Raw genomic sequence first — 551,819 nt, forward strand, 5'->3', positions numbered from 1 at the left:
TTGCACATACATCGAGTTTTATACATTCTCGAAAATGGCATTTCTACGATAATTCGACTTTACAACAAATATTTCATATTCAATAGCATATACTTAATCTATTTGTCCTCCTTATCGTAATAGTTAATCTCACAACATAGTCATATTATTATATCTAACATAGAACATTGCTCGTCCCTCAATTCAAACGTTTCATAATTCAAAACAAATATCTAACTGGAAACAGTACCACCATGTTCTTCACAAAACGCGCGAATTCAAAACTCGATAGTATAAACAGCATACGCATATACGTAAACAGTTCGTATGCAAGGTTAGTTCGTACCGTATCAAGAATATAAAGCAGTACCTGTATACATGTATTCAGGCGATTCTTCTGCGTTGCCGGGCACATCGCAGTTATTCGTCTCTTTTGACTGAACTATCCCTTTTTACCGTGAAGTAAAACAAATACATATATGCGGGAGCATCGAGGAGAGATCGTAGCACGTCGCGTCGTTCACCCCTGACACGACCACGTGACCCGAATGGCGTCGACAGCGAGTGCGACGGCCCTGAATGCCGAGCGAGACGGTGGTGCACGAAACATGCCGATGCCGGCCGACTACGCACGAGGGCGTCGCGAAGGCAACCACGTTTTCTACCCTCGGTTTCAGTCTGTCGTGGTGTGTCCTGTCGACCGGCTGGTGCGGTAGTACACGCGCCCTTCTCTCGCTCTCTCCCTCCTCCGTTCGTCACTCTTTCTCTGATCGGTGTTTTCTATCGGTTATATACACTCGCGTGATTTTAATCTGCGCGCGCCAAATTGTCGTTGCTCCCGTGCAACGTTCGCGGCGAGGAGGGAGGTTATTCGATGGAGGCACGGGGTCCAGTGGAAAGCCGGCGAACAGTGTTGTGAGTTCATTTTCATGTGAGCGCGAAGCGTTTACGGTTTCGGCTCGATTTTACCGCGTGCTCCAATCGAGGACCGGATTGACAACGGAAGGATTAGTGACATCGAGAGGACCGTCCAACGGCGCGGATTTCATCGTCTCGTGACCACCGCAACGGACATGCATCCGGAGAAACGCCGTACCACGGACCGATAAACGTGGCTGGCAGTTGACTCGATGCAGAGGGACGCTAAGGTAAGAGTTCAATGTACGACAACGGCACCGTTGGCACGCGAGAAACTTCGCCTCGGAAAAATAAACCTCGTCGGATCAGGTTCGAAATGTATTTCGTTCACTATGATCGGTTGGTACACCATGCCCGCCTATTCTGTCAACCGTTCCCCCTCCCCCTTCACGCGAATCGTCTCGCGCACACTTCGACCGTCGATCCTTCGTGTTTTATACGTGGACGCCGCCTCGTGACACGTACGTAGCGCGTTACTTTCAACGAAGATTAATTTCCGCGGTATACCACGAGTGTGTTTCTAGATGTCCCCGTTGCTATGCAATTTCGATGCGTTCAATGACACCACATCACGTTCCTATTGTTTTAATTGGCTAAACTGATCGATCGAAACTTTTATAGCTATATGTGTATACGATTCTTTCGTTAGGCGACGAGAGCAAATGCGTCTTATTTGAAATGTCTCGTTTTCAATTAAGTTTCGGGGTAACCTTTAGATAGAAATTATGAAAACATGTAGCTATTAGTAGTGTAACGATCGTCGACGTCGTGTAATATCGTTCGTATACGTTTACGAGGCGAGCCGTAAATATAAACAGAAGTTGAGAATTTCAAAATACGCTTAGATCATTTATTTAATCGTTTCACGCTACACGTGTATCGTAAATTATTTGACAGATATATGTGCATTGCAAGTATAGGCGTATATGCAGCTTCTTAATTCGATTTGTAAACAGTTTCATTTAGTTACAGGCGAAAATGATAAGAAATACGTAGTAAAAACAAAATGCGATATCCATTACGATAATCTGCTTGAATGTTATATATGATAATATTTGTTTTCATGTGACATTGTGTTTGGTTTATGTATGTTTTAACTTTCATGTAGGCAATCAAAATGCAACGATTATCCAATATAAGTCATCAGTATCAATCCGGTACAAGTTTCAAGCTTTAATATTCAATATTTAAATCTTTTTTAATTCTTTTCAATGTATGATCTTTCTATTAGAAAACAAAAAGTTCTTAAAAGAAATATAGAGATGATAAAATATGTCCCACTGCAATTACAATAAAAATGAATAATCAGACTTCAATTTGAAATTTAATACTGTCGTTGTAAGCTGCACATCGGACTAGAAATGTATGTTAGTTGAATAAATTAAACCATTCTTTATACATGATCACTTTGAATATAATCACAACCAGTGGTTAATTTCAGTGGTTAATTAAATATCATCAAATTGGGAGTAATGTATTATGACTATGTTAACGCATTTTCGGATTAACCCGTTTTAACAGCAGCTCTTTATAATAAAAATTGTATTTAATATTCCCATATGCCAGTAAAATATGTACTTAAGTAGAATAAACTGAACCATCCTGTATACGTGAACATATCCAATGTAAACACGTGTGTTGTAGTTAATTAGGAATCATTAAATTGAGGGCAATTTATCGTTACTATCTAATTTCCGGGTTGACATGCTTTAACAGGCCCGAAAAAAGGGTGGTGTTTATTAATTGGAGCCACGAATAGATAAAAAATGTGTGTGCTACGTATTTAACGAGGCGCTGCGTGTCTTTCTTCGCGCTGGCGTTGAAAAGGGCAAAAATAGCGCTGGAAGCGTGTAATTTATTTGCCTGTATGTACATAGCGATATGGCAAAGAAAACGCAAAGAAAAAACGATGAAAGCGAAGAGCGTAGTCAATGTATCATTGAACAGAGTAAAGAAGAAATTAAAATTTCGCCATAGGAACTTCTCAATATATATAACTTTCTGTGAAATACGCGGAAAGTTTGAGATCGTTCTTTATTTTCGTGCGAAGATTTCATGATCATTTTTTGTGTAAAAAGTATAAAGGTAAATGAAACTCGTGTTTTATTTTGTTTTCTTTATGCGGTAAGGTGAGAGGCTCGAAAAACATTGTTATTATATAGCGCGAACAGACGGGGTGTAAAACAGTGTAGGGATGGATTGTAATAATACAGGGGGATAGATTAAACGGTTCTAGAAGTGGTTTGGTGAAAGTAACACACCAGCATTACTGGGCAAAGAAGGAACGATATAATGGAAGACGAAACGTAATTCAACACGAAGTAACTTTTATGGGATCGTAACGGGCCGAAGAAGAAGATATATTGATAAGTGAAACGAATGAACTTTTTATTCGTCGGATTACGGACCCCTAAAGGAGGGACGTGATAACGATAAAGTGAATGGAATACATTTTTTCAAGAGGTAGTAAGATGTAGTAGGTTGTAGCAGGGTTCTCTCTGACACCTTAAGAAAACTCATTCTCGGGGTGGAAGATATATCTCTGTATGAAGAGGCAAGTTGTTAAATAACAAAACGGAGAGAGAATTTGTCAAACAGTGAATTATGATTCGTACCAACGGAGTAATAACGTCCAATTCGAATATAATCGTCATACTTTGCGGTTGAAACAAAGGGGAACTTAAAACGTATCTAAATGAAGTTACTCTCATTGTGGTACTTTGCATAAAGCACGAGTAGGCAAGCTTTGAACGAAATTTTCGCATAAATTGTTTTCCAAGGGTTGGTCCGCGCCTGCATAAAGCAGTCTAATTACGTACACTGATAAAATTTAGCGAAGGATGGTCGGGAGATAATAAAGTTGCTTCTGTATCGTGGAAATTTGAAAATCTCATTTGTACCAGCAAAGAACGTTCGATCCTTCGTTGTCCGTTTTATTCACTGTTCTTCCTTGTGACTTGCTTTTTCATCGCCACCCGTTTTGCAAAAGGTCCCCTAAGCATTGATCAAACTTTCAAAGGTTCTGTTCATCCGTTTCTCAAGTTTGTGCTCGCATAGGAGGTCGCTCGTATCAGGGACTGCAGAGAGATTCGTAGGTTAATATGTTCTTTCACGACAAGGTTCGCGTTGAAACAATAAATGCACGAAACGCCGCAATAACAAACTGTCCTTGATGGGGAAATTTAAATATTCCATTTAAAAGAAGTTAATCTCCTTGCAAGAATATTTCCTCGTGGCTCGACTTTGATCACATTCTTGTCCACTTCGTCGACTGCTTCTATTTTTGCACTGAAATATCGTTATTACTCATCCACTGCTCTTCTTTTTTTTCTACAAGCTCGTATTGGGAGTTCTCAAAATTGAGCATAAGCGCTCTGTAAACATGCTTCGATGTTTTCATGTTTCGAACGCGGTCGCTGGCAGAACGATGATGCCGTTAACACGTTCTCCTCGAATGTTGAAAGCACTGTTTATATTCAGTAAAGGAAACAAAAGCACATTGTAACTGCGTCACGTTAATAGTAATACAGCTGTGATATTCTACTCGTTCTGATATATCGCTTATTCCAAAAATAGGATATTACAAGATAAATTTAAAAAATGTACACCCGCAGCGGATTGCTCGATATTAAATTGGTAAATATAGATAGATAAACAAAAATAAATTAAATACACCGTTCAAAGGAATGAAGGAGATAGGGCGAATATTAGTTTACCGATGCTTTGGATCTCTTGTTGCGGAATATTTGTGGGCTTGGTGTGATTTATCAATGAATCCACTACTTGCGCGAAAAAACTGTATTTTGTAATTCATTGCGCGATCCGTGAGAGCCGAAGAATTTATCGCAGACTGAGCTGGAAAATTTAAAGTACTTTTAAAAACTGTTATATATATGTCATACGAATGAAGAAAGGTATGTTGCTATTTAGATGATCAAAACTTAATGGTCAATATATAATGATTACGTCGTATGATTGAAGTATAGGTACATTTAATACAATGTAGATGAAAGACATTTCTTCTTACGCCGAAGAAATATTTATTAGGACGAAAGAAAAATTGAGCCGGGAAAGATAAAGGATTGTTACCCTACGCATTTTGTATTTCGGAAACGATGCTACAATTTGTCACGTGGGACGATCTTGAGTCTGCTGTGTGGTGTTCTCCATGCAACACAACAGACAAGAATTTATCGAATTCGAATCCGATGATTGATGAGGAACTCGCGTGTTGGAACTATGATCTCTTCTTATCTTGCGAGAAATGGTACAATATAAAGTAAGCGGAGACATAAGTAATCTATACGAAAACGAAGATTGCTTATTGCATGCTATATAAAATGTAAATCATCAATATAATTCTGGATTGCCGGAAGAAAATTTTATGCGGATGTAATCGAGTTTCTGATTGAAGAGCACACGGTGGAACAAAAAGCTGATAATAAGAAATACTTAATACATGCAAGCACGTGTATATACTTAAATTGAGTAGAGTTAAATTTATGAACGCGGCGACACATTTTCAGAAGAACAATTTCACGTAGATCCCATGGGAGAGGTGTAATCTTAGCAAAGATGATAGAAGCGAGAGCCCCGCTTTGGTCGTTCAAAAAGACACGAAGTAAAACAAGAATGTTACTTTTAATCATGTAATGTTGTTGATGTGTTACTGAATCATATATTCCTTCATCGATTAACAATTTATTCACAGGAGAATGTGATACACATTGAAGTGGCAAATGAAATAGATATCTATTAAATAATCATAGGTTATGAAATAAGTAAGTAAGGTTAAAATTTAAAATGTAAAATATCCAGTGGTTTTACGAAACTTTAACTAGAAAAAAATTGGTAAAAAATATATAGAAATGACAGCCTACACTAGATTAAAGGTTTGATTTTTAATTCCAAATTTAAAGTTCAAATTTAAAGGGCAAAGTGATGATTTTATTACTTGGAAGTCGCCGATAGAAAAAGAATGGGTCAATCGGATTGGTGGGCTGAGATTCCAACCCGAATCTTTCGCAAGTCTGTCCAGTGTTCTAATAATTGAGTTCTCTAAGCCACCGATCAATTCCTTTTTGTTACCTTTGATATTAAAGAATTGATCCTTCTGAGGTCATTCCGGGCGATGTTCAAAATTTAATGTTAAAAAGATTACATGGAACGAGTTGCAAATAACAAGTTATGTCATCTTTTCCTATAATTAATCGGGAGATCACGGAAAATGATAGCGGGACATATAAACTGACAAATACTTCAACGAGAACCGTAAATTTGAAGTGCGCGAGTTTTATACGTCAAATAGAGTTTGCGAGTGGTGATATTTTTTCGTGACGCGAAAGGGTAGAGATCGTGGCATGGAAACGCGCATAAGCGTGACAAGGCATAGATTCAAATTTAACCAAAAAGGACAAAAAAATACTTCCCCGGAGCAAACTACGTTTTGCATAACGAGAATCGAACGTTCCTTGTTTACCTATATCTGTTTCAAAACATACGCCTGGTCGAAGCAAATATTTTTAGTATCTGATATTTATGCATATTCACTAGCACTTTACATAATAATTTATACTTTTTATTGAAAAGATGTATTTCGTTATTTAATATTTCATTCTGCGGCGTTTTAAAATCGCAGTTAATTCGCTTCTCAGATTTGGATTTAGAATGAAATTGACAGATTTTATGCCAGAAATACTTTTACAGAAATTATTAAATGGTTATATTTTAAAGATTGTCGATGAAGACGAATCTTGAATGAAAGAGCGAAGGATGAGAGGGAAAAAAGAGCAGAAAGAAAGAAAAGGATGGAGAAAATGAGGGCGTATAATGTCTGCTTGATGCAAAAATTTTATATCCTACCACAGCAGTACTTAACTCTAAATGTTGTTTTACTATAATTCATTAAAGACCTCTACCACAGCTTTTACCATAAATATTCTTATTTCGCTTGAACTCTTTACAAATTTTTAACCATATATTTCCATAATGCTTAAAATTAAAATAATATCATCGAAAACGTTATATTAGAAAAATTCGAAAGGATTACTGCAGCGGAGTAAGCGATATTTGCGATTAGATTTTCCAGAAGGAACCCGATAGGACCGAGCGCTCTTTTACCTGCTCTTGCGTAAATGGGAGAGGCAAGATTTATAGAAATCTGTCGTTAGAGTTAACTTATTTATCGGACAAGAAATGCAATGAAAATCGTGACAGAGATACCACCATATTAGAGAATAAATTCGAATTTCACAAATTTAACGGTTTATAGAACCTCATCCGGAAAAGCTTCCACTTTCCAAATAAGATAAATAAGATTAGGAAGACACGAAACGGAAAGTTGGTAACGAAATGGACCGTGAGCATCAATAGCACCGGAGACCATTGGATAACTCAGTCTCTGGATCGAAAACTAAGATCAAAATATCGTCTTTTCGTCGAGAGAAGAATAGAGCTCGAATCCCATGGTATTTGATTGTTCACGGGAGGACTGACCCGAAGCGGAAGAAGTGGTATATTTCAGAGGCGAGCGTCGTGTCAGCTCGATTGCACCGTCGATTTTTGGCGTGAGATGGAAAATTGAAAAACCCCTGGCCCGCGTCGAACTATGCCATCCATTCAACCAATCGACTTTCAATCCTCTCTTCCTATCTTACGGATAAGAGAAGGAAAGAAGAAAAGAAGAGAAGAGAGCAACGCTTTTGTGAAGCGTCTTCTCCCTTCTCTCGAAACAAATTGAATTTTGCTAGAGTCCAAGAGAATGAGGAAAAATGGAGAAAGGGTTGAAGAGAGCGTGTGCTAGAGTGAAATAGAGTCACGATTTATTTTTACCTCGGACGCAGCACCGGAAGGTACTGTTTTTTTACTCGATGTAGAAGGTCTCGGGTATCGCTGAGAGCTTTCCAAGTACAGGAAAGAAACCAGAGGGAAAGGGAAAGGAAGACAGATCTTCGAAAAGATAGAAAGGAAAACTAGAGGCGCCGTGACTCCGGAAGAAAGTTCAAAGTGCACCTCCTCGTCTTATCCTCGAGATGCGTTACGCCGCTTTACCGCATCTAGGGTGTGCCCGTTGTTTTGTACGGAGCTTCTAAAAGTTACGTATGACGAGAGGTTGCCCCTTTGAGCTCGTCAAGCTTCGTGCTCATGAAAATTACAAGCTGCATCGTAACGAGCACGATCTTCAAATACGACTATGAAACTGCCTTTGATGTACGGAAACGTATGTACCGATGAATGCGCTATTTTTCTTTTCGAATTGGCGTTTCACTTTGGATTCTGCAAATCGGGACGACGTAGTTTCGTGTATTGTTCAGAAAGTTTTAATTATGTTCTTCAAAGAGACGCGTGTTTCTTTCGTTTCAGTTATCGATCATTGGTTTTTTAAGTGTATTTTGTTTCTTAAATTACATTTAATTTTAGTTAGTATAGATTTTTGTTTGACGTAGAATGGATCGAATTCTATTATCCCGTCAAGAAGTAAGAAAGAAAAAAGTAATTGGTTCTAATCATAATCGAGTTAGGGTCAAGCATTGTGAACAAGATTTCACAATTATCTGATTATGAGAAGATCTTGAGAGAGTTCTAACGAGGTACGAAATGATCAAATGCTTGCCGACCTGTAATTTTGTTACTCCCAGAGACTCGTTTGCGGTAGTTGAAGAGCTCTTCGACAAGAACGAGCTTTTTAAGTAATAAGTGACTTAATATATTTTGTCGACGTTGATTGTTTGTAATTTTTTATTATACACGAGGAAAGTGGAATTTTCAATGCTAGAAGGGAGCATTAATTATTTCGAACATCCAATTATCATTTAGTCAGTTCAGTTTACTATTGTATCATACGTTAATGTTAATTTAATTCAACGTAATAATGTAATATACGGAGATATGTTATATTAGCAATATCGAAATTAAATTAAATCTTGGTAATTAATGCTTATTTTACCAAAGGATGGTATGAAGCTTAACGCGTCGAATTTCATTATATTATTGTATTTGTGTTTGTTTTTAACGCTAGAGCTTTACGGAACCGTGCCCACCTCGAACGAAATACCGAAGAATCTTAATGAACTTGTGACGCGTTAATCGCGCGAATTGAAATTTACGATTGCAAACACGGTGGGTGATTAATCGCGAGTATTATCAGAGACGGTTCGCTGTGAAATATTAACGTAACACGATGTAGGCTTTACATTATGCTAACTGCAGCTTTACCTTCTAAAATATTCCCTGTATTATCCATATCGGGATATCTGTATCGTGAATCGTTTGTTTTGTCACGTATTTCGAGTCATATTCTATAGATTATTTGTTATGTTGTCCTCTGCTATGGTATTGCCAAATAAACCTAAAACCTAGAAAACCTAAATAAAAACCTAAAAAAACCGGATGGCGAACAGACTTATTATATAACCTAATATCTATCAATCTTTCTAAAATTACGTTTTCGTTACAAAGCAAAATTCCTGTGATTTTTTACTATATCATAGTTCATTTTTTTTTTCTTAGAAAATTGATTAAACTTTTGCGATTTTCAAAGACCCTATTGGATCTTTCGAACGAGCTTCAAAGAAAGAAACGTAATCGAAGATTGAATCGGAGGCAAAAAGAACGCTTTAAGCGAAACTGGATGACAATAAAATCACGGAGAAAGTTAGAAATTAAATCTCCGACTGAGTTCACGTAGTTGCGCATTTTTATGTATATTTGAATGTATAAAGTAAAGCGATCATAAAGTTTTGGATATTAATCTTTAGGATTCTTATTTTTCGTATCTCTTTCTAAAATAGGCAGATCCTTTTCTACAGTTCAGGTATACGGAAATAACCAAAAACGTTGGAAACAGACAGCATAATGTGCTCCTAGTTTAAAGCGGAACATGTAAATCAAGTGGAGCTTTCGTGCGGCGAGGACGATGTTCGTTGTAACGAATTTAATTTAATAAGTTTCTTTGGTCATGAAGTAAACGTGTAAATAAGTCGTGCGAGAATGGCTGGTTATTTGAATTATGTATAAACCTTCTGCTCCTCTTTCGTTTCCGTGTTACTCTATGCGCTCTGAAAGAGATGTAATATTTTATAATTAAAACACATGCAGAGAATAATTTATCATTATATTCAAAGTTTGAAGCAATTAGTGGATAAGTTCGTTGAATATTGAAGTAACCTGCAAAACCTTTAATCTCCGCGTTTTTCCGTTCAATTTTCTGCAGTGTAGCCACCCTGCTTCGTTTTGCAAGAGAAGAAAATCAAGAACACTTTACAAAATACATCCGACTTGCGACAGCGGAAGAAAATATAAAACGAGGAAAAGCATTACTCGCTTGTGTTAGAATGAGTATTTCACGGGCCGTTATGTTCGTTTACCGTTTTCATCTCGTAAATTATTTCTTGGCATCGATCGCTCTAATGGTCACGCTACACTGAAACCTATTAATTTGCAAATTAGATGCAAAATGAATTATTGATCGAGATTCCGTAGCTACGCTGGAAAGGAGATCGCCGTTGATGCGTTTCGCCCGCAACTCGTTAATTTGGTATGTGTAAAGCACGGATTTTCGAAAATCGCCAAGTTTATTATTACCGATGAATCATATATTACGAAACTATAAGTTAATAATTGCTTCAAGAGAAAACCTGTTCCATGTTGATATTGGATCATTCGATGAAGAGAACATTATGGTTCTCGTTTCAAGATGAAGACAGAAGATAAAATTTTAAAATTCATGTTATTTTAAGATATAATCGTCCTTGGTATTGATAACTAGTCGTTAGTCGTGGCTAATTTGTTTTAAAATATCTATCAGATATACGTATATCTCATAATCTTCATTTATGCAAATGTTATGCATATAGTATCTTCGCAATAATGTATCTCTTTCAGAAAATGTATTTGAAACAGAATGTATTATAGGTTATATATCATAGTCAGAGCAAAAATTGCATTCGATCAGTTTGTCTGTGTAAAATCCACGTAATATCCTGATATGTCATCGATGTATGAATTAATTATTAATACAAGGTAGAACATATAAATTTATAATTAGCGAGAAACAGATACTAGCGTTATTTATTTCGTTACTGATGATTAGCGTATTCTGGTATTGCGAACTTTTCTACCGCGATAGAATGTATTTTAAGAAGTGGCTATTTTTAAAAATAATACTTGCTTGAAAATTCATAATACGCGATGAAACCTAGTAAAAGATAATAGTCTAGCGGAACGTGTGAAACAGAACGAATATACCATAAAAAGGCATAATATTAAAAACGTAACTGCCAGAGTGGCTCTTTTATCCACTACTTTCCTTCCTTAAATCGCCATAGATCTGATGTTACTCTTCAATTACCTCGTTTTTCCACAACTTTTCTTCTTTACAAAACCTCTGAAACACCTGGCTTGTTCGTCGCCAAGCAACGTACGTTATTCTTTCCTCGCGCAATTCATCTTTCTTTTACATGCGAGATTCCACGGTATACGTCGAGCTGATAGACTTTTTTTAGTATTTAATAATAATAATAAACATAAGCAGGAATTTCCCCGAAGGCATTTAAAAATGTCCATTTAGGAATGTTTAACTCTCGGAGCTATCGATAAATTTGCATTTCAGAGCATCGAGATTCCAAGGAGACGATAGAGGCGGGGACACCGTAGAGCCATTGAGATATTTGGAGCATTAACAGGGCGGCGTATAATCATACGCAGCCTAAAATCACCCTATAACGGTTTAACGATCCTGTCCTGCCGCATTCTTTTTCTCGATTACGCGTTCGCATACATTTGCATAGTTACGCCTTGAAATATCGAAATTGCCTTTCACCGAATCTGACGTTTCCGTTCGACGCAACACGTAGACAAGGGTCACATGACACGTCGATTTGTGAAACAGGCGATTTACCTTTGTCAGGCTCTGCCCTTACAAGGGATTATGCTTTCGATATCGATAGTTCATCGATGGCTGCGTTAGAATATCAAGAAACGTAGAATAGAACAAGATCGTGTAATAAATTCGTCGACATTTCTTTAAAAGAGAGTGGAAGATTTTTATTTTTATATTATAAGATCTATTTTATCACTGATATATACATTGTTTTGTTCTATTATCCTTATTGTTATTAATTATTCAGTACATAAATGTGCAAAGTTGGGAAGATTGCACGGATTGTCGTGTGTTGAAACAGTATTGATGTTTTCGAGGTTGCATCGATAATGGTGCGGTTAGTAGCTCTTAGTTAATTCTACTTAGCAAGTAGAGTAGTTTAATGGTTCGTTGTTTGGAAGCATATCATGCGAGCTAAGTCAACGTTCATTTTAATATTCCGCGATATTGCGCTGTTAATAAATGCACAGCGTCAAAATTTGAATTAGATACAAACAACAACAATTTTCATTTAATTAAAATAACTACAAAAAATACTCACACACGATAAACCACAAAATATTCAAAATTCAAGATCGTGTTTGATTGACTGTCCTTCGAATTTCCCATTTTACGCTTTAGTTTTTGTCTTTTCAAAACGCTTCGATCTTCTATTATACATGAAACTTGCACACCACAGTCTTTATAAAATTAAATAGACATTCTCAGGACGAGTTTAGGCACAATTTATACTTTCAACTAAGAAAGCCTTGCAATCGTTGTCCGTTTAATTTATGTTATGATTCACCTATGAGGTTTCACGACATTAGGTGAGCACATAACGTATGGATTCGAGCGGCATTAAAATTGGGAAATGAAACGCAGAAATATGCAAGAGGGTGAGAACAGATCGAAATAGCATGTTATAATCGCGGGAGGAGAACGGCTCGCGACTGCAAAGGATTAAAGCAGAGAAAATATTGGCGAGCAGCGCACCAGTTCAACACTCGAGATGTTGCATTGAGAGTCGAGAAAATTATAAATAAACGAACGCTCGTACGGTCGCGGCAGGGGAGGCCTTGGAAGTATAAAAACGGATAAATCGATGTGCAAAAATTGTTCCACGGCGATTTGAAAAGCCATGGCCATGAGATCGTTTGGGTTCAAGATCAATCACACTTTCGATATCGGTCGCGATCGTTGTACAAATCGACGTCGCGATGCCAGTTTCCGCTGCTTTTACGATCGATGCACTAAACGCATCTGCGAGATGATTTGCAAACGAGCTCGTAAAATTTATCGTTTTCCTACTTTTTTGTGACGTTATAGGGAACGTACGAGGGAACTGCGCTCGTTTTCCGATCGTATAAATTATAATTTTGCAGCTTTACCGAATTATTATTTCCCTCTTGCGATTGCACCATGTGAATTGTAGGGAAATACATGTGTTGCACGCGCATTCTCCTGCAACACGTGCAAGTTCGAGTTACCGATCTGTTGATTTGGAAAATTGTAGCGATTTGAGAGTAGTTGATTTTATATATCTACTATTTAGAGTAAAGTGTTCTACCCTCTTCCAATTAAATTGATATTATTGATAATGTTTGAACATTTTCATTTATTTGTAATATGATTTATTATTCCATGAAAATTCTTTAAAATAGATAGCGGTGAGAATTAATAATAGATAATTGTGCGGTAATGTGGAGAAGATATTTCACCGTATTTGGAAATGAATTCATCACCTTTAATTATTATTTCACGTTTCTGTCAACGCTTTACTGCAGTGGCGCGTGTTTTAATAGCGTATCTGCTTTCGTGTTCGCAATTTAACCGCATTTCCTCTAAAAAGGAGAACTGTGTAACGTTCTTTGGTCTTGTTATACGTAATTCGACGATATTTTCATCGGGACCGAAAAACATTTGTCCTTCCGAAGGGAAACTTTGTTCTTTCGTATCTTACATTTAGTTGGTTTGCTGGATGAGCGAGACGTCTAAAAAATTACACATTAATAAAAAAAAAAGAACATTTCATATATTACAACCTAACAATTATTTAGTAATTTTCTATTTCAAAATTTCTACTTTAAACCAAATTTTAGGAGAATTTAATTCTCTTATTTGTCACTCTTTCAACAAACAGACAATATCCTTTTTCATTTATGTCCTCGCTAGAAACATAAAATATTTGGGAACAGCAATGCATTAGACAAAAAATGTGAAAAGTTGTTCTATAAGAGGGTCGATGTTTCTTACCCTTTCTCTTCGAGATATTCCGACATCTCCTTGTGGAATTCTGCTATTTGCCGTCAATCAGAATCACTCAAGTGTCAGATGAGTACACTTTGATCCTGACAGGAATACCTTTTCATGGTATTTCGTACGTCTATTATCGACATTTTCACAACGATTCTCCGTCGGAAAAGAACGTCTTTCTGGTCGAAAAGAAACGTTTTGAGAGAGAGTCTCAAGCACGCTTCTTCGCATTCCTTCTGACGAACGACCTTATTACCGGGCCTTAATAAGCCCTGTCAGCGAGGTCACGTTCACGTGCACACAGGGCCGAGATTTAAGATGTGAACCTTGGAATTTATGTGCAAACGATGCGGTCTGATGTTGAATTATTGGCGCGTTGCCTTCGACAGCTTTTGAGAGACCAAGAAATATGCACGGGCTCCAAGGAATCACCAGTTTCGATAGGTCTCCAGGTTAGATTAGAAAGCACAGATAAAGATAATGCAGTGGAGAAATAAAGGCTAAGATGTTGATGAAACTATAGACTATGAGGACAGATGGAAAGATTACCAAAATTACCACTAGGGGTTGCTTTATTTCTTACTGTCATTGCCATTCCGGAAACTTGCCAGTCTGCCTTCGTATTTCATCTCTCCAACGATCTTACTCAAGGCTCTGTCGTTTCTTATTCGTACCGTACTGTTAAAGATTTCACGCATAATATAAATACTTGCCACGTGCCATCAAATTCCCACATAGCACTATATATACATCTCAGTTTATTCTTGCATTCTTCGAATTCTTCCTCACTTATTCACATAAATTTTCATTCCAACATTATTTAGCGGTCGACACAAGTCTCCTCGCAGTTTCTTAATATTTTTTCGCTGTGCTCACGAAAGGTATAAATTTTCTTAAACATCTACAATCCACAGAGAAGTATTATTGAGAAAACAATATTTGTGGGATTTATTGGGCATATTTAAATGAGATCGTACATGCAACTGTATTTAATCGATGTTTTCAAAATATCAGCGTATAAATAAAGCTTGTACTACTGGTAAGAATGGAATAACATTCTTTAGAACGGCGAATCTTGAGTAAATAAATCTCGATTCCGTGCAGTATCGTTATAGGAAAGAGTTTCGAAACGAACGAAAGGGGACAAACAACGCAATTGAAAGGATTTCACGATATTAGATATTTCGTGAGCTTCGATGGTTTCGCTAGAATTTTATTTATTCTCTAGGGGGATGACAGCACTTTGAACGACAAAATATCAAACGAGTACGAGAGCCGCACAATAGCGAAACACAACGAGCATAAACTACGGATATTTCTGGTCTTTCTATGCCGCAGCGCGAGAAAAGAAAACGCTCCTCTTTAGAAATATGTAGATTTTTCACTTTTTTACGTTCCCTTTTTTTCGATTATGCAGCATAATGAGAATTTGTTTGTGTCTATCGTTCGCACGCGTGCCGGAGTTCTCTTGTCCACTTCTTCAACTATTTTCAAGTTCAAAGGAAAACCTTGGCAGCGAAACTGATTCGTAGATTTAAATTAAAGCGTACCGCGACAAAGATGTACTCGCGTTAAGATTCTGAATGACGTACAATTATTTTATCACGAGCTGCTTCATTTTATTCCTCCTTAAATATAATATCTAATGACTCATCAGAAATGTAATGAAATGTATATCTTGTTTAATGTGAACATTTCTATAGTATATTTTATTTCATATTATTATATTATACATTATGTTATTTTATATTATATCTTTGATTTTATACTGGAAAAATTTAATCTAATTCGTCACGAAATTCGTGCTTATAGACGCAATCGGGTTTATATAAAACGCTTAAATTCTGGAACATATGAAACATGCGATTTCACTGAGAAAATTTGTTTTCTCTCGTAGAAATTTATTAAATGGTCACCGACTACTCCACCGAGATTCAAGTAGAAGTATGAAATTTCAATCTTTAATGAGTAATCGGAATCGCGCCGGATAAAAACATCGTAAAATAGGTGATCTGATAAAAAAAAAAAAAGAAAAAAATAGTTAGAGGTCACGCGCATATGTAGGTCGACATTCGAAAGAAAAAGCGCGGCTATTTGTTTGCGTCTTGTTGCAAGTTGAACAGATTCTTTAGAAATAACTCTTAACGAACGCGTTAGTTAAGAATTCCCAAGGTTTGTGTAACGCGAGGTTTGTACGAAAATGGTATGGAAGTTAATTTGAACCGACAACGGTTGAAGAAACTACATTCCAAAAAGTTGCACGAATGCAATTTCTCTTTGCTAAACTCCTCTAAACGCGAGATCATTCAAACGTTAGACTTCACCGAGGTCTATTAACCGCTACGGAATTTCCACTTCGCTCTTAAGAAGCGACCTCCTAATGTGTCTTAAACGACTAGTATACCTTTGTTCGCAAAGGTGCGACGTGATGAAGTGGTCCGCCTGGCTTCCTAAGTGCTTCATCTTTGAATGCGAGAGATATTTCTTAGTAATGACAAATGGATAACGATTCTTTCAAAAATCATGGAAGCTCCTCGAAGCCATGTGACAATCATGGTTTTCTCTGCTCTATTATATATATAATATATATTGCTCTAGTTACTAAATAGTCGAATCGTGTTGAGTAAAAAAATGTTACTTTCATTCAAAAATTTGCATGGGAAATATTATTGACTTATGACTTTCAATCATCGAGTGATAGGAATTGCTACCATATTAACACTTTACTGACCGCTAGCGGTTCAACAGCACGTCCGACCGACAGCTCAGGCGCAGATTCTCCCTGGCGCCGGCTCTGTTTTGGTTTAGACTCTCCAATACCATCCTTTTTGTTCATCGCGAACGGTACGTTTTTCAAATTGGTATAAAACTGTGGGAACTTACAAAGCAACGCAATTGACGCAAATGAGCAAATACCTTAGTACCTCAGTACTAAATAACAAAGTGCAGTTCAAATAATGCGGAAGATTATCGGTCACAAAAAGCCGATTAATAGGCTATCAGTCAGTGAGCGTCGGCAACAAAAAACCGATTAATCGGCTATCGGTCGGTAAAGTATTAAAAATACTTTGTGGAGCAACTATGGGAAAATAACTGTGGAAAAGTGTAAAATAAATTTGTTTGTCAGGAAAATTAATATATCCGCGCAGAAAAGCAGTAATGTATTTTCTAGTTAACAAGCTGTACAGGTTTATATCAATTTGTAGCTGAGTTGTTTAGAGCGGAATACCATTCTAGCTGTTAAATAGACGAATTGTGTCCCGTAAGAAGATTATACCTTCATTGGGAGGTTTGGTCGAGGTTTGGGCGGTAATTACTGACTTCGGACGCCTCACTAATTAAATAATATATTTGATAAATAATATATTTGAACTAGATTTGTCGTTTAAAATTCACACGTGTGCTCTGTTTCAAACAGAATATTACCAACTTGTTTTCCCAGAATCATACCGAATATTAACATTGATACGGCAATTGATAGTTTCAATTAAATAAGTTTAATTCAGATAGATATTATATCATAAGAGATAGACACAGATAAAATTAGAGACAAGATCGAAATAAGGTTAATATTCAAGGATCTGGAGACTGTTCGACCAACCACTGACGCTCAAAATCTTAATTCTAAAGTTGCTGTCAATCAATGAAAGTTATTTACTTCGTGATGGATCGTTTCCAACTTGTCTATATCCACCCGGCTCATTGTACAACAGTACATGACATTTGCGGTCTTCCATTCTGCAAATGCGAGAAAAGTTTTCAAGTTTATCGGACACAGCATTCTTTCACTCGCTTAATTACGAAACAAAGTTCATTAACGACTTTGCGATCCAGAGAAAATTCGAATATCCAGGTTACTAAAGTAATAAACTCGATTTACTCGGACGGAGAATAATAGGTTTATAAGAGTAATTAAATTGAGTCCCATTGTCTGATATTGCAGATTCGATCAATGTCAGATAAGATTTATTGAGAAGAATCTTGTCGACTAGTCGCTTGGAAGAAATGTATCGCGCAACTTGTCTGTCTCCATTTAGAGATCATGCCCTCTGGTTATCGCGAATCTTATGCGGCTGGTTTATTTCTGGACTTAGCTCTGCATGTCTGAGGAAATTCCAATATGCTTTGACAGAGCGCAACAGCTTACTGAATACCTAACTGTGGTAAATAAACTGGACGATGTGTGTTAGTATCTGAAACTTTAGTGAAAGCAGAGCGTAGTCACTTGTAGTTACAGTAGTCCTCGTGGTACAGCGTGCTGTTAAATTAAAGCGTTAAATAGCGATACCGATTGGCACATTGATTGTCACGATGATATCGCGGCATCGAAAAATGTCTATGTTAAAGCAGACAGCACGCGCAATGATTATAGAATTCTAACAAAGCGAGGATAACAAAAAAAAAAAAAAAAAAGAAAAGATAGGAATGGAAAAGCAATATAAACACCAAAAAGGAATTTTATTAAAAGAAAATACAATACAAAGACCAAAGGAAAAAATGACAACTATAAAAAAAATGGCCCAAGGGCATCACGAGAAAATGTATGATAAAGCACAAGGAAGAAAGAAAAATGCAAAGCATAAAGAAGAGTGAAGTGAAGTATAACTTCTATAAATGAAAATACGATAAATAGAAAATCCCAGATCCTAGAAAATCTTGTAACGGGTGGAAAATCGTCGATGTGAAAAATTGACATGATATGCAATACGTGAACAACGAGTACCAACGCTTACATATGTAACATTGGAATCGATGCGTTCACTGTCTCGCAAAATTTCTATTTCTGTCTGGCCACTGAATGCTATTTATAGAGCTTCATTTCAAACGACTCAAATTTCGACGACTGTGTTTGAAATAAGCGTTCCAGCAACGCGAGATTTCCAAAACTTTCGAGTAGATAGAGCGAACGAGAAACGCCCGACAGCCCAAACACATTTAAATGATAAACGTGTCGACGATTAGGAAACACCAAACTATTCACTCGGTCGAATCATTGGTATTCAAATTATGTGGAATTTCCTCGAACGTAGATCCTTTATGTTGCAAACCGCTTTACATTCGCTCTTCGGGTAAAGCTTATTATTGCTGGGATGAGTGGCAGGTCCTATAGAATTGTGTAGAAACACGCAGACGAAACGCAAGTTTAACGTCAAAATCTAGACGTGTCATAGTTTGTAAACTAGCTACCCACCTCAAACTCTTAAAATATTTAAGCCAATGGTAGATAAACCGAAGAATCGTGGTAACGACCAAGCTTACAAACTCCGATATCGATGACACAGCCACGCTTCCGACCTGTTTACGTGTGGTGGCAACAATCGATACATTTCCTTTGGACTTTTTGCTGTTACCTCCTCGTTCGTTAGCCTCATTCGGCATGAACGCGATAGCTGCGCGAATCGTAAAAAATAGATTTGCAGAATTTTGATTGCTTATGAAGCTAACATTTTCGATTTTTCAACACGGTTGATTTATGAAAGATTAGTTTGTTTAAACAAAAGTTTCTAATCAGATACAACAAGTCTAGATACATCGATCGAATTTTGTGCATTTTAAAATCGATATCGTATGATCGTATATTCATATTTATACGAATCGTGAAAAATGGTTTTGCAGGATTTAAATTATTTATCAAGCTAACACGTTCGATTCATAGAAGAATGAAGCATTAATATTTCATAGACAATCATAAAAGTCTATAAACACTCATTAAATTTTGCTTATCTGACTTATCAAAAGAACGCGAGATATTAACATAATATTATCTATATTAAGTCTTTTGTACTGATCTTCGTACCTTTTGTATGATTTTCGAGATAACAAATGTATATAAATTTTGTGTACCCTTTGCCTCTGCTTAATAAGCATAATAATCTTTTATTTTTTTTTTTTTTTTTTTTAGTATGTGCCAACATTCAATTAATACGTAAAACATAATATATATACATAAAAAGCTACCACACCTAACGTACTTACGATAATATTTCAAATTTAGGAGAATTTATGCTTAGAGACTTTTATGACGGACTATGGTTGTCTCGGAATTTCTAAATTTATTTACGACCTCTTAAAATAATATCAAAGTAATATATCTACAAATGTTAAATTCGTGTTTTACTTTGTCCATATAATTTCCCACGACGTTTCACAAGACGAAGTTCGTGTCTTCAAAATTTACGTTTTACAGTCACGATTGATTTTTGCCAACGACTGTGGTATTCGCCCGTGAGTTCTTTGCTTGCCAAATCGTCGAACCATTCGTCGTTATATCCGAGGAGCTGTTGCTCTTTCGACGTTCGGTCCCTCGTCCAAGTTTGGGTCGTAGATAAATTCAACGAATATCGTTCAGTCGATATTTATGGTGCACTTGTCAGATTCCGTTTGGGTCGCGTGAGAAATACATGCATTCAAGTTCGAAAATACATCATGCTAAGCGTAGAACGTATCATAAACGTAAAATTTTACGCGCAATAAGGCCGTCGTTTATAGTTTCAGAATTGATCGGACCAAAATCGACGGGGTTGTCGAGCACGAACTTTCTATCGAGTATGAACTTACAACCCCGAATAAATATTGTTCGACTTATTTTTATGAATTTGTCAGACACATGGCAAGGAACTTTGGAAGTCAAGTTTCACCGTCGCTTCGCTCCAGAGATAAAATAGCGAAGTTGCTTTCCAAAGCAACTTGTACCTTTGCGAGATAAATTATCCTTGAAATATGAAAATTCTCATCAGTCTTTGAAGTTGTAGTTTCGTGACAAATTTAATATTACATCTAGGAAAAGCAACTATTTTATCTCATACCAAAACTGATGCAGCTATAGGTACTATTATATATTGTATATGGTAAGCATGTGAATTGATAGGTCGGCCCGAATCGAGAGTAGCAATTTGATTTTAAAACGTAGAGATTTTATTTCATAATAATTATTAAAATTACAAAACTACCCAAGTTTATGTACGTTACATCGAAATTATAATACTTCAGGTCTTTCAGCTTTCCGGATATGTTTTTAAGCTTCGATTACAAATTTTCAATGTCTGATAGGAAATTCATCGAATCGCTAGTTGCTAATAAAACAGCAGTGTTATTTTGTAATTCGACCAGGTTTTCTATCGAGTCTCGAGCACGTACTAAACTTTTCCCCGATGCATGCTTTAAAGCAGTTATTTCACGCACACACCCTTCAGTAACCAAGATGAGAATCGTGTTTACAGAATTACACGGAAACTATGGGATGAGGGAGAGGATAAACGCGTTAAAGCTGCGTCGACGACGACGCGGATGCAGACGCGGCTCGTCTGCTCGCGTTGTTTAACGTGCGACGAGGAAAACTCGATTTCTCTCCCCTGTTGTATCGTTCTTGCTCGATGTCGCGAAATTATATCGATGCAAACGGCTGCGCCACGATGTAAAGCGAGCCGAGACGGTTCTCCGACGACAAGTTAAATTGAAAATGAAATTAAAGCGACGGATCGAGGCTGGATAGAATTGTTGAAAATAATGTAGTCCAGTTAGTTACTAGGACGAATAACCACGGAAATTCTCGTCACAAACTTGAGATTTCCTGATTTCAGAACGATTTAAGTCGTATCTGAGAATCAAATTCCCGTAATGGGAACAGGAAGATTGCCAGGAAGCTTTTAAAGTCGAACCAGATGATTAGTGGATCCGTTTGTTTCCTTTATTCGATCACGAATCGATTTTCAATTATCCCGTATTTCATAACTTCTTGGTTTTTAAATAACATTATCTTGTGTAATGGGATTCGAATTCCTTTTTTCCGATATATAATTTGTACTTAACTCTCCGCCGACAATATAGTTTTTCACTAAGGCAGTGGACATTATGTCCCTAGTTTGATTTCTTATTTAGATTAAAAGAATGTGAAAAAATTCTGAGGTATTTATCGTAGTCCCTAATTCATTATACAAGTCATACTTTGGCCCAATTTTGAAAACTTTTTTGCAATAAAAATACAAATTTGACGAGAAGTTATGGAAAAATGGGGATTTGCCAGCAGAAACACAATTTTGTAACAAAAATATATCGAAAAATGTTGCCCTAACGTTTTATCCATGAGACTATGATCTTTCAAAAAAATATAAAGAAATTTGTCAGTCTTTATGTGGTCTATTTATTATTAAAAAATATGAGGCACACGTCGGGGAAGAAAGGCTCCGTATCTCATACTTACTAATGTATGAGAAACGTAGGAGTCATACGGGACACTGAAGCGGTCGCCATGAGATTACTATATGTACGAAAATAAAAAAGTTACGGATATAAGAAAATTCGCTTACTTCCTGAAAGTCTGACGTAGACGACAATGTGGGTCGCTGATGGCACAGTGCTCATTTTACCTTCGTGCTATTCAAAACTAAATTGGACGAAGTAAACAGTATTTGAACCGTTAAAGCGTTGTAAGTGCTATTTTTGTAGGTAAAGGTTTTTTAATTGTTGGAACCAGAATCTGTCACCTTCATTTCGGAGAAATTAAACAATGAAAATTTTGTCTGGAGCTCGACGACCCATATTGCCGGCAGAGGGTTAAATATATAAATAAACGTATGATATACTACACAGATATATGCAGAATGCGCTTATATGAAATTCAGTTTAATGCTGATGCGATTCTAGAATCTTTATATTTCAATCTTGCTCCCATTTTAGAAAACGAAAACAATTTTTAATGTTTTTTATGAAATATGTCATAATAAGATATGAAAGAAATTTTAACATCGTTTCCTCGTGAGTATATTTTTTCCTGATTAACGAAACGATGATTAATAATACGTTGAGAAAATTAGCCTGAATCGAACATTTTATCTAGTTACGTGGATCGCTCTAACGACCTTGAAGTTAGGTTTATGAGCGACTCGTAGAAGGAGGAGCAGCAGCAGAACGTGACTTCGTTATATGAAGAATCAATGAACCGTATCGACAGTGTTACATAGGAAAAACGAAAGCAAATTGGTGATCTGTGCGTTGATATAGTCACCCCTACTATTGTTCATCGAAACAGGTCGGATGTAAAATCCGTGCTGATCGCCTCTGTAAAAATTCTATTCAAAATGCAAAGTTTAATCCTTGAAAAGTCAAGCGACAAAAAATAAAGGAGCGAGAAAAGCTATCTTTTCGTTCAAAAACTGTAAGCTCGAAAGTACACTAAAATTGTATTTTTTCTTTGTTAATTGTCCTGTGCAAAATTTTCGTTAAAGAAAAATCAACATACAAATAGGACACAGCTGCATTATATTGGGTCGCCTGGAAAGTTTGTTCCGATTTTTAAGGAATTTGGTTGACATGAAAGATCTTATTGAAAAGTTTTTCGTCGAAAAACCTGAGAGGTTCTGGAAGAATGGAATATTGAAGTTGCGTGAAAGACGGAGAAAGATTGTGGGACAAAATGGCACCTATATAATTCCATAAATGCATATCGAAGCAAAATGTAAATCGGAACGAACTTTCCGGGCGATCCAATATTTATAAATCACGGAATTTGCTTAGTTGCTTTTTTACACGTAAGTTTCCAATCGATCTATGACACAACCGTTAAACGCGTACTTGGCCACCTGTTCATTAGCAAACCGATAAACGAAGCATATCGATTACAAGCAGCGTAAAAATCCGTGTAACGCGATCAACCATCGTAATGGCGGCTTCGTACACGTTATTATCGTGCCTTGTGTTCCTAGCTGATGTCGTGTCAATTCGAATTGTTCGACTCATGACATTCGTATCGTTCCACGTTTCCGACGCTAATTGTGTCTTGCTCGGCTCAACGTTATATCCCGTTATCCCTTCTCGCATGGTAATCCAGGCTTTCTAATGTTAGTGATATTTATTCTTCTTTCGTTTCGTTTGTCTTGTCCAATCTTACAAATTCTGCATGTTTGGTCTCGAAATTTTTTCGTTCTTCCAACATTCGAGCATTGCTTATTTTTGATAAGATGTATCTTGAAATGTATTATTGCTGTCTTTTAATAGATAATTTTTATTCGTACTCTGCTGATACCATAAAAGAAAAACAAAAAAAAAAAAAAAAAAATAGCAGGCGCTGTTCCTAATGACAAATTCATCATTGATTTGTACACTTTGGTAAAATTCAAATATTTTTACCACGATTCTAGTTATGAATGGTCTTTTGTTACTACACAATAATATAGCTTCGTACCACCACTTACACGTAGCTATTTTTTCTTTTACTATTTTCACATGTTTTTTTAGAGTTTACATTTACTCCGCTCCCTGACATTTTCCTTTTTATCTGCTACTTTCCACCCTGTCTATGTTCGAACCGGATCTCAGCCACCCCTCGATACTCCAAAACTTTTCTCTCGCCATTTTTCTGACATTTTCGTCCTCTCCTCGAGCTTGTATATTCGTCGCTATTTGTCTTCCTCTCAGCCTCTGACTCGCTGTCCATCCATCGATGCCCCTTCTCCCTTCGTCTTTGTGTTTTCCCGTCTCTCATCCGACCTGAGCTTTACCGCCTCTAACCCCATTTGTTATCAGCCCTCGTTAATCTCGGCTCCTCTTAGCAACGTCAATCCCGCGGCGCGTAACTTCGGAATGTCGATAGATTTATCGTGACATCGATTGCACGGAATCGCGTGGAAACTTGTCATTGTTGCGTGCTTTATTAAGCTTCTTCGAAGAAAATTCGTGTCGCGATACCTTGTTCGTCGATATTCCAACGGAATTTTGAGCGGTCGTTCGCGCTAACAAAGCGTGACGTCGTTTCGCTCAGCAACGCTTCTTCGTATCTATTCATCTTCTATCGAGAGACCACATTCGAGATAAGACGATTTAAAGCCGATGCTCGTGAGTTAAATCACGTTTACGAAGGAAATGGAACAGCTTTGAGAAAAATTTGAACCTGTAAATTCAATGGTTGAGAAATTTTCTGTCACCGTGGAAATTAATGATGGCACACAACATAAAGTCTAGACTTACGGAACATTATCGTTAGTCTCCCGTTTAAGTGGAAAATGAGGGACAATATTTGCGAACCATTTGTAGATATACACTCCGATTCGTAAGTATTAGGGCATTTGTTAGTTTTATACAAAACTCAGCAATTAATACAAATTTTCAAAGAAACAGTTAGTAAAATGGAATTGTGTATTTATGTAAATTTCGTTATATTTTCTTTTGAATTTGCAATCGAAAATAAAAATATGGTATCGAATTAATTACTTAAAGCAGCCGATAACGCGCAGTTCTGTAAAATTAGAACGACACGAAAACGTATAAATTCGCTAGGGATAAAATTTTGCATCGAACCCGGTCACTCAGCTTTGCATAACGAAATGAGCACACAATGAATTCTTTATTGAATCGTTATCTGTCTTTATGTCATTTTAGGATGACCATTACGATGGACGATACCATGAATATTTCACCCACCGAATCGTATTTTAGGAACATCGATTTTACGGATTAATCATGTAAATTAGTGGCAACTATGACATGCAGAAAAAGAAAAGCGCAAACGAACATTTCGTTTTCCTGTTGTTGTTTCAAGCGAAACAAAATTACTCTATAAATCACAATTACCGACTTACTTGTGTATCTGAACAAACAATTTCGCTGCTGCGAGGCGGTGTTTCTGTTATTCATCGTCGTAACGCAAATTACGATAACTGGTGTTAATTATGAAAGCCAATTTTGCCATTATCGCGTGTCGATGTTTCTTCGTGATAAGTCTCTTTGTTATCTAGTATATACTCTCCTTTATCGGCTACTTTTTCTTTCACAAATTATTTCGGACTACTAAATATAATTTGACCTTTTCACACAAACACAATTTTTTTTAAATTTTTTACCGCGTTTAATTTATACGGCAGGAAGGAGGCAACGAAGTTTTTTTATTAGCTTGACATTGACATATTCTTGTAATAAGTGTAATGTAATTTAATCATTTTTAACTCATTGTACCTTAATCAATTGTTTAACAAGTACGACAAACATATTGACTTGTCTTCGATAAAATTAGCTCTAAATTGCAGCGAGTTGTAAGTGTTTTACAAAATCAATTAATAAGATACAGTATATTAACATTTAGTAGAAAGATCATTTTCCTCACATGCTAATAGAAATTCGACCTTGAAAGGGATAGAAATTATCTTGAAATTTATGAGCAAAAGAAATCCGGCAAATTATATTTGCATATAATGAACAATAAGATTGACGCAAGATGGACACCAAAGCCCTTTACAAAGCCGGAAAACCAACCGCCTGGAGCGTTCGACGAGAATGCTCACTAGAATAGTTCTACAAATTCGAATCTGTGCCTTCGAGATCCGGCGTCGTGTGTTTGCCTCGCCACTGCAAATATTCCACCGTGTAAATCGTCAAACTCTTCCTTTTCCCTCTCTTTCTTTTCTCCTCTCGCCTCTTTTATTATTCATTACGCATCGTCGCGTCCGTATCTTTGAACAACGAAAAAAAAAAAAAAAAAAAAAAAATAAAAGGGGAAGCAAAAATAGGAATGAAGAGCGTCGGTGGCCGAAAGAATTACCGTCCATTCTATTGATTGACTCTTTTATCTGGTTTATCGCGCATTACCGACGCGTCCTTGCGCGATATTATGCGAACAAAGCGATTACCGAGTCGGCTTGTACTTATGTCGAGCTACGCTCGACGTAATTGTCTGCCACTAGAAATAGGAAAGTGAAGTTGTTCGTGCTTTCACGCGTTTTCGTCGCAAGATGAAACATGCATCAGGCAAATTATCCGCCAGTGAAATACATGGAACGAATGGCCACATGTCAACGTTTTCATTTCTTCGTTGTTGATGGATTGTGACGGATGATGATCTTCACCTCGACGTCAAGTTCTTGGGATTGGATTATGGTATGACGGTTCGCTGTTGATTCGAAAGGAATGCTGGAAAAAAAAAGAAGGAAATGGAATAAAGTCATTAAATAGTTTTGTATGGAAAAATAGAGTCAGAATGATCCACGTAGAAAGTATGTTAGATCACAGTTACTCGCAGCGCATATAATATATAGAAATTGTTTTGTAGTCTATAACTATGGTTGATCGTGTCAGTGTTGGTTGATCTGTTCAATGATTGATAAAAGGTGTGGTAATAAATAAGTTTTGGGAAGACAATTGCTAACGAGCTATATTTCCACCTGTTCAGTTTAATTTCTCATTTAGTAGATATAATAAGACAGATATTTTTAATACAGGATGTTAAACTGGAAGTTAGTAACATTTTTAGAGCTACTTAACACGATGGTTTATCTTTGCTATTTACTGTCTAATTAGTTTGTATTTATCAGGCGATTAAATTAATATAATATAATTTTACTTGAAAGTGGTTCCATCTTTCTATTTCAATTTATTTATTAACACTAACCTTACCAGATCCGATCAAATGATATTTCAATGTTTCATTTAAAATTGTACATTCATTGCTATTTCTTTTGCTTATCTAACTTTACTTAAATTCATATATTATCCGATTAATTAATTTCTTAATTTTTGTTAATATAAAAATTATATTTTAATGTTCTAGTAAGGTTAGTGTTAACATACGTATGTTTTCTTTCAATAAAAAAGTTAATATTCGCCTAGCATTCTGTAACACAAAATTTACGATGAAACTTTCGGCTTTATACTTTCGACCTTTGCAGTATCCAATCTTTGATTCCTTTTATACAATTTTTCACAAACATTCTTCATGTTTCCAACATAAGTCACTTTATAAAATAAACCACTTTTCATTCCAGAACTTTGGTCTCAGTTACACTATCACATCAATTGTTGGCCAAATTTTAATGAAGATAGTAACGATACCATCCAACGTATGCGCGTTTAACATGAAGGCTGTTCTATCGATACTAATACGGCACGTGGTTTAATTAGGGAAAGTGGTTTCATTAAAGGAACGACTTCAGGCGGCTCTTGTTTTTGTTTCTTTCAATTACATTTCGTTCCACGGCTCGTTCTATTTATTCCAATTTGTAATTCGTCCATTTTCCTCGCAAACGAGATCATCGTAGATTTCAATCCATCGTAGATTTTCGACGGTCAGTTCGATTAAAAAGTCACGTTTCCGACCGAATGATTTGCAACGTGATTCATGAAACATCACTGAACTACGCGATTTAGCCTAAATACGAACGAGCGACCTTTTCCCGTGTGGTATGGTTGCGATCATATGTCTCTCTTTGTTTTCATATGTGTCAGATTTTCAATTTCTACACCGAAAGTGTTTGAAAGGGATATATCAATTGGCACAACCAAATTATTCGAGAGACACGTAGAAACAAATGAAAGGAAATTTTATTCGAGATTATACGAATATTATAGAATGTATAAACTGTTTCGTTTATCCTGAATTCCTTAACTTTAAATTTGTATCTTTCAACCTCGATTTCATTTCAGTGAACTGTAGGTTTTAATGTTTTTAGAAAATCTTGATACAATATGTTTTACGAAATTAAAGTTAAAGTATCTTTTATGTCCATCGTTTTGAGGCTCAAGTATCCCACTACTATTTTATATGTTTTATACTTTTATCTATTTTATTTCAATTGCAAACGAAAGCACGTTTGAACAAGTCTTCCATAGCTTATACTTGAATTTACGAGGGGCATGGATATTTTTTCCTCTTTTTTTTTTTTTTAAATAACAGTAAGGCATCGTCGCATGATGAAGATATTGGACACAATAAAATTAGCTCGAAGGCGAAGAACAATTTTAGCATGAAACGAGCATACGCTGATCTATGATTAATTTTCTAATTTTAATTATTTTCGCGCAAAAATGATTTTCCTTGTATTTTGAAGTTCCTCTTACGAGTATTTTTTAGAAGATAGTTTTGTTGGCTGTTCCGTAGAAAATACAATGAAAACTAGTCTAAAGAAAGAAGTAACAAGCTATACACTTCTCCGCCCTTCCACCGGTCGATTACATAAATTAATACACTGATCAGTTGACGCTGTTTTTACCTTCGACGTTTTATGAGAGATGGAGTTGTCACCAATCGATACTTCCGCAACAATGCCACGGTTCGACTTTTGAACTTCGTGACTTTGAGATTTACGATAGAACAGACTCTCCTCTGCTTATAATAATCAAACCCAGTTTCTCGGTTTTAATTTCAGATACTAACGCTTACCTGAACATGCTTTGCATAAGAAAAGAAAAGATAGTATTTAGACTTGAATCGAATTCACATTCTTATAAACATAATTCAAGAAATGGAACATAGATAGAGATTCCTTACATTTATCCTTACAGTATCCTCAAGCCAACAGCTTCCTTTGTATATTTTGTACATTTTTCCTTTTAATTTCTTTAAAATGTATAAACTTCAGCAGTTTAATAATATTATATTATATTAACTGGTATTAATAGAATAAATTTTTAATTTCTGAGCACAAAATAGAATAGATAATCCAACCACGAGTTTAGGATAATCCCAATTCTCCGCTAGAAAAACCGACATATTCAGCTGGCGGTAATTTCGCGTAAAATCTGGCCAGATCTGTGGAGGAAGCTTTATCTTCCGGATGAATTTACGAGAAAATGTCGACTGGTTTAAAATTTCGTCGCCGGACGTCCGGCATTGTTCGCGACTCTCGCCGCTGGTTAACTCGTCATTGAACGTTTCGCGCAATTTGCCTCGCTGATAGTCGAGACTCGGCACATTTCACATCGCCGAGTTTGTAAGCTCCGCTTCCGCATTCACGACGTAAGAAGCGTAGGCGTGATGCCGTGAGTTTGGTGATTTCAACGCGACATTTGTTTCCGTTTTGCGTCGTTTGCCATTTTGGACAGCGGATGTTTTGCAATTCAGTTTTGTTCGCGTTTGACTCTTTCTATTTTGCTCTGACCATATCTTTTGCTTGATTTCACCGTCTAAGTATAGTAGACGGGTATTTGCCTTAAGTATAGCGTCTCTCTAGGTGCTACGACAAATCCAGAAGATTCTTTAACCTCTTACATATTAATGATCGATTCCAGTTTTTAATCTCAATAAATTCATCCTTAAGGAGGGTCAGTGGAAAAAATTGGTGAAAGAGAGCGGTTGAAACGAATAGCGAAAATTATTGAAAACTTTTGGGTTAAATGTAGGATTGCCTTTAAGTATAGAATATACAATTTAGTATGAGCAAGACTAGAGAACGGTCGACAGGTAGATATTGTGGTATATCAGTGTCAAAAGCAGAAGTTAGAAACTCTGGGTCTTTAGTCTGTTGGCCGAGGTCTGAAATTCGACGAAGTTTTACCTATTTGTCCTCTTTATTGAATAGATTTAATCGTTGATTTAAATTACGTAATCTAGGCAAATTGTTATGAGTAGAATTATGAAAATTTATGCATCGAAGAAGAATTTTCTTCCGTATGTTTTCGGCATCCTATGAAATTGATTAACTAGTGGAAAAAGTACTCGATCAACGTCGAACCACGTATAATTGGGTCAACCCAGGCAATGATTCTGAATTATTTATTCCGTTCAGAAAGTATAAGTCTCTTAGACGACGCGAAACGCTCGAGAAATTGCTTCAGTGTCGATTAATTATCGATCGATGATCGATCGATGTTTACATAAACGAAAACGCGGACTATACAAATAAAAAAAAAACTCAGTAGAAGTTATGCCAATTGATCGCTGTAGTTGAAATATCTTGACTCGGCTTGCGGAATTCCACGACGTTCGAGGAGCACGTTTTTCTACTCAACTTGTCGATCGTTTGTCTGTTTGTGAACTCAGGGAAAGCTGATTTACGACCGTTGAGATATTCATGCAAGTACCTGGTATTGTATGACATTGGGAATCAATAAGATATGTAGTTTGCCGAGATACGGCATTGTTTAAAACTGGACTAATACCTGCATATTTATCATTAGAATTATCGTTAACTTTGGTATAGGTATATATTTAGACTGTATAAATATAAAATATCGAAGAATTCAGAATAAGTGATTTAGAAGTTAGTTATGTATTTCTTTATCGTCGAGTTCTTTTTTTGCAATTTTCAAGGCTGAAAATTTGATTTGCTTTGAGTCTATTTATTTCATTTAGCCTTTAGATTAAATTGATACAAAACTAATCTACATATCTTCCCTCTTTTTCTTTTTTTTTTTTTTTTTTATAAAACGAATTTCTTTAGCGAAATAATTTTTATTTCATCGGAATAAAAAAAAAAGAATTAGCAATATTGGGATTTTATGATCAAATTTTGACGCGCGCACTACAATTGGATTTGACTATTAAGCAGCCATAAATCAATATCACGAACAAGCTGCCGCTCAAGATACCGCGAAATACAAACGACAGGCTTGACGCACTGTCATTTCTATCTGTTGCCCTATTCAATAACCGGCAAAAGATAATTCACTATTGACAAATCCGACATAAACAAATCGTTTATTCAGAAGTTTCGAATGAAACAGTCCAATCATCAGGTATTAGCTCTTTCGGGCTTATATCGAACGCAAAAGGAAGATAAACGTCAATGACGTGCAACATTGTTAGCCTTCGTGGTCGATAAAAATGAAATCTAAAAAGTGATTAGCAAACATCGTTGGGTAAACCATATGTTCACCGATTACGTTACACACATTTCTATCATTCCTATGATCTTATTTATTTTTTGCTAAATATATGAAATATTTTCTAATTCCTATATGCACATACATTTTTTACATGTTATACTTTTTCAGATTGATTTGAAATTTTTCCAATATTACAATTATTACAGTTCCAACGAACTTCCGAAATGTTTTATATAACACACAACATGTACATAAAAATCAAGTAAAACTGCTTTTATATGGCCCCTCTTATAAGAATGCGTATATTTTATTGTTTCGACTAATTATTTAGAATATTAATATTTGCCAGGACGTTCAGAATTATAGCCATAGTGTTGTCCCTTTCTCTTCCATCCTTCCATTACATTTATCTTCCACTTTTGTTCTCCATTTTTCCTTCTTCGTTTGCATAATTTATAAAAAAGGAGATTTCCTCGGCTTATCGTCGAAAGGGTAGGGAAGTTCGTTCGCTCTTGAGACGAGAGAACAAAATTATAGCGCCGAAGCGTTTAGAATCGATATCAGATCACGTGTTTACTTCCGAGACGAGATCAATTGGACCCAATTAAAAAAGAAGCTTCGATTAGCGATGTGCACTCGTCAGAGAACGACTTCCTCGGCTGACCTACATGAAGCGTCGCCCGATTAAAGTAGGGAATCACTTTTGCCGCAGCAGTTGGGGGAAACGTTGCTTATTAGCACTGTAAGAGACCCAAGAAAGAAGAGAGGAAAGATAGGAAAGAGAGAAAGCTGTTACATCTTTTCCCAGATTAACGCAACCCAATATTGTCGAACGAACTTTCCCCAAACGTACAGTTTGCGCGGTTAACTGAGGTGATTTCGATGTTTTGAACTCGCAATGACGGTTTTCAACGAGACATGCGGATTTTCCTGTTTATCAGACAGTTCCAGCTCCCCTTTAAACGTCCGCTTTTCTCTTCCACCATCGGTTTCACTTTGTTTCTATGATCGGTCACTCCCTGTTTTCGCGTTTGTGTCAGCGCTGTTTAAGCTTCTTTCGTCTCGCGAGGTGTCCGTTTGAAGGCCGAACAACTTGATTCGATGGCTTCCCCTTTGCATCGACGAGGGTTACGCGCTGATATACATATTTTCCTTTCGTCCCAGTTCCCTTTTAGATTCTTTACTTTGATTCACGATCGCTTCTGCCTTTCATTTTGCTTACTTTTGTTATGCGCTCGCAGGTTTTTAATTCAACGTGACTGTTCCGACCTGGATTCTTTTACATTTTCTCGCTATGAATTACTCGCGTGGGATACTTACGGTTCGAAAGCAACGTACAACAAGGACTTGGATAAGTTCGTGGAAATTTGCGAATGAAAGAAATCTTGAGCAAATATCCGGTGAAATTTTGCTTCTTGGGAGTTGATGCATCGAGGAATTACATTCCTGGATAGATTTTCCTTCCTACGAGTTCCGCACCGTGTTTCTTAATGTAATCACATCCTACTTTATGCGCTTTATGCACCTTTCCTGCGCGCACCTTCCTATGATAAGTTCGTAGTTTGTGTACGTTGTTATCTCAGAAAATTGGTGCAGTCAACCTTATAATTTCGAAATAACTAATTAGCGCATTAGTAAAATCGTTAAATTATAATTAAATAGTTTTTTTCAGTCACCAAAAAAATTTTGTACGGCTATAGAGAATTTGAATAATTTTCATACAGGTAAATTTATATGACAAATTTTACGTAGATAATTTTTGATATAGGAAACTTCCTATAGAAAGATACAATTATTCCGTTACAGATATCCCATGTCGCCAATTATCGATACCTGGCTCGCGAGTTTTGTATTTAAGGGAAATTTCAACTTGTAGATTGATACGATTAAAAATGGAAAACTGTTTTTCCACGAATACTTCCAATGTCGTATTTCTATTAATACATGAAGTACTAAATGTGGGTGTTTCAAATAGAAATAGTAGACTAGGATTATGTAAATTCTGTAATATTTCTTTCCTAGTTTGGTAAATTGTCCTTGGCATGATCGGAAAACCCCTGCAACAGACGGAATTCGGAAAATACGATCGTGATCGAAGCATATTTTCCGAATTATATATTAGGATCGCGTGTATAGAAAGTAGATTGACCGAGGCTCAAGTTATTTATTCTCGAACAAAGTATACATTTATATGTATATATGTACTATTACCTGGTCACGAAGTTGCACGTACTAGTTTTATCGACTTTCTGTTCACTTTGTTGCAAGATAGAAACGTCTAGTGTCCATTGTCGATGTTTTGTACCTTCAAATGATCACTGCAATATAAAAAGCTGCAATACGATATGAGCTTTTTAATGAAATTATATGTTGTTGTGTAAGTATCATTAGGATCATCTTGTACAATAATTTAGGTATTAAGAGCGTTAGTGAATCGACAAGTTACGAGTTACAGGTTACTGACTTTTCATAATTTTATAATTTTCCATTAGATAAGATAATCAAATATTTTGAAATTTTGAATACAATTCCTATTCCAATAATAGGATTTTTCACGTTATTTGCAAATGGGATTATAGAATGTTACAGTGTGTTTTCCTCTCGAGCAATTACTTTAATGGAAGTTAGGTATTTTTAAAACATGATTTATGATATTAGATTGAATAGCGATTTGAATATTTCAACAACGGTAAATAATTGATTGACGTTCGATAGGTAATTTGTGTAATACATTTTTAATAATAGCGGTGATTGATGATACACATGCATTGTATGTTTAAATATTAGCCGAATCATATTTTTCTACATTTTCTACAAATTTCCTCTAAAAATTCACGATGAAGTATCAATATATAACATTTCATATTTAAACAATTGAAAAGCTTTGCAAGTATTGAAAGAATATTTATTCTTGTTTCAATATTATTTGAAGAACTTGGCAGTAAAAGGTCAGAAGTTATTCGATACAGAAACTCTCTCCATATATTATAGTTTTATTAAAATAGGAACAGAACGATAGCATAAATCAATCAAGCGCTTCATAAAAAATCAATTGTTTCTCCAAATCCTTCAATTTAAAAAATTGGAACGTACAATTCTTTATGTGTATGAACAAACTCGCCTCCCGATTTTTAAAAATAATTCTTCGTAAATGCCATGCACTTTTTGATAACATTCAAATATCATTTCTATGTTCAATAAATTTCCAAAAAAGTACGTTAATCTCTCGAGCTTGCCCTTACTGATTTCCTATTTTAATGATAAACATCGTCATTAAAACGAAGCTTTAAAGAAAGAAGGTTTAAACAGTCAAAATTGATAAACTCACCAAACTGCGTAATTATCAAATTAGAATGAAAAGCTTTAAAGTTAGACGCATGCAATTTCTTTCCAACCAAATCCACGATATCTTCCATAATGTACTGTATCTTCTTCTTTAATTATTCTCTGGTTACCGGAATTGGATACCGACGTTCTTAATTCGTAGTTTCGTGACGCGATATGTGAAACATTCAGGGGCAGGATGGATTGCCGTGAACCGAGTCGTGTGGTTTTCCTTTTCAATGACCTCGTGTTCTCTTCTTACTTCGGTCCGTGTTATAAAAAATTTCGTTTCGACCGTACCGGCCCGGGCAAACGAGAATATAAATATTTCAGTCGACCTGGTGAAATTCCACGGTTACAAGGGCCGCCGGTCACCGTGAAAATGCGCTTCCGGCTGGCTTCTTAACGCGAATTTTCCTTGCGTTGGCTTAGCAAACCAACATCGGTCGCGACGCCTCAAAGCCTCGTGCTTTGTATACAAAACACGTGTAAGGGAAACTGCGAGGTGGCAGAAAGAGACGTGGAAATCGTAAGGGGTGGCTCGTTTCTTCTTATTCTCGCCACACGAAACGCCTTTGTTCATGCTCGCCGCTCCACGAAGGAGATTCTGTTGGAGTTAGGAATAAAAGTTCCTTGTCAATTCGTTATGCTAGTCGTTTCGTGGGAACCTTCTATGCAATTTTCCGTTCCTTTCTACCCTCTTTCCTTTTTGACGCAGTTCTACTACGGTAGTGTTTGTCCTTCTACTATACTGGAAGGGCAGCAAACAAATGAGGGTTGCTTACAATTATTTTCACGGTTCTACAGTTTCGCTCTAGCAAGTTTCTTAAGGGTAACGCGTATTTTGATCGGCTAACGAGTGTTGTTTTGTTTTATAAATGCGAGAGTGATTAAATCCTTACTCCTTTTACGAGTATAATTAGCTCAACTAGCTGTAGAGACGTTATTAGAACGATTTTTTATCTAGATTGATTTTTTATGTAAATCATTCCGCGCGACTTGTACCGCGGCCTTTGCTATGTTGTGGGATAAACAGTATGCGAAGTCAGACACATCGAATCACGCGTTTTTTTGTTTTCATTGTGTGCACCCTGTCATAGATAAAGAGTATGTGTGAGAGAGAAAGAGAAAGGAAGAAAGAGAGAGAGAGAGAAAGAGAGAGATGAAGGCTTGAGAACTGTTCCTGGTAGCGTTCTATTTTCTCCGCTGCTTCGACGAATCTATTGGAAAATGTATTTTCAGAAACCTTTGCGTGAATGATTTTGAATCAAGGTGCGATGAAAGGTTTAGTGGCTTTTATTATATTGTACAATAAACAGGGACGATCAAACCAACGCGAATAAAATAATATTTTATATGAGTAATCGAAAGTCTCTATGAAAACGCATTATTTTGATATACTCTCTGTGAAATTTTCTGAATGGCTACAATGATTTATTTCTACCTTTTGGTATTGCAATTGTGACGTTGAAATGGCATACGTATACACTGCGGATGTCTATGCAAATTCATATTTCACTGCGCACAGTTAAAAAAGTGGTAGATATCTAAGTTTGTCTTATTTTTTAAATATTACGAGAAGTATCTACTTCGTTTTTAACGTTTTCTATATTTTTGCATTTAAATTCGCCGTAAATATATGAACATCTGTCTGATAACGTAAATTTCAGAGATCGGAACGTTAAGTACGATAAACAGAGAATGTATCATGTATGTTTGTTAATTTCGATACTTATATTTACTTCATGCTACATTTATGCTGTAGTCGTAATTTTATTACGATTATTATAATTTTATCGTCCGTAATTTTAATGCCAAGAGCATGCAATTTTAGAGAAACTGCATTTCCATTCTACATTTTAAGATTCCATTGAAACGCATGCAAATTTCTCGTATAAATCACGTTCCAATTTTGAGAACTATCAATCGCAATGAGCGAACATCGATTCGCTAGGCGAAACACGTAAGTTACCGATTGAATTCGCATGCTTCGATGGCTGTTCCTTTCAATGGCTGGGATCTCCATGAAATTTTCAACTAGGTAATTTTCATCGATTTATCGATACATAACCGTCTAGTGTGTATTCTGGTGAAATTAATCGTTCAACGAATATTCTATGCCGCTTGCTTTGTTGACTATCGGACCACCTGCTTGCTACAATAAATTCTTCTCGCGAAAATTTATTATACTAATGCTATTAAGAAAATGGCACAGTGCATTGATCATAGTAGGTTCTTTAGCGAATTATTAATTTATTTCATGTTTTATTCAAACATGAACTAAAGCGGAGATTGCGTTATTGGCGTTAACGTGGAAAATTTTAATAAATATTGAAAGGGGCGAACTTAATTTAACGTTTTTGATAGTAACGAGACAATATGTTTCGAGATAACTCATATTATGTCCATACTGTGTATTTTCATAGCTCTAGATTTCTCATAAATGCATAAACATCTACATACAATCTAATAATCGTGATTTTATTTCAATAAAGATTGTCTGATTTCGGTAAAGAATTATGTGCGAGGATAATAATCTTTAAATCCATCTTTTCAGTTCGTGATGTTCGTCATGCTATTTATATTACTTTAAGTTTTAGCAATATAAATAACATGACGAGTATCACGAAATAAAAAAATGGGTCAGTAAATTGTATCGCGTTATCCACGCAAAATAGTTTGGTCTAGTTTTTCCTGACTGATAGTCGATCGCCACATTAAATTGTGAACATTTGTTTAATGGGACAGGAAAAATTTCGTAATGAAAACTTTGCATTAACTTGCCATCAGCTTGAAGCGTTTCGTCAAAGGAAACTAGATAGCTGGTTCTCATTTTTCCCTGTGAAATTATGACGATACGAAACGGTGTCCATCGAAGCTCGCGCGTTATCGTCAAAAGTAAAAGGTCTCTGCTACGGGAAAGGATTATAATTACATAGTGGATCGTGGTTACTTTGACGTTCGTACGAGCATCGAAGGACTCGAGTTCGGAAAGTTTAATTTACCCGACGTATTCTTTGAATCTTGCAATATTCGACAAAGTTCTGAATATCTTGTACTTCCATAAGTAAATTAACTAGTCCGTTCATTGTTAAAATCAGGAAATTTTTACAAAAACAATCATGAAGCTATCTGAACAATCATGAACAAATAGCAAGAAATTATCAAGAGAAACAATCCGTTACTCAGTAAAATAATCTGTTATTTAATGAAATTATAATCTTCCATTACATTACTTATTCGTCGTATTGAACAACGTAATATTTCATTATTTCTCATTGTTAGGCCTTTTAATGCAAATTTATATTTTTGAGAATATAATAAAAAAAAAAAAAAAAGAAAAAAATAGAATCTCTAGGAAACTGTTTTACCTACCACATACCACAGAAAGCTCTATATTCTGAATATTTTATATATTTTTCTATGAACATTCTGTGTAATTTTACATCTTAAAAAATTTCTTACAAATGCATAAAAATCCGTAGTCTACTTATTTCGATAACCAATCATTCACAAAATGATGAAACTCGTAATTACTTCCCAATCATTACCAACAATCGCTCAAATATCCACTTCGGCTCGCGTTTGACCATTCTGAATCGCGTTCTAAACGCCGATCATCGTTCCCTTCCGTTCTTCGTCCACCCTTGGAGAAGCTTTTTCCCGATTGACCGGCAAACAGAACGGTAGAGGGAGTGGTTTGATTGGATTTAGTTCTTGGCGATTGAACCGACTTGCATTAATCCCGTAGAATTCAATCCGACAAACCGGAGCAACTTCTTGAAAAGACTTATTGCCCAGTCCGTTCGAAAGGCGATCCCTCTATTTATCCGCAGACAGATCAAATACGCGCTGGTGTACACGTGCAAAGTGACTTGGCGTGACACGGAATGCTCGACCTCTGTTAACGTAAAAAGGCGATTTGGATAAACGGTTTCAACAAGGAGGAGGCATTTCAGCGTGATCTGATCTAACGTTTCGCTCTCCGCCGACTTTATACTTCGTGGGTTTCTCTGTAGTTTTATCGATGTTCTTTGTAAGGAATAACCGTGGAACTGGATAAGCAAAGTATGTTTGCTTGTAGATAAACGAGAGATTGTGCTATTACCTAGTTGGAAACATGGAATTACTCCACAAAAATGAGATTAATCTTTGAGATTGTATGGTTGGATTTAGCGTTAATTCTACTTATAAGTTGAATTAGAAGGTACATTCTGTTTCATGGGAAAATTGATCGAAGATCTGAACTATAAGGAATAATTATAAAAATTGGTTATTATATATAAGAAAAGAAAAGTTTACTTTATATTCGGTCTAAGAGAAAGGTCTATTTAGCAAAGTGATTTGTAGAAAAGAAATTCAGATAATTTATTCACGACCGGGGTTGATATATATTTTTCCCTGACGTTAATTCGACGACGAAGGCACAGCGAATAAATCAGCCTGTAGACATTTAAAGCAATCATAGATTTGAATTGTCGCCGTAAAAAATAAAAAAGAAACGCGACTACAGGCCTGCATTAAACATTTGGCATTATTCCATGGTCTTCTTGTAGCATTCACGCCTTCCGTTCTTCAATAATAATGCCCGAAGCACGATTCGATGCTTTCTTTGAATCGAAGCTCTCTCTCGTTTAAAGACGATTCTCGCCTCGTTCTGTTCGTAACACAAATGTTCGCACAAATGTTTTCTTCAGTGTAGCAGAAGAATAGAGATGCCAATGATCGAAGAAAATGGAAGCAAAGATAACCGATTTAATGGACCTCCAGGTAACGGAACTTTGGCGTCACTTTGGATCGCTATATAGGGTGCTCCCTAGTAACCATGGTATAATCGACAAGGAGCTGTTTTCTACGTGAAAATATACAAAGAGAAAATGAAATAAAACTTTTTCATGCTGCGCTTCGTTTCTGATAAAATTGAATTTAATATACGATTTGCCCAGAAACGAAATACCATACGAAAAAATGTTATTTTATATTTTCGATTTTTCTTTTCACTGTCAATTATACCATAACTGCTGGGGTACCCTGTATATCTGTTCACCAGCTGTCCGACACGTTTGAAAGAGCAACGGATGGATAGCTGGTTCGAAATCGTTAATTTGAGTACGATTGGATGGTGGCACGCGCTCGTTTTACCGTAAAAACGATCGTCTGGAAATGGTAACGGCGAAGCGGAGCACTATTTTATGTATGTAAATGTATCTTTCACAGACAGGAAACTTGTTTTTCGCTTAATGGACACGTTCAAAAAGAGATACGAATTTAAGTAAAAAGCGAAATTATTAATCTTTTAACAATCACAGCGTTTCAAACTGCGAGATAGTTGCACCTTTCTTCCACTTTACCGTTCTGTGTAATCTTTCTCCAGTCGAGGAGTATCTCACTGTTCTTAAATTATATATCGAGAGGTGATTGTTTTATTGTGTTGGGAAAAGAAGAAGAGAAAATTACGTGTTTCAGAGGATATCGTGACTTTATCTGAAATTATTGTGGTTCTGTGGTTATCGAATAACGTAAGATTGCATTACCGCGTTTCTTCGTTATTGGTGAAGGTGCGGCGAAAATCTATTCCAAAGGTGGAAACAAATGGTAACCTTTTTTTATTTTTACATTTGAGTAATATCCCGCTATTCTTGAATTTTAATCGCAAACGATAGCTTTATTACGTCAAAGGAATAAGGGAAAAAGATGACGCGTTTCAAAGGTAACTTCGCTTTGAATTGTTACGATTGTATGGTTATCGAATGGAATAGAAATTGCATTGCCATTTCTCCATATTAAGCGACGAATCTACCCCGAAAGTGGAAAGAGGGCGTGAGAATTCCAGCCACGTGGAAGGGAAATGCAATTGTAAGTTCGGGTAAAACGTTTATACGTAAGTTAGCATGTTTCCGAGCTGGGGTGGAAACTTTCCAGAAAATTTCATCGTGATGTTGAATATCAATTCTAAATTCAAAGTGGTCAACGAAAAGGCGACCGGAAGCTTGAATCGCTTGGACGATGACGCTATATATACTGCATCGCCGTGACAGGTAAACCGCTAAAATGCTACGAAGAAGGAAAACTTTGTCGACGTTCAAACTGTGAAACGATCGTCAATTTCCTCGCTCGTGAGCCAAACGAGCGACTTGTAACCGAGTAAACTTCAAACGGAAGTCACATATTTTACCTCGTCAAAAACTTATGCTACACTTTTATCGTTCTTAACTTAAACTTTTATATTTCTTTTTTCTTATCAACCCTTTGATAAAAATTACGCTGGGACATACATAACTTGACTGCGAACTTTTATATCCCAACTTCGCTCTTGTTTTAGGAAATAAGAACACTTTTAACGTTGTAAGAAAGTTTTAGCATAAAGCCGAGATAAAAATCACGTACATATGAACGGGCTTTTAAAATAGTAGGTAGTGAATAAGCGTTTTTGTTAAATGAGGCTGCATTTATTTGGAGAAAGAATGGTATAAATATTTTTCCATAATAATAGTGATAACTAATGTCCCTTTTGGTATTTATAATATTTTATAAATTTGTCAATTTCATTATACAGACATATTAATTCACATTCGATTCTCAAGAATCAAATAACTTGCTTCCGTCAGTTCCTATTTTTAATTTTATTATTTTATTATTTTTTTAAATCTACAAAGCATAAATTTTAATGTAACTTTAGAAACGTTCATATTCTTCATCCCTCTTCACTTTTCAATTTATGGGGTTGATCGGTGTGGTTGCTGAACACTTCATGCAGACTTTTCTTTACAACGTTATTTTCTTTACACACAGTTTTTTCGAATGGAATATTTCCACGTTTGTACTTTCCTTCCGAGTCCCTCACACGTTCCCGTTATACTGTCACACCTTTTTCCCAACTCAATCAATTTTTCAACGATGGGAAAACACGAATCGATTGGAAATAATCTAAAGAACGTAAATACACAAAACATAGACATGACATAACGTAAAACGTAAACATAAAAGAACGTAAATATAAAAAAATGTACAAAATTCAATGCCCTTGCAAAAAAATTAATAATTTTGAACAAAATTTCGCACAGGTATTATTTGAGCACAATATATCGAACAATAAATGCATCGGCCTATCTGAATCGAGACCTGGCTTCAATATAAAACATTCGAAAGTTTTTCATACAAGTTCGAAACATTTATGCCGCCCTATTTATCCCTTTAGGCTATGTAACAGGCATCCCACGCAATTCAAGGCACATAAAGCGAGGGTTGAAATTGTAAGTCACGTCGACGCTTCGATGTTCGAAGGATTATCTCGTTTTAATAGCACCCACGAGGGTCACACCAACCTATATACATATGTTTACTCAATCGATATTTAAAATTGTCCGAAAAAGTTGAAAAATATGGTCAATCATGTGGAAAAAGAAATGGAAGGGAAATAAAAGGACTTTCACCCAAAAGGCTCGAGGGTGAAAACCTCGTGGGAAGAAATGTAAAGTAGCATACTGGCCAGGGACAGAGAATTCCGGCAACGAGATGTCGCAAGAAGAATTAGAGTCCTGGACGCTTAAAACGTCCCTGGGCGATACCACGTTTCAACGTTGGAAACTCAACCATCGCAAACAAAGGAGAAATAAAAAGTAAGGGAAAAAAAATAAAAGAAATAAAAAATATTGAATGGAGGAAAGGAGACAAAAAAACGATGAGAGACAAAAACTGTAAACCCAGAAGACAGACAGAGAAGGAGAAGCTTGACCAATGGCTTGGTAATTCAGATTTCACCGAGCGACCTAGATTCACCCTCGAGACGTTCTTTGATCCATCCAAACCTCGATGAACGTCAACCATACCCTCTTGGGGTATATCGATGAGTCAACGAGATTTACCAGTGGTGCTAAACCGATGAGCGTCTTCGTGAAAAAATGTATGCAATCTCGGCTATACGAACAAGGTTATCGAGCTTTGACCAGCGGACCATCGTTGTTCGTTCAACACAGCTGAGTGCAAACTCGAAATTCGCTTGGTCCCAAGCGAAAGAGAAAATGCAGCGGATGATAAGTTTCGTTCAGAAGCGAACGCGCGTGGTCGTGCTTGAGGGGTCAAGCCATTAATAAAAATTACGCGGGTGAGATATTTGTCTCAAAGCGAATTTTCACGGTATTTATGGGCGAACAGCTCGTTTATAATCCACGTCGGTTTTTCGTACAGATGCCACGGACTCGCTGTCAAACCTGCTGGACATTTCACGAGGGATGAAGCCAACCCCGACTCGTCCTACCCGAGTTGACCTTTCGAGCGTCGACTCGCTCGACAACGAACTCTCCCATCGAGAAGCTTCTTTTGCATATTCTAATTTTAAGATTGAGGAACTGGTTCCCAGGGATATTTTTGCTAAGGATAATGGAAGTTAAAAATGATATAGTATAACTTCATGGTAATTGGAAGTTTGCCATATATTACTGTAATAATAGAAAATTATCCAATTCGTCGAAATAACAAATTTTAAACGGTTTGTTTTTGCTGATGATTTTGACAAATTTAATGTTGACTTTAATAAAAAGAGAATTATGATTCTATATACGGTGGCTGTTGGAAATTTCCGGTCAGAGCGTAATGCTATTTTAGTGTAAATTTTATGTATCAACAACATTTTTGGTAAAAACTTGTACGATATAGCATTTCATAAATACGTGTTACATTTGCGCGACAAATATTTATTCTAAAAAAGCTGTTTAAAAACTTCCATTTAGAAAGAGTATTTTATCTCGGCGATGTAAAATTACACTTTAGCTGTTATCTCAATAAAGTGAAAAAGAGAAATATTAAAGAAAATAAGGACACAAGATGGAACTTGACTTTCGTTTATCAGGAAAAGTTTTTCCTATCGTGCAAGTAGATTCGAAACGAGAGAAAACGACACCGGTGCAACGCGTATCGCACTCAGCCGCAGTTCCATTGGTAACAGCTACTCTTCTGCTGTGATACGTGTAGCGATTCAACGATGGTAATGCTATTACAGCGTATAAAAGCGCCACGCAGCCGAGAGATTGTCTATTTTTATACGTAAGCCCAGGATCCGGATGATAAAGTATTCTCAGAAATTTCATCCCTATCCCTATTTATAAGCCCAAGAGAAACGTTCAGGATCGTAAAATCAAATGTTCGCGAAAGCCTCCGCGAACCAATGGATATTGCATCGCGAACAGATACATGACGTAAACACCGTTACTTTATGGTGTCTTTCTACTTGACGAGTTGCCAGTGTAAGCGACTCTCAAGCTTAAACGATCCTTTAGAGAATTTGCTCCGCGTTCAATTGTAAATTATCGCTTTCAATTCCATTTTGAAGCATACGAATAATGAGTCTAACAGCGAGTCATAAAGTTAAAGGAGAGTGAAGTTGATCTTGAATGACGATTATAAAGCAAAGGAATTTGTATGCCTGTAGCGCTTATGGGATGGTAATTTCGGAGTCGAACCGCTTCTAAATCATCTTTCGTAGAATCCCAGGGTTTTCTCGTTTTGTTTGCGAACTCTACGCAATTGCATGTATTGGCACTTCGAATTTAATTGATCCTGTATCGCGCTGTTCAGAGTGAAACTTCGCCACTGAAAAACTTTGAATGCCTTTATTGCTATTAATATACGAGTCATTCCGATAAAATATTTTTTGAAAGCACTTGGTGTCTCAATAGCAACAAGTATATTAATATGTCGCAAATCTATCTTTCGTTTTTAATTTCAATGACTATAGACGATCCTTCGCATACATATAATAACATCTAATAATTACTATCTTTCGCAAAAATGCAGGGAGAAATTTTTTCCAAATTCCTTTGAAAAGAATGTTCATTTCTTCAATTTCATTACGTTACTTCTCTTGTTATACAAACCATGAAATAATGCGAGAATTGCGCTGAACGTGTAATTGCAACCGCTTTTCGGATAAGCTGTGACGAAACGTTACACACTATACAAGGGAATCTCATACATTAATTAGTCAATAAACTTGATGTAGAGATACGACGTGATGAGTTCTATTATCGATTTCTTCACGAAATACGTGCACGAGCATTAGCTACGCTCCGTTTGTGTAATTCTTCCTACCGATGTTTCTCCATTCGACGAATCGTTTCACAATGAAAAATTACAAAGTTCAAGAACCGCGATCATTTGCGTAGTAGAATCAATAAACCAATTGGATCGTCAGCGACGATACTCGATAAACTTTGAAAAATAACGAGATGAACGAGGTTGAACGCGAGCCAAAACGAACGAGAAAACACTTGATGAAACAATGTTGAGAAATTCGGAAGAATGAATGGACCGGTCGATGGAACACGGTCGTATAATGCCATTCGCGGTTTATAAATATTCGAAGAATGGAAACAATGGTTGAATGGCATCATTTTTGTAGATGACTACAGCATTATCTGAAAAAAAAAAAAAAACGAAATAGTACTATACTTTTATTTTACTTTTGTCAGGATAAGGACCTTTGAATACGAAGAAAAATGAAGACAGACAGAAAATTGATACAGTTTCCAAAATTTATTCATAAATCCTGTAAAGCTGATTCATGAGAAAGATATAACGCTTTAGAAGAATAAATAAAAATATAAATAGAATATATGTAAATACAAAAGAGAATAAAGCAGATTTGTATTTATTATTATTTTTCGGTTCCCAGAATTTATTCCTACATTTTATAATACAGTAGCTTAAAAATAAAAATACAATAAAAATATAAAAATAGAATGGAGATATACAAAAAGCGAAGGTAGACAGAAAATTCGTTCTTGTTATTATTTCTCAACTGTTAGAGTTAATTTCTAAACTCTACAAAATTGCCTGGTAAGAAATACGATAGTTAAGATACTTTACGCTTAGTTCAGAAGGAATAAGGGTAATTTTGTCTCGTCACGAACGATTCGAACTTCCTCCACGAGGTTGCAAAGAAACGTATCCCAAAGCTTAACACCTTTCGAATGTCTCGTTTCAACGTGAACGATGGAGGTTTTTAGAGAAAATGGACAAGCAAGCCGAGGCGATAACTTGTTGGAAATTAACCAACGGCTTGGAGGTCGACGGCTGTCGCGAAAATCGTTTCGTCACGTTTAGTTCCGCGGAACGTTTGCTAGTACGTAAACGCGCCACGTGTCATTACACGATGTCAGTTGACTTGCGTCATTTCACTCCGATTGTTATTTAAAGACTTCGCCACGGTACGTTCCCGAAATAACGGTGTATAAGTGACGTCGTGCGAAGAGAACAGAGATCCCCGTGATCCTAGAGTTAACGAATTCGATCATCGATAGCTGTTGATGAAAAGCACGAGGACAACAAGAATCATCTTAACGGATGTTCCCATCGCTTCTTGAAAATGCTTGTCTCGATATTTCAAATAAATTTCCTTCAAACGCTTGTTTTCGTGATTTTATTGTTGGTAAACGCTCGTTTTGATATTTCAAACAAATTGACTTCAAACGCTTGGGATAAGAAGGATAGAAACAAGAATGTAATTCATCTGTGTGTTTGCCTTATTGTACTGCAAACGTAGCATTGCAAACGGTCCTCGAGTTGTCCAATTAATTTTACGTCGTGTATAATGAGATTTCCTAGTGTTTCGGCTAGAGGATGTATTTCATCTTCCAAAGACGTCTGTAGGTTTGCTCGATTTGCATTAAATGCAACGTGCACGCCCGCCATCAGCACAATGTCTCTTACAGTAAAACGTAAATGAAAATTTGCAGATACATTGTAGGTCAACAGACCAAAGAATTGTATAAAATTACGAAAAGAAGGATTCTTGTAAAATTAGAAAATTGAAATTCCTATATTTCAAATATCGAATTGAGATATTATTCCTTGCTTATATTATCACTATTATTATCGTTATTATTATTCTCGAGTATATATGATATTTCATTTCGATATGCAGTTATGAAATAAAATATCAACGACCGATATTATAAAAATTTCTGTCGATTCAGCACGAATTGATTCTCTAATAGACATACCATCCTCTTCCACATTCAGCGATATAGCAGAGACGAAGAACAAAATTGCGCATATCTTTGGGATGGAATTTTTTATTTTCACCGATGCAAATTTAAAACGGAGTCATATAGCGTAAATTTTGGATAAAATCATTTCGAAATTACACGTGATGGCCCTGTGACATGGTCAGCAGTGTTTCCAGATTTCATGCAAGTAGATTGCTTTAGTGGAACGCGTTGAAAGGAGACGCTGAGCTTGTTAGCGGACAAATTAAGCATGCATTTCGTAATCCTGACACAGTATCGTGTTGTGCAGCTCTTTGAAACCTAATAGTATCGTGACAGGAATCCAAAAGCGAATCGCCACTCCAGATAACTCGCCCCCGAATGCTTGGAACTATTTGCTCGACATTTAAAACAGCACGCTTTAAATTCTATAGAAAAAAAAGAGAGAGGAGTGTACTTAACCTTGCTTTACCCTTGACGCCTTTATTCACCGATGTTCCCCGGTGAAATTCTAATGACCCTCTCGACCCGTTTCGACCCCCGTACACTTGATTTTTTTCAATCCAATATCCACTATCACCCCAGAAACTCAATATCCATTTCTAGATTAAAGTTACCTATATACCTTGGGAACAGCAAGCGAACTTAAAAACGATCTCGGTATACACCTGAGAGTGCATTAATTGCTTTCATTATTCGCTACTTAAGTGCTTAATATCTCTCCTCTCGAATATAATACTCTGTTGAACGAGATAATTTGTTTCTGTGACTGATACTCGATGTTATTTTTATCTGTTAAAAAGACTAGTTGGAAAATCCTACCGTATTTTTATATGGGAAAATTAAATTCGGATTATTTGAAATTGATTTGTCTACATTAGCTTTTAATTCCGTGGTTGTTGGATATTCTAGTTATCACGCGATTAATTCATTGGTAATCTGCATGCATCGATTGCACGTGATGCATATGTGATTATCAGCAATGACAATAATGAACATAGAAAATACTTTGGGGTTTAGATTTTGATACATTGCAGAAAAGAGAAAATTTTCGAAACTTGTTTATTGTCGTAGAAATATTCGTTTATAGTTCTATTAATCTGGAATGGTCGATTCGAAAATATTGAAAAAGCTCGACAAAGTTGTTCTATCGCAAATTCAGTAAAGCGATTTTTCAATAAACTCATTTCGTACCATCTGTCATGCTGTCTTTAATATTTCAAATAATTTATTTATATTTCTTCTCTCTTTTTCTCTCCGCGTGTCATTCCAAATCATCATATATATATACTACAAATATATACTAATTTTTACGAATACTTAAATAAATATACTTTAAATACATATATGTATACAAGGAAAAAGCTACAAACGAGTAGCATCACAAGAGGAATATTTAAAGATTCGTGTATTGTTTTATATTATACACGCACTATTTTTATAGTAAGTTCAAATACTTTCGTGAGTCGCTGTATGTACGTATATGGAAACTTTAATACAGACCTTGAAGACCTTCGTATTGGCGTGAACACAACCGTGACTAAAATTCAAATTATGCAAAGAGTTCAAACTTAAACGAAGAACGCCGCATGTCGGTATTTTAATTCACGACATTTTCAGTAATAGCGCCGGGACGGTACGTTTAAAGCGAGCTGCCAGATCGGAGACTGGACTTTAAAGCAGAACAACCACGATGCGCGTTTTCATTCGATGAAGTCTCAAACGAACAGTCTCGCCGTGTAAACGCACAATGAGATTATAGAAGCAAAAGAAGTTGCCAACTAATCTAGTTCGATTATTTCCAATTGTCTATCCGGCCTATTGTACGCTACCTGCTAACCAGTTCGTCAAAGATTACACTCGTTATAGATGGCTCGAGCATGTAGAAACGATTCAATTGGCCGACAATCGACAACAAACGGCTGCGATATCGATTCGAACGGCGACGATGCGATGGCGATGATTGTGAGAAAGCTACTGGTGAATATCGACGCCGGGGAAAACACTATTGTTTATCCGAGCTGTTTTATTTGCGATGGAATAATACACTTTCGGGACTGACCGGTGTTTCAGATGTGTACTTCTGAAAGCAATGCCAATCGTTGCGAGGAAGTTTGCGATGGAAGAGAAATGTTGATGGAAGAGTATTGAACGTTTGACGTGCATGCGTTGGTTGGAACGTGGACCTGTCGATTTAGTTTAATTGGAAGTAGTTCAGTTTATCGTGTTCTAATCGTAGGAGGTGTAAACCATACGTATGAACTTTGCAAGGTACTTGCGATTTAGGTTGAACTAAAGCGTTGGTGACTAATTTTTGGGTATTTAGTTCTTCGTGTCACACTTAACTTTTAAGTTGCATAGTGATATGCGATGATTTCTTAGAAGTCAGACTAATTAATTCCACTTCCTATCGTTTGAAAGAATTGATATTCGGTTCGAAAGAAACAATTTATTGATCATTCGCAAGAAAATGATACCGAGAATAGTAAATTTAAAGATCCGTGCTTTTTGTACTTTTCGATTTATGGACTTAGCCAATATGAAATTTCCGAAGTAGGAAATCCAAACCAGGTAAGTGCATTGACGTCGCCACAAAAAGATTTTAAGGGTTCGTTGGAACTCTGAGAAAAGTGGCTATTTTGCAGGCGACTTGGTCCTCGAGAAACTTCGACTCGCCAGCCAGCAGTGGCGTGTCGAAGGTTGAGGAGCGACGATCGCAGAGTCGTTTAAAGCCATTAACCTGAAGTCGAAGACTTCCTTCCACCATCGACCTCGACGTTGGAAAAGGGTCTGAAACAAGTTCGTGGAAACATTTCAAACCCAACGAAGAAAGTTGTACATGCTTTTTTAATCTACGAGCGTTTATTATGTTGTAAGTCACGCAGACGTCCTGTTGAACTTTCGCTTCTAGTACCTCGTTTATCTTACTTTCTATTCTTTTCAATTCTTCCTTGACACTCTGGACGAAAAGAAATGAAATTCCGCAACGCCCTGTGGTTACCCCGATCGATTATCAACAGAGGCAACGTGCTGCAAACACTTTATCGATCAGTAAACCACGCCGAGATAGTTTCCGTTCGTTTCTTCCTACTGTAAGAGACAATCGAAACAGAACAAAATTGTACGAGCAGAAGGGCGGTCGAGCGAATAAGTAAAGGAGCTGATCACGTGATTTCAGTTCTCCTGCAGTTTGGTAACACGAGGTGAACCTCAAGTATCAATAGAATGTTAAAATTTATACGCACTAAAGCTTCCATATCGGGGCAAACGAAATGGTAAAATAAAGAAAGAGGAAACACACGGACGTGAGGATATAGTTCTTGAATTTTCTTATGCCGTTTCATGTTCTTTGACGACTGTGTCATGTGAATATTTTCAGGCATTACGAGTAGAATATGCACTATTCCTTCGTTAAAAAGTTAATAGATCGCCCGATATTTACGTATGAGGAGATATCCTTGGCAGGATAATCGAATAGGAAAAATACTCCCCATGTTTCACGTAGCTAAATCCGGCATAATGAAAGATCCGGCTTTTTATCCAGGTTCAGCAATTCGATCAGTAGATCCTTTCTCCAAAATCCTAGTACGACCCTCAAATCTCGGTAAAGACATGAAATTTCTCTCTTTCTCACTCTCTCTCTCTCTTTTTTCTGGCATCAATTTAAGATCCTCTTCAATAATTTGAAACGAAGACATTCGTCTAAGTATTTACTTACAGTATGTTCTATGAATCTACGATAAATAAATAGAACTAGCGTTGCCATTATCGTTATCGTATTCTACACTTAACGATATGATTATGAAACTGAAAATTGTTGTCGGACCACGTCGAAATTGCTAGCCCGCAGAGAGGAATTCCTGGCTGGTCTCGACGGGAGTGGCACTCGTGTCTCGACCTTCTTTCGTCGTGGTCTCCTACTTGCACGATCTCTTCGCCTGTTCCCAGCTTTTTCCACTTGCCCTTTTTCACTCTCGACAGGGAGGCTGGCTACAGTCTTCTCGAGAAGTGCGGGTACACATTGTAACTGCTCGTGAGACGAGTGGCCACAGTCTGGCTAGGTTCGTAGCAGGCTTAGAAATCATGTCGGAAACCTCGTCTGAGAAATCGTTGTCTGGAAGGAGAATGAAAAGGAATATTTTAACGAGAATCGTGAAAGACGTTCGATAATTAATAATTCTTTAATGCTCTTTAAGAGAATGAGGTCTTTCGAACTAATTGAGGTGGGTGATTTGATCCAATTTGAAAGAAGAAAAAGATAAAGGTAAGTTGGTATTGGAAAGTGTGATATAGAAAATGAATTATTGGCGATTTAAGAAAGCTTTGGAATAATTTTAAATCCACTAAATATTTTGGTACCATTGATTTGAACTGTTGTTGAGACAGAAATATAATTATACATATAACTATCTATTTATTTAGGTCACATATTTTAATTTTATAATCATTTATATTATAATCAAATATTATAATCATTAATTATATATATATGTATGTATAATACATTTAAAAATAAAAAAATGAATATTTTTAATGAATAACCGCATTACACAAAATATCAATGTTTCGAGAACACACGTAACTTTTCATATCGATGAAGTACTCCCACGGCTATATTTTGCAATCCTGAACACTGCATACGTACGTCATCAAGCAGGGAAGGAGGTTGTAAGTTATATTCAGTACAACACGCATATACGAACAGGAAGCATTACACAAATTGAAAAAAGCACGGCACTCGAAAATCGTTGCCCCTTGGTACTTCCATTTGTAACAAGCCTTTCACATTTTTCCGCCCAATAATCTTAAAAGAGCCGTCGTACCGAACGCGAAAGATAAAATAAGTAAAACACATATCTGGCCACGAGACGTTTCCATCTCCGTTACAAAAGATGCTTCCGGAGTGCAACGCGTTACGGATGATCGATTCGAGGATCCTAGACTCGATTGGATATCTCGTCTCGATGAAAGCGGCCGAAGGACAAAGAGAAAATCCTGATCCTTTAGAGTTTCTCTTGTGTATAGTACCAGGCAAAGAAGTTTGAAAAACGATAATGAACGCTTCTTCGATGGAAACTTTGCTGGCTCGGGATTCATTGCTTGAAAAATAACAATATCGTTTGATGTCATATGACTGGATGGTTTTCGAGTCGATAGAGTAATACGATAGAAACTGTGATGTTTTACTTATACTAAAATTAAAACTATACCTGAGGAGCTTTCTAGGAAAAACCTGAAATTTTAGTTTTAACTTTTTAATGTTAGCTACGTTTGAATTGGTAATTATGACAAAGTGATCCTTAAATAAATTACGATTACAATTATAATATGTTAATTTTTTCGGGTTACAGTTTCTCCAGAAATAAATAAACGGAACTACAGTTCATAATAATAGGAGTTGAGAGGAAAACATGACAGACATATGTTAGTCCATAAAAATTGAATTGTAAGACGAATTTCCACATAAGACCATGTCTGACTATAACCTGGATCATATTGCCTGAATACGCTGCAAGGAAGTAGGTATAACCGTGAGGACCTTAACTTCCGAGCATTCTACACGATTCTACTTGGTCCGACCATAAATTTCATCTTCCATTTGCTCGTTCCTCGAAACTTGTATTGTCACGGTTCAGAAGCTACGTAGCATTTTCGCATCAGGGGAGGTTAAAACAAAAAAAAATGCATTTCCTATATTAGATTTTGCACGTGTATCGGGAGAATTCGTAACGGGTTTCGTGACCAAAATCCACTTATTTCAGCTTCTGATGCTGCAAATTCGAATCCTAGGAGAATTAACGTTATGATTAGAGTGGAAACTATTACGCTTTCGGTTATCGTCGAATATTACCGTTCTGCTACACGAACAGAATAGGTTTCCTTTTCGTTCTTTGTTCTTGTATTGTCCTCTAACAGAAAATAGGAAAATGTAAAGGGGAACGAAGAAAGAAAGAGACTATTCGCTTCGTTTTAAAAAGTTTTGTTAATAAAGGCTTTCGTAGAGCATTAGAAACGATAGAACGAAGCTCAAAGCAGACGGAAGCTACGTAATAGGAGAATGCCACGTTTAATTAAAGTCTCTTGGCTCAAAGAGACGATAGGAGGAGAATTGAAAGGAAAGAAAAAAGTATAATACCCGTAGCATAGGGGATAATTAAAATCGCGAACCACTGTGTGTGACCAGTATTTAAAAGAACTGGCGTCTTTTTTCCAAGAGAACTCGATTTCTTCGACGAAATCTACGCAAAATATTTCGGAACACGAGTGAACCGTGTACGCACTAATGACTGGCTACGTCAGGAGGATAAGCAAGAAATTTCCGGAATTCATGAATAATAACGACACCCTGGATGCAGCTTGGTCGAAATTCAACGTGAGACCAGCACGAGGACAGGGACATACGCTGTTCGTCAGTGTGTTACCGATTAATTGGAAGCACGTCGAGCTGGAGTCGAGCCGTCGAAAACGATCGAACACCAGAGCCAGGTCATTCGGTTCAACGTTGCATTATGCACGGTCGTTCCTCGCCAGACGATCCTCGATTACGCTTGACGGACGTTAATTCGATTAAGATCGTTCGCCGGATGTATTTTCGGCGACACCAGCGACGCTCGCCATCGACGTTCTGATTATTCAATGGAATCCCAAACGAGACTGTCCTTAATAGGAATGGACAGTGATGAAATAGTAGTCTACTCGGTTTTAAATAATTTACTCTTGGAAATGGGAAAATTGAACTGACAGGATGGCTCTAATATTAACGTTTTCGTTTCGTATTTTTAGAAACACAAGCCTTAAAGTCTTAAAAATTTACGAACATATCGAAATACATTGTCTTTGACGCTGGTAAATATGGATACAGCAAATAATCATAAAAATTTTATAGAATGCAAGTGCGAGCCTAAAGAGAAATTTATTGAGATCATGAAAGTGCGTTTCTGAAACCCCTAGGACAATTTTATTATTCCTAATTCGTCGCCTCATTTTAAGATGTAAGATATTTCTTCTAAGACGTAAGACTTTCGTGTCTTCTATTATAATAATCCAGAAATGCGAATAAACTCTCCTGTTTTAAAACACAATTTATCAGTCGCAAATGTCTCTAATTGTTTCGTTCCGCGATCTTAACTCTCCACAAAGAAGCAAGAACAAGTAATCAGGTGTGGCTGCGCTCCAGCAAGGGTGATTAACAGGCACAATTAGAAAAGGGAAATTTACAGGACCATTTCAGTGAATTATACGCGCTGCTGAGCTGCCGGCTGAAATCGTTCCTCCACCATTGCTATAAGCATCGATTAAACGAGGAAATTTGTAACAAAGTGGCTAGGACATCACGTTCGTTCACCACTTTTCAACTATTCGCAATTTCTTAGCCAACTTATCGATAACGAAGAATCGATGAACCTTTACGAGAGTCGCTGAATTATAGTGCAATCGGTTTTGGAGATTGAGGACACCGACAAGGCTATGTGGTCGGCTCTGCAAAGAAAGCACTAGTGAGAACAGCTTTTGTTCTCTTTCTTATATATCAGTTAATTAAGTTAATGAATATTGATTATAGACACAGGCCAAACCGAGCTCTGTTGACGAGTGCTAGTTTATCTTTATAGCTAGCTATCAATCGTTTCGTGCTTTCGAGATTCTACTTAATTTGAAATTCTCGTGACAAGTTTCTAAGCTCGTATTACGCCGGATTAGCAGAAAGCTCAAGTTCCTTTCCCTCAGTATGTCACTTAAATTTTGTTGCTTAACTAAGCGGCTAAAGGTTAATTAAAGTAGATAGTTGCGAGAAGTGACCATGTCGCAAGTTTGCTCTCGCGTGGTAGCATTTGCTCGTCCCGCTATGAGTTTGAATTGCTCGCTTCTGTTAACTGCCTACGTGCTCCTTTTCGTATACTATATCCACACGACAGAAGCATTCTGAAAATGTTGACGGCGCTGCTTGTTGCTGCGAGAATTTGTTTGTTGATCTGATTCATGGTAAACAAGGTTTAAGTTCCATTAGAATCTAATAATACGACTGTACAATTTAATTTACCATTAATTCATAAAAATAGAGCGAACGCATTCATCGTTCGTAGATGTAACCATCTTAGCGACAAGTATCCTAATTTGTCAGTGATTTGCGGTATAAGATCGTATTAATCAAGGCGCTCTTGATACAGATGCTCCTTAATCAGATCAAGTTCCAGCAGTCTATATATGCTCGCTAAGTTTGGACATTGGAGATTCCATGTGGTTATAGCGTCGCACAAAAATCGTAATTTGCATGTTACACTAATTATTTCGAGTAAAATTCTGTTCGTTTGTTATGGCCATTGTTACGGATAAATTAAATTTCCAGATAATTCCGATATCGGATACAGTTGAAACTTTTTACCTGCATTTAAACCATCGTCGAATATTCAATCGTCTATACAGACTCCAATCGTATTTGCTTCATTTTTTATACACGCGCAATGCTCGTAAATTGAAACCTCAACAAACGGCGGGACGTTTCTCTGCATAAAATGCTCGCTCACTCCGTTGAAAATTCGTGTCGAGGCGAGCTTAAACTCGCGGCAGTTTTCCACGTTTCCACACGCACGATCGTGCAACGCGGTTCCGGCGATCGATCGTACCCGTTGGAAAATAAAAAAGAGACAGAGCGAGGAGGAGGAGAATGGCCACGTGGAAGTAAGGTGCGAAAAAAGGAACACCTTTGGGAGAGGCGTGCATATAGCCAAGGTAGTCATGGCCTATGCAACTTCTACAATACTTCGAGAAAGCTGAAACTTTTGTTAAAACGTGACCTCGTCGTGAGTTCTCCGCCTGTTTCGACGTCCCTATATTTAATCTCGTACTTAACTTTTCGCCTATACCTATAATGCGTTTCAATCTTTTGCCATGCGCAAACGAACTTTTGCATATACTTTTTAAACTGTAATATAACACTGTATACTTGTAACTCGCATGACAATATAATCTGGTGTAATTAGAAGTTACTGTGGAACCTTCAAGTTAATAGGCAGTCAAAGTTTGTAATGACTTTATGCATGTACCTACCCAGTACCTAATTCAAGAAATGATGTTCAAATCTATGTATTTTGCGTAAACTTCAACAAAATCAGAATTATGAATCTTAAATTTTGTTCACAACCGCATCACGATATTTTCAACGCGGTTATTTCTTTTTTTTTTTTAGTTGTTTATTTTTAGTTATTTTTAGTTATTTATTATTAGTTTATTTTTCTTTTTAGTTGCCATAACACCTAGCAATGAGATCTTTTTGTAAAGATATAAATACCAAGAAACAAGGTGATATCTTATAGTCAATTATTACTGTTATCATTCATTTCATCTGTCATTTTCGCCTCAGCGTACTAATTATTGTTCTGAGTTACTATGGACGTGCCTCTATAGAGGAAAGTAAGCGTTGTATATTTCGTAGATATCTGTTCGATTTGCTTAATGAAAATTATTCAATCACTTAACAATAGAAACATTATTTCCTTAGAACATGTGGAACATTATCTCCATTAGAATTTACCATTACTCTGTCAAATTATCCACGTAGAAATCTACACAAAGAATACATATAAAAATAATACACACAAAACGTATATAAGAAATATGCAATTAAGATAACAAAGATTGTGCTGTAAAAAATAAATTGTATTTCACCCTGCTGTAAATAACAAACATCTCATTTCATCAACGAAAACTAAAAATAGTTCACATAGTCGGCTACTCCCATTGCCAATGCCCATTGCCATTTATCTCTGGACACAGGCTCTTGAACCTTGAAAAGCGGTGGTTTGCCATGCGGAAAGGTTATCGTTACCAAGCGGATATACAACGAACCAATGATTCTTGACTCATCATCGACGCTGCCCATCGAGCCGCTCTGTTTCGTCGCTCGACTCTCTTTCGAGTGGCCTCACATCTCTGTTCGAGATCCACTCGACGCGACGCGGCTGTATGCATACCCGTGCGTGTAAGACACGTTTCGAGGGATCATCGGTGAACGCAAGTGCAATATGTATTACGTAAACTAGAAATGGCAGCATATCGATCGCAGTCCGCACTATTAAATAGGCCTGTATAAGCATTTCGCGTGTTTCATCAGCGACATTCCGTGCCCCGTGAGGGAGATGCATTTATTCGTTCTAGGAATAGAGAGGTTTCACAGGGAGAAGGATACGTTGAACAATACTCTGGAGCACGGCAGTCAATAGTCGTATTGACTCTGCTGCGTTCTTTGTATCGTTTTAAATCCGATTCCGTTTCTTATCGGTAACAAATTTGTTAAAGGAAGATTTGAAAGAATTGTAGATGCGCATAATTCCTTGTCTTAGGTGCATGCAAATGGCTTTCTTGAAGTATCAACTATCATCTTGTTTAGTAAAACAAGAGTTAGATTAGAACATATACATGCGAAGATTACGGTAGTATTAAGAAGGATTAGGAAAAAGCAAATGTGTAATCGTGGAATTTTAAATTATATATATGCCAATTGTTGCTAGTTATATGATTTTGTTGAAGAATGATATTTGTATATGTAAATATAACAAATATGCTTTTCTATTTACTTTAAAGTACAACAGATATATTTTTCTATTGTTTATTATAGTGAAGAAAACAGGAATAAAACTTGTGGTAAAACATCACTTAGAAGAAGAGAAACTGTGAAACAGGATAGTATACACAGATGCTTATCATAACAAAACGAGAATCGCTGAACGCTACTAAATACGGGATAGAGGCAGCTTACGAAAACGCAAGCAAGAAGTGAAGATTTTAATTTCACCTCTGATATTGCCACGATTAGCAGAAATTTCAGGTTAAACCTGGCATGTGAAAATATTTGCTCGTCAACCTATCTTATTAGAGAGTTTGCTTTGGTAGAACGTACGATAGGAATGAGAACGGGGTGAAACGCGGTAGATAGATTGAAAAATATTGGAAGTGCGCTTCGATTTCAGCCGTTTCGTTGTTTGTGACAAATGCACGTGCGATCGCGTGTAGTGATTGGAATTTACGTTTGCCTGTAATTCGGTACCGCTATGTCTGTCCAAGTTTCTGGCCCAGAAACTCGAGAACATCCTATTTTATTATCTGTTCCAAAATTGAAAATCGTTGTTAGATCTACGATCGCCCATGAAGGTATTCCAATAGTTACGTAAAGAGAATTTTTATATGTATGTTGTATGTGTCATAAAAAAGATTTTGAAATCTCGTTGTGACGTTCGTAAGCGATTATAAATTCGACTCGTAAATCAAACTTGATCTCTGCTCGTCTATTACAAACTATGTATAAACTTCTGCTGCTAGCAGATTCAGTAGGTATTTTAGTGTTCAAAGTTTTGATATTTACGTATCTGGAACTTGTATCTCGAGAGTGCTTCGTCCCTTGTATAAATTCATCCGTGTGTAAGCTCTAGCAGGGGAACGATGTCAGTTAATTTGAACATGCTAATTGACAATTTGGTTTTTATTACAAATATGAGAAGGGGAAAGGATAATGTGGTATCCTAACTTTTTTACACACGTAACGTTTATCCTCGGAAGCTCATGAATTTTATCACTTCAATTTCGAATACCTAATTTTAAATAAATATGTCTTTCATTGTTTAATATCTACTAAGCATTGTTCGCAGCTCCATATTGTCTATTTAGAGTAGAAATAAATTTGTATATTTTATTGTTCGATACTTTATGTGACCATTTTCTGGTCCTGGTTCTTTCGCTAAAATACCCATGGGACTAGGTAAAAGGGCTGTAAATAGTTAGTTTTATCCTTCTTGTAACTTGACCTACTTCGAGGAGTAAACTGTTGTAACATCTTAGTAAACCTGTCCAAGCCAATACTACTTTCGACGAACCATTCCTAGAGATATTTGCAAGACTCTATCTTTAAAACTAAATAAATCCTTAAACGAAGTAACCTTCCATCCTTTACATCAAGTAAAATTTTCTCCCTTTTAAACGTTTAATAAATAGAAAATATACATAGCTGCTGTACTGGTCATGGACGATCTTTAACGTCTCTTTTTCACTCCGCAACTTAAAATTACAAATACACGCACGAAGCAAATCGAGTTTTCACACTGCAAGAGGTGAAAGAGAATTCGAAACGTTGCACTAAAATATTGATCTGGCGGTCGCTCGAGTTCACGAGGATTTATTCGTTAGATCCAAAGACGCTCGAATTTCTAAGCTGCATAACTATTTGGTTTCACCGCAAACTTTAATTAGAACCGTTCTAATTAATCCGCGGTGATCTCCTCGAAGAACAATCAATAAGCACCGACGGCCAAATATTTCGAACCATTCTGCCGGAAACGTCACTCGTCGCAGCTTAGAGCTCGTTAAACGCTCGGTCTGCCGCTTGTCACTCGCGTCACCGACTCATCGAACGTACAAACACGGACAACCGCGGCAAATTGCCACGTAACAACCCGACGAAACCTTAACCGGTACGCTTATGCATTTCCGGTTGCGGTGAACACGTGCTACTAGCATCTTCGACGAAATGTTTTCTCCATCTTCTTAGAATCTTCCCATTTGAAGCCTCGTTTGGAGTAAATTCGAATTTAAATACGTTTAGTTAAGAACTTGCTTAATACACGCGTACTTGATAAATTTTCAAATTTCATTAGAAGCTACGTGACATGAGCATGAAGTAGAAGTCATAATTGAAAATGTAATTGAAAATATATTTGAACACTCGATTCATTGTACTAATGATGAATAATAATTATTTATATTATACAACATATTGTAAATAATTAATTGTACTAATCAATATTTTACAGGACCGGCCTTACCACTAATTATACGTACGTTTAGGACAACTATTCATATCGCATACTAATTTCTCACGAAGTGTAGGTTTGCAACGAATATTTTGTAATTTCTATATACATTGTCATTTCAAATTTTACCAATATAATGACAACAGTCGTGTCCACTTACAGCGCTGACGAACGAACAAGTTTTTAGTTGTATCCACGTGTTGAGAAATGAGAAATAAGTTTGGGGATAATTGCCGCATCTCTAAAATGTGTGAATATCTAGATATGATCTCCTCGTCTCTACTCAACGTAGATCTTTCTTCAGTAGATTCTCAAGCTGGTAACGGCAGCCACGAGAATGTGGGCTACACGTACCAACATATTAATACTGGCAGGCTACGTTTAAACTTTCCATGCACCGATACACGTGAGCTGAAAATTTGCAATTTAATTCCGGGCTAATTTAAATTCAAAACGAACCGGGTAATCTCGAGCTCTCGCAAGAATTCCTCGACGAAAGTTTGGTCGAATATAAATCTGTCAGGTGAATCGTTTAACCAAGGGAATCGCTAGTTGTTCAGATTCGTTGGCGCAACGAATATTCAATGGTTCGTCAACCGTCTACTGCAAAACGTAACATTCTCTGTAGATGGGTTGATTCGATTTCGTTCGGAAGCAGAAGGTCACGCGGTATAATCGAGTTTCTTGAACGTATAGATTCCGCCGGTTACATAGTTTACGGCCTTGCGCATACTCCGATCGAATCTGAATAAACTATATGCTCACAATATCTTTCCGAAGTTACATTTATAGCCAAGCGTTTAATCCATTGAAGGGTATCGATTTGTCTGAAACCATGAGATTTGATCTAAATCCGTACTTTGTCATAAGTTCTGTACGTTGCTGCTACTTCGTTCTATCGTAGTGTAAAATACTGTGAGTTTCATAGGATACATAGTTTATAATATATATTATATACATACCAATGTTATATACGTGTAGTGCTTGAGATGATCATTCATATACTAATTTTTTATTGAGTATACGTGTGTAATAGATATCTTGTAATTTCTATATACATTTCTAGATTGGCTTGAAACTTTACCAATTAATTGTAATCATTGTGTCTCATTACGATACTAATAAAAAATTTCGAAACGTTTTATATAATACATACAGTATGGACATAAAATCTTTCTATGATGAACATTCAAATATTTTCATGAGCCAGTGTATGTTACCGTAACAAATATAAATCTTAACAGTTTCTACTTCTTGGACTGTTCGTACTATATAAAGAAGGAGTTAATCTTCGATATATTCTTTCTTCTTCTATCTATGTTTTTCTTCCAATCATTTTCTCACCAATCACAAGCGAGTAACGTTGCAGTGTTATCTAATGACACGGTCTAGGACTGTTTGATGCATTGCTTCAGATAGCAATGGCGAGCGAAACTTTCTGACGAAAACGACACCTATGGCATCACGGCAATTGCACGAAACACGCTATCGGCTGAAATTCCACCGCTTTTCCAGCCAATTCTTCATCTGAGGCTACTTTACGGTCGTGCCCACTGTTATCTACCCTTCTTCTATTGCAGTCACCTCCTGACGTGCTCGTTCTTCCCCTTTATTGGCAGCCGTGCGGCGCTGAGAGGATTTACTTTCGAAACTCCGGGATTTTCTCACCCTGCACGCTGATTTTCCCGTTTCTTGGCTTGTAACTGCCAAGTCTGACGTATCCCTGTGTTCCCCAGCGACCGGAAGTGATTCTAGCAAGTCAACGGAATTAAGTTCTCCGAGGGTGGAATCGACTGGGAAAATGGTCGTTAGAATATTTTAGAAAATCCAGTAAACTCGTTCGGTTTGTACTTGATCCCCAACCAATTCTACGGTTATTGAAATCGTTTAAAGGAATAAGTTGCATATTTATGCGGAACTGTTTGAATAGATCGAATAAAATGGCTGGGATTCGTCCAGAGAAACTGGAATCTTGTCGATTGCTTTGTATTTCTTTATACGGATACAAAGGGGATTCAGTGTTTCTTATTCATCAGGATTTTAGCTTTTATTGTTTGTTTTCAGAGCTTGTAAACGTTTACATTGTCACTATTTTTTCTATTATACTTATATATTTAGAGTATGTCTTCTCATGCAAATTCATATTTTTACAAGTGCAATTTCAAATTATCACGTAAATTTTTCTAGTTTGTTCTAATTTTACATTGCTTAAAAGGTACTTTTACTTTAATTTCGTTGAATTTACCGTATGAAAGGTAAGGAGAATAAACGCAAAAATATCGCTTTGCGTCGTTATCTAATAATTTTCCCGTTTAGCCCACGTGCTGTATCAGTCTTGTTGTAACGCGTGAACTCGTACAGGTAGTCTTCATCGTCAGCATACAAAGTTCCTGCGAAGTTTACTCAAGCCTGATAAGCTCGTCTTAATGTGCCCCAAGAATACCAGCCTCTCCTCGATTCTCATCCCTAACTTAATATGTATCGCTGGTCGAGATACGGTACATATGTCGAGTTATCGAAGCTTTATTCACCAGAGACGCAATACGTCTTTCCAATGATACCCAATTAGGAGCCTTAACGAGCTGCAACTCACTGAAACGTGCTCATTAGTGCTTGCATGATACGCCTGTGTACATCGATGTCAAATTTTTGCGAATTGGGGTCAAGGAATTTTCGAATTTTTGACGTTTCAAAACCCACTTTACTATTTGTTGACTGTTGTCAGATCGAATGTTTATTCATACGTTTTTCCCGATAAAAAAAGGAGAAAATAAAAAATTTCATTCAGGATGCAACCTATAACCATTCACTGCACACGACGCAGATTCCAGTTCACGTGCACTTTTAGATTACATGTATGATACCAACTTGACTTGAGACACATAAAACTAAAAGCAGAACTAAAAGTCAAAATTGTGGAAAGGTGTCATAATAATTCATATGCGAGTATGTAATGTAGAGCTTTGTAATCTGGAGTCAAATGTTGTATGAAAATTACGCATTTGTTAGCAAACAGCACCGTAGTAAATAGAAATCAGATCCGCAGTGTATGTATTCAGAGGGAATTTTTGTATGATAATTCTAAGAGCAACTTTTATAGATTGCTCTTGAGAAGACTACTGATAATATGCATCTAAATTCATTTCAATTCCATTCATTAGTTATTAAACAGTGTACAATTTTTTAAGCTCTTCGTGGTTATAAATATATAATTTAAGATACCAATAAAACCTTCAAAGTAGATTCTGCAGAACATCAAAAATGTCAAAATACTTTGCTAATAGTTGGCTACGTAAGATTCTCTAAACTTAACTAGAAATAAACATGGGACCGTGCAAACATCAAAAAAGGCTCGTCAAAGCGGATTGCAATGAGTAGGAAGTGATGATGGACGACGTCGATAAATCAGTTGCGATGAAGAAAGCCGCAGATCAACGTCTCTCGAAGATCCTCGAAACGAAGGTCGTCTTTTAGACTTTCGTCGCGACTCTAATTAATGAACAGAGGCGAGGCAGGCGAACGACGGCTTCAAACACGACATCCAAGTGCGCCGTTGTGCCTGTCCTTCGCGTTTACATGTCCTAATTCCATAATGCCGCGCAGAAGGACCATCCAAGAATACTTAGGCTTCAAGGCGAATTAAAGCGACCTGTTTCAGCGATTAATTTGTCACTCATCCGGCTCATAGGTCGTGAAACGCTCAACAAACGAAGCTACGAAGATTTGGTGGGACGATGCTGAATTCTTGTTACAAAAACAAAGGAAAATTTCAGCAATATCCAAGGAACGTAACGGCAGAGTCGAAGAAATGGGGGAAGAACGTCTGAAATGAGGCGGCTGCGTGCCGAGCGCATTCATTTCCTTCTAGCAAATCGCGTGGAGGCTTCTTCTTGAGTTACGAGGTGGTTTAAATTTATTACGTTCTGACGATCGCTCGTGAAGTCGAGCGCATAAAGAATGATGAAGCAAGAATTAATTGGAGGGTGAGATATTTCAAGTTTGTGGTTTGATTGATTAATGAAATTATTGTCGAAAAGGTTACGTTTCGAAATAAGTAATTAGAGATAGCTTAAGAATATTTGGCTCAAAAGAGTAGCTTGGCTACTAGTAATAATTAACACGAAAATTTCTGTTCGCAGCACGTTAATTATCTCGAATAGTATTTAAGCACGATATACCATTTCTCCACTTATCGGAATTTTTTCTTGACTGTGTATAAAGCAATACCGAACGCCAGCTATTCACAATCTTAATCAAAGAACTCGAAACCTTTGACCTTCGAACAGTACAAACTCGTTCTATTGAAAATGTGGAGGGATCAAATTAACCACTGGATGAATAACCAGCCGAATAGTTCGTCAAAGGCAACGTGGATGCGGTGGTGTTCCGCGAGCCATTTATCGAAATCCTGTTCGCAATTCGACAGAAAGGCTCGCGGCTAAACCCCGAACACTTGCGTAAATATACAGAAACCTATTTTCGTGAGGATGTCGTCTACTGGAAGGGAAACTAGAGAGAGAGAGAGAGAGAGAAAGAGAGGCAAACAAGCGACACGTTTTCGACGCGATGTCTCGTGCACATGGAATGCACGTTCCATTCCGTTTCTAATGCGTACGGCTTCGTCATGACAATATTATAAACAGTGGGACGTTCTCACGCGGAACTGTTTCCACACGGCTATACACTTCGAAGCCGTGCTCGACGATAAAAGGCGAAGAAATTGTCGTCGGTGAATGCGGGGCTTCTTGCATTCTTTTTTGCCAAGACGTCGCGTCGTATAGTGCAACGATAACAGAAGCACGGAAAAAACATAATGGTTTCGTAGGTGGAATTTCTTTTCCCTCTTCTCTCTTTTCTCTTTTATCTTGTTTTCTTCTTTCCCTCTCTTTTCTATAACGCGATTATTTTACAGTAATGTGCTTCCTGTGAAGATAGTATGGGGATGCCGATGAAAATCTAGAATCTTAGTTAATAATTCAGGAATTTATATCTCAATTGCGAAAAAATATGGAAAGTTAATATTTCGCGAAAAAATCATGCAAATCCCTGAATGTACTGGTGGGAATTTATAAAATTTCTGTAAAGGATTATGAATTTTTCGTTTCGACCATTCTTGTGGATTTCGTCCTGAATTCTTATATCTTTTTTAATACAGGATTTTTATTTACATGAATTTGATTATTTAATAAAAAACTGTTATTTTGTATATTTTCGACGGTCCTAGCGTTAAAGTATTAAACGACAGGTATGAAGATTCCATGTGACTCTTCTTTTCGACAACGAATATTTCATACAAAAGCAATTTTCGAGATGCACACGCGGCGCGTAATAATAGGCTTGTTGTTATGTAGGAAACACGAGCCGTCGTTGCGTGTTATGCAAATTTTTGATGAAAACGGGAATTTAAGGTGACGAAGTTTCTCCACGGAAGTTGAAAAGGCTTGGTGAAAAATTCAACGAATAGTTTCCATTAAAGCTCCAATTATATCTTTGTTAAATATGCAAAATCATTCACGTTGAATTTAGATAAAATTCAAACGTCTTTCAACAGAAACGATCGACCAATTTTATCCTGGCTTATCATAGTGGCTTTTTTTTAAAGGAAGTTTCAATTAGCTACAAAGCGAAATAAATACATTGCTTCACTATCGCGAAAGCTCGTTTCAAAGTTGTGGAAAAATCAGCTTTCTATTCGTACAGCTTTTATGCTTTCGTTGAAACAATGTTCCTTGCTTTCAGGCTCGATCTCGTACTCCTTCGTGTGTAAAGCACAGGTTTAGCGAGGAAGAAGTTCGAGTAGCTATCCTGTCGTTCGACGTGTCTATATCCTCCAGCTTTAAAGGGATCCATGCAGTTTTATAAAAGAACGCGCTTACATCTCCGTATATATCTGCGTGTACGTGCTCATACGGGTTAGATGGGAGTTCATATTTGGTTGGAAGTTAGTCGAGTGCAAACTATGTGACTGAAAAGTTGAAAACTGTCCTGTAGTCACGTCATACAAAAAAGAAAAGAGGTTGAGTTCTATTTTGCGTAGGTATTACGTTCTCGTTACTATACGTCTTATGTTTTCCAATTATTTCAATGTTCCTTCGTGTTCTTCGTGCTTCTTTAAACTTGCAAACGTTGCTGCTTCCGCGGTTTTATCGTCGTTCGTTGCTTTTATTAGATTTTAATTTATTATCCAAGAGGAAGGGGATCGTTACTTTAAAAATATCAACGTCGAGAACGGATCTCGCATCGTTTCGAAAACGTTTACTCGTCCGTCTTCGTCGCGTCTGCTTTCTCATCAAGAACGAAAATAACTTCCTTCGCCGGTGAAATGGAAATGCGTCGACTTGCCACGCGTCTGTCGGTGCACCGTGCAGCTGCATGTTTTCAGCGGTTCTTTCATTTTTCTTTTTTTTGTCGGGACGATCTTCCGTATAAATTTTTCGAAAAATATACCTGCACGGAATATCTTCCTTTTTTCCTTGTAACAGCGTAACTGCAGAACATCAAAACGTGTGAAAAGTTCGAAGGTGAAACGATTCTTGACATTTGCAAACATGATGAAACGATTCCTGACATTTCAGTGGTTGCAGACCCTTTTAATTATTAGCCTGGATGTGATATACGCGAGTATGGTCGATCTAGATCGGCACTAAATAAAACGCCCCTCCGGTCAAATATGTGAACGTATTCAGGTTCACCGAGGATTTCGCCGACCAAAGCGATGCTATCGTGCAGGTTTGAAATGGTGATGCATTTTCAGAACGCTCGATAAAACATAGAAAACGAACGAGCCGAATGTAAAACTTCGATTACTAGGATAATGCCAGGAAGTTTTAATATTCAAATTTGGGATAGATTTAGCAAACATAGGACAGTCAATCACGATTTACTGCAAAGACCAAAGAACAGGAAATGTTTATTTATTTGTATGATTGATAAAAAGAATGCTAATGCTACGAATATATAATTATTTCTGAAGGTGAAATACTATACACGAGTGAAATAGTACGGTGGAAGCAGTTAATGTAAATTAATTATGTCGCAAAAACAAAGGCGAACAAAGGATACATAGTAAATTCGTGACGTACGTCCGGTTCTATTGTACGATGGAATTATACATAGTGTTATTAGAGAAATTTTAGATGTTACTGCCTAATTGTCGGAGATAATAGATTTTCTTATGTAACAGCATCTTTGTTAATACAGTCAAAGTGAAATTCTACACGTGAACTTTGTTACAAGCTAACTGGTTGTCTTATTCAATATAAAATCGTAGAAGCTATTTATACAGTCTGTTACTTATAATTTGTAACTTTTCGATTCACTAATATTAAATATCAACCGGTAAATTACGATGTAAGAAGATTTTGATATTAGAACCTGTCCTGTAAGTATCCATCGCAGACTCTACAAGCGTCAGTAAAATATTATACGTCGTCGATCTAAAAGAATTCGTTAGAAAGGAGAAAAATGTAATTTTCATTAGTATTCACGGCAAAGAGGGAATAAAAAGAGGTCAAAGATCGTTCAAGTCCCATTTTCCTCGATTCTATCACGTTCGAATTTGCGTGCGGTCAGCAATCGGCATCCGTACAAATTGCACCAGCTTCGCATCTCTCGTCAGCCATTGCGAAATGGCTCGGAGTTTTTCAGGCTGGCAAACGAAAAAGACCGGCTAGCTGCTCTGTTCATCCATTATTCCTCATTTACGTCCGCGAATTGAAGGTAAGGGCGAATTTCATTTCCATGATTCACCCGGTGCACGATATACGTTGACGATCATATTTACTTTATCCTCATCGAGCCCGCCTCTTTCCTGCCTCTGGTATTTTGTATTTCGACTATGAAGCCAAGAATGATAGAAAAGCAAATATATTTGGAAATTACTCTACTATATTCTAAGACTGAAATGTCTTACGAATATATAGCGTTTTCATTGTTTCTGACCATATTGTAGGAACGTAATCAAGAAGTAAAAATAAGAAGAATATTATAAATTATATAAAGTTTTGTTGGTAACATTTTAGTATAAATTTATATAAACAATCAAAAGTTTAGAGATGTGTATGTATGTGTTGTTAATAGTAATATATTCTTCTTGCACGACAAAAGCAAATATATTAATAAAACAAGTGAACTTGAATAAGTAAATTTTTCAGATCACAAGTCAGTTAATTATTGCGTTGCATATGAAAACATGTGTAAGAAAAACAGTGCGGCTGTGATTGGAAATTTTTAGCTGGTAATACGTAGGCAAATATTGAACGCAGCTTGAAATAGGAGCGTAGCAACAGATTCTGTATTATAGGATACTAGAGATTGATCGTGTTTACTTTACCTATAATGCAACTAATCGCGATCGTGCAAAATAAGATCGCTTCGAATGCTTACATTCTCACTTCTGAATATGAAATGCTGATACAAGCTTGATATCTATGTACGTAATATGAAATTTATTATACCTACAAATTTATTGAGGATTTTACCGAATATTAGCAATTGCGTCATTAATCCTTTGCATTACTTCTCCACGCGGAGATAGTATCGATTGTATCGTGTTATCATGAAAATGAAAATAAAATATACACAGTTAATATTTAGTACTTTTATTTCAAGGAACGTTTAATATTTGTTCGTAATTTGGTCGAAATAAAAGCAAACGTCATATGACATTTTTTGTAGACTGCATTTTGGAATTTCCGAGAAGATCGAAAGTACTTCGGATATTTATCAGTAATAAAGCTTTCCCTATAACATTTTTTGCGGACTATATCTTGCAACCTAATAAAATACGAAAATTGAAAACGCTGGATATAAATAATAGAATTTTCGAAACGTGACTTGTTCGGCATCGTAATTCTGTTGGTCTGGTTTCTTTGGAGTTTGGAATTTAAATTGCCATATTTAAGGAGAAATCTCGTGGAAAATCGCGCTGAGCCTCGGTCAGGCTTGTGTATTTTAGTGGATACGTGAGGAAACTGCACGACGAAGGCATGACAGGCGGTAAATCTGCAAACGAGTAAACGAGGGAACGAAAACGATAAGTTTCGTGACGAGGCGGCAATCTGGTGGAGTCAAGGACCGTACGTTTGAAGCCAACGACACGTTCAATCGGTTGTCGATATTCGAAAGTTTAGAGCGTGTCTCTACACACGGGCATGTTAGAAGTCAATATTCACGCGTGCATCGGAAACTCAGTAACATTGATTCTTGGATTTCGTGGAATTACCGGGATTCGAGGAACATCGGGTTACGTTAGATCTGCAGACGGAAGTTGAACGAAGAAAAGTTCGCTTTTAACGGACAGCAAATCGATTGAAAGAAAGACGAACGAGCAATTGAATCAGCTCCATTATGTATCTGGCGTATGCAATATATGAATTCATCACGTAATTTCATTATTTTATCATCGATGAATCTTTCAAATCCTCAAAAACACATTGTCGTAAAAATTACTATGAAAAATTGTTATACGAGTCGATCGTTAACATTAGAAATACGAAACCAATAAAAATGACTGCTATCAAACCTTTTGTATTCGCAATTACTATGCACACATATCCATTCGTCTTCGTTATATCGCTTTAAAAATCAAGCAGTATATAGTCTAATTAAGTACGCGTAACATATTTATGTACATGTTATAGGTCGCTAGTTGTAGTATTAAAATTATATTTCACGCTTTTCCGAAATATTAGTTATTTTATTGTGAAAGTAACATTCCATGTTTATGTTGCAGGAAATGGCCACGTGACGCGACAGAAAAGAACCTGGCCGCAAGATGAACACGAACGGCAATGTCGGCTCTCAGGAGGGTGGGAACGGTACCGATTACGGCTCGAGCGAGGAGACGGCTGCCCTGCTTAGCAGGGCGCCACCCCCGCCGGTCGTTGTTGCCGCGGCGTCTCAGGGCAAGCCGGTGCTCACGCGACAGGATCGAGCAACCTTTCTGGTTGCCTCGCCACAGTTGTCCGTCTCGGGGCTCGGCGGCTCCGAGGAGAGCGGCACCACCGAGGATCCGGCTACGAGATCGGTACCGGACATCGAGCTGCACTGCAGGCTAGACGGCGAGACTCAGTCACAACTACAGCCGCCACAGCCTCAACCGCAAGTGCAGCAAACGATCATGCCTACCGGTTACAGGACCAGGCAATCTTCCCACCAACACAGGTGTCGCTGCGATCGTAGGGACTCGTTGGCTCCTTCGTCGGCGCTGCATCTGGCCAGAAGTGTGTCTAGGTAAGTCGTATTCTTTAGCATTTACACTGGATCACCATTTAACTGAACCTGTCAAGAGATACAGTGGCTACAGAAAGTATTTGCAAAGGTTAGTTTCTAATGAAATGTTTTTTTATCAAGTCCTACGTTTCACTTTGATCCAATTAATTAGTACGTTAATGTTTTAGGATACAATGGTGGATACAATAGCATTTTGTAGCCACAGTAAGCAGATTATACTCGTTTGTGAAAATATTCGAGCAGTTATCGTACAAAGTAACTGTTGATTATAACATAATTCTGTATGATTACGCAGAGATAATAACCGCTATGCTGTTTCTGTTGGTTATATCGGTTGATATATAATATATATAATTTATAGTATATATAAATTTTTAATAGGTAATATTTTAACCAATATAACATTTTCTATGTTTGGATAATCGAAGCACGCAAGCCAAATTGTTCGCTCCCCTATGTATTAACCATGATTAATTTCACACATTTTAGAACGATTCGCTTCTAATTAGTCACACGTTCCAACCCTCATCAGTTACCTCGCGTGCATCACCGAATCGACGATTACCACGTGAATCCTCAATTTAACGTAATTACGAAACAGAGGAACATTCGGGATATCGTCGCAAGAAAGTTTCAGTTTATATAACTAAGGAAGTTTAGAAGTTCCGCTTACAACTCGACGCACGTTGAAGAAGGGTTGCAATGGAACTAAAGATAATCCCTGGAACGTTATGGTCTGTAACGTTTTAGAACTTAACGCTTCTGATCATCTAGGTTACGAAATGAAACCTATTCTGTACCGTTTATCAGATCTCTCCATGACATTTCAGTTTCTAAGTTTACGTCGTACACCACTGAATTCATACGATTTATAACAAAGATCGGTATCAATGAGAGACGGTGCCATTTTGTTAGAAAATTTAGTTGGATGGCAGATCGTCCTCTTTTGTGTTCAACAGGGCAGTTGAACGCCATACTTCCAAAAAGGGTTTCGCTCACATAGGTTTCCGGTGCAAAGTGTTAAGCTCCGACCTCGTTTCGAAATCCGCCGTGATCTAGCAGCCCCTATTCCCGGTATGGTTTGCCATTTCCTATTTCCAAATTTGTGCCAACCCCTATTTCCTTATATGTACTTCGTAAGGCAACACCACGCTAGCACCCCGCAATACAGGAAGGAACTATATTTCAGGATATTGTGCGTGTAACCGGAGATATTACACGAGCTATATCGGGTGTTCTGGGAAATTTACGCTCGTAACTAACGGAGTCAGATTGTTTTTGTATAAACTGTAACTGTGATATGCCGTGTAGAGAAATTCTCGTATAACTTAGAGCTCGAATAGCGATTTTATAGACGGCAAAGGAAAATTCGACGAACGAACTATGTCATGCGCTGTGTTGAAGAAATGAAGCGACATATACAAAGATAGGATATGTTTCAACAAAGAAATCATTATATTCGTAAGATCGACAAATCGTGTGACGAATTAATTCTTCTTGGATGAATAAGTTAATTAACACATTTCGTATATTTTTCCAACGAACTTGGACACTGATTCTTTGATATGATCTAGATCTGAAACAATCGAAGAGATCCGATTTCTCCTCAACCTAATTGTCCCACTTATAATTAGAAGATTTCTCATCAAATTAACTATGTGCTTTATTTATCCGATATATCAACTATGATAACATTAGCATCTCAACTGTGACTAACGTTTCCCACACAATAGAAAGGATGCATAAAGCGTAGCTAAGATCGTAAAGTAACAGTCTGACCTAAGTGGTCAGTCTATTCGAAGAGCAGAGCGAGCTAACACCGTTTAATCACCAGATGATTTACGATCGGTGATAATCCTGTTCGTTGGCTGAGTCGTTCCAAGCCGATGTATCAGAACGGAGTCGTCGATGTACACGAAATACCCCGTTCTCTATTTCGAAGCAGATTCCTGTGATATACTCGTATTCTACGTAGGCCATCCTACGTATTCGATCGGCTCAAACTCTATTTACAACGTCGTATCTTTCGAATCCCTCTCATTCGTTCGCTCGTATTATTTTCCGCTTCTCTGTCAGAAAATTGCAATGTTTCCTTTTATCTTCGAACGATAAGAAAACATTCGAACACGCAGAGTTCGGGGAAACGATCCACCATACAGCATCGATACGATGCCATTTCGTTGATTTCTTGCACGAAATATTTCTTTGAGGATTTCTTGAGCGTAAAATTTGTCGGCAGCTCTTACATCTTTGTGATATAACGTGAGATAAAGTACGTGACATATTTGGAAAGGAAGAAATTGTAAAAAGATTTTGGGAGGAATCTCTAGGAAGAAGCATATCCTATTATAGAAATTTTAATAATTTCCGTATTTGATTTGCAGTACATCCGGATCAATGTAAGCTTCCGCCTGAAGATAGTAACGCTGTTATTATATTTGTTTCGAAATTAAGAGACGCCGAAAAGCATTAAGTTGGAAAATAATTGGGCAAACGGTATTCCTCTGCACGAACTGTCTTTATCATTTTAATGTCTAAAATCACATGTTATAATTACCGCTAATTTGTTAACACTCTGTATAGGATGCCACGATATTAAAAATTTGATTAAAAAATGTACATAATTCAAAGTTTATAATTCATTCATAATTGCAAAATATTACGGTTCGAATGTAAATTAAAGATGTCTTAATAACTTTTGTGTAAGATATAAAGAAAATTCAGATTCTTGAAATGTCATCACAGATACTTTGGCGTTTACCAAAACAACAATTTCCTGGCAGGCGTCTAAGAACATGGTCAATTCGAAGAATTTATCTGTTCCATCCCTGAGGAAAGTGCGAAAATTGGCCATCGTATGCTAGGCCAGCAATCAGGCTGAAATCGTGGGCACGATGAAAGCAGCCTAACCTTGGTAAAATGTTTCGTCTGTATTTTCTCATTCTTCACTATTAGCACTCACGCGGAAAACGGTCCACCATTTCTTTCCGTCTGCGACTAGAACATGTTGCGGACCAAATGACCCCGCGCGAACTTCCACTTCCGAAACCTTTCTTACGAGGTCAAAGATCGAATCCTAAAAGGTCAGAAGCCTGGATTCTTAGGAACAACGAACTTCTCCTATTTTAAGAGTCCAGAGAATAGGATTACATTTTTGGACTACCGAGAATCGTCACCGTCTCTTCAACGATGCTGTCATTCTTTGTACATCTATTAAAATTTCATGCTATTTGCGTTGTTGAAAGGATATAGAAAAGAGATTGATCCCTGTTTTCGAAGGGGAATTCTAAATACGATATCGCTATTCTGTCCTGATAGTCTGTATCCTGATGGGAACTGTTCCGGATGGGAGCTAGGAGCGGAATCAATTTTGACTGGGAAATGGATTCGTTTTCGAGACGAGAAATTGTAGAGTAACTTCCTTCGGCGAGGAAGTTGCGAACGCTGTCTCTTTTTGACGCACGTTTCAAATTCAAAGTACAGGAGATTATTCAGAAACCAGAAGGTTAAACTCGTTCGAATCATAATTCTTTTCGTTTTGATGGTTTTCATACAAAGATAAAGCGAAACAAAATATATTTTCTGTCGGAATCGAGGCGACAGGAACTTGAAACAGAGGAACTTTGACAAACAGCTTGACATTTCTTTAAAATGTGAAACTTCTTGCTGAAACATTTTGGCAACGGTTGACAAGTACTTTTTATATTCGTAACAAGTCACATTCTTCTTTTCTCGTACTTCGAAAGCAACATATTTTCGACACACAACCTCGAATTTCTCGAGCAATCCGATACTATGAAAAGACATTGGCTATCACTAATCTGTTATCTGGCGGTCTATTATGTATAATACTAATTTTCTTGTCCTCATCAATCTATCTACTGACGTGGCTGTATTCGGTCTAAATTAAGAGCTTCGCAATGTACATACTTTTCCAAAGGAATGAAACTTTGCACATGACACATGAAGCATGACACAACGGACGTCGATAAATTAATCCCATTTAATGGAGTCCCTAGATATTCAGGTGGTACACGGGCATTATTCCCAGCAATGCACGAAGTTGTAGGAAGGAATGGCATGCTAAAGATTTATGGGGAGAGTGTCTGGAAAGGGATCAGTCGAAACGCGGAAGACTAGGACGGGCATGGAATTTTCATTGAGATAACATATGGGCTCGAATATAATATCTAAATGGAGCTGGGCGAAGGCTTTGGAATAACGTTGGTTGGGCAGCGGATATACCTGGCTCTTCGTGGATCTCGTGAAATTCTTCGAACGATACTTTTCCTTAGACCGCCGAGACGTTGAAATAAATTGCTTCACACCTTTCTGTTTGTTGTATGATATTTTTAAAATGTCTAGATGAGATGAAAAGACACACGTTTAACTCGAAAACTACATAAAAAGGCAAGTGTAGTAACACGGAACTTACGAGGCGACAATGTACTGAATTTTAAAATCGTTTCCCTGTAAAAAGCAAGAAATGACAGTTATATCCTTCCTCTGTCGTTTCCAATTTGAATCGCGTGATTTCAGTTAATCGACGTTACTTCACGAGGAAAATTGGAATCAACGCGCGTCATAATGACAGGTTATTAGGTTCGAAGAATACAGAAGCAACGAAACCTCAGGCTTTCTCTCTAATTAGGGCTACTGTTAACGATATTTCAAGATGACGGTTTCTCTTAGCATCGACAACGTTCGAACTAGAGAACACTCACAATCAGCTCACAAAGACGATAGGATAGAGAGGGCTCCTCTGTCTTCACAATGCTCGAGAGCACATTCTGCGGGCAAAATCGAATTAGTTACTCCCGTCGAGAATCACCTTGGCTCCCTTTTCTTCGCTTTTATTACCTCGGCTCTTGTTATTACATGGCGCTTGTACGGTTTTGTTCCTTGTCAGAAAGAAATTGGGGTAACTTGATATGTTTTTAATTGCATATAAAAAGACTCTTCAAGTGAAGTTGTCACACTAACATCGTACATTTAAAAACCACGAGTAGTCTCCTTCTAAATTAGATTCTAGAAGGTTATTCTCCATGCAGATACAAACGAACGTCCATACTATAACATGGAAGAATTAATTCTAATTACCACAGTGCTACTGATTAGATAACTCTGGCTTAACAGCATTCGTGTTTGTTAATTTTCTTATTATATTAGTATTACTTACGAGATAATATTTACCGTGTACAGAGACAAATATTACATTCAATTAATTTGAAGCTATTCGGTTTGCTCGATATCTCGCGAAACATCCAACTTTTTGTATCATCCACTGAGAATAAACGATCCTCACAACGTTCACGAGTACCAACTAGTTAAAATGTATGAAATTTGATCTTTATCAAATTGGGGAATTATTGATCGAATGGACCGTGTTACGGATCATCGATGATGTTGAATGATTCGTACGTACACCCTCGTTCACGTGTAACTATCGGAATATATATCGTCGTACTATCTTCAAAATTTTTAAATTTTACCGCTCGCCATAATATTAAAATACGGAAAGTATCACGATATTACTTGCCTTGGTAGTTGTACCTTCGCTCTTTGGAAATTCGACAACTTAAAGGCAATATTTAAGATGCTTATAACTTTGGACTTAACGGGTTGTTTTCATTTTTGACTATGTCATGTTAAAGTAATATTTCAATACCTTATATTACCATAAGATAACATTAAAAATTAACAGAATGAAAAAATTAAGAAGAAAATAACAAAAATGAACTGATTATGTTTTTTCCCTCTAATCTTCGTATTCAGATCGATCGTGTCGAGGATTTTTAAACGTTCGTGTTTTATCTCGGTAAGCAATTTAGCTCTTAAAAGTAATAATTAATCCGACTGTATCATAAATCATGTAATCGAACTCCTTAACAGAATATGGTGCAATAATCACGTATAAGTTGTTCTCGATATAAACGTGGTATTGTGCCGATCCCAATGCTTCACATCGATACTGGACTACTGCGTGTTCTGCGTCTCTGTACCATTGCTCAAATTTGCACACATGCGTACATGCATGTATATAATATATTGTATATATGTGTATAATATATACCAAGCATTGCGAGCAATAGTTCTATTGACATTTGCGTGTTTACCAATTGCATAAGATAATTAACACCCAATACCAATTGACAACGTCGTCTCCTGTTCATCGAATGAAATTTCATTAATGCTCTTGTGTTTGAACGATCGACGTGTTTGCGATAATATTATAACGTTCCCAGGATGATTATACCGTAATATTATACTGGAATTCGTAATCAAAACAAAAGCAGTTTTATTGGTGTGTAAAAAGAACAAGTTATGGTGATTTTAAATGAGTGATGATAATGAGATACGCGTGTGCCTCCCATTTTATTAGAGAAAACTTTAGATCCGATTTCGAGTGATCTATATATTCCTTGATGGCTCCTGTTTGAATCATTTTTGCAGGTATTATTGTTACTTTTTTTTATCCAAGTATCTTAGTTGTTCTTATAGCATAAATATTTTGTTATATTTGATAAAAAATTACACAATGCACATAGTATGTAAAAATGTGAAAAATATTCAAATTCAAATAACAGATACAATATTTGCCAGGAGAAACAATTCTCTACCTAAATTGCATTTCTCTGGTTATGTTTGTGAAAATATAAATCTGCATACGCATTTGTATTCTAGTTATATCATTGGTTTCGGAGCTTAACATGAAACATAAATTAATTTTGAAGCGCCATAAATGTGTGATTCTAGTAGTGAACTCGTAAATAATTCGCTACTGGCAAATAAAATTTTAATTTTGCTAAAAGGACACCGAATTAATTTACATACATAATAGAACAAATCTAATTTAAGGAGGAGGTTAAATAAATTTTGAGATTTCGATTCGTGCGTTAAAGTGTCCGATTTATTATAGTGGCTAGAAACTGAGAGAGCTATCTGAGGAGAATTTTACAAAAAAATCATGTTTCTACCACTTTATCTTCATATTTCCCTGGGTAATATTAATAACGTTTCATTTTCTTTCACCGAGATATTCATCATCCTTTCTTCTCAATTTTCTCATTTCTATGCCACCGTTAATAGAGAACTATACCAAGAAATTCTCACAAAATTAGTAGTATTAGCTCATAAAGAACAAGATTGATCCACCGAGTCTTCGCTGTTGCATTGTCCACGATCTACGGCCCAAATAGAGTAAACTTCCAAACCCAACTTCAAACTTACAAACTCGATACCCCGTTGCTATCGGATTCCCAACAAATATCCATTTTTAATTAAGAGAAATCCAAATAAAACTTTCGAAAGTCTGTTAATTGTTGTGACATCTCGTTTAATTCGCAATGCAACTTCTTTATAGACATAACAGTTCTATGGATAAAATATTTCATGAATCTTTGCATTACGATGCGAGATATCTTGATATATAGGTAGACTGTATTTATTTTATACAGCAAAGTACAGTATCATACCAATATATACCAAACTATAATATCTTCGAGTAATCATAAAGTCAGGGTCTTGCGAATTTCACAGCTGGAATTATCATAATTAACACTGTTATATTTAGCATTGTTGTAGATAACATTGTCGCGTTCAAAACTATTTAAGGTTTACTGGTATAAGCCGTATCCAAGAGGAAAATGTTCTCCACGTTTTCTTAAGATTGCAGCTAGCTTCAACAGAGGACGAGATATCAGTGCATTCTTCCTGATGAAGCTGGCTTTAATCTTAGCGGAACGTTGGGAACTTCTTTCATTTGGACATGCCTTATATCCGGAAGCCTCGGTGTCGTACGTAACAGTATTGTCTGTATCAGTGCTAAGTGTAACAGTTTGTTTGTGATAATCCGAGTCATGGAAGCCTCAAGACTCTAGTCATAAAATGAAGCCGTCAATAAGCAATTTCTGTGTCTCGAACTCAATTCGAGTCTTAATATCTATCATGGATGTTAGCCGCGTTTCGAGAAATTTCCGTTTCATCTATCGACGATAGATTATTTATTTATAGAGTTAAACTCACCGTGTCAGTAACACCGATTTACCTGCATTTCAGAGAAAGCGTGAAAAGCGGGCATCACTGTTGCCCTTGCCAGGCGCCGCCACCTCCGGTTCTAGTCACAACGTCGCCGAGTGCACGCATAATACGACAAAGCTCGCAACCGGAAGCGTCCGCGTGTTGCTGTTCCGGATGTTGTTGTTCCCTACACACCGGCACGACACCGAGTGCTGCCTCCCTGCGGCAGTTGCGCGAGCCTGGCGATGGAATTGCCGGCATCGCAGCGGACTCGTTGCGGATCAATGGCGGTATTCGACAATTCCGACAGGTAAGCACCCCAACCTCCAGTCTACGGTTCAAACAAAAAGGTTCTGCAGTGCACCCACCTGCCATCATCCACCTACTTGCACGTAGACGCGCGTTCGCGCATACCACCCAAATGTGTTCACACATTGACCATCTCCTTGGATTGCTCAACACCCGTACCCCATTCACTTTTGTGTACGTTTATCATGCTTTCGCGTCGCGAGAGGGAAAACCTGGATGCCCATTTCTCTTGGGGATTGTTTTAAAGCAGAAAGTATTGTTGTCAGGATTTTCGCTTGGATCTGTTGAATCTGGATTATAGTCTTGGGCTTGGTTGTGAGAAAGGATGTGGATTTTGAAGATAGATTTGTAGAGGGTGGCTTTTAATACTCAAAATAATGAGGATCTTTCTTTTGTAATTTCCTGTTTTACAAATTTGCAATATCGAAACATGATTATATATTGTATATGTATATTATATCTTACGTCTTCTGTGTATTTTATTCTTCTGTATATTATTTTTATATCTTAGTATTATTTTCGTTGCGTCATTTTAATTATGATTATTCGTTTATAACTCGAAAGATTTGATTTGAAGGAACATAAATACGTATATTAATAGAAAATATAACGAAAAGGGATTCAAATCTGTTTTTAACAGATATTTGTTAGTTTCATAACAATGAAAATGAAATAGACGGCATACGGAACTCTTACGTTTTAAGATTTTGCCATGAGACACTCAACATGCCTCTCTGCATTATAATATCTTGTGTACTTTGCATAAGCAATACAAAAGGGAACGTTATAACGTTCCTTTTTATGGTAATTTCACCTATGAGAACCATAAAGTAAAATTCTCCACGTGGCATCCAGGTTCCTTTCTACGCGATCGTCCGTGATGTCGCGCGTCTTACGTGCGGCATATGTCAGGGGAGGAAAGCGAGAAACGTTCTGTTGTTAGGCGTCGCTGTGTCGTTGTCTATGCTGCTTGTATCGTTGATGATTCGTCCGATCGGTGTACCAAGACATATCCAGAGCACGTGTCGTATTTGCGTATGCCACTCAGCTCCGCGTGCACCTACTTTGGTTGTCGCTCTTGTTTTCTTCGCGTGTCTCGATATTTCCTATTCTATGGTCCTCAGGGAATCTTGGTTCCTGCTTCGCACACGTGATTAGTTACTCAAAGTATATACGTTTTCCTTGCCAGTATTTTCTTAACTCTTGCGTTTGAGCCTTCCCCACCCCCGCCCACCCTTAGACTTGTCGAAACTACAAGAAAGAATCACGAGAATTAATTGATTATTCTTTGAGATAGCATTAGGATCGATCTTTTAGAATTGATGGTATTGTATGGTATTTATTTATTTGGGCTAGGAGTTTAGAAAAATTCGTAGGAAAACCAGTAATTTTGTCGATAATTTATTTACTCGTCGTTTTTAAGGTATTTATGAAATGTTAAGAAGGAAATATAAACATTGTAATAGATTTGTACAAAAGGTAATTGCTTCATCTTATTTAATTTATGACTGACGGAGCCTGGGTCATTGTTATCACAAGCGCAAAATGTTTTATTTTTTAATGATAAAGCAAAGAACCAAACGAAAAGGACTTTTAGACTTGATATGATAATATGATTTATTTGAAATGAAAAATTTACTAATTTAAAAATAAAATAAAGTTTCAGAATATTCCAAACAAGCTAAGAAATTTAAACAAAATTGATCGTAAAATTTTATTCTCGAAAAACTACTCAGAAAGCTATTATCAAAATACCACAGACTTCTTGAAATATTTTTCAAACAAGAGCCACAAAATTATTTACGAATACATTCATCCGAAAGATAGAATACGTTGTGTTTAAATTTTCTTCCCTGAGAAATCCTCTTTATCGGTGAAACGGCTGTGCTGCCACCTACCAGAGGGTTGAAACATCTAATGTAGAGCACCCCTAAGCAACAAAAGCTCGATACCGACGGACATGGAAGGAACAGTGAGAGTCGACACGCGATAAGAAGCTTATCGGGGTGGCTAATGAAATGCCTGGTAACATTCCACATCGTAGATGGCACCGTGTACAAAGAATGGCATTCGCTTCCAAAAGGATAAACACCATGGAAACACACACATGAAAGTTCGCAAAGAAGCTCTGTGAATTCGGTAGAAAACTGCCTGTGTGATCGATCGGTTGGGAATACGTAGGGCAGTTGATAGGATATCCGGTGTATTATTAATGTCAATACGTTTTGAAGTAATCGATGAGATGCATAAATACATCATATTTTGTAATTCGATATGAGAATATTTTTACGACACGATATATTTATTTATTCCACTGATATAAAAAAGATTTATTGTGGCAATGGTAGAATTTTTATCGAATTTTATTAAATCAAGAATATTTGAATTAAAATAGTAGATGTGTATGCCAGGAATTTAGTCTAGAATTTGATGTTAGAGATACATATATAATGGGGGCGTTTAAATTCAGTGCTTGAGATTATGGTGTAAATCGAAATGATGTATGGCTACAGGAAGTTAACTAGATTAATGTACCTGAATGTGTTTATATCTGTATGGGAAATTACAAATAATTATTACAATTTTTCGGGCCTGTCATTATTATTATTAGATAACAATTCAAATATTATAACTATTATCTTCTTTCATTTTTATTGATAAAAATATTCGGTATAAAATAAATCATCATAATATAAATCATTTAGGAGGTGTATCTAAACCCTCAATATATACACTCAATATATACATCAGTTGAAAGCTAGAAGTTACATATGGAAGTGTTCCATAACATTTAATTTCAAAAAGTAGGCTCAGAACATTTTTGTCTTTCGGTACTTTCTAATCAAAATCTATCAAAATAGAAAAGATTACTATATCGAAGTATATACCCCTACATCGAAATAAAATATTCGCTGGTGTAAATAAAATAGTGCGTTTAGTATTAAAGCAGACAGAAATCTTCATGTAGCCAAGTAAGAAACCTACGACGTGGCAAAAACGTCATCTCTGTATCTACATCTCGCGGAAAGACGTACAATTCTGAAGAGCAGGCAATTTGCTTATTGCCGAGAGTCTAATTTTTGACAAGCACGAAACGAATCTCTCGTCGTCATTAAATGAGATCCAGTGCGCAAAAACTAAAAAAAAAAAAAAAACCGAAAAGAAAAAAGAAGCGTGGAGAAGAAGAGAGCAGCGGACAAGTGAGATCTCGACATTGTTAGTTTAATTATCTCTCTTCGATGCAACGAAACGTTTCGTATCGCACGGACACTTAGGGCAACCGGGTATAGTAGAAGCAGAAGAGCGGGCTTTGTATGCGATTTTGGCCGGAAGCCAGCGGATTATAATCATGCTCCTGCATGTCGTGCGCCAAGGTTCGCGACGTACAACCGTGACACGAGAGATAATTGAGACCCTTTTTTCCTGTCATGACTAACTCTTCGCATTTTCTATTTTTTTCTTCTTTCTCTCTCTCTCTCTCTCTCTCTCCTGCCACTTTTTCATTTTGTTGCTTTCTACATTTTTTTGATTGACGGTCGAAAAGGATTTTTCAAGAACAGTACGTTCGAGTTAATGAATCTGGACGAAGTACAGTTCGTTTTATTTTCGGGGAAAAATTGGCTGGGACTGTGGCGTGCATATAGAAGCGAAGCGTCCAGTTGATTGGGGGTGAACAAGATTTATGGCATTTCAGAGCTACATAGCATCCTATATTTGGCGCCCTTTCCTTGTAGAGGGTCGCGCTTATCGCGCTGATACTTAGTTTTCATTTTTGTAGACCGCGGAATTTGCTGACGCGATCGGGTCTGAATTATGGCCGACTTATTCTACTGCGCACGATGATTTTCCGTCGATCCTTAACTGTAATCGCATTTTCTTGTGAAACAGAATGCTAGATACATTGTCAATCATCGTTAATACCTTAATAACAATCTACACGTTTATAAAAACATTTATTAAATTACATAACGATATTGATTAATTTGATAAATGATACTTCTACGTTTAGATACTGTAAAAATGAAAACTTCCAAAAAATTGCCATTTTTTGTAGAAAATATCCCCGAACTCGTAAAACACGTGACATATTCGAACATTTGTTCGTAACGTATATGCACCAGAAATATGTCTAATGCTGTTATTATGTTCTTCTCATACGTGACAAAGTTATATTGTACATCAGTATGAAATCGTCAAAGTTTCGATGGAAGGGCAAAATCTGTGGAGTTTCATATCGCGCGGTGATAATGACAGCGGTAAAGTTGTAAATCTGAAACGGTACACGTGTTTCTTGTCGATCCAACTGCGTCCTGGGAAATGAAGGGGATGGAGTCCGGGACTTTAAAAGCAAGGACAGCAGTTTTTACGTTTTTATCGTGTGCAGACGATCTTAAGCACGCCTTGCTTCAGGGACTTCTTTTTCGTGTTCGCTCAAAATCTATCGGGATGCACTTAAGATGATTCCTGGCATCTCTAGTACAAATTTCGGAGAATGCGAAAATAAGAAAGAAAAAGCTGCGAATGTTCCAGTTACATTTAGAAAAATATTTCACGTAAGAGATCTTCATCGAACTGTACACGTTTTCAAATTTTGTCACGCTCTTCTTTTAAAATATCAAGAATGCTGCCATGAATATTTTAAAACATTAAGAAAGTTTCGCAACACGAAAGTTTGGTAAAAATGCCACGACATAGCCAAATCTTTTGACGAGGTCATACGACCAACTCCAATTTTCCACCCTCGTAAGTTGCTACTTTGATTTCCTGTACACCCTACCATAACGACCACTACTTACACACCTCGAGATACACTTCGTTAGTAGTTCTCGAGTTTTCAAGGAACTCGAACTTTGGAAAACTTTTGTAAAAACACATTTGCATCCCTTATTCTTCAACTGTGGTAATTGTGTTAACATCTCGATGTTTTCTACTTGTTCAACATTTGAATTTATATATTACACGTTACTTGTTAAGAATTTTTATATTTTTATTATTATGAGTGTACCCTTTAATTTGATTAATCAAATATCACATACTGTACAATACACCCCTTTTACACCTTTACAAGTAACCATTATTTAAGTAAAAAGATTTGAAAATAATAATATTTAATTTTATAATTAATTAACAATAATAGCAATATTTAAAAAGCTACTCGTTTAATTAACACCAGAAAGTAACACAAAAATTACAGGTACAGCATTTGCTTAAATTGACAAATTACATTCTTTCTGCAAAAATGAGTACATTCAAACAATTACAATTGCATCAGACTCAAACGAATTTCCGATTGGATTAGATTCGACGACCGACCGATTTGCTCACGCTTTCCACAGTAAATTTTCCTGAGTAACGCGACCGACTATATAACAAAAGTTCGTGGAGACAACTTCAATCAATTGCCGAGTCCTAATCGTGCACTTTGATCCATGGATCAAATAATCCGACTATTGTTTCGTTTGATGCCTCACCGAAGATACCGTGCTCCTTTTTCTGCTCTATTTCTTCAGATAATGATTATCAGAGAGATGAACGCGATGCGATTCGCACGTGCAGAATATGTGTACGGCAACGTACTCGTATGCATGCAAAACGGTCTGGCAATCGAAATTCACTGCGCCATTCTTCGGGAAAGTTGTCTATTGAACCTAATAATATGGCATCAAAACGATTTAACTTGAATTGATTTAAGAATTTAAATGCTCACTGGGAACAGTTGGGACTTGGAGAATTAGACCGTAAAAGACGGAATAATTACACTTAAACGAATATACAAAACCTTACCTAAGCAATATCCACTAATTGGTGTCGACAATATGAAACCAGATATACGAAACATACAAAAGAAACACTAAAAAATCCCTGTCTCATCATATCGTAAACGGTGGCAATGAAAATCAAACACTGTCATTTTCATAAAATTTCTCCAGATTACTTTTAATAAAAGTGCAAAGAAGAAATGGAATCCGATAGGAAAAGAACTCAATGTAAATTTTTTTCGTGACAATGTTCCCTCTCTCCGTGGAATGGAGGGAAACTGCGGCACATTTTAGTTTCTAGGTAACTGGTTTCTGTTCGAGCAGTTTACGTGATTGGAATGCGTCGCCGTACAAAGGAACAAAATTTTCGACGTGTTCCCGTTCGTGTAATTTGATAACAGAAAACCAGTGTTTCGTTCGTAATGGTTCGTAACTGAGAATAGTTTTTGTCACGCGTTTCGCAAGCCACGCGGTTTGGGGTGGCGGTTCTAGGACGTATGAGGGGCATGGGAAGAATCGGATTAAAATGAACACGAGGACTCGCTACCTCCGAACCACTTTATCACGGACTTAGTCTTTGATCGATATCTTCTTGTTACTTGCGGGATAGAAGTTTGTCTTTTTGTACTCTGTATCTCTATCGTCAGGAAGACGAATGAAATTCTCTGATACTTTCAATATCCTAAAATTTTTCTCTCGTTACTAGACAGATACTTATGCTGAGAAAACTATATTCTAAAAATCTTGTTAGTTGTCTTTAAAAACTTAATTTTAGAATTTTTATTTTCCTTGTTTCAGTTTGAAGCATTGCTTGGTATAATGATAATCGTCAAGAGTACTGTTCTTTCAGTTGCGTTTACAAAAATATAAATTTGTATAAATATCTGTGGTTCAACTATACGTATAATATGAATAATTAACAATAACCGACACCTAACACGTAAATTTCTGTTTATCAGGAGAGAATTAGAAACCCGAAAGTCAACAAAAATTACGCTCATTATATTTTTCCATCGTATTGCTTTGACATGAGTTTAAACGAACTGTTTGATGAAACTTTCTTCGAAGGAAAGTTCAAGTTCTTCGATAGTTACCAAACATCGACGAAAACGTTATCGGACTATAATTTTCAGTTCTATATGAATGAAAAAATATTAATTAAATTAAAATCGATGTATTTGCCAATTGAACAAAATCAATGATTCTGTTCGTAATTGAATTAATAGCGAGAAGAAGAGAACTCTCAGAACTCAGACTAATTGTCACGAAGCACTTGGTCGCCTATAAATTCACCGATTGCAACTGAATTACTATTCAGTCCAGTGAAATCAAAATATAATACGACATGTCTCGCGATGGCAGTGTCAATAATACGTTCGTCCGTGTAGCATCTCGCTTACGTGGACGACCGAGGAAATAATGAACGAGAATTGGCAATTTGCAGAGTCTCTTCGTCGAAGGTCGATATCAATTTCCCTTTCTTCTATTGAAAGCCTCTCATTAAAAGGGATCGGATGAAAACCGTTCCTGAATCAGTCGCCTACGTTCCTCTCTTTCTTCCCCTCTCTCTCTCTCTCTCTCTCTCTCTCCTCTATACCTTTTTTTTTTTACTTTTCCATTACGCGTAGTGAGAGGAAAAAAAGGGATCAAATAGGTCACTCTCGGCATTTAATCGTCGACAGGAAACACTTTAATGAAAGGAACGATCACTTTCACCTTCGTTGTTATAAAAACGAAGTGGAGGAGCTCGGAATGTTTTTGTTGAGCGTTTCCTTTTTATTGTCTCCTTTGATAGAGGTTTTGATTGCCAATGAATGGTATGCGACGTGTCACGGTTCTTTTATTGAGAGCAAGCTTGAGGTTTCAGTTGATCAGGCCTGTTTTCTCGATTCTCTGTGTTTCTGTGCTTTTTCTCTCGGAAAGATTTTTAGATGTTTAGTCGCTTTCGCAAGCATTGTTTAGAACGTTAGCTTCCCTCAGTCTAGTGGTTATGATTAATATATGTTTGAAATAGCGAAAAAAGGACATGAAAGTTTGTTTCGCTCCCTTATTATTAATTACAAGCTAGTAATATATTTGTTATCAAAATATATTAAAAACGAATAGTATTAGTTTTTGGTAAAGCTGAGAACGCGATATTAATTATTATCGTGCTTTACTTTCAGCTTTGATGTAGCGTGTTTAGTATATTTTATTACGAATATATCATCGTTTAATTTCCAAGGGTGACTTATTATAAGAATATTATTAGGTTGTATTAGCTTTTAGAAGACAAAATTAATAACGAGAGTAAATGAATAGTACTACCTAATCTTTCGGTAAAGATTATCGCGAAGAACAGATATTTTGTTTACTATGTAAAAACATTAAGACGTTTCACGAGCAAATGACGAGCGCCCTCGTACAAATTTCATTGCGGAAATCATCGACAAACATCCCGGTGCCACAGAACTTCCGGTTTCTCGTCGGTATATTGCACTTTCGGAAACAGACGAGCAGTTTCAGTTTCAAATATTTAGGATGCAGCGCCGTCAGACGACCCGGTTCCAATAGACGCGGTGGAACATTCTCTTGTGTCTGGAAACTATAGTACGAAAAGTTTGCCATGCATTTGCTAGATATAGCAAACACGTTGTACCATCGTACATTTATGTCTGTCCAGGTATAATACGTTTGAGCTTTCTAACTTGTAGAAATGTTTCAATTTTAATATTAAATTTCCTCAGGGGTTAAGATATACCAATAAGTCAGAAATCTTATTAGCGAAAGATTTAAGAATTAAATCAAACATGATTAAATTACTTAGTTTAATTGAAATGTACTGTACATCTTGCTATTTCAAGTCTCGTTGTCAGAAATGGAAACGATCAACTGTAGTTTCGGAAAATTGTATAATTTCGATATTAATGTACGGTTAAGATCTCATTCGTTGGAGATTGAATAATTAATATTGATGAAGCTGATAGATTCGTAATTGTACGATATTAGCGTGTGAGAAAGGTTAGACCAGAAATACAAAATCTAATAAACATGTACACCGAAGCAATAAAGCCAACAATGTTATACAAGTCACCCCAATTCTCGCCCAAGGAAATGGTCTTACTCGAAGGGAAGCAACCCTCGAATGGGGTTCTATGTTCGTAAAGACTACTTTTCGACTAGTCCTTAGTCATAAAGGCAATGTCACAGGCCGTTAACCTCGATTATCCTCGTAACCTCGATTATTCGGGGTTATAGGCAAAAAAGGTCAACTAATCGCGTCTGGAATATCGTTGGAGCATCCTCGATCGGTCGCGACTCGTCTGAGTGCCAACCACGAAAGAAAAAGTTAAATCGTTGCAACAGCATTGATTCGGTAACTTATGCGCTGTAAGTAGTTCACTGACACGAACTCTCTTAGACGATCCCCTTAGATTCTTTCGTTCCTCATCTTGAGGTCTCCATTCGCCAGAAGCTGCGATATTTATCTTTGAGTGCAGCGAGACATAATCGATTCTTGAGCAGGAAATTTTGAGTAGGTACTAGATTCGATTTATCTTTCACTTTTTGATATTTGTAAATTTTTCCGAGCAGTTTTTTATTCTGTACTAATTAGTCATTTTCTCGTAATTAATAGGTTGCTTAATACTTGGTGTTGGTAGACACCATCTCAAAGAGCTTCATACAAAACACATAACACATAAAAGGTTTCTACGAGTTTTCGAATATTTTCTTAAGCTGGTGTACAAATAACAAAATACATAAAAGAGTCGTACAGCTTGGATTAAAAATACAGATACTGCGGTTGGCACGCTTTTCTTCCAAAGATCTATTTCTCGTGATTCGAAACTTTCGCTACTCGTCAGTCTATCAACTCGTCTTTAATTAACGAAACCAAACGGGTTGGCACAAATCTCTTGCAGAAGTCCATTCCTCGCGAAACTTTCCCACCCCTCCATACGGAAACATCTCGATTCGATTACAACGTGGTGCCAGATCGAAGCAACCGCAAAGCCAATCTTTCACCCGATCAAGTCAACTCGATAATGGAGATCGGCGTCTAAAGTGACTCCAATACATTTGAATAGATTTCTCCGTAGAGCGGTAGCGTTCGAAGCAGTTCCACGGAGTCGCTCTCGTAACAGCCACTCCCAGCGAAGTCTGCAGTTTTGCGGATTTCAGCGAAGTAGCCGCGCTATTGGAGACCCGGATTCCCACGGAATCAGCGTAATCTTCGACCGAACTTCGTCGAACCTAATATTTTCCGCAAGTTTACGCGGTCCGGCCTTCTCCTTTCGTAATCACGTTTCCCGTTAACGGTGTAATTTACAGTCAACCGCCCAGCCATAATCTTGTGTCTCGCAAGGTACACGCTAAACTAGTTCCTCAGAAGTTCGATAATTATCTCGCTACAACGAGCCTCTCGATACAGCAGCGTCGCGTTAACTGGTCGAGATTTAATTTTTCCAATTGCCTTCGTAATTATGGACGAGGTATTCCGCGACACGATATCGTTCGTGCGACGTTATGTTTTACGATTCGAGATCCGTATCGTTAGGATTGTTAAGATACAAGATATTTCGTCTAAATGTTTCGAGCAAGAAATTACTTTGTGAGATATTTCATATTTTTGAGTTATTCCATAGAAATAATAAGCAGAAAATATATTTGCAAAATATTGAAGAAATTAATTTCTGAAATATTTCATCTGGAGATGAATAAAATATTTAACTATGACCAGTTAACGAAGGGCTGTTGTGTAACAAGCTTCTCCGTAAATCTTCCACCATGGCAACATCATTTATCCATCGCAGGATGAACGCAATAATTCATCGATCGAACACATTCGGTAAATCCCTAGCTGGCAAATAGTCGGAGCTTCGTAGTACGAATCGGTCATTAAGCTATCCGGAGACGTGGCTTCCAATCGGCTTAGCTTTCGGATCGAGTTTCGACGCCGGTAGGCTAACAACAAGCGGATGAGATTAGAGGAAACTCCTCAAATCCGTTTCCCTATGATCGGTCAATGAAATTTCACCAACGATACAAAATGTCCACGCGCGACACAGTAGCCCCCCTTCAGCAGCATCGTGCAGCATCTGATGTATTCTCTCTGGTTCGATGACCATCGAATTCTCTTCCATCCAGATGCTCCTCTTTCTCTCTGTAGTAGACTAATATGCGTTGTTCGCAAGTCATCGCCCACGTGAACGTAAAGTAGATAGCGAACGTAGTTGGCAGACCTTTAAGTAGAACGCGGTAAGAATAACATCATCAATTTTCCGGTGCACCATCTGCTCGCATCATCCATTAGCGTTCTTTTGCATCGCTAAGCCCCCGATTTTGGACCGGGTCACCCGTGGCGCTTGCACGCCCGGAAAAATAACTGCGATCCTGACGAGCTTCTCATTCGATTGTTCGCCAGTGTCCCCCACCAACGTCGCCAGCAACACCCAACCCCACCACCCATAGAGAGTACACCACCCCCATTCGCAGAGAGATCTGGTCCGGTAGAACTAGTTTCGAAACCGAAGTTCCTTTAGTCTAGCGGCAGTAGCGACCGAGTCTAGCGAAAAAAAAGTAGTGGTCAGCCTTCGTAGATGACGTAGAGGATCATTAAGTTTTGTCATTGCTTTTGTACTCGAGTCACATCGTTTCCATTAGCTGCTGCTCGCCCACCTATATCGAAACCTACCTTGCCAACCATTGATCGTGTTCAAAGAGTGAAGAAAGACAGGCCTAGAGAAGGATTGACGAGGGACGAGATGTAGAATCGAGATCAACGTGTTTCAAGATTGTACACTGTACACGCGTCTGCTTTTGTCTCTATGATCGTTTCTCCCACTCTGTCTCTGTCTCTGTCTCTGGCTTTCATACGATGCACCGGGTGATATTCAACCATCAGCCGCTCTGGTACGCCGCTCGTCGTGCGGGAATAAAGGAGCGAATGAATTACCAAGTTCCGGCTGCGAAACTTTATGAACCGAAGTATTTCTTCCGTTCTTCCTCCATAAACAGTTTCCACGAAAGTTTCACGGTTTACAAGCGTTGAACCGCGTAACTTTTGTTGGAACCATCTTGTAATTCTGGGAATGTCCGGAATGAAGTACTTCGCGTGATGAAGCTTGTTTCGACGATCTGTACATGTATTCTTCTCGCACGACAGACCGTTTACCAGTGGCTTGTCGTCAAGCTGAATGAATCACCCTGTACAAGAATGATTTAAAAGGAGAAATCGATGCTTAGTCGATGATAAGTCGATCACTGTAAGATAGACAGGTTCTAACAAACGTGTCTCTAATTTCAAATAATCATGTTGGCGAGAGTGTTTAGAATCTATAAAAAAATATTTACAAATTTAATTATTATTTATTAAATTTATTTATTAAACATTTTTATGTATACGTAAAAGATATACTTCTTGGAAATATAGAAAAATTTCTGTCTTTGTAGTTATTTTAAATTAAAGACACTTTTAGAAGAACGCTCTGTCTGTCTGACCAAAGCATAGATCATTCTCCTTAAGTCGTCTCGTATCAGAACACTTTGTCTCTTCTCGTGTGATCCATATAGAGCATAGCCTTGTCTATTGTCACTCGTCAACCACTGCACCTGTTTGCCACTCTCTCTACTGTGTCTAAGTATGCTATAAAAGTGCTGTCAGTGTGGAATAACAACGTGTTAAAAACACGCCCAGTTCCCCTGGTGGTGCAAATCGTCGTCGACGACAATGCCGACGACGCCTCCGCCACCCATTGCTGCGGTACCCGGCCCCGGTTCCGGTTCAGGCTCTGGTTCCGGTTCACAGGGTGCCCAGGGCGTCGTACTCTGTCCACGTACGCTGTCACAGGTCCGACGTTCACGGCTACGAAGGGCCCTCACCGAGGCGACCGCCGAGACCGTCAACTACGTCAAGACGGTGGGCACGATACTTCCGACTAAGCCGTAATGCCTGATCTATCTTAACCACCCGTATTATACACGATTATTTGCAATTTTGATTAGTTACAATTTTGCATCGTACACACGCACGGATCGAGAGTCGAGTCGATTTCGTTCTTTTGGAATGTTAGCTTTTACTTCACTTTTACTTCAATAGTACGTTGCTGCCACTAAGATGGGTTAAATGGGAATTTTGAAAAATTACTAGGGTTTAATACGAGCACTACTGGCAATTGAAGTATAGAATTTGCGTCAAAGGAGTTAAGTAAAATTTATGTAAAATGTGCTTAGGTTAAGTAGTACGTTCAAATTTGATGGTGATAGCTGGTAATCAATAAGAGATTGGAAGTACATGTAAAGACGAAGCTATTCGATTCCAAAAGAACTCGCTTACCGAAGTTAAAAACGATAACGCGTTTAATTTTCTCGGGATTTCCCTGCTCGGATGTTAAAAGACGTCGAAGAGCGGCACGTTACGCCCTTCCATTTTCGACGATAGGAGCAAAAGTTGGATTTGTCTCGGGGATAAAAGGATCATATCTGAACAATTCGATCCTGCGTCGTTAGCATCCTCGCGAGGGGAATCGTATTCCGGTATGTGAAATCGTTTCGATCTAACCTAACCTCGACGCTCGAGGATACGCGCGATATTAATGCAGCATGCATTTTATTGTGCGTACGTGCGATTATGTGTCCGAGCACCGTAGTTAGCGTCACTGACCTATAGAACATGCCTCTCACCCACTATTCACCGTCACGCTATGAAGTATTGCAACCAATTTACGAACCTAGACCTTAGATCTATCTCTCACCCAGCCATGACCTGCATTCTTCGAACCTGATGGCCGATATATCGGAAGAAACGCCAACGAAGAATCCAAAGTGCCGTTTCGTTCCCCCTTTATTAAACTTTCAACGGAAATGAACGAAAGATAAGACGGTTTAATAAGGAACTACATTTTTTCCCGTTATATAATTAAAATTTATTGAAACGTTTTCGAGGAATCAAGAGTTTCTTTCAATTAATCGAGATCGTAGCTATATAAATTCACTAGCGCGCATTTATGAAATAACTTTTATGTACTCGTCGCTGAGGTTACATTATGTACCAACTTCCGCCAGCATAGTTCGCAAACTCTGACTGTGCATCGATCGGAGTCGAGGATGTCTGCCGTTTCCTTGAAACAATATTAGTACGTGATTAATATACATCTACTTTTAACGAAATAATCGAAACATGGAATATTATTCTTTTTTTTTTTTCGAACAGCACGATGGGAATTTTATCGATTTTTTAATAATTTTCATAACAAGCGAATCAGGTTTTTTGAAAGAATTAAAAAATTAGGTATTTTTTAGTGTTAATGGTATATTATTTAACGAAACTAATCTCGAAGTTAATGAATAAGAGAGAAACGAAGAAGAGAAGGAAAAAAATAAGGAAAGCAGACGAGGCTGCGAAGTGATGGCAGAGAAGCAATAAAAGAAGAAAAAGTAAAGGAAAGGAAAGGAAAACAAATCTTTACGGAATTAAACAAGCAATTAAACCATTAGTTACCATCTCGAAACCGTCTTATCTTTACTTCCCCGCGAATTTCTTGCTTCCTGATCTTGCGTAGTACTCAGACTGCTATTTGCCCCCCATGATGTAGCAGCATGCCCTCTCTTTCTCCCTTTTGCCTAAAAGAAATCACAGAATCGCGTATCATGAATACAGTAGCACGAACAACGAAGTTTAATATCGTGCTTGGTGAAATACGTTTTCTTTATGCACTTCCCTTTTTCCGTGCATTCTTTATCGAACTAACTTAGCCCGCCGCATATGCCAGATTTATGATCGTGAATTTCTACTCTGTACACGGGCAGAGACATGTTATAAAGCTTCCAGGCATATAACGGAAAATTAGCGTCTCGCGTCTCACACAAACGTTAAGCCTGATTTCCCCGCCTCTTTCATCTTAGATGCCCTAGAATTGTTAGTGATTGATTCGCCTAGAAAATTAATTAGGAGATGTTACTTAAATTTTATTTTAATTTAAAAAAAATAACAGAAATTATTTTTCTAAGGGTCTTCTAAATCTCATTTAGCCCAAAACCAAAATATAAAGAAACTTACGCTGTATAAAGTTATAAAATATAAAAATACTATTTTCAATTCAATCGAAATTTTTCAATTTCGAACGAAAAAATGACCTGTCAGCACGAATTCATCCATCTACTATCGACAACGATCAAAATTCAGATGGACATTATTGCTTCGCGAACGACGACAATTTGGCTCGTTTGCTACGCGCTTTTCACCGGTTCACCGGTCGGAAACAGTGGCATGAACAAATGGCGCGCTTACGCTTTTGGAAACGGTCGAAACGCGCCTCTGGTAAATTACAACGTGCCTCTCTGAGCGCGAACGATTCCGGAAGGCCCGTTTCGATGTTAGTTTCGCTCGACGAGCGGACAGCCTTCCAGCGTTAAATTTATCTTGGAAAATTTATCCACGCCTCGACTCGCCTTTTACAGCTTCTGCGCGTAGATTAATTCCCGCGAGGGCTATGCTCATCGATTCTTGCAGAAAATTCGGAAATTTTACCTGATTTCGATCAAGAAAATATTTGAATTTAAAATAATAATTGTTAGCTAAAGATAAATTTAAGGATATTACTAATATTACATTTTTTCATACTTTCCTCAAATTTGAGAAATATTCTAACAATAAAATAATAACTAATAATAATAATAATAATAATTTATAATAATAAAAGAAATTGTGTAAAGGATGAAAATAATTCAAAGGATGCTTCCCACGTTCCACGACTATTTCTCAAAATGTAGAAATATTTTAAATACTCTATTTTGTGCATTTAAGATTCAACGTTTGAACAGTCTATATTTAAATTGCGCGTTCGAGACAGTTCGCATTCCATAAATTCTCAAGTATTTCAGTATCAATTTCTACAGCCAACTTAATTATACGTAACCCGAAGTTTTCGAAGCGTATCGAGATCAGCCGAAAGAGCTTTCACGATATTATCATACGAAGTAAAATGAAATTACTAATCGTGGCAGACTCCAGCCAGCTGTGTACCAGTGACACAATCTGCATCGTGATATCGTTACGATACGAGCCGAATACCGCGATCCACGTTGTTATTAAGCGAGTTCTGCTACTGGCATTTAAACGATGTCTTGGATAATTGAACAGGTTGTGAACGTGCTTCTACGATTGGAAGCCTATAGAAAATTCGACGAAACACTGCTGTATCCACAATATTAATAGCCGAACATGAACAGAACAATCGTTTTATTTATTAAACTCCGGAAGTACAACTATTAGATTGAAACATATAAACGAGTTTTACGAGTCACGCTTCACTGAATGGTAACAAATGTGCATTTAGATGCATGATAGTTGAAAAACTAAAAGTGATTTATGAGATATTTTACAAAGCAATAAAAATATTTGTTAAAAAAAAAACGTTTAAATAGTTGCCACAACGAAATTCTTCATGCAGCCCTATCTATGTAAATGTTTTTTTTCAAAGAGAACAATAGTAAAATAAAATCTATAAGAAAATATAGCTATGTCTCGCGAAAGTATTTGGACAGTTGTTATCACAGATGAAAAGAGTGATTTTGATTTAATAATTTCGATACCTATGCAAAATTATCAATGTAATTTCTTTCAAAGAGAACATTTATAGCAAAATAAAGTCTCTAAGAGTATAAAGCAATAGAAATTGCCAGCATAAATTCTGCTCAAACAGAGCAATTATAGTAAAAAGTAAAAGTCCTGACCTACTATATCGATAGATATACATAAATCAACGTAAACACAATTAACTCCCTTCTGCGTGCACACCAACATTTTCAGGGGCGGGAAATCACTTCGATGGATCGATGAATAAACGCGATGTAATTGCACGTGACGGTAGCGGTGTACAGAGCAAGTGTACAAGTCGTAGGGGATCAAATTATGTCGTAGACATTAAATCTTCGTAACTGATTGATTCATCGTATTAATTCGCATGTTTCCGCGTAATGATTGTAATTAATATTCACCCTTTCCCTCTCCCTACGTTCCGCTACGTTATCAGCAGTTTCTATCGGACCTCGTTCATGGATCGTTACGATTTTGCCTTCTAACGACGGAGTAGCCGTTAAACAGCGCCGCTTCTGGTCGTAAAATAAATCGCCAAGATCGCGTAATACGACGCATGAATGAGATAAAGGAATTATGATTGCCCTCTGGCAGAATGCCGTTCTAAAAACGAGTTTATCTAGCAATTAACACTTGGGCCAATACACAGGCCAGGAGCGTTGTAAGGTTTAATGGCGCGGTTAATTTTGACTGATCATCGTGCCACGAAATAGTGTTTCTCGTGTCGATATTACGCAATCTGTAGGTAAACATCGGAAAAACGCGTGTCGCTTGTAGGCTGGTTTCAGGTTTTATTGGATGTACGTATGTTGCAGCACTCTATTGTGCGGAAGATATGGAACATGGATGGCGAAACGAGACCGATAGATAAAAATCTCGTTTAAAATCTGTGACGTGTGCATAAGGGAAATTGGAATATGTAAAGGTATTTCAAAATTAGACTGATTATTCCTAGCGAAGAATGTAATATTAAGTTGATTATACTCTGTTAAGAATATAAAGGAGAAATTCGATATACAGATATATGCAATTGCGATCGATATGTGCAAATATTATTTTGTAATATTACATCGATTATGCTTTGATTGATTTCCTTACGAATACGAAGAAATAATTTTATTATCGAGATCGTATGCAGTTGATTGATGCAGATGAGATAAAGATTGTGCGAAGTCAAGTCAATGATGATCAATAAAAAAATTCCTATTAAAACCGTAGCATCTCATTAACAGGAATTGGTGAAAATACTTATAACTGGAGGTGTAATGCTAACCTAATTATATTTCCATTAATTTTGCTACGAACATGGAATAATTTGGTTATCCAGATCGGGCTTGATATAAGGGGAATTATGTAGAATATGTAAAATATGGCACATGAGAGAATTATAAAGCAAAGCTGATGGTTGTAGATAAAAACCTCTGTGAAACCCGCGACATTTATTTGAGAGAAATTGGAATGCGTGATACAGATTACAAAGCTCGACTGATTCGTAACGAGAGATGTAATATGCAGTCAATTATATTTTGATTTATACGGTCTCTGGTGTAAACCAACACTTCACCTTTACAGAGAGATAATAATTTACATACATTTTGTTAATTTAAAATATTCAAGAGATAATTTATGCGAATTCTAATTTAAAACAGAAGAAGAGAATACGAAATGTTATTTAACTGAATAATTGGGATCCAGTAGAATATTAATTTTTTCTATCATGCAGTAATGACCGCGTTTCACTAATAAATTAATTAAACAGCGCAGAATATGTACGAATAGAACGATGATCATCGATAGGATCATGAAATCGCCATTTAAACTACTCGCAAGCGCCATCCAATCGTAATTAATTGATTCGTTAATCGCTGTCTAGATAAGCAAATGTAATGAATTCCGCTGTTGATTAATCGCGATCGTGGAAATACGAAATTCCGGACAAGCTATACCTGCTAGCTTAATCGCGCTATATGAACTATAGGACAGTTGCAAAATAAATAGTCGTATAACGTTTTCTCTTTCTTTTCTTTTTTTCTTTTTCAATTCCGCTAATAAACCATAGAACGAGCCTCGTATTTTACTAAAAAATTTGTGGGAACGATTTACAATCTGTTGATTTATTCTATCCTCTCGGTTTTTATTTGGTTTAACGATTTATTTTCTTTCGAAACAAGTGTTTCTATCACGTATCGCCAACCTGGCTGTTTTATTAGTGTTACGTTGGACGTTTAAATCTACGCGGTTTGTGAAATTACGAGCTCACGTAAAGTGCGGATTCACACGGTCGTGGAAGACGAGCCGGGAATCACGACAAATGTTGAAATTCAGATGACACAACTGCAGCTGTTAATCGCGTGATTCGTGGCCGAGCTGTAACTCCCAAGTAAGTTTATACGGAACGTTCTACGACAATCTTCTAACTATCTCGTAACCTAAGGTTCTGTTAACTGGTGAAACGATGATCGCGACTAATGTAATCCCTTCACGCAATACTAATTAATGATATTAAAGTGTTCGCAAGGCTCTTTACTATACATATTTGCTAGTATTACCAGTAATTCGCGTTTCTACATTAAAATCGATCACCCTGTATACATAATCAGATTACAAATTTCTTCTACAACACAACAGTTTCGTTCAGATTTATGACATTTGAGATTATTAAAATATTAGTTATTTAAATATTTGGAACATTTTTTCAGAAGAAAAAGATATTACAGGAAGAAAGAGACATACAAACGAACCTATTATACAACTAAATATAAATTCGAAACTCTCAGCGATTCTGCAGAGCAAACCTTCGAATACTTAAAAGGGCAAAGATTACTAGGAATAATTACATCGACAAATCATGCAAGTCAAAGTTTACATTCGGAATTTATACTGCGAAAATTCACGATTCGCCATAATCTTCTACTTACTCAGCAACCGCGGTACTAGCCAAATTCGGGCTAAAGCCTCCCATGAATCACGAGTACGATAAAAATCTTCGATCTATTCGCAGATTCGCGAGTTTCTGTGCTTCTATCCATTCGTGTAATGCTGATCAAGAGCGTAAATCCGATGACTCTTTGGCAAACTGTATCTAGCGATTCACGTTCGATCTTCGCAAAATCCTCTAGTTCTCATCGCTTGAATGACCATGAATCACGACTAGAGTATCGAATATACATAGTACTACGTATTTTGAAGTAAATACTGTAATTAGGTGCTAGCGTTCCAAATTACTTCTCGATGGCATCAACGTAGCGGGTCTATTACCGAAATTGTGCGAAGCATGATTACCGCGCTTATTCAATAACTTCTATCATTTTTATATTTATAAATTAGATTATACATATAGATTATAATAAGAGTCATAGAATAAGAAACATTTAATTTGTACATGAAAGGGTATTATTGGCACAAATATCATAAAACTTATACGAAGTATTAATTACTAGTGCATTTTGGAATTCAAATTTGTACTTCTTTTTTCTTAGAATTAAATAATACATTTCGTTTTAAGTAACTGACCAGTCTCAAACACGAATTCATATTCAATGAACTACATTGGAAAATTGTCCACAATATGTATAAATATATACATATACATATCTATAACATCATTTTCTAATCAATAACATATCTACGTTAATAAATATTTCTACTATATTAAGTCGTATAAGAAAAAAATGAGTTCATTAAAATGTTAAAAAATTCAATGAAATCTAATAGAAGATACACAAGACGTTAAGATTATTTTTTCATTATCGCGTGAACAACAGTTCCTTTTGACGTTTAATTTTATTTGACACACATTTGGGAAATGCCTTGGGGTGGGTTCGCGCGAGGAGGAAGCCTGAAAGTACGGAAGAAAGATGAAACGAAGAGTCACGAGGAGGTGAATATAAAGCAATTTCCACCTTGGCTGAAAAATCCGGCTCTTCATGGTGGTTTAGGGAAGGAATAAAGAACTTTTCAGACACATCCGTGAGCGGATCGAAGTGACAAGAAGTAAAGCTTACGTCGTGGCAATTTAATAAGATTGTTATTCGAAAACGATGTTGGAAATCCACGAATACGCATTGGATGAATCGACTTTTCAATCGGTGTGTTTAAGAAAAAATTTCAACGTGTTCGAATTTCGATAAAAAGACAAGATAAATGGACTGACAGTCGAAGCATTTATGTGTATGTATATACGTATCCCCTGTCGTTATTTCTATTTATAATTTTTATAAAATTTTGCGTGCTTTGGTATCTTCGTTGATACCTGTGTTTTTATCGATTGATATTTGATCTTGATGAGACAGGGAAAAGGTGCGGGCGTGAAACGATGTACTACATTTCTTAAAAGAGGATTTCGTTCTAGAAGGAATCGATTTGAAGCATGCACGACGAACGACTGCACTTGACTGGCAATAAGTCTCGGCTTGGCGAATTCCATGTACATTCCCATCCACCGTGTCAAGGGAACATTGCTTGTACCTTATCTTTTTTTCATTCCTGCAATTTTAGCAACCACGAAATATTTTATTAGCCACGATATATTCATGAAGAATCTGGTTCTTCGAATTACATCATCTTTTATGAAATGGCCTTAGACAACGTTGTTACGTCCGCTACCGCAAAATAATGGACGCGAAATGATATGAAAAATTTAATGCAACTAAAAGCAAAGGAAGAGTTTCATTTTTAAAGATGTTCGCAAACCATTAACTGGATCGATATGTAATACTGTCAGTTAGTTATTCATTACATATCAGAAAAATAAATATATAATTATCTAAAGAAATCAAATCATACCAGATCCAGAACGTGTCGTTGCACCATAACTATCAATCCTCCAATGTAACTTTATTTGGCACGACGATCCACTGCTCGATTTTTCTCGTGCCTTTTCTCCTTATACGCTCTGTTATCCCGTCTTGGTCTCTCAGTCTCTTGCCCGCAAACGATCTTCATTTTTTTTCGTTGCGTCGCTGCAGTTCCCCGCCGCGATTATTATCTCGGAGAACGATGCCGCGACGACAAAAGATTTGTTGAAACGGTCTCTCGAGGCATCGCCCTGGCGGAACTCGAAGACTTTATCGAGGACAAAGCGACCGCCACGACTTCGAGTAGCCTATCCACAGAATAAATTCCTCTCCTTTCCCGTCGCTTTTTGGCTAGACGATCCTCCATTTCGGCGTTGAATTAATTGCCTCTTCGCTATCTTGCTGTTTCGCGAATTATTTCCTGATTGATCTTCCGAAAGAATTTGTTACAGCGTTCCTCTCTTCGTTTATCTACGAAAAAATTTTTCACAAAATATACTAAGACTCGTATATTAATTAGAAGGATGAAAAAATACGTGATGGATTAAATTGACCATGGTGTAACAACAAAGATAGTTTTTAATCATCTTCAGGATTTAATCATCTCTGTCAGAAAGACAGAGTAGCAACACGATGAATTCTGACTTGAAATTTTAATACGTCCCTTCCAAAGTATCATAGCCGGGCTTTGTAGTTAAAATCAAAGCGCCCGACGAAAATGAACCTCGAGAAACAACCACGACCTGTTGACATTTACAATTAAAGCATATAATAGATTTAGGAAAACTAATTTCACGTGTAAACGTCCGTAAACTCAAATTCTTGTTCAAACTTCGAAGTATTTATATTTCTGGAAATTCATTGTACTTCGTAATTTTCTAGCCTCTAGTCAGTCATAGATACATCTGCTCTATCAACTCATTAAAGATCGATTTTCCATTAAGGCAACGCCACATTTCCAATTTATTTTTTTCAGTCAATTTACATTGTTGACTTCCGTGTTGGAATGCGTAGAAAAAGTTTGTAGGAAAAGTAATAAATTATGAATTGCATTATTGATCTTGCTGTTAAATGTAAGATTAGATATAATAGAATATACTTTTGACGATAAGTGTATACTGTATATTCTGTTTATGATGCGAATGGGTTTATTAAATTTCATGCAACTTCGAAATGTAAACGGCAGAAGAAGACAGTTACAAGTGGCAGCGTGTCGTCGTTAAATGATGATGTTGGAGAAATTGTTAGCCAGTTCGTATAACCGATAGAAAGCCATGCCATGCGTGCGCGGTTGCAGCGCGTTATTATTGTTCCGTTGCTCGTGTCGTTGTTTCACTGATAGCACGAAGGTGCCTGAGTCTGACGCATCACCTGATATACTACTGGCTGACCGGAAAGCGTCGTATCTACTACACTATGCCGCGACACGACAGCGTGTTGCACAGCGCGCGTCGATCACAGCTCATGATCTAATCGTCACTGACTTATTTTACCATAACGTATCAATGAATGTATTTCATATTTGATACTTTGTTTGTATTAAACCGAAATTTTAAAAGATAAATTGGAATATGAAGCTACAGATTCAATTATATATAATCAAATAATAATAAATTAAATTAAATGATGATACAAATTATACAAAGTAATATATTAATTATGATAAATTCAAAATTGCGAAGTGGAATAGATAATGCAAATTTCTGAAATGGAGTTTCAACGCGTGAATCAAAAATTGAAGCTATAAATTGATAAACACGCTTTGCTCTTCAAGTTTCGAGGGTAAAACAAAAGTCCGAAGTGAAATAAATAACAAAAGATCATACTGCTTTAGTAGGTAGCTTGTGCAGCTGTTTTTGATAAAGATTAATTGCTATTTTCATTTGCTTAATAGCACGCATTGGGCCAACAATCAATAGGAATATTTACCGAGTAATGGCTAGTATTACAACAACAATGGCTAGTATTAGGTACGACCATTTCACAAATACTGTTTCAAGTAAACTTCCATTACAGACAAATATTGAAATGTCCATTGATTTGATTGAACTTTCGAATCTTGTGTTTTTTAACATATTCGTTGCTACTGATGCATATGTTGCATTAATCCTTATTGCATATTTGTAAGTTTGTATTCTGTATACATTTGTAAGTTTACGCTACGTTTTGACAGACATATTTAAAAGACGAAACAAAGCAATGGACAATATTATTTAAGACATGAATATTTCTTGATATCTTTGCTTAAAAAATGAGAAATATTTTAGTAGTAGAGAATTGAAAGAATATTTAAACTTGTTGTTGAAATTAGACCTAATCGCATCTCTGGAGACATTTATATTGCAGAATGGTACGAGATTAAAAATTGACGTGTTGGTCGCTGAACGATCAGGTTAAAATACACATAACGAGTTGCTGTTTGGTCAGCGAATAGTACGGTTATGGAGAGAGGACAGAGGAGCACGAATGCAGCGCCATGACTGCATCACGTTCCATTACATGCACGCTTGGAAATACTGGCCTAGCTGTATGTATGCGGCATTCCGAGGCGTACGTGACACTTGTAGTTAAAATACAGCAGGGCGTACTAATCGAATAAATTTTCTGTGTTTGCTGGACGAAGCATGCCCGGCTTTCCTATTTAATAGCGAATTTAACATTCTTACTTTACGATCGATGAGTACGGGCCAATAGAATGATGTTCATGATGCATATTTTAGATTTTTGAACGAGATCGTACTTTGTGAGGTATAGGAATTCTTGCTCGTTTTATACCACAACTGAATAACGTGAAATGAACGTAAAACGCGTTTAAAAGTTACAAAAAAAAAAAAAAAGAAAATGAAGATAAAAAGAAGTATTAGAAATAAATTATTATTTACAGCATAAACTATAAAGGGCTTTGTGTTAAATATATCATCTTCTTAAATTTACCTTGAAAGTCGCGATTATTTATGCCACCTTTTTGCGATGAATAAATTCATGGAAATAATTCCTTTATTTTTTGAGAAGTTGAACGTTATTCACTGATAAATTGATGAACATCGGTGAATAATAAAATTTAAAAAGTTTAGAGAAAGTAAAATTGGTTTGTTTAACTTCTTCGACTTTGACTCAATTTATTGTTTCGTCTCGAGGATGTTCGTCTTTTTCAGGAATCTCTGCGGACACCTTGTCACTGTCTGACTAAACATTGATTTACCTACTGACCATTGTATCTTCTTTTACTGATATTGAAAATTACACCTACATCCGTAACCTATCGCATTAAGGCGCAATGAAAATCTACGGCCACCGGTACATATACCTTAATATACAATGTACACTTACCAATCGCGTTCTATAATATCTATCAATCTCAAACAGCTGACCAACGACGATACAAGTCGCGTTGTCGAGAAATCTCTGTTTAGTTTGAATCATAAAGATTCCAAAGTTTACTGTTCACTGTGATGTCTTTCAAACAATCCGTAGTGGTACTTGCAACCAAAAATTTTACTTAGTCAAAAAGAGAAACATACTTCTTCATTTGTTCAATAAAAGGATTTTGGAACGATACATATTGACGTGTACAGTTGAAACTTGCTCGGTAAAATGATTGTTAAAAAATTAATGTATCTTGTAAACACTTTATAGCATGAACACAACAGGTTTTATTCATATTATTATCGAAGACAATAAAAATAGCATAGCAAGTGAGGAAAGTTTCTTTAGTTTCCAACATTCTTACCATTCAATTATATATTCTTCAAGAATTGTAATTCTTGAATTAATCAATAAAACTCGATATCTGCTGTGAAGTATCTTCTAATTCCTGAATAGGCATGGCCTTGTATGCCAAAAATTTTCCATTCTAACTATAGCAGTCGAGGTTAAAGCGTAAAAACGATCCATCGTGAATTATTAAATGGATGCTTCTTAAAATCGTGTTCAGTGTTTCCTCAACTCTGCGGAGGTCGGGGTTGATTTTTCAGATGTGTGTGAAACCTTTACATATATATATTTTAGTAAGCGCTTTGTTTAACAGAGAACATCGTATGAGCCTGAAGACAAATTTATATAGTGTATATTTCTGTATTTTTTGCATTACACCTATAATAACTTGCATAATTGTTTCATTAATTACTTATTATCCGTGTAATTATTTGTATTAGTTTAATTCATTAGCCGTTTTTATTTAACCGTACTAAATAGTATCTATTTTAAGAAAATTAAATATTTTTATATATTTGTACAATGTTTTACGTGGAACGCGGAACTGCAGCATAGATTACAATCATTGGTTAATCCAGGTAATTTCTCTTAGATAAGCCACGACCTACGTCGGAAGTTCTAGGTTAACAGGGTTAAATACCAACTAACAATAAGAAAGATGACCGATGAGAATTCAGCAAAGTTGCTAATATATCCCACGTAAAATATTCAATAAACGATAAAATAAACGAACGTAATGGAAATGTGACCATGACGCTGGAAATTATTCGGAATGATTGATTTCGATTTAATAATACCTTCGTGAAAATCTCCAATCGCATACGAAAACGCTGGATGATTACAATCGGAGAATCCAACGTTTCCTTGTTCTTAATAGAACACTTGGAATCTATATTCATCTGTATAGCCGATAATGAAAGTCCGTCTATCGATCTCTGAGCTGGAAAAGTCCTGCTTCTGATTATGTACATGGCAATGTTTTAGCGCTTTAATTATTGCTAGTATCAGTTTCATGAAAATTGGATATTTTTAAGTAGTTATTTTTCTAATAAATATATTGTAGTATCTCATCCCTCATCCATGGTACTACAATATTTTTAAATCTTTTATGACAGTAAATTTTGTTCAAAAATAGGTTATGGATGTATTTACGAAAACTCATATTTTCACAGATATCTGTCGATTGAGAAGTAAAACTCGAATGAAGGTATATTTTAATTTCTAAATGTGATAACATGCACATACTTTTAATACTTTATATATTTTTACATTTCTTGTACATTTTTCCATATTTATGCTTCTCATTAATATATGAATATCTGCAATCAATTCATAAAATTCATAAAATTTATCTAATATCGAAGATAACACCTCCGCGCACGTTAAAGTATTTCTGTTCAGGTATCGAGTTACGAATTCTAATACCATTTAGTTAAGCCTCCACGATAAAGCTCAATCACGTGATGCGATAAATTGCCACAAACTTCTGAAAACTTTTACAACTTTTCGTCATCATAGATAACATTAATCTTTTCAGAATGAAAGAGTGAACTTCCTTCGTGATAAAAATAAGATATTTTTATCAATAAATAAGAAATAGAACACGTTGGCGTGAAAAGGTCAAATTATATCAGGCCTAACTTTTGTATTTACTTTTTCGCGTTTAACCATAATTCGATCGAAAATTTTCCGCCAGAAGGAATGCGATTCGTTGGCATGGCGATATGTGTTAAACACTTAGCTGGGATGAAAGTTTCGAAACGTCTTCACGTGGCGTTATAATTTCCGACAATCTACTCGATTTGTCGAGCTGTATGGAACGAGTTCGGCAAAGTTACTCCATTAAAAAGTTTCTTCATTGTATGACCGACGAAGGTCGTAGCATCGTCTGGATGGCTCGCGGTTCTCAAGGAAACCAATTTCTTTTCCGTTGACTAAGTGATCTTATTGAGACGCGACAACTTATCGCTCGCTGCTGCGTTTCCGCGATAAAAGTTACCTCATTTCCGTAATTAATATTTGCATCCACGTTGAAAGCCTCTTCGAATCGATGCAGCCTGTCGTGGCAAAATATTTCAGTGTAGTTCGTGCGAGGTAAGTGGAGCTTGTATCAAAAGATTTCTGGCTTGCTTCGAAGGTTTGTCGGCTTTTAAAATTTCACCGATATCCGTAACTATACCTCTGGATGAAAACAGGTAATAAATAATTCAAGTTCTTCCTCGCTTCTACCTGATTTACTTCTTCGATGCTGCTTTGAGGGATATTTTATTTAAACACACTTTTCAATTTTACAATATCTTTCATATTGTAATTCAGAACGAAACATCACAGGAAAGAATACCCTTTGTTAACGTGTTTCGTTGTATTTGGAATATTGGATCGATTATATGTACTTGCTTCTATCAATTGTTGTAAATGAAATTCGGTTTTCCTCTCGCAGTTCATATTTTTATCCACTCAATTAAAGGGATGAAAATATAAGCACAGAGATTTTATTTTATACAGTAAGCATTGTAACGACTACCTATTGTACTGTTGCAACGTTATATACAGTATGTCCGAAAATCAGCAACACAAGGAAAATTTTAGAAATCAAAATAAAAGTAAAATTAAAAATAATAAAACTTTGCTTTTAACGTTACATAGTGTGATATACACGTGTAAAAATTACGGTGAAACATCTCATCTTACGTTGCAACAAATTTTCTGCTGTTAGATAACACAGTAACATTAATTCCTCGCGTATAAAAGAGAATTAAAAATGGTTTAATCAAACACTATAATTGCTAAAATTTTTTACACGAACTAGTCTTTCTCTCGAAGAATAAGCCAACCAGCGAAATTTTATCATCCTTAATATTCAGTTTTTAATTAAAAGAATATTTATTTTGCATATTACATGGACTCTTCAAATTTTCCGTAAATGCATAACCATCCACTATTTACTCGCGAGTAACAAGCTTCTATAGTTCAACACCTATAGTTAGTATCATAATTAATTTAATAAATTAAAAAGTAAAATCTGTATAAAATACTATGCATTAAATCTATTAAACTCGGTATTTGAAATCCTCAACACTCTTTGACAAAATATTACCAGTCGTTTCATCCGACGCCCCTGAAGTGTGATATACATGAAAACCAAAAGAAAGAAATAAACTAAGATACATTAGGGCATTCTATCGTGACCCAGTGCGAGATAGCTGTAGGAAGACGACGTGATGGTCATTAATTCTTTCAACGTGTGCTTCTACCGGTGCGGTGGCATCGGTGTGCAGAGCAAATGTAACAGCGCGGAATCGTTACATTGATGGGCGCTGTCACGCAACGGCCGATGATATATTGCACGAATGCATCATCGTTTCGTGTTGGAGATCCGCGTGCGTCTATCGACTACTGTGTCGGGCCGATCGATCGGTAACCGATGAACCACGCTGGTAAACCGAGCTCGCGCGCCGTCAAGAAAATAATTCGTCCCTCGACGCCGTGATCGAACTTATCCTCAAATCGGTTTCTTTTCCGCTATCAGAATCCCAACTTCGTTGTTTCCAACATGCCCCGTTTTGCTGTTTCCTTTTCTTTCCCCGGAAGTTTCGTGGCACAGGGAATTCAAGTTGAGCTTTTGTTTGCCCTTTTGGTTTTTTAAACCTTTTCTTTTCTCCTCGCCTTGTTTGAATTTCGCGTGTTTGATAAACATACAGTGGCTTGTGAAGGTATTCAAGTACCTTAACAGAGAAATGTTCCATAAATGTATTATGTGTGTCGTAAAAAAACCTTTTGAAAATTCATTGGAACTGTAATGAGACACGATAACCTGTTCGTTTATTATAGAAAGTCAAGCAACTTGGTTAACATAGATGAGATAATATAGAAACTTGGAAGAATATTTCGAACGATAAAGTGGTTTCAATCGTGGAATTCGATTTTACTTAATATAAAATAAGCGTAATATTCATAGCATAGAGACGAGTACACGTAGCATAAACATAAAGTTAGCTGGTTAAGATCCAAAAACAACAGGGATCATATGCTTGATAAACCACAAACAAAAAACTAGCACAAAAAATTAAAACTACAACGAAAATTCGTGTCAACCACTTTAAGCTCTTACTTCATTTGATTAAAAAAATATACGCGTCGCTTGCCAGTAGAGGCAGTGTGTTTTATGAGGGGACTAAAGAGCTCCCTTCATGGGGAAATTTAATTACGTGTTTCGCCGTGCACGCAAAACGACAAGCATTAATTTTCGGTTGAGTTTTGCCAGTGGAGAGACAGAGTCGCAGAGCTCGATTCGATATGAATCAATAATTCATGAACAAACCAATGTATCGGTGTTATTCGAAGGTGCATTCATATAAGCTGAACTGCAGTTGGTCCGGAATCCATATCGGGACGAGAGTCCACGGAGTATCCGTATTCGGTGTCGCGTTCATCGATTTGCATAAGGCGCAGATGACGGGTAGCGAATCGATAACGAATGGAAGACAGATGAAGATATTTTGTAGAAGCATCTTGTAAGACGTCTTTCAGATGGTGTCATCTTTGCTTGTTGACTCGAATAAAGGGAGGATTTTTTTAGTTTTTTAGATAAACGTAGAGTATTTTTAATATTTAATATAAAGGAGGAGAATGCGTTGAATGTGGCCATGGAAACTACTTGCATTAAATATTGCGGTATTTTGAAGAAATCTTTTGACTTCGAAGTTCTGTTTAAGTAAAATGTACTCCAACTCAATTGACGTAGTAAAGATATATGATTAAAATAAAAAAAAAAAGAAAAGAAATTTAATATCGCATATATTCTTTATACTTTCATCAATAAAAGACTAATAGCATCAAATTAAACCCCCTTCTGAATTGTACGGCTTCTATTTGAAGCTGTTAGTAATTTTATATGAAGTGACTCATTGAAGGGAAAAATATTTGAGTTACGTGAGAAAGGATAATACGTTGGAACTTTAAGAAAGTTGAAAACTTTCGAAGCATTCAACTAATACGTTCTACGTGCGCCTTTGTTAAATACAGAAAAGGATACTTTCGCCGTATATTATTGATATTTCATAAGCATTTCAAAGTTTGACAACCTAAGACCAACTATAAAGAATCCATTAGATAAAGCTGATAATAGAATTTCACTCACGATAAGTTTTTGCGAGTAAACTTTGGTAAATGAGATCGTATCATCCGATCAATATGGTAAGTGCCTTGATTTAACGTTCTCCGTTTCAACCGATGAATTTGTCGTAACGGCATTCCTATTAGTCACAGATAAATTAATTTTAACAGACCAATTGCAATTACGTGACAAATCCATATTCCTTGCGATTGTTCTATTTGTATACATGTGAGCCATCTGATATACATTGTGACGGAATTCAAATGGCCAGTTTATCAATACATAGTTTCCTGCGAAACTTCGACAGGTTATCATTCGCGTTAGAACAGTAATTTTCTTTAAAAAGATATTCCTATTTGAAGATTGGGCTTTTAAAGAAAAAATGATTAGATAATTAGAGATAGATCGCAGGTGTTTTATTTAAAACAAAGCAACGAATGAATTATACATTGACTCCTATGTAAGTAACAAATTTATAAAAAGTTAATAAAAAATCCTTGACAATTCCAAAAACTAGAATGTCTCCTTAAGCTCAAAATAGAAACAAGGTGAGATGCGATAGAACGATTATATTTCGAGGTCGCAAGAGGGTTCGTCACGTCGAAAAGCTGAGGAAGTTTTATGGCACCACGAAGAGCGATTCAGCAACGGTGTTTCCTTTTTTTTCCCCCGCCTTCTCTCAAGCTTGGTAGTAGGATTAAAAGGGGAGAGAATGGATCTGCTTTCGACTTTCCACCCCCTTCGGTCCTTCAGCTATCGTGCCGTTTGCCAGCCACCGATCGGAACGCTTTTTTGCACGCAATCCATGAGAGAAACGGGAAACTTTATGGAGTGAAGTTCCGCGTTTCAGTGCTGCAGACATCCGTCTCGTCCTTCTCCGTACGTTTCTTGTACAGTCCATCTTTCATCGTATTTTCTGTCGATACGTTCCCTGTGCTTTTGCTGAGTGATCGAGCGTCTGTTAGACGCGGATCGTTACTGTGAATAATTCTTATCTTTTCCGAGCGTGTTTTACAAATCGTCGTTCGTCTATCGTAGTGTTCGTTTTCCGTCTTGGAGTTGCATTCTTTTTTCCTGTTGATGTTTGAGATTTTCGCGAAATGAACGAATGAAATCGTTTAATTTTTTTTTTTTTAATTGTTTGATTTTTATCGAATAAGGTACTTCAATTAAGTAAAGTCTATGGGTTTCTCAAGTAATAATCAATTGATCCTACATGTTTTGATATATGCCAAATAATACTGCAACTGTAGTTGTACAAACCATACGTATGAAGCAATAGTAACATTAGCCATTGCCACACATTGATAATATAATAATAAAATTATTATTAATATACGATTAGTGATTGATTCAGAGACAATAAAGTCAGTTGCCAGCTTTGTTCGCTCGAAATCCTGGTATTTTCACGTCCGATGGCACCAACGTGTTGTCGAGTGCAGGCCAAATGTTAGTGTCCACACCAGGTTGGTGTCACGCGCAGGTCGATCCATTAGGTGAAGTTTACGAACTTGAAACTTTTTACAAAGTGTTTACAAAAAATACTGGTTACTTGTTAAAGTTATCAGTAAATTTATTCGAACCGCAAAGCGCTAATGCGACTGACTCCCACTCGTTCATTTATTTCTTCTCGTTCTCCAATTTTTCCACTTCGCTCAAGAACATTTCCGGTGTATGTACAAGCCAAGTTTTTATGCAAAAATGTTCGAGTGGCTGGGAAGAAGATAAACCGAACGGATTGACAAGGGACGAGAAACAAATTTGCGAATCTTGCTATAGGCAACGATCTCGTCAGAAGATAAATAAGTGAATTAACGGAGAAACAGCAGGTCAACGAGCGTCTCGATTGGGTACAATCGAGTTTTGGGTTTGTTACAACACGTCACGTAGCGGTAACGAACAAAACGCATTTAAACGGCGAACGAGGTTATCGAGAAACAGTGTAACTGCAATTCTCTAGCAAAACTCTCCATTGAGCAGCGATGAATACGGCCCCGACCGGCGTTTGTTACAAGTTTCGGTCAGATATTTCGTACTTCCGCCGGATTACAACGCGAATCAATGCGATACCCGTACGGGATACGCCTGCTGATAATGGCGTATCGCGTTTCGATATTCATCGAAACTGTTCTCCAACCTTATTTCGTTTCTTCGATTCGACACTGTTTTAAAATTCTAGCTGCAGAATAGTCTCGTTCAGATGCGACTGCCTCAGATTGTACGTTGCTGTTCGATAGGTTTAAAAGCGTGAAGACAATCTCTCTTCTCGTGTTTTCAAAGCTTGTTTTCTCTTTAAGAGAGCAATTTATAAAATGGAACAAATAGGCGTTACATTGAAAACGCATTACAGGAATAGTGTAACTAATTTTACAGAAAATCTAAAGATATTTAGAAGTACTTCAAGATTCTCCAATGTCTTGTAAACAGTATTTAAGGTACCTTCATCGAGATTATTTAATTCTCTGAGTCGACATCCAGGTATTCAATGATCATTGAAGATCATTCACGATCACGCGAAAGGCGTAAAAATTCATCTGAAGGCCATGTAATATTCAAGGCCAATTAACGCTATAACTATCACACCAATCAAATTGACTGGTTTTACAATCTTATTTTAATATTCCTATTCATGTTATATTTTTTCCACAATGATGTAATGATTTTCGTAACGATAACTAAAAGAATAGTATAATGAATTTTATTTTGTTTTTTATGTATTCAAACTTAAAATAATTTTGTATCAAGGCTATTTATACCAATACCAGTCAAAATGATCGGTACTTATCAAAGTGTAAAAGGGTCCTGCAATCTGTTTATCAAATCCCAATTAACCAGTTTCCATCGTTTTGTACAACTTCCCACACGTTTTTAAAATTTTTACCGCGTATCATTCGATATGGTGATATCAGTTATCAGGAAAATTCTGTATCGATCGCTAGATACTAACGCTAGAAATACCACACTAGTCAAAATGACTCGTTCTACAATTTTATAGATGTATCAACCCTCATTTAGGGATCATAGTCCCATGGATTAATAATATCAAAAATGTACTACATAACATGGAATTCCTTCTATAAGAAAGTAATAAAGCAATAAATATAAAAATATTCTATTATTGCGTATTTTTTAAAGACCAGTCATTTTGACTGGTTTTGGTAGAAATAGCTTCATCTTAATTATCGGTGGTTCTAGTGTTAAAGAACTCTCAATCTCATTTGGAAGATATTTAAAGTTATTTTAGGATCACTTGAAAATAACCAAGAAATAATGAAGAATAATCATGCTAGTAAAATATAGACCGCGATAAGCGCGCCGAAATCTGTTCTAATTATAAAACAAACAGAATAACGCCTCCTCCGCTTGTACAAACTAATTATCAAAGTACTTTTATAGGCACTTTTATAATTCAAGTTGCACATTATCTCGGACAAGCTTACTCACATCATCGGATGGAGGAATTCGTACGGGCGGATTCTCATTCTGACAAATTTGATTATTCTTCACTTCATGCCACTCTTACCGCACCGGTTTCCCCGAAAATCTCTTCGCTATAGCCACGCGTTCAACGTTAACACGTCGAGATGTTAATCTCGCCGACAAAGACATTTCAACCATTTCCCAACCACGACAGAAAGTCATACGGATTCGAATCACGACAGACGGGCGTATTAAACCCATGGGGACGGTCTGTAAGCGAGGAAACCGGCATAAATCCGAGACTGGATATGCTTGAAATTTGAAGATTGGTAGTCATAACTATCCAGCGGGACAAATTTCTCTGTAAAATTGAAAAACAGTGGAAGTTCGTGCGCACCGCACTTGCTTCATTCAATTAACTCTCGTCGAGTTTAGGAGCATCAAGCCAGATTGAGATGACTGCTTGAACTATAAGCTACGCATAAACAATATAACTACTGTTATTTTATTAAATTTCGATATTAAGTGATTCTTTACAAATAGGATACTGTACGTATCGATATGATCGAGCGAATGTTAAATATAAAGCAATATTCCTCAACCTTTCTAACTTGTGTTCGTTTTTATAGTAACCAAATAACCTGTGATGTCTCCCTTTGTATGTAAGAATAATTAATAAATTTATTTGTATTTAATATGACAACATAACCATATTGGAATAATTGGCATACGTAGAGCCATATATATAAATTTGATTACACTTGGTAAGAGTGTGTACCGTACAAAGCGATTCTAGCGATCTCTAACTATTCTATTCTATATCTTCTAGTGATATCTAGCGAATAGTTAATTAATTCCAAGGTAGTAATGCCAATCACTAGCTGACGATAACGTCATGCCGGTATATGTGTGATTTGTCATCAAAGGCCGATATCTCCGTATCTCTATTTCTGATAAGAGTTAATTATGTGACATATATATGCGGGTATGTGCACACTATGTAACGTATTAAATGCAAACGAGATTATGCGATATGTAGCCTGAGATCAATGACCCTATTTTTGTGTTGCCTAGCGAAGAGAGTCTTTATAGTCATCGTTGTTATCATCTTAATTATCGTTGTTACTATTTTATTTCTAGTTTATCCTTAAACATGGTTTTCTTAATTTTTGTACATTTTACGAGTGGAAATCTACTTCTAATTATTATATTATATTACTTATAACGTCATTGATACGATGCTTTACAGCCCACATTTGAGATTCTTGGTGCGAGTCAAGTTCTCTCAAATGTTCGCTTCCCCATAGGCTTATTTCGTAACGTCTTTAACAGGATGCAGAATATTCAAAGAATTTACGCCATGATACGGCTCCCTTTATGATAAACTTCCTTTACTGCGCGCTGCAAGATGTTGGACCCTAGGAAGAAAGAACATCGCTCTTGTTGAGATTGTTAATGTTTGACATAGCTCCTTGGAAATTTATGAAATTTACGGTTTCGTATTTATCTGCGAAATAGGAGGTCAATGTGGAATTTTCGGTTTGCTTAACGAGGAGCGAGGGTTATTCATTCATCTGGTCGAAGGAGACAAGAGAACAGTGGCTGCCGTGAGAATTGGTATTTACGAGATTAGGTGGACAGAATAAGATGTCGTATAAAAGCGACAGTATCCAAGCTTTTAGAGAACAGCGTTCTAGAGAAATATAAATCATTCTTGTACTATCGTAAATATATTATCGTTTTTGGGTTGAAAAAGTTGCGTTTAAGGTCTAAGATTACTTTTAATAACTTAATTTAACGTGTCATATCTTTCATTTATATGTTATACTTTATCACTTAATATAAGAAATTCTAAATATTGAATTCGATAAACCATTCGCAAGAAATACGATAAAATTCGTGCATCAGGATTTTATGTGAGGAAAGCAGAAAGTTTCGGGCATTTCCTAGGTTTCTGCTCGACGACTATTTCACAATGGTTCCACCGATGCCTAAATTCCTTTTGCGTCTGACAGTCGGACAGCTATTTATGACATAACCGGTTATGTTCTCCATGAGAACTTGCTTAAGTTTCCTCGAGACATTATTAAAGTTTCGGACATTCTCAAAGGAATATCCTTACCATTATCCGGTCTCCGCAATGTTACAGTGACGCATAGCCTGCTACTAAGAAATTGCAATTAAAATTCAGGGAATAGAAGTTCGACGTACTGTCCTCTGTCTGACATTGTGTGAAATATTTTTATACTCTGACTTCTTCAAGATTCTCCCATTGTTTCCTTTTAATTAAGAATAACACTAATTGGCCAAGGACTCGCCATTACGACTAATTAAGTCCAGAATGAATTTGTTAGCCTGTAGGTCAAGTGATATGCATTCTTGAAGGAGAAGCGTACAAATTTGCCACGTGCAACTGCAAACATTGATCCAAATATCGATACCATTTAATCAACGTTCCCCTACGAGGGTAAATGTTCCGAATTAAAAATTGATTTCCATTACATTTTCAGCAGAGGAAACACAGTAGTGATCTAATAGAACGTTGGATCGAAATTCAATCTGAAACTGTATCGGAGTTAGCAAAAATAAAAGAAACTTTCTCCTTGAAAATTGCATGAAAAATGCGCGGAATAATCCTCCGAATGGAAAGTTTTTATATCGTTGGGCGATTCAGCACGCGCGATTTAATTCTCTTTGAATCCGAATCCTTGCATTCCCTAAAACAATCTCCCGACGCAGCTTGAAACGTTAAAACTGTGGGATACGTATCGCAACTAGCAACTCCGCGGCTTTCCAAGTAGGTAATTCTATCGGCTCGCATAATTTTGTAGTTTCGGATATCCGACAAAATTAATTTCACCCAAAATCCCGGCTGATCTCTTTTCTTTTCTCGACGCGGTGAACAGACTGCGTTTTATTCCCCCAGAGCGTTGTAACCGGACAAGTGTTTTAACACAAGTGCGCGTATAATTCGCTGTTACACGACGTTATCGCACCGTTCTGCCTCCAAACTTCGGGAAATTATGGATTCTCCAAACACCTGCTGCATGCCAATTAGACTACAGAAAAAATTTTGTTTTGTTATCGAATTGAATTGAAAATCATTTGATTTTGTTTGAAACTATTTAAAAAATATACAAAATTCCGTAAAATATATATATTTGGATTTTCACCATCCACGAAATAATCGAAGAATCAAGTAATTAAGATTAAAGATTAACGATTTATACTTTTTTCTCATGAATAAAGCCTATAGTGGGGATTGTGGCAAGGAGAAAAGTTGAAAAAACAGAGAGACGATTCTCTCGAATTTTTCCGTGGTCGGAATCGATTATTAAGGCATGTCACGAGAGCAAATAGGCAATTATCTTAGCGAAACGTAACCGCACAAAATGTCGCGGTCTGTTCGTCAGAGACTAAAAGCACGGAAACACGACACTTCCCAATTTGTTTCACGAAATTGTAGCGCCACGGCCGCCAAATGTTTAAACGAGCCTTGACCCTCGATCACATGTATTGTGTTAGCCATACACGCCGGTCATCCTGCTTGTACCTCGGGCTGATAAAAATACTGATAGCATTTTTATGTTGTATGACGTTTTTAAAATTTCACACGACCCCCTTTCTCTCTCTTCAAACAAGTTTTTTTTCCATTTAATAAACACACAACATTTCACACTTTATTTTCTATATCCCCAGGTTCGTTAACAAAAAATTCAATCAACTTAATCAACTTAAAAGAATGGTTTGACATAACAAATTTTAAAAAATCTCTGATGCAATTCTATTCTAATATTTCTTATTTTAAAAATTCCTAATTATTCTTATTATATAATCAATCGTATAGATGAAGTAGTAGAAAAAGTATTATAATTCGTATCATTAATCTATATTAATCTGATTCGGTATAGTCACCGAATAATCCTAATATACTCTACTTTAATCCGATTAAATTCCATTATAACTTATGAAAATGAAAGTGATCATTTTAATTAATTTGCGAATCTTTTGACGTTTTGTGAACAAAAGGACTGTCATAAACACCATTTTCTGCGTTACTACCCGACTCTAGCAACTGAAATATTTCACGTCACGTAACAACTGATTTACATCGACGTTTCGCGGTCGCGATAGGCAAGTTGACAAACCTGTCAGTCCCTATGCCCATTAACATCGTTTCTCCGACTGTCTGTCGTACAAGCAGCCTCAATTACAATTTATCCCCGTCACGAAACCAACCGTCACCAGCCATAGCACATTGTCCCTGAGTTTTCTTATCAATCGGAGAACGACTACCGCTTATCGTTAACCTCGACAGCCGACCACGACATTCAAAGTTCCCGCGGAGATTTACAGATCGACCACAACCAACGAAATTTCCTTTGTTCCCTTTCGATGGGTCGTTTCGTAACCATTCTCGAGCAATTTCTTCGAATATCGAGGAGATGCGATGCGTTTCGCTTGCCATGCAGCGACTAGCCGCTCTCGATCCAATATTTGCGCGAGAAAACGGTGAATCGTCGATAAAGGAAGTAAAGGCGAAAGTGTGAATTGAGATAGCGAATCTGTGAAGAGCGAAAAGGGAGCAACCGCCGATGTTTATGGAGATGGAAATGAAATTTGAGCTTTTCGAGGAAAACAAGAAGAATTATTGGAAGTAGACTGCGGATGTTTCTGTAAATTTATATTTCTATGAATAGAACTATAGAAATGGAATTTACATAGAGATTCTTTTCGCTCTCCAGACATTGTATATAATGAATATTTTATTTCGAATATCTTAGTTGTTTTTACAAGTTATATGTGCTTCGTACATTTCTGCATAAAGTTTTAATTCCCCATAAACGTATCGAATATTCACAGCCAAATTATTATATTTTGTGATGGATTTTCTTTCGTTTTCGTTGCAAGTAATCTGATAGAATGGACTCGCGAATCGGAAAGAAACAACGCTTGTCAAGTGAAATTTTTCAATACTTTAGATGAAGATGCATTTTGAAAGTCAGAAGAGAAAATACGGTGGAGATATGTAGTATCATAAAAAATAATGTATGTTCTGATATATATATCGTCGAATGAAAATTATCTGATTCTACGGAAACTTTCGTCAAAGCTATTTTTCATCAAAAGGCACTTATTAAACGAGTATTACATATATTGAGAGAATCTGGTAATGTCATGTCTCAAAGCAAAGACCAACTTCATAATTTGATTGAATACTGTCCTTTGGCTATATCTTTGCGCATAACATTCGCAGTGATTATAGTATGATAAATATTTTATGCAATATCACACGTAATATAATATTATAAATTCTTTTTTTTTTTTTTTAATGATCAGAATCTATGGAACAAAAGTTACATATGCTAAAATATCTTTTTCTCTCTTGGAATAAAATCAATACGGGTCCAAGAGCAGAATTTTTTCTTTTAGGGATTCATTATGTGCAATCCAGTTCTTTTTACGAAAAGATAAATTGGTATCATTTGAATTTCGTAAACGAGATGGGAACAGAGGTGTCTTTGAGGATCAATGGAAAGTACCTATTTAATGAAATTATTAAAAAATGAGGATCGTTTTGGCGAACAATTAATTTTTATTTCTTCGGTTAATTGCCGCTGTCGAATTTTTCTGCAAAAAGTGGAGACGTGAGTTTCGAAATGCCAAAGGGTCGATTATTATATCGATAACGCGATTAATGTTTTACGTGAGTCAGGAAAGGTGGGGATGAAAACGTTAAAGCGATGCAATATAAAAATAGTAATTACATTTCGACCTTTTTTTTCCTTCTTTCTCCTACAGTTACGCCGTACAACATTTTCGAATTACATGTGAATTACTTTGTGCGACAAAATTTTCCGATTCTGTTGAACGCATCTGCTCGTTCCTAAAAGGTTCTATTTCCACGAATTATATTACAAAATTTCTAAATACATCGATACTGCAAAATAATACTAGATCTTTGATTATTTAAACTAATCTCGACATTCTATTCGAAATATTGTATAGTATAATTATAAAAATAATCGAAGAAATTAAATAAAATATCATACTTTATATATTGGCAATATTTTCTAATAATTGGATAACAATTAATTTTAAAAATAACAGAAATATTTGAAATGTCTAAATCTGTAAATAAATATGTTTGAACTATCTTTATTACGGAGAAAACCGTCCTCTGGAATATTGCACACGTTGATCCTCTTTACGACGAAGCATCATATGGTCAACATATGAGAGGTGGATTAGTCGATGGTCGTATTTTGTGCGATGAAAAAGGACATGATAAACGGTAAGGGTGAATAAACGAGAGCTTAGAATTTGTTGCGTGGAAAGTGGATACTGGGACCACGAATCAGCAATCCATCGTCAGGGATACTGTGGACGCTGCGCAAATACGTTACATTCATATAACCCATGAATTTCCTTTTGAAGAAACATAGTTTTGTGTACCGAACGAGAATTCTTGTTAAAATGAAACGAATAACTGGAATGTACAACGCAAATGAATAATGATTCGTTGACACGAATATTCTGACATAAAATCCTTCGAAACTCTTAACAGAATTTTATTCTTCTTCTATAAAATGGATGGCATAGAAATTATTTCGTGTTAGTTGAATTTTAAAGTAGATATTGTTAAAGGGAGAAATAAATGAGAGAAAATAGCGTTGAGATTGAACCTGAAACAAGGTAGTTAACCTTAAAAAATGTAACGTGTATTTTTTGATAACGGAATGATTTATGGTGGTTGATAAATCGGCCAACCAGGGACGAAGAAAGGGCAATCCCGCGGTGAAAGCTGTGATTTCAACCGGCGATCGCGAAATCTTTTTTCCGGTTTGCTCGCGTGACGTTACCTTAACCGTGAATTACCATTTCACGCGCGAGCCACGACAAGTCGGACTGGAAGATCGATGGAGGGGCAGTGGTAATCCGAAACTTCGCCAAGAACTCGAAATCTCTGACGGTTCGTTGCGTGACTATCTACCGCCCATAAATTGTCATTGTTTAACACCTTTTCCCCTCGTTTGATTAGCTGCCGAGATGCCGAAAAGCTCACGTTATTCCACTATTTAAGTTCCTTTATTTCGGTCAAACAAAATACGATTTTTTTTCTTTTTTTAGAAATGTACTATACATATAGAATATAAGTAAACGCGCGGATTAAATTCTTGTAGAATATAAGCAACTAGTAGAATTTAATTAAAAGTCTTCTCGTAAAAAAATCAGTTAAAAATGTCAAATACTTTCCTTGTTGTATTAAATATTTAAAACTTGAAACACCTCTGTTGAGGTTTATTTCAGGTTTTGTATTAGCAATGAGACATCCCACGGTAGCAACTTTTAGCAACTGTAAACCGTAATTACAACTTTTTCGTAAATTCTTTTACTACTTCTCCCAAAAGTACCCTTACGATAGTTCTACTCTTCAATAAAAATGAAGCGCCATCAGGACTCATGTACAATCGACTCCAACAAACAAACTGGATTAACACGCTTAGAATTCACCGCAAAGCGAACTGCAAATTGAAACATTTCCCTGATCGTACACATCCTATTCGCTATTTCCCGACTGTAATCTGCCCGACTTACCAATTTCCTTTTTCCTCCTCTCCCCTCCCCGAAGAGAAGATTCGCTATAATCATCAAAATAACAGAGACGCCAGACGCATTCGTCATCTCCATCATCGTCTTCCACTTTCTAATTTCATTCCGGCTGTAATTTCGTTGCAGCTTCCACTATTCTCGTCACTTATTTCCGCTCACGATCTTTCCACACACGTGTATACACACGCTCGCACGCGTGCGCGAGCAAGAAAAGGGATTGGTCACGGCGAAAACGTCGACAGAGCAAACATTGTCTCTCTATCGTAAAATTTTCGCCGAGAATAGGTGGCTATTACGATCATTGACGAAGCACCGGGATATCTATCTTCGACGCTGTTGTAAAATATCGCCGATGAAGTCCGCCTCGAACTCTTTTATCATTGCCGAGACGCTCCTTTTTCTCGAGAACGTGGTACACGTTCCGCCAGAAAATCGAGTCAAGTTCCACTATCGAAAGAAACTTCGTGACATCGGATCAGCGCACGTTACATCGTCGATTGTGTCGATGTCATTTATTTCCAACTTCTTCGAAATCGCTGCTTTGCGGCGTGCACTGTGCTTACCGACGCCCAGCAGCCACGTCGTCGCGAGCTTCCTCCCGGATTTCCTGGCAAAAGAATTTACCACTGATCTCTATGCAACGCAAGATATCGAGCTCAGATATCGAGTCTCTCAGTTTTCGAGAGTTTGCGATATCTTCGAAATAATTTTTAGTTGGGAAAAATCGAAAGAATAAAAAAATAGAGCGAATGGTATCTTTACGAGATGTAGTTACGATTTTTAAAAATTAATTTCACCGTGTCGTATATTCTGTCATGTACAAGTAGAATTGTAACGATTTTAAATTACGATGTCAATTTTGTAATTAAACACTGCATTTACATCGTTTCATATTAAAAATAGATAAGTTGTTAAATATATAGCTTCGAAATGGCTGTGTAAATTGTGAAACAAATCTTGTAGTCGAATTCTTCAACCGGAAAGAATACAAAAAAAACAAAAATGCAAAATCCACTTAGAAGTACCGTGTCGCCGAGTATCGTACGATTCCGTTTAAAAAAGTGATTGATCGATCGGTTACATAAAACACGCCTCGTTGTCGGAACGAAATCAATTCGACATCGTCGATGCGTTGCCTTAGCAAATTTCCATGATCCTCGATTGCCAACAATCTCTTGTAATATCGATCAGCTCTTACGACACAGACTCGCGTTATACCGATCGAATATACGATCTGTGAATCGTACCAATAAGTACAGTTACAGTTAACTTTTAGCGATCTTCGATAAGCAAGCTGCGAAATTGAGATACGTAATGGACATACAATCGAAGTGGTGTGCCGGAATTGTATCCAAGCAATCTTCGTGTTTGCAAGCTGAATCTTGTGTTTCGGAAGGCATTTTCGACAGTAAAGAACCCTCGAAGCAAAACCATCGAAAGGGATGGAGAACACGATAAGGAACGAGGAAGTTTAAACCCTAAGTATAGTTGGTGGAAGAGATATAGCGTGGTCGTGAAATCGATCAGATGGTAAAATTGATATATTTGGGGGGTTGAAACATGTGATTTGAACCATTTTTGGAGATGTAAGAATCTATAATCTGTTTCAGACCCGCATGATATCATATTCTTGTTATCTTCTTGTGATAAATAGATTTATAGCAATAAATTCTTTGCTTTTTGCTTTTTCCCTAAAAATATACTAATTATACAATATATCTAGATAATGAAACAGAGAATTTTATATTTATATTATTTCCTTGCGATAAAGAAATTTATAAAAAGTGAAGACAGATGTTTTTTTATAATTTTTTCTAGTCTCTCGCCTCTTACAAGTAACAATAAACAAATATTTTAACGTGAATAATAATCGTGCACCTGTACAATAAAATCAAGAAATTTATAAAAAGCGAAGTCGATCACGGTGGCTTCTGAGAAGTTCATATAAGGAAAACGAACGACGACGATATTTTAGACGTTTGAAGTAGTCACAGATATTTTGACGCTATCGATTGGCAAATATAATTACCAAGCGTTTTAATACGTCTCTTAGTCTGTGTGTCGTTAGGCAGGATTGGTCGAGAGTTAAATGGGAGGATGGAAGCTAACTGCTAGCAGAATGAAATAAAGAAAGTATCCTGATTAGAATGTTGATTCCGGCGACGATCGATGCTCCGCTTTTGTCAGTGAATTCCTTCGTGCCTCGGTTACGAGATCCAAGGAAAAGTTTTCAGCCAGGAGAATTTTCGTTTGTTAATTTATGGTGCTCGCGTTGAATCGAATGGAAGATGAGTTGCAAAGAAGGTAGAAAGAGTGACACCGATAAGTTCTCTCTTGAGAGGTTCTGAAGGATAAATGCCTGTCGGAGAGAACGTTGAATACAACGATATCGTAATTCGATCTTGCCTGTATGCATTGCAAAATTTTGTAAGAAATTTGGTTTATACAGCAAGAAGTGTCTTGAGATAATTAATTCGCTGTAGCATGGATGGTTGTTACACAAAGCAAGAAGCCGGAGAATGCTACGAGTTGAAGAAATTAAAACGAATAGTTACAGTCGATTAAAAAATTCTTTCAACAGGATTTAATATGCACACAGACAAGTTTACAAGTACGAGAATATTCGCTGATCTTATACAGAATGGTGCAGTTAGAACTTTGTATTTGCACAAGATAATAAGAATGTAAAATACATAGCAGTAGATTGTAGAAATTTGTTAAGCCTTAAAGGAAAATAACGAATTAAAAATTATATATTACGTTGGCTTTCTGTATACAATTTTTTGATCTAGATTTTGCTTGAAGATAAATAGCCTAAAATTAAAATTCAACATTATCTGCAATCTGCGATCTGCAATCGATTACAACATCCGATTGATTGACGATATATAAAACACAATAATAGAAAAATAGAATATCAAATATAAATATAATCTATGATCTAATAATACACTTGTAACATTAACTTCACTTTCTATTGATTTTCCAATCATCGTGAATTATTTCCTAATAATTTGTCGGTATTAGCCTATTTTTCTATAGACATCCTAAATTTATTAATAAGAGTGTACTCATAACACAAGAGTAAAGAAAATACATTTCCCAGGAAAGTACATAAAATCCACCCTTGCCGAATGAATCTCAAAATGAATATCCGAAGAGGATAAACACGAGTAGGAGGTGGTAGTGTAGCAACTTTCTCAATCTCCATCAAGCACAATCCATCGTCGAGCCCTACGGAAGAACATCGTGCAAATTTACACCGGTTATACACAAATTCGACGGTTTCCCTGAAGATCCCCAACCGACATACAATCCCAATCATCTGCAATCCCTTGAAGCACAGAAACAGCCCTCTGTATTTTCCAGGAAAGAGAGCAGCCGAAGGAAGCAGAACCGAAGGGGATCGTCTCATTAACGAAGTCAGAGTTTCCTCTCCCGTTCTTAATTCCAATATAATCGAGATACCCTGCGGCAGCAAACGTCAACTACGGCTGTAACGTCGAACTGGCACCACACCCTCTCTTCATTTCCTCTGGTTCGACGCGCTGGCTGCGAAAAGCATGAGCGTCGTGCGACATTAGAGCCAGACGACGCGACGGAGCTAAAAGAAAGCGTGGGCAATTTCAGGGGCATTTATTAGTCTATTAAAGTGGCGGTATTCAAGTTTTCACTAGCCACTTAAAGCGATAACCAAAATTAGCCGGCACGCAGATCTGTTTACACGCGGACGCTGTCTGACGAGTCGACGTGGAGGGAAAAAGAGAAAAGGAGAAAGGGGACGGAAAGCATACGATGAAAGGAGTAAGAAAAAGCGAGTGAAACGTGGAACGATGCTAGACGAGACAAAGTAGAGAAACATAGCAAAAGATGGTAAAGGATAGAGAAAGGGTGACGGAAGGAGAAGGAGGGTGGGGGTAAAAGCGTGTGCGTGGTATACAGAGGGCAGGAACACAAAGAGGGGTAAAGTCGACGAGGCCGCGCAAGGGGCAAAGCGGTTCACGGGGGTGGGTGTGCGAGGATGGTTGGCTCGGTAGGCGGTGGTGAGGATCGGGAGTGGAAGGGAAAGGAGGAATAAATGGGGACCGACGCAGTCCTGTCGGGAGCGTCACAGCGGGCAGACGCTCACCACCGACGCTTCTCTCGCTCGCCTCGCCTCGCCTCGCTCATTCTCTCTCCCTCCCTCCCCCTTCGCTCTCTTAACCACCATCTCGTCATCTCCATCCAGCAACAGCCGAGTCGCGAGACGGACCATCAGCCTCACCCTATCGGTTGCTCGGATACGCGTGTGGCCCTTGTATTTGCCTGCCGAAGGCGCAATCCCTTGCTCCGTTGTCTCGGTTTTTGCCGCCTCGTGTACGCGGCCGTGTATTGCCTTTGTTTCTTTTTTCTTTTTTAATTATACATTTGTCTGTCTTTCTCTTCTTCTCTCTATCCTTTCTCTTTTTCTCCGTTTCGTATTTCTGTTCCTCCTTTCAATTACGTTTCCTTGGAATCTATTCTTACCGTTGAAATCCACCTGTAAAATCCTGTTGTTTTATTACGTTTCTCGTCGTTGCGATTCTTACCTAAGTTGCCGTAATTCCGAACGAAGCAGCCGAAAATGCGCTCTCGAAACCGCTTTCGGCGGCCGCGTGATTCTCCACGGAGATTATCAGTGAACTTGTGATACCATGGACCAACAGTGTTTGAGAAAAGAGAAGATACCAACCGCTGCCTAATGAAGGGACGATCGCCGCGAGTCCTAGAACACTGGCTATCGACCAGTGATCAAGGCGAAGAGCAACTCGTATTCCCCCGTTGTGTTGTTCCCTCCGTCTCATCCACGACGCCGCTCGAACTGTCACGAATCAGACGCGCGGTTGTCCCATGGTGAATTTCCATTTACCTCGACGAACCGAGTGTACCCGCGATCCAGATATCGTCGATCACTGCCCTGGTGTACGAGGTAGATATAAAGGATCAGTGATCGATCAGTGGGAGAGTTTCGACAGATGGGTTCGAGGGATGGAATAGTGGAAAGGTCTCATAATACTTTGGGGAGTGTATACAGTTCCAAGCACGCGGAACTCGCTCCCCTTAAAACGTGACAACGGTGATCGAGTTTGGGGTAACAGTGTGACGATGTTTGATTCGACGCGTGTCGGGCGCGACCTCGATGAACATTTCTCGATATGCCTGTCATGTATTCGATGTGACACGGCAGGATGATCTCAACGTGACGTTAGGATTTCACGCTCGTTTGGAGTTGCTTGTTGCGATCGCGGACAAAGAAATTCCAAAGGTAATAATGGAATTCGTTATGGAATGGAGTTCGAAGTAGAAGGAAGTGATGATTTTACGCTCGTTATCGAGATTGTAGAAAATGGCTTAAAAGCGCTCGTTACCTTCCGTTATAATAAGATGAAAGTTGCAAAGAGACGAACAAAGATCCTTCGCGCCCGATGATGCTGAATATTGAACGGAATTTTCCGCTTGTTCTCATGGAGCATCAATTAATAAAATTCGAGGTTTTCGAGTTATTTTAGGGTTGAATTACCACGGGTCACGGTGAAGCTTTGCGATGATTAACAATTCAAACTTAACGGGCTATCTATTGTCGAGTGCAAACGATTTCAGTTGACAATTAAAAGCGCAACTGAAGAAATCGTTGGTTAGGGGTTGTATCAATTATTTCGCAAGGATATCAGTTTTCGATTCGTTTCGATTGGGACCTTGAAATGACACGCTGTCCGTCTGCGGAAATAAACCGGTCGAAAGAAGCTTTATTCTTAGAAGTGAGGAGGAAAGTTAAGATCAGTTCCATTCTATTGAATAATTTGTGCGGTTTCCCCACAATGAAATCGATGAATAAGTAATAGTCTTCAATTAGGTGGCATTTCATTGCCACCAGGAGTCGTTGAATAATACCAGCGATGAATAATGCTGTTCTTCGATTATTCATGTTTCCAATCCCTTCGAGAATTTTGTTCAACGTTTAATTGCCATTAAATAATCCGATCAATCTCGGCGTAGATTCCCGTTTTCTTTTAATTCGACGTTAATTCGTTGTCTTTCGATATTCTACCCTTAGATGATAGAACTCAGTTACTTATAATTTATTCGTTTAATGGGTGAGGCTTGAAGTTATTTTTACTGGACAAAGCGTCCTAATGTACCTTGATATCTTCTTTTAATTTAATTATAAAACAGCAGAAAACCCGTAAAAGGGTTGTTAAATGTGTCACAAATAGTATTCGATATATTAAACTTCTATCAAACATGTTGCTGATATACTTCGTGTATTTCCATGAATCTCTGCATATTTTATTTACATAAATATCATATGCTTTTTGTATATTTAAAAACACCCACAGTCTATTTAATAATTTAAAATTTAGAGTGCTCAATTTCCTTCCAAAAATTATCTGCAAGTTATTAAATAATCCTACATTTAACTAGTTTGATTCAAGCGTAATAAAGCTATATTTATGAACGTTCTGCTAAAAGCAATTTTTTTAGAAAGCAGTACACGGATGGAAATGTTTTCCCCGCTCCTTCGAGCAATATCGAATGTTTCGATGCTGTACAGCGTTTAAATAGTCGATCACAACTTTCTGAATATTTTCAATTCTATGAAAATAACCACCTTTAAGATGATTTTTAACCTTCGGGAATAAAAGGTTTGCGGCACTATTATCATTTTTTCGACTGTTAACAATTCGTTGACTGATAATGAAGTGACAACTATTAATGAAATAATCAAATAATGAAATATAGGTGCGTTCTTATGATGCAGCATTTCCATGACACGCGATCATTTATTTGGACCCTCTTGTACAATAATTTATCAGATAACAGTATTAGTAAATTGGAATGACCTTTCATGATTTTATAATTTTGTATCAAATAGCATACTGACATAACTTGTAATTTCATTTGTTTTTATTACCAAACTTGTTACTGTTAAGTAGATGATACAACTTTATTATTATTCAGCTTATTAATACTGGTAACTTGCAGCTTACGATTTGCAAAACTTCACTAATGATATTATTTCATGCAAAGCGGCATAATTGCTATGGTGTATTTTATATTATTCTGTACCAAGGAAACCAATTCAGATCAGTTCAGAATGTAACTTAAATATATATCCTAATAAAATATGCAGATCATAATAATTCGTTTGTCACTTGTGTTGATTACCAATCTGAGTTACAAAGAAAGGAATTTCGTACGTTTTGGTTCGGACCACGTACATACCAATTATCCACAAACGTTGGCTTCATCCTGCTGTCATAAGCAGTTCGTATAACACACTGACAATAAGACCGGTTTCAGGCGAGGATACGCGCATGATATTCATTGAGCATACACTCACAGCGTACTCCAATGGAAACGTTCACACGACGATTCTCGTGAGACGCAGTATCGCGATACTCATCTGGTGTATCTTGGCAACGATATATTTCGTATGAAGGTGACAGACAAAACATTAAAACAAACGGCGACATTCGCACGGTACGCTCGCGATGCACGTACCGCGATACGCGCATCTCTGTGTGAAACCGGCATAATACGCGTAGAAAACGACGCAGAGGTCGTTTACCAGGCAACCAATCGCGATATTATTACAGCGTGCTCGAAATTCCTATAAAAATGGAAGCAGTGCGGGCCGCTGTTCGCCGACATGGTTCAATTGATTTAAAGCGCAATCAAGGTCGGCCGGCCGTTTAAATTCAGCCTCTGGACGACATCCGCCACTCTAAATAAAGGCCTCGAATCGCGATTTACGGTAAATCAAGACGAGCCGCGTCATTGCATTACATAACTTAATTGCAGAACTGTAGTTGGCTTTCGGCGAAATTGCACACCGTCTACGTGCGTCTCTCTGACCGTGTATTAGTGTCCATATTAACAAGCACTGCATGTACGTGTGTGTATGTGTGTGTGTGTGTGTGTTTATCCAACGTCGCAACTGGAACGGGTTTTAGTAAAATTACCGTCATTGCTAATGGACCGCGGGACGACGTTGCTTTCCTTTTCCTCGACATATCGATGTATCGAGGGTACATTAACTTTAATGAATCTATGTAAGAGTAACGATTTAAGTTCCTTGTATCTTTGATCGCGTGTCGAGTGGCGATGTGCAATTTTCAAACGTTCTTCCATTCTTTTCTGTCTTCGTTTAACGCCCATAATGGAAAGTGGTCGAGCGGGATCGGGATTGAGTTGAGATTGAATCGTTGATCGCTTTTCCAAGCGGATTAATGTATTTCATTAAGGAGAGCGGCCACGGAAATTTGTCCGGGCCACGATATAATTGCTTACGTAGATCATACGCGCCTCTGGTTTAGGAGTGGTTTATGCTGGATTTCTCTTTGGTAATTGAATTATCTTGATCATGTGAACTACGTCTCCTTAACCATCCTTACGTTATCATACATGGAATACTAACATTCTGGTTTTTTTTTTAACGTTTAAGCGCGAGTTAAATTAAAACCACGGTAATTATATTCAGGATTTTCTCTGCAGATTTCTTTCTCCTGTTTGGGACATCGTACGAAATGAGAATTTCTATAGTTTATGTTCTACGAGAGAAAGTAATGTAATTAACTCCGGCGTGAATTTTTATGTCTCAATATCACCGTCATTTTAATAAAAAAAAGATTTTGAATATTTCATAAAATTAGCCTACGTATACGATAAGGATATTTCGATTGCTAAGAAAAAATCTAGGGAACAATAGGCAAATATTATTTTTATTATTTTCCATTCTTAGATCTTAAAGTTTCTCTTTAGTAGTTTCATATTCTTTTTCTCTTCGAATTATGCTACTTTCTAGATATAATCGTATCACGGTACAAATTTGTTCGACTTCGTAATAGTTATGCTACCTATACGCTAATGATTAACATTCACATGACTTAGTAGTTGGTTATCGTAAAATTAATAGGATACAGGTGGATTGAAGATAATGTACATAATCAAAAATTAGATATTCCAATGTTATAGTGAAGTTTAAGTAGATTAACATCTACCGCGAAATTATAAAAGTACACATCCTAATCAGTGTGACCTAATTTCTTAAAGACAGTCCCAGGATGTCTGGCACCCTCCATTAGTCGCGATGTTTCTATTAGAACAGTGGTTTTTCTTTCATTACTTAACTAGATTACTAGGAAGAAATATGGCTACTAGGCTTTTACCCAGAGTTGGAATACTTGATCGGCTTTTAAACCGTACAGAGAAGGTGTAAGGCAAACGATTTCGTCTTAACTAAGAAAATTCAAAAAACCAGATCCGAAAGCAGACTCTCGTTAGTTTAATAAGCGTCTTCGAGCTTCACTGGGACGATCAGTCTTCAAAACTTGATGTTTATTTTTCAAATTTTCATTTTTCGTGATATAAATCCTAATACAATAAAAATCATAATTTCCTTGTTTAATCCACATATGATGGAAATATTAAAATTCATATTTATTAGGAAACTAACCATTATTAAACACAATGTTTAAAGAAACGTGTAGTTTTAAGTGTTAGTGCGTGTTACAATGGTAAAGTTACCAAAATTAATATTTATTTACAAAAGCGCTTAACAAACGATTAAATTTCGTCAGTATAGAAAAAGTCCAATTTCCAATACAGTTTGGGAGTAATAATCCAGCATAGCGGTACAAAAGAAACATCGACACGTTCTAAAAATAATACAGGTTGCTGATACGACAATGATCCCTAAAGATCCTGAGGAAGAGCTAAAAGGGACACAAGAACTCTTTCCTCCCTTCGTTCCTTTGGGATAAAAACGAGTGACCGTATCTCGGAGTATCCCGTTGGCATCTTTTTCCTCGCAGCCTTCAACGTTTCACCTAATGAAACATTTGCTTCCAGATCTTATGTCGAACCCTTCTATCGATTTCTAACGTATTTATTATAAAAAGATGTATCGTTTTGATTCGTAAAAACGAATGTAATATTACAAGGGCACATGTTATCGTACTTTCTAGTTATCTGAAGTTCTCCCGTAGAGAAGTACAGTTTGAACAACATTGATGAAAAATCATTGACAAAATAACTGATGAAAGAAATCATCTCCCAGAATTCAAAAAACGAGGCCTTCAACGAGACAATGTTACTTTACATTCTTTACTTATTTTTGTACGTAGAGTAGTTTCTAGCTAATCGTCGTATACATATATACTTGACAAGCTTTTAACCGTTTGTGTCCCAGGGGTCTTTGAAACAACAGGGTCGAAAAATCCGAAATCTTAATCGATTGCGAAAAGAAACAAGCGACGTAATAGTGCTCGTCGTATTTGTTAATTTTATGAAATACATCTATATTATTATATATTCGAACTATTAGTTTATAAATATTTCAAGTTTTGTTCAATAAAGATTATTGAGAAGATAACAATGAAATACAAAACACCGTCAGTCGTCCGTAACGTTCAAATGTACTGGGATTTTTCGAGGCAAAATTTAAACAGCGCGATCGCGTTGCTTGGAACTCAAACGATTAAACTCGATTTTCTCAAAAAACGAAGCGCCATATGAATCAATTTTATCCCATATGTCCGATTTCTATTTTCACGTAGAATCACCTTGCAGCAAGTTGTACCGCCAGTTACCGGTTACTCTGCATAACGTGCCCGAGGAACAATTTAATTTAACCATCGGAAGGTAACGAAGTAGGCAAGCAGTAGACTATAGGTAGAAAAAATTCCCTCACGTCGTTGTATATACAGAGAAAGGGAAAGTGCACCGTCGTTGAACTCTGACTTTTCCAGCGAGCGCTTTTGTTTTGTTTCGTTGTTCGGCCATCAACTGGGAAGTTCATGCTTCTTAAATACCACGACGAATACGCTTAAAGAATGGGAGACCGGCTACACTAGGTATTCGTAATTCCCAGTTCCTCATCTACTCAGGGTTAAAAGCTTTTTTTAACGGTTCTTACACACCGCCACGCGAAATCGATAAACTCGTTATTGTCGCTTTATTTCCGAAGCTGGGATTACAGGCGCAGGTCTTGCTACCGTAGAAGAGAAAAGAGGAAGGTGAAAAGCGTGGTAGAACGGATTATGGATATCGCTTCGTCGACGCAAAACGAATTTACGAGCGACTCGTCTGCAGCGAAGCGATATCGGCGAGAATAGAGAAAGTTAGAGTGTAAAAAATTTGTATGGAGAATCAAAAATTCAGGCAGATACTCTTTGCAAGCAATCGTGATCGATATTAGTTACTAGCGATAGATACTATGTAGCATGGTTTTTCGAACGACGAGCGAAAAATTAATCGTGCCAGGTGTCATCCATTATTCCACGCCGTGATCTCGTCACGGTGATGAAATATTGTTTGCGGTGAAAAAAACGCCTGGGACAATTTAATCGGGCGACTACTTCTGCGCACAAAGAAACAATAAAGAGAGAATGAAAGAGATATATACCGTGCAAACACGTTGATCGATAGGCGATCGGCGGAGAAAAAGTTCGTCACTCTGTCTTTCCTCTCCTTTTTCTACTTTCCTTCCCTTCGTTGACATGTTCTCGGCGTGATTTATTGCTGGACGTACGGTGTTTGTTGGTGTAGGTACATATTTGATTGATTGACTTCGAAGATGTCGTTTTCCTAATTATGACTAAACCGCGGATGTTTATACACGTTCAGATTTTGATAAACGTAACTGAAGAAATGAAAGGAAAAAAGAGATGCATTTCACTTGCTAATTATTATGATAATTGCTTTCTGGATATTTCTGTACATCACGTACAATTTACATTTTTAATGGGTAGTAATTTCCAAAATTGTAGATATACAGGTAGACATACGAAATTTAATAACAGTACCTTTACACCGAACAGATTGAAATTACAAATAATCAATATTGCAGATAAATATAAATAAAACAAGGAATATCAGACATTTTTAACCACGATACGTAGCAAAAATTCTAGCCAGCCCGTTTCGTTACAGTTTACGACGAAGCAAAATCGAGCTCTTAGCTCCGGCACTCGTAAATTTTTTTTAAATCGCAGCTACAATTTTAAGGTCCTTGCTCCAACTTGTATTTACTTTTATTGCTCCTCGTCGCGTACAATCTTCAAGTTTCTTCAAACATCTGCATTTCTCCGCTTCATTAAACAAAAAGGAACATTCGCGAAGGAAAGTGTACTCAGACGGACAAGGAGATCAACGACAATAATTACACGTGTTGTTTCAAAATTTTATTACACTATTTATCGCATTGCATTTTTACGAAATTGTTCCTTTTTCAAGTTGAGCCACGTCAGAAGTTGCTCGTACGCCACGAGATCTTTTATTACTTTCCGAGTGAAAAAGCGACAAAAATGTCAGTTCGAGGGTTTTTGATTGAGTTACATTTGGAAGCGAACGCACGAAGTGGCGCCTGTCATCGAAAGATAATTTCTCGGACGTACAAATAACAATTTCAACGGTGTAAATTTTTCATCGTCCGTTGAACGCGCGACCACACATGTTAAAAACGATTCTTGTTAATCCGTGGGATCTTCTGAACCGGCCTGTACACAAAGCGAAACAGTTATATGAACGTGTATGCGATAGAAAACGCGCGTTCGACGCGACACGAAACAGAGGAAGAAACGGTGAAAGGCAATTTTTGTTCAAATCACGCAATTTTCCGTTTCACCATTACTACGATAAAAAATATCGGAGAGAAAACTGTTTTTATGTATCGAGAGGAAACAGCGTGGACATCGCGAAACGCAAATCGCTTCACGTTTTATCGATCTATCGCAACCTCTTCATTTTCGTTAAAAAAAACCATACTTTTGAAAATTTCTTTATAGTTTCATATATGTAATTAGTAGATAAATATTTTTCTTACTTCTTATAATGTTGCATCTTTTTCTATAAATTGCTTCACTGTAAAATAATAAGATTTACCAGTGTGCGAAATTTCATCTATCATATTAGGAATAGTTCAAAAATCTTGTACTCTCCCTGTTCGTATTTAATTCAAATTAAGAATTTTAAAAATAAAACGAAGAAAAGAAAAAATTAAGAAAATTAAAATGTCTACAAGACGCGATAATTTTCCTACAGGCAAAAAATGTCAACCAGTTGTAGCCACGGACTTCCTTTTGTCTCGGTTTCGTTTTCAAAGGGTTGTCGCGCTTTTTTCCCAAGTTCTTCGCTTATTTTGCACCGTTTCCGTACAGCATTCTACATGGCTAAAAAACAGCAGACCTCGACTATTCCACCGTTGCAAGTGTTCCACCAAAGACGCAATGTAAGCTCTTTAAACGGACTTCGAAATTAGTTAATTAACTCCATTAAATATTCCCGTGTTTTTCTTTCTTTCGTTGTTATTTTTTAAATGCGTGCCGGGGCTAGGAACACCAGCTGGATTATCAGATTTCATCACTCTAACTTCTAAGTATTCAATTAACTAATTGCTCGGCCACTCAGTCGGATTATTTTCAAGCCTAAACGCAGAATCATCTCTATAAAATCGTATCCTGTAACAATCGAAAGAAACAAAATAAAATTCAAAATGACCTGTAGTATCTTATTGATAGCGATATTAAATTCTTTATGACTTCACGTACAAAATAATGTCGATAGTGTACTGCCTAGAAGAGTGACTTACTTAAAGATATTTTGTTTGTGATAATTTTATTATACTATTTTAAGGATAATATTAGGAATTTAAAATAATACTATTTTAACCCTTTTCTTTAGTAATAAACAATATTTTATTAAACACCATCAAAATTCGAGGATTATTATACAAGAATTATAACAAATGAATTATTAAAATTGGATCATAAAAGAAAAAGATTCTTACATTATAAATTACGATATAAATTGTTCAGTAATTAATAGCTCTCTACTTCTTATCATCTCGATTCATTAAAGAGTAACCAGAGAAATTAACACGTGGAACAAAGCATTATTGAAACTAATCATTATTTTAACAAAATAGTCTCATCTTATTAGTAATTTCCATTTTGTCTTTATTCTTAATAAAGTAGTAAGCTTACTACTAAGCATTAGGGGTGGTTTAAACGGTTCACTTTAAACAAGACATCCTATACAAACGATGCTTAAAGTACGGTTCCTTAAACAGGACCGATAATCCTCTGAAACTTGCTAGCGACAATCGTGCGTCAAACATCGTCAAGTTCTAAACACGGTATTCCAAAGGTGCTTAAGAACAGCGTCGTCCTTCGATGCGCAACGGTCATGTCTTCGAGAAACTTCTGTCCCTATCCCTCGAGCCCCTAGAGAGCTCGCGAAATTTCCTGAAAATTTCGCCAAAGAAGGAAATAACTCGACCAGTTAACGCGTCGTAGCCTGCAGCCGTGCGTTCACGAGGGAATCACCAGTGACATTTCAGAGGGCGAACCATCCCGAAGACCGAGAAAACGAAGACGAGGAAAAGGACGGTGCCGCTCTGGGTTTCCCGCCGTCTCGTCAGGTGTGTGAAATCTCTGCGAGCGATCGCGAGGCGCGGACGCGCGCGTTATATCGTGCGGGTCGATAAAATTCTAAAATATTAACGAGTATCGGCGCGGTCGCGGGACACGTTCCACGCGAATCGAACAGTGGAATCGTGTGCACAGCTGGCATTGAGAGCCAGCGCGATAACGGAGAAGAAAAGAAGGAGAGGTGAACGCGGAGAACGGATCGATATCGTCCGGTGTCGAGAGCGATTCGCGATGCCGGACCGCAGTTAGGAAGCCGGATGAAAGTTGAAGCAGGACGAGACGATCGAAACGTACCACCATTGAGGAGGTAAAGAATCGCGTACTTGGAGCGGAAATCGAAGATTGCCGCTCTTCATCAACCGCGACAACCATCAAGTGATTCCAGCCCATTGGCCTAACATTACTGTGGAGTTGTAAAGAGGCGATAGATACATGATGAATAACGTGGTGAATATTCGCGCGCTTTTAAAGGGGACGTGAATAATCCGTAGTTCGTCTAAGATTCAAGAGGATAACGAAAGTTCCTTTGAGATTCGATGAACCAGCCGTCTTTCCAGCGTTCGTAATCGACGTGTCCCGTTCGATCGAGCGATGAACGGTGAAAACACAGCCTTAAACATGAGTGAAACAGTGAATCCTGCTGACAAACGATTACAAGCCGCGATGCAACCAACGAAACGCGGTACGTTTAGTGAAGTGCATCCTGGCAAACAAACAGAGTTACCGCGTTACAGTGCCAGCGACATCCCGGCCTCGGCGGACCTGACTTGAGGAGCCAGGCGAACAAACGTAGATGTCACTGAGAAGGTCAGTATTAGGACAGTCGAAGAATTTTTCATGAGGGGTTGCATGGATAATTATCCGTTTTATAGACAATGGGAATCGTTTTCTTTAGCAATTAAAGTCACACGCATGAACGATTTAAAAATATGTTTCCATTTCTGGAACGTACTGCTATACAAAGAAGATTATGTCTTATTAAGACTCGATTCAATTCTAATTGTAAATTAATATTTAACTAGCGCCACAAATGTTTCCAACTTATTTATTTATTTAACAAATCTACCTCATAGATTGAAAATGCGGATTCTAGAGTGTAGAACGATGTTCGCCACGTTTTTTCTCACATTTAGATGCAGGTTTACCCTCACAAATATGGCAGGTCGCTACAGATGTAAATGTTCCCGCGTGCAACTTGCACGTTTCGTTTATTAGTCGCAATTTGTCCTTTTTCCCTCAACGTTTACTGGAAGAATGTAGGTCAGGGAGGAAGAAAGTCCTAGAGAACAGACGCCAAGGGCTTGATTTGTGGCCTCTGTTTGTCGCCAGATTTTGAAACTGGGTGACGAAGGGAAGAATCTTGAAGATTCTGGAAACTGTATGGTACTTGTTCTTGCAACTTGATGTTTAGTTCGAATTGCGAACCAAAAAGCGAAGATCGCTTCAGTTTCACAGAGTTATATTATTCTCGTCCGTCCGTATCTTATACGGATATTAATCTCGTAGAACCAAATGAACTTTGTTTGTACCTTTCGTTGGTTTTCAGAAGTCGAAACGTAGGCGGATAGAATGGGGCAGATAAATAAACAAGACGAAGATAATAAATTCGTAATTGACAATGTTGTTTTCACTTCTGAGAATAGCTGACGCCTGCTTTGTCTTCATACCGAGATTTATTTTCCACGTAGGCGTTTTATATCGGATAATAGTACTTATGTAATAAGAATCTATGTAACAGGCAAATACGAAGGACTGATAAAATCTATCTGCACTCGATGTTATGAAAGATCCCATAAGTCAAATTTAGAACTAATTTATTTCAAATTCTTTTATTTTTATTTATATTAGAAAATTGTATAGGAGTTAACGTATTGTTGTTAATTCATTATTTTCCTCTGAAACTCTGGTAAAGTATTTCCACAATTCCTTCTGTGTATGTATTCGTCGGATCGTTACATCTACGAATGTATACTGCTAAACGAATTAATTATGCCTCTAGGAATCTAAATCAATTATCCGGATCTTGAGTTAACTAACCAAACCAGCAGACTTAATACTAACAGTCATTCAATTCTGGAATCCCTGCCTATCGTCTCACGGAATCTGTAAAAACAAAATTCTTGGTTTCTTCCATATCATTAATCTTCTATTGTCTCAAACTTTCTATTCGTTCTCCATTAACGACTCGACGTAATACCGGGATAATGTTGATTGCCGCGTGGCAAATATTTGTCCGCCCTTCGTGCTTAGCTTCTTAAGAATTCTGTGAAGGGAACGAATAATGAAACACATTCCAGAATTCGTCGAGTGAAAAATTAGAAACTGAAACGCGTCGGAAAATAAATGTTATGGAATTACATTGAGGGTTCCTGAAGTTAAGGATCGGGGTTCGGGTAATTAAATATTGGGGCGAATACTGAACAATTAACGAGATCCTTTTATATCAATTCGGAGGAGTAGGTAAAAGGTCGAAGTAATTAACCTGACGATAGTGTGATGCTGACGATTATGACACGCTTCAACCTTCTTAAAACTTCTACCTTCATTTTAAATGTACTTTCAACATCCTTAACGGATGTTTATTTTTGTAAAATTAGAATTATAAAAGCAATTTATGTTTAAATTTAATTCGGATGAAATGTATTTGGAAAGAATGAATAATAATGTTATTACGAAGTTTAAATTCTTTTATCGATGAAATTAAATTATTTATGAAACTTTATTCTTTCTTATTATTAATACAAGTAGCTTTATGTCTATTCCCATAGAAAACTTTCTGTTAAGTATTATTTAAAAGAAACCACCTTCACGATTTCATATTATATCAAAAAGTTATACCCAAGAATTTATTAAATTTTCCAAAAGATTGATTGGGATTTATGTGTTATAGCTACTGAGATCATGTTGAATTTTTTTTCAACACTCGGTTGTTGAATAAGAAACAAAAAGCCAGACACCAATATTCGTCGCTTGTATCTAATTCGATGGAAGGGAACAATTCTTAAAGAGTTATTCGCGCGACGCCAGGGAGAAATTGCAGCGAATCTCGGTTCCCCCGAGTTTTCATCTGTTTACAAAACTCAAAAAAGGTTTCATTAAAAAGGATCCAGTGTCCATGGGAGAAAGAAGCGACATTCGAAATTGCCAGTGCCTGTACATCTCTCCGTTTTCTCTGGGACGCTGTTTACCAAACTTTTCCACTTTTCATTTCAGCTGTCCCACCCCTTGTTTTTCCTAAAAAAAACTCGATGATTCCGAAACTCTTCGTTTCGGTGCACTCAGTAATTTTTCAAACTTCCTTATTAGGGAAATCTGACGAAGATAAAAATGAATAAATCTCAGAGGCAAAAATTTATGTAGAATGGTACGAAAGTTTGGGAATAAGAATAATGCAAATTTTCGTTGAAAACAGTTCGACAAGATTCGGAAGTCGAGCTACTCTATAAGAAATTTCGGTTTCCAGGAAGATCATTTTAAATTCCGTCGAGTACACGTGTACTCTAAATATTGATTTTGCAACGTGAACGGACCAACTGGCTTTTCTTATCTCTTACTTCTTTCGATAAGTAACTCCGATTATTAATTCGTTAATATCCATACATCGCTATTGCAAATCGACCAAAGTGTATCCAAATACTTCCAAACTTTAATATACAATTTCGTGAATCATCATCTACGCATGTCGACTAAACTTAGAGAATTCTCAATGAAATAACGAATCGAATGAAAACCAATTATCTTCCATAAAAAGAAATCATATGAATTAAATCAAACGAGTCGCAAAAATATAAGTAGCTTAGTTATTAATATAGTAATTTTAGTTAGAAATAATTCAAAATCAACATTTGTATATTGTTATTGTAACACAAATCACGTTTAACCAATACTATCCTTTCCCATTTATCATCTACATCTAACACATCTACAAATACATCAGTGAAATAACAAATCGAACGAAAGCCGATTATCATTCGGCTATCAAAAAAGTTACTCCCGCATCAATCAAATCGATTGAGTTATTTGGCGCGTTCGTCATATCTCTTTCTTTCTCTTTCTTTCTCTATTTTCGCTCATTGGTCCAAGCGACAATCAAGCAGATCATCCGGAATTTTCTCCACGTTCGGCTCAACTGCGGCCGAGTGTAGACGAATTGGCTCGCAAACAGAACGAAGAGCAATCGTTCGCGGTGCCAAAGGTTTTTGGTAATTTGCGTCGGCGTCCTACGAATGCGGCGTCCTAAGATCCCAAGTCTAGGCACGTCCGTAGCCTCGGTTAGGCTTCGCGAAACGAAGGAAGTTTCGCGCGAGCCAGTCGAGCGCAAGGCAACTGGGACGTTTTGTCATTTCGCTGCGACACCGGTGCTCAAGATGCGAAAGAGGTCGCGGAAACAATGACCGCGCTTATCAGCCAGCATTTCGCTGACGATAGTTAGGGAGAAGTTCGGTAGCTTCCTTTTCGCTCTTTCTTTCCTCTCTACGACCCTTCGCTGTAGGGAAAAGTCTCATCATCATCAAAAATTGTAATAAAGACGATCGAAGATTTTCGGATAGTCGATTCATGGCGAAAAGGGTAGGGAATTGATTGACGATGGAATTCGATTTGACATGGAGGTGAGTTTTATTTTGTATAAGAAAAAATTATTTGCTCGGTGAGGTTTTCGTTAATACACTTCTCATTCAAAAGTATTAGGACATTTATAAAATTCGAAAGCTTAAGTAAGTTCGAAAAATTATTGTTAAAATATTAAGAATAATTATTTCATTTGAAACGTTAGACTATGAACGACTCATGTATTTAATATTATGACAACTTTATTAATTTCATGTAATAAAATAAATTCTCTTCTTGCCTATGTATATCTGTTGCGTCTTTTGATCACTATCTTCATCGATTTTATTACTCATATTATGATTTTATTTCAGTTATTTGGCTTCATGCATGCTGTAGATCACCTTATAAAACTTTTTAGTTTTTGAAATGTTCTATCTGATTCATCTGCGATTCTCTTTATAGAATTTAGATTAAAGAAACTGTTAACGCATGCTTGAGTAAAAATTCTGATCTATTAATCGTTTCTTTGATACTGATGTTCTAATACTTATCAACAGGGTGTTTACAGTTATCCTAGATATTTATTTAGTATACGTTGAACCATAGTGATTTCATTAGTCTGCAGATTCTCATTTTATCGTGAGCCAAAGTTTAAGGAAATAAAGACTCTTGGAATCCCTGGATATTTCCACGACGTTAATATTGAGAATTTCTTCGTGTCTATATCGTACTCAAAGGTAATACTTCATCGAGCACTTCGAAGAATTAGAAAGGGGTTATCCTAAAACTTTCTTATGAGAAAACTTCCGACCGTGCAGTCGAGGCACGTAGGAGATCGCGTTACTCTCCTAGATGTTTGTCGACAACAATTAATACTCTTAAAAATTGGAAATCACATACAAATGAAAAGATTCTCAGCCCTAGTACGATATACAAAGATAAAAATATCCATCGGAGAAAGGGAAGATTTATAGAATCGCTACAAAATAATTGTATCTCAGTAAACTAACACAAACAAATAAATAAATATTATCTGTATAAGAAACTGATAACTATTGCCTTCAGTTATTAATTTTCTGCTACTTTGTCCCAAAAACTTATCTCTAAAATATCAACGTATCTGTCTTCTTTCAACTTGTTAATCTGGATAACGTCAAAGTAGCTTCGGGATTGCTCGGTCAACTCGAGAAACTATCCCCTTGAAACGGCATAGAACGAGCAAAACGAAGAGTGAGGGACGTAGAAAGTGCAATTAAGAGTGTGATCCTTTAGCCGGCGAGCAAGAGTCCGTGGCAAATCGAGGACATCTATGGAGCATAATTCGCCGGCGAACACGTGATGAGAGCCACTTGTCGGTGCAGCAACGGCTGCAGACATCGTTGGCCGTGATAGAAGCAACGAGCTGAAGAGAAAAGATAAAAAAGGGCGCGCACAGGCTTACGTTTATCTTCTTATTTACTTTTTTCGCGGGGCCGATTTGCTTTCAAGGCTAACGGATTTCATTCGTATGCAGATTAGAGGCCTCGCGCTGGTACTCGCACAATATCCGCGCACAATGGCTACGCTGGGACTGGTCTTTGCCGATTGTGCGGCACGCTACCTCGTCTGGAAAAAGTTGGCGCCGGAAAAACGGCCACAAATGGTAATTCCTATTCCCGTGCCGGTGTGTGCACACGCGAGAAAAGAGATTCGCATCCCCTGAAGCCAGAAAGCTCCGGGACAAGCCGCGGATTATTTCGCGCGCGTGCAACATTACCTTCTTTTCGCGTTTCGGAGTACGCGTTATCGTAATGCGTAATGTGTGGAGCAGAGTCTGTTATTGACAAAGAAAGGAAGGGTGTGAGGTAATTTTCAAGAAGATTTTTAGTGTTGGTGGTACATTGTGAGTGATACAGGAATTGTGAGCTGCAGACATAGTGGCGGACAAGAGAAAGTTTAAAGTTTGTGCTAGATATTAGTTACGTTATATTAATAATAACTTTGTTATACTAAACATTTTTCACCATGTTGATAACACATATATTATATCTATCTATAATTTGGTTGTTCTTATCGATTATAGTTCTGTCTTCTAAAATTGTGGCATTCTTTTGCACTCCTCATCCTTTAAATTTTCTTTTCTCTGCCTTTGTAGTGGCTCACGAAGATATTTAGACATTTAGCATACAACTCGTGTTTAAATATATCTATGTCAGGCGACTTGTAAAGAATTTAGATTAGATTAAAAAATGGAAAATCATTAGGTGATTATAAACAATCTTTAAGAATCATTATTTTGAAACAGCAGACTATAAAGAACACATATATTGAGCATTGTAAGAATAATCCTATTAATTTCATGCAACAAAGGATATTTTCTTCCTTATAACATCATACTATGATACGAATGAAAAGAGTCATTTCTAACACAAATGATTTGTTCCATTTACATACAGAGTTTCAGAATTTGTTTAATTCCCGCGATCTTGAACTATTCTCTTCATTTCTCTTTTCTATTATTTAAACATTCTTCATTTACATATCCTTGGTGCAAACACACTTGAATCGCTCAATAAAAATTCACCAGTCACTTCTACGATATAATATATTGGAGTTGAAATAAACAATAACTCATTAAAATAAGAGCGTTGCGGATGAAATTGACAATGAAATATCTCCGTTTTGTTCCGACCCCCAGTGTACTTCTTAAAAATAATAATTTATACGTATGCATATTTCGGTTTTAATTTAATTAATCGATACTCACACAGTGGGAGTAATTAAGGATTGTTAATATATACAAATTCTCTTTGTAAGCAGTTATTCATTTTACAAGAGCTAATTGTCAAGGGATAATGAATTTAATAGAGGCGTAACATGTTTTTAACACGATCTTATCCAGCTCTTTTGTCGTTGGTATTAAATTAATTCAAGGGGAACGATGAGTGTACGAATGGCTCTTTCTGTTTAATGAGAAGAAATGGTTGGAAGTTAATGGTAAGAAAGAAAAAATTAAGGAGTTAATAAGAAGAGAAAGTTCCCGTTAATCATAACGAAATAGCTCTCCTCTGCACGCAATTCTTTGTTTTTCTTCTTCGTTATGTGAAAGAATCTGATACCTGTACATGTGCAATAATATACCGCCATTATTCAAACCGATATTAAAAATTGGAAATGATGGCTGTCATTGTAACGTTGGAAACTGGATAATGTATGCTTGGCAAAATATTTATCACTGCAGTATCGTAAACTATATTATTAACTTTGCTGAATAATAAAAATAATGCTATGAAAAGAAGGAATAAACGAGATGATTCTATATAGTTTCTATAATAATCTTTCTGTGCGCAGTTTAGAAATAATGTCCAGACATTTTTCATTTTAATTATCGTAGAAGAAATAATAAAATAATTTTTAGTAATTTTGTAATTTCTTTAAGAGTCTTCTCGTTACAGTCATTGATTCAAAAGCTAATATTGAACAATTAGAATTGAAAGTTCCGGCGTAAGTTATTAATTTCTAAAAGGCACTTCGATCTTCCATAAAAAAGAAATTAAAGAACAAAGTGTAGCACAGTAGTTAGGAACGAAAATATTTCTATTTTTATTCTCGCGACTTCTCTTAGAAAAGTTTCCCCTTACTCGTGTCGTTAAGGTTCAGTTCTCACTGTAAGTTTCTTGCTTCCCGCTCGTTACACCACTCACGGGTGGGGCTATGAAATTTAATTAATGTAGAAACGACAGAGCACGCTTTGGAAAGTGTTATCTCGAAACAGGAAAACGAGGAGCGAACTCAGAATATGCCTGATAAAGTTTACTCCTGACGAAAGAGAGATTGCTCGTCTTATCAAGACTACAGTTGCAAACAATCGACTGGCACAGTCACAAGATTACTATACTAATTAAATTTCTTCCTTTGTAGCCGAGTTACGCGTACAAGGATTACCGGCGCACTTTTCTGCAGGAAGCAACTCGCGAAACTTCGAATCGAACCCCTTCGATGCTCCTCCCTTTAATTTCACAACGAACAAGGCAGTTTCACTTTGCTTTCGAAACAGAAACTTTCTTCTTGCCTTTATACATAATTATTTTTCCCGCTTGTTTCATCTTATTTCTAGCTTTCTTAACTTTGATTAATTATAATCCTCTGAACTATTTCCTTTACCTTTAATTATTTCATATTTTATTTAAGAAGTGGAATATTGGAAAAGTGTATAGACTGAAAGGATCGAAGACGAAGTGTCGTACGACAAAATTTTATTTTATGAGTTCGAATTATCGTTTCGTGTATACGTACATTGTCTTCTTGCTTGTATCATTAGTCACTGAATATTCTGTAAAAACATATAAATTATATTTGTTAACCTCTGGCATCTTTCCAAGAACAATGGTTTGTAAAGAAAAATTTCATTTTATATTTTGTTTGATATATACCACCAGTTATTAGATGTCCTATGGGAACCTATAATTATATACTTACGTTACGCTCTCCATATTATATTTAACGAGATTCTGCTCACAAGCAAACGAGACAGAAATACCAGTAAAAGTTTCAAGTTGCAAAATTCAGTCCCATATTTTAACGCAATCCGCGCTAGGGAATAATTCCTGGAACTTTATTTTCTGTAACTTTATCCAGAAACCCAGAGCCCAGAAAAAAATAACGCCATCAAATGGGCAAATTTCGAAGGTAAAATTCTTGAAGCTTTTTATTACGAACGATGTTACAATTATAGCAACAAATGAACAAAGACACCCGAATCCATCGTAGGTGAATCCGTCTTCGAGTTCTACGAGGTTCAGTATCTCACTCTACTTACTTTGAAAGTCGCAGAAGACAAAAGCCAGTCAAAAATCTACTCCAAGGGCTTAGGAGGAAAAGCAGTAGCCACTCCTTCACAAAGACGCCCTTTGTATTTTCCCACAGTCTTCTTTCTTGGACCCTTGTCCTCTATTTGAACGACAAACACTCGTAGTCCCACGTCTGTGGGATCTGACGAGAGGTCCGCGCTAGTTCTAATGAAACTTCATACGTTGACATAGAATTGGAAAAACTATTTTCATGCGTGTTGGACATAAAAATCACATTTTATATGGTGCTATATAAAATAACGACATGATAAAGAATCGGTAATAATGTTCTTCGCGCAATGAAATTGAGGATATAAAATTGAGATAAGAAAATGAATAAATAAAAGCAGTGAAAAATATTCGAATTTCTATGAAATAACACATTCTGTTCAGTTTCATTAAGTGCCATGATATTTTATGACTGGCAGTTTGCATATATAGTTTGCTAGTAGATTCTTCCAGTGAAGATTCCTAATATACCCATACCTTAAGCACGAGAACAGCAGATGTTAGATCAAAGTATCTCTGTCGTATCTATACGAGCGAGATCATCAGGCGAGAGCCTGTGGGAATTCTATATTAACGTGGTTCCGTGTGATGTCATATGTAGGATAACCGTCATACTTGGCAAGATGAATGTGCGAATGTATGTACGTAAAGTACCCTTAATCAAGCAATTCCTCTTAGGAAGTGTTCTATAGCTTTATCGAATGTTCCTTCTTTCCTATCATTGTTATTTGCTATGTTCTCAAAAACTTCTCTACAAATATTCTTTAATTAAATAAAAGATGGTACCTGTTCAGAAAATTTCTTTTGAAAACACTCGTGTTTGCTTTTTCAGTTTATGAAGTTCCATAACTCGTTTCAGTGAAAATAGAGTGTTAAGGCAAAAAATCGAATGCTCGATGTTTGATCATTTTGACGACCGCGGGGAACTCCAAGCAACAGCCTGACGAATCCCTCGGGCTATCTTGAGTTTAATTAGCCGCGGCTAGTTATTAAGACGATTTCCTGGTTTCGCGGATTACCTCGCCCCCGCAGCGCTGAATAAACTTAATTAACCAGCAGGCGGTTTGCTTGCCTATTCGAGAAGAACTGTCTGATCAAATAATCTTTTCCAAGCGCGGGATGGAAAAATCCCAAGGAAGGAACCGTCGATCTCGATGTATTTATAGGTTTGATAACATCTATCACGAGGTATTTGCAATTTTGCTAGAACTCTCTCATTCTTACACCTATGGTGTAAGTAAGCCGTACACTACAGAGAATTTTTCAATTCTTAAACTTTCAAAACAATGTGTACAATTGTGAAAAAATTACGTACGAGTAACATTGTGTTTGAGAGGACAACACTTCATGACGAAAGATTGGCTGATCACAAGGAATCTCTACTACTTACAATTATATTTTAAATCCTGCAGGAAATCTATTATAAGAGAAAGCTATACAGAAAACTTGTGCCCTAATATCGCTGATAATCGCTGAATAATCATTAATTAAATCTTTAACAAAATAGTTATTCACGTGGTAATTAACGATTAACGATAAGTGGAAATTTAATAAGCAGTATTAGTTGCTCAAGTTTATACTTCGTAAGAAGCGAAAATTTTCATATACACTAGCCTCATTAACCTGTCAACGAATAGAAAATATAATTATAGAAAGTACGATTAAACTACGAAGCGATGAAACAATTTTCTTGAAACAATAAGCAATAAACAGAATAATTTTCTCCGAATCAATCGTAATAAAGCATGAAAATTCTGCTCTTACTAAAGTAGTTACTTGTTAAATAATAAGTTATCAAGACTTTAGAGAGAGAATGAAGTTTACAGCAGCAGTTGAAGTGGCGCGATAAATCCAGTTACAGTAAAGCTGCATTTACTTAGAAAGCGAAAGCACTAAGATCGCAAAATGATCGTTGTGCTGAGCTATTGGCGTCCGTTATGTAATTTAAGAATGGGACAGTAGAAGGGTCGAGGAAATTGAATAAATTCGACAAGGATTGAGATAACCGAAGAAACATTCTCGGTCGGAGTTTCCGGTTGGAATTTCAATGGCGCCCGATACCGATCAGGCGAAAGTATTTCATGGAAATGGAGAGCAATGAGGAGTAAACGAAATATCGATAGGACAAACGCGATAGACGGTAAAATCTGTCTGGGTATTGTATCCAATTTTCTTTGCTGTTCGAATTCAAAGGAACGAGTTACGATATCCATCGCCTCCATCTCTTTTAATTGAGTTTTTAATTGACGGATTTTTTTTTCTCCTCTTCGAACATAAATGATCGTACGTACATCATAAATAATACATACAAATATATCTACGTATAACGTATTTAGCGGAAAATTGAATCGGTGGCATTTGGTAGAAAAAAAAAGAAAAACTCCGTCAACAATTTTTCAATATTAGAGAATGAATATTTACAATCTTCTTATCTATCAATGACTAATTGTTCGATAAAGCAGCTTAGATTTTACTGATAAAACGGATAAAAAATTGCTTTTCGACAAAATGAAAAAGTGAGGTAAGAAGTAAATGTTTTCTCTACTTTCGTCTTCATTTTTCATTTCATCTTATTTACAAGTATGTCGCCGTATTCTGTCCCGGTAGAGAAGAAGCTCCGGGATAAATTATTCAGCCGAGATTCTTATCGGCGACCACTTAAGAACGCATTATGCGACGTCATATCCAGTCAGGCCGAGGAAAAACGGACCATTAGGAGCGTGAATCACGCGAAATATCAAGCCTGGAGAACCACACCTCTATTCATCACTGCCTTTACCTTGCAATCGGTGGTGTAACAATAACGTTTCCGTGTTACTTGTTCGTCGGTCACGAACGCTCGGCTCCACCGAATATTTTCTCCTCTTGAAGCGACATAAGGCAATAACAGAACAGAACAAAAGCGAGTAAATAGGCGCGGACGAGCTCGGAAAATAAAAAGAAGTTATGCTGAAAATCAGCAGCACGTCCTCGATGAACGTTCGTTAATTCTTTTTTCGTTTTATTCTTTCATTTTATTCTCTTGTCCTTCATTCTTATTCTTCTTTCCCTTTTGTTTTTGTCAACAACAGTGTGAAGGATGGTTGGTCGAGTTGTTGTTTAAATGACGAGATTACCAGTTATTGAAACCGTCAAATGTATTTAAAAATAATTAATAAATACAGAGTCAACGGTAGATCGCTCGGTACTAACTGATTCGTTAAAGATCGCTCGAGTAACTGGACGCCTTACGATCGTGATTTATTTATATTGGTCGGGGGAGTACCGGAAAATTTAAATTCGTTTTAGTTTGACGGTTGCATGTAGCGATGACGTTGTTTTTCCCGGAGTTTATATTTTATTACAAACAAAACAGCATGATTCAAATTGTCCTCTAGTCCATGTGCCGCTGCAACAGTGAAATTTACGTATGGGAGATCGATCTCATAGATTAAGTTCATGTTGATTCGTCAGGTAAATCACGAACACTGAGAGTGAGATCGTAAAGCGATAGCCTTTGAACTGGCGCGTTTAATCGACTTCTGGCTTGTTTTCTCGTTTTGAACTTCTTATTGAGAAGTGGTGAGAAACGGTAAACGAAACGTTTAATCAATTCTCATTAATAAAGATATAAAGGTACAGAAATGCACAGAATACACCATAAACGCAGAAATGTATAAGATAATCAGGGTACAATACGCGTTATAATATTCGGTGAGTAAAACAAATTTCAAGTTACAGTAGCTGATTAGAATACTTGTAGAAACATTTATAAAAGTCGTCAGATAATGAGGATTGAATATCGTGATTGAAACAAATCTGAAAATGTATTTACGTAGAAGCTACGAGTGCAAGAGATTTCGCATAGAACACAACAATATTTATACAGCAAATTATCCATAATATTAATAAGCCTCGATATCCAATGGGATTTTTATTTTGACACTTATTACAAAATAATTATTGCTTCTAACAAGTGAAGTATCACTTCCAAAAGAAAGAAGAATAATGCATTAAATAAAAAGTAATAAATTGAATAAAAAGTACCTACTTACCCTAAAATAAATAAAGAAATGAGAGTTTTTGGACCAGAGGATTCACGTTCTAAAGCGTTTTGCAACCGCGACCAAAAGAAATATACAAAACGTGAGAGTAATTCGCGGTTGCGAGCTGGTATTCCACGAGAACCGCAACTTAGTCCGCGAAGAAAACAAAACCGAAACGCGACTCGTAAGAGTGCGATAGCTGGAAAAGCTGGCTCGATGATTGCATCGTACTGTTCTCGGTTCGTAAGCAATATCTCGCGTCTCCGTGCCGGTGACCTAAATTCTCGTAACGGGAGACAGGAAAAAGATGAAAGGATGGAAGATGGACAAAATGTTATACGGTTCGACGAACCGACCAATCTGGCGGCTGTAGGCGTTATTAAATTGTCATTGTTTTTTCACGATAACTCGAATTCAATGTCGACGGATTTTTCTTAGCTTTTTCCGAGTCCTGGTTCAACCACAAAGTCGAATATTTTTGTGTTTCTGAATGATCGTATTTTAGATTTTTATAAAATTAGAACAAAAGTTCTAAAGCCTCTTTAACGATGTTGGTCTTATGTTTGCGTCATTATTGTGAGAAAGAGAAACAGAAGAAGTATAAAAAGAGAGATGGAAATGAAGGGGAGAGAAAGCTGCTTTTTGTCCTGAATCTGAAACTAGACTTTATAAGTAAGCTTTCCTAAGGTCCATGGATTAGGCGCGGTAATAATGAAGGTCAGATGGTATACCTGTATGAAAAGAGTACTTTCGAGAATTTTATGTTGCCACTATAGTCGAATGTTAATCTTTTTAGAAAATTATGTATCATTTTAAAGTGAACATTAAAATCAAGGAGACTAAGAACGATCCATACTACTTACAGCAAGAGGCTAACTGCTGCAGTAAAGTAAATTTATTATGAAAGAGAACTATAGAGAATGTTTCATATAATATTGCTGGTATAATAATAATTATTATAAAATGTAATTATAACGATTAGTGAAGTTCCTAGCTAAATAATGTTTCACCGAGAAAAATAATTATTCAGGAAATGAGATTTCTTGTGAGAATCGGAATTACGGCGAAATATAAATAACATATAATTATTCGTATAATATCAGCCTTCTTTCGTATAATATTTCGGATAAATTCGCAATCATATCTTACGCGTTCGATATGAATATTACTTACACATTTTAAAAAATTGCATTTATGAGCGGATTGAATACGAGAAAAAAAATTTAATTTTTTATGAATTTATTATATCACTAATTGTACTATAATTAAATACATTTCACACTTCGATATTATTCGCGTTATACCTTACGTTTTGAGGAATATACTTTCCACCAAATTGGGGGGGGGGGGGCAAACAAAGCATTCTATTTGGTAGAGAAATATTTTGGATAATTGAGAGTAACTCAAACACCACGCAATTAATTGAGCGTAACAAAATGAAAATACAGACAGAAAATAACGAATCTTCCAATTACGAAATATATCATCGGTCAATTTCTCGATTACGAACGAATCGAACTCAAATTTCGGTGTAATCAAATTTAGTCGTTCCCCTAGTTCAATGATAAGTTATTTTCAGCATCAGCTGTTCGATTACTCGAAGATAATAATTAAAAACTAATAGCCCTTCCCGGTCGAATAAAGACTATAAATTTAATAAGCGGTAGAGGAGACAATATTCTGAAGCTTCGCTCTAAAAGGCTGTCAAAATTCAATGAACGGGAATGTTCGCGGCGTTAAAATGCAAAGAGGCCATCGGGTTATGGAATACATACATAAAATTAGATGGAGATCTCTTAATCCGCGAGAAGATATTCCGAACGTGAATCCCCGCCAGATCCTTTCGTTTATTGATGTCGACCAAACTTAAGAATTGAGCCAAAATTTCAATCGAAATCTTCAAACGCGAAATCTTCAGGAATTTTTAATTTTTTGTTATTAACGCAGTTTTAACCTCAGTAAGAAAATTATCCTGCAATTTTTTGCAATTTCTAACAAAATTAAAATTTTTCCCTGTACGAAGAAAACGAATATTTATATAATAATATTTTTATTATTATTATGCTTTATCGGATGATATTATTAATTTCCCACGCCATTAACATTTCGCAATGTTAAATTTTGAATAAAGTTAAATGTTGAGTTCGATATTAATCGTTTGGAAATATTAGATTCCATTTATCCGAACCTGATTATTATTATCAAAGTCTTTTGCAATCGATGATAGATGAAACTATATATCAAGATTTGTTTGACTTATTACCAGTAAAATATGTTAAAATTTTTATTATTTTAATGATAAATTATGTATTATCTTTTCAAATGTTATGAAATGTATTCCATATTTAATATTTTGTATGTATTCCATATTAATTATTTTAATAACAAGTTCTGCTGTAGAAAATCCTAAAGCTGAATTTTTAAAACTAAGAAGATATAAAACCGATTAAATATTCAATTATTATAGAATCAGTGCACCTGGCTTCTAATTATTTATTCCAGCAGAACGAAGCTTGACAGATGGCGTTATTAGTATTCTAATTAACAATAATTTAAAACAATAAATGTCGAACGTCAACAAGAGAGTAGCCTGTGGCACTGTATTCAGAAAATTCGACCCAAGAATCGCGATAATTCAAACGGAAAACGACTCGAGTATATCGTGCAATTGTCGCGCACGTATGTTTCAAAACTGTCAAGAATATTTTCCTTCGAACTTAAAAAGTCACGTCGATTGTGAAGAATTTCTTGAACGATCCGTCATCTACCATTTACATATTTCTACTTTTCTAGCCATTATTTTACTGTGGTTGCGTCAATATCTTCGTAAAACATCACGTTCTGCTTCCATTAGCGAGATTATCCTGTGTGAGGGTGGCAAGTTGATGGTCGAAAGGTAGAGCAAAGGAGAGAATCATTGACGCTTGTGTCTATGGGTTCATGGCTTGGAACGCCGGTGTTTCTACACCTTGTTTTATGGCTTTTTTAGTAGCTACTAAGGTGACTGTTAACTGTTTATTGCTGTAATATCGCTATAAGTATACACGCTGAATATAAATATAAAAAAGCAGAATTAAAATATGAATTTCATTAAATGCAAAATAAATATATTAAACACACCCTGCACATAAATACAATTCTACTGTAATGTTAGGAAATCTTAATGTAACTTATGTTACTTAATGTAATGTACTTAATGTAACTAATGTTACTGAAAGAAAATTTAGAATGTCAAATAGTAATACGTTCGGATAATATTTGATATTTGGAATTTTTTCATTAATACAGAGATGGACGGATAGTATTGAAATATTTTGACACAGGAAATATGATTAAATTGATTATAATTGTACATATGTACAGTACACATTTAGTACGTAATGTCTAATAATACATAGTTATGTGTGTAATGAGAAAGTGTTTCGAAATTGTCTTCGTATTTCAATTTAATTCTAGAAATGGGAATGGTAGCGATTATGAGCGACGAGGGGATTCCGACGAATTTATTGTTGATTCGCGTGGAATTCCAGACAATAGAAAGTGATAACCACCGTCTAAATCAGATTACTCTATATATGAAGCGTTGCAATTTGTCGAGACTGTACAGCATATTAAACTGGTAGAAATTTGATTTCAGTATTCCTTAAAATCCTTTGATAAATTCATTAATCCTAAAAAATAACTTTTTAGAACGAAATATCTTCGTATGACTATCCTCTTGGGCTTTCGATTTTTCCTGTGAATTCAAGTACGACTTCAAAAAATACAAAGAACACAGTTATATTCTAGCCATAATAACATCATCTTTGAAGAAGCTTTTAAATAAATATTCCATATTCCAAATATATTAAATCTTTTCATAAATATGTAATCTTCGCATTCAATGGCTGCCTATTTCGTACATAAAAACACAAAATATTTATCTCTTTCGTTTTTAATAAATCCATATGTGAATAAATTTTATAAACAAATGTTTCAGATAATATGAATTTAATTTTACCAAAGGATGTTGCTCGTACAATAAATATTATTGTTATTGTTATTAAAAAATTATTCTTTTCTTTCCGAATATATTTCATTCAATTATTGCGTGATTTATTTTGAAATTTGCCTTCTTGTGAATATCTCACATCTTTTACTATGCACACCAATAACATAACGCGATAAATTCTCCGCTGCAGTGGTCGCAACAGCGATACCATAAATTTCACTCAGCCCCTATTATCTTTTCCGTGTGAAGTTAAAAAGACGGCGGAAAATCTACGAGTGGAAGCTCGAACAATCGTGGGATGCTTTAATTCCGCTAAATAACGAATTAGATTAACGGTTCCTCGAAACAGATCGAAAACGGGTTTCTCTGGAAACCTGGAATGCGTTTCCGATTCGACCGCGAAACCACGTTTGGTTCATAGTGAAGTGCGTAATTAACGAAACTCAACGAACCGCGAAACGATTAAGCGAACGAGACTAGGTTCTCGGATCGTGTGTCATGAACCAGTAGAATGAAACCACGTTCGTCGACATTAACTTCAACTGTTTGTTATTTTTTATTGATTTTCATGACTGATAACTTGATCTGGATGGAAAATATGATTAGTGACTCATTTGGTAAGACTTAAGTGTTAAAAACTAAATTATCGAATTTCAATTGAAATCTTCAATTAAGACGAAGAAACATTTTTGAATGATTTATTATAAGGTATTGATATAAAATATCATTCGTATGAAGATAATGAAAGTAGTTAATCGTACATAAATGTATATTGTTAAACGATTATTAACGACACATAATGCAACAAATTAGTAATAAATCTGCTCACGAATTTTACTTTAGTCCCGTATATCTTTAATAATCTGAACTACATTCATGCTCAAAGGTATACCATTATGTGTCTCAAACAAAACTGGATAAATAACATTAACACAACCCTCAAATATTTCCAACCATCAAACGATATTACTTGTACCTGATCGTCGCTACAGGATTTAAGAAAGCAAATTGCAAAGCAATTCACGCAGTTCGAAAATCAATCATTAACAAAGTTCTGTTGATAACAAATCAAACCGCCAATAATTGCTGTTGCCGAAGAACAGAAACGAAATGGAGAATAGGCCGAATTTAATACGACTGACGATTTGACGACATTTCGATATTTGTTACTGAAGTAACAACGTTCCCCTGGACTTCGTCTTTTATTGCCTATGTACATCGAAAGTGGGACGGGAATTTCGGTCAGGGGAAGAAGTTGCGAATCTTCGCGACGAAAGTCGATAAATGACCAGCATATTTGTAGTCGCGATTGACTTAAATGTCGTTCTCGCGAAATTTACGACTTCCTTTTTGTTGGGGCAAGCATTATACGTTTGGTGACTCTTAAAAACACATAAAAGATGTTTAACTCGATCTGATAGGGTATGATGTATACCAATATTTTCAAAACTGATGTTTATTAGGGCCAAGGGGTTGATCAACTCGACTGGCCTCGAGCTAATTCTTCGTAGTTATTGCACAATTGAGTGTCGCCTACATTCGAAGGACCATCCAATTTAACTTAATATTGGGGACGTGATTGCTATAAGTTTCCTGATCGAGACTAACTGTAAATGTGACTCGAAATATCGACGATGATGTGAACTAGCTTATTTGGCTTATTACTTGGTTGACTAATTTTTCTTCTGACTTTGACTAGGAATTGTAGTATCTTGTTGCTCTCGCCCTTTCCTCTTCCGGGTGTCATTTTCTTGGTCGAAAATCCTCGAGGTTGCTAACTAGCTTATTTCTTTAAAATAACGACAAATCGGTACCTCCATCAGACCTCAATTCTCAAATCGATCGCGCAATCTTGTATGCCAAACATAGAAACGATTTAACGTTACATGATAGGCCATGAATGTCTCGTAAAAGTAACGAGGTAGGTAGCTATAACGATATCCAAGGATGGAGAAAGAATATGAAACTCAACCAGCGAGAAAGTACGTTCGAATGACATTTCACTGTCGTCATTGTCTCCTATGTGACACGAAAGAGGTTTGGGTTGCTTGAAGAAAGAAAACTGGCTCCATTGAGAGTCATACGGCGTGAAGCTCGCAAGGGTCAACGATAAAATATAAGGAAGGTGCTTTCGAGGGCCGCTCGAGACTTTTACTCGTCGGCGTAATTTTAAATGAATCCTTCTCGACGAACAAAGCGGTAGTCTTTCTCTGAAAAAAGATAGGGAAGAAAATATGGACGAAGTTACGACGGGAGATCGTTGGTAAAAATAAAATGTTTGTTAGGAATTTTTATGTCGGGATACGAAGCACTGCTCCGTCGAGTTGCACTGACGTGCCTTTCTTTTAGGAATTCTGCAGTAAATACTGTGCTGTTGCTTACGATCCTGTTATCAGAAGGTATCTTTGGTTTGGATTGGATTTGGTCACCCTTAGGAGTGTTATAGTGTGGAAGGGTTAGACCCTTGGCTAAGGTCTAGCCAAGGGTCTAACCCTTCCACACTATAACACTCCTAAGGCCTAGCCAAGGGTCTAACCCTTCCACACTATTCTAAACAACTACGCCCTTGATACCAGATAGCTGATACGGTGACTCACGAAAATATTCGATCACTTGCGGAAACCTTTCATGAATCCCTAGTGTACCTATTGTAGTTTGATTTCAGGATTTGCTTCAGGTTTTGATGTAAAAACTTCTTGAAAAATTGTATATCTAATTTGTTCAAGACTTTTTCTGTGACGTTCAGATTAGAGGATTGAGGACATGTAATTCTTGACTCATAATATTCTGTTTATGTCTTACAAGTAGCTTATAAAAAAATTCTTTGATTACTCATTTCCTTGACAATTTAGATCAGTTATTACATCTTGTACAAATCAATATATACGATAATACATGTGAACGTGGTATACGTGGTATACGCAGTCATGACGCTAGATTTCATAGCACGAATAGTTGCACGGACATTTTGCATCGATACACAACAAAGGCGGTTGCTGTGCGCTCGACTCAGCAATCTGAAAACGTCGATGTGGACGATCGGATCGATTCCCCTTCCGTACCCCGTATGGTCCCCGAACGCAGCAGCTTCCTTTATTCGCGTTTGAGTGCCGGCTATAGCTCTCCACGAGGATTCGATAACGGGGAGCTGCGATCGGGGAACCGCTCGATAAGCCCCGACAACCTCGAAATACTAATTACCGGACGCGACTTAAAATCAGCCGACGGCCCTCGCGACTGATCTCGTTGCCACGTTCGGCCACGTTCCAGCTGAAATTTAATTAAGCCATTGCATTGCGGCGAATAATCGCCAATCGATCTGAACACCCATGGAATCGTTCCCCTTCTATGCCTTGGCGATGTTTCGGACCGTGTACAGAGCGTAGTTATTTCAAATTACGTTTGTACAGTTACGTCTGATCGGTTTATTGGAACGATTAGGCGATTAATTGCAGTCCTATCGATCTACTCGTTGGAATATTTATGTTTTACGATTAAAACGAGTCACGTGAATTTTTCGTTGAAAGTTGGGATGTGTGCCGGTTGTATGGGAAGTTCGTAGGATGGAATGAAAAAGAAGGTTGTATTACCTTTTAAATGTTTTTATTTTTAATGTAATACAATTAGTATGCTCGGTGTATTAATAGACAATGGTTCCTATTATTAATACTATTACGCTTGCGAGTGAATGGAAGAGCTGGTCCGTAGCTGTTGCTTTGACCTGAATTTTCATTTAATGCAAATGTAATTTGCGGGTTCTATGGTAGTAGAATGAGCTTGATAATCTAGAATGAGACAGAAGGACCAAAATAGCCAAAACTCGTGACACTGCTACAACTTACAACCCTTAATTGTTCAATTCAAATTCCGTCTGAAATCAAAGTTAATACAATGTGGACGTTGTAATGCAGAACATCTTGGGAATATAAATTATACTCTTGGAAAATACTGTAATATTTTTTTTATGAAATTAGCTTCCTAGGGTGTTTCTCCAAGTAAAATCACTCGCAAAAGTATAGCGCGTGAAGGGATGGAAGGATACATATCAGTATATGCGAGAGAGAAAGTTTTTGGAGAAATTGAACGCGCCCGTTCCATTACGTAGACTCGTATGACAGCGTTATATCTGTGCACATAGTATAATACTATTAGCCCTCCTCATTTTTTAATATAAGATGTCTAAGACAGTTTTGCATCATGTATTAGCTTTGTGAAAAATTCATGAGACAATTTTCGCTGTAATAAATAAAAAGTCACCTTGACGAAGGCTTGATGTAGGGATTACGTGTTAAATATGAAAACTTCGAGGCTGAATATCTCGACCTCGGTACCACTAGGCTTCCTTAACTTAGCCACATGCACATTGTTTCCTTTTTAACACATAGTTAAAATTTGAAGAAATTCCAGAGAGACTCGTTTTCCCGTAGAAATACCTTAAGAAGAAAAAGCGAATATAAATATTTACTGCATCAAGACTTACGAGTGAATCGACCTAAATAAAGTGCATACAAAATTCATTTCACTTGAAAGTTGCATTGATTTACTGTGCTTACGAATATTACGTATGAATTGAAATTTCGATGTCACACAAAATTTTGCATAAAGTCTAATCGAATATCTATACTGTGCGAAAGAAACATGGAAATCATTCAGAGAATAATCAGAAATTCAATGTTCCTCAGAAACGGTTATCGTGAAAAATCATAGAAACAACCGGCAATCTAAAGTTGGTGAAAGAGCGGGCTTGATTTTCTCTGGAAAGTCATGAAAAAAGCTCGATATTTACTCGCATAACAGACCGACACATTGGCGAAACTTGGCGAACTAGAATGAAATCGCGTTTTCTTACGAAGTATGTAAGTTTTCAAAATTCCAGAAAATCCTGGCCTGGAATTCCCACAATGCCTCTTTTCAAGTCACGGAACGTTAAATAGCGTAACAAACTTCAACTCCATCGAGACCATGTTTTATCCGTTGATCGATAAGGTCTGGGTTACACAGCCGTCGAGCGAACCTCGCACGATTTTCACGAAGTCGCCGGTCGAAAATCGTAGAAATTGTGTTTTAAGGCGCGAACTTCCTCGGGAGGACAAGAGTTTAAGATTACCTTGGCCAATCAAGAGTTGGATTAAGGAAGATGTAGTCTCTCGGGGCGGTTTCCATGACTACCATCCCCATTTCTATATTCTCCTTTCTGTCCTTCCTCAATAACACGACCCATCTTACCTCCACCACTTCGTCTGGCACGAGGAAAGGTCACAGGGTCGGTCTGCCGCGAGATCGTTCGACTCGCATCTTGTAATCGCGAAGTAGAATCATCCGAATCTCGATAGCTGACCGTGCGTCACCTTGCTGCCCATTTTCTCGATGGATTGGCTATTTTACTGAACTCTAGTGCTCGTAGATTTCAAATAGAGAGAAAATGGAAGACACTTATTCCTTGAATGGATATCTCTAGTTGATTCGGCAAGGCAATTCAATTAGCGTGAGAATAACCCTATATAGTATAGCATTAGAGGAAATTACAGTGTTTCCTTCGAATTTTGAAACTCCGTTTCGAATATCAATGACCCAAGAAGAAGATCAGAATTGTGCATCTTTGGACTATATTTTTGCACACCGTGGCGATAAAACTGCATTTTGATCCAAAAAGAAAACGCGAATTCAGTCCACTCGTGGATCTTTGCATATCTTGACGATATATTTACATACATATGCCAAGGATATTCCTGGTGTAAGGTGCATGTCAGAAGCGATAAGCGTGATAAATAATATACTTCAAAAGTAAATGTGTTTCTATGTGGTGTATACATACGAAAATACGTGGGTCCTTACCATAAAAACCTTCTATACACATATCATGTGATATTTGAAATCAATGTAAAATGGTATATGAAAGATACAAAATATTTACTCTCAACTTATATTTCGTAAACAATTATATAAAATTATAGTACACCATATAATCATCTTAAGAATATAATAATTGTTACAATAATAATTCCATTGAATATGAAGACGTATTCGTACGATGGGTAACTGACTGCTTAAATACTATCGTGATCTTCGCAAAACGTACGTACATATGTTTGCCTCAAACATTCTGTAACTTTGTACGTTTCCAGATTTAGTTCCGAACTTTATCAATGAAATTTCTAAATGTCTCGTATAACACGCGTAATATACCTATTCGTTAAAGATGTATAGAAATGTTCGAATACTTCGGCGAACCAGTACATTTTCCGAGGTGCGACACGAAAGCAGTTGCAAAGAGCTCAAGTATCTCGGACGGGAAAACTCGAGGATTCAAGGAGTCGAAACGGTCGAATTTTGTATTTCTAGCAACGATAAATGTCGGAAGGAAAGGGGATTCAATCTCGTTCTGTACGCGTGATAAAATTGTCATATCGCCGCTGAGAAAAGAAACTTTTGATTTCCACGACGGAAGCTCCAGAAACACGAGCAATTTACTAAGGTATGCTTGATTTAATAACCGAAGGTAGCGCAACGGCTCTTGTTGCGCAAAATTATCTTAATTATGCCTATGAAATTCTGAAATTACTGGCCGATATGACTGCTGGCTTTGCAGTTTGCCTTTGTTGCTCCAGAACAAATTCGAAGAGAACGATGGGGTACCAATGGAAGATACGTTGTCTTCGTGAGTAAAAATTACGAACTGGAATTAGGCCTAACAATTCACTCGAGAGCTTTCACGTTCGTAGCATAATCGTTTGATTTCAATAAGTTTTAAGAATAAAGCGTAGTTGATTTCATATGTTCCCTTATGTCAATATGTTAAATTCTAGATTCTTTGATTAAAAACAAGCACCCTTATATACGAACCATTTTTCTGAATCTATTAGTTTCGGAGATAATCCATGAAACGTGTTTACGATCCCCAACTTTGGCGTTTGCCTTTTCAGCATGTCGACACGTGAAAAAAATATGCCACAACTATTTTTGCAAAAACTACAGCATACGTCAATTCCATTGAAATTGGAGATATACATTGTGAATGATCCCTTATTAATATAAACACAAATTGATATCGTAATTATGAAACGAAATTAATACCCGTTGGGCGTATACATGAGAAGTTAACTAAAACTAAAATGTACTACGTTTTGCAAATTTTATCATGTTCTAAATCGTCAAGTATTCCGAGACTTATGAACGAAAGTATAGGTATATCTTATCAGAAAGCTAAAGCTTTCCGTTTCTTAATTTTTCATAACTTTAACGTACCGTTATATTCCTGTCACACTACAATGTGTTTTATTTACGTCAATTGTCACCTCAAACAAAAGAGAAAGAAGGAAACGCGATAAAAAGTGCTACCAGGAAATTTTCCATCGACGCGCGTTAAATTCAGCAGCGGTAATGTCCACCGCATGGATATATGTAACTTCTCGCTGAAAACGTCGACGTTTATGGCAGCAAAAATGATTCCGATTTATCATCACAGCTAACTTGACTGTTGTCGAGTACGAGCGTAATTGAAACCGAGCGGAATTGAAAGAGACAGCTTGATATTCTTGAGATTAAATGAAGTTGCATCGCTGGCGGTAGGGTTGTTGCAGTTGCAGAACTGCATCTACCGTTCATTAGCGAAAAAGAGGCACAGGGGATGATGGACGTAGAAAACAGAGGGAGGGGAGTATTTAAGCGCTTCTGCTGGTTGTACCGCGCTGCTTTTGGAATGAAAATTCATCACCGCGAATTAAGTTTTTAGCTTCGCAAGCCGTACGCATAACTTGGATTACTCGCCTGACATAAGTGTACCATTGTGCGCATTCAAAATCAAAATTGTTGCAGGATTTTTTTATCCATTTATTCTTACGTTCCTATTTTTACCCATAATTTTCTTCCACCTTAACGTATCTCTTTTTAATTACGTCCTTAATGAATTTTCCTTCTCCACGTTTGCGAAATTTAATTCGTACGTGCAATGTTTTTCTTGATAACCCTGCAACATTTTACCAGCAGAACATCGTTTTTCATATCCTTCCTCGTGTTCTTTTTCTTTGTATTTTTCCTTTGTTCTTTTATCGTTATCATTGTATGTTACATTTCCCTTAACCAATCCAATAGTTCTCGCTTTCTTTCTGCACGTTCCTTATCTATGTATATATATTCCTCTATATCTCTTTATCTCTGTATCATTCCGAGAATATATTTGTCTTTTATATGGCATATTATATTCTCTTTTTATTCCCGCTTAATCCACTAGATCGTACGTGGCGGTGCATTTTTCTTTTATTTCCTTCCAGCTTGCCATGTACGTATATACGCTTCATCCATGAAGATCCCTCTTTCTCTCTGGACAATACTACATACGTCTTCCCTTCAGCATCCACCACCAGAGACTCGAAATACATTTTTTATCCACTGTATCTTATAAACCTAGCCGAGTACATGCCACACCACTTACTTTCCTCCCATTACTCCAATATTTATACATGCCTTACAGTAAACTTACCGGATCCGAAAATTCACAAAAAATGAGTATATGAGAGAAAACATTCGAATTATTTCGAACATATCTTTTTTTAAAGCCTCTTCAAAGTCTTGATAATTCTTGAACAGCCAACAAACTTGATAAGTTTGAAAATCTTGAAAGTTTCGATAGATTTTAACAGCTTCGTAAATATTCAATACCATACAAACGCATTTTCCATATGGATATTTTTGTCCATAACGTATGAATGACAGTCTGAAATGTTCGAGTATATTACAAATATTATACATTTGCAGTGATCCACGAAGTATCTGGAAGCTTATCATTGAAAACTTTTACGTATATATTGTATATGTTATACGAACAATTTTCCTGAGAATCGTAGATGGAGTTCAGGGAGTTTCAAGAGTTCTGAGCTTCAAAATCATATTTCAGATGATTTGAATCTCCAAATTCTTGAAAAACATCGAATTATTTCGGAGTTGAGCTTTGAACGCCTATCACAAGTCACAACTAAGACTCCAACTTTGTCAATGAACCCTAAGGTTGTCAGAGACAAGCATCCTACTCGTTATGCGAAGGAAACACCGAAAGCACCTGCTCTTCCTTCCTCTGATATACCTTCGGGGCACGTTTTCCAGTCACGTGTACTCTGCACGTAGCTGTACTTCATATTTACCGTGCATCTGCTACTCATGCTTTTAAATCCCATTATTCTCCGTTCGCCATTTATTTTCACGAAATACAATCCATCTCTTTTTTTCGTCGTACATTTCCCGCGCCGCGTTTCTATATCACACACCGTGCTTCGGTAGATGGTATTTCTATTTCCACCTCGCGTTTCTGCTTCCGCTCGCGGCGCAGTATCAACCAAATTTTTCCGCCTTGAGGCTTCTGTACCGTTGGTGGCATTCTCGGCTCCCTTTCGCGATAGGGAACGAAAAACGTGATAAAAAATCGATTCGGAAAAGGGTTGGACTTAAAGCTCATACGATTAATAATAAAATGATATTGGTTAATGGAGATTGACAACAATGTTTTCAATATCTTACACGATTACACGTGATGCAATATTAGTTACGATTTATCGTACGATGATTATACTCGTAGAGACACGATATATATATTTCTATTGATTTTCAGATTTTAAATATCACGCATAACAAAGTTTCTATAAGCGTTCAAATATTTTCATAGGCCACTGCATATATGCAGTGACCAATAGATTTCGAACTATATATCTTGTGCTATGCAAATTGGTCAAATTGATTATCCATTTATAGTAGAATATGAGGGATTCTTCATCTGATCGTATTTACATTAACTTTTGTGTATTCTTAACTATTTCCAAGAAACAGTAAGAGTATGGATAGATTTTCATTTTGACCCGAAATTTAATCCTTCAACACTAGAACTCGCCTACAATTTATGAATTGTATATTGTTCAGAAACAAATCCAACGTGGACGCGACATTAATATTACGAAGATTGTTTAATAAAATATTAAACTTCGACATTAAACAGCTAATAAATATTATTATCAACACCCTGGTACTATATATAATTAACGCTAATTCAAAGTATATGTATATGAAGGTTCGTCAATCTCCAACCGCGATACCAATTATCGTTTCAATGTTGATCGTACACGATCAGTAATGTTGTTAATATTTGTACGGCACGATCAATATCATTGATCAACAAGACATCTGTCGGTTAACAACATTATCGATCGTGTTTGATCTTACGGATCAGCAGGCATATATACAAAATGGAGAGTCACGTAATTTCGAAAGGATGAATGCATCCGCGCTATGGTTTCCGTACAGTGACACTCTTAACGTTCAAATATTCGTTGTTTCGCGCGCATCGGTATTCTTCGTGCGTGGAAATGCAATTTAGCGCACGAAGCAATCTTTGTTGGTCGATTTCGTTGTCTGGAACGGGGACGCGCGTTTCGGCCTACGTTATTGTTCTATGAAAGCGTCTTTGTGCGCACTGTCACGCGCTATTAAAAGCGCAACGATAACTTTCTCGACGCGCGGAATTTTCGTTCGTGTTTTGTCGTATCGTATGTCGGTCGGTGACAAAGGGACGGCTAAACGTCGCTGAATGTCTGGTACGTACGCTTTGTCGTTTCATGGTACAGACAATGGTTACGGAGACGGATGAAAAGGCGGCTAAAAACTCCAAGAAGAAGTTGATGTTTTTTTTGGTTACCTTTTTTAAGACGAGAACCGGATCTAGGGAAAAATTTTGCGAATATGTTGGAGCAGACGGGTTTATGAGATTAATTCGCGCGGACAGGTCATGAGACGGAAATGGAGAGGAATGCATTTCACGTCGAAGCTTGACTACTTTTTCTACATTGCTTCCGTAATATGACCTCCTTTGTAATTCGTTTTATGGAGGAAATAGGTTGAATTAATTCAAACGTTGCGCGGTCTAATTGCTAATTCTGTAACGCGACACTGTTCTAGTTTTATATAATTTACTATATTATAACATCTGTTGTACGCTTCGTATAATTAGAATTCTGTTGCGCGTGTGACGCGGTAATTAAGGCAAGGAAAGATTAAAGGATAGAGAGAAGGTTAGAATTTTCTACTGGGGTCAATGTAAACTAAACTTACTTCACTGTTTGAATAGACACACCTCATGCCTAAATAGAAGTAAATGCGATAATTTATATTATTTATACCTGCTTATATTCGTTCTATCAACTATATTTTCGAGGCTTGTGTTTTGCGACGTTCATCCCTCTGGGAGCAGGGATAGAATACTCTTCATATACAGAACCACTATGTTACGTTATTATGTAGAAAATCTTATTCAATTTTTCATAGGTTGAAAGTGCACTCTAGAAATAAAGCTATTTCCCGTTCGAAGTCGCTGCTTTCCGTTCTGAATACCACTTACCATTTACCAGCATGTACTAAACACGATCGATCTCCGCCAATCGAGATTCCAAGGTTCACGCGGGACGACGCCGATCGTCGTCGATGTCTCCTTGACCGGATTTTCACGCGTACCGAATCGTGCTACGCTCGTAAACGTAGCCTGTCGTCGCTCCGAATTCCAAGCTTTCCACATTCTCTTCCGTTTACTTTTACCGTGTTTATTTCATCAACCGTTTCAACCATGAACATCGCTCTCTTAAGCTTTAGCACCGCCGTTTTATTTCGCTTTTAAGTAAGAATTAACGTCCAGTATGAATCCACACGTAAAACGATTCACCATTATCTTCTTCTTGAACTTCTTGTTTCATACTCGTACTTCGTCCCCGCGTTCTTCCCGATTAGGTTTCATATTAAACGCAGAAACGAGAAACAACGACCGATTTATTCGACAACTTGCACGATTTTTATGACCATTTAATATTTTACACTTAACGGGACAAATTTTGTTTGCCGTTATAAAAGAGCAATAGAAAGGAGTTTGCTCGAATGGAGAAATATTTTATTGGATAATAAAGACAAGGCGAGAATCAAGGAACGACCAATGTTTCCTTCAAACTGATTAGATTACGTCTGTTAGTTTAATTTTTGAATTATAAGTTGGATCAAAGAGATTCTTTTGAATTGATAGGAAATTTGTCTATATTAATGCAAGCTGTGTTATTTAAATCATAAAAATCTGCATAGTAAGAATATGGTAAAAAGTATCATCCTAGTGTCTTATCGTTACAGTTTACGAATTTTATAGAAATAGAGTAAACGCTACTTCTAATTATTCCACAGTTGGATATTAAAATAGTAGACGTTAGTGTAAACGTAGTATAATCTAATTCCATTCTTCCGTGGGATTCGTCCTTTTGCGAGCCTTTATATCTTCGTTAACGGTGGATCATCTCCCTTCGACGTTTCGAACGTTTCTTGCAACGAGGTTTACACTGCAATAAGCATTTTGCCACCATATGTCCGCACATTTCTTCCGAACCATCACTGTTTTATTTCTTCGCTCAGGCAAGTGGCATTAACCTAGAAAAGCTCCGTTTGGTTTGACGGTCTCGAAACACTGGTGCGCTGCCTTTCAACTAGACTCCCGTTTCAGAAGCACATTATTTCCGACATTAAGTCGACGTGTTGAACCCTTTTCTTCCAACGATTCTGCTCCATTTGTCAGTTGACTTCAAAGAATTGTCTTTTGTAATAATTTCAGACAAAGGCTTATTATTTTATTCCTTTATATGATCTATTTTATATTCTTATCATACTGCGTTACGGGTTTATTTACAAGGTTAATGCTATACAATTTATGTAGAATTAAAGTAAAGTTAAAAAACACCAGTGAAAAAGTACATCAATAAAAGTCTTCAAATTAATTTGAATTCTAATTCAGAAATAAGTTCGTGGAATATTTTTTCTTTTGAATTAGGTATATTCTTCTAAACCTATAAATTTCCTATCGCATAAAAATCCTTGCAATTAGTTTCTAATTTCTATCAAACTCAATCTACGTATTATTCTATATTCTACTCTTCTTATCTTCTTCTATTCTAATTTTCATCACACAACGAAATCTATCCCACTATGTACACCAGTCCATAGCATCGCTATCCTTGATAAGAAGATTGTTAATGACATAGCACAGGGACAAGCCAATTACGTGCTATTCGCCATCGCACGTCATTACACTACACATGTAATCTTATTGTGATAATACGCGTGCTTATCTTAAAGATTGTATCGGATTTATCAGAAGTAATCAATCAGACCCGCATTCCTTTGCCCGGTCATATTCTAATTTCTGCATAATACTGTACAGTACATAGACAATACAACAGAGATAAGCACGCCTATTCACCACAAGCGTTATATATGTAAACATGACAGAATGACAAATATGGTCAGCGATAGAGAGCGGTACTTCTCGTATCTCCGTGCTGTCTTCTAATCACCTCCATTTAATACCTCTTCCTTCAATCAGCTCACTTGAAGCATCCTTATTAAACAGACTGCGGATGTTTATGCAAATTCATATTTTTATGAATATAAAATATGAAAAGTGGAATCCAAATAACTTAACTACTAAATATCACAAGAAATATCGTGCTTTAAACGTTTTATATATTTTTGCATGTTCAGCGTATTCTACGCATCTTTGTAGCTTCAGACCAGTAAATGCATAAAAACCTGTAGTCTATTAATAAACTTCCATTCCAACAACATCCTCTTCCACCATTTTTCCTCTTCTCAAAGAACAGCATAGTTCCATCGCCATGATCCAAGTGGTAGGTAGAATTCAGGCTGCTATATTATTGTTGTTAATAGAGAGCCCGTGGTTGTTTCAGTTACGGAAGCCAGTGTCGACACTCTCGATCCCGGGGGCGATGAAGAACAGCGGTGGCGTGGCCGGTGGGGGCGGCGTGGGGGGCGCCGGGGGTGGCGCCGGGGGTGCTGGTTGCGGTAGCGGGGGCGCTACCGGAACCGGCGAGGACGCCGGTATCGCCCTGGTCGGCGTCCACTCGGAGTACCCACGGTACGTGGACGACCGCGTGCTAGCCGGCGGTGGCCAGGTGAAAGGACCATCGGGCAGCATAGGACCGGGCTCAAAGCACAAACCGAACGTTGGCTACCGGCTCGGCAGAAGGAAGGCCCTGTTCGAGAAGCGGAAACGCATCAGCGACTACGCGCTCGTCATGGGCATGTTCGGCATTATCGTGATGGTCATCGAGAACGAACTGTCCAGCGCCGGAGTCTACACCAAGGTGAGTCGATGATCATTCTTCGTTTGCTTTGGTTATTGGGGCTCTTCCTGTTGGGTTTGGTGCAGAATGAAAGGTTGGTGTATTTTGAAAGGTCATTAACGTTTGGCCAGGTGTATCGCATTGTGGTAGATGATGTTTAATTATGTTGTAAGTTTTAACGATGATTAAATGGTTTACGGTTATCGAAGTAGACAGATGATGCCTAATTTTCTTGTGAATTTTAACGAAGATTGAATGGTTTACGATTAACAAAGTTGATGGATGGTGCTTGATTTTCTTGCGAGTTTTAATGATGCAATGCTGTTTCAATGGTGTGAAATTATCGAAATTGATAAACGATGCCTGAGCTTCTCCTAAATTTCATCGAAGATTAAATGCACTACGGTTATCAAAACTGATAAACGACATCGGATTTTTTAGCGAATTTTAATAAGTATTAAGTAGATCGTATCGAAATTGAGGCTTCTGGATGGAAATTGTGTCATAAAGTATCATGGTTTCATCAAGTACCGAATCATCAATCGACGAGTACGTGTTCCCTAGAAGTTATTTTGTAACCTAACTTCGTTTAAAAAGATGTAATCTCAATTAACCTGATGGAAGAAACGAAAATCAGATGCAACGATATTCTTAATCGAACTGTGATCATTTGCATAAGAGCCTGTACTTTATCAGCACCACGGAAACTTTAAAAGCGTTCAATTTTCTCGAATGCTTGCTATAATCCTACTATAAAAAACAGTCTGCTACGAACAGACCGTTTCCATTTCTGTACTCCAGATTTTTGCGAGTGCAAGAAGACGAGCTCAGGTATGGGTTTTCTTGCCAACTTCTTAATCGATTCAGCCGGCCAACTTCGCGATCAGTTTCTCTCGTTAGTTGAGCGTTGAAAGCTGACGCGTTCCTTATGTAAATCTGCACGAAACTTTTCAAAGTCACGATCTCGTTATGGAATTAACGACTACGGCCATTAAGCGTATAATAAGACGCGCTTACGACTCAATAGCTATATTTTGACGCGACTACTATCTTCATTCTTTAATTTTCCGGTATACGATAGTCTCAAATGTGTAATTCTTTGTTGCGAATATGCTTATTTCATCGCGTCATACACTGTTCAAAACATTGAGAATCGTTTGTTGTATCACATTGATATTCACATTTTGTATCTGCATATTTCACACTTATCTTTATTCGCTTCTTCTTATCTGTATATTCTTTAATCCTTGAAATTTTTCTTTATCCTACTATCGTACGAATAACATGTCAACGTATGAAGCACTGCATTGACATTGAAGTAATCTTATAACGTCACATTTTTGAAGTGACCTTCCTGCAATTTTTATATTTTGCTGCTATAATGCTTACTTTCGCGTACGAAAAACATTTAGTGTAGGAAAAACATTTAGTAAATGACGAGAGATAAGCTGAGAAAGCTTTTGTTTTCTCATTATGCGATTGTTAAATGCGCGTAACGATGAATTTTAATCTTACCTCTGAGTAGCTTATGTCTCAGGGGATGTATTAAACGTGTCTACCACTAACGTTTCTAGTCTCTAGAAATCCGATGATCACGTGTTTTCCTAGCGGAACAACATAAGTACCTGTTTCAAGTGCCAAGTCGCTAACTCTGAAGATGTTACTCCATTAAAAACGTAAATGAAGAAACTTCTTTTTGTGTTAAGAATTAATTTCATCTTTTTTTAAAGAAGTAAATCTCCTCCATTTAAATTTCGTATTACAATTCTATAGAAAGAATAACTGATTGAATATTCCTGGAAATGAAAGCGAGCGATTCGTTCGTTTTATGTCACCGACATTACTTTCCTTGGCAACGATGTAGCTTTTTCTTTTAATGGTCTCTTTTAAATGGTTCGATTCGAAGCTCGTCATTTGCCCGCTAATTCAAAGTTGCTCGCGTCTCGTTCAATTAACCTGCATTTTGCCCACCAACGGGCGCGGCGATTCGATAAACTGAATGTCTGCCACTTCGAAAGTGTTGCCAAAGCCGTTTAAGTCACCGTTCCCGCAATTAAATAACAATCTGATATGTTAATTAAATGTTACGAGTGAGCGTCGTTGCAGAGAAGTATTCCATTTATTTTGCTTTATTTCTTATTCAACTTCGCATTAACCGTAAAAATATTTCCTCGATTATGTTTCTTATGTATCGTATCTAAACGCATCGAACAATTTTCCTTAACAAATCAATTAATTACCTAGTAATATCCTATTAAAATCATAATTTCATAACTTGTTTATAAATTTTGCCATAAATTTTCTCAAGTAAAAATAAATCTCAACCTTTAGAAACTTGCGATATCTTAGGATCTTACCATATAGCCCATTGATTATTTCATTATTTCATTATTAGAAATCAATTTTTAAATATTAGAAAATCTGTATGATACATTTTCCCAACGACCAATAAAAAAATTCATACAAATGTTGAAGATTCCTTTTCGCATCCCAAACATTACAACCTTCCAAATAGTCCTTTATTTCGTCTGTATATTCAAAAATGAGATATACCTGGAACGCAATAAATCAGCTGTTCACAGCGACTGAATAAATAGGATAGCGCGAGTCAATCCAATTTGGCATGAGTTATTGTCTTGTTTATTTTCCGAATTCTTTCGATCGCTCGAATCCTTCAGCCGGTTCAACGGAAACGTCAACGATGTCGCTGTTTTTCCAACCACCTACTCCATCCTCTCGCTAATCATCGGCCGTCGGGTTGGTTAAATCTAGTGTGAGCAAAGGAACACGGTTGACGACTGAATTACGCTGTTGACCGTGGCAATCTCTCTAAACTGGCGCCAAGAAGCAACGAATAGATTAACAATATTGGTAATGGAGTGGGAAGCTTGACTACAAGTAGGAAGGAAATATTCTGCTCCGTGTGTGTGTCTATGTGTGTCGCAGCTAGCTTGGGAAAGAAGGCCAGGAGGGTGCATTCGATTGCTCCCTTTCTTTCTGGCCTCGAATATTCTGGCGGGATTCTGGGCCAAACCATACATTTTAGGGGAGCTCTGATCGACCGGAATCCCTTATATACGGTGTTCTATAAACTATGAAGCGGATTGCTGGTAGAAGCTTTTGATATCGTTTATATAGAAAACGTTTAGAGTATAGTAATTTTGAATGGATCGCAGGAATTAGATAAAGAAAAATGAAAATTAATTCTTTGTTTTACACATAGTAGAAGAATCTAAAAAAATTTTAATTTGTATTCTGAATTAATATTTCACATATATAAAAATTGATAAATTTGTACATTCGGAATTTATATTTTTCTCATATATAAATTTATAAATTTTGTTCGTGCAACATTGCTTCCGTGTAAAATTGTATTATTATAATTTTATTATTTTGCTGTATTCATAAAATCTCATAAATTTTCACGTCACGTTACGTTAGGTTACGTTACGTTCGATTGAATGAAAATTTAGTAACCGACAGTGAAATAGTATTCAATAGTTTAGTGAACAAATATTATCTGAAAGGTGTATTAATAATTCAGATCGATCTACGCGATAAAATTGATTTCGAGTAAACGAAGTCGGTAGACCTAAGACGGCTACATTCAATGTAAAGAACGTAAGGTATGCCAGCATTTATCTTTAGTACACCGATAACACACCCCGTATATGCGTTTCGCCTTTCAAGAAACTCACAGAGATATTTACGCTTGTTCGCCCTCGATTATCAGATTCATTTGAAAACGTGCGTAACGCTTGGAAGAGTTCGAAAACTTACAGTAGCACATACGTGCATCGACTTGCAAATACCGCGGATCATTGGAAATCCGCCGAAGAGGAAATTTCGAAAATCGAACAGCCGGCACGAACATTGAGTGTCTCATTTTTTATGCATTGCTCTTCTAGACACGATGGATTCGTGTGAGTATATATGCACATCATATTACTGCGTGTTTCATAAAATCTAAAAATTGAGAAAGACGTTGGATTAAAATTTCTGTTACTTTATAATAATTTCTACTAAAAAATGTATCGGAGTAAAGACAATTATTACAGATGTTTGTAGTATTAATTTCAAATAGATAATGAAATTAGCAGGAAGTTTTATTAGTTCGATATTCTTTTAAAGTGTCATTGCTAAGATATAGTTTCTTAACGTAGAACAAAAATATGAAAGTGTCATTGTTGACACGAGAAAGATAAGTGAAAGTGATGTAAGAAGATGTTTCACTTAGGAGAACCGTGAGTAAAACGAAACTGTAAAGAAATCCGTATTATCTTCAAACATTGAAATGTTAGACGTCTACACTATCATCAAAAAACCATCGTTACTAGAAGCTAACGCTGTAAATACATTTGAATTTTAACCAATGAATTCCGGTTAGTAAATCGCAATTCACGAGAAGACAAATAAATCGCTATGCGTCATCCTTTTTTCGAGAGGATCCCATGGGTTTGGCGTTCCGGAAATTCGGTTATGCGTCGTTGCTCGCCGATGTTCTGCTCTGGTTACGGCTTTTTCCTTAGTCGAACGTTGGAATCGTGACTGGTTGATTGTCTTCTACAAGTTTCTCGCGGCTGAGCACTGTCACAAAGAATAAATGGTGAACACGTGGCAGAATCCGGAAATGAATATCTAGCCCTTGAAAAGCAGACGAGGAATTGCATTACATATTTCTCTTGTACCGTGGTATTGCGTTGAAATCACGTGGATAATTTGATTTTCGTGAGTTGTGAAATTACTAAGTGAAAGATCTGATTTATTATCAAATCTATTACAGGCAAAGATATTTAATAATACGGATAATGTTACTGGTAATTTCTAATAATTGGCAATTAATGGCTAATGACTTTAAAAACGGATCGAATGGAGAGTTGCTCGTATCATATAATAGTTTCCATGGAATCTGATATTGGTTCAAAGGTACAGATTTATATAATCAAATTCTGGAATTCGATACAAATGTTTCCGATACTATGAAGAGCTCGATAAACCGATACTTACTACGCTAATCGAAAATGTCGATATTCAAATGTTGCGATAATACCTCTTCTTCATCCAAGTGGAATTTATGGTTTTCCAAGGAATACATCGAGCCATTAAACGTACCAATTGCACTCGTACTCGATTCGTGTTAAAGAAGGTATTGATTTTACGGGAAATTGCTTCTATTTCTAACAATACTAAAAAATGTATTATTCCATAAGATTTTGAATTTTAAAAAATTCGAAGATATTAGATAGATTTAATAACTGGTATTTATAGAGTAGACGTATAAGTTACATATTCGTCAGAAAATTTTACGTAGAGAACCTAAAGTTTCACTTGGAAGATAATTCTTCCCCATTATATCACATTCTTTAAACTAGTAGGTTCTGGCCCTTAATTCGTTTAAGACCGTCATAATTATGACAGGTGACTAACGTTATTACGAAGCAGTTGAGTCGTTCCAAAAGAAGTCTTACAAGATCGAATAGATTAGTTTATTTTAGCCTCGTCTGTCTCCAACTAGAGGAATGCATTCTGAGTTAGACAACGCAATTCGCTAAAACTAAACAACATACGACGAGGCTATGGGCCAATGAAATTTATTAAAGTTGGTCGTTAGTGGTTTCGTCTATATATTATTCTATATTATTTTTTAAAAAATTAAAGAATATCCTGAAATATCTCTAAAAAAATTAACCAACATAAAAAAATTAATTGTAAGCTTGCAAAAACTTCCTAATTCTACGTAATTATACCCTCGCAAACTGAAACGCGTCAAATCAGCACAAATCCCATCTCTTTCAACTCGCTGTGCTTAACATTAACTCTTTTTGCATCAAACTGTCGACTATCATTAACGAAAAACATAAGGACAGTAAGAAAAAGAATAAGACAAATGTGAAGAACGCTCCGAAAAGGCGAAAGTAATTAGCTAGTTGCTGCAGAATAATCCAACAATAATGAGTCTCTCGTGTGTTTCTTGCGAGCGGTTCGCGTGTGACAAACATGGAACAAAATGCTCACTAATTAACAAAGTCAAATAGCTTATACGTTTCATGAAACCTGAAGATTAATGCTTCAAACTGTTTAAACTCTCCTGAAATCCCTACGTTAGGACGAATTTACACTTTTACGCTTTGTGCGTCATGTTTAAGTTATTCACATTGGAAGATGTAAAGATTGCTTTCATTTGTGTTTTATCCAAAGTAAGATCAGTAAACTGCGGATGTTTATGTATTTATAAAAAATTTAAATATAAGCTCAGAAAACTATTTGAACATTTGTAGACATCTTTAATATATTTAACATTCGTTAACTTACGTATTGAGAAATTTTTGGTGGAAAATTGCACGCCACGCGTATAATACGAACATATGTATAAAATATCTAAACTAGAGTATTTATTATGATATTTGGTACATGAAATCTATATAAATTCCTTAATTTTGTTGGTAAAAATATAAAGGATCAGTATAAAAATCAAAAATCTAATTAATATATCTATCTATTAATATAATCTAATTAAAATGGCTATTCGTATATTATCTTATTCAGAAATCCAAAATAATAATTATTTTTAACATTTTTTAGAAAAAAGTCATCGAGAAAGAAAATAATTTTTATCCAAATGGAAGCTAGTTATCAATGAATCTCAAAGAAAATACTCAAAAACTGAAACGATTAGAGAATATTAACTTTTAATTGATCTGATTATGAATAACGATTATGAATGATTAAAATCTTCGTGTCTACGCGTAATCATCGACGACGAAAATTTAATTTTGGTTACCAATGATCAATATAAATGATCAGAATTTTTTTAGTCGTCATTTATAATGGTTATACGTAATCAAAATTTTCTAATTAAAGATATTAACTTTTATACCATAACTTTTACAATTCGTCTTATAAAGGCTATAATTTCTGATACTTTTACAACACCAAGTGTCTAAATTCGCTTTTATTCTCGTCACGGATACCAACTATTCCGGTGAAAAGAATGAGCGAATCCGGAAGATTCGAATCCAATAAGTCACGTTGTAGAGTCGAGTATCGAATTATGAGAACGCCTGTGTAAACGTTCGTGATACGCAGTTGCGTCGGAATGTTTGGTTTTCCTATCACGAGCTGCTTAGAGACGGCGCCCTATTTCTTGACAAACCGACTAGGACGAAATGAAGCGGAGTCAATATTCGTCAACGATAAATCCTAGCCGGTTGTTTATACGGTCCGTCGAACAGCATAGTGCTTTATGTACCGGGTATTATGAATCCGCGAGGCGTAGGTGTGCATATCTAACGATGAAACGGAGTGCAACTCGCTGCCGGGAATATTATACCGATAGGAAATGCTATTAACGCAGTTTGTGCATATCGAAAACTATACAAGGATGTACGATTATATTGGAGTACATGGTACGTTAAAGTGGATCGAATATCGATCGAGTCAATGGAATTTCCGAAATTATAGGGCTCTTCGATGTTCTTCCTTTAAAAAAGGATGTTTAATGTATAACACATTTACATTATTGTGTGTAAGTATCCGAGCACTTCCGTTGATTCGTAGAAATTTTATTATCCACACTGAATTTTCTTCTAAAAGTATAATTTGTTTCTATGGTATAGAAACCATAATCCGTGGCATAGACTCTATGCCGTCTGAAGTTATACGATATTATAAAACAAGAGATTGAAACGAACCTGTATAAATGTTTCATTTGTCGTTCAACTTATCAACACTCAGGCAACAATTTTCAAATAGTATCGTAAAACTCCCAACAAACTTAAAATGTAATATATTTAAACTAAAATATTCCAATATTCTCGAAATCATCGTGAAATTCCTTGCCCGCCATCTGTCTATGGTATGTCCGCGTAGTTGCAGGAAATTCAGCTCCAGAGCGGAAAGTTACCGTAACACATATTATTATATGAGATACCGGAGATAACCGCGGTAGATTGGTGGCAGCCACATGCAGCACGTATCATTGGCCAGTCGCCAATGACCAACGGGGTGGAGGTAAATTTAAGTATCTAGTTCATGTTCGTTGGCGTGCATCCCCCTTGAAATATCCCCTCTGGCGCCAAGACCGCACTCGCTGGCTCGCTCCACGTTTTTCTATTAATTTCTATCGTGTCTTACCGATTTTTTTATAAGGGGCCGTTGCAACCTTTACGACAACAGGACAACAATTCACCCTCGTGTCATTTGTCCCTGCGATAAAACTCGCTCCGTTGCTTGTTTGTCCCGCACGTCCGATAGTAATCTTCCTCCCTATCTGTAACTTCATACGGTTCCATCCTTTTTCTTGGTCCTTTCTCGAAAATGGTGAAAACGAATCCGATAAAATCGTTGACATTTTTAGTGTTGTTTGTGTGTTCCAAAATTTCACCATTTACTTTGTCATCTGGTTTACCGAACGATGACGTAATTACAGAGGAAACTGGTTTTAAAACCTTTCATTATGTATTTAACAATTTATTTCATAAATTAATGTTTATATCAAAAAGAACTGAAGACACACTGCCCTAAGATTTATTCATGTGAAAGCACGTGTTATTGAAATTTAATAAAATCTACTAAAATTATGTACATATATTATATATTTATAAAATGCAATTTAAAATGCAATATTTAACTTCGTAAAATTTTAATTTATATCTTAATAATTCAGCCTGTGAAATTCTTGCCGCAATACCGTATACAAGGTGGTCCAGTCAATTAAAGGACATATAAATCTTTATTCAGCGGATAGTGTCTGTAACAGTTTCAAAGACGTGTTCCGTTTCCTGTGTCGCGGCATGTTTCCATAAAATCCAATCAAAATCGCAAAGCGTGACTCGCGAAGTAACAGAATGCATTAGCTTTGATCCTGAATTCTGAGCCGATCCTGTTGAATCTCCCACTATGTTAAGCGCGCGAGCAAACAGCCATAATATGCTAATACTAAAACTTGACCAAGGAATTATTCACGCAGACCCTTGTAAACGTCTTCTGCACGAACAAGTGTGTTAATTTCAACGATTAGAGCTGTTAGTTTTCCATAACTCGTACGACACGGCTCTTTGTGATTTACGAAATCGATGTTAGTGTTCTAAAGTTACAGGCAATATGGTATATTCCACCATATATGGACATGGGAACTAAGCGTACGTCGCTATGCATATACCATGTGAATGCAGCGTTATGGACGTAGGTGCGCCGCATCCTGACTGGATCATTATAAACACTAATTGTGTACCTTACTGCTTATACATAGTATACGTATATACGTAGTTGATGAAAATGATTGTGATGGAAATAGGTTCGTAGCCCAGTTTTGCATCTTTAGATTTCTATCAACAGTTATTCAACATTAAAATCTATTTTTAAGTGAAAAAGAATGTTTCTCGTTTATTTATATCTATGTCTTCTTCGTGATATCTTTATCACACTCTATGAATATAAGGGGTCTCGGAAAAATTGTGGCATCTTATACTTCCGCTCGTTAAATAAGCTCTAAAAAGCTGGATAAAGTGTGAACCTGATAAAGAGGACGAATCCATCAAACCCAAAGTTTTCAGGTCAGTTATTTTTATGGCTGATGCTCACCATTAGATCCGTGAAATTTTTTATGCCGATCTTTTATTGTTCTACCATCCTCCAATCTGCAAATTCGTCCTCTCCGCTTAATATCGTATTAAACTTAATATTTTAATATCTTTGCATATTATGTGCAATCTAAACATTTCTGCACGTTTAAATTTCTCATAAAATATTTATCGAAAATCATTGGATTTCCAAGTGTATGTAATTTTAACATTACAATATCTTCTGAAGGAAATTCATCTAAAAAGTTTACAAAGCTTGTGTTTTTAATTGAGAGTTTACTCTTCGTTTTCTTACGGCTGATAATTAAACATTTCAACTATTCAATGTACAAAGAATTTTCGCTAGATAAAATCGCAAAAAGTCGATGATAAGGCGACACGATGCACCGGGTCTGTTCTCTAATCCCTATCAGAAAGCCAGGGTAAAAGCACCCGAATTTTTTTTCGACACCATTTGTATCTCACCACTGCCACCAACGCCACGAAATATAGCGATCCTAATCCTCGAATAACATGCAAACCCTGTAGAGCAGACTGTCGTCGAGAAAAGGACTCGTGGCATCCTGAGAGCCTGTATCGGTCGTGGAAATCGAGATATCTGACGCAAGAACGGAATAAGAATGTTGCTTGGTTTCCTTCGTTACGAATCGTATCCAATACCAATAGAAAGAGAGTTTTGTTTAAATATAATTGTCAGTAGCCTAAATTTTAAAACTATTTCCCTGTTAAAAAATAAACAATTCGACTTATCATGTTTTCTCCACTATGCTTTTTAAAGAAAAGAAAATTTAAACACGTTGCATACTGAAACAGAGAACATTTTCATCACTCAACAAGATAACAATTTAAAAAAAATATTTTCTACATTAATGTATCATTTAATAAAAAAAAAAAAGAAACTTCTGTACGAGGAATATAACAAACTTTATTTCGCAAATATTTCAGTCTTGTGACTAGAAGATCTCCAGAAATCAGTAACAAAGAATTTGCAAACAGAACCGTCATTAGTACGTTCTGTGTTTTACGAAACCTCCAATTTAAGAGGTACACGAGGGAAGAAAATGTGAAACTGTCGCAAAGTTGTAAAACAGACCCCTCTTTTCCAGGGATTGTAAAACTGAGCTGACTATTTCAACTGAATCGTTAGTAATTTATTACAGTGATCGATATAACTGTAAACCACTAATTAAAAAAGACAAGCTTTTTTAAGGTTAATTTTCAACATTCCGTATCTAAGAAAGTAATTTCGTTGTTTGATGAAATAATCTCGGACCGCAATTTAAAAATTTTGATTGGATATTGAGTTAATTTAAACATTAATTCTTCCATCAACGATAACACCGAACAACTAATCACCAAGTTTCGAGTTGAATCTAAGCGACCGAATTTCATTTGTTTTGTGTGTGATTCGTTTCACGCGATAGGATAGTTTTAACGAAATTAGAATTATCTAAATTGAAAGAAATTTTATTCGTCGGATTTGTAATATTCATAAAAGTTTAGGATCCCTGGCGCTTTTTGAAGAATGAAAGAAGGGGCTGAAAGTCGTATCAACTACTCGGCTCGTCTATTTCTTATCCTCACCGTCGCTATTTCAGACGAAAGAAAACAAAACTTGAGAATTACAACCGGTCGTTTTTGCATGTGAAACGACTTGCTCGAGGTTCGCCGAACTGCACGAAGATCGTTAACGTTTATTAATGAGGGTAATGAATAAACATAGGGACGAAGGTGTTCCCGAATTTCACGGCGCAAAAACGACCGCGTAACGCTTGCGAAGGGAGTAGAAAATTTCGACGGAACGAGGTTCTCAGTTCATTCCGCGCGATAACAAGAAACTTCGATGGAACTTGATATTCCGACAAGAAGATTAATTTGCTTTTAATCCTTCTAACTAGTGGTCCCTTTTGTTCGCTCTGCCTGTTTGCACCTCGCTGGAAGACAACTCAGAAAGCATGAACAAAGAAGTATTTATTGGGTTTGAAGCTGTGTAACTTGCTTAAACTTCTAATCATCCCACGAACGATTGCAAAGTACATTAAAATGTTATCTTCTTTGTAGTGTCAAATATAAAATATAAACTATTTTCGTCGAAAGTGCTGGCTTTACTTAAAAACAAATTTACTTTAACCGATTATTATGTTATAAAGATTAGTTCAAGTGAAGCGCTTTTCAGATTTGGTAAAACTTTTCCCTACCAAAAGCATTTTTAAATTAGGTTTCTCCTGAATCTGTTTACGTAAGAGCGTCAAATGTAAAATGCATTTTAATATTTTTACCAAAAATGCTCGTTTCATTCGAAAACAATTCATGTGATTGTTGATGTGTTATTTGTATAAATTGGTTAAATTTATATGCCTCTTATATTCGATGAAATTCGAACTAAATATGCGTATAGAACGCTGTAGAAGATCTAAGTTATGTTTAATCTATAAGGGAATCGGAAAAGGGCAGGAGAACGAAAAAAAGCTGGTTGTTTGAGTTCAAATCCCCTTCTGTCAAATGTGTTATCACCCCTTGGCTCAAAGCACGATTTCGAAGCGAGCTTTGCGAAAAGGTTCGACGCTTTTGTGTTCGTTTGCGATTACTTGGAGTTCTGTTTTGCAATTCAAAACGCGGCGGTCTGGAAGGGTTTGCAGGGCTATCGACAATTTACGATTTTGGATGTGGAGTCTGCTCCGTTTGGTATGGCACGAGGAGGAGGAAAAATAGCGGCGCGAAGGCTAGATAGGCTCCCGTGGTGAAAGTATATTGTCATTTGAGGAATTCAGAAAGCACCGAGCCTCGCTTCCCTTCCCATACAGTTCTGAGTCAAACCATTCGTAATTTAAAATAAGATTTCCATCGATCATTTCACGAATAGTATTTTCCTAGTAAGAATTGGTAGTAATTTGAAACAAAAATATAAGAATTTTATGTAATATAATTGATATTCTTTTATATAGTCTTTCGATATAAATTTTGAAAATATGAAATAATTTCGATATATTCCATATTTATTTATTCTATATAAATAGAAATACATATAAAAGGGATATTTTTACATAATCGTTAGAAAATGTGTTAATACCCAAATCCTATGTGCTAATGTTATATTTGTCAATTATTAAAAAATCATGTTAAACCCTTAATTTCTAAAACTGAAACTTTTTTTAAACTAAGTCTAAAACTTTTTTTTAGACGAAACTTTTAAATTCTCTCTATCTTAAATTAGTAAAACTAGATCCTTCTGAACTTAATCCTTTTTAACGTAAAAAGTTTTCCAAATCAAATTGTATGAAACAAAAAGTTCAGAACTTATCCTTCGACGTGTCACCGTATCATGATACTAAGTTTTCATGAGTTTCCACAAATCGCGATACAACCTTCTCACAAATCGTCTGTCTTCCTTTCGGGTAAACTGTGAAGCGTTAAAGCGATCTTCGAGGGAATCGGCCGGAAGCGCTTCCTTATCGCGCTCGCGAGTTTGACATGTTTTCCGGAGTGCCACTCATTTTAGAGGATTAAGTCTAACAGCTGATAAAACTTTCTACGGTAATAAATTTCAGCAGAAACTCCAGGTTGGCTACAGCATCAACGAAACAGCTCTTGCCACGATATTCGCTCGAAATGCACCGTCATTAGACCACTGGTTGATTTAACCATCTGTAATCTTTCCTCGTTTGCTGAGAAGAATAATCGTCCTACTTGTTCCATAACGTTTATTACGAGAATTCATTTTGAAATTAAACGAGTTCGTACAATTTTTGCACGTTATTTCACTGCTTACTGATTTTTAATGGATGAATGAGACATTAAAAAATTTTGTGACTTTCTACTAAAAACAAAAGAAATTCCCCAACACACATGGGTAGTTGTACATTTTGTATAATAAAATTTCTAAAGGAATTGGTATTTAAAACCCATCAAAGAATTATACCATCGCAGCTGGCTGTTATAAAAATAAATTATGGACAATAAATTAACCAAATGGAATTCAATTTCATTTGTTTCCCAATTCTTTTTGCGTAGCATTCCTTATTTCCGAGCGAACGAAATTTCTATCTGGAAATTCTTCATACGTTTCGCCTGGTAATCTCGCAGCCTACGTTCACCCTTTCTACGACGTCAAAGAAAGCAAACGAGCAACTGGGCTTCGCTCTTTTTTTCTTCTGCGTGTTTTTGTTTTGCATATATATCCTTTGAAGTATACTCATTCTCTTCCACCCTTTGATGCTTCGGGAATTGTTCCATATATTGTAACTATGAACAAATATCGAACCATTGCATTCCTTCCATAATGAATTAATTCTTCTGCTTTAACACACAAACACGTAATAAATAATTTATATAGATACTCCTCTCTGTCACAGAAAATCATCCTGGAACGTTTTGCTTAAATCCTTTGAATTTCGAATTACTTCATTATTGTTCCTTTACTGCAATTTGTATTCTACATACTTGAGAACTGTTCAAAAATGTATACGCTGGTATCGACAGATCGATCGAAATTATCATTAATCATTCATATTATACCGTAAAATCTGTATACGAAACCTTTTATCTTTGCCAAACAAAATTGACATGTTAGAGGAATTGAACTAGGTAGGGGAAGATAAAATATGATATGTCGCATTTGATTCGAATCGATGTCCCGTGGGAAATTATTTAAATATAACGAAGCCTCTCGCATTGGATGTATCCTCCCACGTCTTATCAGGCCACAATATCATCCCCGTCACGAACTATTTCCTTACAACAAACAACTAGCGAGCCGTTTCATTTGTCTTTCAGGATGTATACACATGTTTCCGATAATTAATTTCATGGCTGCTGCATACGAGCCTCAATTACATCTCTATCGCAGACCCTCTGAATATTTCCTGGATCAAAGAGAAGCTACTCTAACGCTGTTTCGAATTCCTGCTCGTTATTTCGTGTATTCAGGTTGTATAATAACATTGCTACACGGGATGAACATGATAAGTCACATTTTCTATCTCGTATAGGGAAACTGTTTCAGGATTTGAAAGTTGTCTTTATTATATTCAATTTTAGAACTAAATGTACATTTTTTTCATCCCTTTCAAAATTTCAAGAAATATTGCTTATCATTGGACTGCAGATTTTTATGCGTTTATGAGAAGTTTGTAGATGTAGAATACGCAGAATGCACATAATGTGAGAAATATATAGTGCTCTCTGTACTATGCAACAATTTGAAACTTGAACAAACTTATACTTTGTTTATATTTAATAATTTTATATAAGTTATAGTAAATTTATACAAGTTACACCTTTTTAATTATATCTGTGAAAATATGAATTTGCATAAATATCCGCAATATATCAAATATCATGATATTATCTCTTTAATAGGTTAATATTATAGGACTATTAAAATATTACCATACCCCTATAAAACGACGTCATAGGATACAACTGATATGCGGTCGATATTAAATAATAGCAACGTGTCCATTTCATGTTATTTCGCGAATCGTGTAGCGAGTATAAATCATCGATCGACAAAATCTCGAAATTCAGCAACCTCTGTCCTTCCTGGCGAGGTATTACGTTTCCGATGTAAAACTATTCGCAGCGTTTCCCTCCCGATCATATTTCATCCCATTCGTTTGCCACGACTCGAAAAGAGACTGCGAACGTGTCACCCTTCGCAGGCTTATTTTCCCCTAGCTATCACCCATACTAACGTTCTTGCATCGTGCGAGTTGCGAGAAATAATCTCGTCGAAATGTGAGAAATCGGTTTACCGCATTTTCCGAAATGGTCACTCGATACCGTGAAACGCGATGTAATAATTACTGTGGAAGTTTGATACGATGAAATGTACGGCCAGAAAGGTGCTCATAAATGGTGGATTTTATTATGGTCGATTGCTCGCTTGGCAGGTGTACTGCAACATTCGAGATCGTCGTTTCTTGAAAAAAAGTCGAGAGCAATGGAATATTGAAATGGTTCTGAGATAGAAGCAACGCCATTGTTGCATATATTTTATAAAGGGTTTCATACGTTTTCGCATGTTTTATTCGTATTTATGTTTCATTTTTATGTGTATTATAACGCAGGATTTTGAGGTTTATTGATAGAAATAATATATTAATAAAGGATTTAACGAAGCAGCTTTTCTAAAGAGAGAAGTATAGGTGAATTTACAAGGATCTATGGTTTCTGTCGCGACGATTAAAAAAAGCTTGTCTGGCTACCCATCGTCTGTTTCTACTCGCGCTCGCGTAGCTTCTCTCTGCAATATTTTGCTCCTCTTTCATATTTCAGCGAAACGTAACAGCTGAATTATATTATAAATCAGTATGTAATTTCTGATTCAGTTACTGGCCCGAAAGTATAACCAGCGAAAAATTTATTCAAATTAACGACAATTTCGATGTAACATGGTTCGAAGTAATTGTGCGGACGGATTAAAAAATGAGACGTATCGTGTAAACTTCCATTAAAAAATATCTTCAAGGAAACACACTTTCCATCCAACAAATTTCTGAGCCAGAGAGAAAATTGTTTCTTAAACAATCCATCGGAAATTGATGCCGTAACTCCAACAAAATAAATGATCCACTTAGCTCCATAAATTGGAAAATATGGAAAAGTAGTGTTACAAAAATTCTTCCTAAAACTTACCTTGAGATTTATAACTATTCGTTCTAGCTTTTTACGATAAATTTTATAGAAATGAGTCATTAATTTTCTTCGAAATCGCGCGCTGACCGTGTAATTGATTAATAAGATTGAGAAATATATTGGAGGTGGAGCTTTCAAGAGGTTCGATTGTTTCGTAGCTCGGTCGAATGATTTACGAATTATTTCGTAATCTCAGCGAATAATCCATATTGTTGTGCAGCTGAATGAAAAGCAGGCAGACCGATCGAATTAATTATCGCGCCGTTGTTTGTCAAGGCGGTCGCTTCTCATGAACCCTTAAATTAACGAGGAAGAATCGATTAATTATAGAGAGGAAGAGACTCGAGGCGAACGATGCAGCGTCGTGGCAAACAATCGAGATTCGAGGACGCTTGCAGACCGGTCCGATATGTCCAGGCATACGCGTATTCACGTTAATTTTCCAAGGGCGTAACCGAACCACACGGTTTCTCCTTTGGCTCACGGACGAAACCGACATGCGCACGAACGGATCATGTCGTCGCCATAGAAACGTTGTGAATCTTAAGGGTTGCAGCCTGCAGCCTATTAAATGCGTTTATTTATAACGTTCATGATACGTGCAATCCGTTATCGGGCCTGGCCAATCTATTTCCCGTGAATTGCAAATTGCTGCGACTTATGTTACCTATCGGATGTTCCGGACGAAGGTGGAGAACCCGTTCGTGATCTGAAAATTCTGTAACTTTCCTGTAGTACTCAGCTATGAAGAAAAGCAATATAACTGAAAATCTTAGAATAAAGTTTCTTCGTATCTTTGAATAATCGAAACATTGAAAGTAAATGTGGACTAATTGTAATTCATCCTTTCCGGATGTGAGTTTATAATATTATTTCGTTCCTCTAATAATAGCTCTATTAATCACTCAAAAGTGGAAAAACTTAGTTTGAAATTTTAAGCTTAAAGTGTGAATATCTATTGTGATAATATGTCAATGTCGATGTAGATTTAATTTCAAAATGTTTTGTATAAGATGTATAAAATAACAAGTATTCAGATAGTGTTCTATAAGTCACTACATGTACCTATATGTATAATATAGCTACTGTGTTTATTTCTTCGCTTTTTCTTTAATTCTTTAAGCGAATTTAAAGAATACAGATATTTTAGCTAAATACTTCAGGTTCTGTAATAGTTATTTCCTATAATAAAAATTCAGTTTCTCTAATACTGGCAAAGACAGGACAGCCTTTTCGGAGAATTTATTCAGTTTTGATATACGATCGCATGATCGAACCAATCTGGTTGTAACTTGCCTTTCCTCCTTTGGAAATCTTTCATTTACGATTGCTCTATACGTTTCCCTGTACATATTCAGCTTACGCATAAATTCTACGCAAGGACCATGAAAATCACGAATCATATAAATTACACGACTAGATGGAATTCCAATAACTCACTCTGCAAATAGCGCTAGCTCGAAATAAACAAGCTTACCGTAACATTCGGTCGAATCCATTGGACTCAAGAACAAATAAGGAATACACATCATTCTTCGAAGGTCGGTCGATTTAATCAGTGCTGCTTTTCTCTAATTCTCGTTTATTTATTATTCTTCCTTCCACTTTCTCAGTTTCAGAAAAACGTTTATAGAACGTTTTATACTTTTCAATCATTTTATATTTTTCCTCGATCCGAGGGAACTTACCAGTGAAAAACACAATTGATCATAACCGATACAAACAAGAAACGATACAGCTATAATAAAAAAAAAGCAATAACCAATACATCGAGATCCATTAAAATACTGAAAACCACGAGATTTCCGCCGCAATCCGACCTCGGAAAATCGGGCTGACTTCGAGATACGGTTTCACATTTCGCGTTAGAGTCACCGTAAAACGTGGCGGATTTCGCTATCAACGTTCCCTCCGCCGAATCACAACCGCCACTAGAATTCGATTTCGTCGATGGTATCGCATCGTACAATGGCCATGCCCGAAATCGATACGAGGCTACGCGTATTTCCATGGAACTTTTCTCGAGGCGCAAAGTGTTAAGCATGCTCGAGACTTTAATCTAAAATTTAGGATGCCAAAGGAGCGTGTAAACGTCCGGGTTCGCGCTCTCTCGACGGGTTTGCTGTAAACAGACCGCCTAACGCAGTAAACTTTGTCGAAATTAGGAAAGTTTCCGGGCTAAAACACAGGCAGATTTGGGTAGAAGAGAAAATTGACCGCGTTCGAATGAGAACCTGTCGACGAAGCGTCACTCTGTTGGTCGCCTGAATCCGCGATGCGACATATTGGCCAACCGATTATTTGGTTTCGCTCTACTAAACGGAGTAAACTATAAAACGAACAGTGTAGTCAGTTTGTTTGATTGCGATAATGGTGGCAGTTTGCTGGTACAATAGCAGCACCGGTGTTTAATGACGAAGCGGTGGGGTTGGATGTTGATAAATGAGTCGGCGATTTGCTGGAATAATTGTTTTGGGTCTTTGAAGGCTGTTGTGGATTTAGAAACATATTGGGCGTTAAACTTTAATTTTGGGTTAATTTTAGGTGAAATGTTTATTGTAAGCGGCGAAGAATGTTTGCGAAAATGTACAGGAAGATTGGGGTTTATGAAATGATACAGAGATCATTTTAATAATATCTTAGACATAATAATTTCCCTATTTAGAAGACAGTCGTAGAGTGGTTAAAATGAATGCAGAATATCTTGTTTATAGGAAGCTATCGAATATATTATCTTTTGTTTCAATTATTCGAGACCGTAAAGTTTTATTTACTCAAATCTATCTTAGTAGTCGTAAGAATTTTTATCATAAATTTTATGAGATCTGGGAAATTATCATAGAGAGGCAAACGAAGATTTAAGAGATGTCATTATTAGTGAAACGCTAGAATTACAAAACTCCAATATATCAATGGTAAAAAGAAGTCAAGTTTGAAATTCAACGACCTTTAACCTTGAATTTCATGTTAAAATCATTTCAATACAGGATTATTATTATTTTTTTTTAATTGCATCGAAATTAAATTTTCCATCAGAAGAGTAAAAAGTCCGCTAATTTAAAGCGTTGAAAGCGAGTAACAACGTTTCTAGAGTGATGTCACAATGATGCCGCGTGACTGCTCAGCAGTTCATTAAGAATATGCCACAGGCTATGTTAACGAGCAGGTAATTACGTGGAAACGGTTCAACTTCATTTCGACCGAAACCCTTCAGAACAGTTCCTCAACTCTGGCTTCTCTAATTTTTATTAAATTTCGACTTCGATGTTATGCATTTCGTCTGGGTGGCTGAGATTTCCCAATTAAATCGCCATGAAATATCCGTCATGTAAATATCGACGGGTGCACCGTGAATTTCCGGACGTCGAATTAGTCCAATATTTGCGTATCATTTCGCTCGTGGATCGAATAAAACTTTGCAAAATATTTCGCCCGATATTAAATATACGCCGTCAGATTTTCATAGCAAATACAAGGAATATTACGTTGTTCCCGGGTAGTTGAAAGTTTTTTTAAGTTTACGGATCCGTCTTAAATTCTGATATAATAAATCTACTTTCCGGTTTGTAATAACTTACAAACATCCTGAAGTTGGAACTCGTTCCTCGTTTTTATTCTGTCACGGTAGTCGGATTTTTATATCTCGATTTTGCTCTCGTTTTAACAGAGGAAACGATTTCTCGTAATTTTAGAAAAACTTGAGCACAGGATCGGGGCTAATGGTCCAAATTTCCAAAATTAGATAAATATAAGAAACGATATATGGAACCTGTACTTATTTAGCAAACGTTTTTCGATGATAATTACAATCAAGATTTCCATAGAAAGCCCAATATCCATCATAGTCGCGATTTCGCAGTGAGACTATTTGGACGAAACGATCGGCTCTATTAGAACGAGTATAATGATAAGCAACCAGTATACACGGTTCAATTAGCAAAATCCATGAATCATAGGCTATATCGGGTCAATGCAGAGAGAGAGAGAAAGAGAAAGAGAGAGATCGATCGAGGCTTGGAATATTGCGAGAAATTACATAGACGGTCGCGCTCTTTGTTGAAGCTCGCGTTTTTTTTATTTTCTCCATCGCTTGCAAATATCGACAGCTCGATGGAAAAAAGAAAAAAAGAGCAGAGTGGAGGGATTCAAGATAGAAAATACTTCGTTCGCCTTGGTACAAGGCGAATTTCTTCTCACGATTTCTTTGCTTTGCATGGTGACTACGGTAATGCAAAACATTTTTACGATATAACGTAACATTCTATGTTTGAATTCTTTAATCTTTGCTTTCGACATGAAAATTGACCGTAATCGCGTGCACGATTGAATCTATTAATGCGTCGCGTCCGTGTCGGTTGGCAATATGTTACCGATAATTACGTGATTATTATGTTAGAGTATTTCATTATTGGAGCGGACTATTAATAAAGCGAAATTCCACGTTTGTCAAGAGTACATAATGGAATAAACAAAGCGTGGAGCAATTATGCGTAATTACTGCTATTCATTAAATTTGACTCGTCACTTATCTGCATATTGATCCTTCGAAAACAAGATAGAAAAAGTTACTTAGAGAATATCTACCTATGTCGTCGTTATAAATTAGTCGGTAAGATCATCTTAGGATAAGGGAAATAATATTTCTCCGATTCTATAAGATTAAATGAATCACTGAATGAAGGAACCACTCGCGTTATTCTGTGATAGTCGTGGGATTTTAGAGTATTGAAATTTTACAGGTCATTAATAAAGTTGCAAGTTGCAGTAAGTCACTAATACATTTACAAGTTACTATATTAATAAATTCTCTTGCAGAACTGTAACAAGTTTCGTACCTATTCGCCTATAGCTATTTGATGTAAAACTCTTCAGAAACAATTCGCTAACTTTATTATTTAGTAATTAGTAAATAATAATTGTGTAAGACAATTATAATCGCGTATGAGCTTAAACTTCGTCCGAATTCTCCATACGTTGTGAATAGATCACGAAAGAATATATCCCTTTATTTTATAAAAATGCCAACTCTTCGTTTAAAATTCATTAACGAACGTTAATCAAAGCCGAGCAAGGGGAAAGCAATCAATAATTTCCTTTAGTTTGTCGAGCAATCGTCCGAGAGCTAATATTCCGGAACTAATAATAGCCTTTCGTCTCGCGATCGTTTAACAAACCTAATAACGGCTCAATCCGCGTCTGCTGCAAACAATACGTCCAGTTGAAACCATAACTAATCTCGATTCACAGATTCCGATAATTTAAAATCCATGGTAAATTAGTATCGCGTAGTTGCACACGCGGTAAGAAGCAAAGTATGTACCTATATAATAGTATAGTATAGTACGCGAAGCGGATAAACATGGAAAGAGGAAAGCAGCCTGCAACGCGTGCTCTCGAATGGTAGACGAGCAAGCAGCGTGAAGTGCGGGCTCGTGAATGTGCAGAGCATAAACGTTCCGCTGCGGGCGATCCCAGTATTAAAATCACTCTAAATTGCTGCTCGAGGCTCCCGGATGCAGGCCTCGTGTCCACTAGGCGTTTTATCCTAACGTTTTGCCAACGTTGCAGTTAATTTCCACGTAGGGTCGAGTGACATACTGATATTGTTGTGTATATTTGCTAGTTTAAAGTGGTTTGCAGCCCTACAGAGTGCCTTGGCGAGACATAGTCATTTTCATAAGTATCGAGATACATGCTAGTCTCCTATGAAATTTAATAATCCACTTACAGTGGCTAGAAAAAGTATCCTCATATATCCTTATTTTTCAATAAACCGTTTTTCTTATCAAACTCGTTTCATTTGCATAGTGTCGAATTTCTGTAATTGTATGAAGCTACTAAGTATAATATAATACTTGGTAACTAATTGATATGTAACTACTATAATAAATGCGATAGTGTGTCAGTACATTTTGTAGCAACTATAGGTTGCTAGGAAAATCGTTAGTTAATCAGACTTTTTGGATTCGTGTAAAATAACATAATATCGTTGTCAGAAACTATCTGCGAGTAGTAGAAAAAAAGTACTGCACCGTTTAGTTAAAATTTACCATCTACCATTTTATCATTTTTTAAGAAGTGTTTTTTACCTTACCATCTTTCAGACATCTACTTTCCTCTTCTACGTATGGTAATTTGTTGCGAGTGTTTATAGCGAAATACTGATTGTCGAATGTAAAATGTATAACAAAGAATATACTGGAGTACGAGAGAAGAATAAATTGTCTGAGCTAAGGTGTTAGGTGATCAAGGCGGTATGTATATAGCGCCGTTTTCACGCGCTTGTATGTCTTATGTGAGAACGTTGCGTAGGTTGTCTGAATTGAATACAAGTGGTTGTAAAATACAGAAAAACAGAACGTGTGGGTGTAAGTATATATTATGTAAGATCTATGCAAGAGACAGCAGTTGGTAGCAACGGGAGACGAGAGACTCTTTGTGCTGTTGAATCGTATTATAAAAGATTTTCATATATCTATATTTTTATTTCTGCATTAACTAGAAAAAAAATAGAATAACACGAGATTTTATACATTTGTGTAGAATCCACATGCAGTTTCATCGTGAACAGAAAATAGAATGTACGTGGCGTTGATGAAACGACTCGAAAGGGATGAAATCGTAGGGGGATTCAAATCCTATTATCGGTTGAACGAATGAAATTTAAGATTGATTTACACGAGGGATGCTGTGTCAGTATGATCGCCGTCCGATTAAGTATTGGTTGATTTTTACCGAATGATTTCGATGCCTTGCGACCGGTATCGCGATATGATTTTATCGATGCTGCGCGTTGTATCTGAGAGATTTTGATTAGTGTGTGTTTCGCGCAAAATTAGTCGTTTATCAAGGCTTTGATAGAAATTAGATACTGTATTTGGTGGTTAGCACGGATCATTTCAGGCGTCACTTCACATTTCATACGTAATTAAGTTCGCGATCGAAGTAAATCGAATTCTAGTTTAATATAAGCGTAGATATTATTTTCGTTCGAGAAACTAACTAAATGGCAAATAATGAAGAAAAATGAACTGTCAAGGAAGTTTCTAACTAATTTTTATACTTTTCAAATATTGTTCCTCCCTTTCGATATCTTATAACTGCTTCTTAGAATAAGTAGATCGAATATTCTTTCTGTTTCTCCGTTCACTCAGCAAATTTTCTTGGAAAGCTTAATTCCTTATAAAAGGCTTAGCCTCTTTTCTCTTATAACGACCAAATAATACAAATCCTGTTTTTACGATGGCCAAAAGATTTAACTCTTTTCCTTTTCCAATGTGCAGATAATACAAACCTCATACACTAAATATTTAGAGAGACCTCACATCTTTTACAAACAATGACCAAATCAAAATCACTTCGGTCAGCGAAAAATAATTTTCTCTTTGGCAATAATTTCTTATACCTTTAACAAACAATGACCAAACCAAAACCTTTTCAATTAGCGAAAAATAATTTCCTCTTCGGCAAGAATATAATGTGGCAAAACAAATTATAAAACGACAAAGGATTCGTCTCACCGGATCAATCGATAATCTGCCTTCGCGACAATCCACTACAGAAAAGTGCACCGTGACAGATTTCTGCACGTTCCGGATTACGTTTCTCGGCGTTATCGACAAACGAAACGAGCGGAAAGGCGAACGTTTGGTCGCCGTCCAAAAATCGCGGTTCTATTCGTTTTCGTGCAACATGACAACGTAATTCCTCGTTCGTGGATGAATGAGTAAATTTGCTTTAAGGTGAATTTCTATGAGAAACACCTGGAACATCGACAACAATCGTTCCTCGAATGGCAATTCGATGAACCGACTCTCTGATAAATTGGACTGTTAACAGGAGAATGCTGATCATGCGCATCAATCACCGAAACGCGATTCGCAGAAGTTGGTGACTCGATTTCCGATCAGTCGGTAATACTTTAGATTCTTGAACGCTTCTACTCGTTCATGAATGGCTCTAATGAACAGATGCACTTCCGGTCGAAAATCTTAGAGCAGATATTAATATTATATAAAAGCGAAATACAAGCGAATGGCGAAATAATAGCGGAAGCTACGTACAAAGCGAAAAATAGTTAAGGGTTAGTTAAAAAGTTAAAAAAAGTGAAGTCAAGAAAAGTTTAATACTGTATGCGATAAAGAAGCTAGTTGATGTGTTAACAATTTTATTAAAGTCTGTCTTTGTATTTTAAAGTTCTTAGACTACGTTAAATATTGAAATTTTATTAAAAATAAATGTGAAGAGTTTTTAACGGGAGTGCACTGCTTAATATAATGAAAATATTTATCTTTAGCTCTCTATAACTGGATTTTTCTTTGCTTATTGAGGAAGAAATTATGATTGATTATTACTAGAGACGTTATAGGAGAACTATGTATATGGCAAAGCAGAATATATAGATACAGCCGTTAAATCCATTTTAGTTTCGTTACAGTTGATTCACTGAGACGAACAGGGCCAAAGCGATTTGCCGTGGATGTCGATGATCCAATTGAGGGTTAGCACCTCTTAAAGACAACTGACCGTTCGCCCGATGTCGTGAACGATTTCGATCGATGACCAGAGTGATCGCGATAACAACTTCTGGCTCCATTGTCACCAGGAGAATTTATTGGACCGACCAGGTTCTCTAGTTTCCTAACGATATTAGCGAACCTGTTCGCAAGCGAAAACTGACATTCAATAAAATTTGTTCGACACAAACTTTTATTATTTATCAAATTTTCCTACGCTATTAGAGGCGTGACTTTCTTAGATTTAGTAAATTGCTTTCCTTTTAATGAAAGTACTAATAACTCGAAGAAATTGTTCGAAGGAAGATATTAATATGAACAAATTGTTCCATATGTTAAACATAGTATTCTAACAAAGAATTTCGACTACTATGAGAGATAAATAAAAATTTATCAAGTTAAAAAATCAGAAAATCATGAAACTTTAGTTGAAAATAGAATATTTTTACGAAAAGTAACGCACGTATTTTTAAGTATTTCCAAAAATAAAGAATTTGATACCTGTCATTTTGTAATCACATTTCGAAAAATTGTTTTAATTCTGAATATCACCAGTTTAAAGTATCAAAAGTTAATTTTAATATGAAAGAAAATACAGAACACCATGCAGCGGAGATGAAACTTGGCCCAGTCTTCCTCTCTGATTAAGTTTCATTCAGTGCATGTCAGTTTTCGTTAATTTCAATATCAATATCTTATCAAAGAGTGACGTCTGCATCATCGGACACGGCTAGCGGAAACGTATTTCCGCGCTGCGGCTAATTTATATTCCTCTTATGTGTAACTAACTAATTAACTGACTGCCTATTATTACAGGAGCCACAATATCGCTACCACGAAACCCGAATCTGGCTATTTAGGGCTTCGTGAACCAATTAAATTACATTATTATTGATGATCCTGCATTTTCGAATTATTACGGTTCAAAATTTTAACATTTGCTTATACGAGTCCGTTGATGATCGTTATTTATATCAAATTATTCCAAAATTTATATCCTGATGTTTGAAAGTATTAAAAAGTGTCGCTTTAATCAGGTCGTATTATGAGTTCTCATAAAATAATGAAATGAAAATAATGAAAAATAATGAAATTCGGACAAATACTGCTCTTAGCTGAATATTGGAGAGAATTAAATAGAAACATTCGAGATTCTTCAACAAAATGGGGTTCTTTTTTTTAATGAAGCAACGTTAAACCTCATATATCCAAGAAATGTTGAACCTTGGCTGAGATGTGTGCCTCTATCTATCTCATTCATTAAACGTAGTTAAGTAGCTTCTTTGTCATACAAAGCATCAAATTAACTGATATTTCTTCATATTTTTTTCTCATTTCTTAAGCAAATAGTAACTGTCCTAAGACGTTTGAGCGGCAGTGTAGTCATACTCTGTTAAACTTTACAAATCTTCTCCATTTGAACTCACAGTGAGTGATACAGAATGGCCCATTTGAAGCTCACGATTCACAGTAAAAATCGAAGGACGTGGAGGGTCCTAAAACGTAGGAACGACGCGGGTCGTAAGGTCTTGAATAAAGAGCTCTCGAGTCACTCGAAGCACTTCAAGCCAAGTATTCTCTCAGTAATTAAATCAAAAATGTAAAGTCGAACTGCGACTGATCTCTGTGGTCGCCGAAAAAATTAACGAGACGTAATTTTGCGTTAAGTAGAGCCACGTGGAACTGATAGAAACCAAATCACTTTTGTATCTTCAAATTTTCTATAAATCCATAAAAATTCGCGGTCTATTAATAAATAATCTGCTTGCTCCACCTTTAGCAAAAATTGGCCCGCTACATAATTACTTATAATTGATGCGATAGCGTAAGTACGTAAACATTGAAAATAAATTTTTGGATAATAAAAATATTCAATAATAAAATAACAATAATTAAATGCCAGTGAAATAAGATATAAAAATGGATAGAGCTTAAATTTTCTTCCAGATTTGTATAGATTTTTCGAGTTAATTAAATATATTCGTATTTTCATAAAGAAATCGCATCGTAAAGGCAATATAAACGAAATATAACTCTGATTTATGAGAAAATTGCTTATTAAATTATTGGAAATTTTCGTAAAACATATTCGAAATAATTGTTAAATCTAATTATTTATTTTGTAGGATCTTCCCTCTGTAACGATTACAGGATGAAAGTTCGAAGTTGAAACAAATAAAAGCTGGAAGCAATTGACCTTTGTGAAACATACTGAATCAGTTTCGCCAAGTAATCGAGAATGAAAGTGAACGAATATCTACGTACATATTTATGAGAATGAAACTTTGTATCCGCGTTACCTGCCAGTTGATTATAAAAATAACACGAGACAACGAATTTCACGATTTAAACAACGTAACGCGTACTGGGGATAATCGCATCTATGCAAATGCAATTTTATAAATAGAAGGCACAAATAGCATGCAAATGACACACACGAACTACAATATTATACCGCGGTACGTTGAATGATGTCACGCGTACGTGCTCGGTAACGTACGATAACTTCCTAAACGCGGAAATTTCGCTGAATAATATTCTGATTTATTATTGCGCTGAAATCGTAAAATATGAGATCCATCGGGGCTGTAAATGAAGAACAAAGATGTGTTGATCGTAAATACAGAAATTATACATAAACACTATAAAATATTTAATAGAAGGGCGTTCAATTTAAAACAAATAATTTTTTAAAATCACTGTTCTTAAAACGATACAACATACCAGAGACAATCTTCCTTAAAAAGAGAATCATATTTTCCCTTAATATGAGTTAGAAGTGGGAGATTCTGAGAGGAACAAATAGCAGGAGAAAAATATTATTCATGAAATTCCATGCTATGTTAGCATGTCCTTTTTCGTACTACTCGGAAGACGTTTCGGAAAAGATGAACCGGAAGGATGTAATTTTCTTTTTTCACCGTTTTTCTCTCTCTAAATGTCACATGCCTTGCAGTCGGAAGAGTTTAATGTCACCTTTAAAAAAAACGCAGTCCCTGTTTGACTTTTACGAGCAATAAGCAACTTTACGCAAACGCATAAATATTTCAGTATCCCGTGCTTGAGCGCGTGTTTTCTTTTTCCGGTCGTACGACGAACGTCGGAGCTGCAATTAATTCTTTTGCGAAGAATTTTCTCGTTCGACGTCCCAGGAAATACAGACGATGAGGATTGATCGAACCTGTTGAGATGGAAGTATGGTAATTGGATTGAACTTTACAAAAAATAATATATTTAAATACATTTTGTTTGACGATGTTTTATCTGAAATTAAAATATTTGACATTGACAGTTGTCTTACTTAGGGTCTAGAAATTATGATAATGTAAGTAAAACACCTTTGAGAGAGAAATAACCTAAAGTTGACATTCTACAGAAACTCACTTAAAAGCAATGATTAAAATATAAAATGTAAATAATAGAATAACAGAGTTAAAAAAATATATGTATAAAGGAATTATACTTCAAATTACATTTTTGTCTTCGAACTTTCTCTTTTATTTTATGATCCCTATTTGCAAAATTTATAGCAAACATCACGACACCCAGGAAGACACATACCACGTAGTAGCTATTTCTCTGATCGTCGTGTTATTGACAGCATGAATTTTTTCCAACGACCATTTCGCCTTTTTTCCCCTTTTATAATCGAATGAATCTGTGCTTGTACAAAATTTCTGCGAATTATTGGCGGAACATGCGCGCAATGTCAAATAGTCGCGTGTACCGTATCGTTCGCTGTAAAAATTGCATTAAAAATTAGTTTTCCTATAGTTTGGTACATGCCGAACTCGCTCGAAACTTTCCCAACAAAGCGCTTAACTGAACAAATCCAACTTCGTAGCGTATATTACCTTATCCAGTAACGCAGTAGCTAAAATAAATAATTCTTGTTTACGGTGAAGAAATAACGAAATTGAGTCTGTTACGCATAAAACTTGAATATTTATTAAATAAATATTTATTTCTTAAGAAAATATTTATTTATTATTTCTTTCTAAAGAAAATTCTCATATCAGATACTTTTTCAAAAAGAGAAAAGAAGAAAAATTGCTGTAAGAATTACAGTTAATAAAGAAATTAACGTATATGAACCCACGTTTGCAGATTTCCTACCGAATAATATCCTACTTTTATTAAAAAACATTTAGAGAGGAGGTAGTAGAATAAAGGCGATGTGTATGGTTTAAATGGCAGAACTGAGATTTACGAGGACGACGTTTTATGTTGCAGGCCTCGTTTTACTCGACAGCACTGAAAACCCTGATCTCTGTGTCTACTGTGATACTGATTGGCCTCATATTTGCTTACCATGCCTTAGAAGTTCAGGTGCGTATAAAAAATCCAATAGGCTCGATGTTACGTCCTTGTAGCGTGCATGTAAACAATCTATCCGTGGACGTTGCCTCCACCAAACGAACGTGGAAAAAGGCCATACGATATAAACCCGTGGCGTTTGCACACACCTGTGGGGTTTCATTTCAGAAAGCGGAACGCGTTGACTGTCTTTCAGAGCGGAAGAAATGTCTTGATCTCGTCTCGCTCTATATTCTAGCATTCTACCCTTTACTACACCTTTATCGACGTTTCCTGTGGCACGGATATATGTTTTATTTCTCAAACAAATTCCAAGAAGATCGTTTATTTACTGAAGAAATTATTGCACGTGAGAATTAATCTATTCGAGTAATTCTAATACTTTTGCTTGTCTATTTTCTCAATTAGTATTTAATGTTTAATAAAAGTAAATTTCACGAAAATTAACAGTTGAAAGTTCAAATCGACAATTTTATATTTTCTGCAAATTTTCTAGTAAGTCGTTTCATAAGTTCTGTTGTCTTTTTAGTTTGTCAGTTGTCTATTTTTTAAATTAATATTTCATCTCAAATCGATACAAAATTTCAAGAAGATTAACAGAATTGTCGAATGGAAAGTCACAATCAAGAACGTTTACGACACCCTATGCTTTATAAATTTAATGAAAAGAAGAAAATAAAGTAGCAGTGATGTCTGCCAGCTGAACGGACAAATTAATCGGCCTGGCTTTTCGAATGTAATCAAAGAAGTCACGCAGATGCGTGAAATCGACATGCCTGTTAAGCACGCGTCGTGCAGCAACCCCAAATTACGATTTAACGATGATTAATCGAGCAATTGATACAAAACTAATTTTCCGGTTTCCCGCCTACTTTCCTCCTCCTCCTCCTCTCTTGATTAAATCTGATTAATGACCGTGAAATTCCATCGACATAAAAGTGATACGAGGCGACGATACCACGGTAAAGTATGAATAGTTGATAGTGCGATAATTTGTCGAGTCGGTAAGTAAATGAAACTTCAATGACTGGATGTCGAACGAAATTGAGCTCTCCATCAACTTTCCGACCCTCGTGAAGCAACCCTGATTTTCTGCCTATCTAAATCACTGTCGACATACGGGAAAATTAACTACTTATAGTTCATGACACGTACAGGCATAATAGATATTATTATCGATCTGCTGCTAAACGGGTTGTTCGTTTTAACTACGAAGGATAGACATTGTGTTAACACAACACTTCGTTTATACATTTTTTCAATCTATTTATATCATCGAATTTTTTTTTCATTTAATACCTTGGTTATGAAAGAGAGAATTCCATAAGTGCGCTTAATATTTTTGTCCATTTAGATTCTATAGTTTAAAAAAATGTCAAATATCTGACGTATTTGTAACATTATAACGAACTATATATTGCTTGCAGCTAAATAGCTTGACCACTTAACCTTATGAATTTAAATTATGTTATACTAAAATACAGTGAATTACAAAATTATTCACAGAGTTCAGAATGTAACAAAAATTTAGACAGTTACTAATACCTTTTTTTATTATAGGTACGTAATTAGAGTTCTAAAGTAATTCCGTCGTATTATATCATATTAAATATAATGATTTACGTACAATATATTTATCAGATCGATAATTCCCATATCAAGAAGTTGAAACGAAGCTTAATTCTTACGAATCTTAATATTCTTTCGTTTTCTTCCAATATCATCGTGCTTGCGTATGCACATTTCACTCAGATGCGATGAAAATATTCCAACAACGAATGAATGGTCGGAAACATCTAAAATTTCGTGTATGAAGCAACGAATCGCGAATCAGCCCCAGTTACTCGATATAATTCGGACATAACTAAAATACGGAAGAACCGTGCGTTTATTGCAAATCCGTATGACAATGGGAGCGACTGGCTCGTTAAAATCGTCGATCGCGTTGACCGACATGAATTTTCATGAAGAACGACTTTATTTTCATCCGCCCCATACCACTCGACGAACCGGGCCAATAAGCCGCGATTTTATGGTTCTTCGAATCGCTAGGTGTCCGACAAATTTCACCGTTATTAACGCAGACCGTGATTATTTGAAACGGATTCTCTCTGTTTCTGTCTAGTCTATGCATATGGCAGCATTGGTGAGATAATATCCGTGGCAATGCCACCGCTTTTATACCGCAGTATTAAAGCAAATCGCTGTGTGCACCGCCATCCAACCCAAACACTGTCAACTCGATTGCGAATCGTCAAAATCGTTCCACGCCGTATCGACGTGGTTTAGTACTAAACCGGGCTAGAGTTACAGATTCCGCTTTATGTCTTAATACAACGAGGTCCAAACGCAACAGCATCATTTTAGAAGGTGCAATAACCATGGTTATACTGCTGGCTGGGTTGTACAGTTTGCTATTCTAGACATTATGGATCGATTCATTTTTTAATAAATATTCGAAGCATGAAGCTTCGTTGTAGGGAGAATTAGCGAAAGAAGTGATAAAAAGTGCAATAGTTTCCCAAAAATGAGTGAATTAATAGAGGGATCAATAACAAAATAAATGAATTTTAAAGGTTCGGTTTTGCTACGAACCCTTCGTTGGTGTTGTAATAGAATACGATTCTACGCCACAAATCTAACCCTAAATCTAATCTAAGGAATGTCGACGTATCCATAAGATCTATCGGATATACGTGAGTCTGTCAGGCGGAAAATTAAGCAGGAAAAAGGCTCGTGAATTTCATGGAACCGTTAATTTTACGTAATAATTGGTAACTTGGTCAGAAACTGGTTGCTATCGCGATTACGAATAGCGTAGTCATGATAACGGCTGCGTTTTACGTGCCTGAATTTCTATCGAGTTACAGGGAATCGCGCGGTTAACTCGATTGCCACTACGCTCGTGAGAAAATTGCAAATTGTTCACGATGACGAACGCATCGGGGCCGGTACTCTAATTGCGTTATCGTGCGCCGGTGCACGCTTTGCCGGCATAATACCGCGAAACGGCACGATTCCAGCGAAACTGCGTCTGTTACGCGGACTGATAAACGAGATCGAGGCCTCGTAAACCACTGCCGGTGAACCGATTCCGCTGATAGGGATGGATCTGCTGGAAAATTGACCGAGAGAAACTTATTGCAAAATGAAGAGAACGTTGAGATTTTTACAAAATATGATACAAGTATATTCCAGAGTAAATGACTAATACTAACCTGTGTAGTGGAAAACAGTGTTAGAGTAACATACAGTGACATACAATAAGCATACAGTGAATTAGCATATAAATTGCATACGAAAATGTCAGAAGGAATACATATCATAGAAAGGCCAAAGGAACGAGTAGATGAGCACTATCCTTGGTCAGACACGTATTTACTGAATAGTAGAAACTTGCATAGTAATATATAATATAGTAATATTATATAAACCAAATATTCTCTGCAAAACGATATTCGTTTTTATCCATCGTTATCAAATTCATTCTGAAAAATCACTTATTTCTACATAACTCTTCTATTCAACTTTTTATTCAAAATCCCACTACCTTCACACAAAACACACAAAGAAATTTCTGATGGATAACATTCCTTTAGAACAATATACAATTTCGAAGATTAAGTATCGCCTAATTTATATGCGTGTCGTAAGATTCCTCTGATTTCGAGTATCTGATTCGTCCACTCGAAGGCAGTTTGCTCCTCTTATCGTAAGCCTGATGAATCCTCACCTGTAATTGATGATAGACCGGTTATTACTGATCGCAGAATTCACCCGTAAGTGGTATAAGCCGTCATAAGTCAGACGCGTGGTACGTTGTTGGTCGCGATAACAGGTCGGGTTTCTTCGAATCCCTATCGGGCTAATCTCTCGATCGTATATCATGCAGAATGAATTGCATTACCGCACGAGCTCGTTTAACAGAGAGAGGGACTCGAATATCTCGGTCAACAATCCGTGGTCAAACGGTACCATTTGCGAAGACTTTCAGTGGAGATTCGTGATTTGATTGATCGATTCGGAAACCGTCGTGCGTGGGGAAATGTGAAACTGAGATACAGGGATAGCTTAACGTGTGGTAGAGTATAATGTATCAGGTGCATCACGTGGAAACGGAGTGAATAATTAATTTAACCCTACTCCTTCTTAATCTTACTCTCGTATTAACAAAGGAGAAATTCTTGGCATTTTTTTGAATTTAATTAAATTTTTTAAGATTTTAAAGAAAATAATACAACTTATGTGTCTTATCTTGCATATAAAACCAGATTATTTTATCCATAAGAAAATAAGTTAGCAGGCTCTATTCTCAACTTTCCAGAAGATACGATTTCCATTTTAAATTATATAACTCGAGGGTGTAAAATATAACACGATAAACGTAACTAACTCAAAATCTCCCATAGAGAATCTCATCTACACTGTGTTCGGTATAAGTATAGCGCTCTCCCTAATGCCTTAATACAGACTAGTTAAGAAGTTCATAACACTTAACTCGAAAGTTTATGGTATTTAATTATGTATACATCAGAGCATCTAAATCCTTCTCTATCTTCTACTCGATGAAAAAATTTCAACATTCATTCAACACTAATTGCACATCACACTTCTTAATTTTCAAACTCAATTCATTTCACGTTCAATCGCAAATTGTAATCATAAAATCACGCGATAAAGTCACGACACCGAATCGATATGGATTTATGGATTTAGTATGTTTGCATGTAACGTGATGCACAACCACCTCGGTAGTAAGACGAAGTTTGAAATTAAGAATGGTCTGTTAGCCTGTATAAACACGGTTTCGACAAAGGGTTGAGAAGCAAGTCAAACGATCCAGTCTAACATCTCTCCTTGCTGTCAATATTTATCATGGCTTTTAAATGTTCGAGCTGTGACTGGCCAAGTGACGTAACACGCACTGACATTGCGATGGCAATGGCGAAATTTTTAATTGTTCGTTTTGAAACTCTCGATTTAAAATTCGTACTATTACCGTGAAATATATGCAGTTGCTCAGAAAAATAAGTGGTTTCTAGTATAAATGATACTTAGTATTAATTTCTGAAGATATTAATATTGTTACATAAATAAATATAGAAATTTCATAAATGTAGAAATATTTATAATTTACATATGATATCTAATACTAATGTTCATTAATTGGATTTAAAAAACGAAAAATGGAAAAAGATGGTAATTAGATCAGAAAGAAACGAACACGTGCCACTGGCGTTTGCTTTACTGGTTCGATGAGTGGAATTGAAGCTGCCATGATGAATCACTCGACATTTTGGCAGATAGACAATCAGTTTAGCTGATAAAACAAAAAGGCCTGATCGGTTCACGGTTGTTTCCTCTTCACTGAAAACGCTGCTCTACTTGGGAATTATAATCGCGTTACAGCATATAAGCTATTTTAGTTATTGCTGCGAATTAATAGTAATTAACGGGCCAATGTGATTTTCTACTATAAACGATAAAACGAACTTTGTTTAACCAGCCAACAGAGCGTGTCCTTTAACTAGTTTAACTTTTTACTATAATAATATACCGCTGGGAATAACTTTGATAATTAAAATTTTAAATAATCTCGAGAGGTTCCTTAATTGGTGATTCGTTATAAGTAATATTCATACGTAACTATCGTAATTACTGTTTTGCCATTTTACAAGTTTCGATGACTCTATAAACAATATTTAATACACTGGTACAAATAATAATTAACGAACTTTAATATTGTTTTAAATTAAAACAATGTTGAATATCGAACGTTTCTCTCTATTAATATATAGCGTAAAATAAAAATTTCATCGATAATATCAAATCAAATTTGTAGACTTGTGAAACCTTCCTGTAATGATGCCAAACTATTTTCCGACTTCAATTTAATTGGTGATTCGTCAATTAATGTTCATGAAAGACCATTGCAATTACTTTCTTGCCGCTTCGTTAATATTAGCACAGTTGGCAGTTGTCTTAAACTTAAAAATATTCATCATCAAACATTTTTTCTTAATAAAAAGACATTCCTCCCAATGTTCGACAGTGGTACTTTATATCATGTGAAATGTAATAATGTCAAAAAGATGTCATGGTTTCTGAAGATAAGCAAACAAAGTGCCAGTGTTAGAATCATAGGGAACGACGAGGACAAAGAATCGATAAAACTTTTTGATATACTTCTCTATTCGTTCCTTGAAACACAGCAGATGTAATAACGCGCATGACAGCCACTCTCGACCAATCGACCATCTTCACGCCTGTCCATGCTTCGCGTTAAATCGACAAAGAGTGCATGCGAGTGATACGCAGCTCGAATCGACAGTGGTTTTCATCTTTCAACCTCTTTTACCTTTGGAATAAGGAAAAGACGAAGTTCCAGCAAACCTATATGTATATCAGAAAACTGTCAAAAGCATTTATTAGGTTGTAACAGAAAACGTCCGACTTTATTGAGCCAGTCTTCTAAATCCATCTTCTCTTTCAATGTTTATGTTTGTAAATGTATATCATTTAAAGATTGAGAATTTTCTCTTCTATATACATATGTGATTGCAATTTTGTTTACCTCCTAGAATTCAATGAAGTATGGAAAAACGCGTGAAAAATTGAATATTCCATATGTTATAACTAGACTGTATCTTTAATAAAAAATATTGTAATATCCAAAGGTGGATAAAATATCGAAAGTACAGTAGTCGTTATAATATTTATTAAGAGAGAGTAAGAAAGAAAGGAATAAAATGAAATAAAAGGAAATCATACAGGAATGAAATATACCACAACGACATAGAACCGCAATTTGAAACTATTAGAACGCACCACGGGGTGAATTCTCCTCTATAAGCATCCCTTAACCCTCTAGAGGTATCCTAGCAATAGCGTATTTTTCCGCAAACCGAGCAACTCTCCCTAAAAGCCTGGAATTCTTTTTCTTAAATCTATGCCGAGAACATTCAGGGTGTAGCAATGCATTATTAAAAATCTAAGAGAATTGGTAGCAATTCCTTCAAGAAGATTGCGTTCCTGTGTTGTTTCAGAAGAAGCCACGAGGAACGTTTTCCCGTTTCGTTTAATCGTGCCATTCGAAATTGCTTATTTTTAATCCTGGTAAAGCAGGTTCGTCCCACGGCGAACAGAGAATTTCATCGCAATCTCGAGAAGTAAGTTGATTTTCGCCGTGGTTCGGAAACGTTTCGCATAAATCCAGTCAGGAAGAAAACATACGTCAGTGCAAGAATTTGCAAAAAAGGTCCGCGAACAATGCAGGCGGAGAATTCATGCCGGAAAATACGATTTCCTTCGCCTTTAAAAAAATACAGAAGGAGAAGATTACATTTAATTCGGTGTGCCGGGCGTGACATCGAGAAAAAGTTACAGGAGTGCTAACATCGGTATTCAGAAGCTTAGCTCCATTAGGAAGTCCGTTTTTTTTTAGAACAAGTATCTCACAAATTCTTGTGCTCCCCTTCGCGGCAAATTGCTTCATGCAGCTAAGTGAAATTCGGTGTTTCAAGATTTTATGAGAGGAATTTAGAAACTTTCCGATGTAGATCTTTTTTCCAAGTAAGATATATTTAACATTTTACGGGATTGGTCAATATCTTTTTCAATATTACTAGAATTTCAAGGGTGTAACAATTCAATTATCGATAATCGAAATTTTAACAAAAAAAAGTTGTAAACCTGCTAGAGAAAATAGAATATTGCAAATTGTTTGATCGTGTAATAACACGTCACTTCTCACGATACTTTTTACCAATCAAAATTCAATGTACGTACTTGTTAAGCTTCGAATTTAAATTATAGTTTGAAATAAAAACGTTACAGTTTCGTAAATTTTGATTGATCAATATACGATTGACGAGGACATTTTCAATTCTCTGTAGCTAGAAGAATATTCTAATTAATGAAAAGCCATCGATCATCCGATGAATTTCAAAATATTAATTAAAAATGTGTTTCGAATCTTCTAATCGCGATTTTGTTGGCACAACGAAATAAAAGCGATTCGACAGTCAATTCGAGTTCAAACGTTTACAATAAACTGATCCTACAAAATAAATCTAAGATGGATATCAGTATACGGAGATAAACTATCGGTAACGTAACATTTATTACGGACCTTAATGGGTAGTTTCATTCAATTTGCTCGAGGATTACAAGAAACTTACCACCATAAGAAGAGTCGACAATTGCTACTATTAGAATATTCATGTCGAGTGACGGTGTGCCACCTCGGGACACGGAAAAGAATGTTTTCATCGACGTTTCAAAAGTCGTTCGTGTGAAGAGGAAGCGGAATTTTCTTTTTCCAATAAATTACTTTCGCGATATATCTTCTAGTGCTTTCGATTACATTTACTCACAACTACTTTACGAGTAATTAACGACCGTTTAATAAAAACAATTTTCTTATTCGCTTAGATTAAACTAAATAGACTTTTATACAAAATAGAAATTTTAGATTTAATTTATTCTTACGTAGTAAAAGACGGTATATATGAGATACGATATTGGAACGGAGGTTTTAAATAAATATTTAATAAGAGCATCTAAGATTCAAGCTTAAAGGGAATTCAATGGGATCCCCTTGTATTAAAAGGATATTTAAATCGCTTTACATTAAAGCTTTACGAGACGTTATGAAGGAAAATAGCGTATAAACTACCGCATAAAACCTACAGGGACAAAAGACAAATATTCTACACTGTGAAGAGATATTTTATAGTGTTTATACAGTACAATGTACTATTGTAGTTTACGCCTCATTTGTCCACTCGTTACAATTAGAGGATCGTTATGGGTAGCAATTAATTAATACAAAATTTCATAGCAAAATAATTATTCAGGAAATAATCACCATCTTTGTTATAGTAATTTGAAAAGAGAACATTCATGATCAGGGATTCAAGTTTTAAGTTTCCAATTTTAAGTTGACAGAGTGTAAGAATATTCGTGTCGATTAGTATTCATTAACGAGTGATTCGTTAGGTTTTCATTATCCCACTTCCCTGCGCGATCATGTAATCCGAGCAAGCTGTTGCGTAAGCAATGTACAAAATACAGTCAGTGACCGAAGTTGATCGTAAATGACGTTTATCGAACGATTCGATAAGTTAGCGGGAATGTTTTAACTATAGCGGAATCGTACCTTCATTTCGACCTATTTTTCCATAGATGAGGCTGCCATTAAATCCCAGCGTAATCGATGGAAATTTATCTTCTCAATTCATGCCTATTTGGCTCGCGATTTCTTTCTCGCCAGTAGAGCGTCAAGTGCACTCCTTAACTTTGTAATAACTACGTCGAAATGGGCCGAGCCACTTTTTCGCCACTCTACCAAACCACTTCGTAAATTGCCGGGCTGTTTTTGTGCTTTCGCTCATTAAGGGCCAAAGAGTAAAATAATATCTACAAGCTGGTTAACCATGATATTATTAAAAAGCATAAATAAAGTAATATGCATATTATTTTGTGCGGATAGAGAAATTGTATTAAAATTATTGAGATATGTATAATTTTATGTGCTAGACTAAGTTAGATGCGTAGTAGTAATACTTGTATGTGAATATAAGTGTGTGGAAGTATGTGTGTGAGCGGCGTCTCGAAAATAGATGAATGTAAATTGTTCAGTCAGTTAACAGTCGGATATGGAAGAAAGTGCTGAGACGCGTGCAAGTGTGTATCGATGAATATCTTTGAAATCGCTTATCAAATAAATATATAACTATTCTAATATGAATTCTAAGTGTAAATTTAGTGTTCTTATATCATTATTTCGGCTATTAAGATCCAAAATTCTCAACAAAAATATTTTATAGAAACTGCACAGACACCAACCAGGCATTGCGCGATTCACTCTCATGATTCAAACTGAAAGATATTTCATGAGAATGCTATAAATATTTCAAGCTTTCTAGACATCGTAAAATTAGGATGTAGGTTCTGAAAATAACTAGCATCCATTTTTATCTTCCTTCTTTTCTTTTCTCTAAAGATAATACATGATAAATCTTTTCGATGCATTGCTGAAAGCTTTGACTGAATTATCATTGTTTAAAAGTTTGATCAAAATCATACATTGAAATTATTGGTTCCTTAAATATATTAAAACAATTTGGGAGTATCGATTGCCACTTTGCTGACATAACTTGCTTGGTCTACTTACTTTGAGTAACTGACAATGTTATACCCTTGTAGGTATAATCGTCATCTCGTCGAGGACGACGGTGGTTTGTTACAAAATACGTGCAAAATTACTTATTAAAAATTCCAATATTACATTAAAATTAAGCGCACATTTAATACCAATCTATATTTCACTAAATTAATGAGAAAATAATTTAACATATTTTACAGGAGTTTAAAGTTGCTGTGTACTTCTTTGCATTTGATCCCTTTGTGCGCTTCGTGAATCCACATCAAAGGGAAGACATTCGAACAGCCCCTAGGCTACCATATTAAGATCCCAACTTCCGTTGAGAGACCGCTATTCAAAACCTCGCAATATATCTTCTTCTTCAGTCTTTATATCGCAGACCTATTTTCTTACTTAGACGGTCGCGCTCAATGAGTCACGTTACCGAAACTTTCATCTATATTCGACCGATGAAAAATATTTCACCAAGAAAGGAAACTCGATCGTGTCGTGAGATTCTCAGAAACTTTTTCTTCCAGGATGTTCGAATTTTTCTTTCAAATCAGTGAAGAAATTTAAGACAGCAAAGAGATCAAGAGAGACAGCAAAAGAGAAGATTCTATTATTGAGAGCGAGAGAGAAATATTGATTTTTCGTCCAACCCAACCGATAGAAAATTCCGCCAAGTCTGGACTTCATGAAAGCGATAAAGACTATCAGTGTAGATAGTGAAATTCCAGTAAAACTGGCGCAAACCCATTACACTTGCCGTGAAATGTTTGCAGAAACTTTGCATTCGCCATAAAATTAATTTCGTCGATTTCCTACGCGCGATCGACCCGGCCAACGCTGTTGACGAGAACCGACGCAAACATAAATTGTGTGTCGATATCGGATGCAACGATTTGGTACACTCTCTTCGGTGCAATTAAAATCACGTTTTCCAGCGAGCGATTTCGAAAACGTCGGTAATCAAAGAGCGTGAATACAGATCCTGTGAACCAATTTTTTGAAACGTCGATCTCAACACGAGAAAATCGTCGAACGTTACTGCGTACACACGGTCCATATAATTATTTGCTTTGCTAAACATCGCGTTGTTGATTTCCAGCAACGCTGTGATCGCTTTTTGAGTATCTGCCAACTGTATTTTAACGCTCTGTTAAAACGATACATTCCCACGAGGAGTGTGTCAACATTTTTCATAGCTGACTCTTTTACATGTCTATTACTCGTTATCAGATACTCATTTTTCGTCGTGACGAGGCAACTTATTCATTCCCCTTGGGAGCCATGTTCTCGGTTGAATAGGCGTATCCTGATGCGGTTTCCCGCGTTAACTCTTTGAACTTAGGAAACATTTTAACATGTCTTTCCATCAATTAAAAATAACTAGTAGTAATTAAAAAGCGAACAGGGAAAGGTTAGAATAATTCTGTTCATCTTTGCTATAATTAGGAAATAGTATTAATCATTTATATATTGGTGTATTAATCCTTTAATTTTTAATGTTGCGCTGTTAAAAGAATCGTGTAAATTTATTTACATGTTTTTCATCTTTAATCTCATAACTTGTATTTGTAAAAAGATTTTTGTTCATACGAAGTGTTACATTTATTATATTGAAATAAGGAAAACGCGAATGAAATAAATATTTCACGACATTTTATCAATATTCTGTCATTCTTCTGAGTAAATATGAAAAGAAGACGAAAATTTTGAATTATTTTATCTTCCCTCGTTTCCAGAAACGTATTTGCCTCGGAGATTCCTCCTCCGCCAACAATCTGTGAAAGGAAAACCAACTCGAGGGAAGTTCCATGTAGAACGAACGAATTCCTGACGATGTTTGATAACCTCAGCCATTTCCATGCGTTTCAAATCGAGCGTTTCACAGGTTTACATAAGGGCCAGTCGTAAACCGATTCGATTCTTGCTACGTAACCGGTTCACGAGCCCCGCCTGTAAGAGTAACTAACTAATCCGAGAGCAACGAGCGTTGTATACTGCAAACGATCCCCGTTATTGCAAATTTTAATGGGTACGCTGCACGCGATTCTTCGAGATCACGATAATCTCGTGGGACGGCTTAACCAAGATACTCCGTTGAAATTTGAATTTAATTCCTTGGATGTCCGAGCGTCACGCCTGGCGATCTCCACTTTCGCGAATGCTCACTCGATAAGAAGATAATCTATTTTTTCGATGCAATCACATAGGATTTATATCGAAATGTTCGTGTTCGTGTTCATGTTCGTGTTCGAAATGTTCGTTCGATGCATATATTGGAAATGAAGCGTTCGTATTACGAAGGATTCTCGTGAATTTTCGTCTTTTTTGTAATTACGCAGTTTAGTAACTTTTCCCAATTTTTCCCCAGTTTTTTATCCTAATAAAAATCGAAAAATTTAAGAGAGATTGCTTCTGTTAGAAATACTCTGATTAACATATTTGTTTTGAATAAGAAATTGTACCAAAGAATTTTGATAGAAATCATTCATGTGATATATACAGTTCTGGAAATTATCTCTTGTATAAATTTAAAATTTTACATAAATTTTAATGTTTGTATAATTATAAAGAAACGCGAAATTCAATTAGCGAAAGCCGATTTTTTCCGTTGCCTTTTTTTGAGCATTTGGGAATTTATTGTTTGTAAGTGTTTTATGGAATTGTGGTTTCACGGATTTAAATACTTTTTATCGAGGCTTCGTCGTTATCCACAGTTAGCGTTTTATCGAGAATGTAATATTCGAATTTTAAAAAACGGACATCAATTTCCCATGGAATGCACAATAGCGAAACCTTGTTTATGAAATATATGGTGGAAATACGCAACGTATCCGATTGAAAATCTTATCTATTGTATTCTGTATAATAGGGATTAGGATATGCATATTGTGTTGAATTTGATTAAAATCGAAGAAAATATCACTAAACCTGGCTGAAATCCAGGAAAATAAATAATAGTTGTAATTTTTTCATTTTGCACTGTATTTCTGTGCTCCGTTGATTATCAATTCACGGTAAGCAAAAAGCGGATTAACAGTTTTTATTTTTCAGGCTATTGAATTGTCTGAAATATTATACATGTGCCTGAAACTGTACTCTCTTTTACATTTGGATGCCCATGCATCAACTACATTGACGTATATCAATTAAAATTTGCAAAAAGATATAAATACAAGTTACCAGCATTGATAATATTACCTTGCATAATATTAACAAGTTTGATAATGAAACAAAAGAAATTATACTATTTAACGAAAGGTTATCTATTAATAATAATATACTTATTACACGTATGTAATTGTATAAAAGTATTTGTAATGTTTTTATTAAGCTTGTACGGTATGTTGTTTGTTCTAATCTACCAGAAGAAGACCATTTTATTTTCACGAGTCACGTGTCAGAACGGCTACCAGAGATAACCGTGCGTAGAGTCAATACGCAAATAAACCCTTCGATATTCCACAACAACGTAGAAACGTCAATCACACGTCCAGAGGAAAAACTCGTTCCAATTTTCAAGCGAAATCGACAGAAAAAAAGAGTTAAAAGGCAGTTCGAACGCATAGGCGTAAGCAGTTTCTAACTCATTCGTTTACAAATATAAGCGATTCGAAAACACATTTATTGAACAGTATTTTACGTCATAATTTCCATTTAATAAACCTTTCAATTCATACGTTTCCTGAACTCCCGTTAATTATACAGGGTTGAACTTGCCTATAATTTTATAACGAGTTTCTAGTAAAAGTAATATTTTAATATATTTCGTAATTTTACACGTGTAACTATTCAATAACCGTAGAAAAGCAACGATTAATATTTTTAATAATACCACTTTGAATCCACGTCTTTTCTTAATTTCCACAAAATCTGCCGCACTTAATAATCGACCTATTCAATATGAAATTTTTAGGAATTTCAGATTTGAATCTAAAAGTAAAACGTAGCAAAAGTAAACAACTGAAACGCATTGTCCAATAAAGAATCCAAAAATATTCCTACTTTCTTTCCGCTCTCTACTTTTCAGTTATTCTTATTAGTAATCAATCATAAAAAATCCACCCTTCTGTTCATCAGTTGACTGGAAATGATCGAGTTGTTCCAGCAATAAGCGCCACGATGTTAAATCATTCTGTTGACCCTAACAGTATCATGTTCAGGCGTTCATTGTTTAATTAAGCGTAATGCTAGGTGGACGTTCGGATCTACGACGTAATCCTCGGCAAAAGACGGCGGAATGTCGACGGAAGGCATGCATGAAAGCCGATTTACCTGTGGTCGTATAAGCGAGCTCAAGTTGTCCTGAAACGATATACATTCATAAGGGAGATCGGCCAGGAACGCGGTTCATAGTACAATCCTTGCTGTTTCTACTTTCGTGGATTATTTTTAGGGGTCAAGTACGTTTCATGGTTTCCTCGTATCCTCAGTCGTATTTGCACGTTTAATGGATACATCAAAGAAGTGCAGAAAGAATGTGTTTCCGACTTTACAGTTTCTTGTTAATTGCGACGAAACGTTGCCAATTAGAATTTTGTGGTTAGGAATGTTGCCGATCTAATTTGCTCGGTTTCCTGTTAAGTTGACAGAGATGTACAGATCACGCTACGAAATATACACGGGAAATTAAAATATTATCAAGTTATTGGAAAAGTTTTTTTATTAATTATTAAAGAAATGTCTTTCGATAGACTTTTATAAATACTCGAACATTAATCTGCCCTTCTTAGTTAAAATATTTTATGTGTCATTCCGAAATTAAAGTTTTATCATTTGGTTTATTCCAAAATGTGTTTCAAAACATAAACTTGCAAAAGTTTTCATAACATCGCTATACCACCACACTAGAATTTTGTCCAAGTACAACGAATAGGATTCAACAACTATTTCAAGGTAATATTGTGAGTTTTAATAGAAAATATAAACGCAGATTCCAAAGGCGAGCATGGAAACCATGATATTTCCTAAGTTTCCAGTTAACTTGTTCAACAACACGAATATTAACGTCACTCGCAAGAAATAAAAGAAAAATTTGTTATACCACCAAACGAAACAGACCGAATTTCCCGTCCTATGTTTTTATTGAAAAAGAAAGGAATAAGAAGAAAACAATGTTGCCAACGGTCACTCGATATCATACAAAGCTCGTCGACTTGTCCCCGATATTTTCGCTGAAAATTCGGAACGAAACGTCGCACTATGTCATAACTGTGTATCGGGAACGTTGCATCGAATGACAGACAGCGTAATAACTCGGCCGAAAAGAAGGTTTTGGGAAACTGTGAGACGCCCTCCAAGCAAAGAATGAATTTTCTGACGTTTAATATTCGCGTTGAAACGACAGTTCTTGACCGAAGATTCGATCGTCCTGGTATACTTTGATGCAGCGTCACAGTTATGAAGGCAGATTCTTTGTCCCACGGATCAACAATTTAAATATTTCATCAATTGTAACTTCCTCTTTTCGTGTCTTAATAGAAAATGTCACGTGGCAGATATTACTTTTGTTCGCCAAACATACATCTCTACTCTGTTGCAAATTCTCGACTAAAGAGCAACCGGTCAGGTTAAACCGGTCGGTCGATATCGCGACCTCGAATGACTTAACGCTCAAGGTGGAGGAGGTTTAATAGATCGAGTGTTAGAGTAATCTAGCACTCTATTTGCACTTGTTGTATAAAGGCAACGTTTGATGTTATGAACACGGCGTTAAGATCTTGTTGAGAGTGAAGTATTTCACCCGCACGGTACGATGTTTGATGATGAACTGTCCCCCTACATTGCTGATTCTCCCTACGAGGCGTTGGGTTTCGTCCTTCCATCATGCCTTTCCGACTGGACATTTTCCGGAGGTTTTACCTAATCTCGAAGTTATTAGGTTTACAGCTTGGGGAGGACATGTAATTCGGAATTTCCTAAAGAAGGGAATGGGCCTGCCCGTGTCATAAACGAACGGCTACTCATAATTCCAAACACACTCTAACAATCACGATTACATCTTCGTAGCCGGTGTACTTTTCTGGTGGCATTACCAAGTGATCGAAGCAACTTTGAGTTAATAAATATTTATCGTGTCACTTGACTTTAAAAACAAATTTTAAATGCTGCCATTGTGGCGACATACGACTGTAAAAGATTAATGTTTCTTACTTAACGAAGATGCCCTGCAACGTTCGCAAAGCACCAAACTATCAAACAAACATCAGCAACACCGGCTTTACCAGGATGCAACGCGAAACTATTATTGACAGAAGCAAGTCACGTAATAGGACCGAGCACACGTTTCTGTTGAATTACCAGTTCTCAATGAAACGTTTCCCCGTTACAAAGAGAAGTGAGAGGGATAGGGTCCGGGGATAAATAGGGAGGCGGAGAAGCGGTCTAATTTTAAGCGTCGAAGTACGCGCCGCGCCATGTAAACGAATGAGAACGAGGTCCGCATTTCCTAGTGGCGAACGCTTGGATTTGAGCCTAATGGCCCGTTGACCTTTCAGCACCTGTTGATCGCCGTTTATCAACGATTTGCATGCGCAGATTTGCTCGGATCACCTGACTTCGCTCGGCGAAATGAAAAGCTTATCCTCGAGCAGCACGTTGATCGACGTAGACAATCTCTCTGGAAGCGTGATGCGTCGCGATGTCCCATGATTCGTAGCGAAGTTCAAATTTATTGATTTTCGATTCGCTACCGGTGCCTCGCTCTGTCTCGCTCTTCAACCCTTTTCCTCGTCTCTCTATCTTTCTGAATCCCTCGCTGCTCGAGTTTCCTCTCGTTATTAGGAAATTGAGATGCTCGATAACTAACAGTTGCCAGAATTCTCATCGATTTTTGATAACGATGAAACGTCCTGTAAACTGAAGACTTTCAATGGAAAACCTCGACGATAGCCTTGAAAAGCATGCAACAAGCCAGAGATGTTAGTTCATGACTAGTAGCCGTCATTGCATCGCGAATGAAGAGGTCTAAGTGGAATTGGAGAGAAGTTGAGAAGGATTAATGGCTTCATGCTTGATACAGAGAGATTAATGTCTTGCCTTTGATCGGGATTCCAGGTTGACTTATAACGTGTTTCCTTTTCATAGTAAGAATCATTGATTGTAGAAAGTTGTAGATTAATTCTTTTTACTTTTGTAACAGAGGCTGTGATCTTGTGTGATGTTTTAAGAAGGCTTCCGTTTCCTTGCTCTTATCTTGTGTCTTCAAGTTCAAAATCCGACGAAGTTGTTACGTTGTTTGAATTCCGCTGCAAGTTCTTCCGGTCGATATTGATTATCGTGAACGTTGGAATATTAAGGATGTCTGCTTGAATACTATAAGCATGTAATTAGAATGATACGGCTAGATCGAAAGAGAGAAGGAATTATGTAGACAATGCGGAAACAGCCTAGTTGTTTAATGAAATTAAAACTAAAAGCTATTTTATGTAACAACATCGATTACTTATGTTCTTTCGCGTTTTATAAAATGTTATATTGAAGAATTATATTAATATTTATTATTATTATACACATTATATTGTATTGATATTTTGTCATATTTATGAATAAACTTTCGTATGACTTCATCTTCTTATTAAAACAGGAGATATTTTACAACTAAACTTTTTACGAATGGTTTCGTTCAGTGTACACCGTCTTATATTTTTACAATGAGCAGAGCAATAAACTGCAACTGTTGGTGCTACAAAACGCAGAATGGCTAAAAGTTGAAGTATTCCCTGTGATGATAGTAAGCCGGTATCGTGTTACAAATTGACTGTAAAATGCAGAACACACTTGCCATGCCAAGGGTGGAATCCAGTGACAAGGAGCGCTGAAATACGAACGCTCTCTCCGTCACCCTGGTGCAACCTCGCTACGATCTCTTCGTAACTGTCGTAATTCGTTTTATCGATACCAACTGGGAAGATTGCTCGGGCGAAGAACAGGATTTCTCGAACCATCGTTATCCCACGAACGAATTATCTCTCGTAAAACACAAGAATCGATGCACTGCAAACATTATCGGCAATATTTCGCAAGCTTTACGATGGTTGTTTTGTCACAACCTTTCTTCGCACCTTTGTCATTCTAGTGAATCTCTCCCTTAACGCGATTTCTTGTAAAGAAATTTCCTTCTTCTGAGAATTTCGATTTTTGTTTTTTTTTTTTTTTTTTTTTTTTGCTACCTTTAATATTTCTCTATATTTTTAATTTTCTTTTGTAATATGTTTCAGTCAAATTAAAAAAAACGAAATCTATTTCCTGTATGAAGGAATAAAAGAAGAATTCTGTATAGAAAATTTCTTGGTACCCAGAATTTTTCGATTGATCGTAAACTTTTTTACTCTTTTTAATATTTCTCTTTATCTCAAATTGTTTCGTTCTATCGTGCTATTTTCCAATATCGAATATTGAATAAAAAAGATAAAATCATTTTTTTACATAAAAGTATAAAAACAATTCTGTACAAAAAATGTCTTTACTCCAAGAATTTCAATGTTTTCTAACCGTTCGCGTTGTATTTTTAACTTTCCTGCTTATTTTTACACTTTTTAGCCTGTTTTACCATATCCAGTATCAAACACGCGTTACCATTAACTGGAAAACGAGAAATCTATTTTCTGTGTGAAAGAGTAAAAAGATATGGAAAAATCAATCCAATCGGTTTTTATCTCTTTAACTGAAACCGGTTTGTACATATTTCGCTCTCTTAAAGTAGTAGTCTGCCTTCGATCTTTTCGATGCGCTTAACCTTGAGAGTGAAATATCGTTTGCATTCTCAGCGCCTTTTACCTGGCCACAAATTCCCCTTTGAGCCGAGTTGAAAAGTAACGACAGGATTAAATATTTATCCTATCGAGCGGTTCGGCAAGTCGGTGATATCACGTCGCATGAGGATGGTAAACCAGGGTATAACGTCACCGTAGACTGGCCACGAAAAAACGGAAAGCTCGAGAAACGACATGCCAGCATATAGGAAAATACAATGTAACTTAACTATGCTTTTCATGGCTGTGCATCTTGTCATATTATGATAATCTCATTCGAAAGCGTCAAGTTGCCTGCTAGGCTCCAGTGACGCGTAAATGATTAAATGATGTCTCAAATAACATTATTTGTATCCTGGTTATACAATATCATGCAACGAATCTTATAGTTATAAATAAAAAAAAATGTTAAAAGATGTTAAAAAATGTTACAAAATACATGTTTCTTTTTTAATCCCATTGAAATATATAATTGTTATTGAAAGTAGTAGAAAGGAAACGTTTTTTTTCTTTTAGAGAGAAATAATTTAAAAATTCAATATATGTCAATCAATTTTGTACTGTCATCTCCTCTATTTTTATTTGATTTTAATATTAAATATGTATGTGTATGTACATATATGCTTGACTCTTTGTTGAATATTCCAAAAGTATTGGTTTTTTATTGTTATGAAATTCAAGATTAATAAAAACAGCTGAATTTCGATGAAGCTGGGTTTAATTTAAAATATAAAAATAATATAATTTACTTTTTACAGCAACTAAATAGATAGGTAATTTGTAAGTAAATAATCTGAAAGATTTGCAATCCGAATGATCAGTTAATTCGTGTTCGCTAATTAATAGAGAAAAATTATCATTATCTTCATAACCAATTATGACAAAGGGTAATTCTTTTTGTCAACAGTTGTTCATGATCGATAACTGCGCGGACGATTGGCGGATCGCGATGACCTGGCAGAGGATCGCGCAGATTTCACTCGAGTTGTTAATCTGTGCGATCCATCCGATCCCAAGGGAAGATTATTTCCTGTGGACGACCAAGCTGGCAAACAAGGGCGGTAACATCGGTTCGACATGGGTGCCATACGATGTCATCCTATCGTTGCCGATGTTCTTCAGACTCTACCTCATCTGTCGTGTTATGCTGCTGCACTCGAAGCTGTTCACGGACGCCTCGTCGCGCAGCATAGGGGCCTTGAATCGTATTAACTTCAACACCAGATTCGTCCTGAAGACTCTGATGACCATCTGCCCGGGAACCGTGTTGCTAGTCTTCATGGTCTCCTTATGGATCATCGCCTCGTGGACGTTACGCCAGTGCGAGAGGTAAAACAATTAGACTTTATTTTTATTTTTAATTAGTGTTTAATTTCACATCAAGTATACGTAATGTTATTGGCCAGACTTTAGGAAAATATACGTATTACATGCGAAACATCAATATTATAGCAATCAAGAAAAACAAACTATTCGACAATTAGAATTCTTTTCTTTTGAAGTTAATAACTCTCAGATACAGATATTTGTGAGTTCTCGTCGTCCTTGTTGTAAACTACACAGTCCTTTATTTTTTTTGAAACCAATATCGCTTTAATTCCATACAATATTTTCCACAATGCTACGTGATTTTACTCCTTCGATCGTTCCTCCAATACTAACCGATAACAAGAACATATAAATCGACTAATGTAATGATAGAAGATTACAGAAGGAAACCAAATCAAATTTGTCGTCCTTTAATTTATACCTTGCTATCAGAAAGATACCCCTTTTATATCTTTACCATTTGAAACTTCGAAATATTTTATAAAACACGTATAATATACATATAATGAAAGTATTCAAATACAACTTTCGTGAGCCAGTGTGCATAAATATGTAAATTAAGAAATAGATCCATTGCACATTTCATAATCCATACACAATCTACGAACATTGTGAGACCCTAAATAACGCATACAGGACAAACACGTAGATCTTCGCGATTAACGTTCGAACGTCGAAGAGACTGGAACGTAGGCATCGGTAGTTAAAACGACAATGAAGGATTTACTACAGGGCTCGAGATTGCCGGGACGCGTATAATTAAATTCTCCTGTAAATAGCGGAGCCGATTTAGGGAATCGTAAAGAGCATCGAAACGATCAATCTTGCGGGCCAATATAAGACTTCGCCAGTCTCTCGCGCGACTAAGCGCCATAGCTTCAGATTTTTTCTCTTTTTCCTTTCCCGTCGTTGCTCTCGATAAAACCTTCGTTCGACTTTTTCCTCTTTCCCTTCCCGATGAATAGATCTCTTCCAGTCTTCTGCCCTTAAATAAGACATCCACCGACTACTATCGTTCTCTCTCTTCCTTATCTCGATGTGTCCGTGCTGGACGAAGGGGAGACGAGTTAAATTTTCGTCCATGTATGTATTGTCGAAGCTATTCTCTCTTTCTATTTCTATTTCATTCACGATCCTCTTTCTGAGGTCGATGCCTGCCTTCGAAGAAAAGAGCTTCCCGATTCTTCAAGTCGGATGCCAATGAAATTTTCTGAGAATTTATAACGCTGCTTCGACAAAGACACGTTCCGGGAAGATCGCAGCAAAAAATTCGTAGAAGGTGATAAGATTCATAAATAAAATCTGTCTGTTTGGTGAAGTGCTTACTAACACGTTCAACGTGGATCTGTTTGGGAAACACTTCGATACATGGTGAGCACTTACTTAATCCCTTAACCTACAACTACGGGCAAACGTAAATATTACGGGCATAGCCCATAGTACTTACTACACAAGTAGTGCGAATGGCTCGAAGGCTGCGCGAACTTGTTTACGTTTTCGGCCCAAAATTCTCGAATGTAAATCGTAGGTTAAGGTTTTAATTACGAAAAATGTAATTGATCGGTTTGGCTTCTGAGAGATTCATATTTAATAAGAAATCACGAAATCTATCGATATATCTATTCGTAAAACTGTCGTTCATGTAAAGAGAGAATACATTTTTCTTGTGCTTAGAACTTGCAAAATGTCATTTTCTTCTATTGCTGTCTTTTTCGTGTTACTTTTTCCTTCATTACCCTTCATCTCGTTTTCCCAAAGTCCGAGTTTCCTGCGGAATTAGAATTTTACACACACTATCCAAGGTAGGAACGAACCTTTTCGTTTGTAAAACTCGTTTGTAAAGAGAGCTCTAATGGAAACTCTCTGTATCTTTTTATTTCCATGCGTGGAAAGCAAAGATAAAGTCGCGTTACAGTTTTTACTTACATTTTATCATGATCGTTGTCGACACAAAATTCGATGTAATAAGATATCACGACGAAATAGCTATACGATGCACTAGATAGACATTAAATTGTAATATTCTTTTTCTTAAGTAATATGATGATTTATTAAGCAACGTTCATTTTTAAAGATAGCCTTTGCAGATATCTAAGAATTTGCGACTTTTCAAGTATATTACTTTCTTAATAAACTGTCAATATTCTCTACCACTGATGTTCAGTTGCCAATATCGATGGCAGATTTTCGTTTTAGAGCAGTAGACATTATCATCTTCTTTCGGTAGGTAATCTGCTAGATCGTGTGTTTCCTTTCCCGTTTTATGGTCTCAGCCTGTCTTATCTAGTACCCTTAACGCTTTTCGATGCTTTTAACGATGAGAAATGTTACGGCCAATAGCTTGACACTTTTCAAACTTTTAAGATTACCCGTATTTTTTTTTTTTATTGCTGAATTACACGCCTCTGTTGTCACACTTTTACGATTGATCTTTATGTCCAACAATGATATTTTCTTGCAGATTATTATAAAACATGGTAATAAGATTCGACATATTTAACGAATGAGATTTGATGTTCTATTTAATCCAATTTTATCATTCGTTCGGTTTAATGAATTTCATATAATCATTTTTCATTAACCTAATATTTTATTCTAATATTCAAAATAAATTGGAAAATGAACTTTTCATTATTTTATTTAGAGTTTATTTCAATAATTTCAAACTGAACGACAATTTATTTTAACTATTCGCCAGAAACATTTTGATTCTTATGTCTACCTTCCTCTATCAAATAGGTAGATTCCTCTATCAAATAGGTAGATCATGCAGTCGTAATAGTGCAAGAAGTCTTACGAAAGCAACCACTCAATTACGTTTTCTTCCTCCATCTGTCTCCTATTGAGGCATACAACGTACCACGCTCGATTTCGAAAATCCCACATCTCGTTCCGCCATCTTCGTTCTATCGTTTCAATTATTTCGAGAGGGAACCGTACTTTTGACGAAAACACCTCCCCGCGTAACCCAATTACGTCCCTTAATACCGACAGCTAATTAAAAAAAGTGCTTCAATTGATAAAGCGAGACGGGTGGAATCACTCTTAATGGCGTTTAAACATGTTACGTCGAATAAATTGGAAACGTCGTAGATAAGGGAACGTTGGCATTAGTATAATTTGAAAATTCTTGAAAAGAAAATTAATAATTTGACAAATTAGTTGAAGGAGAGTTGCAAAGCTGTAATATATTTGGATGCATATTACAAAACAGTAATGCTAATATAAAAAGTATGATATGACTTTTAAGAAAGACACGTTACGTTTATATCGTTTTTATCTCTTGACATTTGTATCTACTGTATCTTTTGTTTAATCACAACAGTACGATTTGCCTTTTTCTTTTTTGCTTTACATACATGAGTATAGAAAGTATTTTTACACAGAATATTCAATCCAATTTCCAATAAACAAAATGTCGAAAAAATATAAATCGATGAAAATATAAGGATAAAATCGAAGAATGGAAACTAAAACGCGATTGGAAACTAAAACAAACCGTGGGATTGTAGGTCTAGCGACATCAGAACCAAAGTACCAAATATCGAGTCGATGAATCTGCTTCGATCTCTCGAGTACAGGGATCGTGCTCCGGACAAGCAGCAAAAGAGATCTCGCCCTAAAAGGAATCTGCTGTAACACTAACTGTCCCATTAGAAGAGTTCGGTTTAACGAGCAGGATTAGTCGAGGCGCGTGTTATTCTCATGTCCCACCCCGGTTAACGATTTCCGATAATGAATTTCGTGGATTCGACCGGTCGAAGAAAAGACCTCGTTTGCTCGTGTACGCATTTTAACAAACGAGATTGAAAGCGGCGGTATTATCATAACAGGCGCCGTTAATCTTTCGGGGCTTTTTGTTCTCGAGCAGCAATTTAACTCGAGTAAATGCATTTGTAATTCGTTTTTTAATTCAGCCTCTTGTCATGCAAATCACGAGCGTATGCATCGCCTAGATGCGGTTTAACGGTTTCGAAAATCGAGCTTCGGCAATTAACTGGTTAGAAGGGTCGCGGAATAATGGTGGTATTGTAAGGATGTGCTCGTTAATTTTTCGCGTAGTTTTCAGAAGTATGAGGAAGAACGTCATGAGAAAAGAAAGTAAGAGTAGAGAGGGATACATAGCATTGGAAAAGTTCTTGTCGATATACGTTCATATCACACAGGCTCATGAAAGTATAGTGAAAATATAATATATAGGGGAAGAAAGGTAAAGAAAAGTACGAACTTTTCCTTGAACAGCTTTAAAGAATAATTTTAGCGTCAGACTTATTTGAATGTTGTCAGTATTGTCTTTGCGACACAAATAGTTTCTGCGTTGAACTATGGTCTCTCGACTATAGATATACAACTTCATATTTTTATGAAAATTTTATAAAAAGATATTTATTTGTTTATTTCGGTACATGTAAATTTTCTATAAATGTGTAACATCCGCTGTCTAACAATAATTACTTGTTATACCTAATGAATATTTGTAATTATTACATATAAAGAAACAATATTTTTTATGCAATATAGTTAAAATATAGAAAGAAAATGTACAATAAAAATGTACAATAAAATGTAACACATCATGCGACTAGGAGAACGGTAGTAGCGTAAGTGAAAGTAGAGTAAGACCATGCGTGGTCAGACTTGTTTTACTGACTCTTAAGACTTTAATAAACGACGATTTTCCATAACGTTTCCTCTTCCTATATTATATTCTTAGCTATCTCAGATTAGCTAAAACTTCAAATATCTTTAAACAATTTTATACAATACTTTTAAGATACCAATTTATTAATACATTCTTTGCTATTAAATTTGCACTGGAAAAATGTATTATTCCATCGGAAGTGTCTTTGTATTAAGCAATTTGTATTGAGCAGAAATTTTATTGTTAAATAACTACACTAGCGCCGGTGGCCAATGGCAATGGTCAATGGCAATAAACGTGTTAACGAAAAGAAAAATTCCAACCTATACGATATAATTTTAAACGATTTTTTGGCATTGAAATCAGAATGAGTAGTCTGCAGTTATCTCTTAACGAAATCTCGCCGCAATTGCGAATGAAATAAAGTATTTAATGAAACATTTAATCGTCGAGTGATGCGATTATTTATCGGAGCCTAATTTAAACGTCGACTAATATTTTATCATGTTTTTCGTTTTACGGCGGCAGGTTTCACGACGAGGAGCACGCGAATCTCCTTAATGCTATGTGGCTCATTGCTATCACATTTCTGAGCGTCGGTTTCGGTGACATCGTGCCCAACACGTACTGCGGTCGAGGTATAGCCGTTTCTACTGGAATAATGGTAAGGCCAAGATCCAAAGTTTAATACAGAAATTCTCGCGAGATTTGCATGCACCTACCGCATTTCTCTAGGGATAGCATGTTAACTAAAATCTTTCATAGATTTTCATAGTAAATATTAGACTGAAACATAGTCGTATTACAATATGAAAATTCTCGCAAGATTTACACATCTATCGCATTACTTTGAGGACGGCACATTGAAAGAGAAATGCTATTGATCGTGTCATAATATTCTATTATATTGTACTATACATAGAAATGATGACTATAAAGAATAAAATCAATGCAGTTCGTTTTATCCGTAATACTTTAATTAAAACACTTGTCTTATCAAAAATAAGCAAGTGTCTGAATATTTTTCGCATTTCAAAATGCATCAAATACATTTATTACGTATATTTAATATTAAAATTACTGAGACAATCAAAATGAACGATTCGTTATATTTCATAGGAATTTTATAAATTTACGATAGTATATTTGCTTGCTTCTCTCTTTGCATTGCACATTTCTCATTTTGATTCCTATAAATTTATGCTTTAATCGTTGGCAATTCGTGAAACGTAGATTCAAATCTCGTTCGTACAATTATAACAAGAAGATGCCGATGAAATCTGTACCGGTTCTCGTCAAAAATATTTGATAGAAATTTCAGCATGTTTCGACAGTATAAAGGGAAAGCAAGTGCTATCGATCGCAGCATCGCGCCAAGTGCAGTTACGATGCATTCGAAGCGACACTTTGTGACGATAAACGCGACAGCGTGTTCCAATCTCTCCATTGGGAATGCGCCTGGTTCCTTATTGTCACTGCTCACTGTGACTGATGCTAATTCACGGATTTGGGATCATTCATGGCTGTGAATCGTTAACCAATTTAATAGTCATGGCCAATTCTCCCTTTTCACTTAACAAACGTGTTCAAATTCTAGATGGTCCAGTAATATTCACGTTTATCGCCTTGATTCTCATTTGATTGTATATCGGATGATCCTCTTAAGGGGAGGCTAAGGTTAATTCGTACAAAAATAAGGCATGTTTCTGTGAATTATTTGTGACGACACAGTTAAAATCTCTTTATTAAATCCAATAGTACATTAAAGTATGACATTCGAAGAATATTGTATAAAATTTTCACGGAGAAATATTAAAAAATACGGCAATGGCGGTAATTATTCGGACGTGTCTCGGAAAAAAGTAGAATTGCTCATAACTTGGTGCTGGATCATCTGAAATCAAAAAATCAAAGTTCATTCGTTAGGTAACAGTTTTCCCCAGGTAACGCTGGGAGGGTTTTTCGAAATTTCAATTTTTCACTTTTTTGTAACACTTTGAAGGGAAAATTAGCCGCAAGTTTTCGCAAAATCGGCTAATTTTCCCTTCAAAGTGTTCCAAATTTTCGCAAAATCGGCTAATTTTCCCTTCAAAGCGTTCCAAGAAAGTGAAAAATTGAAATTTCGAAAAACCCTCCCAGCGTTACCTGGGGAAAACTGTTATCTAACGAATGAACTTTGATTTTTTGATTTCAGATGATCCAGCACCAAGTTATGAGCAATTCTACTTTTTTCCGAGACACGTCCGAATAATTACTGCCATTGCCGTATTTTTTAATATTTCTCCGTGAAAATTTTATACAATATTCTTCGAATGTCATACTTTAATGTACTATTGGTTTTAATAAAGAGATTTTAACTGTGTCGTCACAAATAATTCACAAAAACATGCCTTATTTTTGTACGAATTAACCTTAGCCTCCCCTTAAACTAATCGAGCTCGAAGATAATTTTATGATTTAGATAAATTTATAGGAAGCGGTTGCTCCTCATTGTTAGAATAAATAAATAGCTTGATTTCACTTTATATTTTAACATTTTACTTTTTAGTATACTATATAATTCTTTTTTTATGTATTGCTAAATTGTTGCAATGTACTCGTAACAGGTGTTAATTCCTAGTATTTAGGGCAAAGTAAAAATCTATGATTTATTAAAATTTTTTCTCACGAGCAAGTGAAATTTTAATCACAAATGAACAAACTTCTATTTTCGAACGAGGACATCCTTTTTGTACAGTGGCGAGAGTATAAATGGGGAAGTGCTCATTCGTAAATTCAACCAATTATATTACACCAAATTTTATTTTCATTTTTTTTCCTCTTTTTATAATATAGGATTCAAAAATGCAGCATGTCGAACCACTTTGAATACAAAAGGACTTTCAAATCTTTATTTCGAGTAATAATTATTAGATTGCGGATGTTTATACATTTAGGGGAAATATTCAAAGTTTGATAGTCATTATAATGTTTAATGACTGAAACAAATCTCTATTTAGATTCCATTTCCCTATGATATATATCTCCACAAACATTTGTAACTCGAATAACAGCGAACTAAATTAAAAAAGTTTAATCTAATATAAAAATTTCCCCTACTTACGACATACTTGAAACATTAGTTCTTCAAAGAATGTTGTTTACGATCTTCGGTAAAGGTTTCCGCTTAAATAAAAAATTCATAACACGACACTCGAGAAGAATCAGCTACTAAATTTTAAAAGAATTATCCTCCACATTGTGATATCGCTAATTCGTGGTCTGAATTCTAGCAGCGAAATAGATTCATACCATGTTCGCGTCCCTCTTGTGTCCAGAAAAACAGATTACACGTATAATGGAATCAAATAAGGGATATTGCTACCGCAAAGTGAATATAATTCCACCGACACAGAAAGGAGAAGATTACACCTTTAATCGGGACAAAATACCATGTGTTCGTGAACAGAATTCCTTATTAGTCACGTGGTAACTTTATCAACGAGGGGACAAGAACTTTTATCAACACACAGAAGTCTAAAAACTTTCGAATGATTTTATATAAACGAATAAATCTGAAAATATAAAATGAAATCTTTTCGTGTGATGCTACGTTTTCGAGAAAATCGAGTTTCAAAATTTATCGAATAGATACATATTATGGAACTTGCTTCATTCCAAAGTGGACAGATATGAATAATTAACATGTATGTGAAAGTAAAGTGAAAATGTAAAATAAAATTAAATTTGGAAATTTACGAAATATACGTGCACCAGTTCATCACTAAACATGTTTAAATTCTATTTTTTTTTAACAGGGCTTTAAATGGAAAAGTTTCTTTTTTTATTTTTTACATACTTTCGCATACAGTATGGAACAAATTTTCAATGTCGACTTTCTCGAAAACAAAGCGTCATATGAAAACGTTTGATTCTGTATTTTCGACTTAGCTTTTCACGTAAAATCCCCTTGTCAATTGTGCCATGGTTTTGCCCAGAACCCTCTGTATAGGGTAACTTCAAACGTGAAACACGCGACAACCGATGAACCATGAAATTTTATCCACTTACAGAAAAGTTGAGTTTCTATCCTGAGAAAGTTCCTTTGGCCGAAGAATCAATCAGTTTGGAAAGTTTTTATTCGATAAAAATCCATCGACGGCTACATCGCATTGCTGTTAGTTAGCAAACAGTCGTAAACGGGCAATAATCGAGGAAAAGACTACGAAATTCGTTTTACTTCGAGTCCTTTACTCTCTCGATAAAATTTCGCAGAGAAAACAACGTCAAGACGAAGTAATTTCCTGAGAGAAGTCTTTTACGTAGGAAACATGGCGGCCTCGCAAAATTGCCCCTGTACAAGGAACGAAAGGACGAAATTATATTTTTCGATGTTACAGAAAAAGAAAAATTACGAAAACTTTCATCGAAAATACAGGAATTTTGATATTACGTTAGCGCATTAACGATGGAGCAGACCAATTCAAATGAAATTAATCGAAATGGATACATGACAGTGTATAATGTAAATATAAAATACAAATAGTTCAAGTATTGATACGCATCTGAATATTTTTAAATAAATAGTGTAGAAATATATCAGTCAAATCTTCTGTAATTTCCTGTAATCAAAGTTTTGTTTACTCACATACAAGCTGCAAATATCTATGCAGTTTATGGAAAATTAAAAGCTGTAGAAACGTAAAACATAATACACATTATAATTGTTAATTTTTAATATACTTAATCATTTAATATTTATACGCGTGTGGTAAAAATGCTTCAGCGTTAAAGTATTAAAAAATATAATCTTTTGTAGCGTTAATAGGACAAACGTTGTATGCATACAGTGCGTTGTGTATTTACAGACAATTTCTTAAAATGATGATGACTGAATTTTTGTTCAATTAACTCATATCTGGCTGAATTGCTAGTTTCGTAATTAAACACAGTGTGAATAGTTTCACAGGTACGTTTGACGGTGTTTTTAGGGCGCCGGATGTACGGCCTTGCTGGTGGCGGTTGTTTCCCGAAAGCTGGAGCTCACCAGGGCGGAGAAGCACGTTCATAACTTTATGATGGATACGCAATTAACGAAAAGGGTAAGACGCACCTGTTCGTACATCTCGCGGAGATTGTTCTTGTCTATAACTATATATATATCTCGGTAATTTTTGTGACATTAAACAATATGTTTCATGCACATTTTCAAAATCCACAGTATTTGTATCGTTTGTGAGGAATGCTTAATAAAATTCGTTTTATTTGAATTTTACTAAACGATACGAGTGAAGAGATAGCTTTGCAAAATAATTGACTATTTGAATACTTTGTATCTATTTTAGTTTCAATATTTTATGTTTCTTCGTTAGCCAATTGTAATGTAAAATAATCTATAAAAGTTTTAATAAAAGAATGGCAAATATAGATGCAGGCTTCGTGTAAAAAACTTTGAGATTCATTTAACCTTTGGTTTACGACGACATTTTCATTTCCTGCAAATTCTATTCGTTGAGAACTTCCCCAAATATGTTCATATTTAACGCTTGTATGATACATCGAACTCTACTTTATGAACTTGTTTTTAGTATTTTCAAATGTCGTTGTTTATTAATCCGTGTATATTTCACAACGATATCCTCCACATAAATACGTATCTTATGATCACCTATTTATCTAGTTTTTAGAAAAAACGATACTTTTAACGAAAAATGCTCTTTTCCGCCAATTCCTTCAATCGTAAACATTTCTCAAAAATACACGTCAGGTAGATACCCTTCTTTAAACATTCAATTTCTACTTTACGATCCAAAAACCACTAAACTCGAGCAAACTCGCACATCAGAGTTTCGATATCTCCATGATATGTATGCCAATGTTGACGTACGAGAATCTTTCGCAACAAGAGAAGCGCCGCTCGTGTTTCCAGGCCGGATGCGAACCAACCAGACCATCTAATGTGTCATTGTCATTTCTACCCGTTCTTGATGGTTCGAGTGTCGCTATCGATCGTCCAGCCTGGAACAAGAGAATCGCATCTTAAAAGGCAAGAACTGCATCGACCTTCTGTCATCCACCGAAGGGGAAGACATGAAAAATGAGGGAAAGAAAAATGGCAAGCTAGAAACCAGACCTCTCTCGATAGTAACCTGAAAAATCGATTCATTTCTCTCCGAAGATCGAGGACGTTTCGTTCCATCTTCGCGATTTCAATCGATGAACCTTCGATATTTTCGAGTCTCAAGGGAACTTCAAGGCCCTTGATAAGCCAATTAACGAATCAGAGTATATTTCAAGCTACTTATGAAGTATTCAGTCTCGTCGCAGCCGACAAGCGGCATATGAACGGCAGCCGTCTCGTTTCTGCCTCTCGATCGAAGACTTTAGTCACAACCAATGAATTAATTAATAGTTGGTGATATCTATAAACCACGGAAATATCAAGGAGTAACAACGATAGCGGTTACATCATAAGTCAGGGAAAGTTCGTGACGTATCCTTCTGAAGGAAAATCGAATGTTTAAAATATTCTGTAAGCGTTAAAATTAGCGGTGGCTTAAGTTTACGGCCTTCAAATGTCGAAACATGTAAATGAAGACATTTTTGAAGAAGTAAGGATCTTGTGTTCCTTTCAAGGCTGTTCGATGTTAATTCATTGACAGAAACGTTTCTTCCTATTTCTTTCAAAAGTATACACCCTAATCTACACATATCGGTGATAGAGATGAGAACTTGTTTCTATTGTTTTCGAGATAATTTCGTCCTAGATCTATCATCCATCAAGATAAACATCATCTCGATCGCCTCTCAGCAATTATTGGATGTATTTGAAATTACATTGTTCCAATTTGGTTCATCAATACTTTCACATATTTAACTTTTATCCAATTAACCACGAACGAGGAAAGCTGCTAGAAAGTAGTATTATATCGTACTTTTTGAAAAGTTCTGTTTGTAATTTTTACAAATACAATTATACGCGTGAAATGTGATTGGTGTTATCGTAGTTTGTTTGTTGAGGAATTGTAGTTTGATTTGGGTTCTGTGGATGACATGATTCGTTTAGAGACGGAACGAGATATAAATGCAGAATGTATAAATGATTAAAAGAAAAGAAAAAGAAGACAGAGGTTATCTTAAATCGATAAAATCGATTATTGTAGCATGTTTAGTTCTTACCACAAACATTTGGTATATTGACGTGCAAAGGAAGTTATAACGTGCCCAGGAGTGTTGTTTCGAAATCTATTTACCTTCCATCCTTAATTTCACTAAAATCAAATATTAAAACTTATTTATTTAACTTTCTTATTTGTTTAAAAACCAAGAAGAGTATATTTTCTTTAAACGATTCCTCCTCCATTTGTTCGAAAATTTATCGATACCGCAGCTACGATTTCGCTAAAATCAAATATCACGACGATAAAATAATGCAATAACTTCATTTATGTAAAAATCAAGAAAAGAGTATTTGTTTGAAAAACGATTCCAATCGTATTTGACTTGTTTCGTTTATTTTATTTATCTCGTACTTTATTCGACCAACATTTCGACTGTAATTCCATCAGAATCGAACATCAGGGGAATAAAAATAAACAGGCGAGGGATCCGTTAGTTAAACGCGGAATAACGAGATCCGTTCTCTTTCAGTTGAAAAACGCCGCGGCGAACGTGTTGCGCGAGACGTGGCTAATTTACAAGCACACTCGGCTGGTGAAGCGTGTCAATCCGGGACGTGTTCGAACACATCAGCGGAAATTCCTGCTGGCTATATACGCGTAAGTCGATGTACAAACACGTGACTAATTTGGCTTTGATTGGCATTGTACAATTCTGCTAGAACGAGAAGCGATTAACATTTCTCATCCACAATATCGAACGTTTCAGACTCAGGAAAGTGAAAATGGATCAGCGAAAATTAATGGACAATGCCAACACCATCACGGATATGGCCAAGGTACCAGCACGCAAGTAACATGGAATCCAATTAAATTTTCTTGGTCATCGCTATGACGATGAATCGTATCGCGTTGATCGATCAGAGCTTCTGTGTCTGTGAACAAGCTCTTCGTTTGGCGACCTATACTCTCCAACGTGATGAAAAAAATATTGTCTCCCGGTAACTCGTAACAACGCTGTCCGTTCGAGTCTGTTGTTCGTTAATCTCCATTCATGAAAGTTTTCAATTGTTCGACACGCCGCGACTCTCATTGTACCACTGCTGATCCACTATGGTCGATGGCTATGATTGTGATTGCTCGAGGTCGTTGAACTGAAGAGCCAATATCTTATTTCTGGATCAAAGTTTGCGTATAATTATATTTCTAAATTATTTCACGTCTAAGACATGTTTCATGGTTTCAAGATGCTTTCGAAGCAGCAGTATGTTGGATAGAAAAGCAGAATTGTCCCAGGAAATTAAGCATTCGCTACTTATATTGTTGCGTTTATACTAATTACAATTTAAGGCCAGTAACTTAAGTTTATCGATTCTTTAAATGAAAAGGGATGTTGTACTGGCGTGAAATTTCACCCATAATAGCATGATAACATGGTCTTTCTTGACAATAGTTTTTAAGGATTAAATTTTAACAAATGAATCGTCCTCGTATGAGCTGTACAGAAGCCAGATTGATTATCTCCATAAATGGAAAAATAAAGAAAAGTGACACAAAATTAACAAACTTGCAAAAGATGGAATTGATCGATTTGGCTTCTGAGAAGTTCATATATGATAAATCCAAACTAACTCCATTTAACGATTTCCAAAATAGACGCAGAACACAGTGTACGAGATCGTGTCACACATGAGCACGCGTCAGGACGGACTTGAAGAACGTCTGGTGAACGTGACGGACCAGTTGGTCGCCCTAGAAGAGAAACTGAGCAGTCTGCAGTCCCAGCTGGATCTGCTGCCAGAGGAGTTGACCAGATGCTTGGCTCAGCACGCCGAGCGTATAGAGCAGAGGCGAAACTTCCTTCACCCGGATACCGCAGTCGCGATGGCGTCGACTGGAGGCGGTGGTAGCGGTATCCCAACCGGAAATAGCTTATCAATGGGCGTCTCCGTGTCCGCTCATCATCCTCTGGCCAATCTGTCAAACTCGCTGCCACACTCCAGGAGCGTCCCAAGCGCGCCTAGCACCACGTCCCTTCACCCTTGGCCGGCCAACTCGATCCTACCGCCAGTTTCCAGTCGTACGCCTCACCTGGTGCCTGAAACTGGAAGGCATCACAGTCTGGCACATTCCACGGTGGCCACGACCACGACCTCGCAGTCGGCCACCAGGTTCGCCTCGCAATCTGGAATGGGAGGACTGGGCAACAGTCAGGGGTCCGATACGTCTCCACACAGCTGAGTCTCGTCTTTGCAGCCGCAGCACTCGTATTAAAATAGGACATGAACGTATGATTCGATGTCCTGAACGACGCTCGCGTATCATTGAGTCCTTTCCCTGCGGACCGATTCTCTAGTCTGTAAATCTACGTCTGTTCTGTCTGTTTGCTAAACTCTTTCGAGGATGGGAAGCTTCTCCAGGCCCATCTTCGAGTGTACTGTGAATTCGTTGACCAGTGTCCGCGAGCCTCACGAATAGTGGTAGGGTCGTGTTTGATTGATGAAAGTTTAACATCGGTTTGGCCGTGAGGCGATATCGATCGTGTCGATATTATGTGTATAAATGTTGTCTAGAGTGTAATGTATTTAATTTATTAATTGGTAGGCAATTACCAAATCGGTTTGCGTATAGCGAACGTTATGTTTAAGATATTCCTTTCTTCAAATTAAGTTTCGTGATTGAGAATTCAGAAGTATATCGATGCAAAGAAATCCTGTGGGCAACCTAAATAAGTGCTCTACTCCTTTGCAAACTACCTGAAGGAATTGATTTCAGATATACTTGGACGTCTCAGTATCTGCATCCGTCGTAGCTAATTCATCCATTTCTTTTAATTACGAATCGAATCGATACACAAAGACAGTATCGAATTCGATATTTCTAACGAGCCAAATAACGAAACTTCGAGACCATCGCTGAATAAACCGACTCGCCTACTTTTATAGCCGCAGATAAAACGAAAGTCTTGCAGTAGCATCAACGACGGGTCCAATCCTCTTCCCGATTGACTGTGTTTTCTTACGTCAAATGATACCAAAAAAAAAGAGATACTAGAGAAGAAAACCGTGCACGTAGGCGAACATACAACACACAACATATGTGTATAACAAGAGGGAAAATCGATCGAAAGTTTCGTGGTGGAGATCCAAAGAGGCGTGCGTGGACGAAAGGGAGGGACTCACGGACGCGAGCGTCCACTTCCAATTGCTGCGAGCTGCTCCCCTGCCCAATTTGCGTGCCTGAAAACTTTTTTCTTAATGTTTAAATATATATTCGACACACACGAACTCCATCTTATCTCTGTATACCTCGTGAATAAAAAAAGAAGAAGGGAAAGAGGAGAAAGAGAAAGAAGAAGAAAAAGGGACGTGGACAGGCACAAGGTGTGTTTAACGTTTTACGTGTAATGTGCGTGGAGAACGTCTCCCCTCGATGAGGACAAGGGTGGCTCTTAAGCTGGACGAGCGCACAGCGAACGTCACATGTTAGAAAGAAAAGTTTCAAACTCGTTTACTAGGGAAATATATATATCGTTTTAAGGAAGGGAATATATACGACATTGTGTTCGTTTACGCGAATTTTTGTTTCACTTGAGATCGCGTGCAAGAAGGTGAAAAGATAGCGTACAGTATTTTACGAATATTTTAAACGATACATGCGTAAATAGGTTTCCAAATAACAGTTTCTTAGTCGTTTCGATTCGAAATAACGAAACGCCTGACATACACTACTTGTCTGACTATCTTCTCCTCTTTGCGAGCTGATCCTTACGTTTTCTGTCAATGGACGAGGAAAATGGAAAACGTAGAATTCTTCTCCGAGCTGTGATTAACGTTACGTCGAAAGCTTATTAAGTACAATCACGTGGTGACGTATCTTGCGTGAATCATAGCTTATATACACAAATACCAAACTTCGAGATTGTGTTATATCTTTCGAGAGAAACAACTTGAAAGAAATATCTAAAAAATTTGTAACAAACCGATTTATTTAAAGAAGAAAAGAACAAACTAAAATTTTGTTACGATTGGCCATTTACCCCCTCCGATATTTTTACCTCTTCCTAATTTTATGTTATCGATAATGAGTAAATTATACCATCTCGTGATTGTACCTCCGTAATATACCTTCCAAAAGACAACCGAACACGAACAGAGGGAAAGAAAATCGAGTCAATCGAGTGAGCGGTGGTTAATCGAGGACAAAGTACATTATCAACGCACTTCCGTGTCGAATCACGCTGGACGAGCTTGAAGGGCCACCGAAGAAGCCACGAAGCAAATGTCCGAAGCTGATGGAAGGAGAACGCAAAGTGATCTTATCCGCTTTAACGTCCGTAGGTTACATAGGATATTATATTGTTAGTGTATACAAAGTGTATGTACATGGCGCATGGGTACAAAGGCTACGTTTCCACCGAAGGGGGAAATTTTTTTTATAAACGGTCTACGCACGCTGGTCTACGCGTGTGTGCACGATGGTCCACCGTAAATATTGATTTTATCGAAAATTGTTACCGACGAAAATGCTGCAGTTCAAAGGGGATGCACCGTGTAACTTGTTTAATCGTCTCAAAGGGATTATTACACCGATTCACAAGGGCAAACAGTATATTTTCAGAAAAACGAGTTTATTTCTCGCGATAGAACATTATAATAAATTTATTGGCGCGTTAAAAGAAGAAAATGTAACGTGAGATTTACCTTGACCTATCTTCCTACACCTTGACAATTTCTTTCGTGTATCCGAATCTTTTGGACATTTGGACGTTCGTGTGAAAGAAACTGCTTTCAGATGTGTTCAGAAATTCGAAGTCGCGAGATACTTCGAAGTATCCAAAAAGTGTTCCGTTAATTCTTCTCTGATGAAGGAAATGATGTTAGCATATTTCTCGTTAAGGCAGAAATATTTCCACGAAGAAGACGATAAAATCATGACGACTAATTAGAAATGTTAAAAGTATAATCGACTCTGAATCACGTGTTTATACATATTGAAATTTCTCACGAAATTATTTTGTACGATTTAAACGTCTTTTTAAGATTGTGTCCAGATTTTAAATTACGTAAGTAAATTCCTTTTCTGCAAAGTTTCAAGATGATTTTGAAATTATATCGTAAAATGTAGAACTTTTAATAACACGTTGAAGGATCTCCTGCGAACTGTATTCTTTTCTTAACAATATTTAAAAAATAAATATTTATAAGATGGTGCAATTTTAACTGGACCAATCCGTGCACTCACATGAAACCGCCGCCAGAGATAAGTTTAATTGAACGAAATAGGACTAGACAAATAGAATGTAATCAATTCGCGAACGAAATCTACGAGACTGCGTGAAACGACACATAAAACAGGAAGTTGTAACATACCCCATAAAACCTCACTACATCCTCATAAATAGCAGAACTTTATATGAACCTATTTGACAAGCAATTCATGTACACAAAGAAATCCTCTGGTTCTCCCTGTTATTTATGATTCTTCGTTCAAATAGAAGTTCACATTTACAAAACATTCAATCGATAACAGTTCGTTTAAATAAATGGACTTCACGTAAACGAAGTTCTATCGTACCTTATCCACAAAACACGCTTCCGTTTCCGAGAACATCATACTAACGTTTTAATCAAAAGAGTACATACGTTTCTTTTTATTTCAGAGATGAATAAAGTCAAACAAATGCAATTGTTATTATCATATGCAATATTAATACGAAATTCGTATCGGGTGAAATTTCGTTCATTTCGAAAGGTGAATGAGAATTCTTTACTTAGTTTCCATTTATTTAGTCGTATTCATAACGGTATGAATTCCATAAAAATCCGCCATCACGTATAACACACAATCCTTTACACAGCCAGGATATTCGATTAAATTACCACTTCCTGTTTGAGTGAGGATTTCAGTCAGTCCGGAAAGACAGACGCCCTTCCTCGCCGTGTATGCATTGTGTGCGACCGTGAAAACTGTTGCCGGTTCTGAGCGGAAGTTAACGCGGCCACGGGTCGGTCGACCTTATCGCGGTTAATCCGTCGAGGGTGGCCGAGGTTCCGGTCGCGTGACGTTCGATCGTTGCCGGGCAAGTCTGCGAATGCGATCACACCGATATCTCTCGATACGGAAACGTACCGGACGCGTTACGTTGCCGCTGGCAATTCAAGTTAATTACTTTAATTGATACTAAACGTTGACGTTAACTACGTGATCGGGGGAAGGGAAAACGAGAGTACGTTAACGAGCTGCGTCGACGGAAGTAATCGTGTCACGCGACGCGACGATTAATTTCTTCGACGCGATCACGTATATATACATGTTATATACATACACATATATATACATATATATTATACACATACGCACGCACACGGACACACATACATGAAAAACAATATAACATACGAGGACATCGTTATACAATGAACGAATACACGAATAATATACATACAGAGAGAAACAGATACCTATTATTGATAACATATTATGATATTCGATGGATTGTTTCGTAATATATTATTAATTTTCGGCGCGGTACTGACGCGTTGTTAAGTTGTCCATGCATTCAACGTGCAGAGATTCGTTCTATCTGACGTGATCAATCCTGATGTTGTTCAGACCTCAGTGAAACGAACATACAGCGACGACGTTATACACGTAGCGAGGATAAAGTGGAGAAAAACGAGGTGAGAGAGCGAAAGGAAAGAAGATAGTAACGATAAGATGTACGATCAACACGCAGGGAAAAATTAGAGGAACTGCGAAGATCGAGATTTTTGGGGGCAGAAAGAAAAATCATGGAAAGTCTCGAAGGAGAAGGAAACGACGAAGAAGAGATGCAAAGAGCGGATCGATTGGATGAAAGGGAAAAGGGTCACGTAGCTCTCTAGACAGTTACTTCAAGTTGAAGAAAAAAACGCGCACATATTCATTCACACACATATATACACTCGTGAAAGAACAAAAGCTAGTTCCTTAATCAACGATGGAAGAAAAGAAGGCTTATTCTCTGCCCTCAGAAATAGTCGAGCGTTCATTCCCGCGATAAATGTTGGGACCTGGTTTGTCTTGTCCGTCATTGTTTCATTTCGAAAGCGTTGTTTCGCGGCCACTACGAAACGCGAAACGGGACCAAAGAAAAAAAAGACACAATTGTCACAAAACGTTCTCATTCCCCTTCTATCTTCTATCCTCTTCTCTGGCTGCCTCCATTCAATCTCTCTCTGTCTCTCTAACTCCTACGATTCTCTCTTCTTAGCCAATTCTCTGTTATCCATTATAAAAGTACACCCCTCTATCTGTCTCCTACCTCCATATGTCTCCCTTTCTCCTAATTCCGCTCTCCCCCTCCCTCTCTCTCTCTCTCTCTCTCTCTGTGTCTCTCTCTCTCTATACTTCTCTGTCGCGGCTCAACGTACTGGACACGACAACTCCACACGATATTTTTATATAGATTTCTTAAAAGTGCATTATAGTGCCAGGAAGACCACGCCAAGTTAACAAAATAATAAAAAAAAAAGTAAAATAAAAAAACACACACGTAACGTGCAGTCTCAATATTGATTCATTAGGCGATAGGAGATTGATTCTATAAGTATTATAATGTATAAATTACGGGCTCTCGTGTAGCTGAATGATCGTCGAAGTGATCGACGAAGCGGCGCATTGGTCATGAGGGACACGATCGAGGCGGCTTCATACAAAAAGAGAAAAAAGGGGAATGAAAATTGGAACTGTTAAAAAAATCAACGCATGCTTAATTATAGCGATTTATATCGCGGTTTTACGAAGCACGGATGTGATTAGAATTTTAACGTTCGACCAAAACGTACACGCCAATCGTTTGTACGACGTTGAGAATTTTCGAGTGTTCCAGGCTGCGTCGTTCGCTGATAACCAAAAACAAGATTATCGACGAATAAAATTAGACTGACGAGCGTAACATCGTTGCTTTGAATCGTAAACTAGTTTCCCACGTAGACAGCGAGCAGCTAGGATCAAGGGAACTTGTCGTTTCCGGTCAACGATCGAGATAAGTTGAAGATTCCGCGAGAGATTTCCGCTGATGAAGGTGAGAAACATCAATGGAAAGATTTATGGCTGGATCGTTTTGAAAGAAACGGTATTCTTTAAATGCAAAGTTAAACAGTGGCAACGATCGTTTTTTAAGAGACAGCTGATAACAGAATAACTGAAATACAAGAGAGGAAAATAAGCTACTTGTTGCTTCGTTCACATTGCAGACGTTGATATCCTTTCGAAAAATAAGTTGCGCCCTTTATCGACGAATAAAACAGTGAATATCGATTACAGAACCCTTCCACGATTTTATTTCAACGAGAAAATACTCTAAAAATCGACCTAACTTCCGAAATAATAACATCATCGAGTTAGCAGAAGGTTAATAAAAGGAGAACAGAGAGGAAGACGAAAGGAAAATTATGGAAATGAATTTCTTGCCAAAAGCATGTAAACATATCTTCACAGGAAAGGTTTGTTTTCGCAGAAAAATGGACGGAAATGGAGGGAAAAGGGGGATCGACTCAATGTGATAACCCGTGAAAAGGACCTTAACCGGCGATCTATATATATATATATATATATTGCCCGAGTGAAATTGTTTCATTAATAACTCTTCCTCACACGTTCATACACACAAATAATTATATCGCGTGTGCATATGGGACGAAGCGCCTTTGTCCACTCGAAATATTTTCGTTATTTTGAACAATGCTAACATAAATATTTCCAACGACTCTATCAAATAAGTACGCAAAGGTTAAAAGAATCTAGTCTTTGTTTCGCTCTAAACGAACAAATTTTTAATCACTACCAAATATACTTTTTATTAAGGTTAATTACAGAGTAACTAATTAATTATATATTATAATTAATTATATAGAGTAATTAACGACTATTTGATCGTATTGGTCAGAATAACAGAAATATTTTCAAAAGACAAAGCTCCTACCCCGTCGCAGATATGCCGAGATTGATTTGTATGTTTATACCTGTACATATGTGTATACTATATTATGTAATATACACGATATTATAGTATATAGTGTATATATATATATATATATCGAAACATGTATTATGGCCTTTGTTTCAAGCAGAGTTTATATACGTATGTTTAAGGAGACAATGGAGGACGCTTTTGTGTTCAGGGGCACAAGTTCCGACATACACGCACTTACGATCGCCATACTTTTGCGCCCGTCGAGTGTTTCGTGAATGTTTAAATGTTGTACTTTACATGTGTACATATGTATTTTGTACGTTCGATGAGCTCGAGAATACTGGGCGCAAAGCGTGGTCGAACACCCTGCTGTCGAAAATAAGGGTGGTCTCCCCTTGTTGCGCGACGCACGGCGGTGTACTATGTTGATGTTAATTCGTTCGAGGTCTAAATTTATGGTCGTCGATAGTGAGAATAATACAAACGCTAGTCCCACAAAACACAATGTTATAAATATTAGATATTTCTATATATTAAATAATTATTTATATCTAATATAGAATATCTTCTTTAAAAAAAAAAAAAAACAGTTGTACCTAATCTCTTGCACCGAACGATATCGAAATAAAATTTTGTAGACTCCTCTTCGCAGAAGATTATCTAAAGAAGAAAAATCTAATTCTTTTACGTTAAGCTCCAATTTCAATTTCAATGTTTATTCGTATGAATGTAGATCTACTCTGTCAAAATTTTAGAATTCAAGAGGAAATTTTCAAATTCGTTGGATATGAATGAACAAACTTTCCAAGGTATGTAAACGTTTGTGTTATTCGAATCGATCGACGTAGCGCTTCGTTTTCTGTATTACCATCAAGATATAAAGATAAAGTATCCGATTCATGTCTAAGTGGATGCGATATGGGAAAAGAACAAGAACGCTGCATAAAAGCATCTCTTGTCCTCATCTAATCAGGCATGCATAACGACGCCACACGTTGATCGGTATTATAACTTACATGTTTACTGTACGAATGTGCATACGTTATTAGATAAGGATACAAGAGACCTTTATGCGGCGTTCTCTTTCTGCTCCTACATCGCTTTCTCAGCTCGCTCATGCACTCTGTTTTCATATCTCTATGCGTGTTACGGAACATGCGATTGTGTCAAGTTTAAAACGCTGCGCACCGTGTTACACAGCGGCACAATGAAGCGCGTTCTTGTGTTTCTCGAGAAGCATGAAAGCGACGTGCTACGTAATATGCACGCGTAACTGCCGCCTTCATTCCATGAATCGTTCGTGCCACCGGTCGTCAGTGCTGTCAGTCATGAGAATGCGTCGTAATTCGAAAAAAAAGAAGGTAGAATGAGAAAGAAGGAAAATATAACAGAAGATTATGTTGCAATGAGCAAAGAAAAAACGCACACACGAACACCAGAAACTAGATGAAACACGCGAATCGCGCTGTGGACGAAAGTAGAATAAACGAACGAACGGACGAGCGTAACTGAAACGTAGGCTAAATCGGATTATCTTTGTACATAAACGTAGTTGAACAGAGACACGTTGTTTCCACGTTGATCCTCGTATACTTTCTTCCTTCCTGTTGCGATTAATTAGCGAATTTTTGGATCGACGGGCTGACAAAGCGATTATGCGATACTTGAAGAAGTAAGAGGAGAAAAACGAAGAAAGAAGTTTTTAAGAAAACTTGTATAGGATCGTAGAGGGGTAGTAAGACGTAAAAGATATTTAACACGCGAAAGAGAGTAAAATAACGCGGACGATCGCCTTAAAATGGCGAACGGTTGCGATTGATCGTCTTCGGGCGCGGTTAATCGATGATGATTCGTACGAAAGATGAATGAAAAAAGTAACGAAAAGAAAGAAAACGGGGAAAAAGAGGAAAACGATGGATGGCGAAAAAATATCGAAAAGAACATCGGAGAAAACCGACTTCTCCGAGCGATTTATACAAAAATTACCACGTTATTACTACATATTGGTCATTTATTATTGTTATTATTATTACGGATCATTACTATGATTATTACGGATTATTATGATTATTATGATGAATAACGGTAGTGTTTAAACGGTTTTAACTCTCAAATACTTTATTAAGATCTTTACCAATAATTAACTAGCGGGCTGTCGCCGTCTAACTGTTACGTAAAATGACCAAAAAATTACTAAGTAATGTACTATCTATTAATCTATATAGGGTGATTTAGCGACCACGAGTTAAGGGGAAACAGTCTTTTTTAATGAGCTCTCTCTATCTCCCAATTTCTCCATTTTTCTTACTATTTATCATTGACAGGAGACACACAAGATGAAGCAAGGTAGAATCGCTTGTTGTTATTTCTCGAAATTGTTATTATCATTCTTAACACGTCATCGCGCTCATTTATCATATAATCATCGTGTCGTCGGGTCTTTATACGAATGAATTCAGTCTGGTTGCATCTGTGCCTGATACATGGTTGACTCATACTACTGAAAATTACGTTTCAGTGCTTGTCTCGTCATGATTGATAAATGAGTCGTATGGAAGTAGTTTTATTTAGTCTAAACGATCAACGTTGATCATCGTTAAGCTCTAACAAATGAACATTATTAATAGATGGTGCGTTGAACGAATGGTGCATTGAAAGAGGTTTATACTATCGCTCAATTGCTTACAACGAATCGATTTTATGAACTAGCTTCACAATAACTTCGTCACTTGTAAACAATTTCAGTCATTTCATTCTATCATCTGTGACTTTATTGAATATTTCTTTACTTATTCTCGTTTTTAACGTAAAATAAAAACAATGGAAGAGTCATTGTGGCTCTCCTAGTCGTTTTGCATTATAAAGATGTCAAATAAAATAAAGTTGAAAAATTGTTAATAGAAAGAATATAATACAAAGCGAAGTGAACAAAGTTTAACATATTTGGAAACTTTCTACTTTTCTCCAAGAAAATAATATTAGTATTGCCAGGAAGTTTCGCTTGCTACATACAATTTATCGAACCATGTTGCATAATTTAGAATATTCTTTGCCGTACCTCGTTATTGACGTCTTCAGAAACATGTAAAGTAACTTCGCTCCACAACAGCTGGATCGATGATTTAATAACGACTAGTCAGCGTACAACATTTTTGTTCACGATACGATTCGATTACTTTCATCTACATAAATCCATCGCGAGTGCCGTTGACATTGCAATTGATTACGTAAGTCCAGGGAGTTTTGTTCGCAGACAACCTGCATGGAACATGGAAATCGCTGAAACAAATCGTCGAAAGGGTCTCAGTTTCTGGCGACAGTTGCAAATTCAATCAGATGGCAAACACATAAAGCTACTTTATAAGATTCTACTTGCTAGTAAACTAATCGTGGAATAGTGTATGTAGCTGCAACGCGTACAAATTTCACGATATGATATCGAATAAAAACCTGCAAAGTTTTTCACATACTTTGGAAAGAATTTTATAAAACTCCAACAACTATTTAGAGGAACTAAAATAATGATACTTTAATATTCTTTTCTCTTTTTTACAGATATTGTAAAAAGCATAAAAACACTGTAATTTATTAAAAAAAAAAAAAATTCAACTTAAGAATAGACAAATTTATATACGAAATTTTTCATGGCACAAATAAGAATTTGTTCATCCAATCTTCCTCGATCATCCTTTTCATGTTCGATAGCACGTGAAGAGATATCGTTCATCGCTTTTACGGTTTCCGGTCTCATGAGTGAGGAGGAGCTTTTGAAAGTAGAACTCCTATCGTGAACAGGCTGCATCTTCTGTGTGTCCTTTCAGTGTGACAGCCCATCGAAAGAGGTCTAGATTACGAACGAGTAACCCACAGGGTGCCACGTTAGCACTTGTACATTGCTGAACGATTGCTGGCGATGAAAAAGCACATGATGCTTGCTCAACTGCGAAAAAATTGTAAATCTTTGGGTCGTTCATTTCCCAAACGTTCGGTGTATCCACTGAATTTAGAGGAATTGAGAGAAATCTATATTTCTTGCTAATTTTCTATCGAAAACCGTTCACAAAATACCGTTGTTACTTGAACTATCGATTGTAAAAAAGAAAAAACGAAAAAAAGCGAACAATCGGCAGGAGAATAAAAAGTGAAACTAGATAGAAACTTTTTAGAAGAGAAAATAAATTAGCGACGATACTTGAAAGGGCCAGTGAATTTTTAGCCAAATATAATTATAATATCGAGTTTATCGAGTGAATGAGAGTCGATTAAAAATTAAACAAACAACCGCACCACCTGTACGTTGGACAGAAATCTAGGCTTTCGTTTCGAACTTTGTTTTTTCCACGTTCAATTGCTCTATTGTGTTTCATAGGATTCTTTGTACCTAGTACCATGATTGATCGTGAGTAAACTTTAGAAGCTTTACCATTGGAAAATGGACGATTCACATATAGAATGTAAACACCGTGGTGAATGGAACCATGATTGAACAAAAAAATATGGTACCTCTGTATTCCATAGGCGTGAAGCGTACGATGACGCAAAGTTAATTTCGATAAATATTGGATCGGTAATTCGAGGGCTAATTAGAATCCTGTAGAATTTTGTTCAGTAGAATCGAAACATTTTAATTCAATTTTGCAGTGATTAATGGTAAATGTATTTGTGTGATAATATTTAAGTAAAAAAGATTTACCTTGCAATTTTATGATTGGACTGCGAAATTGGATACTCATTCGATTTATTACTGTTCACTGTTTTTATTTTTATATGACTCGATTATTATTCTATTAATTGTTACATGTATTGTACACTTATCACTTCATGTACAATTCTAGCAAGCTCGTTTCCCTGATCACCGATCCAATGAACACGGATGATAGCGTTCGTTTTACAAAGGGAATCGTGAGCAAGAATAAAGGTAGGAAGAAGGAATTTATAATTTTATCTAACCGAAGGAAATTTGCGATGTGATCGTGAATCTTGTTAACGCGAGAGTGAACGAACGTTATCGTCGTGCAACGAATAAATTTAAAAAAGAAAAAAACAATTCCCACGCAACGAATCTTGAAAGTAGTCAATATCTAATCAATTCCGAAGATACCGTAGCGGTAGACGATTTAAGAAAACAAGAAAAAAAAAAAGCGGAAAAAATGAGAAACCAGTGTAAAAAGAGTAATGCCAATAACGTTGAATGAGTGAAGAAAGGAAAGAGACAAGGCAAAACACGCTTGTAAAGTGAACGATATTCAAGCGAATGATGAAGAATCTTTCGTGAGATTGAATATCATTGTCGAGCATCGATTGTAAAACTAAGAAGGAAAAATAGAACAAACCGGTGTTGTTATTCCGAAACATACGAGTGGCGATGCGAGGTGTATATATATATATGTATTATATATATACATACATATTATTATATAATTAAATATAGCGATGAGAAGACAAACAAACAAAAAATGTAGCACATATTTTTAAAGAGAAAAAGATGAAGAAATGAACAAAAACCGTGTTTTGAGAAAGCGATATGTCGAGCGGATACGCACGTGCGGTGCTAATCACGGCACTAATAAGTTAAAGAATGAAAGAAAATAAAACCGATGAATTTCGATGATCTTTGTTAATCATAGGCGAATTAATTAATATCAAGCGAAGCACCAGTCGATAAATCTCTAATCGTAGCGTGTATCTCCGAAGAACGCTGCTAAGAAAAAAAAACGATCTTCGATCCTTTACGAAAGGATAGGAGTATAATGACTAACAATGTTTATGAACCAATGCATTTTCATGCCGAAAAACAAATAAAATTTGCAAGTCGAATCTCAATGTCTTTTACTTTGATGCATCCTGTATCTTTTCCGAAAAGAAACTAAAGAGATGAAGTCTGGTTTACGTAACAATGAAGACTATTTCAAAATGCACATATATTTGGATCAATAAACAATTTACCAAAATAGACATCAATGTACTACCACACTTGGGATGGTTCAACAGATATTTAATACGTCGATGTCACAAGTTTATTTTTAATCTTGAGATAAAAATGCGTAGTTTAGCAATCTTTGTCGATTATATCATTCATAATATATGTACAATACACATTCAAAATTCAAACATCCATAGGATTAGAACGTTAACAATACTTTGCACGTACATGTATAAGTGATGCACTTAAATATCGTCTCTCGTATATATTGCTATACATATGGAATCCTTTAAAACTAGGAAGAGCTAGCACATGAATAAAAATATATATCTTCTTTTATCAAAGAAATACTACAAACTCGAATATACACAATTAGGATTACGCACTCACGGATTTCTTACAGATTTTGTACAAAGAGTTAGCTATACGCTTTTCTTACGCGGGAGCGTCGAAGACACAATGTGGAAGAATGGTCTTCGATTCCTGTCAATCGGAAGTTATATTCTCCAAATGAAAGGTTTGTGGCGCTTGTTTATTTGCAGTTTCTTGCTCCATTATATTTGTCGATTGAACAGTGTCCGTTTTATTGCTCACAGCTTCTGCCCCTTTTGACCAAGAACAGCTTCTTCTGCCAGGAGATTTAGGCATGGACCAGGTACTACTACGCGATCTCCTTTTAGGCGACGTACTACGAGATTTAGCTCTTGTGATTTTCACCTTCGATACTGATCTTTCTCGTCTGCGCCTATAAGGATGTTTACTGTTGTTTCGAGAATTAGAGTGACTCTTCGAACGAGATTTCTTCTTAGATCTCGATCGTCGCGATCGAGATCTCATTCTATTGCTGGATTTCGATCTTGATCTTGATCTTCCTCGTCGTCTTTTCGAACGGGATCTACTTCTGCTTTGTCTTCTACTACGAGATCTCGATCCAGACCTCAATTTCGATCTTGAACGTGATTTCGACCTCGATTTGCCGCGTGATTTAGATCTCGATTTCGAGCGAGACCTCGATCTTGATCTTGATCTTGACCTCGACCGTGACTTTGATCTCGACCGTGACTTTGACCTCGATCTAGACCTCGATCTAGACCTCGATCTAGACCTCGATCTCGATATTGATCTTGATCTCGATCTAGATCTGCTGAACGATCTTTTACGACTACGTGACCGTGAGCTTCTGTAGTCGAAAGGATGATAGTCCTGCCCTACTAAATGAGCAAAGTATTTGTAGTACTGTTCGTTATACAGATGAGGATTAAATGTATGCAACGTGTGAGGATTTCCAGCATTACGCCATGAAAATCCTCTACCCCGTCCTCGTGGAAAACGACCACCTCTGGATATACCTCTGGGTAAACTGGGGTAAATCACAGGCAGAGGCGCATCATAATACCACGGTTGTGGGAAACGTGGATAGAGGGTGGGATAAGAAAGAGGTTCTAAAGTCGACGGTGCTGAAAGAAAAAATACAATTAATTAGTATTTTTGGTGACACGTATTGATTATTGTTATTATTCGTGTTTACCTGTTGACGATGATGGATATGTAACATTTTGATTCAGAACACTTTTCAATTTTTTTGTTTGCTCTTCCGCGCCTGATTCTTCGCTTAGGCTTGCAGAATTTTCGGAATCCTTACTACCCTTCTTCCGTTTCTTCTGAAAAAGATTAGATTGCTCAATATAAAAATTAAAAAAAAGAAAGGAAGAAAACGATAGAAATATAAAAAATACATTTATTACTTTTTTCTTTTTTTCTTTCTTAGATTTTTTCTTCTTTGATTTTTTTACTTTCTTATCTTTCTTTTCATCCTTAGAATCTTCTTCAGAACTCAATATTTCAATAGTACCATCTACTTTATTACTTCTCTTGTCTTCCCTTTTTGTATCGTTTGAGAATTCGTCTATTTTAATCTCATTGTTTTCTACTTTTATCTTAATATGGAAAATTAATTTTAGTCAATTTTATTCTTACTAAGATATAATGAAAATTTCACAGAATTTTACCTTTATTCTATCAAATAATTCATCTAACAAACGAATGCTTTCAAGTTGCCTTTGTGCTTTTATTAATTTTTGACCTTCTCTGGCAATCTTCATAGACACTTTATCCTCTTCCTTCTTTCGAAATATAGTTATAGCTTTACGTTTTCGTTTCTCCTCTCTTTTTTTCCGTCTATTTTCTTTAGCTACTGCATCAGCTTCTTCTTTCTTCCTAGAAGAGATAATGTACGAAATGTTACATGGTGTTTTATTTACAGTCGTTACTATAAATATTACTACTAATTACTTTAGTTCTTCTCGACGTTTTTCTTCAGCTTCTTCTTTCCTACGAAGTCGTTCTGCTGCTAATGTATCCTGGGCTATAAGACGTTTTCTTTCAAATTCTCTATGTGCAACAGAACTATCGCTCATGTGTTTTGTTTTATCAAAAGTAATCTATATGAAATAAAAAATATAAAAAACAACTATTTTAATTTTATTATTACAGTTGATACAACTGATGTATGTATGCCTACGTATTGCAAACGTACCTTAATAGAGGCTGTAAATGCTTTTTCTTCTTCTTTTTTAAGAAGTTTCATACCACGTAATGCATCCATAGCTCTAACAAAATCCATATATTCAATATATTGAATATATGCATCAAAAAATATGCCATCTTCATAACTAAACTTATTTATATTTGTGCCAAGACGCATTCTAGACCTATAAGGATCAGCAGCAGGTACATCTATTCTTCTAAGTACTCCCCATTTCTTGAAGATCTTATTGATCAAGGATTCACTAGGCATAGTTGCACCATCTTCGGTAAACCATTTAACAGGCAAACCTGTTATGTGTATAGTATCAGGCCTTTCTCCAGGTTTTAGTTCATTCATATGCTTAGCATCTCTGAAATAAGAATTCCAACTATGTCTCGTTGGAAAATCATCCTTTGTTTCTGCTGCACGGACTTTTAGCACATTGGGGAATCCAGACAAGTTCAAACGCTGGGAATCCAATCTTGCAAGCACACGCTGTAGTCTGCATCTGTCTTGCAAATCTCCTTCCAATCTGATAAATTCCAGTGTACTCTTGGCTACTTTCAGAGATGCAAACTCGTCCGGTAATATAAGGGCACGGATCTTCTCCATTACTTCCCATGTTGATATTGTCTTTCCTATTTATATCGCAGTTAATTTTCTGTAAAAACCTACTATGCTAAAAATATTACATATAATTATAAATATACATAGAATTTAAAACATTAAAGTTGTTTCCTGTCACAAAATTTCAACATAGTTAATCGGCGCATTTATTAAATTCATTTTGTAAACTTACAAGAATCATAATTAAAATATGCACAAATATGTTTCTAATAACATATATAGTGATTGACATGTGAATAAAAAGTCATTTGATAAAGTTCTCAGTAATAAGAAATGACAAACATAAGTTTAAACAAAAATGTAAATGTGATCTTTCTCAGTAAGTAAAAATGCAGATGAAGATAAAATACATATCATTCATGACCGTTTTACCTGCTACTTTTAGTTGAGGAAGATTAACAGAAACATTTATCTTTGCGACTGGTTTTAAGTAAAGCGCGCGTTGCGTATACAGAGGCACGATATCACTAAGATCCCTACAGCTTCGAAATTGGTTAACAACCTCAGTACTGGAATTTTCACCTACTTTCTTACCATCGCTCATTATTAATATAATGAATACTTTCTATACAGTAGAAGAACGCGATATGAAGTTACGGAATACAAGGGGAAAAGCTACAATTATTGTTAAATATCTATCTTACGACAAAGTAAACCCAGTGAGATGAAAACCATTCAGTAGAGAGGTTGTGTATCCATTCGAAATTAATAAATCTTCCTCAGACTCAAAAAGATTCTCCTCCTTCACTTCACCGTTTAATATCGTTCCGTTCACCGCGCGACTCGACTCACTTCTCACAGATTTACTTCTCCGTTTACCGACTTAAACATCATTCAACAAAAACAGAATTATATATGAACTCCATGTTCTGTCAAACTCTACCGATCGAACACTGTAAATACGAAGAGAACTTCAGAATACCAAAGATGAGTAGCATGAACGAAAAGATGTACACACGAAACACATCGTGTGCGATTACACATTTGCGGTCGAGTCCAAAATCGGTGCATATATGTAAATTCATGTAGACCTGTAGTGCCCTCTAGCGTGGATATCTTATATGATAATAGGTTAAATTTTAGAGCAGCAAATTCAATTGTATAGTACTTCAGTTGTATGTAGCCGAGTCAACAAACTATATACGCTAAGCTCCAACTAAAGAGTGCAGATCCCTAATTTTATAGGTTCTTGTACATACTAATGTCAATTAAACTCAGCACTTGGCCGCATGGTGCAGCACCGTAATGTACTGTGAAACAACTAGAACTATAGGTGTGAGTATCTCTGATACCATGTGTTGCATTTTAGAGAATTTTGTTTTGTCACCAAATGGAACGCGATTGGACGTTGTACCAGGGACATACATCCAGCGCCATTTGTTTGGACGCTCAATTTTCGGTCAGTTGCATTTGGAAACTGCGACGAGTGGTTACGGGATTGGAGGGAAAAGTGATGTGCCTTTTACTCGCGAGAAGCACGCGAATGTGATTACTGCAAAGAAATAATAAAATCGCAGTACCAAAAACAGCAATAGCACGATGCGTGAGAAATTGTGCACGTCGAATTACCGTCGTAACCCGAATAATCGCCTACCGCGTACGTAAGACTCGCTGTTATTTACGGTCGTGGAACTTCAAGGATCGATTGTTAATTTACGAGGGGAGAACGAAAACGAAAGGGAGCACAATGTCTCTGAGCGCGAGTGCGGAAAATTTAACATCAGAAGGGCAAGTAAGTGAACCATACTAATTAATACGCTTTTACATGACTCGCGTGACTCATACTGGTCTATCATCGCGTTACTATGCACAATTAATTCGCTTTTATTCGTTTCACTTTTTACTATTTATTAGCAGCATATAATTTCTTGAAGCTTTCTACAAATAACAAAAAATATATCACGCCAAAAATAAAGAAGTGGTGGATATTATGTATAAGTACTTACTCAAGTTGTCATAAATACCTATCAATTAATTAATTAATTATCTTTACGATTATGTAAACATTCCATGAATTTATTATCCGTCTTAAATAACTAATAAGAATAAATTTAAGCTTTCAGTATAAATACTCTATCTCTAATGAATTTATTGCAATTGCATGATCAGCCACTCCCATGATCATTCCAATATTCTTTCCCTTCTTTTCTATTTTTCTTTTTTCACATTGTGATTATGCATTAGAAATTACGTTATTATCCTTCCTGCTAAATTGACATATGTTTCAAATATATTTGAAGTAATGAAAACACAAATTGGAGGAATGATAAACAAGTATATGATGGATGAAATTTTTTACATTTGACAGAATAGTGAAAGGTGGAATATGTGCCTTGAATTGGCGCTTGAGGGTGAACGTCTGTGTAAGGCTGGAGATTGTAAATCTGGGGTAGCATTCTTTCAAGCTGCAATTCAAGCTGGTACAGATGACTTAAGGATCTTAAGTGCAATTTACAGCCAATTAGGAAATGCTTATTTTTACCTTGGAGACTATGTGAAAGCAATGCAATATCATAAATTGGATTTGACACTAGCACGTAACATGGGAGACAAATTAGGAGAAGCAAAGTCTAGTGGAAACTTGGGAAATACATTGAAAGTCATGGGAAAGTTTGATGAGGCTATGATTTGTTGCAAAAGACACTTAGAAATTTCAAGAGAAATTGGAGACAAGGTGTGTATATGATCAAAAAATCATATTTGGTTCCTAGTAGTTATTAAAAACAATAATTTCTCACATAGCTAAGCGAAGGAAGAGCATTATACAATTTGGGGAATGTCTATCATGCTAAAGGTAAACAGGCGGGTAGAGTAGGTCATCAAGATCCTGGGGAATTTTCTGAGGATGTCAGACAATGTTTACAACAAGCTGTACACTATTATGAGTAAGAAAATTGAAGCTCTTAAGCTGGGATATAGACTTATACACATAAATCATATAAATTCCTTTTATAGAGAAAACTTAGAATTGATGAAGGAATTGGAAGATTCTGCTGCTCAAGGTAGAGCTTGTGGAAATTTAGGAAATACATTTTATCTTCTTGGCGATTTTCAACAAGCAATTTATTATCACAATGAAAGATTAAAAATTGCCAGAGAATTCGGTGATAAAGCTGCTGAGAGGAGGGCAAACAGTAATCTCGGAAATTCACATATATTTCTTGGTGAATTTGAGAAAGCTGCACAACATTATAAGTATGTATTTAGATTACATTTTTTCTTCAAATCAATAAATCAATATGTAGATAAACATTAATTACTCTACTCTAGGAGGACTCTAGTCCTTGCACAAGAGTTAGGAGATAGAGAAGTAGAAGCGCAGGCATGCTATTCTCTAGGAAATACGTATACTCTATTACGAGATTATCCAACTGCAATAGAATACCATTTGTGGCACCTTGAAATAGCACAACAGCTTAAAGATCGTGTAGGTGAAGGCCGTGCCTGCTGGTCTTTGGGAAATGCATATGCTGCAATGGGTAACCATGAAAAAGCACTACACTATGCCAATCTACATCTAACCATTTCCAAAGAATTGGAAGATCCAATGGGACAAGCTACTGCACAAATGAATGTCGATGATTTACAAAAGATTCTGGGTTTGGAAAAAGGGCAGCAAGAGAATAATAAAGAAAATATCGCACAAAAACTATCGACCAATACTGGCTCAAATGTTAATATATCTTCACCATGTAGATATAGACTTAGACGACAAAGCATGGATAATCTCGATCTCATTAAGGTAATTTGATTATTTAATGTAATTTTATTTTACAATATTACAGTATTGAGTTGGAGATTTCTAACGAAATTATCATTTTTATTTAGCTCACACCGGACGCAAAACTAAAAGAGCAAGCTGAATCTCAAATAGATAAAAGTAATAACACGACACCACAACTTACTCAAAAAGAAGAAGATAGTTTCTTTGATCTTCTATCTCGTTTTCAATCTGGTAGAATGGACGATCAACGTTGTGCATTGAATATAAATCGCAATCCGAAGTTTAGAACGATAACACCTGAGGTGTGCGAGTCGGAAGATAAGTACGTGTCTTTTGCAAAAATCATTATTTTATTTACTAATAATATATATTAAAATACATTAATTTTATTTTCAGGGATGGAGAAGATTTACTAGAACTGATTGCTGGAATGCAAAGTAAAAGAATGGATGAGCAACGAGTGACGCTGCCTTACTTACCTGGCCTAAACAGTAATCAAGATTCCGACGATTCTTTTATCGAAATGTTGGTTAGGTGCCAGGTACGTATCACACACTCATGTACTTTTTTTCTATTAAACTCACCATATCAAATGTTAAATAAATTGCGTATATAGGGTTCGCGTTTAGAAGATCAGCGGAGCCCTTTACCAGCAGCATCAACGGTGCACGATGCTGAAGAGGAACACAACCAAAGATCTAATGGGACTACTCAAGCAGGGTCGACAGTGCCTGAGGAGGATCTTTTCGCTTTAATACAAAGACTTCAGGCCGGACGAATGGAAGATCAAAGAGCCTCTGGTCCTGGCAAAACCTGTTAAAGCATTAATATATATAATTGTGGGAAATCTTATGGTAATGAACCTGCTTGAAATTCTACGATTCGTTCCACGCAATTTCTCGTTGTCTTCTTTTATGATTTACGAAACAATCAATGCTTAATTTATGGATTCCGCTCATAGCCTATGAAATCATTGTACAAGTATGATTCAGACTTTAGGAAACTGCAAGGTACTATTATACCGTCCACTGACATTGGTTCTTCACTTTATACGTAGAACGTAACGTAACGATACCGTATTGTTACGATCATAGCATACTGATTTTACTAAGCTGAAAACGACTTTTTTTAACTGCTTGAGTATCCATAGTATGGTGCCAAATTCTGTACATACGAACCTATGTTGTTCGTGTAACCAATCAGGAAATGTTGCACGACATTAAATAGAAAATAACTTCGTATTAATATTTTTGAGATACAAGAGTATTTGTTTTTTTAGCTGCGAGTAGAAAGTGACTAAATAATTCATGATAAAGAATTAAATTGATAACATTATAAACACTGCCAGGTTGAGTGTTTGAGTCATGCAAACATTTCTTCAAAGAACTTAAAATGTTAGTTATGAGCACGGAACGATGAAGATTTATCAATCCTGGCATTATTTTTTCCATATTCAGTATTGTATAATTAGATATCGATTATTTTCGTGAATTGCGAGGTACTACGTGATAAAATTGGTGCCAAAAAGAATTGATCTGTTGGAATCTGAATATATAGTATAAAAAAGAAAGAAGAAATTGTTGGTCTTCGTTGTTTGTCTATTTTTCTGTATTCACTGTTTTCCCTATTATATATTGATAAATGCATGTGAATTAATCGAAGTTTGTAACACGTATAATTATAATAATTTATAACCAATGTTACCACTTCTATTAATTATATGATGTTGTAACCAGCTTCCGTCTTTCATCTATACTCTGCACATTCCAAGTAGATGGAGTGTTAATGGTGTATCTGTGGATAGACTGGATCGACCATGATCATCTTTAATTCCAATAGTACCTAACTACAAAACTCTATATGGATATTCCATCTTAGAACCTTCAAACAGACTTAATTATGCATAGGAGAATTCAATTTATAAGGATTCTCAAACTTACAATTTGATACAATCCACTGTATCATCCTGATCTCGTTGTGTTCTAAGAACTTTGAAAAGACAAATACTTGGATAATACAGTTATTAAAAGAGGAACGTATTGAACATTCCATTAAATATTCCATATTATATTTATAACCTTTAAAGATATCTTACCGATAAATAACCTAATGTAAATCCTACGCGTTGTTTGTTTCTGGATATGCGGTAGGAAGATTATTAGAAGTAAAACGCTTGAAGGATCTAAAAGAGAAAACAAGAAGGAGATTGGAACAATGCCTTAATAAGTTTATGTAATTCTATCGACCTACTATGCGTGTATGTGTACTTTGAGGCTAAACCGTTTCATGCCTACTTATTATACATGTGTACTAAAATCTAAACTTAACTATGGAAGCGAATATAAAATTAAGCCGAGCCTGGTCAAGTGACTATAAAACTATGTTCGAGTATTGTTGGAGAAAAAAATTATTAGTGTCATGTAAAAGGAAGGACGAGAACTAATTGTAATTCCTGTATGTATGAATTATAGTATTATTTTTCTTGTTGTTAAGAAAATTGTGTAACTATATGAACTTGAAACGAAAAGTGAGTTAAAGAACAAAAAAGAAAAAAAAAAAAGAAGAATTCGTTCTAATGGTGTAAACGTACAAGCTCATCGTTCATAACTGTCGTTATTGAAAGAATCAAAGTAACTATTGATTCATTATTGAGTTTATATAATAACGAAAGATCAGTAATACTATTTTTTTGCAGATGTTACGTTTGTAGTACATTCAATATCTTTAATACATTTAGTTTCTTAAGGTTCGCGATGGCATCATAGCGGACTAGGTACTAATGAGATAATATAGTTTCTTTAAATTGTACTATTTTTTTATGGAGTCTGTTTTTGACGTAGATTTACATCTCACCCTCATATAGTTATGTATAATATAGAGATTCAATAAATATATATATATACTTTTTCCACAAATTTTAATATCTAATTATTGTTTGTTCTCAATGAACATTTTTATTTTTCACATAAAGACGATCGTCTTTTACTAAAAGAAAGATGTTTCAAATATGTCTGTAATGTCCAAAAAGCCTTCAGAATCTGTATTTGAAGCTTCTTCCATAGATGATTCAACGTTGTGGCCAGAATGGTCCGATGCAGCGTTAAACAAGGAAAATTGGGCTCATCCCAAAAGTAATTAATAAGAAAAATTGTTCTTTCATAATTTTGTTCATTGCAATTTTATATTGATTCTAGATGGACCGGATGGTTTGTTTTTCGACACACAGCTCGTTCAATTACCCCCATCTTTAGTACCTCACAAGTGGATAAGAGCAAAGAATTTAGACAATCTGAATGTATGTATGCTCCCTTAAAAAATTAATTTCTATTCATTTGATTGTCTAAAAAATCAACTTTACTTAACTTATTTACAATTGTATAACTTGAATTTAGGGTCAACTGACAGTATTTGTCGCTAATTCAAAGAGTCCGGACTATATCACGAATAACAAACACTTATTACACAGTCAGGTAATCTATATTAATTCAGATATGTCCGCACTTTCTAACAAAATCTTTCAAAGTATTATCATTTTCATCCCTATTTGCGGTTTAAATTGGATGCATGCTAAAATATTTCCAAAAATAATGTACTTTAATTTATCGGATTGATCAGCTTGGTTTCTGAGCGACTTCTCCTCATATCACAGAAATATTAAACAGCAGAAAAGAAAAAATTACTGATTAAAAAGTAAAGTGTCCATTCAGAAAGAGTCGCAAAGCGATCCACGATTGTTCGAGATCGCGTCACAATTGATCGGAGCGTACACACCGATCAAGAAGCGACCTGCTCGCAATTGAACGTGGTTCAATGAAGGGACGACTTTCAGTTCGCACGGTGGTTCATTTCCGCGCTAATAAATCTCCAGTACTGCGGTCGAGATGGATTGGAAATAAGTAGCGAGAGCAGCAATTTTATTTGGAATGGTCGATACCAATCTTGGCAGGGCTGGATGAATGTGTATTCGATGAACAAGGCCGGCAAGGGTATACTACATCGGCCTGTTATAAATCCAAACGGTATCCTCCCAACATTTTATTAATCATCCATTTTTTTATTTCATCTTTTTACATCAGACGCAAATTATCCGCGACGTGAATGTTGCTCGTTCCTTACCTCTCCAAATAAATTAGAGCACTCCAGCGTCTACTATTACCATTTCATCGTCATTAACGAGACAGCTTGTTGGCTTCATTCGTGTATTTCTAACGCGTGATGTTCATTAATGCGTATATCCTGAGTCTAACTAAAGAAGATCTAGAGATCTCTTATTATATATTATATTTCGATAGGCTTAGAGATTTCTTGAAACCTAATTTCTTAGATTTCGCGAATTCGATACTTTGTGCGTTTCGACGGGTTTTTTTAATTTCTTAGGATTTAGTGCCCCACTGTATGAAAATTATATTTTTCTTTCGTGATGAAACTTTATTCCTGTGTATAAAGATTTTTGAAAAATTTGTATTACGTCGAAGGCAAATACGTCGTAAGATTATATTTCTTGGGAGCTTGGCGCCGGATTCTCGTGGATGATATGATACCAGTGAATGAAGAGGAAGTACCACTTTTACCTCGAACTACTAATAATTTTGAATTATGGCCCATGCTTCTTTCAAAGGCCCTATTGAAATTGTGCTCTTTGACCTGGACAGACTATTACGAGATCGTAGATTTCCATCCTGTCACGTGTTTAACAGGTGATGTAATGACTAAACTATTTAATTTATGCACCTATGGTACATTTGGTACTATGGTGTATTTATACACTTATGGAAAATTTGAAAGTGCAGAAATATTCAAAACGCCCATAATATGGAAAAATATGTAAAATATCTATTTAATTAGAGACATAAAAATGTATTTCTCTTCTTCTATCATATATTCTTCAATTAAATGCAGGATGGGTTTGTTTGCGATTAGAGGTGGAGTATCTGTCACCCCAAGATAAATGGGACTTTTTGAGACAGTACGCAGACCATTTCGAATGGGAAGCGGAAGTTACGGAGCAGGAAAGTCAGGGTTAGTCGCGTATCTCCCGTATTTATCATTCTTACAATCTGTATATAGTTTTAATGCTTTGTAAATAGAAGCTTCGAGGTCTAAGAAAAGTAAAGAGGAGAGAAAGTCTAAAGAAACGACGAGAACGAAAAAATCCAAGGATACGAATTTTACGAGAAGATCCAACAACACTACTGATACGAAAAAGTCCAAGAAAACCGATCGATCGAGGAAATCGAAAAATAATCAGAAGCTCAGCGCTTTGATTAAGCCACAACCAGTTACTCTGTTTCTCGGTTTGAAAGACATGAATGAAGTATCTTCAGAAATTGTGCCGGAAATAGCACCATGTTGGGGCCATTTTATTTATGTAGCTCAGTCGCGCGATATTCCTTTGGATCCCAAAGATGTATGTTAAATAATTTTTGGAACTTAGTACGACGAATATCGTGTACGCGATCGTGAGTGAAATTTTAATCCATTTGAATTTTATTTTAATATTATCGTGCTGTGTAATATTGTAGCAATGTTATAATTCGTAACCACTGAAAATAATGATTTTTCTGAAAATAATTACTTTTTATGATTGAATAACAATAAGACATTTTATTCCGTTTGTTTAACTGCATTAATTTTTTAATTTAAACCAGATATATTGAAATATGATAGGATATTCGCCCATGATAGGATATCGAAATAAATGACAAAAATAAATGGTATAAATAATAGGTGAAGCCTCCGTTAGCAAGATGGAAATTTTATCGTTGGTTAAAATGGGCGATCAACGAAGGAATAATCGATCCAGTTGAATACTTCGTACCGATTCGATCCCTGAAAATAGTCAGCCCTTTGAGGAAATGCGAGGATAGCGTGATGAACAAATACATTACGACAACTACAGAGGAAGATGTTCAAGACGAAACCGTCAATGATAAGTCGAAAACAGACGAAACAAGTCAGAAAGATAGGGCTCGTGAAATGTCGAAGGAAGAGACGAAAATTTCGGCAGATTTTTCAGAGGACATCAGCTTCTGGGCAGATTTTAACAAAATGGAACCCTACGTGAAGGACGTACATTTTTTCTATAAACTAGATTACTTTCAATACAGTATGAAACTGTCAGATCGATTTGCACCGAAACAACCAAACGATGAAAAATCTGAAACTAAAAAGGAGAGTAAGAAGGGTAGCAGGAGAAGTTCACCGTCTAAAACAACGTTCAAAAACTCTGAATTCATCGACACTTATAATTGGCCTCAAAAAATGTTAAAAACCAGAAACGAGCCGCTATATGTCTTCACCGATTCGTTGGAAGAGAAATTCTTTCTCATCGACTTTGCAACGTTCCAAGTTTCCATCGAAATTGTCGAAGACGTTAACGATGAAATTGCAATCCCCAGAACCAAATTAAAGGGAAATAAAGATTGTCTAAGTATAGAAGAGCATTGTTGGTTTCGCAGGCCAGAAAAATCTATCTCCTTGGTCTCCGTTTTAACTGCTGGCACAAAATCAACCGTGATGGAAATAGATCGAGGGAGACACCTTTTACGAGTTTACTGTCACTCAGAATCCAATTGCCTTATATCTATCTCATCGGATACGGTTTTCCACGTGGGGGACAGGCGAAGGATGTATCAACTAATGTGCACAGAATCTGAAACGGTCGATCAGATGGCGAGGCACATCAGCAACTCCGTCTGTAGCGTCTATCAAGCGTTTGGCACTGAAAGATACTCGGAAGCCTTGAAGATTTACTACAAAAGCTACTTGCCACCGATTGAAGATCGAAAGATGAGGGACAAGTTGTTCTATAATCAGATACACGACTACTTTATCGAAGAACAGGTACAATTAATTAGAAAAATCATGCCTGAAGACGAGGTTCCAGGTGTTTTACGAGCTCTGAGAATATTTTTTCTGAATCACACTGTTGGCTTAGAATGCTTCAAAGACGCAACGATCGTGTTGAAGAACTTGCTGAACAAAACGAGACGCTTGATTGAGGATAGAAGATACGCTAGTCGGCATCCCACAGAAAAAATTATTGTACAAAATAAGGCTGCAGCTGTTATTCAAGCGTTTTTCAAAACGATTACCATTAGGAGATATTTGAAAATACATAATCCCCGTCACGAGCAGCATAATCAAGTTTTACAGAATCTATTGAAAGTTGCAGAATTGTATAATTATAATAAGCGAGAATCTTTAGCTAATCAGGTATTGAGGAATATATTGAAGCATCATGATAAATTACATGACATTTACTATTGTTCTAAAGACTTCGAGTACACCTTGCAAGCGCAAGAATTGAAAGGTACGTTGACAAATATCATGCCAAACCAATGGCTCCCTATTATAAGACTCGTGGTGAATCCTAAACCCTCAGAGACAGTGTTTGCCAGTATAGATTTATTTGTTAACCTACCAAAGTATAGTGTACGTATGTTTAAAAATGAGACAGGTAAAGAAATACAACGAGTGGTAAACAATGTGGTTCCAACTCGGTACCAACATACGAAACTAGGTTACACTATCTTCTGCTATGGTTGGAGCGAAGATCAGACGTTGAAAGAGTTACTTTGGTCCTTAAATATAATTACAATGAAAGGACAACCTGTGTTCTATTTTCTAATTGACGAAGTATCGTTTCTCACGATTAACATGCCTCCTATATTAGCTATAGAAGAATTATCCAACAGTTATATTCCTAATTCGAGAAATTATATTTCGAAGTGGATCGTTCGAGTGGTGAAACCTAGCTTGGTCTCGTTTAGATTAAGAGTATCGTATGAGAAAGTAAGAATGAGATTGAGAGTCACGGATGAGGAAGGTCAAGTGTTGTCGCAAATAAAAGGTACTTGTGTAGTTATTTTGCCGATGGTGTATTTGGAATTTCAAAGAAAATCTACTGAAATTACACTTGAAAGGGATAATTCTGATAACATCGATGAAGAGAATTCTAGCGAAGAGAAAGTTGATAGCAACGAAAGTAGAAGTAAGGATGATGCGATACCTCACACGATTTATCACGTAGAAGCCTCAGTGCTTGAAAACAGCTGGCCATTGACTGAAACAGAATGGAGTCTTGTGTCAGAATTTAAAGTGAAACCGACTGGCTCTGTTATTAAAAAGAAACTACCACCTTTTTCGAATACAGGAAGACTATCAAAGAGTGAGTCGTTAAGGTCGAAGAGAGTTTCGAAGCAGTCTGTTGAAAGTGTTCCGGCTATCGAGTCTCCTTATTGGGTTCTTCAAGTAGTTACTGATACTGGAAGCGAATTAAAGGTATATACCATACTTACACAACGTATATTTTACTAATCTTAAAATTTTACAAACATTTCATATATGTAACCACTGTTTATCTTAATTCTTCAAGATTTATAGCTTAACTTCGAATGAAATAATAATTCCTAAATACTTTAATAACTTCCTAATGATTTTTCAAAACTTAAGTTCTCGTATATGTGCTAAATTTATGAGAATGTATATGTGTATTTCTAATATAGTTACATAATAAATCATCTATGACAATTATATTTCCGATCAATAGATATCCCAAGATAGGACGAAGGAAAGGGAGATAGCGAGGATGAAGGAAGCCTGGGCGAAAGAGAATCCTGACAGCTTGCAGCGTGGTAGAGAACTCCGTGAAGCTTTCATAAAGAAACACGAGATCAAGTCCAAGTGCTCGTTCGAAAAGAAACCTTCGAGTCATTCCGAGAAATCATTGACGAAAAGGGAGAGCCATCGTTTGTCGCACATCGAGACATCCAGGATTTCAATGGCTCATTTGGAGAAGAGGACGTTGAAGCCACCTCCGTCCCTTCGTAGACTTCCACCCTTGGATTTGACTATCTACGAGGTGAAAGAGGACGAGGAGGACGAAGCATGGGTAAAGACGGAGTCAGATGAAGAAATGCTGCGGAATATTCGTATAATGAATATCTTGTACGCTCAAGAAGACTACGCGTATTTTCTCGAAGATCTGAACAAGCTATATAAAAGACAGAGGTACCAGTACGAAACATTGTATGGAAGATATATAGATGCATTTTTTGATAGAAGAGGAATGTTGGAAGACGTGTACGAAGCTCGAAAAGGATATATAGCTAGTACGAAGCCTGTAGCTGCTTCGAGCACCAAGTCTACTAAGAAGAGCAAGAAATCTAAGAAAACTTAGACCAATTAATTGTAGAATAATTTACATTAATTTTAATTCAGTAATCTACTATCACAAGTCAATATTTGGTTAATGTAGTTATGCTAGATTAAATAGTCAAAACAAATCGTGTTGTATTTAATAAGATGAGAATAGGAAGAAGACACTTCACCAGTGTGAACCTGTTATTTACTATACCGGAAATATTCTTCCAAATTTCTAGCTCTCTTCTCATTACATAGTTAAATTACTTGAATTCCAGTAAATGAACTAATCCGAACAAGATTTAAGATGTTTAAACGCTATTTATGTTAAGTTGCATCCTTTAAGTTCTGTCTCTTAAAAACTTAAGAAATACACACGAAGGCCAATATACCTTAACATTTACATATTCACGACACCCGGTTCACAAGAAAAGTATCTTTAATTGCTGCATGAACCTTGTGCTTACTAATCGTTGTAACCGCCAGCGTCATGCATATTCCGGTGCAGCGACATTCCTGGCGCCGCGGATTCCACCAGCTTCGAGTCCTCCTCGAAGCGAATAATCTGCGTATTACGTTCTAAATGATAGCGATCGATGATTCAGCGAGACCCTTTAAACAGCCACGATTTTTCATCGCCACTTATCTAGATCGGTGGTCGGTCAGGGACACATTGAACGATACCTACTCACGGTAGGTGGAAGCGATATAGTGAATTTGCAAAATCGGTCATAGATTAAAGATTACAGCTTTTGATGACCGTAACGAGCAATTAGAAACGTAATGGGGTTTATAAGGATCTAGAACTTCGTTCAAGGCTGCACGATATCAACTCGCAAGAAATATAATAAAGTAGAGTTATTTGAGTCACGTAAGCTTCAACATCTTAAAGTTCAATTTTGAACAGTGTAATCAAATCTAAATAATTCTATGGTAGCTTTATTTCAGTCAGCAAGAAGGTATTACATATAAGAAGTTTGCAAAAGATTCTGCCATACGATTATTCGTACCATCTTTTTGTTTTTTGTAATATTTTTATGCTGGATGTAAAGCGCATCATATTTTCTCATTCTTTCTCTATTATAGTCGAGACCAGTGGTGTCTCATAACATACAACGACTTTGATTATTTCCTATAAAGATTGAGTTTTCAGATATCGAAGCTTAGGTGACTCGAATAACTCTACCTTACTATGTATACCAGATACGATTCAAAATGTTTCAGATCTCATCGCTACTTAATACGGTGGAGAACGTGCGACATAGGTGGAACTCGAAAAGAAGTCGATGTTTGCATACTGGCGACCGGTAGCCTGCGGTGCATCGCGAAGAGATGACCGTCGACGGGGCACCTTTTAATGACGTGCTCCCCGCTCGCCTCTGGAAAAGAAAAGCACGCTGATCCGTTCCGTTCATTTTTCATCCAGGACCAGTCCCCGTCGTCTAGCAAGATTATTACAAAACTGCGCGGGGAAGAGGTCTAGGTTAAGCGCAAGAACAGGTACAGCGTCAGCGAGCAACGTGCAGAGCTGTTTTATCCTCCGTGTGCTTAATGTGCAGTTCCTTCCTTTTCTATATTTATTTTTTATCCTTTACTATTTCTTTTTTTTATGTCATAGCCAGTTGCTTTCGTTTGATCGATTTGTTTTTATTGGAGAAATTGATTGAAAGGAGATATAATGAAGAGGTAAGTTGGAAGTGTTCTGCATGGTTGTATGTAGAGCAGGTTTTTATTGGTAATATAGTAAAAAGGTGGTGGATGATGAATATGTGTATATAGGTTTATTTCTTGTTGACTTGTACTGGTTTATCTAACAAGATAAAGTTTAGATATATGAGCTATCTTCGCTCAGTTAACGCTAGTGGAATTATCGAATCTGTTAAAATAAGAAGTTTTGCATCTTTTGCTTTTGCAATTACTAAAACTTGAAATATTTGCAGTGGAGTGCAGGGAAAACGAAGATAATCATTTGATTTATTATCCAGAGAAAATGGGTTACACCGTACCAATTAACGCTGGAACTATTAAACTGATCGAAGTGACAAGTTATAGTCGTTTTTCTACTATTTATTCCCATAACGAGATGTTGAGTATCACTAGATAATACTCAATGACGGAGTCAATGAAGAATTTCTATAAATACCGACAATACTAAGAGCACAATCTAATTAATTGAAGTAGTCAAGTGATATGCACTTCACAGTATCACGCGTAGAATTCCATTTAAACTTCGATTATAATTCTATTAAGATATCACTTGAGAAATATCAAACGATTCATTAAACTCGGCTCATTGACGGAATACGGCACTTAAGCTACAAAGTTTCATTGAAACATTTACAAAACACGCTGTACATTGCTGCAACATGCGCGTTGATTGCAGGTGCATCCACGTTGCAGGCTATCCGCTGGTGTTCAACATTCGAAGGCAGCAGTGCATCGCCTCGTCGGCAATCCTGTGATCAGTGTCGATCGTGTTTGTTGCTCGATCTCGCGTGTCGCCGAACAAATTAACGATCATGGTGGTACAGTGGCTTCTGCAAACTACGGACGCCGATTCACCTGGCAAATATCCAACTCACGTGCGTACTATAGCTTACACCGCAGCTCTGATGAGATAAGATCGAGATTTATGAACACGAGCTTGATAATTTTAGTTTGTACGTGGATCGACCTAATAACAATATCGGCGAATAATTAACAACATTTATGATTTAATACAAATATTGGCGTGTAATCATTGCCTATGATTTAATAGAAATAGCATTGAAGATAAATTTGAGAGATAGAAATCGATTTTCTCAAGGAAGAATTCAAAGAATTCAATTGAATTTTTCGAAAGTGTACTTATACTTTCTATATGGCAAGGACGAAGAGTAGGTAGAGTTTAGTCGTGGATTATTCCACGTCATCGTGACTTTTAGTTCAGAATCTACTTGTCATTCGCGACCATCGCCAGAGTTTTCATGAATTCCTTCCTTGTCCAAGAATTCCTTATGTAGTGTCTTTAACTTGTAAAGAAATCGTAGTCATTTTAACTTGATTCTACCTTGCGAAGAATTTGTTTCGTATATATCGATTGCTATTTAAAAAACAAACGGCTTCTAGTATAATTGGAAAGATATTTTCGCAAAGATACAAATATGACAATTCCAAAGTGGAAATATGAAATCACAGATATCAATAATAATTCTTCTATTTTATTTACAAGCATAATGAACTATCGAGAACGATTCAAAGAGCGTATAGCAGGATTAAAAGTATTCTTGTCAGTGAATTGCAATCTCAATTTCCTTTTTCACGAAGCTATTAGGACGTTTCCGCTCATAAGACGGAGTATGGTGACGTTAGTTTAACGCTTTCGCAATAAACGTAGCCGCCTTACAATCAGTAAAACTTCCCCGTGTACGTACGATCGTTCGTTTCTTGTTTTATAGCTGTTAAACGGGCCACTGGCTAGTTAGAAAAGAAAAAGAAAAGGCAAGAGAATGAACGCGGCCGTCGTTAATCATCGTTGATCTCGCTGGAGAGTCGCGATTCGCATTAGGGACGGTCGACAATTTTCACCGTCGTCACTCAAAATCGTGGCCGCCGATCGGAAAATCGCGTTTTACGAGCCGTTGTTATCGGGAATATCTCGCTGGTAGAAGCCGCAAAGGCTCGCCCTGCGTGTTACGCGTCCCCGTTAGCTCTCTGTACCATTTCTCGCCTATTCATTTCCTCACGAACGCGCAGACTACCTTCAACTTTTTACACATTTACAATTTAGGATGGAACATAAAGTTGCGCGATTTTCACTTTGTATTGAATTATACGTAAGTCGTAACATTTGTCTATTGGTTCTGTGTTGCGCGTCAATCTATTGAAATAGACAAAATTTTATGTCAGATCTTACAACGCACGTTTAACAAAAACTTTTTGAAACCTTTTGAACGAAAAGTATATACTTCTAGCTTTTGCTTTCACAAATTTTATTGGGCTTAATTTTTATTAAAATTTAATCAGTATATTATTACATTCTTTTTTCCTTTTCTTCTAATACGATTAAAATTGAGAATTTAACGTCTTAAGTAGCTTAAAATCGTAAGTTTGTAATAGAATAATGTTGCAATGACGAAAATAAGGAAGTTATGTTTCATGCGTGAAGTTAACTTTTAACCTCGATGTCAAGGAAACTCGGTGGTTCTGCATCTCATTGTTATTATCGCCACCCGCATATAACTCCACTCGAATGAGGTTACGTAATGACAATAAAAAGAACGGCTGTAAGAACGATGATGTCAGGAAGATTAGATTTTTTTATGTGCTATAGATTAGTTGATGAAAAAATACATTGATAGTTATGTATTGGATTTTTCATTGCATTGCAAGCGATAAATCGTTCTGTAATAAAAATAGCTATTTGACGTGCCCTATTTTATTCTTTTTGTCTTCGTTCGAATATCGCACATCACTCGTCAGCTAACAATGGATGTTTTTAATCGAAGTGGCCGGAAGTGATGGCTTCTTAACACGCTTATTAGTTCAGAACGCAGAGGCCAATGTCGTTGGTATTTCTCAATCGTAGCTCGAGCCTCGCCTGATAACGTCTACACTTTATTGCGAAAGTTCTATTAATTAGAACGTTTCGAACCTTCAATATCCATAATCTTCATTAATGCTCATTATATCATTAAAATGAGATTTTATCTGTATCGATAAAATTGGAAAATAAAATCTTCGTTTAAAAATAAAACGAAGAAAACTTCAAAACTTCTAAAACTTTCTACTATTCTAAAACTTCATCTACATCTAATCTTCCTACTTTTATTTCCTCCAGAAATTTAATTTTAAAATATTTCCTCGAAAACATTGTCCACTACATATAACTGAAATATCTGCAAAATTTTCTCCAGTTCGAAGATCATTCTAACTTCTTCTTTCTTCATTTCCCTAAAAAACCTAATTATACTACTTTCGTAAGGTTATTAGAACGAAAGGAAGATCTGAACTTCGTGTTTTAAGATCTTCTTAGCGGAACATATAGAATCCCCCTAAGAATCCAATTGTGAAACACTGTTGCCTCAAAAAAAAGACAGTCAAAGAAACGTTTAACTACTGAAGATCTTCCTACCCTGTTCTCGAACCTTCCTTCAAATTTTCCCTCTCTCTATCCCACACAAAATCCAATTGACACACGATATCCATGTAAGTTCGTCATTCCATCCGAGCCCAAAATAAAAATCGCCCCGTCTCTACGTAATCTTCTCTAGTAGAAAATAGAAAGCAATGGCGAAAGGAAGACACGAATAATCGTCGTATTTTGAAGATAACTTACCTACGTTATTTTGCCTAATGCGTATGAATTGAAACATCTGATTTCGATTAAATCGCACGATCTTTTCGAACGTATTCAATTTTTATTCATTCTATATTATTATTATATATTCGTATATATTATAATATATATTACATATCATTATACATTCTATATATTATTATATCTTATAATTTAACGACCGTGTAAATTCGAATTTTTAAAAATTATGAAGTGCGGCGTTTTTTCTTTACAATCACAGGTATAAGCAAACACATTGTTGACCGTAAGTATACCATTTATATGGCAAGTGTTTCAATACTTCCGCAAACCTCTGTCTTATAATATAAAATATTAAGTGAAATATAATTTGATATAGAATTTTCGAATAAATGCAATGAGCAGTAGATGTTCTAATATAATACACATATTTACATCTCAGATCTCGATGTACACGCATTTCTCAAACATTTCCCAGTATATTTGGACTCGCTTCACGCGTGTCATGGTATAGCACACATTCGTGAACGTGTTGACAGGGACGAGAAAGAAAAAGACGGGGTGGGACTATCGGTGGTTCTCTTCTTGGTGTTTTCTCCCGGCCGTCAGCTGGACGTGGCCGCGAGCAGGGCGAGGAGGGAAAGGACGCTCGTGGAGGGAACGAGAGACGAGAAGACGAGGGAAGAGAGCCTCTTCTCTCCGGATGAGCCCTCTCTCGGTACGGCTCGTTCACAATCTGCTGCTCCAGTCTCGCGTCGAGTCCCGTCGCCGCATCTTTTCGGGGCTCCTTTCCTTCGTTGCTCCTCTTCGGCTTCCCATTCGCGGAAACGACGTTCAACATCAACGTGAAGTGCAATCGAACTTCTTTTTCTTACTATTTCTCCTATTCTTTGTTAACCAATTTATATCTATCGAAGAATACGTATAAATTCGTGTAATTGGCTAACGATAACTATCTTTCTTTCACTCGATCAGTCTGGCACTCGAACTCGATTAAGGAAATTCTTAGGGGGGTGAGCTTAAAATTATCGGGGCGAATGCTGGAGAATTGGTGATTGGATATTATTCGAGGAATTATACGAAGCAGATGGTTGAGACTAAGCTCAAAGCGTGAGAGTGAATTTGTTGGAGGATCGGTTGCTCGTGGTGGAGTAATGTTGATGATTTCGTTGACAGGTATGGCGCGAAGTTGAGACTAATTTCGAGAGTAATAAAGTTGTTAGGAAGGTACGTTTATTGTTGTTGGAAGTTTCTTGCATCAATTTCGTGACATTGCTCGTTTCGTACACGATCCAGTTTATCATTATCTTTTGGATTAGTAGTTGAGAACGTAAGATACTTTGAAGCTGTTAAGTCTGAAGCCATTAAGCATGTTAATTTAAGCGCGTTAATTCCGCCGAGAGGTTTGTGAGGATGTTCTTTGATATTCTGATAGTCTTCTATGGAGAAGTTGATCTTCGGTGAAATTTTTCGCAGGAAATAATTGTCCCATTACTGTTAGCTTTAAATAATTTTAAATATCGATTGCAAACTCTCTCTTACCTTATGCAAACACAGTGATTAACCAAAGAAGAAAACGAATCACAGGATATGTAGTTTATTTCGATTATTTAAGTTTGTACTCTTAACTTTACGCAACTAACTTTTCACTGAAAACTTGTAAAACAGACCATCTTCTTGGCTCGTGCAAACACAACGATTAATCACTAAAGATCCACAACACAAAGTGAATCGTTCGTTTCGTTTATTCCATAAATATAGTGACTAATTGCTAGAGAATTCGTCGAAAAAAAGGTTGCCGATATTGACTTGTTATTCCGTTTTCCTCGGGCAAGTAAACGATTAATAGACGCATTTATCAATCCGCTTGCCCCGTTCTCGACATAATAGAACGTGCGAACCAGACTGATCTCTTTTTATGCGAGTTTTGCACGAGCATACCAGGCTTTATGGAACTTTAATGATAGCCTCTGCTCGGTCCGCTTTTACGTTATGATAACGAGTGAAAGCGGGAGTGTGTATCTCGCTACGGCGAATTTCCGAGGAACGTGGCGTCGACTCGAATCGCCTGTTTCCCTTTTTTCCACCAGGAATAGGGTCCTTCCTGGCTAGAACGAGATCTCGATTAATAAATGGACGCTGTAAGCGTGGAATTCCAGCTGGAAATTCTGTAGTTTCCTTTTAAAGATAGGTATAAAGATGATAAATTGTACGACATTCTAAAGTATAATCTTTCTAATGTACGTCTAATGCATAAGAGATTGGTTTCCTAAGAAACGCATAACTTGAAAAGTTCAAACGGTTATTGCAATGAAAAATAATCAGTATGGATAAATAATTTGCTAGCGGGATTCATTTTTATTAGCAAAAATTGTAGAACAAATAGTTTAACTTTTTCCGTTTTAAACCTTTCTACACTCATACATACAATACGTATCGAAGTAATTTTTAGAGATTACTGTTAAATTGCTACAATTAGACAGTGGACGTTTATGCAATTTGAAAAGTTACGGTTAACCTATTTTTGTCAGATTTGGATGAATTATATCGTCTGTATCGTCATATTGCTATTACTCTGAAAGAAAAATTCATCCCGGGAAAGTTAAATTATGTTTAGTTGCGTTCGTTTCTAGAATATTGAATGACCTGAAAATGAATTTCGTAGTTCCAGCTCCGTTTTGACGAAGGAACAGCTATTGTGAATATTTATATCAAAAGATAGTTCCATCTATCTCATCGTACTAATTTGGTGCTTCCGGAAAGGCGTCATAGTCAGCGCGGAATCGCGACAATTATCGCACATTGTCTCTTCGCTTGGTTTACGTGGTGAGGTTTTCGCTGTTCTCGCGAGATCGAAAACGAAACATAATTTCCACGAGTGTGACTAGTTTCATTCTGCCCATTAATCTGGGTATCGTTATGATTCTTCCGGAAATATGATTGCAAAATAATTTTATTTCCTCATTTTTGGCAGCACTATTCGCACTATTCAATTCTTCCGGGAAGGTGTCTATATCTTTGAAAAGAACAATACGAAAATTCGTTCGATGTATTAACTTCAAATAGATGAGAAATTACCTTATTTTGAAAAACGATATATTTTCACAATTCAAGCGACTTCCAACAAACAATAATTCCTTCGCCTCAAAACTTTGCTTATTGGTTAAGTAACCGCGACATTAAATTTGTCAAATATAATCGTCGAAAACTAAGACGAGACTAGAATTCACTTGCATTAATTTTCAAAACTTTCGATGTTATTGATATCCCATAATAAATTCCACAGATTTTCAGGAAGAATCTGAAAGAAAATTGCGTGCAGGAGACTTGTTTTCTACCCCAAAGATTCCCAACGAATCGAATCAGAAAATCTCCCCTCTGGAACGGAGACGCGTCTATTACAGAATTCCAAGCGCGTCAGATTACCCAGCATCCAGTCGATCGGGAACCATGATCGTGGAACCGATCGTGGTGTCGATCGCGAGCCAGCGTTGAAATCGTTCGAGCCCTCCAGTGTGAGAAAGAGAGAGAGAAAGAGAGAGAGACAAACAGGCAGACAGACAGACAGACAGACAGACAGATAGACAGATAGACAGACAGAGGAGAGAGACTTCATTTCCGCGTGTGATCGTCGATTGATCATGAGACGAGCATACGAATAACACGCAAGACGGATCGTTGAACAGTTTTCTCGTTTCGACGAGACGTGAGAATCGATGACGCCACCCGCCAAAATGCCGAACGTGGCGTTGATCCTTGCTACCTGGTTACTGCTGATCGTTCCTCGAGATGTGTCGAGCACGGGACAACGATATACCACTAGCCCGACCCAAGATCTGGATAACACTTTGCAATCGGTGCCGCCTGTCGGGTGAGTATCCAGTTATAGAGCATCCCTAAAACCATGAAACGCGAACCGGCCAATCTGCGGGCATCGCGATCCGAGATATCGCGGCCGCGAACGATCGATCACAATCGCGGGGCACAGTAATTTTCGTGAAGTGTCTGAGGTGTGATCACTAAGGATATGCCGCGTGTATCTTGAAATTTTGGGGTAGATAATCGAGAAATATTTTTATGGTTTGTTGGCTTTTTTTATTCATTGGTTTGTTCTAGAGCGGAGGGAAGAGAATTCTTGTTGAAACTGTTAATTCTTCCCGGTTCACATTTATGAGCGTTTTATTCAAATTCACGAAATTTTTCTTGCAAATGTGATAGACAATGTTTACGTAGATTCATTTTATCTTCTGGACGAATCCAATAAAATTGTAGATGAAAATGTAATTGGGAATTGCAGTTAAAAGTATCGTAATTATGGAAGTAATAGAGAGGGTTCATGACCGAATTCTCAGGCGGCAAGTGATAGACGTTTGACACGTCCCCGAGTTCCAAAGATGACAATGCCAGTGATAAGGCTCTTCTCAGCTCGTTTCTATTTTTACTTGCCGCGGTCCAGGAACATAATGAAATAGCTCCAGCAAGGAACTGTACGTTCTAGTTTCTTTTTTCATTCGAATTACGTAATATCGCGCGTCTTCGGGCCAGCATAATATTTATCACGTTTCCCCTGTTTCTTTTTATTCGCATCGAGGACACGATATAGAAACATTCTAAACATTTCTCTGTGAAAAAATGTAGTTCCTCAACATTCGTCTTAGGCATCATATAATAAATTCCACGGCAATAAATATATTTCGTAAATTTGCATAATAGCAATATCGCGAAAATGATTCGTAATGATTTTGTTAAATTAGAAACTTCACCCCGAGATCAAGGAAAGTGCAAAGATCACTCAGTTGGTGCCGAAGAGACCGATTGAAAGAAACCTAGTAAACGATAAAAGACCATTGCGGCTCGTTATCAATCATAAACGCTCGATCTTGATGCAATCTCAAAATATAATGTGGCAAACATGCAATTGTGCAACTAAACACTTGTGACACCGCTATTGTCCTTGGAATTAATTGCTTCAAGCAGAACAGTTGAAAAAAATTTGACTCTAGCAACGATGAAGATTCGTAATCTAAAATCTATGGTAAAAATCGAAAGGAAGTATTACATCAACAGAAACTTAACTATGATAGAAACCTATTTACGATAAAAATTATAAGAAAAACAGAATACTTGACAAAGCTAATAAATAAAAGATATATTAGACACGAACTCAGAGTTATGAAATTGAAATTAATATAAACCAATTTACACCTCAAATCCGATTATACGTCGAGAAAATTTGTTACTTCTGATTTCGTGCTTTCATTTTTCAAATAGAAAGTTAAAGCGAATCAACCACTCTATTAGACCGCCGAAAAAATACCGTATCAAATATAAACGATCAGGGCATAAAATTTACTTTTAGCCGTAAGTTCCAGGGTTAACTCGAAGTCACTTTCATGTCTAAACGACTTCACACGACGCACGGTCATAAAATACGGAATAACGATCGCGACGTAGTGGATCGACCAGGTTTCCTGGATTAACCGGTGAAAAGCCTGACTAATTACACACGACGAATTAAGCTTGTCTACTCGAAGGTCGTGTTCAGCGAGAAGCTGAAGTTAAATCGCCGCGTGACGAAACTCGGTGCAAGATGTATTCTCAGGCGGATCCGTGAAAAGCGTTTCCGGCTTGAAACACTCTATGGTCAATTAGGCCTAATGGATGGATAATAATGGTCCATCATCCGTTTGGATTCGCTTGGAATTGACGCGGAACGCGGGAAATCGCGCGGACGCATGAAACCTTGCCTTGTGATAGTGTGAGCAAGAGGCGAGGGAAAAAACAGAGAGGAAAAATGGGGATTAAACTGCGAATGCGTAATGTAATGCGTAGATAACCCAATTAGAAGAGTTATCGCAGGCGGTTCGTCGCGACGCGTCGCTATGCCCAGAACGAGATTCTGGATCTGACAAAATCTGCGATTTCGCAAAATCGTTTGATATACATTGGCTCATGAAAGTGCTCGAACGCTTACCTCAGAAAACTTTTATGTCCATATTGTACGTGTTATGTAAAATATTTTGAAACCATTAATGACGAAGTAAAGTCAATGTTCTTGATGAAAGAGACAATTTGCTTGTGAAAGATGCCCGGTTGATATATTTCGATACGATACTAACGTGTATAATTCCTATTAAAAATATCTCTACAGACATAACGCAAAGGAATAGAACTTAAGTAAAGGTTTGTTACATTTAAATAATATAACAAGTACTTTTCACCTTTGTAGGCATTTTCTACATCATATACTCGTACATTTTAAGTTGCATTTAAGTTTTCTCTCATCTGATGATCATATTTTTACGTAAATAAAATTCAAGATTGACTTTAACGAAACCACATAGGTATTTTCATCAAGCAAGAAAACGAGGAAACATCTCAATCGTTTTGACAGATTCGATACTTCTAGTGTTAACCAATCTTATTTTGCTTCCACAAAGAAGCAAGAAGAACAGCCGTCAACCGCGATTCTTGCACGTTCTTGAAAAATGGAACGTCTTCCTGATTCCTCGATACACGATTCTATCTAGAAGAAACGAGAGGCACGAAAAAACGAAGGTATTGATCAGTGATCGGAATGCTGGCGCAAATAGATAGAGAAAAAGAGAGAGAGAGAGAGAGAAAGAGAGAGCCTGTGACGGTTTATTATACAAAAGCTTCCAACTGACGGTATTAGCCAGGCCCCTGCGGAAAAGTATTGGACATTAGCGAGGGTATCGTATAGCTGGCAGCAGAGGAACTAGTTTGTTACGGTAAAAGATTCTTGGCAGCTCATTGCACGCGATAGTGGCACCGCACAGGATCTTTGCCGCGGCGCCGCAGTCGGTGGATCTCGAATGCGAGAAATAAATAAAATCGGAATAACCAGCGAGTCTCGTGATTTCACTTAATACGGGACATTAGCCGAGGCGATAACGTCAATTCAATCGGTGGTTTTACGGACGAGGTTGTTGCCATTCACAGCCGCGAAAAAGTTTCTCTAATTGTCACCGTTTGAATTTCCCGACAATTTCATTCCTTACGGAAATAAGTATCAACGTTATTTAAGATAATCGAAGAACTTTCTGAAAAAGGACTTACAGATCTATGATAAATATTGGATTGCAAATTCGTTCTGTTTTTATATTGACTACATAAACAGAGAAATTTAGACAAATATATCGTACATGTATCTTACAAGTGTTACGATTCAAAATCATTCAGAACGATAAATGGATGAAATTTTATAAGAAAAAAACGAAACGGTTTAAATATTGGAAATACGTATTTAATCTCATAATCGAACGAAAGAAGGTTTACAGTAGCGTGGAATTAATTATTGAATTTTAAAATTGCTTATCATGTTCTTTGTCTGTGATTTTCACGTGATTACTACCCACAGATGAGGCAAGGCAAGAAACACAGACCTAATGATCGGTCATAAAACATCCTCCACGTCGAATTATTCGACTGAATTCGTCGGGCAAATTCGCGTTTATCAGCGTTGATCGCACGATGATCGACCCTGAGAGGGAAGGCCACCGAAAATCGAGCGAATCGGTTAGCTTAGGCGGCAGAGCGTCACGCTCGAGCAACTTTTTCATTAATAAACACGTATTAGCCGGTATCTTGTCACGGCCAATTAGAAGCATGTTTCACGTGACTCCACCTAACCATTGACGTTCAACTGCGCGATTAATACCGTCACATCAATTATCATTCCTCGTATGAAACATTTCTCGAGCACTCAATTAAGGCGTAAGAAGAAACAGGAATCGCCGATAGGATAACATTCAATATACTTTCGATTTTGATTCTCGTCTTACCTGTTTATCGATCGATTCTTCGTCGAGACGTACGAATTCCTAATAATCTATCCTCTTTCAGAAAACAGGAGAATGAATTGTTTCTCGATACGATGTGAAGGTATATATTTTATATTGTCATATTAATCACAACACATATGAGAATTGTAAATTTCTGTACAAATATGAGTGGCAGCACTACTACGCTAGAACCTCGATTATCAGGTCACCAATTAATGGAACAATCAATTATTAGAACACGAATTAATAGAAATAGATAATAATAATAAATTATAAATAAGTATATAGTACAAAACAAATGACGCATTTGCATATGAAAACGAAGTTACGAGATTACAAGAACAATGCGATTGTCGGAACAATGTATGTCACGACTAGATTATCAAAGTTCTATTGTATTTGAAAATAGCAACCATGATTCTAGCCTTGTAGAAAAATCACGATGAGAATACAGAAGAGGCTGCCTAGTTGGAAGCATCTGTAATCAGTCAAGCTAGATAGATAACTCGTGCCCTACAATCGATGAACTTTGTTATTTATCGGTTGTTCTTCAAACGCGATGATAACAATGTTCTAGAGCGAATTAATAAAGCAGGCCGAGTTACACGTAACATTTCGACAAACTGTTTAACCTCTTTGGTATAGCACTCATCCGCTGTGTAGTGTCACTTAACGGCCGCGAACAAGAACGATTGCGTATATCTATTATTAACTTTAGTCGATGATCGGTCGTGGCCATGCATTTGGTGATTGTCGACTATACTCGACACTCGTACCCAGTAGGTTAAAGGTTGACCCGAATGCCGCCTCTTTTAATCTGCGTTCAATGGATTCGAAGACGATGCTCGACAGTTAATGGGTTGCTTGTGAGTGTATGACATTCGTAATTGGAATTGGACATCGCGAATTCGGATACGAATAATGAATCACGTTAAATTTTAACACGTTCGCCACTACGGAGGATTAGAGTGAAACGTTCGTCACAGATTATGTTTTGTTTCTTATACTTTTGTACGATAGAATGGCTGATGAAAATATTTGAACTTTGAACACTTACCATAAAACACTGTAATGTGTTTGTTGCGTGCATTATAAAGGACATTTTGCAATTTCATTAACACTATAATGGGACGTGATTGTCATGATTGTATTGGTAATATTTGAGACCAGTCTGAGGTATTTGTTACGGGGATCAAAAGATAAATGTTGACTGATTTTAAGGACGTAAAGAAACATTCGAGTGTTTCAAGAGGCCATGTTTCACTGTGCTCTGGTTTTTTCATGTAACAGACGCTTTATCGATAGCGCTGATACAAACGCTAGTTTTTGTTGCTGCAGTAATTAATTAACAGGAAAGAATGTCGAACGAGTGGAAAACAGATAAAAAATATTATTCTTTCTATAAATAGAAATACGTGAAGAAATTTTTAATGATCTTGAAAGTGGGATGTTATGATAGTTCCGTTTGACAAAAGCTGTTAGAATTATTTAGAGAAAAACGATGGAATGTGTGCGTGTGTTTGGAAATGAAATTAGCTAACGCAAGAAGAAAACGATTCAACGGGTGGCTCACTTTCTTATCGCCTCTCTGCCCACTACGTGGACAACCTTCCTCAGTGACAGATTCATTACTTCATCTCTTTAACATCATTTCCTGTACAATCCTCAGAGAATATAACTACCGATTACTCTTGTCGCACTAAATAAGTATCTTGAATATAAAAAGTTCGTTAGATATTTATCCATTTGCAAAAATGTATGGTAATTGAAATCAGTGAATGAATGTTATTTTGAAATACTCGATATCGTGTAGTATTATGTAAGCCTTCTAAAAAAAGATGTTTAAAAGCAAACACGAAAGTGATCCGAACTTTTGTGTGAGATCACGCATTCCCAGATATCGTACTATTTACATACTTTTAGTTTTAATCTCCTAGGGTTAAGACGGACGAATGCATTTATTAAAGCCAAAAATCATATCTGATTAATTACTAGAGTATTTGTTATTATTTCTTTCTCCTATTGTGGAATTTTCTGATAAATATCTTTTTACAATAAGATTCATTGTATTCTTTGGATCCATATCTTTGAATTAAAGAAACACCAAATGAACGCACATATATCTATGTATGTACGTACATATATTTCGATATAAAGATATCTTTTAAGACATCTTCTTGTTACTTGAAGAATTTCCCATTGAATAATCTATTCACAGTGATGCCTATTGTAACATTCGGGATAGTCCTTGAATTAAACAAGAATTAAATAAACCTATGCATACGTACGTATTAGTATTCCTCAAGAGATTAATTATCAATTACTAGGATATCTCTTTTTTTATTGAGAATTTTCCCAGTGAATATCTTCTCGTAATAATGTCTATTGTATCTTTTGGAATTATTCTTGAATTAATGAAAAACCAAGTGTACACGTATGTACTTTGTATCAATATCTGATTATCAATTATTCAAGGATATTTCATTTTTTATTCAAGAGCTTCCCAGTGAATCTATCTATACTAATATTCATTTTATCTTATAGAAGTTTAATGCTTTGATATAAAAATAATTCTTTAGTATAAAAATTACAAGAAAAATACCATTTAATATTAGTCACCATTAATAAACTCTCAACTATGTTTAAGTTCATTCATCTTTTGCACTCACGCATCGATTCAGTAAGATTGGCGCGTCTGACTTTATTATTATTAATGAAACTTCTCACGAAACAAATGTCGTTGACTGTTATTCTCACGCCGTATTGGCTTTATTCATCGTGAAGCAACTTTCGAACTGACATCATATCTATCGGTCCATCACGGTTTTATCTGACCGAATTGCGATTTCTCCGAATCCGAGTTACGTCCGACCCCATTCTCCGAACCGATCCTAATTGGCGAACAATTCTCGTCGACGGCGATTTTAACTAAAACGTGTCGGTATGCAACGAAGAGATGCCACTTTTCCTCCCTCCACGGTTCCTCTTTCACTTCCTCCCTCGTGCGTTACGTAAAGGTCCACTTAAGATACAGCTAATCCAGCCAGCCTAACCGTGAATAATTATGTAAGTGATGATCCCATTAGGCGTGAAATAGGTCCTATCCTATTTTCGGCCAAGTCCTGGTGTTCACGGCCTTTCAGAAAAGTCGGTCATCCCTCGTTGTCCTTTTTAAATTGGAAGAATTTGAAGTTTTTAGGTGCTTATAGAGCCATAGTAGCTAATATTTCTTAAGGGTAAATGAATTGTTTCTATATATTCTTACAAGCCTCGAAAATTCGAAAGAAATGGAAGCACGTTTTATGTTGACGAACGTAAGAAATTGGGCGGATGAATGATGATCACACTTATCGATTATATATCTGTATTGGTAATTACAAAATGAAAATCTTGAAATCCAGCTTTGGTAGTTCTAGCGCTAAGCAAGTATCGCTGTAAATATTATTCTATCGCTGTTTATGAAATAACTGCCTGCAATTTCATTTGCGTAATATTAATGTTAATGGCCATTAAAAATCTTTGCAAATTTTTCAAATTCCTCGCCGAGTTCTAAGCGTAATATAAGCATTTCCATAACTTGTATTGCAACATTCTCTCGCTAAATTGCCATATCTTTTATCGAAAGAAGTGTCAATTGCGGCAATTAACAAACGGTCACCGATTCTTCGTCGAAGGAACTCCTTAATCCCCTTCGTAATTATCAGTGGCAGAGGATAATAAGCGGCACGATAAATTTCTATCATAACCCGTTGATATTATCCCCGTTGATTTCGTAAGACAGGCTGGCCTCAATAGGCTCCTTTAATCTCTCGATGTAGTTTTAAGAGATCGTAAATAATGCTCGATGTTTGCCCTACCTAATTCTCCGTCCACGCGTTTTTACTTCAGCCTCCTATATCCATTTTTATTTCTTCTATCTTAGGACGCGTGTATGTGTGTGAACGAAGCACGACCTTAAACGCAACGCAGTCGCGTTTTGATCGCTTTAATTTTAATGGACTATAATCCATCATCTGGAGAGTCATTCCAGCGGCCGTTTCAGATCCATTAAGCGCACTTTCCAATTGAACTTTTAAGCCCACACCCACCGCTGAAGCTGTTTAGACACGCATCAGGGTTTGTGCAGTTAGTTTATTGGATTATTGCGCGAGCACGCGAACGCGCGCGCCTCGTTACCGCCAACCATTTTGCGAATTAAAGCGATGCCATGGACAACGTTGGAGGTTACGTTGCAACGGGCGCAACATTTTTCCTCCTGGTTTTATTTCTGTGCTCTCTTTGTTCCGTTGATTGGAATGATTGAATGCACTTGTGCCTCGACGAAATGATCGGTATTTTCGAGGCGATTGATCGAAGATCTACGCTTTCAGCTGTTTCCATTTAAAGATTAATTTACTAAAATTTTATGGCCGCTGATTTGATTAATTTAGAAATCCTCTACAAGATAAAATTGCAATACACATGTAATACATAATATTCGTATCTTATAATTTGAATGCTACTTCATACACTATTAATAATAATTGATATATTTATGTCAGTTGATATAAACTACATTTAACCAAATATAGCTCAAAATCATTATAAAACTACCCAGGGAGAGACTTCTTACTTTATCCTTTTCTCATCAACGAGATTTATAGTTAAACGAATATCGAAACGATAAATCATCCAGGTAACTCGATCCTGAGTATCGTGAAAAGAGAAAATCACGAAAGGTGTGGTTATCGCGAGACCGACAATGATTAATTTTTATCGCGCGATTTAATTGGAAAATTACAGTTTACCAGAACTCGTTGGTTCGTTGAGAATTATGTGAAAATTACTATCGTGAGGATGTTTCAGCCAATCTGTATGCAGATCAGCGACCCTTTCCGAAATCTCTTCATTATCTCGCGAATCAAGCGTGTCGATCGTCGCGTACAATTACCTGTGAAGTGTAATATTTAACAGCTGCCCCTAATGATACCCTTCCTTAACGAATTACTGACTGAGATAAATGATCCTAGTTTTTATGTGGATTTCGTGAATTTTTCAAATCTGTTATTTTAAATCCTTGATAAGTTGTTGATGTTAGGTACATTGTCAATGTCATTATTAAATCTCAAATGATCACTCTTTTATGGCAAATTCAAGAGAGCAGGAACGCGCAACATTTTGTATGAAAACGCCTTCAAAGAATTACTATTCCTCTTTCACTATTCAAATCACATATAAGTGATCCCTCATTTTCATTACTTTCATATGAAGTTTCTAAAAGGATTCCGGAGGCTTTCGAAAATTATTCGAACAATTATGAACAGTAGTATATATAATAAAAACAATCTCCAAAATTATCCTCTTTTTTCACCGCTACAAACGGATAAAAATTATCCCAGCTTCCATTATTTCCATGCGAAGTACATAAAAGCTTAGCGAGCCCACGCACAGAATCATTCGAACGATTGTTATAATAATGTAGATGATGTAATATATTCATATAATAGGGAAATATCAAACAACCTGAAATATCCTCCCTTTTCTCACCGCTAAAATCGTACAAAAATTATTCTTCACTTTCATTTCGTTACTTTTATACGAAGTAGGTATGTAAAACGGTTTCACGGGTCCATTGAAAAAACGAAAATTTCGCCTTGATATCCACGATTCCGGCGATAAAGCGTCGAAACGAGGTCGCGTGACGCTATCAGAAGGAGGAAACGGAATTTTTGCAGGAAACGCGCGAGCTCGCTGACGAAGGAACAAACTCCGGTGAACACGTTGTCGTGGCACGCGTTCGGCTTGCAAGCGACGTCACGGAAAAGAAAAAAATGGGAAGAGAACGCGGTGTGCCACCTCGGAACAAGGCGGCCATTCACATCGAGCCGCCTGTAATTAACGTCAGCTGCTATAGGCGGCCTTTGAGTACTTCCACTTACGCGCTTCGGCGCCGCGGCTCACTTCGCGTCGGCGTATTTACACGCCTGTAAACACGACCCCCTTTTTTTGTCCTTTTTCCATATTTCCATAGGCTAGCTGGTTCGTGGTTTTATTCAATCGTGACGACAGCTTCGATCCATGAGATCATCTTGAGCTCCGATGTAAAGAACCAAGAGGAGGGGGTTCAAAGAGGTTCGAAGTCCGCTTATTGGCAGCCGTGAGATTGATTATTCGAACGTGTCGAGGGTTAATGATTAGTCGACGATTCTGCAGCTATTTTACGGGTTCAAAGGTGGAAAGCGGGATAACACCCCCCTTAATTCGACTTTGTCTCTCGCGTGTTTATTAGAGCCTTGGATAAATTTCGTTTCTGAATGAGAATTGATAAACATTCATCTACAGGCAAGCGATGCAACATCGTTACAATTGCATAGCGATGACGCTGTATACTTAGGAGATTTATATTGTCAGTGATGCAATGTACACGAGTGTTCGATCTTGTTACTGAAAATATAAGATTACTAAATAAATCATGCAACGTCACTTTTAGCATCTCATAAAATCACTATAATCGTTTACATAATAAAATGTCTACCATAGTATCTACGAGTTAATCCTTGATTGGATAATTAAGTTGCCGGTGACCTACGACAGTTTAAATTATTTAATAATTTTAATACGCTAACAAATTATTTGCTATTTAATAATGTATCGAGTTACTTAATTTTTAAGTATTTCATGTCAGTTTGTGTATTGTGTATTTTATATGGTAAAGACCATCGGTGGAATTGAACATGTGAAATACGAAATATAGAGTTAAGATATAATAATTTAAAATTATGTAATTTAAATCACATCTAATTCAAACCGTTGTAATCGCCTACAATTCAATGATATCAACTGAGAGTAACAAAGAGAAAAAAATCTTCCCAGAGTAGCTATTACCAGCCAGCTTTCACCACCCATTACGCTTATGCTCGTTTAATTTTCCAGGCCGAACGTGTGCAGGTCAAGATACAAGAATTACTGTTGCCCCGGTTGGTCAAAGAAGCCTGAGACCGGCCTCTGCGTAATTCGTAAGTACGGAGACTGTAGCTCGTATCTCGAATCGAGGCTCGATCATAATCGAATCTCTACGTCCCGTAATTGGACGTGATCTCACGAGCTCGAGTACATTCAATTTTAGCGTTCATTATCGAAACCGCCAAGCTGAAAGGAGCATCGCGATCATCGAGAGGCGCGCATTCGCGACGAATAATTGCATCCATTGCGCAACCAGTAAATGAGTGTTCATGCGACACGACCGATCGACTTCTCCAACGAAATTACTTTAATGGCCTGTTACACGCTTCCTGTTGATCGCATTGTCTCCACAATGCTTCTATATAGCATGGTTGCGCGCGAATGCGGTCGCGATACCGATCTCGAGTTCAAATTTCAAATGGCTTCGTGTCTTGAAATGAAATATGTGACTTTCCTCTTTCGATAAGGATTTCTTTGGTATTATAGCATATATAGCAGTGGTATATTATAGCAGTGTAAAATATTATATAGTTTCTCTTAAACAATTTGTGTTTGAAAATCTGGGCAATTGTATGAAGGAATTTTGTCTACGGAAATTTACTAATGAAATAATATCTCTTGATTTATGAAATATGGAGCATGGAAAGAAAAATATCGATATCTTTTTAGCTATATGCGTTAGACGATGCGGCCCACTGGGCAGATGCATCAGGCCGAATATTTGCTTGTGCGATGGTGGCACAGTATCTTCGTCTTGCAGCAGCAGTCAAACCAAAGGTGAGAGAATATTTCTTTGGAATTTTAGAAAAACTAAAGTGTTCGCAGCGACAAGTAGACAGCTCCAATATTTAAGTTGTGTTTATTAAAAGTGAATGAAAGCTACTTATATCGTAATTTTCTAAAAATAATCCATGTGTCTACTCTCGTAGTTACTACACACGAAACTGGCAACGCGTTAGACAGGGGTGAGTCTGGAAGATGCAGGGTGCATTGTATAAATGGCAACTGCGTGGATGGCAAATGTCAGTGTCGTAATGGATATCAGGGCGAATTTTGTAACGAACGTGAGTCATCAAAACTTATCGTTTCGCCTAATTCCTTACAATAATTTATGCTACACACAATTCGTGATTTCATCGTCTATTTAAAATAGCAATTTGTCGAGAGCCATGCTTGAACCAAGGAAGATGTATTGGTCCAGATCGTTGTGCATGTATCTACGGTTATACCGGTAGACGATGTGAAACAGATTATAGGTATGCGACTATTTAAGGCCCTCATATTTCGATTGGTTCGAGAGCAGTGATTTCGTTAATCTTCCTTTCCCTTTAGAACTGGACCGTGTTATACGAAAGTGAAAAATGGACAGTGTTTGGCAAATCTGCAGGGTGTCGTTTGCACGCGACAGTTGTGTTGCGCCACCGTGGGCAAGGGCTGGGGTCACCCCTGTGAAAGGTGTCCCGCCCGACTCGACTGCGAGTTGGGTCACTTGAAGACTAACCAAGGCCAGTGTGTTGGTGAGTGATTACTGGATTGCAATTTTGACAATTTATGGAGTTTTATATTTTCATAAATACGAAGAAAGAATGATAAATAAATACGAAAAATTCTATGTTGTAACGAGTATTTCATTTTTTTTCGGTTTTTATACTTATACGTGTGCTTCATTTTTGTATTACGTGGTCCCAAAAGTTTCTTTCGTTTTATAAGGAAATAATAGATGCGCAACATTTTTTGTATTATATTATTTTATTGAATTATGTGTAATCCATTTTGTAGTAATGGAACAAATTTTGTAGCAACAGAACAAAATGAATCATACATAATTCAATAAAATAATATAAAACAATGTAGTGCATCTATTATTTCCTTATGAAACGAAAGAAACTTTTGGAACAATCTAATATATTAACATATAATTGACATAAATGAGTCGAATGATTACAATTATGATATTAATGGAATTTATTTAGAATTAACGTTATCGAATTGTTCTTGTGATAATTTTTCGTTTCGAACAATTTGAAGATAGTACTTGATTTATATATATAAAATTTCAACTTGTGGTATCTGTAGATTTAAGATTCGTTCAGGTTTAATTTTATATCATCATTGATTAGATATCAATGAATGTGAGGCGATACCAGGCTTGTGCGAGGGTGGCAAGTGCGTGAACACACCGGGTTCATTTACCTGCGAGTGTCCCGATGGTCAGGCCAGAGATCCCGAGACCAACTCTTGCAAAGATAGAGACGAATGTCAAGAAGAAGGAATCTGCGCAGATGGACGATGCATAAACACGAACGGTGGCTATTATTGCCTTTGTAATCCAGGATTTATCCAGAGCCAAGATCGAAGATTCTGTATCGGTGAGAACTATAAGTGATTGCAAACGAATTACAAACGACTTACTTGTGCGTTCATGAAAATCATCATAGAAAATTAATCGATGAGAATCAATCATGAATATCTTCGTACGCTCTATAACCAGACTATTTTTATATATCTATACCTTTCATAAAAATACGAAAACTTTTGTGAATGACCGTATGTATTGAACAAAATTATCGACAAAAATGATTCGCCAATAACGATATCGCCATTGACAAAATCATAGATGGAAGACAAGGTCTGTGTTACACGTCCGTGAACAGAAACGGGCAATGCAAGAATCGGCTTTCGATGAGGCTGAGCAAGAAGGATTGTTGCTGCGGCAAGAACATGGGACGTGGCTGGGGTGACGAGTGCTACATCTGTCCGAATCACGGAAGTGGTATGTAGAACGGCAAAAATGCTAAACGATACGAAAATAGCAGGCTTACGACAAATAATGAACGTTCAAGTGGAACGAACGAAAATAAAGTCACCCAGAAAGCGCAGATAATGCTGATAGTAATGGCGAGTAACGGGATCCGTGTTATTACTCAATTATAGACGATTACAACAGGCTTTGCTTGCAACAACTGCAGCCGATCATCGCGATAAACGAGTGCGCGCTGAGACCGGACATTTGCGGAAACGGGAAGTGTATAGACACAAAGGACGGATACGAGTGCGCCTGTTATCCTGGATTCACGAAGAAGGCTGGCAGATGCGAGGATGTTGACGAGTGTCTGTTGGGATATTGCCAAGGTGGTACTTGTCAGAATTACGAAGGAAGCTTCACGTGTGAGTGCCCGCCGGGATTCGTCGTTTCTGGTGAAGGCAGATATTGCACGGGTAAGAAATTCGAAGAAAAGAAATAAGAAAAAGAGAGGAATATTATAAATATAAAATAGATTAAAAAGATAGTATCGTCTATGTCTATAAGTAGCTGATACTTTATAAAGTTTATGTAAATTTTTAGAATATCATCAGAAACACACATTTCGATGACCCTAACATCTTGATATCGAACAAATACGCTTAAAGTTAATCAAAATCAGATGTCTCCAGAAGACCAATTATCTCGTATTGAATGAATTTTTGTTTGACTTCTTTTTCTATAGATCACGATGAATGTCAGGACACCGGAATGTGCAATAATGGACATTGCATCAACATGAACGGATCTTTCAAATGCAAGTGCAACGATGGTTACACTTTATCTCCTACAAAAAATACTTGCATCGGTAAACACAGTTTATTTTCCCTTTCCTGTATGGAACTAATAATTCATGATTTTCTTAGATTTAATTAATCAATCAATCGTACATTTGCAGATATCAACGAATGTGCCGACAATCCGAGAATTTGTTTAAACGGTCGATGTGAAAACACACCAGGATCGTATCATTGTATTTGTCAATCTGGATTTACAGCCTCTCGAGATAATACGTTCTGCGTAGACATGGATGAGTGTTCAACAAGTGGAATGTGTGAGAATGGAAAATGCGTGAATATGGAGGGATCTTTCAAATGTGTCTGCGATTCTGGCTTCCGAATTGGACCGGACCAGAGTCACTGCATCGGTGTGTATTCTTATTTCTTCGTAAATGAAATTTTTTCCAACTCTGATATTGGAAAAGTAAAGATTTTATCGTTGACTAGACATCGACGAGTGCTTGAGTGGCCCGTGCCAAAATGGTCGCTGCACCAATACTCCTGGTAGCTTCCGATGTGAGTGTTATTCTGGATTGAATCTGGGACCAGATGGAAGATCTTGTTTAGGTTAGTCTTGATTTATTTTCTATTTTTTACTTAAAAAAAGTTTTAGCTAATTTACATGAAAATATTCTAACTATTATCAGATACGAGGAGAGACCTATGCTATTCCCAGTACAGAGACGGACAATGCTCGAATCCTACATCGACAGCAGTAACAAAATCAAGTTGCTGCTGTTGTACTGTAATACTAGGACAACCTATGGGCTGGGGAAGCACATGTCAACCCTGTCCACTGCCGGGTACCAGCGAATTCGACGCTTTGTGTCCACATGGCGCAGGAATGACTTACAATGGAGATGGTAATTACCGAAATTAATAAGAAAAAAATTCTTCTTCCTGTACTTATGGAAAATTTCTGTGTTAAAATATAAATAAGTGTAAAGTATAGAAATAAAAATGTATATCTGCAGAAGTATATAAACTAACAAAGGTAAATTACTAGTTACAATATTTGGCAAAAGAGATAAACTCCTATTTAGATTCCACTTCTTCATATTTATAAGAGTATTAAATTACATAAATACTAATTATAGATAGAATGTAGACAGCATTGAGATATATCTTCTAAATTAATAGCAATAATTTAATAAATTATGATTAGTCAACCTACTCTCTTGTTCCTTAACATAGATATCAACGAGTGCGCACAGAATCCGAATATCTGTGTGAACGGTGGCTGCGAGAATCTCATGGGAACCTATCGTTGCATCTGCGATAGTGGTTACGAGGTAGATGCTACAGGAAAAGTTTGCAGCGATATCAACGAATGTGAACTGGAGGAGTCATTGTGCAGTGGTGGTCAATGTCGAAACATCCCTGGGAGCTTCCAGGCAAGTAAATACTCGCGTGTTGAACCAATCTTTGAGTAGGTGTAACGATTCGTCGGAAGATACGCTCTGACCAATTGAAACATTTAAGCATGATATTCGAACAGTGTGTTTGCCCGACTGGCACGAGATTCAACACGGGCAACCATATGTGTGAGGACATCGACGAGTGCGAGGAACTTGGACCAGATGTTTGTTTGAACGGAATCTGTGTAAATGTTCCGGGTTCCTACGAGTGCGAGTGTTCTCCTGGATACGTTCTGGATCACACTGGTCATATTTGCATGGGTATAATATTTAACATATATATTGAATAATTAACAAAAAATTGGAAGTATGGAAACTTATTAGTAGATCGATATGTCTATGAGATTTTATATTTTCATAAAGATAATTGAAGAAGTAAACTCTAAGTAGAGATTTTTTATTTTCATTTAGTACTGAAGGGAGTGAGATGGTATTATGTAAAAGTGATATAATATATAGAAACTAAGAGACTGATTGAACTTTAGAAAATACTTTGCAGCCTCTTTGTAAATTAGATCAGACATCTGTTTATTATTATTTCCTTTAAATAAATTTAACTAAAATTTAATTAAAATAAAAGAACGAAAATACAATTAAAATTCCTCTCAGACAACAGGAGAGGTTCCTGCTGGACCAAGATGATAGATGGTCGATGCGAGTACAATTTGCCCAGACTAGCACTGAAATCTGAGTGCTGCTGCTCGGTGGGTGTAGCCTGGGGAAGCCCGTGCGAACTCTGCGATCGTTCAATCTGCGAATGTTCTAAGGGTTACGCGAAATTCGGCGGGAAAGACTGCGTGGACGTAAACGAATGCGAATTAAACAGTGGTATCTGCAAAGGTGGAGGCACCTGCGTGAACACCGATGGATCTTATCGTTGCGAATGTCCTCCTGGTTTAACTTTAGATGCAACACGTGAGTTCTGAAAAATAAAATTGAAAGAAATATTCTTGTCTTTTTACTTAGATATGAAAAAATGTACTTTTTCTAACATAATATTTATTTTCTAGTTATATATTTATTTTTTTAAATATATTTTTGTACGAGTAAGCATTGATCTATTTTTTGTACAGATATCACTTGCATAGACACGAGGCAAGAGACTTGTTATTTGGACTATCGCCATGGACAATGCGCAAATGCGATAGAAGGACAATTTTCTAAGAGTCTGTGTTGCTGTTCTGTGGGTCGTGCATGGGGTAGCGAAAGATGCGAATCCTGTCCAAAACCAGGTACCCACGCGCATCAAGAACTATGCCCAAGAGGAGACGGTTTTACAGACAAACAGGACATCAACGAATGTATCGAGTTTCCTGGAATGTGTCTAAACGGAAGATGCAAGAACACGGTTGGCAGTTTCAGTTGCAAGTGTAACCAGGGTTTTGCATTGGACGAACATGGAATTAAATGTAACGGTGAGTTAGATATTTATACACTGCTGAAGATATTACACTGCTGAAAGTGATACTATATTTGTTCATTCGTGTGTTTGCAGTTTACTAACTTTCAATCGTGTTACAGAGTTATGATGTATATTATCTTCGTTGAAAATTTAAATTACAGAGTGTTTAAGGCGTTTATCTAAATTTAAATACTGTTTGACTTCTTATATTAACGTTAAATGAAATTGTATAAAAATGTTTTGTATAATGTTTGAATCTCGTTACTTGTACAGACATCGATGAGTGCGAGATCATGCATGGAGTGTGCGGAAACGGGACCTGCAGAAATACGCCTGGCAATTTTCAATGTGATTGCAATCCTGGATATCGCAGCAGCGATATAATGAAAATTTGCATGGGTATGTAACGTGAAATTAATCTCTTAACACACTCTCATACTAAGAAGATAAGAAGATTTAATTTCTCAAACCAAGTGTTCAAAATACGACTCATCGTATTGATCCACAAACATGACGTATTTCAGATATAAACGAATGCGAGGAGATACCAGGACTGTGTCGAGGAGGAACCTGCATCAACACCGAGGGCAGCTTCAAGTGTCAATGCCCGCCTGGTCACGAGCTGAGTCCTGACAAGCAGTCCTGCAAGGATATCGACGAGTGCTCGAGAACCAGTGGGATCTGTTCGAACGGCGTTTGCGAGAACATGATGGGCACTTATCAGTGCATATGCGACGATGGTTATCAGCAAACTGGATTGAAGTCTCACTGCGAAGACATAAACGAATGCGCTACCAATAACGGTGGCTGCGAGGACATCTGCCTGAACATGCCTGGAAGCTTTTCTTGTTCTTGCAGGTGAATTTTCTTTAATCAGAAATTTCTATCGTTATGGAAATGAGAGTTGGTTAAGATTTTAATTCTTGCGAATGTAAATATAATTCGCTTGTAATAGAAATAGTGTATTTTCGAGCTATCGCGGGGAGACGCGGTCGTTAGAATACGCGTCAACGGGAGTCGTAAATTCCCGTTACGATTAGAATGATCGACACCACGAATAGTTCGATCCCCGTATTTCGATTAAGATAATAGGGGTGATTCAGGTATGATAACACTGTGGCTCACAGAGTTAAAATATATATTTCCAACACTTAGTATACACGATTGAATAGATATAAACACTTAATAACTTATCACGCTGCAATAATATAGATATGAAAGTAACACGGTATGAGACTTAATGTTAGAAGTTAGGCGTTAGATCTTTGACTGTGGTAGGAAATTCTGAGAGATATAGAAACGGTGAGAGTTATAGGGAATGCAGGAACTCTAGTCACCGTGAGAGACGATGGAAAACTCTGAAGCTTATTCTAATGTGAATACGGAGGAAAGCTTGGTATGGGTATGCCCTTTGAACGAAGAACGCGGATTCGTTGCTTACATTTTTTGGTTAGTAAAGTGAGGGCAACAATCCGCGATGTCGATTGGTTGGGACCAATGTTAGGAAGGAAGAGAGGAGGAAGAAACCTCCTACCAACTTGGGTCCTAGGCGACATTGTTTACAGGGAAACTCAGATTTTTCGTTAGGTATATCTCCGCTTTCTTCGTAATTCTTAAGAGCACATAATAAACCCAAGGACCTTTCTAAAAACCGGCCGAAAACTCTTCTGGAATTAGAAAGTCTTTTCTGGCAAACAGATGTGCTTAGACCATGTGTGCGAACAATGCAGCTAGAATTTATAGTGGGTCCTTGGACCTATGGAGTGTTAGAAGGACGGCAGGTAGACCGTTGGTTGGCAAGCCGCGCAGGATGGCGTGCAGATGTGTTGCGCGACAGAACAAATAGTATGGTGTTTTAAAAAATGGGTGAAATTAGGAATGAAGTTAAATTCTAAAAATTAATTTAGACATCTAAACGAATATGAGCATATTCTAATATATAGTAAACCATCTTTCATTTAAACAGCACTGGATTCGCGTTGAATCTCGATGGTCGATCGTGCGTGGACATCGACGAATGTAAAGAAAACCCGCGAATCTGTAACGGAGGAAAATGCACTAATATAGCTGGCGGCTACATATGTACTTGCACCGATGGATTAATTCCTGGCAAGGATAGTGCCTCTTGCATTGGTAAGTGTAGTCTTGAGATTAGTCAACTTTCAAAATCTCAAACATTTAATTACCCAGATGTTATAACTGTTCAGATGTCGACGAGTGCACCACACGGCCAAACATTTGTGGCTATGGTGAATGTTACAATACCATTGGTTCTTACAATTGTCGATGCGAAGAAGGATATTCGGTGAAGCCAGACCAAGGTCCAGGATGTACCGACGATGATGAATGTCTCTTAAACGCGTATTCCTGTAGCGAATTCGCGGAATGTCAGAACACACAAGGTTCATATGAGTGCACGTGTCATGAAGGTTTTGTAGGGAATGGAGTTGAGTGCAGAGATATCAATGAGTGTCTAACAAATAACGGAGGATGCGATTCTAATGCGCAGTGTATAAATACCGAGGGATCCTTTAAGGTACACATTATATAAATCAAATAAGATACAGTGGAATGATATTTATCCGAACCTACGCATACACATATATTGGAGAATGAGTAGTTGATATAACTAATAATAATATAGAATTTTATCAATTCTTCACACATATATGATTTTTTATTTAAATAATATAAGTTCAAGAATTGGATCAGTCAGTAGAAATTCATTTAATCAAGCAATACGTAACATTTTCAATAAATAGAGTTCAAGCAAATAGAATTCTCGTATTCAATATTATACATACATGTTCGAAACAATTAGAGGATCGCTATTATAATCAATTTTATTGCATAAGCAAATAAAAGAAATTAGAAAAAGATTTCTAATTGTTTTAGTGCGTCTGTGACGCTGGCTTTAGAGGCGATGGCTATGCCTGCAAGGACATCGACGAATGCGCCAATGACAATACTCTCTGTGAAAATGGACACTGTCTCAATTACCCTGGATCATTTCGATGTGAATGTGAAATGGGCTTCATGCATCCTGACGAAAATAACGAGCAAACTTGTGTGGATATAAACGAGTGCGAGATGTTCAGTAATCTCTGTGTATTTGGGCGGTGTGAGAATATATTCGGTATGTTCCGCTGCGAGTGCAACGAAGGCTACAAGTTGGATGGTTCAGGTGGAAATTGTACAGATATCGATGAATGTGAGAATCCACAGTCGTGTCAGTATGGCACGTGCATAAATACTCAGGGGAAATATATTTGCAAATGTCCGCCTTATTACGAGTTAGTCGAAGCTGGAAACGCCTGTGTAGGTAAGTGACTCTTTTTACATTGATTTTTCTAAGAATTAACTTCTTAAATCAGTGCATTCAGTGCAGCAAAAGAAATGGAAATAAGTGGAAATTTTGGTGATGGAAACTGATATTCGTATAAAATTTATCCACTTGTACTAATTGTAATATTTTACAATATTTAAAAAAAGAATCATCTCTCACATAAAAAGATAAACATTTTCGTCGTCTGCATCGGATGTCCAAAATTCTTTCAACTTCTACAAATTTTTAAAGTGAATTTAATATTACAGATAGACGAAAATCAACGTGTTTCACCGGCTTCGAACACGGTACCGGAAGACCGCAGTGCATCTTCGACGTAGCTTCTTCAGTTACCAAAGCGACCTGTTGCTGCAGTATTGGCAACGCTTGGGGAAATCGCTGCGAGGAGTGTCCCCGCGCTGGAACCAAAGAATTCGAGGAATTATGTCCCGGTGGTTCCGGGTACAGACCCAATCAGGAGACTGTCATTTTAGAGGACATCAACGAATGCGAGGAACACGAGAATATTTGTCAGAATGGTCATTGTACTAATACTTTTGGTAGCTTTATGTGCTCCTGCAACGAGGGCTTTATTTTGGATGACACTAAAACCAGTTGTATAGGTATCATTGAATTTAATTATTTTAATTATTAAGTACTTTGGATCTGAAGAAACTTATAGCTTAATTATTTGCATCTGTATAGACATAGATGAATGTGCTTTGCATCCACAAATATGCGGAGTAGGTCGCTGTATCAACGATCAAGGAAAATATCATTGCGAATGTCCAGAAGGATATATGGCAATGCCAGGAGGAAGTAAGCAAATATCATTCGTGTTATTATATGTGTAACAAAATTTCCGACATTTAATAAACTTGAATATTTTCCCAGAGGAATGTGTCGATATGAGAAAGGAATCGTGTTACCTAAATTACGAGGATGGTCAATGTTTCAATCCCATGATGCAACCACAAACGAAAATGTTGTGCTGCTGTTCCATGGGAGCTGCATGGGGAAGTCCTTGTGAGAAATGTCCAGCTGATAGAACTCGTGAGATCCGAAAAACTTTTTAATAAGATACCCATTAGAGAGATTAATAAAATATCGATGTCCTGCTTTTTGAATTTCCATCACATCTCGCTTAATAATTATTGTCATATTAATACGAATTAACCTCTAATTATTAAGATTAAATATATCGTTTAGGAGAGCACGACATTCTATGTGGCATGGTACCAGGCCAAATAATGAATCCCATAACGAATCATACGGAAGAAATCGACGAGTGCGCTCTTATGCCAACAATGTGCACTCACGGTCGTTGCATGAATACTCCTGGCAGTTTTGAGTGCCAGTGTGATCGAGGATACGTGTATGATCAGGATTCGCATCAGTGTATCGATGAAAATGAATGTTTGCAGGTAAAACAACGTAACAGAATCTTTCAAATAATTTTCGATCTATACTATTGCCTTAAATGTAAAAAGTTAGGAATCAAGTGATAACAAAAATTCAATTATATCTTTATTATTATATTATATATGTAGTATCCAAATGGGTCTTAGAGAGAAAGGACAAGTAATGATGTTTTGATTTAATATATATTATTAGGAGCAACGAAATGATTACAATGCTGTTCTACGTTCTATTCTCGCATGCGGTTTTCTGCTTCCCAATTCAAACTCTGCCCACTCCGCACACTCCACACGCTCTCCACACTCTCCACACTCTACACGCTCTTGGCATCCGTTCACTCCGGCATCTCAACTAACACTCTCCCTAACGTCTCTTTACCTTTTTCCGTCCTTCGGAACAGGTATCCCGAAGCCCGTGGTCAAGGTCACGCAGCCTTTTCACGAAAATTGTCCACTTAAAAAGATCCAATAGTACATTGATGATGAACGGTACTTTGTTTATGGTTCGGCCGATACCTTAGGCCTTATGGCCCCGATACTACATATAATATATATCACATTTTAGTTATACGTATATTTTTCAGTGTTGATTGAATAATTTCTTTCGTTGGATGGCTATTTCTATTTAGGTACATTTCTTAAAATATTTTTATTCAACTATTTTATTTTTTCATTCAAGATTCCAAATCCTTGCAGTGGCAACGCGCAATGTATAAACAAGCAAGGTTACTTCGAATGCGTTTGCCCAGCAGGATACAAACTAAGCCTCAGCCAACGAGACTGTGTGGACATCGACGAGTGCTACGAACGACCCGGAATTTGCAACAATGGTGCATGTAACAACTTGCAAGGTAGCTTCCAGTGCGTCTGCCGTCTTGGTTTCGCATTAACGAGAGATAGAGATAACTGCGTGGACATCGACGAGTGTCAACGCAATCCGAATATTTGCAACAATGGAACTTGCGTAAATACACTTGGATCGTACAAATGCATCTGCTATCAAGGATTCAAGCTAAGCCCTAATAATGATTGCGCTGGTAAATTCTATTTTATCCACAGAATTCTTCTGCTCTTATTTCGCAGATTTAAAATGTCTAAACTTTTTGAACAGACATCGACGAGTGTCGAATAATGCCATTCCTATGTCGCAATGGAAGATGTCGAAATACAATTGGCGCTTTCAACTGTGAATGTGCTGATGGCTATGTGTTGGCCCAAGATGGTCAGCACTGTAGAGACATCGACGAGTGTCACGAAGTAAGTTGTTCGTAGGAACAAAACTTTTCACGATTCTATCTAATCCAATACCGTAACTGACTGAAATCTTGTTGAAAATATCACAAAACGAATAATTGCATCAGATTCCTGGACTCTGTCCGTCACCAGGAAAATGTCAGAACTTGATGGGATCGTACATATGCAACTGCCCTCCGGGTTACGAGTTGGATCACACGAGAAAGAAGTGCGTCGGTGAGTAAAGTATTCAGCAGACTACGTAACGTGATTCGAATATTTCAATTATAATTGGAATTTATATGTCAGATGTGGACGAATGCGAGGAGACGCAAGGAATTTGTGAAAATGGTCGCTGCATTAATACAGAAGGAGGAGTGATCTGTGAATGTCCTGTTGGATACAAACTAAGCGACAAACCAAATTCGATGCGGTGCATCGACGTCAGAGAAGAACTCTGTTACGATCGGTATATAAGACACGGTGCACGATGTTCTTCTCCTCGAACAGGCGCGATGACTAAAAAACATTGTTGTTGCACTATGGGAAAAGCGTGGGGAAAATACTGCGAAGAGTGTCCTCCAGAAGACAGCGGTAAGTATTTCTTCCATTATAAATAATTTTTTTAAGAATAAAACGATGATCAAAATCATTAATTAAACAATAGAACAAAATACATAGGATGAACTACGATAGATAATTAAATCTAATTAAATTTTTGTGTACATTTTTTTATACAGAGGAATTCAAAAGATTATGTCCGGAGGGACCAGGCAGAGATGACACAGGGATTGACTTGAACGAATGTCTGTTCATGCCAGACGCCTGTGTCGGTGGCGAGTGTATCAACACTGATGGTTCTTTCCGATGTGAGTGTCCCTCTGGATACGTATTAGATGCAAGTGGCAGGCGTTGCATTGATAATAACGAATGCTTGTCCCAACAAAATATCTGTGGCAATGGAACGTGCACGAATATTGACGGTGGTTTCGAGTGTTCCTGTAACGAAGGATTCACTCCTGGAGTAAATCAAGTTTGCGAAGATGTGAACGAGTGTCTGGAAATCGGCAACCAGTGCGCGTTCCGGTGTCACAATGCGCCTGGTTCTTTCAGGTGTATTTGTCCTTATGGTTACACTTTGGCTCCCGATGGACGACATTGTATAGGTATGAATATTATATACGTACAACGTATCATTTAAACAAATTTTTGGAAAATAAAGCTTGTTTTTCTCTTTGCATTATACATTTTTTCGCATGCATCTTACTTTCATTTCATTGATACTTATATTTTATTCGCGCCTAAGTATGTAGTTATAGTGTTAAAAAATAATACGAGAAATATAGTCACGGTTTTTCTGCGATTTCTGGCAATTAAATCAAGAGATTAAACGCTGTACAATTATCTTTCCAGACGTGGACGAGTGCGCAACACCAGCGAACAATTGCAAGTATCAATGCAAGAATCTTATTGGTTCCTTTATGTGCATCTGTCCACCTGGATATCAACAAATCGGTATGGCTGACGAGTGTAAGGATATCGACGAATGTGCAATTAATTCAGGCCTATGTCGAAATGGTCGATGCGTCAATCTAGAGGCTAGTTATCAATGTCTCTGCTATGATGGTTTTGAACAGAGTCCTGATGGAAAATCTTGCATAGGTATTAAACATTAAAAAAGGGAAACAAGTATTAAACTACTCGATATTAAGTTTCAAAATTGTGTTTTCAGATCGCAGGATAGGTTATTGTTTCTTGCAAACGATCGCTGGCAGATGCACCACTAGAGCTTCCGACGTAAAGACAGTGACAAAAGCAGATTGCTGTTGCACAATGGGCGCAGCTTGGGGCCCGTATTGTGAGATTTGCCCATCCAAAGATTCCGACAATTATAACGAACTCTGTTTGGACAAAGGTTTTTCAATAGACGGTCAAGGTACTTGAATGTTCCTTCAAGTGGAACAATTTTCAATTATAATTCAACTTATATATAATCCGAAAACGAAAATTTCTTTCAGATATCGATGAATGTAAAACGATTCCTGATTTGTGCAGAAACGGGTTGTGTATCAATACGCTTGGTTCTTATAGATGTGTATGTAATAAGGGTTACAAGGCTGATAAATCTGGAACCCAATGCGTTGGTAGGTATTCGTAAGATTAAGGATAATTAGAAATTTGGAAATGCAAAAACTCACACAATGCACATAGCGTTCAATAGAATATACAAAGATATAAGATTCCTTCAAATACACCCAATGACATTGCAATATACTCATATTATCATCAATAATTATCTATCAATAAAATTGACTTCACAAAATACGTCCAATTCCAGACATAAACGAGTGCGAGCTAACGCCAAGGCCATGCAAATATAATTGCCAGAACACAGAAGGAAGTTTCATCTGTTCCTGTCCTGCCGGTTTCATCTTAAATCCTGATGGCGTCAGTTGTAGGGATCTGGACGAATGTGCGACTGGAAATCATCTGTGCCAACAGAATTGCATCAACACTCAAGGCAGTTACACTTGTGGCTGCCAGGAAGGTTATACGCAAGATGGAGATGCTTGTCATGGTTCGTAGAAAGTTAAGCAACTTTTAAGTCAGCTTTATTGGAAATTATTTAACTCGATATCTTTTAGATATAAACGAGTGCGACCAGGCGGGAACTTGTCCGAAACCGGGCACTTGTATTAATACTCTTGGCAGTTTCCGTTGTATTTGTCCGAGAGGATTCAAGCTTGATCAATCTGGACGAGTCTGCGTGGATCAGAACGAGTGCGCCGACGATACCGCGTGCGAACACGGTTGTCAGGTAAACGAAATAGAAAAATAATTCTTACTCGTTGTTTGAATATCTAAATACCTACGATAGTCTTCGCTTAAATTCTAATTCTAAGTAACGAGACTGTATCATTTAAATTTAACACTGCTGCACTTCTCTACTTTTCTGGCATCGAAAAATATCTGATGTTTAAGAAAAATATGAAAGAATTTCTATTGATACGTATGATTACTCTTTTCGATTTTATATTAAAGATATTTCTTAGAATATTAAGAACCTTTTTGTATTGTTAAAATGAAGGCTACATTGAAATATAAAAATTCCAAGATCAGTAAGATTACACAACTCTATTGGAATTTTATGAAGTATTGTATACTATATGTTTACTGGGATTAGTAAACTTTTAATTACTTAATCACACTCGTAGAACTTTATGGGAAGCTACCGTTGTGGATGTCCCGAGGGATTCGTTCAACATCTTTACTATAATCAGTGCATCGACGAAAACGAATGTAACACATCCCCATGTGGGGACAACACTTGCATCAACACGATTGGTAGCTATAAATGTGGCTGCCCGGATGGTTACCAGTTCGATAGTAATTTGCAAATATGTGTTCAGGTAAGTGTCTGAGTTCAGGAACAATCACAATTTGAAGTACTATGGATGTTAAAGAAGAGATGCTGGTGGGTTTAGGTTAGCGCCGGGTGCATCGGAAGTCCTTGCGCCTTTGGATGCACTCCCAATGGAGCAAACGGTTTCATATGTGGATGCCCCACTGGATATCAACGAATTGGACAGGTTCGTGTTATTTAAACAAAAATAGATTAAACAAAAGAAGAATTCTGCATTTGTAAAATAATTTAATTGTAATATTTAAACTTCATATTTTAAATTTCAATATTTGAATTTTGCATCTTTAACCTCGTAATCTAATTTTAATACACGGATTTTGCATTTTTTAATTGAAACTACAATTTTATTTGAATTTGGTATTTTTCATTTCGACGACCAGGGTCATTGTCTGTCGACGATAAACCCACTATCGCAAGGACATTACGGCGAAGATATTAGCAACGCGCCCACTTTCGTGATAAATCCAGATCCTTATCACATACCACCTGCGGATGATAAAACTATATCGACAGAAGGTTGCTTCTCTTGCAAGGTATCTCAAAGCTCGATCTTAAAACTGAATCATTTTACTTCGATCGAACGAACAGGTGAAAAGAGTCGATCGCTGTTTTTTAAACAGGTCAATGGCAAAGGAAGACACAGAAGAGACTCACGATCGAAATCGATGGACCAAGAATTGAGTGCACGAAGAAACGAAATTATAAAGAGGCGGTTCGCCAGATCAGCGAAAAGGCACCATCATGGCGAGGAACATGTTCTTAAAATCAGTCTGAGACAGACCCGGCACCGAATGAGAATCATTAAATTGCAACCGGCTGTCAAGGTTCGTCTAAAATTTTTGTATCGTCGATTTGTTAGAAGAGTGACAAAATTGAGAAAAGCGTATTTTTCGAGAAACCGATTTCAAATAACAAACTTCGTGATTTTTCATTTCGCGAAAATGTATCTTCAACAGAAATACTTTTAAGAATTCTAATTTCTATCAACGTTAACTTCAAAAGCAATTATTTCTAAAATTATTCCTCCCACAATTTATAATTTTCTGTACCTATTTGCAGGACGAAGACATGGAATACACGATAGTTAAAGGAAACAACGACAACCACTTCGAGATCGTGAACGAGCATGGAATATCGGCTCTTCACTTCCGCAATCGATTAAAGGAACCTGGTCAATTCCGATTGGTAATCCATGGACGTCCACGAAACGGCATCAGCGAGGAGAACGAGGTCTGGGAAAGGCCTCTGACCTTTAGAGTACACTTAATAGTAACCGAGTAATTCTTAGGTAAACGTTGCTCGATGTTTCGGTTCTTTTAGTCAATTTTTACGTTGCCACTCAGAATATCGAAACGGAAACTAATCCGAGCGGGAACGAGAGATTGCCGGGCTGAGTATTATACAGGCACGATTCCTTTCTCGAATTAGACGCTTTGAAATTTGTGTTCATTTGCAGCCTGACTCGCGTCGTCTCACTGCCAAATAATTATTCTTATTCTTTCTTTTTACGTTGCTATGTAAAATGATTCTTTAACACTGCCTCTGCTTTTACGTATTTTCGTTCATTTTTATTTTTTACGATAGATATGTTTTTTTTTTATCGTTTGAGATTTAACGATTGAAATAATCGAGAATAATCGAGTATATAATCGAGAATGCAAATGTTTTGTAGAAAAATATTAAAAGGAATAGGTTAATGATAAAAAAACACATGGAAACACGAAACTGCCCTCAGAATCTCTGCCGTATGTTTTAACTGCCCGCAGTAACATGTTACACGTAGTAATAACACTCTAGGGATGTACAAAACGGAAATGAATTTTTCTATTAAACCTAAGTAAATGAAAAAGATGTATACATATACAGACATAGCTTTATATATTTATAAACGTTTATAGTCTACTAGCAGGTAACAAAACGAATTAGCGCGAACTGATGTAGAGATCATAGATTAAATTAACCCTAGCATTGGCAATTCTTTTGATAACTTTTTATTTTCTAGCAAACATCGCTCTGGATTCATTCGATCATTCGATATTTTTACGTCAAAACTTATGCAAAATTTTAAATAGTAAAACTTCTTTATAAATTTATATTCACAGCATTTTGATTGTCTACATATAGGGTTAATCGAGACTATCAACCCACAAATATCGAGATCGGTAATTTTATACCAAAATTGTAGATGGTTCTCGATAAATGTCTATATTTCTCTCATACAGTTGCACAAAGTGCCTTCAGGACAATTAAAAGAGAATTATATAAGGAAGGTAATGTTAATCGACCCGATAATATGTACAATTTAATTAATAGCGATCACTGTGTAACCTTAATTGTGTCATTAAGGCGAACACACTCGATCGTTCTTACGATAAATATGTGAATAATTTTCTGAGACTATGACGGATAATTTTGTACAATCGGCGCGGACAAGGAGATTATTCCAGCCGAGATGGTTCACAAATATATGTATTATAAATCTACGTTCTTTTTACTAATATCCGTTGATATACCTTAAATTTATTCAAGATCAAATAGTGAAATAATTGATCAAAGTTGCGCAAACGCAACATTATCGGTACATGTAGATAAATTAACTCGTTGTACGTATTTGGATATAAAGAAAAACTCCTATAATTCGGATAAAAATACCACCATTGTGGTATAAATATTTCAATTTCTACAAATTAAAATTATTAAATTGTAGTTGATGGGCGGAGCAAGAAATAGTGATTCAGAAAAATATTAATGTTATCATGATGTTGTCATGAGTTGGTTCATACGGTTGAACTTTTTATTAGTAAGTATTCAAGTGGGTATGTCTAAATTTTCTGACAGTAAACCAAACTTATATGTTACATCGTGTGCGTAAACTTGACCAGGATAAAGTATGCAAGGAGGAAAATTGCTTATATTGACCGCATCGGGGTAGTTTTGTGGTGACAAAATAAACCCACCGTGCCTCTGATATCGTACACCATCCTTCCCCCAAATTTCTTTCTGTTGCTCTTTTATTTTCGGCTCCTGTAATGATTATGTTCAACGTTTCATAGATTTATGATGATTTTGATCATGAACATTCAAAAGTAAGTTATCTAACATTATCCGTGCAATCACAGTAGTCCTCAAAATCAGGTGGATAATTACAATCAGGATCTGGCAAATCGTTTCCGGTGGAAAATTGCAGTCCTGGATGATTCGAATATACTTCTAAAGTTCTTCCTGAACCAGGGTGAATTATTCTTTGAGAAAAAAGAGGGAAAAAGGGGAATACATTAATGGAAAGTAACTGAGAGTTAATATAAAGCATCTGTATCATCAAACGTCTGCAAATTTCAAATGTCTATATTTCTATCATACGGGTATATGACTTTAGTAGATTTTGGGGTAGTTTTATATTGCGGCTGTGTAATAACGTTGACACGTTAAAAAGCTATAAATTCGTATATCATGAATAAACTATTCTATTGATTTATAATTATAGATTTATAATTATACCTGAAATAATATTATTGGACAATGGTAATAGTATGAAACTGTTAAGTAGCTAGATAGTATAATAAAATTAAAAAAAGAAACAGGTAAATCGCTATAAAAAGAAATTGATCGTAAAACTAAGGGTAAAGTTTACTCCACGACTGTGTATGTAAGTTGACTGTTTCTATACTTACCTAGCGTGAAATCGGTAAGACCAACTGCTGGGACTATTTATGCAGAGATTTTGATTGTAACCACCCCCTGGTACGATGTAAAGTCGCCTCTTGGTTAACTGAGTCGGTAAACGTAGGTCGAACACTGTACGATCAACTGGATATATAGCATCTGTCGGCAAATTGTTCCTAATATCCGCAGGTGTCCAGCTATCTGCGTTCAACGAAATTAGATGTTTCTTCAATTCGCGTGAACCAGCAGCCTGTAGCAAAAACAGAAAGAAATAATTTAATTAACAATTGTCCTTTAATAACTGTGATTTTATTTTTTATTATATATATCGGGTCGCTGCAAAAAGTTTGTTCCGATTTTTAAAAAACTTGATCGACATGAGAGATCATATTGAAATGTTTTCCGCCGAAAAACCTGACAGCTTCTGGAAGGATGGAATATTCAAGTTGCCTGAGAGATGGAAAAAAATTATGGAACAAAATGACATCTATATAATTCGATAAATTATCGAATCGAAATGTAAATCGAAACGAACTTTCAAACGAACGAATCATTTTTACTTTCAAACCAGATTCAGAGAAGCTTTCTGGAAAAAAGGATTCAATAAATAAAATAGTGACTTAAACATGTTTAACATACATTCAGCTCTTACATATTTACCATATACACCTATAGATCCATTTTTCAAAAAAGTTCTTCAATTATAATAAAGCATGAAATTAAAACCATGCTGCATAAGCAGAAAATAGGATAATGTTGTATAAATAGAATTGAACGGGTTGTAAAGTATAGTAGGTAATGTTAATAGCAACTTTACATGGCCAGCGAGATTCATCAAACAATTAGAAGCAATATTAACAGGGGTTGGTTGCGTAGCAGTAGCACGAATATTCATAAGAAGTTGATTATCGTCGGTCCAAGAATATTTAATCTGCGTTAACATATCTCCTGGGTATCCTTCGTATTTTGCTGGACTTACGTGAGACATAACCTGTTGCATTAAAAGGATAGGAATAAAAACTGATAACTGAAACGATAATTATGAAAATATTCACCACATGCTTTTTCATTATGCAAGAATTCCAATTAACATTATCAAATCCAACGAAGCCACCGTTGAAATGATCAACGCCATTTTCATCATTCGGAGATAAACAGTAAATCTTATTTTCAATCCTCATTTTGGCACAAGAAATGCGATTCACCACTCGTCCGATTATGCTTCCTATGTACCTGTTCTTCAAATAACCTGATTATATTTTTCACGAATGAATTCTCGAAAACAATAATCAAATTGTTTGTTCATTTTTGACACTTAAAGAATTTTTGACGAATTTTTCTTTTACCCTCCATATCGTCGAATCCTAGAACAACATCACCTAAAATTCCTGATTGATTTGGAACTTTAATGGCTTGAATACCAGCGCCCCAAGATATCAACTGCACCGATGCTTTGTGTTTGTTCGTCATTGTGTATCTGGCGGAGCAAATAATGGAAGCATAAAGTAGGAAAACAGGAAATATCGAGTGCACTGCCGGAAATAAGTTTTCATATTAGAACGTTTGTTGTCTAGAAAGAAATATTCAGTACAAATTTTCACTTTTTAATTATTTTATACTTTCGTGAACCATAGTGCAACGAGTATAAGAGTCCTCATGGCCGGTAACATATGTATGATTTACCTTCTAACAATTTCGAATGGTTTATTATATTTATTACGATCTGGCCTGGGAACGAGCCCAAAACCATCTTCCTCGATAAATGTTTCCGCTACGGACATGATGCAACGTGAACACGAATTTACTCTCTTTTTCCGAACGATTTAATCCTCAACGGACAATTTATCCCGCTTGCATCTCCACTTTTTCAATTTTCCGGTTAAAAAGCCATTCAGCCGACCAGTTTTCACGGACAATTTTGACCGTCGATCATTCAACGAGGTTACGAAACCGAAATACCTGTTCGAAAGAGCAGCAACTTCGCGTCGAGAAAGAGGAAGAAGAAAACGAGTGTCACTCGTACACAATGATGCATCAAAGAAAGGAATCCGTGATTTATTCTTACGCGAAGACATTTTCCGAAAGGAAATTTCTTCCTCCGAGAAATGCATTTTCAAACATTTAGACGGCGTGTCAGAAACGAAGAGTTCGTGAATTCATCAGCGTCGACACCCTCTTTCCGCGATTCTTATAGCTCCTCGCCGGAACTCCTCAAAGGGAAGTGTTTTCTCGAAAGCGCTCCGAGAAGAAACGAGGCGTGTGTATACGCGAACGCCGCACAAAGTGTCATCAGTTCCACAAAAGAATTCGCGATTTTCAGGTGGAATACGAAGAAGAGACAGACGGATAGAAGGCGAAGAGAGGAAGAGAGAGGGAAAAAGGGAGAGAGAGAATCAGAAAGCGACAAACTACGAGCAAAACCCATTACGCGAAATCAGGGTATTATCGTGGTTGCAAGCGAGCGACACAAATCCGACAAGCGCGTCTCGTTTTAACGCTTCGTCACCGCTCTGACGAGTCATCCATCCCTTCAGTTGTCATGAAGGACCGAACGCGTAAGCATTACGGGGGTGGAAGGGAGACACAGAGTGTCGAGAGCGGAAAGGCCCCGAGGTGTCGCAGAGAAACAGGGCGCGGGGACGTGAAAAATGGAAGAAGGAAAATGGAGAGCCGCGAAGGCATTCGCATCCCCGAGGAAAGCGCGGATTCTTTCTCGGCGCAGCAGCCGACTGATCAGTCTCAATTCCCGCGAAGCGTTTCGAGGCTGCGGGAACACTCGGTGGAAATAATTACATTAATGGCGTCGGGTCTGGAGAAAGCTGTTGGATACATCGGTAGATGCCCACCCCTCTTGGCGTTTGGCTCTTCCTCGAGAAACAGAAAGCAGAAACTCGCCTCCTTCTCCAAGCCCCCTCCCCTCTCGTGCTAGTTTCAATGGCGAAACATGGAACTGACGGAATAATGCTCCACCCACGGGCTAAGGTATACCAACGGTATATAAAGATATATAAGGTATAGGAGTGTACCTTCTACCCTTCTGCTCTCCTCTTGCACTACCTCGCACCCCCGTTCACCCTCCTTCTAGCCACGCACTCCCTCACTTTCTTCCTGACAATGCATAATGCCATTCTGCCGCGGTAACGGCAACAATGAACGCGCACGTCCTGCTGGAAAGTAATTATCTTAATGTCGACGAGCCCAGCGCCAACGAATGGAGTACACTCGCAAGCGAACGCTTGCCTTGTGTGAGGAATCTCTTGGCTTGGTTACTCCGCTTGCTTTTGCCCTCCCACCGTGTCACTCCCTTTCCTTTTGCCTTCCATACTTCCTTCCTTCCTTCCTTCCTTCCTTTTCACCTTCCTCTTCCTACCTTACCCATTCGCCCGCCTTGTCTCGTTGTTTCACTCTTGGATGCGGATTGTGCGCGGCACAATATCGATGCCGTGAACCGTTCCCGCGATATCGTGACAAATCGCATCGCAACACGCGCCGGAATTGTCTCGCCGCTTGATGAATACGCTTTGGAAGCAGCCGGGACGCATTACCGGGTTCGTTGGTTCCGGTAAGATGGACTTCGACGTCGTTCAACCCCTTTGAACCGCGGGGGAAGATGTTGGATCATTTACTTCGTTTCATGCATCTCCTACGTGTATATATGCGGGATTTCTTTCGCGATTTCCCTGCTTATTTTATTCCTTTTCCTCTTTGACAATAGGCAGCAATTTAATAGAGAAAGTTTACTATGGTAAGGTAGAGTTATTTAAGTCACCTAAGCTTCGACACTTTACAATTCAGTCTTGAACTTTGGTTCATAAATAACGAATAAGAATGAAAAAAGTACTTTTAGATTCGGTAAGAAAAAATATGAAAAACAAGAAAACGATTCGAGTAAGTAATAAAATAAACGACATTAATATTAGTTAATACTCGAACAAATTTTCCTTTTGATAAATAGAAGTTATATCCTCATAGGTAACTATTGCCATCGAGTTGTCAAGTACACGATATACTTGCCTATTTATCGTAGCAGTATCGTACCACGCGAATTACTTAGTTCGTCGCAAATATCTCCTTCTGATTCAAATAATCCCACTTTACCTTATTGTATGCCTAATCGTACGAACAATACGAGCTATACAGAGTAAACGTTATATATCGAGATGAATATTCACTAACCGAAAAACGAGCGGAAGAAATTTATAAATCGGTATACTCGAGATACTTAAGAGCGGGCCGATAAATCGATCGTATTAAAATCGTGACGGAGATCGGGGCTCTGCGAGGTACGCGACAGCGTAGTTCGTAATTCCATTGGTGTGCCTGCAGGCGAGAGATCCTTTGTAATCGACACGAGGGAGAGGAGTGAGGGCCAGAGAAAAGGGAGAAGGGAACGGAAGGATAAAGGAGGAAAGAGAAAGAAAGAAGAGAAAAAAGTGCGTTTTACCGTGACCAGCCGGATCGTATTATTCCCTTCTCTCTTCCAATCTCAATTAGTCATTACGTCTCACGGCGTGGCATAGCTTCGATGCCCTCCTCGAATTTCCCCCAACGTCCGCGGCTGGTTTCTCTGCATTAATTGCGTCTACGTCGGTCTACGCCACCCCCTTGGTTCTCCATTCGTTGCCCCCTCACTCCTATTTCCTTGGCTGGTGCCAGGGGCTGTTTCGACAAGGATTAGTGTCGACGCCACGAACCGCATAATTCGCCCCTCTCCACGAGGAAAATCAGATCTGCGGCCGACTAACACGAGAATCGCTCCCTCCAAGACGTTATTTACGTAGTAAAATCCGCTGTCGCTTTGGCGATATATAATGATTCCCAGTCTAGCGTTATGCCCGATAATTGATCGTTACGAGCCGTTTGTGCGTGAGGCTTCCTCGAAGTAGCTACGAGGCGTCACCGTTAATTTCCATACAGGTTGGGCGCGATCGAATCGCGTATTTGTGTGCGAAAGGTACAATCATACGGTGTCAACTGGATACGATATGTATTTACTAATCTTCGATCTGAACAACCGACGCTAAAACTTATTACGAATAAAACCTGCCTTTATCAAATGGAAATCAGATTGTACCGTTAGTGGTACTCGATGTTATAAAGTAAGGGGTTAAACTGACTCAGACTTCGATAGAATCATTATCGCCTCTTCAAAAGTATCTAACTATAACCCGGTATACGTAATAACATACCCAACGTTAAAACGCTACAATGATACAAACAACTACCAGAGTGAATCAATGACAAATCATACACTAATAAAAACGATTCTCGAAAAGCTTCACATCTTATACGAAGAACCACCCTGTAGATCGCACGTGTGTTCGCTACTGCTCATGCACGCGGTGGGCTTCAGCCGATCGCCAGTTACTCGAACGCGTTCTCGGGGAGTGCCCCAATCCCGATGCACGGTAACGGTGCGCCCACTTCACCCTCGCCATCCAAGCCGTCCAACAACCCCCTCACCCACCCACAAAACCGGAGAGGCAGTCGCTAATTACGCAACGCGTTCGAGCGTGTACGTCGGGGTGGCGACGTAGCACCGTCATGGGCCCGTGTATCCCTCGTCCTCGCCCCGTCTCCACCTTCCTTTCTTCCGCCCTACCCCTCTCCCCGTATGCCAACCCCTCTTCTCTGTCTTGTTCCCTCTTACCAGCCGCTTTCTGGTACTTTTACGATTGCCTATAATCACCCAAAGTACGCTGCGATTACGTTCCCGTTTTGCCCCACCTGTTTCCAGGACCAACCCCTCTTTACCATCCCTTAGCCATCCTCCGCCACCCTTCGGATCCCCCTTCACGGTGACGAGGTTGCTTCTAACAGCTTGGCCGAGTCGAGCAGTCGACTTAATTTGCAGGATCAACGTTGAAACGTCGCGCGGATAATTCAGCGCATCCGAATTACATGCTCGGCGTCCTGTCTAGATAGGATGAGCACCTGCGGATTTAACGGAGGCGGAGAACGATTACTAATTAGCCGGGATTTCGCTACCTCAGTGAGAACTACCCCCGCTCAATGCACGTGATCTCCGGAAGGATGAAGGTTTGTAGACGTTTCTATTCGATTTGCGAGTAGAGGAGCATTCTTTGAATGGGGATAGTGACGCTTAATACGTTAGCGGATTGCAGTAAATGTGTACCACAGATAGTGGCGTCAATTACCTGTTCAGCCGTTTTTAATGTAAGATTACAAGTTGAAAAATAAGTCTCAATTGATATGTATCAAACTAACACGTAGAACTTGCAAAGTCCTATTTTATGGTTCTGAGTATGGAAGGAGGAAGTTTGTCAAAGTTGAGTCAGGGTTGCTCGATCATTTCATAGTAAGCTAATTTCATTGCTTCCCATCATATTCACATTGATTTCATACATCCGACCAATTATTCCAACCATAATTAATCGATCATTCAACTTCGAACTTATACTACATTAAGCGAATAACTTAATCAAAGATGAAATCAATATAATTGTTTTGGTTTCTCCACAGTGAGTGTTCCAGTAACACAATCAAATCGCAGTTAAAGGTAGACCAAACGGGGTAAGAAAGAAGAATAGATGAGTAGATAGAAGAAAGAGTAGGAAAGAGAAATATATCAGTCGCGAGGCGAAATTCATTCGCGAGCTTACACTTTCGAAATCGTAATCTCCGGTGAGACAAAAGCCAGGGATTGTTCGGGTCCCGCGATTCTTGCGGCACTACCATTCAGATCGACCTTGGCAATAGGGTACAAAAACATTAACGCGCAGTCCCCAGACGGATCTTAGACTCATTCGAAATTCACAGCACCCGAAGAAACGAAGAGCCTCTGCTTATCTAACTGAAAAATAGTGGAAAAGAGACAGAGAAGGAGGGAGATGAGAAAGAGGAAAGTGGTGTGGGCTGCGAAAAGATTTTGTTCCTAATGGCAATCATTAAACGAGGACAACAGGTTTTCATACGTGCACGCCTAAAGATATGCAGTTTCCTCGAATGGTTGAAGGTGGATGACGTAAAGCGATGAAAAGAGTGGGTGACGCGGTTGGGGTGTATTGGGTGGATGAAGAAGAGGGAGGAGGCTATACTTAAATTACCTAGGAAGCATCGCTGGCATTCATACGTGGGATAAGCATTGTCATCCCGGGGGATTGTCTCATAGACACCTCACTGGCACATGCTTTATGTCGTAGAGGGTAGCGGAGAACCGGTGCAGAGGGTGGTGGTTCGGTGAGACAGGGGCCACGAGGTGGAGAAAGAGGAGGATAAGCGGGGGGTGGCAGTCGAACCTTTATTAGGTAGATAACCGAGATGCGAGCTGCGTTATATAGATGCCCATCCACGCTGAGCTGCCTCGTTTTATTCACTTCAATGCTTAATGGAATTGAATTCTTGTAAGCGCTCTCAGCCCCTCCGCTAGTCACCTCGTTCGCCCACCGCCCAACCCGTTGCACCCCTCGGGGGCGGTGGTGGAGGGAATCGAAGGGACAGGCAGAGGCGGAGGACATGAGATAATTGGTATTTTGTCTCGCCAAATCCTTTGTATCTCGAGTTTTAATTGACTTCGAGATTTTTCAATACCAATTTGCACCTAACTGCATAGAGAAAGATAGGACGTGTATTGGTAGCCTGGCCGACTTGTGTGAGTCCACGGGGGACCGTGCACGTATTTCCCAGGATCCGGACCGACGGAATGGCGACCATCCGCCGACGGATTTTTTTCCTCCCTCGGAAGAGTCCGGCTCCTCTCTTTTCCTCGCTCTCCTTCCTCTTTTTTTTGCGCTATAATCGCTTCCTCCCTCTGTTTACCGTTCTCTTATTGGCGCTACGTCATCCTCCCGTTCCACGTCGCTTCGGCGAGCGCCATCGACGATTTTTTTAAATAGCAGCAGATTTTGATAGCAGTTTTATTCGGCAGATTCTCGCTATTATACGACCAGACAATAGATACGCAGCAATATTCTCTACGGTCGTACGAATAAATTCCGAAAACTCTTTAAAATAATATTCCCTGGAAAACATTCCTAGAAACTTCTCCGCAGATACGTAAATTATATACCGAGAAAAATTGTCCTGTTCGATCTCATTGTTATAACTGGAATAACTCTTGAAGTAATAATCGTTAAGTCGATACAATACTGTTCGGTCGACCGCCACTTCGTTCCAAAATGCCGGAGGAAGCTTAATCGATTATTTGAAAATCGAAGTAAGGAGACACCGCAGCGAGGCGTACGCGCCTCCGCGACACAAAAGCACAAACGACTAATGCAGTTCACCGATAGAGAGAGACGGAAAGGGTGAAAAGGAGAAAGAGGGAGAGAGCACAGGAGCTTTTATTCGTTCGCATTGCTGAATGTCCTTTGGGAGCGGAGGGCGCGGTGAGTCGAGATTGGGAAAGGGGCACCGCTCGCTCCTTTCGCCGCTGTTGCTTTCCATTCTAATCCAAGTGCCTGTCGTCGAGAGATTTTTTTCATTGTTCCTCAGATTTCCCACAGGAAAGGAACCGGCAGATTTCTGCCTTTCATTGTTTCTGCCGGGCGAAAGAAGGACACCAACATACGAATTCTGATTAATTACTCGACAAAACGACGACCCTGAATTAGTCGCCTGGCAAAGAAACGACGCTTCGTCTTCGCAATTATGTTAGACTATTAGCCTCGTAACGCGATTAATTTCATTAGATAGGATGAAAGAGAAGTAATAACGTTTATGACTGTTGATTAAGGAAAATAATTAGCATCATGGATATTTCGTCATTGAAAAATATAGAACAGGAAGAATTTTTAATACCCGCTGCGCAAAATGAAAATTTAAAAAATAGTTTGTGTATGTATCTCCAGAAGAGTAAAAATAATTCTGCTAAAAATCCTCGCTCAAAAAATAAAAAGGTCGGTACCTCCTTGTTACCCCGTTAGATATTACCTACGAACCAGCCATAAGTAAAGCACAAAAATTAAAATTTCAAATAATGAAACAAATGAAACGAAAATGTCAACGTAACAAGATTCCAGACTCTAATCACGACAATCATATAAATGCCGGTCGAGACTCGCTTCTTTCGAGGTCAGATGGAGGAGAATACACGATGATCGAAACGAAAGACCTAATCCACTCGAAAGTGCTCGAGCTCGTTGACCAAGAATACTCCATGTCGCCGTCGTGGTGGGCCGGCAGGGATGAACAGGGGTGGGAATAAGCATAACCAATTATCGCGCGATATCGCGTCGCCGTTGGCGTGCAAAGCAGTACACGAACAGAGGTAGTCAATAACGGGCAGCCTATACGCTATTTGTACTTCATCGTATCGAGGTAATCGATAATAATAATTGCAGCTCGCGGTCTCCGAGGCAGCAGCAGCCCTCCTCGGTTCAGCTACGGCTCAGAGGGGTTGCTGCTGTTCCTCGTTTGGTGTGTCGGTGTCGTTTACTAGGGAGAAAGGGTAGAACACGTACGTGTGCACCGAAGCAACTTCGACGAATAGCGTGAAGAGGGTCGGTTTGTGGGCGCGGCGTACGACGCTCTGCGTCGGTTCCGCCCTCGAAATCCAGGTGGATAGAGAAACATCTATCAGAGAAAAGAGAGAGAAACAGAGAGGAGGAATGGATTCCCCCAGCAGGTCACAAACCGGTCGCTCGTCAGTCGACGCTCAGTCGACATTGCCAGTTGAAACGCGTACGTTCAGCTGTTTAGTTCGTTTACTTACGCCTAGGAGGTTTGTCCTTTCCGTTCTTCGTGTATTTCTTTTCTTTTGTCAGTTGTATACAGTGTTTTTACACTTACGAGAAAAAACAGAAAATTCCGTTAGTGGTTTGGTGTGTAAACAAAGACATTGAGTTTGATGAATATAGCAATTGTGCGAAGTTAAAGAGACATTCGAAAGGTTCGATTCGAGTTGACAACACATCCATCTATCACGTTTATAATAACGGCGATTGAGTATGATAAGCTCTCACCAACAACATCCCAGCTATGGGTTTCTTTCCGGCATGGACCTCCATTCCGTTCACCATATGGGCCAGGACATAAACCAACAATCATTAACACCGCAGGAGCAACACATCAAGAGGCCTATGAACGCGTTTATGGTATGGTCTCGGATTCAAAGAAAAAAGATCGCATTAGATAACCCTAAGATGCATAATTCAGAAATATCTAAACGACTTGGTGCGGAATGGAAGCTTCTCTCTGATGCGGAAAAACGACCCTTCATCGACGAGGCAAAACGCCTGCGTGCTGTGCATATGAAGCAACATCCAGACTATAAATACCGTCCACGAAGAAAACCAAAGATTGCAGTATCCATTGGTAATGGTAAAACAGTGTCACTAAATTCAAGTAGTTTCGCCAGTTTCCCATTACCGCCTTACTTCGCTGCACCTGCCACCTCGGTTTCTCACCACCACCCACACCCTCTCGATTATCCGCCCCTGCCGCCCTACTTTGGATCCGCCTTCGACGCCGTCCACTTCAGCAAACTGGTAGCTGGTAGTGGGACAGGATCGCCATCGACGAACGCGGCAGCAGATGTAGCCAACAATAACGCAGCTTCCGCGGCAGCAGTAGTCAGTAGCTTCTACACGGGACTCTATTCCACACCTACGACACCAACTAAGCCGTATCCGACGACGGCGTCTCATCTGGGACCACTATTTCCAACTGGACACCACAGTGTACCTGCGACTACATCTCACCCACCTTTAATGTTTCAATCTTCGGCGGCAACTGGCCCCGGAAGTATTGTGACAACGACCAGCAGTCCTGGAAGCAGTCCAGGATCTACTCCTATACCATCGTCCCATCAGCATGTCCCTACATCGGCTACATCGACCACGTTGGATATGGAACAGCTACGTCGACCAGTCCCCGTGATATATTAAACCCATCGATTTAGACAAAAAGGAAGGTTAGAAGGGGCGGAAAACTTGCATACATCCTAGGAGCAAGAAGAGATTAATGGATAAAAAGGAATAAAATTTGGAATGAGAAGAGAAGCAGAAAAACAGATGAAACACAAAATTTGAGATTCGTTCGCGAACTATTATGATGTAACTCTATCAGAATAGGTAGGATCGTGCAAATTTAGTTTTTAAAAATCGTATATCGTGATCACATTCAGTTCATATCATATTTCTGATCGCATTTGTGATCTCCTACGCGGGAAAACGGCGTAATATATTTATATCGGCGGCGCTCGAGAGCTGAAACACGAGATACATACTAAAAACATCGATGAACTGAACGCACACAAAGGGACACAACCGTGGGAATCTTTTTACCGATTACGAATTAGTTTACTGATCGTAGGTGGGAGGAGAAATGGAGGCGTGATTTTCAAGGTCGATCGATTCGGGGTTCGAGAAAGGCTTTCCGGCAACCACGCGGATAATTGAATTAGCATATTAATACGATGGAACAAAAGAGCCGTTTAGGCCCGGGATTCATTTTGCTTTATTGAATGTGCTTCATTGTATACTCAAATTGTACTTGAATAGACGGTGCCCTCCTCCCGTGAGATGAACTGTATTGTTTTCAAATAATGTTTTCTAATTGCAGATATGCCTTTTACGGTCATCAATACCAAAAGAGATCTTGACCTGCGTGAATGATATCGAGAAAATGCTTTTGAACACCCGCGGCGCGGCGCTCTTGAGATCACTTCTGGCGCGCCACCTTTCTCCGAGCTCTAAGCCTTACGATCTATTGTTCTACTCCTTTGATTTCGAACAGGCCTCGACTTACCTACGTCGGTGGAAATGGCTTGGTCCGTCCACGCTTTACGCCCCATTGCTCGTTCTTGACTCTCGAGCGTTACCATATATCATTTCTACGATTGTAAATAATCCGTAAAATACACGAATCGCGTAGGTTAAGTGTACGAGCCGTTTTCGCTTATGGTTTTTAGAAATTAGATATTTCGTAAAACAGCGCGCCCTGTGTATCCGTCAGATCTTATTTTGCTCAATAACTACTCATTCGCATTCGGCTAAGCAAGTAGACAGATTGAAACTTTTTACTCAAGATTCCAAAAAACTCTTCTGTATAAACGTGTACAAGTAAAAATTGTATGAAAGAAACAGGTAATGACTAATGTAGAGTGAGATCTACGGACAGCAGGCTCGTTCTTAGCAAACGACCGTATCACCTACCTTGAAGATCTAAAAATACGAATTCGTGAAAAACAAGCTATATTTCTATTCTGTTATGGGGTTTAATTTATAATGGTTAATATTCGGGGAATTATACATTAAATTACATATTTATGACTATCCCGGGGAATGGTGTTTCCAACGACAAACAAGAAAAAATTCGAGGATATAATGTATTCTTGTTTTATGCTATTAGCATATATGATCGTATCTCAACTATAATTACTTTTAACGAATTAATCAACCAATTTTTTCGTAAAAGTATATATAGGTACGAGAGTAAGAATATGTATTATTTCCGAGTCGTTTCTTGTTAGTTGTTCGCAACACCATTTTATTAAGCTCATCTTAAAAGCATTTTGACTATGGTCCGGATGTAGATGGACCAGTCGTTAACTGTGATTTTATTGCGAGTTTCCGCGTATACTCGTATTTCTTACCGGTACTTATGATAAATCCACGCGTACGTGTTTTTTCATAATTTTAAATAATTGACGTTTTTGTACCACTTATTCTGACTAAAGCACGCACACGTATTATATTATTGCATGGTAATTGAAGTTATTTAAAGCGGGATAAAAGAGAGATTATGTCTGAAAAATAGATTCGTGTATTAGAATAAATTTTTATTCCTTTAGTCCTTTTCAGTCTATATCTTCATTCTTTTACTCCTAGTTTAAATTTGTTTATGTATGGAATATATGTATAATACTAGCTATATGTTTAATGTTACGTACACACGTTTTAATATTATAGTGTATAAGTACGAGAGCGAAAACCAAAATTGTCGACATGATTGATAAGAGTGTATATATGTACATATATAAGTTCGTCCATTATACGTGTATACATGTGTTAAGTCCAGGTACAATTTGTGTTTCGTTATGAATGAATTGTTATTATTTCTTTGAAGCACGGCTGTGTAAAACACATCTAACGTGAATGATGTTCGTTGAGCGATCGATCGAAATTAACACGAGCTGGTTTCATTTTTAACAGTGATCTGTCGAACAGAGAGAATTTTATCATCGACAACGGTCAACGACGGGGGTCGATAAAAGGAACGAACAAAATCTTTTATCATATATGTGGTTTTATTTATTATTACTTAGACATCAAAGTAATAAATGACTCTATGAATTTCAGTAATCAACTTCTTTTTGTTATTTCCACCTTCAATCTGAGCTGGTATCAAACGAGTTGTATTACGATTGAATTAAACAAAAGAATAACCTCAAACAGAATTAAAACTCTTATGAAGAAAAAGATTTCAAGAACTTCGAGAATGACACGAATATTTTCAATTGTTTGAAAACTAGAAATAAAATGCATTGGAATCAATCGAAAAAATCGAGTGCACCAGCGATTGCCCCTAAAAACTCATTTCAACCCCAACCACTGTCAAAGCATTAAGATGGATATTTGATCGAAAAGATTCGAGGTCGTCGAACAGATCGATCGAGTGTCAGGTACTGTACGGATCCAAAGCGATTTGGAATCAAGATCGAAATCCTTGGAACGAAGGTTTCGCACAGCGCAACGCCGCGCCAGCTGCGGGACAATGGCGAGAGTCGTCGAACAAAATTCGTAACCTCAAATTTCCTTGCGACATTGAAGAGGCTGGAGCGGCTATTCAAAGCCACCAGCTAGCCCTAGGGAAAAGAGAATGAAAATATAAAAGCGGGAAGAAAGCAGAGAGACGTCAGGTTCTCGTCAAACGGCACCTCTCGTCGTACTCCCTTTCCTATACACCTATACTTATTATATACACGTATGCATATATATATATAATATATATAAAATTTTTTCTCTATGCTGGTTCGGTCGGTGCATTGAAAAGTTTCGCCCCGATTCGGTCGAAGGCGGCCACCCTTTGCTTTTATGGGACACAAGTAGGAAAGAGGAAGAAGGAGAATCGGTCGGTTTTCGTCTTCAGTGCCGCCCCAATGGGCATTACGTTTCGCTATAACTACCCTCTGTTTAGAGGTCAATTGTATTGGCACGGGGATCTTTTTACTTCTTTCACCCTAAGAAACCCCGCTGGCTCTGTTGGCCCGTTTCCTCAGTAGGGTGCGCACTTTCCTCTCTCCTTTTTTTTCTTTTTCTCACCGGGTTGATCCTGTGTGTACATTATATATACTCTTATGCGTTCTCGCGTATCGATAACGGGGCGCGAATTCCTTTTTCCCTGCCGCTTGCGGCCAAACTTCTTGACCATCCTTTAGTCACAGCTCGCATTTCAAACTTTTTATTCGATACTGTTAATGTGTTTTCCGCACCACGAGAAATTTGAATGACGGCTTTCGTCGTTGATTTTAGGGATTGTTATTATTGTTAATTCAATTTTTTCGAATGCTTAATGACGTGAAACAGTTATTATAGAAATTATGAATGCGAGAGTATGAAAGGGACTAGTGGCACCTTTTGCGAAGTAAACTGTAATTAAATTTTAAAAACAGCTTTTTATATTTCAACTCTTCTGATATAAAGGGCGTACAGTGGCAAGCGCATAAATAGAGAAATGAAAAAAATTCAACTAAACCAAGTGAAGTAAATTCAACTAATTATGTATTATGAAAAATGTTCCTCCTATACTTCTTTTCCTGCAGGATTATTAAACATTTTTTAAAAGTTTCTTATAGTTTGAAGCACTATAAATATAGTATGGCCTAATTATACTCCTGGATAAATAACATTAAAAAATTTACAAATGTCGAGTTAATCAGTACGACGTTTGACAGACTCATATCTCTCTCCTATTACACAAAAACTGCTTATGTACATCTGTACGTATCTATATCATATTCCTCAAAATTTGAATACTTTTCACGATCATGACAATGCAAACACAAATACACAGACCATATAGGAAAAACAAATAGAGCGAGAATTACGGCGAAATAATCCCGAGAGGTCACAGTTGCAGCGGAACTTCAACCCTCGTCGACCGACATCCGTTGCGAGACCCACTCGGTGCCGAAAAAGTCAAAAGAAGAAACTGACACAGCCTGGAGACTCTACTCACCGCGAAACAAAGGTGTCAACGATCGAGAGAGTAGGGTGAAAAGAGGTTGAAAAGAAAAGCATTATCGGCTCCAAAGTGGGCCGGTCAGGCCTCTTTAACGAGATCATTGTCGGTGCTGACTGGTAGGCAAAAGTGTTTCAACGTACAAGCACTCAACTCCTATGCTATTGTTTTCGTCGAACGAATTGAAACAATGTCCACTTTGAATCGAGAACTCTGTCCTACGGATAATATAATGCGCCTAACTGTTTTCGCAATGCCTGGACCCGAGGTGCTCGACGTCGTTGTCATAAATGAAAAAGTGGCATCCTCGAGGATCGAACAGCGTCGAAGAAAAGGCTCCTTCACCGAGAGGGGGTGGAATGAGGAGAATTCGTTTCCTCTTGACTCGGTTGCATTATTAAAGCGTCGTTCTTTGTGCCACCTTGTCGATCCATCTTGAAAGCGCTCGATAATGTTCCTGGACATTTGGTCCGAATGCAAAGCAGTAAAATCGTATTCGAAGCATCGTTGGGATCCACTAGAATCACTGATGGCAACATATGCCACGAGTTATCACAATAACTCATATAATTTAGTTAAAAAATATAAAGAAAGATTGTAACGAATCGAACTGATTCTGGCTTCGTATCGCGTGAATGATTAGTTAATTAAATATAGTTGAAACGATACCGAGGTGGATACGCAATCCGTTCGGGTTATATAGAAAAGCAAGAACGTTTGTAGGGAAAACCGGAAGCCTTTCTGATGCTAGCTGAGGCTGATTGAAAAAGACGATGCCACGTGCTTGCTCTTTCCGCCACCCCTTTTTCACCGCTAATGGATGTATTCAATCTTTCGCAGCGCGCGATAGAACGGAGCAATATTGTGTGACGACTCGATAATCGTAGCAGAAGGAATTTGCAATGTTTGTCGGTAGATTTTTTGCAAAAAAAAGATGATATTAATTGACCTGACTTCCTGAATAGCGAAGGGCACAAATGATTTAAAGTAAAAAGTTGGCCATCGAAAGTGTGAAGAGCGTGTCGCATCAGATGTCTCTCCGAATAAAGTTTCGAAAGCTCCTTCTTTCCATTCAGAACAAAACTCCCACCGAAGGAACAAGAACTTCCGAACTAAATAATTAAGAAAACCACTTAGGTGGCCCTCTGTGGCGACCCTGATAAAGGGTTGAACATTTATCAAGCAGCAGACCGTTTTGCCATCGACGCGATTGTCTCGCGGCGCGTTCCAACGGAGTCGTCGAATACCGCGCGGAAAGTCTTTCGCTGAACGAGTTTTTGGCCGAGGTCGCCACGAAAAACAAGCCTTTCCCATTTCGAACAATGCCCAGCACCTTATTCGCGCGTGAATTTCGCCCGCTGAACTTCTTCCTCGCCACTGTTCACCAGCTACGACAATTATTTTCGTGCGCCGTGTCACTCGAAACGACAATCGAATTTGCTCCGTGGCAAGAAGTTTTCTTCAGTGAAAAGTCAGAAGGGGACAAACATAGAATAATATCGGGGCAGATTTCTTCCTTCGAAGAACCGCTTCTACCAGCGAAAAACGCGTAAAACACAATCCGAAAAATCGCTTGGATAAACGCAGGTAAATTGCATTCAGCTTGTGTCAATGCAATGCAAGACGCCATTCTTATCGAGGCAACGTTCCAACGGAACCCCGGCCATAAATCCGCGGAAGAAGGGTAACACTCAGAGGCCTGAGACGCGGGAACAATCGTCGAAATTCACCGAGACGTTTCCACCCCAGTTTTTATGGTGCATACAAAATCCCGGGAACAAACGATTAAAGACTTTTTCGTGCTTTTACTCCATAGAAACGAAAATACTATTGTATCGTTTCGATATTTTCACGCTCATTCGTAACATGCAAACATTGTACCAAGGAAATCCTCAAGGTAACAACAGAAACTTCTTATTATAACTTTCTAGCAACTAAGAAGAAAACCATTACGGAAGAATAGGGGAAAAAGCGAACATATTTAAACGTATATACTACCGTGGAAAGGTATTCGGACATTTTACTTTTGACGTAACGTATTCTATGTATGTATTTTAAAGTTACAGATAAAATATGTTTCAAACTAATTGTTTCTCCAAAATAATTCAAAATATATTTAGTTTTATAGAAAGTAAAGAAGTACATGTAAAAGATATATAGATAGCCTTACTTAAAAAAATACCGACGAGCTGGAAAGCTCGAAAAAAATAGTGAAATTTGAAAAGAAGAAAATTACGTTTCGTAATGTTTGTTGTTCCGAATCATTTAAGATTGTTCTGATACGATTTCCGGTAACTGTAAAAGAAACTATAATATGAAAGTATCCAAAATAAACGAAATTTCCATTATTATAACCGATATAACATCATTTCGAATAACGAATGATCTCCTCGAAGGAACGCACAATTAAAAAACATAATATTCGACATGCTGTATACCGTCGTAACACAATGAGACCACCATAATAAACGTACCCCCGCTTGATCGCAGCGGCTTCGTCAAGATTTCGCGAACGTTTACGCGGCACAGAACGATGTTTTTTCCTTCCTCACTAATTTCTTTCCAGTGCAGGGGAATCCGCCGGCATTCGTCCCTCGCCCGGCAATCCGCTTTTCCCTGCACGAGGGCCCTCGTACGACCATTTACGGGATATCTGCCGCGTATCAAGGAGGGCCTTTCAGCGCGGGATGTCGCAGCGAGGTTGCTGCACGAAAGTCGGGCGATGCAATGGTCGCATCAAGTGCGCCGGATGAATGCACGCCATTCCTACTGCGTTTCCTCCCGACAATCAAACGCAGGATGATAATTTTCAGTGGTGTGTACCGCGATGCATGCGAACGAGCCAGCGGCCAGAACGAGACCGACACACGAGGAAGACGAAGACGCTTCGGGGGGTGAATGAGGGTCGCACGATTGCGGAGAGAAAAAAGAGGAAGAAGGGGGAGGAGAACGGAGGAATGGCACTCTCTCTCTGTGGACACTCGCAGCTCTTGCTCTTTCGGGAAACGCATCATCCCTTGACCCTCGACCGCGGAGGCAGAGAAAGGAGGTCGTGAATGTAAACCTTTTAATGGCCTGTGCGCCGGGACCCTTTTGAGAATCCCATTTTTTTTGAGATGAATAACTCGCGACTGAAGCCGCCGGTTACGCATATCCACGTATGTGTCGCGGGTACAGTATAGGAGTTCGACGATGAGGATGATAGTAAGAGAGAATGTGAATTGTATCACCTTTGAGTTCGGATGGAACATTTTCTGTTTGATATGAATGGAAGATATGTATATTTATCATCAGACAGTTGTTATTTAGAAGTTTTAAAGCATGATTCTTTATCGATCACGTGATAATTTTGAAAAAATACAGAAAATACGCAAGGAGTGTGTTATGAAATTCAATATAGATTCGATAGTCGAATGCAATTAATGCGAGACATATTATGGGAAACGAACGTTCAGCTCGTGAAAGCGGCACCATCGACGAACACCACTGTGCCGAATCGCCCTTTACTCGTATAAAGCTTTGGAAAAACATTCGAGGGTTCGCGCATAAATGTTTCTTTCAGCATTATCGGTGCTCAGTGAAGGAAGGGGAGAGCCGGGAGAGCTTGGTTTCTCGGCACTTGAAAAATATCGTCGCGAGTCAAGATTCTGCCCGGGCTTTGGCATAATATGACCGAGGTTTTCGAGTGGGCCGTGGATTCTTGCCCTCTTTCTCGCTCCTCTTTTCACCCCCCCCCCTCCCGCCCGACTCCTACCGCCCCTCACCCTCCTCCTTCTTTTCTGATTCCTTCCTCTTTTTCGAACGCCATTATGCCTCGTTCTTACGTTTCGCGATGTCGAGTGCGTGCAGGCATTGACCTTTGGCCCCCACGAATGAAAACGCGAGGGGGTCCTTTTTCTCCTCTCAAGTGGGTCATACTCTATAGAGAGGCACCGTGTTCCATCGCTGTTGATACCACGCTTTTGTCAGTACATCGAACTTTTTTTCCAACGCTAAAAGGAGCCCATGAATTGCGGGGAAACGTTTTCGAACCGGTTTCACGGCGGTTCGCTATTTTGTATCACGATTGCCGAATATAAACTAAATACACCCGCGCTTGGAGGTAAGGTTGCCACAACTTACTTTCGTTAATGAGTCGCTAGTACGAGTTATTTTCGTTTTTTCGTCTTTGATTCATATTCAATAATAATCGAAAATTATATGTTTAACATTACAGTTATCAAATCAGTTACAGTCATTGGATTTAGTGTTTTTGCAATTACTAAAAACATACAAGTATTCTTGATAATATTGACGTTTAATTTCATTGAAATGAAAATATGTTTACATTTACTTTTTCAATTTCGTTATACTGGTTTAATTCTAATTAATTATGTACAGTATTTTTGGATATATATTACAAATCGGTAGTACTAGTGTTAACCACCTTAAGGGAGCATACACATTACATATTACATATTATATATTATATATTAAAAATAGGATAGTATAATCTAGTAACACTTACGTTCATTTTTAGGCAATACACTCTCCCTGCTACAATTTCTTGTTAGTAAATCGCAGATTTTTCTTTTTGTGGCGTTTTAACATTTCTGTACATAAAAACATAAATAAATAACGCATACGTTTACATGAAATAATATGATCTTATTCATTACATTATATATTATACAAAGAATGAAAGAAAAAATTATCAAAGTTGAGATTTTTAAATCTTCTTTTCATACAGAATATTGTAACTCCTCACAATCATTACACGTAGCGCCATTAGAAGTCGAATAACACATCGATGTATATATAGCAGTATGGTTTATGTAACCTCAATTCTGATAATTACGTAATTCTAATATAAAAATCTCAAATCTGTCTTATTTAAAAAAGAAACACTATTTCGAAATTCAATGACGTGTCGATCACATAACATTAACTAAAAAGTATTGGTATAAGCGCGAAACTGATGCAATCACGACGCTTGTGTTGTGATTGTTTTTGTATTGTGGTGTTATGCCGTTGGAGGTCGTCGCTATTCCTTCTTATTGTCTCGAGTGATTCAGACGTGAACATTACAGTGCATTTTACAGTGTAAAGTTCGTGAAATATTATACGTATATGTATATTTATATATATTCTATCGTTATAAATATTATACGCGTAATGGTTGAGAATCATACGAAGTTTTCTCTGCTTATTTTCAACCAAAAGGTTAACTACGCGGGTCGTTCGCCATAGAATAATAAGTCAAAATTAACATTAACCTGTCACAGCCAGGCAATCTCTAGCCGTCATTCAGCACCCACAAGCCTTCTTTGTCATACGATCTTCACACGTTTTAATGTTCATACAACCGGACAATTAATCACGCACGCAACAACAATCTAAAATCTAAACGAAAACACTTGCTCGAGAGAGCGCGAATGGACGCTCGAGCAACTTCACTACGGTCGATTCGCCCGTTCGATACTCTCGTTCGATTCGTTAACAAGAAGAAGCATCGCGGCGTTGTTTCCGCCAAGCGATCAGAGCGATTCGCGAAAGTCATTAGTCTGGTGAAAGCGAACACGGAAAGAGTGTTACTTCTCTAACACGAGTGCGGGTGACAATAATGATTAGAAGTGGCTCTCACGGCGGCAGCCTCTCTCTCTCTCTCTCTCGAACAATAACGACGGGACGCCAGTGAATAAAGAGGGAACCCCTATGCTCGCAGCACCGATTTATCCATTGCGGTTAAAATCAACGTTCCGCCTCCGAGATTGCGGGAGGGCAATGGACACGTACGGGTAAGTACTATTACACGCATATAATCGTACGTGTATTCTTTCGCACCCGGCGGCATTGTTGCGTGCAACATAACCACCAAAGCTACGCAAACCTACATTTATTTAGCAGCTGCTAGTTCAAAATGCGTCACAATAATAATGTCGCCTGGTGAGAAGGCGCGAACTTTACTATAACTCTTTTGTGGTTTTCGAAACGACAGAGCACGAACGACTTTTGAACGAGTATTCTTTTCTTAAGTTAATACGTGAATGTAATAGAATAATTCGTTGTAAATTCGAGGCATATGAAAGATTGAAATCGATGCAGTATGCTGACATTTTCGCTCGGGGTGAAGGGAAGGGGGGAGTAATCTCTGTTGTACAAATATGGCGCACCACTTGAAAATATTAAAACAATTCGTTTTAAATTTGACATATACGGAAAATTGAAGTCAATGCAATCTTTTTGTTCCCCTTTATAGTTTTTGAAGCGAAACGAAATAACCTAAATAAACACCGCATGATTTGAAAATATTTGAATGATTTCCTAGATAAATCGTTTCTAGACACGATAATATGAGAATGCATCAATTTAATATATGTATAACGAAATGATAGAATATGCAGGATTAAAGTCAATTGAATTCATAGTTTTCGAGTTACTTCCAATAGCATTACGTACTCTCATTTCTATTGACTGTATTTAGACATGTATTTAGACATTTAGTAGCTCAAATACTCATATTGAGTAGTAAGAATAGGTATTACAAAGTATGTATCGTCATTGTAACAATGTACAATCTCAAAAATGGGAGTTTCTTTTGTCAGGATAATTACCATTGTGTGATGTAATTATACTCAAAGTGTAAAACCAACGCCATACCTTACGTGCACGACCTACAACCAAATACTCTCTAATTCCCCTCGATTCCAAATTATATAATTTAGATTATTGTTTAACGTCGATCAACCGTTAAAAAAAATTCTCGAAACAAAGAATCCAATCAACGTTTGTATATAGGAAAACGGCGTTCCGAAAATTCGAAGCGGGGAAAGTGGTCGAGCGACGACGCGATTATTAATGGCGCCACGATAGGCGATTAATAAAGCCGGCGGGGAAAAAAAAAGTATTAGGCCGGGAGGAAAAGCGATGGCGAACGGCGGGAAAAACGGCCGGTGTATTTGGCGACTAGTTGTCCATAAGCCTACACAATTTACAATAGCATTGTCCGCGGTCGACCAGGGCCAGCGATGATTTATCGAAAATCGTCATTCTGTTCTGGCGAAAATTCCTGACCCCCGCTGGTGGGGATGGCTAACAATGAGTTGCTTGTCAACGTCGGACAAATTAATCGAATCAGTGCGCGGATTTACTGCCGTCTACCCCCTGCCCGTACCCCCTCCTCTCTTCCCCCTTTGCGTACGTTCTACCGTGCCCCTTCCCTCCCTCTAACCGCCAAAAAAATGTATATGACAGTGTGTCTCCTCGCTCGTTTGAATGCGAATAAATGGCGCTGTATGATGACGATGGGTATGGTGGTTACGGTGAATGGCTTCGACTAGAATGAGAGTGAGAGAGAAAGAGCGAAGTATACAGGGTTGAGAGGTAGAGGGTAGAGGCAAAGAGAAGGAGGGAAACAGGCGGAGAACGTAAAAGCGTATGTTTTGTCTCCGATTGTGCGGCGATGATTGATGATGCGGTTAATGGTATTTTATTAGAGACACTTTGGAGGGTCAATAGACAACGGGCCGGATGAATAATAACTCTGTTACGGCGTTACTTATTAGGATTACTCGACGACGTTGTTTCTCCCGGCGCGATCATTAGGATGCTCGAGCCACGTCTCGGTTCGCGTCTTTATTTGTTGCCGGATCGGATGGATATTGTTCGTTGTCCCGTCCCGTATGAATAATTAACGCGTGTTCCGAGTCGTCGTTGAGTTTACGGTATCGCGGATGTGAGAAAGTTTGCTGTTCTATGGTGATGGTTCGAATAAGTAAATGGAGAATGGTCTATCTTAGATTTAATGGAAATATAGAAGATATCCAACGAAAGAAATTTCGTTTATATTTACGTCATTCTTGATGAAATGTATCCATCGATAACGATTCTTATTTGTTTCGACTAAATTACCAAAAGTATTTATCTAAGATCAAGGGAAAAGTCAACTAATCGTCCATAAAGTACAGTTAAGATTATGATTTGCAGCGATGCGGCCTTTAATATAATGTCCATTTACGGCTGTTTGGCTTATTACAAGCGCGTGCGGTTTATTGGCCATTTCTCCTGAAATGATCGGATTAGTTTGTGCTATTCTCCCCTCGGATTAGCTAGCGAAGAAAGAATGGCACGAATTCTCATAAAATTGTCCGCTTTTATTATTATATTGATAACATTTCAGCTAACTTTTTCTTTAACATGAAAACAAAAAAAGAAATTCTATTTGAATAAGAATATCATTAACTTACATCATTTTTAGTTACAAGGAACATATTCAGGCCTAATGAAACAAAATGGAAGGTATTAAACAGGGAATGGAAGGTAAATTTAAGCATTGCTTATACCTAACAGCATAAAAAAATCTCCTACATAGCTGAAACGATAGCCTTGATTGTCATGACAAAGTTGGTTTTCTTCTACGATTAATTCTCATTAGATTCTGTAGGTGTAATGAGCTAATAAAAAAATATTCATTATCAAGTGAATTACAGCAACTGTATCGAATGAGAATCGATACACATCGGAAAAATCGTTCTTTGAGTTCCCTGTTATATGTAGGTACTTCACAATATTGGGGAACAGGTAGAAAAGCGTGAAGCAGAAACACTAAAACGGCCAACAGTGTTTCCCCGATGTTTACATTGCCATGTAACTGTTAACTGCGAATAATCTCATTACTCGAAGAATTGTTATACGATCGGGCAATCCATAGTCATATAATCCTCGAGTTAGTAAAGTTATATGAGAACAAACAATGCCAGTACTCTCCCTTTTTCCTAGTTTGTCAATAAGTTTAAGGAAACGATAAGAATCGTTGAACATTGTCCAGGGTCGGAAATAAAGACTTGTCTGTCACTAAATTGTTCTTAGCTCTTGACATTACAATGGCTGAAATGGTCATTTGTCAAAGGGTGTCGTTTCTAGAAACCTGTGTCATTGTAAGAAAGTTCCAGAGAATTTATAGCGCTGACAATGTCTTGCGTTCGATTTTTTGTACATATATAAAAAAAATTCTGTAGGCGTTAAAAAAAGTAAAGAGTAGAGAAAGGAAGATCGAACAGATAGATAACAAATCTGCGAGTTTCATACGTTATATTTAAAAAATTATATGCAGATATTTAAAACTCATTAACTATTTTATCAGAAGAAGTTAGAACAAGCCATCGATAAAAATATTAGAAGATAAAAGTCACAGCGTAGGTCGTAATTAACGAGGAAGACGGTGCTTTCATTGCAAAGATCTTGCTTCTCATAATTACAAGAAATAAATTTATCAAAGAGGAATCATTAAAACGCGAATTTCTCCCAACCGCCCAACCCCTCGTCTCTTTTCCAACTGTGGCCACCATCGTGGCGCTATACAACGGAGACTTTATTTCTCGTAATTACCCCTCCCTTACTGCCCTGAACTCTGACGTATCGTGGATTTTAATCAACGAATTATTCAGCATCCCGGTGGTAACCGATCAAACGTGTCTGCTTCCTGTACAATAAGGACTCCTTGGCTGGAGTCAAATTATTAACGCCCTTGCTCGCGATCGAACGAAACTAAATCGTATGAGATAAATCGTGAAGGGGAATGGGGGAAAAAAAAATTAAAAAAACAAAATCATGTATGCACGCATGCGGTTGCGTAATTTGAGGGAAAAAGAGAGTAGGAAAAGGTAATCGGATGCTTTAAAGTATCAGATAGGGTAACAGATAATCAACTATCAGAGGCTTCCGAGCATGAAAGGACCACTCGAATCACGTCGAGGGAATGATATCGGCAATATTTCAACCGGTGCCACTAATTAGAAAGAGGTCAGTAATTAATGCTAATTGGACGTCGTAATTATCTGCGGATTGTACACGCCAGGTTCGTCTGCCGCAATGGCGGCTTCCACGTTTTATTTCGCGCCGTGGGTACGACTTTCTGCGACAAAGTCGACGTTTGATCCGTGGTTTCAAAGCGGAGGGAGGCGAGAAAGGGCGACGAGGAAAAAACGACTGAGAAGAGAAGGAAAGAGAGAAAACAAGGAAAATAGAGAGAGAGAGAGAGAGAGAGAGAGAGAGAGAGAGAGAGAGAGATGAAAAGAGAACGACAAAAAATGGCAAAAGCTAACGTGAAATAATGAACGATATCGTTCGGCTAATATGGCGGTCGCGCGTCGGCTCGGAAAATCGCTGCTTTCTACCCTCTCCCGAATTGGCTTTGACGCGCGAATTAATTTAATTAGCTGATTCTGACGACGATTTCCCGACGTTCGCTCCTCGCGTTAATATTTATTTTATGTCCGTTAGTGCTGTTCCCAACTTCAGTTTTCTTTTTCCTCATTTTTTATGGTTTCAGTAAGAGTTATGTTACGATAAATGTAGTTTGCGATAAATCAACGAGAATGATTCTCAATTTTCCTGTTCAATTGTTACGTATTAATAGATCGACGTTTCGAAAAGGAAGATATATTCGTATTCAGTCCCGCATTCTACACTTTTGATACAATAATAGAGATAATCACAGGACCACATGTTGCAATAATTATCGTATGCCATTATCTACGGTTTTTTCATCATCGGTATTTCCGTCATTGTCAGGATATTTGACGTTTTCATTATATCGAGTAGCGTTGATACCAATATGTATAATGCCCAATATTTGTAAAACAATGCTATTAATACTTGCAACAATTAATCTATACTCTCGGAATGTATGTCTTATTGTAGTGTCCTTCGTATGTTATTTGTTTCGAATTAATTGGATATTATATTGCTCCGAATAATATAATAATATAATAATTGTGATGAGAGAAATAAAATAAACGGTGAAGATTAGGATTCATAAGAGAAAATACATATGCCATTGAAATGATTATCGAAATGGGTACAATGCTGTATTAGCTGTCTTATCCTTTCGTTATTTCAATAAAAATATTTTGTGTTATTATTTTTATTAAAAATATTTCTATATACGTATTATTTTCTTCGTCCCATAAAGAACTGTAACAAATTGCTATTATTCTATCACAAAGTGTAGGTATTGTTTATTTTTATTCTGTTTCTTCATACTTCTCTTAATAATGTTTAAGATGCATACATAATCCATCGTTTCATCGTTTATGTCAAAAAATAAAAGAGAAGAAAAGGTAAAAAAATTCAACTTTCAATTGATAGTTAAAGATGGGATTGTTACGGATCATCAAAATTCTTTCGAACTGTTTTATTGACATGGGGCTAAGTGTAAATGTAGGTATCTGCCTGTATTTGTTTGCCTAGGCGTTCACCAGTTTGACTGGCATTGTTTGCGCACGCACACGCACATTCTATGGAAAAGCTGTTGGCACAGATGGTGTGTATTTTTTTATTAAAACCGGCACCACAAAGTTTCCTGACAGACGACAAATGTTATCCTCTGCTACCGTTTCTTCGAAAGCAGTTTGTACTTTCTACCAGGAACGAGACGACATAATGTTAACGGGATAAGTGCTTGATAATCAACGTTAACCAATAAAATTTTCACTTTCGATTTACATCGATTTAATCTTTTGTCAATTTGAGGATCGTAAAAATTTTTCTTAAGAAAAGCAATTGTATTATTTTAAACCTTTTGGAATGGAACTGTCTAAGGCTATGGTTACAACGGATTCATGTTCTGTTCTAACGAATGAGATATTGGAAGGATGAAATGCATGCGATGTAGCTAAGAATTTGTGTACCATAAAATCTCGATTATCAATATACGGATTAAGCGATCGATTATGGAAACGAAAACTAATGAAAAATTTTGGAATGAGATGCAAGAAATTATTATAGTTTTATTTAAAAATTCTTGTACTTGTCTAACGTTATATAATATTCATGAAGTTCAAGAAACAAATAATCTTTTCTTATATGAAAACAAAACATTAAACGTTTTACCGTGAGCAAGTTGATTTTACTCTGCTCGCCTTGACAGTGGTTGACTTGTTGAATGATACGCTGCTAGCATGTTTGCTTTTATTCGCAATCGAATTCGCCACGCGTATTATGTGGTAACATAGTATTAAATTTCGACAACAATCCGTGAGATTAATTTGTTCGACTATATTAAGAAAAGCATAGTTGGCCATTGTACCGGGGAAATAGAGTGACTTCAGAGGGAAATCACGAGGCGTATCGTCGGCAGATTACGGAAACAAACGTTCCAGGGTATTATCCGAGTATAACGGCCCGTATGACATATGTACGGTGTGTAGCTGTTTATGACTTTGGACCTTCGTGTGCTACGAGATTTATAAATCTAAATACTCTTGGATACAAACTCAATCTCATAAACATTTCTGCCATTCAGTTGAAACATACTTAATGTCATTAATACCAAAGTCACTCACTCTCTCTCTCTCTCTCTCTCTCTCTCTCTCTCTCTCTCTCTCTCTCTCTAAAAAAGAAATATTAACTTTGGTATCCGCGATTCACAATACAACGTTTTAATTCTATATATACTAATTAAATAGAATACCATATATGATAGTAACCATATAGTTTTCTGAGAATTTTACTATTTAATCTAAATTCTAAGAATTTAAAGTTTTAAAATATGTACTATAGATAAATAGATAACATCGCAAAAAGAACATCTAAACATTCGTTTCTGTATAACAGTATGTGGAAAAATTTTTCTTTAATTTGTATTTATAAAACCACTATCATAAATAGCCTAAGAGATAGCACAATATTATATTTCTACTTATTCATCGACAAATATGTACATACATATTTTTCAATAAACACAGACTAAAATCTAACGAACAAACGGAATTACTTGTATCGCGAAGATATCTATGGACCATTTTAATATTGACATAATACTTATACCGATGCTATTGTGTTTTATTCCTTAAGCCCGTCAACCGAATGCATGCTTGCGTGAATCATACTGTACCTCGAATGCAAATCGATTTATAACAAATAAAATAACTTATTCTATGGTAACGATCGATACTTTACTCCCGGGACCTGGTTGCACGGCGCTTATCATCGGGCAACGAGATATTACATCCTTACTCGAATGACGAAACGAACGGTCCGCAAAACCTAATGGAACCTGTGTAATTCCAAGCCAGCCGTTTGCCAAAGCGATAAAGCCAAGCCGATGAGGACGCAACCGGGAATGGATAAGCAATCTTCTTAGCTGTCGTTTTGAACAGCCATGACTGTCAGTCTGGCCCACGCTCGGTTGCCTCGTAAAGTATTAACGGACAATGCGTGACTGATTTCTGTGGCGTACTCTTTGTCAGAGACACAAGCCTCATTAAGTCTTTAACAAACCGGCCTGGTAAACTTTTCGCGTGAATCGAGCCGCTTTATATCGCTCGCTAATAGACGATCACTCATCTTTCGTAACAGCGACCTTATCATCCACCGTGTAATTACGGGAAACATTGTTGCGAGTTTCTCTATCGATCGGTGTCTTCGACGAAAAGTAGGTACATAGTTACAAGTACATAGTAGTACACAGTACAAGTTATGATTGATCGAACGATGCTTGTTAATTCTGTGTCTATGTTTCGTTCGAATCGAGTTGAAAGTTTCAAAATTATACAGTTTGTTTCTTAGATTAGGATCGTTAGAAACTTAAATTCGTGTTGAAGTCTAACTGTTTTCATTGTTCTGAATTTTATGAACACTATATTTAGAGCTCGTGCACTAAATTAAATGAATGCTTAAAATTGTACTAACCATAATTATGCGTATAATATATTTACGTAATTGGGCAAATTTAGGAATAAAAATTCAAGATGGACAATAACCTGCTGTTTTAGGTTCGATTGTTAAATAATTCTTCATATCAAATAATTCTACTCATTGATTAATAAAAATTCGAAGTCAATCAAGCATAGACCCTTTCTGTACGAGCGCCAAAACTCGAAGGCGTCCTCTTTGTCTTCGAGCAAACACAAGACAGGAGCTCTTCGCATCCGCCGATCGCTAAGTGGAAGAATCATCGCGGCAAAAAGAAACCTTCTACGCTGCCGGTCAAGACGTTCTAATAGTCATTATCATTTACAAACATCACGGTGTGGCTGGTCCAATAGCACAGAATACGCCACTTGTTTGCATAGGTTGCAAGTGTAGAGGCTCTTCCAATGGTTAGTGCTTTGTAAACCTATCCTAGCTAACTAGGCCTGTGTGTACCTAGCGAGTGTTCCTTCAGTGTTGAGAGAGGAACTCGCGTATATTGCGTGTGTTTATTGATTCCTGGCACCTTCCGTTGGTTTTGGTGACAAACACTGTCGATCGTCGATGATCGTTTCGAAAGAAGAAAACTACTAAGGAATCTAAGAAGAAGTTAAGCTTCTTTTCCTATTTCCTTATGGTAGCTGTTTAAGATGAACCAGTAAAACTGCTTCTAGGGACTCAGCGTACGATGTATTAATTTTTATTCGGTAGCGTAGTATTGAAGAGCGTATCGTAACTAAAGAGAGGACGAAATTCTTCGAATTTTTCTATCTATCCGGTTTTTCATGGAGGGGATTCGATGTTTGGTAGTCGGACACACCAGATTCTCAACTCGGTGTCGCTTCGCCGTCGGTATGTGACGAATTTTACACGTTGGTGTGAATTACATTAGAACGAATGACATTTCCCTTCTTGTGGCCACTAAAGGACATTTTTCGGGTAGCGAAAAGAGTAAGCTCGTCGATTCTCCGCGATTGAATCGGCTGTCGCCTCATTGACCATGCTAAAACCAAATTATATCTGTGTGAAAACGTATTTAAGTTTATTGCCATCTTTATTTTCCTTTACACGTTCATTTATTTTAACAAACCAATCCGGTCTATTCTATTGTCAGAGAAGCTACTGCTATTGCGATTTTCCTTTATAATTTCTTTAACCTGAAATACATCCTTTAGAAACGATTTAATAGTTGTACATAAAACGTAGTACAATTCTTCAACAAAATTTAAGACAAATTTCTAGGGAAATAATAATTAAATAATAACAAATAAATAAAAATAAATAATTTACCCCCGGACTATTTACTACTCTCTAACATACAAATCAGATATTAAATGATTTTTTCTAATTCGAGCAATAATAGTTGAAAACAATAAATACTGTAAGACCATGATAAATATATATTTCGTTTGATTAGCTCATCATTAATTTATACATTTCATCAACTGTTTACATTATACCTGGCTTAAAAATTCTAAAGTTCTCGCAACTTGACAAAACCGTAAAATCTATCGTATGTATCGATCGTCTACGAAAATTCATCGTCTTCAGATGCTGTTTACATTTTTCCAATTCCACCAGAAACCACTGAACGATAGAAATCACAGTGGGCGAGCGCGTCCACCGAAATTGAAACGGACTGATCCTAAGAACTTGGAACGATCGCGTTGGCAAAAAAGAAAAGGGGAAACGAGACAGGGAATCGCGGTTTAGGACGTAAACCACGAACGTCTTCTTCGCCATAGGCGGATCAATAGACCCTTAATATGAAATTTCGCGCGGACGTGCGGCAACTAATCCCCACCCTTTTTCCCATCTTCTGGTCGCCCTCGTCCAGCTTCCTCTCTTTCTTCGATGTTTTATTTTCTTTGTCTCTCCTGCTGGCCGGCGCGGAGAGGCCTGAAATATTCGCGAATGCATAAAGACGTGAAATATGGCCGCATGAATCAGCTGGTCTTCCTGCGGAGTGAACGGGTCCACAGGAGGGTTTGACAATATCCTCGCGGCGGCATTCTGCGCGGATTAGCGCCTCCAGGTTTTATGGGCCATTTTGTTTATGCACAGACAGGGCAAGGTTGCCCTTCCATACACCGGCGATGCGGACGCGTGTGTGCTCGTGTCGGTGCGCGCGACCGTCTTTGTGCGGCCACGCACGACACCGAGCTGAATTCTTTTGGAATTGGATAGGTTCGATACTATGTTTGCCACGAGGTGATTTGCCTCGCCGCTCCGGCTCGATGACTTTCGCCTCTACGTTGTTTGAGAGATATTTCTACTAAGGAGTGGAAACTGAGAGTCTCTGCGAGGAAATTATGTATCTAGAATATGACGTATTGTTCGTAATGACAATTTGTTCTTTCAGAGAGAGACCTATGAGATTCAACGTGGACGCCTGACTAGTGCAAATTCCTCTTTCAATATCTGCAATGAAATTTTTAGTTTAATTTAGTTTCATTTAGATTTCACGGTGAGCGCGAGTGGTTTATGATATTTTTAGATCTTTGATAAAAGCTTTGCATAATTCGATTTGTTAAATGAAAATTTAACGCGATTTAAATAATTCTCTATCAGTTACCAGCCCCACTGGGTTCATTTTTACATATGTTAATTCTTTTTAAATGGTATTTTTTTTAAATTATATATCGTATTGCATTGCAATTCTCCCACTTGAATTTAAAATTTCTCCGTGTATTTCATTTTTATCTGAACAACATAAGATTTCTTTACTCAGTTTGTCTTCACACAAGTGTCTTAAAATTAGATGTTCTTACGTAAGCCTTTTCACTTTTTCATCGAATGCTGGTTGCATTCGATTTAACACACGTCAATTCCACGCACAAATACTACTATTATTACTAATAATTTTTCTGAATTAAATATTCCAAAGTAACCTTCCTACCTGGTCCTAAAATTACTTCAAATATCCTGCCGTTGTTGGAACACAGATACGTATCAAGACAACGTGTATTCATTGTGTTGAATCTTACACATGTTCAACATGTTCAGAATAATTAGAAACCGATCGCACTCCAGCTCGTTGAACAGGGCATTGTATCGCTGTCGAGGAAAAAACCATCGTTCGCTGGACCCCTCCTGTTGGATTTCCAGTCGATTGAATCGCGCTGTCTTATCCCGTCGTTAGGAATCAGCGGGAAATCGCAGGGGGTGCGTTGTCGTGAGTTTACAAAGGGGGGCATGTGTCGCACGGTGCATCCGTACCATTGTGCACAATTCGGAACGATTAGGAGCCACTAAACAGTCCTGGCTGATCCACTCAGTTCGAGACGAGTCGTTCGTTTAGGATCGGGAACACCTCTGGCTAATCCCACGAGCGTGGATGCAGCAGGATAAATGAAAGAGACAGAACGGGCAGGCGAACCAAATGAATAGATCGCCCGATAGATTAAACCTTTGTTTGTTGGAGTTAAAAGGAGCCGAGCAGCTCAAGAATCTTTTTATTGTTGTATCGAGGAATGATTTTTTGTTTGCGCTCACCCATGTGCCTCAAGTATATCATCGTGGAAATGTTAAAAGTGCATGGTCATTTTTAAATTGTTGTTTAGACTGGGAATATAAATTTCGAGAAATTAAAATGAAAAAAGAACTGATGAGACGCTGTAGCTATCCTGATGATCGCTTCGGTATACTTCTCTTATATGATTTATGGTATATTTCTTTCGTCATTTATTTTATTCATTTCCATTTCAACTACTTTCTTTCAAATTCTCTCAACGTTTGTTAAACTGCAATATTTTTCACTAAGAAATAAAATATAGAAGATAAAAAAGTAGATCTGAAATCTTCTAAAAAGAATCTGAAACAGACAGAAATTTCCCGCGGAGGAAAAAATTAAACAGAAACAAATAGAAAATACAGCAGGAGGAAAAGAGAAAATGAGTGATACGGAGCCAGATAGGAAACTGGTGTATACGCGCGTAGATGCGTGGCTCAACGCAATGGCGCAGGACTTCGGTGTTAGTAGGTGTACACAATCTGCGGATAATGGACGCCGAATGCGGAACAATGAAGTATACAAGCGACGTCACAATGCAGGGATCAGCGAAACAACGAGCGGTCTCACTACGGATTACAGGCAGATGCGCTTCAGTCCGCGCCAAATCCGCGCTCTGCCTACTGCACGCGATCATCCTCGTGTTTTCTCCTCTCGTTCTATCCCTTCGACACGAGGCGCTCGTGAACCGCAGTTACCGTCGGCGATTTCCTGTTTCGTTTCAGAACTTCTCCATTAATCCTCAAAACTAAATTTTTCTCTTGCCATTAAATACATTTTTCCATTGTGTTAATCTTCTTGCTGTCGTACTCTCGAAATTGTAACCATCTTTTATATACAGATGTAAGCAATTTTTATTTAGTAGAAAAATATATACAAAATATATGAATATCTTATGTAATTAATTATAACATCTACGTATGTCTTTAGTTAAACATCATTTGTTAGAGGATTAATTATATTATATATTACTACTAATTCTTTTCGTTCTGCGTCAATCAGTTTCCTGTAAAAGTGCACAAAAACAGAACTTTTATTATCTGGCATTCTAAACGACACTTACTTGATATTTTGATACGCTTTTCGTTATTTAAGATATGGATTAATCACTAGATGCAATATTTCTGTTATTTATTTTCTTTCTGTTTTAATTAATTTTTTATGAAAGTCCAAGGAAATGAAAGATTTTAATTATTTCCAAACAACTTCTATTTCATCTTTTGTAGTTAACGCTAATTCTCTTTCTTCCGTGTTAATCAATCTTCTATAAAAATTCAGCAGAATGTCTTTTTTACGAGCACCTCCCACACTCATAGCAGGTGATCCTCTCGAGCAAACACATTTCTCTCAGCATCCCCAAAACCAACCATCACTCTATCTCTCAGAAAAATCGTAACAATTCGGGACTCATGTTCCTGAATTTTTTTTCCTTGTCTAGGGATCGCGTTACCAATCATGGTGGCGTACAACAGCGGGACAATGGGTATCCTTCAAATCGGATATAATGTCGAATAAGACGGGCCGACGGCAAACAGCAACCGGACGAAACCGTGCCGAATACTGTAAATACAGCGGGTGGGCGTTATTCCCACTGTATCGAGAGGCGACAATGGGGGACAAACTGCATGCTTGTTCGGTCGGTAATACCTCGTTGGGTCGCCGAACAGACCCACTCCCATTGTCGATGCATCACGAGCGTATATACCCATAGACTTGCGCGCCCGTACATTTCGAGTAGATACACGCGAACAATGGCATTAATCCATGATTGTTGCTGGTGTGGATATTACCGGGCGGAGACCGAGGGCTGGCTCGTTCGTGCTGGTAATGGTGGTAGCACTGGCCAACGTTGGTACTGCTTGCCGATGCTGATTCCGTAGGGAGTACTGGCCACCCGCGATTCCCGATCATATTCTCCTCTACCCCTGTGTCTCTTATTTTTCCTATAGAATCATATATACATATACTTGTACCTTGCACCGAAAACTATTTGCCAACATTTTTACTTCAGAACGTTTCCCTCGTTTTTCCTATTCGAAGGGTGAAAACATTTTGACAAACCATTCGGTTTTCGACAAACCATTCATTCACGTAGCGAGTCTCCTGAGGAAAGGAAATAGATTTCGAAGGAAGACGCGTAAGAACAGGTACGTTCACGTGTTCAGAAACATTGTTCGTGAATAGTGCTCGCAAAATATTCGCAAACATTTTATGGGATACCACTATGAACTGTCGTTCGTTTGTTATTTGTTTGCATATTGTTCGCGAATATGTGCGTGAAACATTGTTCTCGAGCATCTACGGCAAGACTCTTACGTACACGATGATCCTCAAATCGATGAAGCAAGGATCATGGACGAAGAAAATGTATTTGTCGTTGTCGGTAAGATGTCTGATAACTGTTCGTCTACTTAACGTTCACGGTGTTCTTCGATTCTCGCGTTACAAACGTGTTCGTTTGTAAATGAACCATTTGCGAGGACACACCTCACGATAAATCAGGACAATTCGACTAAGCTAAGGCGGATTCGAGCAAAGCGAAATTAAATAGCACTTGGTTAGAACGAAAAGCAGTGCGAATAGAGGGAAGGTACATTTGTACCGGGGGCATAATGACGAGCGTCGGGGATGTCGATTTCAGGCTGTGCGGATCGAATGACTGTACCGCGCAATTTCCCGCGGCTGCTGGCACAGGCAGCCGGATTGTGATCGCCCGTTGAGCAAGAGAGAAACAGGAGAAAAATGCGAGAGTCATCGATAGAATCGGCAGACTGGCGCAGCGATATCGTGCGCTGCTCTCGCATAGGAACAGTGAAAAGAGGACAGATATCATCGTTTCCATAAAAATCCCCAGACGTAGCGGTGACACGTAGGAAATTAAGAGATAGGATTTTAAATTGGAAAAATACAGTGGACGGAGAATGAGGGCCTAGGATACAGCAGAGGGGGTGGTAGAGATAGTAACGAAAAGGGAGAGAATGTACCAGGGTGAGGACGGATGGGTGGTCGGACACAAGCGGGTGGAATAGATGGGTGGAGGCAGTCTCTGTGGTAATTAACGGTTTAAATTGGATCTCAGTTGGCGGCTTATTGCCGATTGTCGGGGCCGAAGACGACGTAGAACAAAATTGAGAACAAAATTGCGCCGGGAGTGGAGAGGACCGATTGTACGCGAGAACGATAGAGACGGATAAGTGGTGGTACGTTATGTCGAAAATAGAGAGGAGAACAGGGAGAAAGAGACGCTACGAGATGGAGCGTACGTGGAAGAGCGTAAGAGGAGCCGAGCCGATGGAAGAGGTAAGGGAGGCGTTACTGTGTCCAGGGAGAGCTCATTGTCGAACTGTCTTGAGGGCTGTCTTTGTGGACAGGACCAACAAAGAACTTCATTTAAAGAGAAAAAGACGGGGCAATGCGAGTACGTCGTACGTTAACAGTCGAGAATATCGATTCTATCGATAAACCTCACGGGAATTTCAGAAAACAATTTTTACAATGCAGCGCTTAGAAACTGGCGACAACCGTGATTCTTGGACATCGTAGTGGTGACTCGTGAATCTTGGTGTAAATCCTTTGTCCAACCATAGCCGATCGTAATTTTTAGATGTTGCATCGCGACGATAATTTAATCGGCGAGGCGAAGTCATTCTTACGTTGCATAAACTTACCTGCGCGACTCTCTTCTTAAAAATGTTGTAATCTTATAGTTAGAGAGGTATATCTGCGTGACGATCGATTGTACTTGAACGTTTCGGAAACACGTAACGTTAAAAAATGGACGCGACACAAAGAGGAAACTTTTCCAACGTTGAAACGTAAAACATTCTTTTTCAAAGGTACAAGATGACCACCCACGACCGCGTTAAACGTCCGAAAAGAGACTGAATGACCGTACTCCTTGCAAACACGAGACAACGGTTTTCTAATTACCAGTTTATCGGGAGCAGTTCGATAGGACCTCCATTGCTTCCATTCCACCCTACCCGAACTCTATCCTCCACCAAGCCTATTCTGTTCTTTCTTCCTTTTGCTCTCCGGGCCACAGTCGACTCCGGTTCCGAGTCCGTTTCGTTCGAGCTTCCGCCAACTCTGGTTTGCGACGATGACGGTGGCGAATACCACCTAGAAGGGGTCGTGGTTGTACGAGAGGCGGAGACAGGGGACGAAAAAGAGGCGAGGGGACGAAAGCGGGATCGGAGGCCGGGCTCTATAGGATGGATGGGTCACAATTAAACTCAATCCTATACAAGTTGTTTTTCTTTTGATTCGCCTCGCTCTCCCTCACATGACAATTCCAATTTAACCCGGACAAGCCTCTGGCCTCTCCTCTCTCGAATCTCGATCTCTCCACTGTCCTACCGGCGGTCTTTTCTCTCTTACCAACGAAACAACAACAGCAACAACAACAACAGGAGGGGAACAAACGGGAGAAGAGGGAGGAGGGCCGAGGGAGGGCTTGGAGGAAGAGGAGAAATGGACTTTTCGACATTTCAATCAGACATGACCGTCGTTCGTACTCTAACCGAACCTGATACCACCCCTGGTCCAGAAGCGGCCGCGGAGTAGTTTGGGATGGGTTTCGGTCCGGTCCGGCTCTCTCGGTTTCAGCCAATTCGTCGGCTCTCTCGAATTCAATGCATGTTTTAATGAAACACTGCTGGCCCGCTGCCCATTGTCAGCTGTATTGTTGCCTAGATGACTGGTCGATCGAAGGCCTCCAAGCTTTTGTAATGCCACCACCCTGTTCCGACTCTTCCACCCTCTTCCTCTCACTGGCCGGCCACCGGCTCGTTTCGAATCTCCGGCATCGTCATCCACGTGCGCCGGACGCGCGGCGAAGGGGCGGCCGAGGCCTATATCAGCATGTTGGAGAACGTCCAAAACAACGTCCAAGAACCAGCGTTCGCTTCTTTCAACGGTGTACACCGGGAGTCGGCTACGCTCACCCCCTCTTTCTGTACCTCGCGTACCTCTCGGCCAGAGAGGCTGCCTCGTTTCACCCGACAAAAGAAACGAGAGCGTTCGTCCTACTCCTCGTTATTCCTGTCGATAGTTTCAGTTTCGAATTTATCGCGACCTAAGCCCAGGCTCGTGGCTTCCGCTCGTGTACGCGTCGATTGTTCCCTGAAATCGCTGTGGGGTCGTCCATGGACCAATGACTGAACCGGGGCTTGAACCTGTTCCCAGTTTTGGTTCCCTTGCTGTCTGTCTCTTGATAATTTACATCACTTCGATGCAAACTTACCGAGCATGCACATTTCTCCAGCGTTCTTTCTGTTTTTGATTACGAACCATTGAAATTCTACGTCGACGTAACGAAATCCGTCAATCAGCACCCTTCGGTCGCTTTCGACCGAGTCAAACGGACGGATGTCGCATCGCTGTCCCCTCCGACCCAGAATCGAACAATATACGCGCGAGATTCGCGAAACCGCGATAATTCGAGAACCCGATCGTGCCATACAATCAGCCAAGTATTTTCAGAAAAATCATCGGCAAATTTTGATCCAGTGTCTCTTCTCCCTTCTTCGCACGCTTTCCTCTTTCCAGCTGGTATTCATGGAACGAACAGAGAATCCGGGAATATCGTGGTACATTTAATTACCCCGGTTTGTCCGCACGTATCCAGCCGTCGTGTCGGATTGTCCGCCGCTTTTTTCCCTTCCTCCTCCCTGCTGCAACCCGATAGAATAGTCGACGCTGAATGCCTTCGTGCGCGGATTGACGACGATAAGATACGTGGCTTTTCAGCCGTGCACGGTTAGCAGCATTCACGTATAGCGGCCGCGACTTTTTTCCGTTTATGAACGCTGCAGCCGTCGCGGCGGCACACCAACGGACAGAGGGGTGGTTAGACGGCAGTCATTGTATGGCATTATCGGCTTCGGCCCTCTCTCCTTCGGTGTGTACAGGACAGGAGAACCATCACGAAAGGGATGCACGCCGCGCGCGGAAAAAGAGGGTGGACGGCCAAGCGGTTGTTTCACCGTCGCTCTGACGTCGGCTACGTCGGTGGTGGCTCGTGTTCTTTTCTGCCGGGGAATTTGTATTCATTGTCCACCGGACACCCGTGTACTACGTGGCATAATAAAAATTCCTGCTACTGGAGTTCGATCCGAGCGGAGAAATATTCTTGCGGCTCACGTGCCTCGCGAAATCGCGCTTGTCGTTGAGATTATTCTCTGCTGTCGCTTCGACGTTTTCCTTCTGTTAGCTCAATATACCTACATATACGCTTGTTCGTAAGTATTTAGGTGAGACGTTTTCTTGTAAGATGTGTTCATTTGTTTAAATTATCGAGTTTATAAAAACTAGTTGTACTCGTAAGAGGTATAAGAGGAACGTAATGGATTAAAAATGTGAACATGTTTTACAATTTGGTCAAACATTTTCAATTCCTACATCGGACACCTTTCTAATAAATGTAAGTCAAATTTCAAACTGTTGAGAATTTTGGATCTTAACTGTCGAAATAATGGTATAGGAACACTAAATTTACACTTAGAATTTATATTAGTAAAGTTATATATTTATTTGATAAACTATTTCGAAGATATTCATCGATACACACTCGCACGCGTCTCACCTTCTTCCATACCAGACTGTTAACCGACTGAACTGTTTACATTGCTTTGTTTTCGAGACGCCGCGCACACACATACTTCCACACACTCATATTCACATACATGTATCACTACTACGCTGTCAATCTAGTCTAGCACATAAATTATACATATCTCAATACAAACAAAGTGACAAATTTTCTTAGTCTTAAAAGTCAATTCACTTTTATACGATAGGAAATTTACATTGTCAAAACAGTAGATAAAGTTGTATATTTTTTTTCGGATAGTCGGACCTTTGGCCCAAACCGTCATATAGCACCATTATTGCATGATTAGAATATAAAAATAGTTGAGTTTTATGGTCTTAAATAATACCAATAGGCGCAAATTCCTCAACTGAGTTTGTATAATAAATTTCGTACTAATGTTTTAACGGGCTTTGTAAATATAATTAAGAGTTATTCTAATTAATTAATTAGTTAATTATTAGTTAATTATTCGGTCCTTCGTGGTTGTCTTGTATATATATACAATGCATATATATACATAGAATTTATATACAATATATAAAAGAATTCCTAACAACAAAATTGTTTAGATTTAGAGTAAATATTTCCCATTCAAAACAACGAACTGATAATTTCAAAGGATAATCTAACAATGTCTCATATTTCTTACAATGTGTTTTGTAGACACATGATAAACTAATGAAACATGAAGCCACTAATGGTCCAAAATCAAACATAGTATTTAACTATTTCAAATATTTCACAGCAACGTCTCGAAAAATTTCTATTCCCAAAATCTGGCGATTGTCGTACCCCAAAGATACACATTTATGGATCACTAAGCTTCTATATTCGCCTGATCTGCATTATGCACGCTCATGGTCATCCCAAGGATGTTGGACTAAAGTGGAATTCCTAAGAGTTCGATCATTTCCGGCGAGAATGGTTTTCCACGAGAAAAGGCAAGAATTATCCTCCCGTTCGATGCACGTTCCACGATGGTTCGTGGAACAAGGGAGTGAGGTGGAGTTAGAGGAGAAAGAAAAGGTCACCGGTGGATGGATGCTGTCTCGAGGCTCCAGCGAAGTGTCCGCTTACAATGGCGAAACGAGTCCTAGGTCCCGTGAAGGGATAAAGGGACATTATCCCCGGCAATAAAGAAGGTCCAGAAAAGGAGAGTACGCGAGTTGTGCGAAGCCATGTTTTTCATCCATTGTCACCAAATATAATGCCGCGCAGTCTCGGTGGCGGAATCTCTGCCAGGTGCTCTGCTGCTGCCCCTTTCCACTTTTTTCCTCTTCTCTCCTCTCGTCTTCACGTCCTCTTTGTTCTTTTTTCGTTGAAGCAGCAGAGACAGCAACACAGAACGCTATCGTGGCCGATGTCCACTCGCTGCGGGCGTCGAAAACTCCGCTCTGTCGGTATTCGTAATGCATTGTTACGAAGCGACAAACAAACGACCGAGAAAAGACCTAAGCTAACAGATCAATGCGAGGATGTTCTTTGAAGCGGTTCGCAATGGGCCGGTTTAAAAGGGAAACTGAAACTTTCTTACCGAGTCGTTCGAGGGTAGACTTAGAACTAACTGGTGTCTTCAAGCCGGTTAATTGATCGTTTTACTATACACGTTTCCATTTAAACCAGAAGATTTAAATATCTACCAGCAAATAGATCCCAGGTAGAAAAGAACCTTGGTGTAAATTGCTATTTATAAACGTGCAGACGTTAAAGTTGAAAAGAATCAGGATTTATATTCAAAGGTACGTGTACCAAATAACGATCCAGGAATAATAAGCATCCCCGTCTTAAAGGCACAAAATAATTTCAACCGTGGTCCACGGAATTGTCCTTCAAACGCAATGGTAGAGCCGTGGTTCACAAAAACGAGAAGCGCCGCGACGCGCATCTTTTCTCGTTCTTTCTTCCCTCCGGCGTTTTTCTCACCCTCTAAACGACAGACGTATATACGGTTTGGCCTCTAATTAAGTAAATGCCTGGCAGCTTGCATACGCTGCGGTGAAGAGACAATGTTTCGCAGTTTCGCGCCACTCCCTCGCCGATGTGGTTGCTCTCGCACCCTACGGTGAGAGACACGTCACGCACACACGCCCGCAGTCATCGTCGTCTTTCTCTCTCTCTCTTTCTCTCTCTTTCCCTCTCCCTCCCTTTCTCCCCCGCTCACTCTGCTGCCGCCTATCTTTCTTCGTTATCTCGTTCCTTATTCGACTCTCAGATACGGATTCTCTCCCTTCTCAGTTTTGCGAGGCGTCGTTCTCACCCCCGGGAGCCCAGTTTTCCCTGTTCCATCAGCGCGGGTAGCTCGCTTTAATTAAATGCTTTCAACAGGGCGATTTTAGAGCCCAGCGAGCTGCACGAGGCGAACGAGTGAAAGCTGCGTAAGAATTGCAAGGTGTCAACCTAGAAAGAGAGTTTGAAGCCCAGTGTGCGAGGCATAGCCGGAAAAGAACGAAAAGAAACGAACCGCGCCGACGCTCGCAGAGACACAAGGGACGGTTGCAGGAAGAAAGAGAGAGAGAGAGAGAGAGGGAAAGAGAGAAGATTCATGGAAAAAGATCACAGAGAGAACGCGGATTCCTGACGCGTCTGCCTTTTTTCACCTTCTTTTCTCGTGCTAACCCCTTCCTTTTTATCTTCACGCCTCCGACTCGCTGGTCGACTCTTTTCCGTCACTTCAAGCGGCTGCCTCTGTTTTAAGACGTCAAAAAGCAGGCGAGAACCGTGTAACTCTAATTGTACGCGATCTGCCACTTTGTCGCCTGCCTCCACTACGAGCGACCACCCTCGTCCTTTCTTTTACCAACGCTAGCGAACTCTGTCTTCTTCCTGCTGCGAAACTATCTCGCTTGGCACTATAATACCCGGTCCTGCTTCGTGGAGAAACCACCCTTGCGCATTTAGGCGTGATTATTAATCGGGTAGAATTCGTGGCTCGGCTTAATTATGGTGAGAAGTCGGTCTACTATGAATGGTCCTTTGCCTATGAAATGGTTATTGTAATTCAGAAATGTTACCGCTTTATCAGATAGTTCTCTTCTGATGGAAATTTTGTGTTGTTTGATTTGGAATTATTATATAATTGGAATTGCTTATTGGGCTATGGATGTTTATACAGATTCGTATCTTCATGGACAGTACTACAGGCAAATATATTTCTATACATAATACAACAGCGAGAATCGTATATTTTTTATTATTATATATGTACATTTCCATTTCTGTTTATTCTTATAACTCTTTACATATTAACACTTGTCATAAATGTATAAACACGCGTCATCTGGTTATTAATATTTGAGATGACTTGGGAGAGTGAAAGCTTTTCTTACCTCTTGTGCAAAATACAGGATGCTTTTGTAAGGATACTGGTTGTGGGCAGCTTTCTATTCGTTCTTCCAGCCACTAATGACTAATTTTCGCTCATCCAGAAATCGCCTTAACGCATTAAAAACCTTTTCTCTCCGGATGACCGAAAGCAGAATAAGCCCCTCGTGACTTCCAACGCAATCCAATCATCGAGCCCCGCTTTTAATTCGCCTGCTAAAAACGAAGGGTCGCTAATTTCTCTAATTTGATTGCGGTGGCCGACCCTCGAGCTTGACGCGCGTTGATACGCGAACGCGTTATCAAGGGCCGTGATTTTCGCGATTTGAAACGCGCGAACCCTCTCCTGGCGCGGATTTTTAAATTCCGCCTGGCGTACGTGCGCCGTCGCGTAATCGTGACACCCGGCAACAAAAAAGGAAGGAAAAGAATTGGTGTGCTGGTCGTGCGCGCATGGAGAAGAGTTGAAAACAGGAGCGCCAGACTTCAAAGGGTTCAACGCCAATTACCATGGAGGGAGAAAGAGAGTGGCAGGTCGGAATTTCGCGGCAAACCCTTCTTCGACGAGCCATAAAACGGTTTCGCGCGACCAAAAGGAAACCTTGACGCGAGCCAGCATTCGCGTTTACTCGCGCGAACGCCTGCGCTTGCGCGATGCGACTTATTAACTTGTTAAACGGTCCTCGTTCTCTCCTGGATCGTTTGTTTCCTGAGAAACACGCTGTACGTGGGAGCGGGTAGGGAATTTTGAAAATACACGAATTTCCTGGTTCCTGTGTTATAGATAGGTCCTTTCGTTCTGATGTATTTGTGTATGTATAAACTTATTTGTATGAACTAAAATTGTTAGAAATCTATTGGGAAATATATAATACAGCTTTTAGTGGAGCCTATCTATCCTTCTTGAAGAATAAGTTTCCATATCTATTGGTTTATTAGTTCATCTATTGGCTCTAGCTAAAAAGTAATTTATTAGAAAGGATCTATTGATATTTCTGAATGATAATTTACTGCGTTATTCACTTAATCCAATAGGTTCTACTTAAAGAACTGTTCGTTAAAGTGTATATCAATATCACCAATTTACGACTTATATTGTGGGTATTTCTCCCAGGAAACTCCGCAATTAAAATTAAAGTACCGATAATACATCTTTAATGTCTCGAATCAATCAATATAATTAGTTCACTCAGGTCCGCGTATCACTATCTTCTTTTCCTTGTGAAACGTGTGCACCATCTCCATTAAGCGCGTAGAAATTCATCGCGTCACAGCAATCTTTGATGACTGGGTCCCTGCGACCCTTGATACCGCGGCGTGCACTGATGTTAGAAAGGGCGTGCGTTCACAAGCCAGTCACGAGAGGTTTGCGCGTATGTGAGTTCGTAGCCACCGTTCACCGCCATAATTCGTCGTTATCGCTGAGGAACAAAGTGACGGGTTGTTCTACAGGGCGGAAGTGGCGGTCCTTTCTCTGAATGGCCTTCTGCTGCTTCTCGCCCTTTTACCTTTATTTTTTTTTTCTTTCCCTCCTCTACCTTCCTTCTTCTCTGGGGATTACGCGCAGTCAGACCAATTGGAGCGTAGGCGACGCTAATTGGCATTGAAAAAAGGTGGTGACGATAGCTAAGTACCCGACCAAGGGACGACCCTCTGTAAATACCTGGCCGTTTAACGCGCATGTTCACGCCCACCAACCCTTCGTGCCCTGTTCGCGCGCACTTTCTTCTTCTTCGTGAAGAGAGCGGCTGCTACCGGGTTTCTGAAGGTTTGCGTCGACGATCCGCGCGAGTCAGCATAGACCTCAAAGCACGACAGCAGCGAGAAAGTCTCGCACACAAAACTAGCGAGTAATTAATTAAAACGACCCGGTGGAAGAAGGACTGAAGTTTCCCGTGCCACGCGGGGTTGACTGCATCAACAGACGCGTTACGCATCGACCGTCACTCGTCGTCCAGTTCAAAGACTCTTGACAAGAAGAATCGTAAATGGGAGGGAAAGACGTGTTTTCCATCTTTAGACACTTCGAGTTTTATAAGATTCACGTGGAATGGTCATCTTTCCTGATAACGTTTACTTTTAGATGTCAATTTCTATATTTTTCTTAACAATTTTTTATTTTCTGATGAAAATATTCTTTCGATATTTTTTCATCGAATTTATTAGTACATTATGGTTGCCTGGATAAGCGTTAAAATGATTAGAAACAACCTTTAATTTTTTTAGCAATGAAGTATTGCGAATATTTTGGGTAACCGTCCCATCGTTCCCTGGATAAATAATTATATTAGCCAAGTCTAAAATTTAGTTAATTTCAGTCATTGTATCCTGTTCGCGATGTGTTATTTCTGAAAACGTAAAATTAGACCAAAGGTATAACGAACTCATTTTATTCGCGCGTCTTTTGTCTCTCGAGATTTTAACAGGAAAATTAAAATATAATTCCATCGTGATGTACAAATAATTACCACGGAAATACGGAGGGGTTCTGAGCGCCGTCAAAGGAATATAAACACCGTGAACGCGAGGGTTGTTTTGTTGCGTGCCGCAATTGCCTACCGGTCTTACGCGAGAGAAACGGTCGAAGCTTGGGTCCTTCGTCTGTTACACCCGAACAACGGACCGTAGCGAAAACACACGGAATTTCTACAACGCCTCAACTAATACCCTCTTTAAGCTCGAGTGGTATAAAACGCTGTAATTAGCGCGAATCAACGGTGACCGGGTTGGAAGGCCTGTCTTTTTACCTCGCCACCCACACCCCTGTACCCTTTCTTCTTCTCGTTCTTTCTCACTGCCTATGCAATCTTTCTTTTTAGTCAGGATTTATACGCATTACCGAGCCATTCGTATTTAATCAGCAAATCTTTCTCCCAGATTTTGTTCTCACTCCTCTCGGCAAAATTTAGGTGTTTATTTAACGTGTTCTCTACTAATCTGATCACTCTTCGTAACATTAGGTTGTGAAATATGTACCTAAACTCGTCCTGTTCTTTATGTATTACATATAGACAATTATTAGTTGCAAAATTATTAGGGTTGTCTGAAAATACAAAAAATCCTTGTCTTCGACGGAGTCGGCATAATATCGCCGTTCGGAAAAGTCATTACGGAAGAAGCATTAGACGTGCATGCAAACTGTGTTATGCAAATAAAAGACGTCTAATGGACCGAACAAAGGCACAAAAGAATTTGAAGAAAACAACAACTTATTGTCCAAATTGTCCCGACCAACCTCAGTTATGTATAGAATGCTTTAAAGTTTTACATTCTAAATAATTTTTTAATAAACCATTTTCGTATTACTTTTATAGCAATTCAACAGTTTTATTATTATGGAATATCTTTTCAAACACCTACGACGATCCTTCGCAAATAGTCAAATAAGCGACACTCGATATGGGTTACGCGGCCCGACCAGAAACTTTGCTGACACCCGAATACAAGTATCGTGGCAGTCAACGTGATATACATTAACCTTTTCACAACGGGAAGCTTCTTCGCCGTGGCACATCCGTTGCGTCAAAACAGTGCACGGTGAGCAAGTAAGATAGTCAGCGGCCGCGTTTACGCCTCACTGCAAACCCAGCTGCTCTGAAGTGTTTTTCGAAGAAAAAAAAACTTTCCTCAAAATGGAGTATTTGTAACTTCTTAATACACTCACTTTTAATTACAATTTAGAAATAGATAACATTACAGAATATGATAATATGATATAATATAATGTAATCGTATGATGCTAATAGATTTTAATAATGGTATTGCACGTGGTATTTTTCGAGACATGGTGTTACACATAGGCGAACATCGCAAATCTAGCAATGGAATCGCGATTCGCTGCAGAGTTCCCATTAATCGACAACACATTTCGGATTTTTAATCATTTTTTATGTGCGATAATGACGTTTCGTGTCAACATATTCTTCATTGTGGAAAGAGGACAACATATACACTGCCCTCTTGTTACACCATTTTATTGTTAATAAAAGGCTTGAGGATGTACAATACTCGTCATATGTAGAATACGCGGCATCTTACGCAGAGCGACTGCAGTCGCAAAAGGATTATACTATATTCTATTTTTAGAATATTTTTAACTTTCTAGAACGTTCTATGTCGTCCGTACTGGATTAACAATTTTGGACAAATCTTAAATTACCTTATTTAAAATATTGCTAATCGGTCGTCACAGTGGAAGTTTCTTAAAAGATCTACCCTGCAAAGAATTACTTTCAAACAAGGTACTTAATTACAGGCAAGAACATTTCATGAGACAAAACTTTAATAGTTAATAAAAGTTTTACCTTAAACAACATTCCACCGACAAGTCAAGAAGTCAACAAATGAAAATTTTTCCGTTTCAGATATGAAAAGCGGATTTACACGGATTTGTCTATTGCGGAATGTGATGGAGCTAAGATGCTTAGGTACAGGAGAATTATAAGCAGAGCTGGATGTTTACAACTGTTAAAACATTATTTACTACCTGAAAATCGTCCAGATTTACTATTTCTTTTTACAACGCAAGCAATTAAAAAGAGATAGCAGCGTGACCGGAGCAATATTTTCATTTTAATTACGGGAAAAGCGGTAAATGCCCAACTTCCTATCTTCACCTTTCCTGTGGTCGTTGATACCATAAATTTACACGACATTTTGCCACTTTCTCTGTTACCTGCCATTGTTGTCCTTTCTCTTTTGCTTTGTTCTTCGTGTCAAGAGGTTGTATTTTCTGTTAATGACGGACCTCGCTTTATTTCTCTTTCCCCGACTTAGTTAAACTGTGAAGAAATATTCTTTTAGGTAATAGCATAGGACGATTTAACTATTATGTAGGAAACCTTAATTGCAGCTAAAGTATTATAATTCTGGTAAATAACAGTACAATGGAGTTACGTTATATTGAGAGGTAATACATAAAATTGTATGTTTTTTCATTATTTTGTATCTCCTAGAGCATTTCCTTCACATATTTTATTCAAAATTTATGGTTTAATTTTTGTTACAGGTTTGCGTCATATGCGTTAGTACATTGATACTTCGAAATTTTTATATTTATCCGAAAATACCTTTATATTTATACTTAAGTCATACTAAGTTTATATACTTAAGTCATTTATTATAAACATTGAAATGTCTTAAGAATGATATTGATAAGATGATAATACGTCCATTGACATAACACGTTCGTTCAATGGTCTAATATACCCGTTATTTAATATAAAAGATAAACAATATAAGGAATATTTCCATAAAAACTTAAGTAAACAACTTATCGATAATAACTCGAAGATTAAAGATGCATTCAAATGCCCTTAGAATTTTTTCCATTCTTCAAAAACGCGTGTAACTCGCAGATTATTATCCATGACATGAATCGCATAATCCTGGCTCTTTTATAGCGAACAGTAGCGAACGAATAGAACGACTTAACGGATAAAAGCGATAGGTTCTTCGGTCATCTGGCGGCGAAGCGTTTTCTTTCATCGTTAGAAGACGTTTCCCGAGACAGGTGGTGATACGACTCACGTTAAGATCCATAGGGCACACATCCGGGTATTTGTAGCACGCTGGTGTGCAACATGTAGGCACTTAGATCGTTCCTTTGTCCACCATTGTACGGACCAAACATACGTTTCTTCGAATGTCCATTGTCGCCGCCCATGCCCCCGGTTGGTTATGGACACTTTTCCACGCAGTCATTGTCAAGGCGACTCGTATAGCGGTGGGTGTGCTTTTTAACGGCAGATTTTTGACCCTCGCCCACCCCCTTCTCTTTCGTTTCTCGCCGGCGCTTGAGTTTTGTCTCGGGTGTCGTTGAAACTGATGATATTCCGCACCTTTTGTTGAACGCGTCGACCTGGCAGATACATGCTCGGTGTCGTCGTTTTCAGACGCATCAAGCATGCTGCTCCTTTTTACCATTTTCTTTCGTCGACACTACCGCGAATCGTAAATAGAACTCCTTTGTGTTCGATTTTTATAAGGAAAACTATACTTCCTCGGCACATTCGCTGCTTAAGCGTTTTAAATACTCTATACTGTTCTAATTACTAAACCATATAAGGAAATTCGGATGAAGTGCAGAAATTATTAGGAACTTTTTAAAAGCTTTATCTTCGCATGAATATACATTATACAATTCGCACAGGGAAGTAAGCGTTAAATTATCTTTCAAAGTATCATTTACCTGTAAGTTCGCCCTCCGCTTGAAAGATGTAAATTTGCGTGCAGCTTTCGGCTCGTAAATTTCCAGTCGCGTCGTGTTGTACGCGAAGGTTCGCGCCATGCCGATCTTCCGTCCAGCGAGTATGTGATCCGGTGGAATTGTCGAGCGGTCGCAAGTCCCATTAATCACCCTCTTCCGGAATTCGAAACGGCGCAATTTCAAGATTGATGGAACGTCTAACTCTTGAGCGCCGCCCAGTATCGAAAGAGCCAGGCCGCCATTGTGCGTGTAACGGTCGCGTAAAAAAGTCAAAAGAAATTTTCCCTATTTCATATTACCAGCTTTCTTTCTCTCCTATTCGTTCTATCTCCCTTTCTCTCGCAGCATCGCGGAGGGGGAGCCGTGAACGAATTGTTTACAACGACGTCAGGTCCTACTCAGGCCGTATTGCTTTCCGTGGGATTGAAGTGCTCGTAAAACAAACCCCCCTTGAAATTAGAGCAGTCCTTGCGGCTCCATAGAGGCGCACACGTACGCGCGTACACGTTCTGCGTGCCCTTCCTCGCGCACGATACAATGTCTCCCCTTCTCCTCCTCCCCCTCCCCGCCGCCATCCGTGAAACTAACACTGTGCATTACCATCACAATGGCTAGATTAAAAAAGAAGAGGAGTGGATACGCACCCCTGATCCCTTCTAGGGTAAAACGACGTGTCTGACACGTATGGGCGAACGATGGAAACAGAACGTTTTCAGAAGCGGTCGAACCTTTCAGCAGGGTGCACCGTGCCAATCCTTTCCTCTTTCAGGTGAACTGATTGCGCGCGTAATTCGCCCTTGTTACTAGCTACAACGTTAGGAAAACGTTTATCTGTCTTCGTTCGTTTCTCTCGGTACTGCATCGATAGACTTTTGTAAGGAGTATCGATTAATAGCCCTTTGATTAGCTCGAGTCCTTTAAAGTACAATCCGGTTAATATATTTACTTTCGGTTATGGGTTCCTTACCCGACGGATCGAGGGATTGGAGAGAAATGTTAATAATTCTAGATGGCTGTATTTTATGATGGATGTATAAAAGTTGGTAAGTGACGCGATAATTTAGATAGAGTACAGTAATCTAGTCTAAATTGATCATTTTCATGGTTGCAACGTAAAGGTAATGTTAATCTTTCTTTAGAAGTAGTTTAACAAAGGATAATTTTCTTTTAATTCAGGAAAATTCAATCATAAGTTTCATAGTTATTAGTATGTACGTTATTTAATCTCTGCTGTAAGGATTTCTATTTCTTAGACTCTGCCTCAATTTCAAAAGTTGTACTGTGCAGTCACTTTATGACTTGTTATTGCCCTCAACGTGTCTGGTATTTAGGGATTAGGCCATCTCCTTTCTTGAAGTAAACATTCACCAATTGTTTCTTTTATCCAACCTCTCCGTTTCGAGAAAGTGGGAAGTCAGGTAATTTGAGAGTCTATCCTCGGCAAGGTTTCCTAACTACGAGCGTCGTTCCTATCATCAGTCGGCAGCAGAACTTTGTCGAGCAAAGTAACATTTGTTCTGCCAAGTATACGCGTTTACTCCTGGTTTCTTCCAAACTGTCGTCAAGTTTTAACGCGACGCGATTGCAGTTAAGTTGTGCTTCGTGACAGTCGAATGAAAGATATTTCTTCTTTCCTGTGAGATGTCTTTCCAAATACTTACTAACTTGCTTCGTAAATGCTCATCCGAATATGGGCGACGCGACAGTCAACGTGTTAAGGATGGCAACCAGATAAGCTACCTTTGTACACAGTGGCAAACAAGTGCAAACCGATGTGTTGGATTGGGCATCTTAATCCCCTAATGGAAATCCAGTTGAGGATATATTTTCCGTAATAAAATAAAAATTCGGACGAATACGTGTTTTAAAACTGAAAAATCTAGTTTATCTTATTCGGGAAGTATAGAAGTCTCTTCCTGTTTCATACGCCGAGAAGTTGGTCAAGAGTACGTCCAAACGTTGTCAAGCAATAATCGCTAATGGTGCAGATCAGTAATATTTATTGTTAGACGTACTTGTAGCGGCGCAGGAGTCAAAGGATGACGCGAATCGAGAGCGACTCATGTTGTTGTTTTGCCTCGAGATATTAACAAAGCCTTGGCGCATGAAACGTAATGACAAATAAACTCTAGGCAAAACAATGTCATCGCTACGTGTAACCGTCGAATGAAGACGAGTTTAAATTTTCCGACCCCCCCCCCCCCCCCCCGACCAGTATAAATAAACGGACGCGATCGCGAGCGAGACGGTACGTACAGTATATACCGAGTTAGCCATCTACGAATTAGCCATCAATATTTATGAGATTGTCCCAGTTATTATCCGGGTTATAATTATCGAGTTATTTGCGAGCGATCATACACTATCGTTGCGAATACATTGAACGAGCGTCTTTCGACAGTATTTATATTTATATTTATGTAGTATCTTAATGGGTCTTAGAGGAAAGGACAAGTAATGATGTTTTGATTTAATTAATAATATTCGAAGCAACGAAATAATTACAATGCTGTCGTACGTCTTATTTTCAGACGCGGCTTTCGACTTCCCGATTCATACTCTTCGGCTTCTACACTCGCTCGCTCTCGCTTCTCAATTCACACTCTGCACACCTTTTGCATCCGTTCTCTCCGGCTTCTCAACTAATACTGACTTTAACGTCTCTTTTGTCTTTTCCCGTCGTTCGAGACACGTGTCCCGAAACGCGCGTGGCCAGGGTCACGCGGGCCCTTTCCACGAAACTTAAAAAGGACCGACGACACCTTGATGTACCCGACGATGCCGCGGCTCTCGCGACATTGTCTACGATTCGGCAGATATCTTAGGCCTTTTGTCCACGATACTACATTTATTTAATTTATTCCATATATATTTGACGGGTTGCAACAGCAACCTCTCGCTCCTGTTATTCCATATTATCGATCCTCATCTAATCCACCACGTACTTTCTGAGTTCGTTCGGAGAGGCAGTTTTAAATTGCGACAGTGGTCATCGAATGATTTACGCGTAGAATCGTCGATTATCAGCCCGAGTACAGACATACACATATCTATCAGGTTAGATGAAACAAAAGCCACTCTCGGACTGTATGGAATCGTGCCATCTTACCACGAATCGCGCAATTTCTTGATCCGCTGGGTCTTCTAGGCCCCGTCATAGTAAAGGCCAAGCTCTTTATGCAGCAGCTCTAACAATTGAAAGTCGATCGGAACGAATCGATACGATACCAGTCGCGCTATATACCGAATGGAAATTACTCGAATCGCAATTAACCGTCATTGAATCGATCTATATACCGCGTCGGATCCTTGTGGATAGGCCCATAACAATTCAAACTCACTGTTCCGTATACGCAAACGAAAAGACATACGGCACGTGCCTGTACTTACGCTCCACCAATTGCGCCGGTAATTACGTAATACGCTTACTATGCTTCAGTAGAACATGATTAAGTAAACATTTCTTCTATCAACTATACTCACTTATCTCTCGCATTTTCCGAATTATCCTTGAGATTTGTGGCGGCACTCGACAGTAACCATAGTTGGATGAGGGCAGCGCAGTGGTTACTGTCCTGTTTTTATGACCAGGTTTTCAGGACAGAGATAGAAAGAAAAAAATAATATCGTATATAAGCACCGCTCTACAGCGACTTAAATTTAAATTACAAATTGTAAACCTAAAAAATGTAATTCCGACACACAAAATATTGTACAGCTATGTCGTACCGTCACGTATCGATACTTTTGCCTGAACTACCCCATATCCGAAATTCGTTGTTTATTATGAAAAACACATACATGTAATATTACCTACTGGTCAATAAACACTGTAAAAAAGAAAGAAAAAGCAGCGCAGTGATTAGCGCCTTAGGTTACGAACGTTCGGGAATCCGGGTTCAAATCACTGCGACCGTAGTCCGATTTTTCTTCCAAAAAAATTTTTTTTTTTATTTGTTAGAATATTTACAACCAATTCTCGTTGAGAATTTTCAGTAACTTCATTTGGCGTGGTACAATGACATGGTTTATAATAATTTATATAGTTGATTCTAGTTGAATCTAATGCTTCAATCTAAAAGGTATTTTCTTTTTAGTCTGCGGATCTGGTCCGTTGTGTCAAGTAGTTGGGTGACTAATGGGTTGTGGTGGTTGTTGACTCTTGTGTTATATCTGCTTTTGAACTTGTATATTTCTTCTTTGACTGTGGGTATCCTGAGGTCGCGTTGAATTGTTTCGTTGGTAACATACCAGGGTGCATTTATTAGGGATCTTAGCCTTTTCGATTGAAAGCGTTGGAATATTTCAATGATGGAATTATTTCTTCCAAAAATGAGAAGAAAAGCAGCAGTACCCCAGCAGTAGAACCTATTTCGGCCTCTACACCAGCAGTGGCACTATCACCACAACAATCACAACTACTATCTCCACCTTAGATTTGATTAGACTCGATTGCATTAAGTTGCACTTTGAGACAGCTGGGTAAAAGTTCACGTGAACGATCTCTCGAACTGCAGCATTTGTATAGATACGATGTTTCGTTTAACGAGATTTCGTTGAAATTGAACAAATTGAATTGCTGTGGTATTTTAAAATTATAGACTTGCTCCAAACAAATTTTTTATTGACTCGAATCGTTGAACGATAAGTAGATAATCGAATCATAGGAGTAACCATTTTGGTCAATAGTAAAAATACGTGTGCTTTATTTTTAAGAGCATGTCATAGAAGATAGCTTGAATATATTATGTCGACAAATCGGATCTAACCTTTTCCACTAGCTGCTTTACCAACCACGAACAACAAAGAATAGACATGATAATTTGAAGTAAAAGAATTTGTTCGAGGAACTCATCTTCAATCTTTCATCCCTTCGAAAATACTCTGAAACTAATTCCAAGTGCGATTCGACGAATTCTGAGGTCGGGGAAGGAAACATGGTTCGATCAATTTGTTCAGAAATGTTGTGACTGCCCGGGACCGTTTTATTTAGGGGAAACGACGAGAGAGAAACGCTTGAATGTCGGGCAGGTTGACCCCACAGTCAACAGTTAACGATTTTCAATGGCGATTGGATGTCAGCATCACTCTCCGCCAATCAGAGAGTGATGCTGACATCCGGACAAACGGACAATGGGAAAGCGCTAAATGCTCACGGTGCGCGTTCAATCCGGTGAATACGAGCGGCGTCTATTGGGGGTTCCACCCCGCTATTACAGTCAATGACGGAACATACGAAACACTATTCATCCGTCGCGTTTGTTCCTTACACAGATCGTGTAAGTATAGTGTAGCCCGGCTGGATGGAGCTCACGGTTTTGCCGTGGGGATGCGAATGACGCCTGTCTATGAACTGGAGTAATATTTAATAGCTAAAATAAATATCCATAACAATGCAATGGAGAAAAATAAAAATCGACGATCCTTAAGCTTCGTCTTCTAGTTTTCATCACTACTCAACGTAGTGAGACGTTAAATGTAGATCTCGTCTGGGCAATTCTATTGCGGATTTATTATATCTACATCAATGATTAAAACAAAGAAATTTAGACATTCTCCAATGTCCTCATAGTAAAATTATTAATAAAACTATCTGATCTTTCTCTCATAAAAAATTCATAGAAAATTAAACGAACAGAGCGTCCATCAGAAGTTTAATTACCAAAATCAGAGAATTCGAGCGTCCTCGAAAACGTGAATCTCGTTTCCAGTTGTCGCAAAACTGGCGCTAGGTCCTTCAAGTGAAATCTCCCGGAAATCCCCAAGCAGAGGCAGGAAAGGATTCCTGGGAGATCGCGGTTGCCGCTCGGAATTGTCGTGGTCCTGGGCCAGGGAATCAGCGCTGCGTGAAATTCAATTATGTCATTCATTGCTCCTGCTGGCTTTCGTTTCCCCGTCCGTGACCCTAAAAAACCCTCGATGATCCCCATCCATCGGATCATCCGCAGATGCGTAACACACGAATGCTCTCGCGTCGACGTCCTTGCGGTTCATCGTCGATCGTTTCACGAACGCGTATCACCTTTCACAAGGTCACCACGATCACTGTCTCCCCGAATTAGTCCAATCTTCCCTCCGTTCCGCTTCTGCTCACCCATTCTACGACGTTTCGAGTGTCTCTGTTCGCTTCGTCGTAGTCGCCTCCTACCACTAACACGATCGTTTGATTCGAGAAGAGGCGATCCTTGCACGCGCCGCTGCGTCATGGCGACGTCAAAGAACCCGGTGTACCGTCTGTCTCTTCTTTAGAGAATTTGTTTGATTCCTTAGACCTTAGGCAGAAGAAGCCTCCTCGTACGCGACGTTTAATTGACCGATTTTACGGATTATTTCGTCGATGGTGAAGTTAAAAGGTAATGGGATGACTACCGGTTCGATTTGAATTGGTATTGTGGAGAAGCGTGTGTTGAGAATGGCAGCCTGATTTGGAATAGTTCTTAAATTAAGGGATAGTTTTTTTAGTTTGTATTTAAGATTTTACAGGGAAGACTCATCGGTGCAGCAATATAAAAATGCAAAGGTATCGAAGTTACGTCTATGATTTGGAGTTTTGCTTAAAAATACATAATTTATGATTTGCAGCTTTAGATACACACATACTTTGATGAAGATTGAAAAGTGATAAGATAGCTGTTAGTTCGATTTCTGTTGAAATTGTGGACAAACATGTCTTGGAGAATTCTGACTTCCATTCTTAGCTATAGATTCTGATGGATAGAGGAATGATAATACGATGAACATTTGAATCTTGTCAGAGGAAATTCATTGATAGAACGAAGCGAATGAAAGAAACATTGAGGCTATGTTTATGATTTGAAGTTTTAATTAAAGATACGATTACGGTATTCAATGTACGATATTCCCTTGGGTAGTGTATTTGATCTTTTTCAAAACGGTCTACTCGGTGGATTAAGCGTGAACGACAAACAAGGAAGTCATTGGTAAAAATCTTCGAAAGAGAGAATGGATTGGCAATTAGTCGAAGTGAGTTTGTTTTCCCACGCAATCAGAGACCACGAGGAAGTGTTACTCGTAACGGTACACCATTGATCGCAACAGTATCTGTGAATGGATGACTATTGTGCCATGAATGGACGATAGTTCCGCTTGGGAAGTAGGTGGGTCTGGCCTTGGCGGGTCTGTTGTTCGGCCGTGCGACAGATTCGCACGCTATAATTTGTCACCCTACTCAACTACCTGATTCTTTCTAAAAGTTCAGTACAATCGACGTCAGTTACCTCCTAATAACAGTAATTTTCTTGAAACTGATCCAGTACTGTTAATTAGTAACGCTTTGACATATCCTATTACGTTTTGTTTCTATTATAAATTATGTTGAAAAGTGTAATTTATTATTCCGCACATAAGTAGGTATATTTGTACTTTGTCTTTCACGTACTGGTATAATAAAATTAAGAAATTAGTAAAAAGTGGAGTTGATCATCGTAGACGTTCGTCTTATGCCACTTTTGTACACATTGTACACGTTATGTGATTAAAAGGATTCTTACATTATTTAGCTTTTGATCAAAGTGGTTTGCTCCATCGATTTTTGCTATTTGTCGCGTTAAAAACGTAGAATTTCAATTTTCTACTCGATCGTAAAAGAGTAACGAACGAAGAAATGTTACGTAACAAGGACGTATCAAGCAACGTCCCCGAAATCAAAACGGTTCTCCAGCGGTCCTTTTCCCCGCGTACGGGGCGTGACGCGATAGACGTCGGCGTCCCGAAATTATGGGGCCATTATCGATACCCTTGCTCGTTGCCGCCAGCCTTTTCCTTCCACTTCCCTTTCGATGTAAGGCGCTGCGTGCAGCACCGCGGCGAAGGGTAATTATTCCCTGAGCCGCGACAACCAAGGAAACACATGTTCCGCCGGTGCGAAACCCACCACCACGTGGACCGACGATATAATAAATCCGGACCCTCGTTGTAACGCAATTTCGTCTCATTGTGCCCGCGTGGCCCGGTTATGAAACTCAATTCTCATTGTGAATTTCGGTTCCGCCGCAGACCCCCTCGTTTTTGGCCTTTCGAGTTTCCGAAGGTAACCCATTGGCTTCGCTGGAACGCAGGAAAAAGGAAGGCCAAAGGAAAGAGGGAAAAGAGAAAAAAAAGCAAAGAAGAACCAGAAGGGAAAAGAGGGATGAAACCAGTTTCTCGGTGGTATCTCTGGTAGGAGCGTCCTGGCTTCTCTATCGTAATCTCCATCCCTCTCGAGCTTATCGTCTTTACCCTTTAGCCTGTCTCTCTCGATTTCTCAGGGAGAACGCATCACTTTGTTTCGGTGAATATAACGTGGAGCACCGCAACTTCGGACCCCAACGACAGGGCTTCTGGCCATGAATATTCCTCGGTTGCAGAGCACGAGGACATCTCGGGGTGACCAGGGACAGAGGGCTATGAATGTCATTCGCAAACGTTAATCGACGAAATACAAAACCCATTAGACGCCACCGAGGCCCGACCATGGTTTAAGTGAAGCTCACGCCCATGTCATTTTCGCTATTGTCCAGGTTGCACAATTAGAGGCGACTTGACTTCATGCTTTTCACTGATTGGTACCCATTGTCGGAGACAGAAGATCGTAGCCTGGACAACCTGGATGATCGTCGATCTTGCGATAAAGTCACCACAATGTATTTCCTTGTCTTTTTTGCTTTCTTCTCTTAGGGGTAACTCGCTCTCTTTGATTCTGTGGTTAGTTTTTATGTTTATGCAAAAATTAAATATCATTCGCGATTCTATGGTTACTGTAAATAGAATTTTATTTGTAGATTCTTTTAGCGCACAATGGCTTGTCACTTAATCAGTTATTTAAAGTTAGAATTTATACATAATCTTACCATTTCTCTACTTGTTAATATCTAGAAATAGGAATTAATTTCTATTGTTTTTATATGCCATAGAATCAAACAAACACACATTGATTGATAAAGGTAGTATTTCTACTAAATAGAACATAATTCCCGATGAATTTATATTTAATATTTCCATATTTAATATTACTCTACTGGTAAGTATTACTCAAACGTGAATAGATGGACTCCTTGCTACTCTTGTAACAATTCTAGCTCTCCCCACTTCTCCCATTATATCAACTGACATATCCTACCATACGTCATGATGTACATGACACGCCAGCAATTGATCTAACCACGCTACAAATTTAATAAAATCTTAAATCGCTACGAATTAATATTTCTTCCATAATTCCACGTCGTTTGCGGTATTACGTAATCACATGGTGTAGGGGAAGTGGCAGCATGTCATATTGTCTGCCGACACCTCGGAGACGGTTCAACAAAACGGTCTCGCGCGCCGTGAAACTTTTATTCCGGCGAAATGGATGATGGCCGTGGAGCTTCGCACCGGGTGGCTCGCCCCTGTACCGCTGCTGCTGCTGCTGTTCGCCGCTGAAAAGATCCTATCTAACACGAGGTGGGCGTATGATGCTTCCCGACAGAACAGGCTCTATCTCCCGAAGAGAGGAAGAGAAAGAAAGGTGCACGGAAGGAGCTTTTACCGAATACAAATATGTATATGCCACCTGTGTGAAATAAGGGCTTCGAGAGGCCCCTCTTCGAGAGCTAGATCAAGGAACGAATGGTGTCTCCGAGTTGAGCAATAGATACGATGTAAAACTCGTTTGAAATAGTAGGTATTCTCTTGTTGCTGCATGCTAGGTTCACAGTTTCGTGATTTGTCGAGAAGGCGGAGGCGGCTAGGTAGTTTGAAACGTTTATAATTTACTGTAATATTCAACATTGTGCCTTTATACCGATCTTCCCCACTTGCTTTAAGAAACTAGATTTCCAAGCGTTTGTTCTGTTTAAATTATTTATTTAAGCGGTTCTATTTCACATTTACGAAGGAAAGATGAATTACAGAAAAAAATAGATATTAAAAGAATTACACAGGATTTGCACAATGATAATGAAATATATGTAAATATAGTCGCTACAAGGATCGTACAAATTCCGAATTTGCGATATTTATCTTCGTATTTTTTATCCATCCGTTCCTGTATCTACTTTTGTTGAAAAAGGTCGAGGAAGACGCTGGCAAAGATTTTAAAGCACATTTAAATCAACATCGGGACATTGTTACGTCTTCCAACGCGAGATAGTTAAATGACGCGAAGGTATATACGCAAACGTTTGATTTCCTCGTCCAGTGAGGCGCTTCCTCGGCTAAAACGAAGGTGTGTCCTTGACGGTGAATCGCTCACCACCGGTCATTTTAGCATTTTAAAAGCATTCCAGAGGCTGTTGATTTTTTCGCGAGCCGTTCGCCGATCGGTCGATGGAAATCTAGTGGCGCGGTCCCAACGCGAGCCCCTTATCCTACGATCTCGAGAGATGTCTAAAGTGCAACTCTCGCGCCTACTATTTCGACGATGAAACAGATTTAATAATAAAAGGGGACGTGGGGCGATCGATTTCGCGCCCACACTCGATGATCTGCCGCTCGATGAAAGTCCCTTCGATGCACCACAATTTCATCCTTCTGTCATTTTTATTTTTCTCTTCTCCCCCTGTAAGGAAGACCGCACGGAAAATGGCTGACGCGTAATGTTAAAATAAATTCTGCCAAAAATCATGTCTGATTTCCATACAAAGAGTTCTGTGATCCTTTATGACCGGGACTTGTATTTTCTCGTTAGATCCTGCACGCTGTTTCTGATATTGAAATTGTTTATGGTTTGATGCCGCGTCGCTAAACAGTTTGCGGTTGTGTTCTTTATATTTTTACTGAATTTTTACTCGCCAAGCTGAAGAATTCATCCCTTGCGAGACGTTTGATTTTTCTTGCGATTAGGAAGACACGGTCGACTCGGAAAGTGAGAACATGGCAATAATTAGTTCCCTTATCAATTTTTATATATCCCTCGATACACGTAACTATCTACTATTCTCCATCAAACCCTTTCTACGGTATCATTGCATTGGAAAATTAAAATTTAAAATTTTTACCATGCACGATCATTCTTCCTTCCTCGATATGTCAAATATTTCCACCGAAAAGCTTGAGATCAATCGCCCGTAATCAAAGCACCGTGTGGCCGCGACATTTTTAAAGATCGACCCATAAAGAAAATACTGGTCTCTGGTGCTATTTAATTTGCAAATTTCACCGGGGACGCGGCAATAATTAATCCCTTTCCCTTTCACCCGCGCCCGTGTGCTCGTGCACAGCTTTTCCCTTTATTATTGCGCGCTGAAAGTACGACGAGTAGAGCGCGGCTCGAGCCGGCATTCGTGTGCACGTGTGCGCACCTGAAATGCATCTAACTAGACGCGTTGCACCGTGGTGCATACAAGAAGGAGGGGTGCACCTACTTGTTCCGCGGCGGCGGTGCATGAGGTACACGCTCTCTCGCGGTATAATATATAATGAACATATCAGATGGCCGCCAGCGATGTCTGGGATTACATATTTGGATCCTATGTTAATGCCGAGTCGCGCTGCTATACATCACGGCGCTGTTATTGTGATTCAAAGATTGAATGGTTAAGGTACGAAGCCACGATTCTACGAGGCAACGCTACACGGCCAAGCAGTACGAGAGAGACGGAGAGAGAGTGAGAGAGAGAGAGAGACAGAACAGAAGGGCAAAGGGAGGAGGCGAGAGAAAGGGAGAGAATGAGGGAACGGATCGATGCGCTCTCGCACTTGGAGATAATATTGCAAAATGCAGCCGCAGGATGCGACATCACGTCGGGATGAACCGATAGAATCGCGAGCCGATAGCCGACGTTTGAGATCGGGAATTTTCTAAAATTTTGTTTTGCTCCCCACCGTGTCGGAAATCAGTGCATCTACTCGGATCAAATCGGTCGCGAGCTCGCATCTATACAGTCAGATAGAAATTGAAGAGAAATTTATCTTTATTATCCGTGTAATATAAGGTAGCAACGATGGTATTGAGGTCTGTTCGTCCGACGATGGATCAGATGGTTGGTACATACTGTATAACTTGATTGCTTTCGACGTAGGACTTGTGTTTTTACGTTCTGATAATAGAAGTCCATTGGTATTTACCTTCTTAGCCGAGTCATCAGAATCTTCTACGGCCATAGAATTACAAAAGACAAATTAATTCTGGTTAGATCAGTTAGATATAATGAAATATAATTCAGAAATGAAATAGCGTAACATGATCTTGTCTACCTAGATGAACAGGTTTAGAGAAATAGCAATGGTACCGAAACCATAATCTTCTAAGTAACAAAAAAACAGGCAACATGATCTCGTTGGACGACCTAATGCCTATCAAACTTTCGATTTCATCTTGACTAATGGAACATTCGAGTCTTGATTTCAATCTGAACTCTACCAACGATCAACCCAGGCTTTTATGTACCAATACTCGAATGCCTGAATAAAGATACTCGTCTCAAATAATAATCGGAAACAAAATCGTAGCACAGAGATACGCTCATTTGTTACACCTTACTGATGGTCCACGAAGAATCTCTGCCGCGAAAACTGGTTACCATACCTGTGTAACTGTCTTCAGGCCTGTCGAGGCTTCTTTCGATTATTCTCTTCGTCGTGCATATACACGCGAACGCTGACATTTCTCGTGTGCGAGCATATATCAATCGTGTTTGACAAGAAAGGAGAAGCACACACCGTCACGAAGGATGCGTTCACGTTCTAATGTTCATTAATTGTCCGTGCAGACAACGTAATTATTTTGTCAATCACCCACGAGGAAAAATGATGATCGGGACTCTGTGTCAATTGTCTTCTCGTTATTCTCGCTTGCACAACGGCCACGCCGACCCAGTGGTAGTCCTCGATCATCGTTCTTTATATTCGCACGGCTTATTAGTCGGGTCACGCGGGGTCGTATCCATCAAACACCATCAGCTTCTATTGTTTCGTTTCACCTGTGAAACGCGATAGACTCCATTCATTTTTTTCCGTGCAATCCTCGTCACGCGTTCCTGTATAGACAACTGGGAAAGTTCGTTCGTGCTTCGTCCTGCTCGATGAAGTTTTCATTAGAAATAGTTTCAAGTATATTAATTGATAACTTGGATCTAATTGTTTGATAAAATTTGTTATCGTAAGCTATGGTATTCCTATGATTTTTTGACGTTAATACTTTTCTAACTACTTGTATAATACTGCCCTTATAACAGTATGCTGAATGTGCTTTGTGTGTGAATTTATTTGGATTCAACGTTAAACGAAGCTTGCTTTCATTTCACGAAGACAATGGTTGATTTATCTGCACGGATATCTGTGATATTTAATCCTGCTTTTTGTTCGTTGGACTTTATTTTTTATTGTAATCTGTAGTACTTGTACGACTGTCTACGATGATTTCTTACGCCACTTCATAATACCGTCCATGTCCTTTTGCTGTACTCATCTCGATCACTCCTCCCGTTAACGTTAATCCTTCAAATATAATCACAAATAATCGACGAGTTGTCCAAATAAAAATCAATTCCTTCCAGAAAAACAGTGTCTATTCACTCAGAGAAAAGCTTCGATAATAATATGCAGACGAGAGTACGACGCGAGACGCGCGGTCAAGCACCATCAATATGTTCATTCGGCGAAAATAAAATTAATGATCCTCTCGTCAGTCTTTGAGCAAGAGGAGGCGAAGGGACGAAAACTCTCTACTGGTCAATTCCGCGGCGGGGAATCGGTGGCGTATCCCGGCAGCCGATTTTTCGTAGCCACGTCGAAAAAGAGAATTCAATTACTCGTCGAATCGGTTGGTCGTAACAGAAATGACGTGCCATTCGGCACAAAGGCTCACCTGCCAAGGTGCATAATACTGGAACAATCCCGTGGGCGTCCGGCCGAGTAATGCTCGCTGCCGTTGTTGTTGTTGCCCTTTTTTCTCGTTTCTTCCTCGGAGGCTGGCCGCCGGTCGCTTTTCTTTTTCTCGGCTCGGCCGCAGCTCGCTCGGCCCACCCGTGGTGAGTCGATCACCGTGCAGCTCGTTCGCCCGACGATTTCGTTGCATTTCTAAGCGACTTCGTTGCCCCAGCCCCGGGACAACCACGCTTTCCATCGCGAGTAATCGCCTCGCGAACCAGCACGAGCTAGCGTAGAGGTGGTAAAGTTGGATCGATGGTTTAGCAACCCGCCGAGAGGTTTCCTATAACATCTCTAGTTTCCTGGTTCCTTTTAATTTAACATTCCTATAGATCTCTAGGATGTGAAAAGATTTTTTCGTTATTTGATATTAATTAGTTTCCTAGTTCCCTAGGCCTTCTCACTCATTCAATTCTGGCTCTGTAATTTAGCGATTTCATTATCTCTGTGATCTACGATTTAACTTCATAACTTCACGATTAGCTTAACTTCTCGTTCTAGGTCTTTCTGAACTCATCGTCATATTTGGTATTTGGATCTTTTCTTACTAGGTTCGAAGTAGTATAGTTTCTCATTCTTTCGTTATTCCATTAAAGACCAAGATTTAATTTGAAGCTTAGGTGACTCGTATATATAACTCTACTTTACTATATTGCAGCAGTTGAATTTTCTTATTCATAGTTTATCGAACATGCTAAAAAGAAGCAAAGAAAATTACACAGGCGAGTAAGTAGCCAGCCGATCTGCATCCGTAGCACGCAAACGATTAACATTTAACGAATATATCTTTTCGAGGCCCCCGCATCCAACACTGACCAGACAATGGCAACGAAATGTCGGACAAAAGGCGTCGGCGGACAATACAGTCCGGTCGACGGTGAATCGATGTAATTTCGAACGTATCGGCAGGAAGTGACTGCGCGCAAATCATTCCGAAAACAAAAATATAGTCCGCGTTCTACACGCAGCCAGTGCCAGAAGAAAAAACAGCCGGTGCTTCTGGCTTCTCTTTTAATTCACACATTGTGGGCCACGTTTGCCCATTACAAAGACGTTCCCACGAGCGGCCAATGAGTTGGCAGATATAACAAAAACATTGGCTCCGACACTATGCTCCTTTCGTTCTTTCCTTTCTTTAATCTCGGCCTTCACCGAATACTTTCGGCCTCCGAATTTACGCTTACTGATGTCGGTAGCGTTGTTGCTTTTCTAGCTTTAGAAAGCGGAATAACCGCGTTGCCTCGATATTTAATAGAATCAACCAGTTGAAATGGTAAATGATGTAAGTAGCCGAAGCGGAGATTTCCAACAGGAAAGAAACGTATTTCGTTAATTTCGATACTTTCGTCATTTATCATAATTTGAACGCCATAGACTTTGATCGTGTACCAGTTTTACAGCTTTAGAAATTTTTAATAGATTCTTCAGAATAATAAATACTCGTGATTACGTTATATTATTACAGCGTATCACGTTAAATTAACGTTCTTGTAAAATTCTGCTAATCGTTTTTTATTTTCTATTTTTCTTTTTCTTCGCCTATATCGTTTATCATTTCAACTTCGTAATTCGTACGATTCAGTCTTTTACAATGTTTCTAGACATTTTTTTATTATATATTTGAAGGGTTATTCTGAAATTGCTATTAAATGTTTTAACACGGGATAAGAGAACATAACGAATTTATTCTTGAATCTTTTAGTTTGAATACTTAAGATTGATTTCGTTTGATATCGTTGATTGAAAAACGATGCGGAAGGTAGCGATTATTCACCTTTAGTAGAACTGTGCCGGCAACAGGGACGTCCGGTAATCGATTTCAATCGAAAACGCTGCAACGACACGGTTTTGTCTCTAGTGTCCCGTGAACAATCGCAATCGGCCTCGACCCACCTCATCCGTTCGGTTTTATTAGGTGTGGAATTCCGCGAGCACGAGCCACAACGAATCGTTCCCTCGCCGATCTTCACAATTTCTACGTTTACCAGAATCAACTGCATCGTTTAATCAATCTAAAATCATTACGATGCTTTACATACTATGTGTACTTATTCTTATATCGCATAATACAATTAAGAGAATAGAAACGATGAGTTATATACATTTAACTCTATTTAAGATATCTTGGATTTTAATTAATCACTGTTCTAACTAGTCTGTTCTATTATTTTCTTAAACCATTCAAAATTTTTATAATTTTTATACAACATTTGTACTGCACGTAATTAATACTAGCACTACTAGTGAAATTATGCAACAAAGAAAGTATAATATCTACACTTTCAACTAACACTAACTCGTTCTCTAGTTACGAATACACATTTCTTGGACGAATCTCTTTTTTACGCGGTAAATTGTAACACAATTTAATTTACGCACACAGAGAATATATTTTCCTGGAAGCTTAAAAAGTAACAACTATACACAGAAACTTATTCCGCGATGTTGAAAGGCGCCAGTGCTGTATGAGCTAAGGATAAAAATACATTACGTTGTGCTAAGCATCATATTTTTTCTTTTATACCGACAGATTTGATTCACGCGATTTTTATTCACGTAAAACGAATCCACGTGGAAACTCCGCGTAAATTAAGTGGCGGGTGTACACGGTTCCTAATAAAAAGGCACAATCCTAATTAATCACATTTGCCTTTTCTACTCTCTGAATCCGCAAATAAAAAATCTACTAATAGGCCGTCCATCGTGCAACAAGCGATTCGTACGATCAAAAACTTCACCTGCACACCGATCACATCATATGTCGTGACAAAGTATCGCGCCCTTTCACTTTTGTCCGCTTCCAAAATGCTACATAATCTCGGCCATTGGTGGAAGTCAAAATAACGTTTTGGAACCGCGGTCACGTTTTTAAGCCGAGTCGACCACCGGTCGAATAGAATGAAAGATAGCCGCGCGCCTACTATTCTGGGAAAGCCGAGGAATTCGGCCCGTTCCGAGAATCTTTATGGGACCCCATACCGTAGGGCCCATGGGGCGCTAGCATTGTTCGATGGTGCCAAACAGTCTGGCCGGGCGGACTTTCGCCGCGTGTGCACCGGCTCGCCTCCGCTCCTGCATCGTTTCCAGCCTCACGGTGAATGATTTCACTGTTTCCGGAATTTTAAATTGACCGTATTATTTCGTTATTTATGGAGATTAACGCTTGGTCACTTTTATCATTTTTACGTGGGAATGTATTGTTCGAGAACGCGGGTAATTTATTTTTTTTTTAGACGTAGGAGTGAGGAATATGGTTATATATTCTCGTCGAAATCAGAAAGCCGTGATTTACGGACTCCGCTCCTATTAAAATTAAATGGCGAAGACTTCTTCGAGATTACGAAGGTTGAAAGCGAAATTTCGCGTTCTTCTGAATTTCTATTAATATTATCAAATAGTTAAGAAACGCAATTGGCTATCAAATGTTAAAAGGAGAAATTAATCCTGATAATCAATTTAATTTTCAATGACGATCCATTTTCATTGTAAAATCATCATCGCTGAAATTTTCCAAAATCGCTATAATACTATAAAGTAATTCAATTTACGATATTCTCTGTTTTTTATTATAAGAATATTTGCCAAAGTAGATTGCCAAGATAACCATAACTCGCCAAAAGAATTTCATTTCCAATTTTTTCAATCCATACTTTATAATTTTCCAAAGTGATCGTAATTCTCCAAAATAAGTTTCCGAGTTCCTCAATTTATCGATGACATTGCGTTTGTCATCGAGCAATTCCTATGCTCCGAATCCTCGAATTTCAAATTTCAACACTAGAGGTTCCGTCTCTACGAAGCTCACGCACGTGTTTCCTCGAGGAAATAGCTCGCTCTCTTTTCTTCGGCGAGTGTTTCCTATCACGTGTGTGCGTGGGCATCGTGAATCACGTGTCACACTCGATCTCGAATCCATTCGTCGTTTCTAACAATAGCACGATGCTAGTTGATGTTCACTACATAAACGGTGACTGGTCTCTTCGAAGAACGCTAATATGACTCGGTTTCATCGTCGTTTGCTATTCTTCGTTGCACGGTGTCTTCGTTCAAAACGGGCTGCTCGTAAATTTCGATGGAAACCCAGAAGAATGGGGGAGGCTTCCAAGAAGCGCAATTTCGTATAAACACCCCGTTATTTACGAGCAATCTTCTTATATTTCTTTCTTCTCGCACGTCGCATCGAAGACACGCTGGATGGAAGGGTGGACTGAAAGACCAGCTAATTTGCGTCCCATCTTCTCGCACTTGTGGTCTCGTTAGATTGAACTGCGGTTATGGAAAGTTGGGCAATTTTCAGACGTGGATCGCTGTTTAAAGCTGAAACTAAAATTTGATTTATGAAATTATCAGAGGCGGAAAATGAAACGACACTGTATGATTAAACTACAGAATTGGAGAAATCTTTAATTGTATAAATGTTCTAACGATTGCTTTGCTTTGAATATTTGATACTTACATTACTGCACATTAATCTATATATTTATATACATTTAAAATTTTAATAAATACACAAACATTCGCGATGTAAGTGTATAGGACCGACGAGTATTTAGAAGACTGTTATTTAAAAATTCTTCTTCCATTTAGTACAGTTGAAATATTATAATTAATATGAGAAATAAGGGTTGGAGGAACAATCTACGAGTCGTAAAATATTGCTAAGTCAACTCATATTAAATCATTCTTTATTTTAATATCACATTACATATCACAAGATGCAGCAGAAATATTCCCTCTCATTGTCGCGTACTTTCGCCATTGTTTCTTGAACGTGACCAACAGCCCCATAACACGAACGTCGAAACAGAAAAGGTCGATCGACTTGGGATTAAAACCGGGCACAGAAAAATGTTATTAAGATCTTGATCTGAGACGCGAATAGAGTAGAACAAACTCGACTCCTCGTACAATGGCCGAGTTCCTCGGAGAGCCAGGACCGTACAAATGGACAAAGCTGTTCTCGATTTCTATTAACCGAGCCGGAGCGCCTGCTACCACTCGACTTCTCGATCTTACGTTCCTCGTCTCTCCCTCCTCCTCGCCGAATAATGAAATAACGTGCAATATGCTCGATTTCACAGAGCCTTCTCGCGAGTCATTAACGTATTCGGCGCCCTTCTATTTAAATGATATAACAATACCCTTATTTACCGGGACAATGGAGCACACACGTGAAATTTGGCCAGTGAGAAAGGAATAAAGGAAAAGAGCTTCAACGATACTGATCTTTTCGCAGACCTCTTTCATTTTATTCTCACCGTCATAGTAATCAGCGACGAAAGAATCGTAAGAAATAGGTGGTACGATTCGTGGTTTGATAAAATCGTTCTTGAAATTATTCGCTCGTTATTGGAACCTGGTTGATGAATAGAAGCGACGATAAAGCCATTGTAGCTTCACTAGCATCGACTCCACCAGTGTCGGATGAAAGCCTGCTAATTGCATAATGTAGGTCTCGCGAACAAAGTTCACTTTATACCTTTCAACACCTCAAAACGCTGACTCCATGACAATCGATATTTGTAGATCTATGAACAAAACTCATCTCACGGATCTTGTTAACGTTAGACGAACTTCGGTTTCGAAGGAAGGAGACAGGATGCAGATTAACTATTTACGACGAAATTCTATTAACAATTTTGCGTATTTGTAGTACCTATTATATAAAACTTATAACTCACTTTTATACGTTGGAAGCTCCGAATTTGTGGCTCATCGTTGAACTGCTGACAATGATAAAAATTGATTTCAACAAACTGACGCAAATACTTACGTGACGTGTATGACCCTAGTTGTGCATAGATCGGTTGGTCATCCTACTTAAGCTTTTGTCAAAAATCGCAAACTTTAGTTACTCGGATTTTATAGTCTCGTTATGTATGTGCACATCGTTTCCATCTGTTATACGTGTATTGTACGTGTTATATATGTAAAGGGGTTTAATCAACTTACTTCCAACCAACTAACAACCGCCCCCTCGTGTCGGAGCTCACGAAACTACGTACAACGAAAGGAATAAAAATGGATCGTAGATGGCACAGTGAGTCTTATCGGGAATCGAAGCGATCGAGCCGAGGATAATTCGCACGGCTGAACAAAAGCTCGCGATATTCGAGCGTGGCATAGGTGAGCGTAATTATATCCTTTGAAATCGGGTACAATGGATCCGGGGGCAGTCATTGAAAGTCGAGTACCTGTGCCTCTTGTGAAGTTCCACCGGTGCGGCCGCCTCTGTGTAAGGCGGCTTCAGGCCAGCCAGCCAGGAAAATAGAGACAGAACGAAACAGACGGGGGTGAAAAAGGGGGTAAGAGAGGACGCGTTTAATGCGTAATTAAATTCTGTTCGACACGGGTTCGCGTAGAATCGAGGATCTTCGTTTTGTTTTCTTCGCGATCGCGGCGTATCGTCGCGCGCGTGTACGCGCCAAGTGTTACGATCCGCTTCTCGTTTTTTGGCGAATGATCGCCAGCTCTTTGGTGAAAAATAGACGGAACAGGGGATGGAACGTAGATCGATCCGGCATCAAGTGAAGTTTTCACGAGCGAACGACCATTCTCGCCTGTCTTCGCTCCGATCGTTCGAGTTTTAATTAAAAGCGTGACTTCAAAATTTTTAATTAACATCACGGCAAGAAACGCGCCCCTGTAGAATCAGATTTTTATAGACGTTTATTTGGCAAGTCGAAAATTGCTTTACCTTCGTGCCAGAATGGCGATGCAAATCGTTGGATTGATTCTTGTGATTAATTAAATTCTACTCACGCATTACTGTGGTAGTTTATGGTTAAAGGATAATTTTATTGTATCGTCAAGATAGGCAGTTTTTAAAGATAAAAATTCGAGATCAAATATGGTAGATACTTAGGTTTATAATACTATATTCGTCGTTCCAATTAATTGAAAAATCGTATCTCGATATAATATATCGTATAATTTGGTAGCTTTTGCGTATATCATCGTTTTAATGTACCTTGTTGCGATGAAAAAATTGGTTTGCAAAATAATCAACGATGGAAAGTCTACAACGAGCATTATTCTATGTTCCATCCAAATTCCGACGGAGAAAAAAACACAAGAAAACGATCGATCGCGGTAATACCGGCAGGAAGATGGCGCACAATGCCCTCGAAAATTACCTAACAAGGATCCACGTCTCGTTGCTTACTTGAGATACACAGGCTGCAGTTTACATCCGTCATGTTTGTGAACATCCTGTTTACAGGAGCTCCTCCATACGGGTCGTATACGTTCTTTTGTTGCGAATAAATTATTATTTGCCCTGAATATTCCGCAGAAAGGAAAGGGAGAAGACAGCCGCAGATAGGCAGGGACCTAGAATACCTTACACAGTAATGTTTGCGTGCATTCTTTACGCTCAATTGAGCGGGCATAAGTTTTCGAGAGAGCCACCGCTCTGCAACACACAGGATGAGTCCGATGGAACAAGGGATGGAATATCTGTACGAGGTAAGGCCAACATCTGTCGGCCCTCACAAATCATTCCACTGTCCTTTACAGATCGCAAACTAGGCACGAGCATGGGGTGACCGCCGATTATTTTCAACTAAAAACTCGTCCGATCGGTCAAGCAGGCCTCGTGATCGTGTCCCTCGACACAGAGACAGTTCTTCTCTCTTTCATCTTTCGCTCTCTGTATCTCTTTGTCTCCTCGCGTGTGACCGGTAGGCACGCCGGCCATTAAGTTCGCAAAGTGAGCGCCGTAATAAACGAGGATTCTTTTAATGGGAGTATAAGTGTCGGCTCGAGGGCGCGAACGAGTTCTGTGAAGAAGACTCTAACACAGGACGAGTTCAACCACCGGGAAATCTGGTAGTAATGAATTTCCAAACAGACTACGGTGTCTATGGTGGTCGTTATACACTGTGTTTCGTAGCTACAAAACCACCCTAAAATGTTTCATTCTTATACAAGTAGTAGGTAAACGATATAACACGACAACACGATATTCAAACATGACATATCTCGTTCCTCATGCACATTCTTTTACATCGACCACAACGTGATAACAATTGGGAGGTTCTGGATAGTTTTATAGGTAAGAAACGGAAAGTATAGTGACGTTGTTTAGGCTGGCAGGCTGAGTAAAGAGACCCATCCAGTTTTCTTAGAAACGAAGATATCCTGAGTAAACAGCTCGGCCGATTGGCTATGAGGCAGCTTGTCTTCGTGTTTGGAAGTCTTCGACGATTTTTGCGACTAGAGGAAAAGTGATCGATCGTTGGAGTGTGGGAATTTTGTCAGGACGCGAGAGAAGGGATTTTACTTTCTTATAAATATTACTTTATTATAAATTTGTTATTCCACTCGCATTATATGTTTGATATTATGTAATATATAAGATGTTAAATCCTAGTCACTTATGGTCGACGGTGTATATTCGTAGAAGCTAATATCGTTTCAAAATAATTCACAAAAAAAACTGATAAATCAGAGATATTCGTATGCATCGAAACACCTCGCTCTATAATACCAATAATATAACATCCTTTGAGATAACATCGATATAAAATATAAAAAGATAATATCTTGGGAGATAGGATCAGGTATACACGATGGACCGGGTGCTGGATCATTCGAATTCCCAAAGTCCCAGCGCCGCTTCTCGACGCTAGAACCTGTCGTCCCCTTGGAGGCAATAGATTCGAGCAGAAGGTCAACATAATCCTCGTACAAATCTGAAGGCTTGTCAAGGGGTTGTTCGTTGAACGTTCGTAGAAGAACGCGAATGGATAGGGTAGTAGCGTGGAAAGAGAAAAAATAAACTAGAATCGCGGGAAGATAAACGCAAGGGAAAATAGAGTGAGGTGAAATATAGAGGTGAAAGGAGGGAGAGGAATTGAAGAGGACCATCGTCCAGGCGATGCTGATAAACAACGTCCGTGGTTTAAAGAGAACCTGATCCGGACAGCGGTCGTTCATTGTCCTGGCGCGGGCTGCACGATGTATTTGGACAGTCAGTTGTTAACGGCAATGAAATCCGCCATTGTGGCACCATTCGCCAGGGACAATTGCCCATTATGGCAGTGACTACCTTCCGTGCTTCGTGTACCATAATTACATTACGCGAGTTGCGCCACTGGCCCCTGTGTGTTAACCTATTGTTGCCACAGATGCGTTCATGGGTGTGCCGCCAGTTTCGATCCCGTGTCTTCGTTGGCTTAATCGATAGGCGGTAGTGGATACATATATGTGTCTCTTTCCACGGAATGCCGAAGATTCGAGATGCTCGATTAAATTTAGGTTAAGTTGAAATGTCGAGAGAAATTTCCTTGGGTTGGATTTTCTCCTGAGAAATTTAGCGAAGAGTATTTCGAAAGTTGGGTTCTATTTGTACAATAGCTTTTACTGCGACAATTTATGCCGAAGACGCTACTAATAGTAAGACAATTTTTTTTAATTTGGGTTCTTTTTACGAGTGAAAGTTGGTACGTCGAAAGTTAGGTAGTAGGATATTCGTTGAAAAGTACTACTTCCTGAAAATTCCTTCAGATATTTCACTCGTGAAAGTTAATACTATTAAAATTAATTCCTAAAACAACAAGCCTGAAACAATACACACAGAAGCTCCTAACAGAACGTCGTTAATAATCAATAGATTTAAGAGAAAAGCTAGTCAACAAATATTAAACAAACAGGAACATAACGTTCTGCATGAAAGGGTTAATGCTTTTGGCTCCGACCAATTCCCTGGAGACGAGAATCAAGGGGAGTCGACACTTTCACTCTGTATCGCTAGAATGGCGAAAGAGAAGAATATCGAAAAGGATGGCCAGGATGAAAAACTTGAATAGTCTACGCCTATGTAGAATGCTGGTGCCAGTCTGTCTGGTCGAGACAGCCTCCCACTCTTCTCGAAAACGCTTTCCGCTCAAAGAAAAGGAAACGTAACGAAGGCCATCTTAAAAATTCCTGGCACCCCGTCGAGAACGACTCCACCCCCAACACGTCTCAGGGATCCCCTTTATTCCCGCCATTTCCCACCGCTCCGACACCTCGACCAGAACTATCAATGAACACTAGGTTTTTATTTTTCTATTCCTCCTGCATTCCGAAAGGATTGCTTCGATCGCTATCTACGATCTGTTTGAAAACACTTCCTCTAATAGCCTGTAAAACACTTTTTATAATATTTGGTTTTAGAAATACTTTCTATATTTTTTATATTTTCTTATATTTTTATTTATTATATTGTATTATACGAAAACCAGAAACTTTTTTACGCTCATACAGTTGCATCCTCAATTAAAAAAATTTTTCAGAATTATTTACTATACATATTTATTACAGCATAATTGTTTTAGCTTTAATTACCCTCATTATTGGTATTTTTGTTTGAAGGTATTTGTTTGAAAATGTATGTTAGGATTTGAATGTATTTGTAGGAGTAAAAAGATATAAAGAAAAGTTCATTCTTTAGAATTCGTAGATTTTAGATGATGTAGAAATGTAGAGTTTGACAATGTTTCGGAAAATAAGAGAATTCATTGAGAAACTCTTCACGGAAGACGAAATCCAGGAACAGGAAAATCAGGAAGAGTGGTTCGCAAGTTTCCCACAAACGGTGCGTCGTTTGTGAGAAACGCCGCTGGTAACCGTACTTCCTATGCCATTCGTAGGTTTTTCCTTTGTATGACCGCGTGGACAATGGACCAACATTTTCAGTATTCGCAACGCTGAATCGACCATTGTTCAACGTGGACAGGTCAACGTGAGTCCGGAACAGCTAGAAACTCTCCTATGGCAACTCGAAAGCAACTGGACCTGATCCATCTTCCCAATGGAAACTTATTATACGGAATTTGTCTTAAAAGTAATGTAAAGTAATGAAAAGTATAACTAGAAATACTGAATACTTATAGAAAATTATATTAGACTGTCACATATCGAATAATCGATTCTATTGTAGCAATTTTCTACATATTTTTTTCGAAAAATATTCTTGTCATTGTATGTTATTTCAAAGCATCCTAGAATTCTCTCTCTCTCTCTCTCTCTCTCTCTCTCTCTCTTTCATACATAATATTAACTCTTTAATAGAATTATAGAGACTCAAACATTTCATATATTACAATCTATTGTTTAAATAACAATGTATATCATATTTCATAACATCCCCAAAAATTTAAATTTCAATTCCCCATTTTATAGGGACATGCTTCCCGTCTCAAACATTCACAGTTATGATAATATGGCTACAAAAGATGCTGTCATCCATTCTTCCATTTGCAGATAGTGGACGTTCGTAAAATAAAAAATTGTGTCATCTGAAATCTCAATTTCAAACGTTAATGATTGTAACAGCGCAGTCACAAAAGATGTGTTCGTCTACTTTTCGAGGTACTATAACCACAACCCTCGGACAAACATTTAAGCCCAACGCATATGTGTCCCCATAAAGTCAAGGGGGTAAGTGCACGCAGCATACGTTCTTATTCACGGTTCGACCGGGCGATTCGCGGTCGGCCAGTTTTCGAAGGGTCCGCAAATTGTTGGTTAGGGCTGAAAGCCAATCGAGGGAGGAGAAAACGAGGTCTCTGGGCGAACCGCGATAAGTGACATTAGTTCGTGATCGTTCGACCAGCGACGTACACGCTGTTTCACCCCTCGTCAGGTCCAGACCGAAAACTTGAAGTATCGATCGTATTTGCTAGTTAAAATACAAAATTCAAATATTTCATAGATGTATCGGTCTTATAAAGTCATTACGGTATTATAAAGGTCATCGTTGATAATGTTTTCGTGTATAAATTTTGAGATGAAAACTTTCTGTTTGTTATATCCGACGTGATGAATTATATTTCACAAAATCCTTGCACGCGTTCACTCTGTTAACAGATGCCCTAGACAAAAGGAAATAATCGTAAATCCTTCACAAATACAAGGTTTAAAGTGAAACTTCTTGCCTCTATGGCTCCTAAATATCAGCTAGTTTTAGAGAATACCGGGTACCCTACTCAAGACGTACTGTACCTTCAAGAATAAATATAATAAACAATACCGAAGGATTATTGTTGTTTTCCAAACAATGACATTTAGTCGAGGCGAAAAAGTCAATTGCTATAAAGATTCTGTTTTCTTCGCTTCGTTTAAGCATAGCGATTATGAACTCGAAGGAGCAATGTAATAAAATTACACGAACGAGGGTCGAGGTCTTCTACGGCAATTGCCGATAAACAATTCGTGCCTCGTGGGAGGTATACGAGATTCGAGCCCATCGCAACGCCTCTTTCGAAAGCTAGTTTAGACAAACACCCTTTTGCTCGCATTCTGTCTCTCTTTTCGTCCTCGCTGTTTCCATCCTGAGCCACGGTTTACGTATGCTGCCAGCGGGGAGTCCCCCAAGGACATCAGCTCCTGCTCCTTCGGCCAAGAAGGAACCGCAACGATCGTAGTAAACCCGCCAAGCAACAAACGAAACTACGATTTCTCCTGTTACCTCCTCTATACTCGTCGTAGAATGTTTCTGACACCCTTTCCCTGCTCTCCGCGTATATGCACGTGTGTACGAACATAGTTTCGAGAGATGATAAGTTACTCGTGGATGATGAAGGGAACGAGTTCGGACCACGAGGTACTTGAGCCTGACTCTAGGAGAGTAGACTGAACCGAATACTAGTTAGATGGTAGTTTTGTCGAGTGCTGCGAAGGGAAGTTTATTAATCTTTGCGAGGAAAGAAAAAGAGGAGGAATTGTTGAACTCTATTCTGTGACAATGCAAAGTTTCGAGTCTTGCTTTTGGTTGTGTAACTTTTTATCTGTTTCTCCATTTAGGGATAGTACACGTTCATAAAACAGAAAATTGCGTCGTCTAAATAATATAAAATATATCGCTGCCATAAATTTCAATGTCAGTTTTAAATGTTCCACGAATAGTATGGCTATTTTTTGGGATGTGACTAAAAGTAATGCAAAAGTTCAATCTGAAAAGTACCCTAAAAAGAATGCGTGCATATTTCGGTTAATTCTCTGACGGAAGAAAAGTATAACTTTAAGAAATACATAATTCTGAAAGTTAGATTTCTGCAATAGAACCCAACAAGAAGCAACAACATGAACCATTTCTTTTTCTTTCCAACCACATTTTGATCTCGCTTGCAAGTTTGTCAACCAAGAAGAAAACAAAAAAGGGAAGAAACGAACAGGTGGCCTTAATCGGCTTACCCTTATCCTTCGGATAAGAGGATCGTTTAAAAAGTTATTACATCCGTAGATGGCAGGACATGTTTGCAAAAAAACAGGGACATTAACCGAGCTTGCGGAATTCACGGATGGAGGGCAATTTTGATGCGAGGCGGTGCTTCAACTAGCCTTTCTTCAAGAATTCTAGCAACTAGTCGTTCCACCAATTACTTCATAATGTCGACACCAGAACAGCAAGAATTCGCAAGGAAAAAAAGCACGCGTACTTCGCGAGGTAGCAATACCACGCCCCTATTTTTCCCGCATCCGCCACGAATACGAAGAACGAACAGCTTCCTCCGTTTCGTGCTCGTTCGAGTTTCAAGTTTTTTGACATTTCGACACCTGCCTTCCAGTTGTTCCGGAACGACGCGTGAAATGCTGTTTTTTCTATCCTGGTAAGGATTGGAGTGGATAAAGGGCGCGTTTTGTCCGTGGAATATTCGAATTCTTAAGAAGCCACACACGATCGATTTCATAAATCGAAAAGAAAAGAAAAATAACGATTAGACTATGTTTTCTTTTTTCGTCATTCTTGCATAAAAGAACGAACAAAACGAAATTGCTAAAGTATCTTGATCGATCACTGAATACTATTATCCAATTACGATCAAGCTACACGCACCTTTAGGACGCGTCATGGACGCGTGATCCGACCTAAACGCGTATCAAACGCATTTCACTTCGCGGAGCTGCTTTATTTATATTAAGTCGTCCATTGTGAACGTCGCTTTCATTGAATAAATGCCATTGAATCGTAATCTTGGTAGCGGGCGATACGGAATGGAAATAGAAGGAGGATCGTTCCTAAGCCTCGTGTGGAGCTGTCGAGCAAACAATGCGATCTACGCACAAATCGATCGCCATGGATGAAAGATACATCGATCCTCGGCCGATCTGTCCTTTTCCATTCTCTCAATGGGCCTCCTAGCGTAGCTCAAAGGTCGAAAATAAAAGACTGTCGCGGAACACTTTGAAAAGAAACGCCGCCACATAAATGTATTATATATTTATGCCACGTCCCCGTGGATACCTGGCATTGTGCCTTGACTGTCTCTAACCTTCTCCCTTTATTCTCCTTCTCTCTCTCCCTCTCTCTCTACCTTCTCTCTGAACGATCTCCACCATTCCTGACACCCTGTCGCCCCTTTTGTTTCGTGGATGATTTCACTCGTGTGGGACACCTTCGTAAGATAAGCCAGACAATGGCTGGTTTCTCGTCTAAGGAAGACAGTATCGCGATCTCATCTCATCCGATCGAAGAGCCCAGAAAGAAATCTCCACAACGTTCGTCGCGCTCTAGTCTCTTATTTTTTAGGATTATTCTAACCCAATGAACGTTGAGATCGCTAGTGCGATGATCTAACGTTTCGCGATGATTTTCAAGCCGATCGAAAGTCTCGGGTACTTTGCAGCTGGATCATGTTTCAATTTCTAGAATTCTTATATGAAATTTCAATTAATAATTTTTTTAACAAGGTCTATATTCGAAACCTTTACAAACTTGCCCTCCTTCCAAAAGATAGTTAGGCCAGAATTTTTTACTCTACCCATATAGAATTTTAATTTCCAAACTTCGCGAGGTCTACAATTCAATTTCCATAGCATCTATAGAAAATTCTAATTTCCAAAGGCGTGAAAATGGGGTATAAGGGTTATATAGCTACGTATGTATTTAAAATCAATCGGTCCCAAATTCAATGACCCCACTCGAAATCTCGCGCAACCACTTGCACATCCCATAAAGTACACCCATTTACGCTCGAACGGAAGAAGCTCCACCATCCAGAAGATACGTGGCTCTCGAGTTCGTTATTAGCTGGTCCCTGGGCCGTTAATCCTTTCGAGCGTCCTACGCTCGCCTAGCAACGCTTTCACGCTCGAGCCGCCGCGCGAGAGTTTCCGAACGGTGCAAACGCTCGAACGACGAAGAAGCGTCCGTGGTGCACGTGAAGAGGACACATCCTCGATGTAACAATCTGTATATGAATACGCCATTTTTTGCCATCGATACATGATACTTTCTTGAATCAGAAGGGCTTCGTAAAAAAAGAGAAGATGAAGAGGAAGAGGCGAGATCGAGGCCAGTGGACCATAGATCCCACGAGAGTGGCAACGCTTGGAAACCAAAGGAGGGCCGCTTGCAACCGCGTATACTTCCTTTTGAAACTGATTGGAATGGAAAAGGACACGGACGAGGGGTTGTTTGGCTCGTTACCAGACTCGAGGAAGGGGTTAGATGTACCCTTCCTACGATCAAAGCCAGATAACATCTACCCGATACATTGTACCGGCTCATCAGCTACCTACGGCGCTTCCATCGCGCCTCCCGATCCTCCTATTTGTGAATCAAACTAGTCCATGAACCTATTAAATATTATACTTCCTCCAGAATATGGCTTCTTATGATATAGTAGAGTTATTTAGGTCAGTTAAGCTTCACCGTCTTACAACTCCATCTTAAAGTTTGCACCGAATGATCAAATTTGTTGTGTTCTATGAGACATTGTTATTTTGTAACGTAACAACGAAAGAACAGGAAAATATCGTGCAATTTAGGATCCAATAAGAAAAAATATGAAAAAACGAGCAAACTTTTCAAACGATCCTGTCCAACTGTAACTCGTAACAACAAATGTAAACTAACAAATGTAGCTCGTATAAAAATTGTTCACAATCGAATGTAGCGAATTAATTCGACTGAGATAATCCTATCATATCCTAGTGAAGGATATTTCGTCCTGGCCACCGTGAGAATTTCGACGTCTAAGATGAAAATAATACCTAATGGCTTCTATGATCTTTGATCGTAGATAGATTTAGGGTACTCGGATGTTGAGTCTTTATCTTGTCAGATTTATGCCTTCTTGCACTTTTTTTGTAATTTTATACTTTTGTATATGAGTTATTGTTAGATCGCCCTAATATTCTTTTAAAAGATCTATATAATATGTATCACCCTAATATTCTTTTAAAAAATTTATATAGTATATATCGCCCTAATATTCTTCTAAGAACGAAAGATGCAAATTTGCTACTCGAGATAGTCCTCGAGTGTATCAAAAAACTCATCGAGTGCTTCAAGTACCTGAAGAGACCCGAGGGGTCACTATAATCGTGGTTCACAATCCAGCAACTGACCCCGAGGATCCACTTGGATCTAGATACATCGGAAAAAAGGAAGAAAGGAGACGGAAGAATAGGAAGATCAGGTTAGATTTTAATTACAAATCCGGCTACAAAGAGATCAGCGTTTTTTGCCGGACAGCAGAGAAAAGCTAGGATTCTTCAGGAGGATAGTTCGCAAGAATATCGCGACTATCGAAGCGTGGTTCCTTCTAGACCAGGAGCCAGATGGCGATCTACGATGGGGCTCACTTTAGGCTTCGCTCACGCGTGATCTTTCGATGTATATACATATCTCGAATCTTCTTTTCTTTTTTCATCCCCCGGGATCATCGAAGTAGACTGGTCCATAGACAAGCGGAGGATCAGAAAGGTAACTTCCCGCTCTCACCCTTCCACGTTATGTTTCCAAAACATCTAATATCTCGCGCTCGAGCAGCTCGCTTGAATACCAAAGATACGGTTCCACTCGCTTTTCTTCTTCTCGGGAGCCGTATAATCGGCGCATCCCTCGTGCAACGATACAGTTTATTTCTTTTCTTTCTCCATCTTTCTTCGTCCTCTTTCTTCGAGTCTCGGTTTAGGATTACGGTTAGGTTCGCGGATGTTACGCGTGCATGCGACTCAAGGCCCATCGGCGAGGCCGATTGGCAGGCGTGAAGAATTCCATACAATGCTACCCCGAAAAATACTGTCGATCGGCTCGCGTCCATAATGGACGACAAACGAGATCCTGCTGAATCAGCCATTAAGCCGCGGCGAATGCGCGGACCCGATTTTTACTGCGCCATTTATGGCCCTGGTCGGCAATTTTTGAAACGTACGCCACGTCCGCCAAATGAAGATGAAAATAGAGTTCGCTCTTGGCCCTCTAAGCTCTGAAACGGTCTGACCCTCGTCCCCATGCGGCTCTCTTCTCTCGTTATTCGCCGACAGACTCTACAGAACTGAATAAAGATCTTCGGTCCAAGGAGCGCTCGATGGGTATTGATATTGCCAATAGTTCTCGCGTTGGCTGATTAAAAATCGTTAGTTCGGATTTGGTTCCACTTTTTTACGTTTTACGATGTATTTAATCCTTTACACCATGAACATTTTTATCATACAATGTTGAAACTTTGCGAAATTATAACTCCGCCTTCGACAAGAAAAAATAATCTTACTATGTATTAATTTACAAATATCTAAGATTTTTTATTTTCTTGCTCTTTCTTATCGATGAAATCAGCGCAAGAAATAATTATGCCAAATCACAGATTGGTCCGAAATTAATACGATGCGATATACCTTGATTCAAATAATCAAACTCTATCAATTTAACACCCGAGTCCTCGGTAACCCTTCCAAGAAACCGTCGAAAATCCCGCCAAGCGAAAACCCTCAACGCGCCTCGAATCCACTTAGCTGGTCGCCTAATCCCGCGTTCCACTTGTTCGCCCACCATGATCCCAGGCCCAAATACGAATCAATCGCTACCGTTTTGCTTTCGTTACAATCCTCCTCTTTCTCTCATCCGCTATTCATGTCGTATATGACAGAGAAGAGAACGTAAGAAAAAATAATAATATAAAGATACAAAGAGTAAAAAGAAACATTCTGAAGGTGGACCATGGTCGAGCAGGAGGGCGTAAAACACACGCGCGTTCCTACGTGCACCGGTCACAGGGCTGTGCATTCCGATGTCCGAAGTAATATGTAGTTGGACGGGTTCCCGCGTTGGCTTTTCTATTTTTACACCGGCACGCAGACCGTCGACGCTCGTCGAGGTAGGTGCCTCCACTCTCACCTCTCTTCACGATGGGTGTATATGGGTGTCCACGGACACGTGAACGCCCAGAGATGGTTACGGCTGGACCGTGTTTCGAGGCAGACAGCCTGGTGCCTGCGTTCCCCTGCTGGGCCACGGCCACGGAGGGCTGGCCGAGCTCTCGCGGCCCTTCCAACCCTCTGGCTCCCATGCAACCTTGTGTACCGAGTCGTACGCACTGTCGAGCTTGATATCGAGATTGTTTAACCAGCTGGAAAACTCAATTTGGAAAATCCTTGATGAATCCTCGCGATAAGATTCGTTGCCTCACCTATTTCTTTCTTTTTGATTGAGCAGAAGCGATACAGGTATTAAGAGGAGGGTAGCAGGAATATTCTTTTGTTAATTTATAGAGAAGGTTCTTAGTGGAACTTTTGATTAATACGTGAAGTAGGTGTAGTTAAAATAAATGTCGCGGTTAATAGAGAGATAGATGCATACTTGTGTCAAAAATTTGAATTGGATGGATATTGTGGAAGAATGATTCAGATAGTAGACAATTTTTAAGCAAAGCTTGAGTCGATTAATGTAAGGATCAATATAATTGTTGAAAATTTATAGAGAAATTATGAAATTTGTGAAAAAGAATATATAACGAATATTGTGATATATAGTAATGGAGCAAAAAATTTTTAAATAAATATTACGATGAACTAGTAACATAACGTACAGGGAAAGTCGAGCCGATTAATGTAAATATTGAAAAAATTTAAAAAATTTAATATAAATGGTGTAGATATATGTATCGAAGCATTAAGGTAAATGCTACAATGAATTAAAGGGATAATATACTCAAAACTTGGGTCTCGTTTCCTGTATATACTACAGTCAACTTGTTCGGATCTATGGTGGGTTAAACCATACAATTCCGACAGTTCGACAGAGGAATCAGTGAGCTACCGGTCACTCTGTTGTTGCTCGTCCCTCTTGATGCCATTATAATAACAGTGTTCCACCCTCGACGGCCGAGAATGGTAAAAGAAAACGATAAAGCGGGACTCGATGTCCTGCGCCAGACTACGTAAACATTCCCTTTCTTCGATCGAACATATACGAAGAATCAGAGGAAAAAGGTATTGAGGTAAGAATGTAACGAGCAGGATCATCGAAGTGGTCGAACCAACTCGTGCAAGCATTTTAAGAAGTCAATAAATGGATAGAAAAATATTTTGTGTCTCCTCTCTTCCTTTTAGTATAAACGTCCTGTGTAACGAGGAAACACACGTGCAGAAACACAGCGGCCTACTTCGTTTATTTATACATATTTTTTTAAATATATAATATCGAATATCCTATTCAGAGAAACATGAATATCGCGAAACGGTATTATCGACTTAATTCGCTCCAATCTAATTCCTTCTCCATAGATAGATAACGTAGCGCAACCAGTACACAGAAACTCCTATAGAACAATATTCCTATACACAGGAACGGACGTGTAATGCTTTCTGAATGGACTTAAAGATAAGCACCGACCATTGTGGAATTAATACAAAATAATATCAAAGTACAGCAGCTCGTGAAAGTATCTGGACACTTGTAGACAATTTTATCTATTGCGCGTGTTATATAAAGCATTTTTCATGCATTATAATAACAATTGATCGATATGGTCACATTGGTAAAATTTGAAATCGATCCGGAAATGTATATAGGAATTATATTCTTATAGAGATATTTATTGCAAATCTATATTTAGTAAACAATTAGTATACAGTATCAATAACAATCTTAAGCAGATGATAGACGTTACATATGATCTTATTGAATATTAATGCTCGTTGATAATAGATATTTGATTGTTTAAATATCTCTGTGATCTGTTTAGTTTAGTTTCAAAATCTACCGATATGATCAGATGACAGTCAAGTGTCATTAGACGTTACAATGAAATTTCAAAATGTTCCGTACAACGCTCATAATATATTCATGAAAGGTGTCAAATGGTACAAACGTCTAAATACTTTTGTGAGCCACTGTACACAAATAAAGTATAAAAATAACTAATCTATCAACTTCTTCAGAAGCGCGACACACAAAGAGAAACGATATTTCTCTATTTCCAAAGAAATTCGTACGATCACCCCTTTCGCGCGGGGGAATCGTTGAAAAGAGACAATAAAGCTCGAAACTCGCACTTTCGAGTGGCACAATGCGTTTCAAACAGATGGTAGCACGGTTTAATTATCGAATCACGCGGTTGGTATCTTGAAGCATTCCCCTCAGGAGCAAAGGTCAGGTACGCGTCCGGCCTCTCTTTACCACGGAAAAGGATCATAGACAATGATAACCGTTCCGATGGCCGGCTATAACGTGCATCCGTATAATAATACGTTAACCGTTAAGCCGACTGTCCTCTCAATTCCGGGGTCTGTGTGGTCCGCCATTGAGTCTTAACTCTTTGATGCATCGTGCGCGCATATTCATTCGCTCTCGCTTCGCACAATACCCATAGTGTCCATACACGGCATTGTATGACCCGTGCGCCGAGCGTTAAACTCTCTGACACACACGTACACAATCGTACAGTACCTACATACACACTTAGAGAAAAGCGTACAGATACGTTTATAGAGAAAGAAAAGTAAAGAGAGACAGAGATACGTGTAAGGGTCTTCGTGCCTTTAGAATGCTTCGAATAATTCATCCTGATTGACTCGGGCTCGTCCGTGAGGGGCCAAAGTTTGTTTAATTTTTTAGGAAATCGGTTTTCTGTGGATAAGGATTGTATGAAAAGCTGGAAGCCCGGTTGGATTTAGTGACAAATGTGTATTTCTTTATTCCTTTTGGTATTCTTAATAATAGATATATTTCACTAGAGAAGCAAGTAATCACGTATACTTCTCTGATGAATAGATATACTTTTTTGGATAATTTATTTTCTTGTTTCGAAAATATGAGAAATATCTTCTTATAATATTTCAACAAATTTTATTTCTCTCCGTTGATAGGATTAAGGATTTAAAAACTAGTCCCACATTCACCATGAAAATTCATCCCGCTACAATTCTGTCAAATATACCAAATACACTTTGCTCTTTTCTTCATATAAATTGACGAAGAATGGTCGGCGACGACTCGACCAAAGGAATCGTAACAGTTTCCGAGGATGCAATTTCACGATGATTGAAAGGCGTTCGGAGACACGTAATAAGCGGCACTATCGATAATGAGATTCCAGCTAGACGGTCGTCGACACTATTCCGTCGACATTATTCCATTCCGCGTAACGTGAATTAACGAGACGTCATTGTCGCCTAGCATTTTCTCGGTCGACGATGAAAAATGAGATGCGTCTTCGGCCACTGAGAGCAACGTAGCTGCTTTCCGAGGCCGACGACGGACCACCGGACATGATTTTCCGGATATTAATGATGCGAGGTTCCGGGCCATCGAGCACCAGCGACGCTCCTGCAAATCGTTCACCCTCCTTGTACACTGCTGTTTCCAATTTGCTGGAACTTAGCCGGATAATGACATGTTTCTACCAGTCATTTCCGTTATGGATGCCGCGTCCCGTGCTTCGTCGACGATGTTCTTTGTACCTCGTTTTTTCTGCCACATTGATGAAACGTTAGTTGAAAGAGAAAATAGAAAATTTACATAGGGGGTATGCTTGTAAGATATTCGTTTAATAGATTCTTTCCTTTTTATTTGAAGGTGTGCGAGATGTTTAGGCAGCTGGTGATGGTTATTGGTTTTAGTGAACGTTCGAAAAATTGAAAAATTAGTTTCTTCTTAATTTTTCGTTTTAAAGTCGATTTGAAAGTTACCTAAATCAATCTTAGCTACTCATCATTGTGACAGTATACCGAAATTTAAATTCACTTTAATATCTGTTACAGGTACAATCTGACTTTGATGAATTCATACCAGGAGTTGATATCGCGTCGACGGCTCAAAGGTAATTTACTTCAAACAACTTTAACTTTAGTCCTAAGTCATTTTATTCAAGTGATTAATTAATCTAAATTGTAACTTTAATTTATATTTATTATCGTTGCTATGAGCACTAGTCCTGGTATAATTATTTTCCGTTGAGAAGAAAAAATGAAATTTCGTATTTACCGCAAAATTATAGCTCTTTTAAAAATTCTTCTACGTCGTTAACACGTTTGGAAATATATCTTCACATGTTGTCTTTATTATCCACTTTCCATTTCCCTGAGAATTGATTTGTTAGACTAGACGTAAAAGCTGTCTTATCTCCAAAGGCTTCCAGCAGACAGCGCCGCATTAGACGCTTATCTCCTTCGTTAGCTGAAAGCATTTTACAACATGTTTTCAACGTTTTACGACCGAATCGATATTCGAAATTAGTCGCTTCCGTCGATTCACAGAAACCATAAAATCTCCGCCGATTAAATCTCATTTTAGACACGTTAGTTATATTATCAATCCCATTCAGTTGCCTACATCCCATCTCATCCCACAACACCATAAAATTCTCTTTTAAACCTAATAGTAAGAACCCTTTTCATCAGACTAATCACCTTACTACTCAAACGAAATAAAGCGAGAATATTTCTAACGTTAATAGAACAACCAGTGATATTTACATAAAAAACAATGAAATATATTATTGTTATGTTTTCTAATAGATGATCCACATTTATAGCCTGATGATTCCATAGAAGAGTATGTACTAAACTATATTGCTAAGACACGTGTTGCTAAGTACTAATTTACCGTCAACTTGCACACTTTGACAATATATATATATCGTTATATCGTTATTCTCGAATCTATCAAAATATCCAAATGTCTATGGACGGTGTGAACTGTGGTACACAACAATGGCCACCTGTTCCAACACGAACCTCCGCTTCCTTCTTCCTCCATTCATCGTGAAAGATCAATGCTCGCGAACCAACAAATAATATCATCTTCACTCGTCTAATCCTCACTTTACACGTTCGGTTAACCAAGTCGGCAACCGACTTCTTCACCAGGTTGTATCGATGCTGTGGAGTCTTTCGCGAGCACTTGGCCCTGAATAGCAGTTACAGGGAAACAATGTCCTCCGGAGTACCATTACGAAGGGGTTGCGCGATCTTCCCTTCCGAACGAGTAATTTTTCTCTATGGCATAGCACGAGGTGGATCTTAATCCTGGCGAAAAGCGTACGAAAGAAAACGAGATTCGTAGAGTGAGGATGAGGGGGGGGGGACTTAAAACTTCAAACCGGACACCGGTGGATGTGTTTCGGACAACACGTACACGGTTTGGCGCGTTCTGAAAGGCGGCGCGTCGCAGCCTCGCGTCCCTTCGCGATTTCACCCCGATTCTAATGCAAATCGGGGTCAGTTATGACGATACCCCGAAGTCCCCATTGAAATAACATTAATCTACTGTGGCAGCGAACGCGCCGCACGGTTGCCACGTTCGATTATGCCTGGGTCTGACTACCTTCTCTTCTCGTTGCCTTCAGACGAAAGTCTTCGTCAATGGATCGAACCCCTCTCTTTCTCTGTGTATTTTTTTACTTCTTTTTCTTTCTTCCTCTCCTCCGACGTCATTGTCACTTGGGTGCGAGCCCCTAGCATACATTATTTCTTCCGTTCTTCCGTCGCGGAAAATGGACCGACGTTAGACTCTGTTTTTATTCCTTTTTTCTTTTTTCTTTCTTAGATAGCAGAGGGTTCTATGTAGAGGGTTTAGAGAAGAGGGAGAATGCTCGATGAGAAGTTTAGAAGATGCCTCTGACGAGTTCTACTCTCTTGACGTTCAATGGGGCCTTGCATGGTGAATGACAGGTTTGTGGAGTTATGAAGTTACGTTCAGTGGTGGTAGGAGGTGGGATCGTGCGTGGAATCGTGGAGCGATTCTTCTGTCGCTATGGCGTTCACTATTTTATGCAGACGTGTGCTTTCATTTTGCATAGTTCTTTCATTTTGTCATAGTCTGTGATCCTAATATCATATTGCACGTGAAAAAGGATTCATAACAAGCCACAAACTGATGAAATTAGTAATAACCAACGTTATCGATAAGAACCTACGTTATGTTTCTTCCGCCAAACCTAATAGCTTCCACGTTTTGACACTTTTCCATTATTATCGCGTCTCTTCCGCAACGCTGCGTGTTTCCAAAAATAGGCGCGTGCAAACGCAACTCGTTCGTATCGAACCTCAATCACGTGCCTACTTTCTGCGCGTTCGATAGACGGAATACGTTCAAAGACGATCACCGAATTCGCGGCGCCGCGTTGTCAGGCGCACGCGCGCGCACGTCGAAACACTAACGCGGCAAAAACGGCTAAGTGGAATTTATTGCGGTCTCGACAGGTCGCGGCACTGCCAGTGTTATGTTATGCACGGCCGGACACGTGTAACGTGTATGCGTGTGGTGCAGGTATGTGTCCACGCGCATCCCATACAGACACACGTGGGCGTCGGACGCGGCTTCGTGTTCCCGTGTGATTTACACGGTTTCCGTCGTAACTCTTAGCGGACCATAAAACCGAATTAATCGTTCGAAAACGGCCCGCGGCTACGAGGGCCTCCCGCGAATAAAATCGACCCGAGTGCGCACCATCGTCGCACAATTCCTTTCCACCTTCTTTCGTTCGCTCATTCGCAATTCCCGCTTCACCTCGTGTTCGATCTCCTTTTTCCTCTGCCGTCCGCCTCTCCCCCCTGTCGTCTTCCATCCACGCGAGAATATTTATGCGGGCCCCGTTCACCTTTCCCTCCACGACGTCTCTCATTTTCTGCCTTTTCTCGCGGGTGAATAGCGCGAACGGTTCATTTCTCCGGCTGCGTTCGCTTTTTCTTCCTATTCCTTCTCTTCCCTTCTTGCTCGCTCGAGAACGTGGAGCCACGCACAGAAAAGAATACATTATCGCTCGTGTCGCGTTTTAACGTTCGCCAGGATTCCTTCTGTCAGCCCATTCGACCAAGATCGAGTTAACGAAGCGGGTTTTCTTCGTCGTTTCCAACGACCGAGCTGATTTTGTTTGATCGAAACACTAAAGGGGTTGCGGAAAGAAAAAAAAAAGAATAACGTGTATCGAGAAGGGTTAGCTAAGCTGAAAGTTTCACACGGATCGGGAAAAAAGGGGTAACGATTTCTTCACCTGCTCCTGGTCTTCGAGTGACCGTTGTTAAGGGGCTTTTCTGCGTGGAAACGAAGGGGTCCCGCGCATGGATCGCGATTCCAAAGGGCTGACGCCACGTCGAACCCTTTAACCCTCGCGAGAATACACGCGTGCGGCCGACCTTCGGCTGGATTTCGTTTCGAAGGAAATTTGGGAAAAGCTTCTGTTAAACGACAGATGCGTACGGGGATTATTGTCGAAACCCGGTTAACGGATACCGAGTTTTTTTTTAGCTACGACGTTCGCGTCGTTCTTTTCGTTGGGTTATAGTTGTATATGTGTTTGAATTTTACGCCAACGGTCGCGTTTTCTTGGCTGAAAGATATATCGAAGATATATTTTGAAATTTCACGCAACGCGGATTTAAAAATAAAATCGTTCGTGTATTATAGTTTGATAATTCAAAAATATAACTCACGAAGTAATAAATAACTGAGTGAATCGCAATCAATTTAACCTTCGCCGTTCAAGTTTTGAGTTAGATGAAAGGAATTCTAGAAGAATCATCGACCTAAAACATACAACTACGATCGGATGCCTCGAGTTCTCCGGAAGTGAAGACGTGAGAAGTTTGCCACGTTTTCCTCGCGTTCCAAGGCGTATAATACCAGTCACCTTCAACGAAGTCTGGTGTTCTTTCTCAGCCTCTACACGGCCGTAAACCCTCGAACGCGTCGAAAGTTGAAAGTGAAATAGTTTAGTGGCGCGCGAGCCAAAGGGCCCTGACAAAGCAACGTTCCTCTATATTCTATCGGGTGTCCCGGCGAAAAAGCGAGATCACCGACGTGCTGGCTCGTAAACTATGCGCCGGGGTCCCCATTGAAAGCAGTCGAGCCGTGATATTTCAGGCCCACGACGCTTGTCCGCGCGTGTATGTCCCGCGTACGATTCGTATTATGCAAAACAGACGCGGAACGTATCGTCTGTTGCGAATCGCTCACGTCTCCGAGCTCATGCTCGGCTATTTATCCGTGTGGCCGTTCGAAACACATATATTCTCCGTCTAATTGCCGTGGCGTTGGTACCGCCGGCTTTCCTTTCTCCTCGGCCGCTTCGGTTCACCGGGAAAATGTAACGCAGGTAGAAATCATTGCGTGAACTTTATGGTAGACACGTTTGAAAGATCCTCGGTGAAGAAGCGAGAAGAAGCGAGTTGCGTGTGAGTTTAACTGGTAGTGTAAGAATACGTGTTGGACGCGGAAGATGAAAATTCTAAAATAGAATTCAAAAGTCATCCTTTCATACTTTGCTTAAATAAAATACTGCAAAATTTCATTGTAGGAATAACTGTATCTCGCAATTATAACAGATTACGTTGTAATATGTACATTATGTTATATCAACCAAGATTTATCTATATCCGAATCTGTGTAGATCTTAACCTCTTCTTAACCTCAAACAGGTGTATACAACCTATTCACATTCATAATTATAATCATAAATATATTATAAAAAAACGAAATAAAAATGAAGCTCTCCGTGATACAGTTAGTTAAATTAGTGACTAAGCAACTTTATATGCTCACCGCTATATCTACATACATCAATTTCGAGCTACTTCCTCCGCATCAATCCGGCAAAAAAGAAAATCTGCCTCAACGCGGCTCAAACTATTTCAAACATCCCCCGATTCGGTTCGCGGAATCGTGCGTACGCACAGTCGTCGAAAAAAATAAGTTATCTGGTCGGAAAGAGCTAGCTCGCGACGGAATAATGGAGCAGCACCCTCGAATCGCGCGGGGCACTACCCGGCCCCTTTGATAAGGAGTACAATCGGGGATTCCATTAGAAGGTATTGGGTACACGGGGAAAAAGATAGAGACAGGGGGTGGGAAATGGAGGAGCGAGAGGAACGATAGAGAGTCCGGAGTATCGGTGAATTCGGACACGGGCTATCCATTACGAATCCACCAACAGAATTCCGTCCTATCAATCTTTGCAAACGCCATGCTCACCCTTGCTGCTCGTCTTTTTCTATCCGCTGCAACCACCCACTCTATCTGCTCTATTCCCTCTCTAGCAGTGGCTATCTATAGGTATTGAGTATTCGTCGGATGTTCGATGTCCGAAGGTACGAATCAGTCCGTTAATGCATACCATCGACGGCCAAGTGCCACTACGAAATTAATAGTCATCCACGTACGCCTTCTTTCTCACGTTTTTCAATCACCACCCCCTTCGGGCTTCCAGATGCCACGAAAAAATAACGTCCGTGGTCGAAATGGACCGATGTGATGTAAGCAGAGGGTGGTGGTGGAAGCTTTTCTTTGGAAATCGAACGCTGTATGGGGAATAGTCACTTTGCATCACGATGCTTGATTCGAGGGTGATAACGAATCGCGCTGGTGCGCTCGTGTTGCCCTGCCGAGTTCTACCAGGGGTGGCTTGGTTGTGGATGTTTCACCGGACGATGATCTTTTAATAATTTTACGTACGACGTAGTGAAATCTTCGCTAGTGAAGATTTACAACGATGATCTTTACCGTGTGGATAATATCCGTGAGCATAGGATGGGGAAATTAATGGTCATCCCTATCACCATTTTCGTCGTTGCGAGTTTTGTAACGAATTAGATACGTTGGTCGACTAGTGGGAAAGTATCATGTGAATGGAGATTCCGTGGAATGCGAGGAAAATAGAGATGAGATTGCATAATACGTTGGTGGGGTCAATATCGAGTTCTACGGCCCAATGGACAAGACTTGTCGAGATCAACGATGAAATTACATTGATTTCTAGATAACCCACAAACCCATAAATAGATAGGCCACCTACCAAATCATACAGATATTCCAATATTCCTCTGAAAACTTCTTCGATCCCATCCGATCTTCTTACCAAGTACGTATGTCAAACATTGCTCAAAATAATAGGCATCTAAAATAAAAAAGGACATCCACGAGAATATTTTCAAATTTATACGAAGGACACGAAATTTCGGTGCATCGGTTGTCAACGTAGCGATGAATCGTTCGAGACATTCGGTTGGTTTGAAACGAGTAAGAGATCGCATCAACCCTCTCATCGGTGGGAGGAGGGTGAGGTAGACGTAGACGGGCAATAAAGACAGAGACATAAGCTCGCTTGGGTGGGCACACGAGGCGGAGTAAAGGGTGGGAAATAGAAATGGGTTGAAACTTTTGCGAGGAATAGGAAAGATATTCAGGGAGCCGCGGTCTAATTATGAGTTCGCGGGATAAAGCTGGCATTATAAGGGAGCGTTCGTGCAGCAGGCATTCGACGTCAGCGCGAAGCTATACGAGACTGGGTGTGAAAGAGAGCGAGACAGAGCTTGAAACAGACACGAAGCTTTTGCCTGATGCCGCGCATAGAAACCGGCAGACTTGGAATTTCTGCGTATCCAGTCGTATGGATAGACGGGATGCAGGCACGCTCGGATGGATGGTTAGGAAGAGGCGTCGAATATATACGCGGCATTGTATCAGCATATATGAGCGGTTAGGCGCGTTTCTGGCTGTTAGAGAGGCAGCCAGATAGAGGGTGGGCGGTGGTGGGCGGAAAAGAAAAGGTAGCAACGCGCACAAAACCAAAATGTTATTCGTAATATTCATCAGGCAGCCGGCTGCATAGGTGCGAGGATAATACGCCGCGTATATACGTCGTCGCAGCGTTAATACGATAATGCCGGTAATACCCGTATATATCGTAATTATAGCGAAGTCTCCAAGCCGCTATAGGTCGTTCAAACCGTCGAATACCAACCCCGTTCCTTTCTTCGCTCTTCTTCGTTACTCCTCTGTGTCTCTCCCTTCTCTGGCCCCTTTTTCTTTCGCACGTCTCTTTCCTTCTCTATCTTTTTCATTCGCTTTCTCTCTCCATCGGTTGCTTCGTTGCACGTTTGTTCGCTTCTTTCTCGCCCGGTTCACGACTATGCCCTCGCTGCCGCGATCCGACGATACGCTTTGGCTCGCGCGGAACGCGCGTCATCTCTGACGCCACGCCAGACAAAAGCCACAGACTCGCTTGCCGACATAACACCTCTGTCTTCCTCTCGCCAGGTTCCCTGTGTTCCGACCGCGACATCGCGAAACCGCGACTAACGAGAGCAGGGGCGGAGAAAGGCACACGACACCACTGACAGACCAATAGAAACGTTAGATTCGTTTCAATATTTCCTTTGTCCTTTCATTCCGCACCCCTTTCCTTTTCTTCCTTCGTTTGCCGTCTCTCTTTCTTTATTTTGTCCTACCGCGCGTACCACGAAAGAGAAAGAGAGGTTTTCTCTTCTGATTTCTCGCGGATTCTTTCGCAACTCTTCTCCCGCCACCTTTACCTTTCTTTTCCTTTTTACCTCGCTGTAGCTGCACCACTGGCTTGTATGCTAATTTTTCTCGCGTCGAAAGGGCGGTTCGAAGAAGATCCACGCTTCCCTCATTGACGATTTGCGATTATTTATAATAAACGACTGCTTTCACCGCGGCTGTCTGTTGACGATTTTGCCACGGGTTTCATCGTAATTACGGACAATCTCTTTCGCGACGCTTCTGACGCTTGTTTTTTATCACCGCTGAATTTGCAGTGAAAACCGATTCGTGGGTTTTACTCGCTCGTCCTGAATTCACGACACTGTCGCGGAATTAAAGCTGCGACCGGAGAAAGGGGTTGCTCTGTGACATGGTGCGGTTAACGCCAACGTTGCAAGGATTCGTGGAATCTTTTTGATCAGTGGCTGGTTTTCGAGGACAAAGGGGCTTTCGCTGATCCAGACCGAAATTTTACAAATATTATTGTTCGCTCTAGATAGAAATTTACGTATCTATTATATAATTATTTCTCTATAGAGTCTAGAATATGTTTTTCAAGGTATTCTTCCAATTGGTTGTTTGTTATTACAGATTGTTAGAACAATTACAACGTGATCTTTAGAAATTTTGTTCTGTCCAAATATATCCTGTAACTTAAATTGCGAGAATTATATCTAGAACATACTATATCTAATATATTCAAGATCGATAAACCAATATGCAGATATTTAATATTAGTTCGATTGAATTCCTCGATCCTTAGACTAAGAAATCATAACGCAAACCATCAAAGCCAATTTCCTGCGGCGGTAATTAACGTATCAATTCTAAAATTCAAAAATTAACCAAAAAATTAATTCAAGTACAGCAAATCTCAACAACTTTGATGTCCTCCGTTCCATAAATCGAAACAAAATTCAACAAACTAATTCCAATATAAAATCGAAAGAAGGACGAAACAATGTAGTCAGTGAAAAGGAAAAACGTCAAGTTCAAAGTAGTGGCAAGGAACAATTTCCAATCACCAGGCAAATAGTGGCGGGTCCGTTCATAAATTACCTGTTCGTTATCGATAACCCGATCCACGGGCAATCGTGATTCCTTCAACGGTGATTACCACTCTGGCCGAACGCGATGACGCGGATCCAAAGGGGCCACACAGAGTCCCGAAGGTGTCGGCTCGACACGTTTCGGAACTGTTGCCACGCTAACGAACGCCCATAAATAATAACGTTCCACGGGGTTCGCGTAGCTACGTGGAAAGGTGCCGGTTGATTTATTGCGCCGAGCACTCGTCCGACGACGTAGCTGATTGGTGCTCGCAGGTGTTGCGAGTCGAGCACACGAACATCTTCTCTCCTCGTGTTGTTGCCGCTCAAACGATGCCAGGCACCGTCACGTCAACCGTGCGCTTTGCCTGTCATCCGAATCATCGATTGCCCCCCGCGATATTTTCTCATTCGGCCGTCCCGAGGCCCGCACAACGCGCCGTTGGCCATCCCTGAATCTCATCTTCCGTGATACGCGAATCAGTTCTCAGGGATATTCTATTCGTGCTCGACCCAAAAACTCTGATCGATGTTGAAATTTTATAAAGATCCTTTTAAATATCGTATACAGAAATTTATTTATACGATTCGTGCAGCTATTTTTCTATACAAAACCCGGAATGTAACTGAACGCCCACTGGACTTAAATTTCATTGTGCGTGTACTGTTTATTCCCCTATAATTGATTCCTAAGAATCTTATATTTATATTATTTTAAATATTTCTTAAAATCCAAAGCCTTTTCACTTAACACTACACTTTGTTCGGAACAAAGATTAAAAACTCAGGACAAGTGAAACTTTCTGATCTCAACCCGAAAGGACCTTCCAAATTTTAAATGCCCAACTGTATCTAAATATCCAAAATTGTGATGTATTAGAAATTTCGAAATTTTCAAAATTTTCCTCTCTCCCTTCGACTTTACCATCTATCACTCGACCTTTTTCCTTCCCCGTCCTACCAAGCGTTAGCAACAAAAATCCATCGCCTTTCACTTACCCAACCTGAACCTGCAGGCATCGTTTGAGAAAACCTGCGAAAGTACACAGGATCTCGCGTTCGTTTAGAAGAAATGGTCGAAAAGTCCCGTTGGAAGAGTCGAGTCTCGCGTACACCGTGAGCAGATCCTCTGGCTAAGGTCCGTTCAGGGTCAGTTTGATGGCTCGTCCAACTGTCAGATACGTCAGGATAGTGCCAGATCGGATCTGTGTTGGCGGAGAAACGATAGCTGCTAATGTACGTCGCGGTGAACAAGAGGTGCCACCCAACGTGGCCCGATAGGAAGCGTGTTGCTTTGATCCGGGCACCGGGAGTGCGCGAGCAGAGCGACCGTTTCACGACGATCCACGTCTATCTAGTTAAAGCAACTCGACACGGAGATTTCTGTCCAGCTGTCCGTCCATCGACGAGACGCGAACGACTTCTCCATATAATCACGATGATTAGCAGGACGCAACATCGGGCAACGATGGTTACCCGTGTTTGCATTGTATTTCGAATAGATAACCGACCTGGTCGATCGAGGCAAGGGATAAACGGATTTCTTGGATATGAGAAAGTTGCCGTTTGCTTTCCTAGTCTTGATTAATCAGACGTTGATGTAGGAGTTTGAAGTATAAATGCATAATATCGTATGTATTTTATCAAAGTGTACGAATTATATATACGTTGTATATATAATATATATGTCGAGCCCGCACTAGAGTTAGGGACGTTTAACGAACTTAGTCACTCAATGAATATAACAATAAATTCACAAGGTGATTTATGGCTATTACAGAATTTGACAGTTAACCGTGACGATTAGATACTCGAGATGCTAATGACAATAATCTTAGGTTCAATAACGAATACACGGTCAATAGGATAGCAACAACGCTTACTTACTTGTCCAAAGTCCAAGTCAAAACTGAACTCATGTCCTTTTCTATGTACCTCTCTGTATCCCTTGGTTCAACTGTCTTTGGCAAAAAAGTCCATTCCGTGACCATGGCTACATTTAGCGACCAGATGTGTCGCTTCGAACCCAAGTTTACTGTCATAAATCTCGAGTACACATAATACAACTAGATCATAAACAACTACTTCTAAGTTTCATTATTTAAGTACAGCTATAACAAAAAGTTTAGACTGAAGTATTGGAGGTTTTCCCAAAAATTCCGAAGGAAAGGTCCCGATGTTCTTCCATCTACGACATCTTGTATACATCGTCTTTTTCTAGAAAGGTGTTGTTCAGTATATTTCGATTATTTTGAAGAAAATATTCATCGTATTACACAATTGGTGTAAGTGTATCTATAATTAATTACATCATAGAAGAACTGCGTTTAATTGAATCTTGAAGTTGCGAAACTTTAATAGAGGTTGCTTTCGGAGAATTAATTGTTACGTTTATACTTTTCACCCGTGATTTTCACCTGTGAAACATCGATCGTCAAATTACGTTAAACTAGAATTACCTATATTTCATTAATTATTTTCCTACTTCTTGCATAAAGTTGCAAAGGAAAACGTCTTTGAGAATCTAATTTCATTCATTGCTATAGGTATATCACTGTACCGCAGAATTCTCACAGTTACATTCCCTCGACCAAGAAGGAAATAAATTATACTAATTTCCCGGAGATCCTCGACTCGAATCTCGAGCGCAGCTTCTCGGTTCATTCTTCTCGCGTCAATTTCGAAAACCGTATCGATTTCCATTCGCTTCGATCCCGTTAATAATTCCAACATCCCTCATATACGATTCTTGTTCGTTGTCGAGTAGCCTGGCCGGATTTCGTCGTATCTAACGATACTCGTGTAACATTTCTTCTTCGCCATCGATCGCGTTCGTCTTTCAACGAGAAGCAACCCCTAGCTCCCGATGTCCTTTTCTTCTGATACGCGTACACGTGATTGAAATAACATCGAATACGATGGGGAACCGGATCGACCTATCGATAACCCAGCCGATCACGACCACCAAGAACGAAGAAAAGGACCATACGAAAGGTTTAGATACGGATTCGCCAATAGGAATTCCATACAATGCTAATTAAGGAAAGGGTTTATTCCCAGCCAAAGAGCACGAATGGGAATTTGTAACACACGTGGATCACAATGAGACAGTTTACGAGACACAATGTCGATCCGTGGAAGGGCTCTTCCTTTCTCGACTTTCTCCCCTTTGGGTTACCTTCTTTTCGATCGTAGATCGTCCACGAGCCGTCGAATTTTACAACCGGAGCAACGTTTCTACTCGACAATACGATTTCTTCGTTGGTTCATTGCTGCCTAGTGATCTCGTCTCGAAGTCGCAACGGATCCCTTTCTCCGCGTGTACAATGCACCTGAGTCGATTTGCTGATTATTAAAAAATATTATTTCTGCATAATCGATCGACGATCGTTGCTAGGACAGATGTCGATGCACGCTTGAAAATCGTGTCCAAAAGGAAAGCTAAGAAAGGGAAGATGTTATGGGAGGGCAACGGTGTTGTGTTACAAACGCGTTTCCCATGAGAACGATAACGAAACTCGATTAGAAATGGCATCGGGAATCGAACGATTCAATTGTTAATTGATATTCATCGTACGATATTCGATTCATATTCATCGATTCGTATCTTAATTGTAATGAGAACGAGAATATTAACGCAGGCTGACTCCAGGTTGATTCGTGTGAACGTTCAAGTATCCTTCCGTAGAGCAAAATATCAAATATCACTTTAGCTATTGACTACTAAGACTACTAGAGGCCCTATGAAGATCGTGTGAAAATTAAAAATTATCCAAGCTTATCCGAAAATTGTACAACGAAATTACAAAAAGAAGTCGAGCCTTATAAAACCTTCAACCAACTTTTCTGATCGTGAAACTTGTCGAACCGAGGATGTCGACTGCTAACGTTTCGAGTATTGTGCGCGATTCGAAGCCGATTTCCAACGATTTCAAGAGAAAAAGAGAGAGATGAACACGTCTGTCAGGGGCATTGGCGTCTCGAAGAAAGCAGGGTGAAAACCACGGTGAAATAAGGGTGTCGAAAGTCTCAGAGCGAAAGTTTCGACCAACCCCCATGCCAATCCTCGCGCGTATATGAGTACGTGGAGCAGGGTACACCACAGTATACAAGTGTCAGGAACACATGTCAGGAGCACGTGGTGCTCCTGTACTCGAGCGCTACTTTAAAGATGTCACTGCATCGAAATTGGTCGAGATACATGCGTCTTATAACCCTGAATGTCCCATTATCAACTCGCCAATCGTGGCTTTCGCAAAAAAGCAGGATAATTTTACAAAACGGAATTATATTTGACTAGGGCCATAGATAGACGCAATATACAGGATGTCCAAGCGGGTTCAGGTTAAACTTTAGAAACACAGCAGGTATTCATCAAGATAAGTAAAAGAAATTCTTAATAAATATGAATCCAAGTATCGTTAGCTTTTAATTATTCCAGTGAGTAAGGTCTCACATGTTTCTAAAGTTACACGTCAACTTTGTAGAATTCCTGTATACTATATACTGGAAAATATTACATATTAACGTGGTAAAAAGTATCTGATACAAAGGTTGGTAATATGCTCTCATATAAACAAATACCAGTCTTAAACCTTCGTTTATCAGTCCCTTCTCTTATCAAACGTCCGTATAACGCTTGCTCGTCATTCGAGCTACACGATAAATCTCAATCTCTGAAACCGCCCTAAACAAATTCTTGTTTCCACCACCACCATTCGTATTACCACCATAATCGCGGTATGATGGTAGAAAATCGAACCCCCACTCTAATTCTCCCTATCTTTGTCGATTGTTCAAGGACAGAAGGTATCGTCGAATCGAATCTTGGAGAAGCAGCAATCTCGATCCAATCCGGTAATCGGTGTCGCGCTCGAGGACACCTCGAAGGTAAATTAAACGTCGAATTTAGGCGATTTACGTCGCGGCAGTCCTCTCGTCGCGTTAAAAAGAAGCGGAAGGAGGCGCCATCAACGAAAGAAGACGAAGAAGAAGCTCGATCCCAATCCTCTTCTTCTTTCTTCGCGCAGGGTTCAATCAATTCGCTATGCAAATTCGCGGTGGCAACGAGCACGTCGAACAATCACGGAAGATGGCGCGAGGGAAAATAAACCGGCATATCGAGGGTGGGTAGAACGACGAAGTCGAGCCACGAATATCTTAATCAATGCCACGGAGTTTTCCCTTACCCGGTGATCGTTGGTCGATCCAATCCCTCGTCGAATAAAAGTGATCCAAGAGAAAGAGGGTGTAGAGAAGTGGCCGACAAACAGATCACGGGCTGGAAAAACGGATAATTATCCGAGTCGGTTTAGTCGTCTATTTACATATCAGTGGTGTCGACAATGGCAAACGCGGATCGGCCACCGAGCGGGGATTCTAAATTAAAATGTTGTTTGCGCCGATACTTAAATCGTGCGCACACTTTGTCTTTGCTCCATCGCGTTGCTTTCGTTCCATCTCGTTCGCGACGATCGGCGCCAATTCGACGGGACGCTCGAAAGAAACGCGCGGCGGGAAAGATTAAAGAGGATCGGTGGACGTTGAGCAGCCAGAAACGACGAGAGATTTCGAGGTTGGTCGATGCGATCGGCTGAATGAATCGTATCGGACCGTAGTTGCGAGTGGTTGTTTCGCAACTTTTATTTCATTAAGAACGTTTGGTGATTAGGAAATGTAACAAGTTGAAACGTTCCGCAAGTTCTATTTAGATTTTAGCGCTTCGAACGTGTTCGTAAAGGTAGGAATTTACGCGAAAGAATGCGCAGTCTACTTAAAACGAATATTTCTATAATGTGATAATTTTTAATTGTATGTAGCAAAGCGTAGCTACGTGCGACGTTCGTTAAAAGCCGCGATGGTCACGCGGTCGAATGTTTCGCGTTAAATTTAACAAACGAATTATAATTCCTAGTTATCGCGTACGACAAAACGAGGTTGACAAACGGGCCGAACAGCCGGGGGAATTTATGATAAAACTCGGTCGAACAGGCATGCAGGGGTGCATAAAACGGGCCGCGGCGAATCCGTCGGGCAAAAGTGCGCGCGATGCGAGCGCTAATTGAAACGTTTGTTTGCCTCGTTTGACGAGCCGCGCTTTTCAGAGAAATTTAATGGCCAGTGACAAAAACAACGTCGCACCGACGCTCGATACACGCCACAATGGCCGCGTCGTCCATGTGCAATTGCATTTTGAAAATTGGAGTTCGGTAACACGCCACAGGTTCCGCCGAGTTAAGGCAGATTGCGCGGGATCGAACAATGAAAGAACCCGGCTACGTTCTGTCCGTTGATGAAGTTAAATAATAAAAAGTATAACGAGCTGTTTTGTCCCTGTGCATAGATGGTACAGCTATATTGTTGCACCATAGAGCGGAACAAAATATGCATTTGATAATTGACGCGTGAACACGGATTTGGATAAATGCCATAAAAATATTTTGTAAAAAAGATTCTTTTTAGCTTGGGGATCAACTGAATTATAGCAGGAAAATTATTTATTCTTTTTTACGTATTCTGATAATAAGAAAATATATTTCGTTTCTAATGTAGATACAAAATAATACAGTCTTCTATCTTTTTAAAAAAGAGATATCTTATCTATGACATGTTTCTACTGTCTTTTGCTAATAACTTTACGTTTCGGTAAAATATTTGCAATATTTTTCTTGCTTAATATTAGAATTATCCATCTATTATATACTATAATAAAGATATGTTCATTTTACCAGAAACATTTGCATATTTTTCTTCAAAACAAAGTTTCGAAATCTGTTATTTTGACAAGTTGAATAACTTAGAGGCTTAACCAAAAGTACACATATTGCAACGAAAGTATTTTCAAACAGGAGTTTACTGAAATTTAAATTCGAGAATTCGAGTCGAACCGTGTTCGCATCTATTGACACGAAGATTTCGGGAAAATGTAGAAGAAAAATTTGCATGTCGTCGAGCCGTTCATGTGTTATGTTAGAAGCGAGGTTGGACGAAGGTGCGGTGCTTGGTCATCCTTCGAAGGGACGAAAAGCTGGTCTCTCCCATGGGGACGTGTCCTTTAATAAGCTGTCCGCCATTCATCGGCGATCTCCCTTTTTCAATTTTCATTGACGCCCGCGTGGAACGTGTCACGGACCATTAGCATCGTAAATCCATTGATAGATTTTCCGTCTTGAAGAAAGAAACAGTGATCATGATCGCACAGCACCTGCGCTTTTCGCATACTATTTATTCGCTTGATTTGAAATTACAACATTTTCATGCAGTGAGAGTGATCACTATAAATTTGTAGATAAGAAAAATTAATTATATGGCTTGTCATCGACGTATTGTTCTAATCAGGAAAATAGGAAGATTTAAAGATTTAAATTTTTATTTATGATGTTGGATCTAGGACGCGAATGATCAATATTTTTTCGACGATCGCTATCTTCATTGCAAAACGACTGTTCTATCTCGTACAGCGATTCATAATACAGGCGAATTATTCTCCCTTTTTAAATACTTTCTTAACTAAATGGCATAAATTACTATATTTTCTGTGTAACATATTCTCGCAAACGAGGAATTTAAAAGGAAACTATTTATATGAGATTATTCAAGACGATGCAATAACTTTGAAGAATCTTTCACCTTCTCACGCGTCTCGAAATTCTGACGAAATTTCTCAGATTACTCTCATCGCCTTCAATCTCTATTAACATTATTTACAAAAAATAAAATCTCGATAACGAATCTTCGCTTCCCTGCCGTCCTATAATTCCGAAACTTTTGAACTCTGTAAACTCGCTAACCTACACAATCCCTCATTCTCTTCATTCCATTTCCAACGTAAGACAACCAGTATATATCTTCGACCGATTTGCCCATTCAATTCTCGCCACTCCATAATCCGCGCGCCCTTCGCCCGAATCTCAAGTATTCATAAATTCCCAGCTAAGAGACAAACCCTCCGTAGAATCCGAGAAAGATCTCTGGCCCCTCTGTTCCTCGCTAAGAAGGCAATCTCTTCGTGGCTTCCCGACAAAAACGATATTATGGAGCTTGCCTCGAAAGGACTAAGCAACAGCTCGAAAACGACGAACGGTGAAAAATACGAAATTATTACGTGTCGTGTTCCGATTCTGCCTTTTTCCATTCACCATTTCCCGCCTGTGGCTTCATGAATGGAGGAACCAGAACGATTTTGTCGCCGATGGCCTCTCGTTTTGCCCATTCTTGTCTATTTCGTTCATCTTCCTGTTCGTTCCTTTCTGTCATTCTCTCTCTCTCTCTCTCTCTCTCACACACACACACACGCGCGCGCGCGCGCGAGCGCGCATTAGAAACGAAGTTACACAGCTCTCCTTCTTTTCTTATCGTGCTCTCGTGACTGTTTAAGGTCGTCGTGGACTTTTCTTCCGGTATTGTCGACTTGATCGAAACAGAACGCGCGACGATCTTGTCGCTTCTTCAGGCACAATGAGCTTTCGTTTTCAGGAATTCGTCTCGGCCACCATAATGCCGCGCAATGGTACAATGTGTTGAACGATCGACCCGGAGAAACAGCGCTTTGTCACGCGTATACCTCGTTATCCAAGCGAAAAGGGACCGTCAAGGTTTTGCTGGAACGATGGACGTTGGTCGGTTACCGGAAGATTTCGAAAGTCAAGTGGTGGGCGACGTTTTAGGGGTTGGGAAACTGGGAGAAAGTTGTAAGAAAGACGGGTGTATGGCCGTTGGAATGATTTGGAAACCGGATTTGAAAGAGAAGAATGTTATTTACGATACTGCTGTTGAGCAAAGAACGTTTTTAAATAATTGTAGAATTTTGTTCGTGAAGTATAAACGATAATTGCAGGGTTGATATGTTTTCAGCTATTTCATTATCGAATTTCATCTCATATATAACATTAATATCGTCTCAACTAAAGACTTCTAGCCGTTTCTTCTTACTATAGAATAAGTTTCCAATCACCGTAGGGCTCCAGTCTCATCTCAACCGATTCAAATTAAATTTTATTCCCTCTTCATCTAACCGTTCAACGAAAGGAGAAAAAAAAACGATCGTCTGTATAACGCATTCGCCTCTCTACCCAAAGTCCCAAACATCAAACTATTTCATATTTTACCATTCTCTAACGCCATTCGTACAACGATCCGAATTTTGCGTCACATTGCTCTCCTAACGTTACAAAGGCCAATTCACAACTACGAAGATAACCGTTCGTTCGTAAGGAAAATTGCTTTCTATTGAGATTCAAAATTCGTTCGCCGTTTGCGCGACTTATTATTGGTGACGAGGCTCGCGCCGTTGGTAAAGGAGAAAGGAGAAAAAGAGGAATTACCATCCGAATTCAGTGGGGCAACGGTAGTAGCTTAGCTCGATGGGCGGCGATCCGACCAAGCGATTTATTAACCGGCGAACGAATGCGAAATCAATCCCCGGCGTCTCGTCGCATCGCGTGTACCACCGATATGTCGGGTTTTTGTGCTGCTTCGCGATCGAGGCGTGGCCCGTAAAACCCGCCTGAGAAACGACCGATCTCTCGAGTCGCCGACGAGGTAATAAACGATTATTTATCGGTAGGCGTGTTTCGCGGCTCGACCGAGGGAGATCGATTGAGTCGTTGCCTTTCGTATCGTTTAACGAACCCTATCCGCGCCTCGACGTTCCCCGCGAACCAGATCCCGAGGTTATGAATTTTATATCGCGCTGCTTTATACCCGCGTATGCATCGTCGATCCAGAGAACAGATGTCGCCGAGACGAATACCGATTCTTCTTTTTCACTGTGCCAAAGATATTACGATCGTTCGATTTATCGAGGGGTTGATTCGTTATTATATTTCATTTGGATGGAATTAATTCATGGGGTGCGATTGGATTTGATAGGAGTGTGATGATTTGGCTGGCAGGTTTTCGTTAATTGTAAGCATCTAATAATTTCGTTTTGTTCGATATATATATGTTTGAGGAAGGATTTTTATAAATTTTAACGTAGAAGAAATATTAATCTTCAAGTTGACAGTTTTATGTATTTTATAACGTAAAGAAGAAACGTGAGTATGTTAAGTGAAAGTTATGTTTGATAGTAGAGTGTCGATCGAGTCTTTCCTAAGTCAGAAATTCTTTTGTTTCAATGTAAAAGTCCAGAAAGACGAATTTAGACGACGCACAATTTCAATAGTGAATATAGAAACAAAATACAGGAATAAATATGTATGTAATTATGCCACGGAATGGAATACTATGAAATGATTCCAGTCAAATAGAAATTCTTTCACCTATTTATATTTTCATCGTTGTATCAGTTCGAATACCAAACCTCTTAACAAGCTAACAAATGTCCAGAGATAAATACCATTTAAATTAAAATTTCAATCAAGACAATAAAAGAATTGTATCATACAATGACGCTACACGATATGTAACGTAGTCGAACAGATCTTCAAATGCATCTTTCACAACGATTAACCATATGTCCATAACCAGAGGCGGCTAATCGCTAATCCGGGCAGGCGAAAACCAGCAAAGCTCCGCGGCGGCGAACAGTGGCGCACAATGATCCCTGGCCGGGAGTGTAAAATCAGCGCGAAATTGGCGCGGTTCGAGCGATTTGACATCGTCTATTCTAACGATTGGCGCAGCGTGTGCCATTTCGATGTGGCTTACACGGGGCCTGGTCCACTGTCATGCAAAACCGCGACACAAATCTCGAATCCCCGATTCGATTGCCATTCATCGAGAAATGGGGATGGTGACTGTGGCCTGGCGGGACGCGAAATCGAATCGAGTCGAATCGATGTTTCCAGCCGCACTCCTCCGATGCAAATGCATCGATCCAGCCTTTTCTTTCTCTTTTCTTCCTCCCCTTTTTTTATTCTCCATGCCTTCTCACTCGCGCTTTATCTCTTTCTCTGTCGATCATTCGGTTTTTTCTTTTCTAACTACCTTCTCTGTCGGTGAATCCTATCCGTGTCTGTCTACCCATACGCCACTTAGCCTATCCACAGCACAGAAGGTCGTGAAAAGGAAAAAAAAAGGGAGGTCGATGTTCGAGCAGGTAACGCGCACGCTTACGACCGATGCCGTACGAGGATCCTGCTGACGGTATGAATAATTTCTAATCGGCCGTTAACGTTCTCCCCCGACGGTAATTCGACACGTATTTTCTGCGTACCGGGGCTGGATCGAACGGTTGTTCGATTCCATTCGGTGACATTTTACCTTTCTACACCACCGTTGCTCTTTTATGGATCGACTGGTGAATTTTGATTATTCGTCGAGTTATCGAGTCTAGACGAAGTTGGAACTATGTTCGATCGAGGTTGGAAAAGCGACGTGTTGCGGAAATAAAATCTACTGGTAGCGTTTGACGTTTTATGGATGTTGTTCGATAAAATAGTTTGTTACGTGTTGCGAATAATTCTATGAACCCGGCAGATGTAGAATTATAGATATAATTGATAGACAATGTAGGATACGAAATTAAAAGCGTTATTAGTAGAAGCATATTATATTTTTTTCTGATTTGAGAAAGGTATGTATGTGAACGTGAAATTGTAGAACACAAATTAAGATTACGTGTGTAGAATTTTACTAGCAGATTTACATATAGATTCGTTAGGCATACGATATTATGCTTGTACTTGTGTATCGTAGCATGTTTATGTATTTTTTAATAATCGAATATCTTTACTAGGAATACTAGATGTTTTTACGGTTAATCGATACTTTCGCTAAAGTCTTTCTATCCTATTCTATTAGAAGAAATATACCCAATATTTTGCTTAGCTTGATCAAGATTGATGCTAGTACTTTTACTACTTATAACTAATACTTATATAGATAATACCCTTTTAAAATTATTACAATTACTCACAGTAGCAAACATATGAATAGGAAACGTTCGTATAATAAATTTAATTAAATTAATCAATTTCGGTAAAAGTACACAGAATGCATATAATATACAAAATACGAAAAGTAAAATACCTGTCATTGAAAGAATAAAACAAATCTCTATCTAGGTATTTTCGTAATTCTATTCACGAAAACTCATACATATATCCTGTAACTATAAAGAAACTCCAACTTCTCTTTCAACAACCCCTATCCGTAGACCAATGCTCGATATACGTTATATACAATGTACGTTACACCTGCTCTACATTTATCCACAAACAGATCGAGTCCACGTTCACGCAATTAAAATCCGGTTTACCGGACAAAGAGGGTGACGAAAGGAGGAAGGTGTTCCCCATTCGGTTAACAACGAGGCAACGGGGGCGATAAAAACGGGGAACGAAGAAGGAGGACGAAGCTCCGGCAATCGCCTTGGCCGCGCACGAATGGGGCAAGGACGGAGATTTAGTTTCGTCTAACAGGGCAACAATAAATTCGTCGTGCTGTTAATAAATCCCATTGCCGGTGAGACGAGAGATCCCGAAGCCGGTGTACAAAAGCGCGGATGAACGAGAGGATACAGAGGGCGGCCCCTTTGCAGCATTTATTGTAGGAAGCCAGCTTAAGCATTGTTACCTGCTGCTACTGGCATTGTCACTCCCTCTACTATTCCACGTTTTCCTCCTCTAGCGGCTGCACCCTCTGTGTCTCTTTCCTCTTCCTTCGCCATTTTTTCGATTTCGAAATAGTCTGCTCTATTGTCGACGAACTATGTCGAGAAATTTGCTAGGAATAAAGTCACAGGTCGGTTTCGATGGATGCGAGTGTTCGACGTGGCGTGAGAATGTTTAAGATGTTAACTGTATATCGAAGGGTGTTGTCAAACGAAAAACAGTATCGATGATTCTTTGACTTTTCAAGCGTTAGTCATTGATCGTGATTGATTCAATGTTTTTAGGATTCTTGCGGTATTTAGGAGTTTCAAGATGTTTGATGGTTTCGGTGGAAATTAATTAATCGTGAAAAATTTGATTTCTATTTCATATGATGATAATTTCAGCGAGAAATCACGATTTATGTATTCTGTTCCTATAAAGTTTTTTTCTTTTTTATTTGGAAGAATTTTACAATCGATTCTCATTGAGAATTATAAGTAAGTTATTCTGGCTTGGTACTATATCGTGCATAATAGGTGATTATAGTACCTTTGATTCTAGATGCATCTAATGTGTTTCTATAAATTTCAAGGCACTATAAATATAAAAATTATGCAGAATGTTTCAACGTTTGGATTTGAATATGGAGATTGGAAATATAAAACAAAAAGAATTAAACAAAAATTTACAGTTAAGACATTCGCAACTAAGAAGTCTACCATAGTTATATAAACTATTTATCCCTCGATACGTTCAAATATACCAAGTTCTTTCGTTCTAAAAGGTTCCAACGAAACCTACGACGGTGTTTAAGAATTCCATATCGAACGAGTTTTTTTCAAAATCAAACCAGAAACACTAAGAATTAATCGTTGGAACGCGTTCGGGCGTGGTTTCCATGCGAGGACGCCGTTTCATGGACCGACACCTGCCCTCTCGACGTGACACGAATCGCCTTTTCACTCTGTTCAATTTCTCTGAACTACCTGCGTGCGTAGTCTCACCTTCTCCTCGTCCTTTCTTTCTCGAACATCCCCGAGCCACATGTTTTCCACGCGTTTTCGTTCGAGCAACAAAGAGAGCATAGAAGGTGTCAGGTTTCATTGAGAGTTGTTGGTCGAACGAAACGAGTCTATGGGTCGAAACAGCCTAATGGCCTGAAAATCCAAGTCCACGTGCATTCCGGATGCCATCGGTCAGACCGCTGGGCGCCTTTAAGCTTCTCTCACGTTTTTGGCGGGAACCAACGCCATTCAGTCGACCGAGTCGATTATTAACCTCTCGATGGAGCAGAGGTATTTGTATATTCCACAAAAACGTTAAGAGATTGTAGAAACGAGAATGTTTTTCAGTTTACTCAGGCATTGATATTTATATTAATTATATAAAATTATATAAATTAGTTATGTATTAAGTTGTTCGAAAAGTGTCTTTCCTTTACAGACACGTCTTTTACAACGACGCATCTTTATACAAACATAAAACATAATCTGTCGGACGTTGCGATCTTTATCTTGATAAAACGAAATGGATCATACGTAATTCGATAAAATAATGTAAAACGGAAAATATTGCACATCCATTATTTCCTTGTAAAACGAAAGAAACTTTTCGGACGACGTAATATTATATTTATATAAAGTTACAAGAGACTGAAAAAAATTATTAAATCGTCGAATTGAATTTTCTATATTTATCGATCGGACATAATTTATATCGAAAATAATTTATTCCGAGAGGAGTTCACCTAATATATAAGGAAAGTTAGAAATACGCGAAAAAAGTATAAGTCTCTGATTATTATAATAGTAGAGATAGACAAGAATTACAGAACTTTTCAAGATATCGAAAGAATGAAATACCGGCAATCTTTTCTATATTTACCCTATCACAAGAAGAAAGGAAACTTAGATATCTCTAACGTTAATTTACGATCTCGCTATATCGGTCCCGCAAAGTACACGCAGCTTCAAATCGACCCATATGACGAGTAAAATTAGCAATCCCACGAGCGAACGAGTCGACCGATCCTCCCAGCAAATAAGATTAGAAAAGCGAAAAAATAGGAGGAAGAGAAAAAAGATCGACGCAGGGGTCGAGGCGGGGAGCCACAAAGAGCCGCTGCAAAAGAGAAGACTTTACCGGGTCGTTGCACGCTTTTCCGCAAGGATCGAAGCAGATAAGAGATCTACGAGAATATAACCTACCCTTTGTGGCGAGTCGAGCGACCGTGCTCCTGCTTATGCTCCCGTCCCACGATTTAAAGTTACACGTACGCGCGAAACGTATGTACGCGCCGGATAATCCGATCGCGAGCCCATTGTTGCGGATCGGCTCGACGCCCACCGTTCTCCGCGCAAAACTTTACCGAGCACGTCTCGCTTTCTCTCTGTCTCAACCATCTCTTTTCTCCTCTTTTCCTCGCGGTTTAATCGGTAGCCATCCGCTCCCGGGGTTAACATTCAAAGTTTTTCGATCGTAATCCCGTTACTTCCGCGGATGTGAGCTCGGTCGATTCGCGATACGTCGTTTCGAACGTTATTCTCGAGGGTAAATTAAGCGTGAATGGTATTTCTCTGCGATGGAATCTCGAAGATTCTGTCCTTTTTTAAAGTTAAAATATCCTATCTATCATTGTAGCTATCATTGAAACTGAAGAATCTAAAATGTTACTTTATTTGTGCCATCTTTGCTTTTCCTCGTTTACAACTTTACGTAGAAGATAGAAGAGTATGAGGAACTTTAGATATTTTGACATATCTTAAAACATATGAAAAAGTACTAGACATTTTAACTAATGCGGGCAGAGTTTATCATATAAATATAAAAAATATAGAATATAGTATAAAGTATAACTGGACAGAAAGATATAGCAATTATTACGCGATACAATAACCACCCTCTTTTACCAAGCTACTCACGTTCAAACCGAAATAGCTCTCAAAAACCAATCTCCATTTCATCCCAACTACCACAAGAACCTCTCTCAATCTACCCTCTCTTCGGAACACTTCACGAAAAACTTCTTACCAGGACTCTCCTTCAACCAGCCTCCCCATAGCTTCGAATTACTAGAAGAACCAATACATATCCCTATTCCGAAAGAATAATGGATCAGAGTGTACTATGCCCGTATAGAACGTTCCTTTTCCTAAGCGATCTTCCTAATCTGGAAGATGGGCCGATAACGTCAGTCAATTGGCGATCGACTGACTCGGTTTGACTCTCACCCCGCCCTTCTTTCTCGCTCGTGCACAACCCTCGCCGCTTCCTCTTTTGTGGGAAAAAATGTAGCCAAACAATCGGATAGCAGACGGCCTGTTCATTGTGCCGGGACTAAATGACAGTAGAGAAGATCCTTCAGAGCGTAGAGCGCCGCGATGCGGATCTCTCGGTGGCTTCGACTTCCTTTCTTCGAGCGTAATGAGATGTCCCGAGATGCGTCGTGCAACACACACACGTATACGTGGTACAGTATATACGTAAATGCGTTGTACTGCACACACGTTCAAACACACGCATACAACCCACCACATATACATAGTATGGTGTATATGTAAATGCGTCTTGCACTCACGTTCAAACACACACGCGTACGACGCACCACGTATACGTAGCTGTGTTTATGTGCGTGTCTACGTGTGTATAGGCGCGTACGCGTGTATAGAATACAGAGAGACGTTACATAGGTGGGATAGAAATACAGAAGCACCCTCTGAATCGGATTTTCCTCCGATGCAGGGGAAAAAAATAGGAGATGTACGTGGACGGTAAACGCGGTGAAAGCGCCGCCGGGACGTTTTGTTGTCGTGCACCGGTTCGCGTTCTACGGTTTTCCGCGTTCGGCGTCACATCGACTAGGATAGGCCGGGGAAAAGCGCGGAGAAGCAGCCTTGGTCCGAAACACCATTTGCTGCCTGCCATTTGCATTTTCGTTCGCTTCGCCGTAGAAGCGAAATAAGAGGAAGGGAGAGAGAGATATAGTGTACCGGGCTTGGATATTTTCGGAATCGGCATTGTGCGTGGAAAAAAATTGGCATTTTCAATTCGGAGCGCAGCCACTCTTGTTATATTTATTTTTAGCGTTCCCCACTGAAACGCAACCGATTCGTTGCAGCAGATTTTCAGAGCATGTTTTAGCAAGATCGTCCTGTTCCACCGATCATTCAGAAATCTTGTGGGATCTGCTTGATTGCTGGAATTTTTGTGAATTTGGATAAATTAATGAGAACGTGGAAGATTGGCTGGATAAAAGTATTTAGAACGTTATTCGAGTAAAGAAAATGAAGTTTTTATTTATCGAGAGTAAGAAGAGGGTGGAAAATGGTAATTTCTAATGTTTAATGGCTCGAAGATATTATTCTTTATTTTTACGAAGACTACAATCAACATATATGTAAATATAAATCACACAATGAAGATACAATAGTTCGTCAATCTATGATCGATCGAATGGAACAAGGAGCTCTGAAATATAATTACGATATAATAAAAAACAATTATAAATGGTCATAATATGATGGACTATAATTGCAATTACATTCCTGTACGTCTGTTGGATCATTTCTTAAGCAAATTACAATTTCATCCGTTTAAATCTTTACGAGATCAGCATCGCTTAAATTTACCTTGATAAAACACCATCGTCGTACTGTATCTAATTTTTCTATAAAACCTAAATCTCTCAAATCGTTTCGAGGAATATCGGTCGCTACATTCGAATACAAAAGAAATTCGCGCTTGAATTTTTCTGTCATTTCCATCTTGTCGCGAAATGAGCATTATCACGATTCTCGAGAGATATCCTCTTCGACTCTAGCAACTGGACAAAGAATACGCGAACAGGAGCAAGGAGCCGCGAGAAACCAGAACGAAAAGGTGGCTAGAAATAGCCGCGACGATTCGATAATATCGTAAGCGGATCTTGTCGGATACGAGCTTAATTTCGCTCGAGAATCCGGATCGTCGAAAGTCTGTAGCCGCACAAAAAGGACGGACACACCACGACCGACGTTTTACGTATTACGTAGCCGAGTGACCGACGAAGAGAAGCCATCCCACGAGTCCCGAATTCGGCTTATCCGGGATTTCTTTCTTGGTTCGCGCGTGTTCGCCTTTCGACGATACATCTGCACAGGAACAGATGTGAATTTCCCTATCTTCCAGAACTAACGACGCATAGAGTGCTATTATTTGAGGACATTATATCTTTTCTCCTCGGTTGTTTGACAATCAGTTCAAAAGCATGGAGAGCAACCGCAAAGAAGTATTTGCACATACAGTGATAAGGGAAAGTTACGAATTGACACACTATGGATTTTACGAATTTTGTACTAAAACTTGTTTACTATACTCGTATTTATTCTATGGTACATACGTATTATATTTATTCGTTGCTCTTATTAAAATAATTATCTACTTCGTAGAATGAAGATATCCTCTTATATTCTTTATTTTATAATCTTCCTTTCGGCCGCCGCTGTACCCTTATTTTCCTCTGAAGCATTCCTTTTGTCAGATTTTACATTTCGACCTGCTCCAACTAACCATTCGATACAACAGTACAAGTGTATTTCAGCGCACACAGTGAGGTTTTTCGACCGAAAATTCGATGGACTGGGTACTGGATGGATGCCGTATAGCGCGGCATACACAAATGTGGAATTCTTCTCGAGTAGGCAGCACACGTCAGCGCCGTAAGGTGTCACAACTCGTGGAGGTGGGCGCGAAGGGGGTCGAAAGAAAGGAAGCCCGACGACAACGTGAAAAGAGAGAGCGAGAAAGGAGGTTATAAGGAAGGGATGGAGGAAGAATCGAAGAGAAGAGAGACGAGAATTTATCCACGAACGTCGCCTCCGTGCAACCCGCGATTTATTTGCCTGGGCTAAAAGCTTGAGAGCCGTCGTGTATTCCGCGCTGGGAATACCAACCGGCGGTGTATTCTGTATTCGTGTCGTCGTATTCTCATCCATCAATTCCACGTATCACGAAAGAGTGCGGCCGACGACGAGGAAGAAGAGAGGCTACGCTGGCTGGTGCGCGGCTGCAGGGGCGGGAGAGTCGAAGATTTTTTTCCTCATTGTTGGCGTGGTTGTCGTCGTCGTCGCCGCCATTCGTCTGGTTTATTCGCCGTTGCATTGTGTTTCTCGCGGATGCAAGCACGGCCCTTTTCTTCGCGCACCGTGCCGCGAAAATAGGTGAACTTGCCTCCCTCTCTCTCTTCTTTCTTCGTCTTCCCGCCCCTCGGCAAGCTCTTCCTCGACCGCCTCCTGCTTTCACCAAGCTCGTCGAAACGCGACATCGAGGAAAATGGAACCGATAAGAGGAAAGATCCTTGCTTAGACCCAGGCTGTGCTCGTTAACCCGTTAAAAATCAGATTTTTATTTGACTCTCTGATAAATGGAAGTGGTAATGCGTTATTGGCTTATTGGACTGAATTAAAAGGATGCGTGAATTTTTGCAAACTTATAGGTTCTTGAAGATCGGTATTTCAACTTCAAAATGTAATGTAGGATTGAAATAATCTGTACAGTATTCTCTCCGTAGATCACAGAAACCTTTAAATAAACGTCTTTGATACATAATCCATCAGACTAAGCAAACTATACCCGTGCGTTTTCATTGGAAACGGATGAGACCACACTGTAGCAACCATTGTATCGAACACAAAGTAATCGGGCAATAAACAGAAGCAAAAATATACATTGAATCCGCAATGGTCTCGGTAAACAACGATCTCGTTCACCGAAACCACGGAATATTCTCATAACCCTTCGAATTCTTTTCAATACTCCTCAAAACCGGCCAGCTAAATCTCTCTTACCAATTCAACATTCAACATTTTACCTAAACATAACAACGTACTTCTAAACTCTGAAAAGACAGGGTATCATCCCTATCATCAACCCATTTTCAATTCTGTCGCGAAAAAGAAGAGAAAAAGAACCAAAAACGAACCGATGCTCGTTCGTTGGAAAACCAGCAACCATTATGCGGAATTAATCGAACAGACTGCGAAGAATGGCGACAGCTTCTCTTCCGGTTGATCGACTCGCTTTAACGACGCCTCTTGTCCGATATAATGGCGAAGAAAAACATGCGAACCTCCGTCCCTTGACTACCGGGAAGCGGATAGAACCTTTTGTAGGTGCAAATTCGCATGTAAGTAGGTGACAGAACGATCCCAACGGATCCAGGGCTACCGTCGGACGGCCCTTTTAAAGGGTTTAAGCGCAAGCATTAGCCGGTCATTAGCCCTCCTGTTCGCCTTTGTTTCAGCTTAATGCGTACATGCCACCGCTTCCGGGATTTGTCGCTTGACTGTTATTAATTATTTGAAGCGGGTCATGATCCCTGGAACACCTGTAGGCCACGAACGAACCGGGCCACACAATCGCCTTTGAAGGGACAATCGAGTGATTTTCGACGAACAATACGACGCGGATGTTCGGACTTTCGTGTTACATTGCGTCAATGTCCGAGTCCCGTGGCTGAAGACGATCCTGAACGACGTACAGTGAAACTAAGGAAGGTTTCATCATTCAGACTTTAGTCACGTTCCAGCATGAGGTTACTTGAAACTTAAGAGCGAAACTCTTATAAGTTTGCTTAAGAATTTCATGGATCTATAGAAATATCTGTTTAGTTTTGGAAACTCAAATGATATTTTTGTAAAATGTACGAATAATGACATTATTTTTCATTCTGATCGTTTCGATACAAGCTTTACCTATGATTTGTTTGTCGGTAGTTCTAGTCTTGAATGGTTCGAAAGCCAAACTCGTTAGTCCAAGTTTTCAACTGGATCATCACATTAACTTGTGTAATTAGTAAAATGTAGTATTGTTAAAAGGAAAGAAACTGTGAGAATCTCAAGCATCATACAGTAGCCAAAGCCATAGTTCTTAAACGTTAACCCCAATCCTCCACTATCCTATTAAACCAATATTTTCATCCTAATTCCCAAGCGACAAGATTCCTCGAATCTCGATCATCATTCCCTTCTTTCTACTGTGTTGTCTGTAAAAGGCAGAGAAGCGGCACATTTTTATTAAATCGTCAGAGGCAAGTTATTCATTTGTCGGAAAGGAGCAAAAGGAAGAAACAAACGAGCCACCGGGCGAGCAATACAGCAAAAAGGACGGCACGCTGCGCGTCGACAATTCACCGTAGCCTTTTGGACGAGCTAAGTTTTACCAGCGGCCGTCTATTGTCACCATTGTGCTTATCTCTCACGTCACCTGCTGTTCTGCCAAAGAGAAAGACAATACCGTAAAAGGCAAGGCTAGCTTCCCAGTACCAGCACCGATCCTAAGATTAGCCGGCGATGAAACCAAAGCTGGAATCTTGTTCCGCGGGTAGTTACTTCCGGTTAGGCAGGCCTAGCAGTCCGTTTCATCTTCTTAACCTCAGTGTTCGAAGCTTCCCTAATGAAATTTCTCTCGTTTTCGTTAAACATTGCCTCTCCCTCCAACGACCAGTTCTGCTTAAAGAAATGATACGAGGGATCGGAGCCGTGCCTGCTGCAAGGCCTGGTGGCCGTCTTTTGTCCTCGCAGTGGGCTGTCGTTTACAATCCGACTTAACACCGCAAAACTGCAGAATTCGCTCGAGACAATGTGACAGTTGTTCCCACCTACGGATCGTTTCGACAATTGATGGAGCTTTCGAGGGACACGCTCGATGATCCTTAGACACGACTGGTGGCTTAAAGATGTTGGAGGTATTTTGGCTGGTGGTCTATTGCTTATTCCATGTTCGGAATAAAAAGAATACTTGGCAGTTGTATTGTTGAATGTTCTTGTCTCCGTTCTTAATAAATGGAGTTGACATTGTAGGAAGAAGAGAAAGTTTTACTCGAGTAAACGAGATACAGATGAGCTATGGTATTCTTGGTATTTCTGGGTCTAGTTTTAAGGAAACTGACGCGTTCTAAGTGGGAATAATAGGGGATAATTGATATGTTTGCCCGGAGCAGACAGGTTGCGATTTGTAACAGGTTTGACATCGAACGTAACTTCCTGTGGCTTATAGTGTGAAACGTGTATCTAACGGTTCTTCCATATTTAATAACCACGGTTCGTTTAACGTGTATTTATTGAATAATTTTTGTGCTATCCTTCCTATAGGTCTAAATTTACTTTCTACAATATTCTAAATTAGATATATCCAAAATCATTCATCAATCTTAAAGCGAGGAAAATACCTTCTCTTATCCAATCTTCGTCAACGATCTCTCCTCTCCACTAAGAAAAATCTATCTATTTACACATATAATAACGCAGAATCTGTCTATAATTTATTAGATCTCCGAAAAGTTTTTTTCGTTTTATAAGGAAATAATGGGTGCACAACATTTTCCGTTTTATATTATTTTATCGAATTACGTATGATTCATTTTGTTCTATCAAAATAAAGATCACAACGTTCGATAGATTAGCTTTCATGTTTGTATAAGGATGTATTGTTATAAAAGACGTGTCTCTAAGAGAAAGACACTTTTCGCATAACCTAATAATTATAGTATATTTCAAATATACGTTCGTTATGTACAATATAATATACAAATTCATCTCTCGCAAATTTCACATATATATCAATTTTCAAAGATGTTCGTCGACCTTAAGGCAACGAAATCACGTCGATTTTTATTTCCATCGAACACTTTCTCACCAAGAATCCTTATCGTGATTAAATTACGTTCTTCAACCGTACCATTAATAAGATCCATCCACTGCAATGATCACGAACGATCATCCGTCGACAAGTTGAATTTCAGTGGAGCGCGGACAATTTGGAGAGGCTGCGGTCTGGCGCGATTTGCCCGAAAGTTATTATCGCCTCTCGTCGTATCGGCGTGTACAGCGTGAGATTTACACTTGGGGCGTTATTCAACGATGGTGGATCCCGAAGGGAAAGGTCCCTGATTCACAGCCGAGACCCCTCCGGTTTCTCGAGGGTGGTGGCCCCTCTCGAAACAAAACATATTGTCCGAATTTAATTGTGGATGGGGTGCATTAGATATTCATACGTTACATGTTCCACGACGCGTACAACAATATCGGCGCGACCCTGAACCGTGCACGGGGAGTCAGCACGTGCTACGCCGCAGAGGGGAAATAAATCTTCCTCGTGATAAACACTGGCGCGAATCACCAGTCTCTTCATCCTCGTGATTTTGCCTCGATTGTTTAGCAGGATATTAGGATTTTTTCAATTGATTCCATCCTAAGAGCGGGTAATAGGATGCTTGTTAAAAGGTTTTAGGAGGCGGGTATGTCGCGCGAGAATCATTAATAACTATTCGTTAATTTTGTAGGAAAATAGTAGGATTTTTTGGATCAGTCATTCGTGATGTGTTGGATAGTAGAGTTGGATTTGAGAAATGTTTATCGAAGTTATTTATAAAAAAGGAATGTAACGAGAATGGGATGTTCATCGTTCTCTTTCGAAATACAAAAGTAAGTATCTTTGAAACGTTTTATTGCATCTTTATATATTAATATGTAACTTTAGTAGTATTTTGTAAGTCGATGAAGAACTATCCTTAAACATAAAAGGATTCTATTTTGTGTTTTCCAACGAAAGAAACATTAGTTCGAAGCAGACACGGTTTAGAATAAAATCATTCGTAGAATATCAGAAAGTTCAATTTTCCAAGAAATTTATCGAACGTTTTCTATACGTGACTCGGTCGTTTCTAAAGAAGAAAAAAAGCAGAAATGAAATTCGCTTGTTCAGCGGGCTCAATTATATTCTCGCATAATGTTGTTCCTAACAACGAACCGTGCAACAATTTTCCACGGAAATTACGGGCAAATTATGTTTTACACGCGAAAAGAGTCGAACGAGCACGCTGTTGCTCCTACAAAACTGTTCATTGGCTGAGTCACGCGACTCATCGCGTTTAATGCGGCGAAATCCGCGATGAACTCGTTCCCGGATCGAATATAATTTCTGTTTACGAGATCGCTCGGATCATCGAGTTGAACGAACGTCGATCGTACAGAAAATGACCAGTGTCGATGAAATTATCAGATTAGCGAGCAGAATGGGGTCTCGAAACACGTTGGTCCCCTCTTTTCGTCGCTTCTCACCCTCTCGCGCCACTTGGGAATAAACAAGAGGCGATCGATGGACGCGAGGGATGGCGGAATCGAGTGTCTATAGAGAAAACGGACGGTCTATAAATTCTTTTGTAATCGACGCCACTTCGCGCCGTCAGTTAGGAACCTTTTCACCGCTATGTGGAAACGATGAAATCGCTTGATTGTGCCTGCCTGTCACGAGGACGATCTGGCCATTCGTTACTTCATTGCGGATCTCGTTTGAGATCTTCGAATTGACCAGCTTTTATTCGAAACCTTCTGTGCTTGTTAAAAATATTATCTTAAATACCGACCATGGAGTAATTAAATGTATATCGCAAATTATTAGTCGCGTCAATTAATCAATTTTCTTTCTATATCTAATCTGAATGTAAAATCTCGAAACAAACAACCATCCTACATATCATTTCGACGTGAAATCGCGTGTCACATACGTATTCCCAAAATATGTGACGTAATAACAGTCTCAACAAAATTAAACGCACAGGTTTCATTGGTAAGGATGTCGTATCGATGTAAGTAATATTTCTGTCTATATTTCACCTAAAAGTTACACACTCTCGAAGCAACCACCCCGAATTTACCGATTTACGCGCGAAAGCACGTATCTACCCTTCATCACGCGGGCCAAATATTCCCTTGCGACAGAAATAACAGCCACGGAAGAATTAATCGCACGTCGCAGATTCTCGATTCGTAAACTTGTCATACAGGTAATTTTCTATTGATACTTCACGTAAGAGCTACAGATTCTAAAAACAATCACCCTAAATGCTATTTTCCCTCGAAACCGCGAGCTCATTCTTCGTAACACGTGCCAAATACCGGAGTTTCCGCGAACTATCGCCACTCGTGGCTCACCTATCGACATCGTCCCGGTGCGCACCGGGGGTGAAGTGCGTGGAAACCCCCCGCTATCCGGCCGTTTAAAAGAGCAAAACGCCATAAGCTACCATTTTGTAGGAGAGTGTGCCGCCTCGTAGATCGAAGTATAATGTCCTCCCCTTTAGTCGAAGCGAGAGAAACACAGCTAAGAGAGGAAAGAGCCACTTATATACAGGGCTGTCGCCAGAACGAGGTCTACCGGGCCAACCAAGGGGGTGGTGGGGCTGGTGTTGCTAAGAGAGGGAGAGAAACACGGTGAGTGGTATCGAAGAGAGAAGTCACCTTCTTATTTCTATTCTCAGCAGCGTTCTTTCGAATTCGACTTGGCAATACCAACGGCCACCATCTCGAAATCGTCCCACCTTCTTCCACGATGTCCCCACCACGCATGGGCTGGATCGGTTGGTACCCGTGGTCGGTGCTCGTGGAGGTGGTGGCGGTAGCTACTTTACCTGACTCCACGTTCTAACTCGCCCCTCGATTTCTCCTCCCTCCCTCCCTCTCTCTCTCTCTCTTTTCCAACGTGTCTCGGTCTTCCTACGAGTTTCTTTCTCTGTTTCTTGCAAAGGTTTGACCCACCCATCCCTCAGGACGCTACACGGAGCATTACGCGGTCATAAACAGGTCGGACTCCATTATTACGTAGATCAAAAATTATTGTTGAAACGTTTAGTGCGCGATACTTACAGGTGAGATTTGGTGGAAGATTTTATGCGTTAGGTAGTTTAAACGTTCTTGATACGCGAGTAGCTCCACGTCTTGATGTTTATGTCTATTTTCTTCGATTTGTTTGATTTTTACGAGGGAAGTTAGATAAATACGTAAGATTATTTCCTGAGCTGTGGCGAAATCGAATACGAAGTACATATCGATCTACTCTGAATGTCGTATTCTGAAATAACCCATTGCTACAAATGGAACAAATCTCTGTTTCCTTCTCCTCGTTTCTATAGTTCTATTCGCGAAAGCTAATTCCTTGAACTACGCTCGTAGAAAAATGTCAACTCTCTTAAACATTCGTGCTCTCCTAACAACCCTATCACCTCTAACCGAAAAGCATCAACTTCCCAAACCCCAATTCCCCGGCCTTACCACAAACTTCACCCCTACAAAAAAACATCTACTCCATAGTAGCCAAAATTTTTGTAGAAAAAGACGGGTGACCAGCGGTTTGGGAAAGAAATTTCGCGTGGCTGTTGCGAGGTCCTGGAAAGAAAGGCGAGAAACAAGGAGAACGCGACAGGGTGAGTCGCCGAGGTAAACGAGGAGAGAAAATTGAAGTCGCGGAAGAGGAGTGCGAAGTAGCTGATGGGGGGGACGATGGATGAACGCAGGACGGTTCGTTATCGACGACCTCGAAGGTTTCGACCAATCGAAGGGCTCAGCGATACCACGATCATCTTTTTTGGACCGCCCATAGTCTCGTGCCATTGGTTACTGCGCTGTTTCGCGTTTGAACCTCGATGGTGGGGAAAGACTGGCGCGCGGAGTTCGTGGATCGTCGGCAAGAGTCGAGACGTGCGTGCACATTCCCAAAACTATCGTCCGCGGAGGCAGATTGAGCGTCGTGCACGTCGTGATCGTCCTCGTGCGTCGTTACCGAACGCGACTAGCCGCCTCTCGAACACGGTTCCCGTGTATTTTACGCGACCGACGCTTGCTCACGCTTGTTTTGTTCGCGAAGGATGTCGTTGGACTGTGTCCAGTGTCGCGACGCGGATATCTGATCGGTAAACGGGAAGGAAAAGTGTTGAACCGTGTAGCATAGTGATATTGAGACTCGAGTGGATGGCCTGACATGACAGTGTAGTGACTTACTTTTGCTTGTTTGTTGTTGATTTCCGTTGCTGATATATTTCCTTTGGAAACTAGACGAGACGAGAGTCTCAACCACGGCAGCAAAATTGAGCTGGACTTGCACCAACGGGCCGCCGGCCACTTTATGAGGTGAGTTCCTTCTTACAAAGTGATTATATCGTACGTTTGACGAGAGTGTAAGAATGATCGGAGCATCGTAAAGGGAGTTTATAAGTTCGTTTGAATTTGAATATTGTGGCATATCGACAGTGATACCGGTTTCAGTCGGAATTACGATTGAAGTGCGGATTGAAAATTTGCGAATAGAAGGAATTTATTAAATACGAGGATAAATGTATAGATGGTTTCTTCTATCGTAACGAATTAATTAATTTTCAATAGGTACTTATTACCAACTGAAGTCTGTGTTTTAAATCCTTATCAAAGATTATTATCAAACCAGATTACAGAATTATTCTAATGTCACAATTACAATATGAATCTTCCCCAATCTTCGTTTAAATATAATTTCCATTGCGTTGACTCAGAACGTTTACTCAAGGTAACATACAAAGCAAACAACATTGATGATCAATATTCGAACACGCAAATACAAGCTGTATCTCTTAACACGCGCGACGAGCTTGAAAAATATCTCCAGCGAAGTGAACGATAAGAACGAACCGAATAAACTGTGCCATGTAAACAATCTGTTTGTCAATAGAATCACCTTTGCCTGCCACATATTCAAATATCCGACGGCTATCGTGGCTCTCAATACGCTCGAAACCATTTTACCCTCCATTAGAATTTAAATCGACTTTTCCGCGATAATTTTCACCCGTTTCTATCCCAAGTATCCGCGAGAGGCCACTTCGTAAATGCACTTCCGTTTTTACGCGATGAAGACGGAGCCGGCTCGAGGCAATAAATCGCCGCGTGCACACTATCGTTGTCCGTTGCCTAAACATTCAATTAGCACTTCCTAATCCCCCGTCGCAGCTTGTCAACAGCCATTACTTCCAGCATCTTCTCTCTCTTCGTTGAACCACCCCGGAGTACCCTTGGGGCCTCTCTACAGCAGCCACGCTGCTTCGTTTCACCCCCGTTTCTCGCCACACCCCCCTACCGCCGAACGTCTCTCTAACCAACGTATCTATTAATCCGGCCTGAATGACACTCGAGGGTGGCCCCGGACCCGAGGGTGATTCTAACCCTACAAAATCGTAACTACCGCCCCCGGGGTTAACTCCCTCAACCACTACAGGTTTTTTTTTTTTTCTTAATGAATGCTCAAGGAGATCCGCGTAATTGTGTTAGTTCGAGAGGAGAGAACACGTTAAGGGAAAATGAGAGAGAGAAAGAGAGATTTTGATGCCGACTGTAAGAGGGTTTTGGTAAGGAAAGAGAGAAAAGGATAAGAGGGAGAACACACACCCTGAACGAAGGGTGACATTTAGGGTAAAAAGACGGGAGGAGAGGCAACAACGCGGCGAGATTGGTTAATGGCTTTGATACGAGAAAAGGATAAGATTAATTTGCTTATGAATCAAAGAGCAAACGAATAAGCAATTACCGGGACCGTGAGGAGTGGCTGCACGAGTGCCCTCGCTTGCTTCTTCTGCGTGTCGCTGGCGCACAATTAAAATCCACGAATACCGTTGGAATCCGTGTACGTAGGGCTTCATGTATGCATGTGTTTGTCTTTGGTGCGGTTGGTTTTACTTTCTGAAGTTGTTATACCTGTAACGAGTGTAAATTCTATTGTGTTTAGGTAATTGTATTAGCTAGCAGTTTATCGGTTTGACCGATCGTGCACTCGTACAATGTAATAGAATAACGAAGAATATAAAAGGTTATTACGAATGGAAGGGTATATCTAGTGGGATGATTGACGATACTTGTGATTACTTTTAATAACTTTCATTTGATATGGACGTAATTATTATTGAGATGTTCCTTAATTGAGATATTTCCTGTATGGAAACCCATTGGTCTGTGGTATATTTTCTAGTGGAGTAAGTAGTTGAATCATTATGAAATTTGTTTTGTAAATATAAAAAGTACAGAATTCTTTTACGGCAATTATAATTATCAGATCAATTGTAACTAATATTAAAATCTAATACTAAAGCTTCCGTCGCAATTCATTCAGTTCGTCGTAATTTTATCTAATAGGACCTTCTTCCAAGAAACTCCTCGGTATACATATAATTTCTATTGTTTCTTAAACCTTTTATGCGAAGGAACATTGTTTTTCTTTCGCATACTGTTCCTTTTTGGAATTTTTGTTTCGCGACCGGTTGTGAAAGGTGGATGTTTGTGAGTTTGGTCAAGTAACTTGTTGCGTCGGGATGAATGAAACGATGATTGATGTAACGAGTCTGTCAATTTGGAAGGTTATTCAGCACTTTCTTAATGAGTTTAATCTCCTTCTGACAGGTTGCGACGTTAGGATTCGCGGCTCCTTAGTGCCGGTAAAAAGAAAATTGTCAGTGAGTCATTTGAAAGATTGTTTGCTACTCTCGTGGCGATACTAATTTCGCTGATAGCTCGTACAATTCGAAATTTATGTCCAACGACACAAAAAAAGAGAAAAAAGGAAGAATGAGTACAGGGTAGTAAATTGCATCAGAGAAGACTGATATGTTCATCGTTCAAAATTACATTACACGCCGTGTGTTATTCAAATAATTTTACAAACTTCGTAACGTTAGAAAGTTGCACTCAGATTAAATTTAACGCGCAAAAAGGCAGTATTTATGCTTTCTTCGTTACCGTTTTAAAACTACCTCGCGTTTTTAATCATTTCTTCAAAACGAGTTTTGAGTAATCTCTCGACACAAACCACATGAAACGTATTCAAAAGAAATCCTCAAATTTATCCGAATAGCAAAAAGGACAACTTCTCGGTCCTTTTAAACCACGTCCCACTTCAAACCATTTTATTCATTTCAAAAATACCACCAATTTATTTCAAATTTCAAACGAGTTTATCGCAAACTTTGTAACATTCAAAAGAAACACTCAAATTACTGTTATTCTATAACATCAAATGTTTTAAAGAAACACTTTCTCCCATTAACTATCAAACCTCTCTAATTTGTACATTCTATTCTATTCTAATCTGTTTATACGTTCATAAACATCGCTAATTTCAAATCACTTCGACCGAGACATCAGCAATTGTCTTCTCAAACCAAATTTCATCTGACTTTATAAATAACTCATAAACGCCACAACATTCAAATCATCGATGTTTACTAACGTTAAACACTCATACATCCAGGACAATAGCTTCTCCCATTAATCCTTTTCAAAGTATCATTGACTTCAAACTTCAACTAATCTGCAATTTTATCGTAAATTCCACGACGTCTAACAAATTTCCTAAACTCATTCGAACGTCCAGAGAAACAACTTCACCCGATAAATCTTCTAAACTGCTCCTCATCATTCGTCGTTTGAAACTTTCCTGTAATACTACAAATTTACTCTTGAATCCAAATTCCTAGCAACTATCGCTCTCCATAAACCATACTCATCAAACAAACCATCTCTAGGAACCATCTTCCCACCAAAGATGTGTCCTAAACAACTCAGTGAGAGACTCTAAATGACCGAAATGACGTCGTGCAGATCGTAAATCACCGAGACTAGCCAAGGTTCGTCCCCGACGGTGCACGTTCGCGTCCTTTCGAGACAATAGACACGCAGTGTCACGCACTTGTATGTTTCTGTGTGTGTGTGTGTGTTTGTGTGTGTACATAGAAACAGAAACGTGGAGGAGTTCCTGGAGGTCTGGTCGGTCAGTTGGACTGTTGGTTGTCGTGGCTGTTTTCGCGTGGGCGTGTCCCCCTATTAACGTGGTCGCTGGGCTTACTAATTGGTGGCTGCGTTTAATTACAGAGCCGGCGGCAACATGTGCGACGGCTCGTTCACTGACACCCTGCGCGGTATGCAGGGCATGTCGAGTACGTCGCCACCCGGTGGAGCGGGGGTCGGCCCCATGGGGGTTGGCCTCGGCAGCCCCCTTGGGCCGACCGCGAAGAAGGCGCAGGTGGAACACATTAAGAGGCCGATGAACGCATTCATGGTATGGTCACGATTACAACGACGGAAGATCGCGCAGGAGAACCCGAAGATGCACAACTCAGAGATATCCAAGAGGCTTGGTGAGTGCAGAAATTTTATATTCTAATTTTTTCTACGAGTCGTTACGGGTTGTAAAACTTCCGTTCGTGACTGTTAGGACACCTGCTAATTTTATAAGAAATTTAGTATTTTTGATTTGAATTATGTAAGCAATGGTTAATTGATTGGAATCACGTATTCGTTTCGAGTTGAAAAATATATACTTTGAAAGATTTCGGAGAAGAAATGGATAATTTACAAATTAGAAAATTCAGTGAAGTCTGTGAAAGTTTTCGTCTGATTTGTGGAATCGTGTATAGAAAACACGACGGGATCAAACAAAGTTCTATCAGATTACAGATATAGCTTTCTTATCAAATATACGAATTTCTCGTTCCAAGAAAAATATTCCTGCGATCTGGAATAATTCGAGCAAATTCGTGTCGACGTAAGCATATATCATGATTCTCATTATGCGAAAACCAACTGCTATATGTATACGAACCCCTTACCTCTGTCTCGCGAGTGCAATTAGCGAAACTGAAGGTGCCGCTGTGTAAAAAGACATTCAAAAACTACCACCTCTTTTACTCCAAAAAAAAAAAAAAGAAAAGGAAGAAAAACTTCGAATAAGAACTTGAATAAAAATCGGACAACCAAACAACTGTCTATTATTGCAACATACTCGCATTCTAAAGTCTAAACGATCAAACTATATTGTAATTTCTTCAGGACATATACACACATATATATATTTACAGTTTTCACCAAACACAAGGCCGCGAGAACGACATCTTCAGCATTCGTTCCTTTGAAAATCGGTTGATCGCGGTCGGTTCGGCGGAGTCTCGACACACGCTCGAATTATTCGTTGCTGACGGTACAGAGAGAAAATGCGAGAGAGGGACAGAGAAGGATAAGCGGAGGATGGAGGGCGGCGAAGCTGTGAGGGAAAAGAAAAGGAGATAAAGACGAACGGGGACGAAGGTATTCCGGTTGGTATTTCCGTTAAATACCCGGGAATCGACAAAGCCTGTTCCCGCAGCTACCCCTCGAAGCTTCTTTATCCGTCATTTTCTTCCTCGCCTTGGATCTTCTACCCCCGGTTTCTCTCCGGCGTTCCCCCGGCGACGACGAATAAGGGAAGTGCCTGCTCCTCGGCAAAAATGATGCGCGCACGCTCGAACCACCTCCCTCTGCCGCGGGATTCCACCCTCTCCGTTTTCTCTACCTCTCTCTTTATCCTCTTCCTCGACCATTTCGAGTCTCCTCTCTCTTTTTCTCCTTCCGTCCCTCACTCCCACCCCCCCTTTTCTCTTCTCCGGCTTACACCCTTTGTCGAAGCGACACTTTTTCGTCGCTCTTTTACCGCCATATCCCTGGCACCGCGCGCATTTCTACTTGATATACAACTCTCTGCTACCCTGTACTCGTCGCCCCTCCACCCGCCAGTTCCTCGTAGCTGGCTTGTCGGAGCATTTGCAAATTTCATCCTACAACCACCCTCTTGTACCCTTCTACCTCCGTTTCCACGACCCTGCGTCTCCTTCTTCGGCCCGGCTTGTCCTCTTTCCACTGTACCATTCACTTTTCCTCCTTCTTCTCTTCGTATGCCGTACTAGAAGTCGACAAAAGATTCGAGGAACCGATGTACTCCGCGGAGGGAAAGGCTGCGGTTCGGTCGCTGGAATCTCGCGTGGAATGTTGCCGTGATCCACTTTCCTCCTCCAGCTTTCTTGCGGTTTCCGGGGAAAATGTTAACTCGCGAGCTGACTCGCTGACGCCTCAGGGGTGCAGCGATTTCGACGATTCATGACGCGAATGTATGTCGCGGATGAGTGGAATTTCGATCGTGGTGCGAAGGAGATTGTTCCCCAGCTAAATTTTTTACCACTTTTGAGAAGATCCGACTGTTTTTAAATTTATCTACCGTCGAGGTTAAACGCAGTTCTCGCCGTTCGATGGTCAGAAATTTGGAACCAGTTTTTACAATTTTATCTGGGTATATTTTTAATTCTGTAGACAGATTTGAGAAACGGAGAAGACATTAATTCTTTCCGCTCGTAAATTTCATAGTGCGTTCTTTGATATTCTCTTAAGGTTCTCTATATGCAGATAGGTTTAATCGAATCATTTACTAATTAATAATGTGGCGTTTGTCCAAGTTTCGAATTTATCAAATTAACAAAATTCTCTACTATAATAAAAATTATTGTAATTTGTAATTACATTGTTTATTTATTGCGTGACAAGCAAATTTTCCATTTACAAAACACTCTATTCTACGCCACAATTGAGTAAATCGATTGGTGTAATACAAAGCGAAAAATAAGGGATGCAACGAGGAGACGCGCGAAGTGGTCAGTTATTTACTCGTTGCCATAAGCGCGTTCGAACGCGAAAGCTGTGCCGCAGTTGACCAACCGTTTAGGTGGCTGCGGCTTGCAACGGAGTGCAAACTTTTTAGTTGCCCAACTAACTAGTTGAATGCACACGCGGTTTCACACACATACACACACACACGCGCGCTCTCTCTCTCTCTCTCTTTCCCTCTATTCTCGAACCAACTGAACAGTTAACCAACTAAAAGTTGATGGTGTTTGCCAAGCCTGAGCAAACGCGCGTGCTCGTCCAACGCCTGGAAATAGCTTCTAAATGGAAATTTCGATTCGAGATAAAAATCAACTTTCTTGCTCAGCAGCAAGATTCGATATGGGATTTTATCGTTGCGTTAGATTATCGTCAATTTTCTTGTGGATTATGAAATAAGAGTCTTATTACTTGCAACCGTTGCTACAAATATAAGTTGGGAAAGATTAAATTTGTTTGAAAGACGTTTTTGAAAGTTTGTGGATACCGATAGAGACAGCTCTTTGTAGATGTAAGAGACAGCTATATGTAAATGTTGAAACTCGGAATGATGAAACTTATGAATACAAACATGAATTTATGTACAAAGATGCAGAATGTCTATGTGTTAGAACAGCAATCACATCATTTAATAGTATACAAAACACTTTCCTCTAGATCGTTGTTAGTAAATATCTTTTGAATCTAATAATATTTAATAACTAGAATGATTCGTGAATGATAAATCAAGTAGGAATTTTACGCTAGAACTACCGATAATTAACACGAAGCTATTTTTACTAAAACCAATCAAAACGACTGGTCTTTAAAAAATACGTAATAGAATATTTTTATATTTGTTGATTTCTTACTTTCTTACAGAAGGAATCCCATATTATGTAATACATTTTTGGTATTATCAATACATCTGGAGTTATGATCCAGACGTTTCGGCTGGTGTGGTATTTCTAGTGTTAGCATCTAGCGATCTAGCGATCGGTCCGCAATTTTCTTGATAACTAATATCATCACATTGAATGAAAAAAAAATTAAAAAATTTGAAAAAATTTTAAAATTAAAAATTTGAAAAACGTGTGGGAAGTTGTACAAAATGAGGAAACTGATTAATCGAGCCCTTTTACACTTTGACAAGTGCCAATCATTTTGACTGGTATTGGTATAAGTAGCTTTGATACGAAATTATTTTGAGTTTGAATATATAAAAAACAAAATATAATTTATTATATTATTTTTTTAGTTATCGTTGCGGAAGTCATTACATCATTGCGGTAGAAAATATAACATGAAGTAGGAATTTTAAAATAAAATTGTAATACCAGCCAATTTGACTGGTGTGGTAGTTCTAGTGTTAAAAATGCAAACATATAGAAAATGTATAACGCCGAAACATCGATCTATTCAATTTAATTGAATCTATTCATATTGCAATATGCTTCAGCAAACAAAAAAATTTAAAATATGACTTCTCGCTATTTATCATAATAATATCGTCACAGTTATTATTCGATTTCAATTAGAAGAGGACCAAAGTAAAGCAAGATTTAAAACACCAAATAATCGTCCCATAAACGCTGCTTCAAACTATCAACATTCCCCAAACGGACGGATTTAATCAAATCCTAGGACTCGCGACGAAACGCCATCCGCATCTCCGCGAAGAACCAATGAAACGCGACGTTCGTGATTAACGTAACGAACAAGCTGTCGCGTTTTCTCATGCTCGCGCGAAACGTTTCGCGCGATGTACACGCAATTACGATCACATCTGCGCAGCGTGTAGACGTTCGATGAAACGTCATCGACAGACAACGTCGGTTTTACGACGTCGATTAGCGGATGAACGTCCGCGTTTATCTTCCAGCCGTTCAACCGGACACGTACTCGCGATTCTCCAGCGAAAACTATGGCGGAAGTGAGATTGAGCCCTGTATCGAACACGTGAATCCAACTGGGAGAAGCTAATCTGGTTATTGGACGTTCCTGTAACCCGCTGTTCCTCCACCAAAACTTTTCCATCCTTTCTCTGTCTGTTCGGACCATGTCCTTTTTCTATTCGATGGGAGATTCTACTTTGGTTCAAGTAAGTTAGAAAGGGATAGCGTGGAAGGGGTTGGTTCTTCGATCGTATTTGCTGAGAGGCGAGTTAGGGTGGATGTTAATTGAATGAGAATCGATTAGACCCACCGGGGATGGCGATGGGAAGTTTCTTAAGGGTTTCGTACTCTGATTAGGGATGGAGTGTGTGGTGTCAAGGAAATTGAAATGGATATTTTGTATCGATTAAATGAACTGAAAAATTTTTTGAAAGTTTTTTTTTTTTTTAAATTTATACCATCAAGAAGCAGTGGCGATGAAAATTTTCTCAAACATTTGGTGTTCTAATATGGCATTAAAAAGATTAAAATGAATATTTTATCTTAGGATATTGAATTTCAAGATCTTGTCACGTAAATTATATCGACAGGGAATGGCGATTCCTCGAGTGTTTCGAGTTTTATTTAGTGACAGAGAATATTAAGAAAATTAAAGTAGATATTGGTTATTCGATTTTAAGATCTTTCAATTCTTAAGTAAATTCTTCAGAAAGAAAAGTACAAAACAATCATCATGTAAATTCTATTGCACAAATTCCACGAAACTGTCTACAGTATCGTATCCTGAACGAGTAAAGTAATTCACGGGACGTGATCGTCCCATTCGTAGCAGACTCAATTACTCAGAGGTGATCACCGAGCGAGTCTCCACTCGTGCCTGCATCGATCGTCGTAATTCCCCTTCTCGTCTCCTCCGGTTGTTCCTCTTCTCTTCCTCTTTAAAATACCCCGGTCCGTATTGTCGTTGCATAAAAACGTGACGAGAACGCGCCACGCAACTCGCACAATACGCGAAACGCATTTTCACGTGCTGGTGCACGTCGAAAACGAAGACGAAGAACTTGGAGGAAAGAGATGGTCGGCGAGAGGAAAGTTGGACACAAGGGGAGGGGGCGAGAAGGAAAATTGACAAAGAGGTGGTGGATGTAGATACGTGCAAACACGAAAACAGGGAGATTGTGAAACACATGGTCGGTGAAGATAGAAAGAGAGGGCGAGGAAAGGGGTTGGGAAGAGGAGACTTGAGAAGGCAGGAGCAAAGCTTTCATCGTAATGAAGTATTTCTGCCGGTTCCCGTAGCCTCTATTTTTCTCTTTTGCTATCTACCTAGCTCTCTTATTCTTTTCTCTCTCTCTTTCTCGTTTCTCTTCGTCCTTCGAGTTCTTTGACGTGCGTTAAAGAAACGACTTGGTTTTGCGCACTCATCGACGTTGAAGCGAGCCAAGCAGAAGAGAGGGACAGTCAGAGAGGTAGAATATTCATCCTCTCCCGCGCTTGGCGAAGGACAACCCTATTTAACCCTTGAAGGCCGTGGAACGAGCGTTTTCTACGCTTCCCTCCGGCGAGCGCCGATCCCTTACCCTTCGCCGCCGAGGAATCCACTGACGAGCTCAAATTGCTTCGGCATTTTGCGGCTTATCTGGTTAAACGGGGAAAATGGGGGCTTCTTTACTTTGTTTCATATTTTTTTTCGTTTTATCTTCGCAATGTGGATGGTAACTGGAGAAAAATTGAGGTTTGCTTCGGGGGATGAAATCAACGCGCGATAATGAACAGAGTTTGAGAAGAAATTGAGAATCTTTTAATGTTTCTGTCATAAGGTTTTCACAAATAGCTCTGTATTAACTTTATTCGTGTATCTTTGAATCTATTCTAATTTCCTTTTGGAGATGTTCGATATGATTTCGATAATGTTCACTTAACACCGTATTAACGTTTACTTCAGCTGCTAAAAGAAAATCATGAAACAAGGGGTTAAATTCTATTCTGCGTCAACTATTCTGTTACGTAATTCCTACTCGTTTTGACTATGAACAATACAACAGACATACAACACGAACTTCCTGTACCTACCTACAATTCCCTTTTACACGAAAATTTACAAGACCTTGGAGAGAGATACGCGTGTATAACGAAAGGGCCACGAAAACTCTATTTCTCAAAGGCGAGGCACCGTAATCCCCAGGAAAGTGGACGTAATCGTGTCTAGGACATACACAGAGATAGAGAGAAAGCTTGTACAGGATTCGCGAAGAAAACAATTCGCGGAGGACCCCGACACTGCGATCCTATAGAATCGTGAGAACAATGCCGCCCTTGCGACAAAGGAGGGAGCACAAAACGCCTGCACACAGGTACACGCGCCGCTACTCTCCCGTTCTTTCCTCCCTCTATCTAGCCCTCCGTCTCCGCGTGATTAAAAATGATCGTCCCCAAGCAAGCTTAAAGCTCTCGAGGCTGAAAGCTCGACTTCTACTCTCTCTCTCTCTCTCTCTCTCTCTCTCTCTCTCTCTCTCTCTCTCTCTCTGTCGCTACTCGAACCGAATATACGCATCTCCGCGAATGATTTCGCGTGGATCTTCCGCGTCCGACAAGAATCTTCCTCTTAGCAGTGAGAAATTTTGTGGACAGGTTGTACGTTGATGTGAAATGCAGGTAGTGGGAGATTCGATAGGTAATTTGTAGACTCGGAAATTTGTTTGAAATTCGGTGAAAATTTGATTTTACAGAGACTAGGAATCTGCTTGCAGTAAAAGAAAGAACTATAGATAAATAAAGATATTAAAGGAAAGAGGAAAGTGCAGAATCCCAAACGAGGAATTTGAAAGTTAAAGGAACCATTTCTAGCGATATCAGAGGAAAGAATTGCACTGATAAAGGAAAGAGACGTGTAAACGAACCAGACCAGAAGCTACAACGATCAAAATGCAACAGAAGAACATCAAAGAAGGAATAGGAACGGGGCTAATGCAGTGAAACTTAAGAAAGTTGTATGCATGATCATCGGGAATAATGAAAAGAGACACGCTATAAAAGAAAAACCGACGGAAGAGTGAAATTTCCACAAGATGAAGAATGTTCTAAGAACATATGCTATTATTAAGTCGATCTTTGAAAATTTCCAATCTAAAACCATGTCAAGATATATGCGATAATATACATACATGAATTATACGCGAATATTAGTCAAGTAAACTGTTCAATAAAAAAAAAAAAAAAAAAATATCGCAATTCACCTAATAAAAGGGTTTTTCATAAAGTTGCGCTGTCGACGAAAATAATGTGATTACGCTACTCGCACCATGAAAAACCCAGAGAACAATTAAATCTCGTTACATCTGGAATTTCCCTTTCAAATAAGAAATCACATCACCTGGCACAGCTATAATCTGAATTTTTCCCTCGTAAAATACGCAACGTTTGCTTCGCACAATACCGTTCGCGCGTCACACGTCTAGAGTCGCATATTTGCCAACGGAAGACGGGCAATTTGTTGGAATTAGATTCTTTGTACGACGAAAAAGAAGCGCCTTGTTGCACGGATAATAACGCGGCCTATTAATCTACAATGTGTACGGCTCATTAATACGTCCAGCAGTCTTCCACGTCGAATAATAGATCGTTAAGGTCGATAAACAGACCATTGTTTCTCGTCGACGACCACGTGGACCTACCATTGAGATAACGTTGCTCCAGGCGTTAATTTATACGGTGCAACATTTCTGACGTGGATCACGCATAAATTACTTTGACTTCGAAACAGGGAGAGCAGAAGATGATCGTTGAAATAAAGAACAAGGTTGCAAAATACAAATAACGTTTTCTATATTTGTTTTGTTTTTTTCTTTTTTATTTGTATAATTGGTCGATTTTACAGCTGTATTGTTGGGTATCATTAACATGTTAATTGTCAACAGACGTCAATGGAGGCCAATATTGCCGGAATTAATTAAGGTGTTTAAATTAGAGAAAGAACCGTTATTCGTCAAATTTATGTTTACATACTTTTATTGCAGTGATGATGTAAAGTATTGAATTAACTATAAAGCGTTTGAACAGTGTTAACAAGACATTATATTTGCAGTCACCCACAAAAGCTTTTGTACGCTGCGTGAAAAGCTTATTTTTCTTCAAGTAGGACGTTGCAAGATTTCACTGAAGATATACAAATGTTTCGAAATATCTTTTCAATTGTAAGAAACATTCTGTTCCAGAAAATTAACGCACGTTCGCGTCTCGATATTTTTTATCGCGAAATAAGTTTGTTCCTCCTAGGCGCGACGTCGCGTCTCCGCGCAGACAGGAAATGCAGGAAACGTTTTCCAATTTCCACGTTTCATCGTCGGGAACAGGCTCCTACGTAGAATGGCTCTGTGGATCGATCGACAATGCAGCAACTGCTCTGCCAACGAGCTTTGCACCCCCTGTTTTTTCACTCGTTGGAGGTACTACTCGTGAGAAATATTCTTTTAAGAGGTCACTGTCTTTTGCGAAAAGATTCGCGACATTTACATCGAGAACGAAAGAGCCGTGTTCCTCTGTGTAGAATTTTCTTTTTCGAAACGTTTTTTCTTCCTTGGAACGTGTGTTCCTTGAAAGACGCGTATGAATAAAATTCTCTTGCAAACATTTTACCAAAGAAATTAGTCTTTCAAACATAGAATTTCTTCGTTTGGTACCCTCTAAGAAATTACGCCTCCCTTGAGCTTTTTCACATAAAAATTCACGTTTCGTGCAAAAGTTCCTCCAATTACTTACGTTTGTCAAATTGGAACAAAATGTAAATTACTATCTACATTTTGCCCTGATACACGGAACTAACGGAGCGACGTCACGACACGAAATCTCCGTAAGAAACTTCCAAATAATCACACAATACGTTATTTCAAACGTTGAAACATTCACAATGCTTATTCTACATTTTCCATTTACAATTCACAAGAAATGCAAACATTCGCCAGGATAAAACACGATAATAAAACAATTTTAACAATACCGCTGCCATTACAACGGATAAGTTCTAGAATATCGTAACCCAGCCAAGAAACGAGCAAGAAGAACGAAGCTGCCTTTTAACGGAGTAATTAATTAACTAAAAAACCGCTGTTCTCCGGCCGATTCACCAACGAACGCGGAAAGGCCAAACAGTATTCGCGCTCGCGCACACAGCACCCTCTGTTCATTGCACAACGAAGACTCGCGAGAGAACAAGGGGAGAGGAACAAAAAGAAGAAATAAGAGAGAGAAAAAAGAGTACAGAAAAGGGAGAAACAGAAAAAGAATCGGTGGAAAGAAGACACTGAACGAAAGTGGAGGAGAGAGCAAGCGTGGTAGTAGCAGCGGTAGTAGCCTAGTTTTGCCCGTGACAATGAAGATGAGCAAAAGAAGAATGAAAGAAGGGTGAGGGAGTGAAAAAAAGAAGAAAAGTAAGAGGGAGAAAGAAAGAAGAAGAGAAGGACGCGGAGAAGCTGTGCCTTGGTAGCTCTCGCTGGACTAATAGCAGCTGCCTTCAGAAATAGCAATGCCGAGGCAATAGCGCGACGTTGGTGTGGTAAAAGCCGCTCTAGCAATGGCTCCCCGTCGCCATGGATGTCCTCCCCTCGCCCTCCTACGTTCGAGTTCCTCTTCCCTTGGCTTCCACGTCTCTCTTCTTCGACCCCGTCCATTAATTAACAGGCTTTGTACTTTTAAACGATGTTAAATAAACGGTATTGTTCACCAGCGAAAGGACTGAAAAGCAGGCGCCATTGTGCTTTAAACCCGGTCTTCATCGTCGTCGGCGTCGTCGTCGACGACGACGAGAAGGACGAGAACCAGTAGTCGGTGTTCTCTGGTTCGCCGTGGCCCTCTCCGAAAGCACGGAAAGAGGTGGAAGGAGTGGTGGCCGAGAATACCTACCTACTAATACCAACGGGTGCCGAGAACCCTTTGTTCTAAACAAATACGCCGGCCCACCCCCAAGCACAGTCCGTTCGCCACCCCTGTCCTACCCTTCCACCTTGTTCGTCCGTGCCACCTGCCTTTCAGACCGGGCAAACGTGTATCGATTGGTATGGGCTATAATGTAAATAGCGTCGCTGGAAGAAACCATTCTTTTCTGATGGTGCACTTGTCATTGGACGTATTTAAACATCGGTCGGGTATCATTGGAGTATTCTTCTTTTTCCTTTAAGATTTCGTGGAAGATTAGGAGTCATGGTTAGCTTTTTGTTTCCAGTATCATTAGTGGCTGCTAGTTTTTACTGTGCAACGAAATATATGCTATTTAGTTCTAAATTACGTCACATTGGAATCTCCCAGGTTTGGCGTAATTTAAAAAAAAAGAACGCACAGAAAAATCCGCAAGAATCGTCTAAAATACCTATAGATAGGTGGCTTAAGGTTATACGATTCAAATGTTCGAAAGAAAGTATTCAACGATCCTGAAAGAGGTACATCGAAATCGTGTAGCATCCTTACGAGCAATATTTCAATAAGCTGGAAACAGAGAGCTAAACAGCGGTCCATTGAACTATTATTTCGAAACACTATATTTCCTTTCCCGTTCCCTGAACGCATTCTGGGAACGGGCTATGGAACAAGGATTAAGAATGGCTCGACACCAGTCGAGCTCGGCTCGAATGCGTTATCAGCGCTGCACATTGTGCCGGAAGACAAAAATCTCGTATTCCCCGTTCCGTTTCTCTCTTTCTCGCAACTGTTCCTCGAAGGTTCATTGTGAACCACCACGTGTCCGTATTGTTTAGCCTGCTCTCACTCTCTTTTGCTCTGTCTATCTTTCTTCCATCGTGTGCTCCGCTATACAACAAGCAACTCTTTCCATTGTCGTTGCCTGCTGTCAGCAACAATAACGAGGAGAGTAAAAGATCCATCGGGCAACGTGAATCCCATCCTCTCTTCGCTACCGTATCTGCTCCGGTGCGCCTCGAATTTCCGCCAGTGTATCTCGTCTCTGTATCGAGAACTTTCATCCCCCTTGAGCGATTCGTTGTATGCCCGGCCGGAACGTGCTCGTTCTTGATATTGCTGTCGGAACTCACTGAGCCTCTCTCCTTGGCCCCGTTTCTTCTTCTTGCCTTCTTCTTCTACTTTCAGATTTACGTTTTTCATACCGTTGTCTTTCGTCGATTACACGTCGTTTGAATGCTTTGAGAAAGGAGCGGGTGATTTGGAAGATTTCGTTCTTTCCTTGGATCATGTGCACTAGGAACGATCTAGGACAAGAATATCTAGGTTGTGATAAAATTTACTACATATCGCGGTGTTCTGGATGTTTGCTATTTAGAAATAACTCTAATCTTCAGAATCTTTTACCTAATTTCATAACAGAGACTCCATATGGGATTAATTGGAGTACAATAATCTTACTGAATTAGCATTTCATTTTCACTGCAGCAGCTTATTATAGAAAGTTAGAGTTTGAATCTAAGAAGCGAAACTTAGATTGAGTGTTCTTTATTCGTTTATCCATCGCTCATTACGTAAAATAAATTCCAAATACCTGTTAGTGATTATCAGATTAGGCCAAACACTTTCTTTCGCACATCTGTCATCTTACTTTATATCCTACGATTTCAACGTTACAAACCATCAACTTTCACTATGATTTCATTAAAATGGTAATAATGATTACCTAATCGCGTTAAAATCTAAGTCAATCCTAGAAATCAAATCACTTCAAACGAAATGAAACATCGCTCGATCTTCATGCAACCTAACAACATCGTAGAAGATCGACGTGGAAAGACGGCGACAGTCTCAGCATCGGCGGCCATTATCGTCACGATACTGGCAGCCTTTGTTTCGCGGGTGGAACCGCGGAGTGCAAACCTCGCGCGACGCCGTGCGTCGTTTTCTCGTTTGAGCATTTTACCTTCGTTTACCAGAACGTCGCGCCGCGCCACGCCGGGGCTTCGCGCTTTGTCTACACAGCAGCAGCCAGCACCCCGACAACAAGTGGTAATTAATTCTCGGCGAAACAATCGGCTCGCTACCGCCGAAGGAACAACCAAAGCGCCAAACAGAGGGCGACAGGACGGAGATGGCGGCTGCTGGAATCGTTTCACCGCGAAAACATCGGTTGTTTCGGGCAAACGACTGCCTGTTCTTTGCCATCGTTCTCCCCGCGAACACGTAAAACAGTCCAAACGCGAAAATCACCCGTTTCAAACGCGCCAACGCCGTTGTTTCACGCCGGCGACAGTGTTGGGTACTTTTGATCGAAACGACAAGCGAATGGGAACAGGAAATGGCGTAGAGTCGAGTTTTTACGGAACGAAAGTGAATTTTACCGTTTACTTAGAATATATTTTAATTGTTTATGTCGAGTAAACCAGGGTTTAATAATATGACGAGAGATTGACATGAACGACTTGCAAATTAATTATTTCTTCATCATTATGATCTTTGATATTTCCAACGTTGGATACGAAAAATACGCACTTTTCGTACTCTTTAAAATTGTGCTCTTTATAACAGGACAGAAAGTTTGAAATTTGTACAGTATTATATTTGAAGATTTGCCACTGTATTTGTTATACTCCACTCTGACGAGGTAAATACGGTAGATATATGAAAAGTGAATAGAAAGATAAATATAACGAACAAGGTTTATAAGAAACGAGTTTCACGAATTTCCCCTGATGTTGTTCGAAAATGTCTCAGGGAGCAACATTTCGTGTCGAAGTCCAGTTAATTAAATGATATTTACAGACCGACCGGATACTGACATAAGAAATACATGATATTTCAATGTTGGAAACATGCAAGTTCATGCTTCAATGAATCTGTTCGTAGTTTCGCAAAAGGCTATGATAAATTAAGAGTTTCTTTATTTCTGATATTTCATTTAAAGCTACTATTGCTACCATTGCGTGACTTCGACGTTTGAAAAAATTCGCGATAAAAACAACGACACGGTCTATGTCCATTATTTAATCACGAATAGGCTTGTCCTTTCATTCGTCATGTTTGTTCCTAACTACAAATATCACGAAATATTACGAAATTTTTTGTCAAACGAGCCATTTTGAAACCAATTTCTGAATAATCATTTTTAACAATATCGGAACGCTCTCCTTCTATTATCATTTAAAAAGAAAACAGATCATGAAAAAATATACCACAATAATCAGAAGGAGGAAAAGAAAGAGAGAAAATTTTATTGGAAAAAATGAATACGCAATTTTCCACACAAACAATCGCGAACGAGATGAATTTAAATGAGACGCGATTACGAGCTTGTCGATAATTCAGCCATAACGGCTGGTTCTGCCGCTGGTGGCACACAACACGACCGTTTCATCGGGTAAACACAGCGTCCAAATACCTTTTATACTCATTGATCGGACGCGTTATCCAAGTGCCTATCGTTCGTTTACAAACTGCTTTATACGAACCGCAAACAAGCATTCGCGAGAGAGAACCAGCCACGATACAGACTCCCTTCTTTCGAATTATTCGTGACAGATTTATTACTTAAATTTGTACTTTATTTTCCACAGAAAACGTTTAAAGTTAATATTCCACTTCGGAATATATCATATCATAATTGGAATGTCTAGAGTGGACATTGGAATGTCTAATTTACGAATTGTAGGGAATTGATTTACTTCCACAATGATAACTGCCTAACATGAAGTACGAAAACGTTAAGTATTACCTCATAAATATAACGCACCTTTTTATTTAATAACAAATGTCACGCTTCGTATCAATCTACAATTAAATACATCTTCGTTGGTTCTAGCATACGTGGTTGTAGAAAAATTGAGTGACGTAGAATTTATTACTTGTAAATATTTACTACTTCTTACATAATTAGTTATAGTACATATATTATTTTGGAAATCTTAAAATGCAAAAGTATGTTATTCGCAATCTAAAGTGTGTTAGCAAAAGTATGTCATTTGCAAGAATGTAAAATATTCTCGTATTTACCTTGTCGATTTTTGTTTAAACTCTTCATTAGTGAAAGTGTAAATATGTACCCAGTTTTACCGTATCGAACATCGATTAGACATGATTCAATTTGCAAGTGAAATGTTCGCTGAATTATACATTCGTTTTCATTTATTTTATAATCCGGTTTTTTTTTACAATTTTTGTACAAAATCGTCGATGATGTGACTTCTAAGGTAGCAGAGAGGAATTTTACTATGAATCATTGCTTGGTTTCTCTATGGACGAGATATGGAAAAATTAATGTTTACTGACATTTACAAACGAACAAAAGATAGGTCTTCTTAGAACAATATTTTCCAATGACGAACGCGATAATTATTTTTCGTAACGTCGAATGTAATTGCTAGAATTATTAGTTTCTTCTCAATTGTTTGACGCGCGAGAAATTCATTTCGCGATGTTCGTACTTCAATAAGTTTTTAAAAAATCTAAAAAATATTTGAACTTGAAAATTGATTGCAATGTCATTGGGGAACTTTTCCAAAGGAAATTTTCTCGCGAAGGTTTAATTTCAACAAGCGTATTTCGATTGTTTAAATTTTTTTCTCTATGCTCTAGTTATCTTTCCATCGTATTCGATAGAACTTCTTCGAGTATAGGCACTTGAAACAGACGTCGAGACTCGTTAATTCGCCGATTCTAATTATCGAAATGTTACATTGTTTCAGGTGCCGAATGGAAACTCTTAACTGAGGACGAGAAACGACCCTTTATCGATCAGGCGAAAAGGTTACGAGCACAGCACATGAAGGAACATCCCGATTACAAGTACAGACCTAGAAGAAAGCCGAAAACCTTACGAAAGGAAGGTTATCCTTACAGTATTCCGTATCCTAGTGTGCCCATGGATGCGCTCCGAGCTGGTAAGATAATATTTTTGACAAATATATAAAATCTGAATGTAGAAAATATGAATATAAAAATCTCAAAAAATTAAAATACGAAAAGAATTACAATTGGTAAGAGAGAAAAGGGGATTCGCTGTGTCCTGAATGAAAATCTTTTCTCATAGTTAGTAGGTAATTAGTCACATTACTCTAAAACTATAATAGATTCATGGTTTGAATTTTCCTCGGGGTATCCGACTATAAAAACATAAACTTGTGAAACATAGAATTCCTACCGATTTCTCGCGAATCTATCGCTTCGTCAAATATCAAAGCCCTTCTTGATTTAACTTAAAAAAAGAAAAATAAAATAGAAAACATCTTAGAGTAGAAATAATCTCTTCTTAATTTACACGAGAAAATAGAAGAAATGCAACACGGAGCAATAAAAAGAAGCTCCACAATCGCACGCAATTATCCGACTGAAAACGCTTGAGCCTGATAGCGAGGAAACAATGCAATTACGATGGCCAAAAGACAAGAACGAAATCGATTCTCGAAGTAAAAATCTCGCAATTCTCTGGTGTGTTGCGGCGGGCTACAATAGAAAAAAGAACAGTTTCGTCTGTTGCGGCTTTGATATTCTTATCTTTTCGGCTCGCGTTTCAGCCGTATTGTTGCCGGCGATGCCCCCGGGTTCCGTGGTCGGAAGTCTTATAATGGCGATTTTTTAGAGGTTCGACCGACCCTCGTTTCCTTCATGCCATTTTCTCCAGCGTCTCGCTAATGGTTCACACGTTGCCCGCTTTTAGAGCCAGTGAAGTTCATCCCTTCATGGTCATCGGTGTCTGTTATCAACGAATACCAAAGATAAAATTCTAGAAATAACTACAACGTGCTTGACATTCTAGTCCGACCCATTGGTATCGTATCTAGTCACTTTCCTCGTGAAAGTATCATTTTATGATATTTCTATTATTTTCTTTGTCTCCGATACAAATAACGCGGTAGGCGATCGGATGAAATCGCATGGATCGCGTAATTATATCTGGTAAAATGGAAGGAGGTATGGAAACACGGCTGGGTAGACTGGCAGATAAGTTGGAGATAAAACTAATTTAGCGTAATTAGTAAATTAAGTGGGATTAATTGTGACGATACTGGTGATTAATATATTTTATGTGTAAAATGTAACGAGTGTAAAAATTGATTAATTATGTAAAATACTATATTAAGAGTTAGAACCAGCGAGTCCTTGAACATTTCCTCTTCATCACATTTATATACATGAAATTTTAAACGCATTATTACTAACCACAGACCTATCCAGCCTTGACAATTTTTATAGCGTATCCTGTTTCTTAACTTCTATATTTCAAAATTTAAGAACTGTCCTAAATTAAATACAAAACTCGCATCCCTTCTCATTATCTAAATTCAACAAACTATGTATAATCAACATATAGTTCTCATTACTCAACACATTACCCCTTTTGCAATAATTTTCAAGCATATTCTACCATCACAATCATACCTCAAACTCTAAACAAACTCCAAAAGAATAGAATTTGAAAGGATCATTCTAAGAATCTCGATAAATTCGTCCAATTTAAAATATTCGGTATCATCGATCCTCGCGTAAACCGTTCATTGTCCAGTCCGACAGTCGAATGAAAATTTAGTGCACCGAATAATTCGTTCACCCTCGTCGGCATTCACGATCATAATTTCACGGTCGATTGTGTCCCGAGGCTGAATCCCGTTTTTTCTTTGACTCGCCGTGGAAAAATTCAAAATTACGTAATCTGCTATGAAGTGGGAAACAATGGGTACAATGGAGACGGTCGGGATGTCAAACAAATCTGTGTAAACCTCGAAGCGAACCGGGGGAAGGCCGCCGTGTGTACGCGAGTCCGATTCATCGAACATCTGTTCCCCGGCGATTTCGCGGGGATGCTTCGTAGTCGGAGATAAGGCAGGAACCGATCGAAATCGACAGATGCCGATCTCGTAATTGAACGCAACCTTCTACCATTGTCGTGGCAACGAAACGAGTGAAAGCACGGCCGAGTTGGATTGTTGCGTTTGGAGGAGCGACGGGTAGACATTCTTGTGAATAAAACGGGGTAGTGTTTGATAGGGGTTGGAAGTAAGAGTTGATGAGCTTGGAGTTAATTATGATTGGTTTAAACTACGTAAACTGATGTTTTCCTCTCTCTACTTACTCTTTTGTGTTTTTTAAACGAAAGTCTTCCTGCATGCAGGTGAAAAGAATATTCATGTTCAATAAATAATTGTAAGGTCTTAGTAATCTAATGCTTCTAACATAATCCGATATAATTAAATGAAAACGTGTCAAAGGGAACGAATAATGCTATTAATGACACGCTTCAACTTTCTATTTTGAATTTTATCATATTTTGTTAATAGCAAAACGATTGCTGCCTGTTTATCTTATTCACAAAAAGATAAATTATTGAAAATTAACCCTTATAAATATAATCAATGTACAGAAAATGATGTGCGCATACATATTGAATTAAAAGTAATATAGAAACGTACGAAATATATACAAAATATGACTCGTACGTACTGTGCGATTTTTTGTCGACAGGAATGAATGTAGCAAACGGGTTAAAAGCCGTTTCTACTTCACGTAAAAAGCCAATGTTCGGAAAAAAGAAGAAGCAGATAAATAAGTTAAGTAGTCACGCGATGTCCCCCGCGTTTATTTTCCAAAACATGGGTCAAAAGTTAGCACTGGTATCTTGGGGATCTGTGGCTCAAAGGGCATGAAATAAATCGTCGAATAATTCCCTTCGGCGCGGAAGGGCCGTGGTCCGCCCGAACGATTCATTGGCTTTATGCACGCGAGAGCATAAACATGTCGCTGGCTCATTATTTATCGAATTGTTTTAACCCCTGTGCGTACGATTGCGCCTCCAGACGTTTGGCAGAAGCACGTGACTTAGCCAACCGAATTATAAATTCGTTAAGGGATTTCAAAGAAAAAAACACGTGGGGTGATGTGTATAGAGATTTGAGCAATTTACGTGCTTCACCCCATCACGTTTCTTTAATATTGCTACTTTAAAAAATAGACATTTTTCAATAAATGCAAAATGGTCGCCTCTTCTTTAATTCTTGGCCTATTTTCTTTCTGGTATTTTCTATTTTCGCAATTAAATAATATTTTAGATATAACTCGCAGTTTACCTTGTCAGACGTTCGTCAAAGTAAAATGTTTTAGATCGGCCGATAAGAATGTCGAGTAGAGAATTGCTGAATAATCGAAGGATACGAGTTATACGCAAGATTTATAGTGTGTAAAAATCATTTTATTGAATCGAATTGAATACCAATTGTTAATTACTGAAGTAGTGGTTCAAGTAGCTTTATAAAAATTTTAGTAGCTTGATTGGTCAAGCGATAATGGTTGGATTATTCGAATAGCTTTAGAAGATTTAATGCAGGTCGAACGAAAATAGCTCGAGTTAAAGGGAAGAATTTTTACAAAATGGTTATGATTTCCTTTATTTTTTGATTAACCCTTATTTTTTAAAATTATATTTTACATTTGAAGAACACCCTCTTACACAGTACAACTTACAAACCCTCTCATTTACCGTAAAGAATATATTACATTGTCAATGATTGTAGAAACATTGTAAAATATCTACAAAAGATGAAATGTGTAATATTATACCCTACAACTAAAAATTTGCATAAAGTGATAAATCGTAGAAACGTTTTTGTTTAGAGGTACGTGAAATAATTTTCTAATTTATCATTTCCAGTAGTAGCTTATAATAAGTGTAATAGCGAGATTTTAAATATTTCGTGACCTCGATAGATAATTTTATTTTCTTCGATATCGTTGGACTGTTAAAAAAATGTAGCGCGAATTTCCGGCTAGAGAGGTCCCCTTAACTTACGGTCTTAAGTCGTTGCTCGCTATCTGCGAACGGAAACCCTGGCCAGAAATTCCAGCCTAAGCCGATAATTTATCCCAGCCACCCACGCACTTGTCTTATACGCGTGCCACTGTACAGGGACGTGTTCGCCAACAGCCGACGGAGGTTAAAAAGAGAAACGAAAAAAAGTAGTTGTGCTATACTAGTGGAAGAAAATGACAGAAAAAAGGGAGCAGGATCGGTAGCTTTTGCCGATATCCTTTACGATCGTGTTTTCTAAGTAGAATCATTTATTTAAATAAACTGCACAGCATTTACATACTACCATTTCGATTTCAGACTTTATTCGAAAGGAATCACAGACTGCCAAAAATCGTATAATGTAATCTTGGTAATTTCAATAATTTCGTAGAAGAAGAAACGAGAAAAGGAGGTATATAAGCAGACCAGACATTTTTATTGATTATTTTTACAGTTTTGCTCTTCACGCAGAATTTAGCAAAATTTGAGAATATTCATCGATATTTCAAATTAAAAATCTAAAGAAAATCACAAAGTTTACGAATATTTAAATATAATCTTTGCAATTCATGCAACGTTGAATCGAAGCAATTGAATCGATTGAATGTAGATAGACAACTTTTACCAATTCGTTCCAATCATTACCAATCGTTCTTTCCAAATAGAATTTTGTATCTTGAGAAACTCGAAAGTATTTATGGTCATTTAATGCTATATCAATAGCTTCAATTGCTAAAAATATTTTCGATCATTAAAAGTACTTGAATCGCCAATAATCTCGAAGATAGGATACTAAACATGTCGTTTGAAAACCTTTTTCTATTCCAAGAAAATATTAGAAAATATCTGTATATCTCAGGATATCTACTAGTTTCATGTACCTTTCCTCCATTTCTAGAAAATTGATGTGGTAAAGCACCCTGTAACTTAAGGGGAAAAGGTTGGTTCACGAAAGAGGGGGGATGGAAATAAAGGAGGTAAAAAGATAAGAAAAGAGAAGCGTGGTGTACGACCGATAAATCGGGGATTACCGATCGCGTTTCGAAGTCGCGTGGGCGGTGGGATAAATTCCGGCCTTAATCGGTCCGTTGCCATTGCTGGAATTAATAATTTTGTTCGGTTATACTGTAAGATCACGGGAACGTGAATGAAGCAGGGGAATCTCGTTCCTTTGGGTACTGTGGACGCGTTCACAGAAACTTGGGACAAGTTACGACTGTTACGAGTTACCTGGGGCTAGCGATTCGAGAGGAGGTTGTGGAGAATCGCGATAAAATCATGACAATTCTGAGTGTTTATTTTAAAACGATCGACGCGGATTATGATTAGTCGATTGATTAAATCGAATGTTTTAAATGAGCGCAACTACGCTTTAACATCTTTTAATAAAAGGAATTTGTATAACTTGAAAGTTATAGCGTAACTAGCAAATTAAAATACAATCATTGGATATTGTAGAAAAGTTAATATAGTGGAGTCATACGTGTTTAATCTTTTTAAACGACTTGCAAGATGTACGATTATTTTACATTTATTGCAACTTATCAGATTGATAAAAGGGATAGCTGACGGTTAAAGAACTAGAGTGTATACCTACGTGTTAAGCCATTACCCTTTAGCAAATCGTCGTAAGGATATTCGCAAATTAAACTCTTTGTTTATCACAATATTCTTCAACAATTAACCTCACGTTCTCTCTCACCTTTCATATTTTTATCCAATGATTAATGTCACTGTTCATTCCTCACGTACGTACACGCGTAACTACTCATTCTTCTTAAAAAGTCATAAATCATTATTCAATCAAGATTGTACTTAATTTGCATTGAACTAAATAAGCCGTAATTAAGATTAGAGTGCAATCCTATGCTGTAGGTTTCATTCGTTTATAAAGTGACAAACAAATAAATGAGATGTCAACACTGTAAATATCAAGTAACGACTCATTATCTCATGAAAATACATCTTCCGCAATCTTATCGGCCGTTGACTAAGTATATTGTGTGTCGTTCTTCTATTCCATTGATCAATCAACGATCACCCAACAAATATAGCAACAAAAGACCCACAAAAGTCAAAGTTCATACCATTCCAAAGTAACGAAAATGAATTCCCCATTATCACGATTATTGTGCACGCCTTTTTCAGAAAGGCGTTGCAAAAAACCTTCGACGACAAGGTACAGCGTGTTCCAAAGGAAAGACACTGATATTTTTCAACTACCGGTGTCCCGTATTCTTCGACGAAATATTCTATCGGCATCGACGAAGGTCGGCTGGTTACAAAATCGCGATTAATAATCGACTGGCCCGTGAATTCTTCGTTGTCGGCCATAAATCTCGCCGCCAATCATCCCTGCTTCTATCTCGGCTTCTTTCGAGACGTTTCTTCGTCGTCGTGGAGGTTCACGGCACGTCGACAATGAGCCTTCGTTGGCATAGCCATTCTTTCGCCGCGTTTCCGTCGTTCGGCGACGATGATCGATAAGCCCTGAAGCGGGAACGCGAACGGCCTCCCCCCGATATTAATCTCGACGAAAAACTTGCGGGCCTGTTCGGTTAATCATTGGCATTGTCGATCGACGAAAGGCAAGGATCGAAGCCGATCGTCGAGTTCGATTGCCGTATTGTGAATCGTGCACTGCGTTTTGGGAAAAAAGTTTTGTCTCGCACTAGCTGTACAATGAAGATTCTTTTCGGACGATCGAAACCTAAAAATGAAAATCTGTTCGTATTGATACTTCTTAGGTGTTTTGTTTCGTTCTCGTAATCGTATAAAGGTGAAGATATGTAGGAGGTGTTGGAAATATATTCTATAGATTTTTATAGATATTTTATAGATATAATTTTATGTTTTTTTTTCGTTATATTACTCTGGTTGGAATTATATGTGTAGAGTATATTAGAGTATGATAGTTACAGTGTTAATGCGTGGAATTGTGTAATTAATGTGTGCGAGGGATTGATGAGAGAGAGAGTTAAGATTTTTAAAGAAAGGATTAATCTTTAACTGATAATATGGTTGTCACTTTGTTACGTAAATGTCGCATAGCATTCATACAACACGCAGAGAAATATTAAAGAAATAGATAATTAGAAAAGTGGGTAATATGGTAGATTAAACTCTTAATTTATTTAGATGTTAATTAAGTTCCATACTTTAGTCATATATAGTTCTCATGTTGGTAACGCAATGTTGTACGACTCTGCTATTAATTCTTTCAGAACCGAATGTAACGCTCTACTTGCAACAAATTCCATCTAACATTTATATCGTGGAAAAAGCGCCCGACTTTCGAATTGCTGGATTATCAAGATTTTTCACACACTATAAACTATCTGTTGCAGGAATGGCTGGTGGAATGGGACAGGCAGGAATGGGATCGTATTATGGTCCCGCGGCCGCTTATAGTTCACTCTCTGCAGCCAGCATGGCCGCAGCCGCTGCTGCAGCAGCACAGCAGTCCGCAGCGGCGATGTCTGCGGGTCTAGCAGCACCTGCTCAGGTGAGTCGATGCATCTTGTAAACAAACAATCGTTTCCTGTCTCAAAACCCGTTTATCGTGTTCCCGATGTTGTTTCCGTGTCAAGACACTTATCTTCCTCGTTCAGAACTAATCGATGTCGTTCACCAATCGCAACGTGCGATCCTGAAACAATTCCAACGCTATTTCCGGGTTAATTTTCAGTCTTTGATATAACGATGGTGTGTAATGCTCGGTACAAACGAGTAAATTTATCGTGGTCACACCCAGGTGCGGAACAGCGACGATGTGACGTCTTTGAAACTTTGTACGCATAACACTGCACGATGTGACAGATTTATGTTTCTAATGATATAAGGCACGCGAGTGTGCGATTGTATTATTAGAAATATAATACACATCAAGCTACCGAATTACGGACCAGATCGGAACAAGATCGTAATGACGTCGCATGAATTTTCCCTTTCGTATAGATGCGAGTGATTTAGAGCGATAAGAAACAGTGTTGTAAAAAATTGCAACAGTATAGTTGAGTGGAATCATAATTGCGTATTGATAGGCAGAGGAGACATTGGTCTGAGTTTTGATCAGATTCCATGCACGTTGCTCTTGCTTTCGTGAAAGAAGGTGCGCCTGGTTGTACAATCGTATGGTACCGTTACATTGCGGAAAATGGAATTGCTTCAATATTTGTTGTATTATGAGATAGTAGTAGGCGATGGATTTTATTCAGCAATCTAAGAATCTTAAATTTCTTTTGACTTGATTTGTTGATATATAAATAATAAATTAGATCAAAAGGTCTTGTCGATACTGATGTTTTAATTATAAATTGAAAAATATTAAATCGAATGTTGCAAGTTAGGAAGAAGAGGTTTGATTCAGCCGAGAAGGGGAGCATCGGCGATTACGATTTGTCAGGGACGAAAAATGCGTAAGACACGGTCGCAGGGACCGAGCGTTATCGAGATGCCGGCGGAAAAGAGCCACCCACGCGGTTATTTCTTGCGCGTCCCTATTCAATGGAATTTGACGTGGAGAGACCCGATCGGGGAATCTTGAGATTTATCGCTGCATTCACGCGCCCCTTTCCTCGCCAAACAAGCGAAATTCTATTAATCGTTGCAAAACGTATATCTTACCTTTTGCTTCGAACAAATCTCCAAATATTCTTCGAGATTGTACCAAATAAGTAAACTTAAGATACGAACAATCTAATTTCAAATACGAGCAATTTACAAATACAACGTGGCAATTACTCGTCATATTGTAGACTATACCATAACGACCAAAGTGTTCCTTCGACTGCAAGTTTTGTTAACGAAAAACCTTTAACGAGAAACTGACTTACACTGATTGGTTTCTGGGTCAGCTCATACATCAATTATTAACAAAATTATTCTCAAAAGATCATTTCAACCCCCGCCCAAAACTAGCTCAATCGAGCCACTCGAGACTCGTGCAAATCTCCATGAACCCTTGATCGAACCTCGACTCCCTTAACTGAAAAAGTGAAACAATCGCCGAAGAAGATCGTCGACCAGCAATCCACGCGTAACAGAAGGAAACGTCGCGGAAAGGGAGAGATAGATCGCTGATGAGAGAAGGCAGCAGGAGCAACGCGAACATCGTCGAGCGAGAGAGGCCGCAGGAAGAGAAGAAAGAAGAGGAGGTACGAGGCGGAGGACGAGCGTAGTAGGTACGTTTCATTCGTTGTCGCAACAAAGGGGCCCCCGGGTGGCTTCGCAAACAGAAACCGGAGACCGTGGTCTGTGTATGAATTTCCGCAGCTGGGTACGGGAGACAAACAGATAGCTAGTTATTTCTGCATTCAACGGCTGAATGGCCGACGCGTCTGGAACGACGCAGCGGTGCGATACAGACCGACTATTATTGGCGAACCGACGAGCACGAGCGAAGAATTCCAACGCGCGGTCGCGCCGCCGTGTGTTATCGTGCTCGCGGACGAAACGGCACCGTCATCGCCGTCACCGTGCCCGTCATTGCTGGCTTTACCATTTAGGAAGATCTTGCCAGGCCTACGATGCGTCCAATGAACATTTTTTTCAAGTCAGACTTCTTCGCCGCTACTTCGTCAAAGAAGAAACCTTGGGTTAAGAAAAAATAAGAGGAGTCGAAAGAAGCAGGGTGACAATCATCGGAGGATAATGCGAGGGTTTCTGGTTTGTGGAGAATTAAGGGGATGGCTTAGTAAATTATGCGAGAAATTCTTAGTCAGAGATGGTTGGTGGAGTAAGATTAGGGCTTGGTAAGGAGAAGACTGTTTATGTGGTATTGTATGGTGGATGATGACTTGAGTGGAGATTTTTTAATTGAAGACTACGCGGTGTTTTGATTTTCTATGGATAAATGAAAATGGAAATGCACTGTTTCATAAGGTAGTATAGATACGAGTAAATATGTTCGTATAGAATGTTATTTTTTCAAAGTAGTAGTATTACTATTCTTTCTTTCCAATCTATTCAAAAACGTGTTACTATTACCAATAATTAATAAAAAAAAAACATTTTTCTAGTTAAAAAAGAATTTGATCTTGAAAGGGGCAATAAAGTATTCCTTATAACATTCAGAGGGTCGATATGACAATGCTAATCAGAAATTTACTTCACAAACTTTCCAACTAGCTCTCAGCAAGATTACACCCCAAGTTTCTTCTAACTATCCTTGATGGTCTACTTCACGTAGAATATACATAAATCTAAAGAACAGAATCGAGCTTCCGATTGAAAGTCCATTCTCGACGTTGCTCCGAGGTCTCGAATCCACGAGGGCACGATGTGGGTGAAATATCGACGAACCGGCAGCAACAATGCTTCTCGGTTGACTTTCTCGCTTTGGCCAACCTTTCTGACCCGGGAATGGAGAAGAGCCATTTGGAAAATAAAGTGCTCTGCTAGCAAAAGACATTCCACTCTCTTCCTCTGTCTTTATTCTATTCACAAACCGTGTTTGCGTTTCTTTCTCTGTCACTTCTGCGCTCTTCCCTTCGTCGCTTTCCATCCTTGACGACACATGGCAGTGCGGCGAATAAGCGCCTTTGTGAATGAAAACAGAAGAATAACGGTACGACATTGTGTTATACGCTCGAACGGCGACACCATGCTGCTGCACAATAATTAAGTCTTGTCAGAACGACAACTACTGCGACGAAGGTGGCGTCGAGCCCAAGTGGAATTTTATTTGGTCGACGCTTGAGGAGGCGTGCTGTTTTAAATTTTCCACTGTTAACGTTGAAAATTAAATACACTATATCTCATGAGTATATAATCATCAAAAACTTTTCGATTATTACGTACACGAAGATCAGAAGAAGGAAGAAAAACACGATGTGTAAATGATATAATAATAGATGTTTGTTGATTTTGATATCACGTTATGATAAAACAGGGGATTTTTAATATGAAACAAAAACACGTTAGTCACGAAGATTTTCCTCAGATCTCTTAGTCGTTTGATCCTTTTCCACTTCCATCTCTATTATAATAATTTAATGTTATGAAATAAATAAAAGGTATCGAACGTTGCATCATGTTAGTGTCTATTGAAATGTGGTTAAATTCCGCAACATTTGCAGTCCAGTTATAACATATACTTTACTTTCACTTTATTCTGTACATCGTTACACACTGAAAGTTCCGATAAATGCATAAACAACCGTAGTCTACAGGTAGGAAAAATCATTGCGACTCGTCCACGATTCTAACTCGTTATTCGTTGCGAATGGGTTAATTTCCGGAGTCCATGTGATGGAGTCGACGTCGTTTTAACCGATGGAGAACCTCAGGATTCGCAAGGACCATTCGCGAAGGATTTTGAGTCGAGCAAAGAAGAGGAACCGAGCGGTAATCAATTGGACGTAGCTGGGAGAGGAGAGACGAGCGAAGCGGCTAAGACTGGATGTAAATCATCCGGACAAAGCCGCTTAACGATCCGACAAAGGGTCCGGCGTGGTCCTCGTCCACGAATTATAGAATCGGGAATAATCGCGCGCTTCTCCTGGTTCCCTCTATTTTTTTTTTCCTTTTTAAGGATCCCGTCGCAGTTTCACGCGGTGGACCATCCACCGCCTCGTGCGGCCGATCTTTTAACCCTTGGAACGGTTATGAAATTTATAGCCATTGGTAGCTTTGTCCTGCGAATAGAACAAATCTCTTTCGAGTCTGTCCGACGTGTCCTCGTCGCGGATCCGGCGATTTCGCGATTTGCACTCGGACCGAGTCGAATGCTGCACCTTGAAACCGTTTCTTTCTTCGTCCGAGGTTTCGGTTAGGAGGGTGGTAGATATTCTTATGGAATGTTCATTTATTTTTTCTTTAGGAGCTTCCAATGCGATTTTGATCCTTTTGTTATGTGGATTTATTGGAATTGATTAGGTTGGGAGGAATACATAATGTCGTTGGTAGCGTTAGTTCAGGTTAAATTTGGAATTCGAGGTGCGGAGATCCGATGATCATTTTGATTTTTAATTATTTTATGATGTATATACTTGTGTGAGTTGAAGTAATATAAATCAATTATCTTTTTACTTCTGAAGTCTATTAAAACTATAAACTTTATACTGAAAACAATACAATTCAAATCATAGAGCCTCGTTTTCTCATAGATGTATCATAGTTTTACGACATTTATTCTTTCTCCTCGTTCATCAATCTTCCTCTCGATAACCACCAAAATTTTTGCTTCTTGGCAAAATTAATTCCTTGAATATAATATAATCTCAGCAATACCCGGTTAACTTCAAATTTGCTAATTCGTCCATTCAACCCAGACCAGAAGTTACCACAATAACTAACCAATGTTCATTCTTCTCTTCTGTGTTTCAGGTGGTGAGCTCGATGGACGCCATGAAGTACTCGATGGAGGCCGACAAGTACCGAGCTGCATACATGCCGCCGAGCACTCTGGCGATGAGCATGTACTCCGACCCCAAGTACCTGGACTCGAGTCCAAAATCGTACCTGGATCGGAGCTACTTAGGCGTATTCGAACAATCGAAGCTCTACATGGACCAGAAGCCTGCGATCACCGACTACAATCGGCCCAGTTACGAGCACAACAAACTTTACGAAGAATCCAGCCCTGGTAGTATCGTCGGTGGTGGTCCAACAAGGTCACCAGCCGCAGAGTCTCCGGACATGAGCAAACAGCACGAGAGGACCGAGCAAGGTTCGTCTAGCGCGAGTTCTACGTCTACCTCGTCGGCTGCGAGTCCTGGTGCCAGTCTGCCAGCCTATTATCCAGGCTCGGTGCAAACCAGCGGTCTATTAGGACCCCAGATGAGCCAATACAGCGGCTATCAAACAGCTCCAGCGTCTGGAAACGAATCGTTCAGACGACCCCTCACTGTCATCTTCTGACCCGATAGAACGTAGCTCTGATCCATCTTCGAGGAGCAGTTGCCCTGAGTTCGGTCCACCGTTTCCAGAGGTTTATACATGTGACGTAGGTAATGGATAGACTGTGGGTGTTTGTGTATATGGTATACAAATTATAGGAAATATGCAGAGTAAAATTTGCAAAATGTCCAAGTTAAAGTTAATATTTGTTATAGTGCTTGGTAGATGATACAAGTCTCTATTTAGGTTCGTTTCCTTTGATTTTAGTTATCGAAGTACGTCCGAATTTTCATAAACATCCGCAGTCCAGTAATGGATATTGATCTGGCTTCAGAGTGATTTCTTGCTTTTGGAAGCTGGTTCTTCAAGTTTTTAATATAGGAGGAATTATAAAATCACGGAGTTATGTCTTGATGACTGGGATTGTTCCTGTTTTTAGTAAGAAAAAGCAAAGTAGTGGTTTAACATTTTACGCTACTAGGTATCTTTGGCATCCTAATATATTTTTCTTTTGTTTTCGAAATGGTTAACAAAAGAGTTTTATTGAAATTGTTAAATGTAACTAATTGGATGGGTTAGTAATGATCTGAAGCATATAACGATATTTTATTTGAGAATTGAATTTAATTTTTTTGTAACATATGACATACGTCGTTATCTTTATTCTGTTTTAATTTACATATCCGTTATCCTATTGTTATACTTTACTAATATACCATTCTACTTATCTCTCTATAAGAATTTCGGAGAAAGAACAGATACTTTCTATAAAATTATTTTTCTCAGCTATCATTTTTAAATGCGAGAGTTAAAATGAAAATTTAAGAATTTCTGTTTATCTCCTATAACTATATTTAATTTTCCGAAATTTGTTAGAAGGTAGTTAGTTTTAGGAACATTAATTATTGGTTCATCCTCATAATTCTTGTTTTTGGTATACACAATATAAGTTGATACACTAAATTCAAAATAATCGAAATGCAAAACATCTGCAATCAAACAATCGAAATGCAACATCTGGTATAAAGAACAGTGATTAAATAATGCAAGCAACATATAGAGAATCGTCTTTTAAGACAAAAATTCAGAGACCTGTACAGTAATTTCAATCATCAAAGCAATTGTTGAATCTCAAGATAAAATATCAAATGAACCTCCTAGAGTCATCTTAATTCTCAAGAATGATCTCTGAAGCTGTAACAAGAGAAAACTCGTCCAAAGGAATATCTAACGTCTTGGACCAACGAATATATTCACGAGGAATATCATAGTGAAATCAGGGCTATCAACGATGCAGATCGTTGAAAGCAACAACGAAGTCGATACTCTCCGTGTTCTAGCCATCCCCAAGCGTCAGATTCGACGCGTGACGATTATTTATCGTAAAAATAGGGTTTCCATCCTCGAAATGGAATTATAAAGAGATTGTACATAGTCCCCGTGTAAATAGTGTAGCGAGGATTATTATCGCGCACGACGCTCGAAAACGGTTTTCCTTCACCCCCTGTTCCCAGTGTTTCCTTTTTAATCGACAGAAGCACCTGCATTTTCGTTCAGGTTAATTCGAAAGTTTTGTAGTATAAACCTATCAATTAATATTTTTTCAAGTCTCACATCTTGTCCTTTTTAATCAAGTTATTTGATTTAAAATAGTTTGAAACATTTTATTAATACGAGCCTGTTATATTATTAGACTCGAGATATAATTTTAACTTCTAAACGAATCATCTTTTCAATCGTTCTTTGATTTCCTTTAATATCACTTTCTGATTCTTTTCAGTTGTTCTTTCATTGTTTTTCATATTATTTCCCGTAGAATATCTACTTGAACTGGAACGATTTGAATCCAAATACATAAACTGGACTAATCTGAACGAAGTTTATTTAGCACACATATAAGTATACATGTACGCAGAATCCCAAGGATCTTCCCTTTTACTTTACATCCTGCTTCGACTATCGAACATCGAACTCCAAAACGGAATCGACATATCCCTTCGAATTACCAGTAGCATTAGGTAATTACCAATTCCACGGTATTTCGTTTCGAACGAACTTACACAGAAACAGAGCAGGATTAGCAGAAAGTTTCGTGCAACGGAACCGTTAAAAGGAGAACGTGATTTTCGTGCGGTCGTTTGATTCGTAATCGCTGTACATAGACCCCTTCGATTTGTTAGAAAAAAAATGCGTCGTCACGTCCTCTTCCTCCATTTTCTTGCTTTTTCCCCATTTTCCAATCGAGAAAAGGCCAAGAAAATTTCCTTCGCCTCTCGTTCGTCGTTTAGTATTAAAAAGATTTACAGATGACGACGTGATAAAAATTTGTTGTTCGTTCCCGAATGAGAACTGATTTAACTATCCTTTCGTTTCAATTTTTAGCTATTTATTAATCATCAGAATTCTATTAATAATAATTATTTTTTTACTTAATATGTTGACCATTGAATGAATATGAATCAATTTGTACGTTCAGCGTGCATAATGTTCGATAACCGGTGAAGCAGATGGTTGAAAATCGCCAGAGAATCTGTTAAATATTATCGCTTCTTTCTTGGTTGTTCTCTTTTCTTTTAGTTTTGTGTTTGTTTAATTCTCCAACGAAAATACCTATCTAGTACTTTCTTCAGTTCATTGTTTCCTTGTTTTCTTTCAAACATCCCAGTTGTTTTTAATGTAACCGTTCGGTTGAACGATTTCACGAGAGAAAGAGTGAGAGTGAAAAAGGGAGAGAGAAAGAGAGAGAGAGAGAGAGAGAGCTTTTATAGACGTTTCGCGAGCGGAAGAGAATAGAAATGTTAGAGATGATGAAGAAGAAGAATGATAGAATGAGATACGCTTTCGTGAAACGTCCATGACCCGCTGTAATCTTTGTACTTGTATCGTTACGATAAACCTCTTAAACTATACCGATTATTCGAGTATTACGACTTTAAAGCGGCAGAAGTAATCTATAAATATTGTATTGTAAGTGAGAAAAGCAGAAATAAACGTTAAGTATTATCCTTCGAATACGGTCTCGGACTACGTCTTACAATAGTTTGTCCCATCATCTCATTTTCGGCTTAATCCGTCCAATAGAATCCATGTTCTCTCCGATTTATTCCGTTCTTTTGTTCCCTGTTCTTGTTTTGTTCTTATTTTGTTCCCTAGCTTAGACCATTTTTCTGGACTTTCTCTCTTTTCTTTGTCGTTTTTAATATATATCACTCTCTATTTAATATTTTTTATTCCCTTGCTACCTTTATTTACAATAGACAGTTCATTCCTTATGTATTCTCTGAATGGTTACTTTACTTTTAAAGACTTAATATCTTCAAGGACAAGAAAAAGGTATTTCATAAAGGGAACTCATAATAGGAAATTGAAATTCCATACATTGGAAACCTGAAAAAACAAGAAGCTGTTCTATAAAACGAGTTCATAAAAAATAGTATGAAAGATTGAAAAATTAATAGTCCAAGACAAAAGTCGGGAAAACAAGAAGCCAAGTTTCTTTCTATAAGCAAGAGCGTCAAATTAATTCGAAAAATCTCATTATCTGCCAACAAAGTTTCTGATGGTATCTTCATCAACAAGACGTGGAAATTTTCGCGTAGCAGAATGGGAATCAATTGAATGGATCCAAGAGACCCGGAAGACTCGTCTGGTGTCCGATTCACCGGGGCCCGAACAATGGTATTCGGTCGCGAAATCCAAGGACCGTGTGTCTGAAAAGAGTCCGGGTCTCGAAAATCCTCGAAAACAAAGAACACGTTTCACCGTTCGACCAAGTAGCTCTGCTGTCTATCGAAATCCGACACGCTGCTGGTTGAGGTGCGATGGAAAACGCTGGAAGAAGCTTTCGAGCGGTGGTTTATTGTCGAAGTTCGACAGCTGCGATCGCCATTCGAAGATCCGTGCCATTCATTCGGTTCGCACCTATGCGTCACCCCTGAAATCGTGAAAACACTTCGCTCAATTGTGAACGAGCCAACCTTGCGAGCGTGATTTTGTGACCGATAAAAGAAACTTCCAGTTCCTGAGAAAGTTTTCCACGAAAAATCGCCTGCACTGGCTGAAACACCGGTCAAGCGAGTTACATGGAATATGGAACAAAAATGAGAAATTTGATGGTAACACTGTCGTTTTAAATGCTGGTTGAAGTTTGATGATGTTTTAACACTCGGAATTTTCAAATAGTTTGTTGTAGCTTGATATGGAATAAAGGATACATTAGATAATTCGTTTTTTTATATATAACGCAGAATGTATTTATTATAAGTTCCAAAGGAACAATGATATTGGTAGATCAATGAATATAAGGTACTGTAATTTAAGTACTTTTACTTGTTTAGAAAAATTGGAATTGTTCGAAGGAATCTCTGTACTAGTAACGTATACTTATTAATATAATAAACGATTCTCCAGAACAGTTATAAGATAAGAAATATATCAAGTTTAAGATACAGCAGTTGAATCTCATTATTGGTCTTCGTCAGCTTCAAACTTTGTCAAACACCGAAAAAAGCAATATATTTTTCCAATGATCTTCCAAAACATTTCCTCATATACAAAAAGTGAAATAAAAATAACAGCAAATTAACCTAAAGATATACTTGTCGAATCTCATCATTATTCTCTATCAGTCTCAAACTCCATCGAACTCCAAAAGAAACAAGATCTCTTAAACAACCCACCAATTGCTCAAGAAAACGTTCTCCCAGCAATCAAGTAATCACGGTCACCCATCATTATAACACCTCATTCTTCTCTCATCACACAGGCAGGTGTCGAAACTGCAGCTCCCGGTGTTTCAGAGATGCCATGATTAAAACAAACTCCAAATATAAAACCAGATAACGAACACTGAAAAGACGGGCTGACCGTATATTTACACGATGAGTGCATCACGACGAAAAAATATCGTGACCAGTAGCTCTTTCTCGTCCAAGCAAGACGATAGCTCAACTAGTCGTGAGAACGGTGATTACCAACTTGCGTATATCTTTTTGCCATGACAAACTGACAATTTTCACCGTCATTATCCTCTCGAATGGCCACCGCCATTGTTTCTGTCTCTCAGGGAGCCATCGCGCGCTCGCGCGCGTAAAGGACACGCGGAGGAGGAACGACAGTTCAGCAAGAGGTGGCTACCTCCTCATTAAATCCATTATAGCGAGTGAACAGCGACGAACTCGAGGCGGGCTGACGGGCCTCTCCTCGGTTAGACAGATCGTTTAGGTGGAATCTAAATCATCCGCAGGGGCCCTGGCTCTTCCAGCGGACGTTCAACCGTTTGGACGCGCACGCTGCACCGTTCCTGGCAACCTCTCACGACTTCATTAGTACCTGCTGACTTTGGAATGCTTAGAGGACCCGTTTTGGTCTTACAAGCGGCCTGATCAAGCGTTGCCCGGTTACGCTCGGTTTCACGCGATGTTTTTTGTGGCTTTCCTGATTCCTCATCTTGGGATCGGTGGCGGAGGATCACCGAGCACCTGATAGGGATTTCATCGAACCCGTTCCGCCGTCTTTTGTTCGCCATGCCTTTTTAAACGGACCGTGTAAGGTGTAGTTAAGAGGGAAGAGAATGCACGAGGTTTTATTTTCATATTTGGTTTTGATAGGTGGCTAGCGTTGGGTTCGAGGTGCGAGATGGTTTCAGGGTTTGACCAGAGTGTGGATCGTTAATAGAGGTCTTCATTTAGTGTAGGGCGTCGTGTGGTTTGGTTTGAGCAGAATGTTAGATGATTTTTATGAAGAGAGGATATACGGAACTTGGATTTGAGAATTTAATGAACGTATAATTCGTTATGTAGGAGCCTGATATTCCTTTAGATGTTATTTTGTTCACATTAGAAATAAATGATAATTGTGTATTTATATCTGTTAGGGCTCAAATGTAACCGAAATTCATTTGTCTTTGCAAGGCTTTTACTCCGCGGTCATGCAAGTTTCTGTACGTTCTGTTTGTTATATTTAAAAGACAAGTTTCACTATATGTTAAATAAATAATCTGTTCCTTAAACGATGTTTCACGTTAACGTGTAATTTATTCTCAAACCTGACGTTTAATACTTGGAAATATAATCCATTCTCTTTTCGAGTTAAGAGCCATAAATAAAGAGCCATACAATAAAGTACCCGTGTCAAGATTTTTCTAAAAGTCATCAATGATAAAATAAGTCGTTTGATGTCCGATCAACGTCCGTTTGATTATCTAAAATTCGGCTACCATATCCGTGGTTCGACAAATAGATAATTTAATTATTAATTATACGTCCTGTCAGTCGTTGGATCGAAACGAAGCGATAGGAGGTCGCGTTTCCTGCGTCGTTTCAAAAGACGACTACAGACGTTTTCTCATTAAATTTATTATAGAGCGACGAGCAATCTACAGGCTGAACGAGTGGCTTTCGTTGCCTTAAATCACTTAACCGGAATGTAAATCGTTCGCTGGAGCTGCTCGTCCACCACCTCGCGGCTTCATTAGCGTGGCTTCGACGTTGGAATTTCGAGCCTTGATGCCGAAGCTCTCTTCGTGTTCCCTTCAACGTAGCCAAGTCGACGCACGATCTACTTCCGGTCGACGATTTTCCTCGACGCTCGATGTGTCTCAAAAAAAACCGACATGCCCGTCGAACGTTTTACATTTCTAAAGGATTAATTACTTTCGAGATCGCGTTCCACTTAAAGGAGAGACGTTTCGTTAGTTACTAAGGTTCGAGTAGTATCAAGGTTCACGGAAATCTGTAATCGCAATCGCGTCGGATTGAATTACCTTACCTTCCTATTCTTCCACGTGGAAAATGTAAGAAATATACGAGCGAAGGTAATTAGAGAAATATTTAAATGTATTAAATATTTAATGATATTTTATCTTTTTTTTATTATTATGCACTATTTTCAGTAAGATGTTTGATAACGATTTAAATTGTACAATCGCTTTACCCACTTGCACGAATCTCAATTATAACATTATGAAGAAATTGAATATTTAAACTTGATGATGTAATGGATAATTTATTGTTTAAATACTTTCCTGGTCACTAAAATCCTATATACTTTCTCTAAATGTTATATAGCTTCTGCAAACATTTCCACATCCATTCTAAACTTCGCCGATAAAATGACGATAGTATGGCGTATATAACATATCCATAAAGGATACCTACAAGTGTTGGAATACCTTCATAAGTAACTATACATACATAAACCCATACAAGCGGATCTTTTAACCACCCCCTTTTCATCACGCCATCAGACCAAATCAATCTCCTTGGTAGGAGATCCGAAGGAACCTGACCTACGTCGACGCAGCGTTTCTCGTTGGAGAACAGAGGCTGGCAGCCCATTGGCAAAGTATTTTCAATCACGCTTCAGGAGCAAGGCAGCCCGCGATTAACAAAGCGGCGGGCAAACCGGGCGTCCCCTTTTGCTCGCGTAATTCCTTGATTGGCGCTTCGCGGTGGCTCGAGTGCGCGCGTTTTACACGACCGATCACGATCCCGTGCCGCTATAATTAATCGTTGATCATTGTTCGCGGAAAGACCTGGCGGCAGGCTCGTCGCTCGATTCCGAACCCGACACTCGAGGATCGGCTCGATACCTCGTCTTCCTTCTCCCTCCCCTTTTACCCCTTTCTTTTTCCTCTCTTTTTCCTCGCCGTCTGTTGTGCGCTTGCTCGACTTCTTTCATCGTTCAACGCGACACGCACCGACAGAAATTACATCGACGATATTACAGCTTGAGGAGGCGACGTAAATAAGGTGGAGTAGGTCGGGTTTTTGCATACGTTTTTCCCTTTGCCTCTTTCTTTCTCTCCCTCTCTCTCTCTCTCTTTCTTCTTTTCTCTGCTTTTTGATCGATCGATGTGGTAGGGGAGAGTGTAAGTAGGTGAAATCCTTAATTGGGTGGAGGATTTCTTGTAAGAGAAATCTTAAAAGATTTGCTGGTAATTAAGCGATGTTTCTTAGTATCTGTTAAGAGTTGGGAACGGTGTGCCAGTGTATGAGAAAGTTTCGACGGTTCGAGGATAGAAGCTGATCTTGGAAAATGCAGGTTGGCATTTTCTATAGGTGCTTAGCGTTTGGAGATACGTAGAAAGGATGGAAGAGTTCAAAATATTTATCTTAGAAGAGCTCGTTTTTTATATCACAGGTTGAAGCTTCTTCTTCGCTGTTGGAAGATATCCACCTTTCATGTATTTAAATTTGCGCTCGGAGGAAACTTGCTCGTGTTGCCCATTCAGCCTAGTCAAATATCTCTGTCCTTTTACAAACTATATCCCGCGAAATGATATAGCAAACGCTATGTATAGCGAAACATTTAAATTTGTACGTCTTTCGCACAGGAGAGAATTTTTGTCAGAAGAACATTTATCTTGAACTATTCTATAGCTATTATTATTAGACAGAAACAAAACTTTTGAATCAAAATATAACAGTTTGCATGAGTAGGGACCTACGTTCTTGCTTCTTGCAAATTTACAAATTCACGATTCCTTTCACTGATCACTGATTCAAAAAGTCATTTCCTTGAAATATTGAACACGCATGTTCTACCTATGTCATTCATTTTCTTCAATTCTATACATGTTACCAGCCTTCTTTATTTTTACTTACTCGTGTATTTCTTCGTTCGATACATTCATAATTAACTACTCCTTGAACATCCATAATATTACACCGTATTTTGCATGAATGAATAAATCTACATAATGCACGGGAACACAATTAACCTACTTCAAACTAGTACTGTTCGTTTCATTTGCTTGTCGGTGCATCTAACCAGTACACCGCGCGTCACCACTTAATTCTGCCAAACAAGCAGACAGCAAACAACGTCATACGGTGTCGCAATAATTCCCTAGGCATACTCAACGAATTATCGCCTAATCTCGGCCAAAGCAAGCCGGCCGGCCGGTTGTTTGCGGTGCAATTATTTCGAGCAGCCAGCACACGATGCTAGCAATCCTTCTCTCCAGTTGTTTATGCGAGTCAATCGTTGCTGTTGCCAGCAACGCCACTGCTACTCGTCGCTGCGCAAACATTTGCCATAAGCGCGGTTTGCTGTCCATATCTGAGGCTAATGCAGAGTATGGAATTCGTAGTTAAAGGTGTTTGTTGGTCTATGGCAGATATTTGTAGGGAAAATTGTTTCTTTAAACGGAATGAGAAAGATCTGCGAGAAATCTTAAATAGTTAAATCAAATACTTGAGTATTGGTGTCTCGAATTTCTCAAATTATTAAATACAAGAATTTTTAGGTGTCTGAGTTTTTGAGTCTTCTGACATGAGAATCTCTGAATTGTTTTACTTTCGAACATTTCACACTTGCAATTTCTCAATCACCCAATTTTTTAACTTCTCAATTGTTACATTCTCCGTGCTCTTATCGAAGATAAATAAACGATTCTTCGACCCGTGGGTGACGGTTGAAATTCAGCAAGAGGCGTGAATAATCCACGTAAAAGAAAATGTCAATGGCCGCGAGTTTTAACGTTCACCTGATCCAGAAAAAAAACTGGCATTCATCGCTTCAAGGGAACTTTATCCAATCGAAACTCGTTGTCTCATTTACCGTATAATACTTGCTTTTAACAAGGCGCACGTTCTACCTTTTCACAGCTACGCAAAATCCTCACTTTTATCTCAGTACAAAAAACTATGTCTTCTTTCTTGAATATAACATTCGACACTTCATTAAAATCCTTTCGTTAATTCAAGCTAACAATAGAATCAAAAAATCTAAATTAACGAATACCTTAATTTCACGGAAGATTTCATTGATAAGATTAATTTTCACGCACGTATCAGCACATTCATACGTTTCTTAAGTATAATTTGCTGAAAATGAGAGTTTGATACAAGGAGAAGATGTTTTCCGCGGTGCATTCTCATCGAAGCTAACAGGTAGTGAATTTCTTCTTTTCGAAACGGTGAAGATACACCCGCCGGATAAAACGGAGGACCTTTGTTGCCGGGAATTCCAGGTCATCGAAAAGGCTGCACGTCGGTTTAGGTGTATGTAAATTAGCCGGTGGTCTATTCACACCCGTACACCTGGTCGCGGCCTCCTGCCGTACGAATGTTCATACGTGAACGCCTTCCACATCGAGGCCGAGCCTTCCTTCGTTCTCTCGCTTTTCTTTATTACGCGCTACGATTTTCCAACTCGCGAATATGTCTTGCCTTTCTCTTGAAGAACTTCGGAAGACTTTCAACATTTTGTAAATACTTTTAGTGCAAGACTTAGTTACATATAACTTGAAAAAGATCCTTCAAGCGATGATTTTATATATTAACATTCGTTTGAATGTCTAAAATCGATACTTCAAAAATACAAAAATATGTCCCATATGTTCCTTAACGTCCTAAATGTAATTCCAGGATCTTAGCAAGTATATTGAAAAATATTCAATTCCAATTATTAACTGGAAATTATTAAGTGGAATTTATGGTAGATTTACCACACGGTTTGAAGATTATATCTGAAATAACTGTAGATGTTAACCGTAGATGATAACTGTACCTGGTTTTGAGGTAGCTGTGTCACAAAACATCCAATTAGAGTGAAATTCGATAATAGATATTAGAAAGCGGTATTTTAGACTGACAATAAAGTACTATTGAAAATTCAATAAATTATTGTCAAGAGATTTCGAAGGAATTGTGAATTTTTAATAACTGAAAAGATTGTATGGAAATCAAATGACAGTTAACAACTGATATTATAGAGAACAAAAATTTAATGAAATGAAATTATACGAGAAATTCTGATCATAGAGAATCGACGAGCATCATTCTCGGAGCAACGAGAATTAATTCTATCGATGGTATCATACGAAATCTATCGCCGACTAGGTGGGTCCCACACATGGATCACATTGATACAAATCCAAGATTGTATGCACGTGTCGGTGTAAGAGCTGTTGCATTGTGGCAGCTGCATTCCATACGAGCGAAGGTCTCTTCGCGTTAGTCTCTATTCTCCTGTTTCCTTTGGTACTTTCGGCCCCCGTGCCACCTCCGTATCTTAATTCGGTGTCCATTTAGATGGAAATTAATGCTTGGAAAAAAAAATTCAGTCGCTGGATTTACGAGCCGATTAGATCCCTTTTCATCGTCGTAGAAGCTGAATCTTGTGTTATTTTAACGGGCGAGTTAACACGTGGAAAATAGGATTAATAAAATAACCAGCGGTGGATCTTCCCCTAATAATTTAATGAGAAAACTTCGAATAGTCGAAACGTTATTCCGTGATCAAAATTTTCTTCTTACTCTCCATATATTTGGATTATCTTAGAAATTAATTAATCTTAAATATACGGATTGGAAAATCTTTAAAATTTCGTTTCAAATTTATTCGCTCGAAATAGCGTCTTTTATGCTGTCCTCTGATTGTCTATTATTTCATAGGTAATATGTTAGTGGAACAAATTTTGTTTCATTTTCATTCAAACCGTGTATGCCAATATCAATTTTCCACACTTGATTGCGACAACTGTAAAGTTCGCCCTTTTGTATTTTCTCGTGGAACTTTTTAAAATGTCAAGTCGATTATTGATCGTTGTTCGGTTGTATAAACGATCGATTGTCGAGTCGATTACCGGCGGCAACGGTGAATCGACATCGCGACGCAGTGACTCATCTTCGAAGGATCGGTCACCGGGGGATGAAGGATTGAAAAGAGGGATCGAGATGGCTTGCACGTTGCACCGACCCGACAATGAACTGACTCGATTAATTCAGAGTAATTCGTGACACTGAGATTCCTTCGTAAATTATTTTTCTAAATAAATCTAATGTACAAATTAGCAGACCAGTAATTGGAAAGTTTCTCAAAAACAATGAAAAATACTACAAGAACAAATTTTACAAGCTTCTTTTCTTTCGATCAAGCAGTTCCTTTTACGTAAAGAACATCATATATATTCTCGTTTTGTTCCGTTATATCCGACCACACGTATCGAGCATATCAACAGACTGAGTGCGCAATCTGCGGGATCCAGATAACAGTTATGAATCGCCATTCATTGAATTGCGAGCAAACCTTTTCCTTTATACCTTGAGTCTTATCATCCCTTAACACACGAAAGCTACTATTTTACCGATACAATACCTGATGATCAGTATTTTTCAACGTACCGTAAAAATAAAAAATATATATGAAATCTGATAAGTTACACCTTACCAGTTACAAGTGTAATTAAAATAAGACAAGTTAATCGTTCTTGATTATTTTACCGAATGTTAATTTCTTGCGGTGATACGTCGTTACTACACGCGTGATACGCTATTGGCCGTACAGGTGGTCCAGCAGGCCAATTTCGAAGCCGGAATCCTCGACAATCGAGTATCGTTAAACGCTGTATTCGATCGTCATCCTACGAGTTTCGTTTCTTTAGCGCGGCCTCGTTTTGTGCTCTCCCTTCGCCTATAATGACAGCCACCCCCTGTCTTTCTCCGTCCATCTCACTCTTTCTCTCTCCTTCTTTTCTCTACTTCCATCAAGCGTTCCTTTTCTACGTCCGTTCATTTTCTCCGCGCCTTTCCACCAGCCACTTCGAGGCGATCGTGACTCTGCGCTACGATTGTTCGATGTTCGATCGCTCCCAGGTGGCCGACGACTACAAAACGATACGCGTTTACGCGATTACATCGGCCGAAAGAAAGAGACACCGAAACGGAGAAAGTTTCCATTCGTGTTCATTCTGTGCTCCTTCTGTTCTTCACGAGAACCTTTTCCCAGCCGCTAATGGAACGAGGCTACCGAGAAAATGGTGGATGGTGGAACACTTCAAAGTAAGAAACATTTTCTTCGAAGAAACTAATTTGCTGGGTCCTTGGATTTCTTGAACTCTTGCTTTTTTTTTTTTTGTTTCTCGCTGTTTGATTTCATGGCCTTTTGACTACTTGATTACTTGGTTTTTTTAATTCCTTGGTACCTTGGTATCTTGATTCCTTGGTTTCTTGGTTACTTAGTTTCTTAGTCCTACGATTCCATGGTTCCTCGGTTTTTGGCATAGCTATACATTGATTTTTGATCATTGGTTCTGGCAAATAAAAATCGGTAACAAAGCTACCTTCAGAAGCATTTCCAATAAAAAGAGTTTACAGCTCCTGAAGATAGAAAATGAAATTTTACTCGCAACGAAGGTGGAAGTTAAACGAGATTCGACAAAAGCTAACGTATCCACTTCCTCGATAAACATTTTCACCAATAAACAAATATGTAGATACTATAAATGCACAAGAACGTGTTATCGGTTTAATCTTTCGATTTGAACATGTCGATCATCTCTTTTGAAAACGATCACGGGTTAAACAATCGTGGATCGTGCTTCCAGCGGCGATCGCTCGTCCGTTCATTTAGCAAATGTTGTTCCACAGTTGATCGGCTATCGACGGCAGCGAGCCGATTACGTTTGCCCGTGGACCAGAAACAGAAGCTCATTTTCGCGGGCCGACAAAAGGCCACAGGCAACGTGACCAGCGAGACTTGGTAGAACGATTCGTCTGTGTTTCATCGATCGCCGCCGTCGAATTATCAGGCCCGACGAATTTGATTACGGCTTCTGAAGGTGCCGTGGAGATGGGTGACGCGGCAACAAGCATTGTAGATCGTTTAATAACTCCCAGTGGGTGTCTAGCGAAGGCCACCGGTGTTATTCGGCCAGCCAGGGCTTTCATTTCGCCCGTGGAATCCGAAAATCGACGGCACCGCATCAAAGGATCGACTTTACCGATCGATCAATCGATCGGTCGTTGATTCTATGCTGGTTCGATTTGAGTGGAATTGATGTGCTTGCTTGGTGCGAGGAAGTGTAGCGCCGCTTTCAATCGTAATTAATATTCGTTCTCTTTTTGGTGATTGTTTCGTGAAGGAGGTTTGAGCAATGAAAGAATTCGAAGGACTACGAGCGAAGCGTTGAACGACTCGATGGTTAGAAAGAAATTCGCTGACAGATACTTTAAATTTGTTAATATACCTTTGTAATAGGAACAAGCATCTTAACATTTTTGGAGTATTTAAAGTGGCAAACTTAATAGTTTGTTCAGAGGCAAACGTTATTCCAGTATATTATTTGCAGTTCTATAATCAATTTTATATTTTATTATATTATTTATCTTATCTTATTTATTATATTATTTATTATATTATTTATCTTATCTTATTTATTATATTATTTATTATATTATTTATCAATTATTATATTTTGATTCTTTAACATCTAGTTGCGTAAGGGAATTCCAAAGATTCGTTTAAAATCATCGCTATTTCTCACTATTTTCCATCTGCATTCCACAGTTTTGTGAAGTCTGGACAAATCGAAGTACTTTATTATATAACATAGTAAGAGACTGATTTCACTGCTTGGTTTCTTCAATAAATTAAATCGTCGAGGATTTCGTGATAATGAAGATTTTAAGACAGTTTCGAAACATCGAATTTCTAAACGCCTTAATTTAATCTATTGACCGCTACATAATCAAAAACTACAATCATCTATTCCAGAACCGTAATTCGAACAACCATAAGCGTCGCTTAACCATTTGAACTCGAAGAAGCACGTCGTCGGACGTCGGACACAAACGGCGCTAATTACAATTAATTCGAGGCCGAGACACACGAGAAAAAGGAGCAAAATGTGCAAAAAAAGAAAAAGATAGGAGAGTGGCCGGGCCTCGGCGAAGGACGAAGGATCCAGGACGAAGTCGCATATTATATCAGGTCGATGGGGTACGGCGTGGCGTCGTTTGTCATCCGGCTCGGTGTTGCGGGCCATTCGTGTTTTCTAAGCGCGAGAAAAAGAGAGGAAAAGGAGAGAACCCCGTCCCGCATTGTCGTGGCTCACAAAGCCCACAAAGGAGGACGTGTGAATCAGCAGTAATGGGGATAATGCAAAACTACGGACACGGAGGCAAGGAGAGGGGACATCCAGCCGATTCGCGGAGAACCGTCCAGAGAAGATTGTCCTGCCACTTCTGCGATCGATGAGCGCCCGTCTTCGATCGAGCACACTGCCAGGCCTTGTAACCCTTTTCACCAAGAATAGCATTTTTCTGAAGGATTTTCATCGCGTTCCCGTCTCTTGTTCCAGGCTTTCGTTGGAAAAGCTCGAGTCGAGTTGTTTAATTCTTATTAGAACTAAAAACTAGAAGGAGATTTCAGATCAAAGTGAGGAAAGTATAGGATAAAAATTAAGGAATATAGAAGAAGAATGAGTAAGAAGAAACGCAAGAAAATAGCATTTCACATTCAATTCTATTTCTAAAGTCTAAAGTTTTTCATATAGAAAAATACTATAAAATCAGTGGATCTTGAAGTATTTATTTCTCTCTTGCTTCGAATGGTCTTTATCATTTATACACACGGTATTGTGACTCCTGAGTATTACACCTAAGTAGACCAGCGGTACGTTAATTTTCATCGTCGATTTTACTTGTCAAAAAATTGTCGAGTCTACAAAAGTCTGTAAAAGTCTTCTAAAAAACATAAACGTTAATTTCTGCCTTGAAAACGACAGAGAGATCCAGGAAAAACTATAATAAAAGAAAGTCTGTAACTTGAAAAATTCGACGTCTCTGTATTCACCGACGATACGCAGTTAATTTTCATCGTCGATCCCTTCGGCCAGTGTAATCGGCGAGTTTTACGCGTCGACGTGGCGCGCGGATTCCTGCACGGCCTGACGAGTGTTAATGACGTTTATTGGAAATCCGGCGCACAGTCGACGAGCTCGAGGTGCTTCTAGGCGGACTAAGTAGCTGTATAGAGCCCGTTGAACCGAGGCAATCGATATCTCTATGGCACTGGCGGATGCAAAAGGGGCTTTCCTGATTAATGAACGCAGCCAGCAAACCTATTCGCACGCGCTACATCCATCTTCGATTCGTTCGTTCTTCGCGTTCCGCTAAACAATCTTTCGATCGGTTCACCCTGTCCTGCCCCGATCTGAGATCCTCCTCTTCCCTCCTCTATCTCCAACATTCCATTTCTTTTTCTATTTGTTCCTTCCTAATTGTTCCGTTCAACAATGCTAATACCTCGTTCAAACGCTTACGACATTTCTGAATGAGTTTTGAAAATGTTTATTCCGAAACTTAATTCTTAAGAACTTTGAATTGATGACATTTTTGAAGTATTTTGAAGTTTGGTGGTCGTTCACTCGAACGAACACATTATTTAAGGGAACATTGTTCAAACAACAATGGTTTGGAGTTTCATCGTGCAAGATTCTGATAGAAAGTTAATCAGGGAAGATCGTTGGAGTTTATTAGTAAAAGATTAGTAAAAGAATTTTGTTGCTCGTGCTTTTATTTATAGAGATTGATAATGTTAACAGTTATACAAGTGATACTTCCTTTATATCTAGTAGTCGTTTAACGTTTCAAACGCCTGTCGAACGATTCAGTAGAATTGGACGTTCCTGGTCAGCCTGCCGAGAAGAATATGTTCCACCGTTTATTCCTAGCTTAGACGGATTAAATTCTTCCCTTCGTTGGAAAATATTCATTTTTATATGACGATGTTCATATCATCCCCTTTCATCGTGAAATAATTATCTGTATAATGTGTTTTCTTGATTGTAGCGGACGATTGATTGTCGCCGATCCGAAACTGTACCGTTAATTGAACGACGTTATTTATCGTTTCCATTGGACTCCAATCAAACGAATTTCTACAGCACAGTAATAATAAAGTATCTTACATTCTACCAGTCCACGTTCCAAACAACAACATTTATCTTATATCAAACCGAATGATTTCACCGAATTGAATCAATCATGCTATTTACTGGAGTAAAATTCATCGACAGAATTCGATCACGTATGTCGAGCATGTTGTAAGCCAAGTTGCTATAGCTGCTTTTCGCACAAAAGGGAAATAAGTCCCAAAGTGAGCGGAGAGCAGATTGTTTATCTCGAGAATCGGGTTCCCTCGCGCCCCGGAAAGGGTTCTCCAGCGGAAAAGGTGAAAAAAAGAAGGAGAAGGAAATCACATTTCGTCCCCTCTGAACCCCCTGTTTGTCGTTTCTCGAGCTTGATACGTGTATTCAGGGCAATGAATGAGAAAAAAGAAACTCAATCGATCGTGGCCAGGGGGTCCCCGACGTGTTACTGATCGAAACGGAATCATCGAGCGTTTTTCTAGGGTGGCAACAATGAGATTCGACTCACAAAAGAGCACCCAATGCATGCAGGTAGTTTCATATTCGGTTTTCTTGTGGACATGGATACCGGAATCGAAATCTGTTTTCTTTCTTTCGAATTTTGATTCCCTTTTTTAAATGTATAATGACCTTAAACATCTTCAACGCGTTGATAGTTTAGGGAAAAAGGAATTCAGACGATTGTTGGATAGTTTACCGGTATTATTCCATCAAAAAGACGTATTATATCTTTAAAAAAAAAATTCACTTAGATTACTGAAATAAGTTCATCTTTAAATTGGATTGAAATAACGATTGAGAAAGCACTAATTAAAAAAATGTACAAACACAACGAAACACGAAACACCGTTAAAAAATGGCGTGTCTCGTTTTCAGACACTATTTTCCGAACATCACACCTTTACTCCGTTAACAATAAGTTGGAGCTCGAACGCTGCCAAAGCGAAGGATCGATAATTGCTTCAAAGGAACGCGACACGGTGTAATTGCATCGCGTTGTATTTACGATTTACAATTACCTAATTTGCACCTTGAAACTCGCCGACTACCTCTCCCTCCTTCTCTTTCTCTACCCTCCCTCGTCTTTCCCCCTTTTAGCGAAGCGAATGACCGCGAGCGTGTTGACACCTTTGCCGGTGAGTGAAACACCGTGGATTATTTCCCTCTCTGGCACGCTGCCGCCCCTTTAGCCAGCCGGCTCTTTCTCCGTTTCTCACTTATAAACAATTTTCAAGCAGCGAAACGGCGAACATTCAAAGGAAACACGCCGAGTGGAGCGTGCACGAGTTCCCTTAGCTTCGTGCTAATGCACGTGTGACGCGCGATAACGAGCGCAAGCGCGTTATTAGCTGGAAATTCTAGTGAAACCTTGTCGAACACGGGGTTAACAGGCGGAGAAACGGACGGAGGGAGGTGGTGAGACCGGGGGGAGGAATGGAAGGAGAGCTGCCAGGTAAGAATAACGCTGGCAACAATTCTCCAGCTCCCAGACACAGGCCGATTCCGCTCACTGGGTATTGATTTTAATGAAATGATTATTGGAACCAGGGGTTAGCGTACGCAGTCTACAAGAAGCAAAGAGTAGAAAAATTACTGAATAGCTGTTTAACCCATTCACTGCCAGGCAAATTTAGTACGTCTTATCCTGGATGCCAAGATTTTATTTTAAAGAAAACATGGAATTTCAGAAAATTTATATATTATTATATTAATATTATTATATACAATTTTCGTTCATGGTTTCTAATAATTTCTAACTCAAACTTATTCCCTGACCAATTGCAATCAATTTAAACTTGTAGCGCAAAGTACGGGATATCTCGTGATCGGCCGTCTTGGTACATGCGCTTACTACGAGATATCTCGTAGTTGACTGTGAATCGGTTAATTGTATGGCTAGGGGTTTTCTGATGAATGAAAATCTTTTCTTTCACCTAAATACTGATTCTACTAAAATGATTATTGGAAGGGATTGTCGGTACACAAAGTCGAAAGAAGACAAAATACAAAGTAGTTATTTAATTGTTGATTGAATCAAAGATTGAACTACAACTTCTCGTCAGTTATAAAATGAGAAATAGGTCTATAACTACATCCAACTATTACATCTTTGATATCTACTATATTTATCAGAACATAACGTAACAATCCTATTTTTAAAAAAATACAATGAAAGATGATAAAACAGAGTTAGAATTTTCCCCGTACATGAATACAAGTATAATCAATAGGATCGAAACGTCGATTCTTCCTATTCCAGAAGGAAAGAATCACGCTGTTCCCTCTAATCCGCGTTTTTATCGAATGGACGTAGCACGTAGCGTGCGTGTACAGACCCGCGGCAAGCACAATGTGTTCTTTAATTCTACACTTTCGTGGTCGACGCTGGAATCCCATAAATCGGCCGAAAATTCCCACCGGGGGCATCCGTGGCCGCCTCGTGGACGTAAATTACCGGCTTATTTCCGCGGACGCACCACCACCAACTCCGCCATCACACCACCATATACCACCATGCACCGCTAGACATCGTACAGTCTGGCCCACGGATAAATAAAAATATTTATACCGAGGCCGCATGCACTCGGACACTAAATTAAACCTCCTTCGTTCTCCCTTATTTTTCCATGGCTCTCCGCTTCCCCCTTTCGATCCTCCTTCCCCTCGTTTTACCCCTTCTCTTGTTGCTCGATCTTTAATTTTGTCCTCTCACCTTTCCCACCGACCTTTAATTTTCTCTTTTCTAATTCGACTTTGTCATACAGCGTGCATTGCGAGTTTCCAAACGTTGCATCTATTCCTCTTTTTTCTCTTTCTCTTTCTAAAGCACCATGGTTGGGTTGATTTTTAATTTTCAGCCAGCTACGTTATGTTCCTTTTTCTTTCCTCACCTCAACGTGGCTCGACTTTTTGCGTTTCAACAGTGTTACGTTGTTTCCGGTATTAACGCCTGTCGGATGTTGTTTGACGTTGCGGTCGTTTCCTTTTTACCAGCTTGATTTTTCGTTTCCCCTTGAACCGTGTGGATCACGTTTTCTATTATTCCATTGTTCCTTTCGAAAACACGGATTTGAGCTGGCCGCATGTATTCGAGTTTGTTTTTCGAGAAGAGGTACATTGTTTCTTCTTACGAAGTTTTTAATTTCTTTATGAAATCTTGATTACTTTCTACGAGCTTCTTCGATTCTTTTTATAGTTTTCATATTAGTTCGGTGCGCGTAAATTAAACTTCAACTTCAAGTAGTTTCTTCGGAACATCATGTACATTTTTCAGCGCGCTTCTTTATGTAGTTTCCTCCAATTTGTTATTTTCTTTGTCTTCGCGAGCTTGGTCTTTAATTTACTTCGTATGTCTTCTTTCTCTGAACTCATAAACGACACTAGTATTGTAATTTTCTTCGCTGTTTCTCTGGCGCGCATCCCATTTCCTTTTCCTTCTCGCTATTTTCCGTACTCCGCTTCGCGTGGAACGAAGAGCGCGTACAGTCGCTTTGTTAGCTTGCACCTGTGTCCAGCGACGCGAAGTTTATACTGCTGACTGATTATAAATCTTTCGCGCGTTGATGAAAGTTACGAACGGTGAGCACGACAAGGTGCAAGCAGCTTTTTGCAATATAAATCGAGAAAATGAAATACTAAGTAACATTTGCGTATAATATTTCCAGCTATATACTAAGTAGATATAGCAAGTAATAAAAAATGTATACCATCACACTGCCTATACCTTCGACTCAAAACAAATTTCGTAATTCGATTCAGCTATGAAGAAGTTCATAAATAACATCTATTAAAGTGGCTATTCATTTGTGTGTCCTTTTCTGTTGTATGTACAATAATTACATAATAGCTACGTAACATTTAAAGTAGTAACGAAACAGTCTTTGATTACTTTCACATAAGAAGACTCTATCTGTACAATGAAATTTTCTATCATTTTATTTTCATCGATTTATTTTGAATTGCCTTCTTATATGGTGTACGAAAATTTTTGTGGATGATTGTGTAAATATAATTGAAAAAGTGATTCCAATTTTTTCGAAACTAATAATGTATAATATACTGTAGTATTAGGTTGTCCGGAAAGTTTCTTTCATTTTATAAGGAAATAATAGACGCACAATGTTTTTTGTTTGATATTAGTTTATTGAATTATGCACGAACATAATAATAGAAATAGAACGAAATGGATCACACCTAATTTAATAAAATAATATAAAACAAAAATTATTGTTCATTTATTATCACCTTATGAAACGAAAGAAACTTTTCGGACAACCTAATATAATTCCAAATTTCAAACAGTAGCAACAAAGAATATTAGCTATCGTTAAAGGATTAACAAATCCCTTCCCCAATTTCAAGCTAATATTTCCCAAATTCCTGCTCCCAATGATCATACGTCCGTAACACACAGATGATCGCGATTCAACACGCAAAAACGCAGTCAACCGCTCAGTATATCGTGCAAAGAAGGTGGAGACGGGACAGTGGGAAGCACCTGTAGCCTGTAATGGTCACTCCGGAAGAATTATATAGAGACGGTGATAAGGGTGACCGCGTCACGCCGAGTTAATTCTCGACGAGCGCGCGAGCAGCATGTATATTACTCGTGCCCAGGGACCGTTCGATAGATTTCGTGGATTCCTGGAAGCCCGGAGTACCGGGCCGGCCGCGGGATACGCGATAAATTAGCGTTATTTCAATAAATTAGGTGCGCGGTCGCCTGGTGCAGCCACGCAGCCTGTTGAACCCTTTTTGGGACCCGTGGCTCGTTCGACGACTTTGCCTACGCTTTCTGTTCTGCATATTGGACATTTCAGAGTATAGTATGATCAAGCAACAGTGGAATTTCTGTTAGGATTAAGGTGAGGAATAAAGGAATTTACAAGATATTTTTAATTAATGTCGATCGGTTGATTGCTTCTGAAGAATATCACTGGAAAAAATGGGGAATGCCGAGATTTAGCGTTTCTCAAAAGACGAAAATTTATTTTCCAATATATAATGTCGTAACTTCCTTATTTTCTCCTATATCGAAATAAAGCATCATTTTATTCTTCGTTTTATTCTGCATGATTCTCAACTTTTATTTCTGATTTCGAGTAACACAGTGAACTCTAAAAGACGAAAACCTCGTTGTACAGCACAATTTTTTATAACTATGTTTTCCCGTGCACCTTTCACCTACGATCGCGATTCTGTACGTTCACGAAGTCATTCAAACGAGACAATAGTTCTTTAAAGTTTCAATAATTTCCCCTCGATATTTGAAGCTTAATTATCTGCAAATATCCTATTATTATAAACAGGGCTGTATGTAGGTATATTTCTTCTTCATGTGAGAATAATTTTATATTTATCATAAAGGACTTTGCATATCTTACACCGTCTGTTAAACGTGTAATAGGACAGCTTATACTTATCGCATAGCACGAGCATGTCTATCTTATCCACTTTGAAGTACCTTAAAAAAAGTTCGATCTATTCCACCAAAAGTACAACTTGCGTTTTCTCGCGTAGCGCGGTTTACAGCGGAGGAACGCGAAAACAGAATCGTGCAACAAGAAAGGGAAAAGCGAGAAGAAGGCAGGATGGAAGGAAGAAGGGGAACAACAGGCTGGAAAACGGGGAGAACAGAGAATTCTGCACGGCTTAGAGAAAAAGGGGCGGAAGAAAGGGAGAATCGGCGAGAAGGGCGACAGGAATTCTCGTCGTCTCGGAAAAACGCGCATTATGTACACGCACCACTGCAACTTCATCTCCCTCTCCCCGTTCCTCGTGTTCCACGGGGCTCTGCGCCTCGAGACGACTTGGAGTGGGCGAAAATTCCGAATTTTCGCTGGCGCTTTTTTCACCGTGCGCCTGTCGTACACTCGACGACTGTCGACGAACGAAAAACTTACATACATACATGCCGCGCGGCAAACAATGGAGCTGCACTCTTCACGGAGAATCGTGGAACGTTTCGAGGCGAATTAAAAGAACGTTTGGGAGGAGAAGGTTTAACAGAGAGTGTTTGCAATAATAGTTTCTAGGGTGATCTTTTTGGCGCTTTTTTATGCGCTCGTTTAACGAGAATTTTAATCAGAGTGGAAATTCGTTCCTTGCTTATTTGGAGCTGAGTTATTATTAATAAGTGTGATTATTCGGTACAGGGAATCAAATAACATTGACTTGACGTACGCAGTAAACACTTTTCCTAAATATAGTCTGAGTCACGAAAGTATTTGGACACTTATCAGAGTGACGGAGTTTATGCTGTACCTATATTTCTTACTAAATATATATTTGCAGTATATACATTCCCAGATTGGTTTCTGACTGTACTAATGTAATTATGACAGTCTTGTCTCATTACAGTACTAATGAAATTTCAGAAAGTTTTGTACAATATACACAATACGTTCATACAAATTTTCTGTAGTAGATATTCAAATACTTTCGCGAATCACTATTGGCAATATAATAAATTAGAAAAGTTAACGAATTAATTAATCGTAAATTTAAAAACATTGCGAATCGAATCTCGCCGTAAAACGCATATCAGATGATCAATGCGACTATTTTCTTGTCGCATTCGCCAATCCGTTTCAACAAGCGTTTCGTTGTTAATCGTAAACTACACCGTTAACAATCCCGCAGCGAACGTATTTCCATAATAAATCATGAATTCTAGAACCACAATGCCAGCCGATACAATATGCGTCGAAGGGCGGCAACATTCGTGCGACCTGAACGCGGCCCATTGTTCGCACTCGTTTTAATTATTATATTCCAACGAAAATACTTTCTGCCCTGCCCCCCTCCCACGCCACCCCGTCATATCCATCTCATCCTCCTTCCACGGATATTTCAAACGGGAACTGCACACCGTAACGTCTGTTTCCTTCCGAATGGTGAAACCTTCCTTAAATAATATCATAATACACCGCCGGTAGAAAATAAACGGAATTGTTTCCCTAATTGCATTCTATACTCGCGTTTTCTTTTACCCCTCTACAATACCTCATTATTACACATTGAATATTATACGCTTATTCAAGCCGTTTCGCCATTGGGATTTCGCCATTGTCCACGTCCTACTCCTACACTCTCGCCGTCGATATAACCGCGATAACAACCGAACCAACAAAACCTACCAACGAATGGATAAAAAGAAATAAAGGACAAAAAGATCAAGCAACCAAAGGAAAGCAGAAAATAAATATATAAATAATTCGAACGGTGTTCGCGACATTGCTATTTGACTCGTGTCGGCCAGAAGTATCGTGGTTTCTAATAACGCGAACCATTGCGGTGGTTCAGCGCGAAGGTTATCAGCCATACTCTTACGAATAGTTGATATTCCTAACACTCCATCTTTGTAATTACTTTGTCTATCAAACAATACAAAATCCGCACACTCGTAAGGAGGCTGTGGATGTTTATAGAAATTTATATTTTTATTAACAAACAAAGTTTATTAACAATAAAGCACAGAAATCGAACCTAAGTAAAGATCTATTTCTTTCGCGAAATTTTATGACAAACGGGTATACCCTAAACATTTGATATATTGTACACATTGTGTGTATTCTTTACATATTTCAATTTCCCATAAAATGCATAAAAATCCGCAGTCTACTTATAACGAACAATGCCATCGTTTCCCATCGCTCATCTAACCCGCATCCCAAGTCACCCGCTTCGTAATCTCCCATCAAACCTCAGTACTCCCTAATTTTTCTATCATACAACCATCCCCTCATCGTCCCCTTAATACATAGCAAGAAGTACATAAACTACGTTTCCCTCGAAAAAAGCAGGCAGCAAAGGAATCCTCGTCGTTGTCTGACTGTCCTTTTCGTCCGCGAGACGATTCACGTTCCAGCTGGAAGCGTTGCGCAAGGGGAGGAAAAATATCGGTCGTGGCCACATCGGTGAGCAACGAAGGAACGTCTCTATATAAAGGTGAACGTCGCCACGGTAGTCAGCCACTTGGCATCCGCTCGCGTACCACGAAATGCTTTTTTATTAACTCGCACCTGAATGACTTTCGTTCTCTCTTCCGTTCTCCTTGTCCCTTTCTCTAACGACGATTCACCCGCCAGCTGAATACATTCTTCGGCTCAATAAGACGAGCTGCCGCGCTCGCCGTTATTCGAAGAACGAACGACGAGAGAGGAGACGTCGTCGTCGCCGTCGCTCTCTTGTCGGTAATTATTTGCCGAGTGGTAATAAATTGAAAGCGAAGCAGCGATAAGACGACGAAACCGAGGAGGAGAGAAGAGAGGGTTCACCAGCCCCCGTTAACTCGGAGAAGGGGGAAGAGGGTGTGACGCGCAACTTTTCGACTTAATAAGTCAGCCCGCGGTGTTCTTTTTGCTTGTGGCGAGGTGTCGAGCCTTGCCGCTATCCTGGATGCTCCTCTTGTTCCCTCGTTTTCCATCCACTCTTCGGGAAAATCCAGCGTGTAAGCTGAAAGAAGATATTTCGAATCGTCTTTAAGTGTCTCGTTGAATAAACGATGAAGATAATGGCCAGTGAAATATTAGTTTTGTGGGTTAATTAGTTGGAGTACAGGATGGATAGATGGAATGAATATTTTTTATCACAAAGTGAGCATAGAAAACGTTACTAAACGAACTAATCTATCATTCATATATTTTAAATGCTTTCGAAGTTTGACTCGACCATAATACATCGGAAATATTTCATTTTCTATATCGTTTTATCATAAATATATAATCCTCAACTTAATTAACATGAATCAAACAAACAATACTATATTTAAGTATGACCACTAAAATTACTATTTCATTTTAAGTTACATCAATAGAACGAGATAATATGACAAAAACAAGGGTAGTCGTATTTAAGATACAGCAGACACGGTAACCATTCGGAAGCCACGGGAATCACACGAATTTTCCATACTTTCCACTGCCTTAAAACGGATCTGGCATCCCTTTGGCTTGTGGTCGGTCAGTCGGAAAATTCGCTGAATGGAATTATTCTCTATCGAGCACGCGACAAACTTCATCCCTTGCACACGATGCTCGGCTGAGTGCGTCAACGAAAAGGAGAGAAGCCCACCACCGCGTTATGCGAATCGTACTCGGCATCGTAGGCATCCAAGGGAGACGTGGTTTTGGCATGCAGATTCGATCCAGACCTGTCTATCGTCCACCACCCCTTGCATTCTCCTCGTAACCCTCTACGGACCTTATTCTTCTCGCGACCACCCCTTGTACGCAAGGTGTCTTGCTTTTCGATAAAGAAAAAAAAATATACTTATTTCTTTCATACGTATAATCTCGTTTATAAGTATTAGGACATATCCTGATTTTATACAAGGCGATAATTAAAAATTATTGAATTAAAAATTATCCTATTTTTGATTCTCCATTATTAGACATTTCCTATAATTGGACATTTAGTTTTTATTTTCGATGAAAATTTAAATCGATTAACGAGAGAACGATTGATCGATCAAAATTTAATTTAATCTTAAGGGAACGATTAATCAAGCAAAATCTGTTATTCATACAAGATAACGACTATAAAACTTATTTACAAGAAGGTAAGGGAGGAACATAATGATTTAATAGTTACACGTTCCTTTCCATAATCTTATAATCTGGACTGAAACAATTTTAAATGAATTACAAATCGCAAACCGCCACAAACATCCTTCACGCTAAGCCCGCAGAAAGCATTGAAAAAATAAATGAATCAAAACCGTCAACAATTAATCCCCACCTTCCATCCGCGTTCCCTAAACCATCGTGTCGAATGCGGCGAAGACAGAGAGCGAGCGAAAGAACAACGCGGGAAAAATGCTTGAATCCGGTTGGCGAATCCGAGCGATGTAATTTTTCAATGTAACACAAGCCGGCCCTGTTCCGGGGACATTGCGTTCTTATTTCAATAGCTTTGTTCGTGGCGCCCGTTTTTTCCGCATTGTTCCCACCTCCTCCCCCTTGTATATTTCGCGCGCGTGGTGTACATGCATACGCGAAACCCGAAGCCGATTGTATAAAATAACATAAAATGTATGTCGTGCATCGAACGAACAATTCGTCGGCGACAAAACCGGGCATTGTCTCGGCGAGCATTATGTCGCGTTTGTCGTACGGTATTCACCGCGTCGACGTTGGCGGCGCGTCGACGAAACGCACCCTTCCATCTTACACGTTGCTCTTACCCTCGCATCCCCCTCCGTCCAAGATTCATTTACCGCAAAACAGAATCACAGGGAACAATGCGTCGTCGCGTTATCACGGGGCCCCGGTGTTAACGCAAACGAACCCATTTTCGTCGAACAAAATGTTCCAAGGAGAATGGGCGCACACATTCGGTAGCGAAGAATCGTCGGACAATCGCGATGGAGGAAAAGAAACCCCGAGACTGAACTGCCTTTCCTCTTGGCCTTTTTCCTTTCCTTATTTTCATACAGATCGCGTTGGTACGATGTGCCAAAGGCTTGTCTTCGTTCCGTCGCTTTCATCCCTTTAGCGGCTAAAGTTCAGCCTTCATTCCCATTACGTTGCTTCCGTGCGGTGGAACGCTGAGCTTGATGTATGGCTTTATAAACGTCTGATTTACATATTTTCCGGATTTAAATGGCACCATCGTAGCTGACGATGAAAACTGGCACGTGCATAGCGTTTCGCTTTAGCTAGGTAGATCCCAGGAGCGTCAGGCAGACGTGTAATTATCATTATCCCTGACTGCGACTATCGTCTCTGTCATTTATCCTGGAAAGGGAAACTTTCTTCCGTCTCTGGTACTTCTGAGTTCGCCTTCTCCACGTTTTCCATGCTCGAGCTTTGTAGCGATGTATTTAAGACGCAAGATTGGCAAGAGAATTTTCAGAGAATTTCTCCAATTATCCTGTAATTATCCTTTGCCGCCTTGTTCACCATTGTTCGGTCATTTTCGCGGCGCATTCGAAGAACTGAGGGAAGAATATTGTTCTTGAGATGCTTATTTTCAGTGTTTGATCTCTGGATTCGGTGTAGTCTCGTATAATTGTTCGGCCTGCGTAATCAATATATTATTCTTTAGAACAGAGATTATGAAAACACGTAAAATCTCATAGTTTATATTATCTTTACTTATGATTATGTTACGTTATAATTATAAATTATGCTTTTATGAATCTTTCAACCTTTTATGAATTTTCTATTAGGATCCCAAGACATCCCTCAGATTTCTAATCTAATCTAACATAATCTCATCCCAATCATTGCTTGCTTCTTTCACGAAACAAACTCTTCCTTTTATACTGTCATGAGTAGATCATTTAAACTTTTAAATCAGAAATACTAACACAGTATAGGAATTGTAATTCTCGAAAAATAATATTTCGGCTTCTCTTACTCATTATTTTACCAAAAACCATCACTAAAATCCTCTCTATCTCGCAAACAAGGAAAAGAAAAGAAATTCATAAAACTTCTAACAACAAGCAACTCAATATCCAAGAACTTCTATCTTACCGTACTTTTCCAGCGTCCTTTCTATTCCCGAAATTACGGTTAAAGTCACTCGATTAAGCTATTTACGAAGCATTGCGGACTAGAGCGCGATTTTTCTCGAAGAGAACGCTCAATTCGCGTCGTACTATCCCCGCCAGCGAGTCGACGAGCGGAAAGTTGTAGCGGCTCGTTCGCATAACGACCGACAGAAGCTCTTCGAGATTCGAGGATCCCAGCTTCCGGATCATTTCCGTGAGTTAACAGCGAACGAGTGGTTCGGCTTGCGAGAGGTCCAAGTTGGCTTTCAGCCCTGCATACCTTTCAGCCGGACAAACGGGCTGAAACTGTTTCCACGACTTACGCGTATCCTCCACGGGAAGTTTGTTGAAAATTGCACCCATTGTAGCGACAAGTTTCTCGGTACCTTTTTTTACAGACTCGATGCGAGGGACTCGACTGTTTGATGATTCCGTGTATGTTGGCGGCTTCTCGAAATAAAATAGGGCAGAATTTTGTTAGCGGAAATTTGTTAGTTGAATTATTCGAAGCTTCTTGGCTGCGCAGCGAAACGTGTTTTCCGTTTTCTTAATGCTGCCAAAAGGCTTTAGTTGCGAAGATAAGCTCTATTGACGATTGAAGTGTAAAAGTTATATCTGAGAGATAAAGATGAAAGTTATACAAAAAAATGTAATAATACGTGGGAAAAAGCACACGTTAATACATGCAGCAGAAATCATTCAAATCTATAAAAATATATAAATAGAATTTTATGAGAAATTATGATACGTTTTATATAGGTATACACTTTTTATGAAAAGTTATGAATTGATCGTTCTCTCGTATTAAAAAGTTAATCGAAATTACCATATTTTATAGAGAAGCAAATTTTTGTAATTATTTAATTAGGTGACGGAATTGAAACATTATTGTAAATATTGTTATTTATTGTGTAATAGTTATAAGCATGTAATTATGTTATTACTAATGTTGCATCATTGTTGGAAATATAATTAAAGTTGTTGTGTCATAAATTGAAATGCAATTGTAAACTCGATAATGAGTAGTAGGACAAAGTGTTCACCAAAGATAATTACATGTTAATTTTCGACGCATTCAATGGATCGACTCTATCAGTGAACATGCATGGAAACTAAAAACTCGCCTCTTTTTATTCGATTCTAATTAAAATTCTCCAAAGCAACGAGCCAACAATAAACATATTGCTACTTCTCTCTCATTCATGTGTCCAAGTTATTTCCAATTAATTCTCTTAAAATCGAAAATAGATTTCTTATTGCAACTACACTGAAATGGATTCAAAATTAACTTCACGTCCCAGCTTTCTTAAACTTCACTGCAATTTATTCGTTTGTTTATAGCTAAATTAATTTGTTTGAAGTTTATTAAAAATATTTTAAACGAAATAATATTGTTAATTATAATAATTTTCCAATAACAGCGTTGCAAATTGCCTCACTATTACGATTGACTTTTCCTTTTGTTTCACATCTTGCAATTAATTTACTATGATATTAAAAATCCTCCTCTTCTGGTCGAACCACCTATTGTATTTTTCTGACAGTCTCATATATTTGTTCGTTATTATTAATTATTTTTCATTGTGTTTATTAAACGCTTTATTATATATAGAACCATCCATCTTCGGTGAATTCTCTGACAGGCTTATATACTGTATACTAACTCGATACGAACGTATCTTACATGATTATTACAATACTAATTACAAGAATTCAATAGCTACATATTCACTGTCCAATTAAGAGTGTTCCCTGATATATTTCCTTAATTATCACAGTTCTCTTAAGCATTTTTTATTATAAAGATATTGAAAAATGATCTCACATAAAGGATATATAGCAAATTCAAAAACAGAACTACACCAAACAAAAGCACTTCATAATTCATTAAATTAGTCTTTCACACACAATTACAATATTCAAATTTCCACTTCTCTCTCCATTAATTTTTATTTTTACAAATTTCTACAAATCGAGTGAACTTTCCGCTACTTATTTTAACTACGCCATCAAAACTATTTTCTCTATTTGATGTCATTCCTAAAAAGAACGCGACACATTTCGCCAGTGATTCCAGAGCCGCAAGGGTCGTTTGGAAGTAAGTCGACGCGCGCGACGATTTATGTCGATCGTCGTAGATATAGCTCGCGATGGGGCTAGGCATAAAAGTCCTGGAACAGGACCCGGGACGCTGTACACGGGGCTGTGCCGAGGATTAGGAGCTGCGTGAATGGGAGAAAATGCGAATTGATACGGTCGTTAAGAAGAATCTTCTTTGAACCGTAGATCCGTATGAAAGCACGCGTGCTAAGCAACAGAATGTTCAGAGTGGGACCACTTCGATCCTTTATTTATTTCCTTTATATTCTTTCTAGCGCATTTTCGTCTTTAACCGTTGTACAATTTATCCCTCGATGTCCTGATGTGCATCTATTTTACGAATATTCGGCACAGGTGAATCTACCGATAAGGAATTTCGTTACTTTCTCTTGTTAGTAGTTCTACCTTATATCTTTTCCATGGGTACAAAGACCAAGAAACTTATTAAGAAACTACTGACTCAAAGAATACTTTTTTAAAATATTCATATATCTAATACCTACATTAATGATACAGGGTATTTATCATACAATTACGAGATAAAAATGGTACGAAAATTCCACCAGTGTATCCAAAAGACTCACTGATTCGGATCGTGTTTGGAACCTGTCTGCAAGTTTTCTACCTATTGCATGACAGATATAGGCAGATTAAATATGCCAAATCAAGCCAATAGCATCGAATATCTTCGCAATTACCCACCAGGCGCAACATCAGACAAACGAAAGATCAGTCTACGCCAATTTCAGAAACTTATCGGTCAGACCAAACAAAGATCGCAAATACGAAATCAAGCTGCTGTGCATCTTCCATAAAATGGGGGATAGTGAAAGGGGTGGGTGGAAGAAGAAAGGTGGAGTGCGGAACAGAGGAGAAAAGAAAAGAAAGAACGCGGAGAAAGGAGAGAAAAGAAAGAAAGGAACGGTGGGGGAATAGGAAAGGAAACAAACTCAGAAAGCTATTCAGACTCGGTTTATTCTCGTTCGTCTCGGCGGAGTGCATAATGCTCCGTGTTCCGCGTTTTCTTGCGAGGCGCGGCCATTATGAGCGGACGAAACAAAGAAAGAGCATATCTATTATGCTGGCCGAGTTGCCGCCGCGACGCCGCCGCTAGGATTAATCCGTTCTGTGTCATTATATAATGTAACGCTGACGACGCCGCCGTTACGCGTCTTTCTCCCTTTCTTCTCTCTTTCTCGCTATTCGCCGTTTGTCTTCGACTCTGTCTTCGTTTCCGCTTATGTACCTGATACACCGTGTACGCTAACTGCGCTCATTGTCGACTTATACTGGCGCGATTACATTCATCCGGATCGGACTCGATGTATGACCGCGTTCCCTGGAACCGAAGAAAGCCAGAAATGGGAGACGGTATCGACGTTTGACGTCGCGACGCCGACGAACGATTAGTCGCTGAACTGGCATTGGTTTTGTATGTAACGTATGTTCGCTGATGTAATTGGTTTGGGATTGTTGGATTGACGGAGGTATACTTTATGTTAGATATTTTATTGTCTATCTATTAATTATATAGTATGACGACAGTAGAAATGTTCTTAATAAAATAGAATACAGAGTGGGAATGTCTATCTATTAATTATATAGTATGACGACAGTAGAAATGTTCTTAATAAAATAGAATACAGAGTGGGAATGATAAAACAAAAAGGAATGTGGTATATAATAAATGATTATACCATGAGCCACTTAAAATATCAAAGTGATCAATTCTATTGATACCAATTGTCTGATCCCTAAAAGATGAAATACTAGTCATATATTCTACTAACTTCTACTTCTCAGTAAGCGTAGATAGGAACGTATTAAAAAATTGATACCATTTTTTATTCTCCTAGCTGCAAATAGTCGAAGCGCACGTGCGTAATTGGTAATCGAAGTCTCTTCGGCGACGTCATGCCGGTAAACGATGTTTTTCCGGAAGACCGGTTGCAGGAACCAGCGAGTCTGTCTTCCTTTTGTCATGGCTGAAACAACCAGATAGATCATTAATTATATTGACGTGCCGTGACCTTTTTTTTTCGTGGCCGATTTTCTAGAAAGGATGCCGCGTACCGCAGAATCATGCGGAATCGAGGTTTCCTATCCTCCCGACCCCTTGACAAATTATTCTGCATGAAATGACGTAATCTACGATAACTATAATTTAAAACAATATAATACTAGCCTCGTTCATGAAATTTTAATACAAATTCCAGATTTTAAATGATTATTAAATACAATTTCAACTGAAAAGGAATTACATACATATCTGCGATGGACATTTATTTCCAGTTACAAAAACATGAATTTACATGAACAGTCGACATATTAGTAAGCAGTATAAGAATCAGAAATAGAAGGCGCCAAATTGAGCATCCTTCGGATATCCAGAGCACCTTAAATACCTCCACCGATAAAGCACTTTAGTTACGCTTCCAAATAGTCCTGCGTCTGCCCTCCGTTTCCGGAAACAGAGAGCAGCACAGTGTACCAAAAAGAAGAGAAGCTTGCTTCGTAACGAAATAATGAAACTACAAAAACACCCGAAAACTTCTGAGGAGGCAGAAGAACCTGACGCCTGAAAAATTCGAACACCAGTTACGCCTTCTAAAAAGTCCACCCCCGCGGCACCTTTGCCCGTGCACACGCTCAACTTGCTGGTGAGCGAGCGCGCACAACCGGCTGGTTGGTTTACAGACAGCGGGACGAGAAAGTGGAATAGGAAGGGCAGGGTTGAAGGAGAGCAAGACGTAGGGAAACGGGGGAAGACACAACGGAAAGGGTAAGAGATACTCTAAAAGCAAGACAGAGAGAGAAATAGAAGAAACTGGAGGGAGAGAGAAAGAGGCTGTTTACAGGGTGAGTTGATACAACATTAACAACAAGTCGTTAGAGAGATGAGGTACACACGGTGGGGTTGCTGGATCGGTTGTTGGGTGGCTAAGAGGGGGGCGGGGACGGTGGCGCTGTAGTCGCTGGCAGGAGAGGGGGAAAGGTTCGTTGGTGGAGGCGCTGTGTTGGAGCTTGACGAGTGAGTAGGTGGAGGAAGTAGAGGGGGGCCCGAGAAGGTGGAGTGAAGGTGGAGGTGGAAGAGAGTGTGGCACAATGGTCGTCATGGCAACACCGTACGGCTTCCAACACGAGCAACGCGAGCAAAAGAGAGAGACGGAGATTCGTAGGTGGAGGAGAAGAAGTTGGATAGACAGAGAGGGCTCGATCTAAAGAGAGAGAACTCTGTCTCCGACTCAGGGACTCTATTTCCATAATCTGCCGCTTTGTCGATTCTGAATTATGCGACTACGCTCCTCCTCCTCCTCCTACTTCTTCTTCTTCCTCCACCGTTTTCTCCCCGTACCGAACTCAGAGACTTCTCTTCTTCCTCCAACCTTCTCCGCTGCCACCCACTCACCCACCACTCCACCTTCTTTCACGTATATGTGTATATATGTATGTATAGGTATGTATATACACGTGTACATGTACATAGAGAGGTACAAGCAAGCGCATACATAGATGCAAAGCGTACTCTCGTAGCCGCCCCTGAACCGAGTATCCGATTATTTGCTTGAAATCGATTTCACGTGTTCGCCTGCCTGCCTTTGCATTTGTACAAACGCGCCCGTACAACGAACACACATCGTGCGTCGCTTTGTGCGATGTCACGGGGTGGCCCGGGTCCTCTCTCATCGTCTTCCTGTCGGCATTGTCGCGGCTTTGTCGTTCACGACATCGCGTTGTCGTTGTCGTTGTCGTCGTCGCCGTAACGCAGTAGCTTCGTCGTTGCGGTGGACTGATCTCTGATTAGGAACCACGAGGGGTAGTGCTCCCTTTTGCCTGAGACCTTCGATTTTTGTGTTTGAAGTAACGAGACCGCGGTTGATTTCGGAACACGCTTTCTTCAATTCGATTCCCCGGGGATGCTCGTCGTTATTCTCGTCAGCTTCCAACAGAATTCTACCAGGAGAAGGGGTTGACGGTCTCGTGTTCGCTTGGCAGACTGAGGCTGATCATTTCGACGCCCTCTTGCGATAAAGAAGCTATTGAAAAAGATTTGGGGGAATTATTAACCCTAATGTATAAATCTTTCCTTGTTTTACGGAAGATATCTAAATATTATTTTTAGCGCAAGATATTGTATACTAACTTTGAACAATAATAGCTGCGTTTAAACTACTATTAATATAAATGGCGTTTTCACAAGCCAAAATATGACGAAAATAAAGAATATAAAGATTGACGCTTTGTTTAACAATGATTAACATTTAGAAATTAACCAAAATATAATCTTCACAGCCAAACTGTGACATAACGTAAATCGAGACATGAGGTTAAGGCAAGAACTACTTACGTGTAAGCTATAAGACTTGTATAAAATAAAACAAAAGAAATAAAATTGGAAAGTTAACATACTAAGGACAAAAAAAGCAATACAAAAGGAAACAAACTTTTGCTTGCATATTTCACCAAAAATCATCCAAATCCTCCAAAATTCAATATATATATAAAATGCTATCGCAAAAGAAAACTACAAATTACTCTAGTAGTGCATCTCGCAAATAAAATTTTCAAACTCGAATACCAACACATGGTCGAATACCAAAACTGAACCTCCTTGACTTTCGGGGTTGATTTATCCCGAACGTTTACTAAAAAAAGAATAGATGAACAAAGGTAGCCAGCACCTAACGCTTCTGAGCTCGTACATTCACACGGCTATGTATGTTTTTTTCAGGTGGAAGTTGGTGGAGGTTTGACAGTTTTTATCGGACTGACTCGGACCAGCCGGTACAGGAGCAACGCGGGGGTATGCTCTCGAGTTCCGGTTCGGCGGGCAACTTTGCCACGCGTATCCTCTTTCCTTCATCCGCGCTCTCCCTCTGTCTCTGCGGACCCTCTCGCCCGAGCCCTCTCATAAACACTCGATCTCCATTAAACTGACTCTTTTCAAGGGACTGACCGGCTACCGATACTCGACTATCGTAACATCCGGCTTGACTGTCTGTTTATTTTTTTCTTTCCCTTTCTCTCTCTCTCTCTCTCTGTCCCTCCCTCTCCTCCACCTTTTCTCGTTCCCCGTTCGAATCCGGGAATAAATTCACCTTTTCAAGGAAAAAGTTCTGCGATCGTATGACGAGAGTAGAGAATTCACGCCTTGTTTGCGTTTAACGATGATTTTTTTACAGTATAGGACCAGGTGTTAGTTTTTGTTAATTTCAACCACGTGTTTTAAGGGTACGTTTCGTCAGATCCAAATAATTATTGTTTGGTATGAGACGATTGGTTTGTAGATCTGACTGACAGCATGATAATGTAGACAATGGTTAGAAATAGTATCTGTATATTATATGGACTTTACTTATTTTCCAGTAAAGCGTTTCTTAATATACATTTAGATACATTTCATTTTCCTAACGTTAAATTTTTATAATCGTGAAAGTGCATACTATTAAATGATGTGAAATTTAATGTATCTCGTATTAACCAAACATATCAGATAATTTAATCGACGCAACATGTGCGTCTGTATCAAAATCATTATAGAATTCTTTCATAGAAAATACTCAAATATTGCCATCGATACGAATAGAATCCTATTCGAACTCTAAAATTGAATTACTTTCAACTCTCCGTTATAACCCACAAATCCCATCTCAAGAAAAAAGGAGAGTAGAAAAGAATTCGTTATAAAAATCCACGGCAGAAAACAATCGTGTGTTTGGTTTGAAAATAATGGCCAAGGGCTGCGCGATAAATTCGCCCTTTAACGATCGGCACGCGCGAACCGCGTTCATCCGGCGGAGACCTATTAGTTCCTCGGACTAATTAATTCGGGTTGGAAGAGGAAAAAAAGCGCGCGACGAGACAGGCGAAAGAGGGGTTCGCGACGAAAAGAAAGCGAGCATTATCGAGCGGGGACAGGGCTCGATGGAAAATAGTTGGCTGAACGACGAAGGGGGGACACTTTCGATCATCGGTTAAATTTCCAGCATCGGCCCATTGTTCGGCCACCATTGTTCTAGTATCTCGAGGGCGGCGCTTCCCTTTGTCTCCACCCTTTGTACGTTTCCGTGGCCGGATCTCTCGCCTCTTCGCGCGGGCGCGAGACGGCATCTGCCGAAGAGGGAAAGAAGAGGAAAAACCGGAGAAGATAAAGGGATAAACGGGACAGCCGGTGCACACGCTCCCGGATCGAATGAAAAGTTATGCCCACCAACCTCTAATTCTTTCGCGCTCTTTGTCCCTGAGTAATGCGTCGCGCTAATGTGCGGGAGAAACTGTTAATTAAATCGATGGAATTTTTTGGAATGATTTTAATTAGGTGTCCTGCGTGGAATGGTAACAGGTAATTTGATGACAATGGTAACTTTCATGATAAATCAATTTTAGAATATCATTTTTACAATTTTTCAATCTTATTATTACAATTTTAGAGTTGCGATTTTCCAATCTTACGCAATATTTTTTTATGCAAACGTGCCTGAAATGTCTACATAATAATGTTTTAATATCAATGTTCTTCATATTATAATATGAACATTATTGCTCACTACTTTATTCGGTACCTAAGCCATTTTACGAAAACGTATAAAAATAAAGACGCAATGTTACTTATTAGACGCAACACTCATTGGAGTCTAATAATTAATGTATTTATAATACGTTATATATATTACATAAATCGACGTAACATGTACGTCAGTAACATCGAGTACATAAAAACTTCGAAATAACCTCTGAAAAGAAATTAAAATTTCTATTCCATAAGTGGTGTGGTAGTTCTATCCCAAACAAATCCGAGGCATCAATTTCCTTTGGTTGAGCGTTTATTCGCGGCAGGACGCGGTCGAATGCATCGACGATCTTCATCGTGCGTATCTGCTCACCGGTACAATGTTACATTATCAATGCAACGCAATATTCACATATACGGCCGGTATCGAGTTCGCAATCTCTTCCAACAAACCCTTCTCACGGGCAGCTGTGTAACAGAGAGAAAATGTTCGTGCACGTATACAGTCACGATTCACACACACAGAGTCGATTAAGTCGGGGAATCGATGTGGGAGGACATTACCATATTGCTAGGACGTCTATTGTCGTGATCCACCGTAGAATTTGCATCGGATTCACATTCGGCCAGGAAAGTAGATCGCCGCACTTTGTTCTACGAAGACGAATGGCTAGCTCCTCCTGTTCCTTTCTCGGTTCAGGGCGGAACCAGGGGTTAGTCGAAGCTGGCCCAAGATTCCTCCAGTCCCGTCAGCTAGATCGAAGAAGAATCGCAGGATGTAGTGGCAGTATTTATTCGAATCCTTGAATCGTGAGGAGGAATGAATTTTAATAGCGCAATATGTAGATGTTTATCCTGGATCTGCTTAAAGCGGATGGATGGCTTTCATTTTCTTGGTAGAGGGGCAGGATTTTTTTGCAGAAAGATATTTTTTAGATAGTTTACTTGTTAGCTGTGTTCTTCTATCATTACAAAGTTTCTCAAGTTCGAAAAAGATATGAAAGGATGGTTTTTTAATATGCCTTATTTCCTGTTTCAATTTTACATTAATATCTTTACTGAAATATTAAATCATGTTTCCCTTGTTTGATTACTTGTAAACTAACTTGTTTAAACCATTTTGATCAGCTCCATAGCTGATCAGTTAAATTTCAAAGGAGCTCGTCTAAAAATCACCAATGGACATGAAAATACAATTTTCCATTAGAAATTTGTAATCTATCATAGACTAAAATACATTGCTCCGATAATTCTATTTACCTATGAACCATCAACAGGCGTACCTTCGAAACCACCTCTAATATCTTATGAAAATACCAAGTGTCTTAAATACCCCACTCATCCCACTATTCACTTCAACCTTACAAAAGCTGCACATTAACCCACCTCCCTAACAACTCGCAATTCCTCCAACCCACAACGACATTCTCCTATCCATGGATCTTAGTAGAATCAAAGCAATGTCCTGTGACGTTATACGGTTATCAGAATATTATGCAGCAAACGGACCAGTTATACCACCTACAAACATAAACGTGCACCCTCGCTGCCACTCCCTTTACATACGTATTCGAATATCACGAACGGATATATCTGAATGTAGCACGGCCACAGGATCAGGGGTTGCCTGGTCGAAGGGAAGGAGGCGACGTGCAGTGGCGGACCTGCATCGAGGAGTCGGGAAGCAAGAAGCCAGCGACGCGAGTGAAAGCGTCGATGTTTGGGTGAATGTGTGCCGGGTGGATAGAGGCAGGGAGGCACGAGGAAAGGCCGATACAATGCTGGCCTCTCCCGCGAGTCGACTTTCCTTGATACATCGCCATTGAGCCATTGTCCGCCTCCCAATGCCCGAACGAAAGACTCCGAGGACGAAAAATTCAATTCAGCTTTTAAATTATTTCTCCCCTCCCCGATCCTCGTCTCGCCATGCTCTGTGTCGCGCCACCCCTACGCGACCGATCTCTTCTTGTCCCTGCCGCCTCTGTCAGTACTAACAGGAGGAGGGGGGAAAAAAGGAAGAAGAAAAAATAACGTTGGTTACGTCGCTCGTCGTCCATTCTGTTGACGGGCAACCGACGACGATTTCGCTCTCGCCCCCTGCCTCCGTAATCGTAACGAGATCCATTCGTCTCGCCGCGCGTAATGAGACGTTCCTCGGAGAGAAATGCCACCCCCGGATGCTTGACGCGAGATCCGCCAGCCACGGAGTGGTTTTCAAGATTTTCTGGACACTCGAAGCTCTGTCTGATGATCCGCGTCGAATGCACTACGTGGATCGCTTTGGTGAATGGGGGTGCGTGCTGGTTTGTCTTTGGGCTATTGATTCAGGTGACGAAAAGGTGGAGGGATTGGGAGTGTTTTAATGGCTCGCATTATGAAAAATATTTTCTGTAATAGGAGTTGGATAGAATTTGGGCAGAATTTGAGATGTTGGACGTTTTATTCGTTTGAATGATGAAAAATATGTTCTACGATAGCTGGAAGAATTACATAAATAGAGTTTCACGCGAAACGATGAAATATTGTACAAGATATGATAATTGCAGACATCAGTTTTATTATCGCATATTGGCTTTTGAAAATAAATTTCCAGATATATTTATCTGTAATTTTGCAATTACGAGAAATTACATCTTCTTAAAACTGAACAAGCTTGAAAGGTTCAATTAAAATTTTTAGTAATGAATGGAAATTAAAAAATGATAAATTCGGAGATTCCTTAAGAGAGAACTTGTGACAGTTACTTATTCAAAAAATTAGTCAATATGTTATAATTTTATTACATAACTTTTATTACATAATTAATTCTCTATGTTTTATTTGCATTACATTTGATGCTCAGTAGAATCTGTAGGTCGATTAAGAAAAGAAGAAGGTTTTTGTTCGTTATAAATAATTAATATAATCCTCTTAACGAACCAACGCGCATTCACAGATTATATCAGTGAATTTCAGGGTGTCGAATTTAATCTATTTACGACCTTCGCACTAGTTGGTTTTCGCAGTCATATTACGAGATTCATCCATCGCACCGAACGTAATGAGACTTTCCACGAGAGAAATGGCTCGGGAATACCTACTCGTCGCGTGTACTCGAGGGGACGACGAAAAAACCCACGATCGCATCTACAGACTCGCTGGCGAAAGTTTGTTGAGATCTTTAATTACGCGGTTATTGCGGAAAGCTTCGAAATTATTCAGAAAAATCTCAACTATGCTTTCATTCGACAATCAAACGTACCTTACATCGCACAAAACATTTCCAAGAATTTAAAATTTAAATTTAAGAGTACCATATCGCGGAAAATTGTACAGTATCGCGGATAATATTACAGTATAAAGATGTACAAATCATATTGCATATAATATTTCACTTATTGAAAATGTCAAGAAGCGTCTCCATATTTTCCAACCAACTATGTCCTCTACATCATCTACTTCTTTGAAGAACTCCTCCCTTCTCAAAATTATTTTTACATAAAAAATCCACGCTCACGCTACTACCTTGAACAACAATTCAAGAAACATCCTTATATCCTTCAGCCAACTATATCTTCTACGTAATCTTTCTCTTACAAAACAATCCCTCCTCGAACCTACACTTACACAAAATAAGTCCAAGTATACACTGGTATCTCAAACTAACCACTCCAAATATTAAGAAACATCCCCATATTCTTCTTAAGAAAAATTCTTTTTCAAAACTACCCTTACACAAAAAATCCAAGCATAGCATATTCTATCTCAAGCCATTTCAAAAATCACTCCCAGTGTTACACCGTCGAATAAAAAAAACGTATTCCACCAGATGGTGGAAACCATCCCCTACGCCTCTAAGACTTTCCAACGGCAGTTTCAGGCCCACAGCAAGATGACCATTGATGCCGTCGGTATCATCCTCCTTATCCATCCTCTCCAGCCGTGAGTCTAGCCAAGGGGATTGAGGAGAGGGGTGATGGAGGTTTAGAGTCGGTGCAAGGGCGTCAATTGATGTTGTGCTCGCCAGTACGAGGTACCACCGACAGGGGCGTCGGGCGCCACATTGTTTCAGCACAATATCACCACCGCCCCCTCCGCCCGTTTCCATCACCACCTCGATTCGCAACGCGACTCACCCCCGTCACCCCCTCAGCCACCCGCCAGTCAGTGACTAGCAGGGGATCTCTAGAGGACACCCTCCTCGCAGCCTCGTTATTTTAATCATCCCCCATTTTATACCCGTAACACGCGGACTATATAGCAACCCCCTGAACGCGGGGGTTAGCTATACAGAACGAATCTCGTGGTCGACGTCGTCGCGCGATTTCAGCCCGCTTTTATAGTTGCCCCGATTTCCATCGACGATCGAGAACACAGAGGCAGAGGGTTGGCTAAGGTGGATCATTAATGGCCGCTACCAGCCACTGGCAACCTCTTATCGGTCTTCGACAGAAAGGGTGGTTTACCTACGACAATGACAATTAGATAGGTGCTCTAGTAGTGGTTCTAATACAGAAATATTATAATGCAAAGGACATGCTGATGCTTTTGGTGAGATATTTCGTGTATGTCGCGGAATTCTTAGAGTAACAGGTTAGAGATTTAGAGCAACAAATACAGGGAAAATTAGATATTGTAATAGGTGGAGGTAAAGACAGATTGTATGCAGGAATTCTATGTTTGTTATGTCTTGATGGAATATAGTGGAACAATTTCGTGGAAGATCGATATAAATGCATATTTATCCAAGAAACGGCATAAATATAACAAATAATACATGTACAGATATCTCATTTATTTATAATGAATTTAAAATTATTATATTCATTACTAATTATTGTATTATTGTATTTATTACATTATCTATTATTAACGAATATTACATAATTCTGCTATTAACAAATTTCCAGTTCATTAAACATTGGAAAGGCAAACGATAAAGATCGTGAAATTACCGTCGTATATTCGAAGGGTTGGTTCCCTTAGGCTCGAGGCGAGGACGAGTGTTCTCAATCATGGATAGTTAACGAAACTCGGTTTTTCCAGCCCTGAAGAACTTCACCCTCCCTTTTTTCTCTCGCAACCCTTTTTCTCCACTTCGGTTATTCTTGCGAGAACCTACGCTCTCTCATTTCATCTTTTTGTCTCTCCTTCTCTCTCTCTCTTCTTCTCTCCTTCCCTGTCTTTCTCTCTCTCTTCTGCTCCTCTCCCTCGCTCCTTCTCTCTGCACTGTTCTTGGTGGGTCCTGGCGGGCGCCCCGCTCCATTATGACATTATGTTCCCGGCATTGTCTACCGCTGAATGCCTGAACGTTGGCTACATTGTCGTGGCACATTGAAGCCAACCATACAACACTACGAACGCTAACTCGTTATCGGGCTGATAGGGACGTGGGGTAGCTGGCTCTCTCTCGTAACAGCAGTTCGATGTCTACCATTACTGATATTCCTCATCCCCCTACCTACTGCCTGTCCTGTAAACTTATCTTTTATATCGGAATGATCGATTACGCGTGTTGTGCCTTCTATATGGGACCATTACTTCATAGAGACAAATGGTCCGATTTGTCTGATTTCGGTTTTTAAAAGTAATCGATGGAATGTAATATAACTGTTGAGAGAGTTGGAACTAGATATGTCTTTGATATGTTTAGTATTCGAGGGTTGAAAAACGGAGATTGAAAAGTTGTTGAAGTAAGGGTTGAATAGTTTGAAGGTCGTTATATATACATCTTAAAAGCTGAAATAGTTCCAGAATAAAATTACGAAAGATTAGAGGGAATAATTGGTTCCATTAGTAAATTCTCTTTAAAAACATAAATATCAATATTCGCAGAAATACCATAAAGAGTACTATACTTCGGATATTTTCTATATAATTACCTTTTCAATTCTATGCATTGTTACACCTTCGAATTCTCCATAAATACATAAAAGTCCACGGTATATTAATCACAAACTGCTCCAAACTAACAATTCCATTAAAATTCTTAAAAATCAACCTAACCTTGTGTTGTCTGAATAACATCGTTCACCAAAAAGCGAAGCAAATCAGCAAGGGAGCAACGCCCTGTCGAACGTAGTTCTGGACGAGAAGAAAAAGCGGAGGCGGAAGTAACTGGTAGAAAATAGGCTGGTTCGATGAGCAGTACTGGAGTTGGTGGCTGGAAAGAGGGGAGAGGGTATGATAAAGGAAGGATGAAGACGGTGCAGTGGAGAAAAAACAAAGACGGCTTGTTACGCGAAGCAGGACCTTTGTGGATCGGCTTTGTCTTCGCGCTTTATCGTGCGACAATGTCGCGACAATGGCGAGACAATGCCGGCATTACGACGGCTACCAGGCGGCACAGAGAATGGCTTCTCTCTCTCTCTCTCTTTCTCTCTATCTTATTCTCTGTTCGTTCAGTTTTCCTCTTCGAGAACGAGCAGGAAGGACGCCAGGCGAAAAAATGGGCGTAACAATGGATTTATAATTAGTGGCTTGTACCGCCGCGCTGGCTGCCATTGTTCCACGTCTTTTCTGGCCGTTCTCCTGGCGGCGCGGAGGCCTCCGACCGTCGAACTTGGTTGAAACGAGCCGAAACTCTTTCGTGCTGCGCCTTTCGTCGCCGCTCCGTTAATTGACACCAGCCAAGAAACCTTTTTCTCGTCATTGTCGCTTGGTCATTAGATCGCGGATAGACATCCCTTGCTTCCGGGTGACAAGCTTCACTTGCTCTTTCTTCTTGTTTTGCGTCTTTCTACTTTGTTTTTGTGAATTTAAAGCTAGAAGAATGTTGAGTGTCGATGTGGAATCGGATATTTAATCTTATTGCTAGATTTTAGAATCGTATTCATATACTGTTGATAAGCAAGCGTATTGCCATATACCAGTTTTCTCTTTTTTATTTTCATTTTTTGGAAAATTCGATATAAATTTGTAAAAATCAATTTTCGTGTTCATATCTTTTCTGTTTGTCAGAGAGTATGCAATATTTAAAAAAAAAAATGTTATATCAAGATGCTAGTTATTTTCACTGAAAATCCATTCAATCTATACTTGCAAAAAAACGCCTTGAATATTCCAGCGATGGGTGATTACTAAAACATCAACGGTCTGATTTTCACAAATTAGCCAGTCCCCCACCCTCTTTCCCTTTCCATTCTCCTGATGGTCGAACAATGGCGAGATAATGCCATTACGTCCACGTTAACAGCCATAATATCGAGCGACAACGATGCCAACGGTGCCGTGTAGTCTCGAATGATAAATGTCAGCGTTCGAGGTGGAGCAGCTTGTTCACAGGGTGAACCATAGAAAGAGAAGGGAAGAGATTTTTAGTTGTAACGAAACGAAACGAAAAGGGACAACGTATAGCAACGAGGAGGGGAGGGGAAAAAAATAAATACAAGCCAGTGGAGCGAACTAAATGCCACTAAACGGGGGAAAACTGGGGTAAAACATACGTTTCCGCTTTTCTCCCGTAATACGTCATAAGCGTGCGCGAAAACCAGTCCCCATTGTACGGGCCATTGTGCAAGGATAACGAATGGTTGTTCGTGATCCCACCGAGCCACTGACACCACCGCCCCACGCGTCCCTCTCTCGAGTGTGTGTTTTGATCCCGTGATTTTTATGCGTTTCAAGGGGCCCCCTTTTCTTTCGCTCTCTCGCCCGAAAATTAAATTTCACGGGGGAATTGTGAGAAGGCGTTTAGAAATCAACGGTGTCTCGTTTTCTTTTCTTAATTATGCAGAATAGTATGACACGTCGCTATATTTTCTGAGAACTAATAATAAAATAATGCGATACAAAAACAAAACGTTTTTCCCCTTTGTTATCCCCTTTGTGAACTTGATTTTTATTCGTTGAAATTATCCTTCAGTCAAGTTAATTGATAGAAAAATTGACGAAAACTTGGCAGGAAGATTAGTAGAGGAATTAGGAAATTCACATGGGAACGATAGGAATTCGATCGAAACTAGAATCGATCGATAGAAGTTTATTTGACCAGGTACTAATTAAAGCTTCATTTAAATAAATGGAGTTCATATAAACGTACCTAACTACTGTGTATTGCTGCGATGCTAGTGATTAAGTAGAATGACCCGTACATAAACTGGCACAATGAACGTTTACGGAAGCCGGGCGTGTCTGACTAAGCAGGCTCATTCTCCTGAGCACACAAGATTCTATAACAACGTAACTTTCAGAGGAATGAAATTACTTGAACATAGATTTTAAGCAGTTTTTAACACTTCTATTGTGTTCATCAAAGCATGCGTTTGCTATGTAAGGATCATATATTTTCTCTGAAGAAACACATTTATAATATTGTAAGCTGCATAATAATACATACGATACTCTGTCACAAGGACGCAATAATTACACTGCTGGCCATTGTTATAACCATTTTTATGAGAAAACTCGATACTTGAAGACGAATAAATTGATTAAAAGACCAAAGATAACAATAGCTTTAATAGAATTCTTCGAAGTATGATATCTTGTGCTAATATAGTATCACCAATTAAGGCTTAATTAATCAAACGTTCTACAGCTACCTTAAATACCTCCGCATTCTAATCAGAACATGTCAGACGAAGAAACAGGCCAAGTAAACCGAGTCCATTAACGTTTTGTACCGTTTGACCAAATAATTTTCGTTCGTCGTAGCACGAGAAAGGGGATACACGTTATCAGAAAGGATCGTTTTGTCCACCGACAAAATCAGCAGCGGAGGAAGGCAAAAGGAGGAAGGAACAAGGGGATGTGAATCGAACGGAACAGGTATAGGATTCCGGCGCAAAAAGAAATTGAAGCAACGGAGTAACACATTGTGCTTCGTACAATGGCTGTTTACTGTCTCCACTCCGCGACCTACAATGGCCGCTCGTTCCGCCGTCAGTTTTTGTCGATTGTCGTCCATCGTGTATATATATGGATAGAGACAACGAAGGAGTGAGGGGACGTAGCTGTCCTGGGAGAGCTTTCGCATAATTTATCAGGTTTGTTTAATCGATCGACCGAAAGGAACGACTCGACTACGCGTCTCTTGTTTTTTATCGAGCTTCTTCGATCTTCGTCCCGATTTAATCCCCCCTGCCCCGTTGATTCTGTGCTTCATTTTATTTTATATTCATGAAAATATTGTTCGAGGTATTTTAGTTATTGCGTTACTGGGAGATTGGGAGAAAGAGATTTGAGAAAATTGAATTTAATTTCCATCGTTATTCGTTAACTAAACGATAAATATATTTGTTTTTGATAAAACTGCATTATATTTGCTCACAAAGCCATTCGAAGAATGTGTTCCTGTTATACGTATTTAATAAAAGGAACAATTTCATCCCCAAGCAAAAAGGATTCTGTCTTGGAATAGTTAAGAGTACTCGGTAATAGAATCTTTCTTATTAAATCATTCTTAATCCAATACCTATGAAATTCGACTCTTTGAACGAAGTTCTTTAAAGAAATTATATCACAGCAAGTACACAATGCTTCCATCAATACACATATCTGGTAGCATTTGTATTTCTTGTGAGCAGCATTTGCAGCGCGTTGAAGGCATCAACGTTGCTAGTATTTTTCCCCCTTTCCCGTTTCCCTCCTTCTTTCATTCGTTCCTTTCTTTTTTTGCTGAAAAACCGCGTGATATTAACAAATGTTAATCCCATGAAACCCGTGACAACCGCATTGTCGGAGAAAGCCGATTCGTCGTTTACCGGATCGTTGTCGAAAAGGGGTTCTCTCGACGTACACTTTTGTCGGCGATCAGTGAGCAGGAAACCATGCTGTTACCTTGACGATGCCTCGACGAAAAGGAACGAGGGGAATACATATTCCCGAGCTTGAAAATCGCGTTTGCTGCGAGAGACCGGAAAATGGAAACGGAAGATTTCATATAGTAATAAACCGTGAGCAATAAACCTAGCTTCGATAACGTCCAACTAAGAACGCCATCGTCTTTCGACAGCCCTCGTTAATTGCTAAGCCCTCCTAATACTTTCTTTTATAGAACGAACTCGATTTCAAATATTTTGTACCATCTACAAATTTGTATTTTCTCCGAATATTGTAGCTATTTAAGACGAAGTTTAACGTTCCAGGATTTAGCAAAATTTTGAAGATAAAAAAATTATATTTCTGTCTTAAAAATACCAATAGCAATTGATAACAATTTAAAACAATACCAATTTTTTTCAAAAATAATCGCTTAAAAGATCTCCAATTGCCTTGAATTATGCAATCCTTTGAAAGTGTATCTAGAAGAAAGGAAAATAAATAATAATAGTAAGAGACGAAGAAGATGATTGAAACAACACTATGCATCATAGATGCGTTTAGGAATTCAATTTAACTAGCGTTGAACCCTGTCAGAATTAGCCGGGACAATGAATAATCCAGATTGGGAATGATGAATCGCGGTCTGGGTGGACTGTTCGCTTCCAAGTGGGGGGATCAGTATAAAGATGTTGCATCCGCATTCTTCACGGCTGCTCCGTGTAATTCATATCGCGATTGTACCACGGACAACAAACAGATTCTATGCGTACGGTCACGTGCACGTGTCTAATGTCCCTATTCCGGCCCATATGTATAATATCCGTATACCGATTAGCGTGCACGTGTAATATGGGCGCAGCGTGTCGCTCTGCGTGGGTGTGGATTGTAATCACCTGAATACCTGCTCTATCGGAGGATCTTCGTTCGGTGGACGCATCTGGATCGTGATACGTAACAACGTCCCCTTTCCTTTCTTATCGATAAGTACCTTTAAAATGTCATAAATTTTTTCATTCTACTCATTTTTATCTTTTTCCGTAAGTGAATGAAATACGTATTTTTTGTAGATGAGTGGATATTGTTACTGAGAATAAGTAGAAAAAGATACTTTTAACCTGAAGAACTATAAGCTTCATTTTGTGATATTGGACTACATTTAGGTACCATAGACATCCATTAAGGAATTTGGGTTCAACTCACATATCGTTAAAATTTCTTTTTCTCCACTGTAAGAATCGGTAACAATGTATATTTTAATATGGTAGTAATATGATATATAATATAATATAATATATATTCTATGAATATCTAAAGGTATAAAAAAAAACAAGAAACTTTGAAGATTAGCTTCCTAAGTAATACTAACATTTAGTAACATATACAATACGTATTATTTTCGTTTAAAAAGTACAATATACATATGTATACATGATACACATATTTAAGTATATACTATTTCTCGCGAACATTTCAGAACATTTTCCATAATATTATTTCGTTGAATACCCATATATTTCAAATGAATAGAAATAAAAACTAGGAAATAAATTCATCTTTAAAGGTTTTAAAGAATATTTCTTTTCTTTTAGAGGATTTTGCCATTTCTCGCGAATGCCTAAAGAAATTAATAAAACGGTATAAGGACAAGGCTACAATTTTTCGCCCCAAATATTCTTCAAGAATATACATTTATATCTCAAACAAGAAGCACAGCAAACTGCCACAAGTTCGATACCAGTCACCCTTTACCATTCTTTTCATCGATGACACAGATCTTTCAATAAATCACAAGCGTGCACGATCGAGGATTTCTCGACTCGCAACGAAATGCACGCGAAACTACTCGGCCACGTGGCGACGAGTGACTTCTGGCCCCATTAGCGCGATCGTCTTGCAATGAGCCACGACGTGCGCTCGCTAATACACGACAACGCGCTGTCATCCGTGAAACGTTGGATCGCTGTTAACCTTCTTGCGGTAAGTGGCGAGGGTGAGCCCCATTGGCGTTTCGCGTAATAGATGACGAGGGAACCGGAAGGGTGGACCAGCAATATGATCCGAGCTGTCAACGCGCTTGCAACCTTCCTACTAAACTGTTCTTTCTGTGCTAAGATAGGTATTTGGTAATTCTGAACGATGACAGTGCCGCTTTAGCTTTAAATGGAAGATTTATGTATTTTTTAGCTTTATCGAGGGATTAGAGACTATTATTCAAATATATGGTAATTATTTCGAATAGAGACGTCTTACTGATTTTTATGAGTTTGAAATATGTACGTAATAAATAATTTTCCCTATGCATAAATTCTGCTAAAGACATTTTCTACTTTGGGCATATTAACTTCCAATGTCTATAAATGCTGACAAGAGAATATTGAATAATCTTAAGTAACTTTGATACGATCTTTGGTTACCTTAAATGATTCCAAAATAATTTGGATTAATTTTAGTACAACCTTAAATCTTAATTAGTAAATTTAATCTGTAACAACTGAAAATCGATACAACTATCAAAGATCTCTAGTAAATTCTAATTCTAATATCTGGAACAATACAAATTTACAATTTTATAATAAATACCACAATGTGATCACAGATTACCATCACCAAGAACAGGCCCATTCAAAAATTCAATTCTATTGCAATCGCACCTTCGAATCCCATAGAGAGATGCGTACCACAAACATATCACATTAATGGAGACATCTCATCCTCTCAAGCTAAAGTAGGGATGAGACTGTAAAGGTTTTAGAAGGGCCTCGTTTCTACTGCGTGAGAGAACGAGCTTTTTAATTCGATTGATAATAAATGTTTGCATTTAACATGTAACCGAGCGTGTTGGATGCGTGGCATGTGGCAAAGCCAGTATTTGTTCAGGCACGAATGGCAAATAGAAAGCCTGGGTTCCCCCGGTTTTTGTCGCGCGTATCCGTCCATATTGTATTTTCGTACGCCGCATAGTGACGTAAGAACGTCGCCTGTTTTAAAGGGTGGCTTGGTCGGAATACTGACATATTTCTTTTTGCCTCGAAGTGCTCGCTATAAGAGCCTATCATGAGTACGATTCGGACAAAGGGTAAAAAGGGTGCTGTGATTAAATTTACTTTCTGAACCGTTTACTGTAATGCGAGATAGCTGTGCATGATGATGAATTTATTCCGAATTTTTGTTCCTTTAAACATATTTTTGAATTAAATTTAGAAATACCTAATAACGATACAATTTCTAATTTCGCCTGTCATTTATAATTTATAACTTACTCTTATGATGCTTATAACTTTTGGTGTTAAATTGTATCGAAAATACATAGAGATACGGAATAGAAAGAAAAATAAATTTCCACACCTTCATCATGCAAATAGCATTCGCAATAATACTGTGACGTTATACTACAACAATATCTATTTAGATAGGAAAGAAGAAATACGTAAAAAGGACAAAGGAATAAAAATAAAAATTCCACAATCTTTCAAATTTAAACATCATTGCGTTCATTTTCAAAGAAATTCATTTCGAAAGGATCAAGTACACAGACTCAATTTTCAAGCATTTTTAAATCTGCCAATTCCCAAACATACTACATATCAAAAACAGAAATACAACGCTATCTTCGTCAAATTCTTCATTTTAAAATGTCCCTTAACATCCCCCATAAGCAGCCCTCAAAGCTCTCCTTTCTATCACAGATCCTCGAAGGTGCAAACGTTGCATATTGGAGCACGATAGTCACGCGAAGAGAGATAGGAGTAGCAAGCCATAGAGCACCCTTGAGTAGGCAGGCTGGAACTCGCGTAAACTCGCCGAAATGTACTCATTCATTTCTATACATGCCAGCAACACGCGCTTCTCCGTGTAATCCGCGTAGCGGGCGCATTCAGTGCTCTCGAACGCGTTTCTGTAACTTCTCCGTGCAACGTCTCGTCGCGGCTCGGCCTTCCAGATCCTCCAGGAATCCTATGGGATCACTCAAGAGACAACCCAGTACGCTGTGATGTCAACAAAAGCCCGCAGAAGCATAGAACAGAGTCCTCTGTTCCGAATGTAACGATACCTCGAACTGTTTCCGGTTTTGTCGCACCTGTTTACGCTCGAAACGCATCCGATTGCAAAGGGATGATCGTTGTTGGATCTGGTTTCGTTGATCGATGGTTGCTAGATTTAGAATGGACTCCATGAAATCTTCGATTCGGACGCAACGGACCGTTTTCTGTTTTACGAAGAGACGAATTCGTCGATACACTGATCCGCTGTTTGTAGCCTGATGTCAGATAGGATTTACGCTCGCCAATAGCTCCCGGCTGATATTACCGTCATTCGAATTGTAAATGCACTGATACAGTTACGGGATACTGTGGGAAGTTCGGTGTTTGCATAGAAACTCCGGTTGACTGCATTTAAGCACCGCGGTACGATGGGAATTTAGGGTCGCGGATGAAATTAAAATGCACAGGGAGTTTCAGCATGATTTTAATTCGGGTTTCTTTGATAGGATTTTTTGATACTCAGATTTATAACATTATTGTTAATCGTAAAGTTGTCAGTATTTTCGAGTACATTTATCAGTTTGTCACTACCACGTAGAACCTCCGGTTGAGTTCTAATTTTGTAGCTTCTTACAGATAGAATTTTTTGGTATTTAATAACTGTAGAGTGTGAATAACGTAATAATACAATAAAGCAATGCCGGTTCAAAAAGTAGAACATCCTTAAACAAGGACAGTACAGAGATTGTAAACCAAAAAGAGAACGACAGATTACTAAGTTTAACGGAGAGTATTTCTCATTTGACATACAAGATGAAACACTGTTCCATCAATACCATTGGAAAGCGTGCTCAAAACTACGCCCTCCACTCCTTACATCATCTGTCACTAAATGTCACAAAAACAATGCCCACTCTAACCTGAACATCTTCGCGATTCATCATTTAACGAGCTCAGTGTTCTCGCGACTACGTCTCTAAAAATAAGTCTCTAGAAAGAAGAAAGATCGACTACACACGATCCTCTGCACGGCTTCACATCGTGACAATTCACGACCAAAGACTGCAAACGACATTTACGTGTGACGACTCGCGAAAAGGCAACTCGTACGTTTCTTCTTCCCATTCTTCGCCTCGTTTCTATTTTTTCCAACAACATCCGTCGTCGAGTGGTGGAACAGAACAATCGCTACGCATCTATACCGATTTCCTTTCGGGAAACCGAGGCTAAGAGGAAGAACGCGGGGGAGAGACGCGAATGAAGGGCGTGGAAAAGCGGGACACACGCTTTCTGTTCAGTGAAATTAGAAGTGCGCCCCGTCCTCATCTGAAAGCAAATAGCACTCGAGCCACGCTCCTTTTCAGGAACAATGGAAATGTTAAGCTAACAGCGACCGGCAATTGACACAAGTGCCGCCCGCGACTCGCTCTCTTTATCCATGGAAAAACTTTTTCCAGTGCCTGTGTTTTTTCCTCACTCCCTCTCCCTTTTTCTCTCTTCCTCTTCTTTTGTCCGTACCACCCACTCTTCATTTTCCTACTGCTCTTCCCTCTCCTCCTCCCTCTCTCCTCTTCCTCCTTGACAGCCCTCTTTCACCTGTGCAGAGTCGAGTCTTGCGTTTTCCCTCTCTCCCCTCTCCAGTCGAGTTGGTTCGTTCGTTCGCTCCTGCTTCTCTCCTGCTTGAATTCTTTTTGTCTTTTGTCTCCCCCTTTTCTTCTCTCTCCATTCATCCTTTGTTTCTCCCCGCCCTTCTCGTTCTGTTTCCAGCGTTCCCTGTGTTCCTCTGCCCCCCCCCCTTTTTCGCTCTCCTTCTCTGTCTCTCAACCGTCCACCTACACACCATGCCGTTTCGTTTCTCTTGTTCCCGCTCTTTTCTTTCTCTTTTTTCTCTTTTCTTCTTTTTTTCTGTCTGTGCACGCTCGTGCGTGCACGCGAGTTCGATGCACTTTGCGCGCAAACCGCTCTCTCTCCCGCAAGCCGTTATTATCGCAGGTGTGCTCGAAGCTGGACTCCCTTCCGCCTCCCGGGTGGACAGTCCGTGTCTTTGACTCAGCGTCGATAGTGATACCAGAAGTTATTCTTGGAAGAAGAACTTGGAAGTTAAGGATGGCTGTGTTAGAGAATCTTTAATACGTTGACTGCAACGATGGTCATCGACAACCCACGTTACTAAATCTTTTAATAATTAAATAAGACGAATTTTATAAATATTTTTATACCGCGGATGTTGATTCATCTATTTGAAATTTAACTGTGTAAAATATAGAGATAGGTAAAATATTCAAAATAAAACATTCATTGGATATAATTACGTTTTTAAGGAGGATGATCTCTAGTTAGTTTCTATTCTTTCATTTGCATTCATAAAAATTCGAATTCGCATAAACTTCTGCATTCTATCTACAATCACTCGCTATTCTCGATCCATCGGCCTTTAATTAACGTTTCTTGGTGAACGTATCCCCAATTTCTACTACCACAATGTACCTAAACCGAACAATGGTCACAAGTAACAACACATGAAACGAAGTCTCGGTTAATACGTCGAGCAATTTCGCGGCAAGAAAGCGATCAAGACAAGGGTCTTTGAGATAAAGGATCAGTCTGGAACACAACGGAAGAGAAGATGGTTGGAAAGACGAGGAAGTGGAAAGAAGAATCGAGAAAGAGAAGAAAAGTCTAGGAAGAAAGAATCTTCTCAATTCGAAGAAGACATTAGGTCCGAGTTTTTTAACGACGTTCCAGCTTCTGCAAGTTTTCGCGACAAAAGATGGGGCCGGAAACGCACGGCGCTACGGATATAACTGCGATCTTCGAAGTCGAGAAACGGTGTTACGAGATTAAGTAGACTGCAGCCTTTGATGTCGCAAACGATTACGAAACACGAACGCGTAAGAAGTAACGAAGAAGAAGAAGAAGCAGAAGAAAGATGGAAATTGTCCCTTATCGGGAGGCGTTTTCTTGATTCTCTTTAGAAGGATGTTCGGCAAAAAGTGATTTAATTTGACGTTATTACTTGTCAAGCGACGACTCGAGACTGTAACTTCTGTTTTATGCTTGTTGTAAATTAAAGAACTTCCGACGACTAGTCGAAAGGGATGCGTTCATTCTTTACGGATGTAATTTGTTGGAAGTAAAGAAATTCTTCCACGAAAATTAGTGAAAGCAATTAATAACGAGAACTTTTATATTCACCAAAATTACAATGAAATACTACGATGATCGTGTTTATCAAAAGTTATGTAAAAGAAATTTTCTAACTTATTCTGTAATACAAGTTACGTTAGTGTTGATCTTCTCCGTGGCAATGCAATACGAACGCGTTTATCGAGTTATGCGACTCAAAATTTTTCGTTTCTCCCATGGAAAAGTTTATTTCCCTTTGCAGTGTCATAGAACCTGGCCCCTCGTTGCTCCACAAAGCGGCCCCATATTTATGACATATCTGAAGCGAATAGAGACCTCAACGTCGCGAATGTCGATTCTATATCAGGAGGGCATGATCGGAAGCGCATAAAAGGACAAGAAAAAGAAAGGAAACTCGTAAATCGCGCACAGACAATGAATCGAACGTGTCGTTGCACCGACTGTCTCATCCGCGACCGCTTGGCCCATTTTCACCCCGTTTCCTACAAGACTACGGACATCTTTACGATGTGAATTTATAACCCACGATTGTCTACACTATGATACCTCCCCTAAAAGAATAAAAAGAAAGTCACTGAGGTCTACGGGTCGTTCGATCCGGTTCGATCATTGCTGGTGGAACCGCCCCGAGCGTCACGGCCGATTTATAGGCCAAACGGAAAAGGGGTTCGAGAATCTAACGAGAATCGTATGCACGCTTTATTACCATATTATTGCATCGCATTAAAGCGTCTCGCACGCGTGTTCTGTATAGTTTGTGAATAGGGGTATGAAGCATCTGCCTGCAGAGCCTTCATTTCCGTTCTTCTTCTGAGGAATAATGTTCAATTGATTATTGATAATGGAATCGTTACATTCTTTTCATATGAATCGGAAGAGCATATTATACAATTTATAGAATATTACAAAAATTTACAAAAATATTGAAAAATGCTCTATAGCTCGGAGAGCTTTGAAGTCTTCTTACAAGGAACACCAACACCCAAAAATCCTAATCTCCACGCCTAGAGTCAACATTTGCATCAATTGATCCTGAAATTCTCTTTTCCAATCTCTACCAGCAGCCTCTCGGGAATCACCCTTGTCGCGTTAAAATAAAAATCAATCTGCAGATCGGTCTCTGATGGCGTCTCTCGTCGATTTCGAATTATCCCGTCGACATTAAACAGCTCTTAACGGTTCCTACGTGGCTGCTGGAAAATCCCCGGGTCCGTTCGCTCGAAAAGGAGGACCGGTAAAAGGTGTATACTCCGAAATCGAGCCAATATTTATGTAACAGAATCGCGTCGCCTCGCGACACCGATGCTTTTCCTCTTCTACTTTGCTTCAAAGGTAAACAGAGGCGTAGATTCGGTCTCCGCGAGTCAGAGCCAGAGGTAAAAAAGTAGAACAGGGGCGTGGAGGGGTAACGGGGAGTGCAAACTGGTGCATTATGGCAACGACAAAGAGTGAGAAGGGACTCAAGACTGGTGCATTTCGCCAAGGGACCAAGAAGTAAGAAGATGGTGTCGGTATTGGTCACAATACCGCGTTCAAATTAAATTTAAAGTGTCATCCCCTTGCCGTCATACGAGGTGGCCATTGTGTCCCCTTCGAAGACGCCTAGATTGGGGAAGATCTTTGGGGTGGTTGACGTCGAACCGCTCGCGAATCGTGATTTAAGAATATGAGACTCGATTCCAGTACTTCCCACGAAGAAACATCTAAATGGAAATGCGCGTATTCGTTCTGAGGTGGTTTGAGGGGCGCGATGATAAATCGAGACGTCGAGCTGTTAATGATTTCTTGATGGGGATCGCATCAGGTTTTATAAAGAAAATACGAAAAGCTAAGTGTTTTAATAACTTTATTTAACTTATTATTTTAGTATTTTCTTGAGATTTTTCTTTTGATATTTCCGAATCTTTTCGATAGAATCGTCAGCTAGCTGACAGACATCAAATAAGTCTATAATAATTACATTAATAAAATAAGTTCTCATTTTTTTTAACTTTCTACTTTATTTTTGTATTTATTGAAAACTATAATAACGCTTTATTACAACGTTCCTCCTGCACGAAAGACGTTTATTTTCATATTTCTATCAGATCACGGAATAATAAACAGGAATAAATCTAATGAAGGGGTTGATTCTAATCATTAAGCGAACCACGTACAATAAATTATACTCGGTAAATGGAGAATTCAATGATAAGAGGATGCAGTGGCAAATTTTGAAATATTCAGCCTGTAAACTTGTCCGCTAAGGCTCATCAGTGTCATCGTTTTCGCGTAAATGCTCGTTAATTAGAATTAGGGGAATGAACGACAGTCACGTTGTAAATCCTCATTAAGTCCGTAATAATTTCCAGAAACTCTGTTCCCGGCGTTCCTCCCGATCGCTTTAAGCCAGCCACGATTCTTAGGAACAATCGCACCAATCACAGCGCCCCCTGCTATCACCCACCCTTACCTCACGCATTACCCTTTGCCTTTTGTCACCCTCCTAACAATATTTCTCGGGTAATCACATCCGTGATTCACTTATGGCTGCGTTTACGTCCTCGTAATCAGCCATCAGACCAACCGCAGTCTCAAGCTCTCCGTTCATTTCTCTCCTTCCCCTTTTTCTTTCTTCATCTTCCCTGCCTTTTTATACTTTGACTTATTCGTTTCTTCACTTTTATCAAATAATTCATCGATTCATTTAATACTAACCTTTCCATACATTTTGTCTTCTTTTCCTTTTTCACTTTTAGAATACGTTTCATTCGACTTTTACGATTCACTTTCCGCTTATATAAAATTACAATGCAAACCTTTCATTCGTTTCCTTTAATCAACCCTTTCCTCTTTCTGCGTTCTATCGCACGCGAACGCAGTTATCAGCTTAGTAGCCATAAATTACATGCCTTTTTCTTTTGACAAATTGCCTCACTCAACTCTCACTTATCTGTTTTTTTCGCGGGCTGACTTATTATCTAGATCGACTCTACTATATATCAAGTTATTATCGCGACTAGCTATATCGTAAATTTATGTGTATAAACAGTTTGTACAGTACCGTGAAAAATTCTCAGGCTAATTACTCAACAGAAATATCTTATTTTCATGATGGATATGAAAGCATTACTAAAATATTTGTGAATCAAGAATTTCGAACGAATCTTCATTTGTGAATACACCAATATTGAATTCATTAAGTACACTTAAATATATTACTAAATAATTGTTGTGTGTGTGTGTATATATATATATTCCACTTTATCACTTATCATGAATATCGTCGAATGAAAAACTCGTAGACGAACCGATGCTGAACATGTAACGAGATTATCGCCCGAAGTGGCTGTTTCTCGCACTGGCCAGCATTCATCCGTAATATTACCCATAATATACTTCCACCCTCTTAAGCGGCCACGGTTAAAGCTACAAAGCGGCTTACCCGCGGCTTTGCCTTTCAGCTTGGAATCTCGAGAGCGCCTACATTCCGGGGATAACCGTGTACAGTACCGTTCCACTTTTCAAAAGGGTCCACTCGCGTGCTCGGGTCAGTGTTTGGTGCACGGCCGCTAATCGAGAGTCGGCCTTTCAGGCTGTTCGCATCACCGATACCCTACGCGAAAGCGAAAAAACTAATGTTAAAAAGAAGTGTCCCTTTACAAACAGAAATTATCCATATTGTAACGTGCAGTTTGTCCCTTTCAACTTTTATCTTCGCTCATTGATCATTTTTCTTTCATAAAGACCAACATTTTCATATTTGTGATATTCGTTGAAAAATAAATGAACATGCATTCGGTTCAGTATCTTTGTAAAAAATAGGTATTTACGATAGAAATATAGTAGTGGGAAATTAAATATCATTATGTACATTGGGAATGTTTTTTTTTGTGAATTGTAAAAATTGAAAATACTATGAAATTGTGTGGATCAATGGCCGACTAAAATATTTTTTTTTTTTATACAATAAACACATGCATGTGCACCTGTAAATTTAATTGTTCAATGGTAAGTGTACGTATTGTACTTCTATATTTTAAATAATCGCTAAAACTTCTAAATATTCTAAAAATTCAATAATATAAATGAGTAGATTTAATAGTAATTTTCATCATTTTTTCATTTAAGTTCGAGATAATTTATCTCACAGATACTATGATCCACCATTCTATTCTTGAGCCCCGATCTACGTAGGGTTAAATTTTGAAAAATTACAAATAGACGTTTGTCGATTAATTGTGATAGTTAATAAGTAATGTATCGCTCAATTGTAATTCTTAACGAGAAGGATATAAGTAGAAGATTCCAGGTATGTAATGCTGGTCTTCAAAGAATGAAGTTTTTTATAGATGTCAGAATCCATTATCCAAGATTAGTAGGTTTTATTCGCTGGAGGCAATAACACAGGACACTCATATACGTTGAATTATCATCTTAAGTCGTATTACCTAAGCCACCGACTATAACTTACGCTATAAACTCAGCTCAGCTGATCATCCTCCCTCTATTACCAACTAAGACGTGTCGCAGTACTAATAAATCGCCAATAATACACCTGTTCCATTATGTTCGTGAAACGGTTCTCAAACATCCAGTTGAAGCATTTATAACATCAACTCTCTAAATAATACTCAGTTTCATCCTCCACTACTATTTGTTTGAAACATCCATTTACCATAAAGATACAAAACTAAATCCGATTCTATCGTTGAACTTCCTAAATATTATGTTAATAAATAATATGTGATTTAAATATATAAAAATAATATGATTTGACGAGATTTCTTTCTTTAACTGATAAATCATTTTTTTCAAACTCCATTAAATATGTAACACATAAAATATAATAAAATAAAATCGACTATCATAAACGTAATAAATTTCCCAACCAACCCAATATTCCAGAGATACCAACTCGTTAGAGTTAAACACCAGAAAGACTAGCGAAACTCGGTAAGAAAGAGTACCGTAAGGGTTAACTGGAGCCCTCGAACGCCTCTCAGGTGCAATTAAAGGGAACAGAGAAATAAAATCCTCCTTTGCCGTGGTCCCCATTAGAAACACACGAACGATCAGAGCACAATGCACGGGAAGCCCGGGGGTTGTAACCCCCGTAAGTGGCTGTTCACCGCTGCTCACGTTGGCCAAGAAGCTCGCCCTCCTCGTGAGGGTTGGGTAGGATGAGGACACAAATTCGCGAAAAATCGTCCACCGTGTCTAAAAGCCAGCAGTACCCACCCCCTCTCCGTAACGGCACGATCCACGCGCGTATTCTCGAGCAGTCGAGTCTCGAACAGTCGAAAGTCAGAGTGGCGCGTGCTGCCACCGCCCCGTAATGTGTATATTATGTTAACAAATAAGTGGTCGCGGTAATAAAAGCTCGAAGGGGCCTTTCACCCTTCCCCGCTAGTAATGTATGCGCGGGACGTCTTGAACAATATTCCAGCGACTCTCTGGCTGATATATAATGCCGCGTATAAATAATAACGTCTTTACTCCGCCACCCTCTGCCACATCCCTCGTCCCAGATTTCCACTTCCCGCCCTCCCTTTTCCCCTGATTCCCCACCCCTTTCTCGTGTCTTTGTCCCCCTGGCTGACGTTTTCTTTGTCCGGAATACGAAAGGAGAGAAAAGGGTGACTGTGGAAGGAGAACAGGAAGGAGAACGAGGGGGGTTGACAGAGGAGGTGGAGGTGGATGCGAGACTGAAATATGTACAAACTTGCGGCTTCTTGTTATGAGCGGTGATAAATTACTGCGCTGAGAGGAAGGGGAAGATTGGCAAGAGAGAGGAAGAAGGAGATGAGGAAGATGGGTATGGTGAAGAGAGAAAGAGGAGCAAGAAGGAGTGGAAGACGGGAACAAGCGCAGAAAAAGATGGAAAAAATGTGGGCGGTGGATTGGGGGATGGGTTCCGTTATAAGTACGCGGATATAGCGGTTCCAGGACAGAAGAATGGGGCTGTGTCGCGTGTTTCGGTAATTTTTCATGGACAATGCGTACGGCTTGCGTACGATGATTTTATGCAGATCAAGGATACCGCGTATAAAAGCCCGATTATCTATGGAACGAATAAGTTTATTCGTGGCAGTCGATTGAATCGATTGTTGGTTGTTGGGGAATAATAATCGTGTTTGACTTCTTGTCGTTCTTTGAATTGCACCTTGATTCTTTAATTTTTTCTTTCCTCTGTTCATTATTATCAAGTAACTATAGTCAAAATAGGGCTTGTATTAGAATGTATTAGAATAATAGATGCTTTATAAAAACATCATATACAAACCAGAGCCACCACAACCAGAGCCAAGACAACTTTTATAATTTAAAAAGATGTGTTGCTATATACTAATTATAAACTTCAACAGCGAAACTTAACTACTCAATTTTAAAAATTTTAAAAATTTATTCTCAAACTCCAAAATTACAGCTGGTTGTCCACGAAGGAGGTATATTCAAGAAATAGGACAACAACCAGAAAGCTGTCGCAATACGTAATTACCAGCGGCAATAAGCAGCCATTATGCTTAGCCATGTTAATCAGGTTTCAGCTCTGGCGGAAGGCAAGCCGACCCCGATGATTAGATCGATTCAGGGATAAATCGATTCAGTGATTCTTTGATCAGCACCTGGCCTGCCAGGAGTGCGCCGAATTCTTCATTAAGCCGGCTTTCCCTCTCGTCATCGTCTCTTCATCCTCTCGTCGCGATCGCTTCTGCACGGTCATCCTGCTCGTCCTTCGCCGCTGCTTTTCTATTCGCTCGAACGAGTCGCGTCTTAAATCATATTCTCGTGTCTCCCGCGACACGCTTCGTTGCTTCCAATCAGAGATCCGTGAGAAAGAATGCCAGGATAGAGAGGGTGGCATGGAAGAACCAGCGAAGCATTTGTTCGACTATTGCCATTGGTTAAATCGATAGATTGAATTGGCCTTTCTGATGTTTTTAGGAAAATGTATGCCCGTTGTGCATTGCTTTGTATAATACTCTCTGCGGTGTGAGCAAGTCGATGTGTATAGTGTTTGATTAGAAGGATTTTGACTTGGCTGAAGGGTTATGCGTTTGAATATGTTGCATGCGAAGAGGATGTAGTATTTGATAAATATCACGCGAATAGATTCTTCAATAAGTAAATGGTTGTTTCTGATTCTCATTAATAAAATCATTGTACTTAACAAGATATTTCATCGAGCAAGATTATTTCTGTCTGCGGGAATTGATCAAATTATTACCATCAACTTGAATCGTGTGATGTATATGTGACAATCGTGTATTGTCATAAAAATATCGATTTGCATAAACATTCGCGGTTCAAATGTAATTTTGCTTTAAAAATCACATGAAATATTTCGATATATCTTGAAAAACGAAAAAATGCTAGGATACTTTAACTACTAAGGATAGAAGAACATCGAAGCCCCACTTTCAAATACTACTCTCAAATACTCGGTATTCCTGGTATCAAAATCCAGGATCGGTGTTGACGCTTGTTTCCCCCGTTTCTTTTTTGTTCGCGGTTCGCTTTTCTTCCCGTCGCCGAAACTTCGCAATTAATTCGCCTGGGATTCCGCCGCGTGATTATACGCGACGACACCGGTTTCGGTTCACGATTGGATGGCCTCTGACCTCGGAAGAATTCCCTGCGGAGGACAGCGGAAAAATCGCGGGAACGGTTGAATGAGGCCTTTTCTACCGGAGCTGAGGATTCAATGCGCATTCTGGCCGGGCGCATATGTGAAACGAGGCTGCGGATGATAATGGCAAAGTAGCGAGTTCGCGCGCGCGCCAAGCGACGAATGTGATGCGAAAACAAAAAATGAAAAAGGGAAGAAAAAAAGGAAAGAGCTGCTTTCCTATTGCTGTATAGTATATATGGATATGTATACCCGTATTTTGTTTTTTTCTTTGTTCCCACGCGAACGTGCGCGTTCGTCACCAGCAGAATTCATGGTGGAACGGTGAACAGGGCAATAGAGTAATTGAAAGTTACTGCTAAGGTTTCGCCATTCGGTTTTCTCCACCGATGTGAATTAGAATCCCTTATCCTTTATCCGTACTACGTGAATAGCTCCCTCGATTTTATTGAGAATTTTGATGGATTAGATTTTTTTTTGGTAAATTTGAAAATTTAAAACTGATCGAAAATTAGGAGACTATTTGGGACTTAACGATTATTTCTTGATGATTTAATTAGTATGTTAAAATATTATAAGGAGGTTACATTTTTTAATGGGAGTTTAACCCTACTGTATCTTCTACGTTATTTTCTATTCGATAGTGTTACTTTATCATTAATAAGTTTCTTAATTGTAAGGAGAATATTTATTAAGAAGAACCATTGTTAATATGTGTGATTCCTCGTTTTAATTTTATATCATAGCTTAAATTCATTATGATCAATATCTATGTAGATATGTATGTACTTGCACAATACGTATGTGCATGTATACATATACGATACTTATACAATATTTTTGATTTTATGTATGCTTGTTCTTAGCGTTGGCATCTATTAGAATTTTCATGACGCGGAAAGGGAAGCGTTCAAATCTTTCATCGAATGTTTGATTAATTTTCGTACGTAAAAAGCTCTTTACGAATATTCGAATGATAAATGAGAGGAAAATATTCTATGATAGTATACATTGTATCAAGTGTGAACAGAACGGATAAATATCCCCTAAAACCGAGCCAGGAGTCGATCAACCGTGAGTATCGATTTGTATCGATACCCATCGACCCCCCTCGCGTCTAGCCAGGTATTAACAATGGCTCGAGCTAATGACTACCGGAGACAAGGGGTGACATCGTCCGAAACTCCCCATCTGTTTCAGCCACTAAATCTTCCCATGGTCATACGCGCGCGTCCTAATCGATTATAGGCTCCTGTTTATGGGGTAAGTGCCGGGAATAGGAGTCGAAACATCCCCTTCGTGAAGCTGCGCCCGATCGCTTCCTATTTCCGGTGGAAATACATTTTACTTATAGGATTAAAGCTCACGCCGTTCTTCTTTTTAAAGGATTCTTTCTATTTTAACTGCATCAATACCTTTATCAGCACATAAATAATATCGGAAATTTTTCAATCCTATAGCTCGATATCTATTTTTTTTAAAAAACAATTTCAACCTCTTTCTTCTATTACCCCTAATATTCTTATAATAATTTAACGTAAAACAATTCCAGCCTACGATCATTTAGAATGACTCTGAACTATATGAATCTTTTTATTGACACACAACTCGATTAATATTCAAATTCTTCAATCTTATTATCTTTAGTATTCGTTTCTTTTGATACAAGCAGGATCAAGAGAAGACAGTCTCACAGACAGTCAGAACGAGAAAAGAAGCTGAGTAGAGGGGGCACGCCGGTGTCTTGGAGGCCTTTGGACAACGACGGCCGTAATAAGAATAGATGGCTTCTCTCGATTCCTGAATGGTCGACTATTAGCAACGAGCCGTACGGGCGACAATGAGGCCCGACAAACTGATAAATTATACCACGGGCGTATCCGCCGGTGCACCGGCCGCAGGTAAATAGAATTAATCACGCTATAGAAGCTGTGCGACGCGGCCTACGACGCGAGCCAGCGCGAGCTACCAGCCAATATAACAACGTGACTACACATTTTCACCCGGGGAGACAGAACTCTTTTCGTTCCTTCATCCGATCTTTGCTTTCCTCTTTCACGTAAGAGACAAGAATATAAGAAGATCGACGAGACTCGACAATTGACACGAAATCGGAATGACACGAACGATCGTTTCTACACTACTATCTGTCGATTTTTGGGATAAAGAATTATTATAAAATTGTAGACTGAGGGATTTAATATTTTATATATACGTTCGGTTGTGTCTTGCGAAAACATAGCTTTTTATACAGCTATTTTTATTCAGATAATTTGCTAACATAGTGTCACTTTGAATAGCTGTTCTGCTTAAGTATGGAGAAAGACAGTCTGTTAAGAAATCAATTCCTAAATACAAATACGAAGTTTCGCAGCTTCAGCCATTAACATTTTAAATCCAAAGATTAACATACGTCACAGAATTGGTAGATTTATCCGATCTCGTCAAACACTCAAAGCGAACATTCAAAGTCCTTTTTACCAACAGTCACACGTTCTAACAATATGTACTTTCGATTGATTTCCAATGACACTGCACACGTTTCTTACACGCCTTGACAATTCTTAAAACTTCCTCACGATTGCATTAAGCACATACAGCACATATGTACTACTCGTTCGACTCGACTCCATCGAAATCCTCGCTAACAACACAACGTACAATCATTTCAACCGTCAACGCGATGCAATCCGCGTGCAAAATCCAATCGCTGTCTGCTCGAAGCTCTGACACTCAGAAAGTAAATCCTGGCTTTCCGAGCGCGTGAACGCCTCGTCATTCCACCAATTAACTCTTCACGGTGGATTCGAGCGTCGCCAGCCATTATCAGAGAATTCCAACGCGGAAAGAACAACGACGAGGTGTGTCGACCGCGTTACGCGACAAAATTACACTGCAATTGTACCTTACTTACGCGTTTTCTTCGCTTTATTCTGCTAGAAATGGTAACTACATATGCCCAGGCTACATATATTCAAACACTTATAAATATCCCTTATACGTATGTTATGTGTGTTGTAGGAAATTTTTCGAAATATTGTTAGCTTTAAGTAAAATTTATGCCAAATGCAAAATACGAGTAAATATATATGTATGTAGAAACATTGTACGATTTAACAATCCAAGTAGTGTTATACGAGACTGAGAGTAATATTCTCAAATTAAAAAATTTTATTCGTTCGCTCATAATAATTTGGAACTTCACATTTTCTGTTGAATACGAAGTTACAAATATTATCAAATCGAATTCTAAAAACAACTCTGAAGCACAAATACCATTCTTACAAAAAGGAAACCCTAAGAGACGGCGATGCAACAGGGAAACCGATGAGCCATGAAAGGTTCGAAATACCTTTGTACGCGTTGGATAAAGAACACACCGTGAAAAACAATTTATTAGCCATTGGTGGGAACAATGTCAATTTGTTGAGAACCCAGTGTCTCCCTCCTCTCCATAGACGCGTCTTTTATCATTTGTCGAGGACCACGGATGAAAGATAGAGAGAGAAGGTAATTCACGGTGATTCGGGACCGTATTGAACCGGTATCGGTCGACTTTCGATTCGATTTTATGCGATTAGCTACGGTACACGTCGTTCTAAGCGTAGCCACAGGGAAAAGTTCCTTTTTACCGGTGGCATCGTCGAAACTTTCGGATTCATGACACTTTTTTCCCCTCCTCTTCACGTCGATCAAGTTCATGGCGCAACACGGAAGGGCCGATGACAAAAAAGATGCACGTTGCAATGAAGGGAAGGTTCGTTCCTTTCTTTCCTTCTTTTTTTTTTTTTTTTATTTGGAGGCAGGGTACAATTTGGGGATTGTGGAAAATAAAGTGCGTCAGGGTGTTAGTATTTACCTGCGCCTATCTCTAATTTGATATTAAACGAATATCTTCACAAACGTTTACGTTATTTAATGTTAAAGTAATAAAGTAATGTTAAAATCAATAAAATTATAGAAATTCAATTGTAGTTTGGGAACAAAATCTGAGAATTTATAAATATAGAGATCATATTGAAGATATTACGTAAAGTATGAGTAAAGTATTGCATTAAGAATACCTTTCGTTTTATTTGCTCTATGTTCATTCTTGTCCAGTGTGTCTCAAATGTGTATGTTCCTCATTATATTGATAAAATTCGAGACCAATTTGAAAATGTACATAGAAATTACGAGATATTTATTTCATACACTTCGAAGAAATTAGCAGATTATGTAGGCGATCATATTTATAATATTAATAAGGTAAAATACTTAGTGAGATTATTTTTACCAATTAGATATACATACATAAATACTCGTGCACTTTCAGATTGGCTTTAGATGCAATCTAACGTCACTCAATAATCGTGTCTGACTTTCAGCAGTAATGAAACTAGAGAAAATTTTATATAATATATTCATAAAAAATTTCTATAAATTCGAATACATTCATCAGCCACTGTATACAGTTAGCTTTCTAACATCAAATAGAAACACCTTCTCTTATATCTTCCTCGACCTAACACCAATTTCTATAACACGTCAAGCAAATCTCAGCAAACCGCCGTCCGATCCCCGAATCTCACGTGGAATCTTCAACTAAAAAACACCGTACCCCATCATCCCCGTTGGGTTTACTTTCTATTTGTACACGCCGCCATTGTGGCCGCGTTTGTCGCCTGGTTCCCCGGCTTGCTCCTTGGCACACGAGTGTGTGCCCGGGAAAGGCGAAAGGAGAATGAAAATATTATTGCTCGATCCGCGCGCGCGTCATGCATAAATGCATCGATCGCGAAGGTTTCTCCTCTCTCTTGCACTTTCTCTCGCCTCCTTGTCGACTCTCGCGGCAGCCAGCAGGCGGCTGTACAAACAACGATATCCACAATGTTCGAGTTACAAGCAACGGATTAGTAATCGTGCTCTGTCTTGCATATACGCTTATGCGTATTCTTTCTCATCATTTTGTTATCCGTTCCAGTGGATGTCTCGTTCTTTGAGCGAGCTTGCCAATTGGAAATCGGGAACGTCGAAGGGGAGCTGCGTTTAAAGAAGTACAAAATTTAATTCGAAAGTTTATAATTCCCAGGAACAATTGTCTACAAATATACGGATACTTAGAAGATTTTGTATCCTTAGAAATACAAGGAAATTCGCGTTTCCTACTATACCGATCAAACTCATTCGAAGTTCTAAATCCTACAAACCAGCGAAGAATTACCCAACCGATCAACTAACCGTTTCCAACGGAAAGCACGAATAACGGCTTGCCACTATCGATATCGAAACCTTCGCAAAATTTCAGACAGCTCACGAAGCAAATGGAAGCGAAATAGGGCGGCATTAACAAAACAGAAGCAACAACAGCGAGCGAATAAACTCGTCGTTCTAAGTCGACGATCAATAACAAAGGAAGAAAGGGAAGAATAACGACGACACGTGAATCCTTGAATCTGTACGGAATCCAAAAGCAGAACTAGACGAGACGAGAAAGAGGAGAAGAAAGGAAGAGAATGAAGAAAGATAAAAAATGGTATGAACCAAAAGGGACGAAGAAAAGTTGGCGGAGACACGAAGAGAGGGATGCATTAACAGGGATGCGAAGGACGAAAGAAAGAAAGAATATAACAGGTCGAGCCCAGAAGCCTTCTCTGGAGGAAGACAAAGGGGGAGCAGAGAATTAAAAGTATCGTGGACAAAGCCGCGGGACAAGACGCAGGAGCTCATTTGGTGTCTCCCGGTGAATGGGCGTTCATTATGATGCCTCCCGGACTAACAATCGGGTTCATTTTGTCTCTCCTGCTCGTGGCAACAATGCTGCCCGGCTTGGAGGAGGTGAAGGTTACTAGGAAGAGGGACAGAGAAGAAAGACAGTCGAGCATGAGGTGCCGTTTCTCCGCCGCTATACCATCAGAGATCTGTCCCTCTCTTCTATCCCGCCATCTTGACTCTGGCCGCGATGTTCTTTTGTCGAGTTCTCTTGAAGCAGCCCCGGGAAAGAAAAAGACGCCGGCCTCCGTCGACGAAAGGGAGGAAGTCACCGGCGAACCGGTGGTAGAAAGAGCCGGACCGATTCGAAGCTGCAAGAACCAGAGGCGGAGTGAACAGGAGGAATGGAAGTGGAGTGGAAAACTGGGTATGGAAAGGAACGAAGAATATAAGGGACAGAAGAAGAGGAAACGTCCGGGAAGTGTAACGCGAAAAAATCGAACAAGGAGGAATATATATATTGGATTCGTCGAGTTGAGGAAGGCAGAAAGGTAGAAAATTTCGGACAGAGGAAATAGGAGGAGTAAAAAAAAAATATCATAAGTTTTCGTCGTTGTTCTGATAATAGACTCGAATTATTTGATACAGAAAATACAGCACAAGAATGATATTCAGATGCTCCTACATCTCTTCCTTCGCCAATTTCAAATAACGTAGTAATCTAATAAAAAATGCCAGAATTAATTGAAATTTCTATTTGTTTATTGGAAGACGTCGACGGTAGAAACACATCTTTCGGATGTTCTTCTAAAGAGGACACAATGCACTAAAATTCGAAATCAGTTTTACCGAAAATAAGTACATTTATTGTCTCGATTCATAACTTAACGAAGTATCTACGATATCGCAATTCCAAATAATCAACATCAAGCATGGAAGAGTTAAAATGTCCATGACATGGTTACATTTAATATAATTAGATGTCCTAATACTCACGGTCGATGGTGTAGTTACGCAAGAATGAGTCTATTTTTATACATTTAGCGAACGTGGAAAGAAAAGTGAAAATTACGCCATGCAACGGTTTCATGGTCGAACGAACTGACACTAACAAGCAAGTAAGCGTTTCTTTTAATCAATCGAAAATTATGCTATAAGAGACCAATATGGCGACTAGCGGCCACGTGCAAGGAGAATCACTTTGGCGCACGTCGTTTGGCCGCGCTGGGCGGTCGGCATCGGCCAGTTTTCTTTTTGTTTCCGTCAGCTGCGCCGTCCAATCGGAGACCTGGCTCGAACTGGCCCCTGGAATCGCGTTCCTCACAACCGAGAGACAAAAACTACCGTTCCAGGGCCGCTCGTTTGGAACAGAATGGTGGACAACCGACGTCGACACTGAAAAAAAAAAAAAAAAACACGTGCTGCCGCGTCATGTCGGTTTTAATAACGTTCCGCTAATTAAGAGCGAGAATTGGACGCGATTCCTGCGGTTCGTCGCTCGAAATCGAACGAAAGCGCCTGTATTCTTGTTAGTGTGTCCGAGAATGAGCATTCTTTTTTATTTCGAATGGTACCTTTTGCTTGCTTTCGTGTAATCCTTTTGTCGTTACTGCAAAAATAAGGTACAAGTAACGAAGTATGAAAATTATATATAATATCAATAGGAGAATAAATTACTGTTGTTCTATCGAATTTTATGTAACACGATCTCCGCGACCACCCGCATCTAGTAGAATCATAGAATTTACGAACTTGACAAATCTCACGGATTTATCAGAATTCGATAATTTCTATCGTTTGAACAAATTTTATTTACAAATATTTCTACGATCGTGTCAATCGCGTAACACAGTGCAAACGTACCAAGTGCCATTGCCGCTGGCTATAAATCGTACAGTAGAAAGTACAATAGTAGCAACGAGGAATAAAAAATGAACGATTCCTCGGAAGTTTCAAAATCCAATAAACTCAACTGTCCCAACGAATTTCATCCTATTATTATTCTCATAATCAATGTCCGATCACAACGTCAGACTAAGTAAACTCAAATACATGGTAAAGATAATGTCGAATCATCCCTAAACAAATGTCATCGTAAGTTATCTATAGGGAGGCGAAACTTGACCCGGTATCAGAGATTTACGAGCTGTTCCAACGAAAAGATCCATCATAAGACAGAGACAATCTGGCAACGGACCCACGGGGCGACCTTTGCCCAGGCTGACTGCGACTTTTTCCCGCATCTGGCCGAGGCGCATCGCCATTTTTCTCCCTTTTCGCCCCGCGGATTGTTCAATGGAGCGACAATGCGCGCGGCCGGTCCGCCGGTGGTCAATTTGTTTGAATGGACAACGACACAGGCCAGCCGCGCACAATGGCCGCGTCGGCTGTCAGGGGCATAAATCAATTTCGAGAAAACGCTCGAAGGTGGCACGTTGCATTGAGAGAGAACGCCGGCGCGCCGCGGTTTTCGCAGTTCACGCGCGTTCACGTTCCTCCCTAGCCCCCTGCGTTTCCACGATAGTTTGGGATTCGAGCCCGGGGAAAATACCGTTCACACTTCGACGCGTTGTAAAACAGAATATCGGAGTATTTTGGCCAGGATCGTATGATACGGAAGTTTGTTGTAAGGTCATTGTTACAATGCATGTGCGTTCTGAATCGGACGAGTCGTCATTTTCACGAATACATCGGAGCAATGAAAATAGTTTACGTACACTGTTGAAATATAAAGCACAGTAATAAGAATGTTCTACGAACGTTTTGTGGCACATTGTGATATTATAGACACGGATATGAAAGTATAAATAATTTTACGACAAAAAGGGATGGAATTTTTGAAGAGCGATGCTACTGTCTTTGTTTCTTTTCACCAATCGTCACCAATCTCGGATTCGTTTTTCATTTTCGTATCTTCCTTTGTCTCTTCATTCCGCGAAACGATATATATCAAGCGCGCATACATACATCGTTCGCCTCTGCACACATTCATATCATTTCCTCATATATATATGTATATGTATAGATTTTCACGAACGTATTTATGCATTTCGGTCCTCGAAATTTTTTCTTCTTTAGGACGACAGCTCGGAATAGGCATTACGCACATAAATGTTTAATTCGTATAACACTCTTTAAAAGTACGCGAAACACAAAGACACATCCTAACATTAAGTATCAGAAATTTGATCATTAATCGCATATACTTTATAACATCATCTTACGTTAATAAAAGTGAAACACAGTATGTATATACACCAACACATTACTATACACCAGTAAACGTGAAAGCCGAGCGAAAAGAGCGAGAGTGTCAGCGTCAACGAGCAAATCGAAACGATTGCACCATCGGCGATCCGTATCCTGGTCATGGTGTTCGAAATCGTTTTTAATTAGCGGCTGAATCTCGACGTGAAATCCCGCAGGCGAAACGTTGTTTCGGTCGGCAAAATATTTTCAGAGCAATCTGCGCCGTTTTATACCGGTTGAATTATCTGCGTTTTTTGAATCGCCGCGTCGACAAACGGCCGTGAAACGTTTTCGGCGTCCGTTCGTGCGTGCGTGCGTGCGTGCGTGCGTGCGTGCGCGAGTTCGCGCGAACGTCCGTTTAATCCGACGTTAGTCGGACCAACGTCGAGTGATTGTCTGCCGGGCGTATAATGAAATTCAATTAATATAACGAGCCAATTAAGCACGTCGGCACACTGACACGGTGGTCTGGCCCGTTCGAAACGGAAAAAAGGAAAAATAAAATACGCGGCATTCGACTTTCGAACAGGCGACTCCATCATGCGCACCCTTTAATTCGTGCAATTTGTGAAACGCAGCCGACTCGTTATGTCGTAAATTGACGCGATTGTGGTATTACAATTAATGCGCGAACGATGTCGCGAGTTTCGATCCGCTCTTTTTAGCTTTTCTTCCTTCTTTTTTTTTTTTTTTATTATTCGCGATCGCGTCGCGCTCGTGCTTGCGTTTTTATCGACGTTGTATCTTTGTTTTAACTTTTAACCCCCGATGCTTCTACCTTTATCCCTTTGCTTGTTCGTACTGTTTTGCTTTGATACAGAATTTATTCAACATAGCAATTTTCTTTTTTCATAAGCTGGACGGAAGTCCTTTTTGGCATTTGAATGGAATTTGTTGAGTTGCTTTGAATAGTATATCTATTTATTGTTATTCGCTGTTTTTTAAACGATGCTGTTATTTGAAAATTGATTTATTTATATATATTTTTCATATAGTTGTAATTCATAGGGATACTATTCTTTTCTCGATGTTTTTATTTGCTGTTGATAAGTGTGGATTTACTAGATCTGTCGATAATAGTAGATAACGGTCCGTAAAGAAGATTCCTACAGTGGAAAATAGCAATTTATAAACATATTAGATCTGTTATTTAAATGTGAGCATTGAATAAATTCAGGATAGACACTGATATTATATATGTATGAAATTTTGTATCTCATATTCTAAAATATCAATTTCACAAAGGTTAAAGTGTTCCTTACGCCCTCTGTGATTTACTGTGGCGAATATTGAAATTGTATTCAACTCAATTGTCGAAGTGATAAAAACCTGGCATTTTATGGTGTATCTTAGCACATATATTCTGTAATACCATTCAGAAATTTGATTACGCCCTCTACAATTTATAACGTCACGTCGAATGCGATTATTCTGTTTGAACGTGCATTGTTTATTTAAACAAAGTTTTAGAAAGTTGTGACGATTGAATTCATTGATTTAAATGTGGGTCATTATTATGTAGGCGAGAAATCGTAAGTATAAAGGAAATTTGTAAGTTATTATTATGTGCATATCAGATTATATACATTAGTTGTCTCGCGATGTTCAAATAAACGAAATTCTATCGTATATTCAATTCGAACCATAGATTAATAAATAAAAGAACGTAGGTAATTAAATTAATAATTGAACTATAACAATACTTTAACATAATTCTATATCAGAAAATAAAACAGAGCATGAAAATATATTAGATTTATGTATTTAATAAATAATCATTGGAGAATGCTATATGGTTAGAATTAAGTTAATTAAGTTTACGAACATCCATAAAATGTTATGGCGGTTACTAAAAATGCAAAATCTTACAAAAGAATTCCGGAAAATCTTTAATTTTTACAAGTGAGAATATTATATATGTATGTAAATGATGGGTGAACATTTATAATCATTGGTCAATTTGATGTTTGGATGTTGTACTCTAATTATTTTTATCATAAATAGGCATTTAATATTAGTTCAACATAGCTCTAAGCCAGAGAAACGTAAACTTAGTCTTAGCTGGTAAAAAATATAAAATTTATAAAAGTCATTATCGTAATAAATTGTTATAGGTGTAAATTTATAATAAAAATTAGAGAATTATTAAATTTGATTATATTATAACGAAAAGATCATTCTTTATGACATCGACAAAGATCGTTACCTTACGACTAATCTTGTCAAGGATATATCACTTTGTATACATATACATATAAGGAACACCCAGCGCGCGCGCAAGCGAGCTCACAATATAGATTTGAACCTTCGTACTTACATATGTCGGTAATTTTACGTTTGTCGGTATTATAGAGGCTTTCCAGTTAATAAGGCCAATTTCTGTCAGAAAACTGCAGAGCATTGATTACAGAAAAAGAACGCAACTTACAGAAATATGTACTTCTGAGTAACAGAAGAATAAGGTAACAGGAAGGGCAGGAGCTTGATTCTCTCTAAGAGGTTGATCGTTTACATTTCATTGTATTTTAGTAACTTATTAAGAAATTATTAATTAACTAAATGATGAAAGTATTTATTTTCTTCATACATCCAAAAAAGGTGTTGTTTAATATTTAATTATTGTTTAATTATTAATAATTGACAGAAAAATATTTATTCTGTAGCTTAAAAATAATTTGATCCTCATAAAGTTAAAGAAGCGAAACCTAAACAGAAATTTGTTTCGTCTACTGTTCTACTATTCTACATAACTAAAATATACTTTTCGTAGGTGTTTCATATAATTTTACATATTATCTGCATTTTTAAACATTTAACTTTTAAATACACGTACGAACACTCAGAGTTCAGAAATCGTTATCTACCCATAGTTCTACTACATAGTTCTCTACCCAAGAGACGAAAAATGTCTACGACAAAGCAACTAATTTCCAAAACGAAGAGCAATCACTCGTAAGAGCATAGCAACCATAAATGAATATCTAGTAATTTCTGAAGGTCCGCTTCTAGATAACGACTCTAATGTTCCTGCATCGTATCTAGCGATTTGCTTCATTTCCGCATTCGGCTACGCGGCTGCCACAGTCGCGATCCATCCAGACATTTATGCGCAGCTAGTTCCTCCTATTCGATGTGACAACTTTATCTGCCACCGTAGTAGCAGTCCCCGTGTCTTTCTTCGCGCCTTCAACACATTCCTCCCTTTTTTTCTCCGTTATTTCCCAAGCTCGATTCAAATCCTCGCCAATTTGGCAAAATAAGAATGGATGGAAAAACAGTTCAAGCTCTTACCAACAATTCTGTTTTGTCCGAGTCAGTCTTTCACCTATTTCCTTACACGTGATATTTTCGAACGTCAATTTAGAAAGAAAGCTTTTTGGATCTTTGATTGAATTTTGACGTGTTCAATTTAAACCAACATCATTATTAAATAATATACATTAGCAGGTAAAAGTTTGAAATCATCGTCTCAGTGTTAATTATACGTACACTAAATCTTCCGTGTAAGTTTTAGTATTGGGATGTCCGAAAAGTTCCTTTCGTTTTATAAGGAAATAATAGACGCACAATGTTTTTTATTTTATATTAATTTATTGAATCACGCACTGAACAATAATAGAAATAGAACGAAATAGATCACACCTAATTTAATAAAATAATATAAAACAGAAATTGATGTTCATCTATTATCACCTTATGAAAGGAAAGTAACTTTTCGAACAGCCTAATATTAATTTAAGATTAACGCTATACATGGAAAAAGCTTTTCAAAGTAATAGAATTCTAAGCTGATTTCTTTCTTAAAATTTTTTAATTCTACAGGTAGCGTATCCATCATCTAGCCACGTAATGAAATGGAGAAATATACGAAAAGTAGGAATCGATTTGGTTTTCGAAAGGCTCAGATTTCGATGTCTGTGATAATTGAAACACTTGAAAATTATAACGTCCCATTCACAATTCTTCTATCAAGAGAGTAGTATCACGGATTTGAAATTTACCCTCGTTCTCGTCGTCTTCATTATTCTTTTCCATTCTATCCTCTGTGTCGGTCTAGCTGCCGTCACGTCAATTCGGCAAATCTTTCGGCAAATCTTCTTTGCTCGATTCTCGTCGGAATCCCGTGCCTTTCATTCTTCGAGAATAACGCGTTCCTTTGCCCCGGCGGTAAGCCGGCCGCGTTATCCGCGGGACTTCCTTTTTCCAGAATACGCGGAGACAATTTTATATTATTGCATTATATTCCACGGAGCTCAGTGAAAATTGGCTCTTCCGAAGATTATCGTATTATCTGCCTTACAAGTGGCCCTTCTAGTAAAGATACTGCTTCGAAGATGTCTACTTAAGAGTTCATTTACAGGTTAACGTTGATTAAGAAGTGGCTGTTGAATGGTAAATGGACTTTAATTATTATTCGAATCAGACAATTTCTTCTGCTGGAAAAGCGAATGAAGATTCCTAACATAATATGAAATGAATGAAGTGTATCGATTCAGATTGTTTCTACTTTGCTGGATAATTTTAATTTTCAAATAAATCGTATCCATTGATATTATTTATCTCGAAACAATAAATTTAATACAATTCGATCTGGATAAAAACCTTTCGTTTTAAAATAAGTTTCAGTTAAGGAAGAGAGCATTCATTTCGTAAAAATATTCTAACGAAAATAAGGGTATCATCAATCGTGATACGGTTATTACACGATTTACGTGGAATATATAGAGTTTAGGCGATAATGTCGCGCGATTATTTACAGCAATCGATGAGGCTGATTTTGATCGCGACGGAATTATAAATGCGTTTAACGCAGTTCTACCAGTGATTATAGAATAGTGACGATTTTATAGGCAATTATAACGGGGATTATTTCCATAATTTACACGATGAATTCGAAAAATGAAAATGGTATTCATGAATCGTTCAGCAATCTGCGGAATAAGGCGGCCCGCAATTAACTACCGAAGAACGCGCGAAAGCGAACGTCTACGACAGCTCCATTTCCGTTATCCCCGGGAGACCTTAACTTACGATAATGCTTAAGCTAAAGTAGTAGAATCTGTCTTATTACAATCTATGATCGCGATAATTGCATCCGGAAGTCTCTGAAACCTTCTGAGAGAAGAATTCTTTGTTTATAATTATCACAAATGAAACAAATAATGGCCACATATGAAAGAGATGTAGCGGCACATGAGTTACAATCAGTTGTCGATCAGTTATCAACCAGTTATCAACGAATTATCAGCGATGTAATTAACGAGTCATTAGCGATCCTATTTTACGACTTATACACTGTCTTAGCGAATCGGTTAGTACGAGCGTCTTTGCGAACATTACCTGTATACTAATTTATCATTTTAAATATATTCGACGGTTTCAACAACGAGCAATCTCGTCCATTAAACCTCACCGACCAACCATCCTCAACACATAAACCTCTACAGAGATAAGTCACATTTCGAGTCTTTTATAGAAGGACAATTTTACACTTCAATATATCAAACTTTGACCGATCCCATATCGATTTGATCTTGAAACCGAAACTCTATGATAGGATCATGCAAGTCAAACACGAAGTATTATACAGATACGTATGAGAATAATAAAATAAACAACAAAATAACTTCCAGTAATATACACGAATTACGGTAATTATAATTGAGAATATTAACATTGTTTATCAGGTCGCTAACAACCAGTCAAGCTGTCTATTTTCAAATATAAACCACATGAAAATTGTTTCGCCAATTACAAGGCGATTAATTTACTTTATCCTATTACAAAACAAAGCAATTACACGTAATCTTCGCAAGAATACTAATCGCCAACATTGACATTAAACAAGCATAAAATTCATTTTCTAGCTCGATAGATAACATCAACCATACCTATGATGAATTCAATATTATCGTTAAAGAGAATCATTGCACTAAAAAAAAGAAAAAGAATTTATACAAATTAACAATTTCATCTTACATGAATATATCTAATCACCTAATCTTAAGCTGCTCGAGGTAAAAACGAGTAAAATAAGATACGGAATAGCACAGCGTGGAAAGCGTAGCAAAATGTTGATTGCGTTCATTTGCGCTCCACCCCACTATTTCATCCCCGGCTTGCACGCGTTTAAGAGTCACTACTTTTATGTAACTTTCATTTTTCGATTGTCAGACTGACGAAGGATAACGGATAGTTCTGACAGGAAAAAGTTGCGCACGCTTTTTCACCCTTTCACACGTTGGCTGAACTCGATCACGATTGGCGGTCGAACTACGGTTGTTAAATCGATTGTTTACCCTTCCGCTTCTACTAACTAATATTAAAGATCTTTCTCGTTTGCGAGCATTCAGGATCCGTTACCGTGTTCGCCGCTATTAACAATGCCCTTGGCTGACGAATCAAAAATCCACCTTTCGAACCTTTCGAAGGTTATTTGAAACTAATAGCCCTAATGAACGGTCATGTTTCGTTTAATGAAGTTCTAATAATCGAGAAAGTCGGTAATTCGATAGTACGAGTGATGTTGGGAACGAAAGTAAGCTACGACCACTTTATCATGCAACGTTACCAAGATGATCAATTATTTCCTTCTTCAATTATATGTATGATTCTTGTTTGAATGTGAAAACAAGCTGCGTGAGATGCAATTGTTCATCCTTTATTTGGTTCTTTTATTTGAACAAATTGAGGATCATTGAGATGATAAAATACCATCACGAAATTAAATGAAGTCCTTACTACGTTTTATATCATCTGATATAATCTACTAATTCCATTGAATACAAGAAAGTCTCCTTTTCGAAAGATCATTATTAATTGTTCCACGAATACCTTGTATAATTGAATTATAGTGCAAATTGTATTAGAATCGTACAACATTTTCTTAGGTAAAGTATAGGAAGATTTAATTAGAAAATTCGTAATTAAATTGTCAAACTTTACATTTGTAATTTTAATATCATTTATCAATATTAATTTCAAATATTAATTGATTAATTTTCTATATAAGAAACCGAATAGCTCGGTATTATTTTAAAAACAAGAAGTAGAAATTCTAAAGTCTCTTAGAAAATGAGTCTGTTCGAAAAACATTATAAGTTTATATAAAGAACGCGATCGAAACGTGTTCACGGAAATAACGCCATGGTTCGTCGATCGTCCTTTACCTCGGTTCTTTTTATAAGAAAGAAAGACAAGCTGGTCGACCGTTTATCTTTCCCACAGAAGGACTCGCGATAACGTTTTACTTATCGGCACTTCCGCAAATCGATTACACAAGACCAAGCCGAAGGGAAGAAATGACGATTATGGGACAGAGAACGCGGATGGAAGAATTTTCAGAAGTTCCTACGTGATCATCATTGTTCGCGTTGCTTCGAATAGTTTGAAATTTTCACAAGAAAACAGTGTTTATTTCAATGAGAAACAATTGTAAAAAATTCCTATATTCATACATTTTCTATACTTTTCCTATAAAAATGGAAATGTTCCATTTGCTCCAAATTTTTTGAGATTTCATAAGAAAAGTTTGTTTATTAAAATATGAAACAATGGAAAAATATTCGAATACATTTTCTATATTTTTCTTCCTGTAACAATAGAAGCATTTCTTCCTTATAAAATCTCTTGTTCGTACAAAAGTAATGTTCAAATCTTCTTACCAATGCAATATTCTCTTACTGTTGTCAAGTAATTTTTGTAATATTTTATAAAGCTTCAAAAAAAGGGAGAAAAATAGTAATCAAAATAAGTCATAAACGCTTGGAAACGCTCGAATCGAATGAAAAGGAACGCCACAGAAAGAAATGTCAGTGTTTCGACCGAAATGCCGAGTTTTTTTTCGATTTAATTGGCCATTCAACCACCCTCCCATTGAATTCCTCCAATCGCGGAAAATGCGTATCGTTTTAAACCGGGGACAATGTATCACGGGTTTAATTTCGATTTTATTGTGCTGTGGCTAACCAAGGGACGATCCGCGTGAATGTAATGTACATTTTCGGGTATTGTGGATCCTTTTTAGCTGTGCACAGAAGTCAGAAAGGAAAGGGCCGATTCGAATCGATAATTGGAAAAAGGGCCGTTGTCGCGACAAACCAGTCACAGACAACCACTTCTACCTGGTACATAATGTGTGTACAGGGTCACGTAGATAAAGGGCTTATTCACACGCCCCTGCAAAAAGATTTGCATCGAACAATTATTCGCAACCAATCTATATACTCAAACATTGGCGATAGAGCCAATCAATCGATCAATTTTAAACGAACAGGGTGGAATTAACGAAAGCAAATTAATATTACAAGTATCCTAAAAATTTATGGATTACAATTTGAAGATTTAATTAATTTATGCAAATTTTGTTCACTCAGTCTATCGCAGAATTCTTCGTCGGTTTTCCCCTGTTCTTCTGTTGTAGCATACACAAATCTAGTTTAATTGTTACAATAATCGTGTCTATGAAAAATGTATATTTCACTTATAATCGAGAACAAATAGATATACATATAAGACAAGATATAAACAGAAAACAATAAAATTAGTACTTTTATAATTATAATAACGTTTTGCTTATGTATAATTTTAAGTTCGACTATACCGTGCTATTATACATTTTTTGTTAATTAAACGGTAATCATGTAACTATCCAGATAACGAAACTGAAGAATTTACAAAAAGTGAATTGATCAATTTTGCTTTTAAAGCATATAAATGTACAAACGATTTCACTTTAACAATCAGTCCAAAAAAAGAAAATAATACAACAAAAATAAAAAACACTTTCCATTATCCATCAAATCAACCAAAGAAACTTCCCATTAGAAACATTAATCGGTAAAACCTTTACTTTCAATTTCCACAAAAGTACCAAATCTTTTACCAACCGCCAAGAAACATGCTTTCTTGACAAGAAAATCATCCTCTCGAGAAACAAGTTCGTTCTTTTACCAAGCAACCGAGGCTGCATCTCTAGCCTTGGCAAAAGGGGCGAGACACGAAAAGGAAAGGAGGGGGCGGGGGCTTGGGGGTAGAGATGGCCACGATATTGCAGCTTGTATACCCGAGGCAACAGGGCTCATATCAAGCCCACGACAATGTCCCCCATAATGCCGACAGTCCAGCATTGTCCGGTATTGGCGCGCGGATATCTTTGCCGGTCGCGTGCAAAACCTTCGCCAATCTCGTCGAACGTCTCCGTAGGCCCCGCGTCGATATTGATGGACATCGGACGGACGTTTAATCGTTCCCTCGTCCGCGTTGTGTCGTTTATTTTCCAAGCTAGCGGCCCTCCTTGCCGCGTTGTCGCCCACCAAGCTCACAATGGCGTGAGCGCGTGGCCGCCGGCGTTCCTCGACACACGTTCCTCGACACACGTTCCTCGACACACCTCGACCAAGAGCAAGGAATTCGATTCTGCCGACGGATTCTACCAGGATTCGAGTCGCGGTAACGAGACGTTATTGTAGGCTGCGACAGCCGAGGAGCGCAGAGTTTCGACGTTTCGCGAAGGACGTTGATGGAAGGAGACGTGGAAGATGGTAATGTTTGGAGAAGGCTGATGGAACGTATAGAGGATTAATTGTGAATGGTGTGGCGAGTGACGGGTTAGTTTTGGTTTTAGAAGAAATAATTAGGTACAGGTGGGAGAGGATGATTTGATGTGGAAGGACTCGAGACAATTATATGCTGAGGATTGATTGGTAGTTTGTTAGATAACTATTATAAGGAAATGGAAATACATGTGTAGGTTAATAGTTGAAGTAGGAGATAAGTTGGATTTCGAGATAATCTAATAGTAAGTTATATCGGTGTGAGAAGCGACAGCTTGGTTGTAGTTGTAGAAAAAAGATAACAGTAAAATATCTACTTCGAAACGTAACAGTATCACCAAACCTATTTGTAATTAAAAATTCCGCGATATTAAACATTTCAAAATATGAATAAGCGGCTGTAGATGGAAGCAACTTAAAAATACTTAATACAAAACAGGGGCTAATATAAAATGTCACGATAGTTGAACATAAAATGTCTAAGAAACTGAATAATCATCGAGACGATTTTTAACGAAAAATTCTTCGCTATCCAACATTTCAAATTTCTCAACTATAAAATGATCAGAGTTCTCCACATTTTCCCACATTCTACGCAACTGGCTGCATCGTATCGTACGAAGCTCGCAAAGTATCGGCTTCGAAGAGCATCTTCTCAATGTCTAATGTCGAACCAGCTTACCCGAAGCGCGTGCACACACGTATATATCGTCTGTCGAATCAGTGATCGGCACCGCTCGACGCGGGACCATTCCTCACAATTAGCGGCGATTCAGGTGCCGTTTTACCACCCGGACAAGCCGGCCTTCCATTCGTCCAACTAGCACGGAACTCGTCGGCCGCGGATAATTATTTTCCGATTATGATTGATAATCCACCGGCACGATACGCGTTCCATTTCACGTATCCCGCCGGTTATCTATCACCCGTGAACGTTGCCAGCAGAAGTGTTAGTCAGTGAAACCGGGTGAGGTCTGCGTGAATAGAATTTTGTGACTCGTGGAATCACCTTGAAAAGGGGACGCGCAGTTGGCCCTGAAGATAAGACGGCTGTGAGCGTGAAGCTTCTTTTAAAGAAAAACGGAATTATGCTTTCTTCTTTCACTGATATAACGTAATGCGAAGAAGAAACTGATAGCGATGGTTAAATTTGTCTGTAGGTATAGAAGACAGGTGAGCTAGATTTTCAGGTAAGCGATATATATACATAGGTAGGTTGAGGTAGGCGATGGTGTGTTAATATTAGAGTCGATAAAGCTATGGATGAGGATTGAAAGGCATCGAGATAGGAATTTTTATGTTTTCTTTGTGATAAGGTAAGCTAGTCGAATCTAAAATACAAATATCAAGAATCTTAAATCTAGTATTTCCGAAAGACAGTAGCCAAAGACAAAATATGAACTTTTATCACATACGTAGACTTCGCATTAGTTGGCTCTTATATCTATACGTAATTTTCATATATAATTAATTAAGAGACTCAATCGGAACAAATGCATTTTTTCACAGATAGAGAAAATTGGTACAGAAGTACAGAAAATAATACTCGAAAAATAATAATACTTCGCATTAGTTGGCTCTTATATCTATACGTAATTTTCATATATAATTAATTAAGAGACTCAATCGGAACAAATGCATTTTTTCACAGATAGAGAAAATTGGTACAGAAGTACAGAAAATAATACTCGAAAAATAATTGTACAGATATATTCTAGCAATAGTAATTACATATACTGCTCTAACATTCGAAAGCATACAGATCTCCTTTGTCAAACACTACTTAATTTTACCCATAGTTTTCTCAAGTTAAACATTCCGTCAATTGTATACAACCTAAGATCATATTTTTATGAGTCCTCAATCTAGAAGCAACACATGACGAAGTCGATCTGCTTTAAAGAGGACCTCCCAAGAGGATTCGCATTCAACGAACACAAATAACTAACCATTGTCATCGGTGGTCAAAATGGTAAGAAATAAGACTCGATATACGAACGTGTAGGATATCCGAAGATCCTGGAAGAATCGGTTCTAAACCAAACTGCTGAGATTAGTATACGTGAGAGTCGGCGTACGGGGGTGGCTCACCCCTTAGCCGCGTTTATGATACATTCGAGTCACATACGACGAGGCCGGTCCCCGCCACCGGTCGATGTATTCATCGTATGTAACTCGAACGGGACTCCATAAAATACTACCCTTCCACAGGATTTTGTTCGGCCGAATAAGTTATTGTAGCGCGCTCTATTTTGATACGGCGACGCCTGGCCGAGCGGCCGCTCGCTGAATACCGAATGCCGCGTATATATTCGGCCAAACAAAGTGGAATTCGATTTTACGGGGCCTCGAGGAACGTTCGTACGCGCGATACGGACAATCGAGTCTCGTTTACGGGGAACGCCCTTTCGCGGCTCTCTCTTTTATCTTTTCGATTCTTGCGAGACTGGCTCGCCTGTACAAAGCGTAGTTCCTCTTCATCGGCCAGGAAACGATACCTCCCACCATTAGAAAATATTAGGCTCTTGCAGAAATTTCATCCAGGTCTTTGTTCATGAAAACAAAAGTTATAATAATAATGTATTTATTATGTGCATTACTATAACATTGCTATACAAAGTGCTTCGTTTATCTTGCATTGCCAAATATTTTAATCGACGTTATCGATAGAACAAATTGTAGCAACCTTGTCGACTATCTGTTTAATTTGTAGTGTAATTTGATATTTCGTGACGAAGGAAGGATTTGGAATTATGGATGGAAATTGGTGGTAATAGGGGCGAAGAGTGAGTTTAAGTTGATTAGAAGGGTAAAAATGGAAAGGGGTTGATGAATTAAAGGTACGCGTGATGCGGTAAAACTGAGAATCTTCGTAGGGGAAGGTTAAGCTATAATACATGCAGAATCATAAATACTCTACAACTTTGAGTATTCTAACTATGATATTCGTTTAATATTCTCTAACTATTTTGAACGGTGTAATTACTGCAGTACCATTATGAAACCTGTACCGATACGTCATTACCCGTTAGATGTACAAATATCAAACGATTCTCGTAGTTTCTTAAAATATGTACTCCTAAAATGGCATAAAGCACTAAAACACTCAAACAGAACCACAATGAAAAGCAAAAAAATGAATGTATTAATGTTGTTTCAACCTTTATGCATTTCCTTTCTTTCTTTTTAACCGTCAATTTTTACCAAACTACAGTTGCAAGGTGGCGACTCGTTAAAGAATTTCGCGACGTCTCGCATCTTCGTTTCCTTGAATTCCAGGATGCACCCCTTCGTGTATCCGGGTGGGTGCAGCTGGCAACTGGTCGGCAGAACGGCGCGATAAAAGGACAACAAAACGCCACGAGGCGTGGCGATTAACTGAAACAACCGGTCCGACAATGGAGTAATCAGCGAGCTTTTCGACGCACCCATGCCTCCGCCCCGCCGTTCGCACACCCCACCGTGGCTCTTACCATTCGACGTCGCGGGCCACCGTTTTGTTGTCGCTTCAGCAATCGCAACGATGATGCCTCGCGAGCTCTTTGTCCCGTCACACGTTCTTTTCCACGCTCTGCACCAGTCAAGAACAATTTGCTCAGACTGGCTAAATATGTGTTGGACTAATTTGTGAAAGCATATCTGGAACGAAGTTTCGATTTAATGAATTTCGGCGTTTATTATGGTGAATGGACAGTGGCAGAGTGATTGAAAATCCTATGGATTGATCTTTTTATAGATTAATTGACACGTGGGATATGGATACGAATTTGGAACACTTTTATAGCGAATGAATAATTTAAGAACGTTTCAAGCGAGTTATAAAAGTATTTGATAAACCACTCTAATGCTTACAGGATCGATAGACTGCGAGTTTCCATGCGTTTTTTAAATACTTGACACTACAAAAATGCACATTATATACGTGATACCTAAAAATATCCTATAAAGTAATCAAAGTAAAATAGACTGAATAATAGTAAAAAGTAGAATACTAAAGTATTATAAAATAATAGTAAAATAGCGATAACATCTGATCTGAACATCTGAAACAAATGCGTATTTAATTCCATTTCTTTATTCATAAAAATACGAATTTGCATAAACGTCCGCAGTCCTGTTTCAGTCCAATCATCCACTAAAATAGTCGAAATCAACAAAATGACGGAAACAAACACAAACACTTGATAATTGATCGAAAATGTAGAAGAAGATTTCGTTGGAAAGGGAGACGCGGTATCCCGAAATTAAGAAGCCGTCGGCGACGGGGCTCCGGAAAGCCGGATTGTTTCATTGATGAGGGAGCATTCAGGGCCGTAGTAGTCGCCGGGACCAAAGTGGGCACACGGTTGAAAGGGGGAGAAACAAGGGGTAGAACGGTGCTACGACGTTTACGAGTCCGCTAGCAACCCTCTTTCGGACTACGGTGCGCGATGAATGGTATAATCAGTGGTCGCGTGCCACCCCACAGCACGGAAGAGCGACCGAGACGATAACGGAAGGTGAGACGAATGGAGAGAGAACGTGTACTGATAGAGAAATTCCCTCCCCCGATTGTCGTGCCTTTGCTATCATCGAAATCGAGACAGAAGCGAACATGGAAAAGTCACTTAACATCCCCATACCATCGTACACTTTTTCTCCCTTTTTGGGATGTGCAATCCCAAGTCCTTCTTTGAGGTTCGCCCAATTGTTTTGCAGGAAAAAGTCAGATTTTTGGGCAAATGACACTAACTAACAGATATACTTTTTATGAAATTTTTCAAGATATCACTTTCTTCTTTATCTGGGATTTGTTGGCAAATTATTATATCATTGTTATATTAAAATTAGTAAAAAAGGAAAACATATACTTCAAACGATATTAGTTGAAATTACTAGTGTCATAAAAATTGCGAAATATGGTAGGAATATCTGGTTTAGAATTTTTGGTACTTTATTGAAGAAGATATTTTGACAAAAATATGAGAAGGGTAAGGAAAAATAATTATTATTACCTGATATTCGGTACACGATACTTTTGAATTTCCTAACATTGTGGTGGAACATCCCATAAAAAAAGAAGCGTGATGTTTGCCAGCGATACGGACTAATTGAAAGTGTCAGAGTACAGATAAGGGTTTCGTACAACTTCGTGTATGAAAAGGGACACGGTTCCCCTTTTCGAGATCCTTTCTTCTCGTCGATGACCGATAAAAATCGCGTTCACGCCCTGCGAATAACGGAGAATGTGTAACGAGGGGTGATAAAGGAACGCCGGCAGAACGACAGCCGAGCGTGGCGATTCATTCACCATCGTGTAGTGAATTTATGATCGAGTTAATAACAGAACAAACAGCTGATTGCCTTCGATAATTTCAACCCTCGCTCGTGCGTCCTCTTTTCCACTGCCACCCGATTCGCCTACATCTGTTCATAGCTAAATTTTACTGCGAATTCCTTTCTAACCTCGCATTATCCCCATTACTAGTAAAAAGAAATTATATAGTATTCTATCAATTTATCAAGAAAGACGATAGTAAAAATAATCAATCTTAGAGAAATTTCAGAGAAAATATAAGATGAATAATGAATTAAATTTTTGTTATGTTATTCTTACTAATAAATTTCGGATTTTAATGCAAGCAGTGATATTTAAATGAAAAAGTAAAATATTATTGCTATATTTTTAATAGTCACACATATTGGATTTGTTGTCTGGTGATTCCATTATTATTTTTCCATGAATTTGTACATTTTGATAAAATTCGCATATACTATCGTATTAACCTACTTAAGAATAATATCAAAAATAATAAGCAGAATATTGGATGTTAACAGAATCTCGAAGTAAAAGGAAGATAACGAAGATAGTTAAATTAACGTTTAGAAATCGACCCTTTTTCTTCTACCTTTCTCATTATTTCATTTTCTCGTCGACTTTTCTCCTGCCTGACACAAATACACCCCAGCTTCACCCCAGTCAGATGAATATTTCGGAACCTTCCGGAAATTCGATGACACCGACCGTACAGCCGTTTCTTTATAAAAGTTAGAATTCGCTGAAATGTTACCACTAACACACAGCCCTCTTGTCTCGTTTTATACCTCCTCTCTTTATCGTCTTATCACTAGAGAGACGTCTTCAGCTCTGCGTTCCCCCTCGACCGTTTCTTCCAGCAAGACATTGCCGACACTGATAACATTTATTTGGAGAAATGGCCCGCTCGCTCTTCGCCTCTACAACGGCCGAACAAAGCAAAGAAAAAATTCTCCGTTCATGGTGTGATCACTGCAATACATGTGATGGTGTATTAATGAGGTTCGTCGATGACGGTGGAAAAATTTCTGGGCGAAGTATCGTCCGTTTCGTGAATGATTGATGGTGTTTTGTCATATTTACTCGATAGATTTATTTAAAACTAGATATGCATTTTTATTACAGGAAACAATATCTATCGTTACTGGATATCTAATTTGTATTATATGAAACAATTGTTCTTTTTAATTTAAAATTGAATAACAAATTGCTATGATGATATATCAGATATATAAATGTCATTATATTTTATTATGCGATATTTGATAGATATGATATATACAAATTTAATTTGTCCAATAATTGCGTAAGTATTGTCTAACTGTTATCTAACCGTTCAGTCACTATTTAATATGCATATAAATAACAACTTTTCACACAATAGAAAGTATAAATATTAAAACAACAGAATACCAAGTAAGATAAAATACTAATGTCTACAAAATGAAATATCAAATAATATAAAATACCGATATAGCAAAGTATCGCATCTATAAAACATTCATTCATTACTTTATTCATTACTAGTTACGGGAAATTTAGAAGTGTAAAAATGCATAGAATAACAGATAATACACAAATCCTCCTTAGATCCTTCAGACACGAATCTCATTGTCAGTGATGCGCGTAACGCGTTACGTCTGACTTGTGACGGTCCTGTTCTACTTACGACCGTAAAAATCAATTCAGCTCGCGATTATTTAAAAGCGTCGATGTCGACCGGATGCAAGCTGACCATCGACGTCGACCAAAGAGGTCAGAAAAGCGGTAGTACGATAATCTGCGTGACAGACACACAGCGAGAATCATGGCCCGGCTGGCTGGCTGGCTGGCTGGCTGGCTGGCAACGTGTACAACGAGGAAACGTAGCTAAAAAACGAAGAGAGAAGAAGCACACCTCCACCTGTTGAACGCGCCTGTATCCTCCGTCCGCCATGTCGACGAAAGAGCCAATCGTGCTTGTCCATTAGCCGTGGACCATGGTGGGAGAGTAGAAACATCCCTGGTTGGCCGATCCTTGTCTCCTCCGCGTCCCACGGGACTCCAGCTACTCCACTCGGTCCCGATTCCTCCCTGGCTCATCCCAGACTCGATGTCAGAGAGGTCCTGACGGATTCTTACCAGTCCTCGTCACGGTATCAATCACACAGCTTCTCTACGGTTAACTTGGTGTCGGTGCGCTGTTTCTCTCCTTATGAGCAATCGAGAAGAAACCAGTTTAATTGAATCGAACAAGGACAGATCGAATGGAGAGGATTCAAGGAGTTGGCCTTAACGAGACATATTCGTATAACATTGAAGAATGAATCTCTCTGTGAGTGGCTGCTGGAACGACGATCAGATTCGAAGAACATCTTTCGTGTGAATTTTGAAATCCGGTTAGAGGGGGTGAGTGTAAAAAGAGAAAGATTCTGCCTCGAAGATTCATAAGAAGATTGAAAGAGAAAGTTGATGACAATTTGAGACAACAGAGTTTTGTTGCGAGAATTTTGATTGGAATTGTGATTTGAAGACTGAAATCGAGTCGTCGTTGAGCATGTGGAAATTGTTGGCTTTGACGACCACGTGATCGAAAGTTGTAGAAAGGTGCAGTGTACAATATTTGTCAAGATCGATATTCATTGAGTAATGATGAAGGACAAGAATAGTGAAGAAAGAAATTGTTTATCGATAGAGAGATGTGAAAGAATGATATTGATAGAAGATAGGAATTGAATTTGTAGAAGGAATTGATAGAAAATAATTGTAGATCGTAAATCAGTATAACGGTCGAGATGTCATCGAAAACGCTTCACAACGAGCATATCAAACGTCCGATGAACGCGTTTATGGTGTGGTCACGGGGACAGCGACGGAAAATGGCCCAGGAAAATCCGAAGATGCACAATTCTGAGATATCGAAGAGGCTTGGCGCCGAATGGAAACTGCTCAGCGAAAGTGAAAAGCGACCTTTCATCGACGAAGCTAAAAGATTAAGGTGAGTATCGAAATTTTATTAAATATTCCACAAGAAAGTAACGTCTGTATCAATTTCTACTGATAAATTTCGAGATCCTGAAAGGTAATCACGAAATTGATCAAATATTATTTTATTTATTTATTAAAATACAAAATTTACTTTACCATGCTGTGCATTATAAATGTAGAATGGAATCTTGAAATAAGAATCCGATATAATATTTACATAATAATAAAATTAATGCTTAATAAAATAATGTAGAAATTGGGAAAATACAAGAGTAGCCGTCGCGTGATGTTCCCTACTTTTTACACGCTTCTGAAGACTCGACACGCACAACACACATTTTTGCCACATGTGCAACTCCAAATTTCCACGTGGGGTCACGCATCTGAGTCAACTTGTATATTTTCGGAATCAATCCTTGCTCACTATCGATAATTTAAACATCTATATAATTCGTTATCACTTTGCACAAATTTTTTACACAAGTTCACAAAAATGCGTACATTGTATCATTCCCTCATAAATATTACGAAATTTCTTATAAAAAGACCAAACGTTATAATTTTTCCATGTATTATTCGAACTATTTTATTTACCAAAATTACAAAATCTTCTAGATTACAATACGCATCATAAATGTTCTAAAATTTATCATTAAAATACAAAAATTTTTTCTTAATAAAACAAAAATTGTAAGTGTTCCGATTTTATTTCCGTTTAATTTTGTTTTCTAAAAGTATTTAAGAAAATATCGATCAGTTTCTATAAACACCAATTTTTGTGGTTTGTGAATCGAAATGTCTTTTTGAAAGAATATGAAATAGAAAGTTCGTTTCGTATCGCTTTCAATCAATATCGAAGATTTTTCTTTTGCGTGCTAATTGCTCTTTAGTCACGAGTGGCCGAACAAAATTATCGCATCGAGGCGTATCTGCAATAACTGCGAAGAGGATGAAAAACGAGGAAGGGGGATCTCGTAGTTCATAATACGGTACATTGTTGCTAAAGCTAAGGGCGTGCTGCGCTAAGCCAAGGGGTGGAATAGGGTGAACGAAGTGGTATTTATGGAGGTGGAGGGGACGGCCTCTTTATTACCGACCCTGAATATTTAATCATTGTTATGAGTTTATTTAGCTCGCCGTACGATGAACGGGTCGGAGAGATTTCACGATCGAACGACATTTTTATCATTTCTGTTTCATTCTTCATGCTATCGAGGGGAATTAATGGGGGAATGATTGCTACTTTAAACATAATATTCTATATAGTCAGTTATAACTTATTCGATCCCTTAAGGAAATATTGGATACTATTTTGTGTGTTTCGAATGTGTTACGTTAAATTTTAACTTTCCCTACTTTCTTTCGGTTACTACTGTTTTTAAAAGAAGCATGAAGTAATCGTTCTTCAAAAGAGAAATTCTTTTGGGCACTTGATATGTATTTCTAACGTTAACAAATGCAGTAAATAAAAAGAAAAGGAAACGAAGGAACTCAGTCAAAGAACAATAAGGCAATAAATACAGCGGAGATCGAGAGAACACGACGAAAGGAAGATTAATTTAAAAGTATGATGCGCGAACTATCGATGGCAGAATCGAGGTCTGTCAGGGTTTTTCAAAGCAAAAATTGTCGGGACAGCGAATTGATAGGAGGCGGCTGGGGTTGAATATAACCGGCGCGGCGATGATGCTCGTAAAATAAATAATAGAATAATAAAGTCGGTTCTTCCTAAATTGTCGATTCACTTTCAATTGCCAAGTATTCACTTTTCCCCTCTTTTTTTCGTTCGGGCTAGATCGGTTTTGAAAAGAAAGAAAAATAAAAAATATATAGAAAGGGTAGAAGAAAGAAGAATCAATCGACTCGGTAGTGAATTCTATCAACGGAATGTAACATGGAATCCGCTTTTCTGTCGATGACCATGATCGAGTCCAACAAAAGGAATTATGAAGTTTCGCACTGACGCACAGTCCGTGTCAGTTGTGATTCGATTCCTTTTTTTACGGTATCGAATATTGCCCCTTTTCAATTGCCGAATGAAAAATATTGTCCCGCCTAACAGACGCTACTGAAATTTTTTTCAAAAGTGGACAAATGTGTCTTCATTGTTTTGCAATCATCTTTTATTCGCAAACAATCCGTTCGAGTTTTCAAAGAGATGTGCATATAAAATTTTCAAACTGAAAACTATATGTATTATATATATTTCAGAAAAATTCTATTCCACATAATATGATCCTAAAACAGAAATCATCAAAACAAGACATATATATTCATTAACCAGTATTTGTTACCAAACATGCTATGTCTTTTTATTTATTCTCGACGCAATCCTATTTTCCCATCATTGAAAAATTCCTCGAGTTTAAAAAAATTGATAGAATTATTATTGAGGTATGTGTTTTTCAGGAGAATTAAGACATTGACGCTTGATGTTTATGATGGGTTCTTCTACTCTTCATCTAGTGTTCAATAATAACAAAATATTTAATTCCAATTGCTTAGCTTTATCAGTTTCGTAATTAAAAACAAAAGTATATTGTAATGAACTTCCACTCGTGAGAGTCTTTAAGGGTTAAAAGTTCTTTTGATTGTTGAGGTGAGAATGAGATTGAGAAACAAAAATTTGGGTATAAGCATGACCCTTCTGCAATGATTGAACTGGTATTATTAGCGAAATTGTGCAAGCCATCTTACAAATTAATTTGGATCGTTCTGTTCAACATGAAAATCACTTGTACAATGCAAGCCTATAAGCTATATTTTTTACTTACCAATTTTGTAATATTACTACTTAGATCGTAAGTAAATTATTCGTAGAGATTACCATATTATACCATTCTACCACATCCCATCTCAAAAAGAAACAACTCCACTGAAACAAACTAACAACCATCCCCACTGGAAGTCTGTAAAATCGACTTGAGGGAACCTCAATATTCATTCTACCCGCGAAAACGTTTCTCAGGTAAAGGTACAGAGAGTCAGGGGAGGAAAATTTCGAGCAGAGACGTGTAACGGCGAATCCGCTTTTCTGGCGGATGACGGCGTCGCTGACGATTCTGGTAACGGTAGTGTGCAAAAACGAGAGGGGTTGGCCCGCGGGGGAGGGTTGCCAAGAGAGGGAGGAACGGTCGTAAAATAAAGAGGAGAGGGCCCGATAAAAGTCGTTCCCCTGGAGCCAGGTTCCTGGTAGGAACGGGTTCCCCTGGAGCCAAGCCGTCACTGGCCCGACGTAATCTGTCCGTTCGTTCACGGCGACTCACAATGTGGCCCCCGAGATAACAAATAAAGCCCCATTGTCGCAATTGTGTGGATTTAAAAGGATTTGCGCGGCTCCTCTGCCGGCCCCTACCCTCTCCGCCGCCCCTGGTCTCACCCCCTCGCTTGCTGTTCGTTGGCTGTGCCGTGCTGCCACTGCTGCTGCCTGTCCTACGATACCCTCCTCCTCAACCCTCTTTTCTCCCAGCTCCTACAGACGCTCTGTCTACCCCGTTCTCGGTCGCGCACCGAGGAAACCGAGAAGGAAAGCGACGAGAGTGAAAATGCTGCATCGAAACGGTGGTAAAGAATTGGTGAGTTAGAGTCAGTTGCGTCGATCAACGGTGTAAGGTGAAATGGGGAAGGTTAGGGGATAGATGATAGACAGCGAGATTTTGAAGATTTTTTATGTGGTTGGTGGGTTCTCTGATGTTTAAAAGTAGATGTAGATAGAATGGAGAAGAATACGAAGAACAAATTTCCAATTTTTTACAAAGGAGCTGTTTTAAAATTCAATATATCGTCGATCAATCCTATTTTATCAAAATTGTTTTCGTATTATCTGGTTTCCGAGTTAAACACGCGTTTCTTCGCCAAATCCAACATTTTGAAAATATGTTGATGCAAATTCGTATATTGTTGAACTCAATTCAAGAGATGAGATGTTTCTTTTACCACGAAAATTTAATAATGAATACTTCAGCTTGGATATTTGGTATACTTTTACATATTTAGTTTTCCATATACGAAAAGATCAGTGTAAATAAACTCAACCTTCCTGATTCGCCTCACTGTCGCTATCATAATCAAAACCATCCCCCTTAGGATCGACGTAACCGAGAGATATGGAAAACAATATCAAACAACTTTTTACACACTGCAATAATTATCGAAAGGTATATAATATGGACCAATTTATCCAACAATAATCGGTCACATCGACGACCGATATTCGGTTACACGGGTCGCGGGAAGACCGTCACGAGGACATCGAGAAAGTCCGTCGATCGTTGGCAGCACAATGACATTTATGACGAATCGTTACACTAACGACATTCGCTAGGCCACCAGAGGACAATCGTGACTAATTGTTATTGTTTCTTGTTGCGGCAGCCGCGAGCGCAACTACCGCGCGGCTTATGTCCACCGATATGATATAACGCGTTGTTTATCGCACGGTTGGAAGTGGTGTGTGGTCACACCCTCTCCCTGCTAGCTCTGGCAGTGTGCTATTTTCCCTGTGTGATGGTGGTGGTAGAGGGCTCCAAGCGAATTGTAAAGATTACGCCCGATGTTTATGCATTTATGCTGAATTATTGTCGGCGGGGCTTTACCGATGTTTATGCTGATTTACGCTTTGTGCTATCTGCCGGGACACATTGTCCCGGAATTATTATTCCGCTGCGTCACTCTCGCCGCGAGGAACCGAAATTTCGGATTTCGTTCGCGAGTTGGAAAATTCTCCACCGTTATACACCTCGTGGCTCGTTTTCGACCACGCCGATACGAACCATCGGTTTTGCCAATGTGCAGCCTGACTTCCCTCGTTATTCCTAGCGTTCGTTCCCAGAAATCGATGATACACTCGAAATATAGAAAATATAAAAATATGACGACACCTGTCTTGCAAAAATAAGAAGGATTTGGATGAATTTCCAGTATTGTATTAATATATCATTGAATTGGAAAGTTAAAAATTTCATCATTTTATTTATTTCCTTTATTACAATTATTTTATTTGTCTATTTAGTAAATAAATACTACGAGAGGAAGATCGATGTCGAAATTGTGTAAAATGTCCTGATAAATTCATCACGTAGTACAGTACCTAAAGGTTTATATATTCTTAGATTTAAAAGAAATATTTTACATAATATATAAATGATATGGGATTAATTTCTTACCAAGCTCATATTTACAGTAAATCCATATAACTGATACATATATCTGCGTTCCTAGATTCCTTTCAAATTTTACCACGATAGTCGTATTTCATCACGGTATTCATGATATTTCAAAATATTTTATATAACACACACAATATATTCATAAAAGGTGTCTATATATGTTCAAATATTTTCGCCAGACACTGTATAGAAAATAGAACATATCGATGCTGAAAAGTACTAAAAACCCCTGGCGAGATGGTCGAAGTAATTCGAGTGGTTGTGATTGTGCGCGCGTTTTCCGGCAGGATTCCCCAACGCGAAACTCTAGGCACGTAAAAAAGAGTTCCCGCCCGTGAAACACCTATCTCGCTCGCTTTCTTTTATCTCCGTGAGGCGAAGCATAAATAAGGACTGCGTTTGTGCGCCTCTTGGGTACATAATGGAGTATTATGTGACGGAGATACCACGGGGTTCTGACTCTTCCCTTCCTCCCCTCACTTTTACCAGCCTGTCGACACAAACGTGGCGTCGACTGCGCCTTCAGCCGGGGTGTGTGTACAAGATATTAGCTGCAAATACCCATGGTGTCCCGTATCGTGTTCTAGTACCACGATAATACGTTCCTTTGTACGGATAACGGTGTCGAGAGCAAAGTTTACCGAATTCTCGAGTGTCTCATCTCGTCTCGCGCGATTCTTCCAGCGATAACGCGACACCTTGGATTATCGAAGATTGATAGAGGGCGACATCATTGTTTAAAACTGCGTAAAGACTGATTTTTCTTGGTAAACTTGGAAAATAATCTGTATTTTATCAAGATACGATGTATTTACTTATATTATTTATATATATTTCTAGATATACATTAGAAAAATACTTGTCAAAAGTGCTTTTGCTCTAAATATAGATTAGATACACTTGTTAAAAGTGCTTTTGATCAAATTAATATCGGCTTGGATTAATTAAATCTACGTTATTTGAACGAATGTTTCTGTTACGTTCTAAACGCGTTTCTTCGTTATGAAAGATTCGTGAAAACTCCTAGAATCTTACAAGCGTTTTCGTTCAACCAGCGGTGCCAGAGATTATGCCTTCGACCCTTCGAAGAACTATCGCGTTCGCCGTAGCAAAACTATTCAATTAGGCCACCCCTGAAACGCTCGAACACAAGCCTCCCTTAATACCTAGCGATAGCAGGTTTAGCGGTAGATTTACGATAGCTAGAAATATCTTAAAATTTCATGTAACTAAAAAATTAAATGAAAAATAAATATCTTTTCGCCTTAATCATCGTTAATAAATCATAACAAATTATCAATAAATACTAAGTTAAATAATTATTACTTATCATTAATTAGTAAATTGTTGTGTACGTTGACCTAGATCTTATATTAATGTTCCTTAATCAGACATTAAATCTATCATTCGTTAAAAAAAAAAGATACATTGTCGCCTCAATAAAGAAACATATATTCTTCAAATATATCGTGGATATCACGTATCGCTCTATTCTGTATTTAATTATAGTATTTTATTGAAACTTCGTTTTAATTATAATCTTCTATCAAACGTTTAATATGGTAACACAGAAAAACATTTTCCTTGCAGAGCCCTCCACATGAAAGAGCACCCAGACTACAAGTACCGGCCGCGCAGGAAGCCGAAATCTTTAGTAAAGAAAGAGAACAAATTCGGTTTCTCGATATCACCCCTGATGTCCTCGGGTGAGACCTTAGGCAATATATCGAGAAGCCTCTTACCACCTTTGGCACCACCATCGCACCACACGTTGATGAGCCACGAGGATCTCAAGATTCCCCGTTTCTTTCCGCCATTTCCATACCCCCTATATCCTATACAACACAAACTTGGAGAAGAGTTCAACGGTGGCAAATTGGCCGCAGATTTGGCGCTTCAAGCACTCTACGGAGGCAGCACCTTTTATTCGAGCCATCAAACCATGTCCTGGCCGGGATTATCAACAGCGACCTGTCTCCAACCCAATTGTGGCTGTCCAAGTTCGCCTAAAGATCCAAAGAGGCCGTACTTACCCACCAAATTAGAAGAAAGACCTTTTCCTAGTCCAGGTAAACCAGAAGAGGATGGATTTCCTTCAGACAGAGACTCTAGCAGGGAAGAACCTCGATATAGAAAACTTGAAGAAGATACATACTTGTCTTCGGTAGACAGGCACCAGGAAGACAGGTCTCAAGATAGATTTTCTTCGTCTTCTTCTTCGTCACCTACCGATCAGACAGATAAAACTGTTAATAGTGTTCCAACGACGACGTCAACCGCGACGACAAAGGTGGAGAGCGCGTTTTCGGTTCAAAATCTGACGTCGTCCAGCTCAAATTTGGGAAGTCATCGCGGCCACGTCATATGAAGGCCGCTTCCGGTTCTCCCGGACCTAAACTTCCGGGGGAACCTGGTACCACCTGGATGGCCAAGCACTGACTGGTGGAGGGTACCACCGATGTTATCGCCCATTCCTCAGACCACGGTGACGAATTTAAACGTACCACCGAAGGACGACGAGGTTCAGTTACAAGAAGAACAGAGAAACTCCGTGATGGCCAGGTCGAGGGGCATTCATATTGGAAATGTACAGTGATCATTGATGCTCAGGGAGATGAATGGCTTCTAAAATTATTCGATTGAAAACTACTTGAAGGTCCATAATCTGTTATGTAAACGATGACGAAAGGAAGTTATCAATCGTGTATATGATGTAAACGGGACTTTTCGTTGGAAAAGTGACTCTTTTACGAATCGGACATTTACATTTATAGAATCTTATACTCTCCTCCTTAGTTAAAATGTCTTATCTATCACCTTGAAACTGAAGAAAACTGAAGTTGAATGGTGTACTTTGTTCTATCTTTAGTTTTCTTCGTTCAATCGAAAATACTTAGTCACTATTTCGTAAGATCGTGTGTAATATAACATATTGTTAAAAGAAAAAAACATATGGAAATATTAATTGGGTTCATATTTAAATCTAATTAATTGTTATGTAAATGCTATAATAAATACGATGACATGTAAATACCTTCCGTATCCGCTGCATATCTTCAAAAATACTAGATAGGATATTTTGACGAAGGAGGGCTGTATAGAGAAAGGTATGAAAGATGAACCACGAAGGTCGTCGATCGTTCGTAACCTGTTGCGTTGTGTGATAATTCCAACAGCCTACTTAACCTGTTTTTTACGATTGTACATATGATATCTCGTTGAGAGGAAATCCTAAAACCTGGTTGGAGACCTCGAGAAATATCACATCATCCCAATGATGTTCCACAATGTCCATGAGTGATCTTACTCTTGGGGGTTGCAGCTTTTTCGCTAGGGAGACGGAACGAGTCGAACTTTTCGACGAGAATTCGTTATGCGACTCGACGGTGGATACCAAAGCCGAATCGATAACTCGCCACGGCCAAAATCCTACAAAGAGAGAAGCGAAAGGGTCCTTTCTGGCAAAGCGTGTACAGGGATGCCAGAGAAGAGTCCAATTTTGATGAGATAACCAACCCTCTCGGTGGCACATATTACCGCACACGCGAGCCCAAAGCGTCACGGGAGGACAGAAAAGAGCCCCCATACGAGCGAAGAGAGGTAGGAAAAAAATAAAACCCTCTTCGAGCAGAGGCAAATCTCTTCTTTAGGGCGCGGCCATGCGAAATAAGCCAAACATTCTGAATGCTAACGTAGATGCGACACAGCGGACCTGTATACGCGTTATACCACCCCCTCCCTCTCCTCACGAGATGATTTTATTGCGTCGCGCATTGATACTGCAACTCCCTGATATTTTCCCTGTGTCTTTCTCATTTTCCTTTTCTGTTTCTGTTATTTGTTAATTTCCTTTTTTAGCAACCTTGTAATTGCTAGATCGCCGGTTGGTGGTGATTGTGAGGGAGAGATTGGTAAGTGAATCGACGATATGAATTTATTTTTACGTCTCTTTTTAGCTTTCATAAAGATTTTGAAATCTTGTGATCCTTTTGAGATCCCCTTGCACAATTAAATTGATATTATTAGCGAAATTTTATAAATCACAAGATGAGGGTGTCAATATATCTTCCTGTGCAATACTAACACGGTTGTTAATAAAGCGAATGGAATTTAAGGAAGTATACGTTATCTAATTGTTCTATTTAATGTAAAATTTTAGAAAGGAAATTATTGACTCATAACTTATAACTTGTTGATTTACTAATATTTATTGTGCAAGAGGATCCTGGTTATTACTGTTGTATTTCTTATGTTATTCGTGGTTCTATTGTTGTTTTGTTTTTCAGTTAAAAAATATTGACGAAAGAGTTTATAATAAATAGACTATGGATATTTATGCATATATATGTATAATACACATAATATAAAAAGATATATAAAATATCCAAAGTACTCATTATACTACCTTAAAGGTAAATCTTCTATTTTTTAAATTGTGTGCATGAAAATTCGCAGTCCAGTAATGTGCAGCATACAAACTGTACAACTAACAGTTTAGTATTAATCAATTAATTTTATACTATAGAAAGTTTCGAAGCTAAAAAAGTATTAAAAAAAAACTTGTTTAAAGAACGAAGTTTATACGTAATCTAGTATCGTTTATCATATCTCTCTCATAATCCTACTGAAAAGAAACTACATAAAAGCAGGACGCAAAAGTGTCGAACATTCTTTTTCGAATGGCATAGAAATATACGAAGCTGTAATTTATTACCGTGAAGCTTTAAACAATTGGCCAGTAATAATAAAACGTTCAATTCGAGCAAATTGTTTGCAGACGTGCCATTCTGTCCGCGAATTGCTCAATTCGTTGCTGGTCCCCTTTGACCTCTTCCCCCTGTTCACGCAGTTTTATTGCAGCTGATTTTTCGCGATCGACGCGCACCCGTATATTCAAAATTTTATACGCTTGTTTTGCCGCGTGAGACACGTATTTTTCGGTGAAAAATTTCGACCATGACGATCGAGCCTCACTACCGACCAGAATGGAAACTAATTCCCACGCACACTTCCCCCACATCTAGAAATTGTATACAGTTAACAAAAAAAAAAGAAGAAAAAAGAAAATCGTAACGATCATAGAGAATCGACGATACAAAAAAAAAGAGTACCTATAATGTAAAGCGTATTGTAAACAAATAGAAACATATCTTCTCGATATTTACATAAGTTCCTCGGCTACTGTTCATTTTCAACGTTAAACGAGAGAAAAGACGAGAAATATAGAGGATCATGTAGGGGTTTTCCATTAATCACAAAAAATGGCTGCGTTAACGCCCCAGGCGATATGCACGTAATCATTGTTAATTATTTGCTGTAACATAACGCGACGTTTGTAAATAAATTGGATCTTAACCGAAGCATTTGACTTGCCTATGCTATATCCTAATTACGTAAAAGGTTCTTTGATAGCAGTAACATCACGTTTTGCATGTTTCCTTTAAGCATTTTTATAATACAAGAAATTAATTTAACTTTTCCTGCACTATCATTTTATGGAATACTCAAATTTCTAATACAATTGAACTTTGATTATTCGAACTAATCATGACACGTTGCTCGAGGTAATCGAATATTTTACCACTAATTATTTCGAGTTACTTTATAAAAATTAATATTAGATATATATAATATTTTATAATATATAATATTATATTTATTATATTTATTATTTTTATAATATATAATATTTATAATATATAATATTTTACCACTAATTATTTCGAGTTACTTTATAAAAATTAATATTAGATAGAAACAAAAACTTGTAAACAAAAATGTAACTATTTTTTTCGATTTTTGTTCTTGTTTCACGATGTTTCTTACAAGAAACCATTCTTAAGTTCTTCATTAATTAATTTCAAAGTCTTAAAATACCTATTCAATGAACAGTGTACTTCTTATTTCACACTTTTTAATTGACAACACGTTTCATGATTACCACATTTCACCAAAATATTATAGATGGTTACGTGTATGCTTGAGAACTGGTCCTTGACACAGAAGGTGAAAAGTAACCAGGATCGATCAAGAAACCATCGACACGTATCTCCCACGTATTTGTAGAACTAATCGGAGGTTACGTGAAGGAGGAATCGTCGTAGGGGAAAATCTAAAGGACGGGAAGGAGGAACTTTCACGCCTCCCCTTCGACCCTCGATCCTCCCCTCCGTTGCGTCGTGTTTTATTTCTGATAGCGACGCCTCCGTCGTCTCCGCGAGGACATTATCGCCACCGCGAAGGACCTTTTCTTCCCCCATAAAGGCAATCACGCTTTCTTCGTGGCGAGATAACAGCAGAATGGAGAGCCAGAGACGTCTCCGTTCACGCCAACGAATTCAACCACGATTCCATAATTCTTCGTACGACCATGAAGCGAGCAAAGCGATTCTTTCCACTTTCTTTCTTATTGTGAATAGAATTCTGTGAAATCTACGAGCATATTGTTTTCTATGTCGGTTTTCAATTAAGTAATACATGAAATTATTCCCGGTAATTATATGTTGAAAATATTCAAGTCTCGAAATTATTTTTTAATTGCTGTTTAGTGTATAATTAATCGTAATTTTGATCTGAAGCAACACATAATACGAAGTATTCTATTAATCTTCGTATTGATCAATTTAATCAATATAACTATAGGACTGTAATCGTACTCTTCTTGTGTCCGTATTTTCGAAGATTTATAAAATTGTGAATTTTTCTAGGAATTAGTACGAACTAATGAAAGAATGATCTTTAATTACAATGAAATGAAAACATATTACAATTCTTTGGAGAATAGACGTTTCAGACACTACAATGATAAATTAAAACCTGAGTTTATTAGTTATAGTTATAGTATATTATACAATACATATCTTAAATTATATTTCAATAACTATAACATGATTATACTTTAAACGTGTGTTCCTTTATAACTGTAACTTACAAGTTCTGATATCACAATACCTTACCAAGTAATCAACATATGTATTTCCAATTCATCGATAGTTAGTATCATTTCTCCGTTATCGAAATAATTCTTAGAGAAATTCATAACTTTGTAGCTTCGAAAGGACACGAACACGGATAGAAGTAGTTCGATCGAAAATGTAGACGTTTAAAATCTGAAGGAGGGCACGAGGAACGACCGGAAGCCCGAAGAACCGACGTAGACTCGAAATGCACGGTGGGTGTTCCGATTCGAAAGTGATTACATTTGACTTGGATTCGTGCCTCCTTACGGCAAAGGCAGCCTCTGCCGGTACAGAGCCTCGGCAACGAGGACATTCTTCCCCGACAATACCTCCCACAATCGAGCGAGCAGCACTTCCGCGCATACTAATGGAGAGGCGCCTAGACTCCTTTGGCCAGCCAGTAGTCGACGCCCCAATCCACCCTTTCCCCCTTTTCACCCCTTTGCACACCGGCGTGGAAAACTTCTCCTAGCGGAGAAGACGTCCTCCTCTAGTTTCTAGCAGAGAAACACCAGACCGCGATGGATTTTTCCAAGAAAGTCGATTTTACATTCTTCGACAACTTTTGTAAAATGGGAAAAAATTAGAGATGAAATGGTTGTTTTAATGATAAAAAGAGAGGTAAGGAATTAGGTAGGAAGAGTGTCATACTGAATAAGATTTAATACTAGTATTAGTACCCAGTTTCTAACGTATACTTAAATATACTATATAAAAATAATTACAATAAAATGGAAAATGAAAAACATATGTTAATAAAGGGCTGTTTCAAGGTTGGAACTGCTAAATTTATGAAAGTAGCAAATTTTAATTCTCTTGTTTATACGTAAATTATATTTTGATCTTAATAAAAGTTAACATTAATTTTATTAGAAGTATCCACTCTTTGCTAGTATATGAAAATAATTTTCGAAAAGTTCACAAACTTTTTACTTCATACATGATGCTATTACAAAGTCTTTAGACAAATGAAGATCCACGTTGAAAGAGGAGATTAAAATATTCAAGCAACTTCTTACAGATTCATAAATAAACTATGGACAGTTATTTATGCAAATATTTGTACGAATATAATTAAAGAAATAATAGCAGGAAAAGAAGCAAATAGAGATTTGTTTTATCCCATTGAATATTGTAAGGTATACTTTGGACATTTTACCTTCAAATCCATAAATGCATGGACACCATCGTTTTCTCATAAATCTGTCTTACTTTATACCTGCCATAACCAGTTCACAACGGAAAGGACAACGAGCTTACTGTCTATAAGAGAAATTAGAAATTTTTAACTTTCATCCTTCACTGTGTAAAAACTACTCCGTAATACCACACCTTTTCCCAAAACTGTCTTAGCTCCAAAAAATTCGGACGACATTTGAACGCGAAGAAAACAAATTAAAGAATACGAAGGAGACGAGACGCGACTCGATAGACATTTTAATTGCAAATTATATAAGCGCTTTTGTAAGCACCGCGTGAGTGGGAACTCGAGCGCATCGCACGAATCGTTTGATTGCGGAAAATGACGGGCGGCGATGGCGCGAGTGGAAGTTTTGAGTGGGCGTCGGTCCTGGCAGACAATGAGGCATTCAGGGGTGGCATTGTCGGGCCGACAACTGCGTTACCGTAGACAAACCCGAAATCACCGGCGCTATCGCCGTCCCAGATCCGATTATGCGAATAATAAAATGCAGCGAAACAGAGGAGGAGAAAGAGAGAGAAAGGGATGCAACGTGGTAAAGCAATGGATGCAGGGGTAGCGGTGAGAAGTTTGTTAATAGCGTCAGGGTCGCATCTTTTTCTTCGTTCCAACCTCACCCTGTTCTCCCTTTTTATAGGGCGACGATAATCCTGTGAATTCTGATAGTGGGTTAACATAAAAGATGACTCGAAGCTCTGAACATAGTCGCGGTTCTTTTAGGCGAAGTATTTTTATATTATATTCTAATCTATTTTAATTCTTTATATTATTTAAAGATTATCCGTTTTTTATGAGAATAGAGGTGAAATTTATTAAATTGCAAATATTTTTATGAACATAATTAAAGAACAATCAGAGTACATCAACTAAACTTTATCAACTGTATCGTGTATTTCTTGTTCTTTAATTTCCAATGTTTCATAATTCCCAAAACTTTTATTATTATATACCTTATTTCAATTATATAACTCGCATTTACCATCGTAAAATAAAATCACTTATTAATAAATGATAAAATGCAACAAGAATCAATTTTACAAATATTACACGTAGAACATCGAAGTCGAAGAACGAATTCAGAGCAAGAATACACGATGTCTTCGACAGAGGATCAATTGGCAAAGTGGGTCGTGCGAATATTCGCCTGGAAACTAGGTAACAGGGACGTTGATTGGTCGTAAGAGAGACAAACGTGGCCAAGAATCGTCGTAGAAACGATATTCTCCCAAGCAGCGGCTATAATTATGCATCAAGGGTCGTCAAGTCCGGCCCAAGTTGGGGAACTTGGTTAATTAGGGACGGTAGTCAGACGCCGCCCGGTATTGTCCAGCACTGTTGACTTCCGGCCTCTTCTCGCCACCACGAAAGCCCCGCAGAGAGGTAGTACGGGGTTGATTGTTTCATTGTTTCCGACCCCACTGTCAAATGCCACCACGCTGAATAGCGTTATTGTTATTTCAGGCCATGGCGCAGACAATCCAAGGGTTTTCGGGATCCCCACCCGCTTCGCGGTTTAATGTCGAGGTATGTCGACTTCGGGTACGTCAACAATCGCGTTGCCTTCTTCTTCTATTGCGCTTGAAACTTTGCCAGAGAAAATGAACGGAGAACTGGACAAGAGTTTAATAAGTATCTCGATATATCGGCAATAAATTAGAAAGACTCGTAACAAAAATGACCATCGTCCATGTCTATCTCTTTCCCAAAAGACGAAGGAATATTGTAGCATTCTTTAATTTCTTTAATTTCTGAATACGAAACTGTGAATCTAATTTCTATTTAATAATAAATTATGACATGGATCATTTTTTATAATACTGATAAAATTGATCATATCACAAACATTACCTTTTGTAATCTAAGAGATTAAGTTAATTTGACTTAATTTAAGAAAATTGGAATTTATAGCACTGATTTCTAATAGCATGATAGTTGAAAGCAAACTTTTCACGTTCTTATCTTTATCACATTACAGAAGGTCGTGGCTTCAATTTTTATAAAATGACTAACTAAAAATGATATTATTAAAAAAAAATCCAATTTATATCGAAGATTATGATTTCCTTGCAAAAAGAAATTAAATTCTAAAATATTGATAACGCTTCTGTTACGATCTCCGATAACGTCCTTCGTCGATTTATCGATTTTTCAGCAAGAATCGCGTGACCCTCGATGGCCCGCCTTCGTGTCGACCGGAAGTCCGTCCAAGCAGCGCCCACTGGCCGCTTTCGGTTTTTCAATTTCGCATAATGTCTGGGCATGGTCTATCGGCGTCTTGGAAAAGCGCGCACGTGATAAGATAGCCGTGGCCAATACCAGGGAATTTACGTTCGGCATAAGTTTGCCTTATATATGAGCGTCCACGGGAAATGCGACGATCCTATCGGTAGCGGCTGGGTCATGAAGATCCGTCCGTGAAATGTTGCCCTGGCTAGTATTTTACTAGTTGTGGGGGATGCGACGTGTTCGAAAAGCGACCGCGAAACCGTTCAAAACGAACGGAGATAAACTGAACCCTGTGGTCAAGTGCTGTCTTTTAAAAAGGTAATCTGTTACCCGGAAGTCGATCGATGATCGTGCCACTACTATCGAGTGAACATATATCTGTGTTCATAAATATTAGAATACTTAAAAAAATTTAGGTAGATCTGAGAAATTACGAAATTATTTGAATCTGTAAGAACTGTTGTCTCATTAGACTTTCAATATGTCAGGAAA

The 551,819-nt window shown here is 38.4% G+C and overlaps 9 protein-coding genes and 1 long non-coding RNA gene across 26 annotated transcripts; 7 read left to right on the forward strand and 3 right to left on the reverse strand.

Moving 5' to 3' along the window:
- The first annotated feature begins 637 nt into the window (after window positions 1-637).
- Window positions 638-241,003, forward strand: LOC126917941 (small conductance calcium-activated potassium channel protein). 8 transcript variants are annotated; one of them, XM_050725394.1, is made up of 12 exons: window positions 638-1,127; window positions 69,376-69,875; window positions 77,934-78,204; window positions 90,639-90,860; window positions 164,805-165,221; window positions 194,167-194,262; window positions 214,067-214,488; window positions 219,659-219,794; window positions 224,101-224,211; window positions 226,760-226,887; window positions 226,997-227,066; window positions 227,884-241,003. In XM_050725394.1, exons 2-12 carry the CDS (start codon window positions 69,418-69,420, stop codon window positions 228,466-228,468), a joined length of 2,916 nt encoding a protein of 971 aa, XP_050581351.1. In that variant the 5' UTR covers window positions 638-1,127; window positions 69,376-69,417; the 3' UTR covers window positions 228,469-241,003. The 8 variants fall into 8 exon arrangements, with proteins under 8 accessions (XP_050581351.1, XP_050581352.1, XP_050581353.1 ...); XM_050725395.1 differs by having other exon boundaries at window positions 90,750-90,860; XM_050725396.1 differs by lacking the exon at window positions 90,639-90,860 and having other exon boundaries at window positions 639-1,127.
- Window positions 241,004-241,189: 186 nt separating this feature from the next.
- Window positions 241,190-442,827, reverse strand: LOC126917944 (A-kinase anchor protein 17A). 7 transcript variants are annotated; one of them, XM_050725420.1, is made up of 8 exons: window positions 442,824-442,827; window positions 244,636-244,828; window positions 243,646-244,274; window positions 243,402-243,550; window positions 243,119-243,326; window positions 242,855-243,046; window positions 242,638-242,770; window positions 241,190-242,566 (listed from the first exon to the last, which is right to left on the reverse strand). In XM_050725420.1, the coding sequence occupies exons 2-8, from the start codon at window positions 244,805-244,807 to the stop codon at window positions 241,596-241,598; spliced, it is 2,454 nt and encodes an 817-aa protein (XP_050581377.1). In that variant the 5' UTR covers window positions 244,808-244,828; window positions 442,824-442,827; the 3' UTR covers window positions 241,190-241,595. The 7 variants fall into 7 exon arrangements, with proteins under 7 accessions (XP_050581377.1, XP_050581376.1, XP_050581378.1 ...); XM_050725419.1 differs by lacking the exon at window positions 442,824-442,827 and adding an exon at window positions 244,908-245,483; XM_050725421.1 differs by lacking the exon at window positions 442,824-442,827 and having other exon boundaries at window positions 241,190-242,160; window positions 242,191-242,566; window positions 244,636-245,483.
- Window positions 245,614-250,902, forward strand: LOC126917946 (G-protein-signaling modulator 2). Of its 2 annotated transcripts, XM_050725427.1 has the most exons (9): window positions 245,614-245,995; window positions 246,572-246,937; window positions 247,006-247,148; window positions 247,219-247,458; window positions 247,534-248,005; window positions 248,092-248,309; window positions 248,384-248,528; window positions 248,604-248,841; window positions 249,724-250,902. In XM_050725427.1, exons 1-8 carry the CDS (start codon window positions 245,951-245,953, stop codon window positions 248,805-248,807), a joined length of 1,833 nt encoding a protein of 610 aa, XP_050581384.1. In that variant the 5' UTR covers window positions 245,614-245,950; the 3' UTR covers window positions 248,808-248,841; window positions 249,724-250,902. The 2 variants fall into 2 exon arrangements, with proteins under 2 accessions (XP_050581384.1, XP_050581383.1); XM_050725426.1 differs by having other exon boundaries at window positions 248,604-250,902.
- Window positions 250,966-257,914, forward strand: LOC126917940 (uncharacterized). The gene is made up of 2 exons (XM_050725392.1): window positions 250,966-256,270; window positions 256,539-257,914. Exons 1-2 carry the CDS (start codon window positions 253,859-253,861, stop codon window positions 257,166-257,168), a joined length of 3,042 nt encoding a protein of 1,013 aa, XP_050581349.1. The 5' UTR covers window positions 250,966-253,858; the 3' UTR covers window positions 257,169-257,914.
- Window positions 263,119-295,459, forward strand: LOC126917937 (fibrillin-2-like). 2 transcript variants are annotated; one of them, XM_050725381.1, is made up of 42 exons: window positions 263,119-263,603; window positions 265,714-266,298; window positions 277,145-277,227; window positions 277,844-277,951; window positions 278,104-278,238; window positions 278,328-278,430; window positions 278,507-278,691; window positions 279,295-279,543; window positions 279,792-279,947; window positions 280,109-280,393; window positions 280,663-280,785; window positions 280,876-281,124; window positions 281,204-281,323; window positions 281,404-281,619; window positions 281,951-282,150; window positions 282,255-282,435; window positions 282,784-283,089; window positions 283,248-283,589; window positions 283,850-283,975; window positions 284,101-284,434; window positions 285,543-285,709; window positions 285,784-286,112; window positions 286,472-286,898; window positions 287,171-287,524; window positions 287,607-287,720; window positions 287,796-287,954; window positions 288,111-288,325; window positions 288,999-289,356; window positions 289,557-289,576; window positions 289,681-289,789; window positions 289,862-290,146; window positions 290,293-290,718; window positions 290,966-291,214; window positions 291,285-291,488; window positions 291,571-291,696; window positions 291,891-292,130; window positions 292,198-292,370; window positions 292,768-292,962; window positions 293,038-293,142; window positions 293,357-293,509; window positions 293,597-293,800; window positions 294,036-295,459. In XM_050725381.1, the coding sequence occupies exons 2-42, from the start codon at window positions 266,144-266,146 to the stop codon at window positions 294,255-294,257; spliced, it is 8,490 nt and encodes a 2,829-aa protein (XP_050581338.1). In that variant the 5' UTR covers window positions 263,119-263,603; window positions 265,714-266,143; the 3' UTR covers window positions 294,258-295,459. The 2 variants fall into 2 exon arrangements, with proteins under 2 accessions (XP_050581338.1, XP_050581337.1); XM_050725380.1 differs by having other exon boundaries at window positions 263,120-263,603; window positions 289,431-289,576.
- Window positions 295,770-298,639, reverse strand: LOC126917498 (galactose mutarotase-like). Its single transcript, XM_050724403.1, has 6 exons — window positions 297,971-298,639; window positions 297,695-297,888; window positions 297,457-297,630; window positions 296,648-296,889; window positions 296,077-296,302; window positions 295,770-296,000 (listed from the first exon to the last, which is right to left on the reverse strand). Exons 1-6 carry the CDS (start codon window positions 298,107-298,109, stop codon window positions 295,785-295,787), a joined length of 1,191 nt encoding a protein of 396 aa, XP_050580360.1. The 5' UTR covers window positions 298,110-298,639; the 3' UTR covers window positions 295,770-295,784.
- On the forward strand, window positions 305,888-309,904 carry LOC126917952 (transcription factor Sox-21-A-like). The gene is made up of 2 exons (XM_050725437.1): window positions 305,888-307,672; window positions 308,163-309,904. The coding sequence occupies exon 1, from the start codon at window positions 306,548-306,550 to the stop codon at window positions 307,484-307,486; it is 939 nt and encodes a 312-aa protein (XP_050581394.1). The 5' UTR covers window positions 305,888-306,547; the 3' UTR covers window positions 307,487-307,672; window positions 308,163-309,904.
- On the forward strand, window positions 316,821-448,747 carry LOC126917951 (transcription factor Sox-19b-like). 2 transcript variants are annotated; one of them, XM_050725435.1, is made up of 8 exons: window positions 316,821-317,560; window positions 380,919-380,977; window positions 382,705-382,829; window positions 415,168-415,965; window positions 419,725-419,990; window positions 434,825-435,019; window positions 442,266-442,423; window positions 447,247-448,747. In XM_050725435.1, exons 4-8 carry the CDS (start codon window positions 415,961-415,963, stop codon window positions 447,778-447,780), a joined length of 1,158 nt encoding a protein of 385 aa, XP_050581392.1. In that variant the 5' UTR covers window positions 316,821-317,560; window positions 380,919-380,977; window positions 382,705-382,829; window positions 415,168-415,960; the 3' UTR covers window positions 447,781-448,747. The 2 variants fall into 2 exon arrangements, with proteins under 2 accessions (XP_050581392.1, XP_050581391.1); XM_050725434.1 differs by lacking the exon at window positions 382,705-382,829.
- Window positions 448,748-476,868: 28,121 nt separating this feature from the next.
- Window positions 476,869-480,714, reverse strand: LOC126918027 (uncharacterized). Its single transcript, XR_007711193.1, has 3 exons — window positions 480,093-480,714; window positions 479,858-480,004; window positions 476,869-479,358 (listed from the first exon to the last, which is right to left on the reverse strand). It is a non-coding gene; the product is annotated as an uncharacterized LOC126918027 (long non-coding RNA).
- A 54,134-nt stretch (window positions 480,715-534,848) lies between these two features.
- LOC126917032 (transcription factor Sox-21-B-like) lies at window positions 534,849-546,008 on the forward strand. The gene is made up of 2 exons (XM_050723400.1): window positions 534,849-535,783; window positions 542,532-546,008. The coding sequence occupies exons 1-2, from the start codon at window positions 535,581-535,583 to the stop codon at window positions 543,307-543,309; spliced, it is 981 nt and encodes a 326-aa protein (XP_050579357.1). The 5' UTR covers window positions 534,849-535,580; the 3' UTR covers window positions 543,310-546,008.
- Window positions 546,009-551,819: the final 5,811 nt, after the last annotated feature.

The sequence above is a fragment of the Bombus affinis genome, chromosome 6 (assembly GCF_024516045.1).
Source record: "Bombus affinis isolate iyBomAffi1 chromosome 6, iyBomAffi1.2, whole genome shotgun sequence".
Taxonomy (NCBI): domain Eukaryota; kingdom Metazoa; phylum Arthropoda; class Insecta; order Hymenoptera; family Apidae; genus Bombus; species Bombus affinis.

Bases quoted from the DNA above. Each gene is read 5' to 3' on its own strand.
- LOC126917941 (XM_050725394.1), top strand. From the start codon at position 69,418: ATGAACACGAACGGCAATGTCGGCTCTCAGGAGGGTGGGAACGGTACC. The intron at 69,876-77,933 runs GTAAGTCGTATT...CCTGCATTTCAG, and splicing joins CTGGCCAGAAGTGTGTCTAG to AGAAAGCGTGAAAAGCGGGC. The intron at 78,205-90,638 runs GTAAGCACCCCA...AAACACGCCCAG, and splicing joins GTATTCGACAATTCCGACAG to TTCCCCTGGTGGTGCAAATC.
- LOC126917944 (XM_050725420.1), bottom strand. From the start codon at position 244,807: ATGAGCGATGGTAAGAAAGTAGGTGAAAATTCCAGTACTGAGGTTGTT. The intron at 243,327-243,401 runs GTAATTAGTAGT...TATCTCTTCTAG, and splicing joins AAACGTCGAGAAGAACTAAA to GAAGAAAGAAGAAGCTGATG. The intron at 243,047-243,118 runs GTAAAATTCTGT...TTCCATATTAAG, and splicing joins AATTATTTGATAGAATAAAG to ATAAAAGTAGAAAACAATGA.
- LOC126917946 (XM_050725426.1), top strand. From the start codon at position 245,951: ATGTCTCTGAGCGCGAGTGCGGAAAATTTAACATCAGAAGGGCAA. The intron at 245,996-246,571 runs GTAAGTGAACCA...TACATTTGACAG, and splicing joins ATTTAACATCAGAAGGGCAA to AATAGTGAAAGGTGGAATAT. The intron at 246,938-247,005 runs GTGTGTATATGA...TTTCTCACATAG, and splicing joins CAAGAGAAATTGGAGACAAG to CTAAGCGAAGGAAGAGCATT.
- LOC126917940 (XM_050725392.1), top strand. From the start codon at position 253,859: ATGAACAAATACATTACGACAACTACAGAGGAAGATGTTCAAGACGAA. The intron at 256,271-256,538 runs GTATATACCATA...TCCGATCAATAG, and splicing joins ATACTGGAAGCGAATTAAAG to ATATCCCAAGATAGGACGAA.
- LOC126917937 (XM_050725380.1), top strand. From the start codon at position 266,144: ATGACGCCACCCGCCAAAATGCCGAACGTGGCGTTGATCCTTGCTACC. The intron at 282,436-282,783 runs GTATAATATTTA...AATTCCTCTCAG, and splicing joins CACTGGTCATATTTGCATGG to ACAACAGGAGAGGTTCCTGC. The intron at 292,371-292,767 runs GTAAACGAAATA...TCACACTCGTAG, and splicing joins CGTGCGAACACGGTTGTCAG to AACTTTATGGGAAGCTACCG.
- LOC126917498 (XM_050724403.1), bottom strand. From the start codon at position 298,109: ATGACGAACAAACACAAAGCATCGGTGCAGTTGATATCTTGGGGCGCT. The intron at 297,889-297,970 runs GTCAAAAATTCT...AAATATAATCAG, and splicing joins GGAGGGTAAAAGAAAAATTC to GTTATTTGAAGAACAGGTAC. The intron at 296,001-296,076 runs GTTAGATAACTT...TAATCATTACAG, and splicing joins ACTGTGATTGCACGGATAAT to GAGCCGAAAATAAAAGAGCA.
- LOC126917952 (XM_050725437.1), top strand. From the start codon at position 306,548: ATGATAAGCTCTCACCAACAACATCCCAGCTATGGGTTTCTTTCCGGC.
- LOC126917951 (XM_050725435.1), top strand. The intron at 419,991-434,824 runs GTGAGTGCAGAA...ACATTGTTTCAG, and splicing joins AGAGATATCCAAGAGGCTTG to GTGCCGAATGGAAACTCTTA. The intron at 442,424-447,246 runs GTGAGTCGATGC...TCTGTGTTTCAG, and splicing joins GTCTAGCAGCACCTGCTCAG to GTGGTGAGCTCGATGGACGC.
- LOC126917032 (XM_050723400.1), top strand. From the start codon at position 535,581: ATGTCATCGAAAACGCTTCACAACGAGCATATCAAACGTCCGATGAAC. The intron at 535,784-542,531 runs GTGAGTATCGAA...TTTTCCTTGCAG, and splicing joins GACGAAGCTAAAAGATTAAG to AGCCCTCCACATGAAAGAGC.